Source organism: Triturus cristatus, chromosome 10, assembly GCF_964204655.1.
Source record: "Triturus cristatus chromosome 10, aTriCri1.1, whole genome shotgun sequence".
Classification (NCBI taxonomy): Eukaryota; Metazoa; Chordata; class Amphibia; order Caudata; family Salamandridae; genus Triturus; species Triturus cristatus.
This window is the reverse complement of record NC_140593.1, coordinates 1,033,806,865-1,034,343,919: the sequence shown is the minus strand read 5'-3', so window position 1 is coordinate 1,034,343,919 and position 537,055 is coordinate 1,033,806,865. Positions and strand designations below refer to the sequence as shown.

At 45.5% G+C, this 537,055-nt stretch overlaps 1 protein-coding gene and 3 long non-coding RNA genes across 6 annotated transcripts; 2 read left to right on the top strand and 2 right to left on the bottom strand.

Moving 5' to 3' along the window:
• Positions 1-50,436: 50,436 nt before the first annotated feature.
• On the bottom strand, positions 50,437-492,003 carry LOC146796482 (acyl-coenzyme A synthetase ACSM3, mitochondrial-like). 3 transcript variants are annotated; one of them, XM_085629084.1, is made up of 16 exons: positions 491,825-491,951; positions 455,635-455,709; positions 441,142-441,192; positions 440,374-440,644; positions 375,572-375,782; positions 341,587-341,794; positions 286,908-287,051; positions 282,008-282,164; positions 265,667-265,746; positions 189,803-189,926; positions 178,409-178,489; positions 177,971-178,072; positions 155,308-155,435; positions 107,049-107,148; positions 75,286-75,405; positions 50,437-51,632 (listed from the first exon to the last, which is right to left on the bottom strand). In XM_085629084.1, the coding sequence occupies exons 4-16, from the start codon at positions 440,605-440,607 to the stop codon at positions 51,537-51,539; spliced, it is 1,785 nt and encodes a 594-aa protein (XP_085485210.1). In that variant the 5' UTR covers positions 440,608-440,644; positions 441,142-441,192; positions 455,635-455,709; positions 491,825-491,951; the 3' UTR covers positions 50,437-51,536. The 3 variants fall into 3 exon arrangements, with proteins under 3 accessions (XP_085485210.1, XP_085485209.1, XP_085485208.1); XM_085629083.1 differs by lacking the exon at positions 441,142-441,192 and having other exon boundaries at positions 491,825-492,003; XM_085629082.1 differs by lacking the exons at positions 441,142-441,192; positions 455,635-455,709 and having other exon boundaries at positions 491,825-491,937.
• LOC146796485 (uncharacterized) lies at positions 159,382-164,149 on the top strand. The gene is made up of 3 exons (XR_014969621.1): positions 159,382-159,814; positions 161,524-161,793; positions 162,566-164,149. It is a non-coding gene; the product is annotated as an uncharacterized LOC146796485 (long non-coding RNA).
• On the bottom strand, positions 480,662-481,127 carry LOC146796484 (uncharacterized). Its single transcript, XR_014969933.1, has 2 exons — positions 481,097-481,127; positions 480,662-480,728 (listed from the first exon to the last, which is right to left on the bottom strand). It is a non-coding gene; the product is annotated as an uncharacterized LOC146796484 (long non-coding RNA).
• Positions 481,690-482,182, top strand: LOC146796483 (uncharacterized). The gene is made up of 2 exons (XR_014969932.1): positions 481,690-481,747; positions 482,116-482,182. It is a non-coding gene; the product is annotated as an uncharacterized LOC146796483 (long non-coding RNA).
• Positions 492,004-537,055: the final 45,052 nt, after the last annotated feature.

The window sequence follows — 537,055 nt, the reverse complement described above, 5'->3', positions numbered from 1 at the left end:
TGAAAATATGTAAATTTTTAAATGTGGAGGGAGGGCTTGCCAAATAATGCCACTCTAGGCAGAGCCTATGCAAATTATACAGCCCAAGCCCTCTGGTGGACTTGGACGTCACTGGGGAGAAACTGGTAAGTTTGTGGGTATAGAGCAAAAGAAACGCTGCCCCTGCATTCATATATACCGGTGCTTTGTGAGGAGAAAGTCGCCGGTTATGTATATATGGCCGCCGCGCATGCGCGGATGGCCAGAACAAGCCAGAAGAAGGACTGCGCTCTCAACGCGCGCGTGTCCTCACTCCCCCTGCTCCCACTCCACAATTAAGCTAAACGGGCAAGAAGCGCCCGTAAGCGGGAGGCGAAAACGCGCTCCCAAGACAACAGAATACGAAGCGGCCGCAAGAGGCAACAAAGCGGGAAGCTCCGACATTCTGCCCGAAGTGCGAAAGAGCGCGGGGCAAGCAGGCGTTACCGCCGAAGCAACAAAAACCAAGAATAGACGGCAATGCGAGCAGCGCGCGCCGCAACTACAAAGCCACAATAAGTAAGCAAGCAATTTTTAAACACTAATAAGAGAAAAAAGGTGAAAGTACTTAACTGGCTGCGGAGCAGCAAAGAAAGAGGAAGTGGTATTCTCTTGTGCTCCATTTATAGGGGACTACTCTATGGTTGTGACGTGATACCCACTAGGTTTATGGGTATTGTAGTACCTAATGTGTTTTTTCTACTTTCTGGTTGGCTGCTGAGATTTTCAGTAAAGAAAATGAGAAGCATAATCGGAGCCTCCGGTCCTGACATAGAATTAAGCTAATTCCTTTCAACACTTGACTCTCCCAAAGTAGTGCTAGCAAGCAGAGAAGGCTTACCCCAAGGTGCGGTAGAGGGATTGTGACTCAGATACAGAAGAACAAAAAGCCCCAACTGCCACCATGCTGTCATCACTTCGGTCCTATGCGTCACACCACAGACCTTACTTTGCGGCCCTTGGGAAAATGTTTACGTGTACCCATGATTTAGATGGACGATCTCCTGCCTATTTCTTCTCGCACAGCACAGTATATATAGGGTGAGGCGGGAGGGGGCTGACTGTGCCCCGCTCTGTAGGCTGTGGGAGGGAGAGGTGGAGTGCGCCACGCAGCCGCGTGGGAAAAGGAAAAGAGAGTAAAAGAAAAAGTACAACGGAGACCCACATTGGTCCTTTTTAATGTCATCTTGGTGATCATTGGGCACTGAACCTTGGCTGTCTAAGGCCTTTCGAGTGTTGACTTTTCATTCTGAAATGAGGGTGAAGTCAAACGTTTAAGAAAGTGACTCCATTAAAGTGAATGGACAATGAACAGTTTCTGTAGGGTGAAAAGAAAGTGAGTGACTCCAGTGAAGTCTATGGCGCTAACTTGTCAGGTGGGTGAATATGAGTGAAAAGAGGTTGACCTTCAAAATCAGGGTGAGTTTCAAGTTTTTTTAAAACCCTTTCAGCTACAAGCAATTCCTGCACAGAATAAAACAAGCCGTGAAAGCCAAAGGAGTAAATTGGACAACTTGGTCACAATAAAAGTCCAACAGTTGTTAAAGCTTATAAAATGACAGGGTGAAAGTTAACAAGGACCAAGTTAGCTGTGGATAGAAGAATAACTGCTTCGCCCATCAACATTTGTGACCAGGTGCAACTTCTAGGCTGGGATTGCACAGCACCTGGTGAGCACGCATGATACATTTTTTGAAGAGGCTGGCCTGTGTGTGTGTTGTCTAGAACCTAGTTACTTACTGTGCAATTTGCTGGAGTGTAGAGTCTTCTCCATAACACTGACTATTAGGTAACTGCTTTTTTGGCAACTCTGCTGAGTACCACGCATCACGGGTTAGACTAGCGCATTTGGAGCTGGTGTCCACTACTATGCATCCTGGGAGAACCAAAATGAGGCGTTGCACATTACAACAAGCATTGGCATAGCCAATAGGTCTCGCCTTTGGGGCCTTATAAGTGTTTAACCATGCAACAGTTAATGTTGTTGCACCAAGGATATTCTGCTGCATAACTAAATACTTATAAGGTCCCAAAAGCAAGACCTATTGGCTATGCCAATGCTTGTTTAATAAATGTCCAAAAGCCATATGCCAGCAATTGTATCCAGTACAAACGAGTAATATTTGGCCAATAGAATCTCCAAAAAGAATGTATTAATTTAATGGTGCTGTTTTAATTCTAAATTGTTGTTTCTGTGATGGTTTGTGGTGGTTGTATAATAGCCATGGAGATCCAAGGTCACTACTTAAGTTTGATAGCTTGTTAATCAGTAAGAGTAATTCCTTTTATCCATTAATTTTCATGTTATGTAAAATCATGCAAGGATGAAAAGGGTTTACAAAATGAGAACTTTGAGTTTAAAAACAGTTGTTGGGACAGATGACAGCTTGATAGCGCCAATTGCACAGATCCTTGTGTCACCGGCAGTAGACATATATCTCCTGGCTTTCAAAAGTCGATAAAATCAGCGTATATATATATATATTCTGCTCCAAGGTGCCCATTCGGCGATAAGCACTCAAAGCTTCAAGCCTTTTATTGGTATGAACAGCTCAGGCATGCCGATTCATTTCGCAGCTCAATAGTCATGTTGCCTGACGCGTTTCAAGTTTCCTTCCTCAGAGGCTTCTAACAATGAAATATGTGCGCGTTCTGGCCACGCCCTATTATACTAATTACACGCCCATGGGTGGGCTGCTCAATTGAGTCCTGAGCATGCTGGGCCTCGTAGTCAGAACGGTGCGCTAATGTTACTGCTGATAGAATTGTAAGCCATCGGATGGGCCTCAGGATGCCGTCGCCGTTCTCAATCCAGCTGGCAGATCCATAAACGTAATTCAGGTAGATCCCAAACACTGTGGCCCCCTCCAAGGATAACGGGGTGGTGCTTTAATCGGCGGCGGGGCTGCCGCCCATACATTCTTCTCCAAGGTGCCCATTCGGCGATAAGCACTCATAAGCCAGTAAAAAGCTTCAAGCCTTTTATTGGTATGAACAGCTCAGGCATGCCAATTCATTTCGCAGCTCAATAGTCATGTTGCCTGACGCGTTTCAAGTTTCCTTCCTCAGAGGCTTCTGACATTGAAATATGTCCGCGTTCTGGCCACGCCCTATTAAACTAATTACATGCCCATGGGTGGGCTGCTCAATTGAGTCCTGTGCATGCTGGGCCTCGTAGTCAGAACGGTGCGCTAATGTTACTGCTGATAAAATTGTAAGCCCTCGGATGGGCCTCAGGATGCCGTCGCCGTTCTCAATCCAGCTGGCAGATCCACAAACGTAATTCAGGTAGATCCAAAACACTGTGGCCCCCTCCAAGGATAACGGGGTGGTGCTTTAATCGGCAGCGGGGCTGCCGCCCATACATTCTGCTCCAAGGTGCCCATTCGGCGATAAGCACTCATAAGCCAGTACAAAGCTTCAAGCCTTTTATTGGTATGAACAGCTCAGGCATGCCGATTCATTTCGCAGCTCAATAGTCATGTTGCCTGACGCGTTTCAAGTTTCCTTCCTCAGAGGCTTCTGACAATGAAATATGTGCGCTCCGTTCTGACTACGAGGCCCAGCATGCACAGGACTCAATTGAGCAGCCCACCAATGGGCGTGGCCAGAAGCTGCAATGACCAGCTTCAAGCACACAAAACAAGGGGCATTGTTGGTTTATAAATGAGGCATTGTCTCTGCTGATGAGGGGCAGTTGACAACTTGAAGAGCTTGCTGGGGCGGTGCTGCGGGATATTTTGGTCGCGATACCTCATTGCACCAATGCTCTCTGCAAACAAACGATGTTGTATATTACCTTTAAGGGACGCAGGGGGTCTTTCGGTGGATTCAGCATCAGTTAACCAAATGCCAAGTCATTAGCCAGAAGAAAGAAGCATTGGCCGCGCGGCAGTAAAAGTAACGCCGCGCAGCCGTAAAAGCAAAAGTCATCGCGATCGCTCTGAAAGCGAAAGTGATCACGATGACGTGCTAAAGCACGCAAGGGATGCGTGTGCAGCAGCGCACGCTCTTGTGCGCGTGACAGTAAGCTGGTAGCCGCCTTGGTAGCACTTTTCAAAGCAGCTACTAAATGTCTCGGCCAGACCAGCGCATGCGCTGGATCAGGCGAGACCTAAAAAAAAGCAGCAACTGCCAGCACATGGTGCGCTGCTGACTTTCGAGTGCCACAATCGGGGTCTCATCACAGACTACGCTCGGGCTGGAAGGGAGAGGCGTTATAGTCTATAGTAAGGGTCATTGGAATTATGCAGCAGGGTTGCATCAAATTATGCAGCAGTGAACTAAATTATGTGGCAAGAAAAGGCAAATTATACAGCAAGATGTGGCATATCTTTTGATCCAATTACTTCATAATTTTGTAATTTTTACACATGGTAATACTGTCTGGGCAAAGATTTCACCTCATTAGTACCAGTTCAACAAACAAAAACAGATAAAAGCAACCTAAAGACAACCAGTTCAACCTTTGCAAAGGGCCTTCCACTGTGTGCGAACCCACATCGCCACATTTTTAGTAACTTAATATATTTTAGATTGAAACCCCTTTTTTGGGTTAAAATCAGCAGATTATGCAGCAAATTATGAATTATGTGACAAATGTGGCAAATCCATAATTATGCAAAAAAAACTGCAGCCACAGAATAGCATAATTCCAGTGGTTCTGCCTATAGTGTCGGAAGTTCAGTGCAACACTCTTATATGACATAGGCTGCAGCAGCCAAAACAAATCGGCACTAGGCCCAAATGTACACATTGTCATCACACAGAACATAAACAACAGGCATTTATGATTCCGCACCTTCTGTTCCGGCACCAGAAAGCCTACAATGATCGGCCCAGTGGGTGGCAACATTTAGATTTCTTTCCTGTTGCCCTGTCTGTCCACACAAAAGGCGTTGCGCAACCCTTGCAGTGTGCTCTGTATGGTCATGCTTCTGGCGGGTATGGCTCATGATGGTTTTGTTACTGGGAGTAGTCCAAACAATCTCCAGCCACCCATCCTGCGCCACAGACAGTTTAGCTCAGGCGAGAATAGCAAACAATTTAGCCCTCACCTGGCCTCTGGCCATTTATTTATTTATTTGTTTATATATATAGCGCAATCTTTACCCGAAGGTGTCAGAGTACTTTACAATAGAACAAGTTACATTACATAAGGACTTCAAAGTACATGAATTACATAAAAGATAAGAAACAGATAAACTCACATAAGAATGGTAGTAAGTACATACGTCTACTACATATACTAGGGGTTAGGGTTACATATGTACACGTTGCAAATTCACTCAAGATTACATTTTAAGAAAAGGTGAAGCGATTATGGTTGGACAAATATATATTACATATTTACAGACCAGGATTGTCTCGTCATTGCTGGGGTTTTTGCAGTGCTCGTTTAGCCAGGCCTTCAGGGTGCTGTTAAGGCCGGGTGGTGGCGGGCGAAGGGGGCGTGCTGGAGCTGTTCTTGAGCCCGTGCTGGGTGCCAAATATGGCAAGAGGGGTAGCGCGACACTGTAGGGCATGAAGGCTCCAAAGCCAGTGTAGTGGAGTTCGTAAATGGAGGAAAGCAGTCATTGGTTTGGTGCTCTGGGAGAGAGACTGGAGTAGTGGGAGCCAGCCAGTATTCGACGCGCCTGAAGTGACCCCCTAAGTGGGATCATCTTCCGCAAAGGAACTCACCACTGTGGCCACGGGTGTAATCAGGGTGGCCCCTGCGAGCCAAGGAGGGCAGACAACTAAGTCCTGGTGCTAGGGCGGTGGCCAGGAGTATGATGGAGCGGGGGAAGGGGCCCGGCCGACCAATCCACAGGTCCCCCCATAGGACCAGCTAAAGAAGAGGGCACCAGCCCCTTGAAACTCACACCCGCAGCTGTGGGTAGAAGAGGACAGGGCCAAATGTCCGTGCTCCAGCCGCCACTGTGTATGTGGCGAGTCGTAGGGGTTCTCCAAGGTCTATGGGCCCCCCTGAAGTAGTCTGCTGGGAAGGGGGCACCTCCCCTGCAAAAATGTACCGCTGCGGCTGCCAGGGCAATAAGGACGGCATCTGTTACCAGAGTGAGGCCGTCATTTTTGCTCCCTCGCAAGTGTAGGAGCCTGTATAATTTAGCCCTCATGGGGGTGTGTGGAGTCTTCTGAAAGGGGCGCAGCTCCAAACACCCCCTGTTATTCACACTCCCAGAAGTTCACTTGCAGTTTTTTCCGAAATATTAAGTAACCTATTCCCATTGTTTTATATGTGGTGGCCTTATTTATAAAGGTAGTTGGGCTTCTACTCCAAATGCTCATTTTCAAGGGTTAATCCTATTGCCGTAAACTCAGTAAGGAAACAAAGGTGGGCAATGAGACTGAGCAGTGTGCAAAAAAAGCACTTTGCAATTCTTGTTTTTTTAAGCAATCTGCAGACTTTATAGTCTACTTGTAAGTAAACACATTATTCATTTTGGCATTTGCATTGTATCACAATATTTGCCATACCTACAGGTAATTAGAATACGTTACTATTGAGTCCTGCAGCTACACTTTGCCATCAAGTGCTGATATTTTATTCAATAAAAAATTATTTTTACCCACGTTTGATTTAATGTACTGCTTGCTTGGCGTTTGTTCGTTTCTAGCTGCCAGTGAATGCTTTTCTTCTGTTTCAGTATTAGTTGTAGTGAAAGGAGAAACAAGCTTAAATGTGTAAAGTCAGCAGCCCTGCCAAGTTTCCAAAGGTCCATGCTTGTTGTGCCGCTCCAGTCCCGGTTTGTTCTTTGAATTCTGAAACTTGTAGTCTTAGTTCATTATAAAATAGGACTACTAGTCCCAGATTAAAACAAAAGAAAAAGCTGGACTGGAGCACTACATCACGCATGGACCTGGGAAACTTGGCAGCTATGCGTTTTTTAAATGGGCCGGGACTGAGTGCCTGCACTTCTTAATTTTGAGTGGTAGAGTACTAGCACTTCGTAGCAGATGTGCAATACTTTTAATTGGAGAGTATCAACAATTCTCAAAGGCAAGTAGGTAGTCTGGTATAGGGTACCTGCACTTGTTTCTTTCCATTTCGAGCACTGTCTAAAGTTGAAGTCAGACCTCAGTGAATGTGTCTGCCCTTCACATTGGGTCAATGTGTATGTTTTATGCCATTTCCTTTGTACACTCATGGTGGGGCATGAAAGGCTAATAGTCACTCTATAAAAGTGACAAATAATAACTGGTCAAACCTTTATCCCATTAAAACGGAGGTCATTATATTTCATCTTGATTTTAGAATTATGACTTTCGTTTATATGGGAATCTGTCCAAACTATTAATTGTATATATAAAAAGATAGGTTGTTTGCATTTTCGATTTCCAGTTATTACAAGCTCCTCAGGTTGCTGAGGTGTTAAATTTAGTTTTTTACCATTTTAAGACTCTGGAGCACCACTTTCTTGAATTTGACTTCAGCTGGGACTGACACTGTTTTGTGTAACTTTGATTATTTACATTGATCCAGCGCAAGGTCAATACCTGATCAGGGATCAATACTCAATTCACACTATTACAATGGCCCATACACATTTACCCAGAATCCCTGATGCGCCCGGGTCAATTTGTTATTTTAGTGCTTTTATTCTTCGTAAATCATAAATGATGTCATTAGTCCGCTTACTAATTTAATTAATCAACTTTTCTTCCACTTGGTCGATGGACCAATTAGTTGAATAGTTGATGATAATGATTATCCCATTTAAATTAACCCTACTGATAACTAAAAAACCACAGACACGCGGTAAGGTTATGAAGCTTTTTCTTATATTAGAAGCAGATCGCTCAAATGCATACAGTCACAAGTGCAAATAATGGAAACTCACAAAAGGATAGATATACATCAGCAAACATCGAATGATTACAAACTCATTCCAAAGCAAATGACATTATGCATGAAGGAGTGAAAAGATTAAGAGACAGAAGTTTCAGCATGATCATATGCAAAAACTGAATACACCTAACGGAGTGGATAGATGAAGAGACAATAGTTTCATCTATCATAATAATACGTTCATAATATCAATAATGAAGTGGATAGGTGGAGAGACAAAAGATTCAGGAATAAAAAAATACATTGCATTTCAATTTGCATGTGAGAACCAGTCAGAATACAAACCTATTGGTCTGTAGGAAAACCACCCCCTCAGCCTAGGAGATGATGGGGGTTCCCCGAAATAGGATCAGGGAACAAAGATTAAAAGGGACAGGAACAGGACAGGCCTGGAACAGCTATGCCTCTCTGCAAACTGACGGACAGTGACGCATCACTCCTCTTTCTCTCCTGCCAGCTTAAGCGTAAACCACACCACTATGGGCACCCCAATTATACCCTAAAACTGACATGTCCATCCCACATTTTTTGCAAACCTTCACAAAACTAGCAAGTGAATTGGTGGGCTTGGGAGTTGGTGTTGTCACACCATGGTGACCTCACGTACATTTTAGCTAATTTATTGTTCTAAATTCATTCCCAGGGTTTGGGCCATAGCTCGTTCACACGATTTCTAAACATGTTACATTTAGACAGTCTTTCACTCATTATTTTAACATCATCCGCAGAACGTGTCTCCGGTCCCATGACTGGTTATGGCATTTGGCAGTCAGTCATCATCTTGTTCTTCAACTCGTACATTTTTTCTCTGTGGTGCACAGCATGTCTGCCATGCTTCTGACAGATCGGACTCACTACTCTGCTTACCCCTCCCACTTTAGCCAACTTAGCGAAGATGGCGCCTTTTTCAGCACGCTGTAGCAAATGAAATATGAACACTCATTAATTATGTGATAATGAAACCTTCACTGTTTACCACCCACCTTTGCACTATTCCCTTTTTAGAGTTACCTAGCATAAGCTTTAAGCAGGAAGCAGCATTATTCTTTGTTTAAAAGCAAGATGCAACATGCAACTACATAGTGCACATGCGGCCTAGTTATGCATTTATTTCGTTTTCACCAAAGCATTCTGCAAATATGTTTTAGTTTCTTTCCTATGTTATTTCATATCAGTGCATACATGCACAAAGCTGTTTCCCACATGTTTGTGTACCGTGCATATTAGTTTTAATTTTCTTACTCTTAGTACATATTGTGGGGGTATCAAATCGAGCAGGTTTCTTTTTTCGAACCCCTGCTCCATCACATTATATTTATCTCTAGTTTCTGTAAGGCTTCCCAACAGCCTCTACACTGCTTCAGTATGTTTAGGGCAGGTACAACAAGTACTTAGTAGGTATTTGTAGTAATCACGCTTGAGGGGTGTGATTTAACTGGTTTATTAAAAGGCTACATGGTGAGAAGAGGTGGACAAGACCGACTCGAACAACAGCTCCAACTCCTCTGAAAACATTCCAACAGCTGCTAGGATACATATACATTCTAGAATACAGTCACATTGAATCAATACAGAAACACAGTGTAAGAGAAAATACAACATACAACATACAGAATACACCATATCTTCCCTTCTCCTAACAAAAAAAACAAAACAAAACTAACATCTGTACCTGGCAGGTTTAACAACCAACCTGGAACCCCATCTAACATCAACTTGGGACGGAGAAGGGACGGCGGTCCCACCCATAGAAACAGGTTCTTTGATACGAACTTTCTCCACTCTGTTGAGGTTCCACCAATGACCTCTCATAACTTTGACAGCATTTCCAACAATTTTGACCACTTTGACAGGCTCACCAAATTTGATGTCAGTTTTTTTGTATGAACAGGAGATTTGGCTCCAACCTCAAGTGGAGAAACTTTAAAGCCCTTTTTGTGTTATACCACTCCTTTTGTTTGGTTTGAAAACAAGACATATTTTCATTAACCCCTTCGACGCGCATGACGGAACGGTTCCGTCATGCACGTCGGTTGGGCTGTGCTTATGACGGAACCGTTCCGTCATGGCCCCGCCCGCGCTCAGAACCTTCAGCGTGGCACGGAAATCCGCGCCGCGCTGAAGGGGTTAACTATAGACATCAATTGTGAAACATCAAATTCAGACTTGACCCATTTAGTCATCCAACCAGGCCTGAAAGTGGTATTGGCCGTTCTCCCTCTCACTAACTCAAACGGAGAAATCTTCGTGGAGGAATGGGGCGTCGTCCTATAGAACCACACCATACTGTCAAGGGCTTTTTGAACATCATGGTTCCCTTGTGTTGCCCACCACTCAATTTATCCTTTCCATGAGGCCACTTTTCTGAGGGTGATACAAACAACTTCTCTTATGTTTGACACTAGATTCCAACAGAAAAGATTGAAATTCATGACTAATGAACTGTTTACGATTATCTGAAACAAGGACTTCCGGAAAACCCTCTCTCAACCATACTTCCCTGAAAAACTGGATAATACATTTGGTACTGGCTTCTCTGAAGAGCTTGACCTCAGGCCATTTGGATGCTTAATCCATGAGGTCCAAAATGAAACGGAAACCACCTGGAAGGATGTCATATGGCCCCATGACATCAATGCCAAGTTTCAATCATGGACTCTGTATCCATTCAATCGGCATCAAAGGAGGAACAGACACCTTAAAACCTTTGTCCGCAGCACCACACACACAACATCCGGAGACCACATCCTCAATCTCAGTGTCCATACTCGACCACCAATAAGTGTCACAAATGTGACGCTTTGTGAGAGTAGAGCCAAGATGGCCCTCATGACGGTTCTGTCCTGCTTGGGGTGGGTGCTGGGTTGGGAGCTTCCCCCTGATCCCCGCTTAACACTGTTGCACTGTACCGAGAAGATAGGGGGCAATATCTATAAGCGACACCTCCTGTTTCTGGGTTTGAAGCTGGCCAAGCGAGATATTGCCCAGCATTGGAAGTCCTCTGCCCCGCCCCCGGTTCAGGTCTGGAAGAGGGCATTGGATCGCTGCATGTCCGCGGAAGAGGCGGTATTCCTGGCAAGGGGTTGTCCGGCCAAGCACGGTAAAGTCTGGAAGAGATGGGCGCGATATCGGGGCATCGTATTGTCTGTGCGGGAGGGTGCAGTGCCATTGGACCCAATAGAGAGGCTAATCAGAGCCCCGGTGGCTTCCCCTCCGGGGCCCCGGGCCCTAGGACTTGAGGGAGAGTAATCAGAATATGGAGCACATGCTGTTAGGAAATGTTGCATATTTGTGTTGGACTCTGGACTGGTGTGATGTGCGGGCGGGGGGGAGGGTTTGGGGGTCTGATGTTTTGCAGACCAGGGGGGGGGTTGAACAAGGATGCCAATTCTCACTGTTCTTCTATCCATATTGGTACCGTGTATGGGGACGAGCTCCCCGGTGTCCTTATAAATGCCAATAAAGTTTGTTGTAAAAAAAAAAAGATGGCCCTCATGAGGTTTTTAGGTCTCACCTATGCACCGCGCTGCATAGGAGGAGACCTCTTGAAATTGATTCGGGTTTTCGCCCAAAAACGTGCACGCATTGCATTGCTTTCAATGGCAACGCATGCACGTTTGGCGATTCCCTTGCGGGAGTGAGCTTTGAAACCATCTGTTTGTAATTAACTTTCAAACAGATGGTTCCCTCTGCTCGCTCCCGCAAGGGAAACAGGCGCAGGCCCCCTCCTCTCTCCCCTCCCCCTGCTGCCTCCTTCTCTCCTTGTCAAACTTGCTTTTTTTGGGGGGTTTCACAAATGTAACACTGACCCTTTCCTTGTCGCGCCTCTTTCCTTCTCACAGCAGCCCCTTGATCTCCCAGCAGTACGGCCTCCTAGGCAGGCAACCACCCCCGGCGCGCGGGCCTGTAATCTCCAAGCAGCGTGGCGCACGCCTCATCAGCCAGCTCTGTGATCTCCTTGTGACTCACCCTTGTGTTGTTCCGCCCGGTCTTCAGCTCCGAGATCTCCTCCTCGTGCTCCAGCTACTGCTCAGGGCACAGGTTCAGCTCCTTGGTGAGAGCAGCAAACTCGTCCTCCCTTGCGTCATTTAACTTTATTACCTTCGAGTTCGTAACCTTTCTGCTTGAGACTATTCAGCCCCCTTCACACCACCAGCCCTGTTAGCAGCCTACGCATGCTCCTTGGCACCAAGGTTTCAGTCGCAGTAACCTTGTGCTGCAGCTTCTTCCTAACTAACGTCCTCCTGTGCGGCGAACCACGCAGAATGAAAGAGAGGTTCTTTTAGTGCGTACACTCCCTCCCTGCATTCTCAGCTAAGGGGCACCGATAGAGAAGCTGTTCAATGCAATCTAGTAGCACAATTAGGGAAGTGATGACGTTTTTATGTGCCCAGACATTTTAATTATTCAATAAATGCTCCAGTGCCTTTGGATTTTTTTGGGGGGGCAGCTTCATCTTTAAAAATGGCCGCCGTGTGCCTTTCTTTTGTTCTGCGCGGCTCGCCCACCTCTTTATTTACTTTTCCGTAATTTGTGCCGCTGTCAGTAGTGGCCGCTGTTTAACAGCATATTATGATTTTAACGGTCACAGGAAAAAGTCCCAAAACACTCCAGGAGCTGCGATCAAAAAGTTTCATATCGCATTAGGAATATGCATGACAGAGAGCAGCATAGCAGCTTCTGGGACCTAACACTTCACAGGTATGGAGGCGTTGTTCATCTCATGCATGCGTGTTCACACTGCCTACAATGTCTCTAGTCTTGCATTTGCTTTATTCACTACATTCTGCAAGTCATGAATATTTGTTGGGGGGGCATTTAACTCTTTGCAGTGAGTTATAGTACTTGTGCATTTTCACATGGGCGAGGGGGTTGTTCAGCACCCGCTGCACACAACATTTGCTCTAGGCGTGCAATGCAGCAGACGATGGAAATCCGGTTTGGGTATATAAGCACTAATCATTGGTTGTATTCTCAAAGGCTCCCAATGCTGATAAATAGTGTTTATAATTTTGTTATCAGTAATTCCAAACATGCCACAGTGTAGCCGCTGCAGGGCCGTGTTCATTCCCACACAAAAAGCCTCCTCCCTTCTTTCCACCACTTGTTCGCCTCCAACCCTCATCTCCTAATGTCATTTCAAGTACATTTTTTACATAATGACTTACTATTCTGTTACTTTCTTGTATCTTTACTTCCTTTAAATGGTTGAAAATCCTCAAGCATTTTTATGTTTCAACTCAGGGAAATACTTACACAGCTTGTTAACGAAACGCTTTAACTCCAGCAAAGTTACTTACGTTTTTTATGTAGTGCAACTCGGAACGTGCTCAAGTGCTTTTTTTTGTCAATATTGTAGTTATGCACGTTTTCATTAACATACATGCAGTGCAACTCTGAACCCGCTTTCATTCCTCTTAACTCAAAGTGTAATTTGTCTACATTTTTTATCTTGTGAAACACCATATTTCCTGCTGTGTTAATTTTACAGCAACCTGATCACTTGTTTTTTTTATTTTATAATTTTTGTTAATGCGACCTGTTCATGCACCCTCAATCAAGCCACGTCTTTCTTATATCTTAAATATAAAGTGCTAACAATAACGCCGCCGGAGTCACGCTTCATGTGAAGCACCAGACAGGGCCATTTCAGTGAGTGAAACCTGCCTATTAAACACACAGCGGAGCCGCGGGATGGAGCTACAAGGAGTAAGGGACTGTTGAAGGGCACTACCCAGTGGCAACTTCCTTTTCCACCCGGTCTTGAGGTTCATGGGGCATTGTTTCTCATTTACATAAACATTGATTAAGACATAGCATTGGGTAGTGTATAAAATTCTTGATTAATTGCATTTTCTTCTCACATTGTATATATCACATTATTCTACATCACAACTTTGAGTAACATAGTGTTTACAGGGATCTCTGTTTGTCCTGACGAAGAAGCCTTGAAGCTTCGAAACATGTTGACTCATTAGGAGTATCCGCACATTACGCAGGACATCTCCGAATCACACTTTTAACAGCACCCACCTCCTTTGAACTATTAAATTTTGATTGTCTTCGAGGCCAGGTTCTTTTTAACTCACTTCCCTGCATTCACCCCGACCCTCCTTCTCACTACTCTTGCACCACACATAGCATTATATTACTAGTGCTCCCGCGTAATCGCAGGTCGTAGCATGCCCCGTCCAGGGGCGGGAAGACCCCTATGATGAAGCATGACACTAAGGGCTCTTTTGGTGTGTGAGGGGTATTTAAGCAAGCACAGCGTGCGTCCAACCACTGTAGGATACGCACTTTCCATAACACAGTGATAACCATACTTGACTGTACCCCTTTTAGAGGTGGATCCTTTTGTTTTGTTACTGCCTCAGCTTAGCAAGCCTTTCTGAGACCCCGGCATGTTGAGGCATCTTTCAGTGTTCGCAGGCAAATCAATTTTAGGGAGGCAGTGTTAGCAAATGTGTAAGGGGAGGAGTATCACTATCTTCATTCAGCGCCAATTCCCCTTATGCAGGTACATTACTTGAAAGCCATAAGTGCATCACTTGGAAGCCATAAGCACAATACTTTGAAGCCATAAGCGCAGGATACAGAGTGGAAGTGGGTAGAGTACCACCTAATCGTCATTTCAGTGCACCTCATGCATGTACATTACTTTTAACATTTGTCGTTTCATGTAGACTTTAAAAAAAGAAGAAAACTTTTAAAATTATGCCAAGATGCTCAGTGTGTGTACATGCCATTGGAGGATAATGTGCTGCATGGCTAAACACTTATAAGGTCCCAAAGGCGAGACCTATTGGCTATGCCAATGCTTTTTAAAAAATCTCCTGCTATTGACCTTTGTGTGCGTCTTTCTAAGAAAGACAAGCACGCAATTGGCCCAAGGCGGGTGCATGTCCCGCCTTCTCTTTACCCTGGCCTAGGGAGCGCGGGAGCGAGCAGCAGCGTGGCCGGGTGCCAGCTGCATACCAGACATTCCATGCAGTGCGCGCGCACCGCATTTGTTTAAAACTTTATTTAGTCCGTGTTCACTCAGTGCTCTTTATTGCAGGCATGTAAGAATTTTTGGTTGATTTCTGCGAAGCTATGAACTTGCAGCTCATTTTTTCATTTGATTTGTTTTTCATTTGTAACATTCCTGCCAGTTTTGGATCTAATAATTCCCCCTCCCCCCAACAACACAGGCAGCAAGTGAACTGCATCATTCCTTTTACAGACGTTCATGACAGACAAGCTCCTCGATTGAATGTTTATTTTGAACTGCAACAAAACCAATGTGTTAATAAGTGCTCCATTATAATAGGCTGACCACTATGGAAAGGTACCCACAACATGCTCAAATGGCATGAGATAAAGGCATAATGCCGGATGCCAATCTAACACCGGTGTACCAGATTAATGATCTTCCAAAAAAACTTTCTTCCCTTGAAGCTTCTGAAACACCTTATACTCAGTGGAAGTATTATGGCATCCAGAGCGTTTCTGGAGTCTGGGTTAGAGCATGTAAATAGCCTCTGTACTGGTGTGTTTGACAAGATGCTGCACGTGTTGGAGGAGCGCTTACTGCTGCAGTCTGGCTGGCTCTGGGGCTCGGCATGCTTGATTGTGTATCCCGACTCCAACGCTCTCGTTGGCTCAATAATCTTGTTTGTCTGTTTTACGTGTCTTGTACATAAAATCTTTTTCAGATGACATCCCACGTCTTGGCTGCTAAATAAAAATGTTTTGACACTACGGAGAGCCCTGTAACCCTTCCCTCTGCACCAAACTGCGTCCCAAAATCCCATTTTTAAAGGTCTAGCCACATAGGATGTAGGGCCCACATTAACAATAAATGGAAAACTGTAGACGATATTTTTCAGCTCTGTTTAAAATGTTGGAGGCACATTCACCATACTTCTGGGCAGAGCTAGTGTGTGTGTGCGCAAGGCTGATTTGCTAGAGCTGCAAACTGGGGATTGATTGGTGATTGTAATGTAGGCGCTGCTCACTGTATAATGCTTCTGTCTTGAAAGGGGTCTTAGTGGTAGCAATGGCTGCACATACAATATCTAATAATGAAGAATTACAGACGTCTTGGGTATGCACACCCTCAGAGGCGTAGCTAGAGCTTGTGGCGCCCGGGGCTGTCCCTCAGATTGCCGCCCCTGGGGGGGAGGGGGGCGTTGCTGAGGAAAAAGGACGGCAAGCACTTGAAAGAGGACCGAGAGACACGTAGTATCGCCGCTAATAGTTACCTCGATCATGCAAGTTACATGCACATACATGACACGGTCCAAGGCTACACAGTTGAATATACCGGTGACTGGCAGTACAAAAGAGAACACACAGACTGCATGATCTATCTGGGGACTCAGAAAAACCGCATGTGACATCCATCAGAGAGCTGCGTGAACAATTACCTGGTAATCCCCTCAGCGCAATGCAAACATGCACATACATGACACTGTTCAGGGATCCATCATTTACAGCTGACATTAAATGACCATTCATCATGGTCCCCCCATTAAAGCAGTGCACTTTGTGATCTGCATGGTACATGTTCTTTGCAGCAGGCATATTAACCCTCTGTGCTACCTTTCCAGGAGTCAACCCTTCCACTAGACAAAACTCGGATCTCTCTCTAGGAAGAACATTAATCACGAAGTTATCATGACATTTTTATTGTTTCTGAAAATTGTTGGAGGCCAGGATGGTGGCAGCAAGTTTTTTTAAAACCATAATATACTTGCAAACACTACGCACCCACCCGAAATAGGTACCCAGTGCGGTCACACCGTTTGCACCGCCCTAACCTGCTCAAGGTTCATGTGACCTCAGTGACAAAGTCACAGTGACTGGATCACTGTTGCTCTAGGGTGTGCTGCTTCGTAGGCCTGCCCGCAAGACTGGAGATGAACTTCAGTATGGATTGTGGTGGACAGGCCTTCAAGGTTAACTCACAATTGACACCACTAGGGTACACCTGCTTGTGCTAAGACATCAAGCCTTCTAAGGTCTAGTGGGCCCTTGTAAGGTCTAGCATGGGAATATGCTCCCTCAGTAGAGTGGTCTGGTGGACTGGTCATGAAGGCTGAACCCAGTTCCCCAGTTCCAAATTCGACAGCTCTGGCCATAGTGCCACATCCTCTCCCCCACTGAACACCATACTTCCCCACTGAGAGAAACTCACACTGCCTTCAGCTACAACCTAATTATGCCCGCTATAAACACTTGGATGTGGCTCAATTCAAATTATGCACTTGATAAGAGTAATATGCTGCCTAAAAAAAAAAAGTAAAAGCAAACACTCATAGGGAAAGCAAGATTAAGTAAAGCATGTGAAATGTAAGCAGAAACAACATTGTTACCTTAACGATCTCTCACTCACTATTCAGAAATCAGGGAGTGGTTTTACCTGAAAAGTTAAGGACATGACTAGAGGGCCCTGAAGGGAACCGTTTCAATGTCCATTGCTTATATCCTTAATAAACGTAAGCAGTATGGTTTAAAAAGACCACATCCATAAACAGAGCCATGGTACACATTTTGTTTTCCAAGCCATCCATCAACCAGGTATTGCAGTACCTCCAGGAATGGTGCACTGCCCCACCTGGGAACAACAATGATGTTCAAAGAAAGACGAAAAAACCAAAGTAGCGCTTCACTGCAAAGTCTGTAAAGTGAGGCTGATGTGTTTGGATGTGAATAAAACCAATCTGGCCACTTTGCAACCACTCTGTCTTGCTTTATTTAGTTATGTATTTATTTTTCATATTTAAAACCTTCTATTTCTCTCCATCCCGCTGCACTTTGGAATAGAAAAATGTCAGAAAAAGGGCATTTCCCGCAAGAGTGTTTTTCTTTTTTGGATCCATTTCACAGGGAAGCAACTAAATGAAAGAAGGAAAGAGGTTGTGAACCGTTTCTTCAAGTTACGGTTTTCAGTAAGTGAGGAGCAAGACAGAAAAAGAGGGAATAACAGGAAGAGAGGGGGGGACAGCTGCCAGCACAAAAAAGAAGAGGAGATTGCGCGAGTCCTAATTCTTCTCTGCCCGTCCCCGAACGTCCACGAAAGCAAGCCGAGCCTTATCTGAATACCTTTGTCGCCCCCAAAATAGTGCCGCCTGGGGCGGACCGCCCCCACCGCCCCCCCCCTAGCTACGCCACTGCACACCCTGTTATAAGCTTTCAATTTTTTATATTCTATTCCAACAACATTTCAAACTGCAATACAATACCACTCAGTGCCACATAACATATGCTACATAATTACACTGCACTCAATGCAACATACACTCCAAATAATACCACTCCGTGCCACATAATTACACACCGCATAATTACACTCTACTGAATGCAACATACACTCCACACAATACCACTCAGTGCCACATAATTATATGCTACATAATTACACTGCACTCAATGCAACATACACTCCAAATAATACCACCCAGTGCCACATAATTACGCACCACATAATTACACTCTACTGAATACCACATACACTCCCCATAATACCACTCAGTGCCACATAATTACACACCACATAATTACACTCTACTCAATGCAACATAAATACACTCCACATAATACCACTCAGTGCCATATAATTACACGCCACATACTTACACTGCACTCAATGCAACATACACTCCAAATAATACCACTCAGTGCCACATAATTACACACCACATAATTACACTCTACTGAATGCAACATACACTCCACACAATACCACTCAGTGCCACATAATTATATGCTACATAATTACACTGCACTCAATGCAACATACACTCCAAAGAATACCACTCAGTGCCACATAATTACACTCAACTGAATGCAACATACACTCCCCATAATACCACTCCGTGCCACATAATTACACACCACATATTTTCAATCTAATGAATGCAACATACACTCCACACAATACCACTCAGTGCCACATATTTATATGCTACATAATTACACTGCACTCAATGCAACATACACTCCAAATAATACCACTCAGTGCCACAGAATTACACGCCACATACTTACACTTTACTGAATGCAACATACACTCCACACAATACCACTCAGTGCCACATAATTATATGCTAAATCATTACACTGCTCTCAATGCAACATACACTCCAAATAATACTACTCAGTTCCACATAATTACAAGCCACATAATTACACTCTACAGAATGCAACATACACTCCACACAATACCACTCAGTGCCACATAATTATATGCTACATAATTACACTGCACTCAATGCAACGTACACTCAAATAATACCACTCAGTGCCACATAATTATACACCACATAATTACACTCTACTGAATACAACATACACTCCCCATAATACCACTCAGTGTCACATAATTAAACGCCACATAATTACACTCTACTCAATGCAACATAAATACACTCCACATAATACCATTCAGTGCCATATAATTACACACCACTTACTTACACTCTACTCAATGCAACATAAATACACACCACATATTACCACACAGTGCCACATAATTATATGCTACATAATTACACTGCACTTAATGCAACATTCACTCCAAATACCACTCAGTGCCACATAATTACACACCACATAATTACACTCTACTGAAGGCAACATACACTCCACACAATACCACTCAGTGCCACATAATTATTTGCTACATAATTTCACTGCACTCAATGCAACATACACTCCCCATAATACCACTCAGTGCCACATAATTACACACCACATAATTACACTCTACTGAATACAACATACACTCCCCATAATACCACTCAGTGGCACATAGTTACATGCCACATAATTGCAGTATACTCAATGCCACATAAATACACGCCATATAAATGCACTCTATACCACATACCCCAATCAACATAAATGCACTCCACATCATGACACAATTTCACTAAGCATAATTTCACTCAACACCACAGTTCCAGGCCACACAATTCAACTCCACACATTTCCAAAACACACCGCATAACTACACACCAAACAACATATTTCAAATCCACAACATACCTCCAATCCACTCCATATAGTGTCACCATGTGAGCACCAAACATCATTCATCACCACCGTTTTGCATCAGCGCACCACACCATTCACCCCCTTTTTCAAAAGATTGCTAATGGGTCGTACAATGGATGCAAAATTTGGAATGAAACGGGAATAATATTCACACAAACCAAGGAGGGACTTAACACCTGACTTCAGGAGCATCCACAATAGCTCCCAACAGTCCAGGTTTGGGACTGACTCCATCACATGAAATGACATGTGCCAATTACTCCACCTTTGAACACAAAAATTCACACTTTTCCTCTTTGATAAACCCACCATTCCTTTTGAAAAGTGGCAAAACTTTGTGAATAACAGTGTCGTGAGAAACAACATCCTTGCCAAAATTAAGGACATCATCCTGAAAGATTAACCCCTCTAAGAATGTTCCCCATAATTCTCTGAAACACAGAGGCCGCTGACGCCAACCAAAAAGGCATACGACAATATCGAAAAGTGCCTAATGGTGACACAAATGCTGTTAAGTGATGAGATTCAGAATCTAATTCACCTGGTGATATGCACTGGCTAGATCTAATTTTGTGAAGAAACAGGCACCTTTGGTGGATGAAAGTAGGTCACAAATCTTGGGTAGGGGATGTGAGTCTATCCAAATTTCCTTGTTTAAAGATCTCAAATCTACACAGACCCGAAGATCACCTCCTTTTTTTCTGGCTATGACTAGGAGAGAAAGCCACAAATAAGACTCTGTGGGCTCAATAAGTCCTTTCGAACATAAACTTTTTAACTCTTTCTCCTAGTCTTCCCTAATGCTAAAAGGTACTCCAATGAGTTTGTGTTTTAATGGTATGCTCCATCCTTCACAATTATTTTTGCTTAAATCCTTTTATTTTTCCTAGCCCACCTCCAAAAGCTTCTGGAAATTTGTCTTTCCACACATGACTTTCCTCTTCGTTACCTACTACTAAAACTTGTTCCTTCGCACCAGGCTTAAGAATCATTCCAAAAAGGCCTTGGTGGAACCATCCGAAAATGTTTAGACCTTTGACTGCAACATACACCTTCCCTATGATTCTTCTGTCTTTAAACCTCAACTCTTCCTCAAAGAAACCCAATAAATCAATTTTCCGCCCCTCATATGATACAGGTGATCTATCAGGTGGAGATAACGTTTGCAAACCTTTCCAGGTTTCATCAAAGAGTTTTTGTGTATTCATAGTAATTGTAGCTCCTGAATCCACCAACAGTTTAATAATGTGACATCCCACATCAATGTCTACAATGGGGTCAATACAGGATGAAGGATCACCTTCCACAACACAATATGGGCTAAGTGTTTCACTCTACTGCCCATTTGTAACAACCGATATGGCATCTGAATCAGAATCAGAATCGGATTCAACCAGACAAACAGTAAGGGGCATATTTACAAGCTGGCGATAAAAAATTATCGCCGCTTTTGCGGCCGTTTTCGGCCGAAAAGCGGCGATAATTTTATCGCCTAATTAGCAAGGCCACGCTAACGCGTGAAACCTTGCTTTAGCGTGGTGATTCCTATCGCCCAGCTTTGCATCACTAATGAGATGCAAAGTGGGCGTTCCTGACCTAACATGACAGGAGAAATGTCGCTAAGCGACATTTCTCCTATCATCAAGCTCCACGCTATGAAGCATAGCGGCAGGAAAAGTAGCCATAACCCCTGTTATCGCTACTTTCCTTACGCCTGCTTCAGGACTGACTGAGCCATGATATCCTATGGAAGGTGGATATCATGGCTAAGTTTGTGAGGCCCTATCAGCAAGCTAACGCCACATTGTGTGAGATTATCGCTGGGTTTCCAGTGATAATCTCACGTTAGGCAGTTAGCGCAAGGATTTTTATCGCTGAGGAGATAAGCGTTGCTAATAGCACGCTATCTCAGCGATAAAAATCCACGTTACCCGGCGATAATTATCCTCACGCTAAGAGCGCTGAGCGATAATTATCGCCGGGTGTTGCTGATATGCCCCCAAGTTTCTTGAAACCTTTTTTTTTTAGACGAACTTTGGCAAAATAGCCCATCTTTTTGCTGTAATTACACATTAAATTACTTACAGGACCCCTAGATCCTTTGAGGTGCAGGCTATAACCACATCTCAGACACATGTTCCCACCATTCACCTTATTGGAACTAGAAAATTAAGTTTTAGATTTTGAAGATACATTCGTTGGACTAATATAGGATTTGGTCCATATGTTTAGCAGGATTATTAGCATTGACAACACTAACAACATCATTGAGTTTTTTGTCCAATTCTTTCAATGAAACCATTGATATTTCTATACTCTTGGCAACTTTGATGGTTTCATCTAAGGAAGGGTCACCCATGCTCACCAGTTTTTGTCTGATGCTCTTATCTTTGCATTGGCAGACAAATTGGTCCCTGATCAGTTGATCTGTGAAGTTTTCAAATTTGCAATCAGCCGTAAGTCTACGTAATACAGAGATATAAGAATCTACATCTTCAGATTCAGTTAGTTTTCTTTTGAAAAATGGATGTCTTAAGACCATAAGATTTGGCTGTTTGTCAAATCTGTGTTTGAGTTTTAATACCGTCTCCCAATACTCATCAATGCCTTGTAGGTCCTCTTGTGACAGAGGAGGCAAATGTTTGAAAATAGACCTCCTTTCAAACCCTAACGAGTGTAGTAGTAAACATTTCTTTTTTTCTGCAACAAATTGCGAAGCACCGATAGCACCCAAATATGTCTCAAATGCGTCATGCCAAACTTTCCACCTGACTGCAGGCTCTCCATGTGAGTCCAAAAATGCAGGGGGCAGATGGACAGATTGCATAGTGCACAGTTATGTTAAATTTTTTTTTGATTATGTCAGAATTTGTGTACAGGTGCAGACAAATTACAAAAGAAATAACTATGAAGCAACTTTTAATTAGAGTAAAATAAGTGTGTGCACAAAGGAACTAGACAAATGACAATGAAATTTAAACAGATGTGGTGTGTGCATCACCGTAGTTAAGTATGTGTGCACAGCCAATGCTCTTGTGAAACGAGGCTGTGAACACCGTTGGTGAAAAGCAGGCTTTAAGAAAGATGCACAAAATTGTTAATAAAGTTTTCATTGACAAGAACAACAATGTGCTGTTGAACAAGACACTTCTTGCTTTGTTCCGATAACTTTTTAATAACCAGGAATGGATGACAGAAGAAACTATGTTGCAGCGATGAATACGCTGTTAAAAAATCGTGGTTTCTATTGTGGTAGAAGAAATATTGCCCAAGCATTAAAAATGGCCGCTTACGTTGTCGTGTGTAGGTGTAATGGATGTGCCAGACATGCTTAGCGTTGGTGAGCGAGCAAGAGACAGCGAAACAATGCCGTGGTGAAGCTTCAAGATTCCGTCTTGAAGGTATGTCGCACGAGGGTGAGTGCGGGAGAGGCAAGCGCGCGGAGAAGAAAGCTGTTAACCAGCGCTTTACTGAATTTTGTATTGGAAGAATGGCGAAGCGCAGAAAGAGTAAAATAAAATGTTCCTACCTCGGAGGCAGCAAATTCGGCACACAGTCTTTAAAAAGAAAATGCTAACTTTGAAGGAACAGCTCACAGTTTACATAACGAAAATAGCCTGGAAACCTTTTGAAGCACTCCACACGCGTGGGTTCGATGACCATGTAGCCTTGAAGCTCGTTGCCAATACATTTCTAGTAATCACGCTTGAGGGGTGTGATTTAACTGGTTTATTAAAAGTGCACTCATTTTCTGCATCTTCACAAATTTTCAATTGCTTTATTGTGCCGCTGGACTTCTTGGTGGGATTTCCTGCTTTGTTCCTGCTTTCTGCAATATAAATATATGAATCACCTAGCCTGAGTAGTGTAGTTCCAATATTAACCAGTCATGCAGGACCTAGGCTGTGTACGGATAACATATACCGTGGGTCTGGTGGCAGACTGACTCCGTACACCCCCGCTGCATATGTTAGCCTATAGGTGAAAGGTTTAGTCCATAAAAGGCTCCAGTCCTTATAAGGCGTGATGTACTTATAAGGCATTCTGTCCTTATCTGGAGTTATGTCCTTATAAGGCTCGTTCATATGAAACAACGGGAGCTGATGTAGGGAAAGTCTACGATGTTCCTTGGACCTTTATTAGGGTACCGATATGAAATATAACATCTGTTCTTACTGGAGCTGAAAAGAGCTAATTAATACGAATGAGGTGGTTTTGTGTGTTCCATGTAGAGGTAACACAAAGTCCCTATATCATTCCATCTCCCATTTACCATCCCATTCTCCTTTACCTTTCGTATGATCAGTTGAATGGTCCTGTACCTGTCCATCCTCTTCTTTGGTGAAGAAGTTGACTGAGAGAACATTGTGAATGTGTGACGGCTCCTTGTCTGGCAAATACTATGCTGTGCATGGACAGCCATGTGACAGCCGTGCTCTTGCACTGGAGAATTATAGCTGACGTCCACCTTTATGCCCTGATTTTGACAAACCTATCCCAAGTTCCCTGCAGTTTTCCATGTACACGTTCCACAAGCTTTAACCTGACCAAATGTATCTATGACAAACCCTGAGAGTGCAGTAGTGTTACTTTGTTTGCAATACCCGTTAGATCAGAAATTTAGTTTTTGTACAAAATCAAATTTACAACAAGACTTGCAATGAAGGTGTCTGTGGTGTCACAATGAAGCTACTATGTGATGTTCAGGCCTTACCAATATGACATTTGAGCTCTAATTTAGAATGAGTTCTACTTTGTAAATGACATTCTATGTTTGGAATGAGAGTTCTAATTAGGAAATAAAAGAATTCCATTAGAATGCAGATTGGAACCACACTTCTAATTTGGATAGTCAGAACTATGTTTGGAATGCAAATTCTACCCTTGGAATGCCTTTTGTGCAAAACAAAATGTTTTTTCAGGTTGAAGCAGCAGCTGTGTATGATGTCTAAGGTTCATTTTGTGAGTAGTAATGAGCAGATTCTAAGGCTACAGTTTTGTTGGGCACCTTGTCTCCCCTGGGTACCCAGAACTACCTTCTATTGACTGAATGGGTGCAATGCTCTTGAAGCTGTGTAGAGTCACACAAGGAGTCTATGGCAAGCCAGGCCAGCACAGAGGCATTCACATAGATGAAGACTCAGAGCCCAGCCATAAGGCCACTGTCAGGCTCTACTAGTCAGTGCAGAAGAAAGATACAGGGTTCTTCTAATTCTTAGATCCCACCCTGCCATTTGAATACCTGAATCACACCTGTGAAATGGGCAGAGCAGATAGGAGGAAGCAGAATGAAAAGCTGTGCATTCCTGTGCAGTGCACTAGGCCCGTCTCACTAGCGCCTTTACAGATTCTGTTATGATGGGTTTGAAGGACATTCTTTTTGGCAGCGACATTGAAAGATGACTATTGCTAATTATTGACCACTGTGGCTACAATATCTGTAGAATAATCAAGACAAAGAGAAATTCTGAAACAAATCCTCTGACAGCTTCTGTCTGTCTAGGCAGGTTCAAAATAAAAGTCTGTACGCAAATAAGAGAACACAGGAAACCTTAATAATTAGTTAATTGTAACTGACTTCCTTCCCTCAATCTTTTGGTTCTGTGATGTCATGTTACAGACGGGCTTACACCTATCAACATAATGTAACACTGGTCTCTCCATGCAGCCTTGAGTGCTATACGCATTTCCATCAATCCCTTGTGACATCAGGTACTACATCACATCCCTGGTCCTGGCAGGCTTGTGACATCATGTACCTCATGACACCCCTGGCAGATATTATGACATCATTCACCACTTAGCTATATATAGAGCTATAGTCAGGGATGCCTGCAGTGTGAGTGCAGTGTGTGGGCTAGCGTATGAATGGTGTGAAAGCGGTGTGAATGAGGGACTTTGGGGCACCTAGACTGACATCAGACAGACAGGATGGCCACAACAGCTCTACTTCTCCGAGGCCTCTGATGGGTGCTTGCCTGGTTCCTTCAGGGGGAGAAATCAGGAAACACCTTGTGCCTGCCCTGTGATTGCTTGGTTCCTTCAGAGAGGAGAAACCAATCAACACCTTGCAGAGCGGAGCAGCCAATGAAAAGGCAGTCGTATGCACTGTGACGTGGGGGTGCAAGGACCAGTCGGTGTGGTATGGCCAAATAAGAAGCTGTTTTCCGGGGTTCTCCAGTAGGCAAATTGAATTTTGCCCTGAGCTCGATGAACCCTAGCACCGCCCCTATTTGGAGCTGGACACCGGAAGTCTATATAACTGTTGGGAAGAAAGGTAGCCCCCTGATTGATGGTGTGAATGTCCAGTAGCAAAGGTCAAAACCTTGGCGTGGTGCTACTGCTCACAAGTTTACCCATGAACTTGTGCTAATTTGACCTATTTTGGATGAAAGTGGATCGTGCATTGGCTTTTGATTTCTTTGTCTTTCTGTTCTGTGTTTTTCTCCTAACTGCTTTCTTGTCCTTTATCTCATGTTGCCTTTCTCACTTTTGCTTTCTAAATCTCACTTCATTCTCTTCATACATTCTTGTATTCCTTCATTGTTCAATTCATCTATGGGTTTAGTCTTCTCATTTGTTTTGTCTTATATTTTATTCTTTCATCCTGTGTAGGCTTCCAACTTTCCTCATTGCTTTTTTTCTATTTTGTATCTTGGACTTTCTTTTGTCCAGAATATTTTCTTTTCTCATTCTTACTGTATCCTTTCTCTTATTCCAACTTCCATACATTCTTTATTTCCTCGTTTTTCTTTGCTGTTGTCCTTATTTTATCCTTTCTAACATTTTACTTTTTTTCATATTGTTCCTTTCACCACTCTTTTACTTCGCTACTTTCTGGCATCAATACTTCATGTCTTCGTTTTTTTCTCAACGTTCTCACTTTATTCCCTGCTGTTTTGTTTCTCATCTTCTCATTCTGACATTCTTTTTATTTCTTGGTTGATTATTTTCAGTGCAGTTCCCAATTTGTTTTATTTATTTTAGGTGTTTCTTTTTACAAATGGGACAAAGATATCTTAATTTGTTAGGGGATGACTTTTGAATCAACAATAGAATGGGGCACCTAGAAGATGTGATAGCAATTTTAGATGTTGCCACTACGTTGTAAGCAGTGAACCCTGTCCTGGCACCATTGAACTGTATATTATATCTGTTCTGCATCTTACCAGAGTAGCTGTTTGAGGTACATGAATCAAGAAGAGGAAACTGGACAAAAGGACCTACTTAAGACCTTGTGTTCAACAGAAGTAGAAAGACACTGAAAGGTGCAAAGACCAAAAATACATTTTTGAAAGCCCTGCATCTGTCCTTAGAGGGGACAATATCTGAGAGGAGCGTCTCGGCTCTGCAAGAACTGTGAGGTATAAAGAGGACTGGACAGTAAACCTTTGAGGTATTCTGAGTCTGCAGTGAAGGTGGCCACTTACACGTTTTTTATTGTATAGCCTGCTTTGATTTTGTGTGTTATGTGATGTGTACAAAATAAGGTGTTGGAACCTCTGTAAAGCAAGTCAGGATTAGGCCCGGATACAGTAAAAAGGAAAAAAGCACTGGTAAAGCCAATCGGTCTGACACTGGCTGGCAGTCTTTTGATTTTGCCAATTCTTATTTTGTTTTCTTATTTTTGTTTTATAGTAGGGAGTGTTTTTTTTCTTACTCTCACTACCTTTCTTACTTCTGTTTTCTTGTCTTCCACCTCGGTTCATACCTGGTTTGTTTGTGTTTGCCTTCATAGATGACATGGTCTGGCAGTTCAACTGGATGGTTCCCATGAGGAGCAGGGTGAAGACTGATTTGCCAAAGGCAAGGTTTAAACCGAGGTGGCATGGTGAGCAAAAGAACCATTAATGGGGATGCTACCCGCGTGAGTGCCTGTGGTTAGACTACTTGCAAGCATTCCTCCCATCACCTTTTGAGAACATTACATGGATCAATTGTACGAAGCCTATATTTTCAATCCTAGAAACTCACATAGCCACAAGTTGAAAATGTTGCTTCAGTATATTCATAATGATTTTGATATTTGGAGGGGAACTGAGGAAATCATTTTGGCATCTGTTTTATCGCTCAACAACTGCAATCCTGACTTACAAGTCGCACTTGAATGCAGAAATAAAAAGACAATTGTATGAGAAAACGTATCTTAGGATCACGACCAAAAATATACATATACATACATATACATATATATAAAATATACATATATCTTGGTGTATCTCAACATCATATTTATCAGTATTAAAATAGTGCCATGTGGTAGTGTTCTAAACGTAATTCCACCGCAAAGGATTGGTGTCCCGTCGGATAATATGGGCTGGCCTTGGGACATTACCTCTATGTCCAGCTCCATGATGGCACAGCTGATTTCTTTCAAGTGTGTGCTTTTTAATCCTCGACACACTGGTGGTGTTGAGGTGTAACCAGCGTCTACTTAGGTGACACTTCAGAAAGTGCCCACCTAATTTAACCAGTGTTCCCATGTCTTCGATGACTTTTCCGAAGACTTGATGCCCACACATAAGTCTGACCTCATGCTGGGAAGTTTGTGTTGCTCCCAGAGGTCAGAGACAATGGATCTGTGTGAGCAGGAGGTGACACCTCAGCCCACACATGATGATTAGTGAATTGAACTGGCAATGCAGTGAGCCTCATAGGCTTCATTCATGACACTGGTCAATCTAACAGTCCACAGCTCGAGGACAAACCCTTCCCCTGCCCCAGGCACTGTATTTCATGGACAGACTGGAAATTCGCTATGCAGAAGGCATTCACCTCCACAAGGCTGACCCCACTTCCATGGGCTGGCAGCTGAGGTGAACCACTGAGGATGGTTCTGGAAATCTTGAATTTAGGCTGAAACAGGTTCTGACTAACTTTAGTGACATACAACATTAGGATGTTGTTACTACTGACGCGGATTAGCCACAGGACATGATGCCAATTGGCTATTAGGCCTCACACCCATTAACATTCCCTAAATTTAGGATTTAAGGGGCACCCCAGACATCAGAACCTCAGGTTCGACATGATACCAAGAGACCTGTTACACAACATAGCAGGACTCCACGAAGAGAGGTGCACCTGTGGCAGCCACCCTGTACCCGTTGGATTTCAACTTGGTCAAGGCAAGAGTCCAGTTAGCAAAGGAATGTGAACCCCTCTACAAACCCCAGTCATCACAAGAACTCCCTTGAATTAGAGGAACAAGTCCCCTGCAGTTGGCAGGCATAAACTGCAAAGTCCACAACCTTAAAGTCTTGCACCCCAAGCCACCTGAAATTGCTGCTCCAAGTCCTTGTGTAGGTGGCATCTGGGAACTGTTGTCCCAACCCTCAGTGAGGCTCAGCTTTCTACACCAATCCCCTGGTCCTCCGGATAAAGATTTCTCTAACCAGAGTGCTTGAAGATACCAAGGCTTGTTGTTTTGTAGTTCAATGACAACCTGCTTGATTGAATGCTTAGAATATATCCGCTCGAAGAACCAACCACTCCTGTGGCTCCATCTTAAAGATCTTGCATTTGTTTTTTACCCTTTCTTGCCACACCTGCCAGTTCTTCTGGCCACAGATCCTGTCCAGCACCACGGGTAGCCAAGAGCACCTCTACACCCGAGCCCCTGAGCGAGTTAGATTGGTCCAGGACCAGCTCCTTGCTTTAATTCTAAAGGGTTTTGCTCAACTCACCCATGCAAGTACCATTTTGCTGAAGTAACTATTTCAACACCGCAATTCTGATTTACAGCTCCGTTTGACAGCTGAAGTGCACCTCTGCACCTCATTCACTTTAAAGAGGTAAAATTGTGCTAGCTATTATGAACTGATCTTAGACCTTCAGAGACCTTAACTCTGAGTGGGTTCCATTGAACTCACCCTTTAAAGTATCAACTGCATATATGTGTTTTTCCCACTGAACATAACAATAATGTTTTTCACATTGCAAAGTATTGATTTATTTATTGCTTGAAAACTGATAGCTCCGGTCATACTGTATGTATTGATTTCATTTTTGCATAAGACAGTATGTCTTATGCAAACCTGCCAAGTAAAATTCAATCACAATATGGTCGCTTTCATTCTAGGGCGGTGAGAGATAACTTGTCCTTGTTCTGCTTCTCTGGTTTGGTGGATGTGATTAGTCATGAGTCAGGTTGGACATGTCCTGAAGTTGCACAATCTATCTGCTACCTGATTAGCTTTGGGGTACCAATCACATCTACATGGTGAGAAGAGGCGGACAAGACAGACTCTAACAACAGCTCCAACTCCTCTGAAAACATTCCAACAGCTGCTAGGATACGTACCCCCACCCGTGTATGTACACCCGTGTACGTGTCGTACCCCCCGTGTATGTACACCCGTGTACGTTCGAGTCGTACCCCCACCCGTGTATGTACACCCATGTACGTTCGAGTCGTACCCCCACCCATGTATGTACACCCGTGTACGTGTCGTACCCCCGTGTATGTACACCCGTGTACGTTCGAGTCGTACCCCCACCCGTGTATGTACACCCGTGTACGTGTCGTACCCCCGTGTATGTACACCCGTGTACGTTCGAGTCGTACCCCCACCCGTGTATGTACGACCCGTACCCTCACCCGCGTACGTATGGAGCGTACCCCCCACCCCAACAGTGTAAGTACGACCCGTACCCTCACCCGCGTATGTATGGAGCGTACCCCCACCCCAACCGTGTATGTACGACCCGTACCCTCACCCGCGTATGTATGGAGCGTACCCCCACCCCAACCGTGTATGTACGGACCGTACCCTCACCCGCGTATGTATGGAGCGTACCCCCACCCCAACCGTGTATGTACGACCCGTACCCTCACCCGCGTATGTATGGAGCGTACCCCCACCCCAACCGTGTATGTACGGACCGTACCCTCACCCGCGGACGTATGGAGCGTACCCCCACCCCAACCTTGTATGTACGACGCGTACCCCCACCCGCGTATACATGGAGCGTACCCCTACCCCAACATTCTAAGTACGGAGCGCACCCCAGGCCCCAACATCACCACCTTCACACAACATCGCGCATGTACGAGTCGTACCAAGCCAGACACAAGGACAGCACTATACAACAAAATGGCCCATGTACACACCGTACACACGCTAAAAACACACGTACACAACCAGGACAAAGCAAAACAACACAAGAATACACCATTCGAATGGCACAAAGCCACAAAACATGTCCAACAACCACAAAAACAACACATACACTGACCTGCAACTGCCAAAATCCAAAACAGAGGCCCAAAACACAACCACTCCTTATAACACACCCACCCAAAGTTCAAACACAGCCACACCCACCAATGGACCAATAAAAAAGGGCCCACACACACAAACCATGAGCCTTTGCAACAGACTCACTGCTGCCAGACCCCACAGACAACCTACAGCACCATACTAGAACCTTTACTACACCTTACACTTGCACACCTTCACACCCACACCTTCACAAACACCCCCTCATCACATTCACACACACACCCAAACAACCACACCCACACACCCACAACCATCCACACCCCCCCCACCATCCACACCCACACCCCTCACCATGCCCACTAACACGAATCCAAAGTTCACTAGCCGAGAGTTGGAGGTCCTTGTCGATGAAATCCTCAGAGTTGAGCCACACCTCTTTGGAACATTGGTCAGACAGACCAGCATTTCAGAAAAAACAGCCATGTGGCAGACGATCGTCGATGCTGTGAATGCTGTTGCGGACACCAGAAGGACCAGGCATGAATGCCAAGCCAGGTGGTACGATCTGCGGAGGAGGGTCCGAGCCAAAATGACCGACGAACACAACCAGGCCAACGCCACTGGAGGAGGGCCGCCCCGCAGACCCGTACAATACCATCCCTGGGAGGAGAGGGTGATGGCCATACTGCCGGTGGTGGCAGTGGACGGATTAGACGGACTCCGAGACCCGGGTGAGTACACAAACAACTCACCTCACATGGGGGGAACGTCATCCACAACCAAACTCACAAACAGGCACGCAACCACCCCAAGCTATCGCATGACTCAACCACACTCCATGAACACGCACATGCCACTGGCGCCACCATGCCCCATGCACCCAGCTGGACAATGCCAAGTCACAGGCCACAGAAAACACCAACACAAGACACGGTAAGCCGGATGGCGGGAGTGTGGGCCCCAAAAATCACATAGTGCAACTCAGAAGCAGACAACAATGCCCTCTGCCCATATGGCCTAGGTCAGAGCCAGACAAACAGTGTGTCCCCACACAGGAAAGACTTGCCAGCAAATGGCGGACGCCTTGCATTAAGACATGGGGGTGAAGGCACTTTTTGCACATGACAGCAGCTAATGAACAGTCAACACTGTGAAAGAGTGGCAGCACACACCACCACAGCAGCAGCGCACACACAGACACTACACCCAATGGCTGCCTGGAGATCAGAAACAAACTCACATCAACAATCCAAGGGCCATTCAACGATCTGCTAACAGTGTGTGCCCAGGAAGCTGGGCTGAGGTGACAGAGGGTGACACACAGAGGGAGGGAGAGGGGGACAGAGAGGGAGGGAGACACAGGGAGATGGACAGAGGGAGGAGGCTGACACACAGAGGGAGGAAGAGGGGGACAGAGAGGGAGGAAGAGACAGGGAGACGGACAGAGAGAGGAGGCTGACACACAGAGGGAGGGAGAGGGGGACAGAGAGGGAGGGAGACACAGGGAGACGGACAGAGGGAGGAGGCTGACACACAGAGGGAGGGAGAGGGGGACAGAGAGGGAGGGAGACACAGGGAGACGGACAGAGGGAGGAGGCTGACACACAGAGGGAGGGAGAGGGGGACAGAGAGGGAGGAAGACACAGGGAGACGGACAGAGGGAGGAGGCTGACACACAGAGGGAGGGAGAGGGGGACAGAGAGGGAGGGAGACACAGGGAGACGGACAGAGGGAGGAGGCTGACACACAGAGGGAGGGAGAGGGGGACAGAGAGGGAGGGAGACACAGGGAGACGGACAGAGGGAGGAGGCTGACACACAGAGGGAGGGAGAGGGGGACAGAGAGGGAGGGAGACACAGGGAGACGGACAGAGGGAGGAGGCTGACACACAGAGGGAGGGAGAGGGGGACAGAGAGGGAGCGAGAAAGGGACACACAGGGAGAGCAAATCAGCCTTGTGGGGTGTGGGAATGTCTGCTCGTCAGCAGGTGGACTGCGTGCATGTAGACAAGGGTGGCCAGTGCCAGAACCCCCCTCTTCTCCATGGCAAAACACAGGGCCATGTCACAACCTGTGCACGAGCACAACGACAGCTACCTGCATCATATAAGTGTGTGGAACAACTCCATGTGCACACGTAGAGTGCTACACGGAAGGCGCCAATGCATGGCTCGCCACACCTGCCCACTCCACTGCTGACTGCAGTCACAATTGACGCAGCAAGTAAGACTGTGCCACACATAGGTAAAGTCGCAAAAGCTGTGGCCAAGGGACATACCCATGCACAAGTGCACTGTGAGTGGAATGCAAGACATATCCAAATTCCCAGAGGAAATGTGCCAACTTAGAAACGAATGAAACATGGATGTTGCATGGAACAAAATTAACATTGTCTCTCTCACACACAGGTCAACGTCGTGGATCACCCCCCAACACTGGGGGGGAAGACTCACAGGACCCGGCTCGGCGGGATGACGGAGCCACCGGCAGCGACGACTCTCACCACTCTGTGGACGAACCCGACCCCGACCAACCTGGCCCCTCTGGTGTCCAACGGCCTGCAGCACCTGCGTCAGGTACAACTGGGCCAAACACCACCCCCACTCCTGCCACATCCCAGGAGACACCCAGGATCCCTGCCCCACCACCACAATGCAGCCAGGCTGGCCAGGAGGGACACGGTGTCCCGGGCACCCAGGAGGAGGCAGGCGACAACGCTAATGCCACCCCTCAGGGGTCCCGGAGACCCGATGTGCCCACAAGGGCAGGCCAGGTGCAAGTGGGCAGGGGTGGTGGGAGTGGAGGACGGCGGAGGCGCGAGCCTGACCGGTTGGCTGGGGAACCGGTATATTCCCATGTCCGAAACATCCTGGACACATACCGGCAGGACACCACGGGCATAGCCCAGGTTGTGTCCATCCTCGAGGAGATCAAGACCCAGCAGGCCCAGCAACATGCGGAGCAACATGCCTGTCTACTGCGACACCAACGGCGGATGGAGGACAGACAGGCTGAGCTCGTGACGGTGTTCACGGGAATTCACAGTACACTCCATCGGATGGCCGACAACATGGGCAACCCTCCCTGTGCCATCAGGCGTAGAACATCACCACCCACAGGGAGGGATGAGGAGGAGGAGGAGGAGACATCCGACGGAGCATCCCAAACATCGTCACGGCCTGCTTCTGAGGGTCCCCGCAGGAGGGCGGGTCGTCCACGGAAAAGACCGTGAGGGTCGGCGCAACAGCACCATCTCCCAGGACACCTGGCCTGGCACCTGGCCCACTGGACCAACAGCAGCACAGCAGCAAAAGACATTCTCTGCCACATGGACTTGCTGGTCACTGTCTGACCAATGTTGACAAAGACTGTGGCATGGACTCTGAGGATTTCTAATGGCAAGGACACCAACTCCCCTAGTGAACTTTGGATTCCACACACCCGGAAAGCCCCTCATGTCAAACCCCCCCCCCCTACCCCAACCAAAATAAAAAGTCACACCATAAAGAGAAGATGCCCACTGATTGCCTTATTACCTTACATGTGTCTTGTAAAGTCTAACCATGCCTGAGTTCTCATTTGACTTCAACCATCCACACCCTGGGGCCTGAGTCTGGCACAGGACACACATGGGTCACATTGTATTAGGCAAGACAGACATGGAGCACCATACACACCCGTGATGGGCCCAACCAGCTGAGGGGGTCGCTGCACAACCGTGCCGACAGACATATTGAGTACAGCGACAGCCATGCGCAGAGGTCAGGGATCATGTGGAGTGTCCTGTGGGGCACCCAGGTATGTGTGGACAGGTGGCAGAGCCATGTCCTGCAAGCTTGAGTCAGGTGGATGCAGAGAATGGTGGCCTGGCCAACGTTGGATGCATGGGGATGGCACATGTCACAATACCCACACAGTCATGGACATCATGCACAATACACTGTCTAATCCCACACAAACAGCTTGCATCTTGCTACTCTACACATAGACACATAGCCACTATCACGGAAAACCATGCCAGACATGCCGGATGCACCGTGGCAACACACCAGCATTGACTGAGAAGAGGCACCTTGAAGGCATAGGGACACCTTTATTAGTCATGTATTCGGGATTGCAGAGGCAACTCGGAGTACACATGAACGGGTCATGTGGAGTAACATGTGGGTCCAACACTGGCACCCCCCTTCTGCAGCACAAATGCGTGGTAGCCATGGAACTGGCACACAAGTGTCGGCTAACAGCTAAACACCCCCTGCTGCTCACAGAGAGACTGCCATACACCATTGATCGGCTGATGTGGAAGTCCCACACCATGTCAAGCCAATGCAAACCGTATGTGTCCGAGGGCAGTGTAACACACATTGATGCCATCATCACATTCCACAATCCCATCACTGATGACTGTCAACAAGTCTGACCATCTATTCAGGTGTACCCAGCTGCATGTCATGTGTACCATGGTGATGCGACATGTCTGCAGAGGAACCAAACATCGACAGGGGCAGTGTGCATACATCGTAAACAACTGCCACACCCAATACACCCCTGATGCATCCCTTACCCTAAGGAGACTTCCAAACTTGTCCGTGCGTGTAACGCTGAGTCAGCACACGATGACGTGTCCATGAGGAATAGCAGTGCCACAACAATGCAACCAGCAGACGGCATGCGCAAGTACCTGGGGAAGAGAGACACACAAGAAGTCAGCCACAAAAAGCACAGCCACTTGCATGTGCATGTACTCGACACATGTAAGGATGACAACATGCCAGGTCACAATTATGACTGGGGAAATACACATCACTGCCACCATCACTCCAGTGACACATCCACACACACCTCTGACTCACGTGGCATACATGCAGATGGACACACACATCGCAACACATGCCACACGGGGACCAATGCGTGCACACACAGACACTGGTACTCACCACTAAGCAAAGAAGTCGCGTATGAGCCGAGTCCGGATGTCCTCTTGCGGAACCACATCCTCCACATCACTAGGCCCATTGCCAAGACCTTCGTCCTCCACGGGTGGATGGTCCTGATCATCTTGATCCAGGATGAGTGGCACAGCTTTCTCAACTGCCATGTTGTGCAGCATGCAGCAGACCATGAAGATTTTGCAGACCTTCGCCGGGGCATATGGGAGGGCGCCGCCGGTCTTGTGGAGGCATCGGAATCGGCTCTTCAGGAGGCCAAATGTCCTCTCTATCACTCGCCTTGTCCGGCCATGGGCGGTGTTGAAGCGGAGCTGGGCCGGCGTGATGGGGTTGCGGAGAGGTGTGATCAGCCATGGCATGTTGGGATAGCCAGCGTCCCCTACATGGAAAGCACATGGACATAAGTAGGACAGGAGAAGCGGTCGTGCTGGAAGTCTACGCAAAATACAGGACAGACAGAGTGTACCCACCAACAACACATGCTCGTTCGTTGCGCAGCTGCGTCATCATTTCAGGCACCCTGCTACGCCTCATGATGTAGGCATCGTGTGCTGATCCTGGAAAACGAGCACAGACATGTGAAATCACCATGTTGGACAGACACACCACAAGGGCATTGATGGAGTGGTAGTGCTTGCGATTCCTGTACGCTACCTCCTGTGCCTGTGGTGGTACCAAAGCCACATGTGTCCCATCTATGGACCCAATGACATGGGGCATCCCTCCCAGGGCGTAGAATCCACGCTTGACACCAGTCAACATTTCAGGGGTTGGGAAATGGATGAACTCATCCAGGTGAAGCAACATGGCCTCTAAGAAATCATGCAGCACACGGCAGAACATGCTCTGGGACATGCCACCGACATGAGCTATGGTATTTTGAAAGGTACCCGTGGCAAGAAAATGTAGGGCTGCCATTACCTTCAGCTTGGGTGTCAGTGCCGTAGGATACCTGTGCTGCGGTTGCAGGTGTGGTGCCAGCCTCGCCGTCAACTCCAGAATCAACGGTTGGGGGAAGCGGTAGCACCGGATACAGTCATTCTCCCGCATGTCAGCCAAGTCCGGAATTGCTCGGGGAAGAGGCGGCACTCTGCAGTAATATGGAAGTGACAAGGAAGAGTGAGTGCACTACAACAACTATTTTTTGGTGCTGATCACATGTTAATCTGTCAATACACATATGCGACATACGGAGTCAGGTATGTGTACACATGCCCTGGACACGTATGGCTGCCAGGTGACACTCCTACCAAGACCCAGCTACACACGGAGATTGTGAACCTCAACATGCCATGGCATGGGATTAGCTGTGTCCCAGTGTAAGTGAACAGCCAGACGCAACACAGGAGTGACATACATCCACACATCAGCAGAAGTAGGATGTCGATTGCAGAGACTGGTAGCGGAACACTAGAGCCACAGGCCACCTGACATTACACTAGGACAGCCCACACACCTTGCCATGAAGGTGTACATGTGATGACTCACCACACATTCATGGAGAGGATGCAGACATGTCCTTGTTACGCTACTCTGTGTCCCATGCATATATACGCACCTCACATCCGATACCACATGTGGCCTGGTGTGCGGAACAGTGTGCCATGTCCATCTACACACAGACACATGTTGGTTGCTGCAACAGCTGATGCTTTTGAGGGAGCTCCAACATCAACCTAATGGGGAACCCCCCACACATACATGACATAGTCACATCGTGCACCGTGGGTAGTGACATGTCTGGTGTGGTAACCCCTGTACCGGGCATCAGGGGACACTTGCGTGTGTTGTTGACCGTGCCATGCCAGTGACGCTCATCCCAAGTGTGCAGTACGACATGCACACATGTCAAAGGAGTTAAGGGCATGCCTGGCACACATTGCACCATCACACATAACATCTGTACACATCTCATCATACATCTGGTGCCTTCTCCACTCAGGAGTAATGTGCCACATCACAGCCTTTCACACCTGTGCCCCACACATGTAGTAATGCCCAGACAATGCCTTGATGTCCATCCATGGACAAGTATGTCAGCCCTATTCCTTCCTGTGTGCTGCCTGTCACCACTGTGATGTGTGAAAGGCACCGTACTTTCGCTAAGAGGGCCTGTGTACGTTCCCTATCACTATGGGAGTGCTGCCGTATGTGTACCCATAGTGATAGTGAGCGTACGCACGAGTGTACGGTCCGTCTCACTATGGGTGTTCTCGCGTATGCGTACTCATAGTGATAGTGAGCGTACAGGCGTGTGTACGGTCCGTACCACTATGAGTACGCATACGCGAGAACACCCATAGTGATAGTGAGCGTACAGGCGTGTGTACGGTCCGTCTCACTATGGGTGTTCTCGCGTATGCGTACTCATAGTGATAGTGAGCGTACAGGCGTGTGTACGGTCCGTACCACTATGAGTACGCATACGCGAGAACACCCATAGTGATAGTGAGCGTACAGGCGTGTGTACGGTCCATCTCACTATGGGTGTTCTCCCGTATGCGTACTCATAGTGATAGTGAGCGTACAGGCGTGTGTACGGTCCCTCTCACTATGGGTGTTCTCGCGTATGCGTACTCATAGTGATAGTGAGCGTACAGGCGTGTGTACGGTCCGTACCACTATGAGTACGCATACACGAGAACACCCATAGTGATAGTGAGCGTACAGGCGTGTGTACGGTCCGTCTCACTATGGGTGTTCTCGCGTATGCGTACTCATAGTGGTACGGACCGTACACACGCCTGTACGCTGACTATCACTATGAGTACGCATACGCGAGAACACCCATAGTGAGACGGACCGTACACACGCCTGTACGGGCCGTTGATATGCATTTGGGGTGCCCTAGGGCCCCAGGACGCACCGTACCTGTGTGTGAAGCTCCAAATCACATAGGGGACACATGAGGGACAAGTATAAAGGCCTACATGCATGCTGGTTGTCATGGAGACCATGTTTAAAGTTTGAACTTTTTTAAGCAGGTGCACAGCAGTAGTCAGTTTGAATGAATCTACTTTGTTGCAATGTGCTTCTGGAGTTGACATCATGCTGAAGAAAAAAACACAATAAGAACCCACTGACTGTGCTAGGTTTGAAGGGATTGGAGGAAACATAGGATGCAAATGTGAGTGACCAATCACTCTGTACTCCTGTGCATGAAACAGGCCAGCAAGGCAGATATAAGGCAGCCAGGTCCCATGAGGGAGCACTTGCCTGCACATCTTTGTATTCGACGACTCAGCTGCTGCTACTGATTCCCTGGAACCATGTCAAGGTCTGTGGAGAGGTCACAGCCCTTCACCCTGGAGGAGAACCTGGCATTGCTGGATGTGATCCTCCCACAGTACCCCCTGCTGTATGGGCGACCAGGTTATCAGGTGAGTGCAGAGTCCACTAGCACAGACTGTGTCCCTTTTTTGTGACTGTGACTTCTGCCATTGTGTCCAGGTGTGACACACATGCTATGTACTGTAGGGGGGGTCCCAGGGGGGGAATGCCTGATGTCTCCCAGCCAGAGCATGCTGTGGTGCATGTCTGCCGTCCTCACTAGCATTGTGTTTACTGTGACAATCACTGCATGGTGCATGCCACATTCTGCCTGTCTTGTCCTCCTGGGAATGTAGCCTCTACAGTCCTCATGTGATTATGTGGTCAGCCCAGTGTGACAGGTGACTGTACCCACAGATGTGTGTTAGTTCTGTGTACCTGTGCTGAGAGTGTCCACATGATGTGTTCGTACCCTGGACATCGGTGTGTGTGTAAGTCCCCTGTCATGTGGGTGGGTGCATATGTGGAGTGTAGCACCCCAGCTGCATGAGGGATGGATATACCCTGCCCATGTGATGTGAGCAGGGAGCAGTGCTGTGTGTCTGACGTGCAGAGCCAGCCCCACACCTGTGAGCCCATCCCCCGTCTAGTGGCACATGTGCAGAGTGAGGTTTGTCGCTGCATTTGGCAATGGCAGGTGAATGTCCTGTGCCTGTGTGTGTCTGTGAACTCTGCTGCGGTAGCGTCAGTGGCCTGTGGCATGTGACTGCTTAGAGGTGCTGCACATTATCCTGGTGTAGCTTGTGAAGCACAGTGTGAGCCTGGATCATTGATTGTGGAGTTGCCCTCATTCCACCTGTGTACTTTCAATGGCACGTACTGCTTTTGCCCTTCCCCAGAGGATCATGTCCCTATGACAAAGGTGCAATGCGTTAGATGCATACTATGCCTTGTTGTAAACAGCAAATTTGTTCTAATATGTCTCTCTGTGACATGTGCCTGGTGTATTGATGTAGTGTCACTTGTTCATCCTCACAGGTAGGCGCCTCTGCCAAGAAGCAGATATGGCTGACCGCCGTCAGTGCCGTGAGGAGTGCGGATGGGCGCAAGCGGCGCCTGGCCCAGGTGAGGAAATGCTGGCAGGATATCCGGTGCTGGACGCGGAGGATCGCACGGGTCCTGCTGGGGGACTCACCTGAGACCCATAAGAACCGCGGGCGCCGCCGTCTGACCCACATCCACAAGCGTGTGCTGGCGGTGGTATTTCCAGACTTGGAGAGGCGCTTACAGGAGAAGCAGCAGCAGGAAGGGGGTAGGTACATGTGTGTTTGTTGTGTGTCACCAGCATTTGTAAGTGCACAGTTGCATGGATACACTGCCAGGGTTTAAAGGTGCTGTGCAGATCCAGTTACCCACAGTATAGCTGTGCTCTCCTGCCTCCCTTCCCCTCCTTGCAATGTGTTCCCTGGTCTGTGTGTAGTCACTCCTTCACAAGGTAATGTAGGCTGGCGCTTTCTCCACGTGAACTATGCCTGTAGCATCATGTGTGGGGGTGGTGTGTAACAGGTTTGGGGACCTTGCCTGTGCCCTGTCCAGTTCAGTACATGTGGGTTCCATGTCAGTTGGCACTGATGCTGAGTCCAGACATGGGAGTTAGTCTCTCAAGTGTCATGCCTTACAGCGCGCATGTCCTATGTTGTGGCCTGTGACATGATGTGCATGAGTGTGCGATACGCATAGTGCAGGGATGGTGGCGTGTGTTGCAGTCATTCCCATTCAGGACCATGGAGTTGTGTTGCCACTACCGTCCCCTGGGGCATATTTTCCTAGGTGTCATGTGTGCCATCACAAAACGTGGACACTCTCAGTGTCTACAGCATAGGTTGTGCTCTGTGCTATTGTCCCCTGGCACCATGTATATTGACGTGAAATGTAGTACAAGTGTCCACTGTACAGCCTGACCTGATTTTCCTTGTTCATAGTCACAGTGGCCAGTGCCTGTGTGTCTTGTTACAATCATCTGATGATGGCCATTTGTACATGATTATTTGGACAGGCGCACCTTGGGTATTTGGCGTCCAATCTTGCATTTATGCAGCCCCTGTGTATTTCACCCAGACTAAGAGATGTAAGTGCCACCTGTGTCTCAACAAATTGTCTCATGTAGGGGGTGGTTGGTGCGGGCCAAGCCTACATGTCAAAACCAGAATTCTCCTTGCTAGGTCTGGCCAGTGTGTGATGTTTGTCTGGACATACACTCAAGGTGCAGTGAGCCAGTCATGGTGGGCATGTTTTCAGTATTACCTATGCAGCATGTGCCTCAAGTTCATGGATATGGTCCCTCCTCATCCCTATTTTCGGCAACGCTGTGTGGTGCAGATGCAGTGCTGGATTGTCCCCAGGGCCTGGCTCCTATGTCAAACTCCATTTCATGTAATTTGCTATTGTGTCACGCTCTCCATGGATTTTCATTGGCATGGTGGGTGAACCAACTGTGTGTTGCATGCCCTACATCTGTACCTTGTTTTGTAGATGTTACTAATCTTTCTTTGCAGGCTATGCACTGTAACCTATGTAGATTGGACTCATGTGACATATGTATAAAGGTGTGTGATTAATTGCTGTCTCTTCACCTTGCCCACAGCATCATCGGGGGACATGGAGGAAGACATGAGCACAGACGGAGCGGAGGGACCGAGCACCAGTGCCAGCGTTGACATCGTGGCTGGCACATTGAGTGGTACTGAGGCGGAGGAGAGTGAGGCCGAGGACCTGTCCACTGGCACGACAGAATATGAAGCTGACGGGTCCGAGGATGATCTCTCCGAGTGGGCGGAGGCTGCACCAGCAGCTGACAGCGGCACAACATCGCACCCCGCCCCCTCCATTGCCATCAGCCGCCTCCCACTTGCTCGTGTCCCTTCCCAGCGTGCCCGGTCACCACATGTCTCCTTCCTGCCAGGCACCGCACCCCCTGCCCCTGTCTCCACTGCTGCCACCAATGCCGAGTCTGTGGACATCCAGCGGCAGTTGCAGGTTGGTCAGGCTGCGATCCTTAATGTCCTCCATGGCCACAGCCAAGTGCTGCACAACATGGAGGCATACTTGGAGGGCATTTTTTCATCGCAGGCTGACCAACGCCAGTTGCTGAGGTCCATAGACTCGACACTGACTGCAGCAGTGGGTCTCCTGCAGCGCTACGTCCCACCCCCTACCCCTGCCCCATCCACACTTCCCACTCCCATGCCTGTCCCACGTACACCCAGACGTCAGCATGCACCCACCACAACAGACACAGGCACCACACCAGCAGGGAAGGTCATACGCACACCTCCTGGCACGCACACACAGGGTGAAGTAGGCACACCCACTGGGTCGGGGGGCAAACGTAAGTCATGCAGCCAGAGTGGGAGTCCGCATTCCACCCAATCCACTCCCTTCAAATCCCCTCCCCTCAGCTCTCCTGGCCACATATCCGGCAAGGACTCCTTCATGGCCGCTCTGTCCCTGAGCCCCACTGTGACACCACCCCGCAAGCGGTCAAGGGAGTCCCCGGTCAGGGTGGTTGAGTCCCCCCTGTCCACACCCTCCCCCAGTGGCGCTGCGACCCATCCCTCCGCCCCCCCCCCCTCCTTGGGGCCTGTGGTTCCTTCGGGTGCAGGGGAGACGCTGGAGGACCTTGCTAAGGTGTGCAGCGACATCCTGGCCTCCGCCTTTGGCCCTACCCCACCCCCTGTGGTGGAGTCCTCCATCCCAGCACCCACGATGCCTACCCTTCGCCCTCATGTCCCTGCGGTGCCTGGTCCTTCCCCCCCACATGATACCCTCCCCGCTGTGGAAGACGAAGGAGTCTGACTGTGCAGGCAAGCTAGGGGACACGCGTCCCACTGTGTCCCCCATCCAGCTGTGACTCATGGACTGCCCTATGGGCTTTGTAAATATTGAACTTGATCCACACACACATAATTTGGAAATGCTGAATAAAGCCTTTTTTTTTTCCTTAGAACACTACTGCTTTTGTGGTGTTGCTGTTGGTGGGGCTGCTACATGATTTTGGGTGGTGATCATGTGTTGGGTGTGTGGGAAATGTAGTAGTGTGCTGGTCATAGGGGGGACCCTGGTATCTGTGTGCCATCACAAGGTGTTAGCTAGGTTTCTCTGTTCATGTAAGCAGTTACTGCATGGTGAAATTGTCCCAAGGTGTATTCCTTCCTCTGTGTACCCTGACATCTTCCCGGCAGGGTGTTCCCAATATTTAGCGCTGAGCTGTGTGTACATTAGCTGGGTGTGTGACGGACCCCTTCTACTTTGGCCATGCATGCAGAGCGATGTCTCCACCTGCATCATCCGTGGCATCCTTGGTGATCACTGTACTTGTGTATGTAGTCCGTTGACATGACTTCATGTGGACATGTTCCCTTTTAGGCTGTATGCATGTGTGTACTCCCAGCCTCGCACACATGTGTTACATGTACTGCAGGGTCTTTGTGCACCTGACTGACAATTGTGGCAATTGGATCTGTGGGTACTCCACCCTTATATTTTTCCATGGGCAATGCTGGGGGCCTCTGCACCCACCCCTCCTGACTCTGGGCACTGCTGGGAGGACTCTGCACCCACCCCTCCTGTGTCTGGGCACTGCTGGGAGGACTCTGCACCCACCCCTCCTGTCTCTGGGCACTGCTGTGAGTGATAGGCACCCACCCCTCCTGTCTCTGGGCACTGCTGTGAGTGATAGGCACCCACCCCTCCTGTCTCTGGGCACTGCTGGGAGGACTCTGCACACACCCCTCCTGTCTCTGGGCACTGCTGTGAGTGATAGGCACCCACCCCTCCTGTCTCTGGGCACTGCTGGGAGGACTCTGCACACACCCCTCCTGTCTCTGGGCACTGCTGGGAGGACTCTGCACCCACCCCTCCTGTCTCTGGGCACTGCTGGGAGGACTCTGCACCCACCCCTCCTGTCTCTGGGCACTGCTGGGAGGACTCTGCACCCACCCCTCCTGTCTCTGGGCACTGCTGTGAGTGATAGGCACCCACCCCTCCTGTCTCTGGGCACTGCTGGGAGGACTCTGCACACACCCCTCCTGTCTCTGGGCACTGCTGGGAGGACTCTGCACCCACCCCTCCTGTCTCTGGGCACTGCTGGGAGGACTCTGCACCCACCCCTCCTGTCTCTGGGCACTGCTGTCAGTGATGGGCACCCACCCCTCCTGTCTCTGGGCACTGCTGGGAGGACTCTGCACACACCCCTCCTGTCTCTGGGCACTGCTGGGAGGACTCTGCACCCACCCCTACTGTCTCTGGGCACTGCTGTGAGTGATAGGCACCCACCCCTCCTGTCTCTGGGCACTGCTGGGAGGACTCTGCACCCACCCCTCCTGTGTCTGGGCACTGCTGGGAGGACTCTGCACCCACCCCTCCTGTCTCTGGGCACTGCTGTGAGTGATAGGCACCCACCCCTCCTGTCTCTGGGCACTGCTGGGAGGACTCTGCACACACCCCTCCTGTCTCTGGGCACTGCTGGGAGGACTCTGCACCCACCCCTCCTGTCTCTGGGCACTGCTGGGAGGACTCTGCACCCACCCCTCCTGTCTCTGGGCACTGCTGTGAGTGATAGGCACCCACCCCTCCTGTCTCTGGGCACTGCTGGGAGGACTCTGCACCCACCCCTCCTGTCTCTGGGCACTGCTGGGAGGACTCTGCACCCACCCCTCCTGTTTCACGATATGTACGCTTAGAACATACACGGGTGTGGGTTCGCTCCATGCATACGAGGTGGGGGTACGTGTCGTACATACACGGTTGGGGTGGGGGTACGCTCCATACGTCCGCGGGTGAGGCTACGGGTCGTATTTACACTGTTGGGGTGGGGGTACGCTCCATACGTCCGCGGGTGAGGGTACGGGTCATACTTACACTGTTGGGGTGGGGGTACGCTCCATACGTCCGCGGGTGAGGGTACGTGTTGTACTTACACTTTTGGGGTGGGGGTACGCTCCATACGTCCGCGGGTGAGGGTACGGGTCATACATACACTGTTGGGGTGGGGGGTACGCTCCATACGTACGCAGGTGAGGGTACGGGTCGTACTTACACTGTTGGGGTGGGGGTATGCTCCATGCATACGCGGGTGGGGGTACGTGTCGTACATACATGGTTGGGGTGGGGGTACGCTCCATACGTACGCGGGTGAGGGTACGGGTCGTACTTACACTGTTGGGGTGGGGGTACGCTCCATGCCTACGCGGGTGGGGGTACGTGTCGTACATACACTGTTGGGGTGGGGGTACGCTCCATACGTCCGCGGGTGAGGGTACGGGTCGTACATACACTGTTGGGGTGGGGGGTACGCTCCATACGTACGCGGGTGAGGGTACGGGTCGTACTTACACTGTTGGGGTGGGGGTACGCTCCATATGTCCGCGGGTGAGGGTACGGGTCGTACTTACACTGTTGGGGTGGGGGTACGCTCCATACGTCCGCGGGTGAGGGTACGGGTCGTACTTACACTGTTGGGGTGGGGGTACGCTCCATACGTCCGTGGGTGAGGGTACGGGTCGTACATACACTGTTGGGGTGGGGGTACGGTCCGTACATACACGGTTGGGGTGGGGGTACGCTCCATACGTCCGCGGGTGAGGGTACGGGTCGTACTTACACGGTTGGGGTGGGGGTACGCTCCATACGTCCGCGGGTGAGGGTACGGGTCGAACTTACACTGTTGGGGTGGGGGTACGCTCCATACGTCCGCGGGTGAGGGTATGGGTCGTACTTACACTGTTGGGGTGGGGGTACGCTCCATACGTCCGCGAGTGAGGGTACGGGTCGTACTTACACCGTTGCGGTTGGGGGTACGCTCCATGCATACGGGGGTGGGGGTACGGTCCGTACATATGCGTCCCCACGCTATGTGATGCTTGTGCGGGCCGTACCCAGGCCTTTGCCACGTGGGTACAGCCGTCCCGCCATTGTTGGGATGACGTAGGTGTGGGCGGGGTACGACTCGTACCCACGCTCTTAAGGCGTGGGTACGGGACGTACCTGTATTGTTGTGTTGCCGGTTCGCATCGTCAAGCACTTCCGTTGTGGCGGACGCTTGCTTTGCTGGACACGCCCCCACCCCCTCGTAGTGACCAGGGCCTGGGGGTCAGGTATGTCCAGGGCATGTGTGCTGTGTGACTTTGGTGGGGGTTTTGTGGCCTGCCCCTGCTCCTGCACCCCCCTTCCCCCTCCCTTTGTTGTTCTGAGCTTCTGCGGCGTCTGCATCCGAACCTGTAGAGGAGGTCGACTGCTATGAGGGCCGGGATGACACGTAGGTTCGGGTCCATGTCTGTCCGTCGCGTACAGGTACTCCTTGTTCGCGTCGTCCTGATTTCCCGGCAGTTTTTGGCAGCCGGAAAATATTCACCGTGCGGGATGACGTCGGTGCGAATCGTGATTCCTGGTTCGTGAATGGCAGGCTGCGTACATCCCGACGTCACGTCGGCGCTTTCCCGGATCACATTTGTATGTTTTTTTTCGTCGGTCGGGGTTTTGTACGATTCGTACGGAAATGGTGTTTCCGTGCGAATCGTAATTCCATGTTTGTTTATTTTGACGACCGGGTACGCGTCGGACGGAGAATATGCTCCGTCCGACGGTTCGTACCCGGTTTTTACCGGATCGTGATCGGCACCCAAGTCTTCCTCCCACGGGCAGCAGCCGTCTTGGAACCCCCAGGAGTGCTACAGAGACTGGTTTTGCTTTTTACCAAGGGTACCATTTTAAATCTTACCCACAGAAAGGGACCAGGCTGAGCCCCCAGGAATGGTGACATTCTTAGTAAAGTAATAAAGGAGGCCCTCTGATCTATATACCGTGTTGTGTATGTGAATATTAAAATAATTTATTTTATAACAAAGCACCAACTAAACCTAGTTATTAATTTCTGTTGAGGGGGGGTTTATTGATGATCTGACTCTCTAACCCCCCCCACACCACTGTCATGAGTTCGCCTTGGACATTTCCACTTTGCTAGCCTGACGTTCAGATGCCAAAGGGGTGTTCTTGGTAATCTGTTTTGGCCCAAATAGTAAGTTTAAGACTCAGGAAACCAGTGGTAACCAGCTCTCATTGTCTCAATTTGAGTTTAGTAATCCCCGTCTGACCTGGGAATCTGGAAAACGTACCCACACAGAACTCTCTGTTTTGGAGATATGCCATTACGCCAGCCAAGTGTACGTCAACATGTAAACCAAGTCTGACTTTTGTATTGGCAAAATACCTTTAATATCTTTTACTGATGCCTGAAGAGAGTTGGCATGTAATGAAGCACCATAGTTTGTCTGTTTTGCAGCATAAGATGCTATTGTAATTTTGGGTTGCAGTTCTTGAGCATTGCCATGATTTCAGAATGCAGATCTAAGTACCCAAATTTGAAAACTCCAGTGGCCTTTATTCAGTGATTGTAAACTGTAATGTAACAATCTGCCTCCTTGTTGACTTAAAAATTCTGACACGTGCAGTGACATTTCCAACAGGAACTACTACCATAGTTGCATTGCCAATGTCGGAACAAATACGATCAGTCATGAGAATCTGGTTCATTTGGTGTGCATCGTACAGTGTTGGGGAGGGAAAGCCAAGGCAAATACGCCTGACCAGTCTATCCACAGGGCATTCCTTTGTGGCTGCATGTGGGTAGCTGGAGGCATGATGTAGGTACTTTTTAGGTCGAGCCTGGGCAGTGCATGCACTGCTCTGCGAGGCATGCTTTATTGAGGAATGGAATAAAAGCTCTGCCCATTTCCTGCCCATCTTTTCAATTGGCTCCTGTTACAGTCCTTTCAAAATCGTTGCTTTTCATTTGTGAATAGGCTTACTAGTCCCTCTTTGGTACCGCCATGTCTGCATTTGTAACCTCCCATATCAACTGTACTTTTTACTTGTGATCTTAACACTGTCTGCTTTATCTAGTCGGTGAGCACTATTTTGTTTAATGGTAATTAATGTAAAGAGCATGGATGGACACCAGTTTTAGCAATGGCAGCCGTTTTTATGGGGGGTATTTGCAGTGCGATATGCCCACAATTGCACTTTCGCTTAATGGGCGTCTGCTATAAATATGCCCGCCAACCTTGCGCACAGACGCCGTGCGAAGCAGGCGCTGTTAATTTGAGAAACTGTGGACGCTTCCTCCATTGTTTTCTTAATTTGTGGCTTGCGGCAGTACTTTATTTTTCTTCTTTAATTTGTTTACTCATTTACTTAATTTTTGGTTGTTGTTTTGAAGCGCCCCATGCTGCGCCCCTTTCTTTAGACGAGCCGTGTATAAAGAAAGGTCAGCGGCTGCTATTAAAGTGAAACCGCGACATGGGGCGCTTTTACCAAAAAAAGCATTTGTTTGTCAACTTGAGGCCAGCAGTTCCAGCAGTCTCCCAGTCATTTGCACCTGGACAGAGGCTGAAATATTGGGCTCATAGCCCTAATGTCCTGAATTCTCTGTTCCCATACCCCTAATGAGCAGTACTGCTCTCAGCAAGACAGTTCTAGTAACAAGGATAACTTGCATCGCGGGATGGGTGACTTTTCTGTTGTACAATTGGTGTCACGGTTCAATATATACTCTCCGCTGGGGGATGGAGGGCGTTGAGCAATTGTGTTGTGTGATTGCTTTGAAAATATTAAAAAATGTTTAAAAAAAAAAAAAAAACAAGGATAACTTGCATATTACATCACATGTGAGTGCCAACCCTAAGATACCCATTGAATGCCTGAATAGCTGCTGAACAGCAGTTGCTGTGAGGAATCTGGAGACAATGAATCACGTGAAAACCCTGAGATCGCTTTAGGACAGGATCTAAGTGTCTGATTTTAAACAATAGTACTATACTGTTAAATCTCTATTTTTCATGCCATGGTTCCCTGAGGGGTGGGTGGACCCAGTGGCACAATCCTTGCAGGATTGGTTATGCCTAAAGCAACTAAATATCTTGTCCCGAATAACACATTTAAACAGATTCCTCAAAATGCAAGAACAATTTATATGGTAAATGTAAAAAAATTTAAAAAAAATGTAAATGTAATGTATGATGGAAGGGACGCCTAGTCCTTGTACATATGCACGTACTGAAGTGCATGCAATTAACCCATCAATACTGGTCCTAAGAGAGGGCGTAAAAGTGTTACAACAATATATTACGCATGGATATCATTTTGTTGATACTGAAAAAATAATTGAAGGAAAATTGCCACACAACAATGCCAGAAGCTATGGAAGACCAAATGGGGGTATTTAACTTTTGTAGCTCAAGCCAAAGAAATGAAAAATTCTAAATCACACAGTACAAAAGCACAAAGAGTATGCATATCTCCACAAGCCATGCAGAAGGCATGTTCTCAGAACAGTGGAAAATACCCAAAATGTAAATTACAAATGGTACCTCTGTAGATCCGGGAAGGGAATGTAATAAAATTCAGGACTCCTGACAGGAGATAGTGGGGCATCTCAGAACTGGTGGAAGACTGTTAATACTGATCCTGAAACTACGTATGCTGGGAATCTTACCAAGCAAAAGACAACTGAAAACAAGTAATGAAGTTGATTAGATGGGGCCTGACTATAGCGAAAAGGTGCGTGGTTGTGGTTTGAAGAGCAGCCTCAGCACCCACACTGGAGATGGGGATTCTGAGAAAGCAACAACGGGATGCATGTGCCATAGTGACCGGAGATTCCTACTTAGGATGAGGTGGCGACCACACTGGGAATTGAATTGGCTGGCAGTCTAATTAAATGATTGAACTGAGTGAGTAAATGAACGAGGCAACATCCTCATGATAGAATATCTGATTGCTGTACATGATGCCTGTAAATAGTTGAGTGTGCATGCCTGCATATTTGCTATCTGATAGATTAATTGATATATATAGAAGAGTATGACGTTTATTGAACTGGTGTGCTGTTTGCTATGAATAGTACTTAATAAAGAGATGTGCAAAACGTATGAGTACATTTTCGAGCTGAACAACCATTCCAAATATACAAAGGTGGTTGATAAATGTAACATCATTTAACAGAAGATTTGACTCTGAATCAGTCCACATTGAGTACATAACATTTTATTTTTTCAAGTGACGTCATTACAATCCATAATCATGTCAATCTATAAAACTCTTGTCAAACATATTTCTCTTAAATGTGATTGTTCACTCCCTCATTTATTCAATGTCGTCCTTTTTCAGAATTAATGTGTTTTATTATCCCACGGACATTCAGTCTTACAATGGCGAGTTCACCATTAACTGCACAGATAATTCACAGCATATGCTTTTAGAACATAGATTCCTTCAGGGGATGGTGCAGATGGCACAGGTGCACTGCACAACTGTCATCTAAGGGAGTCCATGAGATTGCAAAGACCTATCACAACATTTGGAGGTTCAAGCCTGGAATGTCTGTAAACATTTAAAACTTTTCTTGCTCTGCTCTTTGTCCTGAAAGTGGTCATGGTGCCTACTCTTAGGTAGTGCTCTATCTTGAACGATGTGTGGAATGAAGTGGTCCAATAATGTCTATATGCTGTTTGGCAGTGATCCGGGGGCCCCTCTATCGGAGTCGAAGAAGGAGTGCAATTTAAGTGGCACAGACCGGTATTTATTTGGTTCACGTTTTCCTATATATTCCCAATTTTTCAAAAACTTTCGTTCTATTCAAACATAACACTTGCTAGAAGAAATTTCAGCCCACATGTTGACCAACACAGATACATCTGCAATGCACTCCACTAAGAACATTTTCTAGGCCCTCACAAACGAGCATACATGCAATAGGACTTGAAGACATTTTAAAAGTAACACAAATATGTTTGTGAGTATCATAGGTTTTAAAACTGATTTGGGGATCTTGGAATTTAGTACAAAGTACAGGGCACTTGCAAGCAACCAAAAGCTGATCCACATTTATTTACAGTGGGCCAATACAAAAAGTTACCTAATGCATGATGATTTTGTAGTAGTCTTCACAACCTTCATGTTCTAGTTCGAATTCTTATTTGTAATAAAAATACATATAAAACGTAGAGTTTTGTTTTTTTAAACCTATGAGAAATATGTTGTATTTTACGTAACAGAAACCTTTTGAAAAAAGTACTTTGGATTAATGAACTTAAATTACTAAAATAAAAAAACATTAAAATGTCTGCATTCAGTCATTTGATGCCTTTCCCCACTCCATGTTTCGCAGGTCGTTCCTTCTGATTTTCCCGCTGACTGTTTTCGGCAGTTCTGGAACAAACTCCACCTACCAGTTCAAGAACAAAATAAAATATTTTGCTCTACAGCTCCAAACTCTGATCTTTTAGTGCTAAAATGCATTGTGCTGAGTAACTATTAGTTTTCAAAGCAAATTCATTTATAGTCATCTCTAAACAGTCAAATGTTCTCCAACAAATGTAGAACGTCCATATTTTGTGTTTAACTAAAAGACTATAGTTACACATGCAGTTTTAAATGCTCTCTAATAGTTGTACATAGTTCGAAATATACGCTTGCATTACATTCTGTTCTTTATCAATGAGAATAAAACAAAAATTATAATAGTAAGCTGAGTTGCTGCTGCTGCCCTATCGTTAAGCTGGTAGTATCAGACTATAGGCGGTAGCCCATAAACCCTAAAGAGACTAAAGCGAACATCTGTAACATACAACAATGTCTCATAGGGTATTAAAGGTCAGTTTCAGGCAGAACAATTAATTGCTGGGAGCGGAAGGAAAGAAGGAGCGAACCAGGGAGACAACATTTTTGGGTAACATAATTTGTGCTTCAATCAATACATATATTTGTCATATTTAGTTTCGTATATTCAAACACATGGAAGGATGACACTGCATTACATTGAATGGCATGTAACCAGCATCGTTAGGCTGGCCGGGTTAGGTCTTGGATGCAAACAGCTGTTGCTTTGTTGACCAGGCCTATTGATTCCAAAATAGATGTAGTGAATGGGCTGTGGGTCAAACCATTGCCCGTGATATTGTTGTCTGTCTCTATTCACAGCGTTTGATTCAATGGTTGCCTCTCTATTTATGTTTCTGTGCCCCACCTCGAAGTCTTTTGGTGTCTCCGTGTCTTGACTAGCTGATTTGTATCTCTCCACTACTGACCTTGTTGCACTAAGAGAACTCTATTTTTTTAACTTTTTTTTTGTCTTTTCTGTAAGCACTACGTTGAAATGCATTTGTTTTCTAGATGTCTCCCCCATGTGCTGCTTCTCTATCCACATTTCCCCCACTCTTTGTTCTACATGTTCTACATGTTGCATACCAAACCCCTTCCTTTTTTTTCTTCTCTAACTGATCCAAACCCCCATTCACACTCTTTAACTACCTTCCCCCCAGCTTTCCGATGGTGGCTATCTGTCATGCTTCTCACCCGCTCCCTGTGCTGGTGTTATAGTTGTGTGAGAGTGTATGTGTGTGTGTGTGTATGTATGTGTGTGTGTATGTATATATATATATATATATTCACTGAAAAAACCATAGGTTTCACACACGTTATAGTTAGGAATTAGCATTTAAAAAACCTTGCAAATTCACTTAAAAAACCATAGGTTTCACACATGTTATAGTTAGGTGGATATTTCACTCGTAAAAAACCAATGAAATTCCACCGTTATAGTTAGTTCAGATAACTATAACTCGCGCGCCCGCAATCCTCTGCTCATGACGTCACATATTACATCACTCATGACATGGTCAGTGGCATCACTCTTGACATCACTGATGACATCATCCTTGTGATAGAGTGGCGGTCGCGCGAGTTATAGTTATCTGAACTAACTATAACGGTGGAATTTCATTGTTTTTTTACGAGTGAAATATCCACCTAACTATAACATGTGTGAAACCTATGGTTTTTTAAGTAAATTTGCAAGGTTTTTTAAATGCTAATTCCTAACTATAACGTGTGTGAACCCTATGGTTTTTTCAGTGAATTTGTACGGTTTTTTAAATGCTAAGTTATGTATGTATTATTATTTTTTTTATATATTTATTTTTCAATAAACTACGTATTAAATTTGTTTTTAATTTTTTTAATGGTTTTTCACTGTGCGCGCACGGTGCGCGCACCCCCGCGATTTAAAAGTAAAAAATTTAAATGTTTTTTTCTGCCTTCGGGGTCCTTCAGGGACCCCCTGACAAAGGGGGTCAGGAACTCTCTACCCTGCCCCCTTTTCACGTTCGCCACCTTCCTTTTCCACTCTCGCACTGAAAACAATCAAAATGGCGGCCAACACTTCCTGATTTCGACCGATTCGAACATTGACTGACATGTAACAACCAATCAGAATTACGCTCGTGCACGTTAGGGTGCGCGCACGGTGCGCGCACGGTGCGCGGCTCTAGATATGTATGTGCTTTTAACTGCAATTTCCTCAGGAACTATTGAACAGATTGACTCCATATATGCAAAAGGCACATCCCTGACCTGAGGATTACCTCTCTGCCAAATTTCAAGTAATTCTGTTCAGCCGTTCGGGCTGTACCTTCGACTAAATGTCCTATGGGAAAATGCATGGGGAAAACGCGTTTTGGGACCCCCCTTTTTTCTCGGCCACCGCTTGACGAATCCCCCGAGACTTTCAGGGTAGGAGCTGAGCGGAGCGCCCCATTCGTTTTGAAAATTTCGCGAAGATTCGTCAACCGGCGCCAAAGTTATTCAAAATAGAATTTTGAGATTTCCTATGCAAACACAGTCCTAACTATAACTATCTACTGGCGACCGCCAGTAGATAATATATATATATATATATATATATATATATATATATATATTATCTACTGGCGGTCGCCAGTAGATAGTTATAGTTAGGACCGTGTTTCCATAGGAAATCCGCAACATTCTATTTGGAATAACTTTGGCGCCGGTTGACGAATCCTCGAGAATTTTTCAAAACTAATGGGGCGCTACGCTCCGCTCCTACCCTGAAAGTCTCGGGGGGATTCGTCAAGCGGGGGCTGAGAAAAAAGGGGGGTCCCAAAACGCGTTTTCCCCATGCTTTTTCCCATAGGACCTTTAGTCCGAGCTACAGCCCGAACGGCTGAACAGAATTACTTGAAATTGGGCAGAGAGGTAGTCTTCAGGTCAGGGATGTGCCTTTTGCAGGTCTGGTGTAAATCTGTTCAGTAGGTCCTGAGAAAATAGCATTTAAATCAATATATATATCTGTAAGCGCGCTCCGTGCGCTTACGGTAAGCTTACCGTACGCGTACGGTGCCGTGCGCGAGCTCAATTCTGATTGGTGGTTACATGACTGTAAACATTCGAATCGGTCGAAATCAGAAAGTATCGGCCGCCATTTTCTGTCTCTCGCACTGAAAAACAAAGGTTGATAACATGAAAAGGGGGCAACGAAGAGAGTTGCAGACCCCCTAGCGTTCGTCAGGGGGTTCACGGAGGACCAAAAAGTATGAAAAATAAATTTAATAATTTTAAAAAAAAATCGCGGAGTGCGCGTACGGTAAGCTTACCGTACGCGTACGTTAAAAAAAAATATTTAAAAAAACAAGAATTAACATTCACATTTAATATATAAATCTAAGGACCCCCAAGGGAGAAAAAAACAATTGATATTTTGTAAAAAATGGCGAGGTGTGCACGGTACGAAATGCGCAACGTGGACACTCGGTGCGCGTAGCGCACCGAGTGCCCACAGAGCACGCACGGTGCGCGAAGCGCACCGTGCGCGCAAAAATTAAAAATAAATACATAACTTAGCATTTAAAAAACCGTACAAATTCACTGAAAAAACCATAGGTTTCACACACGTTATAGTTAGGAATTAGCATTTAAAAAACCTTGCAAATTCACTTAAAAAACCATAGGTTTCAAACAAGTTATAGTTAGCTGTACATTTCACTCGTAAAAAACCAATGAAATTCCACGTTATAGTTAGATCAGGTAACTATAACTTGCGCGACCGCAATGCACAATGTGTCATTTCAGATGTCATCATTGATGTCATGAGTGATGTCACTGACCATGTCATAAGTGATGTAATATGTGACGTCATCAGCAGTTTATTGTGGGCGCGCAAGTTATAGTTACCTGATCTAACTATAACGTGGAATTTCATTGGTTTTTTACGAGTGAAATGTACAGCTAACTATAACTTGTGTGAAACCTATGGTTTTTTAAGTGATATATATATATATATATATATATATACTGGCCAAAGTTATTGGGAATAGAATGTTGCGGATTTCCTATGGAAAATAGGCCCTAACTCTAACTACCTACTGGCGACCGCCAGTAGGTAATATATATATATATATCAAAAAGGTCGCTCCCCACGTAGCCCCGGGAAGCAAAGGCGGCACTCCAACTGGTAAACAATCATCTTTATTTTATCGTGGCAACATGGACAAACGGCCTCCCCAACGCGTTTCAGCATACAGCCTTTGTCAAGGGTTCCAGCGGCAAAGATGGCTACTCGGACTGCCACAGGTAAGTTCATTATATAGTCCTCCAATCAGATTGCTCAATGGAATCAATTGCATCCTGGGCCGAGTAGTTCCAACAAAACAATCAAAGCCCCAATGGGCGTAACATCAAGGTCCAAGTAAAACAATCATGCCAAAATTGATAAATGCAGTTGGCCCCGTTATAGACCCAAAATAGCTGGTTAATACAGGCCCTGTGGAAGTCCGAGTAGCCATCTTTGCCGCTGGAACCCTTCACAAAGGCTGTATGCTGAAACGCGTTGGGGAGGCAGTTTGTCCATGTTGCCACGATAAAATAAAGATGATTGTTTTCCAGTTGGAGTGCCGCCTTTGCTTCCCGGGGCTACGTGGGGAGCGACTTTTTAGATGTAATATACAGCACAGCCCAGTGCCGGTAAAAGGCATGCGTCACCTTGCAAAACGACACGTGCTCGCCGGTAGGAATCAAAACTTGCGCTTCGTGTCATCGTGGAGCCCCACGTTTCATAGGGCCTGTCTTGACCAGCTATTTTGGGTCTATGACGGGGGCAACTGGATTGATCAATTATGGCATGATTGTTTTACATGGACCTTGATGTTACGCACATTGGGGCTTGGATTGTTTTGTTGGAACTACTCGGCCCAGGATGCAATTGTTTCCATTGAGCAATCTGATGGGGGACTATATAATGAATTTACTTGTGGCAGTCCGAGTAGCCATCTTTGCCGCTGGAACCCTTGACAAAGGCTGTATGCTGAAACGCGTTGGGGAGGCAGTTTGTCCATGTTGCCACGATAAAATAAAGATGATTGTTTTCCAGTTGGAGTGCCGCCTTTGCTTCCCAGGGGCTACGTGGGGAGCGACTTTTTTTATGTAATATACGGCACAGCCCAGTGCCGGTAAAAGGCATGCGTCACCTTGCAAAACAACACGGGATCACCGGTAGGAATCAAAACTGGCGGTTCGTGTCATCGTGTAGCCCCACGTTTCAAAGGGCCTGTCTTTACCAGCTATTTTGGGTCTATGACGGGGCCAACTGGATTGATCAATTTTGGCATGATTGTTTTACATGGACCTTGATGTTATGCCCATTGGGGCTTAGATTGTTTTGTTGGAACTACTCGACCCAGGATGCAATTGTTTCCATTGAGCAATCTGATTGGAGGACTATATAATGAACTTACCTGTGGCAGTCCGAGTAGCCATCTTTGCCGCTGGAACCCTTGACAAAGGCTGTATGCTGAAACGCGTTGGGGAGGCAGTTTGTCCATGTTGCCACGATAAAATAAAGATGATTGTTTTCCAGTTGGAGTGCCGCCTTTGCTTCCCGGGGCTATGTGGGGAGCGACTCTTTTAATGTAATATACGGCACAGTCCAGTGCCGGTAAAAGGCGTGCGTCACCTTGCAAAACGACACGTGATCACCGGTAGGAATCAAAACTGGCGGTTCGTGTCATCGTGGAGCCCCACGTTTCAAAGGGCCTGTCTTGACCAGCTATTTTGGGTCTATGATGGGTCCAACTGGATTTATCAATTTTGGCATGATTGTTTTACATGGACCTTGATGTTACGCCCATTGGGGCGTGGATTGTTTTGTTGGAACTACTCGGCCCAGGATGCAATTGTTTCCATTGAGCAATCTGATTGGAGGACTATATAATGAACTTACCTGTGGCAGTCCGAGTAGCCATCTTTGTTGCTGGAACCCTTGACACAGGCTGTATGCTGAAACGTGTTGGGGAGGCAGTTTGTCCATGTTGCCACGATAAAATACAGATAATTGTTTTCCAGTTGGAGTGCCGCCTTTGCTTCCCGGGGCTACGTGGGGAGCGACTTTTTAGATGTAATATACAGCACAGCCCAGTGCCGGTAAAAGGCATGCGTCACCTTGCAAAATGACACGTGCTCGCCGGTAGGAATCAAAACTTGCGCTTCGTGTCATCGTGGAGCCCCACGTTTCATAGGGCCTGTCTTGACCAGCTATTTTGGGTCTATGACGGGGCCAACTGGATTGATCAATTTTGGCATGATTGTTTTACATGGACCTTGATGTTACGCACATTGGGGCTTGGATTGTTTTGTTGGAACTACTCGGCCCAGGATGCAATTGTTTCCATTGAGCAATCTGATTGGGGGACTATATAATGAACTTACTTGTGGCAGTCCGAGTAGCCATCTTTGCCGCTGGAACCCTTGACTAAGGCTGTATGCTGAAACGCGTTGGGGAGGCAGTTTGTCCATGTTGCCACGATAAAATAAAGATGATTGTTTTCCAGTTGGAGTGCCGCCTTTGCTTCCCAGGGGGTACGTGGGGAGCAACTTTTTTTATGTAATATACGGCACAGTCCAGTGCCGGTAAAAGGCGTGCGTCACCTTGCAAAACGACACGGGATCACTGGTAGGAATCAAAACTGGCGGTTCGTGTCATCGTGGAGCCCCACGTTTCAAAGGGCCTGTCTTTACCAGCTATTTTGGGTCTATGACGGGGCCAACTGGATTGATCAATTTTGGCATGATTGTTTTACATGGACCTTGATGTTACGCCCATTGGCCTGCTCAGGGGGTCCCAGAAGGACCCTCAGGGCCAAAGAAAGCATTTACAAAATATATGTATATCGGCGCAATTCGCACTGGGGTCTCGGGTTCCCGCGTTTTATTTTAATGAGACCCCGGGGTGGGCTAGGTCCCGGGGCATTTAAAAAAAATAATAGCAGGAGCTCGGTGGGGCTGCGGGGGCCCGCAGGGTCCCCGCAGACCCGAGGCTACACTCATGTTGGGAGGGGGGTTGCGCGGCCCCACTCCTGGAGCCCTCCATGTGCTTATAACTTTGGCGTCGTTCGACGAATCTTTACTAAACTTTCCAGAAAGTTTCTCTTTTTTGATCAGCTCGTATCTTGAAAGTTTAGGGGTCCGAAAAAGTGTTTTCGCAATGCATTTTCCATAGGAAACTTTAGACAAGGCTACAGGTAAAACTGCTGAACAGAATTACGCCCAATTTGGCAGGGAGAAAGGTCTTGGTCCAGAAAGCGTGCTTTTGTTGAAATGGTGTAAATCCGTTCAGTAGTTTTTGAGATATTTAAGGGAAAAAAATATATATATCTGGACGGTGCCTAACTCCCGAGCACAAGCTTTCCTCTGATTGGCTGCTAACACTTCAAACCATGAAGTGTTAGCAGCCATCTTGTGCCTCGCATCGAGTGAAAATATAGAAAGAAAGGTCCCAGGGGCAATTTAATATACCGGAGCTCTGTCTGTGCGAGATACCGCTTTCACGCTGCGTCTCCCTACATCAGCAGGTAACGCACCCTTTCCCCCATCAACAGCATACCTCCAACAATATTCTTGGGCCCGCAAGTCTCCCTCTGCGAACCACTAGTCAGTTCACAACTCTTCGGGTGCGAGTTCTCAGGCCGGCAGTTGTATCTGTGAAGCCAAGACTGCAAATATACCGCAGGTCTCTCTCTGCGAGATACGCTGTTCACGCTCCCTCTCCCCACATCACTGTTCTGCAGCTATCCCTTTGCAAGCCGACGGCACGCACCTTTCCCTATATCAGTCGGCCCGCAGCTGTTCCTCTGCGAGCCGGCCCGCAGCTGTTCCTCTGCGAGCCGGCCTGCAGCTCTCCCTCTATGAGCCAGCCAGTCGGCTTGCATCTCTTCATCTACGAGCCAGCCCGCAAGTCTCTGACAACAGATGCAATGGAGCCAACAATCATGCAGGTCGGACACCCAACACTGCTGCGACACCCCCCCGCCAGCTGCCCCTTGTCCGCCATCCTCCCTCACCCCCACCCCCCACAAATTGGGTAATGTTCTAAAAATTTGAATATGAAGATGCTTGTGAGGTTGGACAAATAAGAATCTTAGTCATGTATGGATTTACATATGAAACATTTTATTAAAACAAAACAACAACAAATAAAACTATGTACAGCCATGTCATGTCATCGCTGGACCATTTTTGAATCACAGCCTGCAAGACAAAAAGAAAGATAAGATGGTGCGTCATGCGTCCAGCAAAGGAGAAAGAGAAAGAGAGAAAGAGTGAGGGAGAAAGAGAGAAACAAAGAAAGAGTGAGAGAGCGAGGAAGACAAAGAAAGAGCGAGTGAGAGAGAAAGAGTGAGATACAAGGAAGAGAGAAAGAGAGAAACAGCGAGAGAGAGAGGAAGAGAGAGCGAAAGAGTGAGAGGAAGAGAGACAGAAAGAGTGAGAGAGAGGAGAGAAAGAGTGCAAGAGAGAGGGAGACAGAGAAAGAGTGAGAGGAAGACAGAGAAAGAGAGAGTGTGAGAGAGAGAACAAGTAAGATGCAAGGAAAAGAGAGAGAGAAAAACAGCGTGAGAGAGAGGAAGAGTGAGAGAAAGGAAGAGAGAAAGAAAGAAGGAGAGAGAGGAAGAGACAGAGAAAAAGAGAAAGTGTGAGAGAGAAAAAGGAAGAGAGGGAGTGTTGACACTGGAGAAAATCTTCACAGCTCACCTTTGTGCCACCGGTGTGTCTCCAACCACGTGCCAGGACATAGTGCACCCTCAAGTTTAGTCATCTGAAAGATAGTATAGAATTAGTAATTGCAGAGTACATACAACTGCATACGCCTAATTCTCTATTTCGGCAATGCACACTCAGGTTGCTGCAGCCCATCCACTCCCACTGCTCGGAGGTGTCTGTACACTCTTGTGCGCCCAGGCTGCTGCACACTATCCACTCCCACCGCCCAGAGGTGACTGCCCGCTGCTGCGGACAGAAGCCTCTCCGCTCACCTTCCGCCACGGTGTTTGTGTAAGAGGGTGCACCACATGTCGAAGAAACTTTCTGAGGCGTTGTCAGGATGGCCACAGATCAGTGCAGGTTGTACACATTTTCAGTTGTGGTGGTGTTGGGGGGGACGTTTATTTGTGAAATCACAGCCTGTTAGATAAAAAGCAAGATATGATAGTGCGTCATGCGTCCATCAAAGGAGAGAGAAAGAGATAGAGAGAGAAAAAAAGAGTGAGAGGAAGACAGAGAGAAAAAGAAAGAAAGAGTGAAAGGAATACAGAGAGAAAGAGAGAAACAGTGAGACGAAGAGAGAGAGAGAAAAAGAAAGAAAGAGTGAGAGGAAGACAAAGAAAAAGAGAGAAAGAGTGAGAGAGACAAAGAGAGAGAGAAACAGTGAGAGAGCGGAAGAGAGAGAGAAAGAGTGTGAGAAACAGGAAGAGAGAGAGAAAGAGAAAAACAGTGTGAGAAGAAGAGAGAGAAAAAGAGTGTGAAGGAGAGAAAGGAAGAGATGAAGAGGGACAGTGAGTGCCCATACTGTTGACAAAACCCTCACAGCTCACCTTTAAGCCACTGCTGTGTCTCCAACCACGTGCCGGGACCTAGTGGAGCCCTCAAGCTCCCACATCTGAAACAGTACAGAATTAGTAATAGGAGAGTATATACAACTGTGTATGCCTAAATCGCTGTGCCGCCTTTGTGTATCCACTCCCCCCGCCCAAACGTATTTGCCCACCGCTGTGAACCCAGGCTTCACTGCTCACCTTTTCGCGGACAGGTCACCCTCCACATCATGTAGTCCCACTCCGCAGGCCAACAGGTCTCATATTTGGTGCTGTGTCTTGATTTTGCCATGGCAGAGGACATACTAGTGCACCTATCATCATCGCAGGTTGCACACCCACTCAGTCCTTGCGGTGCCACTAACTCAGTGACCAGTGAGGCCACGCATGTGGTGCTAGGCCTCCCTGTTCGGTGGCTCAGGCCTACATGAGGTGTCCGGACCACCGGGACGGGCCATCCCAGTGCATGCGGTGGGAGCAACTCTAAAATGGCGTAGAGCACGTGTGCCCGGTCATTTTTTTTTGGAAGGGTCATGTGTCCTGTGAGGCCTGTGCTGGATGGGTGTGGTGTGGGTGTATACCAGCCGTGAGGGAGTGGCTGAGGCATACTGACAACTACAGAGTTGTTGTCCTTCCCTGTAAGCGTAAGCAGAGTGGGCTGGCTTGGTGTATGCCAGTCCTGCGTGAGCCTGTGAAGAATGACTCCGGAGCTATGGGCGTGGCTCCATCGTGAGCTCTATGAGGAATCAACTGATGCCATGCGGGTGTTCTTGTTGTAGTGCTTCCGTCACCCGGGTTGCAAGCGTCAATGTGTCACTCTGTGAGCCAAGTCTCACAACATAGCCAACTTGGAAGGTACGGGCAATCACTGACCCTACATTTATCCATAGTTCCACACAAGAAAGATGGTGGACATGACACATCTGTGTGGATGTGAATGTTTATTGCATATTCAGTGGAGTATTGCAGCTGTAGCAATACTGGGCCATGCAAAGTCCAAAATTTTGGGACATGGAGGGCAGCCAATTAGAGACAAGCTCGTTGTCGGAATTAGGCTGCGCCAACATATGTACTTATACAATCACTCCGCCAATCCCCACGCACTTATAAATTCACTATACACTCTCCTTGCAGTACTCTAATCATCCAGTCTCTATGTACGTACTTGTACAATGACCGAGACAAAGTTACATAACCAAAGTTTTCTCCCACTGTCAAAGGTAAGTTGGTTGCATACGCTGTCCAGAGCACAATGTAATGTGGTAGGGCTCAGGGGCAACATGTTGCATACATAATGAACACACGGACACAGATAGATAGTGGAACTGTTTACGGGCATGTGCACTCGACTCCTTTTTATTACCAGGGTCACATGTCCAGTGACGAATGTGCTGGATGCGTGTGGGGTAAGTGTAAGCCAGCCCCCCGGGAATGGTTGGTGCTGGCAACAAGTAGAACAGTAATCATTGGATCAGACACAGAGATTCAATCATAAAGGGTCAATGATTTGTGCTGCACTAAGGTAGGGGCATCAGATGTGAAATAATACACAAAAGATTCTATTGTAAAGGGTCCATGACTTGTGGTACACTGAGGCAGGGGCACCAGATGTGAAATTATACACAAAATATTATATCATAAAGGGTCCATGAGTTGTGCTGCACTGAGATAGGGGCATTAGAAGCATTCAGCGTGTGCGCAGCCAGCGATGATGCATGGTCTGGGCGGGCTGCACTGGGACCAATGTCTCTTGCCTACTGGACTGCGTCATCTGCAATTGAGACTCGATGTGAATTGTGAGCCCTACTATCCGCAATGTAGATGGAAGGCAGTAGTCAGCACAGACATCGAGGAAGGCTTTTTGTCACTTCCTCTTGACAAAATCCGAGGACATAGAGTACAATTCTGTCAGCAATTAATAAATCATGTCTCAATGTAAATTTTGAGCTCTGCTGACCACAGTGTAGGTAACAAAAGATGAAATATGTATGGAATACATTGTCGAAATGTGTAGGTTTCGGGGACGTTATAGTTAGTTGCCTACTGGACTTTGAAATTCGTGAATCAAGACTGAATTCGAACTGTGAGCTCTGCTGGCCACAGTTTAGACTGCCATTCAGTGTTCCTTTGGACTTGCAAGATGAATTTCGTGATTTTACTAAAGCTATAATTGATATAAAAAAAGTTCTTGAAGCAAGGATACTACAAGGATATTATTTAGGTTTCGAAGACCTTGTAGTTAGTTGCCTACTGGACTCTGTAATTAATGAATAAACACTCAATTTTAATTGTGAGCCGTGCTGACCGCAGTGTAGGCCAGACGCAGCGGTCAGCAAGGGCCCACAGCCACATGGCGTTCAGTAGAGCTGCACAGTTATTGGCAATTCAGCGTGTGTGCAGCCAGCGATGATAAGTGGTGCACTGAGTTAGTGGCACCTGAAGCAACCAGCATGTGCGTACCCTGAGATGATGCATCGTTCGAGTGGACTGCACTAGGAGAAATGTCTTTTGCCTACTGAATTCTACCTTAATAAGTCCACGTGGCGATGACTTGTGGTGCAGTGAGTTACTGGCACCTGTGCGCACCCTACGATGATGCGGGGTCCGGGTGGGCCACACTGTTAGCAATGTCGTTCGTCTAATAAATTCTGCCTCAGTAAGGCGACGTGGTGGTGACTTGTGGTGCACTGAGTTAGTGGCACCTGAAGCACACAGCGTGTGCGCACCCTACGATGATGCGTGGTCTGGGCGGGCCGCACTGGTAGCAATGTCTTTTGTCTAATGAATTCTGCCTCAGTAAGGCCACGTGGTGGTGACTTGTGGTGCACTGAGTTAGTGGCATCAGAAGCATTCAGCGTGTGCACACCCTGCGCTGACGCGTGGTCTGGGCGGGCCCCACTGGTAGCATTGTCTTTGGTCTAATTAATTCTGCCTCAGTAAGGCCACGTGGCGGTGACTTGTGGTGCAATGAGTTAGTGGCACTTAAAGCACTCAGCATGTGCGCACCCTGCGATGATGCGTGGTCAGGGTGGGCCGCACTGGAAGCAATGTCTTTTGTCTAATTAATTCTGCCTTAGTAAGGCTGCGTGGTGATGACTTGTGGTGCAGTGAGTTAGTGGCACCTGAAGCATTCAGCGTGTTCGCACCCTGCGGTAATGCGTGGTCCGTGCAGCCGCACAGGTCGTAATGTCTTTTTTCTAATGAATTCTGCCTTAGTAAGACTACATGGCGATGACTTGTGGTGCAGTGAGTTAGTTGCTCCTGAAGCACTCAGCGTGTGCGCACCCTGCGATGATGCTTGGTCCGGGCGGGCCGCACTGGTAGCAATGTCTTCTGTCTAATTAATTCTGCCTCAGTAAGGCCACGTGGCAGTGACTTGTGGTGCACCTAGTTAGTGGCACCTGAAGCACTCAGCGTGTGCGCACCCTGCGATGATGCATGATCCGGGCTGGCCGCACTGATAGCAATGTCTTTTGTCTAATGAATTCTGCCTTAATGAGGCCACGTGGCATTGAGTTGTGGTGCACTGAGTTAGTGGTACCTCTGGCGCTCAGAGTGTACACAGCCAGCGATGATGCGTGGTCCGGGCGGGCTGCACTGGGAGGAATGTGTCTTGCCTACTGGACTGCGTCACCTGCAATCCCCACTCCATCTGAATTCTGAGCCCTGCTGTCCGCAGTGTAGTTTGAAGGCAGTAGTCTGTACTACGTGGCAGGGTGAGGGCCTCTGCTCTGGCAGATGCGTTGGCTTTCACACAAGTGAACCACGCCCAGAGTCCCGGCCTATTTAGTCACATTTCTACAAAGGAGTGGCGTATGTTGGACCAGCCCGCTGCGCTTCTGCTTACAGGGGACGACAATACAGGTACATGACTGAGATCTTCCCCACTGCCTGAGGTAACATGGTTGTGTCCACTGTCCACAACACTACAAGCACCAGCAGTATATGTACACATGGAGAGGTTTGTGCTCTGCATAGTGAGGTCTGTCCAGCACATCACCGCTACACTTGGTATTGTGGGCATTATTATTGGTGGGTGACTTGCATCCTTCACACATGTTGCCACATCTCGCAACATTCAGCTATTGTGTGGCTGAGGGGCCATGCCGTTTTTGGAACGTCCACTGTCCTGTTGTGCGCTGCCTTGATGGTAGTAGGGGGGGTGGTGGTCCGGGGGGAGGTCCTGAGGGTGGTGGCAGTGGGTTTTTTGGCCTTCTTGGGTGTCGGAGGTCCCTGATCAGTAGCTCTATGACATGTGTTGGTCTTCAGATGTGATTCTGGGCTGGGCTCCCTTTCACACTGTAGGTAGTTGTCCTACTTTACACCAGAAAAATGCAGATGGTACATTCCTAATGCTAACACAGCTTATCGCCTGTTTTGAATCACACCGCAGATTTGGCTGCTCGTTGAAAATACCGGGAAGTGGTGTTTTCATGTTATTTTTGTACAGGAATGCGTACTCTGCATATTATTTGCGTTAGATGTTGCTCTCATTTGTGGCAATTTTTTTTTGCGGAAGCTATTGCTGGAAACCTGGCGATATCGCCTGTTTTCACCAGGTTGAAAATGGAATGATACTTTAAAATCACTGAAAAAACATAGGTTTAATGAACATTATAATTAGAAATTAGCATTTAAAAAACCTTTGAAATTCACTGAAAAAAACATAGGTTTCAGGGACGTTATAGTTACAAATTAGCATTTAAAAAACCTTTGAAATTCACTGAAAAAAAAATAGTTTTCAGGGACGTTATAGTTAGTTGCACATTTCACTCGTACAAAACCATAGAAACTCTACCGTTATAGTTAGTAGAGCTAACTATAACTCGCGCCCCCGCAATGCACTGCTGATGACGTCACATATTACATCACTCATGACATGGTCAGTGATATCACTGATGACATCTCAAATGACGTCACTGATGACACCACTGATGACATCATCTACGTGATAATTTGATGCACCTCTTCACACCCTAATATAACCTTTGATACACCCACTCTAAAATACTGACTGCCATTTTCTAAACCATAGAAAAATCAATAGCAGTTACTATATACCCACTGACTACGTCCTAGTTATACACACATATTCATTAATTCACCCATACAGTAACTCATACATGCAGTCACTCATCAATATAGCACCAATATATATACAGTTATACATTCAGTATCTAACCTATTCATACAAATAGTAACATATACTAACTATCTTACACAATCACTGACACAAGCACACACTCATTTATACAGCCACTCTCACAATTACTCACTATCACATAGAGTCATTTATATACTCCAACACTCACATATACTGCCTGTCACATATGTAGTTACTCACACATATACCAGTGAGATATACATTTACTCTCCAACACAGCGATACACACACACTCACTGAAACAGCTATTTCCACATGCACTATTGAACCCATACACCTAGTAAATTAACCACTCACACATGTTTGCAGAAAATTACACACCGCCCACCCACCTACACACACAAACACTGAGCCACCCATACTAATACTTATGCTGCCAATAAGTAAGCCATATAGACAGTCATTTACCCAATCATCAACAAATGCAGCAGCTTATACAACAATTGAGAGACTGATACAGACATTCACACAGTTTAGTCACTAACCCATGCATTCAGTAAGAGACATTTAATCACTAACTTATACAGTCAGTCACACACCTATTAAATCCTCCACCCAGACACATATACACCAACTCATTCTTCAATACACCTTGGCATTAACATATATAAAATATATTTAAAGTTTACAAAAACACAAATTCACTGGATGATATCATCAGTGATGTCATTTGAGATGTCATCAGTGATGTCATCAGTGATGTCACTGACCATGTCATCAGTGATGTAATATGTGACGTCATTAGCAGTGCATTGCGGGGGCGCGAGTTATAGTTAGCTCTACTATTTATAACGGCCGAATTTCTATGGTTTTGTACGAGTGAAATTTGCAACTAACTATAACATCCCTGAAACCTATGGTTTTTTCAGTGAATATATATGTCTATATATATTTCACAGAAAAATCAAAGGCATATGAAATGTTACAGTTACGTGTTGAATTGAGAAACGAACTAATGTTGAAAAACCGAAACAACACTGAAATAGGCCAGTTCTAGTTTAGTGAATTAACTATAACTTGACCCTCCAACAACCACTGCTTACAACATCAGATAGTACCTTGAAGGCTGCGAAACTCATTAGTAATTTGAAGAATAATGGTCTTTAAATCTAATTGGTTATATCATCACTGAAGTCATTTAACATGTCATGAGTGATGTAATATGTGCAAACCAAAGTCTGCTCTTAAAAAAAAAGTCACTTTAACTTTTAATTTCTTTATTTTTTTTAAATGCATCCCGTTTTCCTAAAGTAGAACAGGCTCCATTTAAAATAAATAATTGCTTTATTTAAAAGCAATCTTAGACATGGTGGTCTGCTGATCGCAGCTTGCCATGATCTCTGTGATGGCAGCGAATCATAATGGTTTGAAATTTGCGACCTACCTCACTAATATTCATGAGATTGGGTGAATTGGGACCTACTACGATTTTGAGTTTTGCAAACGGACCTATTAGTATATGGATCGCTTCGCAAAATTCCACATTGGTCACAAAAATACTGGTCAAAAATTGCGACCAGTGCTTCATAAATTTCGCACATTCCCTCATTCACTCCTGTTAGTTATTTCTCCCTTCTTTGCTGCTCTTAATACAGTTCTTTGTACCCTTTCATTGAATTTGAACTTTCAAGTAACTTTTCATTATTTATTTCACCTCCCTACCGATCTGATTTCCTAGTATTCAAATCCATATTCCCAGCAGTCCAATCCAAGTCGATGTCAAGGATGTGCATGAACGGAGATTTGTTCTGTAATATGTTCTGTGATTATTCGCTGCCATATTCTAGGTAGTATGATTTGTTCCGTATTATAACTAAAGTTCTACAAGTATTTCATGTTTTATAGTTGCTTCTGTTCATCTTTTCTTTTTCTCCTTTGTTTATAATTTTTGATTATTAAAAGGTTTTCCATTGGTTTATCCTCGAGTCCTGAAAAAGTGGGATATTCTACCGACAAAATGCACTTGCTGTTGACACCTAAATTTTATCATGGAACTCGGTTCTAGATCTTCATATTATATATAGAACACAGACTTCTGTCCATCCTGGGGTTCGTGGTGGCTAAGTGCAATGTTGTGCGTTTGTGGGGGAGGCTTGATCCACAGAGGATGGAGATGTGACAAATGGACATAGATTGGTGCAGGGTGGCAGGTTTAAGAAGGAAGGGGGTGCCCAGTAAGTGGGAGAAGGCCTGGCGACAGTGGGGAGCTATCGCGGCTTCTCCGATGGCCCGGTGGGACTAGAGTAACTGTTTTACCAGGATGAAAATCACGGGTGACACATACCCTTCGTCTGTGAGGGGGGCTTTAGGCTTAGAGGGGTAAAACCAGGGAGTTTAACTGCTATAATGAGGTATCCTGCATGATCAATCGTGATGATGGGTTTTGGTTATTTTTTTCTACTAAATGAAAATAGTTTTACAAAAAAAGAGATATGGAACGCAAATTAATCTGATAGGCTTCATAACCTATGCATATTCAGATAATTCAATTGAGCTATGCGAATATTAAACTGAATGTATTTAATGAGGAATTTGTGAACAAAAATAGAAGGCTTAGTTGAAATATGAAATAAAGATATTTGTAATTCTGAACATGAAGGGATTGTGAGACTTCTATAAGTATAATATATTAGCTTCCCGAAAATAATTCAGTGAACAATGGTAAAACGGATGCTGGTGGGATTTTTCAGGGGCATTAATGTTGATTATTATCAATTGATCTCTATACATTGCCTTTCCTGGGAACATTTTGCACCAGCCATAGCTAAGTCTTTGGTTGAAGTTCTTGTCCTTAGAATGATTCTGTCCTTCCTATGGGAAAAACCAGGTGATTTAACAACATGTATTTCTTGCCATCCTTTGGTTCAAGCATTATGAAAATGTCTATAATCAAATATGGGGCCACACCTGAATATCTAACATTAATGTGATGACCTGTTACAATGACTGTCTACTACTAAATATATTTATTGAGGACCCCACTAATCCTCGTTTGAGCCGGTATTTGGAAAATAAGTCCTTTGTGGATTACGAGCAATGCTATATCTTATCCATTAGAGCTCTGAACTTTGTATCTGCATTTCTGATGGCAGTGCTTTCCACTGCTTCCTGTACCAATCACTGACCCATGCATTGAAATGAGGACAGTTGTTGTTTTAACCAATTACCTAACTAAACAGTGGCACATTTCCTATTTTTTGTCCATTCCCACCTTGTGGGGGACAAAGTAGTTAACATTAATTTTTTTATTTTTATGTTTTGTGCCCAGAGCACTTCTTTGTGAGTGCACATTGAGGTGACAAATTAAGTCCGCATGGAGAGTGAGAAGAAATTACAGTAGAAGCCTCAAGTAATTCAAAATCTAGTTTGCTTTGACGTCGTTGACAAAGCTCAAATCATTGTTTCAAAACGTAAACTTTAGTATTTTGAAAACAAACTGGCATTTTAAACCAAGGTGCAATATTCGCTGGTATGTGTATTTTAATATAATTTTTTTTATTGTGTATATCTTTTTCTCAATGCATGCATATTTTATATGTTTGAATTATGATGTAATTGAAATTTTGTTCGTTTTTGGGGGGGAAGGGGGGAACCCTCCCGCTCACACCTCTCTTGTCGTCTCCCCACACACCTGCGTCCTTCTCTCCTGCCCTCCCTCAATGCCGTAGTGCTGGTCAGGTCATAGTGTTTTATAAATAGTTTTTTAGCCAGTGGAGGCCGGTGAAATTTGAAAGTGGTAGGGCGTAAATGTTTGGGGTGGTTGCCTGGTGGTGAGCGATCACAGGGAGCGAGCCCAATCGCCATAAGGGGGTGTTCTACCTTCGGGAAAATATTGAAAGCAAGTGTATAAATGTCCCTCTCACCTACTCTGTCCTACTTTCTCAAGTCCCTGCCTTTTCTCCTATGTTTTAAGCAGTGCTTAGAAGCCGTTTAGGAACTACAGAAGCAGTCAGCATGGCATAAGATGCACAGATGTGCAGCACAATTTAACAGAAGAGGTGTGTTGCTTAGTAACCCGTCAGTTTTGTGTTGTGTTCGAGTGCCTCCTTTGGTTTGCTTGTTCAACGGCCCATAAAATAGCTGTGAGATGCTGAATACATAGGTGAACATGACAAGGAAGTCTGCAGCAGTAATGTGTTGTAGTTTGTGTGTGACAACATGTGCTATGACAGCAGGAAACCGAGAAAGAAGACAAACACTGGCAGCAGCAGTACCTCAAATTCACTAAAACCATATCTGACATCAGTATACCTTTTGTAGATCTCAGGATCATACTAGCAAATGGTCAATTGAGTATGACACGCTACAGAAAGCCAACTGACAGGAACAGTTTGCTATTATATAGCAGTCACCACCCGCGTGCCCTGAAAGACAATTTGCCTTTTGGACAATTCCTACGTATCCGTAGGAATTGTAGTTCTCTCACTGACTTTAAAACTGAAGCTAACACCTTGGCCAAGAACTTAAGACAGAGAAATTATCCATAACACCACATCATGACATCAATGAAAAGGGCTAGAAATAACCACCGAGAAGCCCTACTGAAGGTGGTACCCAAAGAAACAGAAAACACACTGACATAAGTGACTTCCTTCTCCCCAGGCTCTGGACGCATGAGGAAAATCATAAAAAAAATTGGGGTATTTTGAGGACAGGGGCACTAAATTTACCACCCCCTAGATTCGTGTACAAAAGGACGAAAAATCTGAAAGACATTCTCGTGAACACGCGACCAAGGATCCCAAAGACCATTGACCAGAGATCACTCTGGGACCTACCACCAGTACAGGGACACGACCCATGTAGCTCCTGTGCAGTATGTCGCACCTCACCTACAAAGGAGATTAGATTTTCAGACACCTTCACTTGGCCCCTCACAAAACACACTAATTGTAACACCACACATGATTGTTTATCCACTGATCAACATGGTTTAAATGATGAAATTCCCTGGGGAGCACTGTGCTGATACACTCTATTGTGTAAAGACAAGGTACCCTACCACTACATATTTTCTTGATACAGGTGTGTCACTACATTGCCACATATATACCCAAATATGCCAATCTTTCGGTATATGGATGGTGAATGCAGATGATCAGGATTTTGACATGTATTTGACATTACTTATGTCTAATTGAGTATACCCCAATCGATAGACACACGAAGATACCAGAAAGTGCAATTTTTTTTTAAAGGTTTAATAAATCCAATTTCTTAAATGACGAATTACAATACAATTAACAATACATCGCTTATCTTTCACAAACTCGATGAATATCCATGTAGACATTTACAAATTAATGTCCATTGCTTTTTTGCATTAATCAAGATACACGCAATCACTCCAAAATGGCCACAATCTTGTGACATTCAGGTACTTCCTGTCTTATTTTTCCAAAAGACTAGCGGTTGAAGTGCACTACTTCCGACCTAGACCCTGCCTGCCGCAGGTTTCCCGGGAAGTATAAACAGCGTCGACTGGTACTGCTGATTACCACACGGTTCCGGCGCCAGGGGTAGGTCGTTCAGTGCAGTGATGCTGATTTGAGGTAAGCGGGGTTGCCTTTTAAGTAATATCGGTAAAGCGTCCCTTGTCAAATTTCACAGCTACCAAGCTGGTGAGATTTCATTGGCCGACCGGGTCAATCACGTTTGCTTTACATGCACGCTTGTTACTCTATGTTCTTTGGTTCCAGTTGGCCACTATTTTGCGCAGTGGCAGGGTCTGTCAGTGCTCGCTTTTCAATCTGAATCACCGTAGTGAGGTGGTGGGGTGAGACTACTGACGTACTCTGTCTGACCTGTGGCTATGGCTGACGGACTGGGCATTTTAGTTTATACAGCAGCGCAATTTGAGGCACCTGACAAACGTTACCAGCCCTTTGAAATCACCTGCTATGGGCTTTGGACCCATAGGGGATACCTACGCATGTTTGTTACTGACAACTAAACAACCTTTATGATGCTCTCCTCTAGGACACTGCGCCTAGAGGTGTCACAGCCCCGCCGGACACTGTTGAGGCCTGGCTACTAGAGCCTGATGGTGAGTCTGATTGTCCTCTAATGAAGCTATTGCGTTTTTAGATACAATAGAAAACCTTTGTTTCCATATGTACAACTGCACATGTGCCACCAGTCACCTGATCACGTGTGCACACCTTTGGGCCACTATGCTTGGTTTTACCTGGAGAGAGTCACATGGCTATGAAATATACTTGACCATTATGTTCTTGTTAACATATGCCTTTATTATTTATATTTTTTCTTTTAGATCCTCAATACTGCTTAGGTACTATACCTTTACACATGGTAGGTAGGTGGTCCACAACTACCACAGGGTGTAGATAGTTTACACATAGTCCTGATGAATTGCCGACTGTTCCGTAGGACGATTAAGGCAAGAAACATGTTGACCCCACTAGAGTAGAGCGCTAGGATCTTGAAACATAACATTCAGGTAAGTCGCCACTCTTTTCTTTTTATCTAGGTGAGAGCCATCGTATTAAAATTAGTTAAGATCTCCGCTAAAGAGCCCCTTATTGGGTGCCCGTTGGGTATTGCAGCGCCGACCCAACGAGGAGCAGACCCAATGATGAAGCATGACACCTAGCTGGCTGGGTTTGTGAGGGCCCTAGTTCCGAAGGAAGTATTCCCCTCCCTGTCCATTATAGAGGACTACACTATCCTATGTGTGGCTCTCTCCACTAACATTATCCTTTGACCCACTCAGGAACTGCATACAACGTGCTATGACAGCAGGAAACTGAGAAATCAGACATACTGGCAGCAGCACAAGGTAGGACAGGTGTAATAACCTGCAGTGGGTCTCCTTGCATCTGACAGCTCCTGTGTGCCTCACTGCTGCAGAACACCCCTAGGCAGCCTGCGCTGGCCACGGCCCTGCTGTTTTTCAGTACAAGAAGGATAAGAAGGCGGGCAGAGTGATGGGTAAATACTGGCTGGGTGGCCACCCTAGTGTGAGGGTGTAGTAATTTATCAGTGGCCACTTTGTGTCTGAGTGAGCAGTATCCACCAATCTTAATGTTGTGGTACGAAGGTTAATAAGCTTTACGTCATGTGTTCTTGGCGCTCACTTTCATACCAGACTGGGGTTAGTCTTAGGTGGTGCCTGCCTGCATGCAGTTCATGCATATGTTGCCCTCCTCCCCTACGCCTTACCTCCCAGGTGGGCAGCCGTTGCTGGCAGATACGTGTATTTTAGAATTACTTCGAGTTAATTATTCAAATGGGAAAAAAAGGAAATTTCCAGAACTGAGCTCAATGGCAACGACTTGCTCATATAAGTCCTACGTGACCATACCGTCTGAACATTGTGATCTCTTATTGGTAAGGTAACACAAAACTATGGGACTCAACTTCCACAATCAATAATCCTAACCAGAATGAATAAAAGGGAATTTTTTTGTATAATCAATTATTTTTTTCCGCAATTCTTTTTATTGTGTTTAATCAAGAACAGTTTACAGCCATATCAGTGAAATAAATTCTAAAAAAATCTGATTGAATCTACCTATAAAAACTGTCTCGAGAGAGTCCCAGGCATACAGGCAAAGCTTCAGTAGGAAAAGGTGGGAGCAGTATGGACTATCTACAACATTCAGAAAATAATTAAAATATATCTATTATTGAAATGAGCTCTAAACCTCTGAAGATCTCGACCTCTCCTAAAGCCCTGCGAAAACCTGGTAGCACCTTTTGAGGTCTCGTGAATGATAGAGGTTTTTGTAGAACAACTAAAACGCTGTAACATCAGCACACATCAAACAAGTCCATTTTATCCTGTGGGCAAGATAACAGCTTATATAAGTGAAAACATCTGCTGAAATAGGACTCCGGGTCAAAATCTTCTTCGGACATTGTATGGAGCACAACACATAACCTGCAACACATCCTCCTCGGGGCGTGGACAAAAAGCTGCCGCCTCCCCTACATGCATTCACAACGGGCAAATCTTGGTGTTGGAGAAAGTTAGGCTACCACGGAACACGCTCCTAACTAAAAGTTTAAACAATCGGTTACACATGTGTCACTAGAGTGACAGGGCAGGGGTGTCCAGAGCGGGGTCCTTCCTTCCACAGCCCTGCTGCTGTAAGCTTCCCGGCACAGGTGCGGGCAGCCTCGGGCACAGGCAGCCATGCTCGTGGGAGGGGGGGGGCGCAGGTGGGGGATAATAATAAAAAAATGAAACCTACCTTATCGCCGGCGCCATCTCTGCTCCTGGCCGGTGTGATAGTGCAGCCGGGTCCCGCGTGCAGGAACAGGAAGCAGCCAGCAGGCAGCCTCCTTCCCTGGTCAGCCCTAAGTCAATCACAAAGCTGCAAAGGCAGCGTTGTGATTGGTGAGGCGCAGCGGAGAGAGCCCCAGCCGGGACATTTTCTCCATGTAGGCTGCATGCAGCAGCCTACATAGAGAAAAAGGGGGAGTGCGCATGACTGCTTTGTTCGGCCCTGGGGCCGACCAAACAGTCAGTTCCCACAACAGTGGGCAAGCCACTCCCCCCCTGCCCTCGTGCGAGACCGCCCACCCGCCCACCCACAACCAGGCACTCCAGGCACTTCTGAATTCTTGCAATGCGAGAAGGCAGAAACATAAAATGGTAGTTTTACCATTTTATGTGTCTGCCTGCTCGCACTGCGAGAAAACAGAGTGGCCACGCCCCTATGGAGGAGCCGCAACTGTTTTTAGCCATGCTGCGCTACAGCGGCTCTGCTGTACTGCATGGCTACAAAACATTGCTTTAGCCAAAAGCTCTTATAGGCAAGACCTACTGGCTTTGCCAATGCTGGTTCATATTAGCCAATTGCCTTGATCTAAGAACTAGAGTCTCCACCAATCCACTAACTTCTATTACTCTCATTCCGGACTCTTTGGCTTGACATGCTGTGAAGCGCGTCCATCATTAAATGAATAGCCTAATAAAATATTAAATTAAGTCTGTGCTTCAAGAAATCGAATTAATGAAACACACTTGCCTTCCTCGGATATTTGTATGGAGCTGTTACTTTTTTCACATACTCTTGCAATTCTTTTATGAGTTCTTCTGGATCATGCGACTGGTAGGCAAGTGACAAAACAACAAAGGCTTTGACAATCTAAAATGGCAAGAAGACAACATTAGTAATTGCAGGCTATGATGTAAAAATAAAATTAGATGCATTAAAATACGTATACGCTACACTGCAAAGACAAGTGCATTTCATACCAGGGTATATTGTACAACACTAGCCATTACTAAGTTAACACCGATAAGACCATGGGTCAGCTCAATGGCGCTAGTTTATGTTGACTTAGGAGGAAAAACCCTGGGTGGACCACCTTGGGTCAACCATGTGACGTTCATATTGCACACAGATATCTGGTCTGGATGCCTTTGTCTACTAAGATTTAATAATTTGGTATTTATTGCGTTCACTGCGAGGGGCAAGGACGCAAAAACATTGCAACCAAAACCAATTAAGTAGCACTTCTTAAAGCAAATTTTACATCACCTATAACCACTCTTGACAGCTAGTGCCATGATCTTTTTAGGTTTTTTTTCTGTTTTATTTTTGTTTGATAACCTTCCAAAGTAACAAGTATAAAAAACTAAAACACATACATTTGAGGAAAAATATGCATAATAAACATATCCTTGACTCGCACCTAATAAAATATTTGAAAAAATAAATTGTCATCACATTGCATTGAAAACAGCTTATGATTTTCAGTGTTTGAAACTGCAGCACGTGATGACATCAAATTTCTCCTTTGGTTATTGTAGAATTCACATTCTACCTGAATTTGTTCAAATGAAGTCCAACTGGGTCTTATGACACAATACTACATCATTGGCATATAGTGAAGACAAATGTCAATTGAGTTAAGTTTAATTTTGGGATTGTAGAGGGAGTTATGTACTGACTCTTGAACAGGAGCCATATCAATTAAAAGAATATTTAAAGGTCCTTGCCTCGCACCTGATTTTATGGGTATAGGGATGCTTGTGGAGTTTCCTTAGGATGTACATTAAAGAGATGGGGCATTCTAGCTTTAAGAATTTACTCCAAAGCTCAACTGATAGTATCGAGGAACTTCACGAAATTCCAAAATAACAAGGGTGGTGCACTGTATCTCTACTCATGGATACGCCAACAGGGCGTGCAAGCGCTGGATATTATGCTTGGGGGGAAATGTAAGGAACACTATTAGGGCTTATTTAACAATATGTTTACATATGGGGCTTTCTGAGTGGATTGTTTCTACTTTATTACTCAACTTCAACATAATTGTTCTCCTTTAGTCGACCTCCAGAATGATGAAAGCCTCCACTGTCTTGCTGGTATTTGATCTTATAGCTAAATTGACAGCTCCACAATGCTCTAACGTAAGCGTGTAGTCTTTCTTGAGGTTCAAACTAATTGAAATCTAAAATGAGATAGACAACTAACCCCTGTTCGCAAATCAAAAAGATTGTAATATTTTACCAAAGGCATGCATTTTTTTCAACTAACCTTAATGGCTGTGTTTCAATGTAAATGTTTAAACCCAGGTATTGTGTTGCTGCATTGTGTTATACTTTGGTACACAATGTGGGATCTCTAAAGTCTTATTATGTTTGTTTGTCAATGTTAACCTCTGGTATATGAGGGCATGGCCAATCCAGGCAAAATGGCAGACGCGGTCTAGAGCTGCTCTGCTCCTCCTACCCACGTTCTTGTGCCATCCGGGCATAAGCCTGCGCCACCAAGCCCTGCAAAAATATGAATGAGAGACTTCGACATATGACGACCCCCGCACCTGCCTGGGGACGACCAAAACAATGTTGCGATGCCTGGACTGGCCGAGTGCTGTGGAGCTGAGAGACCGTTGCAGTGTACATGGAGAGTAACAAAGGCCATTTCTTCTCTCTTCCTCCCCCACTTCAGTACCCCCCTGCCCCCGTGGCTGACGACAACTGGTGGGGCATATGATGAGCCCCCTCCCCTAATCTGTCAGACTGGCGGAGGTGAGCAGGGGCCACACTACAGACGTTGCAGGGGTCGGGCTAGGCCTTTAGAAGGGTGAGACCTTCTGCAACAGAGATTCCTTGAGGGGTGGGGCAGCATGAGTTTGGGCTTGCGCACTTGCTGGAGCCAACAGACTAGACTTAACACGGGGAGAAAAGAGACCCCCTTCTCCCTCCTCACTAGAAGTTCCACCGTACCCTAAGAACAGGCTGCAAAAGTCTTGTGATTGGGGGCCATTCAGACTGAAGCAGCAGCAAACGGCAGAGAAGGTGTACTTGGCCTGGAGGGAGAGAGGGGAACCTTTAGGCTTTGCGGACCAGTTGTCAGCCTGTCACCACATCGGGGCCCTGTGCTGAGACACTGGACTATGATGTATGAAACCTCCATGTGAACTAGCTAGCAGTAACTTTAAGAAATCTCCCCCTCCCATAACATTGAGGACTGCTCACCCCCCTCCGCCGCGCTGACATTGCTGGCACCACCCACATCGCCGGAAACACGCTCGACGCCATCTTCTCCTCAAGCTCCCACGTCTCCTTCAGCCACACCTACGAACTCACCTGGACCGACCACCACTGCATCCACTTCACCTTCCGGAAACCCGCCGCACACCACCGCACCCTACAGATCCCCCGTAGATGCTGGAGCAAAGTCACCGTAGATGAACTCCAGACAAACCTCGCACTCAGCCCACCCACCGACCCCTCCAACCCCGATGCTACCGCCCGCAATCTCATACGATGGCTGGACGATGGCTTGACGACTGCGCCAACACCTTAGCCCCGCTGAAAAAAACAACCTACATAAACACCAGCAAGAGAGCCAGCATCCAAGCGCACCTGCCGGAAACTGGAGAACAAATGGCACAGCGAGAAGATGCTGGACAGCCGCACAGCCCACAAAAACGCCATCCGCAACCACCATCACCTCATCAGGTCCGCCAAGAGGACCTCCTTCACAGACGGCCTCGACAACAATGCACAGAACAGCAAGGAGCTCTTCAGCATCGTGAAGGAACTCTCCAACCCCAGCTCCAACACCAATCACATCCCGCCGACGCAAGCCCTGTTTGATTCCCTCGCCACCTTCTTCCACCGCAAGATTGTCGACATCCACGACAGCTTCGACTCCCGGACGAACCCAACAGTCCCGACACTTCAGACCCGCCGCACCCCATCGACCACGACCCCCTGACAGCCTGGGTCAACGTGAACACCAAGGACACAATCAAGACCATGGGCACAATCCACTTCGGCTCCCCATCATACCCTTTTTCACACCACATCTTCAACAAAGCCGGCAGCTCCATTGCACCCCACCTGCACAACGTCATCAACCTCTCCTTCGAGACCGCAACCTTCCCAGAGAGCTGGAAACATGCCGAGATCAACGCCCTACTCAAAAAACCCAAGGCGGACCCGAGCGACCTCACGAACTTCCGGCCCATCTCCCTGCTTCCATTCCCAGCTAAGGTCATCGAGAAGATCGTCAACAGACAGCTCACCTGCTACAGCATCCTGGACCCCTCCCAGTCAGGATTCCGCAGCAACCACGCACCGAGACTGCGCTCATCGCCGCCACAGACGACATCAGGATCCTGCTAGACAACGGCGAGATGGCGGCCCTCATCCTCCTGGACCTCTCCGCCGCCTTCGACACTGTCTGCCACCACACACTACACACACGCCTCCACGATGCAGGGATCTGAGACAAGGCCTTAGATTGGACCACCTCCTTCCTCTCTGGCAGAACCCAGAGTGTCCGCCTCCCCCATTCCGATCCGAAGCCTTCGAGATCATCTGCGGAGTACCCCAGGGATCTTCCCTCAGCCCGACACTGTTCAACATCTACATGGCTCCACTCGCATGCATCGCCCGACAGCACGACCTCAACATAATCTCCTATGCCGATGACACTCAACTGATCCTCTCCCTCACCAAGGACCCCCTCACCGCCAAATCCAACCTCCACGAAGGAATGAAAGCCGTCGCCGACTGGATGAAGTGCAGCCGACTTAAGCTGAACACAGACAAGACGGAGATCCTCATCCTCGGCTCCAACCTATCAGCCTGGGACGACTCCTGGTGGCCCTCGTCACTAGGGGCACCCCCGACACCAACCGACCACGCACGCAACCTGGGATTCATCCTCGACTCAACGCTCACCATGACCAAGCAAGTCAACGCAGTCTCCTCCTCCTGCTCCGCAAGATCTACAGGTGGATCCCGACAGACACGAGAAGAACTGTCACCCAGGCCCTCGTCAGCAGCAGACTCGACTACGGAAACGACTGCAAGAAATCCAAAATGCCTCTGCACGCCTGATCCTCGACATTCCACGCCACAGCCACATCACCCCCCACCTGAAAAACCTGCACTGGCTCCCTGTCGACAAGAGAATCTCCTTCAAACTCCTAATCCACGCACACAAGGCACTCCACAAGACCTGCCCAGCCTACCTCAACAGTCGATTCTCCTTCTACATTCCCAACCGTCACCTCCGCTCCGCCGACCTCTCCCTGGCCACCGTCCCGCGCATCCGGAGAACCACCACCGGAGGCAGATCCTTCTCCCACCGCGCCACCAAGATCTGGAACACCCTTCCCCTCAACCTACGACAGATCCAAGACCTGCTGACCTTCAGGAGACGACTAAAGACCTGGCTATTCGACCAGTAGCGGCAACCCCCCCTCCTCTCCCTCAGCGCCTTGAGACCCTCGCGGGTAAGTAGTGTGCTTTACAAATCTTGTGATTGATTGATTGATTGACCCAAGAGCAAGCCCAGTGGTCTACTACTTGCCTAGAACTGTGTCATAGCGAATGGGAATGAGAAACCCCAATATATCAGTCAAATCTGTGCATCCCAGCAACCTGGACTGCTCTTACTACCCTGGTGAACGGTAAAAGCACTAAGCCCAGAGTAAGGCGGGTTGATGGCAGCCCCACACAGTGACATCAGTCTAGCACATGTTACGGACCGCTCAAGAAAAGCATAAAAATGGGGGACTGGGGGGTCGCCAACCTGCAGAATGCGCAGGCAGCGGAAGACTGGATTCCGAGAACGCTGGTGAGCTGCACACTGCTGTAAAACTGGTTCCAGCTGACACCAAGTTGGACCAAATCCTGCCTGCCATTGCAGAAACTCTACAAGGCCTCAAAGGCAGGGTGGATGCCTTTGCAGTGGAGCTCAACCTGCTCCAATACTATCAGAAGAGGCTTTAGCACGGGTGACGCAGGCTGAAAGCATGCATGGAGCGCTCCAACCAACAGTGACAGAGCTCAAAGTTAAAATCAAGGACCTAGTGAAAAAAAGGTACATGAGTTAGAATGCAGATCAGAAAGATCGTGGTGTAGCAACATTTGCATAGTGAGATTCCTGGAGGGGGCAGAGGGAACAGATCCGCTGACTTTTGTCAAAATGGCTGTTGAGTAAGGTGTCGCCCACAGGACTATCACCTCACTACTTGGTTTAATGGGTGCACTGAGTGCTAGCAAACCACCCACGCCAGGTGCACCACTACGTCTGGCAGTGGCTCGATTGATGCACTTCAGGGACAAAGAAGCCATACTGCAAGCAGCACATGCCAGGAGCCCCATGATATGTGACATCGCCAAGATATTTATCTTCCCGGACTACAGCTTGGCGGTACCAAGACGCAGAGCCTCCTTCCTGGGAGTAACAAAGCAGATACGATCTGTTGGCCTCGCTTAGTTGTTATTTTCGACCAGACTAAAGGTAATAGCAAACCACACCAGCTACTTCTTCACAGAACCTGCAGATGCCTGGGATTGGCTGGAACTGCGTTGCTCTGAGTCCACGTCGCCTCCTTCACCACATGCACAAGTCCGATTGCAGAGAACACCAAGAGACCAGTGACAACAAAGAGGTGGAGCCGTACCCATCACCAGAGCCCCTACCCTGACTCATGCTCAAAAAGAGCAGTTGCGGGCACTGGCTACTGCTAACAACATATGGCTGGAGCAGAGATCCTCACCAGGGCGAACTTCGGAGGAGACGCAATTCGAAGAGGGTTCCAACATAACTGATAAAAGGGATGTATCAGGGACCATGCCAACGGTGCTGCCACAGACTGCAAATGACAATGTGAACCGCTACATGGCGGGGGGACAGCGAGACTAGGCGTACAGCCCAGATGGGGAACTGGCACGAGTGAGGTTTATTCTCACTCAACCCCCACACCAGACCAATTGTGGCCTAGAGACAAAGTTAGTGTGGGCTAGGCTGGGTGACCTCCGATATCCTTATCCATGCGACACTGTGGAGTGTCGGTTTACCCCTTCCCTGTTTGTTCTTTCTATTTACTTTTAGGGTATAATGCACGTCAGCCTGTGCAAGTTGATGACAGAAGGCTGGTCAGACCCCCTAATACTCCAGGTGAGATGCACTGTACCATAGTATACTGACTGGAGGGCCCTTCATTTAGGACTGCTTGTTCTTTGTTTGGGCAGTCGGATGTTACGCTGCTGCCCTGGGTATGGGAGTTTCTCTCCTTTTTATTTTTATTTTAAGAGTTCAATCAAGCCACACACTATGGTCATCGTCAACCCCAAACATTACCCCTACACAGCACACTGGGCATGATGGGTGGGTTCTTGGCCCCCTGCCTCTCACACCCACTGTAGAAGAGTAGGATCTGCTTCTTATGGTTACCCACACTTTTTGCTGATGTTTCACCGTTTTTCAACTTTAGTCTGGCTGGGGCCCTGCTATTCAGGACCCCAGCCGAGCTGCTTCCTCTCTAACTTGATTCCACGTACCTTAGGTACACCACAGATTGGATTCTGGGGTGCCCTTATAAGTCCCTAGTATATGGTATACTATGTACCCAGGGCAAAGGTACCCAAGAGGCCTACCAGGGGCTGCAGCATGTATTATGCCACCCCTGGGAAGCCCACCAAAATGACACCACAGGTGTGCTACTGCAGCCTGAGTAAGGTGGTGCATGCACCCCTTACTGAGATTATAGGTTCACTATATCTCACCCTATCACTGCACATATAAACCTATCAGTCACCCCTATGGCAGGCCTCATCAATCCTGAAGGCAGGGTGCTTGGTTTTATGTGAGAGGGTGCCCATGCATGAGCAGAGCCCCTCTGCAGCCTTCGGAATCTATTCTCCAGGGTTGTCTGTGATGCAGCCTGACCATATACTCACTCTTAAGTGCATTATAACCTCGCGGTAAATGCTAACTTTGGGATGGCTGCACGGAAACATGTCGTTTTTGGTGTCAAACACATTGGAATCATACCCCCACACCAGTAACTGGTGTGGGAATATGATCCCACCCTTCTAGAGGGAGAGACATGACAGCACCGGTACACCCGGTACCAGCTAACAGAGCCCTGGCATCACATAATGGATGCTGCCAGCCACAGACACAAGTCTGGCCTCCTGCTGCTGACCGAAACTCTGGCAGGGGAAGCCTGGACAATAGGTTTCCTGTCACAGGGAGGTGTTATCACCTCCCAGAAGGCCTTAGTGGATTAGGGCTGGGTGGGTGCACACCAGGAGTGCTTTGAAGTCTGCACTGGGGGCACATTTGGTGTCCCTGTGCATAGTCCAGCTCAAACCAGTTGCAGGGGCTACCAGCCCCTGCTCTGGCGTGAAACTGGACAAACGAAATGGGTGTAGCCACCCCTTTTTCCTGACCCTCCCATAGGTGGGTTCCCAGAGTATGTCCAACCCCTTCCTTGGGTATAATAAAGGAACCCCTGGCTACAGAACTTTAGATTACACCTGGACGAAACTCTGATACAGAAATCCCGGAACTTCAACGATCTACACGACTAGATGACTGAAGAATCTCCCTTGGAGTAGAGGAGTTACTCCCCTGCAAGGCAGGCACCAAAAACGCATCTGATGACCGGTTTGCATCTCCGAAGCTCCCGGCAGACTCCGAAGTATTTGCAACACAGGAGGTGGGTTTCCAGACTTCCCAGAGGCTGACCCGAGTCCCCAGCATAGCTGAGACCCGTAGCCCTCGTGGGTACCGTGGAATAGGAACCCCTGGACACCGTGCACATTTGCAAGTGCATTAGCTCCTCGACCTCCCTTGAGGCTGTGCATTGGGTTACTTGTAGCCCAGACTCCGAGCACCTTTTCCACCGAAGATTGCTGGCCTACACTCTGCAAGTATTCCGTGAGCAGGCCCTTTGTGTTTCTGCTTGAGGTACCTTTGCGATCCCTGGTCCGTCGACTGGTGGGTCCCTGTGAAGGAAACTTTAACTTTAATTGGGCTTCCCTGGTTTCTCCAGACGTGCCCTGACTCTCCATCGCTTGGGTAGTCCCTAGGACCATGCTGCTCCGCACCGAAGCATCTTTCCTCTTCCTGCGTGGGTTGCTGTTGCCAAGGCTTGTTGTGTCCAATCCGGGCACCAACGCTGCAGCACTCGACATCCTTTGTGGGACAGCTCAAACCCAGCTCCTGGTTGTCCTCGACGCCTCCTGGTCCTCGTGGCTGAAGAGTCAATCTTCCCCTCCTCGCACCTGAAGCATCCAACATCGGTGGGCATTCGCCTATCGTGCCCCTAGTCACTGGCAAGTGACCCAGACTCTGTCCCCTCTGCTTTCAGGTTCTTCACATCTTCGATCCAGGCTTGGATCTCTTCGGACACTTCTCCTCTTCCTGGCAGCAGCACTTTTCAGCATCCTGCCATTGAAAACGACGACGGGACCCGACCTCATTTGACACCTATGCACCTGGCTGCCCTGGGTGAGGTAACACAAGTACTCCGGTGCTCCCATGGGTGTTGGCCCTAGAACCATCTAAGTTCAAAAGGGTTTGTTCCTAGTCCACTCCTAAGTGTCCTTAAACTTTAAAATTCCAACCTCGACTTTCCCCATAGAAGCTAACGGAGCTGGCGGCTGTGTTCTCACACTGCACACATCCCCCGTAGGTCCCCTGTGTCACTACCTTGGGTGGTTCCTTGGGGTCCCAGCGATTCTACAGGCTCTAGGCCTTGTGTCTAGTCAAGTCGTGGTTCTTATACCACTTTCCTAATATATGATTTGGTTCGCCCCTAGGGCCTATCATATATTGTGTTAATTTACTGTGATATATTAAGTGTAACATATGTGCTTTGGCCTCTAGCCTCATAAAGAGACTAGTGGGGTGTGTTTAGTAATAAATACATATATTTTATATATATATCCTTGGTGTGGTACTCCTTTCATTTGGTCATTCAAGAGATTATAGACTGGTAAAACAAGCTGCTTTGCATTCCTTCAAGACTTTGCCTGAAGGCTGCTCTCCATAGCTACCAATAGGATAGCTTTCAAATAAGGTTGTCTTTAACCTATCATCTCTAAGGGGTTGTTTGGACTGGTGCAATGTGCCCACTATAACTAGTGGACAGCATATACCAGGCCAACTTCTCATATTGGTGGCAGCGGTGGGATTCAATCTTGCCATGGTTTTACCAGATAATCTCAAGTGAGTGACTAACTGAAAACCCCTAAAGGTACTTAAGGTACATATAATTCAAGCTTAAATTACAGTAAGTTCTACTGAACTTGGAGTTGTGTATCAAGGGCTTAGCACACCCTTTCTACAACTCAAGAGAGTTTAGCAGGCCACACTAGAGTAGGTAGGTGCATACACCACACCACACAAGTGATGTCTTCGAGACCAGGAACCTGTGGGTACCTGCCAGAAGCCAGTGGGCTTCTGCCATCCAAGTATGACAAACTCCCATTCTTGGAATTGAGAGCATTGTGTAGTACTAGGAAATTAAAGACAGGGAAAAGTGCAAACACCCAACGCCTCATAGAGGTACTGCTCTTAGATGATCTCAGAAAGACCTCAGGGTCTGAAGGGGTAGGCAGAGTGGGTGGGGCAGCAGATGAGGAAGGGCCAAGGGGTGAGGGTACCCCTGACCTGACCTCTGCAGCTGGCCAGGAAGATGACAATGATCTTAACCTGGAAGATACAACTCCTCCTGAGGATGAGGAAGAAGGCCACAATGGCCCCCTCTTTACCCCACCTGGGAGAGTTGACAGAGTACCTAGAAGGTCAAGATCTCCTTCTCAGGAGTCTAACCATTCTGACACATCTGTAGGGACCTCTGTCTCTTCTCAAAGGAGAGAATCCTCTAATGAGAGGAAAGAAAGACTGCTAAAGTATGAGGAAGATCAGCTTAGAATCAGAAGAGAGCAGTTGGCTTTAGAAAGGGAGTCACTAGAGCTTCAGAAAGCTAGAAGAAAGTTGGGGCTAGAGCCCCATGGTGGCAGCAACATCCCTAGTGGTAGAGAAAGGTCTCATGACCATAGGGACCTAAACAAGATTGTCCTTCCCTACCAGAGTGGGGATGACATCCACAAATGGATTACTGCACTGGAAAGGGCCTGTAAAGTTCAGAGGGTCCCCCAGGAGCAGTGGGCAGCAATCTTCTGGCTCTCCTTTGCAGACAAAGGTAGAGATAAGCTCCTCATTGTTAGAGAAGAGGATGCTGATGATTACCACATCTTGAAGAGTGCACCGATTTAAGGGTTTGGCCTAACCACTGAACATTATAGGTTAAAGTTCAGAGATACCCAAAAGGCACAGAATCAAGACTGGGTGGACTTTGTAGATTGTGCTAATAAGGCCCTGGAAGGCTGGTTACTTGGCAGTAAGGTGTGTGATTTCAAAGGATTGTACAACCTAATTATGAGGGAGCAAATCCTTAATAGTTGTCAAAATCAGCTGTTGCATCAGTACCTGGTGGACTCTAATCTGACCTCTCCCCAAGAATTGGGAAATAAGGCACACAAATGGTTCAGAACCAGGGTGAGGCAGAAGGTTCAGAACCAAGGTGGTGACCCAAAGAAGCAAGATTCAAAGAACTCTGACAAGGGTGGGGAAAAGGGTAAAGACCAGAAGTCTTCTCAAGGTCCCCAATAGTATGCATCTGGGGGGGAGTCCCAATCTAACAAAGGAAAAGGCCAAAAGAAACCATGGTGTAAAATCTGTAAGTAGGAAACCCATTGGACTAGTGACTGTACAAAGTCCAAAGACTCAACTCCAGCCACCATTGCCCTTAAGGCAACTGTTCCCCCTAGTGCAGCTACAATTGGTGGTACTCAGAATCAGGGTGCAGTAGGGTTAACCCTGGGTTCTGAGATGGACTCTGGCCTAGTCAGAGTTCCAGCTCAGGCTGTCTTGATCTGTGGTGAGGCATGGATATGTCTTCCTTTGTGAGTCCCAGTAACTTGGGCAAATACAGACAGCAGCCTTTGATAAATGGAAAAGAGGCTTTGGCATCCAGGGACACAGGAGCAAGTGTCACAATGGTGACAAAAGATCTTGTGGCTCCTGAGCAGATTATACTTGGTGAGATGCACCAAGTGACCAATGCTAGCAATGTCAGGACAGACCATTCCTTGGCAGTTGTTAATTTCTCCTGGGGAGGGGTAGCTGGCCTCAAGAAAGGTATGGTAAGTGCAGACCTCCCTTGCTTGGCAATGATCTAGAAACTTCAGTTTGGGCAGAAGTGGAGCTCAGGACACATGCAGAAATACTAGGAATCCCTGCACATGTATTTGCTGTGACCAGGTCACAGGCCAAAATGTTAAACACTGAACATGCCCTGGATCCTGGAAGAATGGACCAGGTGCCTCCCAAGAGGAGGAGCAGTAGGGTTAAGGCAGTGCCTTCCCCCTGACTCAGAGTACAGATCAGCCTCCTGAGGGAGATGATCTTAGTTCTGAAGAAGGAACTGTCCGAGAGGAGCATGAGCCTGATCAGGTTGAGGTCTTGGGGACAGGGAGCCCTTCCAGGGCAGATCTGGGCCAGGAGCAGTTAAGCTGCCCCTCTCTTGAACCCCTCAGAAAACAAGCTGCTGATGAGGCTGCTGGGAATGCTAGTGGAACCCATAAAGTCTATTGGGATGATGGACTCCTATACTCAGAGAGTAGAGACCCCAAGCCTGGTGCTTCCATGAGGCTGGTAATACCTCTGAAGTTTAGGGGCTTCCTATTAACACTAGCCCATGATATTCCCTTAGCAGGTCACCTGGGCCAAAACAAGACTTGGGACAGAATGGTCCCTCACTTTCATTGGCCCCACATGTCTGAAGACACCAAGGAGTTTTGTCGCTCCTGTGTCACCTGTCAAGCCAGTGAGAAGGCAAGTGGAACCACAAAGGCCCCCCTGAAACCACTACCTGTGGTGGGGGTTCCTTTTGAGCAGACGGGGATTGATATAGTTGGTCCCATGGATCCTCAGACAGCCTCTGGGCACAGATTTATACTGGTGGTGGTGGACCATGCCACTAGGAACCCAGAAGCAATTCCACTTAGGACCACCACAGCTCTTGTGGTGGCAAGGGCCCTCTTGGGAGTATTCTCAAGGGTGGGTTTTCCTATGCAATGGTTTAGTTGAAAGATTCAACAAAACCTTAAAGGGCATGATCACACGTCTCCCAGAAAAGCTTAGGTGAGGATGGGACAGAATTTTGCCCTGCCTTTTGTTTGCCTACAGGGAGGTTCCCCAAAAGGGGTTTGGTTACAGCCCTTTTGAACTTTTGCTTTGACATCCTGTTAGGGGTTCATTGTGTCTGGTGAAGGAGGGATAGGAGTTACCTCTCAAACCCCCTAAACAGGACATAGTGGACTATGTACTTGGTCTCCGCTCCAGGATGGCAGAGTATATGAAAAAGGCAACTAAAAACCTTGAGGATAGCCAGGAATTACAAAAGGCCTGGCATGACCAAAAGGCTCTGCTGACTGTCTACCAGCCAGGGCAGAAGGTGTGGGTGTTGGAGCCTGTGGCCCCAGCAGCCCTCCAAGATAAGTGGAGTGGCCCCCATACAATTGTTGAACAGAAGGGATAAGTTACCTACTTGGTAGACCTTGGAACTCCCAGGAGCCCCCATAGGGTACTCCATGTCAACAGACTGAAACCATATGTCGACAGGGCTGACATGGGTTTGCTCATGGAAACTGATGAGGGACAGGAGTAAGAGAGTGACCCACTCCCTGACCTGCTCTCTCAGAACCCTGATGATGGGTCAGTAGATGGTGTAGCCTGGGCAGGCAGCCTCACTGTCCAGCAACAAACTGACTGCAGAAAAGTTCTCAGCCAGTTTAGGCATATGTTCTCACTGACTCCAAGTCAAACTACCTGGTGCACTCATGAAGTGGACACTGGGGACAGTCTGACTGTTAAAAATAAGATTTACAGGCAACCTGATCATGTCAGGGACTGTATCAGGACAGAAGTCCAAAATATGTTGGATTTGGGAGTTATTGAACCCTCAGATAGCCCTTGGGCTAGTCCAGTAGTCCTTGTGCCTAACCCTCACACCAAAAATGGCAAGAGAGAGATGAGGTTTTGTGTGGACTACAGGGGTCTCACTGCAGTCACTAGGACTGATGCCCATCCCATCCCAAGGGCAGATGAGCTTATAGATACTTTGGCCTCAGCCAAGTTTCTGAGCACATTTGACTTGACAGCTGGCTACTGGCAGATCAGACTAGCTGATGATGCAAAGCCAAATACTGCATTTTCTACCACTAGTGGGCACTACCAATTTGTGGTGATGCCCTTTGGTTTGAAGAATGCACCTGCCACTTTCCAAAGGTTGGTGAATAAAGTCCGTACAGGCCAGTAAGCCTATAATGCAGCATATCTAGATGATATTGCTGTCTTTAGCTCCACCTGGGAGGATCACCTGGTCCACCTGAGGAATGTTTTGGAGGCCCTGCAAAAAACAGGCCTAACTATCAAGGCCACTAAGTGCCAGATAGGGCAGAGTCAGGATGTGTACCTGGGCCACCTTGTAGGTGGAGGCCAGGTTCAACCATTGCAGAGCAAAATCCAGACCACAATGGACTGGGTTGCTCCAACCACCAAGACTCAGGTCAGAGCTTTCTTGGGCCTGACTGGGTATTACAGAAGATTTGTAAAAGGTTATGGATCCATAGTGACTCCATTAAATGACCTTACTTTTAAGAAAATGCCCAAGAAAGTTCAGTGGACAGTTAGCTATCAAAAGGCATTTGATGACCTAAAGCAGGCCATGTGCACTGCTCCCATTCTGCAGAGTCCTGATTACTCCAAAACGTTCATTGTGCAAACAGAAGCATCTGGGTTGGGGGTAGGGGCTGTACTGTCACAGTTGAATGATGAAGGTCTGGATCAGCCAGTAGCTTTTATTAGCAGAGGGCTCACCCCCAGACCGAAACGTTGGTCAGCCATTGAGAGGGAGGCCTTTGCTGTAGTTTGGGCTCTGAAGAAGTTGTTTAGTACTCACTTCATTGTTCCGACAGACCATAAGCCCCTCTTATGGCTAAAACAGATGAAGGGTGAAAACCCCAAACTTTTAAGGTGGTCCATTTCCCTACAGGGGATGGACTATACAGTGGAACATAGACCTGGGAGTAACCATTCCAATGCAGATGGACTCTCCAGATACTTCCACTTAGAACATGTCCCTGCGTTTGGGGGGGGGGGCTTGTGTAGGACAGTAGGATCTGTGGTCTTATGGTTACGCCCACTTTTTGCTGATGTTTCACTGTTTTTCGCCTTTAGTTTGGCTGGGGCCCTGCTATTCAGGACCCCAGCCTAGCTGATTCCTCTCTAAATTGATTCCATGTACCTCAGGTACACCACAAATTGGATTCTGGGGTGCCCTTATAAGTCCCTAGTATATGATAGACTATGTACCCAGGGCATAGGTACCCCAGAGGCCTACCAGGGGCTGCAGCATGAATTATGCCCCCCCTGGGAAGCTCTCCAAAAGGACACCACAGGTCTCCTACTGCAGCCTGAGTAAGGTGGTGCATGCACCCCTTACTGAGATATAGGTTCACTATATCTCACCCTATCACTGCACATATAAACCTATCAGTCACCCCTATGGCAGGCCTCATCAATCCTGAAGGCAGGGTGCTTGGTTTTATGTGAGAGGGTGCCCATGCAGGAGCAGAGCCCCTCTGCAGCCTTCGGAATCTATTCTCCGGGGTTGTCTGTGATGCAGTCTGACCATATACTCTTAAGTGCCTTATAACCTCGCGGTAAATGCTAACTTTGGGATGGCTGCACAGAAACATGTCGTGTTTGGTGTCAAACACCTTGGAATCATATCCCCACACCAGTAACTGGTGTGGGAGTATGATCCCACCCTTCTAGAGGGAGAGACATGACAGCAGCGGTATACCTGGTACCAGCTAACAGAGCCCTGGCATCACAAAATGGATGCTGCCAGCCACAGACACAATCTGGCTTCCTGCTGCTGACCGAAACTCCGGCAGGGGAAGCCTGGACAATAGGTTTCTTGTCACAGGGAGGTGTTATCACCTCCCAGACAGGCCTTAGTGGATTAGGGCTGGGTGTGCACCCACTCAAGGAGTGCTTTGAAGTCTGCACTCGGGGCACATTTGGTGTCCCTGTGCATAGTCCAGCTCAAACCGGTTGCAGGGGCTACCAGCTTTGGCGTGAAACTGGACACACGAAATGGGTGTAGCCACCCCTCTTTCCTGACCCTCCCATAGGTGGGTCCCCAGAGTATGTCCAACCCCTTCCTTTGGTATAAGAAAGGAACCCCTGGCTACAGGACTTTAGATTACACCTGGACGAAACTCTGATACAGAAATCCCGGAACTTCGACGATCTACATGACTAGTTGACCGAAGAATCTCCCTTGGAGTAAAGGAGTTACTCCCCTGCAAGGCAGGCACCAAAGACGCATCTGACCAGTTTACATCTCTGAAGTTCCCGCCCGACTCCGAAGTATTTGCAACACAGGAGGTGGGTTTCCAGACTTCCCAGAGGCTGACCCGAGTCCCCAGCAAATCTGAGACCCGTAGCCCTCGTGGGTACCGTGGAACCAGAACTCCTGGACACGTGCACATTTGCAAGTGCATTAGCTTCTCAACGTCCCTTGAGGCTGTGCATTGGATTACTTGTAGCCCAGACTCCGAGCACCTTTTCCACTGAAGATTGATGGCCTACACTCCACGACTGTTCCGTGAGACGGCCCTTTGTGTTTTTGCTCGAGGTACCTTCGTGATCCCTGGTCCGTCAACTGGTGGGTCCCTGTGAAGGAAACTTTATTTGGCTTCCCTGGTTGCTCCAGATGTGCCCTGACTCTCCATTGCTTGGGGTGTCCCCAAGACCTTGCTGGTCCGCACAAAAGCATTTTCCTCTTCCTGCGTGGTTTGCTGTTGCCAAGGCTTGTTGTGTCCAATCCGGGCACCAACGCTGCAGCACTCGACATCCTTTGTGGGACAGCTCAAATCCAGCTCCTGGTTGTCCTCAACGCCTCCTGGTCCTCGTGGCTGAAGAGTCAAGCTTCCCCTCCTCGCACCTGATGCACCGACATTGGTGGGCATTTGCCTATTGTGCCCCTAGTCACTGGCAAGTGACCCAGACTCTGTCCCCTCTGCTTTCTGGTTCTTCACATCCTCGATCCAGGCTTGGATCTCTTCGGACACTTCTCCTCTTCCCGGCAGCAGCACTTTTCAGCATCCTGCCATTGAAAACGATGACGCGACCCGACACCATTTGACACCTCTGCACCCGGCTTCCCTGGGTGAGGTAACACGAGTACTCCGGTGCTCCCGTGGGTGTTGGCCCTAGAACCATCTAAGTCCAAAAGGGTTTGTTCCTAGTCCACTCCTGAGTGTCCTTAAACTTTAAAATTCCAACCGCGAATTTCCCCATAGAAGCTAACGGAGCTCGCGGCTGTGTTCTCACCCTGCACACGTCCCCCGTGGGTCCCCTGTGTCACTACCTTGGCTGGTTCCTTGGGGTCCCAGCGATTCTACAGGCTCTAGGCCTTGTGTCTTTTGGGGGGGCGATTAGACGGTCAACCCTGATTTTTGGAAAGTGTTTATGCTCCAAATGTGGTGCAGCAAGCATATTGGGCAAACCTTTCCACTATGCTGACTAGATGAGTGCGAACATACTATGGATAATAGGGGAGATTTTATTGATTATTAAACCATCTCCTGGACCGTTCACACCCGAACCTAGCTTCCTTCTCTGTGCTCATGGCGGCAACCTACTTGACTCCATGGCTGACACACTAGTCATTAGTGGACAATTGGCGCATAATGTACCCACATACTAACTATTATTCATACCACTCACCACCACATAATCTTCACATGTGATCTTCACATGAGACTATATTGTATTGTCTGGCACAAAATACACCTACAAGTTACAGACATGAAAGACCCTATTAGATCATAATCCCTTACTACTTCACATGGCATGGGGCATGCAGAATCCCCCAGTGCCACATGGTGGTTGCAACCAGCTCTGTTTGAGGATGCAGTGTTCTGCTCATGCCCTACGTCATAGAAAACTGGAGCATGGCTGACTCAACACTAACAGAAAGGGAAGCCATAAAGGTGGTAATGCTAGGGCACTGCATCCATACTGGGGTGGGTGTGCTAGGTTTGCAATATGAGATTTGCTTATCTTAGATGCTTCGCTCGGAAACATGACCTAAGCTCTGCACGTGAGCAACATACTGCCCTCATTGAGGAGCCTAGTTTATAGCACTTACCAGGCCAGCATGCATGTGGAAAGCGATAAGTCAGGCTGCTTGTTAGCGCAGCTATTAAACGGAGCAGTTGCAACCAGCCCCATTACTGCCATCCTAGTGTCCCCAACACACCTAGCTGTTAATCTGGTAGTAAAACATGCAGCGGCCCCCTGTTCCCTGCTCCACCCAACCCACCCCCCCACCCCACGGATCATCAAACTTCAATCCGCAGATTTCTCAGTGCAGTCTCGCTGCCTACCGTGGTGCCGCTGGAAAGATAGGATCTTGGTGCTCCCATCACAGAACAGGAGGTTAGGGGAGCCATTAGAGGAGTTGTGACATGTAAGACCCTGGAGCTGGATGGCTTTCCTGCTGAATTTTAAAAGGCTTACGAGACCCTTTTAGTCCCAAAACTATTAGAGGTGTACAATGCTGTGCTCACGGCTGGGCAGCTACCCCCATCATTTAAGGAAACTCTACTGATTTCTCTCCCCAGGCCGGGGAGAGAGCCCATGGACTTGACACCCTACTGGCCTCTATCCATGTTGTGGACGGACTACAAGATATTGAGTAAGACCATTGCGGTGCAGCTACTGAAACATCTCCAGTATTTGGTACACCTGGACCAAAATGGGTTCCTCCAGGCCACTCTATCACCATCAATATCAAGAGACTCTATTGAATGTTGGAGCATGCGCCTGCAAAAGGGGTTTTGGCGGCGTGTGTGGTCTTAGATCTAGAGAAAGCATTTGACATTGTTGTTTGGGATTACATGTTCGCAACATTGACCTCCATGGGGATAGAGGGAAGACTTCATAGGTTAATACGACTCTTCTACACGGAGCCCACCGTGTGGGTGAAGATAGGTAGTTGCTTCTCAGCCCCCTTTCATGTCAGTAGGGACATACGCCAAGGCTGCCTTCTGTCCCCGATACTGTTTGCTTTGGTGATGGAGTCGCTCGCTCTGAGGGTCCGACAGGAGGGGCAAACCTGGGGGTTACCAATAAAAGGTGACACACACTTTACGTGGATAATGTGTTAATATATGTATGGGATGGAATAGACACTATAACGACCATTCTGGCAGAATTCCACACTGCCTCTGGACTGGGAGTGAACTGGTCCAAAACCTGCCTATTCCCATTCCATCCAGACTGCCTGCAACAGAATTTTGAGGTTGATAACCGCCCCACCACGTTGGGAATTGCATCCATTCAGGTATTTGGCCATTAACATCTATTACACCATTTGTGATCTCCAAGACAGAAACCTCACTGAGCCCACTGCTGCACTTCCACTATCTGAACAGGGACAGGTAGCTCTCTCATAAACTGTGGTACTCCGCCCCCCAACTTTTGTACTATCTCCATAGCCTCCCGATCACCATACCCCGCAGCATCTTTCATATGCTACATACAATGTAAAGGTGTTTTCCATGGAATAAAGGAGGACCGCACAAAGCACTATCCAAATTGCAGATCCCAGTAGAGTGGTGAGGCCTCTGTGCCCCCAATTTTGAATATTATTTGGCGGCATAACTACAGTGGCTGGCCAGCTGGTTAGCGGGTAGCATCTGGAAAAACTGGGAGAGGCCTCTGCAGCCCGGGCGCAGAGAACGGGTAGTGGGGCCCTCCTACTGAAGGGAATACTCCCCCACTAGACCAATAACTTGCTGCACCAAGTTTAAAGCAGTTACCTGAGGAGTCTACAGCACATATCGGACATGCCCCCATATGCGCCTGAAATACAGTTAGGTTACATACTGCCATTTAGAGTGCTGATTGGGGACGATGGGGTGGCCACACTGGGGTATTTGCTTCAGGACGGTGCCCTGATCCCACTTGAACAACTGCACGAAGATGGGGAGCTCCTGGTGGGACATTTTTTGACTATGGCAGATCACAGATGTGGAACCCGCCACTAACCTGATAGTACACACCATCCACACAATGGGTGTCGGCCACCGACTGATAACCTGGCTGACCCGCGCCTTTTCCCAACATACACAGGACCCCCGGCTCCCACTCCGTAGAATCTGGCAGGAGGACATAGGCCAGTACATGATCGAGAAGGAATGGAATAGGACGCTTCTCTACCCACAGAAGGTCACCCGGTATGCTAGATTCCAATATATTCAACATAATATTTTGCACAGAGCTTATCTAACTCCAGAAAGATTCCACAGGATATTTACTGGATCCTCTCTGAATTGCTAACTATGTATGGAAACCGGGCAGATATAGAACACGTTTTGGTACTGCCCCATGGTTGACAATCGGTGGCTGGCGGTTACGACCAAACTCACTGACCTCACCGGGTGCCATTATACGCTTCATAGATCTGGCTATCCTACTAACCTGCAGATTGATAACTATGCAGTGTACGGCTAGGGCACTGCCTAGGGTAGAGCGCTGGAGCGCGGAGATGCTTAAATTGGGTAGAGTGTATGCAATGGCACTGAGACGAGAAGTGCAGGGCCTGCGAAAGAAACCTATAGCAGTGGAGTAGGAAGGACTATTGGATGAACTGCAGTCACCCACGGAGGGTTGATCACAGGGCTTAAATATCAGAGGATGGCTATGCTACTTCTGCCATCAGGGGACTCTTTAGCCAGGACGACTGTGGGCTTAACTTGTTGTTTATAGTTCATTGGTCTTTATTCTTCCTTACCGCAAGAGCATGTAACTCTGGTAGATGCAGAATTGAAGCACTGTGATAGCCGAAACTGTATTTACAAATTGTATTCATATTGAGAAATATATCCGGCTGGCGCAACTAGTGTATAATATAAATGAAAAATGCTAATAAAGACGGTAGTAAAAAAAACCTGTGGTATAAAATGTGGGCTCTCCAAGGTCTTGTTATGTGTGTCAGTATCACACATAACAAGCTGTAGGCTGGCCATCAGCATTATTCTTCCTGGGCTCTGTTGCGGATTGCTAGGACATCACGGACATTGTGGACGCTGTGGGGAGTGTTTTTAACCTTCGAACTTTACAGTCCGGGACTGCGAGGACCAGGCTGCTCGGCGGCCTCATCAGCTGTCTCCTCTTCCCGGCCCCTCCCCCCCGCAGGTACATAACGCCTCGCGGCCCCCGCTTCGCGGGAGCCGCTCGTAGGCTGGCCATCAGCATTATTCTTCCTGGGCTCTGTTGCGGATTGCTAGGACATCACGGACATTGTGGACGCTGTGGGGAGTGTTTTTAACCTTCGAACTTTACAGTCCGGGACTGCGAGGACCAGGCTGCTCGGCGGCCTCATCAGCTGTCTCCTCTTCCCGGCCCCTCCCCCCCGCAGGTACATAACGCCTCGCGGCCCCCACTTCGCGGGTGCCGCTCGTAGGCTGGCCATCAGCATTATTCTTCCTGGGCTCTGTTGCGGATTGCTAGGACATCACGGACATTGTGGACGCTGTGGGGAGTGTTTTTAACCTTCGAACTTTACAGTCCGGGACTGCGAGGACCAGGCTGCTCGGCGGCCTCATCAGCTGTCTCCTCTTCCCGGCCCCTCCCCCTCAACATCCTCCGCCCATACAGCTGCAAATCCGTTCAACGCGCAAGCGGGACGCGCGCGGGACATAGCCCGGGGCTAAGCCTGGGCAAAGGGTGGGCCCTCTTAGGCCCTCAGAAGCCGAGTGAGGCCGGGCCGGGCTCGGTTATTGATCAGTAGGTTGTGGTAGCGCGTGCACTTGTGTGCGCTTAACGTGTAATAACTAAAATGGCTAATACCCCCATTAGTATCGAAGAGGAGAGGAAGAAAGTTATGTCAGCTGGCCCTTTGGACGCTTATTTTAAAAAGGCGCGAGGAGCGGATGAATTGGATAATAGCTTGGACAAAAGGAGATCAGAGCGTCGTCGCTCAATAGAAAGCTTGAAGCTCAGGTCTTCTGATAACTTGATTTCACAGGCTCCTCCCCGGTCAGTCGACAGTGGTGGCGCAGCATTTGACCCTCTTGCACCACCGCGTGATCCCTGCTTGCAAAAGGAATCTGCTCTTATCTTAGCTTCATCACCCTCAGAGTTGCCCATCCAAGAGAAACTTGCTAGTGTTCATCCCGACCACCCTATAGTTACAAGTAGAAGTGTACAAGTACTTGGTAAACAGGTTAAGAAGGTCACTAAGCCATTTAAAGCGGCTAAGTCATTTGGGCCACCCCCCATTAAAAGAAGATGCAAGAAAGGGGGGGTTATAGCTAAACCTAAGTATAATTATTCTGAGTTTGGGAAGCACGTACTGAAAGGTCTAAACTTATCTAATGGGCCAGGAGTAGAACCAACAAACACTCCCAATTCTGCTCCTCCATTGTCACCTGTTGTTTTGGAACCTGATTTGCCCTCTATAACATCAGGCTTCACCCCTGTCGTCCCCTTGTCATCTCCCTCTCCTTCGGTTGTTTGCCAGGATGTCCTGGCCCAGGTGATTAAGTCTTTCATCTCGCCACTAATTGAAGGCTTATTAAGAGTGGAGAAAAAACTTGCGGACCTGGAAGCTATAATAAGCAAAAAAAACAATCCAACAACAGGGCAGGGGAAGGCGGGTGTTGATAGTGGTACTGACGTTACAGTGGTGGTGCCTAATTGCCACCCTCACCTCTCCACTCTACCCCAGGATACGGGAGTGCCGTCTAATTTGTTGTCGGTGTCTCAGTGTGTGCCTGTACCATCGTTAAGTGGGGGTCCTCTGAGTGTGCACATACGAAACGTTAAAGAGGGCGGGGAGATTAATCTTGCCCCAATTACCTTGTGGGAAAATAGGGACTGCCCTAGTAATGGTTTGTCTGCACCTAAGTACGTGCCACAAGTTGATTTGCCCCCCGAAGCTGTACCCCTGGTGGTTGTCTTAACGGGGGTTCCACCTTTACCAGCTGATAAAAGAGAAGGGTTTAGCGAGTTAAAAAACAAAACCATGTTTTGGCTCAATAGTTATAGACCTATCGAGGAGAAATTTAATGGTGAGATTTTACATGTGAGACGACTCCCTTGGTTGGGCGGTACGACGAAAAACATTGTGGGTGACATCGTGGTAGTAAATTTTAGAGATCCACGTGTAGTTAAGTATATTTTGGAGTGGCCTCTAGAAATAGGTAGTATTGGCATTATTCCCCGTGCACTAACCTATTTTTATCCTAGATCATCGGTGTTTTCCCTTTCCGTTCCATCTAAGCAACCCTCCCTATTGCCCATTCCACCCGGCACATATAGGCCGAACTACTTTTCGGGCCCCTCACACAGCCAACAAGTTATTGATCCCTTTAGGTGGCACTATATCCCTCCTAGTTTTAATAGGAATTCTAACAGAGGTGGTGTTAATGTGAAGCCTTCTAATCCTTTAGTGTTGACAAACAGGTTTGAAGCCCTCTCTAGCCTGGCTGATTGCGATTGAAGGTTAAAGCCACATCGGGGCTGCGGGGGTCCAATAGGTCTATCTTGCCTCAAGAACACCGCTTGTGAGAGGAGTATGGATGCCCATGGAGATGTTCCAGTCATCACAGGATTTACAACTATAAGTAGAACTGTTAGTGGCGGGAATGCATCCACCCCTCTCTCTACCCCTTTGGATAACAGTGTTGTAATTCCCTCGATAATAGACCACCTAGTCCAACCAGAACCTATAGGTATTCAACTCATGTTGGACTTGGACAGGCCTGCAGCTACCCAATCTGATTTGCAATTGAAAGATAATGAAGCTTTACACCTAGTTTCTTGGAATGTGGCGGGTCTGCAAAGAAAGTTGGTCTTGCCTGAATGGAATGTCTTCATCGATCAATTCGATGTATGTATATTCCAGGAAACATGGAGTGTTTCTCCATTATATAAATCGGGTTACACCACTTTTTTCATTCCAGCCCTGAGTAAGGGCAGGGGTAGACCAGCTGGGGGTCTGCATGTATGGATCAAGATCGCCCTGAACCTTAAAATAACTACTCACGATTCCGGATGTTGCGACATCCAACATATCTCCTTTGAGGGGGGAAATAGTAGGATTGACCTATTCAATGTCTATGCAAGAGGTACCGCAGGGGAGATAAACTCAAGCACCATATCTATCTTAGACCAGGCATTGGTTACTTGCCCCCCCTCCTCTAAAATTATAGTGGGAGGGGATTTTAATTGTACCTTTGAGCCACTAGATGGTGACGATCCCTTGGGTATAGAGGAAGTGGACTCTAGATGGGGCATCCCGACTCTGTCTCTGCCCACAATTAAGAAATGGTCATCTAGGGTTATACAGATTAACTCCCTTACCGTAGAACATAATCTCAGGGCTCTCAATGGCAGGACTCCTTCTGACCCTGATGGGGCAATGACCTTTAATAGGTTAAGCAGCCCATCAAGAATTGATTACATCTTATTAGACGTGGAATTATGGTGTGATTTAGTAGATATGGTGGTGACTCCTTCACAGGATAGTGACCACAATCCCTTATGCATGTCGTTAAGATGGGGGAGGCGGAAAACCACAGAGAGGATATCGCACCCGAGGTCTACTAAGGAGGTGATACCCTTCCAGGGAAATCGAAGACTGAAGTGGGAGAAGGTTCAGTCGCAGGCCCACAATTTGATAAAAATCAGGACGTTTGTTGAAGACCTGAGTATAAAATTGGGGGTGTTTGATCCGGACCTAGCGCCTGCACAGGGCACGTTGTTTGTCCAGGCGTACAATAGCTTAACGGAGAAAGTTGGGGAATTTTTCTTCTTAAAAGGTAATAACAAGGTTAAGAATGGTGGCAGGGTTAACAACAAAGCTATATCGAATAGTCCCTGGTACACGGCGCATTGCAAAGCTACAAGAAATGAGATTAGAACTGCCCTGCGTCATAAGAACCAACTCCGGGTTAGCATAGCCAGGAAAGAATACGCTAGGGCCTTGGAGCAAGCAAAACGTGTATGGGAAGAACAACGCTGGCAAGACCTCAAGACAGCTTCTAAAGGAAAGAATTCCTCGCTGTTCTGGGATCTGATTAACAAAGCCAGGTTGAATAGCTCCCGCCCTTTAGATAGCCACATAACAGGTCAGCAATGGCTTTCCCATTTTTCTTCAATTTACGGTGGGTCAGAATCTACGCTTACCCCTACTGTTTATGCCCCCAGTGTCCACCCCATGCTCCCAGTTAGGGAACCCTTTTTGCCATCCGAGGTGCTGCTAGCTATTAGTCATCTTACCCCTAAGAAAGCAGCAGGCCCAGATGGGATACCCGGTGATCTCCTCATGGAGGCTCCAGAGTTATGGGCTAAACTCATTGCAAAAATAATGAACCTCATCTCCCATGGTTACCCTGTCCCAGTTTCGTGGAAGGGGGCGGAGGTAATCACTGTCTTTAAGAAGGGTGCCAGAGACGACCCTGCCAACTATAGACCAATCAGTTTGATTGATGTGCTACAGAAGGTGGTTGGCAGGGTAATCATATCTAGGGTCGGCACCTGGATGGATGAAATGCATGTGTTATCACACCTCCAAGCAGGGTTCAGGCAAAAGGTGGGCACGATGGACCAGGTCTTTCGCTTTTCCGCGATCTATTGGAAGTCGGTTACTATCAATAAAGGTAGTTTATACCTGGCTTTCATTGATCTTAGGATGGCCTTTGACCTGGTTCCACGTGAGAGGCTGTGGGAGGTTTTGAAGAATATGGGGTTTCCTGGTCCCCTCTTGAGTTTAATTATGCACCTCCACGAGGGGAATTATGCCAGGATCCGGTGGGGTACCCAAGGGGAATTAACTGAAAAGATCCCCGTGAAGAGGGGTGTACGCCAGGGATGTGTCATGGCTCCTACGCTGTTCTCTCTTTTTGTGAATGGAGTGGTGGATTATTTAAGAGAAGAACCGGCTGACGCTCCATCCCTGGCAGGTGTTAAAATCCCCACACTCCTCTTCGCCGACGACACTATTTTAATCTCTAAGTCGCCGTCTGGCTTACAAAGGCTTCTGAACCGATTTAGTGCATTTTGCTGTGATAGAGGTCTTACTATCAACACTCTAAAAACTAAGCTCATGGTCCTAGCACCTTCACCCAGATTTAGAAATAACCTTTTACTCAATGGAGAGCCCTTGGAGCAGGTAGACTCATATGACTATTTGGGCATCAGGGTTAATAGTCGCATGAGCTGGAAGGACCACTTGGCTAAAATGATGATAAATTATAAAAGAACATCAGGAGCGGTTATGAGTGAATATCGTAAATCTAAAAGTAAGCCCCTTTCACCGCTCCTAACCATTTACGAAGGCCAAGTTCTCCCGTCCGCTCTATATGGCTCAGAACTATGGGGGTTTGAAAACACTACAGAGCTGGTCAGAGCTGAAAACAAGTTTTTGAGAGATGCAGTAGCTCTCCCAGTCTCTACCCCCCTTTTTCCTTTAAGGGCTGACATGGGCAGGCGCCCCCTTAAGGATTTAGTGCGCTTACGCCCGTTACTTTTCTGGGTTCGTCTGCGTAGGACAAGGGAGCTCCAGGATTACGCTGCTGCCCTAGATGAATTAATCCTGCTAAACACCAATAATAGGATTAAGTGGCTGAGCAACTTGAAGCGGTTGGTGGTGCTCCTGGGTTTGAGCGACTCATGGACAAACCAATCACCTCCGCCCAAGATGGTGATTAAAAAACTCTACTGGAATCTAGTACAGCAGGAAACACTCTCTAGTAGTTCTGTGGGCTCACTTACTGAGCGTTTCTTGTCCTTTAAGTGGTCAAGGTGCTTTGAACCCTTCTTGGATTATATTGAGCAGCCTTTAGATAGATCTCTTTACCTGAAGGTTAGGTTCGGGATTCTCCCAGTAAATGATCATACCTCGGGGTGGAAAAAGAATGTCGGCAAAACGAGCTCATGCCCAGGCTGTGCAGCCCCTACTGAGTCAGTGGCACATTTCTTTTTTGCTTGCCCAGCTTATAGGGTTGCTAGGAGGACCTGGCTAAAGCCACTATGTAAGAACATGGGGGTTAGATGCCATGTATCGGCTTTGCGGATACTTACCACCGATACCGCTTCGATTGCCATGGTCTGCGGAGTCGCAAAATTTCTGGGCAATGCTTGGCGATCCCGCATGAGGTGTTGTAAAACCCAGTTTGAACCACTTATTAGTTAAGAGTATTGTGCTAGGACACTCATCAAGTTGATTTGCGATTGTGCTTATCCTTAAGTGGTCTAATGTTAATTGTGTTTTATTAATTTTCTGTTTGGAAATTTTATACTGTATTGTGTTATTAATTGTTCTTTTATGATGAATTTCATCGAATAAAGATTATGAATGTATAGATACCAGGTTGCCATCTCTCCTTCCATTGCCTCCCTCCTCATTCACTGGAGGTTTTGTATGGTTTCCTTTGCACCTTATGCTTTAGTGGTGCTGATTCCACTTAGTTTAATTCCCGAAAGTGATGGTAAACTCTGGAAGGGCTTTGTGCGCTCTGCTCTACCACAGGAGTCTTGCGGACATGTGAACTGAGGGAGCTTTTATAATGGACAGATTCATCTTTAATCCTCTACACTTTCTTAGGATCCTGAAAAGAAACCTCCTGAATCAAAGGCTTAATGACTGAACATTCTGCACGCTTGTTATAAGTTGCCACAATGATGACATGTTTGACCCTAGCAGAAAATTGTCCCCACCTTCAACAAGAATGCATTCTCAACTACAACAGTGTTTTGGTATAAACAGTGCCATAACTATTTGGTGTCCTTTCCTGGCATAAGAAAGAGTTTGGAAGTTACAACACATTACAAATCTGGGAAAATATTGAGGCATTAATTATGATGAAAGTGGTTTGGAGCGTTTCATGTGCCAACTCTTTATATATTACGTGTTTGACGTTCTTGTGGACACCTTACGATTCTGGAGGCAGACTCAACTTTTTTGTTTTGAGAACTCATTCTACAGGTTCAGAGTGGGCTGAGTTGTGAGAGAAACTAGTGAATAGACTGGCAGAGAGGTGTCTCTTCTACTTTAATAGATCGCACTCATTGTAGATGGTTGTATGATAGAGGTACGACTGGATAAACCACGCAGCCTAAACCTCAAATGCATCTTAACCACGCATTCCTTTACCACGTAATTTTGTGGTAAAGGCATAAATGGTAAAGGGATATACATGGCTAAGGACGTGTTCCCCCTCCCCCACACTAAGCTACAAACCCCCGCCCCCTCCCCGCCCTGAGGTCTAAATACCCCTACCCCCTCCCAACCACAAGCTGTCCCTTACCCTTAAACACTACCTTGAACCCCTCCCACCCCCATGCGCTATCCCTACAACTACCCCAACCCCTTCCACTGTCCTTAGGCAAACCGCTATTTTAAAAAACTACCCGACCCCCCAGCCCTAAAAAGTACTTGCCTCCCCTAAGCCCTAAAAACTACACTGACTACCCATTGCCCCACTGCCCTGCCCCAGCCCAAAAAACGACTCCACCCTCCCCTAAGCCCGTAAAACTACCCCGACTACCTATTCCCCTCCCCTACCCTGAGGCCTAATACCGTAACCCCTAATTAAAAAAACTACTCTCCCCAGCCCTAAAAACTACTCCGACCCCCCAACCCTGAAAACTAGCCCTGATACCCCATCCCTTAAAATTACCTCCAATCCCTCCAGCTCTGAAAACTACCCCGGCTTCCCCAGCCCAGAAAACTACCCTGACCCACCCTTAGCCCAGAAAATGACCCCGATCCAGCAATAGCACACAAAACTACCACTGACCCACCCCAGCCCACAACTACCAAAGCCCAGAAAACTACCCCCAGCCCAGAAAACTACCCCAACCAACCCCCAGCCCAGAAAACTATCCCAAACCCACAGCCCAGAAAACTACCCCGACCCACCCAGCCAAGAAAACTACCCTGACCTCCAGCACAGAACACTAACTCCCACCCCCAGCCCAAAAAACGACTACTGACCAAGCCGAGAAAACTACCCGACCCCCCAGCCCACAAAACTATCCGACCCACCCCCTAGCCCACAAAACTACCCCACCCCCCGCAGCCCAGAAAACTACTTTGACCCCCCAGCCCACAAAACTACCCCGACACTCCCAGCCCAGAAAACTACAGCACAGCCGTTTTGTCTGTTTATTGCTTGTGGCAGCCTAGTAGTGTCATCTATACACGATAAAATGTAAAAAACAAGAAAAAAGTAATTTCTTCTTGCAATATATTCATTTGATTTACTCATGATTTGTGTGTTCCTTTGTTTTCTTCTATCCATTAACTGTAACCATATAAATGTTTGAATAAGTGCTGTGCTAATGTTCTTTTGTATTCAGTAAGCAAGAAAGCTATTCTGTTCCAGACAGAACCAACATTACTTCTAAAAATGGTAGCTGAAGTTGTCTTCTATATTGAAACAGGGGTGCCTGAGTATTGTTACAATAAGGCTAAGAAGTGCTGTAAAAGAAGGTGGGAAGAAATGATTAGGAGACAAAATGTCTCCAATCATTAGCTAGTGCACAGGATAAATATGGCACCTCAACCACCACCTCGTGAGAACGTTCCTGGACCAAGGAAGACTCCACCTAAAGAAGAAATTTCTGTTGGAAGAAAGAAGATTCCTGACGAAACAATATGTCTCCCTCAAGGACTTCTGACTCCTTTTGGAATCCAGAGCAGGAGCTGCTCTCCAAAGATCAAGCTGCTGTTCTTCTGTTTGAAGGGCAAAAAAGCAGAAGGACTCCTGACTCCAAGAGTGCCCAGCTGATCACAGAGGACAGGACCATAAAGGAGAACTGGCTGGAATGAGCCCTGGTGCCTCAAAGCCAGTTTATGGGCTGTTGGAGGACCAGGACAAGGTGCTGAGGAACAGCGGACAGGAAAACCTGGTTTGTCCCACTCAGAGCGTTTTGCCACACTGAAAAACAGGTTCAGCGAGGGATTGTGGTAAAGGTAGACAGCCTCGTCGAGCTTCAGGCATTGACCCACTGGAGGACTTCAACTTCTATTTCTGAGATTAAGAGCCCTAGTCACAAACTATATTTTGTAGAAAGTCAATGAATACTATATTTGTACTACAAAATGCTATTCGCTAAACTACGTGCAGAGATCTCTGCCACTTCTATGTTTTCTATGTGGAGGCCTTCACCACACATGCGTAATCTCCACACACGTAGGTGTACGTTTTAGTAGTAAACTTGGGAGGGAAGAGGGGTAGCTTGAAAATGGAGAATACTTACTACAAAATGGAAAGGGTAGGAGCGGTTTAGGGAGGGACATGCAAATACAAACACCCACCTACAAAGGAGTAAGCTGATTGGTATTCCCAAGCTACACTTCTAAAGTTAGTGCGGCTAAAAAGATTTCAAAACAGAAGTAAATGTACTCCATCCCAGCCTTGGATAAGTCTAGCGCCAAAGATGGGCACTCTCAGTTATTGCAACATACTCCCGTAAAAAATAATAGAGCCAATGTTTTATAATAACACCCCATTGGAAAAATGTTGGATAAATAAATAATTTGGACTATAAAAAATATATGTATAGTTTAATGTTAATCAAAAAATGTATTGTTATAGAAGGTAATATCAAACTTATTTTAATATTAACTTCAAATTAAACTCTTTAATTTTTGTTTAATTAAAAATAATGTAAATTCTGTACTTTTTTAAAAATTAATTTGAATGCATATTAAATATAAATGTTACTGTGGTTAGGATTTTTTAGAATAATTTTTTAAGGAGTATTATTTCAAAATTAAATATATTTTAATTACTTATTTAAGTTAAAGTGCGATAACATTTTATTAGTTCTACGTTCAAAATACATTTTTTAAATTACCTTTCGATTAATATTTTGCATTAAAATATTTTTTATAATTTTTTTTGCTTTTAAACATTCCCCTATATGGAAACCTTCGCCATTGTGGTAGAGGTCCCTGCCTACATGTGAAAAGTTAAGAATAGTAATATTACATTTGTAAATCCTGCTGCAGGAGGCTTCACCGGGAGGTGGAGTCATGTAAGTCGGCATCTTACAATAAATGTACACTCTGAAATGGTGAATAGCAAAAAGTGTAAAGTTTCTACTAGATGATGTAGTAAGTAGTCACAAGTAAATCTACAAATATATATTTACATTTCTGAATAAGGGCTAAATAAGAAGGCAAAGCACCATTGATTGCCACAAAATTTGGCCCAGTTCAGCTTGGAGATTTTGGCACCAAAACAAACTATTTCATTGGGAGCTTGAGGACAACAAGTTCAACTTCAAGGGAGCCTCACTTTGCTACTGCCTTGGACCTTGCCCTGCAGGAAGATTTCAACTTTCACTTCAGAGATTAAGTCCAAAATTAAAAACTTTGACTAGGACAACCTTCTTGGTTTAACCAACTTCTGCTCCATCAGGGGGTCAACTTAAATCGCCCTTTCGTTCTGGTCAACTGTGCACTGTTGTTTTCAATGAAGAACTACTTTCTCTAATCAATTTTTGTCTATTTCGTTTCTCTGTTTTTTTAATCTGGATTGGAAATGTTGTTCTTTACTTTAAAATTGTGGGAATGTTTTGAACTAGAATGCACTTCTCTGGGAATTGCCGGTTGCTTGTGCTACAGTGACCAGGGGTTGAGCAGAGATTCTATCAGAAGTTCTTTTTGAGTCAACCTGATTGTGTTTCTTAAATTAGTGGTGGGTGTCGCCCCCTACCAAATAAATACCCTGTTTCTGCATACACCAATCAAGAGAAGCCAAAACAAATTTGAGAAAATGTCAGACCGCCTAGTAAAGTCGACAGACTTTAAAATCATACAGGGGTGAATTTAATAGTATACATGTTTCACTTATACAAGCAGCCGGAAGGGGCTTAGTTGTCTCGGAGATGTCCTCCAGTGCTCTTAACTCATACAAAGTTGGGGCTGATTGGCAAATAGAAGCATACCCATGCTGATGAAAGGAAATACACACAGGTAATCGATCCACAGTAATAGGCATCGGCACATAGACATGGTTGGTGTCAAATGTACGAAGGCTCATATAGAATCAGTAAGATATGGGAACTCAAGAGGTAGCAGAATAAGATTCTCTCTATCCTAATGAAATGGGACTCTCAAAAGCTAAAATAATCCAGACAGGGTTTGTTTTTACCATCCATCTTTTTTCTTTCCCTGGATTGTTATGGTCGTGTTGTATTATTTGGTTGATGTATTTAATGCGTCGTAAATCTCAATAAAACTTTTGTTTAAAAAAAAGAAGAATGCAAAATGAAATAGTTGTGGACTAAATACAAAGACGCCAAGATCATCAGTAAGCGAGAGCAAATAAGGTAAACGCTTTGTTCTACATTACTTCGCCTCTGATGGGATCAGGACTACTGACAACTGCTGATTCTGCTACTGCTGGGTGTTCTATCAGTGCGTTTTCTACTTCAAAAGATCCTATACGATACCTACAAAGAAAAAAAAGATTTTATGAGAACCATTTAAAAGTATTTGTATATATTCATGCACACAGGAAATGCTTGAACAAATGTCACCAATTCTTTGGTTCCTTAACTTCTCCCTCAATTACATTGTGCCGCTTACTGTCCAAGCCATTACCTTGTCTCTTTAATTACTAAACATCTGTTGTTACTATCACTGACCCCATGTGGATGTTTTTTTAAACTACTAACAATTATTTGCGTGTAGAAGGGCACTGAAATAAATTATTTGGTCCCATACACAGCCAAGCTGTAATAAAATATTGCACCAATTTCTCTGTTCACACCTGCAGTCAGGAGTCACACAGAAGCTCATATGTGGAGCTCAGGCATCATCAGCATACCAGTGGTTTTATCTGGTAACTGTCAGGCTTTCTTTTAGTAGAAAAAGGGAAAATTAAATGTTAAAGGTAATAAAAGGGGTGTTATGTCCCTTCCACTGTGCAAACAAACAGGCGAAATTAACTTTATCAAGCTAAATCTGGAAAAACCAAAGTGAGTTTTATTACACATCCCCTTGAATCCAGATTCAATATGGGCTGGTTGTCTGAGCTCCACAGTGAAGGTTTCATCTCTATCCAGTTAGAACAAGTGTAATCGCTTGGTTTGTGGATCGATATCTATCTATCAACAAACTCTCAAATTGCCTGCAAGGACACATATGCAAGTGCATACTCCACTCATTAAAATAGCTCAAACTTCGATTGTTTACCAAGGATATTCACACATCAGTGCAAGTCCCTGTCCTAGTCATGCTGGATCATGGCAACTCTTTTCTCACAGGCGCTCTGTGCTCCTCCTTAGCACATGAAGGCTGTTCTCCATTCAGCAGCTAGAGTGATCTCTGGAACTAGAAAGTTAAACAACACATCTCCAATGCTAAGTGGCATCTACTGAATCTACTGATTGCGTTTAGGAGTTAGGATAACATTCAAGTTGGCATGCATCACATTTCGGCCGCACACAGTCAATATCTGGGATAACTTGGAGGTTCCCATAAAATCGAAGGAGGGGAAAAGAACAAATAAAGTACTGACAAGCTAAGACTGGAACTCACTTCCTGTTGATCTGAGAATAATTTACCCCCTGACTAAAAATTCACTTGCTTAAAATCTCCCTGGAATGACCTCCAAAACTCTCATCATATGTCCACATCTATCCTGAAGCTCCCTATGTTTTTCTTCCCCTTTATTGTCTTTATTGAATGTTAAACGGGATAAGAAGTAGTGCAAGATGGGCAAGTTAATAGTTATGTGTAAGTATTGGGAGGAATTATGAAAATGAGGGATGGATGATGAATGGAAAGCACGGCTAGTGAGGGAATGGTAAGGCAATGTGCTGGTTAACAAATGTATGCCATGCCTACAGAAAATTCACAATGCATTAAGTTCCATATGATCAGTAAATCTCAATGATGTCTGCAAACACTTTATAATCTTATGTTTTAATAATGTATGGTGTTACTATGCATTGATACCAACATTCAGTTGAATGCAGACTTCTCTCCCAGAAAAGCTTACCTATTGGTTATCTTTACATTTTACCTGTAGAATGTCTGCTCTTAATATTAATTGTGTTGACAGTGATTATCTGTCACATATTTAAACCTATTTTCTTCAACCAACCTGAAGATACATATATAACATGCATATGCAAAACTGGGAGTGTTAACTGGCAGAAGTAAGACTTTATAACTGGTGACTGAAGGAATGGCAGTGGAACAGGAATGTGATGAGAGCCTCATGTAGAAGGATCCTGATGGACAGTAACCCACCCGTCCATCATTCACGCTTTCTGACGACACGGCATCCCCCTAGCACGATGTTCTCCGGCATCGGTAGGAGATAGATGGAGGCAGCCACGATCGCGAACGAATTGCCCCTAAGCTTATGAACTTCACGATTAGCGATAAAGGGCTCACCATACCATCAGGAATCTGTACGAGGCCAGGCTGGCACATTTTCAGGAATTCCGTTACCTCGAGTGAGTTCACACACCCTTACCTTTAAGCAGCAATCGTCCACAGGATTCAAGCCCGCTTGTCATTGCCTTTAGCACCGACTAAGAACGTATGACCACAACACCACTAAGCCAGGAATGATCAATACATGGCTACCTGATGAAGGCACAACGCCGAAACGCGCGTAGATTATTTTTAGCCATGCAAGACATCTGTCTTTGAAATTTATTGTAAATAGATGTACATTTAATACATTAATAGGATTTTGTATGTTTAGATCATTTGACTACACTGTTCTGTAAGAATTATATCAATGGACAATTATCCGTATGAACAGAACGATACAAAATCTCTGATTCAATGTATAAATTAATTTCACCTTCTTTTTTTCTATTTCAACTCTATTTAAACATTGAATATTAAAAAATGAATTTTTGAGTCATATCAGTCCATGGGTATGCACATGTTTATTTAATCAGTCAGTCCACTCGCCATTAGGTTTCCTGTATGTTTTTCTCATCAATGGTTAACAAATGTATGCCATTCCTACAGAAAATTCACAATGCATTAAGTTCCATATGATCAGTAAATCTCAATGATGTCTACAGACACTTTATAATCTTATTTTTTAATAATTTATGGTGTTACTATGCATTGATACCAACATTCAGTTGAATGCAGACTTCTCTCCCATAAAAGCTTACCTATTGGTTATCTTTACATTTTACCTGTAGAATGTCTGCTCTTAATATTAATTGTGTTGACAGTGATTATCTGTCACATATTTAAACCTATTTTCTTCAACCAACCTGAAGATACATATATAACATGCATATGCAAAACTGGGAGTGTTAACTGGCAGAAGTAAGACTTTATAACTGGTGACTGAAGGAATGGCAGTGGAACTGGAATGTGATGAGAGCCTCATGTAGAAGGATCCTGATGGACAGTAACCCACACGCCGCCCCACTCTTGCCTGTGTATGTTACAATGTGATTGCTGCAGGAAATTTGTCCTATTTCTTTTTCATTACCAAAATAAAGTCACCTCCCAAAACTAAGTCAGTTTTAGGTAGCCTGATGAGTCAGTCTGTCCAGCACAATTGACTGCAAGTTTGAGTGAGAGATATAGGTTGTTGACTTCACTGTTCCGAGTATAATATACCGCAGCATGGCACATGTTGTGGGATGCATTTCTTATACAAAAGATGATGATGAGTATTATCAAGACGCCTCTGGAGTGCTATTAAATCATGCTTGGTCCAATTGTGTATATTTATCCTTGCCCAAAAAACTGTGTTTCTTTTTGTACAACCAGATCTGACTTTCATCACCTTTTCTTCCATACATTCCATTCATACGGTATTTTGTGACCGTATGTTTTGAATGCAATAATGTCTGTTTTCTTACATGCTTTAAGATGGCCGACACCGTTGGACAGAGAGACGTCCGGTGTCCCCTTTTGATGTTTATGAATAGAATTATTTAAAACAGCCGTTACTCGGTGCTCGCCACTATTGATAAAGACGGTAGCCAAAACGCGTCTTAGCGTACATCGAACCCAATAAACTTTGGGGTTTATTGTTCCCGTGAGTGCTGGTAATTTATTTGCCCTGTAACTGGAATGTAAGCGCGATTTCGTTCTTGCGCACATAGCCATACATGCCAACATTTCAGAAGAGCAAAGTGGGAGATTTAAAAATAATAATCGGGAGAATGGGGCCTTGAATCGAGTTACTGTCATGTATGGGCTTTGGAAGTGTGCTGCTGCAGGATCGGACATTTGAAACGTACATGCACGTTTTTTCTTACCTTTCAGAAGCATGGAGCGCAATGGCAGGCAGAGAGAGGGTGATACAAGTGTTGTGCACTGGCCTGGCAGGTTGCTGGCAGTGCATATACCGCCCTCCCCTCACCTCTGTGGCAGCCCGGGCTGAAACAGTTTCCCGGGCAAACACACAGCCGCCCCCGAGTACTTCACAGGTCTTTAAAAGACCATTCGCTTGTTAATGGGGCTTTGTTGGTTTTTCACCCCTTCTAGAGTCCCTGCATCGCCACTCTGACTATTGCTGGAAGAATTAGCACGTTACACAATACCAAGCCCTGTCAGCTGAAACCCCCGAGGAATCGGGTTTTTGCTTGCAGGAATCGGGAGGCGGGAGACTAGCCTTGTAATCGGTAGTCTCCCGCCTGAATCGGGAGGATTGGCATGTCTGCACATAGCACCTGACCACGAGTGAAGGGGCAGAACGAAGACTAGCAGCGCGATGGATTTTTCCCTTCACTGCCGCTGCTGAGTAAGTCAGGAAACAAAGTATCTCCCGGTGAGTGAAAGCAGCGCAACAGTGTATCGGAAAGAAAATAGATGGGCGGCAGGTCAAGGAAGCAAGCGGTACGGAAGTGAATGCATTGAGGATTGCTAAAATTGATATGTTTAGTGAGGCAGCGTGCTAGGAGGCGGCTGTGGACATATTTAGAAGAAAGGGAGATTCCAAAAGAGGAGATAAGAATGGCAGCAGAGCAGCGCAAGGTGGAAATGATGTAGAGGCACAGTTTGGCAGACTGGAGAAATTATACGAACGGGAAACTAGAAAGTGGTGGGAGGCAACCTCCCTCCAGAATGACATCGACGTCCAGCGAGTGCCACGGGGACTGCATATATACACAGTCCCTGCATATGAAAATCCAGACCCGCAACTGCTTGAAGAATGGGCGGATCATACTGCCAGTTCATTTAAGGGCATGCTTGTCATTCTAGTAAAGTTTGACTGGAGTGACAGGGAATGTGCACTACAAGAAATTAAGGACCTAGAGAGTGAAATTGCCAATAATGATGACAAGAACAGACGAGAAGAAATGAAATCTGAAATGAAAAAACGCCTTATGAATTATGAACAAAAAAGTAAGCAAAGGAAACAAGATAAATTTGAACGAGACGCACAAGACTATGAGTTGGGGCATGTACTCACGGTTGCAAAGAGGTTTGATGGGCCACGCAAACAACTGTTGAGAAATAGAAATCGCCAAAGCACTGAACAGAGGGAAACATCAGAGTCAGATGTGACAGATCCAGAACTGTCTAGTGAGGAAAGTGGACTGAGCACAGCAGCAAAGGAGCAGCCCACTCCTTTTCACAAGAAATTTTGCCTAATCAGGCAGATGTGGGGCCGGGGAGGAAGGGGGAAGCCGCCAGAACAAAAAGCAAAGGTAGGACGAGGCAGGGCGGCTGGAACAGGCAACAGCATCGCCTCTCCATGGGTGACTCGGAGCAAGCAGGGGACCAAGCGCTAGCAACCTACACCCTCACGATGGTCAACTTAACATCAAGAGTGTTAAACTCAAGTGAAGAGGAGGAACTAAGACTGGGACTTACTTTCTGTCCATCTAAGAAGTCAGAACATACACAGACAAGGATACTTTTTCAAGTTTTCAAGAAAGATCAAACTGTACAAATATTTAAAACTACAAAACACAGGACGCAAGGGGACAAAAGTGAACATCATAGACACTGATATGGATTTGTTAACAGTGAATGATCTAGAGACACTGGCAGTCTTTGAGGATCTACAAAATGAAGGAAATCCCAGAGAACTGATCCCAATAAGGAGAAATAACATGGATCAGATGGGAATTACCCAAAGCAGTCTAGGCAGTCCTTTCAAACCTCCATCGAAATGTATTCCGCAGACACCAACTGAAGTCATTGATGTGTTCACGGAGCCAGTTACTAAGGAACTGACCAAATTCCGAACTGTTAACAACAGGAGGAGAATTAAAAACAACACTACGGAGGAACAGAGGAAATCAATAAAGTGTCTACTAGAAGATCGGACGATCGTTTATAAGCCTTCAGACAAGCGGAAAAAGAACGGTTGATGGACAGAATGCAGAACAATGTCATACATTCACCCCAGTACAGAGATCTGGGCCTAAATCCATCGTTTTTTTGCTCACCATGCCATTCCAGTTTGGACCCAGCCATATGCAAATCAGTTTTGACCCTGTGCCCAATGGGAACAGTCCAGCCCGAACTGCCAGGCCAGGTCCTCCCTGGACTGGAAACAAGCATCCTAGGACCGGTTTCGGGGTATCACTCCTCTTCAGCCAGGATAGCTTGATTACAGTGGCATGGAGTGCACAGGACTCACGTCTGAGCATACCCGTCCCACTCGGGGTGACAAATGCAAAAAGAACGGTTGATGGACAGAATGTAGAACAATGTCATACATTCTCCCCAGCACAGGGATCTGGGCCTAAATCCATCATTTTGTTGCTCACCATGCCATTCCAGTGTGGACCCAGCCATATGCAAATCAGTCTTGACCCTGTGCCCAATGGGAACAGTCCAGCCAGAACTGCCAGGCCAGGTCCTCCCTGGACTGGAAACAAGCATCCTAGGACCGGTTTCGGGGTTTCACCCCTCTTCAGCCAGGATAGCTTGATTACAGTGGCATGGAGTGCACAGGACTCACGTCTGAGCATACCTGTCCCACTCGGGGTGACAAATGCAAAAAGAACGGTTGATGGACAGAATGCAGAACAATGTCATACATTCACCCCAGTACAGAGATTTGGGCCTAAATCCATCGTTTTTTTGTTCACCATGCCATTCCAGTTTGGGCCCAGCCATATGCAAATCAGTCTTGACCCTGTGCCCAATGGGAACAGTCCAGACCGAACTGCCAGGCCAGGTCCTTCCTGGACTGGAAACAAGCATCCTAGGACTGATTTCGGGGTTTCACCCCTCTTCAGCCAGGATAGTTTGATTCCAGTGGCATGGAGAGCACGGGACTCACGTCTGAGCATACCCGTCCCACTCGGGGTGACAAATGCAAAAAGAACGGTTGATGGAGAGAATGCAGAACAATGTCATACATTCACCCCAGTACAGAGATCTGGGCCTAAATCCATCGTTTTTTCTCACCATGCCATTCCAATTTGGACCTAGCCATATGCAAATCAGTCTTGACCCTGTGCCCAATGGGAACAGTCCAGTCCGAACTCCCAGGCCAGGTCCTCCCTGGACTAGAAACAAGCATCCTAGGACCGGTTTCGGGGTTTCACCCCTCTTCAGCCACGATAGCTTGATTCCAGTGGCATGGAGAGCACGGGACTCACGTCTGAGCATACCTGTCCCACTCGGGGTGACAAATGCAAAAAGAACGGTTGATGGACAGAATGCAGAACAATTTCATACATTCGCCCCAGTACAGAGATCTGGGCCCAAATCCATCGTTTTTTTGCTCACCATGCCATTCCAGTTTGGACCCAGCCATATGCAAATCAGTCCTGACCCTGTTCCCAATGGGAACAGGCCAGCCCGAACTGCCAGGCCAGATCCTCCCTGGACTGGAAACAAGCATCCTAGGACCGGTTTCGGGATTTCACCCCTCTTCAGCCAAGATAGCTTGATTCCAGTGGCATGGCGAGCACGGGACTCACGTCTGAGCATATCCTTCCCACTCGGGGTGACAAATGCAAAAAGAACGGTTGATGGACAGAATGCAGAACAATGTCATACATTCACCCCAGTACAGAGATCTGGGGGAGAATGTTTGCATTGTCAGCATTCTGTCCATCATTTGTTTGCTGTAACACTTTTCGCCCTAAGTCGGATGGGTATGCCCAGACGTGGGTCCCTTGCTCACATTGACACTGGATTCAAGCTAGCCTGGCTGAAGAAGGGTGACATACCCTGAAACCGGTCCCAGGATGCTTGTTTCTGGTCCAGGGAGGACCTGGCCTGGCAGTTCGGTCTGGAATGTTCCCATGAGGCACAGGGTCAAGACTGATTTGCATATGGCTGGGTCCAACCTGGGGTGGCGTAGTGGGCAAAAGAACGATGGATGTAACCCAGATCTTTTGACTGGGGGAGAATGTTTGCATTGTCAGCATTCCGTCCATCATTTGTTTGCTGTAACAATTCAGACAAGGGGGGCAATGTAGTATTGTTAGACAGAATACTACATAAGTGAAGCTCTAAAGCAACCTAATGATACTCTGAGTTATGAGAAGATTGGAAGAAAGGAGTATGAGAGCTGTGTAGGGGCCTACCGTACACTTCTCAACAAATGGTAGCAGGCCCAGCTTTCAACCTTATATCCCCTCCCGAAAATCCATAAAGATAGCGTATGTCCTCCTGGTCGCCCTATTGTGTCATCCCTGGGCAGTATAGCAGAAAATATGTCCAGGTTTACTGATTATTTCCTGTTTGAGTATGTGATCCAACTGGTCTCTTACGTCAAGGATACTAAAGACTTTTTGAGACGGATTGAGGATGTTGTCTGGGAGACAAACTTCGTAATGATGACATTAGATATTTCAAGTCTCTATACGAGCATCGAACATAATAAAGGTCTCGAGGAAGTGAACTACTTTCTGGGAGAATGTTCCATGAGATTTATTGAGCACAACAAGATGCTGTTGGAATTTGTTGACTTTTGTCTCAGTAACAATATTTTCCTCAGTCAGTCAGAAATCTCTATTTTTAAAACCTAACCGTCCAAATCTACAAACATATTTGAACAATAATATCTCCAAAACTACTGAACCGATTTACACCAAATCACAAAACGTAACCTTTCTGGACCAAGATCTACCTTCCTGCCAAATTTGGTGTAATTCCGTTCAGCGTTTTTTTGTGGTAGCTCTCTTCAAAAAAAGTCTATGTAAAATGTTTGGTGATTTTGGTTTTGGGACTGCCCTTTATTCCTGAGAGCTCACCCTGAAACTTTCCATGCACAAACTAGATAAAAAGTAGCACTTTTTTAGAAAGTTTCATGAAGACTTGTCAAATGGCACCAAACAAACATGTATTGACAAAGCCAATAGGTTTTGCCTATGGGAAATCTATTGGTTTGTCAATGTTTTTTTACTGCGAGCTGCTGGTTGGGTGTGTGAAATGTATGTGTTTGAGAATCACTGTGAGCATTTTGTTTGAGTGTGTGAGTACGTGATTGTGTTTTGAGTGCGTCTGTGTGAGTCGGTGGAACACTGATAGGATTGTGCACTTGACAGAGTTTGTGTAAGAGCGCAAGATTGCTGGAAGTCTGTCTTCGATTGGTGGGGGAGAAGCAAGATGGCGGCCGCTTAGGAGGCCGGTAGCAGCACTAGCGACCAACGGGCTGTAATCTGTAATCTGATAACCTGTGGATTTACTGATTGCTACGGTATTTCCCGGCACAATCTGATGTTGAAACACGTAGTCTGATGCCCCTAGTGAATAGAGCCCACATCTGTTGCTGTTGTGCGTGGGCAGATTAGATCAGGCTTGGTCTGTGCATTTTAATGCAAATTACGGCGGGACACTCACCTTGCTCAGACTGTAGTGGTCTGACTCACCGCTTCGAGGAGATGGGACCAAAGGTTGCGGGGACCACCGGAGCCTCCAAGGCTGGGGGAAACTGACAGACGCGCGGTGGACACATAGTGGAACACAACTCTTTGAGCCCTGTAGGACAGGCGTCCGGGCGCAGTCGATGAGCGCAACTACAGAATCTAAGCAACAAACTGCCCCCGGAGAAGAAGGGAAGAGGCGGGGCGATGGGGAAACTGCTTCCTGTCGGCCCTTCGGTGGCTGAAGTGTTCCAGCGTACCCGGGAAACACAACCAGGTGTAGACAGTGGAGGAGCTGGCAAGCAAGGACCAGAGCAGAGTTTGAGTGAGTCTCTGGGTCCGGACGTTCCTCTAACTCAGCCAGCAGGAGAGGATTCTGCAATGCCGCTCGACGAAGGTAGGCTAATGGAGGCAAATACATTACTATTACAAAGATCAACTATGTGTGATCCTAAGCAGGCAGGGGTCTCTAGTGAGAACGACAAAGCGGGTGAGAATGCTGAACCCGTAAATAAACATGAGGCAGCAGAACTCCAGGAGAAAAAAAAATCCAACCCAGCTCCAATATGTAATAAACCCATGCAAATAAGTAACATCACTGCTAGACAGGAATACACAAAAAGTACGGGCCACACTCTGGAGGTATCTATACTGGAGTCCCAGCAAGGTATGGAAGAGACAGATTAAAGCAATAAAGGAGAGCTGAAAAAAGAGCCAAGTGATTGTTTCTTTTCAATCTCAGAGGGGACTGAATGGTCCGAAGAGAGCTTGAGCTCCTCTTCAGAGTTAAGTGATATAGAGACGGACCCAGTAGAAAATGACGCGGTACAAGTCCTAACTGCTAAAAAATTAAGACATAGATCAACTATACGACGCCTGGATGGCAAAGATCTCAAGTGCGACTATGCATCTGCGAGTCAATTGGCAGGCTCCTCAACAGGGGCGATCTCCACCTTAGCTAATAGGACCCTCCAACGTTAAAAGCTATCTACCAGGCGATATTGATGCATAGGGAAGAGACCTGCCAGGATAGCTGGAAAGCCCAGTCCGCAATGAGCAAGATGCAAGGGGTAGTTAGGAAACTGACCAAGTCATGTAACATTATTGGGGAAAAGATGACAAGTCTTGAGACAAGAATTGTTACAGCCGAGACAGATTTTACAGGTGTAATAGCACAGACCGAAGCAAATGAACCTCAATTAAAAGATATTCAATGGAAGCTGGAAGATCACGAAAATTGACAGAGGAGGAACAATCTAAGGGTGCTTGGGATGCCGGAAGGTTCGGAGGGGTCTGATACCCGGACCTACATAGTAGAGCTGCTAAGGACTGCATTCCCAGAATTGTCTGAATGGAACTGGGCACTCGAAATACAGAGAGCTCATCGCACTCCCTTTAAACCAAGATATCCGATGAAAGAAGGAGCAAAGCCCCGAGCTATCCTTGTATATTATGGAAATTGCCTGCTCCGCCAAGCGATTTTGGAAAAAGCCAGGCCTGAATCGAAAAGATCAAGTCGAGGGGTGTCTTTCTTTGTGCGCTTCGACTTCTGCCATACCACGGTGGAAAGACGGTGGAGATTGAGACAGATGATAAAGCCCTTTCAGGATAAAAATATTAAAATGTACCTGGTCAACCCAGTGCAATTGAGAGTGATTCACGAGGGACGGACGCGTTTCTTCACATCTGAAATTAAAGCAAAAGAATATCTAGATTGTCTAGACAAATAAAGTCAGAATGTACAAGATGTAAGAATCTGTTAAGAAGAAGGATTAATGGGCTTATACTGACACTTTATAGGAATAGATAAATGAAATGTTTGAACTAGTAGGTTTAAAAATACGTGGGGAACACGAGGGGGAAAGATAAAGCAACTCTGAGAATTGGAAAAAAATAATTATATATACATATATATATACACATATATACACACATATATATATTCACTTAAAAAACCATAGGTTTCACACATGTTATAGTTAGCTGGACATTTCACTCGTAAAAAACCAATGAAATTCGCCCGTTATAGTTAGTGCAGGCAACTATAACTCACGCGACCGCAATCCTCTGCTGATGACGTCAAATATTACATCACTGATGACATATGTGTCTTTATGAAAAATAAATATTTGTAATATATGTATAGCTAAAGATTAATGGAAGAAGACATGGGTAAATAAGTGTCTAAATACAGTGATGTAATATCTGACGTCATCAGCAGAGTATTGCGGTCGCGTGAGTTATAGTTGCCTGCACTAACTATAACGGGGGAATTTCATTGGTTTTTTACGAGTGAAATGTCCAGCAAACTATAACATGTGTGAAACCTATGGTTTTTTAAGTGAATTTGCAAGGTTTTTTAAATGCTAATTCGTAACTATAACGTGTGTGAAACCTATGGTTTTTTCAGTGAATATATAAACATATAAATATAATCTGCATATCTATATAAATATAAATTCATGCAAACATATACATATATGCATACATATGCATGGTATGTACATGAAAGTTTGAAAAACTCTAATACAAGCAAAGCTAAAAAGCCACCTAATTACAAACAGAATTGCTTTAACTTAAACGAGGGTGAGACCTATTGCATTTTCAATGCTTGTTTACTTTGATTCCATCAAGAAGGCATTCAGATGTGTCCCACATTTTCCATAAATTCTGAATGGTAGCACTCTAGTTGCTCATTAGATCACTGTAGTAAATCTATTGCTCACCAGGGAAGTCTGCTGCTGGTATTGAAAGTGCATGTTTCAGTCTGCATGTCAGAATTTTTTAATGAAATAGAAGAGGATTTGATAAGTCACTCAAAATGTGCCCTAATTTTTCTTTTTTCCTCACTAATCATCATTTCTATGGCAAAATGAACCTCCTCATTGTGTTCCTTTTAAATTAAACTACTCACTCTCTACTACTCACTCGCTACTACTTTCTACTACTCACTCTCTACTACTCACTTTCTACTACTCTCTACTACTCTACTACTCTCTACTACTCACTCTCTACTACTCTCTACTACTCTCTACCACTCACTCTCTACTACTCTACTACTCACTCTCTACTACTCTCTACTACTCTCTCTCTCTCTACTACTCTCTCTACTACTCCCTCTTTACTACTCTCTCTACTACTCACTCTTTACTACTCACTCTCTACTGCTCTCTACTACTCTCTACTACTCAATCTACTACTCTCTCTACTACTCACTCTACTACTCACTCTACTACTGTCTACCACTCACTCTCTACTACCCTCTCTCTCTCTACTACTCACTCTCTACTACTCACTCTACTACTCTCTACTACTCTCTACTACTCTCTCTGCTACTCACTTTCTACTACTCTCTACTACTCACTCTCTACTACTCACCCTCTACTACTCTCTACTACTCTCTCTCTACTACACACTCTCTACTACTTGCTCTCTACTACTCACTCTACTACTCACTCTACTACTCACTCTCTACTACTCCCTACTACTCACTCTACTACTCACTCTCTACTACTCTCTACTACTCACTGTCTACTTCTCCACTACTCTCTACTAATCACTCTCTACTACTCACTCTGTACTACTCTCTACTACTCTCTCTACTACTCTCTACTACTCACTCTCTCTACTACTCTCTCTCTACTACTCACTCTCTACTACTCACTCCCTACTACTCTCTCTCTACTACTCTATACTACTCTCTACTACTCACTCTCTACTACTCTCTACTACTCACTCTACTACTCATTCTCTACTACTCATTCTCTACTACTCTCTCTCTGCTACTCAGTCTCCACTACTCACTCTCTACTACTCTCTACTACTCACTCTCAAATACTCACTCTCTACTACTCCCTCTACTACTCACTCTCTACTACTCTCTACTACACCCTCTACTACTCACTCTCTACTACTCTCTACTACTCTCTACTTCTCACTCGCTACTACTCTCTACTACTCACTCTCTACTACTCACTACTACTCACTCTCTGCTACTCTCTCTACTACTCTCTACTACTCTCTCTACTACTCTCTCTCTACTCTCTATTACTCATCCTCTACTCTCTACCTCTCTACCTTTCTCTACCTCTCTCTCTACTACTCTCTACCTCTACCTCTCTACCTCTACGTCTCTACCTCTACGTCTCTACCTCTACATCTCTACCTCTCTGCCTCTCTCTACCTCTCTCTACACGCACACATATGCACATATATGCATTTATATATATGTATGTGTATATATATGTATTTACATACATATATAAACATATATATAATCTGCATATCTATATAAATACAAATATAAATGCATGCATACATATACAGATATGCATGTTATTTACATGAAATTTTGAAAAACACTAATAAAAGCAAAGCTAAAAAGCCACCTAATTACAAACAGAATTGCTTTAACTTAAACGAGGGCGAGACCTATTGCATTTTCAATGCTTGTTTACTTTGGTTCCATCAAGAAGGCATTCAGATGTGACACATTTGCCATAAATTCTGAATGGTAGCACTCTAGTTCCTCATTAGATCACTGTAGTAAAGCTACTGCTCACCAGGGAAGTCTGCTGCTGGTATTCAAAGTGCATGTTTCAGTCTGCATGTCAGAACTTTTTAATGAAATAGAAGAGGATTTGAGAAGTCAAAATGTGCCCTAAGTTTTCTTTCTGCAGCACTAGTCATAATTTCTATGGCAAAATGAACCCCCTCATTTTGTTCCTTTGCAAATTAAATGTTTTAAATGTTACCACTTTATTCCAATTAAGATGGCTGCAGGTGTGCCATACCTATGTCATAAGTAAAACTGTTAGCGCTCTAGTTGTTCTTTAAAACACTCTGGGATTTCTGTCATTGGGCTATACTTGGGCTACATCTCGGTGATATTTGTGCTACATTTGGGCTCTTTTGTCTCTGGTGGCCATCTTGGGAGACTTGTTATGAAGTTTCCTAATTTCCTCATTTACTGCAGTCTCCTCAGTAGGCATACTGTCAGTTTTTTTACTTTGATTCAATGAAGAAGGCATTCAGATGTGTCACACATTTGCCATAAATTCAGAATGTTAGCACTCTAGTTGCTCATTAGATCACTGTAGTAAAGCTACTGCTCACCAGGGAAGTCTGCTGCTGGTATTGACAGTGCATGTTTCAGTCTGCATGTCAGAATACTTTAATGAAATAGAAGAGGATTTGAGAAGTCACTCAAAATGTGCCCTAATTTTTCTTTCTGCAGCACTAATCATACATTCTATGGCAAAATGAACCCTCTCATTTTGATCCTTTTTGAATTAAATGTTTTAAATGTTACCACTTTATTCCAATCAAGATGGCTTCAGGTGTGCCATACCTTTGTTATAAGTAAGACTGTTAGCGCTCTAGTTGTTCTTTGGAACACTCTGGGAAGCTGCAGTAGAACACAAAGGAATCAACTGACAGTCTCTGCCCTTGTTGGATGTACATGTTTTACTGAGAATGTCAGAATTCATTCTCACATGACTGAGAAAGATAATGTGAATTTACAGAAAATATGCTCTCAGTTTAGCTTATAGATCACCTTCCAAACCTCTCCTCTGTGGGAAAAGCATGTGAAAATAGTTTTCTCTCAAACATGATTCATGATATCCAAGCAGAAGGCTTTTTCACATGGTAAAATCACCTTAGAACATACTACAATTCCTAAAATGAGTATGGTACCATCAACAAATGATTTATAATGTAACTAAAGTCTTAAAACCTTCTATTAATTGCAATGCTTTTTAATGAGGTGCTATCATGTCATGTATATTGGTCCCAAGATGGCTGCCAACACTTCTTGGATGAAGTGCTGACAGCCAATCAGATCTCACAATGAGATGTGTGGTTAGGCTCCGCCCAGATATGTATATGATTTTACTTTTGATTTTCTCAGGAACTACTGAACGGATTTACACCATATATGCAAAAGGCACATGCCTGACCTGAGGACTACCTCTTTGCCAAATTTCAAGTAATTCTGTTCAGCCGTTCTGGCTGTAGCTGTGTCTAAAGGTCCTATGGAAAAATGCATGGGGAAAACGCGTTTTGGGACCCGACTTTTTTCTCGGCCCCCGCTTGACGAATCACCCCGAGACTTTCAGGGTAGGAGCTGAACGGAGCGCCCCATTAGTTTTGAAAATTTCGCGAGGATTCGTCAACCGGCGCCAAAGTTATTCAAAATAGAATTTTGAGATTTCCTATGGAAACTAGGTTGTAACTATAACTATCTACTGGCGACCGCCAGTAGATAATATATATATATATATATATATATATATATATATATATATATATATATATATATATATATATATCAGGAGCACTCCGCATGCATCCCTGTTGCCACCAATTTAGGTAACGGAGCACAGACCACGTTGTAGTGCAAAAGGGTTGACGTTTATTCAGCTCCTCCAACACCAGCCATCATGACACGTTTCGACCCCTAGAGGCCTTGATCACATGACGCGCTCTCAGGTTACAGGTAGGTTTAAATACATTTTTTTTTTTCATTTTCACTTAAAGTGACAATGCATTGGGTGTTTCGACAGTTGACATAGTAAAAAGACTTGGCGTTTTACAGAGTTGTCATTTAAATGTAAACATCATAAATGTTGGCATAATACATATAAATAAATAATTATAAATATATTGATGTATAAAAACAAATGTGGCATTTCATAGTTAAAACCCATTGCCATTATCTAAAAGCCTCTGTTTTAATACCAAAATGTAAATGCAATTTAGGACCATTTGATAATGTTTTATCATTACCCTTTTGGTTTCGCTTTCGGTAGGACCCTGAATCTATCAGTCATGAGTTTGATCTCAGATTAATTACTGTTGGTCATGACGTTCAGGTTTAAATACCTGAATTGTCATCATCACTCTATCATTTAATTGACATTGTGAAAGGTAGTTGTTGTTGTTACAGTACAGGTATATGTCATAATTCTTTGATTCTTCATATATATATATATATGTGTGTATATATATATATATATATATATATATATATATATATATATATATGTATTATATATAAGCTGCGTGTAATGAAGGAATTACTAACTTGCAAGTTATATATAATATATGATAATTTATGTCAATATAATAACACAGGGAAAGTATATTGTAATCACAGTAATTTGAACGGCTCGGTCGCAGGTGCTGCGTTTATCCCACGCACAGACCTCGGTCTGAGCGCTTCACATGGGTGGTGGCGGTGTAGGTTAGCGGGGTGAGGGGAGGGTTGGCATCAGGGAATTGGGGAGGGGAATGCGGGGGAAAAAAAGTGAAAAAATATATACCCAGAACTGAATCAAATGTTATTGAAGAGTTTTTCTGTTACAAACCGCTTAAGATAGAAAAGGGCAATGAAGGTACATTATTTGAATGGGTAAGATGAATATATATGCACAATAAATGTGGGTGGATAAAATGATTGGAATAAGAGACAACGGATGGTCGAATTTGTTAGGATGAACACTTTGGACGTTGTTTGTGTACAAGAAACACATATTCCAGGGGGGAAAGAAATCTGTTGAGTATAAGAGGGTATAATCTGCTGGCTTGCACATCTCAGACCTTCAGCATTCGAGGTATCGCGATTTTTGCAAAAAAACTCTTTGAGGGGAGCCAAGCGCAAAGCAACAGATGCATTAGGGAGTTGGGCAGTGGTGGAGCTTGAGTTAGGATATACTATATGCGCAATTTATGGCTCAAATCAAGATGATCCGGAAATCTTCGAGCATCTTGAAGTTGAACTTGCAACTTGGTCATGTCCCTTAATTATCTGCAGTGATTTTAATATATCTCCCGAATTGAGTTGTAATAACAGATATATGGGGCGGAAGCCCAGAGTATATAGAGCACTGATCTCCCTTATTAACAGCCATGGATTGGTTGAAATTTGGGGAAACAAGGAACCTAATAAACCAGGATATGCGTATTATTCCTGCCCTCATAAAAAATATACTAAACTTGATTATTTCCTCCCTTCAACAAATCTGATTAATAAAGTGGGGATCAAAAAAACTTCCGAAAGTGATCTCTGATCACAATCCGTTAATACTGAATATCAATGTTGACACCCCTAATAAGAAACATGACACTAGACAGAAAGCTCCTGGTTAATAAACTATATTTAGAACACATGGGCTGGGGATTTTTTAGATATCAACAGATATAGTGCTAGTCGCAACACGGTATGGGATACATTTAAAGCTGCCCTTAGGGGCGAAATGATTAGCTTTGTAGCACGGCAAAGAAAAGAGACCTGGCTTGAAAATGAACGGCTATTAGGACAACTTGCCAGGGCAGCAGAAGTACACACAGCCTCAATAACTCAGGGGCGTGAGGCAACAGATTTACAATTCTGGATTTTGTCCATAAAAGGCGAATTAAATAAATGGTTTACACAGAAATCAGCGGAAGAATACCAGACGCAACAGGGCAAAATATATGAGACCGGGGAGCAAGCTGGGAAGCTATTAGCGCTTCGTATTAGGCCGAAAATTGTTAAGAATCAAATAGCTGCCATACGAAAGGACGATCAAACCTATACAGAGACTAGTGATATACTTAGGGTATTTCAGGAGTATTATCAGCTTCTCTATAAGGAAGAGGAAGGGGCCACGCACAAAGATATGCCTAGATTAGAGAAAACTGAACTGGGATCCCAAACTAGATAGTCAGGCAAAGGAGGAACTAGATAGGGATTTCTCACTAGAGGAAGTATTAGCAGCATTACAGGAGTTACCATCAGGAAAAGCAGCTTGCCCCGATAGCATCCCGAATACATACCGTGATTGCTCCCTACTATTAGATCTATTTGTAGGGATACAAAATAATGGGCTAGTTCCTGAATCATGGAAAGAAACGAACATCATAGTCTTTCACAAAAAAGGTAAACCATTGGATAACCCATCTTCATACAGACCTATATCCCTGATCAATTCCGATATAAAATTATACTCCAAACTATTAGCCACGAGACTTGGGAGGGTTCTTGGCCATCTGGTCTTGCCGTGGCAGCATGGGTTCATCCCTGGAAGAGGGACGACCGAACATATTAGGCGGACCATCACGTTATTTGATATCCAGGCTGCCATGATCCTCCTCGACGCAGAAAAAGAGTTCAATAGGGTGGCCTGGAGCTTCCTTTGGGGAATATTAGAGCAGAAATGTTTCGGACCAAGAATTATTAGAGCAATCAAGGCAATGTATTTGGATCCAAAGGCACAAATACAATTAATGGGGAAAGCATTGGATAATATTCTTATATCAAGGGGGAATAGACAGGGGTGTCCCTACTCCCCCATACTGTTTGCCCTATACATAAACCCCCTGATAGCCTGGCACCCCAGCAGTTTTTCTATCAAGACTATTATGACCAGAGGCTTTGAAACTAAAATACTCGCTTATGCAGACGATATAGCCATTTTAATTACTGATCTGGCCAGTGCAATTAAGAAGGCCACCGCTATAGCAAAGGAATTTGGGCTGACATCAGGATACCTGCTGAATGAAGGCAAGACACTTATAGTATGTACGGATAATATCAGTTGTAATGACCCACGGTGTACAGAGAATGCCATCTACCTGAGGGCATGTAGTCCAGCAGTTAATACAAAAGCTAAGCTCAATTTTAATCTAGTGGTAAAGAAAATCTCCACAGATCTCAAGAGGATCAACGGTTTGCATCTTTCCATTATTGGAAGAGGAAACGTTCCTAAAATGACTATGCTGCCAAAAATTCTTTATCTGTTTCGGTCTATTCCGCTTATGATAGATGAAGATATTATGAAGGCGCTGGAAGCCATGTTCTCAAACTTTACCTGGCCATATAGGAAAGTTAGGTGCTCCTAAACATATATGACACTCCCGCAGGCACGGGGTGGGTTGGCATTCCCTAATATTAGATTCTATCATTGGGCGTGCCTTCTGTGCCAGATGTCGATATTAATCTACTCAGCTATAAGCGAAGATACAGAGGAGGTATGTAATGACAGACCCCCATCAATATACAAACTTAACTCAGGGAGGGAGGCTTGTGGGCTGCTATTGCGTCAGGTAGATGGGAGTTATTATAAGAAGGTGCGTTCGAAGGTCACACGTAGCGCATGGGAATTATGGAATAAAGTGCCGAGAGCTATGATAATCCCCAAAATTAATTACTATACACCACTATGACGCTAACATGCATTACCGTACTCCTTTTATGATATGATGGGAAGGTACTGGGAACGACTCGGTTTAAGAACGATAGGAGATATATTTGAATCAGGTCAGTTACTCCCCTTTAGTGCTTTACAACAGAAGAATGGGATTCCGACTAGACGATATTTTAAATATGTTCAAATCCAAAAATCTCTTGCTGGTCGTAGACCAATGGTATCCCCCGGGGGAAGAATTCCACTAATCAAGCTAATAGTAGGGAGTGGTAGAAGAAGCAACATATTGCTACAAAGTGTTCAGGATGATCTGGAGAAAACCGAAACCATGTGGGTTGGGAAACTGAATGATCAAGACGTCGATTTGTATAAGGCCCTGCTATTAGCGGGTAAAACTTTTCGCTCAACTAGCCTTAAGGCACAACATTATAAAACTTTGTTTAACTTATATTTTACCCCTGCTAAACTTTTCAGATGGGGCAAAAGGGAGCATGATAAATGCCCAAGATGTGGGGAAGGGCCAGCTACTTTGGTGCATATGTTTTATGATTGTGCTAGGCTACTCTCAGTAAAAAAATTAGATGGTACGGTTCTGGTGGAGAATTAATCTATGCCCTACCCTGATGATAATGGGACATGATAGCGGTTTGGACATAGAAACTACAGAAGAATATTTTATATTAATCTGCGTAACTGTTTTTAAGATACTTATAGCTTTCAAATGTGGCTAGCACGTCTTTTCGGGGTCTATAATCAAGAGATTGCACTTTACTCATGTCAGGGCAGGGCGGCAAGGAAGTTGGGGCAGGCAATTTGGGCACCCATACTTAGATGGAGAGAGAATATGAATTGCCATGACTCAAGCAGTAATGGTGGAAGCGGGGTTGTGACATAAATTGTGCTTTATAGTATCCTACAATTGTGTTTTAAGTCATTGCTTATGTATCTTCCACCCTTGGTATTCTATGTGCTATATTTATTATGTTCTTAATGGATCCAACACTTTAATACTTACGATATGTTCTACTTTATAATTTATAAGGAATTAATCATCTCAAATGCTACTTTTGTACATAGACATTTTAAATATAATGTAATGCTCTACTATGCATGAAATGTAGAATCATACTGTAACTGGTTTTATAGTGGGTATATTTAAAAAAAAAAAAAAAGGAAGTCTGTATTCGATTATCTGTATTGGAAGTGCGTGTCTGTGGGTGCAAGTGTAAAAACGTTTGAGCCTGAGTGTGAGTGGCAGTGTTTGAGGGTTTCGGTGAGTGCGTGAGTCTAAGTGAAACACAGCGGACAGCATACAAATGCTTCTAAACCTTCAAACAGTGGGCTGAAATCAGCAATATCAAATACGTGTCATCGTTTTGTTTAGGCAGACCATTACCACAACTTTCAGTTCCACGATTACTGCCGCATTTAGCAAACTTATTACAGGTACCCAAGAAAAAAAAGCCCCGCTAGCCGGAAACACTGGTGGTAACTCCTATAAGTCCAGATGCCACACAATTATTAGAACCTGGTTTGTTTTCAGTACAGAAGAAAACAAGCAGGCACCCTGGCAGGAAGGCTTGTTTAGCTGTCTGACCGGCTTCGTTTTCACCGCGCATGAGACTCACTGAATGACACTTTAGCTGAGGCATTTAAACATTCAGAATTAACCGTCCAGGGACGACAACTTTTTTACAACAGTGGTCGGAGGGCAGCTAAATGTGTCCGTGTGTAAAGTGATAGGTGCTCATGTGAAGCACTCTTGGATGGTGTTTGCGCTATACAAGAGTGGAAAAAGAATGTGAAAAGCAGGCTTGGGGGGAGGAGGGGACCTGTGGGGGGAAGGAAGGGGTCCGTTTAATGACAATATTGTATGAGAGCAAGGGCGTGCCTTTAATGAATAAAAATAGCGGGGTTTTTTTTGGCTGACTTCTTTTACAATTATTTTAGCATACATGTTTACAAAAAACATGAGGCTAAGTTCTCTGCTCTCTGGGAGCAGACTAGGCTTGCTCGAGGTCCCTCAGGGCTCCCCTCCCTCCTTGCCCTGTAGTAACCTTTGCCCATTGGTCGGAGGGCAGCTAAATGTGTCTGTGTGTAACTATTTTTTTTTAAACTTGTTTTTATTGGCATTTACAGTAATCACTCACGAGTAGATACATGCATTATTATCAGCCGCTTCCCCCGCAGCATTACAATATATCGCTTCAGCCAGCAGGCAGAGACCATTATACATTGCTCAGTATTGTCATCCGCATTGTTCAGTGGAGGTAGTGTCAGGATCATTTCATGCAGTACAGGATGATGATTTTAAGTTAGGACACAATAGCAAAGGTGGGCCTACTATAGTTGTGGTCTTGGTGCTTTGGTAATCGTGGGGCAGCTGCACAATACTGTGTCCCAAATCTTAACTCCAACACAGCAGACGTTGGCCTGAGTAACATACATGTCGAATCTGCTCATAAAATTTACAATTGCAGCTAAGAACAATACATCCAACATAAAGAGTAAAGAAATAAAGAGAAAAAGAGAAGAAAGGAGACATGAGAGAGAGAGGAAAGTAGGCAGGAAGTGTGAGGGGGGGGCGGCCGTCTCTTGGGGCTGGGAACATGAGCCATTGGTGTGAGAGCGCTGTGGCAGCCAGGGTCGATGGTGATCGCTGGTGGCATGCAAGTAAAAGCCAGGGCTGTCTATGTTAGGGGGGGGTTGAGGCATCCGGGATCTGTGATGCAGGCACTGCCAGGGGGGGTCCAAGTGATTCCCTTAGTGGGTCTCCAGAGGCTATCCGTCTCCGGGGGGTACACAGCATCCTCAAAGAGGCGCAAAGCCAGCAGCTTCGGGGTTGGAGTCTGGCGTGTTCCAGTTTGCAAAAGTAGTTTACAAGCGTTTGCAATAGTTTGGTGAAGTTAGTGTCTCGAAGCTGCAGGCACGCCGTGAGTAGCTCCATTGCCATTGTGTGCCACAGGCGGGTGAACCAGACGATTAGGGATGTATCAGCTTGTTTCCAGTAGAGAGCAATGATTTGCTTGGCAGCACCAAGCATGTGGAGGCATAGATGCCAATCACGGCGGGTCATGGCGCGCAGGTTCACCGGCCAGAGGCCCAGGATGATCGCAAGCGGGTTGTCAGGCAGTGGGTAGCCTATTACCAGTATGATGTGGCTAAGAACCTCCTTCCAATAGATGGTCAAGAGCGGGCATGTCCACAAAATATGCAGAAAATCCCCCGAGGCGCTGGTGCAGCGCCAACATAGAGGTGAGGAAGTGGGAAACATTTTATGCAACCTGTGAAGGGTATACTACCATTGTGTGATAACCATATACGCGGATTCCCACTGGGATATGCTACGGAAAACCTTTGGGATACTTTGCCACAAATGTTCCCATTGAGTGGTTGTGATATCAGTGTCTGAGGCCGACTGCCACCACAACTGGTATGCATGCGGAGCGGCTTGTTGTGAATGTTGGAGAACTTGATATGTACAAGAGATTAATCCCCTGGAGTCGTTGAAGTAGCGCACCAGCCGCTCAAAAGAAGTAAAGGGTGGAGTGGCCGCCCTTGTCAGAGAAGACGCCTGGATCCAATGTCTAAGTTGAATGTATTGAAATCTAGCCCCCTCAGATAGCTTACATTGTTCAAAAGTTTTGAAAGTGTCCCCCAAAAAGAGATCCCGAATCGTCCGATAACCCCCTTCCGTCCAGTCTGAGAAGTAGGGCGGGTGAGAAGCAGGCGGGATCTGTGAGTTGCGAGCGATGGGGGTATGGGGGGACGGGAAGGGTGTGAGGCCTCAGCGTACAGCTAGCTTATTCCAAATATTGAGTACCGTCTTTGTAGGGACCGCTATATAGGCGCTGCGAGAGTGGCCTTCCCATGAGAGCCATTGCTAGGTCCCAAATGGGGCGACAAGTCACTGCCCTGTCCATGTGAAACCAGACTTTCTCACTCTCCCATGCCATCCACTCCGAGATAAAGCGTAGAAGTGATGCCCAATAATATTCTAACAAGTAGGGGCAAGCCAGCCCCCCCCCCGTCGTGCGGGAGCATGAGTATCTTACTGGAGAAGCGCGGCCTATTCCCTCCTCATATAAACATGGTGAGCTCACCCTGAAGGCTCTGAATCTAAAGTTCCGGGATGGGCGTGGGTAGTGTCTGGAAGAGGTAGAGTATCTTTGGAAGGATCGACATTTTAACCATGTTCAGGCGCCCTAACAAAGAAAGCGGAAGGGCTTTCCACGCTCTCAGGTCAGCTAAGATGTAGTTTTTACACTCCTGCCAATTTGCATGTGACCATGTGGCAAGGTTGGTAGTCAGATTGAGCCCCAGGTACCGAATGGAGTGTGATGCCCATTGATAAGGGACAAGGGATAAGGGACAAGAGATTGGAGTGTGGCGATCTCCTCGGCAGGGATCGTAAGATGTAGAGCCCATGATATCTCATGGTTGATTTTGAGCCCCGAGACCCGTTCGTACGACTGAAGCAACCTATGCAGGGCAAGTAAAGAGGAACGTGGGCGGGATAATGTAAAAAGGTCATCCACGAACAAAGCTATTTTGTGGTCCAACCCCCCAAGTGTGATACTGTGTATGTCAGGGGACTTGCGGATCATAATGGCCAAGGGTTCCACTACGAGAGTGAATAAGAGGGGTGACAAGGGACACACCTGCTGGGTACCCCTGTGGATGGAGATGGGTGTTGTGAGCTGGCCGTTAACCCATACTTGGGCCAGAGGAGAGAGATAGGGAGCCATAATTCTAGCAATCATCTGTGGGCCCAACCCTATTTTCTGTAGTGCAGCTCAGAGGAATACCCAATCTACTCTATCAAATGCTTTCTCAGCATCGAGCGATAATAAGCAAGAGGGTATCTTACAATGATGCGCCTTCCCGACTAAATGGGCAATACGTTGTACCTTGTCTGCACCTTGTTGCTGGCGAATAAAGCCAGCTGGTCCGGCTCTATGAGACCAGGAAGGTGTGAGTCGAGACGCTTAGCTAGTATTTTAGAGTTTGAGATCCGTATTTAGGAGCGCAATGGGACGAAAGGAGGAGCAGAGTGTAAGATCCTTCCCTGGTTTGGGAATTAAGGCAATTTCAGCCATGGTCATAGCAGTGGAGGGCCCCACTGTGTCCGAAAAAGAATTGAAAAGGTGGAGCATATGAGATTTAAGTTACGGGAAGAAGGCGCAATAGAACGAGACCGGCAGGCAGTCCGGGCCCGGGGTTTTGCCAAGAGGGAGGTCATTTAAAGTGCCGGCACGCTCTTCTGGAGTGATAGGCTCCTCCAGTAGTTGAGCGTGATATTGGCCAATCAGGGACCATTCACAGGCCTCCAGGGCGGCTAGCACCTGAGCTGGGTCGGGTGACTCCCTGGCATAGAGTAGTATTCTGGAAATGCTTGTAACTTAGCTGCTTCAGTGGTGACCCAGGTACCATCTCCTAGTTTAATTTTAGCGATGTGCGCCTTAGCAGCCTGCGTTCGGAGACGGCGTGCCAGGACCGAGCCCACCTTATCCACCCCCTCGTAGTACAGTTGTCTCAGGGCTAAGAGAGCGTGTTCTTCCTTGTTGGTTCTGTGTGCCCGTAGCTGGCCTCGAAGCATAGCAAGGCGCGTCTTATGTTGCGCCAAGGGGTGCTCCTGGTCTAGTCTCTCAAGTGCCTTTATGTCCCGAGAGAGTTTGTCTTCGAACAAACGGGCTTCCCGACCCCAAGCTATAGCGATGGGCGTGATGCAGCCGTGCATTGTGGACTTAAACGCATCCCAGACCATGGAGTCTCTGGGAGGTCGTTGGTCTTGAAATAGGACGTGATAGCGCCTCGAAGTTCCGCTGTGTCAACGGGGTCCCTGAGGACATGAGGGGCTAGACGCCACCTGGAGGGACGGTTGGGGTGATCCTGTATGAGAAGTTCTACATGAGCGTGGTCAGAGACAGAGATGTCAGACATGGACGCCAAAAGGGTGTCCTTGACAAAGGAGTGGGAGACAAAGAGGTAGTCTATGCGCGAGTAAGAGCGATGAACGTGAGAGTAATAGGAATAATCGCGGATGCCTGGGGAGTGATATCGCCAAATATCTATAAGGCCAAGGGCAGTCAGTTGCTTCTTTAAGGCAGCGGACAGCCCCCGCCCCATGGAATGAGCCTTCACTACGGTCGAGTCCCGCCTCCCATATCAGATTGACGTCTCCCCCCAGCATGAGATTAGGATCATCGTGTGTTATGTGTTCCCACCACAAACCCTGAAGGAATAAGTCTTGAGCCTGGTTCGGTGTGTAAGTGTTGCATATAGAGAGGACTCGTTGCCCAATCCTGACCATCACTTTGAGGAATCTGCCAAACCTGCCACGGACCACCCTGGAGTCCCCCTGGTGGATGCCTGCCCGACAAAGGATTGCCACTCCCACTGATTTAGTGGGTGCAGATGCCCAGAGTTGAAGAGGGTATCTAGGATGGGCCATGCGAGAGACATCTTTCCTCAGCAGGTGCGTTTCCTGCAGGAATATGATGTCTGGATTTTGCAAGAGGAGGTATCGCCATATCTGGTGGTGCTTGTTGGGGGAGTTAAGACCTTTCACATTGAGGGAGAGGGGTTTCAGACAGGGGACAGAAGTCATGTTACCGGCGTTTCGTGCACCAGCGCCATCTCAGGCAAAACAGTAAGAGTAGGACGCAGCGCAGCACCCCTCTCAACGCAGCTCCGAATGAGGCAAGGAAAGTGGAGGTCGTCAGAGGGCCTAGTGCAATGCTGATGGAAGAAAGAGTAATCATCACAGAGAGAATCTCCACCACTATCAGGGCCGCCCTCCCGCCAGAGAGAGGGGTAGTAAGAGGGAGAAAGAGGGAGACACAGGCCATCCCAGAGATGTCACTCTCCGAGGAATAGGAGTGGGAGCAGGTCTCAGGAGATCAACCTCACCGTCCAGGAGCGTAGTTCAGAACCGCCGCCGGAGTGCAGTTCTGGCAAGGGGCAGTCATGTCAACAAGATGAGTGGGGTTCTAGGTCCATTCTCGCAAGGGGTCAGCGCGGGTGGTGGAGATCAAGATTGCGTGTAGGGGCACCCAGTGGTTCTTCTCAAATGACAGAGCCCAGGGAAGAGTGTCCACCTTCTAAGGAACAAATGTGTTGTATAATGTCTTGTTTCGCCTGGGATGAAGCACATTTTTCCCGATAAGATGGGCGTCTAGGGTGGTGTACTTCAGCCCACTGGGGTTTTGCAGGCTCGCGGTTCATGGAGGGCAATCTTGAGGGGCTAGGTGGCGGCGTGCTATTCGTGCAATATAGTGGATAAAAGGAAACAAAGAAGCGCTGGCCTCTGAGGCACTCAAGTGGGTCCCTGCTTCGGTCCCGGTGGTACTAGTGAGTGTGCGTTGCAATCTAAACAACTGCCAGCCTCTGATATCTGTGGGTACCTGCTGAATGTGCCCATGGGTAACATAACTGGTGCTCATGTTGAGCATGTAAAGGGCTTCAACATATTCAAGTCGAGATCACGCTATCTAAAACCGCTCAAACAACAAGCTAGAGAGTTTGGGATAACGAGGTCTCTACTAAGGCCAGCACAGCGTGCTGAGCCCACGGCACTCGGACAGTGCTGGGGTGCAGACACGCTTAAAAGAAGTTCCACCAAAGTGGATATAAACAGTGCTTGGGCCAAGGGACACTGATAAGAGAAACACACAAGGAACAGGAAATAGCATGCTACAGCCAATACAAACGGAGGAAAAGTATGTGGCAAGCACATGAACCAGTGAACAGTAAGGGCAGAATGTAAGCCCCTTTTAAGATTTATATTATGTAAAATAGATTTCACAAGCACTATGCAGGCAAAACCTAAAAAGGCATTTCCTATGGAAACACTGACCTAACTATAACTGTATATATATTATAAAATAGTACATTATAGACTGTAGTAGTATGGGTCAAAGTTCAGCGTCCCTAAAATACTGAACATGAGCTCCCATTCTACTATACCGAAAGTATTTTTTTATATCAATGGATGACACCGCATAGTCCTGGGCGTTAGATTTTCCCATGTGTAAGCCTGAGCAAATTGAGTATCATGTTTCTCTGGAGGATAAGACCAAGTGGTCAGAGCACATAAATACAGTAATTATTTTCAACATGCTTTGGGCCATCACCTTACTAAAAATATTGGTATATGTATTATTCATTGATAGTGTACTGTAGTATCATGTCACTGGGGTCCCTATCTTCTTTGGACCTACTAACTTCTTTGAGTATGATTAGTGCCTCAACTCATCATTTCAGGCAAGCAGCCATTTGGATGTTTTTCATTGCCGACATCCAGGAACCTACCCATAAGTTGCCAGGAGCAGGTCGCTAACATTCAGGGGATAGACTGTCTGTCCCCTGAGTTTTGCCATTCTGCATTTCCCGTAGAGTCTTTTTGAGGTCTTTTATTGTAAATAGCACTTCCATTTCTCTCCTGGCCTCAGGTGCCAGTCTAGGGAGGTTAGCCCTTTTGAAGTATGCTTCCACTCTCTCACTGTCCAGTGTCCCTTTCTGAGCATATAGTCTCTTGAAGTGATTTAGGAAGACACCAATTCAGTCAATTGTGTTTGTCCATTTTCAGTATTCACTGGTTGCATACTTGAGGCCCCATTTGCCTCACTTTGTAGCAGCCATGCCAGCCTCTTCTGAATTTTTCTTCTACATAATCTTTAGTAGAAAGATAAAAATATGTATCTAGTCAATTATGTATCTCTCCTAGTAGATTTTTTTAAATCAAGACCCTCTTGGGCAACTTCTGACCTTTGGGGTGCTTGTAGTTCCAGTGCCTTACTTCTATCCTCTGCAATTTCTCTCCAGCATTGTCCTCCCACCCCTATTATCTTGCCAGTAGCCACTCCCCTAATTACCACCTTCATCACTTCCTATTCATTAGCGCTAGTCTGTGTAGATCCCAGATTAATATCAAAACATCAATGTGCTTTCTTTTCAGCATTATGGCAAATACCTCGCTTCTTAAAGTCTGCTCTCAAGGGTGTCGACTCCACAGACACTGAGTCGATCTTAAGTTTGAGTGCTTGAAACAAATTTTAAGGCATTCAGGAAATCCCCTGATGTTCGTTCACATAGATTTGTATTGTGCTTGTGCGAAAGGGCCATAATCATCCTTGTCTGTGCCCCATTGCACAGTGGTGTATTTTGTCATCTTGTTTGCCTGGGAGACATTCCCCACTTCTCCTTTTACCATGTTTGCAAGTGCTTCTTAGGCTACTTACTGCTGCCTTATCAACCTCAGCCACAAAGCCTGCCCCACTCCAGCAGTTCTTGTTTTAAAGCAACTTCTTGTAACTGTACATCTATCAAGAAGTTCAGTTTGTTCTTTCCCTCCCACCAGATGAGCAGTTGGTCACTCCTCTTATGCCTTGCAGCAGCCTTCTGTTACCCTTGCTTCTTTCTCACTCCTTTCAACAAGATATCTGCTTCCTGTATCTCCACTGTGGCTGAGTGGGTAGGGGCACAACTGCCGATTCAAGATATTGCAACCTACACATTACTGAGTTCCTTTACTTATGGAGCCTATCAAGGACGAAAATCAGTCTGCGATGCTCTCATACACAGTTTTTGTGCATCTGATAGAGCTTGTGTCTTAATGGAAGAGACCGCAATGGGCCAACACTGCCACCCCCTTTGTTTTAAATATCATTACTGTGCACCTTGACCCTGCCCTCTTAGTTCTTCTCTCCTCTCATGGGGGACCAGCGCTCACAGGATCCACAGACAATGGTCACACCACACCCTGTTCACCAGTACACTTTTCCTCTGTATTTATCAGGGAGAAGAAGGGCTCCAGACCCACCCAGTCAGCACATTATTGCCCCCATCTTAAATGTCCACACCAGCCCTCTTCAGGCCATAGGCGTTCCCCCCAGGATAATGGCTCCCCTCTTACTCTCATGTCCAGGGCTGAGGGAAAGGGCCTCATCCTCCATGGGATTCAGGCCTACTTCTACCCATTTCCTGCTGAATAGGGCAACCATCTTGGCTGGTGTCACAGAACTCCCTAGGGGCCACTGAAAAAGTTCACCAGCATTACCCCTGGAGTGCGGCACAAACACTGTCCACTGCCGAACCTGGGTCAGGTGTCGCTCTTCTTTGGTTGATGGGTCTGTATGGCCACAGCAGCCCAGGATTTTGTTCAGCGTTTGGCAGAGCCTCAGTAGGACCGGTCTATGCAGACCCCTTGCCCTAAATGTATTTATTTTATGTACATTTCTCTATAGTGCCACTCTACCCAAGATGTCAGGGTGCTTCACAGGGCAATAAAACTAATGAGGCAAAGTCTGAAATAACATTGATACATTGGTAGAATCAGAAACCGACCGCTAATAAAATATTAGTGGTAACCAACATAACTTGCGATAGGAGGAGAAAATTAGAAAAGAAAGTGGGAGGATAGGTTGAGTGAGGTAAAAAGAAGGATGAAAGAGAAGAAGAGAGTGGGGTGGGCGCCCAAGGCAAGTGAGGAGAAGTTGTTGGGGAACATATCCATAAGTGATCCCAAGCAACATCATACTAATAGGTGTGGACCAGGGGAGTACTAACAAAGGTAGTACAAGGGAAGCATGAGTATTTTTTTCGCAACTGGAACCACAAAATACACTCACACAAAGTCATAGGGTAAGCAACAACATATTTGGATTTCACTGATCCAAAAACAGGTTATTGGATTTTGTTTCGCTGTTAGTCCACCTATATCACCCTACGGTGAGGACAATTGCCAGGTAGTACCGCCAAACGTGCCTCCCCTTTGTTTTGCCTGACAGCGAAGACTTCATGATGCTCTGAAGTGTTTCTATCAAGGCTAAAGGTGTATAGCACCATATTCCAGATCCACACTCTGGGCAATTATGACTTTTTTGTATTTTCCTCCAAGTCCTGTTATACATTCAATAGAGGAGGGGAAAGGCAGACCTTGACATCTACAATAATGCCTTCAAGGTATTCTGTACCACATCATAGGGACAAAGCAAATCAGCCTTGCAGATACTCTAGCACGCTCTCATTTTAAAAATGCCCGTAGAGCCTGATCTTAACTTGGTTTTAACTTGTTGAAACGTGTTGAAATCGCACTTTAATTGCTCAGTTTAAAATTTGCACAGCACATATTTGCACAGTTTTAATTGTTTTTACCTGACCTCGACTTCTCCTTTGTTGTTCTTTGGCTCGGTTGCCCCTCCCCGGTCCACCACGGGTCACGTACCGCTTGAGTAGAGGGAGGAAAAGGCGAGTTTCGGTTTGAGGGAGGTTGGCGGTCTAGTGGCCACAATCCCCCTCCATAAAACTGGATGCCCTGCTCGACGTGCAGCTGACGCGCCGGTGGTGCGCAAAAGGCAAGCCCGTCTGCACCCGTCAGTGCCAGGACATAGCCAGGAGACAGGAACCCTGCCGGTTTCTCCTCAGATTACGCAGTGATTAAAGGTATTTCTTATTCTCGCAAGGCACTACACGAACTAAGGACAGTGCCATTACCCCCCGTGTGGGAGCCCCAGTAAGGACGATGTCCGGTCCTGGCCAATGCCTGGAGGCCCTTTCTCATGCATTCGCTGTCAGTTCCAATGCAGCACTACTAGTAGAAATGTAACAATGGTTTGCAGCTCTACTCTACCTCCCCTTACCCTTAAGGACGTTTCTTCTCCTTCCCCGGAACATGGAAAGGTGCCTAACAGGCCCATCAAAGGATGGAAGGGTGTTTTATGGAATGTGAGATCCCTCCCTGAACACGCCACAGAGGTGTGGGATTTACTCACCTCGGTAAATCCTGACCTAGGGTTCTTGACCGAAACATGGCTCAAGCCGCACTCTACCTCAGCCATCGCCTTAGCGCTATCACCTGGTTATAGGTTTTTAAGGATGGACAGACACTCAAAAGAGGGGGGCCGGAATTGCCATTACTCATAAAGACTGCATCTCAGTCTCAATACTTGAGCAACGCTGTAACGCCAATATAGAAATCTCGGTTTTTTGCATTGATATCGCTCTGCAACTTAGCTGGAAAGGTCCCTTAGTGTACTGGCCTCCCGGTCTGTTGACAGACTTCTCACTCCAGCTTACGGAAATAATTGCTCCCCACGTAATCTTGGCTAACAAATTCCTACTGCTGGGCGATTTCAATGTGCACAGTGAATGTGAAACACTCCCCGACACATCGCTGTTCCTTGCAGACCTGGCTCTCCTAGGCCTAACAAAGCTTAATGATGGCCCAACCCACTCTGCAGGTCACACACTGGATATTATTTTTTTCCAACACCTCTTGCATCCAGTGTGAACTCCCTCAACCTCTGACTTGGTCAGACCATGCATCCATTACATTAAGTATTCAGGGTCAAAGCGCGACTGCTGCTCCCTCTGCTACCGCCCCCAGCGTCCGCAGAAAATGGCATAAGATCTCCCCAGATAGCTTCCAGGCAGCTATCTCACCATCCTCAGAAGCTGAAGCTGAACTTTCCCATATTGAGGAGGGACTAGCCAGATTCAATTTGGTGGTTACTGTTAGGGCTCGGGTACCTTGTGTCGTCCTTAAACTACCCATCCCACAATGCAACGTGAGGGAGGAGGGTTGTGTACTGTCCCATACTGCCCCTGAACAGGTCAAGTGATGGGGAGGGTTTTTAAGCCTTCCTTTCGGGTGCCTCAGTGCTTGGCTTTCCTGTTGTCACTATTGACGTGTACCTGGTCTGTGGATTCCTCCTCCTCCTCCTCGTGGAAATACCTGCAGAAGCTGGCCTCGATCCTTTGTATTATCCTCGAACTCCTGGTTCATGTGCCCGTTGGGAGCTCGCCCACCAGCTGCCCGACAACATTGTATGTCTTTCCTTTTCCACTCTTACGACTCGCATTGCTGCTACTTTCCTCGTTTGCCTCAGAGCTCCACTTATCCGTAGTTGCACTTTGTGTTGTACGTGCAAGTTTGTCCCTTGGCGGATCCTGTACTTTTCCTCCCCCGGATCGTCAGCCAATCAGAATGCGAGGACGCGTTTTTTTCATTTTTTGAACTCTTCCGTATTTCCTGATCGGCCGCCCGTCCTTTCCCGTTGGAAGTCTTAGCTAAACGCGAGAAAGCGTTTCTTTTGTTCGGACACTGCCGAAAATATACGTTACCTGGCCCCCGCCTTCCCCTTGGCCAGCATTTGGGAAAACTCGAGGACGCGTTTCACTTAAACGAACTCCTACTTAATTAGAGAACGCCAGAACGCGTTCACTGTCGCTGCAGCATCCTGTACACCTGCATCGGCCAGTGTTTGTTTTGTTTGCACACTTGCTGTCAAGATAACAGTCGGTGTATATTATTTGAAGAGACTCCTGCCATCTCCGCATTCTTCTGCCTCTGTGGTAACACAAGTAAGTATGGCGCAGTACACAACCTAGAGGGTAACTGGGTATATATTCCAATCTTGTTTATGCATGATAATTTTCCCTCTTATGTCTTTGTGTTCTGCCTATAGATTCCACGTCTATTTTGTCCCGGACCTACTTCTGTTGGCGGTTGAGAGACTATTCTGAGGGGTCTCGTTTGTCTCTCCATTTTTTGAGGACACGGTTCCTACTCTAGTGTGTGTTACTTGCGACACTGGGTGGAAGGTGTCTTTGAGAAAGGTTGAGGCATTTGCATCGCTCCTGGGGAAAAAGGTTTCTGCCTGGAAAGCCAGTCTACGCCTGACAGAAAGCCAAGCCCACGTTATTATTTCCCCCTGAGCGATTACGGCTTTCCATCTCGTCCATAATGGACGAGGCCATAGCTGGCGAGCCCCCAGAAACCACAATGAGGGAATTAGCAGCTGCAGTCATTAATCTTCAGACAGAACTTAAATTGGTGAGAGGCGAAAATCAACGCCTTGTTTCTGAGTTAAGTATGTTGAAGACGCAGAAACAGTTGGAGGTTAGGGTTGCGGACACACTCCCCAAACAAAAATGTAGTTACATACAACCCGCTCACTTTCAGGTCCCTTCCCCTGACTCTATTTCCGTCCCTGCAGAGTCTATTCCCTCTCCTGTTAACGTCACAGTGGTTACCCCACCTCAGACTCCCCTTGCTATGCCCGAGAGGTTTAATGGGGATAGTAATAAATATGGGGTATTCATGAATCAGTGTCAGTTACAATTCCTCTGTAGAGCAGCCTCCTTTCCAGATGACGCAGCAAAAGTGGCTTTCATAATTTCATATCTCAGTGGCAATGCAGCGCTTTGGGCGGTGCCTCTGGTTGAAAATGATGATCCTGTTTTGTATAACTTGGCGTTATTTAAAGAGAGGATGAGGAGTCTTTTTGCTAGACATTCATATATGCAGGCCAGCGACAATGAATTGCTAAACCTCAAGCAAGGGACTAAAGATTTACTAACGTACATCACCACTTTTAATCGTTTAGTTACAGAGACTCACTGGCCTGAAGATAAAAGGACATTATTGTTTTATAGGGGGCTTAGGGACGAGCTCAAGGACATACTCTCACAAATAGTTGACCCCCCTGAGGAGTGTTCAGCGTTTATGGATTTGGTGGTGAAGTTGGACCATCGTCTTGCTGAGAGAAAAGGGGAAAAAACAAAAAGAGATTACTCCCGCCTGTTTGTAACGAAAAGTGAAAAGAAAGAGCCCAGAGACACTAGTGAACCTATGCAGATAGGAGGGATTAGAGGTCCTTTGTCCTCTGAAGAAAAGGAGAAACGGAGGAAATTAAATCTCTGCCTATACTGTGGTAAGGGGGGACACTTTGCTCGGGAATGTGTAGTCAAGCCTAAAACACCTCAGAAACCTACCACAGGGCAAACAGGTTTGGTAGTACAGTCAGAAAACTAGAAAACTTGGGGAGTACCGAGGCCACTCTTCCAAGTTTGTCTGTTTTAAAAGCCTCTAAACATTTAGCTAACACGTTAGCACTTGTACCAAAACATTTCACTATCAATGTGGTTTTCATACTGCCAACTCAGATAAGAAGAACCATGGCCATACTATTAGATTCAGGAGCCATGGGTAATTTCCTTGACATCACCCTAGCTAGGGCGCTGGGTGTGGATTTTATCCGGAAGGAGCATCCTGAAAAAGTCAAGACAGTAGACGGGTCAGATTTATCATCTGGTATGATAACTTATCAAACTCCTGACATAATCATGCTGTGTGATAATGGTCATACAGAAAGCATTATATTTGATTTGATTGATACCCCCAATTTCGGAGCTATTCTAGGAGTTCCGTGGCTCCAGAGACATAACCCTCAAATAGACTGGGTTACCAGGACTGTCACCTTACGCTCTCCTCATTGTATCAATCATTGTTATCGAGAAATCACTCACTGGCGGTCACCCGTGTATTGTGCCCTGTCCACAACTAATAGCCCTCAACTACCCGATGAATATCAACAGTTCTCAGAGGTATTTGACGAAGTCAAGGCCATAGCTTTGCCCCCACATAGGGCCTATGATTGCCGGATAGATTTGGTGCCTGGCTCTGATCTGCCGGTTAGTAGAGTATATTCCCTCACTGAACCAGAGACTAAGTATTTGTCTGAGTACCTACAGTACATGTTAAAGAAGGGATTCATAAGACACTCCACCTCCCCAGTCTCCTCCCCTCTTTTTTTTATTCCCAAGAGAGAAGGAGGTTTGAGAGCCTGCCTGGACTACCGTGCCTTAAATAAGGCGACAGTGAAGAACAAATATCCTCTTCCACTCATCTCCAATCTCTTAGATCAAGTGAGGAAGGCCACCATTTTTACTAAACTTGATTTGAGAGGGGCATATCATTTGATCAGAGTCAGGGAAGGAGATGAGTGGAAGACAGCGTTTCGCACCAAGTTTGGCCTTTTTGAGTATTGCGTTATGCCGTTTGGACTATGTAACGCTCCAGCCGCCTTTCAGTTTTTTATAAATGAAATATTGAGAGAGTATCTGGATGTCTTTGTCATCGTATACATAGATGACATCTTGATCTATTCCCAGAATGAGACAGAACATGTGGAACATGTAAGGAAGATCTTAAGTAGGTTACTTGAGAACAACCTCTTTGCCAAATTGGATAAATGTCTTTTCCATACACGTAAAGTAGCCTTTCTGGGTTTTGTCATTTCCCCTGAAGGGATACACATGGATCCTGCCAAGGTGTCAGCCTTTACCAATTGGGCAAGTCCCTCCACGGTAAGGGAGGTTCAATCCTTTTTAGGGTTCGCAAACTTCTATAGAAGATTTATCTGTCATTTCTCTGATCTGATCACTCCCATTACCAGGCTCCTCAAGAAAGGGGTGGAATTCAACTGGGATCAAAAGGCTGAAGAAGCTTTTCAAGTTCTAAAGGATCACTTTACTTCCGCTCCCATTATCCGCCATGCGGACGAGACACAACCTTATTATGTGGAAGCAGACGCCTCACAATTTGCAGTAGGAGGGGTATTGTCACAGCGAGACCCGCACTCCGGTACTCTCCATCCTGTGGCCTATTACTCCAAGACCTTGTCTCAAGCTGAGCAAAATTATACCATTGGAGAAAGGGAACTGCTCGCCATTAAGTTGGCTTTTCAGGAATGGCGTCATTATTTGTTAGGTTCACCTCATGTGATTACCATCTACTCTGACCATCTAAATCTGCAGTATTTTAGGACCGCTCGGGCTCTCACTCCTAGGCAGATGAGATGGGTGTCCTTTTTTAGTGAGTATGATTTTGTGATTCATTTTCGTCCAGGGATAAGACAAGGCAAAGCGGATGCTTTGTCTCGTCTGGGCAAAGAGCAAACCAATCCTGTGGAATTACCTGGGCTTATCATCCCTGAGTACAAAATCATTGCTGTAGGAGATGGAACCATGCTAGACTCTGATACATTCTTCCCTCATCTGGAACAAGCATTTGCCTCCCTGGATCAAGAACAATGGTTACACGATCCCCTGAATTCTATAGTCCACAATCTATTTTTTCACGACAATAAACTGTTCCTCCCTACAAAAGAAACCCAGACTTTGATTATCAAATGGTGTCACGCTTTACCCATGGCAGGACATCCGGGGTCAGAAAAAACCATACAGACGTGTCAACGATGGTTCTGGTGGAAAGGTATGACCAAAGATATTGCTGACTATGTCACCACGTGTTCAACCTGTGCCCGACAGAAGTCTACACACTGTGCCCCCGCTGGTTTTTTACAACCTTTACCTGTACCACATGTCCCTTGGTCATCCATTAGCATCGATTTCATAACAGATCTACCCAATACTAGAGGATATACCACCATATTAGTAGTGGTAGACATGTTCTCCAAGATGGCTCACTTTATTCCCCTAAAGAAGGTACCCACTGCCTTAGAGCTTACACATACTTTTCTACATAACATAGTGCGACTACATGGGTTGCCCTCTATTATTATGACAGGGGTCCCCAGTTTATTTCCAAGTTTTGGCAAGGGTTATGTAAGGCGTTCCACATTGACCATCGCCTCTCTACAGCCTATCATCCCCAAACTGATGGCCAAACAGAGAGAACGAACCAAACACTGGAACAGTACTTGAGGTGTTTACTCAGTACTGTAACGGATGATTGGGTTCACGCCTTACCTTTGGCTGAGTTTGCGTATAACAATACCACTCATTCGGCCTCCAAGATTTCACCTTTTTATTTTACTTCAGGTTATAACCCCAAACTCCTTCCTTTGCATGTCCCCTGTTCTGTGCAACACACACCTGCGGTATCAGAGCATCATGCAAGACTCTTGACTATTTGGGAGCAAGCTAAACAGGAATTACTAGATGCTAAAGAAAAGATGAAATATCAAGCAGATAAACACAGACGCCCTGCTCCTGGGTATAAGGAGGGAGATCAGGTTCGGTTATCTACCAAAAATCTTAAGCTTGCTGGGCCACGCAAATTACAACCTCGATATGTAGGCCCCTTCATCATCACTAGGGTGGTCAACCCAGTGGCTCTACAACTTAGACTCCCGCCAGAAATGCAGATCCACCCTGTTTTCCATACCTCTCTATTGAAACCTTACATACCCCCTGTGAACCCCGAACCTCCACCGCCTCCCATTAATGTACAAGGCGAGCTGGAATACGAAGTAAACAGGATAGTGGATTCTCGAAGACACAGGGGTAAATTGCAGTACTTAATAGATTGGGTGGGATACACCTCAGAGGACAGGACCTGGGAACCTGCTGGAAATGTGCATGCTCCTTTGTTGGTAAGGAGGTTTCATGCTTTGCATCCTTCCAAGCCCAGACCGGTGGGAAGACCTTTAGGGGGGAGAACTGTTAGGGCTCGGGTACCTTGTGTCGTCCTTAAACTACCCATCCCACAATGCAACGTTAGGGAGGAGGGTTGTGTACTGTCCCATACTGCCCCTGAACAGGTCACGTGATGGGGAGGGTTTTTAAGCCTTTCTTTCAGGTGCCTCAGTGCTTGGCTTTCCTGTTGTCACTATTGACGTGTACCTGGTCTGTGGATTCCTCCTCCTCCTCCTCGTGGGAATACCCGCAGAAGCTGGCCTCGATCCTTTGGATTATCCTCGAACTCATGGTTCATGTGCCCGTTGGGAGCTCGCCCACCAGCTGCATTGTATGTCTTCCCTTTTCCACTCTTACGACTCGCATTGCTGCTACTTTCCTCTTTTGCCTCAGATCTCCACTTATCCGTAGTTGCACTTTGTGTTGTACGTGCAAGTTTGTCCCTTGGCGGATCCTGTACTATTCCTCCCCCGGATCGTCAGCCAATCAGAACGCGAGGACGCGTTTTTTTCATTTTTTGAACTCTTCCGTATTTCCTGATCGGCCGCCCGTCCTTTCCCGTTGGAAGTCTTAGCTAAACGCGAGAAAGCGTTTCTTTTGTTCGGACACTGCCGAAAATATACGTTACCTGGCCCCCGCCTTCCCCTTGGCCAGCATTTGGGAAAACGCGAGGACGCGTTTCACTTAAACGAACTCCTACTTAATTAGAGAACGCCAGAACGCGTTCACTGTCGCTGCAGCATCCTGTACACCCTGCATCGGCCAGTGTTTGTTTTGTTTGCACACTTGCTTTCAAGATAACAGTCAGTGTATATTATTTGAAGAGACTCCTGCCATCTCCGCATTCTTCTGCCTCTGTGGTAACACAAGTAAGTATGGCGCAGTACACAACCTAGAGGGTAACTGGGTATATATTCCAATCTTGTTTATGCATGATAATTTTCCCTCTTATGTCTCTGTGTTCTGCCTATAGATTCCACGTCTATTTTGTCCCGGACCTACTTCTGTTGGCGGTTGAGAGACTATTCTGAGGGGTCTCGTTTGTCTCTCCATTTTTTGAGGACACGGTTCCTACTCTAGTGTGTGTTACTTGCGACACTGGGTGGAAGGTGTCTTTGAGAAAGGTTGAGGCATTTGCATCGCTCCTGGGGAAAAAGGTTTCTGCCTGGAAAGCCAGTCTACGCCTGACAGTTACAAGGACCACTGACCTGCTTGCGCCCCTCAAACATCCCCAAATACAGCTGGGTGCCCTCAATCAGCTTGGTATTTCCCCGAGCTTTGCGCCGATAAACGGCAGTGCAAAAATCTGGAGAGATGTTGGCTCAGGCCCCAGGAATCGAGGGACAAAGATAATTTCAAAAATGCCCTCTCCTCCTACCACAAAAATATAAAAAGAGAGCGAAAAACGTATACAGTTAGTCAAGGCAGAGAACGCTCCTAAAACACTATTTCAGATACTGAAATCCTTTACCAGTCCAAAGGCCTGCGATAATCCTGAGACCTCCTCTCAAGTCCTCTGTGACGACATTGCCCAGTACTTCTCACAGAAGATTGACCTTATCTACGATAAGATCCCTCCCTCTGGGAGCCAACAATTGATTGCACCTTCTCCCGACCCACCAGCACTTGCAAATCCACAACTGCTTGAAAGCTTTCCTCCTATGTCAACTGAGGTGGTGGCAGCCTTACTTCATTCAGTGAAATCTGGCTCTCCCCTGGATGTTATCCCAGCAAAAGTAGCCTCCTCCCTTTCCAGCCAACTCTCTTCATCCATAGGCACAATCCTCAACCTCTCTATGAAAGAGGGTCATCTTCCGCAGGATTGGAAGGCGGTCCAGGTCATCCCTAGTCGAATAAATCCTAAGGTCCCTATGGAAGAACTCTCCAATCTCCGCCCCATTTCTCTACTACCTCACCTGAGCAAAATACTGGGAAAATACATTAATCAACATCTATCCATCCATATCGAAAATAATGGCAGCCTGGACCCTTCTCAATCCGGTTTTAGGCCCAAATACAGTACGGAGTCGGCCCTATTGGAGGTCACGGATAACATCAGAATGACCTTAGACAGTGGCCACTCTACAATTCTGTTTGTTGGACCTTTCTGCCGCGTTCGACATGGTGTCACACCAGATCTTTGACTTAGAGGACCCGCCCTTCAGTGGATGACTAGCTTCCTGTTCTCCCGTACTAAGACTGTCAATCTAGGACCTTTTCAGTCAAAGACGATGGAACTGACCAAGGGCGTCCCTCAGGGCTCATGTTTGAGCCCTACATTGTTTAACATCTACATTGCCCCCTTGGCCAACCTCCTCAGGTTCTGCGGCTTCCTGCCCATTTCTTATGCTGATTACACCCAGCTCCTCTTCTCCTTTGACAAATCTTCTTTGTCGGCTATGTCCACCTTTTCAGAGGGAATGACTGCCATTGCCCTTTGGATGAAAAGCAATTTTCTCCAACTCAATGCAGGAAAGACGGATATTATGCTTTTTGGGGATGTCCCTCTTCTGTGGTCCCAAGATTGGTGGTCAGCAGCCCTTGGCACCCCTCCTGGCCCTAAAGACCTAGTTAAAAACTTGGGCATTCGCCTTGATCGTGCCTTAACATTAAAGGAGCATGCTGCCCACACTGCCGTCACCTGCTTTTATGTGTTGGGCTTGCTACGACGAGTCTTTCCCTTTTTGCCAGATCATACCCGTCAAACTCTCATTCAGACTATGGTTATGAGCCGTCTCGACTACTGTAATGCTCTCCTGGTCTCTGCAAATGAGTCATCTCTCAGCAGGTTGCAGGTGGTCCAGAACATCGCTGCGCGACTCGTCACGAATGCTCCGTTCAAAACCCCTTCCCTTCCCCTTCTCCACCAGCTCCACTCGCTCCCAATCCGCAAGTGTGTGAAATTCAAAGTCTGCTGTATTGTCCATAAAGCCCTGCATAAAAAAGGCCCTCTCTACATCTATAGAAAACTTAAGCTTTACGCTCCCTCTAAGACACTCAGGTCAGGAAGCAAATCACTTCTCTTAGTTCCAAGAGTTAGGAAAACGAGACTAGGTGGGAAATCTTTCTCCTACCTCGCTCCCCTGTACTGGAACCAGCTTCCCATACATCTGAGACAATGCCCTGACTATTGACGCTTCAGGAAACTACTTAAGACCACCTTGTTTTAAAATTTCTCATCAGCCCGCATCGCAGCTCTGTCCAAAGCGCAGAGATACCCCTCCGGGGGTGATTCAGGCGCTATGCAAAACCCAGAAATAAATTGCTTGACTTGCTTAGGAAACGAAAGGAGGAAAGCAGGAAGGCGATAAGGGATGGATCTAAAAAGCTGGTGTCAAGAGATGCAGCAGGAGTGTATGTTTTTGCTGAAAGCTTTTGGGATTTAAAGTGCTCAAACACTGGGAGTTGAGGATGAAATGAGACAATTTGTGGAAGATATGAGGCTTCCTGCAATTGGTACAGTCGGTAGAGTATCTGGTCACAGAACAACAACTGACAGGTAAAGTGCGGGAGCCCAATTGACCCCTTGCAGAATTGTATAACTGATTGGCCAGTCATACTGCTGCAGACTTGTTAAATATATTTAGCATGGCATGTAATGAGGCAAGCCTGCCCTGTTTTGTTGATGGCCACACTGACGCTGCTATATAAACATGAGAGACCCAAAGAAGACTTAAGCTCACACAACTCCATCACAACTTTTGAGGCTAACCATCCCAAAATAAACATGTAATATAAAAAACACCTAACAGGTAATGTCTTATATGGTCCAATGTTGCCATCTTGGGATTTTAGTGACATTTCCAAATATTCAGAATGACTTCGTGCTTGTGGTTTATGATGTCAACAGAACGCCCCAGAATTACAAAAAGTACCTGCTGTCTACACTCTCTCCTGAATTGTAAAACAATGATATTATTTATTTTGGATCACACTATTAGCACTGTTACATTTTATATATTTTCATATAGGTCTCATGCAAATACATTGATGTACAGAATGGAAATGATTGTCAGTCCAGTATGTCTCTGTTTAACCCAGTTGGAGACATGGTTTCATATTTGACTTCTCATGTTGGATTCTAATCTTCTTAACATTTGAAATGCCCATGTTCACTCTACTATATTGGGAGTACAATTCACAAGTCTAAAAAGAGAGTCTTAGAACATTTAAGAACTATTACAAATGAGGATAAACAATATTCAGTAGCAAGACACTTCAAAGAGGGACACAATATGGATTCAAGTTTGTTGAAGTTTTGCGTACTGGATAGAATCCCAATTCTTGAGAGAGGTGGCAACAGAACTCAAATGTTAAGAAGATTAGAATCCAAGAAGATAGTCAAATATGAAACCATGTCTCCAACTGGGTTAAATAGAGACAAGGAACTGGCTGTAAATTTGGGATAAAGTCATTGGAAATACTGTTAGAAACTAAAAAAGTAATAAAAATCTGATGTGAGTTGAAGAGAATAACAGATTACTGATTTGTAGATAATAGTAATTTAAGTCATTTGATCAAACACTGTTTTTATTTTTTCGTAGGTAATACAGAGCAACAAGAAGAATGCAAAAGAGCTAATATCTTTGGGCCTGCATTAGACAGCTAAGTTATATTGCACTCATTCAAAGATAGTGATTTGTCTTTATAATGTCTGAGCTGTACAATAGTGTAATAAATTGCCCACTGGGGCAGACTTGGGCATTGAGCTGGTTGTGTGCCCATTAGGGCCATATTGTAAGACTGCAGAAATGTTGCTATGGATAATTATGTCTGTACGAAACCCACTAGAGTGAAATTGTTATAAGTATCCTGTCAATAACAATGTATTAGGAAATGGCACTAAGTTAATCGTACAGCAATGTTTGAATTATCATAAAATTTGTGAGTTCAGCTGGATAATGAATTGAGATAAGCAATTGTTTATATATTGTAAGATGGCCACCATGGTAGGGACTGAAAAACAAGCATTTGCAATGCAATAGGTCTCGCATTTATAAGAGTTTGAGCTATTGGCATTGTAAAATTACAATGCCTTTTATTTATGTTTTGGTTTTAAAACAAATAAAAGGCATTGTCATTTACAATGTCAGTAGCATAAACTTGCATAAAAGCAGTGTGCTGCATGCAGCAGTGTCATGCAGCATGCAGCAGTGAGTAATGCAGCAGTGTGCAGCAGTGTGTGGCGTGCAGCAGTGTGCGGCGTGCAGCAGTATGTGACGTGCAGCAGTGTGTGGCATGCAGCAGTGTTTCGTATAGCGTTGTGCGGCGTGCAGCAGTGTGTGGCGTGCAGCAGTGTTTCGTGTAGCAGTGTGCGGCATGCAGCAGTGTGAGGCGTGCAGCAGTGTTTCGTGTAGCAGTGTGAGGCATGCAGCAGTGTGTGGCGTGCAGCAGTGTTTCGTGTAGAATTGTGCGGCGTGCAGCAGTGTGTGGCGTGCAGCAGTGTGAGGCGTGCAGCAGTGTGAGGCGTGCAGCAGTGTGAGGCGTGCAGCAGTGTTTCGTGTAGCAGTGTGAGGCATGCAGCACTGTGTGGCGTGCAGCGGCATGCAGCAGTGTGCGGCGTGCAGCAGTGTGCTGCATGCAGCAGTGTCGTGCAGCATGCAGCAGTGAGTAATGCAGCAGTGTGCAGCAGTGTGTGGCATGCAGCAGTGTGCGGCGTGCAGCAGTATGTGGCGTGCAGCAGTGTGCGGCGTGCAGCAGTGTGCGGCGTGCAGCAGTAGGTGCGGCGTGCAGCAGTGTGCGGTGTGCAGCAGTGTGTAATGCAGCAGCATGCATGGGTGAGTGTGAGAGGATGGCATTTAAGTGCTGTGGGAGAAGACGGCTCACCTGGCAGTGCATAGACAGTGCATTTACGCTTTGCACCCTCTCTGCAGGCTCCGTTCTCGGTCACGAGCTCCGGGTTTAGAGCGAGTGCGTGATCTTCTGGGAGCCCCATGACCGAGCAGTGAGAGAGACTCACTGTTCACACAAGTTATTCACAAGCGCAGTAAGCGCACTCGAGGTGTCGGCGGTCGATGTGAGATGAACTGAAGCCCAGCCATCGCCTGGTTACACCATCTACTATGGGGCAACAAGATGTATGTAGTCTTTTAAGTGATGAAATGCCGACTGGAATTTGCGCCGGACTCTCTGGGGTACAAGTTTCGGGGGGGGGGGGGAGGCTCAGAGTGCTGCCGCTGCCATGGAAAGAGTTAATGTGCGCACGAAAGCGGTATCCGAATTTAGATGGGAGGCTCTTATCACCGGCAAACAGAGCTTCAAGTCTGTAACTTAAAAATAATGGAAGAAAAAAAACGCCTAGGCGTTCAAAGCCCTGCCCCTCGCAGAGCACGGCGTCCAGCAGCAACCACTTCGGCGCAGAGGCTGGGGTCGTTTTATAAGCTGCGCTCTGACTCCATGCCCGCCCTCCTAATGTATTTTGAACAGCTAGTGAAACAAGGAGTAGAAGGAGTGTGAGAGAAAGAAAGGGAGAACAGGCCACAAACGCATGAAGAGCCTGTGTATGCAGAAGACACCTCAAGAAGTGTAGGAGAGCGTGGGTTTGAGGGACGGAAACCTTGAAAAGGCAAGGGAAAGAATTTGTGCTTGAACACCTGAAGTTAACCACATGAGAGATACAGGATAAGTGTGTCAGCTAGCGAGAGAGAGGGGTAGGAGAGAGAGAGAAAGAGAAAGAGAGAGAGGGATGAGTGGGAGAGGCACCCAGATGTGGGGTGCATTTATGTTGTATTGAGTAAGGTGTTATTATGTGGAGTTTGATTATGCTGCAATGAGTGGTATTTTGTGGAATGTAATGATGTATGGTGTAGAATTGTGTGGCATTGAATTATTTGGTATTGTGTGGAATTATGTGGGATGGTTTGGAGTGGTATTATGTGGCATGGTGTGAAGTAATATTTTATGGTGTGGAATTATGTGGCATGTTGAGAAGTTGAATTTATTTTGTGCAATGCCAATTGGTCATGCTTTTGCGAGAGTTAGAGCTATTGGCATTGTAAGTGAAAATGTCTTTTACCCATGTGTTATGGAGTAGAGTGGATATATGTGGTGAGGAGGGGAATTATGTGGGTTGGATTGGAATTGTTTGTTGTGGAATTTTGTAGTGTAGAGTGGATGTGTGTAGTGGAATTATGTGGCATGGTGTGCAGTGGAATTATATGGATATTAATTATGTTGGTTTGAGTGTACTGGAATTATGCAGACTGGGATTATGAGTTGTAAAGACTGGAAGGGCTAGGGCAGTGTTAGCAGAATGGCAAACCCTACTTGATGTGCAACTCACAGCCACTGTAAAATGCAAAAAATATGGTGGCTTTTAAAACTAAATATGCTATATGTACACAGACCAAACATAAGGATGGTTGCATATTTGTAATCAGTAGTTGCACATAATATAATATTTAATGCAAACAATATATCTCTTAACACAGCTGTTTGCTGCGATTCATGAACCACAAACTGTCACACGGCCAAGTGACACTCATAACATGCACTGTTGAAGGCAAACGATCGGACTTTCAGGTACAAACACTTTGATGCTTGCATTTCATTTGTGCCTGACTATATTTGTGTGTGTTAGCTCCATAACACAAAACATGAACTCAAGCACTCATCAAAAATACATTCTTATCATTAGCAAGTCATGTACTCGGCGAAGTTCTGAAAATGCCGCCATTTGTAATGAAGTCTTCCTGTTTTTACACAGGCACTCTTGCAAATCAATTCCAAAATATGCTTTTATCCTTAACGAACGACTTAAAAGTAAATTTATTTCATTTATGTATGCCCTGCATTTCAGGAACATATCTATTTCGTTTGTTTGCACACATACAATATTATAAGCAAGCACGATTTCCAATTTTGAATTAAAGTGAATAGAGCAGTATTGGGCCAATCAGTTTGAAATGAAAATGTTTCTCTTCTGGGCAGAGCATGGTCATTTGGGGCAATTGACAGTGTTTAGAGCCCATTTCCTGTGCATGGTAAGATCTCTGCAGACTATGGAGCCAGCCAGCGTGCTTTCTTTCCACATTGTCACTCTGATGTGCACAACACAGGACTCAAGCTGTCAATCTATGTGTCAAGCACTATTGCTGGTTCACTTCACTTTACAGCACGTGAAAGGAGTGTGTCTTCCTTTCTTATTTATATTATAATTTGCGAGCGTTACCTTGAGATTATGGAGCACGAGTTGAAAGAAAAGAGAGGAAAGAAACAACACCAGGGATTGAGTAGATGGCTCTACAGTTCCTGTCACTGGGTTAGGCAGTGTGATTTAGGAACACATGCCTGCTTGGTACGCCCTGCTGCCCCCGAGTCTTGCTGAAAGGCCTTTGGTGGTGCTATCAGTTACAAGAAAAGAAGAGCTTTATCTGGGGCATACAGGCGCGCCTCTTTCTTCACTCAACAGAGATTTAATGAGGTCTCCTTGTAATCATGCTCAGTAAACAGTGCAGTCTGCGAGTGAAACTCCTGTGTGCTGCGCATCGTAGGAGCGGCTGACCGAAGACAAGAGAGATATCTTTACATATCAAACCCTCTCACCAAACACCAGTCTGAAAGTATGCTATGAAACCCCACAAACCATTGCACTATGTCCTTATCTCATGGTTTATTCAGGAGTTTTGCACTGGACTGCATTTACCCTGCAAAGGACAGTCATACCCAAACAACAGAAGTATTTATTGTTATGTTTAGCATTTGTTTGCGCCTCCCAATATTATACAAATACTGAAAGGGAAACTGCCAACTTTTGACCTGGGGACTGGGTTCGCATCTCCGCATCGGCTCCACCCCTTCGTTTGCTGATTTGTTGTTATCTCCGTTGTTATTGGCGTCATCATTTATGCAGCAAGTCACAACAAGCAGGAAGTGGGATAAGGGAGGGGGTGGCAAATGGTGAGCACTTTCGCCGCGGCTTTGATGTTCTCAGTGGCCGCGTGGCTCACTGGGAACATCAAAGCGTCCGCGAAATGAGCTTTTGTAAACGGGGGATTTGAAAGTGCAAACTAGTGCTTTCAGGCTGCCAAATGGTGCGCGCGCCTGGCGCACATGCACTGTATTTGGAGGCCTGAAAAGCACTAGTTTGCACTTCCAGATCCCCCTTTTACAAAAGCTCTTGCGAGAGCAGCGCTAAAGCGCTGGCTCAGGCAAGACCTAACAATCGTCCTATTTTAATGGTGATGGTGTAGTCACAAGTGTTTATGGTGTATCAAGCTCAACGTAATTTACCAATGACCAAGAAGCCGTGAGCTTTGCAACGCGTAATGCTCTGTCTCAAACCACTGGAATACGCACAAGAGACCCTGTAACTAACGCTACCACCGTATTGTTATCTAAATAGCTGTTTCTGTGTGTCTTTCTCATTGGCAAATTGTTGTTGTAAGTATGGTGGGCAGTGTGAGTTATGGAATGTGTTGTGTGCATTGTTAGCCATGACTGGCAAATTTCAGTGGTTTTAGGTATTTGGGTTAGACACAGTACTCTTTTTTAACTGTGTTTTTTCAGTAAATTTCATTTCTTTTAAATCTTGTACTGAATTCCTACCCATCTTCTGCGCATGCCTTGGTCACTGTGCAGCACAATTTGTGGAGCCTTACGTGTGGTCAGTTCCTGTGCCCAACCTGTCACAAGCACGCAACCAATGCTGCACAGAGGGAACTGGGCACTGGGACTGGCTTGGTTCCAGCACTTCCGTCAGGGGTTGGGTGCAGGGCTTGGTCTGCAGTCATATGCCTCATGAGTAGGGGCATGCAATAACCGTGGCTGGTTAACCCCAGCAGCACAGGCCTTTTACTCTGTGTTGGATTTAATGTCCCTTTTTTGCTATCTATCAATCTATCTATCTATCTATCTATCTATCTATCTATCTATCTATCTATCTATCTATCTATCTATCTATCTATCTATCTATCTATCTATCTATCTATCTATCTATCTATCTATCTATCTATCTATCTATCTATCTATCTATCTATCTATCTATCTATCTATCTATATATCTATCAATCTATTGCACAGACTGAATCCTCCTTTGATCATAATGGCTAGCAAGATCTCTCACTTACACTAAACTAGCACACCAACTACATGTTTCTATGTTCACACAAAATGTAGGCCGATCTATTATGTTATCAAGTTTTGTGGGAATAAGTGATCTCCTCAGCAGAGGAGGCTGGCTCATACATCAGACTGCGCCTGAATAGCATATATAAAACATCAGTACTGCAAAATAAACGTTAGTTCATTTTTACTGTAGATTCTATGACCTCTGGAATTTAAAAAAAACAAATGTATAGCTTTTGTAACCATTGAGTAATATTTCGAATAAATAGGCATCAATTACCAATGCAATCCCTCTTGCCTAATTGGATGTTTTAAAATATTATTCATCAAGAGGTAATCATGGCTGACTTACCCAGAGGAGTTAATGACATCATCGGATCTTCCAACAAACCAGAAGTAGCCATCATCGTCCTTAACCCCTCTGTCTCCTGTTAGATAAAAACTCCCACGAAGTGTCGCATCAGTTTTCTGGGGATCATCCTATGGGCAAGGTTTTGCATTTAATAATTGATAATCAACGTGCACACCATTAAACTAACAGCAGAGAGTATTAGGGCATATTACACTTAGCGTGGAGCAGTATTGAAAAACATACAGAGAAATATCCAAAGAAATTCTTGCATGAAATAGAACATCGAGGTATTTGCCTCCTTCTCTAATTTTAATAGCTCAAATTTGGCCTCACCACAGGCGCTCGCTCTGCTGCCCTCAATGTACCATATTACACTGCACACAGTGCCTGTCCTCCACATTGCCTGTCTCCTTAGGGAATAATCAATTTATGTTTTGTATATGTTTTTATATAGCACAATCATGGCCTGTGTGCATTAGATCACTTTACACTGAAAAGTAAAAGAAATACCAGGTGAAGTAGAGAAATCAGAAAGGTAAAAATACTCAAAAATCTATACAGTGATATACATCATGAGTTTCAAAGGATTCAGGCGGGTAATTGTTCTGAAGTTTAAATTAAAAAATGAATTCCCACCTAAAAGTAAAATACAATATTCTTATTATGAATTAATAATTATTAAAAGTGATTTATAGAATTAATCAAAAGTAATTGAATTGTATTTTAATATAAAAATGTCACATTCATTTTAAAATTAAATGGTGCTAGCATATTTAATAATTAAATAATAAATATGTACTATTTTTAGATTTTTTTTAACATTATATAATTTTAGCAATATTATACATCATGAGTTTCAAAGGATTCAGGGTGTTATCCATGTGGAGCAGCTTATGCAAGAAGCTTCCCTAAGAAGATGTATAGAAGATAGAAATGTTGACACCGCTCTTGCGCAACCTCTACAGTGAATAAACCTCACCTCTCTACTGAAGATTTGTTGCATTATTATTTACTGAACTTCTATGAAAAGGCTACTCTGTTACTCCAAATCTGAAGTGGTGTCTTGATCCTGTGGATATGTGACCCTCGAATCTCTTCTGCTTTTAAAACCACAGGATTTGTTCTCTGCTCTTTTGATTAACTGGGATGCACAGAAGTTGAACGCATAAGCTTTGCCTAATCTAGGATCTTAATGTAGATTCTACCATTCACAGAGGAAAACTTATATAACACTGTGATAAATGCATTAATTCAGTTAATACTGGATGATGGAAATTCTGTTTACCTGTCGCCCCTGAAAATCTTCCCCTAAGGCTTCAGCTCATCCAAAACATGTCTGCCTGTGTAGTGGCAGGTATTGCCAGAAGAGTGCACATCACCCCTGTGCTTAGATTGCTTCCCTGACTGCCAGTTCATACAAGAGTCATGTTTAAGGCCATGACAATTTTGCATGTCTGTCCACACAAAATGACCGGCTTTCTTTGTCTCAAGGTTTGAACTCCATTGCCCCCCTACTCTCAGGCCAGACAAACTGTTGGCCTTTTTGGCCACTGCACTAGATACTGGAATCCTTGCCTTTAACGCTCCCCCAAACCAGAAGTTGCCTCCTTCAGGTGAGGTTGCCTTTTTAATTTATATCTTTCTTTTCCTGTCACCTCAGAACTTTTACTATTTACTGTCTCTCATGGAGCCAAGAAATGTATTTGAATGTAGCACTCTATAAATGAAATGAACATATGTCAGATCCCATTTAGGGGGCCACAGAGTAAGTATAAGGCACTGGGTCTAATCCACAGAGGCTGGGTTGTTTGCCCCTGATATCCTGCCCTATTATGGTTCTTCATAACAGGGCAAAGTAGAATCTCTTCAGAACTTCACTCTCAGTGGTAGCAATGGCGAGCAGTCACAGGCTGCTCAGGGAGTTAGCGTTGGGTTGTGCAAACTCAGAACTCAAAGGCCACCTAGCAGTGCAGTAACTTATTGTCCAACTCAGTGCTTTACTTTGATAAAGGTAAGTACTTTAATACACAAACAGGCACAATTACTTTACTGGCGCTTGGGCTACTGCGTCTTGGGCCATGGCCAGCTTTACCTCTTCCTACTGGTTGTCCCTCCTTGGTACTAAGCAGGTCCCCCTTTTGGGTTGGTTCTAGGGCAGGTGCTCAGGGGGCAGATTACCGCTGGTGATATTTCGAGCATTCAGTTATTTAAAAACGGTTCCTGTTTCTTGCCACAGCAGAGGTACTTTAGCCCTCTTTCAGCAGCCAGCGGGGACTCGCAGCACAGATCCTTCTCGAGCCCTCTGGTGGGAAGAGAGATGCCAACTGAAGGTTTCTCACACAATCAGCATTGCTATGATAGGCACAGAGGAGATCTTCGCCCGGAAGTTCTTGCAAGCATTCAAGACTCATACAGTCCTTCAGTTGACAACGAACCAGTCTCTGCAGTGCCATAACCTCACCTCGAGCAAATTAAGTCAATACTACTGTAGAATGTGTTATTTTTTTCTACATTTAAAATAAATATATCAAATTAATTTACGTTAATATTTAACACAAAAATATTTGTACTATTTGTTCGAGCTAAACAAACATTTTTACTTTTTACCGTACCTTATCATAGGTAGGCTCCACAGTCGGGTTTGAGATATCCCTATAGTAATGTATAAGTCAAAGTTTATTCAACATTATAATAAATGAGGCAAAATGTAGCTTTCGCACTGCAACACCAGAAAAGCACCAGGCCAGGGGTGACAGTAATATAAAAAATTATGTTTATTTAGGGATATGGCACACTTTTTAATGAAGAACAACATAACAATGGTACAGCACTATTAGCTTAATTTTAAATTACATTTCTCAATTCATTTAAATATATTAGGTTAAATAATAATTTTTCTGAAGATTAAACTAAAAAATAAATTCCCACCTACAATAAAATAAAATAAAATATTTTCTTATTATGCATTAATAATTATTAAAAGTGATTTATAGAATTATTCAAAAGTAATTTAATTATATTTCAATATAAAAATGTTACATTCATTTTTAAATTAGAAGGTACTAGCATATAAAAAAATAAAATAATAAATCTGTACTATTTGTAGACATTCTTTAAGCTTAAATCATTTTTATTTAAATGTTAAACTATTTTAAATAATATAATTTCATTTAACATTATTTCCTTTGGGGTTTTCTTTTCTGTCCCTACTTCTATTATTTCCTAGTGACGGTGTTGCAGTATCAGTCGTTGGCCTTGTGTTGTGCTCATCTTACTACTGTTTGATTCTTAGCAGTAGTTACCTGCACTCAGAGATACGGCTCCACATCCTTTTTCAGGGGGTGGAGACATAAGTCTATACTTTTGAGTAACTTTACACTCAGATTTTGTGAACAGCCAAAAGTAGTAACGTTATTTAAAAAGTGTATAAGTAAATTATTCACAAGTGTAAATTACCTTTGTGAATAGACCAGTTAGTCTTACTAAGCGGTCAATTAGGATGGCGGTCGGAAAACCATTCCGACCGCCGCAGACGCGGATATGAACCGTCCGCATGTCCCGCGGCAAAACCGGTGGTCCGATTAGGATTAACCGCCAGAAAAATCAGACCGCGGCGGAACGATGCCACGAAAGACCGCCAGTAGCGAGGATCAAGTGAAAATCCATACGCAGCGGTAGGATTCGCGGAGGAAAAACCCAAAACCGCCGCACGGTCAGCGGATTGGCCGCACGTGAAATTAGGATACCATAGAGGTGACAGTGGAACGATCCGCTGTTTCCGACTGCCGCAATCGCAACCAGTGATGAATGGGAGAGCCAGCGGAAGGTCGGTTGTATACCCACCGCCGCAGCCGTTCCGGAACATTTATGGCGGTCAACCAAAAAAACACACAACATGCCCACCAAGTTAGGGTGACCAGGCGTCCCAGAATTGCCCGGACGATTCCGGTTTTTCACCAGCTGTCCCGGCAGATTTAATGAAATTTAGCTCCTGTCCCCGTTTTTATTGCGGGTTCACTGAAAACGGTGGGAGTTGCTTTATTGTGTTGTACAAAGCAGGGATAGTTATCAGTTGTTTCAAGAATGCAATTTAATTACCAGGCAGGCTACTGGGTTTAAAAAATTGCATTTTATGTATGTTCTAACCTCCTGGTCTGTAATTCTCTGCTGAGTAGCGCTGTGGTTCTGTCTGCGCGCCTGAAGTGGTGTATAACTTGTAACATCCAAACATCTAACACCAAGCTTGTGGGGTGCACTTCAATGACCATATCTTCTCTGTTCTACAGGGGACCAAGAATTGACTACTGCAGATGACAACACCAACCTGCAGAGCCAGTCTCCCTCCCCCCGGATCATGGACTCTCGGATGCAGACTCCCTAAATTCCCCGGATGTGGAGCCAGGAGCCGGCCCATCAGGCCTGCCAGGGCACACCAGGTCCCCAGCAGAAGTAACATGTAGGGACAGTTTGATCTAAAGTAGTTGTACATGTGTCCAGTTTCTACACAGTGAGTACCCCCAAAACAGATTCAGACTATTTCAATGCCAAAAGGTACATTCCAACATCTTGTGTCACCAGCCCTGAGAGTAGTTGACACAGCACATGAGTGAAACAGCAACACTGCTGGCTTATACGTAGCTGTTGTACATGCCACACCTTCTTGCGTAAGTCGGACAGGGCACACATTAACAACACAATGAGCACAGTGTGTCCACAAAGATCAAGTATGTGCAGGAGCTCAGCAATGTACACTGTGAAATAGGCATATTATGTAGTCAGACCTTCATTACTGTGTGTTGCTTAGCCATCTCACACATTGAAATGTGCACATATCTGAGAGTCCATCACAACAGTATAAGTGACATGTGAGGGGGTACATGCCAATGCATGTAATCCTGTGCACTGACATGGCATGTGTAGTCATCAGTGAGTTAAATGATGTAACACTAGCATTGGTTTGCACTATCTGATGGCATGATTCGTAGTAAGTGTCCACTGTTCAATGTTGAGTACTGGCCATTGCCTTTGCTACAGCATGATGTGTCCATAGGTGCCATAAGCGTGCACCGCCACAGCAATCACGGCCATAGGCAACAATGTCAAGCGGCCAAATCTTAGTAGCGACCGCCTGGCCCCTGCAGTATGTGCCTGAGAGTGTTTGTTTGTGTGATACACTGCCTAGCATGCTGACTTCAGGAAAATGGGGGTTGTAGCTTAATTTACACATTTCCCGGGCAGCATTTTACGATGGGAGCGACATGCAGTGTTTTTGCAGCCATAAAGTGACACTGCAAGTTTAGAAAGTGGAAGTCAGAACAGACATTGCCTGTGCTAATGGCTGTTTGAGTCCATGAGGTTTTCACATGTTCATTGGTGATATTACAAAGACTTTCCGTCCAGAGGGTACTGACAGAAGTGTGTTTGACTTTGTATTGCCAGCATAGATCTGTGAGCAGTATGCACAAGAGTGAAATGCCTGAGGGTGCCACTCTTGGTGGAAATTCCCATATGACACAGCAGATTGTTGTGCTTCAGACACCTCCCCTTCTATTATTTTCATTATGTGTACTGACTCGCATGTGTAGGCACTGTTTACCCTCTCATATTGTACATGCATGTGACTGTTCTGGTGGCCCACGTTAAACCTCAGTGTGAGCCCCCCTGGCCTGCACGGTTCCTGCCCAATTTGACAGGGAGCCATCACTGAATGGAGTGAGACATGTGTTCTGCCACACTATTCCTCAATGAGCTATCTTATGCCTGTGGATTGCACAATACAGACCTTGTGAGAAGGGTGTGAGGATGTTAGATCATGTCCCTAAATGTGACCTCCATGACACAGTGAGCCTTTCACAGCTCAAGGACATTGAGGGGTATGCATTGTTGGACACAGTGACTCAGCCCCAAACATCATTTACAATGTGATGTATGTCTTGCTCCCTCCCAAACTGCATTGCAGATGTGGACCTTCTTCACATTGCTTTCTGTGCTGGCATTCTGCATGTGCATGAGATGGCCAGGTACTGTGTCCATCCTCATACCTGCATGCATTTGGATTTGACTGTCTTATGCTAATGTACTCCGTGTCATGCTGTATGGCCCCTGCTAAACATGTCTGAATAGCTGTGCTAAGTTTGTGCATGCTCCTGTACTGAGACACAGTGGTACATAACCCATTGTTACTGAAATTTCCCGCAATTTCTCCCATGCCTGCAGCTTAAAGTCCACCAGCATAAGGCTTTATGGAGGGCCATTGCACGCAAGGTGCGGGCTCCTGGTGTCTCCAACCGACGTCACACACACTGTCACAAGACATGGGATGACATCTGCTGAATGACCAAAACGTGGCAGAGATGATGCTGGGGCTGCTTCCTCGAGGTGGCAGGTTGGCGCGCAGGAGCATGACACCAATAATGGCCTGCATCTTGGTAGTGACACAGCCAAAGCTGGATGGACGTTTGAGGGCCCATCAGCAGCAAGTTGGGGGTGAGTATTCTGCGAAGGGTGACTTTGGGTGTGAGTGACTGCATGACTCCCAACCCTGAGCCAGTGCGAAGGTCGGCAATGTTTCTAGTGTGATGCTATGGCTTGTAAGTGGCCTCTGTGTTGAGTGCAGCTGTCATGCATTTACGCCACATGTACTTTCTCATGCGTTTGATGTAATGGCCCTTGACATTGCATGCTGAGATGTGGTCTTATGTCATCTGCTGCATTAGGGGAGTCATGGACATCACTGGGCAGTGAACGGCAGTGTGCCTCATCTTAGTGTGCTTTCATCGATGTGTGCAGTGCCTGACCTCGAAATTGTGAGGACTACACATCTGACGCCAATGTGCACCTGTAGTTGTGCTTCAAAGCACAACATGGTGGATAGCAGGAGCTTATGGCCATTGTAAAAGGACATTTGGGAGGCCGTATCTGTGTTGTCCCCTCAAAGTGACTACATATGTGACTGTGACAACATGTTGAGTTGTACATCTTTTTCACCTACAGGCACGTAGGTATGCTTACAGGAATCTGTATGTCAGGTTACATGGAGGCACAGGCAAGCCATTTGGTGTGTGAACATTCCATGGGTCATTAATGCCAAGTATGCATGTTACCATGCATCTTTAGATTTTTGCATAAAGGTTGCACATGCAGACTGCAAAGGGTAGGGGTGCATCATGGGGGTATCATCATCTTGTTTTGTGCCGTGTTTGCATATGATGTTTGTGAATATGGCACTAAACTAAACCTATGTCTCTGTCTCTTGCAGCATCTACCGAGGGCACAGAAGGACAGGGGACGGACACCCGTAGTGAAGCTTCGGGCACGACTGCTACGCATGATCTCAGTGACACTGATGTGACCAGAGCCTCTGAGGGGGACAGGAGTGGTGCCCTTCAAGAATCACGCTCAGAAACACCAACCTCAACATCATCTGACGCCAACGGTGACTCCACGATGTTGGCCGGCACAGGGAGTGGGAAATCTGCCTCTTCTTCCAGCACGCATCGTCCAGTGCCCACCCTCCCGGATACTAACACTAGTGCTGCCCGTGCCCGCAGCAGTAAGAAGGGTAGAGTGTCCTTTCCTCCAGGCACTGCTGCCCCTGCCCCTGTCTCACTGCTGACCTCAGTGTTGAGGCTGTGAACCTTTTGCACCAGCTGTTTGTGGGTCAGACTACTCTCCTGAATGCCCTCCAGGATCATGACAAGAAGTTGGCACAGGTAGTTGCCTTCATGGAGGGCATTCATTCTGACGTGGGTGGGCTATACAGAACTGTCAAGTCTTTGTCCTCCACGGTAACAGCAGCCATTCAGCTGTCACAGGCTCAGAGTACAGCTCCAGTCCCTTCGGCACCCATCCTGCCAGTGGCAACATCTGACTAGAGTGACCACACACCACAGCCCTCAGGCTCCAAGTACTCCACACGAAGCACAAAACAACAACTCCCACCCACACCCCTGTGAAGCTGGGACAGGAAGGCATTGTGGGAGGTTCACCTGCTCAACAGGGGATGGAGGGGTAAAGGCAAGGCCAGGCCAAGCGCACCAGCAGATCACCGGAGGAAGGGCCACCACCTGCACCTGATGCACCTTTGGTGGAGAGTGAGGCTGTTGTGCCCGCCCCACTTCCCACTCCTACTACAACAATTATTCCCTTTCGAATCCCTAAGAAGTGGAAAGGCAGCCCTCCACAGTCTCCCTCACACACTGTGTCTCACAGCAGCATGTCTCCGCCTCCCCGTGCCACCGTGCCACCATGCCATCCGATCCTAGCAGCCCTCCTGCTCCCAAAGCCACTGATGCCTCTACCTCAGCTGGTCCTTCCTCTCTCAGGTCCAGTCCTCCAATCGTCCCCGACAATCAGCCACCTCCCAGTTCAACTGACAGCCAGGTCTGAGGCAAAGTCACCCTCCCAAAGCCATCTCTCTCCCAGCGGTGCCTGGACTGCCCATCTGTATCCCCCGAGCTGTGTTGCTTCCCATGGCAGTGTACGATGTCACCCATTCCCTGTGCAGGTTCTCATGCACACATGTCCCTCCTCTGCATTATGGACTGGCCACTGGCCTTGGTGTTTGTAACTTTGGATGGCCATTCCCTGTGCAAGTTCTCATGTTCACATGTCCCTCCTTTGAACTATGGACTGGCCACTGGCCTTGCTATTTGTAACTTTGGATGCCCATTCCCTGTGCAGGTTCACATTCACACATGTCCTTCCTTTGAACTATGGACTGGCTACTGGCCTTGCTGTTGTCTACTTTTCACGTCTATCTTGGTGATATGTAATAAAGACAGTTACTCCTGTTGTCTGCTTTGTCAGTGTCCTTGCTAAATAAAAGTTTATTTTGTATGGGTACGGTTGCCTTTGACAAATACTCTGTATGCCACTTTAACATTGCCAATTGCTTCTTTTACTTTTTCAGGGTTTGCCAGTGGTGAGGGGCACTTTAGTTCTTCTTAATTCTGAGGCTTGAGGGTGCACTGATGGGTGTTTGTGATGATCTACTATTACCAGACTCATCATATGGCCATGTTTGCTAAATTGTACACATACCATGTTATGATGCAATACCATAACAAAGGTAAATTCTATCCACAGGATTACTTGCGGGCTGGCCAGTGTCCATCATATCTGTGTGATCTTTCTTGATGTGTGAACAGCAGTGTTGATGTATGGTCATCTTGTGATGGCCTGTCTTCCTGTCACATGGGTACATTTGGATGTGTGCACTTGAGTGGTCATAAAGTGTGAAGGGGTGACTTTGTCAGTAGTGTTGATGCGTGTGTGTGCCCCTGCAATGCCAACTGCACACATGTATAACCCAGAAGCTGAGTGCCTGATTGTTTCAATTGTCTGCCATGTGCTTCATGTTGTGGGCACATGTAGGAGTTGTAGTTGGGGCACTGTGCAGTGTGTGGGTGTGCCCTTGCACTCCTGGGGGACACCTACTTGTTGTTGCTGCCAGTTGTGAGTATGCAGAGTGTGTGACAGCCAAGTCTGTGTTGTGTTTTGTTGATCAGCCATGTGTCTTGTTACTGTTTGTGCTCACTGTGCAGACCTGCTCAATCACACTGACATAATTTGTTAGTTTTCTTATGCATTGCTGTCATTTAACCCATTTTTGTCTCCAGTATGGTATGTGGAGTCATGCCATCCCCTATAGGTGCTTCTGATGCCTACACGTTGTGAGTGACTCCTCTATGTGTTTGTGTACTGTACAGTCCTCGCCTGTCCACTACTGAAGTACACACCACTTCAATCTCATGTCTTCCACCCCATGGCTTGTGTTGGAAATGGCCCTTTTTGCAGGGTTAAAGAGAAGTGACCTCTTTGACGGCCTATATTTCTTTCTTTTCCTGGCAAATACTCTAATTAAATCTTAATAAACATGCGCACCTACAGTGATGACCCCTAAATACAATGTATACACACACAATTATTTACTTTTTATCTTTGTTTATTTTTGTTTGATAAGCAAGAGCATTTTTTTGTATCAAAAAGTGATTATAGACATTTCATTTCAGTATTATAATTTCTAATGATTCCCAAATATACTGAAAAACAAATAAGTACAATTGGACATATTTAAAATGACATGAACACAAAATATTTAGCTCCTCGATAGGCCAATTAAATCCCTACATTCATATCTTGCATACTAATCTTGCATACAAACACTCATACCACAAACAAATCACTGCAAAAGAGAAAAAAAAACAATAAGAAAATGTACAACTGGGAAGATCAATTTGTCTAAAAACAATCAGAAAATTTTCATATTTGACTGTAAAGTTTACAAAAACAGACTTGATATCCTCTTATTCTTTAGTCTGAGTATGTCCAGATAAGCTTTCTTGTCCAGTTGTAGCGAAGCTGGTCTACGCACGTTTCGGTGAGAGATAATTTAAATTCACCTTCATCAGGACCAATAAAGAGAGAAAACTTTTCTGTGCACAAGCGAGGGGACATTGCATGCGCCGTATTATCCAAAGTCGTCAAGTCCAGCCTCGAACTTGACGACTTTGGATAATACGGCGCGGCATGCTGATAATTAAGAATCAACATTTCACAAACTCCCTTGGACCTGTAATTGACACATGCAATGGCCGTGACAACAGCCACAATTGAAGATTAAAAATATCTTCTGTCCATATATTTTCTTACGAAGGCATCCCTCGAGTACAAAACAACTTTATTTGGAGATAACATATACAGGCCTGTCCATACCTATACTTCGTGGCAAACTAACAGTCTGTAAGATTAATCCAACAAGAGATCCACCTCACTCTGAAAGAAGAGTCGCTGAGGATTGTAACAAAATTATAAAAGCTTGAAAATACGACTTACCCCTAGCAGAGATCTGTATGCAAGATATGAATGTAGGGATTTAATTGGCCTATCGAGGGGCTAAATATTTTGTGTTCATGTCATTTTAAATATGTCCAATTGTACTTATTTGTTTTTCAGTATATTTGGGAATCATTAGAAATTATAATACTGAAATGAAATGTCTATAATCACTTTTTGATACAAAAATATGCTCTTGCTTATCAAACAAAAATAAACAAAGATAAAAAGTAAATAATTGTGTGTGTATACATTGTATTTAGGGGTCATCACTGTAGGTGGGCATGTTTATTAAGATTTAATTAGAGTATTTGCCAGGAAAAGAAAGAAATATAGGCCGTCAAAGAGGTCACTTCTCTTTAATATTTTGTTTTTTCCCCCCTGTTGAGCCTAAAAGTCTTTTTGGGGAAAACCTTTTCTTACATATACCTTTTTGCAGGGTTATCCTCAAAGTTTTTGCTTCCTCCTCCTACTTTTTTCCTGACCCGTGGTTGTTGGCTTTAGGACTCTGGGCACTTTACCACTGCTGATCAGAGCTAAAGTGCATATGCTCTCTGTGTAAATTGTTATTGTGATTGGTTATCCATGATTGGCATATTTGTTTTACCAGTAGGTCACTAGTAAAGTGCACTGAGAGTGCCAGGGCTGGTGATTTAAATACTACTAGTGGGCTGCAGCACTGATTGTGCCACCCACATGAGTAGCCCTAAAATGGTGTCTCAGGCCTGCCACCACAGTGCCTGTGCGCAGTCTGTGAACTGCCATGTTGTCCCAGACAGTGTACACACTTGCCAGGCTTGACCGTTCCCTTTTCTTACACATTGGACACCCCTATGGTAGGCCCAAGGTACCCCCCTGGGCAGGGTACAGTGTATGTGAAAGGTAGGACATGTACTAGTGTGGGTAACATGTCCTGATAGTGAAATACTGCCAATTTCGGTTTTCACTATTGAAAGGCTATCTTGCCTATAGGATAACATGGGGAATGCTGTGTAACATGTTTACCTGCATATCTTCCCATAACGGCAAGATAGACATATGGAATCTGGTATCCCTGAACTCAGAATTTAATAACATCTTTTAGTGAAGATGGTTTTTAAATTCTAAGTTTGGAAATAGCACTTTTAGAAAGTGGCTATTTTCTTGTTCAGCCTTTCTGTGTGCCTCTGCCTGTTTGTGGATTGACTATCTGGTTCGTGAGTGACAGGGTAGCACCTGGGTCTGAATAGGCCTGTGCCTGCCTTCCACAATGCTGGCTCCAACTCCTGTGGTGCGTCTGATGGCCCTGGCCCGCACTCACAAAGGAAGAAGATGTGCACTGGCAGAGTGCACCCAGAACTGGTTTGGACTGGGCCCAGGACCACTCACACAGGAAGAACAAAGACTTTGGGGTATAAAAGTAGAGCTGACACCCTTGTAAAATTAGATTAGGAAACTTCGTGATCAAGAAGGAATCCCTGCCAAAGAAGAACAGCCAGGAAGACTGAGAACAGTGCTGCCATTGCTGAGTCTCTGGGAGCTGACCTGCAGTTGCTGTGATTGCTGAGGAAGAGGACCATGGGACTGTCTGCTGTGTGCTGTTCCCCCTTACTTGAAGAGGAGCTGTGCTGTGTGCTTTGCCCCCTCTGAAGCCCCCCTATCTCCAAGGACCTGGGAAGAGCTGGCCTTCTGTTGAAAACTTAGGGATACAAAGGTTTTGCAGACTTCTACAATCAAGAGGAATCTCTGCCAAAGAAGATCAGCTGAAGAGGCTGAGAAGGAAGACTGCCCTAGCTGTGTGTTCTGGGGCTGACCTGCAGTTTGCTGTTTCCACTGAGGAGGAGAAAAGGGAAATTTACTGTGTGCTGTGTCTCCCCATCTGCTTGAAGAAAGGACCTGGCTGTGTGATGTGTCCAAAAGTCTCCAAGGGCCTGAGGAGAGCTGGCCTCCTGTTCCAGAAACACAGGGATATAAAAGTTCCCAAGAGATCCCAGAAGCGTTGTTTGTATGAGCTTATTTCCAGCTGGTGTGCTAAGTGGAGCCTGTGTTGCTGAGGAGGGCTTTTCCTTCGTGTTCCACAAAGTGCTGTGTGCTGAGTTCACCGCCGCCGGCCTGTGAGCCCAAAAGCGCTGTGTGTGCTGCCGGTTTGTGACCAAGAAAGAAGCTCTGTGTACCGGTAAATCACCGCCGCCGCCCTGGGAACCTCGGGAGCACGGTGCCGAGTCACCACCGACATCATAGGGAAGCCGCGCTGTGATTGGTGGCAGCGCGGGGTGTTGCCCGGCAACAAGGGGGGCTCGTTCACAAGCGGATCCAGGAAGCGTGAGGTGTCCCGACTCTGCTCCCGCCATCAGCTGCTGCCGGTGTAGAACGAAGAGAGACTGCGCTTCCCCCCCAGGTAACCACTCTGATCAGGGAGTGTGGCATTGTTACCGTCTGGAAATCCCATTGCTAACAGCTTGCCAGTGTGTGAGCCTCCCCACCACTTCATAGTGTGACACTATGCTGAGTGAGGCTGATCTGTGTACAGGATCAACGTGCTACTCAGGACAGTTTCCCAATCAATGTGTTATTTTCTTGTGCTGGTTTGCTGTTGTGGTTGCTCATGTGCAGTGCAGATGTTTGGGCAGCACAGTCCTCTGGTCATGTTGTTTGCACCTGGATGTCCCAGAGTTGTGCATCTGTGGGTGATAGCTAAGCTGTATTTGTGTTTGCTGAGGTACTGCTTCCCTTCCTGAATGGGATGTTCTCTGTGTGCTGTGATGATTTGTGTTGTAAGAGTACATGGTGTGGCACTCAGATGTGTGTGCTACTGATTTGGTTGGTGTGCACACACACTGCTTGGTGTGCATGAACTGTTGTCAGTGTATGTTGCCTTGTACTTGCTTGCTGTCCATCCCCCTGATGTTCAGCTGAGTTTGCAATGTGATGTATTGGTCTGTGCATCAGTTGTGTACGTATGCAGTGTTTGGCCTTCTGACAGCTGCTGTGTGTGTGATGTTCTATTTGCATGACGTTGTGTGTGAGTAGTTATTGCTGTGGGATACATTCAGATGTGTGTTGAAGGTGTTATGTGCATTACTTGTGTATCTGTCACATGCAGCAAGGTGGATTCGTGTTGCTGGGCTTGTTTTGGGTGTAAATTGGTGGTTTGTCCTCCTATTGTTTACCTGTCACTTTTCAGGATTGTGCATGTGCATGCTTGTGGTACAATATGGCACCTTGTCCACTTGATGGGTGGTGCGGTGTCTCTGTTTGTGTTAAATGATTGTCCCATTGATTCCAGTTGGTGTTCATGATTGATTTTTGAATTTGCAGTTCTTGTTTGTGTTGGGATATGGTGTCTGTGCTTTGGCCCTGAGTGACAATGTTGTGTGCTCCTGTTCTGTCTAGGGTCACATTGCCTGTCCACTGTTTGGCTGCCCATGTGTGGGCTTGCTGTACTTCTGTGTATGTTGTTTATGAGCTTTATGTTTGGCTATTGGTTTGTGTCAGCATTGGTTCAGGCAATCCTATGTGTGAGTATGATGTTTGTGGATGCACCCCAGGGAGTATGATTAGTTGTCATTGAACTCACAGAACACCATTTAGACCATTATATGTGTTTCTCACAGGTGTTGAGTGCTGCAGGTGTGAGGTGGGTAGAGGATGGGTATGTGTGAAGGTCCTACTTGTGTTTGACAGTCAAGGAGTGTGTCAATGGGCCATGTGTGTTGTACTGATGAAATACACATGTCAAGTAAGTTGAGAACAATGTGTGGCTGGTCACAGTATGACTTCAGACACTTCCTATCATTCCTGTGCCTATACATTGCTTGCCTTGATGTCTCCCTGAGTTGTTGCACAGATGTCACTTTGGTTTAATTTCACTCACTGTGCAACCCATGTCTGATTTGATGGCCTAAGGGTGGTGTGATATGTTCTTTCGCTTGCATGTGATGTACAGATGCTATGTGGCTTGCTCCATGGTTTTCCAGCACTGCCCACTTCACTTTTGGCTGGCCCATTCATTGCCCTCCATTGCTGGTGCCCTATGGTATGAGTAGGTATGAGTAGGTTTCTGGGTGTCAGTGTTGGGTGTTTGTGTGTGACTTGACAGGTTGGCAGTGTGAACTGTTCAGTGAATGTTCATAGGCAGTGTGGGTCTTCATTTTGTGACTATACTCAGTTTGCTTGACATGAGTGGGAGGGAGGTGTGAGGAGGAGGGTTGTCCAGCCCCAAAACTTCTGTGCAGGGTGTTTTTCTTCACCCCACCTTCCAAGACAGGCTCCCTTGTCCTTTGGTGTGTGAGGTGCAGGGTCTGGCTACACCTAGCAGATGAATTGTGCGGGGGGCACAGGAGGAGTACACAGCATGTTCCCAAATGGGTGTGGCAAGTGTAGTGTGTGCAGGGTGGAGGTGGAGCCCTGTAACACTTTGTGGAATGCCCATGCCTGGCGCAAGACCGGCCTACTACATTGTGCACTGGTTTTCCCGCGTCTTGACCGCTGCAGTGACGAGACCGGGACATTGCAGTGATTTCGCTGTTGATGTGTGACCCGGATGCGAAGGTGTGGGTTTCTGACAAGTAGGACATGTGTGGGTACACTGGGGGATATGTTCCCGTCCCCACCAGAGAGTCTGTTGTGGACAGGAACCATATACCAGCACAGGGCTGCGTGCAGAGTGGTGTATTTGCGTACCTGTGGCGTTGTCAGCGACGGTGCATTATTTGCTGGTAGTGGATCAGGTACAGCACCGGAATGGCTTGAAGAGCTGGATCCATTGCGGTCCGGACCGGGTGGAGGGGACCGGGAGTCTGGTTTCGTGCTCCGCTGTCGTGCTTCTGCCGTCTTCGGGTGGGTGGTTTCTCTGCTGCGGTGTGATGGGCTGTTTGGGGGATCTTGATTTGTACGGCGGACAGGATGTCATTCCACACAGCGGTGGGTCTCTATTGGCTCCCTCCGCCGCAGTGGCGGAGGCAAATTTCTGGCGGTTCACATCGCTCCGCGGCGGACGGAAAATGGGCTATGTTTGCCCATTGTAATATGGCGGCCGCGAAAACCGCTGCTGGAGTGCGGAAAAGGTTGTTTTCTTCCAGCACCACGGTTGTGCCTTTGCCCGTCATCCTAATGAGCCCCTTAGTTCTTCCTAGCATAAGGGACACATTGTCCTAGTTTGCCTTTCAAAAGTTGCTTCACCTGCAAAATATGGGTGTGGGTGAAGGGTGTTGGCATTGTTTATAGATTATTTATTAAAATCTTATTTTACTTAATGGCTCATCTTATCCAAGCACGAATCTTGCTACGTCAGTCTAAGATGTATATGACCACTACCACCTATATAGATAACTCTAAAAAGACGCTAAAATGTCTCTCATGGAAAGTTAATGGTTATTAAGATTAGAAGGGGACTGCTATTAAGAAAGCTAAGCAATGTGGAACTGACATTATACTACTCCAAGAAACCCATTTGATGAAGAATGGAATAAGTGCCTTCAGCAATACAGCTTAACAAAAGCATATACTGCTGGATTCCACAGGGCTCCAGAGAGTGTCAACCTTGACCTTGGTGATCAATGCACTTGAAAGACAAACTTAGACAAAACGTTCTGATTTCCGGGCCCCATAAATTTGTCTCTGTGTTTTCCCCATCTCCACTCTCTCAAGCATTCCATCTCACTTCAGTACTGCCATACTAAATGCCACATAGGGATTCATAATTATAGGTCAAGACTTTAAAGGTAGATCGCTTTGCGAATAGTTAAGAGGAAGGAAGCCTATTAGCATGTTGGTTCAGTCGTGGATGAGTTGGAGGAAAGGATGGCGTGACGTGAAAGGTGAAGAGTGGAGAGTAAGGGAATGTATTGCTTGGTCTGCTAGAAAATAGCAGGGTGGGTGATGTTATGAAAGGAAAAGCATCAGAGCAAAGTTCCACAGCTCCCTCGGAGTTGGTTATACTCTATCAGAATGCATTGGAAACATTTGAAGGAGGAATTTGGAATTCAAACACTGTAACTGTTTAGGAAAAACTTCATAGAGTCCTGGTTGATGTGGCCCGGTATAGAGGAAAAGATTCTAAGGCACCTGGGTCTGGTGTGAATGTCAAACCAAACACCCATTTCTCTGCGAGGTGGGTGAAAAGACATGGGTATCTCTGAGACCATGTTTGAGCCTTATTTGAAATGTATATACCTGCTGAAACGTTTGTTATACATTTAATGATTTGAAGTATGAACAGGCCTCTGAGTTCTAAGACGGACAGTTGGTGGAAGCTGTTTGTGAGGTGCTCCATGAATAATAAACTCACCTTTCCTCTGATGTTTTGGTGTCTTCTGTAATCACTCTTTTATACTTTCAAAGTAAATCTAAGGTGATTCCTCTCCGACACATTTGTGCTGAGAAGAAGCATAGGACAAGGGTGCCTGTAGTCACATCTGCTCTTTGCTCTGGCAGTTGAACCCCTGGCTCAGTTACTCCGACAGGATACCTGCATTGCTGGCTTCAGATGGTCCAGGGAAACTGATTATAAGGTCTCCCTATACGCTGATTACCATTTGCTCTACATAAGTAATCCTGAAAGCATTCATATGGAGCTGTGGAGCTCCTCAGGTGGCCTTCAACAAATGGCGTAAAATCGACATATGATGACTGATTTGCAATGATCGACCAAGTAATATGCGATTTTGTAAAAGTGGTTTGAAGATCTAAGTTGGTCATAAAATCAATAAATGCAGAAACTAAGAGGCGCAGTGCTTTGGGGGTCTGAGCCATTAACACAGTGTCATCCGCATATAAGTGTGTGGTTAGGGGATTCCCTTTAACAGATTGAACGTCACTAGTTATCGAAACTAGAGCCGGGATCAAATCCTTATTATATAGTATAAACAAGAGTGGGGCAAGCACACAACCTTGTCGAACACCCCTGCCAATCTCAATGTCCCTAGACACATTTCTGTTTTCATTTAATCTAACTCTAGCTCTCATGTCTTTATGGAGATAAGCAAGAAAATGGACATGGGAGGCATCCAGACCCTTAAGCAGCAGCATGTGCCATAATTTAGTTCGATTAACATAGTCGAAAGCGGCGCTTAAATCCATAAAGGCCATGTATAAAGGCACATGCTTTATAAGAGTGCATTTGTCTATTATCAAATTCAAATTGGCACATTGCTCAATTGTCCCAATACTACTTCTAAATCCGTGCTGATGGATTCTGTTTGGGCCCACTCCTGAATTCTATTGTAGGTTACACGTCCCAGGATTTTAACAGCTTTATCGATCAATGAGATTGGTCTATAGCAACTGGGATCTTCACCATTACCCTTCTTGAATATAGGGACAATAATAGAAGTTGCCAAGAATCAGGAATATCTGTATGTGCTAAGTTATCAAACACATTAGTTAAGATGGGGGACCAAAGTTGGATATTAAGTCTGAATAAGTTGATTGGTACGCCGTTGGGCCCCGGAGCATTACCTCCCATGCTTTGGGCTTCTTCCACCTCATCCACTGTCACCCTAATTTCAATTAGTATCCTACTATGTATAGCAAAGATATCCTTGATTGGGAGACCACATAAACCTTGCTAAGATGATCTTCCCAGGATTCACTAGTAATATGGCTGGAGATTGGGGGGGAACTGTCAGACTTTTACATCTCATATCACAATAGCATCTATCTGGGCCTCCAAAAGAAACCTTTTCTTGCCTTCTGTCTATGTAGAATGCACTTTCAGGCTCTTGCTTATGTTTACCAGATATGGATGCATTTCCTTGCATTAAAGTCACTCCATTGCTTACCTGTGACCAACATTTTAAACTAAAAGCGATTTGTGTGCTTTATCACGCCTATTATTATGTTGACTACGGGGCTTATTTAGAGTTTGGAGGAGTGGGAGCGCCGCCCTAATTCAGCACTGATCCCATCCACCAAAAGCACAATTCCCCCACTTGATTTAGAGCCAGGGAAAATATAAGGTGTACTCGAGCAGAGCCTATGATGGCTCTGTCGCTTTAAATCTCTTACCTGGTGGCCCGTCTGCCAAAGGGCACCAGGTCACAGGGACTGTTAACTGAAAGAAGGACAGCACTCATTTTTTCCTGCCATGTCCGGCAATGGGTAGGGAAAATGTAGAAGTGCCCCTAAGCACCAGGAGAACACTCCCTGCACTTTTTGGGACATTTATGTTTTTTGTTTGGAAAAAAATAATCCTGCTTTGGGAGTTCATTTTCCCTGAACAAAAATGGCTGCTGGATAAGAGAGACTTAAACTTGGCGCACACTAGGCGAATCTTCAGTGCTGTGAAGGGCGCCAGCACGGCAGGGCCTCCTTCACAGCCCTGAGACGGTCAACGGGAAGACGGGGATCTCTGAATGGGGTGATTGGTCCTCCGCCCCTTGACCAACACAGGGCTGACCAGCACAGCCTAAATAAATCCCTATCTCACTACCTTCTCATCAGGAGTTCACTATTCGGCTATTTAGAACAGTGGCGATTGTTTTTGAATTTAATCAGTTCTGCTATGCGGCTTCCTGGGAGGAAGATAATATTCAGTTCCATGTGGCAATAAAAAGTTGATTGGTCAACCAATAAAACCCTGATGCATTCTGCACCAGCCATTCTTTGAAGTGGCAAGAGGCCTCAGGTGAAAGGGTACAAAGGCAGTGGGATGAACAGAGTCAGAATGGGAAGCTTCAACAACATCTGTGATGAAGAGGGGCTTTCACTCTCTAACAGACAATGAACGGTCTCTGACACAATGACAAAGAGAGCAAACACATTTTTTTTACATTTAGATTTCACAATTTCTCTATCTTTATGTGCCATATGTTTGCAGGTGAATAAAACCATTTCTATCACTCTGTAAAAACCAAATAATATATGGGTAAAGTAGAAGATTACTCTTGTAACGCTTGAGTCTAAATCATTAGGAGGAATATATCATGAACTGCTGTACATTGAAGCGTTTTCACACCTGCTCTTGCAGGAAGTCTCAGTACTGAGAAAAATATTGCGATTAAAGTTAGTGTTAAATTGTGATTGGACAGCTCTAATTCATGTATTTCGACATAATCGGCTTACATTATAGTCATTTTATTTCTTATTTCTTTGTAAAAACTTCTAAGCCGCAGTCAATATTTTACTGTACAAGAGAACACTTTTCAAAATAATATTCATGTTTTCTTAAAACATGACATTGCAACCTTCTACGCTTTGCAAGGGTGAAGTATATTGTTAGAAATGGGATTTCTGGTTGGCTGAGGCTTGCGCCAAAGCCAGGCAGAAACCACCACTCTAGTCAGGGCTGGGGAGTTACACGCCAAAGATAACCCCAGCTCACCCCCTTGGTAGCTTGGCACGAGCAGTCGGGCTTATCCCGGAGGCAATGTGTAAAGCGTTTGCGCGCGCACCCAGCAACAACACCCAAGGCCACACCACAAAGGAAACTCCACACAAGGTTATATATAAAAATAGCCTTTGTATTATACCAAACACATTAGATAATAAATACACACTTTACAATGTGCCACTGGCACGGGTAGAATTTACAGGGGAGTTATTTATAAAGGACAGGGCCTCATGGACCACTGTCAGGAATAAGCACTTGTAGAACTAATACTCTAGGACATAGCACATACAATCACTGTAGCACCAATTAGAAGATATAGCGCACAACCAGTAACCACTGGTAACAGGTAAGTACCACCTACGCAACCCTAACCACCTTAGGAAGATATCACGCAGGGAAACCTGAACACACTAGCATAATTACTACTAGTAAAACAATCTCCAATGCATAAACACAGTTTAGGAAGGAAAATATCATAAAGACATTGCGCAGGCGCAAAAGTACATATATAAAAATCACCAGGTACCCTAGGCGAGGGCACAACACAAAATAACTGTCCCCAGGCCAACTAGCCTCTCAGGGGTGCAGAAATGGCCAATATCCAGTAATGTCAGGGTGCGACTGCGCAGGCTGCGCAAGCCAGGCGCACAAGGGACAACCTAAACGTTGCAGCTGCCCACTAAGTGCTGGGCAGCTGGAGAAAATGAGCGTGGGCACTACTGTGCCTTTTTGGAGCCCTCTCTGGGCCACGACAATGGGGCCGCCTCATGGGCTCAGAACAAACAAATGCGCCGTCGTTGGAGCCTTTCAGGGCTCTATTAAATTTTGCCCCCGACGTTGGAGCGACCTCGCGCTCTAGAACAAATATGGCCCCGTCGGTCGGAGTCCCTCTGGACTCTTGGACAATGTGCCTAGTGGGAGCCTTTGGGGCTCTAAAACTAATATGGCCCCAAAAGCGTGGGAGTCCCGCTCGGTGGACTCAGCAACATAAAATGCCCCGGGAAGAACTTGCCCCCTCGGTGCAGCAGCCCGCAACTGCGGCGCTGCCGTGAAGAAGGGAGAGGGCAGAACGGGCAAAATCCTCACCCGCGTGGAGCCCCACTCACCTGGGACTCCCGCGTCGTCTCCTGCTCTCCCGGGCTGTTCTCAGAGGACCTCAGAGCCTCCGGGGCTTCAACCAGCTGCGCGTCTTCGGGGGGAGGCGGGGTAGGCTCCCGCCCTCCTGCTTCCGGTTCCTGTTGTCCCGGAGGCCCACCCCCGGCCGGCCTGACTTCCTGGGCTTCCCCGGCCGCGGCGGTGATTCTCCGGCCGTCAGAGGGGTAGGCTCCCTCGTAAGCTAAACAAATAAGCGGGGTGGGCACCCGCCAACGAAATAAACAAATAAGCAGGGTGGGCACCCGCCAACGAAATAAACAAATAAGCGGGGTGGGCACCCGCCAATGACCACGGCAATGCGGTGTGGGCACCCGCTTCAAATCTCGGCCCCGATAGGGGGAATCCCTACGCTGGGGATTCCCTCGTTGAGGAGAGCCGTTCGGTGCCGCGGAGGCAACACAGGGCACCGTCACCAGCCCTCGTTGCAGCAGCGCTCCCAGGGGTAACAGCCAAAACTCCAGGCAAGGTCCAGGAAAAAGTCTAAAAAGCAGGGGGGCAAAACTGGGCCCAGGGGCCAGCTCACAGGGCCCTCCAGCAGGGAGGCAGTCCCCAGTGGCGGTCTCTCCTGGCGCCCAGCAGCAGCAGGCCCCCCCTCAAGTAGGATCAGCAAAGGACATTTTTCTTGGGGTCACAGCCCCTTCTTATACACAGGATTCCTTTGTCAAGGTGCAGGGGAGGGGCGAACCAGATGCAACAGGTTCTTGAGCACTTTGTTTTGCTCAGCCCCTCTCCCTATTCAGAGAACAGGCCAGGGTCATCAGTCGCACCACAGGGGGCGGAGCCAGCATTGTGTGGGGAAAACCCAGCCCTATTCAGGACCCAGGTGTACTCCTCCCACCTATCTAGCTGCTGATCTCCCCATTCACCACTGGGTGACTCATCATGACTCTGGGGTTTTCCCTAGCCCGTCACATGACCTCAACCAGCCAATCGCCAGACAAGGCACACATTTCACACTGCACACAGAAGTGCCCACTTCTAGAAGTGGCACTTCCACACTAGGTACATGCACGCTGCACACATCATCGCGCAGCATTTCATCACACGAGTCCGTACATGCCAAACTCGCACCTGCACTCCCTACGCATCAGGAACTACCAGGGATACATACATTCCCCCATGCATTCCTATGGGAGGGCAGGCCAACCTCACTACACGCATGCACTTTACCCTGGGACACAGTGGTAAAAGTGCGCAGAAGTCATAAATCACTACACCAAGTCACAATAAAAAGCAAAAAGTTTAGGGGTGAACCTGCCAGAAGGGCCAAGTCCAATATATATCATATTAAACTTCAAGCTTGTAGTTTGCACTTTAGAGCAGTTTTATGATATTTGATTTTTTTTGTAACTGTTTCCTTACTATGTACTGAGTGAAAAGAGAAAAGGGCCTTTTGGGTTTCACTCTGATTGCGATGTCTCCCTCCTCTCCCGGTGGCAGTATCTTCTCGTTTTCATCAATGATCTGTGATAAAAGAAAATATACCTCATGACACCTATTTTCCTTAAAAATTCCTTCCGCATATTCTTAAATCCTGGTTAAATCCAGGGGCACAATAACACCAGATGCAGGCCAGGTATTCCTCTGCGCTGCCACTCCATGTCACCTCTTGAACAGCTACAAGTAGTCACTGCTGCAGCAGACTGCTTTAGATTCTTGCCACACCTGGAATTGGAGGTTAGCAGTAACCTCACACCTCTATTGAATCTCAGGAATTTACAGTCCCTGTCACTGAGCCACAAAGCTTCAATAAATATTTCTGAGTGTATATGGCATTAACAAATGTGCTTTGAATCCTACCTGCACATCATAACCTGGCGCCGGCTTTCCCATAGAGCCTGGCTTGATTTTCATTCCCTTGAAAGTCCCACAAACTAGCACCTGTATTAAAACAAAGAAAAAACATTTGAACTTCAACACTCCTGCAACGGAAGTTAGAAATAAAGGTGAGCCGTAGAAACACTCAAACATAAAACCGTGAGCACATGGAATTTGAAAAGAGTTTGTTTGTAAAGCACTGAATTTGCCACTCTATGGTCCCTGTGCAGTATTAGGAATTCTGAAGTTGAAAAGGACTTGGTCAAGATACTCTAGACAAAGATGGCGATTAATGATGATGATTAATTTGTGATCTTTGCTTCAATCAATCCTGCCTTTTTCCAGGGTGCTAGCCTCTTAATAGCTGTATAATTTAATTTAATCAGAACATCATGTATGGATGGTCAGCCTTCTTCAGTAAACATAACCAACCATAACTTAGTACAATAATTGGGCAACATATAAAATGCATGAACATGGAAGGTAAGAAACAGCCTGATGTAGTAGTAACCCTATTTAAATAAGATGACATCCCATCACACCCATGAACTAATGAGTGTCTGTAATCTTGGTTTTACACTTTGGCCCCAGCCTCACACTAATTCACTGTGACATACTAAGTGAGTAACCCCTCATAGTGACAGCAGGACTACTGTCCCAGCCCGGGTTGTGACCTGTGTATCGCAGATGTGGCAACATCTCATTTTCATAGTGATTATAGTCTCACCAGGATTTCTTTTTACCTGTGTCATGTCAGTATTAGCCTACTGGCCCATTCACCCAAAGTTTCTACTGCTCACAGTGAATATGGAATCCTAGCGCCGAGATCCCGTGCGCTTGAAATGTGATTGCCTGCAAGAGGAGTTGGTATGCAGTACATGAATGTCTGAGAGAACCAAAGTGGCCAGTGTGTTCCATTCTGCAAGTCTCTGGCCTGGTCATGTACAAAAGATGGAGGTTAGGGAGCTTTTCCAGGCTGTGGATGTGTATTGCTGATATTCCTGGGAGGGAGGGAGCACTTTCCCAGGTCTTACAGGCTCTCATATATGTATATGCTTCTATATTCCTAATTGGTTTGCTGTTTTGCATTCCTAGTTGGTTTCACTTCAATTTTGCATCTCTACGTGCTCCACCTGTTAGGACTCCCGTGGTTCCCAGCAACAAATTCTCATATTGACTAGAGGGGCTTAAATAGGCATCTCAGATGTGAAACGATTCCCCACTTCCCTGAAGCCTGGCCTACTTTACTTTATTTGGGGACTTGCATGCCTTGGCACCCCCCAAATGTAGCACAACTTGGCTTTACTTTCTTTTTAACCAATGGCAGAGGGACATCTTCCATGTTGTGAGCCTTTAGTGTCAGTCTACTTGCATTAAGCAATGCGTTACATCTTTGCTTTGTCTTTTTTTCAAACGATATTCCCTTTTTCTTCTAATATAGCTCAGGTCTGTGGTCTACAGATCTAGGCCACGTTCTCCTAGCCCTTTGTGTTTACCAGCTATTTGCCGTCTGAGTTTGCCACCTGCAGAGAGATCCCCTATTCTCTGCATTCAATTGAAGCCTGTGCCTGGTCCCCAACATGATGAAAGTCATTGCCATCTGTCTACATATTCTGGTCTCAAACTCTGCCAGCCACAAGCCTCCCAAGTAAAATCCACACAAGCCATCGCTGGCATTGCTCTGTTCTCTCCTGGGACCGAATGTTTCTCACTTGGAGTCTGGTTGGTGTGGCGTGGTGTTTCCCGTTCAGGGTCACCTGCACAGGCCGGGCTGGCTCCCTCTTGAAGCACCCCCCAGTACTAACACTCTCTCTTTTTGTCCCACAGACCCTGTCACGCCTTCTTTTCATGGCCGCTTTCTGGCTGCGAGGAGCAAGTTGGATAGGGTATATATAATTTCTCTGCCCTCATAGATTATCGGGTCTAGGCTGCAAGAACTGGGGACCATTGCCCGTTTTTCCTTCTTTTTAGAGTAACCATGGATTGGCGACTTTTTTACTAGCCCATCTGAATGAAAATCCTCACCATCAGTATGACTTTATTGCAACCAACAGAGCCATAAAATTACAAATAGAAATAAAATACACAATACATAATTAAAAACAATATATTTACAACGTTACAGGTACTTGTTTCGTATAATTTACAGCAATACAATAAGTCATAAAATATCAAGAATCTGCACATAAAAAGAAGTTTGGTTCAGGGCATGTCAATATAATTTACCACCATTACATAGCAAAATGAATAAAACAAGCAAAAGGAATAAAACAGGGTGGTGAACAGGCTCAATGTACCTTTCTGCGGAGTACCCACATTGCACCAAGAAACATAGCTACTAGCGCCAAGATGCTCCTTGGAGTGAGCGCTGCACTTTATAAATACCATCATTCATTCATTCATACTTTGATAGCAAACATTAGACTGCAATCTGCCCTCAGGATGCGAAGGGCAACTGAATGGCTACATACACTCAGGCGTCTGCAACTGCGTAGCCAGATTTTACACGGTCGAGCAAAAGCTGTACAGGCAAAGAATATATGTTTGATGCTCTCCACTGTAGGGGAACAGATGGGGAATGCATCAGTGGCCCCACCTCACCACTTAGTTGTAAATGCTCTCAGCAGAAGAGTGCCCGCTCTAAACTGGAAGGATAACTTCCTGTCTATAGAAGCAGTCACGGAAGAGTGCCCGCTCTAAACTGGAAGGATAACTTCCTGTCTATAGAAGCTGTCACAGAAGAGTGCCCACTCTAAACTGGAAGTATAACTTCCTGTCTATAGAAGCAGTCGGAAGAGTGCACACTCTAAACTGGAAGTATAAATTCCTGTCTATAGAAGCAGTCACGGAAGAGTGCCCACTCTAAACTGGAAGTATAACTTCCTGTCTATAGAAGCAGTCACGGAAGAGTACACACTCTAAACTGGAAGGATAACTTCCTGTCTATAGAAGCAGTCGGAAGAGTGCACACTCTAAACTGGAAGTATAACTTTCTGTCTATAGAAGCAGTCACGGAAGAGTGCCCACTCTAAACTGGAAGTATAACTTCCTGTCTATAGAAGCAGTCACGGAAGAGTGCACACTCTAAACTGGAAGGATAACTTCCTGTCTATAGAAGCAGTCACGGAAGAGTGCCCATTCTAAACTGGAAGTATAACTTCCTGTCTATAGAAGCAGTCACGGAAGAGTGCCCGCTCTAAACTGCAAGGATAACTTCCTGTCTATAGAAGCAGTCACGGAAGAGTGCCCGCTCTAAACTGCAAGGATAACTTCCTGTCTATAGAAGCAGTCACAGAAAAGTGCCCACTATAAACTGGAAGTATAACTTCCTGTCTATAGAAGCAGTCACGGAAGAGTGCCCACTCTAAACTGGAAGGATAACTTCCTGTCTATAGAAGTAGTCACGGAAGAGTGCCCACTCTAAACTGGAAGTATAACTTCCTGTCTATAGAAGCAGTCACGGAAGAGTGCCCACTCTAAACTGGAAGTATAACTTCCTGTCTATAGAAGCAGTCACGGAAGAGTGCACACTCTAAACTGGAAGTATAACTTCCTGTCTATAGAAGCAGTCACGGAAGAGTGCCCACTCTAAACTGGAAGGATAACTTCCTGTCTATAGAAGCAGTCACGGAAGAGTGCACACTCTAAACTGGAAGTATAACTTCCTGTCTATAGAAGCAGTCACGGAAGAGTGCCCACTCTAAACTGGAAGGATAACTTCCTGTCTATAAAGACATTCAGCTGGTCCTAGTATGGTTTATACTCACTCAAAGATTTGAAATCAAGTAAGTCACTAACCAGTTTAAAGGACTGGGTCATTTTAATGCCACTGACTGCTACAGCTGCCCAATAAGATGACTTCAGGGAGTGTACAGACGGAAATGTAGTAGTAGCAGGGTGTTCCCAAGGATCTGACAGCCCAAGAAGTCGAAACAACTCTCTAATGTTCCCAAGCCAGAGGTGTGTGTGGAATTGATCAATGACCATTACATCCTGAAGGACTGTTGCACAGTAAACATGTTCTGGGGTAGTCTATAATAGGCGCAAATACAGAAGGGGGCATAACCTGGCTTTATCAACTAGACTACTTAATCCCATGTCCAAGTGGCGTGGGTGCAAGAGGGTGCTGGGGGGGCGAAGCTAAATTGCGTAAAAAAAATATTTTCAGCACTGGTAAGCAGATCGATATTAGAAAAGCCTCATAACTCCGCCCCATACAAAACAGACCCCAAAACCTTGACCTCATCAGTGCGAAGTGCAGGGGTAATCGGTTTAGTATATGCGGCACAATATTCTTTGTGTAACTTCCCATGAGTTGTTTGAGCTTTAAAGCGGCTTTAACATGCGGTTTCCATGACATAAGTCTACTGAACATAACTTCCAAATAGGTGAAAGAATCCACCATCTCAGGGGGTGCCCCCCAGGACAATATTCTTCCTAAAAGACTTATGGGGATTAAACGACATCAACTTAGTGTTGGTAGTGTTGATCTCCAGACCACAGGCAAGGCAAAACTCCTCAAAGCGATAAAGGAACTTTTTTAGCCCGCTCAGGGTCTTGGAGATCAGCATCATGTCATCGGCAAATAATAAAATTGGAATTTTGATTCGAGCCAGTACAGGGGCATCTGCTTCAACCTGGGCTAGGAAGGAAACAATATCATTAATAAACAAGAGAAAAAGCATGGGAGCCGCTACACAGCCCTGGCGTACGCCTCTAAGGAGTGGGATCTTATCAGTCTGCTCGTCCTGCTCCGTCCACCTAACACTGGCAAAATTGCTCTCATGAAAATGTATCCACAAGAACAAAAGATTCTGGGACATGTTCAATGCAGTCAAGACCTGCCATAAGGTAGAGCGTGGAACTAAATCAAAGACGATTCTGAGCTCGACAAAAGCAACATTCAGGTTGTCCTTGCCGGCAATGTCGGTGCACCAGTAAATCAATAGAAAGGGGAAGGCCTGCTCGATTGTAGAGATTTTGGCCCACAAATCTGCATGAAAGAGGCTGAGAATATCCATCTCAAGAATCCAATCCTGAATCTTGGCGAGGAGGCAGGGACAAAATATTTTTTGGACACAATCAATTAGACTTATTGGCCTATAGTTGTTAGGGTGTGATCTGTCACCTTTTTTTTCAGATAGGTATTACAATAGCGCCTTACCATGACTAAGGGATGGGGGCCCCACCAGGAAGGGCATTGGCGAGGGATGAGATGTAGCGGGCCCAAGGCTCAATATCAGACAAAAAAACATCAGCCGGCACGTCAGCCGGTCCTGCAGCTTTACCCTTGCAGTAGCCAACAGAGATTCAACCACATCCTGGGTATCTAACAGGTGCAGAGGGGAGGGTGAGGCTAATATTTCCACCATGATATCAGAGGGAGTGCTTGTTGGAGCAGTGGAATATATGTTGCTAAAGTACTCAACCCACACAGAGGGAGCAATGTTATTAGCAGGTTTCATTGGAGCCTAAGCACCATTGGGAGATATAAACTGCTAAAATAATGTAAAATGTCTGGCTGCGCATGCATTATTTATGTCATTCCGTCTCTAATCTTCCCAGTTCTTTTTGGCATGGGTGATTGCCATTTTGTAAGCTTTTCTAGCTTGGGAAATTTGGGCCAGGTCTCTGGTTTTGATGACTCTAGCTAGAGAGCGCTGGGCTTTACGACAGTTATTATTAAAACCATAAACTGGTCTTGGGAGTGCCGCAATTTTTACTAATAGCTTGGGAAGTAAAATGCCCTACTATATGTTCAAAGAAAGCTGGATTAATTATTCTCATAGTGATAACAGTTTTTACATTTGTGTATAATTTAGAACTGGTTCACAGGAGGATTTTGACCGAGCACTAGTCTAGTTGAGGTGTATGTTAACGTCAGCTGGTTCTGTGAATAAATCAATGATATGTTTTCTATTTTGTTCTTTGTACTTTAAAATGGCTTTCTGTCTAATGAATTTTACATCTGGAGATGGGATATTGGGGAGGGGATGTAACTAGCTAAGTTTTGAAAGCAGTAGCCATAATTTCCTCACCATATATAGATTTAGCTGTATACTTTCGCACACATGGTTGTTATATGGGTTCGTGGTTTATGAAAGTATACTCATAAGTATACATGTATCTACTGGCAATGCTGGATACAAATGTTGCATCAGGCACATTTCCTCGGCTTGCTTTGGAAAAATTAGAACTTTAAGGAAATTCATACGTTTTCTGCCTAAAGAAAGCCGTAGGATCACGGTCCATGCATTGGTTACCTCCCAATCGGATTATGCTAACTGTCTCTACCTGGCATTGCCAGTTCATCTGACCCACAGGCTACAGATAGTGCAGAATGCAGCTGCTAGGCTAATCTGTGGGGTCCCTTTTCACCAGCATATCTCACCGCATTTGAGACAGCTACACTGGCTCACGGTGACCAGGCGGATTGAGTTTAAGGCACTTACCTTGGCTTTTCCAACTGACCATGGCAAAGGACCGGGCTATCTCAGGTCAAGGCACATGCCTTATCACCAGGAGCGGACTTTAAAATCCAATCAACAGCACCTTCTTACTGTCCCCTGTTTAGCAAAAATGCAACAAGGCGGTAGGTCCTTCACAGTCAGGAAGACCAAACTATGGAACTTCCTGCCCAGCCACCTGCGTGAGCTGGAGACGGAGCAGGATTTCAGAAAGGTTCTAAAAAACCTGGCTTTTCAGGCAGGGGCAGCAGTATCTGGATTCTCAGTCTGGCGGGTTAGCTAGCGCTGGGACACCTCTTCTGAGGTAGCAGAGCACTTTATAAACTGCCATTTCATTTCATTTCATTCATTTAATTTCATCCTTGAGAAGAGGTGTGGCGCAATGACCCTTCTATTACCGGAATCTTCAATTTCTTGTGATACCAATTCCTAGTTCTCCTGAACTACCACCCTTTAGTAGTGTAGCTGTCTTTCTTAAGCTGACACGGTCTTGCAGCAAATCCTTATTTCCTGAGGTAGCACTGTCTAGCAGTGTATACATGTTTCTTGAGCTGGCACTGTCTTGCAGTATATCCTGGTTTCCTGATGTATGTAGCACTGCTTCGAAGTATAGACTTGTTTCTTGAGCTGGCACTGCCTTGCAGTGCATCCTTCTTTCTTGATGTATGTAGTACTGTTTAGCAGTGTTTACTTGTTTCTTGAGCTGAAACTGTCTTGCAGTGTATCCTTATTAACTGATGCATGGTGGACTGTTTAACAGCGTGTCCTTGTTTCTTGGTATATGTAGCACTGTTTAGCACTGTACACTTGTTCCTTGAGCTGGCACTTTCTTGCAATGCATCATCGTTTCCTGATGTACGTAGCACTGTTTAGCGGTGTATTCCTGCTTCCTGAGCTGGCACTGTCTTGCAGTGCATCCTTGTTTCTTGATTATGTTACACTGTTTAGCAATGTATGCTTGTTTCATAAGCTGGCACTGTCTTGCAGTGCTTCCTTGTTTCCTGATGTATGTAGCACTGTTTAACAGTGTGTCCTTGTTTCTTGAGCTGACACTGTCTTGCAGCGCATCTTAGTTTCCTGGAGTATGTTGTACTGTTTAGCAGGGTATACATGTTCCTTGAGATGCCAGTTTTGTATATCACCCTTGCTTCCTTAGCCATCACCAATTTGTTTAAACGTATTTCTTGAGCTGGTACTGTCTTGCAGTGCAGCCTTACTTCCAGGTCTAGTCCTGTTTACCACTGTATGCTTGTTTCTTGAGATGACACTGTCTTGCAGTGCATCCTTGTTTCCTGAGGTAGTACTGCCTAGCAGCGTATATTTGTTTCTAGAGCTGGAACTGCCTTGGAGCGCATCCTTGTTTCCGGAGGTAGCACTGTCTAGCAATGTATATTTGTTTCTTGAGCTGACACTGTCTTGCAGTGCATCCTTGTTTCCTGATGTATGTAGCAGTGTCTAGCAGTGTATAGGTTTCCTGAGCTGCCACTGTCTTGCAGTGCATTCTTGTTTCTTGAAGGTGCACTGTCTAGCAGTGTATATTTGTTTCTTGAGCAGACACTGTCTTGCAGTGCATCCTTGTTTCCTGATGTATGTAGCAGTGTCTAGCAGTGTATATGTTTCCTGAGCTGCCACTGTCTTGCAGTGCATTCTTGTTTCTTGAAGGTGCACTGTCTAGCAGTGTATATTTGTTTCTTGAGCAGACACTGTCTTGCAGTGCATCCTTGTTTCCTGATGTATGTAGCAGTGTCTAGCAGTGTATATGTTTCCTGAGCTGCCACTGTCTTGCAGTGCATTCTTGTTTCTTGAAGGTGCACTGTCTAGCAGTGTATATTTGTTTCTTCAGCTGGCACTGTCTTGCAGTGCATCCTTGTTTCCTGATGTATGTAGCAGTGTCTAGCAGTGTATATGTTTCCTGAGCTGCCACTGTCTTGCAGTGCATCCTTGTTTCCTGATGTATGTAGCAGTGTCTAGCAGTGTATATGTTTCCTGAGCTGCCACTGTCTTGCAGTGTATTCTTGTTTCTTGAAGGTGCACTGCCTAGCAGTGTATATTTGTTTCTTCAGCTGGCACTGTCTTGCAGTGCATCCTTGTTTCCTGAGGTATGTTGCCCTATTTAGCAGTATATAAGTATTTCTTTTTTTTTTTTTTTTTTTTTTTTTTTGAAACCGTTTATTGCAGTTTATAGAAGTTACAGGTATGGGCCTACAACCACCCGGCCGGCCGCTAGAGCATCAAAAGCATATTACATACATACAGCAAAAATTTTCCTCAGCGGTGCACAGTAGGAAAACAGGAGTGATCAATGGTGCAGGTCTCCAAGCTCCATGCCCACAGTACGGTTCCATTTTCTTAATACAAAACAACATAAACAAACCACAACCGCAAGGCAACCCTCGATCCAAGTGACAACACGTGCTCCATAAGTGGGGGATCCACACCAGCAGCAAAATTCTGAAGAGGGGGACGGGAGTAGATCAGGGACTGGGGGACCGCGCGCCCGCGGCCAAGGGAGGGGCGCCATCTAGGGAGACGGAGCCGGCGAGGCCGCCGGTAGCAGCGGCGGCTCACAAATACCCCCGCGGTAGGCGTTCCAGGGGCCCCAGAGTTTCATCCACGCCCCAGGCTTACCCCTCGCCACATACACCACCTTTTCACGAAACATACACCAATCCATATGCTCTTTCCAGGCCGACACCGCAGGGGGCCTCTGGGATCCCCACAATTGGGCAATATCACGCTTGGCTATCATGTATCCCAGAGTCACCCACCGCGCCTGCGGGACTGAGTAGTCATTTGGTTCCCAGACATTCAGCAAGCATCTCCTCGCTTCAGGCAGCAGCGTGACACGCGTAACCATTCGTAGAACCTCATGCACACCACGCCAGAATCGCTCCACCTTCGGGCACTCCCACAGTATATGCATGAAAGTCGCCAACGCACCACAGCCACGCTTACACATTCCATCACCGGCAAAACCCATACGTAAAAGCCTTGGCCCCGTCACGTAGACCCGGTGAAGGATCTTGAGCTGGACGAAACGAAGGCGAGCCGGGATGGCCACCTCTTTCGGAGAGGCCACCGCGGAAATCCAATCCTCGTCGTCCAGCTCCAGCCCGTCGGCAACCCAAGCCTCGCGGAGACTGGTCAGCAGACACGATCTATCGTTAATCAATTTTTTGTAGATGAGGGAGATCGTGCTGTCCGGGACATGGCCATCTAGCACTCTGTCCTCCAGGGGGGAAGACTCCGGAATGGATGCAACATCCGGGAAGACGGAGCCCAGCGCATGGCGAACCTGCAGGTACCGAAAGTACTCACTGCCCTGCAGCTGAAACTCTGCCTGCAGCATCTCAAAAGTTTTGAATCCCCCCCTCGTCCAGAGATCTCCCACCGTGCTGATTCCGATCGTGTCCCACGTATATAAGTATTTCTTGAGATGCCAATGTTTTGTGATGCACCCTTGCTTTTTCAGCCTGCTCCATTTTACAGTTCCACCTTATTTCGTGAGCCAGCACTGTCTAGCCCTGTATCGTTTCATTGGATATAAATGTTTAGCACTGTATCCTTGTGTCTAGAACTATCACTGTATAGCAGTTTCTTTCATCCTTGAGCTAGAACTCTTCAGTGCACCATTATTCTTTAACATCCTCTACTTGAAGTGGATATCCTTGCCTGAGGTCCTGCCTTCCTTTCCACGCTTCCTTAGTTTCCACTTTCAGTGTGTGTTGCTTCCTGCCAAGCGCTACCTATGTTTCCCATCTTTACTCTTCAGCACTAGTCCTCTCTAGCTCTGTGTTTTTCATAGCTATAGGATAGGTTCCTAACCCTTGTTGTTTCTGCATTCACTACTTTTGTGTGAATGTCATTATTTGTGGCTACAACTGGCATTCTGGGCAGGGTTTCTTGCCTACTGTGAGTTTTGCATACATTTAATAATCCGCGTTAGCATAAATATTGCAAACTCTGGATGTCTTGCAAACTCTGGATGTCAGTTATTTTCACTACAGAATTGCATCTCAAGTTCTTTATGAGCAGTCACTTTGTTAACATGTGCAGGACTAAATTAATAGATCCATTATCTCCAGAGGCTCCCGGGGTGATCTACAGCAGCTCTTTTTCCAATGTAATATTTATAGCCATTGTCGCAAGTTCCTGACAGACCCTTGACAAACAAAGGGCAGATGATGTAAAGCATAGCCTACCCCTACCCTTCAGCATGCAGTGCTTCCTTTTTTTGTTTTTTGTTTTTAGCACATACACTGCACCTCTGTGATTTTTAAGTCATATTCACTGGTTCTTTGTAATCTAGTCTTCCAGAACATTTGTTGAGATACTAGAGGATAGTAACCGCTTATATATCTCTAGATTATCTGAAGTTTTCCTCAGAGCTATCCAGTTAGGTATGTCCCGCTCTACAGCATCCTCTACATATTGTGTTTCTGAAGTGAGAATTCTTGAGGCCGGGCTTTTAGTTATTTACTGTTACAAAGCAGGGTGGGTGGATCAAAGATCTACATTAATATTCCAGATGCTACCACCTAAAATGAACTGCTCAATTTGGAAAATTCCAAATAGCTAGACGACCACTAGTGACTTCAGGAGCAGCCAGTCCTTTGCCATATGTCACAGGTAACTTCTATACACTGGTAGTGTGCATTTGATTAATAGTTTTAGTTCTCTGGAAAATATTTGGTTTGTGGACATAGAGCAGTTGGCATGGGAGAGCTTCTCCTGAAGTGGGGCTGTAATGCATTCTTGTAGTTGTGCTCGCCCGTAGCTCATGTCCTTCATTACAAGATAGAGACAGCAACCACCTCTGCTATCTCTAGATGTCTCTAGCTGCAGCTACTTTTTGGTGTGAAAATAAAGCATGCTTGCCATGTTCCAAAACAACACAATGAACACATACGGTCTCCGTCTGCCCGTAGCCTTCGTAAATGTCCAGTCCCGTCTGAGCTCTCCACTGTTCCACCACATGGGGGTTCAAGGGTTCGCCTCCTGCCAGACAGTGCTTCAAGCTCTTCGGCTTGTACCTGAATAGGGATTTTAAAAACAAGGCAGTCTTATGTGCGGGTGGTAGAAACATTTCTTTATGAGTTCTGTGCAGTGCTTAATTTGTAAAATATTCCAGGAGGCCACTGCAGCTTGAACCACCCATCGCCCTTGTCATCGCTGCCAAAACAACTACAAACCATCTGCCTCGCATTTATATGGGACAGTTCAGATTATTCCAGGTCCCCAAAGCTAAAGGAATGGCTGGGCAGGCAGGTATTAGCAATTTTAATGTATATTGTAGGCCTAAATATACCGCTGTTCTGCTTATCTCAAAATTAGATACGCAGCGCCACCATGTGGTGGACTGTTCTGATTATGGTGTTGACAACTACGTGCCGGTGCTGAGCACCGGAAACCAATTAAGTGCCGGTGCTGAGCACCGGAAAGCACCGGCTCAAATTAAGCACTGGTTCTGTGCCACACGTTTTGTCCTGTTAACCCCTTCCCCGCTCATGACGGAACGGTTCCGTCATGAGCCACGGTTGGCGTGTGCTCATGACGGAACGGTTCCGTCATGACACTCCCGTTGGCGGCCGCTCCGCCTGCGCGGCGCTGTTTCCCCGCCTGTGCGGGGGGACAACGCAAATGGGCGGAGTCATGACGGAACCGTTCCGTCATGAGCACAGCTCAACTGTGGCTCATGACGGAGCGGCTCCGTCATGAGCACAGGCCCACCGCGCTGCCCCCCTGCCCCCCCCAGCGCTGCAGCGGAATGTCCGCAGCAGCGAAGGGGTTAAAGACATGCAGGCTTTGTTGTGCGGTGACTGTGTTCGAAATTGGAGACACATAAATTTGATCCCACCTTGAGATAAAGTAGGAGTGCATCATATCTACGAGTAGTCAGCACTCAAACATATTTCGCGTGATTAAAGTACTAACAGGTAAAGATGTAATATTGGATAAATAAAGTGATTCACGAATAACAGGTGCAGCTTATAAACGTGTGTTTAAATTGTGACTAATAGAGAAATCTAATGTACTGATTTATTAGCGATTAGGTAAATCGAGAGTGTTTTATTAATAATTCTTAATAGCTTTTACATTATTCATGTGTTATTATGCATTTATAGATGTGAATAACAAGGACCCCCTGAACAATTGGTGAGACAATTCCAAGGACAGGGTAAATGTACAGTAGAAGATAAACTCCTAGGCATCTAAACAGTCTACTATATCAATTAATATTGTTGGGCGCAGTGTAACAGATCAAAGCTGCACAAATATATTTCAGATTATTTAATCTTCAATTGTCAAATTCATATTAATCATCTTCATTATTTAAAAATAGCAAAAAGGCAGAATTTATTCAAAACATAATTTCTCTTCATAAAAATACAATACAAATATTATGCATTTATATTCAGTGCACATATTTGTAACCTAGTGCACTTGCTAAAATTACCTATTAATTTGAGGCCTAACGTTTATTTTATTTTAACTTCATTCTAGCCTAACATTATGTTTCAGTGCAAGCTCACATTGCAGTCTCAAGTTCTGATTGTGTTTAATCTTCACTGTGGAATGGTTTGTTGCATTTTGTTTCCACTGCAGGTGTGGATAAAGCCTCATTAGTTAGCATAAAGGATTTTATTTTTAATAGATAGTAAGGTATGAGAAGATGGAGCTGGCAGAGATAATTGCAGTAAGGAGCAAGGAGAGGAGTTTCCATGGAGTAGGAGAAAAAAGGCCAAGGACGAACAAAGTTGTAAATTATTGATGTGGGAAAGGAGGTGATAGTGTCCAATTTGCGCCGGAGGATTGGGAAATGTCCTGGGAAAGGAATCCTGTGGGATTGTCTACATTGAATGCAATTGATAGTACACTGTGCTTAGTTAGGGAGAGCATTCATTTTGTCTTTTCTCCCCAAAGGGTGCAGATCTATGCTCTGAATACGTGGCCTTATGCTACTTGACCGGATGCTTGGAGTATTTCTACTGAAGACTCCAGCAGTTGACACCTTTCTTTTATCCCTATTCTGAAATGTAATTGTTTGAATAGTTGATTCGCGTTAGAGTAGTATAGGAAAAGACAGGACTAACGCTTTCTTTTGAAAACTGATTAATACAATTTAGCTCACAATTCTTTTTCGGCATTTTCTGTTTGACGATTATTGAACTGGTAGTAATCTTCCTTCTGTATAGGGTAAATCTCTTCAGGAGATTTGGTCATGTTTTGTTTGTTTTGTACTTCTATACTCTTATGCTGAGATTGGTCTATGCAAACTTATTTCTGAATTTATGAGTAAAATCTCACTAATCCTATTTTAAGTTGTGGTCTGGATTATTGTGTGACCCAATTGGTTGCACTGTCTTGGAACGTTTGGATGACTGATAGTGTTCTATCTCTACCTCTCATGCTTCCAATAAAAGATCATTGCTTCTGGATAAGAGTGTGAATGGGCCAGAGCTCTCATAATTTGTAACATAGCTCCAACAGTAGGTAGCAGTGAGAAGGCCCCAACACAACCCAAGCGGTACAACGGGCAGGCAGGCCAAACAGCACAGGCGAGTGTTATTAGTATTTGTAATTGCATTTATATAGAGCTACCTACCCCTGATGAGGAGTTGAAGCGCTTTGCACCAGGCAGCAAAGCGCTCTGTATCCCAAGGTTAGTGGTTAGTCCAGTATTATTTGTTATTGTTGACTACTGGAACTTGTCTTGTGAGCCCAAGCAAACCATTCCATGCATTCGTACCAGTTTCTTCTGGTGCATTCAATTAATAGGAGTTATTCCAGGTCATTAGTTGGGGCGGTATGTGACACATGCACATGGTTGGTAGGATTAATAAATGAGCTAGAGGAAGTAAGGCATTGTTAGGTGGCAGGGGTATGACTTTTAGAGGAGGAGGAGAGGTTGTAATCTTGTAAATGAGTTGTAGGTTGTTTACTGGAATACAAAATAGAGATTGAGGCAATCATGCACATGACAGAGCAGGTTGTGCTCAGGAAGAGGGGGCTTGCAGAGGATAGAGGGAAGGAGAGGGCCACTTGAAAGAAAAAAGACAGGCAACTGTCAGACATTTTAAGCACAACAGTTTTTCATGCCAAATTATATGACTATAGAGGATCTTTTTTGAGATAGCATGCAATTTGGGGATGCAGGACTATAGAAAGAAACATTATGTGCATGTAAAGATAGTGCTATGGTAGGTATTTTGATTGGCATTAGAATCAGGCAAACAGTCTGTCCGGTGTTAGGCTACCACTGGGCCATTGCTGCAGCCAGGTCAGCTCATGAGATCAAGGATGACAAGCAATCCAACTACACACTGGGTATCAGGAGAAAGGGATGCATGAAGGGAAAGGTTTTATATAGCGCTCTAGTTACTTCAAAAAGTATCTGGACACTGTGGAAACCTATGCCTTTAGTAAAGTGGCAGAATAAAAGCTGTCAACAGCTATGTTTTGTGACACGTGAAAAATAACATGTCCGTATGGATATGGAGATTAAGGAGTGAATTGTACCAAGGTTTTGCCACCAGGAACGTCCAGTTATAGATCACTGCATGGCTTTTACAGAAAGGTGGGAGTCTGAAGTCAGTTCAGTGGTCCTTGATTCCAGGAGGACAGTAAAACCCTATGCCTCATAGTAGGATACACTGTGGACCACCATACAGTCTGCTCACAGGCACTCAAGAAATATTATGACCAAATAGTGGCAACTAGGGGACCCGTTTACTGTGCTACTGAAAGCGCCAATGTTTTTGATATTATTGATGAAAGTTGCCCACCTCTGATGAGCAGCTGCCAAATGGTCATTAATTTGGTACATTAAAACACAATTGAGAGGCAACAAAACAGAGTACATATGTGACAGTCTAGTACGGAACACATACAGAAGAATTTATTTTAAAAAAAGTATTATTTTCTATCAGTTGATTCTGCATATCTTATTCAGTATATTCTTCATCAAATACAGAAAGCGCAGCCAACACGTTTTACGTGGTTACAGGCTTCCTCAGTGCCGCAAACATACATAAATATTATTATACATATGTAAGACATATCATTCCTTTTACAAATAACAAGAAGAAACAACATGTTAAGTTAAAAATTGTCATCTATTAAGCACGGTAAAACAGGACTTTAAAAACTAACATAAAACACGATTTTACCAGTTGACATATGAAATGACAAAACAGATTAATAGAGTAACTAACATAAAACACAAATTCTCAATTAGTATATGAGAGGCAGATGACTCAATAAGGTACATTAGTAAACTCTATTTATAAACATCCTTTAACAGAGGACTCTTTATTACTTGCATTTGTAGAATAAACTGAACCATATTCAACGATATGATAATAAATGTTGTATATTCATGTACCGTCAATATCCACATGATGCTCCAAACACATATTCAAAACAGCGGCCCAATAGCCATTGCCCAGAGAAATGAAGACAAGAAAGAGAGTCTTTTCAGAAAAAAAATGAAAACTGCAGAGTGGAACTAGTGCAACACCCAGCTGCGGACCTTTGTCCTCACCTGCTGATGAGAGTCAAATCTGATCCAATGAAAGTATGACAGCTTTGTCGGAAACCTCCAGTCCTGTTCCCTTTAAAAGTACACCAGTCCTGCTGAAAGCATCAGTATGGTCCCATAGACGTTAGAAGTCCTGATGAGAAGAGTGGTCACTGTCCCATTAACAGTACAACAGCCCAGCAGAGAAGTGTGAATACTGTCCCATTAACAGTGTAGCAGTCTTGTGGAGAAGTAAAATTACTGTCTTATTAACAAGACAGTAAGCCTGTGGAGAAGTGAAACCACTGTTCTATAAACAATACAGCAGCCCTGTGAGAAGTGAAAGCACATTCTTATTAACACAGCATCCCTATGGAGAAGTGAAACTACTGTCTTATTAACTACACAGCAGCCCTGTGGAGAAATGAAACCACCATCCTATTAACAACACAGCAGCCCTGTGGAGAAGTGAAAGCACTGTAATATTAACAGCACAGCAGCCCTGTGAAGAAGTGAAACCACTGTCCTATTTTAATAACACAGCAACCCTGTGCAGAAGTAAAATCACTGTCCTATTAACAAGACAGCAGCCTTGTGGAGAAGCACAATCACAGCTCCTTTAAGAGCAGAACAGCCCTGTGGAGAAGCAAAACCACCATCCTATTAACAATACAGCAGCCCTGTGGAGAAGTGAAACTACTGTCTTATTAACTACACAGAAGTCCTGTGGAGAAATGAAACCACCATCCTATTGACAACACAGCAGCCCTGTGGAGAAGTGAAAGCACTGTAATATTAACAGCACAGCAGCCCTGTGAAGAAGTGAAACCACTGTAATATTAACGACACCGCAGACCTGTCAAGAAGGGAAACCACCATTATATTAACAGCACAGCAGCCCTATGGAGAAGTGAAACTACCATCCTATTAACAACACAGCAGCCCTGTGGAGAAGTGAAACCACTGTAATATTAACAGCACAGCAGACCTGTCAAGAAGGGAAACCACCATCATATTAACAGCACAGCAGCCCTGTGGAGAAGTGATACCACTGTCCTATTAAGAACATAGCAGCCTTTTGGAGAAGCGCAATCACTGCTCCATTAAGAGCATAGCAGCCCTGTGGAGCGGCACAACTAGTATCTCATGAATAGTACAGAAACGCTACAGAGAAGTACGGGTACTGTCCCAATACAAGGATGGACGTTCTGCAGAGAAGTGTTGTTACTGCCCAATACGATGCACCGCTGTCCTTTGAAGAAATGCTGACACTGTCCTGGTAATGTTAAGCTGTCCTACAGAAAAGCAGGGTACCTTAAGTGCTACGTCACATGCTAAGTTAGCTCCTTTAAATTAACCACAGCGATAACCACAATTAATAGAGGTTACAATTACCCAACTCAATGGCACCGATTTTTATTAACATCTGAGTGTTAGAACAGCCAGTAGGGCCTCGTGGGATGGTACTGCAGGTGGCCCACAGCTCAGCGGCCAAGGATAAGTATATGTTTGCTTGTGTCTATAGAAAGGGTAAATTTATTTTAAAAGCGCCGAAGCGCGGTGCACGAGGAAAGGGAAAGAAAACAGAAGGTAAAGCGATTGCAGCTTATTTAACCACCGCAAGGTTATTCTTCATGGGCTGGGATGTAGTAGGAATAAGTACCTGAGGCTGAGATGCTGCTTGAAGAGGTATGTCTTCAACTCCTTTCAGAAGTGGGTGGAGGAGGGGAATTTCTGTTTTCTGTGGGATGGAGTGAAATGTCCTAGCAAGAGATTGCTAGATGTCTGGTCTCGCATTTCTTGGTCTGGAATCTGGCAATGCCGCTGTCCTGGATGTTCTGTGAACTCTCTGAAGACCTTCATCCTGCTCGCCAGGTTTGTTAGAGGTCATAATTTTGAGTAAAATACACAGGACTACGAAGGTGCTGCTGGCTACAGGGAGAACCAGTGAAGTTCATCGAATGTGGGGTGATCTGGTCCTATTCTGCAGATGTGAGGCTTCACAAGAGATGGTGAGCGTCTGGGATGACAGCAGGTAGACCACTGTCGTCTTTGTCCAGGTGGGAAAGGACGAGTGCTTTAACAGCTGTTCTGAGGTCGGGTCAGAGAGAGGTTTGCCGGAAACAGCACAAATAGGATGAACTAGTGCTGTGCTGTCTCCATTGAAGGACTTGGCACTACTCAGCAGTTGTGAGGGGTGAATATTTCAAGATACATGGCTAAGAGCCACTTTTGATCTTCTGTTTTCCTACAGTCATTGAGGATCAATGCATACTTTAGCAGACACCAGAGAGGGGTAACTTCAAACACTGCGTGGCTCATAATTACCCAAACTCGAGGCTGTGCTCCTTATACTCATTTGTGCTCAATTCAAAGACCTTGACTCTTTAATGTACGTGTTTTCACTGGATGTGAACGATGAATGATTATTTTCTTAATTATGCATGGTCAATATCAGGTCCTGAAACTGATTCATCCGTCATAATACCTTTTCTTTGAAATGTTTTGCATTTTCTAATTCACCGGTCTCAGAGAAGCTTATGTTAGTTGTTCTTGTTAGTTTTATTGCATTATGAATATCTGATTAGGGTGAAGCATACATCTCACCTCTAAAGTCAACCTTTTATTGTTTTAAGTTAATAAAAACCATCACAATATTACCTTAGACATAATATTGCATAAAAGTTATAAAACTCAGCTGGTAATACGTTTTTGCCAGTTATTCCTGAGAGTTCCCTTTTCATTAATGTTCATAAAATATATGTTAATATTAATATTTGGCAATAGATCCTGAAGCTGCAGTCGTTTTAAGCGGACTAAAATCTAAATGCATCAAATTAACTACATATTCCTTGATTCTTGTGATATTAAGTGCTAGACATTAAAATATCAACTCTTGAGCCTCTAAAAAGTTTTTAAAGTGCTACTGTGCAGGTGTAAATATAAGTCAATACGTGGTCATTGCTTCTGATAGCGCAAGAATACTTCATATTAAATACCATCTCTAAAATGACCTTAAAATATTTAAAATGCCAAGATATCTGAGTAATCTGATTCTTTGATCATTCGAGGTCACTTTGCCACCAAAATCATTCTGGATTTCCCACGGTTTGCTCTGTATCTTCTGGGATCAAACTGTATTTAAGTAGTTTCCCGTGTAGTGCCAGAAATTTCAACAGTTTACAGTTGATCTGAGGGTCGGTGGGATCTAGACTTTTCATTATGACCATCCTACAGGTTTGGATCCTCTGTAAATGGATTTCAGCAATAAAATACGGGATTCCTTTAGGGTCAGGCATATGCAAACCAGGTGTATGATATCTTCCTTTAGGGCACCGCATAGTCTGCATGATTTTGATCCTTTATGTCTCCATGCGGGTTGGTCTGCCAGAGATGGCCAGCAGCGCTCTCTGTAGATATGCTCGATATGTCGTACTGAGATAAGCTGTTGGTTGTAAAATGTTATAGGTTTGAATTAGCATCCAGGAATGTGACCGAGTGGTAAGTTTGTGCTTGTCATCAATAAGAGAGTGCAATTTGGTAGTTTTATTAATAACAAGACAGAAAGTTGGGTGCTGTAAATTTAAGTGCCATAAATCAGTTGTGTTTGTTTCTTGCAAGGACGACAAAAAATATTTACTATAGATCGAGTGTGGTTATTTACCAGAAACTGCCATAAAGCGCTTACCAGAGGGCTGGTTTGATTAATCCGTATTTTGTGCCATGATTTAATAGTAAGGTATCTTCTTGCTATGAATTGTTGTGTTATCCCAATTTCCAGCAGACTTTTGCGGGTGAGGCATCCTGTGGAAGCTCAAAAACTCACTTGTAAGTGTTTTTTTGCAATATAGCTAGAATTGAAGCATCATTTCCATGCATAACCGCACTTGCAAAAGCCACCGTTGGAAGTAGTTGTGCTGCGATGATAGCTAGTAATGGTTCAAAAGAAGGGCCGTGGAGCTTCTTGGCGAGAATATAGCACGCGTAAGTCAACGCCTTACTTTTCTTTACCACATGCTGTTTGTACATCTGGAAATTCAGCTTTTTATCAATGTAAAGACCCAGATGTTTATAATTGCTGACTTCTTCTAGGCTTACGTCTCCTAGCTTAATCATCTCATCTCTGTCATGCACATGCTTCCCCAGGGCATATCCAAACCGTGTATATACGTTTCATTGTTTGAAAGGATCCTAATGGGTTTTATCAAATTAATGATGGAACAACAATAACTTCTCTACTATTCATAGGATACAGATATATTGTTGTGTTAGTTACTACATCCGGGATGCCACTGCCGATCAATGCACATTGAGATGAAAAGAATAACAGCAGCACAAGCTCTCAGCATCAGCTTGAGAATTTATGGGGCACTGGGCAAAAAATATTTTTTAACTCCCTGTTTGGAGTATTGGACCAAATCTGAATTTATTGCCTATTTCCAACTCATTCAAGTCTGTGTGATGCCAAGAAATATTGAATTACATGTTAACTCTTCAGAAACGGGACATGCAAAAACAGCCAGGCACTCAAGATGCCTGGTGTACAACAGTACAAAAGTACAAAAAGAAAGCTTCAACTATCATTGCTAAAGTTGTTCTTTTTCCTTCTTTTACTTGTAACAACATTTTTGGTGAAATTCAGTATCTAGTCAGGTTAATGCTCCAAATGTAGGAAAAACACGTGAAGGGTAACTTGTTAGATGTTTAGTGGACTAGTGAATAATATTAAGGTAGGACATGTACATAGAGCTCGGCATTGTAGCTTTAGTTGCCACATATTTGTAATCCCAAGTATATCCCCCATCTCTATTGATGTTCTTGCTGCAAAGTGAAACTCAAAGCACTAATAATATATAGAACTATAGATGGGTAACAGTGAATTACGGGGATGTTTTTCACAAAAGAATTCTAAGTGACATCAAATAGACAATGAGAGCGAAGGTTACGTTGTCTATGATGTCACTCGGCACCCCAAGGGGAAAAACATCCCTGGAATTCATTCTTTACCCATCTATAAATTTATGTTGTGTATGCCCCCCAAAATTACCTGCTCCAGATTTCAACTACTGCACAGGGGAAGATTATAATGGAAGAGCTATACATAAAATGCCTTCTATTCCGTGTCGCAAAAGTGAAAAGTAAACATCTTACTTGCCATCCTTAACAAAAACCCACACCTTCTCTGCATTCCTTCCACCTACTGCACTGTGCTTTCGGCTTTCAGTCAAATCAGACAAGCAGCGCTGTGCTGAAAGGCTCTCAGGGATGCTTGTCAGCCTGGCCGAGAAGGTCTTTATGACATCACAACAGTGGGCAACCAGTTTTGTTATCAACTGTTGTGATCTCATAGCAAGGAGTTAGGAATTTCTGAAACTGAAATAAATGATAAAGGCTCTCCATGAGAGCAATACATAACAACTTTCTCCTAATTTCTCTTCTCCTGTCTTGTCACTCTTTCCTTTATATGTGCACGGCTCTGGCTAGACAGTTACAAGAAGCCCTACAGAGGAAAAGAAATGGGAAGGGGCAGGATGTTAGAGATGGGCATAAACAGAATAGTATAGTGAGATGGGAATTAGAGGGAGTATGACATAGAGATAGAGATTATGTAGAAATATATATGTGGTTGGGAGAGAAGAGAAGTAAATAGGCAAAGGTGAAGTAGCCAGAAGGAAAGATAAGGGCAGGTAGAAAAAGGACAATGTAGGTAGAGAAAGAGGGGCAGAGAAATAGCTAGGGTTTTAGTGTGTTGAGAGAGAAAGAGAGAGAGATAGGGAGAAGGAAATCCAGAAAGAGGCAGATGAATACACTTATCTGAGGGGGAAATTTAAGAAAGAGGTGAATTAGAGAGAGGTAAAGGCAGCAAAAAGTAGATATAGACAGAGAGACTTGCTGAAAAATAAAAAATGAAAAGTTGAGAGAGAGCAAAATGAGAAGAGGTTTATACAGTGAATGAGCAAAATATCGGATTAAAAATATGGTGTGGCATGAATATCATGTCAAAAATATTGTGACTACCAAAATATCATAGAACAGATATCAGGTTATTTTTTGGGTATGTAATATTGTTTTTATGAATATTATTGTATATAATATAATTTACTTCAAAATAGCTTTAATAGACAACATTTTTAAATTAATTTAATATATGTATAAATTAGTATATTAATTTTACCTACACATGCAATTGTTTTTCATTTTTTAAAATATAGTTTGTGGTTTTAAATGTGTAATTAAAAACATAATACTGTAGTAGCAGGTATTGATGTCTGTATAGGGAAAGGGTGGGAAGTTAATTAAATAACTATTTAATTTTAATGTTTATTTTGTATGGTTGGTTAAATATTTACTTGCTATTAATTATGTACATTTTTAATTGGTATTTTTGTAGTTCCAGTTTAATTTGTTAATTTTAATTTTAGAATGTATGTAGTCATTTATACTTAAGTAGTGAGTTGTAGCATGTGTTGCATTTGTGGGGGGACAGGGTGGGAAGTTAACTAAATTCAGATTAATTTAATTTATATGCACATTATTTTGTATATTGTAAATTAAATATTTAATTGATTGATACTTTTTACATTGTTTAATTATTTATTTGTATTTTATTTATTTAAGTTTAATTTGTCAATTATTATCTATGTTTATATTTTTATGCAATTGTTAGTAATTTCTATTTTAGTAGACGTTTGTTGAGTTTGTAGGGGACTAGAGTGGAAAGTTATTAATCTTCATGAATATTTTATTGTTAATTAACTATGTATATTTTCAACTGTATTATTTGAATGATTTATTTTATTTGAATTATTTATTCAATTATTTAGTTTTTTATATTAATATTTTTTAATACATTTAGAATGTTTTATTTCATTTGTTTAATTTAAGTTGTATTTATCTTAAAATAAAATATTGTTTTAAATTAATGTGGGTGTTTATGGTTGTTTGGGTTGTAGGGCGGGAAGTAATTATTAATTTTAATTACATTATTTTTAATTATTTGTATTTTTAAGTATATACTGTATGCACTTTTATATAAAATATGATTTAAAAAGCATTGTTAGGCATCTAAATGTTTTCTACAAAATAATAATGTGTTGGAATGGTACATGTAATCCTTACAAAGTTGAACTCTTTCCCTACTGTTGGATACTTTGGCATGGGATTAGTGAATGTACCCCCTCTGCAGTCCCTACTGTTGCTTAGACTGGAGTGAAAACAGTAAATTGTACCCCTCATAAGTCCAACCCTTTCCTTACTGTTGCTTAGACTGGAGGGGTTGTAGTAAATCTAAGCCCTCTGAAGTCCAACATTTTCTCTACTTTTGCCTAGATTGCAGAGGGAACAGTAAATCTATCACCCTCGAAATGCAACACTTCCCCCTACTATTGCTGGAACTGGAGTGGGATACTAAATTGAACCCCTCCAAAGTCCCAAACTTTTACTACAGTTGTTTACTCTGGAATTAGTAAATCTAACTTCTCTGAAGTGGGAACAGTAATTCTAATCCTCTGAAGACTAACGCCTATCTTACTGTGGCGTAAATTGGAGTGGGAATAGTAAATAAAACCTCTCCAAAATGTGTTTACTTAATATTGGTTACAGTGGATTTATATTATTTTTAATATTGTCGTTTATTTTCTTTGGATTTTGTTTAATGTTTTGTTTTAATTATCATTTAAAATATGTAACTAAAATGTTGTTTCTTAATATTTATGTATAGGTTTTAACATATTGTTGTTCTTCTTTTTTTATGTGTATATAATTTCTATATTTAGTGTGCAGATACAAACTCTTTTGTATATGTTTATTATGGTATTTGAATTAGGTTACATATTTTTGTTTGTGGAGTATATTTTTAATAATTTTCATTTCATTTTATTTTTAATATTTAAATTTGGATGAATTTAAAAAATCTAACATAACTATTTACCTATTTGAAACAAATTACTTTAAAGTCAATATTTATTAAAAGAAACTATATTCTTACCTGTTTCTCATCAATATTCTCTTCCACTATTTTTGACCCAATATTTTGGTTGTTCCCATTATAAGTATAGGTACATAATAGTAGGACAGAAAAAAGTGCAGTGAGGGACAGAGATAAGTATGAGCTAGGCAGAGTAGAGGTAGAGAGAGAGCATCAAGAGTAATATAGATGTATGCTCAAAGAGTGGTAGAACAAGAGACAAGGACATGACAGTGGTAGGAAGAGAAGAAGTTAAGTGATATATAGGGTACGCAGAGAGAGAGTGATGATGTTGACGGAGGTGAGAAACGAAAGCTAAGACCGAGAAAGAGAGTGTGAATTGTACATGAAGAAAGAGAGATAGAGGTTAAAAGAGAGGGTTCAGGTACAAGAGGTGAGATGAAGGAGAGATAAATGATATTTTACAATTTAACTGCCAACAACGGCCTCGGAGAGCAAGGGCTGGGCAGGCTAGGCACACACAATAAGGGGCTGATTTCTTTCCTCTCAGAACTCAGTCAAGCAACTTTGGTTGCTGAGTTGAGTTGTATAAGTAGAAAGCAGTCCACAGCCAAAGGTATTAAAAATGGTCTGCTGCTGCTCTACCCTGGCACTTGTACATAAACAGGCTGTCTAGCACCAAGCACAACCTTTGCACTATGGCGCACAGGTGTGTGTGCTAATGTATGTTTTGTACTGAAAACCATTTCATTCCAGTGCAGAATCCTGTGCCGTGACAAATTCTCAAACCTTCCACACAGTATGTATGCTTTTTGAGCATTATACATTGTATGTGTGGGTCTTTTTTGGGAAATAAACCATTTCTCCATATTAGATCAGATGTCACATTAGAAAAGAAAGAAACTTTATAATGGCATGCATTTCAACATTACCAATCATTTTACAGAGAGCTACTATAAAGGTGGTGGCCCTGGGCAGTTGCCCACTTTGCCCATGCCTTAAAGCATCTCTGGCCTGCCTGATGGGACATTTGGTCCCTTAAAGCCTACACAGACACTGGAGCAGCACTAAAGCAATACACATAAATTGCTAGGGATTTCTTGCATGATTTGCAAACAAGGCACACCACGTTTGGTTGAGAAGATAGATTTTTGTTTGGGAAAGGTTCTTCATTGTGCAAGGAAAGTAATATTTTATAAACTCTGTGGGTCATTTATTGTATTTTAGAAAGGGATATTTTATATAGTGTATGAACGCATATGTTAATATAAGTAATGCACTTATGGTTAGGAGTAACCAAATAAAGTTTCCTATACAGCGACTGGGGCTTGCTGCTGGATAATGCATAGACACGTTGAGCTGTGGATGACTCCAACGCAACCTTCTGTCTTGCTGAGATAATCTTTTTGACTGGAACATCCCTGTGGAACAACGATATCCACAAGGTGCATGCAGGTGGGAGAGTAATAGCTCAACAACAAAGTGTGTGTCAAGATTCTGTGTTGTGATGATGTCTGTGATGTCTCCTGGAAGTCCAAGGGCAAACAGAGTTTTGATTAGAGCAAGGTGTGTTGTGTGTTTGGTACAGGTACTGATGAAAGGGATACAAATTAGATTGTTGGAATTGGTTGTGCATACATGACGCTTGTAGGTGAGGTGTTTGCTAGCACTTGCGATGGTGACATTGGTGCTGGTGGTGATGTCTGGCAACCCTATGATACCTGCTGAGGTCTTAATTGAATGGAGCAGGGTTTCTGATCATTGGCTCTTTCGCTCAAGTAACTGTACAACATTAGATTTAGTGCCTTGGGCTAGAGTGTCCTGCGGGATCAGAGAGATGAAGTTGGTTGATTTGGAGTGTCACTTGACCAGGCTGTTGGATTCCAGTGAATTTTGCTATGTGAATACCTTTCTACAGGTTTCTGAAGGCTGGAAGGATCAGCAGTGAATGTGGCCGTAGGTAAGGATGTAGGTTGGTTAACAGGGTCCCATGACTCAAATGTCATATCAGCTTACGGGTCTGTAAGTGTCCTCTGTCATATTATCTTCAACAAATTCCAGAGGATTCTAACATATCTTTTTCTTTAATATTTGCCGACATATAACTTTGATGGTAATGTTCACATAGTAAACATTTATATTAATTTTCACATAATGACATATTTGGCAGTGCAAGTACAAGTGTTTTAGAAATTTGTTGCATTATTTTTAGATTACAATAACTTTTTTTGTTCTACACAATTGGCACTTCTCATATAATAATACCAAGGGCCACCTACACTGTAAAACCAATTGTATTATTTTGCTAGCTTTCAATGTTAGATTCTGGACTTTAAAATTGCCTACTGATAGCATCCTTCTAAGTATGAAGTTGAAAAGGTGTGTAATTTACATGTCTCTTCAGAAAAAAGGGTCAACACTTTTCTAGACAAGAATGAGGCACTTTGGCCATAACAAGGCAGGCTGTTTAAGGTTTTCTGATCAGGGTATCTTCTGAACCTTAAAGGAGAGAACAAACACTACCTTGTAGAGGTGTACAAAGCCAGTGGGTCAAAATACTTCAAATAACAATGCAGTGCAGAGACAGAGTACGTAAATGTGAAACCATGGTTTAAAAGGGAAGGTTTATTGGCTAGAAACGCACATGAAAGAAAAAAGGAAGCTTACATGTCCAAAGGAAAAAAGGTAATACATGGTTTAATAAGTGAATGTTTATTAAACAGAAATACAAATACTAGAAAAACAGAAGATAAAGATACAAATTTAAAAAAGGTTGAAATGTTCCCATTGGAAACAATGGAAATAAATGTTTATACAAAAGGAATGGGAATGTTCAGACCTCATAAAAATGTTTGAAGGGCTCAACTGATGGTAACACACTGTCAAAATGTTGGATGTTTTGCACACAGAAACACATCTATCGGTGCTACCAGATCTGTCCTGGTATGTGTGCAACTTTACCAGAAATGGCAGCTGAGTAGAAGCTCATTCGATGGGGATTAGTCCTCCACGACATGTCTGGGAGAGCTAATTCAGTAAAAACTGTCTGACTTTCACCAACAGATAAGTATGGTCCAAAGCTTTGGAATTACCCAATTGAGACTTGCAGCATTTTCCACATATTTATAAATTTGCCACATATTTCATCATATTGTTGTTTTATCCAGACGTGTGTGACTCTTGGTAATAGGATGGATAAAACATCCCCAATTATTTCAGTCAATAACAGAAGTCTTTAGGTCTTAGAGATTCTTGTTTGTATTGTTCTTGACAGTGTCTAGTCACCATGATCTTGCTCTTCCTCTTTTCTGTTCTCCTTCCATCATTCCCAAAATAATGTTTTTTTTTTTTTCCGAGGAGTCTTCTCTTCTCATTCTGTGGTCAAAATATTTGAGTTTAATATTTATCATAAATGATTCTAGTGAAAGGTTCATCTTGAGCTAGTCAAGTATTGATTAATTCTTCTAGCAGTCCATGGGATATGCAAAAGCCTTCGCAAGCACCACAGTCAATACTTGCCAATTATTAGATGGAGCCTATAGTGGCAGCACGCATGCACTGCTCGCTTTGCGAAGCATGCAGTAATGGAGTATGGAGTGGAAGCTTCAGGGAGTCTCTGCCCACTCTCCACCCATGTTTTTAATTGGCTTGTGTCATTGTCTTTCGTAAATGCTGCCGTCTGATTCATCACGAGGCTTGTTAGTCCCTCCTTATTATGGCCATGTCGTCATTTGTATCCTTCCGTGGCTACTGGCCCCTTTACTACGAGTGTTGCACGGCATGTGTTATTTAGATTCTGAGCACTACTTTTCTTTAATAAGGTTCTCTTACTGCCCGTGCCTTAACCCTAAATTCTGCAAATAAGTGTCAATTGATTTGACTACACCTAGCCAAACGAAAGAGGCAATTCATATATAAAATGATAATATATAGGATGCTGCTATTTTAATTTATCTTTGAACACGGTAAATGGAAGGCAAGTTCAGTGGCTACAGTTCTATATATTTTTTAAAGTGTCACAGTAGCTTGTTGTGGCCTGGCTTGCTGCATATGGGTGAATTGCGGCCTTGTTCACATTATGTTCTGATTGGAAGCTGAGCTGTGGGCAGCATATGTCAAACAGACTACGAGGCCGCAGTGGAACCAGTAAGCTCACATCATGAGAACAACCCTCTCCGGGCACCAGCACCGACGGAGTGGGACTAGACTATTTTAAGGGGGAACCCAGAGGAACAAAGCACTACTTGACAAATAAATACACATTTCAGCGTCATGGAGCTTTGTCACACTCCCACGTGCTCCATACATCAACTTTTCAATACGAGGAGGAAAGGCCTGCACACAAAGGTCGCAATTTAGCGGGGCATTTGGATGCAATTTAACTGCTGTCCAGCGCTGACCAATTAGGAAACATCTGGGTTCAGCCAGAAATGTGCAGAAATTTAATTTACGAACAATGTTTTTCAATTGATAAGATGGTACACAATTCACACATGACTGTCTTCGTGTAAAAGACGTTACTGCACAATATAGTAACTGCGCAAAGGTGCTCAGGGCTGTCCGCGCAACAAACCTGCAATTTATTGGCTTTAAATGCCAGCAACTATAGCCCTTCCAGGTGTCTCCTATTGTTTTCATAGGCGTCTTTCCCCGAGGAGGACTCGCGCTTCCACAGGGTGGCTTGAGGGTGAAAAGATGTCTGTTTATCACCCCTTCCGGAAACACTAGCACTGTGTTTTGGTTTCTTTAGAGGCATGGAAACCTATAAATAGGGGGGGACAGTGCTGGCAGGATTCCTGGGATTTTTTAAGGCTTATCTATTGCTCCCAGGAGCCTGAAGACCTTGCAAAACAAGCATTTGCAATGCAAAAGGTCTCGCAATTACGCAAGTTTGAGCTATTGGCACTGTAAATGACAATGCCTTTAATTTATATTTTTAAAACATAAATAAAAGGCATTGACATTTACAATGCCAATAGCTTAAACACGCGTGAGTGCAAGAACGATTGCATTGCAAATGCTTGTTTTTATTAGTCATCCAGCTTTCACATCCATACTTTGTTACAGGAAAGACCATTGCTTTGACAATTTCTATCTTTGTTGTCAGCGAGATTTGTTTGTCCAAGCTAATCATTGCTTTTCTTCCCAATAGTAGCCGTCTTCTGACTTCTGGGGTTCAATCGCCAACTCGACTTAGCAGCGATCCGAAGAAAATGAAGTCTATGATAATCTCCATTTTTACATTGTCAATTCTGAGACTTTGTAAGATTCCTGTTGAAATCAGTTTAGTCTTTTTAACATTTCGCTTTAGTCCAGCTGCAGCGCTATTTTCTTTGATCTTGACAGTCATTGCTTTGAGATTCCCTGTACTTCACACATTCAGGGCTGTGTCATCAGCATACCGCAGGTTGTTGATTTTTCTTCTCTTAGTTTTGATTCCAGTCTGAACGTCATTGAGTGTTTTCATGGATCAGTACTTTCCCTCTTTACCATGGTGGAAAGGTTTAAATGTGCTGATGAAGCTAAGAACTATACCATCAGCAGTTAAAACTCCTAGAAAGGACACCCCTGATGGCAACATTGAGGCTAAATCGTCACACTAAATCTGATCCACTCAAGAAGGAAATGGTGGCCCACTTCAGTATTCCTGTCAAGAAAAGTCAGTGGGTAGAAGACCAAAAAGAGTTCATGATATGGTGACACCGCCAGATTGGAGGGTGCCAAAAATGCTACTGGGGAAGAGCCAAGGATTACTAGGAGTAACACCTGGATTTATAAGAAATCTAAGCCACAGCTGAAAGGACGTTTAGATGTTGATGCGCCTAGATACAAAAGCAAGATCCGAAGGTTATTGAAAATATATACAATCAAAACACGGAACGTCAGAACAATGAACCAGGGAAAACTCAACATTGTGAAAAAATATATATCTCTCATGAACATCAATCTACTCGGAATAAGGGAGCTGAGTGGATAGGAAAGGGTGACCACACAGTCTATTGTGCTGGACATTATGCATATCAGAAAATTGAGTGCCAATAATCATAGCGAATGAAACTGCAAATTCATTCATAGGTTACAACCTAAAGAATAACAGAATATTTGTTCACATTTAAGGCTTTCTAATAAATATCACAATAATCCAAGTCTATGAGCCTACACCAGATTCTGATGAAGATGCTGAAGAAACATTCTATTCTGACCTACAACAGCTGATTGACACAATGCCAGAGAATCAAGTCATGCTCATCATTGGAGATTTCAACTCCAAAGTTGGAGGCAAAGAAGAACCCAGAAGAACTGGAAAAAAAGGACTTGGCAATCAAAATGGAGCAGGAAATAGACTGATAGAGTTAAGTTGAGAAAATTCACTTTGCAGCATGAAAACATGGTTCAAACAACCCAGAAGGAGACTGTTACTAGTGTACCCCACCAGACGGGCAACACCAAAGCCAAATCGACTACATACTCTGCAGCAGAAGGTGGATATGATTAGCACTGTCAGCAAAAACATGTCCAGAAGCAGAATATGGCACAGACCATGAACTAATAATATCATAGCTGAAGATAAAACTAAAGAAAACCAAGATGGCCTCATTACCACGAAGAAACGACCTGACTAATAACAAACCCAACGTGCATTCCATCACTGCTGAAAATTGCTTCAAAGCACTCAACTTAAACAAAAGCGTACCTGATGAACTCTGGGAAGAGAATTGCGATATATTCCAAGAGCTACACCCAAGCAGAAAGTAAATTGGCTTTCCAATAAAGCACTGAAAATAGCAAGACAACGAAGGCAAGCAAAACCCACTGGAGACAGGAATACAATTGCAAAGCTTAATGGTGAATTTCAGCACAAGGCTAAAAAAGAATATATGAAGTGCGAATGTAAAAAGATCAAGGATAGCAATCAGAGAGGCAGGATGAGAAACCTCTTTAGCTAGATCACGGAGATGAAGGAGAAATTCTGCCCACGTATTGGAAGATTGAAGGACAAAGAAGGTAAATATCTCTTGAGTGAAGACTACATAAAAAGCAGATGAAAAGAATGTACAGAAGAACTATTTAAGGAAGATGAAATCATATCAGAGACAATTGAGGATCAAATCAAAGACCTGGCGCCTAATATTCTGGAAAGTTTGGTTAGATGATCATTAAAACATCAAAGCTAAGCTCAAAGCAGCTGGAACAGATGCAATATCAATTAAACTGTTGAAAATAAAGAAGGACACCTCAATCAAAGTAATGACTGTCGTTTGTCAGCAGATATAGAAGAGGATGTAGTGGCTGAGAGACCGGAAGAGATCTGTATTTGTACCTCACCAAAAGAAAGGGAATGCAAAATATTGCTCAAACTACCTCACAAAAGCCTTAATATGACATGCCAGTAAGATCATGCTAAAGTTCATACAAGCAAGACTGCAATCATACATGGAGAGCGAAATGCCATATGCGCACGCTTGATTTAGAAAACAAAGAGGAACACTTGACCAGATCTCTAACGTGATGGATAATTGAAAAAGCTAGAAAATTTCAAAACAACATCTTTTTCTGCTCTACAGACTATACCAAGGCCTATGGTTGTGTTAATATTGGAAAATGTTGGTATGTACTAAAAGACATGGGTGTGCCAACCCACCTGATCAGCCTCATGAGAAATAATAATGTTCCCCTGGGATGGACTGGAGAGGGGCTTTTTTGCAGTGTGAAAAACACATTAAAATATGTGCATGCAATTCAGTGTGGACATAATTATAATTTTTAGGCATGAGAATACTTTGTTTCATTATTGCACATTCATGGTGAACCAAAGACCGTTCAAAACAGTAGTTATTTCAAGAAGGCTTTCAGGTTACACTTCTCTCTCAGTGTATACTTCTCTCTCAAAGGTCTTATGTCTTGAACCCTTCGGTACCTCTTAGTAACAAACTAACATAATACACATGTTTTTTGGGCTCTTTTTAAATGGAAAGAGGCACTTACAGAGGCCCAGAATATGGACACAGGTTATACCCAAAATTGAAGAAAAGTTCTGGGATATGCAGAATAAAAGAAGCCAACTTTTATAACAAGTGTGCAAATGTAGGGCCATTTTCTACTGAGTGAAAAATAGTGTTTTATCATCTTTTCTATTCCTCACAATCAATTCACTATCGTGATAGTCTATTGTCCTCCTCATACTCCTTCAAGCTTTCTTCCTGAGTGCCACAATTTAATCACAAATTTTACTTCAAATAATAAAACTTGTCTCATTCATATGAACATCAACTTTCATCTTGATAATTTAGAAGACGCCAATGCCTCACAACCACTTTCTCATTGTACTGACAGTGGTCTGTCCTTGCCAATCAATCGGTTAATGGTAATAGTTTAGAGACAGTGTGTGCGTGCTGTCCAACACAAAAGCACTTTCTTGCAGTTATTCCTCAGGCAAGGGTTGGTTACTTTTTGATCATTTTTAATCTGTCCAATTGCCAAAAGATTGTACATGGTGAAAACCCCCCCAAATGATATGAAAGAGGTCATAAAATTAAAAGGATTCATTGTAGGAATCCACCTTTTCTCTGTGGCCACCTATGATATTTTGCCTTTTGCTGAACCCCACTTTATTGCTGCTTTTTATACTCTGTGCACTGGTGCACTGCTGCCCAATATATGTTCTCTGACTACTAAAACATGGTGAAATTGACTAATATCTGATTGGTGTATTCAACTTTTCTGTAAAGCTATAGTATACAGTGTGGTAATCCACCCTTAATATAAAAACTGTCACCTTTGGGCTGAAGCACTTATGTGCCGCCCTCCAGTGTGACAAACGAAAACATGGTTTCAGACCTACCATTGTAGCCGGACTTCTGTAGTGTAAAACGTGAAGTGCAACTGTTATATTCCATATTGGTACCCTCTATAGGGGCAGGTAACACTGCAACCTTTCACCTATATCCTTCCCTACATTGCATACATAACGGTTCATATGGACTGACCTTTTACCCAGATACAACACTACATTCAGAACGCGGGTTTTTCCCTAGTTCGAATCTCGTACATTATGCATGAGGCTTCTTGGAAGCACAGCAGGACCTACAGCAGGACTGACATCTCGTGTATAAGATCGCTGTATAAAGTTCAGGCCCGACGTCATCATTTAGGCTGACACAATAACACAGCAAGGTAGGACCCCTGGGGAGACCTATGGGTATATATACATCATGTCTTGCTTAGAAAGATAGAGGAGACTGTGACTTCCCGGCTGACTCACTGACCAGAGACACTGAGGTTCCTGCATGCAGACGCTCCAGCTAGCAGTGGTCTAACATCCCTTGCGGGGTGTCCAACTCAAAACCAGGACAGGGTCCCACATTCTCTAACTCTCAGGTAATGGGTTGACTAGATCCTAGAGGGATTCTTGGCATAACACCTACATAGATGCTAGGTACATTTAGGTACATCTAGTTAGGGAGGCATCATAGGAGTACGCACTTTTACGTTGCACTTTTTATCATTTGTTTTATACACGTATGTATTCATGAATATTGCAAGATGATAGAACTATACCATCCCTTTACTTTTGTAGTATTGCTAATCATATATCTCTGCTACTGTCTAATGGTTGTTTCAGCTCATCTATTCTACACTAGAATAACAGCTGCTCAATAAATACTTATTGAAAACACCCAGACTATTTATTTTGCGTTTCTCTCTGAGACAAACTAAGAAAGCACGAGTGACTGAGCAAAAAGTAGTATATTGTTTCCACGATTCTGAGGGATCAGGGTTGTCATGTTCTGAGGTTGCCAAGAACTCTTCTCTCCCCGATAAGAGTAGACTCTAGTGGCACTGTGAGCTAGCTAATACAGACAGGCTAATGTATCCGGTGGGGGTGCACAGAATCAGTCTGCCACCAAACCCACAGTTTATGTTATCCAAACGCGCAGATCCTGTATGGGGTATATAGGAACTACAGGACATGGCACTGCCAATGTTGGTTGGGTATTTATTTAACTACACGACATGGCGCCGCCAACGTTGGTTGGGTACTTATTTAACAGTTGAATCGGAGTAGTTCAGTCGTGCCATTCTCAGATACCCCTACTCACAAAACACCAGAGACGTCTGAAGTGGGTGGGCACAAACTCCGTCACAGCTGAGTAGGCGAAAAATCCTGTTTATTGGCTGTTGGTTAATCAAGCTTGAAGGACACATTGTTCCTAAATTGTGCATTAACTCCTTATCTTAGTTCCCTTGGAAAAACTTCTTCTTTACAAAATGACCGAGACAAGGGATAACGTAATACTAGATCTGCACCTCTCAGGGGGAGAAGAAGATGCAGACGCAATTCCGATTGCAGAAAAATTCAGAAATACAGTCACCCTGAGACTGCTAGAAAACAGTTTATCATCTAGGGTGGCTTACTAGTTTTCGTGATTGAGGCCCACAAATCAAACAAAACTGAGGTATTTTATTCGTGGATTACATTCCCAGCAGCAAATGCAAGAACGAAAACATTTCACTCTTACACAGAAGGAGATGCGCCAGCCGAATTTTGTCTGTTTGAGGACATTGAGGTTCCGCTCACGTACCAGGAACACTTATACTGGTTTAAAGGTGCCCTACCCCATACAAGAAGAAGAGTAAGACTCGGCCCGCTCGGAGGAGAAGGGGCAACATGGCCGATAATAGCGGCCTACACACCACATCCTGACATTTACACAATGCCACCAGGAGACTTACTCATACAACAAAGATTTAATTAAAATCTATAGTAACTTGACACAATTCGTCATAAGGATATTTACAGTACAACCACCAATAGCTGCAATAAATGGAACTCAGACTCAGGGTACAGCAACTAAAACTACACCACAAACATTACACGCAGTAATGAGTAAAATGCCCACAAAACGTGAACAAATACCATTCTGGGTAGCTCAGAAAATAACACAGCTAGAGGCAGTGTTCCCGAATACTACCCTGTATGAAAACACAGAATGCTAGCAATCTGCTTGCCCATGGGGATAACACCACAGTTAGAGTATTGTACCACTTGGGGTACAGTCTTTGCTTCCACTTATACCAGAACTCATGGTATTCCTTCATTAGCTGTAGTACCTTATGTATTAAGACAAATACAAAACGAGTACAGAGCAGAGCCTGCTCTGAACTTAGGGATGAAGTTACTAGGTAACTATGCCCAGGTATCAGCCATAATACTAGTTAACATTAAAGGGGAAGCAGCTTCAGTGGCAATCCGCCAACGCCTAACAGAGTTCAGTCCTTTAGAACAGGAACACGAACTACCAAAAATAATTGAAACTGCATACGCAGAATTAGGCAGAGGCAGTTTGGGTGGGAAAGTATTAAAACCACAACTGATGGGAAGTCCTGAAAAGGACACTTCCAAGCAGACACCTGCTTCAACTAAGAAGAAGTGGGAAAATAAAAAACAACAAAACTTGAAAGGAAACAGATCTCCATCCCGAGGTAGATCTCCTTCACAGGAGCCCGCCGAAAAGAGGTATAACCTTAGGAATAGGGATAATATTAAGAAACCTGACAGGTATCAGGATACTAATACACGTTCCTCTCGTTCCTTTCAGGGTTCATCAAAAATCTCCGAGAAGGTAGGACGGTCAGACAGACAAGAAGAGCATACAAAGTCCAGAGACATGCAGCATGCTCAAGATTACACTTCTAAAAAAGAAGACAAGCCAAAGCAGAAGCCACAGTTCAAAAAGAAGAAAGTTGCAGGTCTAAAAATCAGACATGCCCAGAATTCTCTGACAATGCTAGACAGTGTGGCAGAAACAGCAATAGTTTGCCAGAACCTGATGGAATTTCTATCACGGCAGAAACACTCGATAGTAGGGTAAGTGTCCCACATAAAGTATATGAAATAACGCTCCAGATGGAGGGGGCAAATGTAGAACAGTGAGAGGTCTCTTTTGAGAGAACCTGACGTTTGGCTATGATATTTTTCTAGCTGAACAAGATTGGCCGCCAACATTCGTCATGGATTGCCCTAAAGGGGAAACGGTAATTCTACCGGCATTCTCAGACCATATTCCCAGGCACTTACAACACACTTATGCACAGGAGTGTGTGGTAGCCCAGGCTCCAGCATTATCCAAGAACCATGTTGGATGGGATGAGGACTCAACCCACCACATTATTCCTTTAAAAAATACTCCAACTGCACATAGGCAGTATCCAATAAAGCGAGAAGCTAAAAAACAGGTTAGGGAGATCTTAGATCAACTTGAATACCAAGAGGTGATTGAAACTTGCACCTCTCAAATGAACAATCCTTTGTTTCCAGTCATAACACCTGACAATTCACATCGTCTAGTTTTGATTACAGACATTTAAACACTTGCACTAAGACATTTGCAGTCCAAAATGCACACAGTGCCACATTAATGAATAACATTGTGCGGAAAAAATATAAAACAACACCTGATATCTCAAATGGATTTTTCTGCCAAAATATAGCGCCTGAAAGTAGGTATTAACTGCATTCTCAGCGCTAAGGACCCAGCAGCAATTTTGTTGACTCCCCAAGGGCATAAGAACAGCCCGGGTTGTTTTCGGCCAGGGTAACAGAGTTACTTCCAAATTTGGATGAAGAGGCATTGTCCTATGTGGATGATATTTATCTAACGGAGGATGACCTGGAGGAACACTTGAACAGAGAAAATACCATAATTTTGGGTTTTGTATCTGAGGGCTATAAATTCAACTTTAAAAAATCAAACATTGCCCACCTCAGTGTCCTGTTTTTAGGATATGTGCTTTCAAGTGAAGGGAAAAGCCTAGCAGCCAATTGTTTAGGAAAATGTGCGCTGCTCCAACCTCCAAAATCACTGAAAAACTTACAATCAATTCTGGGATTCCTAAATTTTGGTAGAACATACATTTTGGATTACGCAGAAAGAGTAAGACCTTTCTGCGATTTAATAAAACCTGATTTTTTCAGTAAAACAATGGACACAGGAACACACAGATACACTTTGTTCCTTACAAGCTGACATGATAGCTTCCAAACACTTACAGACATGCGTAAACACAACCAGGTTATCCCTATAGTTACGGGTCAATCTGGGTACACCTATCTAACATATAATGAAGGTGAGACACTACCAATTGCATACAAATCACATTTGTACACAAACGCTGAGATGCGTTTTCCATCTACAGAATGATTATAACAGCGGTTCAGACTGCTGTGGTAAGAGAAAGAGAAATAGCTCAGGGGGAACGAATAATAGTAGTGACTCCAGTCCCAGCCTTAGAGGGTGCGACAAAGACAATCGTTCCTAAGGCTAAAGCCTTATATGCGAGATGGATACAATCAGCTAATTCTTTTCACTGCAACAGACGTAGAATACAAATACGACCCAAATTTAAAGACAAGCATTCCTGCAATACGAACAAAAATATCCTCTGCCAAACGAAATAATGCCTTTACATCAATATGAATATATTATTTACACTGATGGATCTGCTCAACCGGTCATAGGAAGTAAGCAACAATATAGCTCAGCATGTGCAATCGTTAAAGGTCGCATGCGGGATGGAAAGTTCCATCTAAGTTGCATGAAAACGCAATCTCTAGGAGACAGCACAGCCCAGCTGGCAGAATTAAAAAGCCCTAATACTGGCACTAGTGAATATGGATCGAGAATTCCCCACACTAATTGTGTGCGATTCCTTTTACTGTGTGCAGTCTTACAATGAATATTTACAGTACTGGGTTCAAAACGGGTTCAAAGATGCAAAAGGTGGCACAATTAAGCATAAAATGCTATGGGAACAGGTAGTGAAGTTGAAAACCGAACTACCAAAGGCTCACATGATACACACACTGAGTCATCAGCATGATGGCATTCACGTTGAAGGGAATCCATTGGCTGATGAAGCCGCGAAGGGGGCTGTACGCACGGCTTCCATAGCTGCAATCACTCGTTCCAAAACGAGAACAGACGGTGAGATTATGGTAGCTGTCATTGCTTCATGCAAAAACAGCAAAGCACTACCAAAGAAGCTTCCACTCAAGTACTCCTACAAGATAGATGCCAATAACATTCCATTTGCTCAGATGCCTGGAGTGGGGGATAGAGTATTTCCAAATATGGATCGCAGGTTAGGTTTAATTCTAGCAGCGCATGTAGGGATAGGTTCTGCACATGCAGGAGTTACGGCGACTGTTTCATTGTTGAAACAACGCTATTGGTGGCCTGGATTACCAAAGCAGACTAAATGCGATGTCTGTCAGCAGACGAAAGGCTCCGCTGCAACAAGTCCAGCACAGAGTCCATTGTTAATATCTGACAAATCACTAGCATGTGTTTATTTGGACCACTGTGGCCCCTTAAAAAGAGAGGGTGCTTTTAAGTATATCATGGTTGCAGTGGATTCCTGCTCGAGATTCCTATGGGTGTGGCCCCAGCGCTCGGCTGACGCTCGAACTGTTATAAAAGATTTGCTAGTCTTCATAGGGACATACGCAATTGGCACATTACATTCTGACCAGGGCCCTGTGTTTAGGTCTCGGGCTTACAAGGAGGCCATGCGAGGATTGGGTGTAGCATTGCGGTACTCATCTCCATACCATCCCGAGGGAAATTTGGTTGTGGGAAAGGAAAACCTGGACTTAAAGCAATCTTTAACAGCTAGAGTATTAGGCAAGGGTGAAAGTTGGGTAAAACATTTGTATGGAGTCCAGAGAGCTTTGAACAACATGCCAAGACGTTCTCTAGCAGGTGTCACTCCTTAAGAAGTCCTATTTGGGACAAGAATATGGGTACCTGATCTTGATTGTGAAGGTGCAGTGGCGGATGAAAAACCTTTTGACATCTATGATCGTTTGGCTGTTTTACAGGATCTAAATGAATCCAGGACACAACAAAGTAATGTCCACCTGAAGCAGACCGCCACTGGGGAAGTTAAATCAGTCACGGCAAGACCTGTCTGGATCCCAAAAGTCAGGGATCTGGTCAGAGATAAAATAGCGGACAAGAAAGAATTTTGACCATCCTACAGGAAGCCTGTACAGGTCCTAGCAGTCGAAGAAACCAGAACTGTACTCCTACTGCCTCTTTTTGGAAAAAAGGAGAAAAGATTTGTCTCAATAGACCTAATCAAACCACACTATGGGGCCGATACTAAGCAGTAGGCCAAGTGGACTCCAAAGTAGCAGACGTCCTCCTCTTGCTACAATCCAAGAAGTTCAAACAGAAAGACTCATCACGTTCGAAGAGTTCCCTGTATGAAATGATGGACTATGCAACAATGCTATGGAACTCGTTCCTCTTGAACCTGAAGCTCAAATTCAAAATCAAAATCAAAGACAAATAGCTGTGAGACCAAATACAGATATCTATGTCAAAATGCCTCTACAAGAGCAAAGTACGATTTCAACAAATCCTTATGCAATTCCAACCATTGATCGAACTGCTTCTGGCTACTTCATAAACTTTGATACGTGTTTCTTTGGATCCAAGTGAACCTGAAACGACGCCAGCCCAAAAATCATGCAAGCAGCAAGTTAAAGACTTTCTGAACTTTCTCAAAAAAAACGTACCTGGTATCACCGTGGGTAGAACTATGGATAATTACCGGGGTACTTTTCTATCTTTTCTGGTTAGGCTTAGTGATAGTTTTCAACATGCTTATTAGTGGACAATACATTCGGCAAAGCTCTGCAGCCCAAAAGGTGAATTTAATTTTAAAACCTCATCAATCGTCTCATCGAGAACAAAGAGACTTGTCATCAGTGAACATCACAACAGTTCCTATATCGGATGGTATAGTGTGGGACTGGGATGATTTCTACATATTCGGCCCAACCGAAATTTTAAAAATTCCAAATTTATTTAAACTATAATTAAGTTATATCATCACCTCAAGTACATTTTCCGATGATTGGGATTTTGAAAGTGTAAATAACATGTTGTCTGATTTGGAAAAATCTGCTGCGTTTTCTAATAGTGAAACATTGGAAGGCACATCAGATTACGAAACCATGTATTGTTATCAACATTATGGTCATAACTTTCTACATAAATCTGCAAATCCTAGGAATGGGTTCACTTATCACCAGTGGGAACATTGTCCAACACCACCGAAAGGCAGTTCAAAAACATTTGCACAGAAATTTCCATATTTTTCAGGGTTTAAAATGTCTGACCCAGCCTCATATTATTATAAGTTTGCACCAACATCAGCACAGAAAAATATGTAAACAAGCACCAAACAGATATACTCTGCTTCCTTTATTGCCCAGTTGTCTGAACAAGGTTTCGACTTATGGAAAGACACCATAGAACTAAAATCTGTCTGGGGTACTAGAGATTGGCAGGTGCAGGGGATAGAAGCTCTGTTTAGAGCATGCCTTTTTCCCCAACAAATCATTTTTCTGAACAAGACAGTGCAACAGACGTCTTGCTTTGGCCTAGCCAAGAACAAAGACTTGAACACACCTTGGGTGCCGACTGCATCACACACCAAGGGAAACGAAACATCACAAAAAGGGATTACACTAGATGACATTATACAGTACAACAGATCAGACCCCGATTGAAGGAAATCGTTGATTTGGCCCACAGACACAAATAGTTGTCAAGCAAGATTCAGGGGTAAAACCAAAGGGTTTAGTATCCATAGGCCAGATCCATATTATGTACAGAGGCAACATCCATGCGTAGTGACATCATACAGTGTTGGGAAGTTGTGCCTCGATTGGCTAAAATCCTCAACACTCACACAGGTGAAACAACACTTATCCTCACTCACACAGGATATGGATCTTAGGAATTTTTGACTAGGTCTCAGGAAGCCATGCCAAAAACGTTTCATATATGCTGGCATTTATGCTGCCTACAATGAAATATGGAAAATATCCCAACAAGAGGCCGCGGAGAGACTACGGGAGATAGACCGTATAAATCTAGAAAAATCTCTAGCAGTGGTAGACAATGGGTTAACTACATTGACCTCCAGGATATATTCCTTAGGCAACATTGTATCTTCTGCGATAGACATACTGGAATAGGATTTAGCCATATTACAACACGGGCAATCTCAATTAGGTTCTATTATGTTGTTTAGCTGGACGCTGCAATCTTTGCATGCGGGCTAGTGGCTTGGCGTTTTATCAACAGTACGTCTCTGTTTTCTGAATACAATCTAACAGATAAACAGAGAGAAATGGCACAAAGGGCAGCCAAATATACAATGCTGCGTATCGAAAAACTGGATAGGTTACCATTCCCGGTGGCAAAATCAACGTCCACAGAATGGCTAATCCATGGCCACATAACTCTACCGGTCACTACCTTTCAGTTTCAGAATTGCCTTGAACAAATGCAGGCAGGCAGATATGAAAAAATGGGTAAGGAATACATTAAGGAATCTTTGGAATTACCATACAGAGTTCGATGCCGGAGTGGGGATCGAGAAGTGTTTCTAAGCGGTACAAATTGTGAGAATGCTTTACGTGGATCACTCATATGTCAGGATATAATGCTGCACGGGGCTTGTAATGGTTCTGTAGCAAACATTTCCTGTCATCTGAGGGGTTCCCCAGCTGCAGTGATTACTCCAGCATTTGGGCTACTTTCGAATGGGAGTTACTTGATGCTGAACAGTCAAGGCTGCTGTGGAATGCTCCCGGGCATCGCATATCTGGTAACCGTGAGCTCCAGGGTTACTTTCTGTATGCAAGTATTGTTTCCACCGACACATACAGTCAGGGATGCGCCTTTATGGCCTTCACTGAATGTTTCTTTAATATGGTTTGATACTGTAAACATAATGAAAGTCATGCTTTTACAGAAGTCTGTGCCCTTAACCTCCGCTCGAAAGACTTTTGATCTCCAGATCGCAAGGTCTTCAGCAGAGATACAGGCGCTTATTCATTGTAACTGCCCTTACCATTTCGCATGGTAAATCGTATCTTCAACATGTCTGATACGACAGGCATTGTTCACCTATTTAAGACCATAGGTTCTGGACTAATAGCACCTTTCAGATGGCTCTTGGAGTTATACCAAACTTCATTCATTCCGTATTCGGAAGCGTCTTTGGAGGACTTCCGCTGATCCTGTTTCTAATAGCAGGTATCCTGATTGTTTCCTATCTGCTACGCAATGGACGTCCCAGTCACCAAGGAGATGGAAAAGGACTCCTGGAGCATAAATACCGTTACTGCATGGTACAACATCTAGGCACGCCTCGCCTAAGAGAACTAAGTGCATCTTGGTTCTTGTCATTTCGATCAGTCTGGATGGACTGCATCTTGCCTGTCCTCCGATGCCTGTTTTGCAGAGAAGAATGCCTGTTAGACCTTTGTTTCACACTCCCATCATGTGCGCAACCAGACGTGAATTTGTTACTGGACCCAATAACGGCCCATGTTCTGCTATGTCCTCAGTGTATTCCAATGTTGATGGCAGCATTCCTTGAGCCATCGCAGGTAGTAACTGCACCTGTTGGTATGGACACCAGCTCCTCCACTGACACCCAGGCTTTGGACGGCGCACAGGCTGCCCCAGCACCGGCTGTGGACAGTGTGGAACATCATCTATGATCAATTGACGTAATCTGCGAGGTGCTACAGGGGCCGTATACTGCGGAAGCAAGCAACAAAAATGTTGCGTCTACCAGCCAGGACACAAACATTTGACTCATTTGGCTTGTAGTGTGCTGGAAGAAATTCACCATTTTTAAACAAACTTGATTTGGAAATCAAAAACAAAATTGACATTCCTTTCATTATTGAGCATACATGGCTTTCAAATGCTTATAGTGGTTCGAACTATAGCTACGGACACTTTAGAGCTATGGCTTGCAATTTTATTTTTACACTTTTAAGGTTTTTAGATTTTTTTAGAAGTTTTAAACATTTTTTGCAAAAGAAATGTTTTTAAGCCATGTGCGTACCAATAACTAGTTAGGACGATAGTACAATAATAGGTTACATATGTCGTCCAGTCGGAAGAAGAGTGGGTGTTATATTCCATATAGGTACCCTATATAGGTGCAGGTAACACTGCAACCTTTCACCTATATCCTTCCCTACATTACATACATAACGGTTCATAGGGACTGCCCTTTTACTCAGATACGACACTGCATTCAGAACGCGGGTTTTTCCCTTGTTCGAATCTCATACATTATGCACAAGGCTTCTTGGAAGCACAGCAGGACTGACATCTCCTGTATAATGTCTCTCTATAAAGTTCAGGCCCGACGTCATCCTTTAGGCTGACACAGTAACACAGCAAGGTAGGACCCCTGGGGAGACCTATTGGTATACATACATCATGTCTTGCTTAGAAAGACAGAGGAGACCATGACTTCTCGGCTGACACACTGACCAGAGGCGCTGATGTTCCTGCATGCAGACACTCCATCTAGCAGTGGTCTAACATCCCTCGTGGGGTGTTCAACTCGAGACCAGAACAGGGTCCCACATTCTCTAACTCTCAGGTAATGGGGTCCACTAGATCCTAGAGGGATTCTTGGTATAACACCTACATAGATGTTAGGTACATTTAGGTACATCTAGTAAGGGAGGCATCGTAGGAGTACATACTTTTAGATTGCACTTTTTATCATGTGATTTCTATACTTGTATGTATTCATGATTATTGCAAGATGGTAGAACTATACCATTCCTTTACTTTTGTAGTATTGCTAATCATATATCTCTGCAACTGTCTAATGGTTGTTGCAGCTGATCTATTCTACACTAGAATAACAACTGTTCATTAAATACTTATTGAAAATGGCCAGACTATTTATTCTGTGCATCTCTCTGAGACAAACTAAATATGCACAAGTGACTGAGCGAAAAGTAGTATATTGTTTCCACGATTCTGAGGGATCAGGGTTGTCATGTTTTGAGGTTGCCAAGAACTGTTCTCTCCCCGATAAGAGGAGATTCTAGTGGCACTGTGAGCTAATACAGACAGGCTAACGTATTCAATGGGGGTGCATAGAATCAGTCTGCTACCAAACCCACTGTTTATGTTATCCAAACACGCAGATCCTGTATAGGGTATATAGGAACTACACAACTTGTTAAAATATGCTTTTTTGGTAGGTATAATCCTTGCTTTTGAAGATTGGTAAATCACCCATATGTAGGCCTTGTAGACCACAAGGTAGGATGTATGGTATATAAAAGTGGGGCATGTAATACATTTATGTTATCAGGAATCTATAGTGAAAAAGCCCAAAAAGTTACTTTCATTGTAGGAGGCCTAGTTATCCTATGTAGAAAATCAGAGTAAAGATTAAAATACTAATACTGCATCTCAGGAATGTGACGAGTAGAAAAACAGTTAAACAACTATTTTTAATAGTTTAAAAAATCCAATTCAATGTTGAAGTCAAATATTAAGGAAAACGAACTTTTAAAAAGTCACCTTTTCCCTCCTGCAATTCATGGAGGCTAATTTGCATTAACTCTACAGCTTCTTCCAGTCTGTACTCAGCCTTGAATAGGTGTGAATGAGGTGTGAAATGCTTCCCAGGAGCTAATATTAGGCTCACCTGAATGGCCAGAGAGTACTCTGCCCCACTCCACAGAAAATTCAGGGTAGGTGCTGCCGGCATCCTGTGACACCACACTGTCAAATCCTGCTTAAAAGGTCTGTTGAGCCACATGTAGCACTACAAGCACACTTGAAATTAATAGAACAGGATGCCAAAACAATTCCTGCGTATCCTCTATCTGGTTGCTGAAGGGTCCTGCTTTTGTTCAACAAGACTTATTCTGTCTCTTCTGTTGGCGATACTGTGCCTGCTTCAGGCTGGAATTTAGTGTTACATAAGGGAGGATACTGGCAATTTCCCTAGGACATTCACCCCCCCCATCCCTCAGTGCCCTATGTTTAGTGTGGCAGACTACTTTTGCCATCTGCAAACTGCCCTGACACTTGTCATGTTGGGCCTGTTTGCAGCAATGCAAACAGGACCTACTGAAAAAGTGGGTAGGAATGGCCCTTGAATTTTTCCCCATTGGTTAAGGAGTGTCCAGGAGTCAGTCCCACCTAGCAACTGGCACCGGGCATACATGTGGCACCTCCAGGCCCTCAATTCAGAACACTTCAGGACCTGTGAAAAAACAAAATAGAATTGGACTTTGTCTGTAAAACTGGACCCCTGCACCCAGGTCAAATAAGTTGACTTGAAAGTTCAGCTGGTTGACCTCCTGGTGGCTTCAGGAACATCGCAAGCTGCACAAGGCCTTTTTCTTAATGTGGCAAGGTGACTGGTGGCAACTGCACATGGAATGGACTTTGCTACTGGTCTCTGCCTGATATACTTAGAGCCTCTTAGTGCTCTCTCCTCAGGTCCCAGAAGCCTTAGGAGTGAACTCCTGTGAGAGCTTGATTTAGAGTTTGGCCGCTGTCATGGCAGTTCCTTTAGATGCATTGAAAGTTTGACAGACAGCTCTGTCAACATGATGGAACCATGCAAAAAACTTGCAACTTTTTTGTCTTTTGGTAAAATAAAAACAATGACCCCATTGCCATGGGAGTTTCCTCCCATGGTGTGGGGGTCATTTTACAGTTTTCACTGTCCCTCACCTGCCCATTTGTCCACCCACTCTAAATAGGGTGCTCAGACAAATGGCCAAACCTCCAACGGCCATCACTCCATCAGGTTGTAAGAGGTTTATGTCGGCAACAGAGAAGGAGTAGTCTCCACTGCTGACATAATGAAGGCCCACCCGACTCTAAATGAGCATGGCAGACCTTCAGTTTGGCAGAGAGGGTACTCTGTTGCCGCTGAACTCCGCCAAGCTATAAATCGGGTCCTAAGTCAGAAGGTAAACTCTTTGACCAGGACAAACCTGATTGGTCTACCCGACCTGAGTTCAATCGGGGTCAAATTCAAACCTTGTCTTGGTCCCAGTCTACCCCAATTATTCAGTATACTTGGTGCTTTATGCTTTTTCACAATATTTTTACTTACAACTTTAAAGATTCACATCTCTGGTCTCCCTACTGGATGTTTGTCATTTTGATGTCATTTTGTTTATTACAATTTGCTCTATTTTGCTAATTTGGCTTGGGATTTTTATTAGTTTTTGTTCTGACTTTATTACTATTTTGTAATAAATACTTTACACATTGCCCTAAGTTAAGCCTGTCTGCTCAGTGCCAATTGTACCTGGGGTTGAGCTCAAGTTAATTTAGTATCTTTAAGGTTTCACCCTGACAAGAGTTGTGATTAGTCGCTCACCTCAGATAATAATCCAATGTTTTACAACCGTTTATAGTCCACATAATTTAACAAGCATTGGCAATGCTATTAGGTCTACGTTTATGAATAAAAGTGCTTTTTGTGCCATTGTTGAGCTTAGGCACTCAATAAGTTATTAAACATGAACTCTTGCATTGATTAATCCATCCACTAACTTATTCTCGTATTCACCGTCTGACCCAACCCCAATAAAACACACACAAACTCAACAATTTATACCAGACACATTAAAAGGTTACAAGTAGAAAAAAGATAAACATGCTGCTGTCTAAACTTGGAAGGCATATGCTGGCAATAACAAAATTAAATCTAGCAGCGGGGTCCATCTTGGTGTACTATTGTAAACAGTCTATTGTTGTTTTAAAGTTTAGCATGGCTGTCACATATAGAACCAAAGTGTTGGCCATCTTGAAATGGTAAAACAATGACCCATTATGTTCAACAACATTCCATATTGGTCTCCTGGTTTAGAGACAGTGTCAAAGGGAATGGGGTGCACTGCAGATGAAATGAGGAGCAAGCAGGAGACCCGTTAGCACTGCTTTGAAATTTGCAGTATACTCTTTTTTTTTTTTTTTTTTTTTTTTTAAAAACCTTTATTCGTGCATCTTAAAAGAACAAATACGGGCCTACAACCGTCAGGCCGGCCACGATACAGTAAAGCACTGATACCCACATTACATCCCCCGTGCGTCAACGGTCAAGATTAGCAACGAGTTATGAGTTACATACTGGAGATATCTTTGACACCCGGGGAAGGAGAAGTGAAGGTTAATTTTAAGTTTTTAAGATAATTTTATCAGGGAAAAAAAGGTCAGTGAAGGATAAGAACAAAGGAGATTCGAGTCCGCAAGATAGCTTCACCACACGGGAGAGCAGCAACATCAGTAAAAACAACAATGGAAGTAAAATCTCAAGCAGTGAGGCGGTGCAGAGATATAACAGGATAGTCACATGAGCAAGTACGCACCCCTCCAGAGCCGCCCCCACTCGATCCACCCCACACCCGGACCCCGAATCGAGGCAAGTAGAGCACAGAGACATAAAAGAAAAAGGCCCATAGAACTAATTAAGAACAGAGTATTACCCCCCCACCCTACACCAATGCGGAGGCTACGGCCTGCCCCCCCCCCCGGCATAGTGCCTGTCGCCCAATGAACCCGAAATATAGACAAGAGAGAAAGTAGGAATAGAGTAAAGAAATTAAGAAAACAGAAAAGAAGGTGGGGAGGAGCCCACGGGACACCAGAGCGCCCCAAACCATCAGCCAGTTATGGCCTCCACAAACTGAGAGCCCACTACGCCAAAAAACTGCATGCGAAGATACCATGTCACCACAATTTAAGCGAAGGAAGACAAGTCGCGACGAGTGCGCACAAAACATACATACAGTTCCAGTCCCAGGCCAGCCCGTCCATGAACCCTGGCGATAGAAGTCAATCTAGCCCTGGCCCGATCGCGGGCTTGGGATTAAACCAGCCCCTACATGAAGGCCCCGTGTCCCGAGCAGACAAAGACAAGATGGCCGCTTGTGAGAAGATGGTGAAGTAGGATCACGAAATGGCCGCCGACCATCTATTGAGGTCCCTCTTTGCACCACATAAAATCCAAACCTGGCAAGTAAAGAACAGGAGTTCCACAAAAAGGAAGCAGTAGGCCACCGCGGACGGTTCCTCGAAGCCGTTAGGTGTCGCTCAGCAGGATACTCTTGCGGACGCGGTGAGGCAGGCAACAATGAAGCAGGCAGCCATGACCAGGGGGACAAAGTATCCGCAGTTGAGGTGGAGAGCGGTGGATCCCGGGTGCCGGGAACGCCGGATGAAGGCACCAGTGTAGCACAATCATACACCGCCGTTGTGTCCCCGCAAGAGGACAAAAGCACCGGGAGACCCACGCCCTGTGGATGACAAACAAAGCAGCCGACAGTATGGGGTCAAACCGCTCACTCAGCGCCTGCAGGCCAGCGCACATTTGTAGTTGAAAGTCCCGCAGGACAGCCAGAACGGAGCCGCATGTCAGCGGAAGCCGGGCCCCCACATCGGCAGCAATCCGGGACGGCACTGTGGAGCTGGTGTCCGGAAGAGGGAGGGCGAAGTGGGCAGCGGGCGAGACCGGAGTATCACCCCCCAGCCGCGAGCAGGCACTCAACGCCATGTTTTGCCGCTGTACGTTGCAAAGGCCAGGGGGGGGGTCGTGGCAAGGAGTCAATTCCCCTCAGGTCTACGCCGCAGCAGGGAAGGCCGACAGTCGCTTCTCTTCTCGCAGGTTCTCTTTGCCGCCGGCTAGGCAATAGGTGAAGGGGGTCAGCAGCCTCCCACAGCGCGGTCCTCAGAGCGGGGCAGGAGACCCGCCGCACCGGGGCCCACCCCACAGCTCCAGCCCGTCAGGCACAGGGTGCAGAAGGTGTCCGGCCGTCTCTCCCCGGGCTCATCCGGCAACGATCCGTGGTGCGAGGTGAGATCGGGACCGCGGGGCTCAGGTTAGCGCTAGCTGGTCCGGTAACTGCGGAGCTTCCAGGGGGCCGGCAAAGGCCATAATGGCGCAGGGGTTTAGTGCAGAGGACAAAAGCACCCACAACTCGGGCATCCGGGCGGGCTGAGACTCCGGGAAAGCGGCAGCGCGGTCAGCGCGTCTTCGCATACGTTGCACCTCGAAATTCGGCGAGGATGGGCATCAGGATAGTAGTCCGAGGCCACGGGCCGACGGAGCCGGGCGCTCAAGCGTCTGCTCCGGTCGCCATCTTGGCTCCTCCCTGCAGTATACTCTTAAGAAACATTAAAATAAAAAGAAAAGAAGCAGAGAAATCAAAAGGCAACTAGAAAAGAAGAAAACTGAAAACTAAAGGAATGGACAACGAGTCCCGACAGTGAAAATAAGTCATTTTCAGGGGTATGTACACATGAGATCAGATAATGGTGTCATTTACAGGACAAGGGAGCCACTGACCAATGTGGGCTGAACTATTGAACCATTATCATTTGCAGTATGCTCTTAATGGATGGAAGTGGAGTGTACATGACACTCAGACCAGTGGCAGAAAGGAGCTGACCCAAAGACCGTCTTTGTGTTGATATATTACCTACTGGCGGTCACCAGTAGGTAGTTATAGTTAGAACCTAGTTTCCATAGGAAAAGCGTTTTTTGATTTGCTAATAACTTTGGTATCGTTTGACGAATCTTCGCGAAATTCTCCCCAAATAAAGTCTATCCAGGTCAACTCCTATGCTGAAAGGTTGGGGGTGATTCGTCAAGCGGGGGCTGAGAAAAAATGGGGGTCCCAAAACACATTTTTCATGTGTTCATTTCCATAGGAAATTTTGAGACAGGCTACAGCCTGAACTGCTGAACGGAATTACACCAAATTTGGCAAAAAGGGAGTGCTTGGCTCAGAAAGCAACCTTTTTTTAAATGGTGTAAATCCGTTCAGTAGTTGCTGAGAAATTCAAAGAATAAGAGTCAAAAAATCAATTTCCTATAGGAAACTTTAGGCAAGGCTACAGCCCGAACTGCTGAACGGAATTACCCCAAATTTGGCAAAAGGGTAATGCTTGGTTCAGAAAGCGACCTTTTTTTAAATGGTGTAAATCTGTTCAGTAGTTGCTGAGAAATTCCAAAAAATAAAAGTTTCGATATCTGTGGCCACGGTGGATTCGCGAACCCTCCCGACCACAAGCTTTATTCTAATTTGCTGTCAACACTCCAAACCAGGAAGTGTTGGCAGCCAACTTGTGACTCGGTAGAACCGAGTCACAAGAAAACAGAGAATTAAGCATGAAAAACAAGAAAAGGGGGCAGGGTAAGAACACCCTGACCCCCTAGGCCTGCTCAGGGGGTCCCACAAGGACCCCAGGCCAAATAAAAAGCATTTTTATTTTTAAAAAATCATCCAAATTCACGCTGGGTACGCGAATCCGGACCGAAAATAAAAATAAAACGAAGCGCTTTGTTTTCAAAAAAGACCCCGGGTGGGCCAGGTCCCGGGGCACTCATAAATTAAGTTGCGGGGGCCCGCGGGGGCCCCCGCAGCCCCGGGGACCATCACCTCTCTGGGGCTTTCTAAAGAAATGCGTGGGGGGTCCCAACCCCCCATGCAGCCCCGGGGCCTACAACCTCCCTGGAGCATTTATCTAAATTGGCGGGGGCCTCGCGGGATCCCCAATCCCCGGGGACCGCCACCTCCCTGGGGCTAAAAAAAATGATTAGTGTGGGGGGGTGCTCCAGCCCCCCCACACTACCCAAGGGTCAGCGATCTCCCTGGGGCACTTAGTATTGAAATATGGGGGTCCGTGACGGACCCCCGGTCCCGGGGACCACCACCTCCCTGGGGCTTCACACATGTTGGGAGGGGGGCCGCACGGTCCCAATTAATGTAAAAGAAGGGGGGGCCACACAGCCCCCCTTGTAAAATATATATATATTTTTTAAAAAGCCGACATTGCGGTTAGGCCCCGCCCCCTCCCTGCAGCGCTCAGCAAAAGCCCCCCCTGGCGCGTTGTGAGTTGGGGAATTAATTCCCCTTGAATACTAAGGGTCCCTGGGGGCCAACTAGCCCACCAGGTACCTTCAGTATGCACCACAGAGCTGCGTTGCAGAGAGGTGTTCAGAGGCCACGCCCCTTTTTACACCTCTCTGCAACGCAGCTCTGTGGCGCTTACTAGAGGTACCTGGTGGGCTAGTTGGCCCCCAAGGACCCTCAGGACTCAAGGGGAATAAAGCCCCCAATTTACAACGTGCCAGGGGGCGCGTTTGCACAGTGGTGCAGGGAGGGGGCGGGGCCTGACATAGCAAGTGTGCAAACGCACCCCTTGGCACATTGTAAATTGGGGGATTAAGTCCCCTTGAATACTAATGGTCCCTGGGGGCCAACTAGCCCACCAGGTATCTCCAGTATGCGCCACAGGGCTGCGTTGCAGAGAGGTGGTCCGAGGCCATGCCCCTTTTTACACCTCTCTGCAGCGCAGCGCTGTGGCGCTTACTGGAGGTACCTGGTGGGCTAGTGGGCTTAATCAACCCAACTTAAAACGCTCCATGGGGCGCGTTTGCACACTTGTCACATCAGGTCCCGCTCCCTCCCTTGCAAGGGAGTGGAGGGAAAATATCCCATCGAATACACAGAAACCTGGCTCCGATCCTTCACGCCGCAAGTGGAGTTCACCCCTTATTTCTCGGTTGAAAGGGCGCACAGAGTGCCAGCAAGGCGTCCGCCCCCGAGCTCAACTCCCACGGCTCATGTTAGTAAAGCTTCTCCACTTTCAGGACAGGGATACCATACTTCGAGCTGCCAGGCAAAACAACCCCGTTACAGTGGAAGACAAACAAGTCATGCTCTTCCCGGACTATTCCAGAGCTGTGCTGCGGAAGAGAGCGTCATTTCTTGAAATAAAGGGGCTGCTAATGAATCAGAATATCCAACATTCCCTTTTGTTCCCGGCGTGGCTCAAAAGTATTCATAATGACACTACAATACTTTTTACGGACCCACAGGAAGCAATGAACTGGATGGAACTGAACTTGCAAACTAATCTAAGCCCAGGAACATTCAAACACTCAGGCCCAAGACGTCCAGGCCCCCAAGGCGCAGAGCAAAGAGTACCCTGGGCCAATCAGAAATGCAGCCGCAGAATAAGTCATGGAAACTTCCGGATCTGGAGCAAATCATAGCGGAATGTCGAGAGACTATCCAGGCGGCTGCGGAGCTGGGGGTGAACCACTCAGCCTCGGACAATGAAGACACTCCACACATTTTCACACTCGAAGAAGGCCCTAACGATTCCAGTAATTCGGACTAGAACTCTGCCTACAGTCACACAGCAGACAGCTGATACACTCATTTAAGGTCCACTTGTAGTAGTAGGTACATTGAAACTCCGCACTATATCAGCCTCACTGCCTAGCCCTGCAATACAAATTACATGCCATGATTGTACACGCCTCAAAATCACTAGTGCCCATGGTCCCCACCGACCATACACACAGTTCTATGGGACCAACCCTGCGCAATAAACTCTGAGGCGCGCACGAGTCAGACGCACACCCCCTTACAGAACGCCAGAACGTTTGTACCAGTTTGGATGTGCTGTCCATTGCAGCAGATCCCCAGTATTGGGTAGTCAACCTTAAAGAGTTCTGGTTCAACCCCTTGCCATACCCTGACGCCATACCCACCCCGACATAAAGGGCTGAAACATTTGCAGACGCACACAGGCCTCACACCGGGCACACTCAACCCTATTCATGGACCCCCGGGACCCCTCCTGCCACTGCGCGGCCTACAACCCACCATGCTCCCCGACCGACATTACATTTCTCACTTTAAATGCACAGGGCATACACACAGCTCCGAATACGCTATTTATGCTTATATCAAACGCCAGCCAGAGCAGGTCATACTTTTACAAGAAACTCACTTAACAAAGGGGTAACTCGAAAAGCTCCAACAGAGATGGCGGTTCACTTTCTGAGCCACGACGTACTCAGCGTACACGCGGGGAGCACTTATCTGGCTCCGGCCGGGGGTCCCCTCTTTAGAGACCAGCAGAAAGATAGATCCTGAAGGGAGATATGCTCTACTAGAAGGGTTACTAGACGGTCACCCAATACTAATAGACAGTATCTATGCTCCCAACACAGAGCAAATAGTATTCTGGGAGACCCTATTGAATAGCTTGTCCCAATTCACCACCTCACTATGGATGTTGGGAGGGGACTAGAACTGCACATTAGACCTAAACTTAGATAGATCCAACCCACCTGCCCCAACTTCACATGCCCAGATACAAAAAGCCCGTTTCCAAGCTTGGTCAAATCACTGGTCATTGACGGACGCATGGCGGCACGCACACCCAACAACTAAACTCTATTCCTTTCACTCTAACCCTAAGTTGAAAGTGCGGCTGGACTGGTTCATGTGCATGCACTCGATCCTCCCCATAACTCAACACTCGGACTACCTGAGCAGGGTGTTATCAGACCACAATACACATGTCATGACTGTCAAATGGCACCCATCCTCACCACTGATCCTCACCTAGCAGCTCCCACAAGATTGTCTGGAGGACCCGTTGTTCCAAAACGAACAGAGAGAAAACATACAGAACTATTTTTACAAAAATGCACGCACCGCAGGCTCTATGGCACTTGAGTAAGATGCCTTTAAGGTGGTCAAGAGGGGAGCCTGCATTAGACATATCACGGGAGTGCGGAAAACACTGGAGAAGATGGTACAAACAACGGAGCAGCTTTTAGCACAACTATCCAAAGAGGCAGACAAACAAGCGATCCCCGCTACACAAGTTGCAGAACCTAAGACCAAGTATGCAGAAACCTGCGCAGATCGTCGCAGATGCAATTTCCGCACCTATGCCGCCAGAGCCCACAGAGAGGGGGGCCGGGCTGGAACCCTGCGTGCCTGGCTTATCTGACGGAACCTATGTACACAACCCATCACCAGCATAAGAACTGTGACAGGTGATGTCACCTACACGCAAGCAGAAATTATGCTAACCTTCAATGAGTACTATAGGGACCTGTACAGGGAGCCAATCCCGGACAGGGAGGAACACATCCACAAAGTTTTACAGCCCATCACTATGACGCAGGTGACGGAAGAGGACCAGGCCTCCCTAGACGAACAGATCACAATGGCGGGAATTAAACACGTGATTCATCACCTAGCCCCGGCCACGACGGCTTCCCAATAGAATACTACAATACATTCTCCCAGCAACTAGCCCCACAGTTAGACATAGTCTACAAGGCAGCCTTAGAAATGGGAACACTCCCTAAGTCCATGTGGGAATCCATACTAGTGACTTTCCCCAAGCCTGATCGGGATCTCTTGCTCAGGTCATCGTACAGGCCGATTACTCTGCTCACAGCGGACTGCAAAATACTGGGTAGCTTTTTAATCTTTACGTAACTTTGACGTAGTGTCATACGCCGATGAGACTCAGATTCTGATCACCTTGGGCCCAGATCCAGCTGACACTTAGGGGCCGATTCCGATTCCGGCCGTAAAACGAACCGACCGACACGGATCCGGACCGAACATCGACCGACACGGACCAGCGCCGTACGACCTGTGCAATACGATGCAACGCATGTGAATTACAACCGACACGTACGGAATACAAGCCGTACGACCGAGCCATAGGGAAAATAGTGATCCGGCTGGAAAACCGACGCGAACATCACTGACCGACACGAAGCCGACCGACCCGTACCCGCGATGTACGATTTGCGCAGTACGATGCAATGCGTGAAAACCAGACCGACTCGCACGGAGAACAAGCCGCACGACCGACACGCACAGACAACCCGTCACACAAGCAATAGAGACCGCCGCGAATGACGCAGAAGACAGGCAGCGTGAACGAGGCGGAGAATCCCGCACGAGACAACAGCAGCATCCGTTTCCATCACATGAACGTCTCCTTCATGCATACAAAACACAAAGGAAATAAGACAAAAAAAGGACCAAACAAGCAATGACAAAGCCAATAAATACCAACAAAAAAACATGGGACAAAAGACACACCCACCACTCCGACTATATAAAGGACATCAATCACTACCATCATCCCTTGCAAACAGGAGATACAGCCAGCAGCAAACACCAGTACACAGCAATCACAGACACACTCACAACTCACCCATCACACAACTCACACACCATCAGCACCTCATACAAAAGCACACACACATACACCCAGCAAAACCAACACCAACCCACCATTACTTGCACCCTCACACACACATCCCTCACCACCACCACCCATCACCATGCCTCCAAAGAAGAATCCAAAGTCCACAGATAGTGAGTTAGAAGTGCTGGTAGACGAGATCATCAGAGTAGAGACACATTTGTTTGGTACATTGGTCCAAAGGACCCCCATCTCACAGAAAACCAAGATGTGGGAGAGGATTGTGGACAAGGTGAACGCCCAAGCACCAGCAAGGCGCACAAAGGACGACATCCAGAACAGGTGGTATGACGTGCGCAGGAGGGTCAAGAACTCATCGAAAAAGATCACGCCCTGAGTCAGTGCACCTGCGGTGGCCCTCCTGCCAAACCAGTCTACTTCAGGACCTGGGAGGAGAAGGTGTGGGACATCCTACCACCAGAGAGCGTCCATGGCCTAACAGACATCCCAGAGCCTGGTGAGTACACAAACAACATTCCCAAAATTGTGTGGCAAGGGGACAGTGAAACCATGCACCGCAAGCAAAGCTACACTAACCAATAGATAATCATCCCAAGATGTGTATGCCAGTGACACAAACACAATACCTGCCATCTCATAGTGACTGGGAACTGTGTCATGACATGCATCAACCTACAAACAAATAGAGCAAGCCAGTGGCACTAAGCCAAATACACCCTGCCAGACAGTTTGACACCACAAACACACCACCTCACAGTGCAGCTGACTGTCAGGAAGGAATAGTGGGGATGCAGGTGAAGTGAGTGTAGCCAAAAGCATGATGGGGCCTGTAGTCACCGATAATGCTCCCCCTCCTGATTGGCCCATCAAGACCTCTCAGAAACATGCCCACATAACAGGGAGTGGAAAATGACTGACAAGATGGCTGACACTGGGGCCTGCTATGGGGAGCACAAGGCCCTGCTAGGGCTTGTGTGCAAATCAGAAGCAGGACACCACTGACTGACATCCTGAAAGACAACTTGCACGCCCTACAATGGAAGCACGTTTCATGATGGGAAGGAGGACTGACAGCCCTGACCATACTTATCAGCATGGGGAGACACCCCGCCCCCCTCAACACAATCTCCACACAACTCACCGGGTACAATTCATTGACACACACCAGCGTAGACGCGCAGCGAGCGCGACGGCGGCGAGCCGGAGGTGCGCCAGAGGTAAGCCCGTTTGCGCCCGTTCGCGCACAGGTCGCGACGGGCGCCGGGGATGCTGTTTCATCCTCTCCTACCGGGTTAACTTATTCCAGAGACATGTTATTAAGCCTCGATCCAGGTACATCACTACGCCGCCAGTCTTTTTCCACTGCTAGGCGGAAGCAGTCCCTGTCCTGTGGTTTGCTTAATGTTAGATCTCTTAGCAAACATCACATGGAAATTGCACTGCTCATAGAGTCCTGTGAGTTAGATGTTCTTTTCATGACAGAAACATGGACTAGAGTGGACTGTGCGGTGGAACTGGGGTTAGCCTGCCCTCCTGGCTATAAGATCAGACACAATCCGCAGGTGGGTGCCAGAGGAGGCGGTGTGGGCTTTATTTATAAGGAATCCCTGGATTTCTCCCAGCTTGAGACTAAGAGTATTTCGGGCTGTGAGATATTGGGTTTTTCCCTGAAAGGACAGGGAGGCACTCTCCACTCGGGGCTGTTGTGTTATCGACCCCCTGCCAGCACTCTGTCAGCAGTACCTGAGCTAATCGATACCATCTATGAGCTTTCTAATACTCATGCCAGGACTCTGATTTTGGGAGACTTTAATTTACGGCCAGATGGGTCTACAGGGTCTGCCTTCTCGGACCTGGTTCAGGCCTGCGGCAACATTCATTTGCAGCAGCTGGTGCCCTCGCAGACTCACATCAAGGGCCATGTTCTTGACTTGATTTTTGCAGATGCCAGCCAGGTATTTGTTTGAGATATCCTCCCTCAGTGTTGGACGGACCATGCCTTAGTTTGTTTCTCCATCGCACTCCCTATGGAGACATCTAGGAGTGGAAGCACTGGTACTATGACTAAGATTGGCAGGCAGTGGTCGAGGCTACTGAAACAATCCTGCCTGCCGTCTTTGTTGGGCGGGGGCACCCCTCTAGGAGACAGTGTGGATGAGAGCTATGAGTCTCTTAGCCGGAAAATCCTCGACTCTTTGGAGGTATTGGCCCCTTTGCGGAAAATTAGGGATAGATTCAAAACCGCTATGCCTTGGTATACAGCTGAGCTGTCGCAACTGAAACTTCGTTGCAGGCGGGCAGAGTAAACCTGGAGAAAACAATACCTCGAACCAGATAAAGTTCTTTTTAAACAGGCACTGATGGACTATAAGATGCAGATTAAGGGTGCCAAAGCGAGATTTCTCGAGGAGTCGCTATTACAAGCAGCGAATAAATCGCAGACCTTATTCAAGATCTTTAGAGATCTCTCCCGACCAACCTGCGCTGCCAATGACATCCCAGCCTCTCAGGCTCTGTGTAACTCTCTGGCGCAGGCCTTCGAAGATAAGATCGCTCTGATCTTAAGCAAGCTTGCTCCGTCGACCATGCCTGCTACTCAGCCTGTTCCCGTACCGGTGACCGACTTAGTGACCGAAGAGGTAGTTGGCGGACAGGTACAGCTGGACAGTTTTCCACTTCCGTCCTTTGAGGATTTCTGTCTCTTGGCCAACAGTGTATCCTCTGGCTCCCCCCGGGACCCATTGCCACACAAATATTGGAAACTGTTCCAGGCGGAGCTCTTTCCCCCGTTATATGCTATCTGCTGCCAGTCCCTCACCACGGCACGAGTTCCAGAGAGTTGGAAACTTGCGGTGGTCTCCCCATTACTGAAAAAAGAAACTTTGGATCCCACCTGTCCAGCGAATTATAGACCTATATCGCTGCTCCCTTTTCCCATTAAGATTCTGGAGAAACTGGTCACTAAACATCTGTCCGGTTTTATGGAGACTAATGTCCGTCTGGATGCGACCCAGTTTGGCTTTAGACCAGCTCACGGTACTGAGTCCGCCGTGGTGACCGTCCTGGATGATCTTCGTTCGCGAGTCGACACTGGACGGGCAGCCTTTTTAGTGCTGCTCGACATGTCGGCCGCGTTCGACACGGTCAACCATGCCATCCTGGTCAGAAGACTTGAGGAAATTGGAGTGACGGGGCTGGCCCGTGATTGGCTGGTCTCTTATCTGGGGGACAGACGTCAGGTAGTAGCCTTGCCACCGTTTCAGTCTAACATCAAGGTCGTCGGGCAGGGTGTCCCTCAAGGGTCCGTCATCAGCCCTATTTTGTTCAATCTTTATCTTCAGCCTCTGGTGAACCTGATTAAATCATTTGGCATTGCGGTCATTAATTACGCTGACGACACGCAGCTTATTTTTTCTATCGAGGGTAAGGATGCGGTGCCTCTGGAGATTTTCCATCGGTGCATGGCAGCAACCGCAGATTGGTTGAGGCAAAACTCCCTGCAATTTAATAGCTCCAAAACAGAGGTACTGCATTGCTCGATGGATCGTGTCTCTCGTCCGCTGCCATCTGATTTTTGGCCTACCTCCCTCCAGGATGCTCCCTTGGCAGCAGTCTCCGCCCGGAACTTGGGTGTAATGTTCGGGCCCAATCTTCAGCTAGATGTTTTTGTAAATAAGACTGTGGCCACTTGCATGGCGCTGCTCCGCATGTTATGGAAAATCCTTCCGTTGCTACCGGTCCATGCTCGGCCAGAGGTGGTGCGTGGCATCATACTGAGTAGGTTGGATTATTGTAACGCACTGCTGTTAGGAGCACCCGCCAACCTGGTGGGCAAACTGCAACGAGTGCAGAATATGGCTGCTAAGCTGGCCCTTTCTCGGCGCCGTTCTGATTCTTCCATTAAGACGCTGGTGGACCTTCATTGGTTGCCTATCTCGCAGCGGATTGTGTTTAAAGCACTGTGCTTGGTGTTTAAAGCGCTTCACGGGCAAGGGCCTGTTCCGCTGCAGGAAATGTTCGCGTGGTATGTACCGATAATGCTCCCCCTCCTGATTGGCCCATCAAGACCTCTCAGAAACATGCCCACATAACAGGGAGTGGAAAATGACTGACAAGATGGCTGACACTGGGGCCTGCTATGGGGAGCACAAGGCCCTGCTAGGGCTTGTGTGCAAATCAGAAGCAGGACACCACTGACTGACATCCTGAAAGACAACTTGCACGCCCTACAATGGAAGCACGTTTCATGATGGGAAGGAGGACTGACAGCCCTGACCATACTTATCAGCATGGGGAGACACCCCGCCCCCCTCAACACAAACTCCACACAACTCACCGGGTACAATTCATTGACACACACCAGCGTAGACGCGCAGCGAGCGCGACGGCGGCGAGCCGGAGGTGCGCCAGAGGTAAGCCCGTTTGCGCCCGTTCGCGCACAGGTCGCGACGGGCGCCGGGGATGCTGTTTCATCCTCTCCTACCGGGTTAACTTATTCCAGAGACATGTTATTAAGCCTCGATCCAGGTACATCACTACGCCGCCAGTCTTTTTCCACTGCTAGGCGGAAGCAGTCCCTGTCCTGTGGTTTGCTTAATGTTAGATCTCTTAGCAAACATCACATGGAAATTGACCTGCTCATAGAGTCCTGTGAGTTAGATGTTCTTTTCATGACAGAAACATGGACTAGAGTGGACTGTGCGGTGGAACTGGGGTTAGCCTGCCCTCCTGGCTATAAGATCAGACACAATCCGCAGGTGGGAGCCAGAGGAGGCGGTGTGGGCTTTATTTATAAGGAATCCCTGGATTTCTCCCAGCTTGAGACTAAGAGTATTTCGGGCTGTGAGATATTGGGTTTTTCACCTGAAAGGACAGGGAGGCACTCTCCACTCGGGGCTGTTGTGTTATCGACCCCCTGCCAGCACTCTGTCAGCAGTACCTGAGCTAATCGATACCATCTATGAGCTTTCTAATACTCATGCCAGGACTCTGATTTTGGGAGACTTTAATTTACGGCCAGATGGGTCTACAGGGTCTGCCTTCTCGGACCTGGTTCAGGCCTGCGGCAACATTCATTTGCAGCAGCTGGTGCCCTCGCAGACTCACATCAAGGGCCATGTTCTTGACTTGATTTTTGCAGATGCCAGCCAGGTATTTGCTTGAGATATCCTCCCTCAGTGTTGGACGGACCATGCCTTAGTTTGTTTCTCCATCGCACTCCCTATGGAGACATCTAGGAGTGGAAGCACTGGTACTATGACTAAGATTGGCAGGCAGTGGTCGAGGCTACTGAAACAATCCTGCCTGCCGTCTTTGTTGGGCGGGGGCACCCCTCTAGGAGACAGTGTGGATGAGAGCTATGAGTCTCTTAGCCGGAAAATCCTCGACTCTTTGGAGGTATTGGCCCCTTTGCGGAAAATTAGGGATAGATTCAAAACCGCTATGCCTTGGTATACAGCTGAGCTGTCGCAACTGAAACTTCGTTGCAGGCGGGCAGAGCAAACCTGGAGAAAACAATACCTCGAACCAGATAAAGTTCTTTTTAAACAGGCACTGATGGACTATAAGATGCAGATTAAGGGTGCCAAAGCGAGATTTCTCGAGGAGTCGCTATTACAAGCAGCGAATAAATCGCAGACCTTATTCAAGATCTTTAGAGATCTCTCCCGACCAACCTGCGCTGCCAATGACATCCCAGCCTCTCAGGCTCTGTGTAACTCTCTGGCGCAGGCCTTCGAAGATAAGATCGCTCTGATCTTAAGCAAGCTTGCTCCGTCGACCATGCCTGCTACTCAGCCTGTTCCCGTACCGGTGACCGACTTAGTGACCGAAGAGGTAGTTGGCGGACAGGTACAGCTGGACAGTTTTCCACTTCCGTCCTTTGAGGATTTCTGTCTCTTGGCCAACAGTGTATCCTCTGGCTCCCCCCGGGACCCATTGCCACACAAATATTGGAAACTGTTCCAGGCGGAGCTCTTTCCCCCGTTATATGCTATCTGCTGCCAGTCCCTCACCACGGCACGAGTTCCAGAGAGTTGGAAACTTGCGGTGGTCTCCCCATTACTGAAAAAAGAAACTTTGGATCCCACCTGTCCAGCGAATTATAGACCTATATCGCTGCTCCCTTTTCCCATTAAGATTCTGGAGAAACTGGTCACTAAACATCTGTCCGGTTTTATGGAGACTAATGTCCGTCTGGATGCGACCCAGTTTGGCTTTAGACCAGCTCACGGTACTGAGTCCGCCTTGGTGACCGTCCTGGATGATCTTCGTTCGCGAGTCGACACTGGACGGGCAGCCTTTTTAGTGCTGCTCGACATGTCGGCCGCGTTCGACACGGTCAACCATGCCATCCTGGTCAGAAGACTTGAGGAAATTGGAGTGACGGGGCTGGCCCGTGATTGGCTGGTCTCTTATCTGGGGGACAGACGTCAGGTAGTAGCCTTGCCACCGTTTCAGTCTAACATCAAGGTCGTCGGGCAGGGTGTCCCTCAAGGGTCCGTCATCAGCCCTATTTTGTTCAATCTTTATCTTCAGCCTCTGGTGAACCTGATTAAATCATTTGGCATTGCGGTCATTAATTACGCTGACGACACGCAGCTTATTTTTTCTATCGAGGGTAAGGATGCGGTGCCTCTGGAGATTTTCCATCGGTGCATGGCAGCAACCGCAGATTGGTTGAGGCAAAACTCCCTGCAATTTAATAGCTCCAAAACAGAGGTACTGCATTGCTCGATGGATCGTGTCTCTCGTCCGCTGCCATCTGATTTTTGGCCTACCTCCCTCCAGGATGCTCCCTTGGCAGCAGTCTCCGCCCGGAACTTGGGTGTAATGTTCGGGCCCAATCTTCAGCTAGATGTTTTTGTAAATAAGACTGTGGCCACTTGCATGGCGCTGCTCCGCATGTTATGGAAAATCCTTCCGTTGCTACCGGTCCATGCTCGGCCAGAGGTGGTGCGTGGCATCATACTGAGTAGGTTGGATTATTGTAACGCACTGCTGTTAGGAGCACCCGCCAACCTGGTGGGCAAACTGCAACGAGTGCAGAATATGGCTGCTAAGCTGGCCCTTTCTCGGCGCCGTTCTGATTCTTCCATTAAGACGCTGGTGGACCTTCATTGGTTGCCTATCTCGCAGCGGATTGTGTTTAAAGCACTGTGCTTGGTGTTTAAAGCGCTTCACGGGCAAGGGCCTGTTCCGCTGCAGGAAATGTTCGCGTGGTATGTACCGATAATGCTCCCCCTCCTGATTGGCCCATCAAGACCTCTCAGAAACATGCCCACATAACAGGGAGTGGAAAATGACTGACAAGATGGCTGACACTGGGGCCTGCTATGGGGAGCACAAGGCCCTGCTAGGGCTTGTGTGCAAATCAGAAGCAGGACACCACTGACTGACATCCTGAAAGACAACTTGCACGCCCTACAATGGAAGCACGTTTCATGATGGGAAGGAGGACTGACAGCCCTGACCATACTTATCAGCATGGGGAGACACCCCGCCCCCCTCAACACAAACTCCACACAACTCACCGGGTACAATTCATTGACACACACTAGCGTAGACGCGCAGCGAGCGCGACGGCGGCGAGCCGGAGGTGCGCCAGAGGTAAGCCCGTTTGCGCCCGTTCGCGCACAGGTCGCGACGGGCGCCGGGGATGCTGTTTCATCCTCTCCTACCGGGTTAACTTATTCCAGAGACATGTTATTAAGCCTCGATCCCGGTACATCACTACGCCGCCAGTCTTTTTCCACTGCTAGGCGGAAGCAGTCCCTGTCCTGTGGTTTGCTTAATGTTAGATCTCTTAGCAAACATCACATGGAAATTGACCTGCTCATAGAGTCCTGTGAGTTAGATGTTCTTTTCATGACAGAAACATGGACTAGAGTGGACTGTGCGGTGGAACTGGGGTTAGCCTGCCCTCCTGGCTATAAGATCAGACACAATCCGCAGGTGGGAGCCAGAGGAGGCGGTGTGGGCTTTATTTATAAGGAATCCCTGGATTTCTCCCAGCTTGAGACTAAGAGTATTTCGGGCTGTGAGATATTGGGTTTTTCCCTGAAAGGACAGGGAGGCACTCTCCACTCGGGGCTGTTGTGTTATCGACCCCCTGCCAGCACTCTGTCAGCAGTACCTGAGCTAATCGATACCATCTATGAGCTTTCTAATACTCATGCCAGGACTCTGATTTTGGGAGACTTTAATTTACGGCCAGATGGGTCTACAGGGTCTGCCTTCTCGGACCTGGTTCAGGCCTGCGGCAACATTCATTTGCAGCAGCTGGTGCCCTCGCAGACTCACATCAAGGGCCATGTTCTTGACTTGATTTTTGCAGATGCCAGCCAGGTATTTGCTTGAGATATCCTCCCTCAGTGTTGGACGGACCATGCCTTAGTTTGTTTCTCCATCGCACTCCCTATGGAGACATCTAGGAGTGGAAGCACTGGTACTATGACTAAGATTGGCAGGCAGTGGTCGAGGCTACTGAAACAATCCTGCCTGCCGTCTTTGTTGGGCGGGGGCACCCCTCTAGGAGACAGTGTGGATGAGAGCTATGAGTCTCTTAGCCGGAAAATCCTCGACTCTTTGGAGGTATTGGCCCCTTTGCGGAAAATTAGGGATAGATTCAAAACCGCTATGCCTTGGTATACAGCTGAGCTGTCGCAACTGAAACTTCGTTGCAGGCGGGCAGAGCAAACCTGGAGAAAACAATACCTCGAACCAGATAAAGTTCTTTTTAAACAGGCACTGATGGACTATAAGATGCAGATTAAGGGTGCCAAAGCGAGATTTCTCGAGGAGTCGCTATTACAAGCAGCGAATAAATCGCAGACCTTATTCAAGATCTTTAGAGATCTCTCCCGACCAACCTGCGCTGCCAATGACATCCCAGCCTCTCAGGCTCTGTGTAACTCTCTGGTGCAGGCCTTCGAAGATAAGATCGCTCTGATCTTAAGCAAGCTTGCTCCGTCGACCATGCCTGCTACTCAGCCTGTTCCCGTACCGGTGACCGACTTAGTGACCGAAGAGGTAGTTGGCGGACAGGTACAGCTGGACAGTTTTCCACTTCCGTCCTTTGAGGATTTCTGTCTCTTGGCCAACAGTGTATCCTCTGGCTCCCCCCGGGACCCATTGCCACACAAATATTGGAAACTGTTCCAGGCGGAGCTCTTTCCCCCGTTATATGCTATCTGCTGCCAGTCCCTCACCACGGCACGAGTTCCAGAGAGTTGGAAACTTGCGGTGGTCTCCCCATTACTGAAAAAAGAAACTTTGGATCCCACCTGTCCAGCGAATTATAGACCTATATCGCTGCTCCCTTTTCCCATTAAGATTCTGGAGAAACTGGTCACTAAACATCTGTCCGGTTTTATGGAGACTAATGTCCGTCTGGATGCGACCCAGTTTGGCTTTAGACCAGCTCACGGTACTGAGTCCGCCTTGGTGACCGTCCTGGATGATCTTCGTTCGCGAGTCGACACTGGACGGGCAGCCTTTTTAGTGCTGCTCGACATGTCGGCCGCGTTCGACACGGTCAACCATGCCATCCTGGTCAGAAGACTTGAGGAAATTGGAGTGACGGGGCTGGCCCGTGATTGGCTGGTCTCTTATCTGGGGGACAGACGTCAGGTAGTAGCCTTGCCACCGTTTCAGTCTAACATCAAGGTCGTCGGGCAGGGTGTCCCTTAAGGGTCCGTCATCAGCCCTATTTTGTTCAATCTTTATCTTCAGCCTCTGGTGAACCTGATTAAATCATTTGGCATTGCGGTCATTAATTACGCTGACGACACGCAGCTTATTTTTTCTATCGAGGGTAAGGATGCGGTGCCTCTGGAGATTTTCCATCGGTGCATGGCAGCAACCGCAGAATGGTTGAGGCAAAACTCCCTGCAATTTAATAGCTCCAAAACAGAGGTACTGCATTGCTCGATGGATCGTGTCTCTCGTCCGCTGCCATCTGATTTTTGGCCTACCTCCCTCCAGGATGCTCCCTTGGCAGCAGTCTCCGCCCGGAACTTGGGTGTAATGTTCGGGCCCAATCTTCAGCTAGATGTTTTTGTAAATAAGACTGTGGCCACTTGCATGGCGCTGCTCCGCATGTTATGGAAAATCCTTCCGTTGCTACCGGTCCATGCTCGGCCAGAGGTGGTGCGTGGCATCATACTGAGTAGGTTGGATTATTGTAACGCACTGCTGTTAGGAGCACCCGCCAACCTGGTGGGCAAACTGCAACGAGTGCAGAATATGGCTGCTAAGCTGGCCCTTTCTCGGCGCCGTTCTGATTCTTCCATTAAGACGCTGGTGGACCTTCATTGGTTGCCTATCTCGCAGCGGATTGTGTTTAAAGCACTGTGCTTGGTGTTTAAAGCGCTTCACGGGCAAGGGCCTGTTCCGCTGCAGGAAATGTTCGCGTGGTATGTACCCGCACGCTCTCTTCGATCATTGTCAGCGTACTTAGTGGTGGTTCCGAAGGTTTTGAGGGCTCGGATGGGCGGACGGTCCTTTAGATTTGCGGCAGCCAAATGTTGGAATTCCTTACCCCTGTTGCTGAGAAGTATGGGGGATCTTCCCTCTTTTAGGAAAGGATTAAAAACATATCTTTTTCCTAGGTTAGATTAAATCATCTGGTTGCTGTATTACCGCGTGCTATTGGTAAAAAGTCAAAGCGCCAGGATACCCTTCGGGTGACAGTTTTGCACTATATAAATACGCAATACATACCTCATTGAAATATCAGCAAAAGATACCCTGAACTGGGTGCTGCTGTGTGAAGCCCAGGGGCTCACTTGGGACTTGTAGCCAAACAAACACCAGGATTTCACAGTCAGCCATCTTGCCATTGCTGTCACCCCCCCTCACAGGGAAGCAGAGTCAAGAGGGAGGAAGTATGGGCATGCTGGGAAGGGGGTGTAGCCAAGAGTATGATGAGACTCACAGTCACATACAACCTACACCCACCCACATGGCCCAGAAAGATCAAACTGAACCATACTCGCCTCACAGGGAGTGGGAAGGGACTGACAAGATGTCTGACACGGGCTCTGTTGTGGGGAGCACAAGGCCATGCTGGGAAATGGCCAACAAAAATATCAAACTCTGTCCGTGACAAGCTGGGAAAAAGCAGTGTACAGGCAGGCATCTGTTTGAAAGTAGAAAATGTCATGTTTGTGAACCAACGATGCATGTAGAAACATAAATCACATTGTGTGTCTCTTCCAAACACAGGTGGTGCTGGGCACCCAGCACCAAATGATGAGGATACCCAGTCCCAGACTCTGGTGGACACTGAGCTCTCTGGTCTGACTCTCTCATTGTCCTCTTCGGATGACGACGATCAACCTGGCCCCTCCGGTGTGAGCCATCATGCAGCACCAGCAACATCAACATCTGCCCCCCCTGTACCCACGCCTCCAGCATCTGGACACCGACAGGGCACCCCCGCCAACACGGACAGAGCAAGGACAATCAACACCCACAGCACATGGACACAGGACCCCCCGGAAGCTACAGCCAACACCACCAGCAACACCACCCAAGGGGTCCCAGTGTCACCTGTGCGTGCCGCCGCTGGTCCTGCCCATGTGGAGAGGGGTGCTGGGAGGGGTGGGAGGCACAGGGTGCGCCTTGCAGAGGGGTCTGGACTGCACGATGATCCCCACCTGGTACGCATCTTAGATGCATACCAGGATAGCACCGGAGGATTTGGCCAGGTAGTGGGGATCCTCAAGGGCATGCAACACGAGCAGGTCGCCCACCATGCCCGCATGGAGGCCAAGTGGGATGACATCACTGCCGTGCATCGGGACATACTACAATGCCTCCGCCAGATCAACTACAACCTGTCCACACCCCCCTGTGTGCCCACAACATCTTTCGCAACACCATCTGCCAGCGCCACAGGGAGGGAGGAGGACACTGGCGGAGAGTCCCCTGCACCGCAGAGGCCTGCACATGAGGATCCCCCCGGGAAGAAGAGGGGTCGTCCGAAGAAGGACATGTGAGAGGCAGATGTCCCAGCACATCCCCCAGGGCCTCTAAACCTGTTCTGGACAATGTTCTTCTGTGCGCAACCTGTTCACCTTGTACAGTCGCACACAACTCGCCCACATGACATGGAGGGTTCATGTTGGGCCAATGTATCAGATGACTGTGGACTTTACTCTGGACATTCAGCACTTCCAACTCCAATGTGAACTTTGGATTCCCAAACCACTGTACAGCACCCACAATCCTGTGCACTTTCCTCACACATGTTTGTAAATAAATTCACCAGTACACCATACTTGACTCTGTTGTGATTCCAATTTGTCATGTTCAGGGAGATGTCGATCTGCTACACAACACAGTGCATGCCAAATACTGCAACAATGTGACCAACGAAAGGTGAGTCATGGGGATGTGACACATGTGAGGGAGACACACCACTATGGCAACACAAAACATACTCACCATGGCCATGTTACTCATCCCACACAATGATGTTGACCTGAAACACATTGGCATGCACAGACACAACACCAAGCCCAGTCAGTGGTAACAAGTCCACAGGTGAGGTAAGCAGATGTCACTCAGATGTGGAAAGACAGACAACGCACATAACAAAGCGTAGCACAGGTTCATTACACATCAGCAACACGTTTATTCCACACTAGTTGCACGGTAATTCTACGTAACAGTGGACACACACTCCCAATGTGTTGGAGAATGGAAGTCCAGGGATGTGTGGTACATCAGTTGATGGGAATTGTCAACTTCCACACTGGTGTTGGCTTCTGGGTGTTGGGGGTCAGTGTTGACCACACAACAGGCAAAGTACCCTGGGAAGGACAGACAAGATACAGTCAAAAGCACAGAAGAACAGGAGAGAAAAGCAATACACATGCACAAAACATGTTGCAAGACACCTACACAAACACTAGTTAGCAGTACTACCCTATTGTGGAGTACACACCACCTGAATGGACACCTCACAGCACGCATCCAGTCAAGTGGCACACAGACACACTCAGACAGCAACAGAGCTGGCACAACACATTCCAGGCTACCTCCATACATTCACATAACAACCCTGTAAACTCACATTCAGGTGAAGAAGTTGTTGATGACCTGGGAGCGGACGTCACCATCATCTTCATCATCACTGGCATCTTGGCCCAGGCCGGGATCCTCCACAGGTGCCGGACGTTGGTCGTCGTCGTCATCGTCATCTTGGATGAGAGGCACCTCCTTCCGCACCACCATGTTGTGTAGCATGCAGCAGACAAGGATTATTTTGCACACCTTTGCAGGCTCATATGGGAGGGCCCCTCCGGTCTTGTCCAGGCAGCGAAAGCGTCTTTTCAGGAGGCCGAATGTCCGCTCAATCACCCTCCTGCTCCGACCATGTGCCTCATTGTAGCGCAGCTCGGCTGGTGTCACAGGGTTCCTGAGGGGTGTCAGCAACCACGGCATGTTGGGGTATCCGGAGTCACCTACACACACAAAAATGAACAAGTAGCTGAGTTTTGTCGGAGTGCGGAATACAACATTGACAAACACACACAATGAGAAACAGTCAGTACACACCGACAAGCCAGGCATGCTGAGCTGGCATCTGTGACATCAGCGTTGCAATGCGACTACTCCTCATAATGTAGGCATTGTGCTCAGAACCAGGGAACCGTGCACACACATGTGTGATCGACATGTCAGCAAGACAGACCACCAGAGCATTGATCGAATGGTAATGCTTCCTGTTCCGGTATGCCTTCTTATGTGCCTGTGGTGGTATCAGGGCAACATGTGTCCCATCAATAGATCCGATGACGTTCGGCATCCTCCCCAGTGTATAAATGGAATCCTTTATTTCAGGGAGTTCAGCTGGGCTGGGGAACTTGATATACAGGTCGAGGAATTGCAACATCCCCTCCAAGACATCGCGTAGCACCCGACTAAACATCGTTTGCGACATCCCACCAGCAGTAGCCACAGTGTACTGGAAGGTACCAGTAGCAAAGAAGTGCAGGGCTGCCATCACCTTCACCTCTGTGGTCAGTGCTGTAGGGTATGTCCGGGCAGATGTGGCGCCAACTGCTCCGCCAACTCCGCAATCAGTGGCCTGGTGAAGCGGTACCATCTGATGCAGTCGCGTTCCTGCATGGTTGCAAGGTCTGGGAACAGACGATGGACAGCTGGTGCCCTGCAGTACAGAGATGCACAAAGGAAGATTGTCAGTTCATCCACCCATGTGTCCATGACCACGATCACTATCACATGCTAGTTCATGACATTGCACAACGTAAGGAGGTGTGTGCTGTTGGTCATGGACATATATGTCACCTACAAGACCACCACCTCACATCTCAATTCCACATGTCCACATGAGTCCCATGTAGTGCAATGGTCAATCATCTGGCTGTGTCACCCAACCTATGTGCTGCTGCAACGTTCCAAAAATACACCACAGTGACAATTGAGGCCTCATGTCTCCCAGGCATCACAGATCTTTGCCATGCAGAAACCCAGGCTCCCTGTATTGCCACACAGCAATGGATATGGAGTAGCACGTACACACCACAAGGCAAGCGTAACTCACACAGGTAGTGGCCACTGTTGTTCCTGCCGGCCCTACATGTACGTCTCTTAGACACACACCCCATCAGAATTGATGCATATACCACATGGATGTGGAGACTGTCACCCATTGGGAACATTTGATCAGACACATCCGAGACACAACATGCACACAGACTGTGGGTGCACATCAGTATTGTGGCTACAGGTCTCACTGTGACGTACATGCCATCACCCCCAGGACTCAGGGTGTATGTGACCTGTCCTAAACATATCCAACCTGACACTGTGTCCGTGACTCATGCCCATTACTGTCCAATTGCACATCACAGTGGTAATGTGCACAACACACAAAGGATTCTGCCCCCATGTACACGTGCACAGCCTGGGAGTGGCTGAACAAAGTGCAAGCCAAAAAACCAGATGTGGCCCCCCCCAAAACACTCAGGGAATGCAGCCTTACATGCCATGGGACACTGTGTGGCCAATGCTGTAGTGTGGTAGGTGTGCACAGGTGTCCCTTGCCAGTATATGTGTGTTGCATCCGTATAATAGTCACACTAATGAGGTCCGACGCGGGTGACACTGCGTACGCATTGCACGGGTCATGTCCGAGCCGTGCGTACGCTTTGTCATTGAATGCAATGAGGTCCTACGCGGGTGACACTGCGTACGCATTGCACGGGTCATGTCCGAAGCCGTGCATACACTTTGTCATTGAATGCAATGAGGTCCTACGCGGGTGACACTGCGTACGCATTGCACGGGTCATGTCCGAGCCGTGCGTACGCTTTGTCATTGAATGCAATGAGGTCCGACGCGGGTGACAATGCGTACACATTGCACGGGTCATATGCGAGCCGTGCGTACGCTTTGTCATTGAATGCAATGAGGTCCGACTCGGGTGACAATGCGTACGCATTGCACGGGTCATGTCCGAGCCGTGCGTACGCTTTGTCATTGAGTGCAATGAGGTCCGACGCGGGTGACTATCATGCATACGAGTCGGACAGGCATGGTCCGAGACAGGCGTACGCCTTGGCCATTGAATCGTATGGAGACGGGTGCATGTGTATATTCAAAATACGCGTTGTACAGTCAGTTGAACGAGCCGGCCGCACCCATTGGCTCAGGACTGTCATGGAGACGGATGCGGATTCAAAACTTGTACGAGTTGTGCACTGGAAATTCACGCAGGAGGGGTGGACACCGGACCCGGACTCCCCACAAGCTCCGTATCCTGGCAGTGGTCTTCCCGGACCTGGATAGGCAGCTGAAGGCCAGACAGTAGCAGGAAGGGTGTGAGTCCATGTCTGATCTGTGTACTATGTCTGACATGCAAATAGCAGTCTTTTGTCCTGGTCACACTTCCACATTACGTAGGTCTTGTAGTCCAAAACTCATGTACCTCAATTGTGTGATACACCCTCCTCATCTGTTCCACCGGTGCGGCCCCTCCAGTCTGTTGCTTGTGTCACTAGGGCACTGTGTCCCTGCAGTCAGCTATGTTTCAGGTACCGGTCAGCATCAGTTCCCGTGAATCTGTTGTGTGTTTCATGGGTGGGTCAATTGTTTACACAATGCCTGAGATCTGACATGTGATCTGTGTGTGCCCTTGAGATGTGTACCAATTGTTGGTCTGACTCGCAACATGTGGCTGGGGTATTCCAAACAAACCCATGCAGCAGGGGACTCCAATTTTCGGGCCTCAGGAGTATGTATATCAAGTATGTCACACTTGCTTAGCCACCTGACTACTGTCCATGGCCAAACACTGTTTCACGTAGTCCTGGCCAGTCATGCCCCCTCAAGGGCATTTAGAAACACTCTGTAATCCCACTCCTGTGTATGAAATTGCAGCTTGTGCTTAGTGACATGTGCCCTCAGGTTTCTGCCTCTGTGTCATTAGGGTGTGGCTTGTTGTTACGTACAACTGAGGTGTCCATGATTCAGAGGATCAGCATGACATCTGCGATGTGACTGTGAGAGACAAGACCTGTGTGACATATAGGTGTGTGATCATCTGACAGCACACAATGGTGTATGCAACTGTGTCCTTCGTGCAGCTGGGTTACATGCATGGCAGACTGTGATGTGTTAATGTACAGGGATTTGTGTTTGCTGAGACTCATATGTATGATTTGCATGATGTGGGGTCTTCTGGGTCCTGGATATGTTGTTTGCATGGGATGGGCAAGTGTGCAGGTCATCTGCAGAGTTAGCTTTACCCCTGAGCTAGAGCTAGAGCTAGAAGGATGCCCTGAAAGTCAGTCAACACTGTCTCCTGTCACTGGGGCAGGGCATCCAGACAACAACAATATGCACTGACTCCCTCTCATCTCCCAATGCCTGATTGCCCACTGAGGGTGTCCCAATTATGGTTTACTTTTGTATGGCACTGTGTCCACATCTGTGTCACTGTGGTTCAGCCCCCTTCATGTGTTGTGTAGTTACCTGGGGATACTGTGACACACACACACACATGCTGTGTCAGATGTGCAGTGTGAGTTTGCCTGTTTGTGCATCTGCACCAGAGCATTGGTATTGCTGTTGTGGGCCTTTGTCTGGATGCTGTTTCTGTGATTTTGCATGCTGTCCCTGTGAGTCATATCACATCATTGTGCACATTCATCCTGGTTGTTAGGTGCCATTGCTGGCATGGAATGTGAGTTTGGGATCTGACACCTACAGTCTACACATGTTGTTTTGATTGGTGTGTCTATTTTCGAGATGTGTGCATGCTTGGTGATGGTCACTTCTGCTGTTGTGTCATTGTACGCTGTATGCATTGTCAGCCCCCATGTGTGGTGCTTGTCTGCACATGGCCGAGAGTGTTTTATGTTTTCACAGCACTGTTAGCCTCACCACATCTCTGTGTGTATGGGACACAACCACTAGTTTGCCCCAGAAGTGTTTGATGTGTTGGGAGCAGGGATTATACATGCTGTTTGTTATTTGCAGCTTTGACCATGATGACACTTACCTTTTGGTCACTGTGATAAGGGGGGTTTAGTCCCCATCACCACAATGCTCAACATCTGCTGCATTTTGGAAGCCCCCACTTAACTTCTGTTCTACACAGTGAGGGGTTGTTCTTTTTACATTGCCACAGTGCTATGGTGATGCTTGCCTTGTGTAGGTCACACTCATCTGTTGGTCACACATGTGCTGTTACTTACATTTTATGCTCGAAGCCATAATCACTGTTGTGGGCATTTGTCACAGACTACACACTGTTGACATGATGTTAGGGGGAAGTATTTTGCGGACATACCTGATGTTGGAGTATTCTGGATGTGTTGTGCATCACCCATCCTATGTGTGGGGGTGGCAGTGGTGATGGGCAACATCAGCCATATGGGTGGGGGTGGCAGGGGTCATGGGCAACATAGTCCCTATGGGTGGGGGTGTCAGGAGTGATGGGCAACATCAGCCCTATGTGTGGGGGTGGCAGGAGTGATGGGTAACATAAGCCCTATGGGTGGGGGTGGCAGGGGTGATGGGCAACAGGTCCCTGTGAGTGGGGGTGGCAGGGGTGATGGGCAACATCAGCCATATGGGTGGGGGTGGCAGGGGTGATGGGCAACATAAGCCCTATGGGTGGGGGTGTCAGGAGTGATGGGCAACATCAGCCCTATGGGTGGGGGTGGCTGTAGTGATGGGCAACATAACCCCCATGGCTGGGGGTGGCAGTAGTGATGGGCAACATAAGCCCTATGGGTGTGGGTGGCAGGGGTGATGGGCAACATAGTCCCTATGGGTGGGGGTGTCAGGAGTGATGGGCAACATCAGCCCTATGTGTGGGAGTGGCAGGGGTGATGGGCAACATCAGCCCTATGTGTGGGGGTGGCAGTAGTGATGGGCAACATAAGCCCTATGGGTGGGGGTGGCAGAGGTGATGGGCAACAGGTCCCCTGTGAGTGGGGGTGGCAGGGGTGATGGGCAACATCAGCCCTATGGATGGGGGTGGTTGTAGTGATGGGCAACATAAGCCCCATGGCTGGGGGTGGCAGTAGTGATGGGCAACATAAGCCCTATGGGTGGGGGTGGCAGGGGTGATGGACAACATAGTCCCTATGGGTGGGGGTGTCAGGAGTGATGGAACTGCAGTTAGAAGGTTCCAAAAAGAGGTAATGAAGCCCAGCAGCCTTTAATGTTATTTCGACATAAGTTAGCCAAGCAATATTACCTACCCGATCTAGTTTCAGGACATCTTTGATAATCTCTCTTGTCAAGGCAAGGGACTCCTTTCGCCATATTGAGTGCCACATTAGGATAGGGGCCATTGCAATTGTATCAGTTATATAAGGGGCACCTAGTTCCATGTGACACTTGTAGTTAGCACATGACTGTGGTAACGAAAGGATCCTTTTTAGGGAATTATCTTCAATAATCTGCCGTTTTGTACAGTCTTTCATGCCCCAGACAGCTGCCCCATAGGTGGCGGTAGATACAGTCTTGGCTTGGTACACTGTTTTTATGAGATCTATTGATTTTAAACCAGTTTTTTTATAAACTTAGTTAGAGCTCCAATGTTTTTTGCCATCTGAGTGTCTCTATTAGTGATCATCTTTTGCCATTTTGTTTGAGAATCAAACATTATCCCTAAATAATTAAAAGAATCGACAACCCCCATTTTTCCCTCTTCAGTAGTGATTTGCGGATAATTTCGATATTTTGAACCTGCTACTAGAATAAATGACTTTGAGTAATTCACTTTCATGCTTAAATTACACATAAATTGTGTATAATCCTGGACTAGACGAAGCAGTGCATTGCTAGTACGAGCTAAGAGTACAGCGTCGTCTGCATATAATAAAATTGGCACTTGTGCTGAGTTAATATAAGGGATATCTGGTGTAGAGCCCAACAATGCAGATTCCACACCATTAGTATAGAGTGCGAATAGGAAGGGGGCGGGAACGCACCCCTGTCTCACGCCTCTTGCAATTTTAAATGGCCTTTTGCACTCACCATTCCTCCCATAGCGAACACAGGCTGAAGCATCTGTATACAGGTCGCGGATAATATTAATAATCTTCAGGTCAATACCCATCTCCTCCATGATCTGCCACAGCCTAGGCTGTGCCACGCAGTCAAAGGCTGCGGACAGATCCATGAAGGCTAAATGGAGATTACCTTTTTTTGCAGCCGTGTATTTCGCCATAATTAGGCTCAGGTTCAGACACTGATCTACCGTGCCTTTCCCTTTTCTAAAGCCAAATTGGCATGGGATAATAATATTCTTTTCCAGTGCCCAGTCCCTTAGTCTGTTTAAGATCAATCTGCCCATTAGCTTTGCAGTAGAGTCTATTAAGGAGATAGGTCTATGGTTTTTCGGGATCGACCTATCCCCTTTTTTATATATGGGAACGATTACAGTGGTTTTCCAAGATGGCGGTGCTTTTCATTGAGCAATTTTATTAAAAACATTTGTTAAAAGTGGACCCCATAGATCTTGATTATCTAAGAATAAATCTATAGGAACTCCATCCGGTCTTGGAGCCTTTGCTCGTTTACATTGATTTAAAGCATGTTTTGTTTCAATGAGTGTAAAGCTGACAGGAGACTAATCAGTCTCCAAAACATGGGGAAAAGATTGAGTGGTTGTCATATCATCCATTCCAAAGAGGGCTTCAAAGTGTGTCACCCATGCCTCTTGGTCAACATTATTATCTGTAGTCTTAGCCTGCTCATGCTTTAAAAACGGGGCATTAATCAAAGACCAGAAACCTTGTGAACTTTTTAGTATAGCAGCCTTTTGCAAGTTTTCCCACCACTCTTCTTTTAAAAACCTCAGCCTAGTGGTCTTTGCATTTTTGTAGGCTTGACGCAAGCCTTTTACCAGTAATGTATCTCGCTGTCTGGCCTTCAAAGCTACATGCAGACTCTTAAGGGTTTTATCACAATTGTTATCGAACCAACTACATTTTTTAAGTTGGCCATTCCGGATCACACGGTTTGAATTATTTTTAACATCAGTTAGAATCAAATCAAAATCAAGGAGCATTTTGTCATGCATATCCAAGTCTAGACAGCGGATTATTTCCCCATAGCGTTTAGAGACTAAGGGCCATATGTAGGTAATTTCTATTCACCGATTCCTAAATACCGAATTTTACCGATTCCGTATTTAAGATTCGGTAAATAGAATGTAGGTAAAAGTTCGGTAAATTTAATAGATTCGGTAATATTTGTTATTACCGATTCGGTATTTACCGAATCGGTAATAAGGCATACCTTCCCATTCATTCCTATGGGCCTGGAGGCCCATAGGAATGAATGGGAAGCCATTCACTTTTACCGATTCGGTAAATACCGAATCGGTAATAGGGGGAGCATATTCAAGTGTGGCAAGGTGTCACATTGACACCCTTTTGCACCCCTGAATCGTGCATGTGTGCAAATGTGCGCACATACATGCCCTAAGGGCATGTATGTCTGCCACATGGCACTTTTAAAAAAGCACAAAATTGCTTTTGAAAAGGTATTCGGTATTTACCATCAACTTGTAGTTGGTGGTAAATACCGAATCCTTAAACCAAAAATGCACTCACTTGAGTGCTCCCTACATAGGATATAAGGATTCGGTAATTTACCGATTCGGTATTTTACCGATTTCTTAAAATACCGAATCGGTAAATTACCGAATCCTTCAATCCAGCCTCCTACATCTCAAAGGGCTAAATACCGGTCGGTAACGGAAAATTTACCGATTTTCGGCCGTTACCGACCGGTATTAGCCCACCTACATATGGCCCTAAATTTGCCAAAAAGCTCACCGTGTCCACTTTTTCCCACTTTAAAACGATACCGTTCTCTCTTGCGATCACAGGATTTATAGGGAGTTTGTAAGGACACTCAATTTCCTTAGTGTTTTGCATGCAGAAAGTTACTACAGCATGGTCACTAAATGAATAAAACGAGATCTTAAAATGAGAGAAAAGGCCTATCATTGCATCAGAAACCAAAATATAATCAAGGCTACAAGACGTAAAATGATTTTAAAAAGTACGTTCAAACTGACCAGTTAAGTTATCAACAACATTTAAAAAAGCAAGATTATTTATCATTACTAATCTCTTTAGGGTATTACCATATTCAGTATGACAGAAATGGGGGACACTGTCTCCTTCCTCATCCTGTATGCCACAAATTAATGCATTAAGCTTATCAGAAGGGTGAGCATTAAAATCCCCTAGCCAAATTATATTACAGGGTTTACTGGATTTATTCTGTAACTCAGTAACATCTCTTTTCAGCATAGCCAACACCGCTGCTTGGTTACTACTAAAATTATTATTGTAATAATTAATAAAAAGCCAGCAATAATCCAGAGAATGTTCAATTAAAATAATATGATAATAAGGAGAATCATTCAAAAATGCCTTCACCTTAAACGGTAAAGTATTAGAGAACAATGTCAGAAGACCGCCCTTAGCCCGACCAGCAGATGACGGAGCAGCTGCAGTATAAAAGGAGCGATACCCATTCAGATATATTGGGACCCTTTCCCAGGTCTCTTGGAGGCACACTATATCGCTGGAAGTCAACAAAGAAAGCCAATCATTATTAGACCTTTTTTGGTTAGAACCAGCAATGTTCCAAGACATGACTGATATGAAACCGGTATCATCTGCAACTAAATGGAGGTAAATCTGAAATAGTCCTCTTTGGCAAAGCACATGAACACTGGTCAAATGACTGGTGGCCTCAAACCTTGGGACCTTGCCCAGTGCCAAAACAATCAGTTCGGAATCTAGGCATCCAAATAGACAATCAATTGTCTATGAAAGATCGGGTCAACCACCTAATTGGCTCCTGTTTTGGCATTATGCGTAATCTGCGTAAAGTCTTTAAATGGCTCCCGATGGAAGCCAGGAAGCCACTAGTCCAAGGCTTGATCATTAACCATATGGATTAAGGTAGCGCTCTGCTGTCCTCAATAAATGAAGATCTTCTAACTAGACTCCAGGTCCTGAAGAATACTGCAGCCAGATTGGTGTTGAACCTCCCCCCAAGAGCCCCTTCAGCTCCTAGCTTGAGACTTCTTCACCGGCCTCCTGTCTGGAAACGGACCCATTTCAAGATTCTTTGCCTAGCCCACAAGAATTTACACGGCAAGGGTCCTGGATACTGGAAAAAGAAACTCGCCTGGTACCATCCATGCAGGACTCTAAGATCCAGCAGCAAATTCCTTCTAACACCTATCAAAATTCGTGCCACGAGAATAGGAGGGATATTTTTCTTTTCTTGCACCCGCCCTCTGGAATAAATTACCCTTACGCGCCATCTCAGATCACAACTGTTTCCGCAGAGAACTAAAAACCTGGCTGTTCGATTCTTAAATGGCTTCTGTCTAAACCAAACTCCTGAGCCTCCGCAAAGCGCCATGAGACCTTCGGGTGATATGCCGCGCTAAATAAATATCCCTGATTTTATTTGATAGCAGATAGACTAACGGGGGAGCTTAGCCATCTGGTGCACCCCGACCAGGGTGGGTTTGTACTTGGGAGGAAGACCTCCCAGAATATACGCTGGCTATTCCATGTCCAGGACGGTGTGCGGGGCCGGTTCGAGCACGCCGCGTGCCTCGTGCTGGACCTTGAGAAGGCTTTTGACACCTTAGCGTGGCAGCATTTATTTGCGGTTCTGCGGTGGGTGGGGACAGGCCCACAATTCATGGCGTACATCAAATTGTTATACACCGAACTCACAACCAGGATCCGCATAGGCCCACACACTTGGCTTCCTCTCCAGGTGACCCGCCGAATGCGCCAGGGATGCCCCTCTATCCCCACTGCTGTTCGCTCTCACAATGGAGCTGTTGACGATAAGACTCAGGGAGGGGGGCGAACTATGGGGCATTCCACTCAAGGGACATACTCATAGCGTATCCCTGTACGCAGACAATCTCTTGATATACATGAGAGACAGCTCTGCGGACCTCTCACCTCTCTGGGCCACACTCAACGACTTCGGGAGGGCAGCGGGACTGAAAGTGAATTGGGCCATGCCCACTATCTACCCCCTTCACCTGAACGCATCCCAATGGGAGATAAACGCAGGAGAGGCCAAGCTGGCGTGGAATAGGGATGCCCCAAGATGCCTGGGAATTAGGCTATATCACACCGAGAGATCTCCTTGAGGCCAATCAATATAGGGCCCTAAGGGGGATTAAAACCCAGATCAACTTCTAGTGAACGTTACCGCTGGCCCCCAAAGGAATGGTAGCTTTATCAAAGATGGTAGTAGACCCCATCTCCTATACTATTTCGCAAATGTCCCAGTTATCCCCCTGCAAACCTTCTTCTGGGAGCTAAACTCCTTACTCATATAACTAATCTGGGGAAAGGGCTGCCGCAGAGTGGCTTTGATGCCATTGCACCTGCCACGAGACCGAGGCAGTCTTCGCGCTCCTTCCTTCAAAGCCTACTTACTCGTGGCGCAGCTATAGTGGCTCTCATGCCGGACCGCTGGGCATCACCTGGAGGAAACAGAAACACAGCCAGGGTCTCTGACGGTTCCAGCGATACATCGAATGCTCCTCCCGGGAACCAAACCAAATCAAACCCATCCCATTTTGGTGAAGGTGGCTAGATCCTGCATGCTAAGAATTCATCGCCTCTCTCGAGCTGCGCCGATATACTCCCCGCTGTTACCACTGGCGGGTCTCCCAAGGGACGCGAACACTATACATCCAGAGACCTACTAACCGGGACAGAATATGCACTCACAGCGGTGGAAGCCTTGTTCACAGGTCAACTGTCTTCTTTTGAAAGCCTGACAGAGGAGAGCAGACTCCTCTCTGGTCAGTGTTTTTTTCACAGACAGCTCATATCAGACTGGAGGAAAACATAGGATTTGACAGACGGAGAACCTAAAACGCACCCCACACGACACGCGATACTAAACATGGGGGCAGGGCGAAACCTCATCACATGGATATAAAAATCTATTATAGACCTCACTTGCATGCCGCTAACACAGCTCCGATTAAAATGGGAGGAAGAATTCGGTTGGACATTGCACTATAATAAATGGTTCATAGCCCTAGAGCACCATAAAAAAGTATCGCATAACCAGCACTTCAAAAACATCCAGTTCAACATACTACACCATGCGTATCTTACGCCGGCGCGGCGTAAGTGTTTCTTCCCTGCACCACTGTTTGAATGCCCTCGCTGCCACATGCCCAATGCCACATTTCGCCATATGTTATGGACATGACCCAGTCTTCGGATCTACAGGACAGGAATATACACCACGATACAGACAGTCACAGGCCTGATGGGCCTCGCCACATGGGAGGCCAGCGCCTTGGGTATATTCAAGCGTCACAAACAGAAAAAGTTATAAACCCGCTTCGCGATACTATCCCTGCTCCTAGCAAAGCAAAGTATCACATTACATTGGCGTTCCCCTACAGGTCTCCCGATAGTAGCATGGAGGGGGGCAGTCGCGAAATAGGGTGCCGCAGAAGAAGATACAAACAGACTGGTGGAGGTGCGCGGAACGCGTCGCTACCCCATATCCATGGAGTGATCGATGCTCCTTCACAGTTTCAAACAAGTATAAGCAACCCCTGCAGAAACCCCAACAGCTACTCAGGCGGTGCCAAGACCCACAACACCCCACGCCCCACAGGAGATCAGCCAAGCGGGTCCCACCCCCACACCACCAATAGAACTCTGTGCTTGTCCCAGTGAGAAAGTTACTCCTGTTGTTACCTAGACTAATAATAACTGTGTGATACCACCAGCCCCGGATGCCCTCATTCCTAGCTCCATCACCCCGAGTTATACCCCCTAGTTAGTTTAAATGAAACTGATTTCTTCTGACTTGACACAAGAACAGCAGGGGCACACCAACAAGACCCAAGAACCAAGCAGTCCACCATAAGACCTAAGCAACTATTTAGAACACATATTGTGTGCGCTGGACAATGTACACCTAGACAATTAATCACCTAATTATTATTAGCATAAAATGGTAATGCAACAAACTAAAAGCTACACAACCGTAATTGCTGCTGTATTGTGTATACCCTGTTTGGATATGAAAAATTCAATAAAAAGGTTTACAAAATAAAATGACAAAAATCTAATTAGTAAAACTTGGGATATTCGCGGTCATCTGGTTGCACTGGACCGGGGAAATTTAGGCCTACCATGATGGAGTGCGGCTCGGATACAGGGTCCAAGTTCGCCACTTTAAAAAGTTACCTTCTCTAATCCGATGCAAAGAGTTCCATTTCTGTCTGCAGGAGGCTGAGCATCACAGACAGTCGTCACTTTGGCACACAGAGCAGGTCGTGTGTTGCAGACGGTTGTTGCTGTAGCACGAAGAGCTGGTCGAGTATTGCGGACGATCGTTGCTGTAGCTTCGCATTGACTGTCACTGCATGCAGTCGCTGTAGGTGCAAAGAGCAGGTTTCACCATAGCTTAGCTTTAATGATCATTGAGGGCAGCATAGTACTGGCACAAACAGGTCCGTTTGAGGTCGCAAAGAGCCCAAACTTCAGGGTTTTCAATCTCCGATGCCAGCCAAGGAACCAGGACCTGGGGGGAACCTCTTGGGGCTCAGGACTCATTCCAGCAGAGGCCAGCAAAAGGGCTCAGGCAGGTCCCGCTGCAGGTCCAGGCTAGTCCAGTTGCAGCAGGTCGCTGGAGAGTTGCAATGAGGCCTCTGAAGTTTGTGTCTGTAGGTCACAAAGGAGGTCAGTCAACTTCTTCTTGGAGTCACTCAGGGTAGCCTCAGAGAAGCATGTCTAAGCTTCCTTTTTAGACAGCAAGGCAGTCGTTTAGCTGCAGTGCAGTCCTCTGGCAGCTGGGCACTACTTCTGAATCTTCCACAGGTCCACGCTTGTTCTGATGAGGGGCTCTGGCGGTTCAATATTTATACCTAGTGCCAGCCTATGCGTGGATGGACTCCCTGTCCTACCCCCACAATTGGTTCTAGAAAGTTCTTCCATTTCCCTTGGTCATGGCACCAAACTATCTGGGGGTGACAAAAATCAGAACAGGCCTGGTGTCAGGTTCCTATGTATGTGCTGTAGGCAAGGACTTTTGAAGTGCAAGTGAGTCTGGGTACTGCTCTTCTCCAGTCATTCTGTCAGGATGGCCCATCCTGTCTCCTAAGCCTCCTTTGTGTTACTGACTGTAAGATAATACAGAAACCCCACAGCAGAGCCCCACTCTTTTAAATATCTATGTGGCTCCACTGGCACAAGTGATAACATCTTTGGTTTCAATGTCATCTCATATGCAGATGAGACTCAATTTGTCATCACAATGGTACCTAACCCGGACTCTACTGAAGAAAGATTTCGTGATTGTATGCAAAAGATCGCCTCTTGGATGCAGCTCAATTGTCTTCAACTAAATACGAGCAAAACAGAGATTGTGATCTTTGGGAAGGCTCACTCTGTGTGGTCTGAGGACTGGTGGCCCCAGTATTTGGGTCCAGTTCCCACCCCGAAAGAGGAAGTGAGAAACCTGGGAATCATGGTAGATAAAAACCTCTCCAGGAGGGAACATGTAAATGCCAACTCGGGTTCCTGCTTTGGAATTATGCACCTCCTCAGGAAAGCATTTAATTGGCTACTACATCAGTCAAGAAGATCCTTAGTCCAGGCTCTCATAGTCAGCCGCCTGGACTATGGCAATGTACTAATGGTCGCGATGAATGAAGGCCTTTTCTCCACCAAACTCCAGGTGGTTTAAAAAACTATGGTCTGTTTAATTTGTCATCTCCCACCTCGATTGCCCTCAGGATTCTTTCTCAGGGCTCTTTATTTGCTGCCTATTAAAAAGCACTCCTTGTGTAAACGTATTTGTTTGGTACATAAATCCCTGCATTGAAGTGGGCCTCTCTATCTGCAGGGCAAACTGCAGTTGTATGCCCCCACTCGGAGTCTTAGATCACACAGCAGCAACCTTCTCTTGCATTCTCGGCGCATCCCCACTACCAGGTGCAGGGGCAGTTTTTTTTCATACTTGGCCACCCAGGGCTGGAATCAGCTTCCGCCACATCTGCGTGCATGCATGGATTTTAAACAATTTAAAAAAATACTTTTTGTGTCTTCAATGGATGCATATATTTATTTATTTTAATATTCATGCCCTAGGACCTGTAGAGCTTCAATAGCGCCGAGAGACCGTACTCAAATTGATATGTTGCACATAACAAGCAACTTTAACATACATAACAATATAGATCTCAATGCTCTTGCACAAGTGAGGTTGAACCTTGAAGGATATGGACATTCTGAGAGTTTTCGTTAAGTTATTCTATGATGTTTCTGGGCCTGTTTAGGGAATCTGCTAACAAGATTATGCTTAGGAAGGGTATCATCCATGTAAATCATAGGGTCAAGGGGGCTAAAGGAAGAGCTTATCTGCCTTGTTAGGATTCTGATTACAAAAGCAATTCAATGTCAGAGTGGTGAGCACCTGTAGTTTTAGCCACCAAACAAATCTGGCCTCTGCATGCGTGTAATCTTATGTAAATTGAACAATAAAATGTGGGCAGGTATTTTAAACAAATCAATAATGAAAATACTTGCTATGCTGGGGCCACAAAGGAGTTGAGATCGATTCTCCCCAGATCACCTTCCGCACTCAACCCTCCCCCAGTGGCCACAAATTTAGAATTACTCATAATTCTGGTGAAATCTGCTGAGAAGCCAAATGAGTGACGTTTTCCAAGCACTGTCAACCATAAAACAGAAGAAAACTTGCAGCTTGTTGGCAGAGTGCAAAGGTGACTTGAACTTCCTCCAAAACATTCAGCACAACCTCTTCAATGTATCAAGTATTAAGGAATGGGATTCTGAAACTCCGAATGCTGCCTGAGAATGTTCCTGTTTATTCTTAAACCTCCACTTTTTAATTTCAAGTTAAGGTAGATGGTTTTGCAGCATAGGTACTCCTCACAAGCAAAGTAGGAAGTTAGTCTTGCGAGAGGCTGTTCATATAAAGTACATCTACAATTCCTCTAACGTACCATTGATGTAAGATAAAATAATAAAGACATTTGTCCCTCTGTTTCTCTTCTATCAAATGAAAATGTAAATACACACATGAAACCAGGCAAAATAAGGGAATTAATGTAGCAAGACAATTACATCCCAATTGCTAATGTTGCATACTCGTTCCCTTCTTGTACATTCTCTTGCGTCTGATGCCTCCCTAGCAAATTGCTCACCCTTAGGGAATTTTCTTATACAGACACACACCATGAACCATAAAACTAAATTTGAGTAGGGATTATCAATAAGTGAGGCAAAGCGAGTTTCCAAGGTTCTTAAATTTGGTCAAGACTGGAAGTTAGGATTAAGGTGCTGGTTTCACCTTGTTAAGATCTGCATCTTAGTCATTAGACCATACATCTCTGTTGCCTAATCTGCTCGCACCCCTTTACCTGGTGATGTCAAGAGCAGACGTGGCCTGTGCAGGTAAGAGTGGTGAGGCCGTGTGGGGGGATTTTGACGGAAGATGATGAGGGAAAACCTGCACGGGCCGTGGTTGGTCATGAGGATGAATACATTACCAGGCGTGGGTATGGAGTGGAAATGGCCCGGTATTTAGGCACGATTCTACTCTCCAACCAAACGTCCTAGGGCATGGAGGGGAGATGGATACTGTTGTGCTCAGCTTGGCCTAGACTTTTGAATTTTACCACAAACGCATGTGTAACAAAATCCACTCCTGTTTTAGTTTAAACATGCGCATGTTATGAATGAGGCTAAAGTAAAAGCGCAGCGAAAATTCCACATGAAACAAACTGAGTGGCACAAAATCAGCTAATGTGGTGCTGCCAAATTTAATCCATGATGCAATATCCTGCATGGCCTTATTTTCAGCATATCACCAAATCCACTTGTACCAAGACACTCCAAATCTCACATCCTTTGTAAAAACCAAAGGTACTTCCCAATTTAGCATATGCCTCTTTAGTTTGCAACAGTATCTTCTGTTTTTCATATCATAGTTTAAAAAGAAAGGTTGTGATTAAATTAAAGCGATGATCTGTCAAGAGGACATCATGATGAGAGTGACTACAGAAGCTAAGCGCAAATATATGTTCTGTGAAGCCATCATACGGTGTAGTATGACACGCGAAGTGCCAATTAAGGTCATGAAACTAATTGAGGGTAAACATATTCAGGCAAAAGAAAAAAAATGATTATCTCGAAGCTGAAGATAAAGTTCAAATCTGGAAGTACTTAAGGCTGGTGGACTATTGTTTATAGGTTAATGAGAGTTCACTGATAAAGGCGTGCACATTATTTGAGACAATTTGCTTTGGCAGTGTGAAGAACAGCATTTGACAGGCCTAGGTGAACCTGGTGTGGGCGTAAGACCCTTCTCACTATGGATGCCAGAAAGTCCATTTAAAAATTGCTGCAAGTGGTGAACGAGAGAAATGCGATTGCAGCATATGTCTCTAGGGCTCTTCAAGAGGCATATTGAAAGTACTCCTTTCTTGAAGTGGACACCTTTGTACTCTACTGGGATATCAAAACATTTAGATTTTTACCCATGGAGCCTGCTTTTCAATGTTAGGAAGGTCCATAAGCTTCTAGTTCTAATATCCCCATGCTGGAGTGGAATCTCACACTGGAGTGCGAGTGAATAGGGTTTAAATGTACTGTGGCTAGGTAGACTGAATAACACCATGGAACAGATAGTTATTTCAGACTTCCATTGCAGAAGGCAGAGGAACTTGAGGAGTTAAACTAGACCATTTACAGTAGTGCTTTGAGTGACAAATAATGGAAAGATTAATTGCTGAAAGTAAGGAACTTTGTTCTGGAAGAGTGGTCTGAAGAGAAGTGTTTGTTTCAGGAGAAAGTTTAATATCACAAGATGGAGAAGGAGCAGAGTATCACATGGAGTATTTTTTAATGGGGAGCAAGATTGTTCTACAGTGTGGGTTTGATTTGTAGAGATGGCACATGATAGTTTTGTGAGAAGCAGTCTCTGCTTCTGATGGAAGTGTGAATACAAAATCAATCAGAGCCACCATTGATGCCAGTGTAAGTTCCACAAAAGCACAGGATAAACTATTCCTAGGTGTTGTGGTCTAAATTATCTTTTAGATAACGCTCCAAGTGCATATTCAGTTTGTTACTTGAAGTAGATGCTTGTCATTGATGTGGGGTAGGGGACTACAAAGGTCATGATTCAGTTTCTTCATAAGGTTTTTCTGCAAGAAAGTAACCTGTGTTCTGGTGTAACTGACAAGGGGGGCAATTTGATTCATACAAAATCTGAATAGTTTGGAAAGAGCTGATGTTACCTTTGAGAGTTATGTGTTCTATCATCTGCAGTCCAATGGGTTTGACTGTGAAACATTTCGTGGAACACGTGCAAATGGCATTAGTTACTAGTGGAAGCATGTTTTTGAACATCTTATATGGTCCTGTCACACTAACCCATTTACCACTGCAGAGATATCTCCATCTATTTCTTTAACCAGGAGTGAGTTTGGAGCGTTTGTTCTTGGGTGACTGGGAAGATAAAGACCAGCTGACTCAGACAAGTAGGAAGGCAAGAAAAGAGCAGAGAAAAGTCAAAGTGTCCATGAGATGAAATGTGATACCAGTAAGGGATGTGCGAATGAGACTTCTGTATGAGTGCTTGGGTGATTCCTAGCTAGATGTGTTTTCCAGATTGTGAATGCTGCTCTTGGATGTAGGGTTTTTGGTTCATGAAGTGTGTGAGGGAGCCCATTACTTACATCGATTCACTTCCTGGGACTGCAGGTCACTTTCAGGGGTTTTCTTTCTTTACTGATCAGGACCAATGGAAACTGTTAGTATTGTGTGAACCTTTAGTAATCATCAAAGTTATTGAGCTAGAAGCTATCCATCTCTTGAGAAGCATCAGTTTGTCCTGGCACCAGGTACAATCCCTAATGTCATAATGAGCTCTTCTACTAGTACAGAAGGCTGAGCGGCCCCTGCCTTTTAGTCCCTGAAGAAGTACTACTTAAGGTATTGCTAGCAATGCTTATCTTCTTGTATGCTCGTATATCTGCTTGGAACTAGAGGTTCTTTTATTCTTGGAGCCCTTGCTCTACTTCCTTCCTGAGGAGCAAGTCTTTTATCCATCTCTGGAGTTTGTTTCCAGGTTTCTTTCAGATTGTCACCCCAATCATTGCACTGTTCTGCCTTATCATTCCTCCACCCATTCTTCAAAAGATGAAGTTAAGCTCACTCCCTTTATCTTAAATGCACATATTCCTTTTGTTCTGTTACTTTCTTTATGAGGCCCCTGGACCTGTAGACCATAGTGCAAAACCCTTTGCCTTCTACTTTGAGAAGACCGGCCCACTTGGCCATTTACTAGACATGCTAACAGGTGTAGGTGGCAGTCCTGGTTCATTTTGGGATTTTTCTACTAGGGGAAGCGCAAGTTCCTCAGCCATGGCCCTGGATATGTCTGCATGGATATATGCACCTATGGACCTGAGCTTAGCCCAAATCTTTTGTTTTTTATTAGAAGCTCCCAGTAAAGATGCCAAATGCAGCTTTTTGTGGGAGATCTCAGTGCGGCAGTTGTGTGATATAGCATTCTTTTTTATACCTTAAAGTATGTAAGGTTGAGGAACAAAACAAGGTTCTGTGTGACTGATGAGCATAGTCTATGTATCCTTCGATATACCCACGGGCAACATTGGAAAATGCCATATGCAGAAGTTATTTACATCGAAGAAGAGCGCATGACAGCAAACGCGGTTCTTTCAAGACAATGGTAAAAAAAGGAATAAGCCCTTAAGCTCCCAAATCATGCTGAGATATTGTCTTGACAACAGGTTCTTACCTGGCCAGATCATGCTGCACTAGCATGCGGTATCCAGTGGGAGCCATACTCAAGGTCGTTATCGGATAATTGCACAGAGCCTGGATGATGAAGAACAACTGTTAAGTGAGGCAGTAAAATATTTTTCACATGAAAAAGGCAAGTCTAGAACGTTGTCCTTTCTGCTATGCAGATGTGAGTGGGCACATTTAGAACACTTAACTCTTAAATCAACTTATAATACTGTGAAATAACTGTAAACGTCCATAAATAGAAAATATTCATTTACTGTGGTTATTACACTAAACTTATAAGGGTTTACAATAAGGTCCTGCATCATCAAGTGAGTTAGAGAAGATTGTATTTACTGTGTTCAGGACGCCTGCAACAGTTACTTCAGTATAGGTAGTGCATAAAATACCTACATCTCTTACATCTAGTATTATCATGATGATGATTATTATAAACACATAAAAAAGGCCGATGATAATAATGTTTAGCTAATGTGTAATCTTTAAAACGTCATGGGCAAACAGATTTTCAATAAGACTTAATGTTTACAAATACTTCAGATTTCTGACACTATAAAGGTACTAAAAGAATACCTTACCTTCTGAAATGCTGTTTCTAAAGTATATTCTATCCTTCCTGCGAGCCCTCCTCTCAACGCATCTCAAGGCATATGACATTTTTTAAGCAATACTTTCATCGAGCACTAGGAGGTATTGCTGAAGCACCAACCATAGGTTTGCTGCACCCTCAAAATAGGAAGTGGCACAGAAGGCCCATCACAGGCCCCGCCCCTGTCAATTATGGTGTCAGTGGGCGACTGAGGCCATGAAATAAAAGCCAGATAACGTCTTGAGAATCAGAAAAAGCCCTATCAGTGCTTCATTCATAAATAAGAAAAAAGCATTAATGAAAACAAGTAGTTTACTTTTCTAATAGATAGTTTTACATATTGATTTGTCATCTGGAAAGGATCATACAGCTGGGCTCGCGACATGATCGTTGTAAAAATAAAATAAGAACCAAGCTAGAAAGGGAAATGTTGCAACACTGCTTGCCAGAAACAGGCCTCTGTTCCTGCATTGGATTTCAGATAATTGTGCTTACGGAATGGTTGAAGTGAAGACCATGTTCTTGTCTGAAAACTGTTCAAAATGGACATGCCTTCAAGAACGTCTGACCTACTTCTGTGTTCTGAGTGCTGATCCTTTCTCAGGGATAATCATAAGACATTTCATAGCACGTTAGGACTTACAATAGTTTCCTGTGTATAGTAGTCTTGTGAGCATGGAAGAAGCCCATATGGAACAGATCAATCTTATGTCATCTGAACTTTCTACATAGAAGCTCATTGTCCTTTAAAGGTTATGTTGATGAAAGCCCTTGAATCTTGAGGAAACAGATATAATCTATGTAAGGCAAACTTTTGTTCAAGATTGAATTCAGAGGACACCTTAGGGAATCAAGAATGCCAAACCCCAACACAATCTTATTTGGGAAAAACATCATACAAGATGTCTTCAATAAAAGTGTTTGAAGGTCCTCAACTCTCATATAGCAAAAGTACTGGTAACCTGAACAATCATCATCATCATCATCAACTAGCTTGCAAGCGTGTGACTAATCACCCATGAGAGTATCCAGGTGCTGGGTTCTTGCTGGGTTCAGTCGAAGAGCCAGGTTTTGAGTACTTTTCTGAATTCAGGGAGAGAGGATGCTGTTCAGAGATGCAGGGGGAGGTAGTTCCAGGACTTGGTGGCGAGGTAGGAGAAAGAGTGTCCTTCGCTATTGCTTTGGCAGATGGTGAGAGTGAGCGCAAGGTGGGCAGAGCGCAAGTGTCTGGAAGGTTGGTGAAAGTTGAGGTGGAGGTTATAATTTGCTGGTCCTCGGTCGTGGAGGGCCTTGTAGGCATGAGTCAACATCTTGAATTAGCATCTTTACTGGATAAGGAGCCAGTGGAGGCTCATGAGGTGGGAGTGATGTGGGTCAGATTGGGTGGGTCGAGGATAAGTTTGGCGGCAGAGTTCTGTATTGTCTGGAGTCTCTTCAGGGGTTGGGTGGCGAGTACTGCGAAGATCGTGTTGCTGTAGTCCAGCTGGCTGGTGACTAGGGCTTGAGTGAAGGCTTCATGGTGTTGACGAGGAGCCATCTGAGGATCTTTTGGAGCATGTAGATGGTGTAGAAGCAGGCGGAGACTGCATTGATCTGGTGTTTCATGGTGTGTTTGCTGTCCAGGATAATACAGAGGTTTGGGGGCATGAGCTGTCAGTGTGGGGCCTAGTTCGAAGGGACACCCGGTGTCGTTCTATGGGGAGGTGTTGTTCCCAAAAATCAGCACTTCCTTCTTGTCCATGTTGAACTTCAGGCAGTTGGTCTTTATCCAGTCGACAACGCTCATCATGCAGTTGTGGAAGTTGGTCCTGGTGGTGGAGGGGTTTCCTGAGAGTGAGGATGAGCTGGGTGTCATCTGCATAGGATATGGTGTTGAGGCCATGTGTTCTGATGATGCCAGCCAGGGGTATCAAGTACGTGTTGAACTGGGTGGGGCTCAGGAATAAGCCTTGAGGGATGCCGAAGACGATGCTCTTGGGTTCCGAAGTGAAGGGTGGCAGGCGGATAATTCGGGTTCATCCTGTGAGGAAGGATGCAATCCATTTTAGGGCGGCTCCCTGGATTCCGAAGTCTTTGATGAGGGTGTGGTTGGGGTTGGATACGGTGTTGAACGCTGCTGATAGGTCAAGGGGATCAGGGCTGCTGTCTCCTTGCAGTCGAGGAGGGACCTGGTGTCATTAGTGGCAGCAATCAGGGCAGTCTCATTGCTGTGGTTGGCATTGAAACCAGCTTGGGAGGTAATCAGCAGATTGTTGCTCTTCAGGTGTTTAGTGAGTTGGTGATTGATGGCCTTCAAGGACTTTTGCAGGGGATGAGATGGGGTAGGTAGTTCTTGAGTTTGCTGGGGTTGGCAGAGAGTTTCTTGAGGAGGGGTCTGACCTCTGTGTGTTTCCATTGATCCAGAAGGTGGTTGTGGTGATGATGCATTGAGAAGGTAGGTGAGTTTGCAGCGGATTTCCTTGCTCCGGAGGTTGAAGAGGTGGTGGGGACAGGGGTCCGTGGGTGCTCCTGAGCAGACGGCATTCATGATGGGTGTGGTGTTCTGTATGGTGAGCGGCTTCCATGCTGTGAGTGGATGGTTGTGGGCGGAGTCAGTTGTGGTGAGGAGGTTGTAGAGGTCAGTGGTTTGGGGTTTGAAGTTGCTGTAGATGGTGGATATCCTGTTGTGGGAGTAGTCAGCAAGGGTGTTGCAAATTTCCTGGGAAGGGGGAATGGTGTTATCAGTGCCTGAAGGGCAGGAGGACTCTCTGACAAAGTTGAAGAGTTCCTTGCTGTAGTTGGAGCTGGCTTTGATGTGGTCCACCAGGGCACTTCTTATTGTGTCTTTCAGGCATTAATAGAATTTGAGGGCTGACTTGAAGTTGATACTGTCTGTAAGATATTTGCTGATGCATCATCTTTCTGGGCATTTGCAGTCAGGTTTAATAGTCCTGAGTTCTGATGTATACTAGCAGGCTTATTTGGTAGATCTCTTGGTCTTCGCAGGCTTGATGGGGGTGACTCTGTTGGTGCAGTTGGTGATCCGGGCAGAGATGTTCTAGACAGCCTCTTCCCGATTGGCTGTGGAGTTGGGATGGGTGGTGTAGAGGATGTTCGTTCATTGGATGCCTGTCACTTTGTTACAGCTGCATTGGGAAAAATGGGAGGCTTGGTGGGGGTGCGTGAGGATCCTTTGATGGTGAAGTGGCCGATATTGTGGTCGGTCCAGGTAAGCTCAGTGACATGACTAAACTTTACTCCGTCGCTGGTGGTGAAGATTTGATCAAGCGTTTGTCCTAAGCTGTATGTGGAGTTGGTGACTAGTTGGGTAAGGCTGATGTTGCTCATGCTCTCCAGGAGGTTGGCAGTGTTTGTGTCTTTGGGGTCGTCAAGGTGGAAGTTGAGGTCATTGAGGAAGATGTAGTGCTTGGAGTCAATGATAAGTGGGGAGATCATTTCCATGAATAACAAATGCAAAGAATCAGAATGCAAAGAACAAGAGGCACCATCAAAAAAGTTAGTACTTGATTGAGGTCCTACAACAGAACAATGAAAGTGAAAAATATTTTGCAAGGTGTTTAAGAAACAAGGAACAATAGGTAGTTTGAAAGATGACTCCTTTTTCGGGGTATGCGAAAAAACAGGAAAATAATCAAATTATTGTTTCACAATTCCCATATTAAGACTGCCATTTGCTGGAGGAGCCTAGCGCGCATCCATGATGGTCGCGTGAGCACAGGGCTCCCCGGACCCTCGCTGCTCCTCGGAACTTATCCTGACTTTATCCTGACTTGGTTGACGGATTCTGGAAGATGAACGTTGGCTGAACCCTAAACTCTTTTCAGAAACCAAATCGGACCTGGGAGACCTGATCTATGGTGGTTTGAACTTTTGAGGCCCAACTGATGGCTGTGCCCGGTGCGAAGGTGAACTGTGGAGCCGGGGCATAGTTGAACAACAACGGCATCGGGGCTGTGCCAGCGGCCGTCCCATCACTTTCGGTTTCACTTTTGGATCTCTGAGTGGCTGGACCGTGGAGTTGCTTTGTGCGGCTGGGTTTTCACTCGGCCTTCGCTTGGTGCCTTTGCCTCCGTCTGATACCAGTGTGCCCATTGACTTTGATCCTCTCGCACCACCACATTGCGGTCTCTGGTACGGCTCGTGTCTGCTTCGCCTGTGCCCCTTCGACGCTCGCTCGGTGGTCCCCTTCGGTGAGCGTGGTTCAACATGGGTGGCAAGGGGGATCCCGAGAGGCGTAAGACCAAGACATCCCTACTTGGGGGACCGGTCCAGACTAACAACATGGACCGCTACACTCAGGGTAAAGGGTCCCCTTGGACGGCCAGTGTTCTCACGGATGACGCTGGTGGTGTTCCGTCCGTCCCTCCGGATTTGTCATTGCAGGACATCATGGGCGCCATTAACGGCATCGAGGAGACCATCGCTAAGCAGTACGAGGCCTTGGCCCGTAAAATCGACACGGTGGCCATTGATGTTACGCTAATTCGGGCGGATCTCTCTAAGACCAATGAGAGGGTTCAATCGCTGGATTTGCGGACGTCCACCCTTGGTACGGATGTGTCGGACCTGCAGACTGCTCTTGGCGACCTCAAGTCGGCCAACGACCTGATGGCCCGGTGGCTGGAGGACTTCGAGGGACGGGCTCGACGCAATAACATCCGCGTCATAGGTGTTCCAGAGACCTTTGACAATCGCCCGGTTGATCTTATGGTTGAAGATCTCATCCTCAACCAGCTTGCCCCCGCTGGCCTGAGTAAGTTCTTTGCCGTGGAGCGGGCCCATCGAGTCCCAGGCGGTCGGCCGCGACCGGGAGCTCCCCCGAGGCCTATTGTTGCAAAACTTTTTCACTACAGAGACCGAGATGCGATTCTGCAGGCCTCACGGGTACATGGCCCGGTCCGATATGAGAACTCATCCGTTAACTTTTTCCCGGACTTCACCCAACTTGTCCAGAAACAGCGGATGGGCTTCCAGGGGGTGAAGCGCCGTCTCCGGGACCTGGGTTTTAAGTACTCCATGCTTTTTCCTGCTAGGCTCCGAGTGGAATACGAAGACCGGACTACCTTTTTTGACTGTCCTGCGACTGTGAGTGACTGGTTGGATTCTCTGCCGGACCGGGGTGACCAGCCTGGGCCTTCTGGTGGTACCGAGGGTGGCGGGCCTCCTTTGGAGTGACTTTTGGTCCTTGACTTTGACATTTTGTTTTGTTTGGCGGGGTTCTACTTCTTTTGTACATTTTGTTTAATTATGATCTGTGTTGGGGGCGGGCAGGGACGGGTCCCTCTCCTCCTCCGGGGTCTTTTCGTAGAATGGGGTTTGTAGGGCGACAGGCACACTGCAAGTTGGGGTGGTTTTTTGGACCGCAGGGGTGCAGGGTGGGGGGAGTTGAATTTGGGGGGGGGTTGGTGGGTGGGAGGGGTTGTTTGGATTTGTGTTTTTTGTTTTCAAGGCGAGGTATTGGCTCTGTTTCAGTTTCAGGTGTCGCGCTATTTGCTGGGGGACCCTTGATCTACTGGGGGGGATGGGGGGGACGGGTTGAGATTGATGTCTTGGAACGTCAACGGATTGGGGGATCGTATCAAACGGGGGGTTGTGCTGCAATATATGCGTCGTTTGACTCCTGATGTGGTATTCTTACAGGAGATGCATTTGGTTGGTAATGTTTGTCATGCCATGAACAGGGGGGGCTACCGACTTGTGGCCCATTCCGGTTTCACCACCGGCTCTAGAGGGGTGGGCATTCTCCTACGATCTTCACTTCCGCTAGAGATCACCAGGGTTGTCCTAGACGATAGAGGGCGCTATGCGGCCCTGACTGGGAGGTGGGAGGGACAGTCCCTTTCCTTGGTTTCGGTTTATGTTCCCCCGGGCCTCCAGAACTCCACTTTCTCAGACTTGGGTCGTATGCTGCTTGAGCTTCCTGACAGTCTTTTGCTTATGGGTGGGGATTTTAATTCGGTTGTTTCGGGTGATCTGGATCGCCACCCGCCCAGGGCCCTCCCTGCTGCCCAGGTGTGGCTCAGCGGGCTCTTGGATACCTTCGGTCTGGTGGATTGTTGGAGGTTAATGCATCCGACACAGTGTCAGTACACATTTCACTCTGGGGCCCATGGGAGTCTCTCCAGATTGGATTATTTTCTTATGCCCGCGGCCCAGACTGCCCGGATTCGAGAGGTTAAGCACCTGGCCCGGGGTATCTCTGATCATTCCCCACTGTGGTTGCTTTTCGACACCGGGACGCGGTCCGCTGGGCGGATCGCCCCTATTAACCCTTGGTACTTACGAGATCCCAAGATTCGTGATAGCCTGGTTAAGTCGATTGATCAGTATTTTCTCGAGAATGAGGGGTCGGTGTTGTCCTCAGTGTCCCTGTGGGAAGCCTTCAAAGCAGTGCTCCGCGGGCATGCCCTATCCCAGATAGTGGAGGCTAAGAAGGTCAAGAATGAGGCGGTGGTGAAGCTGGAAATCGAAATATCGGGGCTGGAGGCAGCTTTGGAGACGGGTGTCACTCAGGATGGGCTTCATGCCCTCAGCTTGAAGCAGTTTGAATATAAGTCTCTTGTTATGGACGCTGCCAAGACCATGTATAGGGAGCAGCAGGGTAGGTTGTATGATGCCGGGGACAAGGCGGGTAAACTGATTGCTTGGTTGGATAAGAAGGAGAGGGTGAATCGTGTGGTCCCGGAGCTTCGGAGTTTGGATGGAGTGTGTGTGACTGACCCTGGTGAGATTGTGGAGTGTTTTGCGGACCACCTCCGGGCGGTGTACTCCCCGGTGTCTGATAGAGATGAGGATGACTCTCGTCTCTTGCTGCGGGATATTGCCTTGCCCGGCTTATCCGTCGAGGACCGTGAGCAGATGGAGGCCTCACTGTCTGTCGACGAGATTGCTACCGCGATTCGTTCCCTTCGCTCGGGCAAGGCTATGGGCCCCAACGGACTGCCGATTGAACTGTATAAACTACGCCCGGATAAAATCACGCCCTTCCTCCGTCGTATGTTTCTGGAGTCGCTCGAGCGGGGTTCCCTCCCCGACGACCAGCGTCTGGCTACTATAGTTGTGATTCCCAAGGACGGTAAGCCACGAGACCGCTGTGCCTCATATAGGCCTATTTCCCTACTAAATGCCGAACCGAAAATCCTCGCCAAGGTCCTCGCTAATCGCTTGCTGAGAGTTATATGTGATTTGATACATCCGGATCAATGCGGCTTTATCCCTCATCGGAATACCGCTCTCAACTTGCGGCGTCTACACGGCGTCCTCGCTAGGGCGGAGTACCTCTCTGAACCGGCCATATTGGTTTCCTTAGACGCCACGATGGCCTTTGATACCATCGAGTGGCCATTCCTTTGGGCCGTCTTGGCGAAGTTTGGCTTTGGGGAGGGATTTATTAGTTGGGTTAAGCTCCTCTATGCTGGACCAATGGCTCAGGTTGTTGTCAATGGGCGGGTTTCTCGGCCTTTCGCTCTCGGGAGGGGTACTAGGCAGGGGTGTCCGTTGTCCCCTCTGCTCTTTGCTCTCGCCTTGGAACCGCTCGCTGCCTGGCTCCGCTGGGAGCCCTCGATCAGAGGGATCCGGTGGGCCCCGGGCTTCGAGGATCGGGTCTCGTTGTACGCGGACGACATTCTTTTGTACCGCACCTCGCCGCGGAAGTCGCTCAATGTGCTTTTTGATATCCTTACTTCCTTCGGGAGGAATTCGGGGTTGATAATTAACTGGTCCAAATCTTGCGTGTATCCTATCTCCGGTGGCCTTCCTCTCTTACCGCCTTGGCTTCCGATTCAAACATCTCAATCCGGCTTTAAATACTTGGGGGTGTACGTTTCGTTGGATCCGGCGGTCCGCTACGAGCAGAATCTCCTGTCTCCCCTCCGGCGTTTGAGGGTGGATACGGCTCGGTGGTGTAAGTTGCCCTTGTCTCCACTCGGTCGCGCAGCACTGTTTAAAATGATGTCCCTCCCCAGATTTCTTTACGCACTCCAGAACTCCTTCGATATCATTCCGGCGGCCTACTTTAGGGAAGTGGAGAGTTTGCAGAGGAGACTGGTTTGGGACGGTCGGGCGCGTATCGCTTTGGCAAAGCTGACTCTTCCCTGGTATGACGGGGGCATCGCGCTTCCTGACATTAGAAGGTACTATTGGGCCTCCCAGCTGTCTGCCATTAACCATGCTACGTACGCTCCTGGTTCGAACCCGGCATATGAGATGGATAAATTCCTGCTTCCCGGCGGTAACTATAACAGAGCGCTTTACTCTCGATCTGCCGGGAGGACCCTCACGGGCCCTACTAGGATTGCGGTACGTGTGTGGAAGGCGGCGAATGTAGCTGTGGGCTGGAGTGAGCGTTTAACGTGTGCTACTCCTTTGTTCGCCTCAGAGCGCTTGGGAAGCCTCTGGACAACGAAAGGCTTTGAGCACTGGGATACGATCGGCATTAGCAGAGTGGGGGACCTATGGGTTAAAGGCGCGGTTAAATCCTTCGCGGCGCTTCAGAGCGAGTACGAGCTTAGTGAAAGGGAGTTCTTCCGCTATGCCCAGGTTCGGCACGCCCTACTCTCTGTCTTTGGGGAGGGGACCACGGTCCCTGTTGCTTCGCCTCTCGAGGACCGTATACTCGACGGACACGTGCCCGACAGTACTATCTCTCTGATTTATAAAAAACTAATAAATAATCGGGCTGATCTCTTGGTGCGTCTTCGGGAGGCGTGGACGGGGGATGGGGTTGAGTTGGATGACGAGGACTAGCAGTCTGCGCTGTCATCCCCTAAGGAGGTTGCCATCCCGGCCCGTCTCCGTCTGGTCCAGCTTAAGATTCTCCATCGTGTTTATGTGACGGGTCCCCGTTTGGTCTCGATGGGGTTTTCTGACGACGGGCTCTGTAAGCGTGGCTGCGGGCTCAGTGCCACCTTTCTCCACATCCTCTGGGAGTGCCGCGAGGTGGCGGAATATTGGCGCCAGGTGCATGATGTTATGAAACGAGTCACTGGGGTCGCTCTGCTGCCGGAGGTGCGCCGATGTGTTCTGAATGTGTGGGAGCCCAATGACTATAATGCGGCCCAGGCTCGGTGGGCGGCCCTTGGGAACATGATTGCAAAGAGAGATATTGCGCAGCTTTGGGGTTCCCAACGGCCTCCCACCGTGTCCGTATGGAAGGAGAACATGGACTGGTGCATGTTCAGGGAGAAGACGGTGTATGTGGCTCGTGGTAAACCGGGGGCATGGTGTAGAATCTGGGGTCAGTGGAATGTGTATCGAGGGACTATCTGTTCTCCCCCCCTGGTGGATGCGTCTGAGGTTGTCTTGTCCCCCTGATCCTTGAGGGTTCCTTGCTTAATTTGTTCATCTGTGTATAGGTTTGGTTTTCCCGTGGCCCCCCCCCTCCCTCTCAGACCCCCTTTTTATTGACCACCCTATGGTGGTCGGGTGTGGAGTTCCTCTGCTGTGGTTAGACGCCCTTTCAATGTTTCTCGCCTTGCTTTTTGTTTTTTTATTTAATTTTTTTTTTTTGTTAAAAAGGGTGTATCCTGACGTCCCTTATGTGCAGTCTGATCTCCTGTAATTTAGCGGAGCCCCTGTGGGCCAGTCATTGTTTTTTTAACTGCTTGAACATCTCTGAATACTAGCGGCCGGCCCAGGAGGTTGTAGGCCCGTGCTTGTACCCTTTTTCTCTGCACAATAAAGCTTTTTTACCCACAAAAAAAAAAAAGACTGCCATTTGCTGGGAAAGGGGTAAACTGGATCACGTCTTGTTGTATGCACCATTCTCTGTCTTTCAGAATATCCAAATTTTGCCTGAATCCCTTCCACCACTTTTGCAAGCAGAAGGTAAGCCTCTAAGGTCATCTTCTAGGCTGCCATACACATGGGATCTTGTGGAGCTGGAAATGGAGGTAGCGCTTCCATGGAGGGTATAGCCCCATACCTCGAAGTCTGGTGAGCCATGCTCCTGGCCCAATCTGGAGTAATTCATGTGACCAAACAATGTGATGTCTGATATTCCTTATCTTTCTTGAGTATGATGGAAAGGCACAATATACTGGAAAAGGCCAATATGACTTAAGGTGCCCCACAGAGATTACCTTTGAGGGAACTCCACGGAGAGATACAATGAACACTTCTGATTTACAGATGAGTCCAAGTGACTCTGTTAGACCCTGCTGGTAGAGCTCCCGCTCATGGCTGGTGAATGCCAGATCTTACATTCACTGCACTCACTCAATGAAGCTCAAGGATGTAACTTACATTATGTTTGTAATTGTTGGCCATGATTCTGCAAACCCTCTTAAAGTTTTAATTAACAGAACAATAAACGATTTTCTTACATTCACTGAAACTGCTAAATGGGCTGCACCCACCTTACCTCTTCATTCAGAGCTGAAAACATCTCTGAAAAAATTCTTGAAGCCCACTCCTCTGTCTGCAATCCACAACCATCAAAATGTACAATAGCTTTGAACCAAAAGAAAGAAAGCCATACAGAGAAAATGAATAGCTCAGAATTCAAGAATTTTTATCGAAGAGCTGCTCCCCTCTAGCTATAATGTACCAATGTTTAAGTGAGCTCTCTGTTCAATAAAAGATGTATCTGTCAAAAAATCCCACTCTTGCCAAAGTGCTCCCCTAACATGAAGTTCTACGAATCCCACCTCTGGCCAAGTGTCTCACAATGTATACTTCAGACAATCACTCAATGAAATAAGTTTAAGTTGTACTAGATTCAATTGACCTGAGGCTCCAGTGCAGAGCCAACTTTCAGAGACATTTCGGAATGGATATGTGAAACAGGCATACTGAATGTCTAAGGGTTAAAGCTAATCTTGAGCCAACAAAAATGCAAACTAAAAATAATCTACTACGACCACAAAATCACAAGAATAAACGCATATGCGTACAAGCCTGCTAAATTAGGCATACTGAAGATCTAAAAACACTAATTTATACCTATCCTCCAGCGTCTACATAATCTGCACCAGCATAATTACTTAGAATTTCTATTTTATGAGAGTAAGCACCTAATTTCCTGTGCACTAAAACATCAGGAGTAACAATGAAACTATAACTGTAACTGTTTGGCGATGGGAGGTCAAAAGGCCTTTTGCCTAACCTGAACAGTGAGGAACCCTAAGGGCCATCAAAAAGCTCAGTTTAGTGCTATAAAGAAGGTACTCCCAGTGATGCGTCCAGTGGTCCTGGTTTATGCCTGTACAACAGAGGAAAAGCCAATCAATTGCATAGGGTGACATGCACCTTCAAAGACATACATGGCGCTGATGCACCAGTGCAAATCCCAAGATCAGTATCTTGTGAGTTAGCCATGCCTAGTTTAGAGTTCAGAGAGACAAATAGTAGCCTCAACTATGCTCCAGTGGACCAAGTGTTGCAGACTATTTGATGTACTATCTGGCAATCCCGTTACAGTGAGCGACACAGTGGCTGGAAGATTCTGCAGAGATTAGCACATGAGAGGGTGTTGACACTCCCAAGAAGAGTAAACTAATGGAAATCCTCCTTAATTCTGGAAGCAGGGTTCAGCTACTACAGAGACTCTCAGAGGACCTCAGGTACTGATGGAGACATCCCCTCAATTGGACACATACCTCATTCACTGGGCTTCCTGTTGAAAGGGATAGGGGACGGATTGGGAGGTGGTGGAAGAGGTGGCTCATACTGTTGAGAGATTTCTATGAGGGAAGGACAGGGCAGGTTAAGGGAGAAATGAACAAACAATATTGACAAACCGATAAATGATGACCAAGGCCGAATCGCTTTTAAGATGATAAAATATATATTTAGTTTTTTGTTAGAACTGACATAATTCCCTGGTAAACCAATATGTTCTACCCAAGTTCCTCATCACAAGGCCCTAAGTGGAGTGATATGAATTAAAACTATTTCCTCATGGTCTGGGATTGCTCTGGTGTAGATATGTACTGGGGAGAGATTACTCAAAATAGCCACAGACAGACAAGTGGGTTGGACGCAGGAGGCCAGCTTAAGGGGTCTCTTTTCACATCCTTGAAACAAGCAAGCAACTAGCAGGTTTAACAACCTACCCCTCATGCCTGTGATGCAGCAAACCTCAATCAGTTGAAAAATGATGGGTGGGTATAGCGTAGCCAAGTGGATATCAGAATTATAAAAATGGGCTGCATATAAGGGCACATAGGTGCACATGGAGGCCAAAGCAGGGATGAGAAATCCTCAATTTCCCTGGTTGTGGGGCGTAATACTTTTGGCCTTTGTGGGCAGTGAACTAGAAAAAAAAACGATGACATTGCACTGCTTAACAGATGCAGGTTACACGACGAATGCGAACTCGGTAGGGACTGGACCTTTTAACGACCCTAAGACGCTACTTTGACCTTAGCCAAAACAATGCCAGTGCAACAATTAGCCTAGGAGGCAGCAATGTTGATTGTATCTTAGTTATGCCAAACATGCACTGTCTCAGCTGTTAAAACAAAGCAGGATTGTGATGTGAACTGAGAATGCTGAATATTTAAGCTGTCAATACCAGTAATGGTATCAGATGGGACCAAATTGGATACACTGGTTAAAAAAAATGAAAGAGGTGTCATCTTTGAGAAGAAAAAGGCTTTGCGATGAGGTCAACTACGTCCTCGAAGGAGACCTAGATTTTTAACACTCTCTGCTGTTGGTGCAAGGGTACGATTAGTTTGGCTTCTTTATGCCAGGTGGACTTTTAGAATTCCTCATTGATATGCTCAATATCTTCAAATCTCATAAATAATTCTGCAACTACTGGTTTGAATCTTCCTCTTCAATCTAACTCTGATCTGGTAATTTGAAGACATAATTGGCTTCTGAATTTGTCATAGGCTATTTTAATTAATTTGATAATTGACTTGCAGGGGTCTTACTTAATTTTAGCATTTAAGCAGCTATTCAAAACGTTTAGAAATATGCTTCTTCTGTAGAATATTTAAATGCTTATCTTACTATTGTTGTAACTATAGAAAGATGTATATATTGCGCCACAAACTGTTAAATAACATTTATCAACCATTATTGGGGATACATTCTGGGGAATATTGCACTAATCCCCATCCCTGTGGAAACAGGAGTTTCCGTGCCAATCAGGATTACAGATTGTGAGGAAAAAACACAATAGTTAATTTACCCAGGTTGTAGTTTCCCAGGTAAAATGGGTATACTGTCGTAATGGGTGGCCAAAACTCACAGTCCGCATGGTATACCCTGCTCTGAGCACCAAAACTCGGAATAGATAGGAACTGTCACACCGGCTAAATAGAGAATTCTGTGATATTAGTATGTATAGGGTGCAATACGTCCTTACCAACACCCTAGGATGTATGATAAGCCTCTTAATGTCTTTAACCAAATATCCACCAAACACCAGAACTCTGACACCATTTACCTTCAATGAATCTATTATTACTAGGACTTCTGTATTCATTCATTTCAATCAATCTTACCTATTTAAGACAAACTAGGTATTAAATAATTGAGGTGTTTTAACTGATTCCTTACTGGATTACAGGCTGTGATCTGACCGTTATTACTCAGCAGAAACCTGTGTCTAGCAGCCTTTGTTAACAACCTTGATGAGATTTAGCACTTTGTTCTCAATTAACAGGCCTTCTTATTAACCCACAAAATCTACTGGTCAACTAGGTTAAAGACAACCCAGAAATCCACAAAGAAACAGAATATTAGTGGAATGTGCTCACTTAAGGCCTGAACATAGCGCGTTCAGGGAGAATGATCATCTCACTAACTCATTGCTATACTTCCTGTAGGATTAATCTTATCTTACTAATATATTTAACTTTATGAAAAGCAGTAATATTAATCTATTGATTGCTAGGCCCTTTATATCTCCTCTGGTATGTATGGTCTGAGGTCCAAGCCTTGCCAATAACTGGAATGGCTATTGATACAGCAAATATGGTGGCATCACCATATATATGGTGGTAGTACTATTCTGGTCCATGATGGGTCTTCTCTCAAAATATCATTTGTTATATTATCTAGCTCAGGGGCATGCCTGATATGAAGTCCCTCAATTAATATAATTGCTAAACAAAATGTTCTCTATATCAATAAGTCAATGATAGTAGTAGTTTTCACACCACCACAAAGATCAAAATGCTATAATTGGTCAAAATAGACTACCATTAAGGCTCTGTCATATATAAATCTAAAATTTAGTCAGCATTGTTACCACCTTTTTACACACACAAACATTTTGAGTGTGTGTATCACATTACTGAATTGCACATTCAATGGCAAACTAGCATATTTTTTGTTCTTAATATATTTTTTTTAATTGTATATCCCTTTTTTAATTGAGTGTATATACTAACAGGCACCTACTCAACAATAATGTTTATTTCTTTGTTCAAAAGAACATTTTCTGGCAGACAATTTGCATTAATTCAGGCCCATAATCATCTTTCTTTTACTCACATACTATTCTTCCTGCTGCTATAGACTCAATCAAAAAGTCATTAACCTCAAGTTATTTTTGATATGATGCTTACTGAGGGAGCTCATTTACTCTCAATTTCATATTCTATTACTTAGCCTCATAAGTGATTTTTGCACCCAGCTGTTTACAAACTACCATGTTCACATTTTCCTCGAGTTTATTATAGCTAAATAATCTAGAAGCTTAACTTGTTATCAAGGGAACATGGTCTTGATATAATAGCAAACATGCTGGTGTCTTACATGAGTGGAAGCTGTAGTGTCATAGACTGCTTGCTTTTCAATCAAGATCCTCTTCCAGGAATTCACACAGTGCATTGTACCTTTTTTTAAACCATAAACATCTGTATTTTTCTTTAAACTACTCTTTAGCATGAATGAGGTCTAAATATCTGCTTGAAAACGAGTCAACAGTACCACTACTGTGCTTTCACATGAATATCTATGCCCCTGTGATGAAATGTATTGAGACAACCAAGTCTGAACAAAATGAATGCCTGGCTGGAGAGAACCAGCGGTGACTGGCAGGCAGATCTAGCCTTTGCTACTTTGACCATATTATTACTCATCAATTTTTCATTTTGTACAGACACAGGTATGCCAGTATACCAGTGATGCTGAATATTTAATCATCTGCTCTGGCTGGCAATTGAATTTGGCTCTATGACTTCCTCTTATACATATGCACTATTTATTTTCTAGGGGTTGGACATTGGTTAGAATCAAGCCAAGGATATATAATCATTATTTTACGTTTACATTTTTGAAATATTTTAAAATTTGAAGTTGTATATTTTCTTTAATACTTTTTCTAGCCTAATAACTAGACAACAAACAATCATTACCTTTTTAACATTTTTTTAAATAATTGGATTTGGGCTGGAATGTACTTACTAGGAACCTAAAAATGACTTTGTACCTGAAATTATAACACCAAGAAGATAATGTAATCCCCCAAACATAAAGCAGGCGTTTGCATGGTCAACCCCCATTTACCACACTTAGCCTCATCTCCAGATAACATATTACACTCTAAAAGAAAATTCAGATGTATATATATATCTGCATTTCAATTGGCTGGTGATTTTCTTCTCCTTATGGTGCTGTATTTTCATACTATGTGTGAAAATGCTTTTTGCTGCTTTACAGCATTTACAACAAACAATTTGTACTCATTTAACAGAAATTCTGTTACATCTGTTTTGCCACAAACAGCATTTTTCAAATGCCTATTTTTGATAAATCACACTTTTCTATACTCCGCCTTACATTTAGGACTGTTGGGCCGTCAAAATGTTGCATTCTGTGTACAAAGACACATGATCCTTGAATCCAAGGTGCAAATACATTATTCCAAGCGCTCTTTGCCCAGCCTGTGTCTGACATACACCACAAAACGTCTGAAGGAGTCAAATCCAACCAGTACCTGTTAAGAGACCAAGAAACAAGGCAGTTGATGAAAGCACAAACCAGAAATTATTAAACACATTCAAATTCATAGCTAGAGGTCCACCCATTTTTCTAAATATGAGTATCTGGGGAACAGGACAAGATGGCGGGATAGATTCCCTAATCTTTTGAGCTCCCAAAAAATGTTTTTAACTGACCAAATCACTGGAATTCACCAGTTATATTTATGTCACATAACTCGAACTCATGCCCTATAGTAACTATGACTCGCATGCTAGCCATGCACAGTAGTGATATCAGTCATGTAATTTCAGATGTCATTAGGGATGCTATTAATGCAGTCATTGAACATGTTATGAGTGATGTAATATTTAAGGTTACTAGCAGCATATGGCGAGAGCTTGAGTTGTGGTTACTTTAGGGCATAAGTTTTAGTTACTTCATATCAGTGTAACTTCTGAATTTCAGTAATTCTTTTAGTTTAAAATGTTTAGTTTTAACTTACATTTTCACCTTACTATAAAGTCCCCTTAACCTCTGTTTTTTTGCAGAGAATTTCTAAGGTTTTCTAATGTACACTAAGTTGTTATTACCATACCTAACTATAACGTCAGTTTAGCATTTGTTTTTTTTTAGTGACGTTCTGAGTTGGTTTTTTTAACATAAAGTAAACATGTAGAGGCTGGTATTTTAAGTAAGGAGACCTACTGGTTTTCTCAAAGGGTCAGAATATCAGTATATAAAAGGCTGGCCTATTGGCTTTAGCAAAGGATCAGCACATTAACCTATATAAAGCAGAACTATTGGCTTTGTCAAGAAATCACTACAATAATTTATCAAAAACTATAATACAATGTCTTTCCATGTACATATACAGCAATGATAAATAATAATTGCTGTCTTCAAAGTAAAGCATTTTTGTTCAAAAGAACAAAAATGCTACTAATTATAGCCAAAAGCCCAACCACAAGGGGTCCCTGCAATCCAGCAGAGGAGCACACAGCTCCAACCATGAGTGCTCTAAGAAATATGGTAAGCTCTCCTGGGTTCATATATTCAATGACCAAGGAGAGGGTCAAGCATTCAGTGACTAAGGAGACTTACTGCAACTTATTTTTAAAAGTTCCTGGGAGATGTTGTACTCCCTGCACCTCCACAACATTTAAACATGCTTTGTTATGCCCTGCCCGTTCTTGGGCACCACAAGGATGAACATATTTATGAAAATAGCCCTTACAGGGCATTATGGGGGGCTCATTGCCAGAAGCCTTATAAAACTGGCATCAGCCCCAGGGTTGGCGATCATATAGGTACAATAGGCAGCTGCATGACCCCTTCCCCATAAAATGAACTAAGCATCGACCACCATAGCCTGCCCCAGGGGGCTTTTATTTGAGAATGGAAGAAGCATGCCCTTTTTTTCCTTCCAATTTTACTGTTGATCCTTCGCCGATCCATGGTACTGCTAAACAAGGTCAGGATATCCTTACCCTGCCTCTCTATGTGTATTTTGTCAGGACAGGAGACTGAGCCCCCCAGAACTAAAATGTCTGCTGCAACATCTTTGTTGATGTTGTGGCAGCCAATCAGATCTTATCTTTGGATCCGTCCGTTCCATGGATCCTTCCTAGCGTGAAATATACATCAATGTTAGACCTTAATTAAAAAATAAAAAAAACACAAAACGGATTTACTCCAGATCACAAAAAGCACGTTTTCTGTATCTAGATCTAGCTGTCTGTCAAATTTGATGTAATTTCAGCTCTTTTTGCGGTATCGCTGTTAATTTTTTCCATGGAAAATTGCATGGGGAAAGCGTGTTTTGGGACCCTGTCCACTTTTTCATGAATGATAAATCAGCCCAAAACTTCACAGGAAGAAGCTTAGCTGCAGGACACTTTCTTGGGGGAAATTTATAGTTATGCATAAAATATAATATACGCCATGGCAGTGAAAATAAATGTGGCTCAATAACATGTTTTGAGCAACTGTCATAATCAACACTCATTCACACAGTGCAAACTCACAAATTGTGTGCAAGAATTACTTTACACAGGGAACAATCCTCCTAACAGTCACAAGTTCACTTCAATGTAATTTCATCATACTGCTCAAATTGAACCCCTTGCATCTTAGTTTTGGTGAAATACCAAATAGATGAAAAATAAAGTGGAATAAACCATGGCTGCAGACGAACAGAGTATAATACATTGTTTATTACCAGTGCTGAGGGAGGGCAGGGTCATCATGACTTACTCAAGGCTTCGCCTTCGCCTCTCATGAGTCATGGCCCGTCTCCACACTCAACAGTGGTACTAAATAACATATTACAATCTGTAAATCTACTTGTCTACTTAATATCATAGCTCACAGCTTGTTAACCATAGATACTCCTTCCCAATGGACTGCTACTCGACTAGCAGGCTCAACCTACCTCGTTTCTAACTTCACATCATGTTCCTTTAAAAATTAGAGAGGTCTGCACTTAACTTGTGAAATTAATAAACACATTTATTTATTATCAGCCTTAGGGTGCTAGCCATAGTCCACTGGTTCCAACTCCTTTGTTGAGTCTCTCACATTTGATGTGCATGTACTTCCTTTAGCACTGTTGAAAGGGATTTTTCTATATTAAATGATTTGCAGTTTATCAATATTAACATGTAAACACCGAAATGCGGTATATTTTCCACGTTTAGATTGATCATAGGTAATATAGTCTTGTATTTTAAATGGCTAAATTCTGGTTGCCATCTTGTTTAAGAAACGTGTATATTTTTTTTTATAGGAGAAGATTAAGTACAATTAACCAACACAATGTTACTTTGTTTGTTTTCTCATGTAAAATGTTTTGGTTTACCTGATTTCTGCAGAATATTTTAATGAGTCACAACAGTACACTTGCAGAGTACTGGCTGGTACAATGTATTCAGTTAGATTGCAGATAACTAAGTTTGAAGGATGCTTAGAGGAGCTGCATTGTGTAGTATCCTGAGTAATTAATGAGCCCCACATTGTATTGTTATGCTTTAACTTAGTAAATGTTAGAATTTTTTAATTTAAACTAATGAAATATAAATGAGAGCTCAGAACCTTTCCAGAACCTTTTGAGTCAACTTTCAGAAGAGTAAGGTGCTCTTTTAATGGGAGAACTAATATACTTAAACTTTTCCTTTGAGACAACTTTATACTAACTTGTCCTCTATTTATATGACTTTGATTTGAACTTCATACTTACAAATGCATTAATTTATCTATTCTTGATCGACATCAATTTTATGATTTCAAATCTGTAAATCTATTAAATCGTTATTGTTATCAAAACGTAACCACTCTCCGCCTTCCTCATAGAGCCTAAAGAGCATTGTGTTATCTAAATGTATTTTTTTGATAATTAGCCCCATTTGTGGATTTCGATTCATCAGATAATGATTTATGGTCCCCAAATTTGCACTGAGAATAGAGCTAACACTATCTATAAGTATAAACACAGAAGAAATCCTTCCATACGTTAGTGGACATAAGGAAGCCAGGTTAACATATAACATGGCTAAGGGTCTCATTTCGATGTCGGTCGAAAAACCTCTGACCGCTGGTTGGAGGCTTTCTGACCGACATGAAAAGTTTACACTCTGACTGCCGAATTAGAATGTCGGTGGTCGGAGTGTAAACCGCCCAGGAAAACCAACTCGCTCATAAGCCCTTAAGGACGGCATCTTCACAGTCGGGATTATGATTTTGGTTTCCGACAGCCTTTCCATGTCGGCCTTTCAACATGAAATGCTGTCAGAAAGTCACTTTGGGGGCCCCTAGAAGGATCCCCTTTTACCCTGCCCTCCGGTTATGGCCTTGGGGGGCACCTATAGTACCCCCCCTTCACATCTCTGTACAGTGAAGTGCCTGCTACACGGTGCAGGGAAGTGCAAAAACTTCCATTGTACAATTGGAGTTTGTGCTGCAGGCAGTTTCGGACCGCCGCACAAACTCCCACTGTAAAATGGTCGCATCCTAATTGCTGTTCTGGGACTGCCGACCAGAGGTTGGTCGATTCCACATCTGCAGCGATGTCATTCGGAAGCAAATCGACCAACATTATAATCAGGCCCTTAGTTGTGTTAGTTCAATGATGCTAAAAAAAAAAATTGTTAGCTCCTGATAGGGCAGGAAAAAGTATTGACTGTTTACACTCCGACTGCTGAATTACAATGTCAGCGGTCGGAGTATAAACCTCCCGGGAAAACCGACTCGGTTCCGATGGGCAGTCGGGAACAGCTCATAATCCCTTAAGGACGGTGTCTCTGCCGTCTGCATTATGATGTCGGTTTCCGACAGCCCTTCCATGTCGGCCTTTCGACATGAAAAGTCTGTTGGAAAGCGACTTTAGGGGTCCTTAGCAGGGCCCTCTTCTCCACTGCCCTCCAGTTATGGCCCCTTCACAGCCCTGCATCGTGTGGCTGGCACAGTCCATTGTGCAATCGGAGCTTGTGCTGCGGGCAGTTTTGGACCGCCACACAAGCTTCCACTGTAAAATGGAAGTTTGCGACCGCACCTAATTGCGGTTTCCGGACTGCCGACTGGAGATCTGTCAATTCCGAATCCGTGGCGATGTCGGTCAACTGACATCATAATCAGGCCCTTAGTTATATTAATTCAATGATGCAAAAAAAATATTCGTTAAATCCTGACAGGGCAGGAAAAAGTATTGACTGTTTAATCACAAGATTACCAATGCAATTTCAATTAAAGTCCTGTTGCTTACCTTCCAGTGACAACATGTCCAATCCCATAGCTGCAATGAGTATGTTGAGCCATTTTTGGCAAGCCAGTTGTCCCACTTGTAAAAAAGATGGTCATTGGATCCTCACTTTTTGTCTTGACGCAGGTGTGGTCCTCACGTGCAACACTGCAAAAATGAAGCAGAATAAAAAACTAAAAAAGTGTTTCTTTAACTTACAGTGAGCATCTGTGCACTTTACATTCTTGATATTTGGAATTAGTTAAGCTTCAATAATATGAAAAAGATTATCGCTCCAAAATTAGCTGGACTTAGTAATCATAAGGGAATCTTTTAATCACCTGGGTTTAATTGGAATGAAGTATCTCTAAACATCTAGCCTAAATTAAATGTATGCCTGGATGTATTGCAAATGTGTATTTAAATATATATTCAGTATATTCTTTGTGAAGGGATATTGCAATTGTTAGAGGCATACAAATTGTGACAATGGGATTGTTGCCTTAAATTAAATTGATCAATTGTCCAAGGGTTTTAGCCATAAATCATTACCTCAATCCATGGACAAAGGTTTAAAAGGAATTGAATCTTGGCATATTTGCAGTTGCAATTGGACATCTTATTTGCTTGTTCATTCTGCATCCCACATATTGATTTTAGCCTCCAACTTCTCCACATGCTTGCATTTGAATCTAAAGAAACCTTGTCCTCGGAATGTTATGGAATTAGCGTACAATATGTGCCTCTTTCACAAGACTGCACCCGTATTTGAGTGTTTAAACAGGTGTTTATTAAGAGGATGTGGCTGCTTGTTGATGGGGAAAGCCAAGCTCCAATATGGCTACCATGGGAGACAAGCAATTTCCTAGCTGCTATGACATTTTAGACTTCAATCTGGCTGCCTCTTTTTATTCCTAAATCGTTTGAGTCCCTTTACAGACTGAAACATTCCTTAAAGTAATCCTTGAAGCACATGATAAATTATCTGAGTTAATACCACATACACATGTTGAGGCCTATTCACAAACTGCATTTTGAAGTAAATTAGTAGTACTACAATGGTACTGCTAAAGAGGGGGCGTGGCCAACAGCCGACCGGGATGACCGCTTCTTAAATTAGCTCCGGCCACTCTTCACGTAATCCCCCTGTATTATCTGCCAAACTATCCGATCTCGCATGAAAACCTCACTGACCGCCTTGTACTAACTGCTCCATCTTGGTGGGAAGGTACGAGCCTCACGGTGCCGAGGAGCTGCCAGGGGCGACAGCGACGGGGTGAGGTCTGCACGTATGGTCGTCTCCCCGGCATAAGTGTTGGGAGTGGCCGGGGGAGACGTCCGGTGGCTGCGGCTGCTGGCCCAGTCAGGACCCGGTGGAGAGAGCGGCCGCAAGGACCGAGAGAGAGCCTCTTGCCTGAAAGATCTGGGCAAATAGCAGAACGGCTCAACGCAGGTAGTGGAATCGAAGACGGAAGAGCCACCTGCTTCGACACAAGACGTACCACCGCACGCCTGCAATAGAGACACTGAGCGATCGAGGCAAACAGCTCTCCGAGAAGAGTGCATCGTGGAGGTACTGGGGGGGGGCAAAATCTGAGCATTTGGTGAATTTTTGGGACACTGGTCCGAATTACGGCCTAGTGATGTGGCCTGGACCTCTTTCCACCCTCCCTCCCACCTCCTCCTGAGTGCAGTCTCTACCCCTGATTGTTTTAGGGCCCCGCCCTGTGCTTCGGAACATATTTGGGACGGATGACAGTGGGGCCTCACCATTTTATACTATTTGAGCTTGGAGAGCCGACCCAACCGACAACGGCCTAAACATCACTGACGCCTTTCTTCCTCCTGGGGCTTGGCCTGGACCTTGACGTTTCCCCTCCCTCGCCTGCCCTGTTCGCCCCGTTGGTTGCCTCACTCGTGTGCAGAGTGGCCCCACTTGAGACATTGGGGTGAGGGCCGACCAGAATTCATGCCCCGGAGGGTGCCTGGACCACGTGAGGGTCCGCGTGCATCTCAAGGCTCGACCTTAATCCATAAAACATGCACACCAACAACATTTCCTGCTGGGGCTTAGAGCCTGACCCTTGCCCAGGACTGAAGGGTGACTAACACAGTGTAGAGATGTCAGGAAGCAAAGGTGTGCAAGCCACCCACCAAACAAAACTAGACAAGTATGCCCACACTAAGCCAGACCCCCAGGGACCATCATCCGAGGAGCAGATGATGCCTTTTCCGGACCCTGCTGATAACCCACCACTGCAGGATATAATGACGGCTATCCAGGGGGTCCACACGGCACTGGAGGATAAAATAGACACTGTAGTATCGGAAGTCACCCTGATGCACGAGGACTTTCAAAACCTTGGATCCTGCGTTAAATCTGCTGAAGATGCTATAGTAACCTTGCAGACCGCTACCAAAAAGGCAAGTTCGCACTTTGCTGACCACTACGGCTGCATTAGATGCAAAGGTGGAGGATTTTGAAGGGTACTCCCACAGGAACACTGTCAGAACTTTAGGGGTGCTGGAGCGAGCGGAGGGACAGGCAGTTGATCTCTTTGTGGAAGACCTTATTTCCAAGCACCTGAAACCTCTCTTATTTTCTGCCTTCTTCTTAGTGGAGAGGGTGCATCGGGTCCCGGGAGACCCACCAAAGCCTGGTGTCACAACCCGCCCAATTGTGGCACAAATTTTCAACTATAGGGATAGGGACATTATATAACAGACAGCTCCCACCGACCTGCCTCTGAAGTTCGAAAATGCGGCGATCACCTTTTGCCCCGGACTTCACAGTCTGCGTACAGAAATTGCGACGCTCCTTTATAGAAGTCAAGAAGGCCCTGAGGGAGAGAAAATTGAAATATGCCATGATATTTCCTGCCAGGCTCCAAGTGGCGACAGAGGACAAGACCTGGTTCTTTGAGACTCCCGACGATGCATGGGCATGGTTGGAGGGGTGGCGTAAGGTTGGGAGCGGGAAAACGCAAACAGACTACCGGAGAAATGATAAAAACCCTCCAAGTATTGAACTGCATTGTAATCCGAAGACCAACACGGCGGAGCAAATCTCCTCCAAGACTGCGTACTCCTAGACACTATCACATTGATGCAACTAAAGATTGACTCATTTTGGCCCAATAATATGAGCCCATGGACTTGAGACCCACCCTTGCCTTGCAGATTTGGTTCCATGCGATATAAAGAACTGATTGAACTGAAGGGGGGATCACGTCTTTTTTTTCCTATAATGGGTTGTTGGGAACGGGGTACAAAGGCGCTCTGCACAGTTGGAAGGGTGGGCAGTTCTGAGTCCACACTGCAGGGAGAGGGGTGGGGGGAAATGGGTATTTTAATGTTTTGTTCTTCTGAAAATGTTTAACATTGTATGTAGTATAAAGTGCAGTGAGTATGGTACGGCACATAGGATGCAACGCTTTACACTGATGGGTGTCATTGTGGCACCTAACATCGGTCGGTGGGGCCAGGGAAGAATTTCCGGGAGACGTGGGTACATGTCCCTTACGCCACACAGGGGGTCCCTATCCAGCCACATCACAATTGGAACTAGAATAGATATCTAACGTCTTCATATCAAAACACTTATAGCTTCAAAATATAGTCCTGGAATGTGAACGGTTTGGGGGATAAGATAAAGAGAGGGATGGTATTACACTACTTGAAACGACACCTACCGGACTTAATCCTATTATAGGAGATGCATTTACAGGGGACAACATATGGCGCACTATATAGAGGGAGATACAAACTAGTTGCACATTCAGGCTATACCAGAGGGTTGAGGGGAGTGGGTATCCTTCTCCTGACCACATTCACTTTTATTGTTCAACATATCTCACATGATCCACATGGACACTTCCTGGCGATCACTGAATGCTGGGAGGGGGGTTTACTTAACATTATTTTATTGCCCATCCCCCCCTAGGCTATACATGGTGGCACTTACAGATCTGGGCTCACTCACTGTCAAACTGTCACAGGGAGGAGTTGATCATTGGAAGTGACTGTAATGCAGCAATCAATGGGGAACGCGACAGATGGCCGGCTCGGGCTGTGATCTCTCGGGGAGATTATTAGCAGATTTATTAATGGCACTAGGCCTTGTGGCTGTTGGCGAGCACACAATCCTAACACTACCCAATTTACTTTCCATTCTGGGGCAAACGGTAGTCTCTCGCGCATAGATTATATATTTGGATTGGCGCAATATTCTCAATAGTTCTGGGATGTGGGTTTCCTCCCCAGAGGTATCTCGGCTCACTCCCCGATTAAGCGGTCTATGGTGCGTGGCTTGGCCCGGCAGGCCGCGTTGTCCCGCTTAATCCCTGGTTCCTGAAGATACCGCGGATTCGCACCGATTTGAAAAAGACTGTGTAGCAGTACTTTCAAGAATACGAGGGTACTGTGGGCGCAACCCGGGTCCTCTGGGAAGTCTTCAAGATGGTGTTACGGGGTCAGGGTGTTGCCTCAATTGCAGGTCATAAAAAAGAAAAGGTGGCATGGTTGGAGAAACTTGAGAGTGAGCTCCACTGCCTCGAATCCGACCTGACAGCCACAGATTCATAGACAGTCAGACATAAAATAAGTATCAAAAAGAAAGAATACAAAGACACTCTTGAGGAGTCAGCAAAGCTTAGATATAAAATAACCCTGCATCGCCTATACGATGTGGGTGATAAAGTAGGAAAGCAGCTAGCCTGGTTAGACAAGTGGGAGGCAGCGTCTGAGTGGAAACTGGAAGTCACCACAAAAGAGGGAGTCCCCACTCAGAACAGACAGGGCATAGAAGACCACTTTATGGCATATTATGCGGAGTTATACACACCGTCACCAAGCGTAACAACAGATTCAGCGTGCAAGCTACTCTCCAGCCTCAATATGCCAACCGTGAGGCCGGACGACAGGGCCCTCCTTGAATCAGACCTTACTTAGGGAGGAGTGACGAAGGCCATCAGATCCTTGAACTCAGGAAAAGCAATGGGCCCCAATGGCCACCCCATTGATTTATATAAGTTGATAGCATCTAAGATTGCCCCCCACTTGGTCAAAATGTTTCATGAAAGCCTAGAGGCAGGAATGTTACCAGACGATCAAAGATTAGCTAATATTGTTGTGATCCACAAGACCGGGAAACCTCCAGACCGCTATTCATCCTACAGGCTAATCTCCCTGCTAAATGCTGAAATAAAGATCTTAGCTAAATTACTCGCAAATAGATTAACCCTGATCTTGAGCTCATTAATGCATCCCGATCAGTCAGGCTTCATGCTGGGTGGAAATACTGCACTAAACCTGAGACGCCTTCATGGAATATTGGGGAGGGCACACACTGTCCAGGAGAGTGGTTTCACTGGACGCCAAGATGGCGTTTGATATGCTGGAGTGGCCCTTCTTATTTGCGGTCTTAGAAAAACAAAGTTTCGTCCCTAAATTCTTATCTTGGATTCGCCTCTTCTATACAGAACCAATGGCACAGGTGTTGGTAAATGGAGGTAGATCTGCAGTGTTCACTCTACAGAGGGTGCACAAGGCAGCGCTGCCCCCTTTCCCCGCTCAATTTGCATTGGCCCTGTAGTCCTTGGCAGTATGGATTAGAGGCGACCTTCTGATCAGAGGGCTCAGGTGGTCGGAAACCTGGGAGGATCGGAACTCCCTATACTCCGACGACATTCTTATATATATGGCCAACCCCTATGTCTCACTACATAGAATCCTCCATATTTTGCCCTATGTCAAAAATACTCGAGCTATGCTATTAACTGGGACAAATCGGTAATATTTGTTCTGAGTGGTGGGGTTCCCTGGAATCCACGGTCCTGCGTGGCCAAGGTGGTGACAGAGGGATTTCAGTATCTAGGCCTGTACATTACTAAAGACCCAGCGATATTTTACAACCACAATCTTGAGCCCCCTTGCGATGACTCTGGGCTGATGTGCAACATTGGAAGAACCTACCCCTCACACTATTGGGAACAGCTGCTCTTTATAAAAGGATGGCATTGCCCCGATTCTTGTCCATACTGGAAAACACACCACACCCAGTCCTCCCGACATACATTGAAACTATATAAGCAACTGTTGGAACACTGTTGTGGGATAGGAACGTGCAGAGAATAGCTTGACACAAACTTACAAGGAGGTGGTATGACAGCGGCATTGCCCTTCTGGCCTTGCAGTATTATTACTGGGCCGCACAACTAGCAGTAGTCAGCCATTGGGTACATTGGCTGCCGGATGATCCAGCTTACCAAATGGAGCGGTTTAATATGGCAACAGGAGGTTATCAAAGGGCGATATATGGGAGAAAACTCAACATGCCACCTCACACCCCCACCTCGGTAACAATCAAAATCTGGAACACGACATTGACAGCATTGGGATGGCATGACAGAATTACACAAGCCACTCCTCTATGGGACTCGATACACCTGGGCCTACTGGCGAGATACCGGGATTTTGATAAATGGGACCTCACAGGCCTCTCGCGGGTTGGCGACATATGGACTAACAAAGGGGTAAAACCTTTTACTGTATTACAGCAGGAGCATAAATTAGCACCCACAGAAATATTCTGTTGCCACCAAATAAATCATGCATTGAAGCGAGCAATCCCGCAAACAGAGGATCTGCCTTTATCATCCCTACTAGAAGACAGATTACTCGATGATTACATGCCAAAGTAGGCAATCTCCTCAACATATCGGAATATATTAAATAATACCCCAGAGAATTTAATGAAACTCCGAGAGAAATGGGGGGGGGGACCTACGGGCAGTGGACCACGAGGAATTGTTGGAGGCAACTGCGTCTCCCAAAAAAGTGGCTATACCTTCCCGTTTCCAACTGGTCCAAGTGAAAATCCTACATAGACCGTATTATTCCTGCACCACTCTTGTAAAAATGGGAAAAAGAACCTTACTGCATTGTATCAGGGGCGGAGGGGGCAAGGGCAGCTTCTTCCATATTTTGTGGGATTGTCCTATAATCCAGAACTATTGGGGAGAAGAGAAATCTCGGGTAGAGTCGGTTCTTGCCGAAAATATTGAAATCGCCACCAACTGGGCAGATTGAATATATGGGGATGACAGATCTCACTAGAGGCGAAAGAATATGGGTCACAATCGGCCTCATGGCCGCGAGGCACAATATAGCAAGAAAGGGGGGCTCTGATTCTAGACCAACCCTTAGGGAATGGGAGGAGGATATGGACTGGTGTATGCAAGCAGAACGGGTTGTCTAGGACAGCAGGGGATGCCCCCATAGGTGGTCCAAAATCTGGGTAAGCTGGAATATTTACAGAGCAATGCTGTGTCTACCTTTCCAGGCAATCACCCAGCTGGAAGAGGAGTGATTGCGCAGGGAGGGGGCGGTACCCACGACCTACCAATAGTTATTCTGTGTACTGGATGATGTGTGTAGATGATTATTGCTTCTTTATGTATTACCACAATTGTCCAGCTGTAAGAATTTAACTGCTGCTGTTCTACTCTCTGCCTATAGTAAAAAGAGTTATAAAAAAAAGTAGTACTGCTAAAGCACTACAAAATGCTATTCACAGTATATCTCCATCTATACTATCTTTTTTATGGGGCAATCCTAACACATGTAAGTTTACTACTTTACGGTAAATGTGAGATGAACCAGAAAAAGGGGCTAGATAAAGAAGAATACTTACTACTACATAGGAGGGTTTAGGGACAAGTAAAGGGGGTTAAGGAAGAGTTAGGGAGAGGCATGTACCCACCAACAAAAGATCAAGCCCATTGCTATTCACAAATTGCACTTCTAAAAGTACTACTGCCAAAAAGAGACTCCAAACAGTAGTAAATTATCCCAGCTCAAAGCTGGAGTAAGGCCAGCACCACATTTGATCAACAACTAGTACCAAAACCCCCTCCAATAGAAAACAACTGACGTAGAGACTACAACTAAAACTCCATTGTTAAATTAAAAGATTTAAATAGTTTAAATAATGGATAAATATATATGTTAAAAAATATCTAAAAATAAGACATTTATTATTTATAAATTAATGTAACTGTATTCTTATTAAAATATAATGCAATTACGTTTAATTAATTCATTCTACATATTACTTTTATTGATTACTAATGCATAAGAAAAAATTGTATTCTTTTATTTAGGTGGGCATTTAGTTTTTAATTTAAACTCTAGAAAAACTTTAGATGGGGATTTATGTTTTTTAACTATAAACGTCAAGAAAATATTTTTAATTTAATACATTTAAATTAATAACAGATTTAATTCAAAATTAAGTTCTTAGTACTGTAGCATTTTGTAATCTTTTTCTACAAACCTGCGATTGGTATCCTAAAACTAAAGCAAACTGAGACATGGAAATAGCATTGTGTGCTAATGGAGAGCCTGTACTGTCTCAAAGAGCAACCCAAGGTTCAGGATCAATGACTTTACTTTACCACTTTTCCCATAAAACTATAACTTTATGCACCTTTTTGAGCACAAATGGCTTCTGATTTGATGTAAAAGGAACTTGCTAAGAAGGTGCAGTTTCCTTTCAAAAGAGGTATAAACTTAAAGACAAGGCAAATGAAAGTGGGAACAACATATGAGCACATTTAAACCACAAACCTTACACAAGGCAAGGCTGGGATCTCCTCCCAGTAAAGGCACTTTGTCCAAGGAGGAATTACCTATAGTTCCCTGTAATGTAAAGAGAGAAACAGTTTTCCTCTATTGGATGCACTTGGCCCATAATTTTGTCTATTTGTAACACCACTGATGGAGTGTATTTACTAAGCAGCCTTTGCAACCTGACATGATTACACAGAAGTCCAGAACTGAGACAAATTGGCATATGCCCAACAACAATCACATAGTATACCCTAGGAGCAGGATTTCATGGAGAAACTTCTTTACCCTGCATTTTTTACTCCACAATAACTTTGACAACGCAGGGCTTTACACCACAAAACTGTTACAACGTATTCCCCCAAGTAAACCCCCCCTGGAGTTAGAATAGTAATTGCATTGGCATGGGGAATGCATTGTAACAAATTGCGTTGTAATGCCCTGCGTTGTAAAAGAGTTTGCGGAGTAAAAACTGCAGGGTAAAAGCATGTGGGGTAACATCACATATCCATTAACAAGATCACATTTGGTGTACCTGTCTCAAAAATATTCTGATATAAATGCTGAATGTAAGACGGAGGGTGGCTACAGCCTATAGACAAAAAACATGTTCGAACGTTCCCCACTTACCGACTCACTCTCTTACTCCTTTTCCCCCAACATTTATCTAATGAGAAAACACATGGTTTCCTGCCACCGCCGACCCCTGAAGAATGTACCTCTGAGGGTCATGAAGGCATCATCCCACACAATGCATTCCTAGAGCATGGCAAGGCCTCCTCCTCCCCTAAAATCCTCTTTGAGGAGTGAAAATCTGGCTGAGGTTGTCTGGATGGATGTTTGAGTGTTTTGAATGCACTTTAACTTCTTGGCTGTAGGGTGCTACCTAACCGTCCAGAACTGAGCATACAGTAGAACCCACCTCTGGTAAAGGGAGGGAATATCTCCATTGCTGCCAGTTTCCTCAAGGGTAGAACTAAGCATGACGCCTTGCTGAAGCTCTGCTGGCTTTGACTTACTGCTGCTGCTAAACGTGCATGCCTGTAAGACCCCATCCAGCCTAATGAGTCCAGAGATGCTGACGCTGAACTCCAATACAACCTCTCTACCCTTCTCCAAGGACTAGAGTAAGGTTTCCCAAGATCCATGATGCACTTATTAGTGCAGACAGTAGTTTATGAGGTACCATTGTAAAGCCTTAAGCTTCAACAATCGACCTACCTTAAATACTTATTTCGCTTTCTGGTGGGAAAATAAATATGAGGAGCAAAGAAGCACTCCTCCTGCCTTAAAGCTGTAGCAGCAGGTGTCAGTATTGAAAGATGTGAGAGCATAGTCATGGAATACCCCCTAACTGTGATGATGCCCCACTTTGTTAAAATGTTGCTGACACGTACTTGCTTACAACACTTGAGAAACAGCAGGTTGACTAAACATGAATATATTATACTTGCTGCAGAAAACATAATGGGGTGCTTCGCTGAATACTGCAATACTGTTACCACTGCCTGAAAATGAAAATGAAGATGGGGAAGTGGAAGTAGAACATGACTGTCAAGACATCAAAGAACTATGCACCAAGTCTAGACACTCAGGATGAGCCTCTGGCAGAGTCAGATTATATACTGTTTGTGGCTGGCTCTTGCCTAAGAAATGATGGAGGGACACTGAGAGCTGCATATGCCTGTACTGTGGGAGGAGTAGTGGAAGCCTCCTGGCTCCCCAGGTGTAGCTTTTGCACAAGTGGCTGAACTGGTTGCTCTTACTTGAGCCTGCTGTGTTTCAGACCAACTGAGTGATTTTTTTTACTGATAGTCACTATGGCTTTGGTGTGGTCCATGATTTTGGACACTTCAGTTGTCCCTCTCCAAACTTTCAGACATCTCTACAGAACTGGTCGCACCAGTAGAGGGCGCAGAGGGAAGGGCCTGGAGAAATAATATCTGCCTCATAGGATGTCCTGAGGTATGCAAAGGAACCTGCCCCTAAGCCTTCATTACGCAATGGCTGTGTTCCATCATGCTGCCGGGCTCCTTGTCTTCCTGTTTTGTGGTGGAGCAGGCACACCATGCCCTGGCCCTGAGGTTTCCCCCAGCCCCGGCCATTTACATCCTGAACTACCATGACAAAGACACCATCCTACGAAATGCCTGGAGTCTGACCACGATGTGGTATCAGTCTCACAGCACACTACTTTTCCCAGACTACACTAAACTGGTCCAACACCCACACAAATCCTTCATGGAGGAAATGAATGAGATCCACGTGCCCAACATCATATACCCTGCTAGACTTGAAGTAATTTACCAGGACCAAACCTTCTTCTTTGACTCGCTGGAGAATGGCCAGATGAGAAAATCAATATTCAACTGCATACAACACCCCAGTTCCGAGGGGAGCGACCCCGGAAAAACCCAGCGATATACCCCCCAAGGAAGGATCCGCATTTGCGGTGGCAACAGGAGCTCCTAGAGGAACAAGCAAGAGAAACTGTATGACTCCCCACTAGTGGAGGCGGGTGGCATGGCGGCACAGGCAGAGCAATCACAAGTCTAACTGGTGGGGCTCATAGGGTGGGTTGGCAGGAGACAGCACGTGCACTCCTCCCGGCTAGCGAGTGCGGACAACCACTCCTTTGACTAAGGGTGGCCGATGAGGGGGTCCAGATAGGACTGCTGAGGCCTCCCCTGGCCAGCGCTCAGAACATCCCGGACTCAAACTACAGAACCCTCCTGGAGGGGGGCTGAGCACTGGGTTGAATACATTGGAATGAGGTTTAGTTAGGGTGGCACAGGGCCAGCACCCAGTAGGCGCTGGTTGTGGCAAAAGCCAGCGAAAGATGCTTCATGTTGCAGAAGTATGGGGGAAGGGGTAATTTAGATTTGTGTTCTAAGTTGTGGTTCACAGCTTTGACGTACACCTGTTATCGTAAAGGCGGTGCCCACTTCCCCGGCGTAGAATTCCTACATCATCCCCTAAAATGATATGGCTCCCCATTGTGCAGGTTGGGGCCAAGGATAGGAAACTTCAAATTGCTATGCCCCCCTCTTGAGCCTCCAGGTTACCCATGATTCAGGGGAGTGGGGGAATGTAGCATAGATCATAGAGTTCTCAGGCAAATGTAAGTTGGTAAGTTGGAACATACACAGCATTACACATATTAAAAAAAATGGACATCTGGATGAAATCCTTCAGAATCATCAAATTATTCTTTGAATGAAACATGGTTGTAAGAAAACACCAACCTTGATGGTTTTGTAACCATTTCCAGACCGGGGTCTGATCGAGGTAGAGGTAGATTACCAGGTGGGCTAATGACCCTTATCTCAACTAAATTAGTAACAAAATGTATAGAATTACTAGAATCACCTTGCGTCACACTGGTCACAATAGTGGAAGTTTGTCTAAAGAACAAAGAAAGGAAATATTTTTTGTTAGCAAGGTGTATGTTTAACACTTGGCGTGTATGGATTGCTGAATTGGAAATAGTTATAAATAATGCTTTGCTGATATATGCGGATGCAATTCTGATAATGGCTGGCGACTAGCTTAAAGCTCTTTCCTGCATGTGCTGACACTGTACTACAAGATTTACTTCATCAATACAATGTGCTGGTAGGTATATTCCCAGCAGGGTCCCCTTCAGAGAAGCATATCTTGATGGGGAATTGGTTGTCGAGAATGGGCCTGATTTGTCTAAATGGGAGTCGGGCGAAGGACACTCCTGCTGCACTCACTTTTTGTGCTGGCGGTTAAAGTTGTCTAATTGATTACATTTTTGTATGGCCTGGCTGTTTGGAGTGATTGGTTCCTTTACTGTATTACGTTGAAAGGGGAGTTACCATTGGGCTCCAGCTGCTACTTTCAATTACAGGCAAGCACCTATGGGCATATTTATAACATTTTCACGCAACACAACACAGTAAGCCACCTTGCTGCACAGTGTGAAAGGGCTGGAATGCACCATATTTAACATTATACAGCACATCCCTGCTCTCTGCCTTCGCTGGCGCACAAACTACTGCCTAGGGCCAACACACGCACCCTTGCACTATAGTGCAAGGGTGCCTGATTTGTAGGCAGGATTGTTTTTGAGCATAAAGGGATGCTTTCCTGCACAAAAAACAATCCTCAGAAACATTCTGCTTTTTCTGTGTGTACTGCAGAATGAAGCACACATAGAAAGAGGAAACAACAAGACTTCCTTGAGGAGGTGTGGCATTTTGACGCATTCCAAGGCCTACCACTAATGGTAAATCTGGGAATGGCCAAAATACATGGGTGGATGCGTGACAAACACCCACGCTCCACCCATGTAATGCATTTTTGGGGCAGAGGAACGCTAGGCAACGACTAGTGCAGCCTACATTTACCAAGCCGTGCAGGGCCACGCAAGGTGGCCTTGTGTGGCTTGATAAGTATCATTCTATGTTTTGCGTCGCTCTTGCACCCCCTTGCATGGCCAAAGTGCAACAAAAATCCATGATAAATATGGGAAGCGATTTTGAAAAAGTCCATGAGCTTTCCACATTGCTTAACTACTCGTCTAGATCCAGGACATTTGGGGCACTTATGTAATCTACAGGTAACAGGGAGTATAACTTGTGTCCCAGAAAGGGGTGAAAACTTATTAAAGTGTTATAAGGAACTGATGAATAATGTTCTTTTCTGTTTAAGTCTTAATCTAATTTTCAAATTGAAAAAGGCAAAAGTATACTCAAAACAAGCAAATAATACATGGTTTGATCCCTCTTGCCGGAAACATAAAAGTCAGCTGAGAAAGGCTGTCAAGAATTACCGTCTTGGACAATTAGGTGTCACCACACAAGCAGTGGCTGCCTCAAAAACCGGTATAGGCAGTCTATTTGGGAAAAGAAAGGCAATTCAACCATAATCGGTGGGAGGAAATTAAAGAGGTTATTAGGTTATTTGGGAAATTAGTGAACCAGTGAAATAATTGCTACCTAGGAGCCGTCCAGTGCACAACTGAGGAAGACCAGATGAGCTGGTGGGCGTTCAGCCTGTTTCGCCCAAAATCATCAGTTTGCCCTCAGCAAACCATAGGGAGTCTAAATTAAATCAAATCTGGTAGTCAGCTGACCGATTGGTTTTCAGAAAAAGATATTAGATCAGTCATAGCATCCCTGAAGTTAAGTCGAGCAGCAGGGCTGCATAACTTTCCAGCAGCAATAATAAAAAGTAACTGTGAACGGTGGGCACGCATTTTGCTAGTCTTTTTAAAGGGATATTCTTGACCAGTAAGTACCCAGAATCCTGGAAAGGGTCTATATTAAAGCCTATTTTGAAAAAGCATTGGCATAGCCAATAGGTCCCGCTTTTGGGACCTTATAAGTATTTAGTTATGCAGCACAATATCCTTGGTGCAACAACATCAACCGTTGCATGGCTAAACACTTATAAGGTCCCCATGGCAAGACCTATTGGCTATGCCAATGCTTGTCTACATTGTAGTCTTTCTGATTTGTCTTAAAAATTTGGAACAGCAATATCCCCAAGGCGAGACCTATTGGCTATGCCAATGCTTGTCTACATTGTAGCCTTTCTGATTTGTTTTAAAAATTAGGAGCAGCAACATGAAGGGGGTACAGTAATGAGCAAGCGTACCTTCTGGTAGCTATGATGGCCATGTTACTGAGGAAACTAAGGCCTTGTATTCATATGCTGCTTGGAAATGACGACTATTAATAATCCTTTCTACTCATGTTGTGGCCTTCTTCCAATCCATGACAGCGAGGAGGCCAATTAACTAGCACCGCAGTGCAGTATTGTCCTTTTCTGTGGCTGTTAGAACTTGTTCCTCAGAGTATTCCTGGAATTCATTGGAATAATTAGAAATTAGGAAGCTTTTAAGATTTACCTTGGGGCGAGATGGCAGAGGAAGTGAGTATGTAGGAGAGAACAAGGGGTTGGAATTGGTGGGTGGGTTTTACCAGGGACAAACCTCAGACTAGTGAATTGGCCCTTAATTCCAAAAACCTATCTGCCAGGAAGTCTTTCCAATAGAAATCTTTGTCAACTTGAATTTCAGACGGGGAGGCTCCCAAATAATTCCTGGAGTCTTCTGCCAAGCGGTCATTCCCAAATTGAGGAAACTGACCTGCTGAATACTCCTATGGCAGGCTGTGCTCATCGCTGGAAGTCCATCAGCGTAACCACTTCCCTGCCTTTTAGCTCTCTTTGTTGGTGTGCGCCTCCAATCGAAGGCCACATGAGTAATGAGTTTCTGCACGCTGGAGGATATTTTATTTAGAGAGGGCCTCAGAACACGTTCATCATTAACGTATGCATTAAAGGGTAATCCAACCTTAGCCGCCCTGCCAGGTATTATTAAACAGAGGGATTAGCGGGCGTGGCTTCGGCGCCGATAAAGATGGCTGCCTGAGTCGGGAGCGCTGCTGTATCGGGACGATTTTCGGCATGCTGATCCCGTTTCCGCGCTTCTGTACTTGATTCCTCGATGGTTCCTGGCGTCGGAACTCAGCGCGCACCGGGTGAGCGCGACCATGAACTTTTTTGATGCTCATGAATGCCGTTTCAGTCGCGGATTTAATCACCTCAGGATGTCCGCCATTTTGTGGTTAGTGAGACACTAGCGAGACGCTAACGCGCGCGTCAAGGACTTTACCTCATCGACTAATTAATTACAATATCTATGTCCTGTGGCCTTTGTGTCAGCTTCAGCGCCCTTTTGCTCCTTTTAATTGCTGTTTCCATGCTTCTTTCTTTTGCTTTGGACAGCCAGCTACAGTAAGGAACATGCTGCTTTGCTCTGCCTCACAGCTTTGGTGCTATTGATATACTCATACTACTGGCCCTTTTAAATGTAGTCTATGCCAGATTTGAGGAGTTTTTTCTGGATGCCTCGGAATTAATTATTCGTGTCACAACTTATTACAAAACCTGTTTTTGTTAACTCTTCTGGCAGAGACCCGTTTACCTTATACTGGCTACTGGTCAATGTTTCTGAGTGGAACCTATATTCATTTGATCTCCTTCATTTTAATGCACTTCAACATTTGAGCTCTCAGGTTTCTATGGGCAAATTACGTAACCCAAAGTTCGTTTTTGTTCCTTCGAAGAGTGCACCCACGCCATCATCTTCCTTGTCCCCATCAGTAGACTCTCCTTCTACAGTAGACCAAATGGCTGGAGTTGCTTCCAATCGCCCTTCTTCGTCACAGTCGAGCTCAAACAAATCTTCTCCTCCTTCTACATCAACTAAACGTTTGAAGCATGACTCTCCTCCTCCAGATAAAACATCATCTCCTATCTCAATGGAACTACTTTTAGAGGAGATACGCGCCTTACGCCCCTTTGTAGAAGAAACCAACACCAAAATACAGCTTCTTGAGGAAAAATGGTCGACTATGGAAAACAGGGTGACCTCCATAGAGAAGCAGGTCTCAGAGATCCAAGTTAACTCTCAACGTATCTCCTCTTTGGAAAATTCCGTTCTTGCTCTCCAACGGCATACTGAGGATTTGGAAAACAGAAATAGAAGGAACAACCTACGCATTTATGGTCTGCCGGAATCCCTGGAAGGTGATGACCCTGTCTCGTTTTTCTCCACCTTCCTTCCGAAACTTTTGGATATGCCCTCCTCCACTTCTCTTAGTATTCAAAGAGCTCATAGGCTTGGTCCTCGCACATCTACTTCAACGAAGCCACGAGGAGTTATCATTCTCTTCTTGAAATTCACAGATTTCCTTTCAGTTCTTTCTGCATCAAGATCCAAACGTCAAGTTTCCTGGTTGGGTTAAAGAGTGTTTCTCTCCCAAGATTTCTCTAATGCCACTGCGTCAAGACGGAAACAGTTCTTGAATCTCCGCACTCCTCTTCGGTCTCTCGGTGCCAGATACGGCTTATTTCATCCATGCATCTTCAAAGTTACTCACCAGAACCGAACTTGGACTTTTCAAGACCCTGCTGAACTTAAAAACTTTATTCATATTCAGATCAACAGTGGCATGGATACTTCCAATTCTGCTTGTGGCTGACTGTTCTAATTTTATTTTTTCTTTACAGGTTTTTCGGATCATATTTTTCTGTATTTATTTCTGTTGTTATAGTGATACTTTTTTGAAGAATTTAAGTAAAGTTTTTTCTAATGCTTCTTCTCTTTCTAGTTGTTCTCCTTACATACCTCTTCTCGTTTTTGTTTCAACTCTCTGATTTTTCAAGTTGTTTGTTTAAATGTGGTATATATTTTTTCTTTATATATGCTTCCATGTCTTTCCCTCATCCTAACTGCCTTTTATTTCCCTTTATTCAGATTGATTGGTGTGCTTTTTTGCATCCCATATGGTTCTTCCTCTAACTCCTTCGTCCTGGTGCGGTTTGGGCTCCTGATTTTGGGAAGTTTGTCTTATCGAGCGTCGCCATAGCCCCGTTGTCTTCTTGTATGTCCCCCTCAGGTATGTCTCTTTCAGTCATCCTTTTTGGATATGTACTGTCTCTTCTTGTGCTTTTTTTCTCTATTCCTCCCTCTCTTTTCCTTTTTTTTCCCATTATCTTGTCGCCTATACTTATTCTTCCTTTGGCTGCGCTATTACTCTATTTTCTTATTTGTATACTTTCAAATGCTTATGCATTATATTCCTTTAGCTTCTCTTCTGATTCCTCCCTCTTTTTTCATCCCTTTTTTCTTTCACTTTCTGGCATTTTCTTTTCTTTATCTATTGCTGTAGTCTTTGATTCTATTATTTTTTTCCAGTTTTTAAATTCAGAGTAATCTCCTGGAATGTAAAAGGTTTTATTTGCCCTATTAAACGACAGAGAGTCCTTTCCCACCTAGCTTCATATAATCCCGATATAGTTCTTTTACAAGAGACTCACCTCACTGAGTCTGAGTCTCAAGTTAAAAAGAGGCTGGGTGGGTACGGTCTTATTTTTGCCTTCTACCGGTAAGAAAAATGGTGTTGCCATTTTATGTCACAAGAAATTAAAATGTAAAGTTTTATTGCAAGAAACTGATGCTGAAGGTAGATGGATAATAACTAGGTTACTAATTAATTCTATACCTCTAACTGTTTTTAATGTTTATGGTCCTACACAGCTTGATTCTTCTTTCTGGCCCTTAAATACGAACAAATGTATTCAACATAAAGATGACCTCTTTATTCTAGGTGGTGATTGTAACCAGATTGTGCATCCGTTCCTTGATCGTAAATCAACTGTTCGTTTTCTACCTCACAAACCCCACAAGCAGTTCCTGGACACTATTTCTCAAGCACATCTCACTGACTCTTGGAGGCTTTCTCACCCTGACACCCTAGATTACTCCTTTTTCTCTCCCCCTCACGCATCTTTCTCTCGCCTTGATTACATTTTTCTTTCTCAATCTTTATCTCAAAATTTACTGTCTTCTTCTATTGAACCCATAGTCAATTCAATTCAATTCAAAAGACCTTTATTCGGGTTTCATAAAATCCATAAAAGTACAACAAAAACACAATTCATTTACACAGTAATACAATCCATAAAAATACCGCAGTAAGAACAATTCATTTAAAAAATGCGACTCTCATAAGACAATTTTCAGGGATTTTCCATCATTTTACGTGCACGTACTATTAATCTCAGAAAAGTACTAGTGCGAAAGATTAATTCATCTGTATCCAGAGAGAATAACAGTGAGCAGGATTCCCCTAAAGAGAGGGGTCTTAATTTTCTAAAATAGGGAGTTAAAAACCAATTAATATATTTTAAATAAAATTTACAGAAGAATAGGAAGTGGATATCATTCTGTTTACTGGTGCCATCACATGGGCATGGGTTATATTCGGTTGTATGATGATAACCCAAAGGAAAAGCCTACAAAAATTTTACAGACCCAGCCCTTAAACGAAAGAGCAAAGATCGTTCCCAATTAGACATGGGGAGAGTGAGGTAGGATGGTAATGGATACCTACACAAATCGTTCCCCATGTATGTGACAACAGAAGATTTAAGCGATTCCCTCCCCATTCTTTCTGAATTAAAAAGTGCATAAAGTGCTTGTTTAACCACAACCTTATCTTTAGGCTCAATTCTGGTTGGTTCGGAGAAAAGGTCACCTTTATCCACGGCACGCAATGTGTTAAAAACTGCAGCAAGCCAAGCAGGCCGTGGTCACATTTTAGGCAATCTTTTATAATGTTTTTTGTTAAAATTGCTGAGTTATTTATCCAGATCCTGATCCAGAATAGGGCTGGTCTAGCTCTAATAAAATCACAAACATAGGGGAGGTTTAATTCTTTATGGCAAATAAATTCAGAAGCGGAGAAAGGTGCGCCCAATATTTTCCTACAAAAGCAGGTTTCCTCACGCTGAATCCCTGAATTTCTCCCCGATCCCCAGACTTCAGCCCCATATGTGGCTACAGGGATGCACTGTAATTTAAAAAAATTTAAGATGGCTCTAGTGGCACCTATTCTCTTTGGGCGTGAAAGACTCAATATAGAATTGGTGGCTTTCGAGAACTTGCCCATGGCGTGGGCAGAATGCCCACACCATGAGCCGTTCGCAGCGAAAATCAACCCTAAATATGGGAAAGAGGTTACGGATTCTAGTTTATACGAACCTACATTTATAGTATTGAGCTTCCTTTTCCCAGGTCCACAAGACATAATAAAAGATTTTTTTAAATTTACACGCAGCTCTAATGTCTCCATATGTTGGACAAAAGTTCCAACAAGCAGACGGAGAGCGTTGGGGGTGCGGCCCATAAGGACCGCATCATCATGCGTATAATAAAACTGGTAATAAATCCCCCTGGATAGTTGGAACATCTCTCGTCACCTGTTTCAAGGCTTTGGCAAGACCGTTAATATAAATAATAAATAGCAAAGGTGCTAAAACGCACCCCTATCTAACCCCCCTGCCTATTTTTATGGCTCCAGATACATCACCACCGACCCCAATCCTAACTTGTGCTTTAAGGTCAGTATGAAGGTAAGCCAGAAAATTTACAAGGGCCTCATCCAGACCATAGTTAAGAAGCATAGCCCACAATATAGATCTATTAACTAGGTCAAAAGCGGATGAGAGGTCCATGAATGCGAGATAGATAGGGCTTGATCGAGCAACATTATACTTATCAATTATCAATTTTAAGTTTAAACATTGCTCCACCGTGCCCACTCCACTCCTAAATCCCATCTGACACGGGTCTAGTAGGTCTGTATCTTCGGTCCACTCTATCATCCTATTATAAATGACTCTCCCCAGGATTTTTAGGGTGTTATCCAGGAGCGAGATCGGACGGTAGTTGACTAGATCTGACCTGTCACCCTTCTTAAAAATTGGGACTATGATGCTAGTGGCCCAGGTTTTAGGCATGGGCACCATTGGCAGGCTGTTAAAAACATTAAGGAGGATTGGTGCCCATAAATCCGTATTATGCTTAATAATATCTATAGGGAGTCCATCAGGACCTGGAGCCTTGTTGCCAAGGCTCTCTCTAATAGCTGTGACTACCTCATGGAGGTCGATCTGAAGGCTGCACAGCTGTTCCGAGGTAGGAATAGTTACTTCCTCGGAAGGGGTGGCATATATATTGGAGAAATGGGCCTCCCAAATACTGCTGGTTATATTACAGCTAATTGGGGATAAGTGTTTTCCCATATCTCGCATTTTCCTGACGGCTGACCAGAAGGGACCGCTGCTCTTCAGATTAGCACTTTCGACCAGCGTTTCCCACTGTTCCGTCAATAGTGTAGCCTTCCTTTCAATTATTTTTAATTTATAATTTTTCCTGGCCACCTGTACCTCTGCTGTACACCTTGGTTTAGTAGACAGAGCCTTACGAAGTTCCCTATTTGCCATTGAACAGGTGGAGTCAAACCACCTTGGTTCTCTCTCTTTCTTTGGCAATGGAACGGACAGTAAATTTTTAATTACTAAACACAGTTTACCAAAGTCAGTAATTATTCTGTGACTATTTCCATTTAAGGATAAACAGGAATTGATTAGTTCAGGATGTTCATTTCGTACACTTCCTAAAATGGCTCCACTATCAATTCCCCTCCATTTTAGCCGCAGGCCATCACCAGAGGGTGTGATGTCTCTTGCGCCATTAAATTTCACATATACAGGGCCGGAGCCTAGGTGCAGAGTAATTGTAAGGGGGTTATGATTGCCAAATGATGTCTTTATTACTTTGGATTCTATCACGCGATCCACTAAATAAGGGGACATAAAAATAAAGTCAATGGTTGAGCAACAGTCCCTCCCTCTAAACGTAGGGACATAATCCATACTAAGTGTTTGGCACATTTCCATAGCATTGCTAAGGGTGTGCTCACTTAGTATGTTTGCCAATTCGAACCCCCTTCTTTCAGCTTGATCTATATGATTGTTATCCTTAGCCCAACATTTCTTTGTAAGTTTAGCATTAAAATCCCCCCCAATTAAAATCCCTATCTCCTCCTCTGATTCCAAATTTGCTTCCAATTTCTGTAAGGTCTTAGAGAGTGCTATATAGTTCTTATTAGGTATAGAATGAAAATCATTATTATAAAAATTAATTATATAAATCCTGGATTTTTGTTTCAACTCAAGAACCTGAATATTCGGATTCCCTTCTGATAAATCTTTAATGGTACCTCCCACCAATGTCCTAATGCCTATAAATAGTCCTCCCACTGCACGACCAAAAATGGGCTTACTTGAAGTTACGCTGAAACAGTGATAGCCCTCAATATATAAATTTCCAACGGCCCATGTCTCCTGGAACATAATGATGTCTTTATCATCCAATAGATGGACCCATTGGGGGTCCAGCAATCTTGATTCAAGACCAGCAACGTTCCAACTGAGGATTGACAAGTTGGGACGTCTAGGAGCACAAGAAGACTTATTCCCACGACACTGCTTAGATTGGGTGGGTAGGATAGTTGTGTTCTCGTGTGTGACTGGGAGTATAGCGGCAGCATCGTGTGCTGCAATTGTCTGTATTTTATTAATTTGTTTATGATGTAAATATTCCCCAGTGATAATAGGTACATCTTCACTCTCTCTTTCTCTTTTCCCCAGTCAATCCTGACATTCTAAGTTGGAAAAAGCTTGTTCAAATCGATTATGCGTTGGGATATTGTATGTGTACCTTAGCTCATTCTGGGGCATGTTAAAGTTTTGGTTGGACCTTTCATAAAGTCTCTCTCTTGGGTTAAAATAAGAGGGAGTGGGGAGAGGTAAATATGACGTTTGGGGCGGTGGAGGTATGGTCCGATGACCTAATAAAGGACCGTTCCTAAGATGGAGTTAGAATCCCAGTGAGGGTGTCCATAGCTATTCCTAATATTGTGATTCGGGTCGAGTTGATATGCTAGAAGGTTGGTCCCAGGATTAGAATTAAAATCAATTAAATGTCTATAAAAATACCCGAGGGGGAGCAGGGTAGTATTAAATTCCCAGGGTGAGGGCAATGGGGCTTTTGCAAGTGTAGATTGTACCCATTGTGGGGACCTAAAATCTATAATTATGCAATCCCCTTCGAACTTTTTTCTTAGTGGGCCCACCCATCCTACTCTTTGGGTATGAATAATCTCCCCTGCTCCTTCCATTGGGAAATTACAGTTTACAGAGAGCCAATGAAGAGTTCTATTTTTTAAGCTTGTGGGGTTTTCCTCTTGGTCCTTCCTCAATTTTGGCACGTTGGCTAGGACCAAGACATATGCTCCACACTCTGGGGGTAAGCTAATGCGAGCCGGAATCAGTCTCACGTTAATTACTTCCGTTATAACCGACTTGGCAATCGGGGGGTCTTGGTCGACGTTGTTTGCTTGTGTCATTGGTGCCCTGTTACTTCTAACAGTGGTTTGATCCACTCCTCCAGAACTAACTGCCTTAGTTGTTTTAGTATTAGGTATCTGTTTAGGTGGAGGTTCCGCATTTGGTAGGTATTTACTTGTACTTGGTTTGGGTGTTGAGAGAGAGGCATTAGTGTGGGCTATACTTTTCTTACTGACCTTAGTATTTTGGGATTTATCTATGTTAGTGTTGATTATCCCAGGGTGTAGTATAGTTGTAGGGTTATGCCTTGTGCCTAGTCTTAACACATGCTCATCTAATGCCCTCAACCTCTTATCTATATTAAGGACTTGTTGGTTAATTGGTCCGAAGAGGGTAGTTATCAGGGTCTCCATTCTCCCCCAAAATCCCTCATTCCCCAGCACTACATTGGTTTCTATGGTTTGCAGGTCCTTCTTGCTAAAATGGGATTCCCTATTGTCATCCTTTTGCTCTGCGGGGGCAGGGGTCTTCCACAATTGATGACACCCACCCTTGTCTCTACATTTGTTTGGTGCTTGCTCTATATGTTTCCCTTTTCGCTTTGTTTTTTGTTTCTTTGCTTTCTGTCCCCTAGTTCGCATTGGTATGCTACCACTTTTGTCCCTATCTGTAATCGACACATCAATATCTGAACATAGTTCTATTCCCTCAGAATGTGCCTGCTCATTAACTAGGGATGGAATAGAGTCAGCGCTCCTATTTGCGCTTGGTCTTAACATAGTCGGGGTTAGCGAAAGTCTGCTAACCATCGAGCAATGGTTAGGGGATGCTGTATCTACAATTACGCAGTTCTCATTGGAGTCTGTACCCGGTAACCCCGCGTACGATGTTGCAAGCAGGGAATCCAATGAGTTATCTTGCTGCATGAGTGGTGGAAGGCTCGATGGGAGCGAAAGACGCCTTTCGGTATTTTTGATTGCCGAGGCCACAACACCAATAGTCTTCTGGAGCATTTTATCTATGGCAGTCAAACTAGGCAGTGGGGTAGTGACACTAGGTGATGGAATTGGCTGTTTACGAGTTGATTTAGACGCAGGTGGTAGTCTTTTCCCCATTTTCAGTGTTTACCCAGATATACTTCACGGCACTGAATGATTTCCTGCCACAGGATGGAATATACTCACAGAGATGAGTTTCTCTTACAGCTAGTCCCATGCCTCACACGATCAGCCAAGGGGGGTGGCCCGTCCCGACCTCCTTAGACCCCTGACGACCACAGACGGCCCGCCCTTTTCCCGGGCTTAGCCCGGCGCCGCCCGCGCGCGTCCGCGATGCGGAGGGAGCAGCTGGCGTTTATGCGCCTCCGGGCGCCAACAGGCAGAAAATGGGCGGTACAGGAGTGCGCAAAGCAAGCTGGGAGCTGTAGTCTCCCCCCCTCGACGGCCGTGCGATGCAAGAAGCTACGGCGGCGGGGGAGAACAGAACAGCGTCCGTGACCCAGCGATGGTGTGCTCAGCCCCCAAAACGAAGTTGAGTAGGTCTCCCCATAGTCATTTCGGACCATGCCCCTATCGTAATAGATCTTGACTTACTCCTCCCGCACCCCAAATCTTCTCATTGGCGCTTTAATAATTCTCTTCTTACTGATCATCATTTCTCTTCTTCTTTTCGCTCTTTTGTTAACGAATTCTTTTCATTCAATGGTGATCCCAACACTCCATCCCATCTTCTCTGGGATTCCTTTAAAGCTTCGGCGCGGGGGTTTATTATTGATTTTGTCTCTAGGAAGAAGAAACATTTTCTTCAGAAGCGGAAATCCGCACTGGCTAATATTAAATCTCTGGAACATGAATTCCATACTTCCTCAAAAGCTTCCATTTCTCCGGATCTCATCCGCGCTGAGTTGGAATTTAATAAATCCACTACTGATAATGCTTCATCGATACTTCTTTGGAGTAGTGCTCGATATTATGGTGGTCGCAATAAAGCAGGGAAGCTCTTAGCTAACTACCTTAAACCCCGCAAAGAACGTTCCTTTATTGAATCCATTTATTCCCTTGATAACACCTTACTGCATAAAGATCAGGACATACTTGACCAATTTCAGTATTTTTATCGCACTCTTTATACACCAGAAGCTCCTCCCACTCCTTCTCTGATTCAAACCTATTTTGAGAAACTTCCTAATCCTTCTACTTCTCACCTTAATTTTCCAGACCTTGAATTTGACCTTTCATTACACGAACTTTCCGCGGCTTTGACTACCCTGTCCAAAGGTAAATCACCAGGTCCAGATGGTTTCTCAGTTGAATTTTATGTACATTTTTCTGATCTCTACTTCCCAAACTCCTAACTCTTTTCCAATAATTTTAATTGTCTGGTAAGGCAGAAGGTACTTTTCCAAGAGGCTACCATTTGCCTCATTTCTAAGGATGGTCGTGACCCCCAGTTTTGTAAGAATTATCGTCCGATCTCTTTAGTCAATGTGGATTATAAATTATTTGCCAAAGTACTTGCTTTGCGCTTAGACCCCTTTATCCCCCATCTCATTGGTAAAGAGCAATGTGGTTTTGTTAAAGGTCGCCTCACTTCTGATAATTCTCGTCTATTCCTTAATGTTCTAAATAAAGCTTCATCCCTTTCTACTCCTTTGGCTGCTATCTCTGTTGACGCAGAGAAAGCTTTTGACAGAGTTGATTGGTCTTTCTTGTTCGCTTCACTACGTTGGAATGGTTTTGGTCCCAATTTCATTTCTCTTATTTCTCTGATGTATTCTGCTCCTAAAGCCTCGGTTCTAGTAAATGGACAAGTTTCTTCATATTTTCCTCTTCAACGAGGTGTTCGCCAGGGTTGCCCCTTATCTCCACTTCTCTTCGTTCTAGCCCTTGAACCCTTCTTATCCTCTATCCGTAACAATGATTCCATTTCTGGCTTTCCTTATGGCAATAATCAATTGAAGCTCTCTGCGTATGCAGATGACATTCTTTTATTTATTTCCGAGCCAGAAACATCCATTCCCCCTTTACTATCTGAATTCGACTCATTCTTGCAAGTTTCAGGATACAAAATCAACTCAGATAAGACTGAAGTTCTTCCGCTTACTAAATTTTGCCTTCCCCATCTCTTTTCATCTACTGGATTTGCTTGGAACAGCTCAAAGATTAAATATTTAGGTATATGGTTCTCTAATTCTATTCCCTCTTCAATAAAACTAAATATGTCTGCAGTTTTATCTCGAATCGAACAACTATTCTCCACTTGGAACCCTCTTTTTCTTTCTTGGTGGGGGCGATTGGATTCGATCAAGATGATGATAGCCCCTATTCTAATATATATATTTTCTATGCTACCCGTTCATATTCCTGCGATCTACTTCAAACGTATTGATTCATGTCTGTCAATACTTCTTTGGAATAACTCTTCTTCGACAGCCCAAGCCCAATGGTGGAGTTAATTTCCCTGACTTTCGCCTCTATCATAGATCCTTTTCCTTACGTCATGCTTCACGATGGTTCGCATTAGCTCTTTCTCCTTTTACCCCTCTTTGGCTTCTCATTGAACAAACGCTGCTGTTGCCCTTCTCCTTTAGTGAAGTTGTCCATTTCTCTGCTAAAGCTCCTCATACTTTATTTCCCCTATTTAAATATACCTCTTCTCTTTTAAAACCCCTCGTCAGCCCGACCTCTGTTACTCGTGAATCTTTTTTGCACACCCCTATGTGGTATAACTCGCTTATCCTTTTAAATAATAGACCCATTTTTTGGAACTCTTGGAGACTGAAAGGTATCATATGGGTTAACCAGCTTTTTGACGGAATGTCACCTTGCTCTTTTCCTCAATTTCAGACTTCCTTTCACTGCCCTCGTTCCTTTATGCAGAAATGTGTTACTCTTATGGCAGTGATCCTCAATATTTTCTACTCTCTTCCCTCCTCATCTTCTTCTGCCCCTCAAACTTCTCCTCTTCTCAAACTTCTTTCTACCCTCCCTAAAGCTTCTCTCATTTATAAATTATTTTCATCTTCTAATCCGGATCGTGTTAAGTCTAAGTTGGAACTCTCTTGGGAGGCGGACTTGGGATAGGTCTAGTCTGTTGCCCTATGGGATAAACTTTGGTCCAGATTTATGAAAATCTCTCGTTCTGCATCTCTTACTCAATCTCTATTTTATCTGTATCATAGACTTTATCTCTCTCCTCTTTCTTTAGCACGATTCTCTGCCTCTCCTGATTCTAACTGTTGGACTTGTGGTTCTCCTAACGCGGATCTTCTTCTTCTCTTTTTTCTATGTCCTGTTGTCTCTCGGTTCTGGGAGAAGATTTGGGTGTATATTTCTCGTATATTTCTCATCTCAGTTCCGTATTCTATACCTCTCCTTTTTCTTGGTAGCCTCTCTAGCTCGATCAACCTTCCTTCACATTCTCATGGCCTCTTTGACCTCATGCTTGCTCTTGCTTTTCAGCACATTTCTTCTAACTGGAAATCTCTTACGAAGATCTCTATACGTAGTTGGTGGAACTCTTTATGTCATTTCCACAGACTGGATGTTGCCTTTGCCTTCTCCTCCAATCCTCCCCACAATAGGGATCTCTTCTGGTTACCTCTTACTTCATACTTGGACCAGTTAGCCCTGAAGGATCTGTCTAACGTCAAATCGGAAAATTTCAAACCCCCTTGAAGGAGATTACACTTTTGCTTTTGATCTCCCTTTTACAGGCTGCTTCTTTTCTCTTATGTTCCTATAATTCTCCTGTTATGCTGAACTGTACTTATTGCTTTATCTACAGCAATTATTGAGATGACATATTTTACATTTTCATATTGTAGCGTTAAATGTTTTATCTCTCCCTTCCCCCTTTTTTATGCCTTTGTTGCCTCCCCTCCCCTCTTTTCCTTTTATTCGCCCTCCTATAAAAAAATTTAAAAAACGCTTTTATTCTTCTTGTATGATATTAGCTTAACCAATGTATTTGTATTTCTGTTTTTATTTCTGATTGCTGCTGATATCTCTTTGTTTTAATCATTTCTTCAATAAAGCTTTTCAAACACAAAACAGAGGGATTAGCAGTCACCGTGGTCTCCTCCGCGTCTTCTTCGCTAATCTCATTGGTACTGGAGAGCATCACAAGCTGAAGCCAAAACGACTTGTCATAATACAACTATTAACATTTTGAACTCAGCACTGAGTCAAGGACTCGCAGTGGGTTTGTTATTAACGGAGGTCGCTTCGTTCACATTGTGCTCCTTTTAAATATCGTTTCAAAGATACAATGAGGGTGGTTTAACAACAAAATGTTTATAGCCTAACCTTCTATTTAGTTTAGTTTAATGCGCTTCACATTCCAAGTGGCTGTTTCAAAGCACTTTTGTTAAATCATTCATACAATACAATCACTCTTTAATGAGCAAACAATTTCTGCCCGATCAAATCGTGTAAACACTGCTGCCAACATGTGGGAGGAGCCAAACTCCCTCTCCTGGTAGTTTTGATCACAATCGACAGCGGTGTTGTCAAGCCTGACCTAAAAAGAACCTAAAGATATTCAGTCTGGTATATAAATGGCTGATCATAGAGCTGGCTGCGCGACTGCTGACCGATTCATTTAGGGGTCGGCACTGTTGAGGATGAGCTACACAGCTCCCCACCGAATCAAGTGTACAAATGGCGATAAGAAATGGAACATTTCTGCAATATCAACGGTTTGTGCAATTCTGCACACATTTGAACAAACGTGTGTAAAAGTGCTCCGAAACCAGCATCTACTCTAAACTCCTGCAGTTTTGTGGAAGATGTGTCTGCATGAACACTGGTACTGATGCAGCCTTTCGCCACCCAGACAGCGGCTCCTGTACTGGAATAAGGATCCTTTAATAACATAGGTGGTGTCTCAAGAAACACGCTGAAAGGATTATCTTATTCCAACTTTCAAAATGTCTGCCTGTCCGCAGTACCCCAATAGGATCAGGGATGCCATCGTTTAGAGTGTGCTCACAAGTCTAGAATAGTTAGAAAATATATTACATTCTCTTAAAATGCGCCACTTAGCACCAGTCAAGAACAGCTGTTGCTCAATAATTAACAGCATGAACCGGAAATGCCTTTTATATATTCTTTTTAAAGTCGAATCTCCAAAATGCCATTACTGAGAACGTGAGCCTAGAACGGGGTGGAATGAAGCCACACTTCCCAACTGGTCTTAGGAAAATCCCTGGACACCTTTTCCAAAGCTGGGCACTTCATCCCGTTTGCTTCTTGCAGGCAGGCCATCTCTTCACGTTTGGTACATATGGGAAACATTTTGGGTGCCCTTGGAGCACACCATTTCTGAATGCAGGGCTGTGGCACGCTTGAACTATGTCGCATGTTGTTCCAAATACTGGAGAAATGTGAAAAGAAAGTCCAATCATAGGGGAAGCGGTGGAACACCAGTGAGATGAACCGAGAGACCAGGAATTCGTTCTACGTGCTTATTTTTGGTTTTGAAGATTTGCTGACAATTTTGTGCATTATAGTTTTTGAAGCTCCATGCATGTTTTGATGGATGTTACTGTAGTGCTTAATGTGCTCCGCTGGCTGCAGGAGGGATCCACCGGCGCTCATTTTTCGGGACATGGGCTTACTTTTCATCATCGGTCTGACTCACAGCAACAGAAAAAGGCAGAGAAGTGGAAAAGAAGTAGAAGAAAGTGATAGGAAAACAGTCACAAAGGCAGAGAGCAGGGGGATCTAAAACATGCAAGATTGAGATGTGGGGGCAGAGAGTGTGTGGCGATGGTTAAAAGAGGAGACAGGACTAGACAGCCTTGGAATTCAGCAACCCCAACATTTGGCAGCGACAGACTTCTGGAAAAACTTTGGGCTCTGGCATTTATGCTTCTGCAAATTATGCACCGAGCTGAAGGGTATAGTCATCTTCTCTGGTAGGGATCGTTTTCGAGGGTCATATAAATGTAAACATTTACTATTTATCGGTAATTTGGAAGTGTTACAACCCCTTTTCACTCTGAAAACGGATGCATATGACGAAATAAATGCCAAAATTGTTTGCTGCTGCAAAAAGGTTTGCGAACTCCCACAAACGTCCAAGTACATTTGCTGGTGCCCCGACCCTTGCAGTGCCCACAACATGCAACCGTGAGTACATTTACTGACACACATCATAACATCGTCCTGATGTTACTTTACAGGAGTAAACTCATGTAAAGTAACATGCACATCTGACTTGCACTCCTAAATGCTGCTATGTGCACATCTAAATGCCACAAAGATGTGAAATTGTAAACCATAGTGAATAGATACAACAGATCTGTGAACTTGTGCAGTTTAATTTGGCTCTGGGCTCACTTTGCTACTAGCAGAGTGTGGTGGCTCAATGGAATGATGCATCCTGTTGAGGAATCGGTGTTCGACCTCATGGTCGCAGGTCTGAATCTCGATAGGTCTACTCAGCCTTTCATTCTGCCGAGGCTGATAAAATGAGTACTGTTAAGTTGGGTAACAAACATCTGTTATTCAGCGCCAAGATGCTCTACAAAGTGAATGGTATGTTCCGACTTCATATGAGCTTTTCCGATCCCTAAATGCAGCAGTCACTTTTCCAGCCACAAGAATCTAATGAAATAACTGTTTTATCACTTCCGGCAACGAGGACATCCACAAAAATAACATTACCTTTAAATTACAAACTATTTTTCAGCTTACAAGCATCTCGAAGCTACAAAGTAAGAGTTTCATACAAGCACAGAAAACAAGGATACAAGTGGAGAAGGCGTTAGGCGCAAAACTAGGATTATATTTAATATTTTAAGAACCAAGTTCTGCACACAGGCAGAGATGGGCCTCCGGCTGCAGTGTTTATCCTGGGACAGCTGCTGCTTGTTTAGGCCGTCGGCTTCTGGCAGGCTCCACTTAACTAGAAGCTTTTTCTACGCAGTATAGCGCCTTGTTCCCAGTTCTATTTATTTGTTTAAAATGTCACTAAATAAACTGGGCCAAAGTTGGATTACTGGGGCCGGCATAAGGGTGCGCAAAGGTAAGGCTAGGATTTAATAGTGACCGAAAGAAACCATCAGAAGTGAGCAACTGAAAGGATTCCAGAGTCAAGTTGACTGGCGCACTCATCTACATGCCCTACCAGCTCCTGGGGCGTGTCCCTGCCTGCACTTTGTCTTTACCGAAAAGAAAATGTATCGCCCATTCCGGACATGACCACTGTAATGATGAAATCCGGAATCAGGTAGGATATAATAATAAAGTTTAATCCGGTAAAGCCCTGACACCAAGAGGCGTCTGACACTAACTGGCAAAACTCAACTGTCCTTCCAACCGTCACCCTCGCCCAAGGTTCCATAATAGAACGGGTAAACGTCATGGAACCTTGGGCGAAGGCTCGAGGCAGAAGGCAGCGCGAGGCAAGTCGCGAGGACAAAAATAAGTAAACACAACACATCTCCTCATTTACAGAATAAAATTAAAACAGGATAAGTGGAACCACAAAGTAGTGTAAGAACTATAGGGAAAATATGGATACAGGAAAATCAAAAGCAAGAGGTGAAACAATATGTAATTAATCACATACAAAATCTTGTAACTTTTTAGGAGGAATTATCTCTCTCCCGTGTCTACTAACGGTGGACTCTTTAACATTGGAAACACCAACATCAAGCTCATGAGGAGGAAAACCATCTTGTGGCGTATCAGGAATTCCAACTTGGGGAGTATCGTCAGCACTGCGAGTAGTGGAATCAAATGACGTGCGAACAATGGTCTCCCCAGCGGAACTCTCAGGAATAGGTTGATCATTGGAAACAACACTAGAGTCACTAAGACTGGTGGAATTCCCCCTCAAGACAGAACAACCACTGGTGCCCTCCCCAGGATCGTTTAAAGGTGGAACCTCGCTACCTACATGGGAATATCCCTGGTGGATGTCGTCGTCAAGAATCCAATCATATCTAGAAGAGGTGCAACCACTCCTCCTCCCTGGATCAGAGTACTGTGGGGGCAAGGTACCATCTCTCCGGCACAATGACAGGGACGACAAATGCCACACCTTCCCATCACTCAAACGTGCAGAATTGCAAAAGATTTCCTTGACCATAAGGGGTTGCGAATAGCGGCTAAATCCTTTTTTGACAAAACCACTACTCTTGACTCTAACCCACTGTCCTACATGAATATTGACATGTTTGCATGCATGCTTAGAGTCATAATGGTCTCTACTCCTTTGCTGGGTACGTGTAATCTTGTTATTAACCGATTCCACAGACCAGTCAACTTTCTTAGGGAATGACCACCCAATACAGTCTTTAGTGATAGGTGTCCTGCCTCTTAATAACACAAAAGGACTAGAGCCAGTAGACTCGCAGGGTGTCACACGGAAAGCCCACAAGTTGTGAGTCAATTCCTTCCTCCACGAGAGATCATTATGATTGGCCAATTGCACAATCCCCTTCACAACACGGTTAAACCTCTCCACTGCACCATTACCAGCAGGGTGGTACAGGGAAGTAGTCTTGTGAGAAATGCCATTGTCATTGACAAACCGCTTAAAGCTGTCAGAAACGAACTGTGGGCCATTGTCGGTTACAATACACTTGGGCAACCCTTCCCTCATGAACACACTTTTTAAAAACTTGATGACGGCTTTAGCATCAGCAGATTGTACAATTTCCACTTCTGGCCATTTAGAAAAATGATCCACTAAGACAATGAGATAAACCTGCTCACCATTTTCCCAAATAGGCCCAAAAATGTCAACTCCCAGTCTCGTCCATGGCATACAAGGATTTGACAGTGGTTGAAGGGGTGGTTTCAAGGTATGCTGTGACTTATCAGAGTTTTCACAAGCCAGACAGTTTCTCACTCTCCTTTCTATTTCCAGGTCCAACCCCGGCCACCAGTAAGAGGTTTTAACCCTACTCTTAGTCTTCCCAATACCCAGATGCCCCTCATGACAGATATCGAGCAATTTGGATCGAAGGGAAGTAGGGGGTATGACTCTGCCATTTCTGAGGATAAGACCATCTTCCAATGACAACTCGTGCCTCAATTCCCAGAAAGTACGTAAACTGTGGGGTAAGTCTTTCTTTATGGGCCAGCCCTCAACAATATACTTTCCAATCTGGCACAAAGTAGTGTCTCCAGCTTGTGCTGATAACCATTCATGTTGCGAAATACAAGAAATGTCATCCAGAATTTTAGCAAAACAAAAAGATTCGATTTCTCCAACTGAGTCATCTGTACAAGGCAAAGGTAACCGACTCAAACAGTCAGCAACCACATTTTTTGATCCAGGAACATATTGTACATTGTAATTATAATCCAACATTCTCACCGAAATCCGTGCAAGTCGGGGAGAGGCAGTTTGTAAACCTTTAGTAGTAAGTACTTTGACCAGGGGTTTATGGTCACTTCTCAGGGTAATGTTAAATCCCCAGACATACTGCCGAAAATGTCCCAAACCCCATGCACATGCTAAAGCCTCACGCTCTATAACGGAGTATCTTTCCTCAGTAGGTGTAATGGAGCGTGAGGCAAAAGCAATAGTCCTCTCAACTCCCAGGCTGTCAATTTGGCTCAAAACCGCCCCCAAACCTTTCCCGCTGGCATCAGTGGTGACAATGGAATGTAATGAGGGATTAAAACCTTGTAAAGGTGGGGCTCTGCAAATGTCATCTTTTATATCCCCAAAAGCCCTCTCACACTCATCAGACCACAAGAATTTGCATCCTTGTTTAACAAGCTGTCTAAGAGGGAAGGTCTTAGAAGAAAAGTCTTTTACAAACTTCGCATAAAATTCAGACAACCCCAAAAAAGCCTTCACTTCGTCTTTGTTCTTTGGTAAAGGGGCATCCTTGATGGCTGACAACAACTCTTTTTTAGGTTTGATGCCTTCACCGCAAATTTCATGACCTAAATAGGTAATACTGGTCTCAGCAAATTTGCACTTCAGAATGTCAGCGGTAAGACCATACGGTTCCAAAGTCTTAAGAACTCTAAACAAATTCTCATCATGTTCCTCCCTGGTGGTACCCATGATCATAATGTCATCCTGAAAAATTAATAAGTTGGGCTCATCTTTAAATAGCATATGCATGAGCCTCTGAAACATAGCTGCAGCAGAGGCAAGTCCAAAAGGGACTCTCTTAAACCTAAAACATCCAAATGTAGTCACAAATGTAGTGAGGCTTCTGCTGTCAGGATGTAATGCAACCTGGTGGTACGCTGCAGTAAGGTCAACAGTCGAGAACCATTTAATTCCATTAGTACGAGAAAACATCTCACGGATTCTAGGCAAAGGGTATTGATCTAATTTACCCTGGTCCTTCCAACCCAAAACTGCAGGTCCTTTCTTAGCAACATACAATTTGCTAGTGGTCTGTCTATTCTTGAATTTAAAAACCAAGGATCTGTATCCAACCATATCTATTTTCTCTCCTGAAAATCCTTCCGGCTGAATATCAGATTCTAGGAGCTTATCACCCAAACGTGCAGCAAATAGGGATTTCCACGTCACCTCATCAACAATAGTATATGGCGAACCAGAGTCCGCATACATTTGTACAGAAATGCCCCCAATAGACATAATACATAAAGGTTTTTTCGATGTCTTATTGTCATAATCATTTATATTCCAAATGAAATGCTCTTTTGGATTCAAGTTGTGAGAACTATCACTCGAATCATTGATAGTAAGTTTCTTGATACTTCCCTCACCATCGCTAGAGTCACAGTCAGCTTCATCCAAACATTTAATTTTTCTACTACTCCCTTTCCTCTTACAAGCTTTGGTGAAGTGACCTACAATGCCACAATTGGAACATCGTTGCCTTAAGGCAGGACATGTTTTACTGGATGCTAGATGTGAAGGACTGTCACAACGATAACATCTAAAATTATTATTACGAATAAATTCTTTTTTTTTACTAATCTCAGCTTTATGTTTGAATGGAACAATTGTTTTGGAATTTGAAATTTTAGCTTTGATCTTGCCAACTACTTCCGCTGAAGTTTCAGCGATAGCGGCATCTTGTTCAAGTAACTTAGCGCTACGGCTAGACATTTCAGCTTTTCTGACTATACTCAGAATATCTTTTAATTCTGCATCTCCATTTATCCACAACCTGTCTTGTACTGCAGGGTCCTTGTTATGCATGACTACCTGATCTCTGATAAATTGATCAACTAAATGATCGAACTTACAATCAGCAGCAAGTTTTCTTAGAGCTGAAACATATTGATCTATAGTTTCATTTGCTTCTTGTTTCCTGTGGAAAAAACGAAACCTAACAATGCCAATACAAACTTTCGGAGCGAAGTAAGTGTCAAAATCATTTACAATAGCATCGAAAACATTGACATCGCCACCCCCTAAAGCTTTGGTCATTTCTTCATAAGCTGTAAGTCCTCCTGGACCAAGAGAGTGTAATGAAAGTTTCTTTTTCCTTTCAGGTGTTATTTTCCCATCTTCATCGATAGTGTCAATAAAGTTAAGAAAATAGGCTTTCCATTCTGGCCACACTTGGTACACTTCTGTTTAAGGGCAGAGCAGTTTTTGTCGTTCGCCAAATGGAATTTGCTTCCACATCTAAAACATCTTTTGTTTCCAGTCAACATGACTTTCGACGAAGATTCATTCCTAGTTTTAGGTTCATGAGAAGACGTCTTGGTAGTATTTCTAGAGTGTTTCACTTTGGCCACAATAGTCTGATCCTCCTCAGAATGTTGACTTTTCTTTTCGGAAAGAACAGCCTTGGCGCATCTACCTGTTAATTCCGTTCTCTTGACCATGTCAATGATCTCTTGGAGAGGAGCTTCTCCTTTAGCCCACAGTTTCTCCTGGATCTCACGATTCGCAGAACGCATAATTATCTGGTCACGAATGAATTCATCATGAAGCCCACCAAATCTGCAGGTTAGAGCCAAGTTTTTAAGTGCGGAGACAAAATCTTCAATGGACTCCTCTGAATTTTGCTTGCGATGAAAGAACTTGTACCTGTGGACTGACACGCAAACAGTAGGTTTGAAGTAATTAGTAAGATCCTCTAAGGCATGAGCATAAACGTCGTCATCCCCTGCAGCTCTCACTTTCTTATTAATGCTGTTATAAATCTTCATAGTTTTCGCTCCCACTCAGTGCAGCAAAATTTTCTTCTTCCTTTCTGGAGTAAGTTCCTCACCTTCTTCATCAAAAGTAGAGATATAATTCTCGAAGTATTCACGCCAATCTTCCCATTTAAGAGACGAATCACCTGGCGCAGGAATGAAGGGTTGAGGTGGAGAAAGGTTCCAAATATTGCCTGAAGCCATGACAAAGTGGAAAGGACGAAAGGAAGAAAGAAAACACAAGAAGAAAGAGAATGAGGAAATAAATAAATAAGAAGAGTGCAAGAGCAGAATAAGAAGGAATAAGGAAAATAGAGATAACAATGAGAAACAAAGGAAAAGATACACAACGTGAGAAAGCTAAAGTAACATCATGAAGACGCACAAGGCAGTGTGTGCATCACTGAAGAGCCAACTGTAGTAATAATAGTGAAGTAATGCGAAAAAAAAACTTCAATTTCGCAGTGGTAGCAGTTACCGTGAAATACACTATGTAATAATTGTTGAACAAAAACCATCCAAAATGATTGGGATGGCAGCAGACAGTGTGCGCATCAATTAATTTAAACCAAACTTGAGTGAGCGCATCACTGTGAAGAAATGAAGATTCGAACCGTGTAAATGCGTACAAGACGCTCCTAAAATGGCCGCTGAGGTTTGAATGGAGCCCAATCCAAAATGTCCGCCAATGCGTTCCAGTGACGCAGAAAGTGCGCACTCGCCGAAACCCTGAGGTGAAGCGCCTTAGATTGAACACAGGAAACCGCCAGAAAGAGGCAACGTCCCTTGTGAAGCAAGGCGTGGGGCGAATCAAGCGCACAGCAGCGAAGTACAACAGTCAATGCCCCAAAATCCAATGTCGAAGCGGGAGAGCGCCACAACACAAGTCGGCATGGATCTCACCGTAACTTGAACAGCTGAATTCAACGCCGTCCCGATGGTCCACGAAGGTCGTCCCCAGCACCAACGTGGCAGAATTCGACGCCGTCTGGAAGGTACACGAGGGTCATGAAGGATACGAACTCACACGCAGGTCCGCAGTGGTGTCAGGGCACTCGTCGCCAATTTGTAATGATGAAATCCGGAATCAGGTAGGATATAATAATAAAGTTTAATCCGGTAAAGCCCTGACACCAAGAGGCGTCTGACACTCTAACTGGCAAAACTCAACTGTCCTTCCAACCGTCACCCTCGCCCAAGGTTCCATAATAGAACGGGTAAACGTCATGGAACCTTGGGTGAAGGCTCGAGGCAGAAGGCAGCGCGAAGCAAGTCGCGAGGACAGAAATAAGTAAACACAACAACCACGAACGACTATCTACTACTGCATGCTTATCTCTATGTAATGGTGTCGGGCCACCAGAGCGCCCGGGGTAGGTGAAGTGCGGCCATGCGCCCTCGGACACTGCACCATCCTCACCACCGCACTGATAGCACAGCTTTCAGTTACTGTACCCCAATGGCTTCCGGTTTCCTTCAGCATGGCTAGATGAAGAGAAAGGAGTGAGAACTAGACTTGAACAGGGATGTATTTGTAGAGCGGGCATTCACCCCCCATGAGTCTACGGGCACTAACAATATATAATGCGTGTTTACTGTTACCCAACTGAATGGTTCTTTTTTTTTACTGACTTTGGAAGAATGAAAGCCTGAGTTAGAGGGAAAAGCCACCAACATGCAGACGGGGCACATTTAATCCCAAGAGTGCTTTGAGGCTGCGGAAGTGCACTATACAAATGCTGGTGCTAGAACATAACAAGCAAATGGTGCTCCGGAGAAGTTCGACCGGGAGTTGTGTGTGCGTGCGCGCAAAAAGAAGCACAAGTGCGCGCGCCTTGCACGGCAGCAGTGGGGAGGCGGGGGACGGGGGGGGCAGCGCAATTCACTTGCGGGAGCGATAACTGCTACCATATGACGGTGCTCGCTCCCGCAAGTGAATCACCACACGTGCACGTGTTGCCATTGTAAGCAATGGAACGCGTGCACGTGTTTGGCTGAAAAGCCATAGCGATCGGAAAAGGTCTTTTTGCGAGACCTAAAAAGGAGACACTAGCTGTCCAGCTAATCATAGATTAATTAGTCTGCTAGACATTTCTGAGATCTCTTGATCCAACTAGAGGAATCGGATAGAGCTAATGTTCGGGAACAGCACTCTACAGCAGAAAACTGCTTTACACTATGGGCGATCGTTAGGAAATCCATAGCTATTAATCAAAGTCTGTGCTGTTATTGTATTGATTTCTGCCCAGCCCTTGATACTGTGGATAAAGGGAATTTAAGGTCAAAGTTGAGTGCCTGGGGGATTCCCTTGAAATTGCTTTCTGCACTTCAGGAACTCCACATGTGGAATAGGGCTCAGTTGGAACTGGCTAAATCAGGGAGACTATGGAAAAAAACAGATCTTATAAAGGGGTTGAAGCAAGGCTGTGTCCTTGCACCCGCCCATTTTATTTTTTATGTGGCAGAATTACCTGATGCATTCAGGGTACTAAATCTAAATTATATGAAGACGACTTTATTGTGCTTGACTATACATCCATGGGTCTTCAGAGGAAATTAGACACCTTTGGTCTTTATTGTATGGAAAATACATTTGGAAAAAAAATGAAGATTCTGTTTTTTTGGAAAAAGGTAAAGAATTTTAAATGGCACCTGGATACCAGTCAGATTGAGAACCATTAGATATGTACATTTAGGCCTCACGTTCTCAAGAAATATGGGAAGGGACTTACTTATGGAATACAAAAAGACCAGGATCTTGCTCGGATAGGCTTGTAAAATGTAATCAAATCTATGGTGGGTTCTCGTGGGACCTTCCAATGAAAGCTTTTAGTAGCAACATTCCTCCTTTAGCCCTGTATGGGATGGAGGTTTTTTGCTTTGACTGATGGTATCCCTGGGATGCCCTCGAAGGAGCTGCCCAAAGAAGGTCATTGTGTTTACCAAAATGATCAATGGTCCAAGGGATCCGATGTGAATTAAACTTAATGTCCTGGTATTTTATGGCTGGTGTCCGCTTCCTTAGGTTTCTTTAACAAACTAGTGCAGAGTCATCAGCCTCCCAAAATTTCAGACTTGTGCTGCGAGGAGATCCTCTTTAGTGAAAGGGAATGGGCCAGAGCAGTAGTCAATAGGTTTAATGAGTTTAAAATGCTGCTTACTTTCTTGGGGGAAATATCAAAATGAGATCCATTCCTCTCAAAACGTGTATTGAAGGAGTCAGCAGCCCATGATTCCGCAAATCATATGTTAACTATCTGTCAATGATGCCCCTCAATCACTCTTACCTATAAATCCGTAGGGCATGGAGATCTGGCTTGGGTGTAATCCAGTATATTCTCATCCACAGTAGTATAAAAGCTGACAAATGTGTAATAGGGTGTGCCCATGTGCCCTAAAGGTGAAGTGGTCCATATGCCATATTTTGATAGATTGGTAGTATTTTAAATCAGTGAGAATCAAGTTTATAAAACCTTTATTTAGCAAATATCGGACATTGTCTAGGCTGGAATGGATTGCACTTTTGTCGAACATCAACCTTTTTGACATGGCTGCAGGCCTCGCACATTTTTTATCCTTTATTAAATATTGCGAGGAAGTTTAGACGATTAGGCTGTGTTTTAATATGAAATTATAAGATCTGGTGTACAGGGTTGTGGAGTTTATTAATTTTATTGTTTTTTATTGAGCCATATTGTTTGTCTATGTTTTAAGGACATATGTTTCAATACATTTTTTTATTTCTCTCTCTCTCTCTCTCTCTCTCAAGTAAGATATGTCTTAAACAAAGATAAGGTACAAAAAATAAGTGCGCTTCATTAAACAAACTTATATATAGAGACATTACCTTAACGCTCCCTAAAATTAGAATTAATGCTTGACCCTTTAAATGTGTGAAATGTGCTAACTGACTCGCCCGATCTTCTGTAATGTGTGATTTGCCGATGTTTGTTAATAAAAAGAGTTTAAAAAAAAAAGAAATGTAAAAAAAAAAAAAAATATAGAGACATTACACTTATGCCGTCAGGTCAGAGCCAATCCTGCAATGCAAACAAAGTAAACTTTTCCTCCTAATATAACACCTCTCTGAGAGACTTCCCTGTTTTGTGTTTTGGCAAGAGATTAAGGGGCTGATTATCTGTGATTAGGACCGCAAGCCTACAAGGCAGTAGTTCCACAGGACCAATTGTAATGCGACCGTCGTTGACCATGTTTTGTATTGCGGCGGGTGCTGCGCTCTGCAGCACCCGCCACAATACAAACAAAGACCCCACACATATCCCTGACCTACGTGGCAGGCACCATGCGCTGCCTGCAACATGGTGCAGGGATATTTAGGGGGCCAATGTCCATATCTGGGGTAATGGGGGGAAGGGAGGCCGCTAGGGGTCCCCAAAGTCCCTTTCCGCCTCCCTTTTCATGGCAGGTTACCCACCATGAAAAAGGCAGGCAGAGAGGGACATTATAATCCCTATGGCTGTGCCTGCCAGGCACTGCCACCGTTGTAGGGATATGATTCCCCTCTGATGGTCTGGCGGGCTACTTGAGCCCGTAGGAACTGTGGCGGCCCCCAAAGACAAGCCCGTCATTTTAATGGGGCGGGCGTAAAACCTGCTTACAGGCTGTCGGTGGCGGTTTCATCACCATTGTAACCAGGCCCTAAATTATTAATGAAGGAGCATCGGAATTGGAAAATGACATACAAGACCCCCTCAATCATGATCAATCCGGGTGCATCAATGGGCAGTCAAGAACAGCTAAACAATGAGTCTCAACAAGGAAGAAGTGCTGTATCTTGGACGATTTTGCCCTTCTGAATATGGTTAAAAGTCTACCAGTGGTGAGTAGATCTTTAAAAAGCACCTCTAGCTTGCAAGTTCATACGTCTTATCAGGAACTGGGTACCGATATAGGCACTGTTTATTGCCTGAGGTCTTCAGCTCCAAAAAGAGAGGTTGTAAAATGGTGATCTCTCTAGAGAATGCATTTAGAAACACTAGCCTTTACTAGGCTCTTTGCCTCTTTTAAATGCCTCTCATTATTTAGATGACTCATTAGCTAGCTATCTAATTAAGGAGCCTAACATTCTTACACAGGACGACTACGTTTCTACTGATCAATTACTATTAAAGTACGCCTATCAGGGATAGTCGAAAGCATTTCCCAACCCCACATGCCTGAAGGCACAGTTTCTGCAATGATGACCGCAATGTATTCTGTTTTTATCTTCAATTCTAAAGCTAATTAGAACATTGAAATTCTGAGCGCTCATTTGAAAACAATGGAGTGCTCCAGGCTTCTAATGGTCGGTAGAAGCCCGGAGCAACAACATTCCAATGTTTAACAAAGGCATCACTGAGGCCGAGGGGATTTCAACCCCCTCAGGAGCCGTGAGGCCTTTGTTTTACAAAGTAGAACATTCTTCCATCTAGGGCTGAATGGTCTAATAGCCTTATTGCTATACCAGCCATTAAAGGCCAGGACATTAAAGCTGGAGCAGGTCTTTAATGGACGGTAGAGCCGGCTATGGCGGGCTCTAAGGCTGTACTAATAAACTACTTATGGCTCAGGAACAGACTGTCAACTCTGTCTCTTGTATTGAAAGCCCTTACCTCAGACATGGGAAATCAGCAACTTCATAAACCGAGCCTGACTGAGATCATAACTACCTCAGGAGTAAAATTTAATGAAAAAGATGATCAATGCGATCAGTTTGAGCAGGTTTGTATTAAATCAGCTGAAAAGATAAAGGATCTGTCGGTCCCACTCACAGTATCTAATCCACTTCAGGAGAAAAATATATCAAAAGGCGCTGTGACTAGTTCAAAACTAATGATAGTTGTGTTGTGATTTACATCTCCTATCTCAGTTCCGTCTTATTCGACACAAATAGAAGTAAACTAAAGAGCTTATGTCAGTTGAAGCATTAAACAAATTCCATTAGATGCAATAAAGACATGTAAAGCTACTCAGAACAAAAAAGAAACCAGCTAAGAAGCTTACATTAAAAATTAAAATTACAATTAAACTACAGGAAATTGAAACCTGTGTAAATATTAATATAGATTCTTTAATAATTACTTCTGAAAATACAGTGAATCCGACAAATTTGGTGAATCAGGAGGTGAAACAGAAGTGCACTTCTGCCAGTCACTAATCGCTATAACCTCCCCTTTTCAGGTAGCATTCTTGCTCAAGAAAATTGTGTCCTGAATCTGACAGTTCTGCCATTCCTGCTGTTATCTGCTATGAAACAAAGCAACATGGCTTAATCTAATGAAACAGTCATGAGTATGAATATCTCTTAGTCATTTGTCTAAACCATTTATTATTTTTTCTGACCCCTTCCCCACCTTTGAGGAAGAATATGTTGTGAATAGACAAAATATTTTAAAACTGTTTTATAACATTTATAAACTCAGACTCATCTCCTCAAGTGACATTGACTGGGTTACAATTTCTTCCAAGTATATGAATGGTAAAGCCCATCAAGAATCAATTGTATTTTTCTTTTCCAACACAATGGTGGAGCAAATTTTTTAATTTAGGGATGTCTTTTATAAAATGGGTATAGATTAAATAGTAGCTTATCTCACCCCAACGTATACAGCAAATGTTTTTGATAAAACGGCAATGGTGAATTATATTCTACCATCACATATTATACGGCAGGCTGAAAATATAATGGTTTTCCATCAACATGGCCTAATATAGGTCTATGAAAAAATCTTTGTTATTTTTTCAGGATGGTGAAGGATCTGAGGGACTCTGGTCTTGGCTCCCTAAAGTTTTGAATTCAGCCTGATGGCGGGAAAACCATTTGGTCTCTATGCAGTTGGAACACTGCTGGGCTGAAAAACGGGTTCGCATTTCCAATTTTGCTTCTCTTTTTGACTCATTTATGGTAGTCTGTTTGCAGGAAACTAGGGCCTGCAAGGAGTTGGAAAAGAAAGACTTTAATGTCTTCTCTGTTCCTGCTATTCCTTCTTTAAAGGGGCATGCTAAAGGGGGGTCTATGTATTTTATTGAAATAAGTTATGGGGTGGCAATCTACCAGATTTATTTTTTCTTTGAACTTTACAATGATGATTTATCTCTCTGTTATAGATGCTTGTGTGGAATATCTTATTTGTAATGTTTCTTTTTCACTCACCTGTGATTTTAAGGACGATAAACTTTACAGAAAGCCATTATGAATTCAGAAAATGTGTATCCTAATGCTATTTTATTGATTATAGGGGATTTAAATACTAAAATCTCCTCATCTCATAATCAGATGTACAGCTTTTCTGAGTTCGATTCACTTTGGGACCTTGATGATCTGTTTCTTTGAATTAGAAGGAGTGAAAAGCGGGCCCTTTATTACTTGAATAGGCGCTAGAACTAAATGTAGCATTAATAAATGGCAGGTTCAATGACCTCCCCCCTGAAAGTTTCATAGCATACACTTAAATTCCTATTAGAATATGTCTTTGTTCGTTATCTGGATTATAAACTAGTTTCCAGTATTGCATTTGGTCCCAATTTTTGAAGCGACCAGCACAAGTTAACAATTGGTTTAAAATTGACAATTGATCAAAAATTGACTCCAATGACAATAGGATCATAAGATCTTGCCTAAATTGGATTTATGTAATTAATCTAATTTTGAAAGATAGTTTAAGGATGTATTTTCAATCTATGGTTGACTTCTTCGTAGGCAATGTAAACATTTCCTCCTATGAGGATTTAGTCAGAGAAATGTGTGCAACACTGGCAGTAGCGATTGCTGTGCGGGCAGAGTGGTGGGGCATGGGGAGGAATGGGACAATGGCTGAAAACAGAAAAAAAAAAAAGAAAAAAAACATACCAGACGCAGGCCTGCCGCTCTTTTGCTCGGAGTCCTCGCTGCAGCACAGGCTCCTAGACTCCCCTGTGCCCAAGCCTGTGCTTGCCGTCTCCAACCCGGCAACGCAGCTGGGATTGTTGACAGCTTAGTGCGCATGTTGGTTTGGTCGGCCTGAGACAGCTCGGCAAACCAACATGCACACTGATAGCAGTGAAGACCACTAGACTAGAACTTGAAAAATAAAACGATAATAAAGTAATTTAATTTTTCAAGTTATGAGGCTGGGGGGGGGGAGGGGATGACGCTCCTCTGCTGTGGTGGAGGAGCCACCACTAAGAATTGGCCAAACCTATGCACCTCTCTCCTCAAGCTATCTTCTACTCTTGGAAAGAGTCTGCACAATCTAAATTGTTAAAAAACACAAAACAAGAGGCCCAAGTTGGGAAATGATGGTGGTCTTTACAGAGTGCTCTTGTCTTGAGAAATACCAGGACGTTCTGGTGTATGATTGCAAATGTGCTTGGGTAAAGACTGGAAAGAAAAATCTTTTGGACGAATCTCATTGGCAGACAGAATACCGGCAGTAGCAGCAGGGCGAACTACAAGCCCCGAGAGCACATGTGGCTGTTAGGCCGCCGACAATGACATCCCTTTGTGTCCGTTGGCGCTTTTTGAACTCGGTGGTGGTTCCTACAGCGTGGGGAGGGAGGTGGAATACCAGCAGCAGTAGCGGGGCAAACCCACAAGCCCCAGGAGCACACACGGCTTTGAGGCCACCTCCGACAACATCCATTTGCACCCTGAGTCGCTTTTAAAACTCTGTGGTGAGTCGCGCAGAGCGGGATGCGCCCAGGCGACAACTGGGCCAAGAACGGGCCCACCTGCACCTGTCAGCAGCTGAAAAAAGGTAGGACTGGGCCAGCTTTCTTAGTTCCCCGGCTAGGCTCACTTGCTGTAACTAGACAGCGGCAGTGGTATATCCCAACTTAGAGGACCTTGCAGTAGGTAACTGACTCACTGTTCTGTTGTTTACTTTTGTTATCATGGTGCCGTGAAGAACTCTCAGCTGTTGTCTCTGGCAGTACGCCCATAATCGAGAAAAGGAAAGCTGGGCCTACCACGGTGCCTATGGTCTCTAGCCACACAACCATTGACTCTTTCTTGGCCAAAGCGGAGGGGGCCACCTCTAAGGAAATTGACCGGGCCAAAAGGCGGCTGTCCGTAGGACCTGGAGGCTCTCCTCTCCCATTGTCCCTGGAAGTCCCGCAGACGGACGTCCCAAATACACGGGGGAATGATCTAGTTGTTTCTTTGTTGAATTTAGATGGCTCCCGTTTCTGAGGCCCCTTCCCCTGACACCCCCATTAGCAGGGCCCCTCTGGTTTCACCTTCCAGAACTGATATGATGATGCTTATCCTGGCCGCCTAACAGAAACGCAAAACTAAAAGGCCTGACGAATTGCCAGTTACATTGAAGGGTTTGGTGGGGCAAATTGCTATTAACCATCCTGAGGCAATGGAGGACTTCTGGGCACCTGCTTTAAATAAACTAACAGACATCCTTAATGACTTATAGACCCTGTTTTGGGACAAACTGGCAGCAGACTCTAGGGAAATGCTAAGTAGATCAGAGAAAATATTGACTTCTGTCGAAATTGTATCCCCACCCTTACCCCCGATGCCCCTTGTTACCAAAGTTGTTGTGCCCTCTTCTGATAACTTAAGGCGCAAACAGCCCGAACCTGCAAACCTACAGCTCTTGGCCAAATGAGCCAGCCAGTTACTGCCCAGCGCCATGACCCCCAACTTTCAAACAACGAACTTGCTTTCGGTATTCAATGCCCCCAACGTCTGTCCTTGCTGCAGTTGGCCCTTCTTCATGTATAGCCGATAATGGCTTTCTGATACCGGTAATTAATTTCCCCCCGGCCTGTTGCCCCTATACTGTGGTCTTGACTGGGGTTCCCGGACTCACCACCCATTACCAAGAACCCACAGGCCGACTGATTAATAAGGTATCTCACCGGCGTGGTAAACACACCAGATTCAATATAGCAGATTATAAGAACATTCTGATGTTTTTTGGATAGGGCCCTCATGGAAGTCAATTGATGGAGATTGGTGACGTCAGATATTCAGAAATAGCATGCAACATCCTGATGGGGTCATCGCAGACATACTCATTTGATATTGGGATTAAACCACTACCGCTGGGCTTCCTTCATAGACCCCCACTGTTTGCCTCAAGCTTAGCTCAGCCCTTAGATCTTGAGGGAGCTGACAGTGTTCTAGTCAGTCAACTGGCACAGGCAAATCATTTTGCACCACTTGTGGCTATTACTGGTCTAGACTGACTTCTTGGGCATAATATCATGACAACTCTTCAGTGTCATAGCTCATGGGTGTCACAGTTCCTCTAAGAGAGAAGTAGAGTAGAGAGTGGGAGGATGGAGCCGTTCTCAAATTATAGTGTTCTTGTCTTGGTGCCCCACACACCCCAAAGGATGTCATGCTTCATCACTGGGCAATGCTCCTTGTCAGGCCGATACTGCAATGCTCTATTGGAGATCTTTTAAGTGATAAAGCTGTAAGGGTGTGTGCGAATCTGAGTGGCAGTGGTGTCCTAGTGTGGCTGGAGGGGTGGCTAGTAAATGTAATAGCTCCTCTGTCATCAGTAAAACAAGTGTCATACCCATAATGGGCATGTTGAAGGTCCAGTGTCCTCAGTCATCGCCTCCCTCACAGGTCGATTGAAAATGTAATCACCCCTTCCTAGGAACTCTGACACCCTAGCCGACTTCTTTCACAACAAGAAGTCCGCCATCAACAGGAAGTGCAAAACTCAATCCATCACCACCAACCCCCCTTGCCTCGTTTGTAGACCCTAGAGATGCCTGCGCTAACAACAGGCTCACCACTTGGAACCAGCTCACCACACAGAACACCTGGGGGCCGTTTTTGATACTGGGCCGTTCTTGCAAAATTGGCCCTGTAACAAAATCGGCCGAAAACCGTCGCTGGCAAAGAGCTCGGCCGCACCCCCAGCCCCTGGGGGGGGCAGCCGAGCACTTTGTCAGGGCCGGTTTTGGTTCCCAGTCTGGCCCTGGTGGAAATGCCCTCTGAGCCACCATGTCTAGGATGGCCCTTATGAAGGCGATCCACTTCATGGGCTGAAGGAGAGTCTTTGGTACTTTGATTGAAAAGCCAAGGGTGAACAGCAATTAAATCATAGCCAGTAGGTGTGGCTTCTGAAGGCAGTTGTCGGCGTATGGGAATGATTGTTTACCAGACCTGGGAGGGTGGGCGGCCGCCATCAACATCACTTTTGAGAACATCCGGGGGGGCAGAACAGGAACAAACATCAATATTTTGAACCCACCCTTCTTCAGGAAGCAGTTTAGGAACCTGAGGTCCAGGGCAGATGTCAAAGGTTTGTCCTTCCTGGGGACCAGGAGCTAATGGCCATAGCACCCTGTGCTCCTCCTCTGCCTCGAGTACTACACTGATCATACCAATGGCAAGTACAGATTAAACTTCTGCTGACAGGGCTGTGGCAAAATTTGATGACACCTGAGACTGGGGAAACAGGCAGAGGAGTGGGTTACAGATGTAGAACATAACCAACTTGAACAAAGTTAAGGATCCATTTGTTTTAAATGGTGGCACACCAGGCGGGCAAACAAAAATGAACTATCCCTCCTAATGGCCCCATGTGAAAGTACGATGAGAAACTAAAGTGTTTTGGCTTCATCTCCAGTAGGTGAGGATGAAGAGGAACACTGCTCCTGATGATGGTTACGGTCTCTGCTCCACCATTGCCCTTGGATCCGCAAAAGGGGGACGGGTAGGGTACTGCCTCTGTTGAAGGGTCAGGACCCTCAAAAAGGCATGAGAGTTACTAAACTGGTGGGGATACCGGTGAGCAGGGTAAATCAGCCGCAGGGAGTAAGTTGTCAACCCCAGAATCTGAATTTTTTCCAAAAAGGCTTGACCCATCAAAGGGCATGTTCGTTAAAGAAGCATGTCACTGGATAATCAGATTGGTGCCCAAGGCATGAGCCACCAGGTCCATGGTAACCAAGCTAGTCTGCAAGACATTATTGTCTGCATTCTGATTGTCAGTGCACAGTCTGTGCAAATTCCTGAAGTTTTCTGCCAGAGGGGGAAAATTGTTACTTGCCATCCTCTGCAAGGCATATGTACAGCGACTTAAAAGGCACACTGTGTTCAAATAGCAAATAGCCAATGAAGAGGAGAGCAAATATTTACCCATGGAGTCGAATTGCTTGGACACTGTCATGCAGAGTTAAAAAAAAACGAATGCCCTGTTACTTCATTACCCCGATTAAGGTCCTCCACGTCCCTGTCATTACCCCTTCATAGGTCCTCCTCGTCCCAGTCATTACATAATGAGGACGTAACAACCCTGAAACAAAAAGGAAGCTTGACATGGCAGGGAAGCCCATAGCAAGAACAAGCTCACAAAAGGGCTGCAGACTCAAAAACCCACTGCAAAAGCAGCCATGAAAACATGCAACACCCCCAGCCGTAAACGCTGAACTAACAGTAAGGTGACAGCCAAGAGGCCGCCTGACAGACCCGCAGGAGAAAAAATGCCTGCAGCACCAGCCAGGAAGAGTAAACAGAGCACAGAGAGTACTACTGAACCCAGACAGGAGGAGCCAGACCCACAAAACCCCAAAGACTGACAAAAAACAGCCACACCCTCTCACCAAGGGGAAAAAAGCTACCGGGGTACACCAATGACCAACATCCCCACCAGAAAAAACAGGAAGAAGCTCCTGTCGAAAAGACTTCCAAACAACAGGAAGAACCAAGGCAGGACTCACAAATGAGTCAACCAACCAGGCAAAAGTGGGAAAGAAGGACAGGACACCAGAAAAGGCGCGAATTCCCCCAGGCCCTGAGCCGAAGGAAGGGCCAAGAATAAGCTGGCAAGAAGATACACACAGCAGGCCCAACACAAGAGAAAAAGGGAAAAGGAACAACCTGAAGAATAGGATGCAAGCCCCAGGGCGAACCACAACTGGAGCAAAGAACAAGGAAGGCAAGACCCCAGAACAAAGGCCCAAAGAGGCAAACATCCAGAGGAGCGCCAAAGCCTCGAGAAGCAGACAAAAAACAGCCAACAGGGGAGCCAAGAGGGAAAAGCTGAAGCAACATTAACATCCCCCAAAAATGCGAGAGGTATAACCAGAGCCCCCGCAACTGATTAACCCCATGTACAACACACCACTGCATAAAAGGAACACCCGTTGCAGCAGAAGATGCAACAGAAGAAACCAAATGGAACCACTGAAGAACAGGAGCCAACAGTGAAGAGCTCCCAAGAGTCCAATGCAACACGCACAAGAGCCAAGCCACCAAATGCAATGGATTGAGAAGGTGGAAAAACAACACCGAAACAAAGCGGGGACGAGAATCCCAGGAACTGGACAACAGTCCCGATGGACAACAGCAGTAACTGAGGAAACAAAAAACGAAGGAAACAAAAAGGGGCCAACAAAAATACAGACACCAGAGTTGTCCCAACCAACAGGTGCACCCCTGGAAAAGGGGAAAGGAATGAAAACAAGATGGAGGACAAGCAACCCCAGAAAAAGAACCACAGAAACAGGGCAAAAAATGGAAGAGGCAAAGAGCCCCAACGACAGAACCCCCAAACAGGAGAAAGAAAGACCCCACAAGGGCCATGCAAGAGCCGCCAATACACAGCAGGGCAGACAGCGGAGCAACCAACACGGCATGAGAACACAGGTGAACCCAAAATAAAACAGTCCCCATGCCAGAAGAGGCATTAAATCCAAAGAACAAAACAGGGACTGCATAGGAGGGTGAGGGGCGCACACGCACCCCCGAACATCCAAAGAGCACCACCACAGAGCCAGGACAGAACAGCGGAATTGCTTGTGCCCCCCCAAATACCAGGCACCTCCCAAAAAAGAGAGGAAAATCCCCAGCACAGGGACCAGAGACCCACTGCCACCAAAATATCCAGAGGGGTCCCCTCGACCACACAGACTGGCAACAGTGAACACCAACAACAAAGGAGGGAGGTGGAACCGACCCCTCCACACCTAGGTGGGAACAAACAGCCACCAACCCAAATCCTAAACCAGAGCAGGAGGGGAGCAACAGGGGAAACAAAGGGTAGAACGCTGCAATGGTTTCAATCCTACCTAGAAGACAGACAGCAGGTAGTTACCTTGGCACCGTTCTCCTCTAGCAGGTCTCCAGTTGCGTACGGGGTGCCGCAGGGGTCCGCAATTAGTCCCATCCTTTTTAACATCTACCTGCGGCCCCTGTTCCCGTTAATAAAATCTTTCGGAGTCAGCTTGGTGAACTACGCTGACGACACGCAGTTGGCCTTTTCTTTAGAAGGGGATGATGCACTATCCATGGACCGCTTCCATCAATGCATGAACCAGACTACGGATTGGCTCAGAAGGAACTCCCTCCAGTTTAATAGTGGTAAAACCGAGGTGGTCTTCGGTACGCCATTCAGGATTCCAAAACACCTCCCTTCTGATTTCTGTCTCACACCGGAGGAAGGACCCCTCATACCAGTCAGGAAGGTTCGTAATCTCGGGGTGATCATCGACGACGACCTCCAGATGGTATCCCAGGCAAGCAAGACTGCCAATGTCTGCTTTGCCCTGCTGCGGCTGCTTCGGAATATTCTACCTCTGCTCCCTAGGGAGTCGCGAGCTACAGTGGTACGCAGCACGGTATTAAGCAGACTTGATTACTGCAACTCCCTTTATCTGGGGGCTCCGCAGTATATCCTCCAAGGATTGCAGAGGATTCAGTCAGCCGCAGCCAAACTAGTGCTTGATAGGCGACGTTTCTCTTCGTCCACCAGAGCACTAAGGGACTTACATTGGCTCCCTGTGAGGGAAAGGGTCATTTTTAAGTCCTTGTGCCTAACTTTTAGGGCAGTACATGGACTAGGCCCAGCCCCCCTACAGGATAACTTCGCTTGCTACCTACCAAGTAGGCAACTTCGCTCTTCCACAGCTGGTCTACTGGTGGTTCCGAGATTTAAGCGCACTAGGGTGGGCGGAAGAGCCTTCAGCACAGTGGCCTCCAGCTTGTGGAACAAGCTCCCCGCGAACTTGCGACAGTGTAATTCCTTACTTGAATTTCGCAAGGGACTTAAGACCTGGTTATATCCTAAAGCTTAATCTAGGCAGGTTTCCCTGAACCTCCTTCTGTCTCCTTCTGATGCTGTCCCTCAGTCAAAAGCGCCAGGATGCCCGTAGGGCGATAGCTGCGCTATATAAGTTTCACATCAATCAATCAAACAAAACCCCAAGGGCAAGATCCCAATGGGACAAAAGAAAAAGGAAGAAAGAGGGCAGAAGGAAAACAGCCCCAGGAACCACCACAGAAGTGGAAGTCAACAATCCCAGGACCTCCAACGATCTTGAGGAGGAGCCAACTGTGGGGACAAGAGAACTCTCAACAGACCCTGCAGGAAGGCCAGAAATGTCCCCCCAAAAAGTGAACAACCCGTTGAGAAACTGAAAACGGTCCAGGAAAATCACAGCAAGAAACAGTACGAACCCAACTGCCCAAGCAAAACGAGGCCTCTACCAACAGAATGGGTGAGGAACAGACAACAGACCGAAAAACAACTACAGGAAGGCTGAAACAGTAGAGAGAAAGAGGGAGAGAGAGAGAGCGAGAGAGAGAGACAGAGACAGAGACGCAGAATGACAGGCCGGCTACAGGGACAAATACATCAAAAACAACCACCAAGTCAAAAGTGGAGGGAAATGCCTCCAGGACCAGTGGAACAACCAACTGCAAAAGTGATCAACTGAAGCACGAAAGGGCCCAGAAGAAAAATGGAACAAGAAGAGAACGAAGGAGCACACCAGAACTCCAACACCAGAGGCAAAACGGCGACAGCCGAGGAGGGGAGCAGCGCCGCCAACACTGAGAACAAAGCTAACCGGCAGCGCATGCCCAAGGAAATGGGGATGCCCCAAACCGCCCGGAGCCAGAAAGAAGAGTGCCAACATGACAACTCTGTCTGAGGAATGACACCACAAGACGGAACAAACAGGACCATCAAACCAGGAAAACGTAAAGAGCAGCTAGCACCAGGCCAGTCACAACTGGCAGATACCCAGAAACCTCAGAAGTGGGAGCCAGAAGAGAATGGCAGACATGGAACCCCGACCAGGAGCCCCAAACAGACAGAAGAGGACCAAGAGCCACGCGTCCACAAACCAAGGAGCCCAAAGCCAACCAATGGGCAAACGAAAAACAACTTCCCCACCTGGTACCATAGGTAAAACCACAGGCAAAAAAAAACAGAGAATCCCTGAGCCAACACCACAAATCAAGTCAGGCTCAAGCGGAACACTTACAGCCTACAGCAACAGGTATTCCTCAGTGGTCTCCCATCCAGTCACGAACCAGGCCATACCCTGCGCAACGTCTGAGGACAGACAAGATCAGGAGCGTTCAAGGTGGCAAGGCCATAGCGCAATTCGCCCCCAAACAACGGAGGACTACCAAATGGGAACTGACGGAGCAACAACTCCCTCACAGGCACCAGACACCACGGGTAGGCCACAGGCATCAAAGCCCTGCCACCACAGCACGTAGAATAGAAAAAACAGCTGAGAAAAACTGTGCCAACACCACCAAACCCCTGCATAGGGGCAGAGTCACCCAGGCTTTAAAGACAGGAAAGCTGCTGGCAATCCCACAGCACCTGAGAACCCCAGACAGCTCCCAACCCAGCACCAACGAGGCGAGAGCCAGCTTACAAAATGAGAGCAGGAGCTGGCAGGGAGGGATGGCACGAGGCCCAAAAATCTCAAGGAGGACCATCAAGTGATGGGCATAAGTTGCACAGCCCCGCATACCAAAAACAGAGGCAGCGGGAGACAGAACAGTCAGATGAAGACCGAAGCACAAAAAAGGCGGGAATACACAGGGCAATTACAACGCGCCAGTACACTCCAGGATGTCCCAAACAAGGAGAGCAGGGAAAAGACCCCGCACAGACAACCAGTCAGGGGAGTAGACCATACACCCAGCAACAGCCCACAACCGTCTTATTCAGTGTGAGGCGCACCAACAGGAACAGTCTTGAAGAAGAACCTGGAAGCAAAAAGCGTGTGAGCCTACAGCACCTGGCATTCCAGGGGGTCTCCCATCTAGGTGCCACCCAGGCCCAAACCAGCGCTACTACAGAGCTCAGAAGAGATCAGTTGAACTAGGGTGGAATGGCCTTATGCCTAAAATGCATTTGTGCACCAGACACCAGAAACAGGTGAAAGCAGGAACCAGAGGAACCACACAGGCAGCCAGCAAGCCAAGCAGGAAGTGAGCCGTGCTAAGAGCACAATTGTCACAGGATACCGATAATTTTTATGAAGCGTCAAAGGCACAAGCAATGAGACTTGGAAAGCTTCAAGACGGGCTGCCACCTACCCCCCCCCCCCCCAGCTGTACACATAGAGGACATGGCAGCCGGGTTCCGTGTGCTGCTAGAAACTACTCAGCACTCGATCGGCTGTAAATGCTCCCCGTCCCAGCCAATCACACCCACGTGGAGCACAGCCACGGGCAGTGCAGAAGAACACAGCTAACACACAGCGCCCATGCAGGTGAGATGTCGAGCACACAAAGCATAATAAGAAAAACACAAAACACAGCAAAAAAACAGTGCACACGCTTCCCTGTCGACAGACAGAAAAACAAGCAGGCATGGAGGCGGGTGGGAGGGTCCTTTATTCTATTGAAATAAAAAAAATACTAACGTGTTAGAGTGTTTGTCGGGAGGCGGGACCGCCTCATTATGTAATGACTGTGACAAGGAGGACCTATGAGGGGGTAATTTGTATTGATCTTGTAATTTGTATCGATCTTGTTTGTGAAAGTTCAGGATCCCTGCAGCCATGCAAACTACTATTACAAAGTAGGTACTCTCGTCTATTGGGCGATCCAAATGGAAGTTGAGTTCAGTTTCAGGTGAAGAGTCGATGGCACAAGAATTTGGTAAGTATAAGTAGAGGTTGCTGCCTGTGTACTGAGCCTGAAGAAGCTGGTCTGTATCCTTGTTGTTGTCCTGATACGGGGGCCTGTTTGAGTACTGTCACCAGGACAAGGGATCAGGTAGGGCCTCTTCCAAGGACCCTAAAGTTATAAGCTGGCCTATAGTTACCTGTTATCAAGAGGTAGTTGGCGAGCATGCTGAAGTCAGATCTGACATCAGAATCAATGTGGAATCAGGAGCCGTTGCCGATCCCTGTATAACTGGCAAGGTATACAGCAAAAAACAGTGATACATGGGGCAGTGCTAGCGAAAGGTGGGGTGGGGGTCACATGAATCCTTCGTGGAGCTCCAACTGAATCTGTGCGACCCAAAGAATAAGCAGAGGGAGGTGGCACTGCTCTGAACAACTGCAGCATGGCCCTTAATCCACTTATTCACTTATTCAATAGCAAAAATACTGTTGCACATTGTACCTTGATCAAGAGAAGGCCACATAAATATTGCTTCACACAAAAGTCCTCTTTTAATTATTTTAGATACCCCTGAATGGAATTATGAGTAGCAGGAAGAAGTATCATTGTGAAAAAGTAATGTATTGGGTTGATATTACCAACAGAAATAATAGTGGAGATACAACGAACCACACTTTATCGAACATATGTTTAGTATATAAAATGATTACCTCTAAAACTTTGATAAAGAGAGACATTCTGAAATGCATCCTTCTCCCTCAAGATTGAATCTCAGCTGGTTGAGATTGCTCCATAACCTTTGCTTAGCAAAGTGACTTAAACATACATTTGAGAACGCAAATAAGGTTTACAAATATTACACAAGAATCCCAACCAATCCAGGGGCATTTTCTCATAGGAAAAGCTTTCTGGTAAGTGGACTTTCATGGTGAGAGGCTATCGGTAATATGTATATGGGCTGCAGGTACTCATAGCTGTCACAGGTTCTTCCACATTTATGTGCAAAGAGGGTGCTATGCCAATATGATTGGAGGATGAATGGGGCTATCAAAAGGTGTCATAATAGAGGCTTCAGGCGATCTTTTTGTCCTATGAGTATATCAATTATTGTGTTAATGTTAGGCAATGGCGTATTTTGTAGGGCATTGTTAAAAAGATCTAGTACACAAGAAACTACACCATTCTTATAATTTGGCTTCACCCTTTGCTTGTTACCAGGTGGTTTTTTGGATAATTTCTTTGGTTCCTGATTCGCATCCCAATATTTTTTTTGCTTAGTGATTTAACAGCACCCCCACACCATTTAGATTTTCCCATACATATTCAGTCATAATACATAAAGCGGTGACTTTCACTGATCAAAGAAAAACAGATGATAACATAAAAGTACACTTACTTGAATAAGTCTTTAAAGTTTAACCATCCCTTTTGGTGGCCTTCAGGCACAATTATCTTGGTCTTCAAAAAATGGCAATCTGAAACAACAGAGTCTATGGCGCGTGCCAAAGTATCACTGGCAATGATGCAACTGGCTTTTGATGCCTGTAGCCTGTAATGAACGTCTTTAGCGGTCAGTTGAGAAGTTGCAGGTATTAGAACAATGCCTAAAACACATATAGGTTCACCGGGTTATGGTTATCACCGATTCCTCATTATTACTTTTTCTTTTACAACATTGTGATTTTATTGGAAAATATATCCAATTACATATTTACCATTATATACGCATGCTTTAAAAAAAAGAAGTATAGTAGTCCATAATAGATATATCGATGTCACATAAATTAACTTATTCAGCATTAAAAGCTTTAAATTAAAAAACAAAAATAACAAACAAGGATACATAATAGATTGGAGGATCCTAAAGAAACAAGATACATCTGCAGAATGGAGACGCATTGGAATAGAGGTAGTGTATGGTATAGGGACTACAAAAGATCGGCAAAAAAGTCCACATATCTAGTAAAGTGAACAACAAACTAGATACCATCCAGCAGTATGAATCACAAATATTCATAACTGATTCCCTGATACTCATTGTCTTTAAGATTAAATTACATCTTTTCAATCATGTAAAGGCTTGGCATTAACAGCAAACAGTCCTTTATCGCTCAATTCTAGGAACACTTTTACTTCCTGGGTGCAATCTTTCTCGCCATTTTATTTGCTCTTAAAGATCCGCGGTGAGGGGGCGCGTGGCTTACACGCCAACAAGATGGCCACGTAGTTGCAGAGCTCTGCACACCACTGGCTCCCGATATCAGACGTTTTGGCAAGAAATAACCTTCATTTTCACTTTCCAAGACCGGATATCTCTGCCTCATGCTGCGGTGAGCTCATAGACTTTTTTTTGCCGTTTTTCACCAATTTTGGCAATCTTTCACGGCGTGACTCGGCTTGTTATGTACCAGACGCCATTTTGTTTTTCTCTCCTTCGCGCCCTCCGAGCCTCACGAGGTTTTTCTCATAATCTGGCCACCGCCTCATAAAACATTGTCTTTTATTCTTTTTGCACAACGAGGGAGACTCTTTTCACTCATTTACTTACTGGAGTGATGCGGCTTCTGCCTCTCCCTATAATTTGTGCTACCTGTGGAATGCCACCTCACTAAACAGCCACCATTTTGTACTTCGCTTGATGTGAACAATTACTCAAAACCCTACTACTTTTATGGGCTTAGCGGCTTCTTAGCTTTTTTGAGCTCCTTCACATTCCTTCAATGAGGCTATTTTGACTTCCATATCTCTGGCTCTTGTGTTTCATCAGATCTATATACTATTTTAAAGATCTTCAACTTCATCATTAAGAGTTTGGTCTCTTCTTCACTATACTCCACTGTATTTTTATGGGGAAATTGCAGAACCTTAAACTTACTGCCTCCACTACGCCAGCCGTGTGCTCAGATTCAGACTCTAACTCCAATTTTAACAAAATGGAGGACCTACCTTCGCAGAAACCTGACCCTTCTTCCGGCACTGTTACTAAAACTCACATCTCAAGCAAATTACCAGCAATTTCTACCAAACGTCCAAAAAAGGACCCTCCTTCTCCAGGAGCTTCTTCTTCTGCCTCCATGGAAATAATCCTTGAAGAAATTCATGCTTTTAAACCCTTTATGGAGGAGACTAGCAATTTTTGCACGATAAATGGTCTTCATTAGATTTGCGTGTGCTCATTGTGGAACAAACAACTGAATATCTCCAGGCTTCCTGCTCTTGTATCTCTTCCTTGGAGTCTGATATATCCCTACTTTAGAGACCGGCGGAAGATTTGGAAAATCGTAATCGCAGAAACAACCTTAGACTTTATGGTCTTCCTGAGCACATTGAAGGATCCAATCCAACTGCCTTTTTTCAATCTTTTTTGCCTAAACTCATTGACTTACTTGCTACTTCTTCTCTCAACATCCAAAGAGCACACAGACTTGGTCCTAAAATATCTGCAAAGCCTCGTGGTGTTATTATGCTATTTCTACAACAAACGGATCTCCTATAAGTCTTGTCCGCTGCCAAATCAAAAAAACACATTTTTTGGTAAGTAATCGTCTATATTTTTCTCAAGATGTCGCTAAAGTTATGGCAGACCATCGGAAGAAGTTTCTTGACCTTCGTCCTCAGCTACGTGCTATTAACGCCATATTTGGACTCCTTCATCCTTGCTTCTCCAAGGTTACTTCCAAAGAACAGACTACAATGTTTGAAGATCCAGCTGCTCTACAAGAATTCCTTTGTCGCCATGGAGCCGATGTTATGGACACTTCAAGACCCTCTTAATTAATATATTTCCCTCATGTTTTGTAGTTGTTTTTTCGTCTCGGTATTGCATTGACTGTTGTTTCGTTCATATTTCTGTTATGCTTTAATGTGTTTTCTTTTATATGGTTCCCTCATATTTTTCTTCCCCAAATAATTATGTCTCCTTTTATTAATTCTCTTTCTTTTACATACAGTTGTTTTATTTCACCAATTCCATCCCATATTGACCCTCCTGTCATGTTGGGAGTCTTGACTGTAGTTCATGCGGTGTTCGGTGGAGTTTCGCTGCTGTCCTCATTCCCTTTTTCATTTTGTATCTGTAGGTATGTTTTTCAGTCGTCTTCTGAATGACATGTACTGTCTCTTGTTTCGCTACCTTCTCCTTTCTCCTTTTGTTCTTTCTCATTTCCTTCCCTCGTTACTTTTTCTTCCTTCTTTTTGTTTCACTTTTTTCTTTTTCTTTTTTCTTTCTCTTGTTCTTTTTCCTAACACAATTTCTCTATCCTATTTCCTCTATTCTCCTCTATATCTTTCAACTAATTTTAATTCCCATTCTTGTAAGCATAATATTTGATCATATTTCTTTTTTCATTAAGTCACATTTCGGGTTACTACCTGGAACGTTAAAGGATTAAATAATCCTATTAAAAGGCAACGGGTGTTATCTCATCTAGCCAAGTTAAAACTGATATTGCTTTAATCCAGGAATCCCATATTCCTGAAGAATAAGCTTTAAAACTGAAACGATGCTGGGTGGGACATGTGTTTAACTCTCCTGCTATGGGTAAGAAAAATTTAGTTTTGATTTTATGCCAGAAAAAATTACATGTTTCCATTGTTCATCAAGAACGTGATGCTGAAGGTCACTGGGTGATTGTTAAACTTCTTATTGAAAAGATTCCTCTAGTTCTTTTTTAATGTTTATGCCGTCACGGGGGTTGAGAAGGTTTCTTGGTCTAATGTATCTGACAAATTACTTTCATACGAAGATGACTATATTATATTTGGTGGTGATTGCAATCAAGTCTTCGATCCCATTTTAGACAGACATTCTAAAGTTAAGTTTCTCCTTTCCAAAACGCATTCACAGTTTACCTACACTGTTCGTCATAAAGCTTTGGTAGACATTTGGAGATTATGTCACCCTGACCTTAGAGAATATCGTTTCTACTCACCCTCATGTCACTCCCAATCCCGTATTATCTTTTTCTAAGTAAATCCCTGGCACAACCTGCCTTTCATTCTGAAATTGTCTCTATTCAAATCTCGGGCCATGTCCCCTGTACTCATAGATGTTGATCTTATCCCCTTTTTTCCACACCCAGGAAGATGGCGATTTATTAATTCCTTACTCCTCGATCCTATTTTTGTCAAAATTTCAATTCTTTTGCCTCCGAATTTTTTACTATCCATAATACCCCGGATTCTCACCCTGTAATGGTGTGGGATTCCTTTAAGGCTGATGCCAGAGGTTTCATCATAAACATTGTCTCTCAGAAGAAAAAATCCACAGAAGCCCAATCCTCTCAACTACTTAATAAAATTGAACAACTTGAATATACATATTATCATTCCAACACTGAGTCCTCTTTGAAAGATCTCATTGACGCTAAATTTACTTTTAACAGATTATCTACTGATGCTGCCTCTAAATATTTATTGAAAAGTAGTTCTCGTTATTATGGGGGTCAAAACGAAATGGGAAAGCTCCGGGCTTATTATTTCAAAGTGAAAAAGGAACGAACAAAAATAGAATCTTTACAAGGCCCTGCCAGTGTTACTCTATTCAAGGATAAAGAAATGTTGAACGAGTTGTTTCCTTTTATAAGGATCTCTACACTCCTGAATCTCTACATGATTCGCCTGATCTTTCTTACTTTCAATCCATCCCTTTTCCTTCTTCCAGTCATATTGATTTTGGACCTCTGGAAGCTGATATTTCACTAGCAGAAATGACCCATGTTGTCTCCACTCTGCGTCGTGGGAAAGCTCCTGGCCCAGATGGCATTACCATTTAATTTTATCATCAATTTGTGAAAATTCTTTTACCTCATCTTTTACTTTTATTTCAATCTTTTCTTGACACTGGCTCTTCACCTGGTACATTTCAGGAAGCATTGATTTCCCTAATTCCTAAAGAAGATAAAGATCTTTCTCTATGTAAGAATTATCAACCTATTTCTTTGGTCAATACAGATTATAAAATCTTTGCAAAGATTTTGGCTCTTTGTATGGATCCCATCTTACCCAATCTCATTGGCCCGGAACAATCAGGTTTTGTTAAAGGACGACTTGCTTCTGACAACTCGCGAGTGTTTTTAAATGTTTAAGTAAAGCCTCTTCCTTAGATCACCCTCTAGCCGCGATTTCCTTAGATGCTGAGAAAGCATTTGATAGAATTAGGATTTCATGTTTCATGCCTTAAAATGGTTTTCCTCCTAAATTACTTGCTTTAATTTCTTTATAATATTCCAATCCCCAAACGTCAGTATTTGTTAATGGTACGACTTCTAATTATTTTTCATTGCATAGGGGAGTCAGATAGGGTTGCCCCCTTTCTCCGTTATTATTTGTTATAGCTGTGGAACTCTTTTTAACTAAGATTAAACAGGATGATTGCATCACCGGTTTTCACTTTGGCCCTCATCAGGTTAAACTGTCAGTTTATGCTGATGACATTCTTTTATATTGTTCCGATCCTCAATCCTCCCTTCCTACTTTCCTTCATCAAGTGTCCGCCTTCTCTAAAATCTCTGGTTACCGACTCAATGTTGATAAATGTGAAATTTTGCCTTTAAATGCTCTATGTCAAAAACACCTTTTTGAACATTCTGGATTCTCTTGGCAACCACTTAAAATCAAATAATTAGGCCTATGGTTTGCTCCTTCACTATCTGACACTTCAAAGTTCAATTTCGAATATATTATTAAAAAACTGAATGACTCCATTACCCACTGGCATCCCTATTTCTTTCGTGGTGGGGTCGCCTAGACTCCATTAAGATGATGCTCTCCCCTCTTATATTATATATCATCTCCATGATTCCTATTCATATTCCCGAGTAAGAAAATTGACTCTCTCCTCCAAAAAGTTTTATGGAAAGGTAAATGTTCTCGCATAGCCTTATCCTCTCTAAAGAAAGACAGACCTCATGAAGGTCTTCAGTTTCCTGATTTCAAAACTTACCATCTCGCTTTCTCATTAAAACAAGCTGCTCGATGGATATCTACGGATCTTCCCTTATACCCTCAACTTCGGTTAAAAATAGAAAATATTTATTTTGCTCCCTTCGACTTTTGAGATATTTTAACCTTCACTTCTAACACAGCTTCTCTCCGCTCTCCCATCATATCCCACTCCCGTAAACTTTTGATTCCTATACTGTCTTCCTCCTATCCCTCTATTAGCTCCACTCGTCACCAACCTATTTGGCATAATAAATCTTTACGGATTCGTAATCGTTCTCTATACTGGAAATCTTGGCACTCTAAAGGTTTAAGTTGGATCTCCCAACTCATATCAGATAATCAACCTCTTACTTTTTCTGATCGCCAATCCCAATTTTCCCTGCCTTCATCCTCTCGATCACAATATAATCTTCTTTATCCTTCTCTCATCCAATATCTTAAAACTTTACCTAATACTAATGACTTCCCTACCTTGTACAAAAATCTGTCCTCAATATTAGATAATTCTCCTTCAGCATCCACTTTATACAAATCTTTCCAATACTCCTCAGATAGACTCAAATCTAAGGTTAAATTAGCGTGGGAAAAGGATTTGTCACAGGAATGGCCAATTTCTACCTGGGATAAGTTATGGTCTAAAATTCAAAAACCTCCAGGGCCCTTAATACCACACAAACCCTTTTTTTCATTTATCATCGAATATTATTTTCCCCGATGCTTTTAGCATCTTTTTCATCAGACCCACCCTCTATATGTTTTTTTAATTTATTTTTTTATTAGCATTTTAATTGTGTACAATCAAATACAACCATAACATTACGGTCACAGTACAACAGCATCCGTCGTCCAATTCTTGCTGTTCCATTCCTAAACAGAGGCCCCCCACGCCCACCGCCCCTTATCACATGTAATAACAGCGGTTAGTTCCCTTGATGCAACTGCAAATATTGGGTTAGGTACGCCCAGTAGTCTCTTGGCTTCGATCTGGTAGGAAGTTCTTCTTCATAGGTCCTTAGGGTATCTCTACAGTACGTTAAATCCGCAAGCCATTCTTTAGGTTTCGGGATCTGCCTGCCATTCCAGCAGAGCGAGACCCTCCTTTTAGCCATTAGCAAAGCTATCATACAGAATCTACGTTTTAAGGCCCTAAGCCCAGGCAGCAGTCCCAGCAAACAGGTTTTGGCCTCACAGCACACCTCACTGCCCACCATAGCCCCAAGCAGCTGCGTCACTTGTACCCAGTATTCCCCAATTGCCCCGCACGACCATGCCAGATGAATGAAGTCTGCCCCCTCTGCACCACAGCGCCCACATCTAGAATCCTCCCGCAGCCCATATCTGTGTAGCCTGGCAGGCGTATAATACGTCTGGTGTAGGTATTTGAAATGTAGGATGCGGAGATTGCCATTAGGTGTCAACATGCCAGTTAATGTACAGGCAGTAGCCCATTCATCCTCTGTTAGCGGAGTGTCTAAGCAGCCATTCCACTTCTCCATGGAGGCGTTCGTATTTGCCGCTATGTCTGCTTGGATTTTCGTATACAGTGTAGATACCAGGTGCTTGGCCGCGGGTGTGGTGATTAGCCACTGCAAAGCGGTCAATTCCGGAGGTTCCGCCGGATATGTTGGGTACAGCTGCTTCACAGCTTTTTGCAGCCTGTGATAGTTAAATCGGAACAGTACAGTCATATTACTAATGAATGTCAATTGATCTAGCGTTTTAAAAGTCCCATCTTCGTACAAATCCCCCAGCGTGTCGATGCCCACCTGGCGCAGCAATTCCAAACCCACTTCCTCTTGCGTGACTGAAATTTCCGGATGCCATTGAAGCCGGAGCGCCGGGGCATACAGCGGTAGTTTATTAGCTTTCCTGCCCATAGTATGCCATGCTTTGTTCGTGGCATCTATAGTGTTAATGTCTTTCTTGTGTAAGGGAGGCCTGCGATGGGTTATAACCGCTTCGAGCGGGATTGGCAGAGCGTCCCCTTCTTCGATTGCAGTATGGGTGAGAAATGGGACTTTGTGGTACCAAAAATGCGCATATTGCGCTTGCGCACAGAGGTAATAAAGTAAAAAATCGGGAACTCCGAACCCTCCCCGGCTGTACGGCAATGTAAGTGTCCGCATCTCAACCCTAGCCGTCTTTCCCGCCCAGATGAGCCGGAGGACCATCGAGGTAATACGTCGAAATACCTCTGCTGGAGGGTGGATGGGGATGTTATTGAAAAGGTAGAGTAGCTTAGGCAGCACTACCATTTTGACAATGGCAATGCGATCTGCCAGAGACAGAGGCAATTGGATCCATCTCCCCACTTTCTCCTCTAATGCATCGATTGCCCTCCCATAGTTAGTCCGGATCACAATTTCTGGGTCTCTGTGATACCACACACCCAAATATTTTATCGGGTCAGTCTTCCACTCCATAGGGTAGTCCATGGGGTGCGGCTGCGTGCTGTCCGTCAAGGGAATGATCATGGACTTGGTCCAATTTATAGTGACACCGGAGTGGCGCGCAAATTTAATATATTCCCTCAATAACGGGTTCAAGTTGTCTCTTGGGTCCCTCACATATAGCAACATATCGTCGGCATACAACGATATGTGCAGCGGCCGTTGCGGAAACTGCAGAGCCGAGTAGTGATGCCCCTGCCTGATTTTGCACGCTAGGGGCTCTAACGCCAACGCAAACAGGAGAGGGGACAGGGGGCATCCCTGCCTCATCCCCCTCCGAATGTCGATGGAGTCTGAAATATAGTTATTCACCCGCACCCGTGCCACTGGTGTGTCATATGATAATTGTATCCATTGGAGGAACATGGGCGGAAAGCCCATCCGTCGCAGCACCGCATTCAGATAGGTCCACTCCAATGAATCAAAGGCCTTGGCCGCGTCCAAGAAGACCGCCGCCGCCTTTGTCTCGGGTGTTAGATAGTGCGAGAGCGTGAACAGTGTTCGAGTATTGTGTGCAGTGGAGCGCGACGGTATGAACCCAGATTGATCGGGCAGGATCAGGTTGGGCATCAAAGGGTTAAGTCGGGCAGCAAGCAGTTTGGCCAGGATCTTATTGTCCATATTTATAAGGGATAAGGGTCTGTACGAGTCACAGAGCTCCGGATCCTTTTGCGGTTTGAGCAGCGCCAACAGTAATGCTTCCCGTAGGGTGGGCGGCAGGCGCTGCTGCTCGTGGGCATTACCATACATCTCCACCAGACGAGGGGCCAGCTGGTCCACAAAGGCCTTATAAAATTCACATGTGAACCCATCTGGGCCTGGAGCCTTACCATTCGGCAGCGACCTAATCACCTCCGTGACCTCTTCTACCGTGAGAGGCAGAGATAGGTATTCTCGGTGCGTGTCTGACAGCCACGCTATCGCCACATCATCTAGATACTCTACGATTTCCGCCGTAGTGGCCGTTGGCCTGGAGGCGTACATCGCTCCATATGTGGCCACGAACTCACCCAGTATTTCTTGTTCTCCATACTTCCTCTCTCCCTGCTGACCTCGAATCATCTGTATGTTCTGCGGGGCACGCCCTTCACATATGTTAGCCGCCAGGTGCCTGCCCGGTCTACCACCCTCCCCATAGGCCCTCGCTACCTGTCTTTTCGCTGTATACTTAATTTCGTCTTCCGCGAAGCTCTGGAATTCGGAAAGTGTTTTTCTAATATCCCCTAGTATCTGTACGTTTTGTGTGTTCTCATAGTCCCGTTCCAAATTTCGTAGCTTTTCCTCCCTTGCCTGAAGCTGTTGCCGTATGTCTTTAAGGATACCAGCGTTTGTGCTTATACAGACGCCGCGTATGGTGGCCTTAAATGCCTCCCAGAGTACGCCCGGGTCGTCTGTAGTAGGCGCATTGTTAGCAAAATACTCCTGCACCGCCTGCCCGATGGTATCGACGTATATGGGATCTAGTAGCGCTTTAGCGTTAAATCTCCAACTGAAAGGAGGTGGCGTATAGTTCGGGAGTTCCAGGGAAAGGAGCACCGGGCTGTGATCCGATAGTGTTCTAGGCAGATGTCGAACCTTCCGTGTCCATAAGGCAATACCCCCAGTCACCAGCCAGTAATCTATGCGGGACCAGCTACCGTGCGCCGCAGCTACATGGGTGGCTTCTCTTCCCTCTGGGTATCTACTTCTCCAAATGTCAGTAAGTCCCCTGTCCACCATTATGTCCTGTAGGACACGCAGAGCGCATCTGTGAGGTTCCGTTGTCGCTCCCGATCTGTCCATGTCATCACAGAGCGCTAGATTAAAGTCTCCTCCACAGATAACGTGAGGGGTTTGCAGATCACGCAATTTACCCCACAGTGAGTGGTAGAACTGCGGGTCATCCACATTAGGCCCATATACATTCACAACAGCCAGTCTCTGTCCCCGCAGGAGGCCTGTTAGAATGACAAAGCGCCCCATGTCATCCATCTCAACCGTGTCTATCGCATATTTTAGTCCCTTTCTAACCAGTACCAGTACCCCCCGTGCATATGATGAGTACGAAGAGTGATGCACCGATTCAGCCCACCTCCGTCCCACACTGACTTGGTGTGTCGGTGCACAGTGAGTCTCCTGTATGAGTGCAATGTCAATGCGCAGCCTGTCTAGGTATGCCAGTGTTTGCCTAATTTTCTTGGGGTTGCCGAGCCCCGCACATTCCACGTGAGCAGTCGGAGGCACCCAGCTCCTAACCTTTTCTCAGCCATGTTCCAGTACTGATATTATTGCACCATTCAACCCGCAGTTAGTGAGCGCGCCCCAGTGACCATCTAGGCATGGAAGGACCCCGGTGTTCCTCCCCAATAGTACTTGGATTTCAGCGATGCGTCTCATGCACAGTGACCAACATATCAACTTCCCAACCCCATCCCACCGCCCCCCACCCACTTCAGCACCCCAATCATGCCAAAGACACACCCCACAGTTGAAAACGAACATTAAATGAACTGAGTTCGGGGATCACCCGCTTCGGGGGACCGCCTAGAGCACACTTCTCCATCCAACTCAATGGACGTGGACGGGGACAGATTATGATGCGGCGCCCGAAAGGCCCCATGTCTGTGCAGGCATCCTCACGTCCCACCCCATGGCCCACAGCGACCACATTATCTATCCATGCCAGCCACCCCGCAGCATCACTTTCCCGCTGTTCGATGGACATTATCCAGCCCCCAGCCAACTAGTATCTATCCCTCCCAGTGCTGTCACTTGTACCCGGGTCCCAGCCCAGCCACCAGAGCCCATTTCTCCAGCTACCCATCTATTCTGTTATCTCCCATTCCCATGGGCTGCACGCTACCGCAACACAGAGCGTCAATGTTTACCACTAGGTGGGCCCCAGCTTGTTATAGCATTACCTCCTCAGTAGCCCACAGTCAAAAGCTACCTTAGTCCCACCAGGGCTGGAGTATCATTAGAGTTACCAGTTATCAGCAGGGCGTGGGCTTGGGCAGTCCTGTTCGTGGCCCTCGCACGTTCAGTCTCCCACAGTCCAGAGTTGTCACCGCCATTCACGCCGACCCACACTGGCCTCCTCGTCGGGGCTGCAGAAGCGTCTCATGATGGGCAGCACCGCCGCCGTCCTCCGGGCAGCTCTCTGTTGCAATCCACTAGTCGGTGTCCGCAGCCTGATCAGTTCTCTGCCTCTCTTTGCGCTTGGCTCCGATTTTTTTGACGAGTTCGTGTGAGTTCGTGTGCCGCCTGAGGCGTGTGACACAGCGTTGCACGGCCCCCATGCGTTATACGAAGCCTAGCTGGATAGAGCATGGCGTAGTCAACACCAAGGTCGCGCAGTTTCTTTTTAACCGGATTGAACTCCTTCCGTGCCTGCTGGACTGCGACTGTGAAGTCCGGATAGAATTCCAGAGTATTGCCCTGGTGTGTGAGCTGCTTTTTTTCTCGCGCTAGTCTGAGGATGGCAGCGCGGTCCCTATAGTTTAGGACCCTGGCAACTATTGGACGCGGGGGCGCCCCGGGTTTCGGCATCGGGGCAAGCGACCGATGCGCTCTTTCAATCAGGAACATCAGGGAGAGTTGCTCCGTGCCAAGAACGCCGCCAAGAACGCCGCGAATCAGCTCCTCGACATATGTTTCCATCCGGCCAGTGTTGGTGGACTCCGGAACCCCCGTGATTCTCATGTTATTGCGTCGTGATCGCGCCTCTAAGTCCTCCGTCTTGTTTTTTAGCACCTCCAGCAGTCTCTCGGTCTCTGCACACTTTTTGGCCGTGGTTTGCGAGACATCCTCCACCGCCCCAATGCGGGTCTCCGCCTCCGCCAGCCTCTCACCGTGCCCATCCAGCTTAGCCGCCATGTTGTCAACACGCAGCGTGATGGTGTCCAGTTTGCAATGGATGTCCTGCAGGCTTTGCTGGATGGCCCTCGGAGCTCCTTCCATGCCTGGGGGTGCCGCCTCTCCAGCCTCCATGGCTGCGTCCGACATCGCCGCAGCGCCCTTGGTCTGACGCTTGGTTTCGAATGGGAGTTTGGTTTGCGTCTTTTCCGGTTTCCCCATCTCGCGGCCTTCCTCCGTCGGTCACCCGGGGACCCGGTTCACAGATTCGCCAGGCGGCAGCGGCACTCCCGCAAATGTGATGAGCTCCAGTTCAGCAGGGCACCAGTCGCAAAGCTCCTCCCAGCTCCCCGGGCGATCGCGTCTCCACCTCCGCACCTCACACTGCCCACACCTCTCCGAGTCTGCCCAGCCTCGATGGCAGCCAGATCACGCTGAGCCTTCCTCGCCTGGTCGGTGAGCAATGGGGGGCTGGACGCACGAGTGCAGCGTGATTCGTACAGCCCGGGAGCTCAGTCGACCTCCGGGCCTCGCTTGCGGTTCAGGGAGATGGCTGTTTGCAGGCAGGGGCGGCCGTCACCTCACTCGCGCCAGGCCAGCACGGAACCCTCCAGGTACCTCCGTGCAGTGTTGACCGATCGAGCCGGCAGTCCCAGGACAGCACCCCCAGCAGTCGCGCTAGTCCTCAGTTGCCTCGTCAGCAGCTCAGCGCGAAGCCAGTTTCCTCTAATTGTGCAGTTTCATCGCAGCCATAGGGTCAGCACTCACCCCCAGCTCAGGCGGGCGGGCAGCGCGCAGCGGCTTCCCGAGCCGATTTCGCACCATCTTCAGGCTCCATCGTCGTCCCCATCGCGGGGCGTTCTCTCCCGGCCGCAGCCGCCACCTCGCGTCGCATCCCCCTCCGGGTCGCACACCGCCACGGAGCCTCCAGGCTCCCAGCGCTAGTCCAGCCCGTGGAGGCGGCAGTCAATGCTGTTGTTTCAATTCCCGGTGGCAGCCCGCTGTAGAAGTCATAGCGGCTCTCGACACCATCGCGCCCTCGGCCTCCTGGGCGCCGCCATCTTGCCAGTCGTTAGATGCACCCCCAGCGGAGCGCTTAACATTGCATTTTCGGGGCTACCGGTCCGCTCGGGCGGTCACCGCACTGGCCACAGGTGGAGGCCGATATCCGACCGCCGCGGTGTCGTTTTTGAGCAGCGGCGCCTCTCTGATCACGCCTGTTGCGCCATTTGTTTCCCCCGTCCGGCGGAGCTGTCTCAGGAGGCAGCCATTCCGCTGTGCGCCCTCTAGCGCCCCCCCACACCCTCTATATGTTGGTCCTGCCCTTGCCCTACTGCTGATTTAAAACATATGTTATTTGAATGCCCGCCAATTCTTCAATTTTGGAAACTTGTTTGGTCCCAAATTCAGAACATTTTTAACGTCCACATCCCCTTTTCCTTCACTCACATCTTCCTGGGTACCCTCTCCTCCCACTGGCCTCAATCCCGACTGAGTGTTAAGCTTTTATATTTACTATTAGCTATCGCATTTCACTTAATCACCTCTAACTGGAAACAAGCTGATAAAGTTACTTTCCGCTCTTGGTGGAATGCAGTCTGTTTTCATCACCGGCTGGATACTAATTATGTCTCTCCCATATCCTTGGCCATTAAAAGAGACCTTTTATGGCTTCCCTTGACAACATATTTATCCTTAACTGCCTCTTTGAATGTTGCTTCTAAAAATGGATCAGACGATGTACAGAAACCACCTTAATTTTTCCCTGTCTTCTCATTTCTAGATGGTTAATTAGTTATTTACCATAGATTGTTTAGTTATTATATTTTTTACCTTCATTTACCATTATGCTTACAATCCTAATTATTTTTACTTCATTTGCTTGTTATCCTCAATTGTTTTATATATTCGATCATTCTCCCTTCCCCTCTTTATTGCCTTATATGAGGCATTTTCGCTTTTCTATATAGTGTGATAAGAATATTTTTGCCTATTTCTATTTCATCCTTTTGTTAAATAAGGCTTTGTTATATTATTATATTGCTGTTTCTTCTTTTTCTCTTATCCTTTAATAAACTCAAACTTAAAAAATATTGTGTTTGCTATTCCTTTAAATCAGACTTTGTTCTTTTCACTCTCTACAATCGTGTTAACCAAACTGACATTGGGGCTCAGACACTTGTGTGCCTCTGTAAACCAGGTCTTCAGTAAAAAAGATGAAGCTCATAGTCTGTCTTGCCTTCCTTCGATACTATATCTTTATAGCCCGTGGCGGGCTATACCGGCCATTAAAAGCATGCTCCAGCGTTAAGGCCGGGACCAAAGGCGAGGGCCTATAACAAGGGAGCGGGCCTTTAATAGCCATTATAGCACAGCTATGGCACGCTATAAAGCTATTAGAACATTCAGCCCTATCAGGGCACAATGTTCTGATTAGTAAAAGAAAGGTCTCACTGAGGCCAAGAGGGTTGAAATCCCCTCAGGCTCTGTAAAGCCTGTGTTCCCAGCTGTTGCTGTGAATGTTCCACAGCTAACAGCCCCTTGCAGGGCCACGACTGTTAGCTTTTGAATATTCACAGCAAGAGCTGTAAAAAGGGGCTGAAGTCAGCCCCTGGTTCTCCCCGGCTTGGTTGAACTGCTTTTTGTAGTTCAGCCAAGCTAGAGAGACCCAGGAGCTGAGCAGCACCCCCCCCCCCTCCCTCCTCCTGAAGCTTAGGTAACTCCGAGATAGGGAAGAGGGAGGGGAAAGGCTGCGGTATGCCGTGCAGCACAGCACAGCCTCTGCCTTTTCCCTGCCCGCTGCATACATTTTGGAGAGGCAGAAAAAGGCAGAAGCTGTTTATTAGAACTTTAAATTGTTGAGTGCAGTGGGCCTGTACCAGTTCATATGGGCCGCTGTTTTTCTCCATTGTCTTCAATGGAGCTCTCAACATTCCACCATTCAAATAGCTTTATAGCCCACTGTAGTACGACGATACCAGCCATTAAAGGCCCGCTCCCTTGTCAAAGGCGCTTGTATTCAGCTTGGGCCCTTAACGCTGAAGTGGGCCTTTAATGGCCAGTACAGCCCACTAGGCAGGCTAAAAAACGATATTAACTTCCATTATTAGCTTGTAAATTGATGGTATAGTTACTACACAACAGCATGTACTAATGCATGTATACATTAAAACATGCATGTGCTAATACAGTTTATTTCTTTTGTTGATCAGTAGTGGAATTCTTGTTTGCTTGAATTGCCTTAAAGTAAAAAAACTTCCATTTAAGATGACCTTTCTGTTTGCAAATTATTTTCTTCAATAACAAGATCTCTCTGTCGTGCCCAAGTTGCAAGCCGTTTTTGTTTCACGCCCTACCTAATGCCTGCCTTATGAACTTTACACAGTGTAAAAGTGTTGTGCTGCTTCTAAGTTTGCTGATGAAGAGTGCACTTGTCAGTGGAATCGCATTACAGTAAAACTGAATTTCAGTTCCTTAGGTGTTTCGTTTAGGATCAACAATTTATCGCAATATGTAATGCAACTAAATGTGGCAAGTTTGTTCTTTTTACAAAACATCTGCATGAGGACATATTAACACATCAACATTACATTTTGGCAAACAGAAAGTAGATAGGCCATGTTTCTACCTGGGCCAGTTCTATTCAAAAGTCTGTCCGTTAATGCCCCGGTTACTTACCGGTAATCTTCATTACTCTGAGTCCTGGTCTTCCCAGATGCAGTCCTGAGTACTGCCCTCCCCCCGGCCACGGCAGTTGACCATTTACTGTTTTCTTTTGTCTTTTGGTGTGGTATGGGAAAAGGAAGGGCTTTGTTTGTTCCTTCCTTTTATGGTGGCTCATGGGTAACGGGGGCCATCTTGGGGGAACTTTTTGAGTTTCAGCTAGGGAATTGGTTCTGCCAGAAAAGAAAAATATCATGCATGAGGACTGCATCCAAGACGACGGACGAGAGGTAATTCAATTCTAATGGCCAGTATGTCGTAGTGACAAACCTCGATGTCCCAAAGGCTTCATGTAAATTATCGATACACCATATTCATTTATTCTCAAGGTAAACACTGAGAGGACATTTCTAGCAATTTGCCTGTCCGTGACATTGTCATCAGGCTCTACCCATGCCCTGTCTATTCAAGGGACCACAAGGACCACACTAGGAGGGGTAGTGACTTGCCCCCAGGTGGTCTCTACAAATAAGAATTTTGCAGGAAGGAAATGCTACTGGAGAAAAAGAAGAGGATGGAAGCAAAGGATGAGGGTTGGAGGGAAATTGAGGGGGTGAAGAGCCAGAGAGAGAGGAAGCAGTCTACAAAAAGAAAAGGGTAGCAGAGATAAAGATAAGGCAGGATGGCAGGATCGATACGTACATCAAAAATAAGCAGCATTGGTTATGCATCAGTTTTGCCTATGTGATTAATAAAGAGCTGTTTTTATCAGTCAGTCTCTGGGAGAAGGAAAGAGCTCCCTGACAAATAACACCGGAGTGGAGAGGATGTGGCCAGTGGCCAGAGCTGCTGACTCAAAAGTTGGAGATCCCGGTTCGAGTCTCCATTGCCCAACATCCTGCGATTCTATGCAAATCAGTTAAACTTCGTAAGGGTGATAAATTGTTCTATAAATATGCCGCAAGAGTAAAAAGCAAAAAGTGGCAAAACTTTATGAAAACATAGTTCCACCGAAGAGGAGGTTAACAGTATTTTGACTACGGGAAACTGATAAGAGAAGCAAACGAGGAACACGCATTGGTAAATGCAGGAAAATATGCTGAAGCCAAATAGAAATGGAGGAAAAATAAGTAGCATGCACAGGAACCAGTAAGAAGCCAGGAAACAGAGGAGGTGGGATGTAAGTCCCTTTTAAGTTTATATTTAAAACAATAGATTCCTCAAGCACAGCGAAAGCACTATGCAGGCGAAACCTAAAAAGTGAAGGTGCTCCTTTCTTGGTGGACTTAGAAAATTTAGAGAGCACAGTAACCAGTGCTGTGTGTGCAAACACAGCGGATAAAAATGACCTAGTGAAAGAGCAGGATGAGGCAATTTTACCTAATCCTGTGGAGCCATGACATGGAGCATTTGGAAATTTTTGAAATCCATACTAGGAGAGACAGCACCTGTCTCGGATGAAGCAGCCTTCAAGCCTGTGGCACATGGGTCCTGGATGTTAGGGGATAAAGTTGTATGGTTAGATTATTTTTGAATATTTGAGTTGCTACCTGGAAATGGGCAGAAAACGTGTATTCACAGGCAAGGGGACAAGGGTAGACTTAGAGAAGAAACACTCAAGACATACACCGCCCAGGTCAATAAGAAATGAACATTTGAGGGATGGAATTAGGGCCACTATTGTGAATATGAAACAACTATACTTAACAGAGGATCTCTTGGCTTAGCAACAAGATATTCAAAAACAGGCCCAAAGGAAAGAGCTGGTACTATTAAGACCAGGCATAAATAGAAGTATCATGACCCCACGGGACTGGAATGGAAAGTTATCAAATGCAAGAGGCCAGAGAGAGACAAACTAACCAGCCAATATGACATGACCCCTTCTTGTGGGTGGGCACACAACAAGAAGACTTTGGAATAAACAAACTAAAAGAAAGGTAAATTGGCAGGTTGAATTTCAAGTTAGGCAATGGATGCAAATTTGACGAGTGTAGGTGTAGTGATGCAGACACCCTAAGGGAAAGTGAGGGCAGAGGCAAGGTGACACGTATTATGGGACAGTCAAATTCGATGATAAGGACTCCTCCATCACAGGAAGAGTTGAGAAGGAAACAGAATATTCAAAACCAGAAAATGAAGACGCTAAATTGTTATTTCAAGGGTTTGCTGGGAGATTTCTTATTCCTTATAGTGAGCTAAAAGAGTCCTGTTGGTTTCAATTTGAGATCGGCTAAGTGAGGAACTTAGAAGAGTAACAGAAGCTTTAGCCTTCCTCCAGTGAAAGATGTCAAGGCTTCACCTTCGGGGCAAATGCCACAGGACAGATGTGAATTCTGCATGATACAGCATTTTTGTTCCCAGAGGGAAATTATGAGACTCACTACATACACAAAGAGGTTTGTTTAGTGACCTATGTGTCCTTTCAAACCACCAAGGACTTAATGCAAAGAATAGCAAGAAATGCCCAGGTAGTCACAGGTGGCATTAAATTCGCGTCCAGTTCATCCCAAAAGCAACCCATTATTAGGGGGTGCAGTCAAGAGTCAATTCTTCTTTTCTCATGGGAATTCTTTTTTGCAATTGGGGTGTCTGATATGTCCACACTTTGAGAGCTTCAGTGTGTTTCGAGAATACAGCTGCATGTGTGAGGCTGGAATGGAGGGGGCCTTACACTACGTGGACGTTTTCTTTTATGTGATGTAGGCTTCAAAAGACCACTGCTGGCAACTAATGAAGTCCTTTGATAATATGACCTAGAGTGTGGGACTGTCACTGCCAGCAAAGAAGAAACATTTCCTGATCATATGCCTCCCATTTCTGGGGAATGGGCTGAATATGGTAAAACAGGAATCTCAGTACAGAATCCAATTCACAAGACTCAGTAAAGATGCGAAAGATGGCGGAGAGCCTGGGATTCAGTTAAATGGCCAACGGAATGGAGAGACAGGCAACATTGGGAGTGACAACAACTTTCCAGCACACTTCCCATTGTGGCAGCTGTGGAGATCTTGGCAGAGGGGCTGGCAATCAGGAACACTGGCTTCTAGGGGCAGATGGTCTGCAGTGCAAATACTGAATACACAGCCCAGGGAACTGCACATCAGCTGCTAAAGTGCTTGCGCGCAGGTGTGAATTCTATTTCATTGGGTACGATAGGCCCCTTTAGGTGTGGGCTGTCCCTTTTTCATTAGTGAATATTTGTAAAGGTGTTTAGTTTGGCAGTTTCATAATCTGCCACAGTTGGTAATTATACAGAAAGTTTTAGTTTGCTTCTCATTTGGGGATTGGGGATTTTCCATTGATTAACATTTAACTTGATTAAACTGACCATTTCAAGCACAATAGCCATTCGTAAATAATTATGTAAGTGGTGGAAAAGTAAGATTCTGAAGAGTATGCTATTGAATTAAAGCACTGAAGAGCACTATTGCTTCATGTATTGTTTATGCATGTACCACTGTGTCCACGTGACATCATAGCACTGGCTACAACAGATGGTGGTTACTAGGAACACAGAAGGAGATACAATTTCTGAATGAAACTAGTTCACCCATAATTGAGAGGAACAATGCACACTGAATTGGTAGTTTTCTGTTGATGAGATGAAGTAACTACAAGGCATACTGTGATAGTTACATAAATAAGCTTTTTGACTGTGTTAATGCCATACAAATAAGTTACTTATTTTCACTAATGTTATTTTGGGTGGATACTCTAACTGTAGATTCCACATCTTGTGAATACCCCAAGTTGCCCGACTGGACCCCGATATTATTCTCAGCATTGCTCCTGTGAGCCCGTAGGTGGCGTTGTGCAGCTCCTCGTTAACTCCTTCCCACCCCATAAATGACGCTGGCACCCCATTTATGCACCACTGGTCCAGTGCTAATGTCACTTTCCTTCTCTATTATGTCCCAATTGTCAGACGTGGAGCTTAATAACTGGTCAGGCGGTGACGGTATGTAGACCTCTAAATTGGGGCCTTTTTCTAAATGGATACAAGAATCTATGCCACAGAACTGGAAGATGAGACGGCTGTGAGAAATCTGCAGTTAAATAGAGTAAGTACGTTGTTCTTCTGAATGGTATTTCTAACCGCAGATTCCGCCCCTTCTACATAGATACCAAAGCAGTACCTCATAAGGTGGTGAGTCTGTGGAGCGACTCAAACCATGAAGTCCTACAGGACCTGGCTATCAAGGCAGTAGTCCTTTGTGAGTGTATGAATGGACGCCCATGTTGCGGACCGAGACATGTCCAAAACGGATACCCCGTGTGTCAAAGCAGTTGAAGCAGCCTTGGCCCTGGTCGAATGGGCCCTCAGACATTCCGGAGACTGATTCGTAGCCAGTGCTTAGAAGAGGTTAATACAGAGGACTATCCACATTGATAGGGTACTTTTCTGCACCACTTTACCCGTCTTTGCCCCAACAAACTCCACAAAGAGCTGATTGTCCACCCGATTGTCCTTTGTATAATCAATATAGAAGATAAAAACTCATTTGGGGTCCAAGCGGTGAAGCCTCTCCTCTTTCGCAGGGTGAGGTGAAACAAAGAATGTCAGAAGAGTGATGGATTGTCTTCCATGAAAAGGCATCACAACCTTAGGCAGGAATGCCGCCCTAGTCCACAACACCAATTTGTTTAGAAAAAGATAGTGTACAGTGGGTGAACGGACTGGGCCTGAAGCTCACTTATGCAGCAAGTTGAAGTTATCACTATGAGAAAGACCGTTTTGCGAGTCACAGTTGTGCATCGGCTCAAATCAGGTACATATAACAAGAGTGAGAACCAAACGAAGGTGCCACTGGGGAATCACAAAAGGCTTGGGTGGAACCATATTAACCAGAACGTACGAAATTGGTTTGTTGGCTGAGGCTCAAGCAACAGCTACAGTCCAGAAGAAAAATCCATCACCAATTTAGAGAAAAAACAGAGCAAAATATTGTAAATTATTTAACACTAAAATGACAAACACCCAATCAATAGGACTGGAAATATGTAGTTTTAAAGACTTCAGTAGGTATAGCGTCTAAATGCATAAAGGGCCACTTGCACTTACCTGGTCGTGCTAGAAAGTCCCAAGTTCAGGCTTACTGCATTGGAGCATGGACCTGATAGAGGGACCAGGGTAGCCCTGCTAAAAAAGTTACCTTCTCAAAGCTTATTGCGAAGAGTCCAGTTAGTAGTGGAGGCGACAGCCAAGAGCAGTAAGAGTGCCGCTATTGTCACTGCTGTATTTTGCAGAGCATGGCCAGGATTGCGGATGCTCATCACAACAGCATGGAGATCCTGTCAGGGACCATGGGCTGACAATGCTGTAGCATGAATTGCAGATCTCGAGTTGCCAGTCGTCGATGGTAGTCACTATAGCGCGAAGAGTCAGGTTAACCGGTGCTTCGCATTGGCGTGGGCAGCAAGATCTTGACACAAACAAGTCCATTCACATATTGCGAAAAGCCCAAAATGTCAGTAGTTCTACTTTGCCTTTAGTGTAGTGCATTCTGATGGAGGTCCAGGACCTGTGGAGGTACTTTTTGGGGATCAGGGACTCACTCTTGCAGACACCAGCAGGGCTCAGGCAGATCCAGTTGCAGGTACAGTACAGCAAGCCAGCTGGGCAGTTGCAAGTGATGCCTCTGGTGCTTAATATGTCCCTGTAGTTGCGAGCACGAGGTCAGTCAGCTGATGCTTGGAGCAGGTCCAGTTTTCCTTCTTCGGTAGCAGAGCAGGCCTCCAGCAGTAGGGTAGCTCTCTGGCAGCAGGGCCGACCATCTTATGTAGTATCTTCAGGTCCAGGAGTGTACTGAAGAGTTGGTTTGAGGGTCTAACATTTATACTTGGTGCCAACTTTGAAGTGGGAGAAACTTCTGGTCTCCACCCACATCCGTTTCAGGAATTTCCTTCCTTCCTGACCCAGTCCCAGGATGTCTGGAGTCACAAAAGTCTAGTGTGAAGTTCTTTGTGTGTGTGCTGTGCTGAGCAGCTCCTCTGAAGTGCAAGTGTGGTAGTTAACAGCTCCGTCCCTCCCAACGCCCATCCTGCCAACATCAAGTCCCCCTTTGTAATACTGTTTGGGAGAACTGCACAAAGGCCTACAGCCAATTTCACATAGTCATGTGACCCAGGACACAAGCTGAAAGTCACCAAATGGTTAGTTCAAGAAAAGGTAAACTTTCTAAAAGTTCAATAACTAATAAGGGGTTGGGCCTGTTTAACGTCAGCAAGTCTAGGTCACTATCATATCCAAGAAACAAACAAGCACCGGTTCTAACTCTATTTCAACAACATAATAATTTCAATTTGTGATCACACAACGTAATTATTGTGATCACCCTTTAATTTTCACATTGTACATCAGAATTATCCATTTAATATAGAACTGTGAGTAACAGAGGAAAAACATCTTCAGGTAACAAAGCACAATCATACATTACATCTCCCACATCAAAGAGACAAAGCATTGAAACTACTATGAATTGATAAACACAGCATGAAAACACATGACAGAAAACATGTAACATTCAATATACCAGTTCTGAAATTTAAAGAAATCAAAAGGGGCACAAAGTAGAAATGTCATTATTCAGCCCCAGGCTTATAACCTAGGAGTGTTAACTTAACCTTTCTTTTAATTTGAGGCCTAGCACAGGGATCTAGCCATTCAATTTATTTTACACCAATCATTCCCTGTCAGCCTATAATTCTCTTTAACATAGCCACACTGCCTAGGTATCAAGCTGCCGACGCGTTTCAAACCCAACATTGATTAGGGGTGCTCTTCAGGGCTCAGAACTGTAGGCAAATGGGTTTGAATAGTGTCCTGCCTATTGCAGGGCCTCAAGCACTTCCTGAAGGTGAAACATGTGTTCCTCCCAGCTGGAGCTGAACACAGCTACGTTGTCCAGGTAGGTGGCACAGAATACCTCCATCCCAGACAGTACCCCATAGATCAACCTCTGGAAGGTGGCAGGGGAATTCAACCCTTGAATTGAGGTGGCCGTCGTGGTAGAAAATGCAAACCTCTCTTTAGGCCCCTTGTAGGAAACTGGATGACTGGTGGAGAGGGGTGAAATGCTACTCAAGATGTAACCACAATCCTTTTCAAGGTAAAGTCACAAGCAAACCCTAAATCAACATTTGCTCAACTTAATGATAACTTGGCACTCAGGTTCAAGTCAGAGTCAATGTGTAGAGTATATGGGCATCATTTCAAACAGCAATAAAGTGAAAACACAACACAAGACACATCCCATCCCACATTAAAATAATAGAGTAAATCTTAATAAATAAAATAAGACCAAAACACCAAATATCCAATCAGTAGAACCGGAGATATGCAATTTTAATTCAGTGACTATACCTCCAAAAAGCACCAACTGATGATATCTAGTAACACTAGACCGGGACAAAATCATAAGTTCAGGCTGATCGTGACGGAGCGAGGGCACGCTACAGACACCTACTTAGGTCTACTGAACACAGCACCTCAATTACGGTTGCAAATAGAAGCTGAGTCCCGCGTAGAGGATGCGTCATGCAGCGTGGTCCTGGTGAGGAGATGCGTCTTGCAACAGCGGTTCTGGAGAGCTGTGAAGATGTTCTTGCATGGAGATGCATCGTGCAGCGGGACTTCAGGTGAGCAGCGATGGGCGATGCGAGGTCCTTGTGTGGAGATGCATCATGCAGTGGCGGTTCCGGGGAGCTGCGTTGGGCGATTCAAAGTCCTTGCATCGCGGAGGTCCAAGCAGCAGCGGCGATACATTGGTTCTGCCTGGGAGTGCGCAGCAGAGGAGATGCATGAGTTCTGCTGAGTCCACAGATGGGCTGGCAGAGCACCTTCAAGCCAACTTCCAAGGGTCCAGGACTGGGATGGCACCAATTGGCAGGGCAGGACTCACAGTTGGCAGAGTCCAGGTGCAGGTTACAAGAGACTAGGCTTTGGAGTCACTCTGGTGGTGCTGGGTACAAGTTGCAGGTCCAGTCCTTCTCACTCAGGCAGGGTAATCCAGCAGGGCAGGTGTCCAACAGGACAGCAGTCAAGCAGAGTGGCAGTCCTTAAATTCAGCAAAGCAGTCCTTCTTCCTGATAGTCTTCCACAGGTTCATAAATGTACTGAATAGTTGCTGTCTGAGGTCCAATATTTATATCTGGTGCCTTCTTTGAAGGAGGAGAATTGCCAAGGGAATTCCCTTTGAAGTGTTCAGGTTTCTTGCCTATCCTGCCCTGGCTCCAGACTATCTAAAGGGGGGTATGCAATCCTTAGTGAGAGATGTGCTTTAGCACACCTCCGCCCCAAGGCCCCCTCTGACCAGTTCCTGTTTCTCCTGTTGTTCAAAGTCGTTCAGGGACGCCCTGCACGTTTTATTATCAGCCGTCAGGGACATCTTAAGGATTTTGGAGGCCCCTGTTCGGAACAGCTTTGAATTTAGCTCTTTCATGCTGTCTTTGGCCAGGTCACTGACATTGCACAGCCACACTCATCCGAAGTCTGAATATGTTTATACCTAATATTCCGGTGATAGTGGCGCGTGTTTCCAATATTGTAACAGCATCAGTTCACTAATATTACTTCAAATAATCTGTGTGACACCCTCCCATTTCTCATCGTGAGGTCCTGTTTTGATCTAAAAGATCTTTTTGTGGCTGGTGCATAAATCATAAACAAAACATTTCTATGCAAAAATGTCTGTAATAGACTTTCACACACCACACACATTAAAATAAATAATTAAAATGGTATTTAAAACAATACTTTTAAGAAATATTCGAGGTCATCAGGGCAAGACTATCCACCGAAGAGAGCTGACTCTATCAGGGGCCCTCCTGAAAGGCTGGGGCCCTGGGCTAGAGCCCACTTTGCCCATGCCTTAAAACGTCTTTGTCAGCCATCAGCCGTGAGTAGCCCAGCCTGCTACCACTGCTGCTGTGCCTGCAGCCACCTCCTGTCTCAACCTCATTCAGCATGCCTGTACTGACAGGCATGTGGCACAATGTCTGGAACGGTGTGAGGCCCTGCTTTGGACCCCACAGACTGACAGGAGAGCAGACGAGAGCCAGGGAACAGGTGACCTGGGTCTAGGCACAAATATGCTTTGATGGGCTCGGATACTAGGGAAATGCAGACTGCCTGGCATTTGCAGCAGCTCCACCTCCATCCCATGTGTGATGGGAACAAAATAGAGCAAGTACACTGACTCTCATGCTACAAGCAGAATGCATCTGAGGCTGTCTTCGTCTGAGGTCAATAAAAGTGGAAGACAGGCCTGGCTAAGGTTTATTTCTGCCCCAGATGTCCTGCCAGGAGTATATCATGAGCCAACCCCAGTAGGAAGGCTCTGTAGCACTGGGAGACCACCAACACAAAAGTTGCTCCCAGCTCAGGAACCTTAGGCACTCTCTATAGGATGTCATTCTCCTAATGTATGAGGTGATTTCCAGAGGTATCACCAGCTGCCTGGGACTCAGATTGCCGCCTTAAGCGCTCCAGAGTTGGGTACTTCTGCACTTGGCAGAATTCTTCCCGGCAGGTCCACCCTCAACCAGCAATCCAGCAAACTCAGGCAGGTCTCCCAGGGTGGCAGTGCCCTCTCCAGTAGGTTCCAAGGTGGTGCACTCAGGAGCTTGGGAGTCTTAGGGGCTGACTTTCCACGCCCCTTGCCCTTCCACATTTTGGCAGTAGCCTGGGACAGTTTTCAGGCTCCAGGTCTTGTTGGCTTCCATCTTGGGTAGTCACGAACCGTGTGGTCATGCAGACCACCTCAGGAAATGCTAACATCTCCACGTGTGACCCGAGCTCCACTTCTTTCCAGACAGTAAGCTTAAGATCATTGCCTAACAGACAATCCATGGGCATGGCAGCACTCATAGCTACTTTTAAAGGCCTCGAACCCCACCCCACTCAAAGAGAACCAGAGCAACGGGGTTGTAACTTTCCCGGTTGTCTGCTACTACAACCTGGTGGAATCATTAAGTATCACCTGCTTTACAGCCGTCAGGTGACACCTCACAGTAGTCATAATGTTTCCTGTGTCCCTCAGAACCTCTACTCTCTGCCCATTGATGGAAACTTGTGGGCGCCATCTCCTTATCACCCAGGGTCACTAAATTAAACTCTGCTCCCTACCCCGTGGTAACGGGGACCACCTCCTCTCGTATCACCACTCTGGCCAACCCCCGGGGTCTGCCTACCAGTGGGGGGTTGGACCCTCTTGAGGCATTTGGCATCCCACTTCATGTGCCCGTACTTGTAACACTCAGTACACTGGGAGATAAACGTATGTGTCTTCTTGTCGAAGAAACCCTTTTTCTTCTGATCAGGCTGAGACTGGTTACTTTTACCTTGGGAACTATTTTGGGAGCCTGTAGGGAACTTCTTATTTTTACCTTTTTCTGCCCATCTTTTTTTCTGTTGGGGACCCTGTCTATCCTTTTGGTGATCCCCTCCAAATACCTACTGGGCCACTCTGGCGCTGGCCCGAAGGTCTGCCTACTTTGCAAGCTCCCTAGGGTCAGTAAGCTTGCTGTCAATAAGGTGTCGGTGCTACTCTGGAAAGCATGTTCTGGGAAAGGTCTCTCAAAATCAAACTGTACAGCCCATTAAAATCACTTACTTTGCTGCCATTCACCCAACCACTCAGTGCCTTGCTGGAATAGTCCAAGAAATTCACCCAAGACTGGGTTGGTTGTTTCTGGCTGTCCCTGAACCTGATGCGATATATCTCAGGGGTCAGCCCAAACTTGGTGAGTAAAATGGCCTTCATGGGAGCGTACTTCATCTGATCTCTCATCGCTAGGGTTCCTGCAAACTGTTGGCAGGTGTTTCTGCAAGCTTGCTCCCCCAAGCCCCTCCCGGGACCCTGTGCCTCCTAAGGGCTACTTCATAGAAAGAAAACCATTTATCTTAATCAATCCCCCATTACATAATTAGGCAGCAGGTCTTGGGGTATGCTGAACCGAACCCCTCCAATGGACACCGGATTTCTGCCATCATTGCTGCTGGACTCTTCTGCTTGTTTAGCTTTAATGCCCGGCTCGCTAAGACTCATTTCATGAGCCAACAAGATCTGTTTTTCTTCCAAGGCTCACTTTGCAGGAGCCTCCTCCCTTCTCTGCAGCTCAGCCTTCTCCATCTTTAGTTTGGCCATCTGCAACCTGAAGTCCCTTTCTGCTTTCCTGTCTTTTAGTACCACTGGGGACATGCTGTGGGCTGAGATGCTGCTGTCGGCCCTGGAACTGGCAGGTAGCCATCTCCCCTCTGGGTTACAAATCAGGGGGTTGTCATCATCGCCTTCTATCTCTTCCTTCTGCTCTTTCTCAACTTCCCCCTCCTCGTTTTCCTCCTGTGCCACAGCTTGTAACTGGTGGGCCTCCCACCAAACCCTGAGGGCCTTCTGAAGCTCCTGGTTGCTGGGAGCCCTCCTCCCTGCAGAATCCTATGAGCTCTGCCACAGTGTAGCTCTCCAGGTTGTTGAGCTCTAACTCCAAGCTTGCTTGTATGGTCATGGGTGCAAGAGAGTCACGTTGAATGGCGGTGAACTTGGAAAAAGCACCAGAGGCAAATCAAGGAGAATTTAAAAAGAGGTTGAATCTGCTATCAAATTATTTTACTGGGATATTAGTGTTACACAAATGTTCTGAATGTCATTGCATAAACACAAGTACTCAAGCGCACCACTATACAACAATGTAAGAAATTGGGTTGTTGGTTGAGAGGGGTGTGAGCCCTTCTGAAGCAACAGCCAAAATCCTTGTCATGGTGAAGTACAAAAATCATTAAATCAACCTGTGCTTAACCCTCTGGTAGCTCGGAACAAATGCAGTCAGGCTTACCTTAGAGGCAACATGTAAAGTATTTAAATAGCACACAAACAGTAATAAAGTGAAAATACAACAGAAGAAAAATCCCAAATCAATTTAGAAAAATGGAGTAAAATTTAACAAATTATTAGACAACAAAAATCCAGTCCAGAGTACCAGAGATACGCAATTTCTACGTTTTAACTAGGTATAGTGCCTAAAAGTTCAAAGCGACACTTATGATCATCTGGTCATGCTAGGGCCGAATGCAGGGACCAGGTTTGTCCAGCTGAAAACATTATCCTCGCAAAGTCTGGCATTACGAGTCCAGTTCGTAGTGAAGGAGTCTGGGAGAGCAAAGCGGATGGCCATCACTGTAGCCCTAAGAGTAGGCCAGGTGTCACCAGAGATAATCGCAGTTGCATGAAGATTCTGTTGGGAACCGCAGGCTGTCAATGTTGTAGTGTGAAATGCAGATTTTGCGTTGCTGGTTGCCACTGGCTTTTGGTGCATGTGCAAAGAGTTAGGTTCACTGGTTGTTTGCACTGGCGGTCAGCGCTGGCCGCAAGATCCTGGTATGAATGAGTCCGTTTGAAGGGGAGGGGGCAGCGAGTGGAGCAGAGTAGCGGCTTCCTTTCCTTGATAATTGTGTGACTAGGGGAGATGCTCCAGCTCTTTCTCCAGTTTTAGAGAAATTTGCAATGAAACTTGGATCACCCAGTGAATGGTTACTGAAGAATGGTGAGTAAGGGCATAATTATATCCCCATCCCCCCAACTACGACTATAAGTAAGGGGTGGATAAATAAGTGGAATCTCTGAGTCATGAGGAAGGCCGATAGACCCAGATGGGCGATTGAGAGCGGCCAAAACATGTTGACAAGAGAGCAGATAAAAGGGATGAAAAGGCACTAATACCCCCATTTCATCCACACTATTGATTTTGTAATCCTATCCAGGGAGTTCAATAATAAAGAGTTTAGGACCTCCCTGAGGTAGTTTCACTTACCTTTTTGTTCTGCAGAGTAGATTCCCATAAATGTGTGTATTGTCGTCCCCATTTCTCTTTGCTCTATCTCCGGTGTTGCTATGCACAGGGATGATGTAGCACGCTCAATGATGAATTATGGTACTATTAGTGGGTGAGGGCATCTTTAAATAACCTTGCGGTTTTCCTTTATGGTATTCTTCATTTGATAGTCTATATTGCAATCAGGACAATGCCATTTGATATATTCCAATTGTTTCAATAATTGAGCTGCTGTTGATACTTGAGGACTGAAGAGTCTTGCGTCTCGGATTAAATCATAAATTTCAGAGGCTGCTTCTGTGGAAAATGCTAAAGTGTCTGCTTTATTAGCAGTCAAGGAGGCAATTTCTTCAAATGACATTTTTTACGGAGGTGGTGCTACGTTGGAGGCAAAGGATACAATAGTGAGATACAAGTCAATAGCCAACGTGCACGAGTATACTACTTTATTTTATTCACATTAACATAGTTTTGCACCACACAACGCGCACTTCGTTTATGAATTTCGTCATGTATTGCATGTGGTCTTTGCTTGGCAACCTTAAATGAAAAGCTGTTTGTAAATACTTTGTTTTATGATGATTATGAGGACTCCAGTTTGATTGCCTCTCTTTTTTTTGTAGTTATTCCGATTGTCAAAGATTACCCCTGAAGAAGGGTTTGACCCGAAATGCATTGGGTAGATCGTTAAATCACGATGGATGACTGTTTCTAGCTGTTTTTGAACATTATCCATTTTGGAAAATATAGAACGAAAATACTGTTCTAGAATCAATAAATTGATTGCCTTAAATCGATGTTTCTACGAGTAAGACTTTTTGCAACATTTGAGTTAAGAGATTACCAATGGCTGATTGGACAGCCTTGATTTAAGTGCTCACGCCGGCAAATGGCATTGTCCTGATTGCAATATAGACTGGCAAATTACCCACGTCGCCATTGGATAGGCGATTTGGCGTTCGAAGCACATAGTTGTTGAAACTGGTTATATTTGGTTTGAACAATTAAACAGTGTGCACGTTGGCTATTGACTTGTATTCTTCATTTGATGAAATATTACATTTCCTCCTTTTTCTCTATTTGAATGTATGAAGTAGAAAGAGCCCCAAACGTCATCATTTCTCCTTTGTCTACAAAGGAGTGCACTGCGATGCCAACAATGGGCCCCGTGGAGGCACCTCTTGGGGATCAAGGACTCACTATTGCAGAGGCCAGCTGAGCTCAGGCAAATCCAGTTGCGGGTCCAGTGCAGCAGGTCAGCTGGGCAGTTGCAGGGAGACCTCTGGTGTTTGTTATGGCCCTGTAGCTATGAGCAGGAGATCAGTCTGCTGACCCTGGGAGTCACTTCAGGGAGTCTGAGATGAAGAGACCTGATCCAGGTTTCCTTTTCAGGCCTCTAGTAGCAGAACAGTCCTCTGGCAGCGGATCAGTCTTCCTTCTGTAGTATCCACATGCCCAGGAGTGTATTGAAGAGTTGGTCTGAAAGTCCAATATTTATACATGGTGCCAGCTTTGAACCGGAAGAAGCTTCTAGATTACCCCTACATATGGTTCTGGAATTTCCTTGCTCCCTGCCCTGGTCCTCATACTCTTCTGTCTGAATCTGGCACCACTAGGATGGCTTGACCTGTTCTTCTTCAAAACTATGGGCAAGAGAGGTAGAAGAGGGAAGGCACAGAGAAGTCCTGAGCTGCACTCTAGGCTAAATGTGTCTTAGAGAGAGAGGCGTTTTGAAAAGTCCATTGTGCTAAATTACACATTCTCTGCCGTAGGGAACAGGTCAGGCCAGGGTTCTTCCCATTTCTAGAAAACCCCCTCTCCACCTCTGGGTGCAGCTGTAATTTGTGATCAGCTAGACATTGATGACTGGTTTTGTCTGCCCTGAACTTTAAAGCTCCTGCAACGTTGTTTACAGCCAGTGAGATGCCCTACCAACTCAGCCAGTTCTAGAGGCACAGAGTTCCTTGACACAGGGCCCAGAACACCACTCAGCCTTCCTTGTTGCAGTACCACATGACCGTGATCTTTGAGGACATGAACCAGCCCCCTTTGATAGATCGCAGGCAGGCCTTCAATGGCAAGTAAATGGACTGTAATTCCAACAGACTGATGTGGACATGGGTCTCTGTTAAAAACCAGAGTCCTCTGATCTCCACATTTCCCAAAAGGCCTCCCCAACTCAGAAATGATGTGTCCATCACCACTGTCAAAATATGGACGGGGTAGAAAGTGGAATCTGCCACTGGTCCAACTGAGGTCAAACAGTCACCACTGAAGCTCTTTTGCAGTCTACTTTGACACCTGAATGGAGTCTGACAAGATTGCATGCTGCTGGGTTCTCGGACACTTCAAATCCCACTGCAGTGCCTACATGTGCTGTCTGGCATAGTCAAGAAGTAGAATACAGGTGGCCCAGATACGTCAGAGTCACTCTCACTGACACCTCACGGGACCGAGGCTAAAACAGCGGGCTCATAGCCCAAATGTCCTCTGTACTTCGAACCAGAAGGAAGTCTCAAAACGGCAGTATATCCAGAATAGCTCAGATGAATGCGAATCTCTGCAAAAGAGACAGGTGAGACTAAGGGCAATTGATCAAGAACCCCAAAGATGTTAGCAGGTTCACTGTCAACTGGAGGTGGTCTACAAGTGACTGAGGTGAGTCTGCCTTCACCAGCCAGTTGTCAAGGTAGATATCCCCAACCTCAGATGTTATGCTGCAACCACAGCCATTCCTTTTTTGAACACCCAAGGGAGACTGGTAAGGCTGAAATAGAGCGGAGTAATGCACAGAGGGATTGTGAAAATAGTCGTCCTGCAACTTCAGCACAACCATACAGTCTATTGGATCAAGGGCAGCTAGAACCTGGACCATCATGAGCATCCTGAACTTGCCCTTTTTAAGAAAGACTTTGAGAGGGCAAAGATCTTACTCTGGGTGAAGGCTTCTGTCCTTCTTTAACACCAGGAAATAAACAGGAGTAACATTCAATCCCCATTTCCGGTGCCGGGAGCTTCTCTATGGCTCCTTTGTTCAAAAGCGCCTGGACTTCTTGCCGCATAATGGACAAATCGTCCTCCAACAACTGATATTATGTAGGTGGAATATGCAGCAATTCCAATAGGACAACATAAACTTGCTGGACTATTTGGAGCACCCATATGTCAGATGCGATGTTCTACCACCAGAGGAGGTAATAACTAGTTCTGCCTCCAACAGGGTGGTCATATGCTGAGGCTTGCTAAATCATTTTGGTGGTAGTATCGGCTGAGACAGGAGTTTGAGCAGTCCACTGTCCCTGAGTTCCTGGAGGTTGCTGGTAGTTTCCCCACAATGGCTTCGAAGGGACTGGAGGTCTGTTGATGTAAGAGTGAGCCTTGACGCTCTCTCTGAGCCAACCACTGTCCAAATCTTCAAAAGAGGTGAAACTATAGGGGATACTGTATCAAGAGTGCGGAAAGGCAGAAGGAACATGCTGTGGCCCGGTTTTTCTTATAGTGCTCAATGGCCAAGTCTGCCATATATCCAGAGAGCCAGGTGCCTCCAAACAGCATGTCCATCAATGATGCCTGAACATCACCTGAGAAACTTGTGGATCTCATCCACAGATGGGCCAAAGCACCACACTAGTACTGACTGTCTTATCCAAGCAGTCAATGGTATCTACAGCGGATAATGTCGTTTGCTGCATCCGGACTATCTTGAATGATCTGAGGAATGTTGGCAAGGCATTCGTCGCGGATAGTCTGCAACATCTTGCTCACCATAGCACATACTGCATGAGAGTATTGTCCTATTGTATCGGCCAAAAAATCAAGCTTTTCCTGTTGTGCTTCCAAAAGTATTGATTCTCTATTGGGAGGAGTAGTAGGGAATGAAATGGGGTTTAGATGCCTGGACCACCAAAGCTTCAGTCACAAGGTGATGTGTGAGAAAAGCTGAGTCACAAGGGGCAGGCCTGTGTCTCTTGACCTCTTGCCTTTTTACTAGCACGCAAGAGCAAGATTTGGCCCAAATGTCCATTAGAGTATCCCTCAGGGCTTCACTGAAAGGAAGAAGCAGTTTCACGGCGTCCTGCCCAAGTTGCAGGACTCCAATGAGGAAATTGATCTTAACCTCAACAGATATGATCTGCAGGTATAAAGCTTCAGCAGCCCAATGGATAACCACTGCAAAAGAGACAGGTTCCTCTGTAGAAGGACCAGGGAAAAATTCAAACAAGTGTCCAGAGTGGTGTCTAGCCTTTGGCCACGTGAAAGTCCACACAGAAATTGCTATCATCATAGAAATGGAATGCATCATTCCTGGCCTCTCAAGCATCATCCTAAGCATGTTGACTATGTTCAGAGTCAAAGGCAAAGTGAATATATAGCATTTGCAGGTGAATTCCGGGTAAAGGCAGTGACCGGTCAGACTCATAATGTGGTTGCATCAGCTGCACCAAGAGCTGTATAGGGCACAACTTTGGTCTAGATTGTGTACAGTCTGCCTCATAGTCAGAGAAAACCAGTGGCATAGCTAGCCTTTTGGCCACCCCGCGGCGGCCCCATTGAAGAGCGGGGGAGGGGTGCTGATGAGATTCGGGGCTGTGCGGCCAAAATGTAGAACGAGGGGGCGAATGTTGCCCCCAAAACGGCTGGTAGGAGCGGGAGGTGACTGCCGCATCCAAAACTCATGCCACCCCCGCCCCCCTTACTATGTCACTGGATAAAACAAGGGGTTCCTCCTCCAGCATCGGAGTTGGGTTGTGCATCAAACCAGGAGTCAGAGTAGACCCTTTAATGGGCTCAAGAGGTGCAGATGGCGTAGAGGATGGATCCTCTGATAGTATTCTGACTGGAGGCCTCTTTGGGCCTGAAGGCACACCAGATGGAGCCAAAAGAGTGCCGAAGATGTGAAACATGGATTACTTAGAAGCCTCTACTTGTTGCATCATTGTCGAGGGACCCGGAAACTCAGGAGGCATCGGGATAAGCTGAGGAATCGGTTTCTCGGTAGGAGATCCAGACCGAAATGCACCTAGGCATCTCCACAACTTTTCTGGTCAAGAGGGGCAGACCAATGGGGAATCCTGCTTCAACTTCTTGTTTTTTTTACTTGGATGTCTTGGAATATGAGGAAGATTTTTCCCGAGAATGTCGTCTAGAATGGGAGCCGGTCTGTGTCTTCAACTTCGACTGGGAGCAGTCCTCACATGCATTTCAACAGTGCTCGGTGATGTAGCACTTGATTTTGCAGTCCCTGATTGCCTTAGGATGCATCTGGGTAAAGACTTGGAGTTGTGCAAGGACTCAAGGCAAATTCATCAACACAAATAACCATTTTTGGAGCGAAATCTGGATCAAAGTCTGAAGGCATAGAAACAAAGATACTAACAGCATGCAGTGGTGGCACATATATGTAGCTCTGGTGTCATATAAGGGGCGGATTAGAGTTGATGCAGTGCAGCAGAACACCATCTACTGGTACACTGGAGCAATTCTGAAAAAAATCTCCAGATCCTGTCTGGCGCCTGGGGATATTCACTGGGTGAGGACTCTACGGTTTAAAGTATCCATTAGAAAACAACCTGCATACCCATTTATTGTGAATTTTTGGTTTCTGACAGATACATATAATTTAACATTTGCAGGTTTTATCCAGCAGCTTTTACTCACCTGCTCGGATGCAGGCAACGTTTATCAACCACCATTCTGGTATCCGGGGAAGAATCACAATAACTCTATCGTTCCTTTTCAGACCACAAGGACCTGAAAGGATATTAGCCACCTTCTTGGAGAAGACTTCCAGCTCTGCATAGCTCCACTTCACTTCACTTCCTTCCCCATCTATCCACCACAGGGCTGGATTGGAAGGTTTCTTTCCATCCTAAGGAAAATAAATCTATTTTCATAGGCAAGTAAACATGTGGATTTTACAATGTGCAAGTTACTCCAAATACACAGTCTTGAAGTGCAAATATTTTATATAGATAATATATAGAGTCCATCTATAGGGGACTGTGTGAAAGTTAACACCACTGTGCATTCATGCCGTTAAGGGTTAACATATAAGGACGCCAAAGGATGGTGAGGGCTTTGCTCTGATGAAGGTTCACATCAAGTATAATGGGGTGACCCAGTGCCCCTCAGAACCTGGGGGTAAACAACCTTTACAACGCAACTTTTACAACGCACTACCATTACAACGAAAATTTTACAACGCAAGTGGATTTACAACACATGCTTTTACAACGCAAGTCTTTACATCGACTTGCGCTAGATGGCGGGCTAACATTACAAATAGTGTAGTTTACTATCCCAACACCTTCCCTACTGTTAAGTGGACTGGAGTTGGAATAGTAAATTACACTTTTCTAATGTTAGCACGCCATCTAGCGCTAGTCGATGTAAAGACTTGCGTTGTAATGGCATAGCGTGGTAACATCGCAGTCGTTGTAACGACCGCGATGTAACAGCACGCGTTGTAATGACTCGCGTTGTAACGTCATACATCCATACTCAAACCCATCAGTGATAATCAATGGAAAGCGAAGGGAAGAAAAGGCAAATACCATGAATCAAAGAAACAAGAAACAAAAACAAAAACACACCAAAATTAAATCAATCAAGGTCTGTATTTAAGGATAAATCCATATGCTCTTTACATTTTATGCTGTTGAAATGACATTAACAGGCTGTTAAGGTTCATGAACATGTAATTTGTTCCAACAGCGCAAGTGATATGGTGAAAAAAGTGCGAAAAAGAAGTGCTGAATGTGAACAAGATATACACAGTGCTGTACGCAATAATGAAACTGGTCATTCAAAAGACATCCATCCCTTGGTGCACAAAGCTCTGCGCAACTTGGAGTTTTTAATTTCCATTTCATGAGGGGCGGGTGGAAATTTAAAACTCCAAGCGGCACAGAGCTTTGTGTACCAAGGGATGGATGTCTTTTGAATGACCAGTTTCATCACTGCCTAGAGCACTGTATAATTCTCGTTCACATTCAGCACTTTTTTTCACACTTTTTTCACCATATCACTTGCGCCGTTGGAAAAAATGTCATGTTCATGAACCTTGACAGCCTGTTAATGTCATTTCGACACCATAAAATGTAAAGAACATATGGATTTATCCTTAAATACAGACCTTGATTGATTTAATTTTTGTGTGTTTTTGTTCTTGTTCTTTTTTTTGTTTGTTTTTCTTGTTTTTATTTCTTTGATTCATGGTATTTGTCTTTTCTTCTCTTCGCTTTCCATTGATTATTACTGAGTATTGTTATTCAGTTAACCTAGAATCCATTCTGTACCCGACAGAACTAACATTTTCCGCATTCTAGCCCTGATGAAGGGACATATCTTATCAAGAGAACAGGAAGCTGAAGTGAAGCACACATTGCAACAACATGTCAACAGATCTGGGAGTAGCCAAGACCAGGTCGAGCCTCAAATCGAGGGGGAGGTACTGTACTCTGAATGCATCAGGAAGGCCCCATGGTGTGGTATCATGAGGTTGGTGAGAAATTGTTGGCAGAAGAGATCTTGGTTGCCTGACAAGAGGATATGCCAGATATGGCTGGAGCTTATTGAGCAATTCCTCATCAAATAGTGTGAAAGGAGTTCTGTGTAGCTTACTCTAGTGCACTAGAGTGGAACAATGTACCATTCTTCAGGAAGGTAAAGGACCTTCATACATGAATTAACTATAGAGAAAGTAAATATGGACCAACAAATAACAGTTGAAGGCAATAGTTTCATTAGAACACAAAAACTGGTAAAATAAACTAAAGAACATTCTTTTGAGGATCTGATGTACTAAAATCAAATAAAAATAATTTGTACATGCAAAAAACCATTGTGAATGGAGAGGGTTCTAACACCCTGTGTTGTAAAATGTAAATGAATCTCATTTAATGAAATTAATACCTGGGCAGGGGGTTATGGGGACTTTGGAAGCTTTCCTCTTAAGGGCAGAAGCTGTCCTAATCCATGAGATCGAACTAACTGAAAGGAGGCTATCCTTGGATCCCCAGTGCCCACCTATGCGAAACCCACTTCCCTCCACTCTGCCATCTCCTAGTATGGTGGAGACTGAGGAGATCGCACTTCCTTCAAATGGACTAGATGCCACGGGCTCGGGGCCAGCGGAAGTGATGGCACCGGCAACTAATAAAAACATGTTTAGGTCTCCAATTACAACTAGGTGTCAGAAGGCCAAGACCACGCAGGGTCATACCCTCGCACCTCCATCCTAGAAAAGGAAAGGGCAGGGTAGCCACAAACCAGCCCAGCCCATACCTAAACAGGTCGGAAACCCGCTCAACTTCGCCTTGAGCAGACACAAGGCAAAATAACGGCTTTGAATGAGGGGGTCACCATGGAATCCTCAAATAACATGGAATCCGCAAATAACCCAATAAAAGAGGATTTTCCACACAAGCTGGAATTAATGCTATCTGCTCTCCTCGATCCCGTAATCCAAAAACTCACCCATATTGAAGCCAGGTTAGCTAACCTATAAACCATTATATCGATCCCCTCGCAACTATCACTGGTGAACTCTGGGAGGGAGAGTGAGGTTACTTCACTTACTAAACAGCCAGGGTGTAGTGGCCCAGCTAAGGGTCAACTTGATAAGGGTCAACCAATTTGCAATCCAGGATCCTCCTTTAGGCCTAATATAGGTCCTGGTAAGATGGAGAGCTGAACCATAATGCCATCTAGTTCTAGGGGTGGTGTATCACAGGGTTATGCCCTACCTGTACAGGGACCCGTACAGGGACCATCCAGCAATAATGCAAGCAGGGATAACCACACACAACTAGGGAGCGGCCCGCCCTTAAACCAGACGAGAAGAAAGTCCCCTGTCCGCGAGGTTACTCGGAACTCAGCTACAAATTTACATCTACCCTCAGAAGTAACGCCGCACACTGTGGTGCTGGCAAATGTTCCCACGTTGGGAGTTAGTAATAATGATCATTGGTCAGCCCTACGGAACAAATCCCTTCATTTTCTTAGTGCCAGGACAGGGATTAATACAAGATGGCACGTAGAATTGGTTGGGTGGGCCAATCGAGGAAGCTACTTAAGGGGGACTGTATAGTTCTATCATTTAGGTCCCCGGATTTCGTCCATTTAATCCTGGATGGGGCGGGTAAAGAGTCAGTCAGATCAGATGAGCCAGCCATATTACCCCTGGGGCATTTTTATCCGCCATCTTTTCACACCCCCACCCATGTATACATGGCACGACTCTAGAGAGAAGGAGTGTACCTACGGTAGCCATCTAAGATATACTGTCCAATTAGTAATCGTTTTGATATCTTTAACACGTTGGACGATATTGATTGACAACCACATGTAGGGAATTATCGAAGTTCTACTGGCGGGCTGGTAAGGAGGTTGGGAGACAGGGCGTTAATGCATACAATTAGTCCTTACACCCTAGTAGAGGAGTTAAATTCTACACCCTCTGGGGAGGGCAAAGTGGTCGAAGCTGAGGATAATGAGTTTTTAGCTGGGGCAGAGACCATACTTATGGACTCTTTAACTACCCATACTGCCAGGAACGAGGTAAAATTAAATGGCTCCATCCCTCGGGTTAAGGCACCATCACAATCACCACCTAACTTACGATCCAAACCGTGGCAGTTGGGAATTTATGAAGCTGTCAACCCTCTTGACATGGGGGTAGCCAGGCCCTCCCCTATTAATACGAATACTGAGTGCAGCCTCGTATCTTGGAACATATCCGGCCTACGTTCCCAGATCAGCAACCCCCTATGGTCTGAATTTATATCAAAATATGAAATAATCTGCCAACAGGAAACATGGTTGAAGGACCCCATCCATATAAATGGCTATAGAACATTTAACACTCAAGCGATTGGGGGACTTCATGGCAGAGCCAAAGGTAGGCTTTGTATATATGTATCCAACAAGCTAAATTTTGTTAAAACTGAGTTCCAGATCGTGTCAACTTATTATCAATTACTAACTATCTATTCAACTGTCTCTCATTCAATAAGACTGGTTAATTTTTATAATAACATTCCACCTGATAGTGTCCCTAAGGTGGTGAATACACTTTATAAAGAGCTAAGAAGTATGTATAATGAAAAGGGCTCTGAGAATATGCTTATTGTGTGTGGAGATTTTAATTGTGCTTTGTGTCCCTTCGAGGATGACAGGATATGTGGCATTAATGTGGAGGAAGACATACACAACACTAATTTCTGTCACTCAAGCATAGGGGAACTTTTTAATGAACTGTTGTTTAAATTAGACCTAGGCTTTGCCAATGACCTATGTACCAGACCTGTTCTAATGCCGCAGACTTTTAATGGCAGAGGACTTTGTTCCACTATAGATTATATTCTGTCATCAAATATGTTCGCTTCCAGCTTTCTCAGCTTTTCAGTTGACACAAACTCAATGAGTGATAATTTTCCTTTATGCATTACAATGACTCTTCCTGAGAGCAGTCAGGGAAGAGACACACAGGTGGTAGATGAGGCCTTGGCTAAATTAAAACTTGCCAAGGTCAATGGGTACACGCTCCGCTGGAATATGATGGATCCTGAAGTAGTAAATAAATCCATAATTACAAGGTGTAGATCGGCTTTTGACACTTGCTTGAACGAATTTAGCATCCCCTGAGAGTATCCTATCCTCATTTCAAGATGTAGCAGCTGCGGTACGGGATATAATGTTCAAACATGGTGCCAAAAAGACTGCCCCCCAGCGGTGGTTTGATGCAAACTGCACTTGTGCACACTCTAAGTTGAAACAGGAGTTGCATAACATCCCAAGGAATAACATCAAAATCAGACAGGCTAGAAAGAACTATAAATCAGCCCTTCTAGAGAGGAAGAACGCTCTTCGAAAAGAAGCCTGGGAGATGCTTACCTCGGCGGCACAATCAAAAGACAGTGCCGCCTTTTGGAAAGCGGTTAAAACACCATTCCTGACACCGGCTGGGGGCCCATTCTGTAGAAATAGCTATCACAGAGGGTCAATGGGTTGAACATTTCTCTTCTATTTACAGTGGTCAATGTACCATTATTGGCCAAGATAGTGACAATTCAGGAGTTACCAACCAGTCACTGGATTTACACTTCAGTATCGATGAAGAAACCAGGGCACTATCCCTAAGTGCAAGTGGGAAAGCCTCAGGTCCTGATGGGATTCCCGTGGACTTGTATAAGTCCAATGTCAACTTGTGGGTACCTATGATCGAACAAATAATTAATGCAAGCTGTGAGACTGGTTTTCCATCCACCTGGGTGGAATCCACCATCGTCCCTATATTTGAAAAGGAGGATCCCCAGGATCCCACCTGCTACAGGCCCATTTCTTTACTAGACTCTATGGCCAAGGTTGTGGGACGCATTGTCTTGGAACGCCTACAGCTTTGGGCAGAGGAAAACCAAATCTTATCCGATATCCAATATGGTTTTCGAGAAGGATTGGGTACTGTGAAGCAGAGTTTAAATTTAGCAATCCTCATGGGGAAGTACACCAGGGCCAAAAAGGGAAATTTGTACCTAGTCTTTGTTGCCCTCACGGCTGCTTTTGATAGCGTGAGGCACTCAAAGGTTTTGCAAATTTTAGCATTGCTGGGGGTTGATGGAAATATCATTCATTTTATTTGCCGCCTTTATAATGGATTCAAAATCCCGCTTGCGATTTGGTTTGGGAGGTGAGCGTACTGCTTCTTACCCTATTGGAAGGGGGGTTAGGAAAGGCTGTGTCCTAGCCCCCTTCCTCTTTAACCTCTATATTAATGGGTTAGGACAGGCTCTGCTCAAAGATTCCCAAGATTTCCCGCAAATAGGTAAGCGTCCCATTCCAGCATTGTTATATGCGGACGATGCTGTGATTATGTCCCGCACCGAGAATGGCCTACAAAGGACCCTAAACAGCTTTTCTAATCTTATGAAGGAGTTGGATCTCAGAATTAATATTTCCAAAACCTTCCTAATAAGATGCGGTCGAGGGATGCGGAATTGTAGGAATATTCTTGTGGAGGGAAAGCTGATAGCCGAGACAAACAGCTTTTCATATCTAGGCATTTTGTTTGGCCATAATGATACCTGGGCCCAAGCAGTTGTAGCTAAAAAGCTGGCATTAATCAGAACTACGACCGCTCTAGCCAGCTTTGCAAAAAAGTTGGGACGCAAACCACCTCTGGAACTCCTGAAAATTTATAAAGCAAAATGCATTACAACTGTTACTTATGGTGCTGGGATCTGGGGCTTTGCGGACACTAATTCAATTCAACTTGTCGAGAATGTTTTCTTAAAATATATCTTGTCAGCATCCTCCAGTACCTCCATCTATGTTAGTCATGCCGAATTGGGCCTTCCCTACATATCCTACCTCATAAAACTAGAGCCAATTCTTTTGTGGCACAGAATTTGGTCAAGGGATGAAACTATATTTAATAGGGACCTACTGCAGGATAGTCTCAGGCTGGATGGTGCACTAAGGATACCTTGGATTAAGTTCATTCTAGACTTCACAAAAGATATGGGCAACCCGGAATATTTTACTAACCCTAGCACAATCACCATGGTCTCAAGGAAAAATCTCATTCCTGGAAAGCCTAAGACTAACAGGGGAAATCACTAAGCCTAGTGTTTTGCAGCACCAGATGATTCTTACATCTTTTAGTATGCAGCCATATTTAGTATTTGTTCCAAGCAGCTTTGATAGGTTCCTATTATAAGATTTAGATTGTGGACAATCCATAGACTTGTTTCGTTTCCCAACCTGAATGACTGGGCAAGGGAGCTACAACTATCGCCCCAATCGTCTTTACATACTGTGTTATTTTGCAAATTTTATACGGAGGTCAGAAAGATCTGGATAGTCCAGATTTTACAGAAATAGGGTCTGAGGCAATGCCTGCCTGCTTTTATCAGGCTCCAGCTTTCAGAAAATGAAAATGTTGCTTGGAGGGTATCCATGTTTTAAAAAAAAATAATCCTGCACCAGAGAAAGAGTATTGTCATTTAGGACTGAGGTGGTGGCCCTTTTTCAGATGCACTTTTTATGAATTCTTATAACTTTTTAAATATGAGAAATATTTTAGATGAAGCCTCTCTTTTTTACCTAGACACTGTATTTATACTTTCTGATGAAATTCTTTGTATTAACTATGTATTTTATCTGTGCTTTTTATGATTGTTATATCACAATCGAAATAAAGCTTTGTTCTGATTCTGAAGTACTCTGCATATCAATATCTGAATGAAATGATTATGGAAGAAACTATACACAGGCCACGCACCTACATAATAACAGTAGAAAATCCATATATGTACATACATACATATCTGTATACATCTATAGCTCTATCTATATCCCTATCTCTCTCTCTCTCTCTCTATATATATATATATATATATATATGTATATATATATATATATATATATATATATATAGAGAGAGAGAGAGAGATAAATATATATATATATATATATATAGATATATTAACTAAATAAAACAAAGGCTAAAGTAACATTATAGGTAGGTGAATTTGCCAATGACAAAATTAAAGTTTTGAACCAAAAACAAAAAATAAAGGAATTCACCTGTTATAATTAGCAGCGCTAACTATAACTTGCGCCCCAAATGCACTGCTTATGACCTCACATGACATCACTCTTGACAAGTTCTATGAAATCATTTATGAGATTGTTGATGTGTTAATGTGAATCAGCTAGCTGTAAAGTGTATGGTGTAGGGTCAGTGTTGCACATAAAGCATGCTTTCTACACCTAAGACAATTGCATCTATGATGACAGTAGTGATGGCTGATATTCTTCTGAGCTATTTGGTTTTTACTATCACACCTTTAATGCCATAATAATTTATAGAGCAATATGTGGGAAAACGAAGTTTGGATGAGGTCATTAGTGATCTTAATGATGTAATTTAAGAGGTCATCAGTGATTTTTTTTTCAAACATATTTTTATTGGCATTTAGATTATTGATAACGCTACATATGCATTCTGTTCGTTTTGCTTGGCATATTGCAAAGAGAGACAGTAATATACAGAGATTATTGTGCTTCTCAAATTTAGCCTGTGTCTGTGTTTCTCTCAGTTGGAATGCGTAGCATCTCATATTCTCTCCTGGTGCCATCTTTCTGTGTCTCCAGTGTAACGGTCTAGCGTTCTACAACTTATGTTTGTGTAGGATTGCCTTCAAGTAATTCAACCAACCCAGTATTTGGGGCCGTCCACAGGAGTATTTTCTGTTCGTTGTGTACCATGTTTCAAATTAACCAAATACCTAGCACCTTAAGGGATCTTGCAAGGGGCTTGTCACTGCTACAGTTACAACTTTCAGTCAGCGAATTGCAGTTACAGGGGGCCGGGGTTTCATGGTCACAGCCATGCTTCCCTTGTTACGTTACTGTTTAGCTTCCCACTTCTGTACTTGTCTTTTAATATGTGTGAGGGAGATGGAGTTTGCCACTGGTAGTGGGTTTTGGCCTGCTTCCATTCGTCCCTGCCCTCCTTGCCTCTTAACCGCCCTGGGGTTTCAAGTTTTCCGCCTGCAGACCTCCCAGAGAGTGGTCCGATTCACTGTTTATTCCTTAAGTTATGTCTCCGTCTCCACCCTGCGGAGCATTCTCACTTGCAGTCCCATCACCTTTTTCCCGGGTCTGAGTCTGGTGTTCCCAGTTGTACAACACTTCTTTCCATTGCTCTGCTAGTGGGTGACGCTTTGGGACTCCCGGACCAAAACTCTATTCTCTGACCCCGCTCAGTCAATAACATCTTGTCTCCAAAGTCCCACCGAGAGCCCGGTGGGGAACTTTCAGGACATGGCTATCCTCCTGTGAGCTAATATCAAGGCCAGATCTATAAATCTGTTACCCCCTTTTCTTTTAGGAGGTTTGGGAAAAAGTTCCAACAAGCAGACTTCTATTGTATCCTCAAGTGTTTGCCCCACTGCTGAGTTTATCTGTAGTAAGACCTCATCCCAAAATGGGCGTAGTCCTGCACAGACCCAGGTCATGTGTATAAAATCTGCATCATCATAAGTGCATCTTGGGCATGCCAGCGGTTCCCCCTCATATGTCACCTGGATATGCACATAATTGAACTGAATATATTTCAGCCTGGTGTTGCAGGAAATCCCTTTGTGCGAGGACAAAGTTCTGCGCAGTCCCGAGTCAGTTAATTCCCTACCCAAGATCGACTCCCACCGTCTCCGCAGTTTCTGCAGGGGAGTAAGGGATGCTCCCAGCAGTGATGCAAAAAACCATTTCACCTGGTGGCCGGCTGTACCTAGTGGGAGTAATGTATGTCACACCGCGTGTATCTCTGGTTCTTCCCAGGCCCTTCCCCACAACACCCCAAAGGTGCAGATCAGGGCTTCATATTGCAAAAACTGCCCTGGGGGAAGGCAATGTCCTTAAACTAGATTCTCAAATAGCATTAAAAGGCCTTATCTTAATAGCAGTCCCCCACCGCCTCCACCCCCACCTCCAGCTTTGTTGCTAGTTGATCCGTGGTAAATACTGTCTGAGGATTACCAAGGGGTAGACCAACCAATGGCAATGTCTGTGTATAGCGGGGCGCCTTAGCTGTTTTAGTCATTCATCTTTTCCAGCACTGCACAGCACTAGTTTGTGATACTGACCTATATGGGACAATAACGGCTAGAGCAAGTATTTTAGCCAATAATAGGGAAGGGTGTGTTTCGGCTGCCATCGTGAAAGTCCCCCCCTCCAACCATTGTGTTAGCCATTGCATCTGGGCAGCCAGGAAGTAGAACTCGAAATTCGGCACCCCCAGTCCGCCCTCTCTCATGGGGCGCTGCAATGTTGTTAATGAGACCCTCCGTCGTCCCTCCCCCCGATCAAATCACGCTGCAGGGAGTCTATTTGTCTAAACCATCCTGTCAGTATAGAAATCGGGAGGTTAATAGGCATGGCAGCATGACCATCTTGGTCAGGGAAATCCTGGCCATAAGGGGCAAGCGAAGTGAATACCAGAAGGGAACACACGCCCTAAGGGATCGAAGAGCTGTCTAAGTTTCCTTCCTTGAAGTCCACCAGAGAGTGGAAAATGTGAATCCCAAGTATTTAAAAGTATTAGGTGCCCAGTTGAGATCCGCTGGGAGGTCCTGGGGGCGCGGCAGTACTCCGGCCACTGGAAACAGATAGGTCTTGCCTTTGTTGACCCGTAGGCCTGACAGATGTTCAAATTGCTGTAAGAGGGCCAGCACTGCATCCGAGTCTCCTACTGCATCCTCCAGGTCTATCAGGAGATCATCCGCATACAGATATATTATGTGGGTTCGCCCATCTAACCTTATTCCTAGCCCCTCACCCCCCTGTCTGAACAGTGCGGCAAGCGGTTCAATAGCAAGAGCGAATAAAAGAGGTGATGGGGGCACCCTTGCCCTGTGCCCGAAAGATCTTATATTGGGCCGATGCCATTTTCTCAGTCCTAACCCGCGCAGTAGAGCAGTCATACAGCATTTTAACCCCTTTCAGTCATCCTTCTCCAAAGCCCATGTGCACCTTCACAGCGAATAAAAACTCCCATTGAATAGAGTCAAAGGCCTTTTCTAGGTTAATGGACAGAATAGCTGCATGCGGAAGAGCTGGGCCTCGGGGTGATATAGTACTGAGTACAATCTGCGCAAGTTAAATAACTTGTTCCGAGACGGGATGAATCCATTTTGGTCCATGTGGATTAAAGCGGTGATATAGGGCAGTAAACGCAGTGCCAGGACCTTCCTAAGAATCTTAAAATCCATGATAAGCATGTATAGTGGCCTATATACCCCGACTTGAGCACCTGAAGTTGTGGTTTTAGGAAGCAGAATCACAAGTGCATCCTGCGTGGATGAGGGGAGGTTGCTGATCTTCAGGGATTCGGCATAAAGGGTCACCAGGCGGGGTGCCAGTTTGGGGGCATACATGACATAAAATTCTGCAGGAAGACCATCCAGTCCCAGTGTCTTGCTCGTGGCCATGCTCCTGATAGCTCTCAGTATCTCCATCAACATTACCGGGCCCCCCAGTACCTCTCATGCTTGTCCATCCACTACTTGAAACTGTAAGGGGGACAGAAAATTCCCCATTGCCCCATGCTCAGCTGGTAACGGGGCACTATAAAGAACGTCATAGTACTCCCGGAATAGGAAATTTATCTCCCGGGTCATGAACAGACGCCCCTGTTCCGGTCCGAATATGGGTGATTGGTGCCCCACGAATTTCGGGTCTAATCAGCCAGGTCAGCAAGCACCATGGCTTCCTCTCCTCTTCCAGCACTTTAGTAAGATATGCTCTTTAGTCGTGGCATCTCAATCGTTCCAGTATCTCATTGTATAGAGCTCAGACGTTTCGCAGGGTTGTCAGGGAAGCAGCATCCGCCCCTAAGGCATTATCTAACCTGTGCAATTTGCTCTCTAGGTCCTCCAGTTCCCTATGTAATTCTCTCTGCACTCTGAGCGAGTGCCCCAGGCAATGTCCCTGAACCAGTACCTTAAACGCCTCCCACTCCACCAGTCCTGTTGAAGTTGTGTTCGCGTTTATCTGAAAGTAGATGTCGATAAAGGTGCCGAAGGATTCCTGGAAGGAGGCGTCTTCTAGCATGTGGGGGCTGAGATTCCATAGGGGAATAGGGGGGCAGGTCTCCAATGGTTGGTGAATCATTAGTAATGGACTATGATCCGAGAGTGTACGTCCCAGGTACTCAGAGTGTCACCAAGACCAGTAGAGCATAGAAAGACTTTAAGCTGTGTATGTAGTTGATGCATGGCAGAGTAAAAGGAGTAATCCTTATCATCTGCGTGCTGTGTTCTCCGGATATCAGATAGTTCCCAGAGGTTCCACCAGTCCCTGATTCCTGTCGCTGTGCCGTCAGCCTATGCTCCAAGCAAGGGTGGGAATGAACAACCTGAGAAGGTATCCGAAAAATAATTAAAATCCCCACCCAATATCATAGACTCAATGGTCAAGGTGGCCATACAAGTCAAGAGATCATGGAGGAGGGTCACCTGATCCAGATTGGGGGCAAAGATACTGCCAAGGGTTATATCTCTGTCATATAATTTCCCGCTGACCAACAAGTATCTACCTTCTTGATCTATCAGTGTGCGTGTCGGCTCAAAAGGAACCCCAGCCCGCACCCAGATTACACCCCCCGGGCAGACACAGAGTAAGAGGTCTAGAAAATCTGCCCTCTCCACCGTCCTCTCCCCTCGCTGGAGATGTGTCTCTTGCAATAAAGCAATCTGTATACCTTGGCATCAAAAAATCTATGTACGTTGTCTCTCTTTACCATTGAGCCCATCCCCCTTATGTTCCATGTCAAAAGTTTCAATGTACTACGTGTGGATGCCATAATAAATCACATTTAGACAAATCATGTCCCCCTCCTCCCCCCTCTTTCCAACGGTATTTGCAGTGCCACCCTTGCTAAAATGATAAACCAAACCATGAAAAAACCCACCCAGTCTGTGCCCGTCAAAGCCAGGATAAGGCTGGGCTGGGCCACCCCCCAAAGCTTGCAGTGGATTACTTGGATATTTCATACTGGATTCTCTGCCAGAGTTACAGTGCTTTCATATATCTAAATGTTTTGCGAATAACGTGTTTTCTTGTGATGTAAAGATCGCCTGTCTATCCAGTTCACTCCACCTTTGAGTCTGAGTTATGCCTAATGTACATTACCCCTTTAGTGAAGTCCCAAAAATGAGTAAGAGAAAGGGGCTCCAAGTGGGTCCAGCATGTTACCACCTCCCCGCACGCACTCGACAACTGATAACTACTTAACTCGAGCCGTGGATATGGTGTCAAATGAGATCCGGCTGCTCGAATGCCGCCTTTCCCTCACAACTGAAGCGGCCACCCATCCTCATATTGACCAGAGTTGCAATGAACCTTTACCAATACAGTGTGCTGTTGGGGGAATAAGTCCATCTGAGGCACTAAGGTCTTTGACCTCTTCTATGACGCAGCCTTATAGGGAGGGCGCAGGCCCAACAAGTGTGGGGGCTGCGCCTGGAGGGGAGCTGGTGTCTGGCTCACTAAGTATTGATGGTGTTTAGCAGCCTGTGTCTCCGAAGGGGAAAGCGGCCCTAGAACTAAGCGGAGGAGGAAAATTGCTAAAATCACTAAGTCAAGAAGCTCTGTTAAAACTAGCAAACTTCCTCCGCAGAACAAAGGTGTAGATGGTGTTTTATCCGGGGGGCTGGTGGAGCCCAATGAGAATACATGGGGTGCTCTGAACAAATGCCTAAGTGATCGTCTGGACTCCAACTTACGCCCCATTTTTGATTGACTAGATAAAATTGAATCCAATATGGCAAAGTCTATGGATCTCCGGTCCTCAATTTCCACCTGCACCCAGTATTCAGCCTGTGATTTTACCTCTACTTCCATTGACCAAAGCAAGGATGCTCCCAATCCACTTGAGATTCTGCCAGCTTCACTACCTGCTACTTGTCCGGCAGCATGTCCAACAGCCATGGCTATTCTTCCTGTGATAGACCTTCCGCTAGCTTCAGCTCCATACGTTGTTGTATTGACAAACGTGCCTAGGCGCACAGTAACCAACGTGGAAACTACTAGAAGTTTAATCAATAAATCTATTAATTGGCTGAATAACAACGTTACTGGTAGCTGGGAAATATCAAGAGACACTTTGATGGCCAGGTGGGTGAGAGACATTGGGGGCAGGGGCTTGTGGAAAAATGGAGATGTTATTGTGGTAAATCTCCGCTCGCCAAAGGTAGTCCAGAAAATACTGTACAAAGCTAGAATGGGAATGGTTAAAAATAGTTCCATCAAGATAGTCCCCCTTGGCTTCTTTTATCAGCACTTGGTGAGACAACCAGGTACCTCTGGTAGTCTTCTTACCAGGGACTCTGTACCATCTGGACCCCCCCTCTTTGCTATCACCCCACCTGTCCAACATATTTGCCCCACTGGCTGGCTTGGAAGAAATCGACTGACGGCTGTGCCTGCCTACCCGGTCTTCCAGGAGGCGGTCAGATCACTTGCCAGCCCAGTACTTGTTACCCAAACACCATCCCCACTCCGATCTAATCCCGTACTCTCGGTGTCAGGCTTAGAGGGGATGGGCAGGGTTTCTTGTAATCCCAGTCCTATTGTATTTAGCAATAATATTCTACCGCACGACTATCCATGGGTAGATCCTCGTATCGGGACCAGCCTGGTGAATTCTGCTAATTTAACTACCGTTTATCATTTGCCCCCCAGTTCCCTCCTGTCTTCCCCCCTCACTGGGGTAAGTGTAAGTTTAGGCAATGACAAAGGTCATATAGAAAACGTCTGTCTGAAAATCCTAAATTCGAATATAGCGAGTATAGCCTTTAAGATCGGTCTAGCGGGATGGCGGTCTTTTATTATAACCTATGATATAGTTTTTATGCAAGAAACATGGGAGTGTAATGATATTGTATTTGATGGATTTATGTGTTTTAGCCTGCCCGCTGGTCCTTCTGTATCAGGCAGAGCTAAGGGGGGCTTGTCTACCTGGTTCAAAGTGGAAATTGCTGGCATGATTGTTCAGTTATCACAGGAGCAGGGGGAGGCGCAGGCTTTATTGTCTTTCCTGGAAAGAAACGTTTAAGCTGTATCTGGTAATTTTTTATAATAATAACTTTACATCTAAAGGTAATTTCCAGGGGCTTTTTGGGCTGATTGACATGCTCGTGGAGAGAGAGGCTCGAGCGGATCGTCCTTTTAAGTTGTTGGTGGCAGGGGACTTTAATGCCAAACTGGGGCTCTCATTACCTCTCTCCCCGATCACCTCTGAGTCAGTCGCCTCCGAGCCGGACCACAATGTGATGGACACAAGGAGACTGGTTTTATATAGCCACTTATCAGAAAGAGGTATGCTAAATAAGGTGCCCAAATTGACTGACCACTATATTCCCACCTTTACTGGACGAGGCACAGGAAGCACTATCAACTATGTATTTATATCCTGGAGTATGTTTTCCCTCATTAAGACTGTGAGGTTCTTATCCAGGCATATAGTGATCACAATCCTATCTCTGCCAAGATAGTGCTACCTTATAGGGAACAGAAGCCCAAGCCTGTATCCACCCAGGCACTATCCACCAAAGATGCTGGGCGTAGGGTGGTTTGGCGCACAGCGAACATGAATAGTATTATGTCACAGGTAGCGTTGAAGGAGGAGAAGCGGGACTTAGTGTTTGGCTCCTGTCTCTCAAAAGATTCCCAGGCCTTTTGGAAGGCTGTACGGTCAGTTCTATCTCCCACCCTACCAGCCGACAAAGTAACTGTCCACATACCTCCTGAGTCTTGGGTAACTCATCACGCTGGACTTTACTCTGTTGACTTTGCTGTAGAGGATGCCCAATCACTGTTGAATTTTACATGCCAAAACCTTGTTTTTAATGAATGGGAAGTCCGGAAAGCAATTGTCAACAGTAAAGGTAAGAAGGCACCGGGCCCAGATTGAATTCCTCTGAATTTGTTTACGAAAGACCCAGCATTCTGGTCCCCGATACTTACCACTGTATGTAATTCAGTTTCAAGCAAGGGTGTTCCAAAATCCTGGCGTACATCTGTGATAGTGACTGTTTTCAAAAAAGGTGATGTGCACGATCCCAAATGTTAGCGACCAATATCTCTTTTGGACTCCTCAGCCAAAGTAATTGGGAGAATTGTGCTAGACCGCCTCCTGGACTGGATAAATACCAACCATATCCTAGCTCCTACCCAGTACGGGTTTAGGAAGGGCCTTGGTATGTTCGAACAGTGCCTTATTCTGCACCTCATCCTGGCTAAATAAAAATATGTGAATATTTATGGATTTGACCAGCGCGTTCGACTATTTTAGCTAACATGGGAGTCGACGCGGGTCTGGTCTCCTTTCTGAGGCTTCTCCATCACGATCTTTCTGCCTCAGTGAGGTATGGTAATAATGGGGAATGCTCAGAACAGTTTAGCATTAAGGGCAAGGTACGCCAAGGATGTGTTCTCGCTCCAATCTTATTTCTCCTTTATACTAACGATTTGGAGAAAACTCTAGTTACGGTTGGGGCTGACGTGCCACAAGTTGAGAAAAAGGCTGTGCCAGCACTTCTTTATCCGGATGACGCAGTCCTTATGGCAATGACTGCGATTGGCCTAAAAAAACTCATCTCCAGCTACGCCAACTTTATGAAGGACTTGGGGTTGGAGCCAAACTACAAGAAAAGAAGACGATTATACATAAGAAATAGGATAATTGATTTACTTGTACAAGAAATGAGCTAGGCATACCCGACAGAACCAACCCAATATAAGGCATCGACAAACCACTGCACAAAGATCTCAAAGCCCCTGCTAGCACGAGTGGAGAGACTAACATGTGATTGCATGATGTATATTGTCATATGATGTCGTCCACTGTCCTTGGGGTCACCGTGGGGAGAATTATGCTATTGCTGTGGGAGGAGTCAGAGTCTGAGCCCACTGTCCCCTTCCTTAAATTGGAGCCGGCTTCCGATGGGGCGACTGCCAACTGCATAATCTCGGCCACAGCCTGGAGCGCTGCAACCCTTTCTTTTTCAGTTTGTGATAGACTCTGTTTCTTCAGAGGGCCCTTCTTGATCCTTCGTCTTGATCTATTCTGTGGTCTCGTGCTCCCCCAAGGGTTCTACCCTAGGGAACTGTCTCCACGACCTAGAGGCCTCCAGCCATTTCCACGCCGCCTTGGGGCCTTGCAAAAAATGTGTCTTTCCATCCACCACTATACGCAGGCAGGAAACATCAAGGAGTACTGCTGGCCTTCCTGCCTTAGGGCCTTCTTGACTTCGAGAAAGGAGATTCCCCATTGCTGTGTTTTAATAGTGTAATCAGGGAATATGGAAACATTGCAACTGTCTACCACAAATGGGCCCTCAGTCCTAACCTTGTGCAGCAGCGTATCCCTGTCCCAGTAGTGCAGGAGCCGGGCCACGACCGGTCGCGGGGGTATAGAAGAAGGATAGCCCCTCCGGTGCAACAACTGAGCTTAGCCATGTTTCAAGGATGGCCACCATATCTTCGCTTTCTGTCCCTTTGAGCAGCCCCACCATTCTAACGTTGTTTCTTCGGTTGCGGCTTTCTGTGTCCTCAGCTAGCCTCCCCCTGTGTTGCCTCCCACAGCAGGATTCTGCCCGTGGCGTTAGGATCCCTACTGCAGGTCTAAGTCTCAAAAGCATATGAGGCAAACGATCTCCTTGCCCAAGGGCCCGTCCTTGTTAATGCCTTCTCCGGAAGAGGTGGAGCCATGAGGGAATCCCCACAGAGCCCCAGGTCAGCGGGGCCCCACTCTCCATCCAGCACAAAGCTCCAATTATTCGACAGATATTAGACACCGGTGGGGGGGGGTTACCAAGAGTGATCAGGTTTAAGAGTTCCAGGAGAGGAAAAAGACTCCTCTCCCCGGGCCTGAGTATATACTGGTGCACAGGCACCTCGATCTCAGTATGATGCACTCACCACCGGGGCACTCCAATCAGGCACACACAATGCAGGATGCTTCCCTCTAAAGGCTCCCCAGGTTATCTTCAAGTCCTCAGGGCTCAGACACCCCCATCTGTCCTCGGGCCTCTATCAGAGCACCCATGCCGCACCTCCTGTCAAATCTTGGAGGTACGCTCTGGCAGCCCCCAGGCCATAGACCGCCTCCACTCGCCCCTCTCGGGGTTCTTAAAATCATCCTACAGGGTTCAGAGCAGCTCCTCCTGCATATCGCACTAATTCTTTCTTCATCTCCTCCAGGGCCGCGTCTTGTCAGGATCCATCGGACTGCCCACCACATTCGCACTCCAGCAGTAGTGGGGGAACTATTCAGGGTTAACCCCAGGGCGCTAGGTGCATTTCACTCATTTACATCCTACCTAGGAAGACGGCTCTTCTCTGCAGGTGCTGGTCGGACTATTCCTGTTCCATCCTTGCTGCTGCTACTCGCAGATAAGTCTAAAAACGTTTTGGGCTACATTTAACTCTTGTGCTCAGTGGAATTCCATTGTTTTGACTCCAGGCTCATTTCTGGTTATCGGGGAGATCTTGGGTAACTGCGCACAAAACTCTTCGTAGTCAGAGACTTCCTGACTTGGTTTCCTATATCACAGTTCCCTCTTGTTCCCACTCACTTACTTTACGCTACTTGCCTGGATTTTGGTCATTTCCTCCTCATATCATTTATGTGATTTGTGCATACTCCTTGTTGATAGAAGTGTATATTATTATTGCAGTGTTTATTGATATCCTATTACGTCTCTGTTTTTTCTCGTTGAAAGAAGGTCTTGGTAACGCTCTCAAGCCTTGGACATACTTCAGCTGAAGGATACAGATTATGTATTATCTCATTGAAATGAGAATGTATGGTGTGCTTATGTGTAATCTTCATTGGCACAATATTGTGTGAGTGTGTATCTTTGGCGCAATATTGTGTGACTGTGTATTTATCTTTGGCACCATAAGGTGCGAGTGCAGTTCTGATTTATTCTAATCATTCTTTTATCCTGACCCAATGCAGAAGTTTATGCATGATATATGTCATTGATTATTTGTGTTCTTATTGATGTCTTTTACTACTACTGCCGGAGCTGGTCTCTATACTCAATCCTAGCTTTAGGACAGATGTCCCAGATTGTTCTGTGACCCAGAGTTTGCATCTCCACAGACATGAACGCACACCAATTGTTTCTTTATTTATTTTAGCTTTTTGTTTTAACTAATTATTTTAGTTTATTGTTTGTTCCCAAACGCCCTTCCCTTGAGATTAGGGATGAGCACTGGTATCTCTGGTTCATTGTTCGTCAGATGATTTCTGGGGATTGTTGGGGTCCAGCTGCCTCTGCGTGTCCAGCAGAGTGTAGAATGCGTTCCAACGTTCATCTTCCCAGATTGGGTCCTGATACCTCTCGCCCCAGGCCGGTTTACTATCCGGCCGATGCACTGCGCCTCGGTTTAGACACCGAGAATCACCGCCCAGCGGGCCACCCTCTGACACTACGCGCTGCTCATGTACAGTTGTAGTCGGCTCTTTCCTGTGCCGGCACTAGTGCGGGACGCCTCCCCCAGGGTGCATCAAGACAATGGCCTAGTTTGTGTGGCATACGCACTCTGTCACGGAGTCCTGTCTTCTGACGGTTCTGTAGTGCCCAGCCACGACCTCGTTGTTCTGGCCTGCGTATTCAGAGGTTTTTCCAGCCGCGCCGTGCAGCCCCAACCGCCATCTTGGCTTAGCTCTAGTCCGGGCTGCAAGTCGTCGTGTCTATGGGCTCCAGCCTTCTATGAGCCCTCCAAAGGCTCCCCACTGAACCCTCAGTCCGGTGCAAGGGCTGATGTGGTTGCTGGAAACGCATGCAATCCATTAAGTATTAAACAGGATTGCAGTCAGGCTGGCGCGGAACAGCTCGCTCACGCGTCCTCCATAACGTGCGGCCAAGACACGCTCTCCCGAGATGTCATGAGTGTTGTCATAGAACATTTCATGAGTGATGTCATATGTTAGGTCATAAGCAGAGCATGGATGGGGCGCTCATTATAGTTAGACTGTCCAGTTTTAGGTTTAATCCTATAATAACTGATAGAACCCCGCCGGAAGGGAAATACCCTTCACCAGTGTAAACATATAAACACTGAAAAAACTCCTACACAACCACAAACTAAATGTCATTCAAAGAAAGGAAAAGGAGAGTGAAACGTGCATTTTTATTTCTTCCTGAAGAGGACAATACAATGTTATAGAAGGGAGCAGTAAGGAAGACTGGGCTAACATTATTCTGCTTGAGTTTTGTTGTTTAGGGATGTCACTAAAATATCATTTTTTCTTCATTTTGCTTTTGTCAGCTTTGCGGTCTTCGGTATAAAGATACATGGGTTAGAAGCATGTTTTAGGTCTTGTTTAATTTTTTTATAAACTGTAAAGAATAAGAAAATATCAAACTCATATTTGATTATTTGGCTACGTTTGAGTCTTTCACTGATAGGAAAAATGACAGGTTTCATAAGAATCTCTCCCAATATGTACCATCACATTTACCGACAGAATGGGTAAAACCCTTTGATACATCAGCCCCCTTTTCTAGAGAGTCTGTGTTGATAGTAGGTGAAATTCCAAACACTCCGGGCTTTAAACATTCAATACAAGGTGTAGTGACAGGTATATGTGAAAAGAGTGCTGTCACCAAGCATCTGGGATAGTGGTAAAAACATGATACCAGACTTTTGGAAAACATGAAACGCAGTGTCACTTGGAATGCTGCTGCAAAAAGTTCTGTATTTGCAGTGATTCTGCTACGTATATGGAAAAGTTGTGTGATGGCCTGTCAAAATCGATACCTAAACTGAAGTGCTTCTCTGTAAGAGATCCTTGCCACTTGTTAGATGGTATGCTGAAAGCATCTTTACAATGTTCAGAGTTAATGAAGAATGCTATTGACTTTTTAGTCCATTCTGCTGCACTGTTTTGTTATGCACGGCAACTAAAACGCTAATATTTCTTTTTTTGTGCTTTGTGTGGCATCAATGAAAGAGTCACTTAGCTGGTGGTTCCTAGTCCTAGAGGCCATGAATGCTATATTATCCATGTGGCAAACGTTTAGAGAATTTTTGATGAGTGAAATTGCCAAAGGCAAGAAATGTGAGGATCTTTGGTCGCATGTTAATAGTGATTTGAAAAAAGTACACTCTACTGCGTTCTTAGATCTTTACAGGAAATCATGACTGCTGTAGTGGACATAATAAAAAAAACTAGAGTCCGAAAGCACCCTTGTCTACCAAGTGTTCAGCATAATTGGTGAAGATGTGAAACATCTCATTGAGAGTAGGTTGGGCGACACTTTTAGTGACTTTGGCACTGAAACATGTTCCATGTTAGAGTGCTTGTCACTTGGTAAGCAAAGAAATGTTGAGAAGCAATTCAGGAACTTTTATTTTACAATGTTTGAGAAATAGCCCTTCACCAACCATGGCATTTGAAGTCAATGAAGCTTCACTGTGGTACACCGCACAAGTTATAGACCCCTTCCGTAAAGGGAAATTTTCTCCTGAGTTTCAAAAGTGCTGCTTCGTTTTTTACCACTTCTTTAACTCTGAGGGCATAAACACCCAGTTCAACGCATATGATGCAGAACCTGTAACAGAGAATCGCAGTCTGTCTTTAGGTGCACCGGTATTGGCATGGGAAGCTATGTCAGTGGCCAGAGTTAGCAAATTATGTACTAGCTATTTTGGCGTTGCCCGTCTCAACTGCCAATGTTGAGAGGGCCTTTTCACAGATAAAAGTTTACATGGGAAGGAAAGAGTGAGTGTGCATGAGCAAAGACTCACTGAAACAGTACTGTATGGTGTACTACAATAAGTTTGATTTGGACCTCATATACACTGTACGTAAACAGACTATATACCATGCCCTACCAATGCAGAAAGCAAGCAATAATAAAAGCAAAACATTCCATAAGCACCGGAAAAACCCTGTTTCTGTATGTTTCTGATGGCGAGAAAATGTGTAACCACTGATAACTACTGTTTTTTTAAGATATTGAAATCACTTGAAAACACTGAAAAAAGCCCACCAGAATTTAGCAAAAATAAAACATGTAAACAGGAAAGCCTAATTATAGTTAATGCTGCTAACTATAACTGGTAAATTTCTGTGTTTTTTAGTTCAAAACGTTAATGTTGTCATTGACAAATTCACCTAACTATAATGTTACTGTAACCTTCAGTTTTTTTCAGAGCATTACTAAGTTTAAAAAAAACCCCAGATCTTTTCATCAGCCCTATCAGGCAACTTTAACCTTTGGGTTTTTTCCAGTCAGTTTCTATTTTTTTTTAACGTAAAGTAATACTTTATTTCCATATGTTAGCCTTTGGGATTGACGGCAGGGCCTGTCTTGCAGCCAGACCCTGCAGATAACCCCACAGCTGTGCTGGAGGGGTGGGGCGGGGGCTCATTGCACCTGGCCCCGGGAACCCCATCCCCTAGGGTCTTTTTTTTTTTTTTTTTAAAGGGGGGCTACCTGGCCCCCCTCTCAAGCCTCTTTAGACCCTGGGGACCGTATCTCCCAGGGCTGTACATTTAAGTTAAAAGGCGATGGGGGCCGTGAAGCCCCTCTCGCTGAGGCTCTTTAGGCTCTGGGGACCCCATCCCCTAGGGCTGTTTATTTGTTTTTAAAGGGAGGGGGCCCGCATAGCCCCCCTCCTGACCCATTACCAGCCCGAGGACCCCATCCCTGGGCCACTAATTTAAAGGGATAGTGGGCCACGTGGGCCCCTTCACAAGTCTTGTTAGGCCCTGGGGTCCCCATGCCCCAGGGCCAGTCTGTTCAATAAAGAAGAGAGGTCTGTGCTTTGCCCCCCCTCCCTGGGTCAATTTCGGCCCCAAGGAGCCAATCTCCTGGGGCCCGGTATTATTTTCAAAGGGAAAGGGGTACGTGTGGCCCCCTCCCTGGGCTGATTTCGGCCTCGGGGACCCCATTCTCCAGGGCCCAGAGTTATTTTGAGAGGAACGGAGAGACGCGGGGTGCATGGGGCCCCCCTTCCCATGGTCGATTTGACCCTGGGGACCCCATCCTCTAACACCATTTTAAGGAGGAGAACACCACGTGGCTCCCCTCCCCGAGCTGATTTCAGCCCCAGGGATCCCATATCCCGGCAGCATTTTGCAGGGGGGCACACAGGGCCACCCTCCCTCAACTGATTTTGGACCCAGGGACCCCATCCCCAGCAATATTTTTAGTGAGAGAGGGGCACGTGGCCACCCTCCCCAGCCTGAATTAATCCTGAGGACTCTATCCCTGGGGGGCACAGAGCCCCCCTACCCTAGCCGATTTCGGCCCCTGGCACCCCATCCCCCAGGGCTCTCCCCTTTAAAAGTGGATGCAATGGTAGCCACTCAGGGCACCCACCATAGTGCCGTTGGGAACTGCGGGGGTATCCCTGCAGCGCCGGTCAGCTGCCCCCATACAGTGTGATGCGGCATTGCAACTGCCCACAGGCATGAGCTACTAATGCTACTCCCTTCGATCAGGAGCAATATTTTCAGTCTCGGTGTCTTCCCGCTTGGCGGTACATTAAAAAATGCTCCCACCAGGCGGAGGCAAACACAAGCAGGGAAACCACTACATCCCGTGGGCTGGCTCCCCTGGACACAGCATCTGAGCCGACCCCAGGGGATGGGGTCCCTGGGCCCATTAATGGCTCAGGAGGGGGGACTATGTAGGCCCCTCCCTTAAAGGAATAGGCCCTGGGATGGGCTCCCCGGGGCCTTTAAAGGCTCAAGAAGAATGGCTGAGCAGAACCCTCAACATTTTGAACATTTTCAAGAGGGGCTGAGGCCAAGAAAAAAAGGGGGGGGGGTCCCAAAACACAAAATCCAATAAATTTTCCATTGATTTTTTTAGGCAGGGCTACATCAAAAAATGCCGAATGGAATTCAGATTTGGCAGACATCTAGATCTTGTTCCGCAGATTGTGCTTTTTGCAATTTGGTTTCGTTCATTAGTGACAGCAACATGAGAAAAATGGTGCTGGCAGCCATTACAGGACTTGGGGACTTAGTTCCCTGTCCTGAAGTTGCATAAAAAAGAGATGTAAGGGGGTAGAGTAGGGATACCCAGACCCACTAGGCCTCATAGGACTCAGAGGGGCCAACCCTGGGGGCAAAATACAAAAACATCAGCAATCTTTTCATTAATCCCGCAGGACTCCTGAGGTATTGGAAAAAAAATGCCGGCCAGGGCTGCATGGTGTAATTAAGGGTAGGGGGGTGCATAGCCCCCTCTCTAAGCAGTATTCAGACCCAGGGAACTTATCCCCCGGGGCCCGATTAATTAATGTGGTCGGCATGGTCCCCCATCTCTGAGCCATATCAGTCCTGGGGCCAACTATCTTTTAAGGGAAGGGGGCCATGCGTCCCTCCTTCCGAGCATTTACAATGCCCTTCAGACCCCACTCCCCAGGGCTGTCCTTATACTTTAAAGTGTGAGGGGTCGCACCTCCCCTCCCTGAGTCTTCCCGGGGATCCATTACTCCGGGGCCAGTTAACTTGCTGTGTCTTATGGAGCCCAATGCTAGTACACTGCAGTTTCCCTGTTCTCACCAGCATGGCAGGAAAACTTGCTTCCACCTGGAATGAGCATTTTTCTAAACTCTCACCAAACGGGAGCAAACACAAACTCTGCTCCCAGCTGGCAGAAGCTTTAGAAATGCTCCCACTGGCTGGGAACAGACTTTTGATCTGTTGACATAAATCAAGATATTTCTCCCGTCCGAAGGAAGCAGCATAACTAGCTGCTCTCTACGGTCAGAAATAATATCAGCTCCCACAGCATGATGAGAGGTAATTGAGACCAAAGGTCCCTGGGGCTCCCTCTGCCCCCAATGTCTGCATGGTAGGTGTCCTGGATGGGCAACAGGGCACCCACTTCTTTTTTTAAAACAGAGGCCTCTGGGATGGGGTCCCTGCGGCCAAAATAAGCTCAGGGAGGGTGGCCACACAACCCCCCTTCCCTTTAAAGACAACGGCCCTGGGGGATGGGGTCCCCAGGTCCTAAAAAGACTTGGGGAAGGCAGCCATGCAGCCCCTCTCCTCTTTAAAATACTTAAGGCCCTAGGGGATGGGGTCCCCAGGGCCTAATGAGGCTTGGGAAGAAGGGGCACACTGCCCCCTTCCCTTTAAAAAAATACCGTCCACGGTTCTCCCTTTTAATTGCCGCTGAGCATGCAAAGGCCCCAAATAACCTACAAGCTCTGCCCATTTGGCCCCACCCCTTCCATGCTAGTAGTTTACAATGGTGTTCCCGCCATTTTACAGGCTGGTGGACAGTGTGTTTTCTTTACAATTGCATGTTGAAAAAACATAAAAAATCCTTGATGGAGGTGAAATCTAGAATCGCGCATGGATAGAGACTCCAATGCCCGAAACCGTGAAGCTGAAGCCATCCCTGGCCCACAGTGGATACTACCATACACTACAATGAAGGGCTTTAGAACGGTAAGTACGTCACGGTTCAGAAAGTTGACTTACTGCCTGGCTTCTATCTCCCGCTTCAGATCTAGGTGGGGCAGGCAGCCTGGGATAGACAGCCCAGACTTAATTACATTGATTTGTTTAGAGATTTGATCGTATCTCTAAATAAATTGATCTATTAACATTTGTGCAGGAATGTGTAGGAATTTCAGTGGGGCACAGCCCCAGAACCCTCATGGAGAAACTGCCCCTCACATGCAGCCAATCCCAAGCTGGGCACGGCTGAAGGTGGAGGGCTGGCCATAGGGCCTGTCCATGGTTACCCCATCCCCAGGGCCATATTGTTTTAATTGAAAGGGGTGGGGCACAAGACTCCCCTCCTGAAACCATTACCGGGCAGGGAAATTGCTATTTCATGGGGTGGACACCTGGGACACAGCTGCTGATCTGGCCCCCGAATCGGTTCCCCCGGGCTCCCTGGGACCTTTAGGGGTTCGAGAACGGGGGCTGCATGCCCCCCTCATAAACATGCAAAGCATTAAAAAAAAAAAACAATTTCAGAGGGATTCTCGTAGGGAGTGCGAATCCTGCCAAACTTTTTTTTAAAAAACAAGGCGCACTCTCCCGTGCTCCGTTTAATTTAGCCCCGGTGGGTCAGGTCCCGGGGGCAATGCTTAATTATTATGCGGGGGCTTTTTAATAATATCCGGGGGGGGGCACACAGCTCCCCCACAGCCCCCGGGACCGCCACCTTCCTGGGCTTTCTTTTAAATATAAATTCATGGGTGTCCCAGGGGCCGATATCGGGCAATGTAACTAGGAGATATTAATTATTATTATTTTTCTTTTGTGATAGGAGTCGTGACCCCATTGCGGCTCTAAGCGCGCCCCCCCGTGTAACGTTGCGGTGAATTCACGGCTCCACCGTAACTAAATAATGGGACGCTGTTTGTCTGTTGGTCCTGGCCGGCGCTGCACCTGTGTGAGGGCTGCTCAAACCTACGACTTGCGGAACCCGCTTCGCGGGTCCCGCTGCGGAATCCACTCACCTTTACCGCCTGTTTGTGGTCTCCTGCCTGGCTGCTCTGTGGGGGCGTGTGAGGAATCAGGGCTGCGAGCGTGAACCGGGACTCACCTTCCCAGGAGTCCCGGTCCCGGAGGCTGAGTCACCTGGCCCCGCTCTCCCTGAACGCCCCGCCCCCACCTTTTTACAAACTTAAAAGGCACCTGGACCCTTTCTTCGTGGGACGCTGTTTGTCTGTTGGTCCTGGCCGGCGCTGCACCTGTGTGAGGGCTGCTTAAACCTACGACTTGCGGAACCCGCTTCGCGGGTCCCGCTGCGGAATCCACTCACCTTTACCGCCTGTTTGTGGTCTCCTGCCTGGCTGCTCTGTGGGGGCGTGTGAGGAATCAGGGCTGCGAGCGTGAACCGGGACTCACCTTCCTAGGAGTCCCGGTCCCGGAGGCTGAGTCACCTGGCCCCGCTCTCCCTGAACGCCCCGCCCCCACCTTTTTACAAACTTAAAAGGCACCTGGACCCTTTCTTCGTGGGACGCTGTTTGTCTGTTGGTCCTGGCCGGCGCTGCACCTGTGTGAGGGCTGCTCAAACCTACGACTTGCGGAACCCGCTTCGCGGGTCCCGCTGCGGAATCCACTCACCTTTACCGCCTGTTTGTGGTCTCCTGCCTGGCTGCTCTGTGGGGGCGTGTGAGGAATCAGGGCTGCGAGCGTGAACCGGGACTCACCTTCCCAGGAGTCCCGGTCCCGGAGGCTGAGTCACCTGGCCCCGCTCTCCCTGAACGCCCCGCCCCCAACTTCTTACAACACACCCCATTGGTCCTTGGCCCATAAATATCGGAGAGTGACGCTGCGCGGGAGCGCGCGGGAGCGACCGGGGCTAAGACCGGGCAAAGAGCGGGCCGTTTGAGGCCGTTCGAGGACTAAGAGGACTGGACTGGCCCACCCCTCTTGGCTCGACAGTTTTGGAAGCTAAATTAATAACCGAGGGGAAACAGACCTATCTTTGTTACAGTGCCTTAGCGCTATGGATCCAAGGGTAACCCGTAGCAAGTCTTCTAAACGTGGGTCACAAATTAGTGGCCCCATGGATGACTTTATAACTCGCACTAACATAGCTATAGATGAAGAGATATACAAGCTCCAATCTCGGGTCTCGCTAGAACTAGATGCCGCCAGAAGATTGTCCCAAGTAATTGCACTTTCTAAGAAATCCTCTCTAGGCCACATAGCCACTTCTGTTACCCCTGAGCGCCCAGCCCGCCCACATTGTATAGTCACTCAGGCAGATGTTTACCATCCTCCGATCCCGACTACTCCCAAATTTGACATGGGAAGTAAGAATGAGGAAACTCCATCGACACCTCTTAGTGTGCACACCCCTGTCCCCATTGCATTTTTCCCGAATCCGTCTAATAATATCCCCAGTGGAAAACAACCGAAGAGGAAACGCAATTCTCGCTCAGCTTATTTCCGCAAGAAAGCGAAAATTGCTGTCCCAAAAGATCTACTAGTGACCAAAATCACAGCACTCAACGCTGGAGTAGTGAATACCCCTAATACCCAGTCATGTAGTGAGGGCCAGGGACAAAATACTTCTATTCCCTTCCTTAATCCCCCAGTAGGTGTGGACCCCGAAGTAGACGGGTTAACTAATAACAACAAAGAATTTATAGAGGTGGTTTGGGACACACTTAAAAAACTTTTGTTACCTCTAGATCTAAGGCTATCAAGGATAGAAAATAACTTGCTAGAAATAGAGAAGAGCATTATTGCTTTGGCCACTCTTGGGTTGAAAAGTCTGGAAAACCAGGGCATTATCGCAGCTGACTCAATGCCACAACCTACCGTACCCCAAACCAATTTAGCTTCCTCCACAGTACCATCCACAATAAAATCTGTTCCTAAACCAAGGTCAGTTATGGGGGAGCAAGCTTGCGTTAAACCAAGGCCAGTTATGGAGGAGCAAGCTTGCGTTAAACCAAAGGATCACCCACAAGGTCTCACACGCAACCTGCAACATTCCAAACGCGAACCACCAAATAGATCGATTCCCAGTAAAACCCAGGTTCCCCCAGTCAAAGATAATTTTAGAGGCGGCTATATTGACCTTCCCCCAGAGGCAAACGACTATGTGGTTGTCTTGACGGGTGTTCCTATGATAGGCAATGGCCAATCTGAAAACCATTGGTCGCTGAAAAATAAAATAATACACTGGTTAAATGTTAACAGACCAATCCCCAATGGTAGAAGAAGTCGCGTACTGATGGTTCGCAGGACCCCCTGGGTAGGGCCAACGTTGAAATCCAGTTCGGGGGACTGCATAGTAGTGACCTTCGAAGACCCACACATGGCACACCACATCTGTAGTTGGCCCAGCAATGATGACTCCTTAGTCAAACCCAAACCACTATCCTTTTTTTATCCCCCCCGACCCATCTGCAACCAGGGGGATAATTGGTCATTGGTCCAACACCACCAACGGCCGAATAGGCCCTGGTGTCACCGGGAGACCCTCCCACATTGGAATGGTCTCTCTACTTTTAATAGATTTGATGGCCTAGAGGAGGTGGATTGACTTCCTGTGCAACCACCCAAACAACCCCGAAGGGAATTCTTAACTTCGCAAAGGCATCATTCCATTGATTGTCCAGCGCGAGTGGGACGATCCAACAATGAAAGGGTTGATGGGGTGACTTTGTCATTGGACATAACAGTAAATTGTAGCAGGGAAAATTGGTCAAACTTGCTCTGCAAGACCCCCCCTGCATCTACTTCTCTTGAACACCCGGATTCTAGCTGCCTGGTCTCCTATGCGACCTCCATTCTCCAGCAAAACGAGCCATTTGTGAGGTCTTCAAGACCTGTGGGTGCGATTGTTTCCCCTATGCCTATGCCCACTGACCCCACCAAGGTCTCTTTAAAAGCTGACTCTGTTTTAAAAATCCTATCTTGGAATGTGGCTGGTCTTGGCCGTAACTTTGACATCCCCGAATGGAACGACTTTCTGGAACCCTTTCACATTTGCCTCTTTCAGGAAACCTGGTGTTTGGAGCCAAGACATCGAGTGGGATTCTCCACCTTTTTTATCCCTGCAGTCCAGGAGCAGGGATCCAAAGGTCGCCCGTCAGGCGGCCTTATTATATGGATTAGTATTACTCTGGGCTTCAGGGTGAAAGAAAGAAATACTCAATCACCGGATCTCCAGTGGTTAACGATAACACACAAAGGGGGAAGAAGTATGGAAATCTTCAACATTTACCTGAGGGGTGCCAAAGGCGGTGTATCCCATCTACCTACTACAGGCCTAAACCACAACCTGGCTGCTTGCAATGCGGACTCCTATATAATGCTTGCAGGTGATTTTAACTGTTGTTTTGAGCCCTTGGCCAGTGAAGATATCTTGGATACTTTTGAGGAGGACACCAGGAGAGGTATTCCTATTTTGAATCTTGACCCGATTCCCAAATGGTCGCAAAACGCTATAGAGATCAATGCCCTCTGTATGGAGCATAATTTGCGACCGACAAATGGCCGATCCAAATCTGACCATATGGGTGCACACACTTATAACAGACATGACCATACGTCTAGGATTGATTATATTATGCTTAACTACAATCTTTGGCTATATCACCTAGATATGGAGGTTATAGTGTCGGGCGATAGCGACCACAACCCCTTATCGCTATCTATTACATTTCCTTGGCAGGCTGGAAGCCAAGGACCACTCGGACATAAGTGGAAATCCTCCCACGAATTAGTCCCCGCAAACTGTAGCAGGCGCCTAAAGTGGGCAAAAGTCTTGGCTGATGAAACAAGGATGGCCCAAGCCGGGTCTATTTTGGAAGAGGTGGAGCCCCGGATGAACACTTTAAGCTCAACCGATAATAAGATCTTACCTCTATTCACTGAGACTGTTTTGGCACTGAGTGACTTATTTATTGTTCCCCAAATCTCTCGTAGGGGTCCCCCGAAAACCTTGCCCAAACAGTCAGACAAGTGGTATACTGTAAAATGTCGTGAAGCTAAGAAGGAACTTGTTGTGACATTAAAGTCCAAAGACACAGTTGCTATTAGGGCTGCTAGAAAATTTTATAAAAAAACCATATTTGAAGCCAAACAGGTTTATGATTTTAACTTTTGGGGAGATTTAGTAGAGGCTAGCACCAGGAAGGATGCCAAGAGGTTCTGGAACCTATTAAGATCTAGGGAAAAGCCCACTGACCAGCAGCTAACTTGTAACATTATAGGGGGGGTATGGTTCGATCACTTCTCACAACTGTACTCCGCTCCCCCAGGCCTCCCCCAGCTAGCTTGCCCACCCATGGGTTTATTGCCTAATCCTACAATCAATCTCCCGTGCTATGATGGCCTATTTACCAGCTCAGAAGTAGAGAGAGCAATCCAAGGTATTGTTTCGAACAAAGCAGCGGGTCCTGACGGAATCCCAGGAGACCTAATCAAGAATTACCCACCCATTTGGAGTAGATTAATTGCCTCGCTTTTGAACGAAGTTATGTTGGGTGGAGTCTTTCCTGACTCATGGAGGGGTGCTGAGGTCGTACCTATTTTTAAAAAAGGTTCTAGGGACGACCCAGCGAACTACCGTCCAATTAGTTTATTGGACTCTTCTCAAAAGGTAGCAGGGAAGGTGGTATTGGGCAGGATCAACGAGTGGGCAGATGGAAATCACATCCAGTCAGATCTTCAAGCGGGCTTCAGAACAGGAACAGGCACAATCGAGCAGACGTTCCGTCTTCTAATGATCTATTGGAAAGTGGTGGTGCTGGGAGGGGGCAGTCTGTATTTAGTCTTCATTGACTTGCGGACTGCCTTCGACCTGGTACCACGCGCACTTTTATGGAACGTCCTCGATGGGTTAGGCCTCCCTCCTTATTTGCTGTCGCTGCTCGCGAAATTTCATGATAGGAATTTTGCCCAAATTAGATGGGGCACACAGGGAGAGAAAACATCTCGTATCCCTGTGGACAGAGGCGTTCGCCAGGGTTGCGTGCTTGCCCCCACTCTGTTTTCTCTTTATATTAACGGAGTGGTGGAGCATCTTCTTCAACAACCATCGGATGCACCAACCCTGGCTGGAAGGAAAATCCCAACGCTCCTGTTCGCAGACGATACCCTCCTAATCTCAAAATCACCAATGGGCATTCAATCGTTGCTTTCTAGCTTTCAAACCTTCTGTGATGGAAGGGGTTTGGCTATAAACATAGGCAAAACTAAGTTTTTAGTCCTTAACCCGCCCAAAAAATCCGTCTATCCCCCGGTCCTAGATTCTGTCCCACTTGATCGCGTCAAAGAATTTGATTATCTGGGTATACGCATCAGTGATACCATGAGCTGGAAGGCACACCACCAAAAAATCTTTCTTACTCACAAAAGGGTGGCAGGTGCGTTGCTCAAGGAACAGCGAGCCTCATTATCAAAACCTATTGGGGCTCCCCTAGATCTATAGGGCTAGGGTTGTAAGCGCGGCACTTTACGGTGCTGAGCTGTGGGGCACCCATGGAGTTGACACCTTGGCCCATCTTGAGAACAACTTCCATAAAGATCTAATGGGTTTGCCCCACAGCACGCCAACAATCCCATTGCTGCTAGATGCAGGTACCCGGGCAATCTGCGACCAAGCGAAATTACGCCCACTTTTGTTATGGTCCAGAATCTGGAATGTACAGGAATTAAGAAGCTATGCAGAAGCTTTGAATGACATTTTGTCATTACCGGGTTTACATAAGATCATCTGGCTTAGGGAGGTAAAAAAGCTGCTCTACAAACTAGGCCTAGGAGAGGCTTGGGCCAATAAATCTGCACCCCCGAAACAACAGCTAAAGAAGGTTTATTGGGCATGGGTAGACAACGAGAGGGCCCGAAGTATAAATCATTGTAAATCTGTAGTTCTGTTCCTGTCGTTCAAAGACTCGCCGTCAAGGGAACTTTATCTAGATACCATTCAGAGCTCATGGGACAGAGCACTGTACATTAAGTTCAGGGTGGGGGTGCTTCCACTATGTGAGTTCATGTCCACTTGGAAACCGCCCGCTCAAACTGTACCCTATTGCCCATTTTGTGATCTAAGGGTAGAGTCTGTGTCCCACATGTTGTTCGAATGTAGTGTCTATGTAGCTCCGAGACGTAGGTGGTTGAAGCCCCTGTGTAGGTGTCTGGGAACTCGCTCTCACTTGGAAGCTCTGCATATTTTACGTACAGATGCTAGACCCTTTTTCTCCACTTGTATGGCAAAATTTTTGGGCTGGGCATGGCGTCTAAGAACTGCAAGAAAACTGTTAACCCAGTGAATGACCCCCCCTACCCAATATGCTGCTCCGGATATGAAATGTTTTTATACGGATGATTGTTTTTTAAAATGTTCTTTTTTTTAAAATGTGGAAATGCTTTTATGATATGTTTGTATCGAATAAAGCTATTACTTACTTACTTACAATAATGTAATAGTATATAATTCGGAAGGTAGTGTTGCATTTGTGAAGTTTTTTTATAGAGCTAGTGAGATTGAAGTTAATAATCACATCACATTTGATAGAGTTAGACATAGCATAAAAAAATGAAAATTAAAAGTTACATTTGAAAAAGTGTATTATTTTGTAGTACATTGAATTCGTGCTTTTGCTTTTTTGGAGTCGCAAAGGGTTCGCGAATCCAGAAAATATTTTAAAAGAGTATATATGTTAATAAATAAATGGGATTCGCTGTTGGGTTATAGGTTGGCTCTAAAAATAGCCGTTGTTTTTATTATGACTTTGTTTGACCTACATTTAAGTGCGGATGCACAGCTTGAGGTTGTTGAGGAAACACTCTTTTTCCTTCATCTGTGAAATGAACTCCATCACTTCTGTAGATGTCATGCATATCAAAGCGTAGATTGTTGTTATAGATGGAGCCCATCCTATGATCTCTGGTAAGCATAAACAGCGTTATTGACATTCTTCCTAGCTTTCTCAATCTGTGGACAGAAATGATTTGACCACTTCCATTTTTTTCTCTGGCATATATTAGAATATACAAAGACAGTTTGAGGCAAAAGCAACATCAATTGTGCAAATGTATCTTTCATTAGCATTTCCAGCCCAACCCCAGTCAATGTGCCTAGGTCATTGTCACCAAAGTGCACAATCATGAGGTCAGGGGGTTGGAGATTCAAAAAGGTTTTAACCAAAGGCATCAATTGGTGCTACTTTAGTCCTCTCTGTGCAAACCATTTAATATTCACATTTTGCAAACCTAGGTCTTTGTCAGTACCTCTGTGTTCAGCATACCTTTTACACCAGAAAACATAGCTGTGCCCTACATTCCATATTGCAAGCATTTTGAAGGGATGTCTGGAAGGAATCAAAAGATGTCTGTAGCTGAGGTAGTCAGTTGGTAGAATAAGAGACATCTAAAATGGTGGAAAACATGCTGTTTTTGAGAAAACCGATAGCTGATTGGCTGATCATCAACATTGTGTACTTAAAAATAGGATGCATGTTACTTTCCTAAAGAACCATGTTTCTGATTGGTTATTGAAAAATGTTTGAAAGGTACAGCGTATAGGGTAAGGTAATATTTTGCAAAAGTCAACCACACCGGCTATTTGCATTAGCAAGCTAGTGTGCTGACCTTGAAAACATGGTGAACTTGCGACTTTCTGGTACAGTTGAATGTTGCAGAAAGTGTTACTATGGGAACTAGGATTAAGCAGAATGGGGGAAGGGTTGAAACTTAACTGTGGTTTTAAAATATGAAATTCTAACTTATATATAAGTGATATGCTACTACAGTAGGTTTTCTCAAATCAGTACTATGTTTAGAAGCAGTGTGATGTTAAAAAATAATACTAGTATTATTGAAAATAGGTTTTTTAACTCCCATAAGGGCTCGCGGCTCCATTGAGATGCTATACTCCAGCACCGTGGTAGAGTTGCACCTCCTCTTAATTACAGGTCCAGTTTGGGCACTATTAGAAGACAGTTAAAAAGGGTTAATATGGCTAACCAATAGAAATGTGTTTCACAATTCCAAATAATGTAGGAAGCAATTTGATTTGTTACCTACATTAATTAGTGTGAAGAAAGAGAGGGAAAGTTTGCCATTACTGGTTTTACATCATTGAGAGTGGTGCATTACATTTATTGTGTGCAAAAGAAAATCTTTTATGAGTTTCTGTTATTTCATATTCAGCAATACTATTTGAAAGGTGAGTTACACATTTGTAAGGTGTGTTATGTATTATGTAATAGTGCTTCACTCTTTGTAGTGATATTTTTTTATTTAAAAAGCATTATTTTCAAAATTTTAAAATTATTAGAAAAGTGTGATGGTGAAATATGTTACGAAATGTACAGATGTGTATTGCAGTTTGTTTTATTGTACTGAAACGATGATTGAAATAGTTTGTGCATAGTAATATGTGTACGTTGGTAGATGGATTAGTGATTATGGTAGTTTGTAACAGTTTGTGGAAAGGTACAGTTGAAGTACGCCGCATAATTTTAGAAGTCTCTCTGAAATTGGAAGTTCCGTCTGTCAAGTTTTAAGATCTGCATCATGTTGTGCCTGAGGTATGTCTCTACTCGCACATGTATTCTCATACGTGTTATGCATCTGAAGATGTTAGACATATAAAACACAGGTCTACATCTATTTGTATGTTTCTTTTATATATGATACCACTAGCAAAAGGTACAGACACATGCATGCATGTTTTCAGGAATATGGTGAGACTTATAACAGAGATATGTGAAGGGTTATTTTTGGCTAGGAGCAACACTGAGTAGTCGCTGAATAGTGAAGCTGGAAGAGAAAAGTGAGGATTTAGACATATTGGCAGAGGGATTACTGATTAGGGTATTTTGTATGAGTCTGTGGAAAGGTGCACTTGAAGTATGCCACATAATTTTATGTGTCTTGTGACTGAGGTATGTCTCTACTTGTACATGTATTTTCACCTGTGTTATGCATCTCAAGATGCTAGCCCTATAAAACACAAGTATAGATCTATTTGTATGTTTGACTTATGTATGATGGCACTAGCAAAAGGCACAGACACATGTATGCATGTTTTCAAGAATATGGTGAGTCTTACAAAAGTGACATGCAAAGGGTTGGTGCTTCATATTTGGCTAGACCCAACACTCTTACTAGTCTCTGACTAGTGAAGTTGCAAGAGAAAAGTGAGGTTTAAGACATGCTGATAGCAGGATTAGTGATTGGGCTACTTTGTATGAGTCTGTGGAAAGTATAATTGGAGTATGCTGTATAATATTAGGTGTTTGCTTGGAATGGGAAGTGCAGTTTGTCAAGTTTAAAGGTCTGCACAGTCTTGTGACTGAGATATGTGTCTACTTGCAGGCATATTATCATATGTGTTATGCATTGAACATGCTACATGTGTGTAGTACAGGTATACAACTATTTGTATGATGCATCCACTAAAAGGTAGAGATGCATGCATGCATGTTTTCAAAACTATGGTGAGACTTACAACAGTTACATTGCAAAGATTGCTGTTTTGACTTTTGGGAGTTCTCTTGCTTCTTTTTGCACTTCTCTTGACTCTTTCTGCATACTTCTTGTCTTTTCTGCACCTCTCTTGCTTCTTTGTGCACTTCTCTTGTTTATTTCTGCACCTCTTTTGATTCTTTCTGCAGCCTTCTTTCTCCTTCTTACAGCTTTTTTACCTCTTTCTACACCTCTGTTACGTGTTCCTGCACTTGTCTTCCGTCTTTCTGCACTTCACTTTCCTTTCTGTGCATCTATTCATTCTTTATGCACTTCTCTTGCCTCTTTCTGCATCACTCGTCTCTCTTTCTGCACTTCTCTTGCCTCTGAGCATCTCTAGTTCCTCTTTCTGTACCTATATTGCTTCTTTCTGCACCCCTCTTGCCTTTTTGTGCACTGTCTTCCCTGTTTTGCACTTCTGTTGCCTGTTTCTGCATCTCTCTTGTCTCTTTGTGCACTTCTCTTGCATGTTTGTGCCCCTCTGTTGTTTATTTTTGCATCCCTTATAGTCTCTTTGTGCACCTATGTTGCTTTTTTTTGTATTTCTCACATTTCTTAGTAGCTTTGTTATTTTTTGTGTATTTCTTTTTGGGGGTTCTAAACTTTTTCTTTCTGCACCTTTTTTCCTCTTTCTTCAGTTCTCTTGCTTGTTTCTACACTTTTTTTATTTGTAATAAAGAGAATAGCAATGTAATTGTAAGTAATTGCTTACTACTTAATATGAATATTGATATGTAATTAATTTAAAATTGTTAATTCATGTAACAAACTATTGAAACTGGTCTATGTTTTTTAGAAAATTATTTTGCTTGGATCACAAATTGAAGATGACAAGAAAACATGAAAAGAGAAGACAACAAAAGAAAACAGATCTACTTAAACAAAAGTAAAAAAAATATTTAAAAAAGACAAAATTGTCATCTAGTATAAAGTCTGTTCTGGTAAGAGCATTAAACAGTTTCATAACACAGCTGCAGAGATATTAAAGAAAGAGAATAATAATGAAAGGAAAAAGGAAAGTATTACAACAACGCACAAGGAGAAGATTTTTAATAGTAAAAAAACATTCCTTTTTGGAAAAACAACACATGTTGTTAGAAGACAAAAGCAATTTAAAGAGATACGTATACAAATGTTTTAAAGTAGAGTAATTCAAAATGTATTACAACATTGTAAAAAGAATAAAAGATCAGCAGCGTATAAGAAGAAGCAACACATTGAAAGTGTAGTAGATAATGCTTTTGAATTGAAAACACAAATTATTTATATTAATATAGAAGAGAATAAGAACATTGGATAAAACAATGGTGTTTATGAAAGAGAAAAGCAAAAGAAAAATACTTTTTAATAGAAGTAACTTTTGTAAAACTTTTACTGGTGAATGGAAGCACACTTCTTGTACTTAGCCTTTCTTTTATGAAGAAAGGTACTATCAACAGAACACATTAGTACATGCAGTTGATACTAGAGGACGATGCTCTGAGATTAAAGATGGTTGTCTCATTCCAAAAGAAAAAAAAAATGGTTGTTAGAAGTATGGAAGAAGTAATAGCTGAAGACGTTCAAGGGAACTGTACACACGCTCCTGTGTATAAGTGGGATTGTAGCAGTATTTCCAGTATTCAACAGGAATCTATTGATATATTTTGAATTGTTTTTACGAGGGTATGCAAGAAAAAGTCTTAAACAGAAGATTAGGATGTTAAAAGGACTAGATCCATGTAAAATAGGAACATATACTAAGTTGCAGGGTCATTCTCTGGCTTGTTTTTCAAGAAAAGTGTGTAAGAGTATTTTTCATCATTTAAGAATGTTAGCAGTACACCACTCTGAAATGCAGAAAGTGAGTAAGAAGACTTTACTATGTAAAAACTCCTGCATTATGTTTAAGTGAAATGAACACAGCTCCTTTGAACGGTTTGATTTTAGATATACAAAAAGTGTGTGATGATATACAGTTTTGTTTTTTTGGTTCACAAGAGGAGTGTGGAGAAAGTGAGAGCTTCATAAGTGTAGGTGTTGAAGAACATGGGAAAGACATGAGTATTGATGAGTTTGCAGAAGAAATTACAAAGTTTAAGACAGTTTCATGTGAAAAACCAAACTATGTTTGTATTTGTTGTCAACGTACTCATTATGGAAGTCAAACCGGGAACGTTGATTTATATATAAAAAGTGAAAAGGAAAACAATGATAAGTGGCAGCAATTTGGTGCTTATTTGTTGGTAGAAGGTCGGTTTGAGTTGGGTACTGATCAAGTTATTTGTAAATATTGTAACAATAAATTAGAAGAAAACAAAAGGCCAGCTAGAGCAGTACATAACAATTTAGAGTTATGTTATGTTAGCATGTTTTGTGTAGCGCACAGCTGCCTCAGCAAAGAGGCTTCCCAGCGCTGAAGAAGAACATAGAGGCTGGAAATCAGAAGAAGGCACTAGGCTGTGGGGAATAGATGAGTTTTAATAGTTCTGCGAAAGGCCATGTAGCTCTCCGTGGCACGAATGGAGAATGGCAGAGCATTCCAAAGCTTGGCAGCCAGTAAACGGAAAGAGCGCCCGCCCGTGCTCTCCTTATACGAGGCACAGTCGCCAGATGTTGTCCCGTTGAGTGAAGTTGGTGTGTAGGGGTGTAAGATGACAACAGATTGGACAAGATGGCCAGAGAGGAAGGTTTCAAGATTTTGAATGCAGTGCAGGGGACCCTAAATTCCACTCGGTTGACAACAGGCAGCCAGTGCAACCGACGGATTGCCCTAGAAGTGGGGCAGGTTCTCGGGAGACCCAGCAGAGTTCTAGCAGCCGCATTTTGAACTCGCTGTAATCTCAGGGTTTCGGTCTTGTTCACCCCTAAGTACAGTGCATTGGAATAATCCAGTCTTGATAAAATGGAGGTCTGAACGATCATTTGCCTGACAGATGGGTCAAAAACCCAAGCAACGGTTTAAGCCCCCGAAGTATGCCAAAGCAGGTTCCTGCAATTTTCTTGGTTTGAAACTGAAAGCTGAGGTCCGAGTCGACCCAGACACCAAGATCTTTCACCACTTGCTTAGGAGAAGGTCCACAGCAAAATATGGCCGGCCACCACCAATCCCCCAATTGATGATTTCCCACCAACAGGACCTCTGACTTGCTGGAGTTCAGTTGGAGACAATTGTCAGTCATCCACTCGGTGACACCCGTAAGATCATCCTGAAACCTAGATGCTGCACCCCCGGTGTTGTCCGAGAGAGCAACCACCAGTTGTGTATCATCAGCATATCATACAATGGTAAGCCCTGTGCTTCTCGCCAGGACCGCCAAAGGTTGGACATAAAGATTAAAAAGTGTGGGGCTCAACGCAGAGCCCTGCGGGACCCCTTGTTTGTTGGCATGGAACGTGGAGGCGAACAGAGGGGCAACGACCTAATTCTGACCCACGTTCCCCGTATTTTGTGTCAGCTGTACTCTCATGTCTGTCCACAGCCATGGGTGTGCCTTGCTGCGACTGCGAATGGTTGTGCCAATCTGCGCGAAAGTCTGAGAGAATCGCATCCAATGCCGCAGCTATCGGCTGCTTATGCAGCCCTCTAGCGTCCTCTCGATGAAGAGCCACACTTTCCGCCTGTGCCCAGCACAGCAGGGATTGGTACCAGGCGACAGCTACCGGGGGGAGAGGAGATTTTCATCGGCGTGTAAGCAGCCGCTTGGCGACTATGAGTCCCAGATCTATATACCTGGAGGTCACCTTGTGCCCTTTGGATCTGGGGTACAGCCCCAAATTTCACTGTTCCCACCTCCAGTCCAGTTCCCGTTCTGTGCATCAAGCCAAACAGCCGGTGACAGTGCCCCAGTATGTCTGAATGGCAGTGCAGGTCCACAACATGTGCAGCAGAACTTCGTTAACTTCATCACATCTGGCGCATTTGGCGTCAGTGCAACAAAAATTCCGATTTATCCGCTCCGGAGTCAAATAGGCTCTATGAACGATGTAAGATTGAATGAGCCGGAAACGAACGTTCCGAGGTATGTGCACCGGACTTTTGAGAATGTGTGCCAGTAGTGGGCCGCTGCAAGTCTGTATCCCAGCTGGTATGAAGGGAGAGCAGCTGCGGCGCCATGTGCAAGGAGAGATATTCCGCAAACCACTTCGTTAAGTGCCCACCAGTGCCCAGCTCATGCAAATATTGAACAGTTAAACTGGTAGCAGCTTCCTGCATCATATCCACCCACAGCGCGCCAAGGGAATGAACCATGTTCATTGCTGCTTGATAACACTTCTTCTGTGAAGGGTCATACTCCCGTCTCCATACCCGCTCCAGCCTTTTGCGAGTTTTATGCAAAATGGCGAGATAGTTGTTATACCATGGGTTGGATTTGGAGTTACGGCTAACTGACCACTTCGCCGGAATGAGTGCATCAAGGGGACAGCGAATCGAATCTGAGAGTGCTTTGTCAGCAGCATCAGGGTCATCTGGCATGCTGAAGGCATTTTTGGAGAGAAGGTCATGAAATTGGTCGAGATCAAGTTTATGCCAGGGGCGTTTAAAAACAACCTTCTGACGTTGCTTCAGCGGATGGAAGACCCCTGAGAGAGACATAGAGATCAAATAATGATCTGACCAGCAGACCGGAATAGGGGTGTGGACTAATAAAAGAGGAAGATTTGAGAACACAGAGTCCAGCAGATGTCCTGCAGAGTGAGTGGGACCCTGTACCAATTGCGTCTACTGACAGGCACCCAAATCAGCCAAGAAGTTGCACAACTCCAATTCCTGGGGATTTTCTAGGTGCAGGTTCAGATCCTCGATGACACTAAAATTAGCTGTCCTTGTGACAGTTTCCACAAGCGACGACCTAAACTCTTTGGAGGGTCCAGGCAGACGATATATAACTTACCCAGACATGGTATAGCAGGCGTTCAGAGAGAGCCCAAAACGAGCGCACTCACAGCCAACTAGAGTCTCTTTAACGAAAGAACAGGTGTAGCAAGATTTAAAAATCAGGGCAATGCCACCACCTCTAGACTCTCTATTAAGTGTCACAATGTTAAAACCCTGTGGGAGTGCCAGTCCTAGCACTGACTCTGAGTCGGCAAATAGCCAGGTCTCGGTTAAAAAAAGGCGTCAGGGGATTCCTCAGATAGCAAGTCATAACTGTCAGAATGGTGTTTAACTAATGAGCAACAATTGAGGCTAAGTAGTTTAATGACATCGTCGAGACGTGAGGTAAGAGAAGGCAATGGGGGGGGGGGGGGGGTCAGTGCCCAGGAATTGAATCTACAGTACAAACAGCAGAATGGGCTCTCTGGAAGGAGGCCTGGGGAATGGTTACAAGTGCAGACAGCTTTCCTAATATCCAGGAGATTTGACGGGGCATAGGTGAGCCTGTTGTTTGCGAAACTGGCAGCATGCCTGGCATCATCCAGTCACGGACGGGCGCAGACGGGCTTGCCAAAGGCGTGCCTTCGGCCTGCCAGCAGCGCGACAGCTGCGCGCGTCCGCTGCGCGGTCACGATCTCATCTAAAATAGAGGAGATCGCAAGGCTAGTCCCGCCCTCCAGAGCCCTCCCGGAAGTGCGTCGCCCTCCACACAAACAGCAAAGCCGCGGTGGACCAGAGCGAAGCTCAAAAGGTAACTGAGTTGGTAACTATTTCTCCAGAACCGGCAGATTTAAATACATATTAAAGACATAGTCCATTCTTATTCAATCTGTGCAGTCATTTCATGCTATAGTTCGTATGGAACCTAAAACAGGTAAGCTGCCTCCAACAGATTTACAAAGAGGTCTGAAAGGAAGAGTTGTGTACTTACCTTTAAAGAAAAATATTGAAACTGTTGATGTAGACAGGAAGGAAAATGAGCCAGTAGTTATTCTAGTTAATGGTGTACAAACAAAGAGTCAAAAAATATGGCAAGAGTTTGTAGATTTTAATAAACTTCAAAAGGCTACATTTTATCTGGTACAGAATAATATTTATTTTAAGAATGTATATGTTGAAGAACAGATAATATGCTTAGAAGATTAAACATAAATGTCAAGTGGCCAAAAAGAAAAAGTGAACAAGTCTAGAAGTGAAGAGATTTATGAACATTATACGATATATCCTCTAGATTCAATAGAAGTGATAGGAAACAGTATCAAATTATTTCAAATGATGGAAGCAAAGGGAACTCCCATGAGCGTATGGGAAAAAAAAAGTTGAGAAGCTCGTTTTCCACAGATGTTCCCCACTAGAGAAGGTGGATGATTTGATGATCGAGCTGTACGGATTCCAACTACAGAATACTGCTCTATAAGATTGTACTCTAAAGATCCAAGATTTCGACAGTGCATTCCAAACATATTTCATTTTCTGTTTGAAAGTGATTTGTCTGCACTTTCATATGCAGTTAACCACATATTAAAATCAAGAGTTCATCTTCCACATGTTTCAGCAAAAGAATTCATGGACAAAGTTCAACAAATAGATGAAAGTTTAGAAACACAGCTAATTAATTTAATGGCATGTCAACGTGGTACCAATGAATATTGGTTTTGACGTCATGGTGAACTTAAATGTATGTTTAGACACTTAGGTACCCCTACATGGTTTGTAACACTTAGCTGTGCTGAATATGCGTGGGAAGATTTACTTGAATTTCTACGAGATGCAAATTCAAATGTAAAAAAAATATATTGAATTGAAGACACCTGGAGAAAACGGTTCCTTGGATTCTGTAAATGTCTGCAGGTATTTTAACCATAGGTTTCAAAGTATGATTTCATTTATCTGCAATAAAAATATTCCCCCTCTTGGAGAAGTTACTGATTTCTTTTGGCGAAAAGAGTACCATGGCAGAGATGCTCCTCAAATACACATGCTTTTATGGATAAAGAATGCTCCAAAATTTGGAACTGATACTGATGAAATTGTTTTGTCTTTCATCGAACAGTATGTTACCTGTGCCATTCCAAGAGAAGGAGGAGAAAGAGCTTGAGACAACAAGATTTACGGTTTCAAAGTCATCGATGTGGAAAATACTGTTGACAAAAATACAAGTCTAAAGGGAACTTTTATACAAATTGTCATTTTGGATTTCCACGTCCAATAATTTCTGAAGGAAGAGTAAATAGTTTTATGTCAGCAGTAAGGCATACAATAACTCGTAAATCTCTGACGAATACATACAACTTAAAAGGAACCGAAGATTCGAAGTATATTAATGACTACCATCCAGTTATTTTGAAAATGTCGAATGCAAACATGGATATTCAATATGTTGCAGATAATTCAATTGCTGTTGCTCGCTATGTTACATCATATATAACCAAATCTGAAAAGACAGAGATGAAAGAAATGTGGGAAGACATTTCGCAAGAGAAGAGTCTTAGCAAGACATTGTGCAGCTTTAGCTTGAAAATGCATTCCCATCAAGAGATTGAATCCTATGAATGTTTGGATCGCTTGAGGTCTGCCAGTTTATATTCAAAGTCAAGAGGAATCATTTGGGTAAGTTTAGGTCTTGCCTCCACATGAAATAGAGTATTGGAAACATTACAAGAAATCGAATACTTAGCACTGAATGAACCAGAAAGTACAGAGACTGTTAAAACGAATATGTTGGATACATACTATCCCAAAAGGAGTCCACATCTGGAAAACCTATGTCTGTATGAAATACTTCAACATTACAACTTTAAAAAGAAATATTACAGAAAATATAAAGGAAGAAAAATATGCAGTAATTGGATGTGACAAATGTTTAGTAATACATGCCAAAGGAAATCTTATTAACCACGGAAAACTCAGTTGCGAAAGTCCAGATAAGAGGGACATTTTCTATTCAGCACTTCTGCAACTGTTCAATCTATGGCATAGTGAAACGGAATTACTTGGAGATTACGACTGCTATGAATATTCTTTTAATGCATGTAAAGATAGCATTCAATGCGCAATTTTCCTACATAGCTACAAATGTTAAATGATGAGATTGAACAAGAAAGTACTATTGCAGTTGAAATAGCTAGAGACAGTTTGTCAAAGTTCTGGTCCACTAAGACAAGATCCACTCGGACAACCAATTATCGAAAATGAAGCAGCAAATAGCCATGAATGAGGTAGAAACTGCAATGCAAAAAGCACACCAGAATATTATTCTGTTGGAAAAGGTAGAACAACTAAATATTGAACAAAAAGAAATAAGTCTACAAGTGACACAACAAATACAACATGGTTTGCTGCATGAAAAAAAGAATGCCAATGTTCATCATTTAAAACTACTCTAATGTACATCAGTGGTCAAGGTGGAACAGGAAAATGTTTCTTAGTTTTGACCAGTTATCTTCACAAAACTACAGAGTCACATTTATCTTGTGTTGTATCAGTTCCAACTGGATTAGTAGCAAACAACATTAAAGGGATTACTTTAGATAGATTACTAATGCTACCAGTTGAACATGATAATAAATTGGAATATCAGAAGCTGTCTGGAGAAGCCTCTTATGAAGTGTCAAGAGTACTGAAGAAAATAAAACTTTTAATCAGGTTTCAAGTTTATTTTATTTAGCACAGTTACTTAAAACCATTATAAACAGCATCCAACATTTGCTTTTCAGCTATATTAATGATCTGTCTAGGAATTTTCTTCTCCACTTGTTTAAAAGTTTTTACAAAGTGGCAGTTAAGCTGCGTGTCCTCAGGTGCAAAGCATGCCAACAAAGCATGCCTCCATGTGCGAATACCTCTCTGATTAAAAGTGGTTTTAAAAGCAGTTTCCTTTCCTGTGTTAGTTCTTTGCACGTGCAGAGAAGGTGTAGCATATCTTCTTGCGCTATACCGCATAGGCGACAAATGGAATCAGATTGGTTTTTCAGCCAATGTGGAAAGTGCTTTGTACATGGAAGCAGGGCTAACCTGTAGTTTAAAAATTGAATTTTGGTGAATTTGGCAAACCCCAACGATAGATATTTTTGTGCAGCCAAGGAGGTATCGGAGCTCAAAATCATCCAGCCATGCGATCTTTTTGATAGGGCTGCCTTGTCTTCAATCCAGGATTGGTTCTTTACTATTCTCTTTGTAGTTTTTTTGAGAAGGCAATGGCTTATAGAAGTTACCCAAAGTTCTGTGAGACCTAAAGTGGTCAGACTAGTTGCTAAGTATTTTGCAGCTGGTGATGATCCTTTCTGTTGTAACTCTGACCACAAATGCCAATTTAGGGTGCCTGGTTTGGATTTCTTTGTTTTATCCCAGAAGATGACTATCCCACCTTTTCTTGCGAGGGTCTGGTTTTGAACGCCGAACTCGAGCCTGATCTGTGCTGGAGAGACTTGTGTTGGTAGACGAAAATTTATTCTGTACAACATCCAAGAGCTTTGAGTCTCTTCCCCTCTGTACCTCGCTCCCATAAGTTATTGTAGGTAGAAGTTGTGCCCGTATAACATCAACTAGTGGGGCAAGTGAGGGGTCAGTCAGTTTGGAGTTGAGGTTTCTCATTGAGGCAGCTATGGCTATTCCCTTCCTTGTGATTGTGTCCCTTTGGGGTGCAAAGTGCCCACCTTTATCGATAATCACCCCCAGGTATTTATACTCTGTAGCTGAGTCTATGTGAGTCTTGCCCCAAAACCAGACAGGTGTTTTCTTAAGGTTCTTTTTAATTGTCATGGTTTTTGTTTTCCCCAAGTTAATATTTAAATTGTTTTCCTCGGAGTACTCAAAAGTAATATCAAGAAGACGCTGTAGACCCACCTTCGTTTGACTGATCAAAACTAAGTCGTCAGCGTAAAGTAAGCATGATATTACTTGGTTCCCGATCTTTGGGGAGTGTGAATTGCTGGCATTTAATAGCGGGATCAGATCTGCAAGAAACAGGTTGAATAATGTTGGGGCCAATACACAACCTAGCTTAAGACCTTTCATTGTTGCGATCTTCCTTGGTAGAGTCGACCCGTCCCCCAACTTTACTTGAACCCAGGTCTGAGTGTGCAGATTAATTAACACATTTAGTAAAGCCTGGGGTATACCCCAGCCTGCCGGTTTCGACCAGAGTCTGTGACGGTTTACGTGATCAAAGGCCACACGGTAATCTATAAAGCAGAGGTGTAACAGCATTTTTTAATTCTCGGCCTTATCGATGAACAGAGCCATAACTGTTATGTTTGTTATAGTCCCAACAGATTTGGAGAAGCCAGTTTGATTTAGGGGGATGATCGAGTTGTCTTCCGCCCAGATTTGCAGTTCATCCAGTAAGGTGCCCGCAAATAATTTTGCCTCATTGTCCAAGAGGGCAACTAAACAATGGCTCCTGGGCTGAGTCTTGTCACCTGATTTAAAATTTGGCGAAATTATCGAAGTCCGCCAAGACGGAGGGAGTAGGTCTCAGTTTTATTTCCATAAACAGAGGGCTGAGCGCTCTTGCCCAGTATTCTGTATCTTGTTTATAGAGCACAGGTGGAATTCCGTTTGGTCCCGGTGCCCCTTCTTGCCTTCCCTTTTTCATGTAACTTTTGATTATTTTGATGTAATTATTTGAGGGTGTGACTCCCGGTAGTTCCACTTCATACCATTCCTCTGATGTTGCATTTCCCTCACTGGGTTGGTGTTTCAAAGTGGTAGGCCCCTGTGTTGTGTCCATGCTGTTTTATATGTGTATTACATTTTTTGCTTGGTGAAAATCAATTCCAAGGTAGGTAGCCCAGTCTTCCTCGGATATATTAGACGACAGACCTTCATGCATTGGGGGGGTCAATCTTTTTATTGTCTCCCTGAATCTCGCACTGTTTTTCCGCGTGTAGTTTTGCCCATAGGGTATCCTCATTATCTCTCCTTGCCTCCCAAATTGCTTGCTTCAGCTGTGTTTTCTGTTGTCTCAATATAGTTAATTTTGAGATGTTGGTTGGTGACAGACGCACCTGCCACATAGAGTAATTGATACTGTTTTTGATGGATTTGATCTTTTTCTTTTGTGGCATGGTGAGGTTAATATGGCCTTGATAGCCCAGCTGCGATTTTGATTTAATTGGGGTGGAAAAAGATGTTGCCAAGGCATTTGTATAATTTATCCATTTCTCTATTTCATTGTACCCTTCCCGTGATTCGAATACAAGTTTTGCGGCTTGCCAGAAATTATCTTGCGTCGCATGCATAAACTTTATTTTCCTATAGTTGATTTTGGTGGTTATGCCTGGATGACCCTTCCATTTCATGAGTCTTGGCATATTTGTACGAAGTATATGCTCCTGGGGCCGGTGATCACTATCAGCTTTGTCGCCCATACTAAATGAAAAAATGTCATTAAAAAGGGTTAGAGATACAAAAGTATAGTCCAGTGTTGAATTTTTGATTAATGAATGATAAGTGAATGCAGGGGGTGTGTCGCCTATACTTCTGTCATTTGCTGTTTTGAGGTTTAGATGTTCAAGATCCTCTAAAAGGCGCTGGCTGATTTTTGAGGGTTCTACTGTTGAATTGTTGCCCTGTGGCAGGATATTCCATAACTGGTTATGTATAGATACCTCCTCTGCTGTCGATGAACCCAGTAGATGTAAATTAAAGTCCCCTGTAAGTATTATATCTGGTGTGTTAACCTCGCTCATGCATAACTCTACAAAGTTAGCCAGTTGTTTTGCATTGTTGGATTTCCTATTTGGATGTATATACGTATTTATTATTACTTTATCCTTGTTCCCGTTCCCAGGTGGCCCGTTTGAGGTGGAAATTTTAATGGCGATGGATTCTGATGTTGTCAAGACAAGTGTGCAAACTGAGGTTGTGCAGGTATTGTTTACATAAATCACCAGGCCTCCCTGCAGGTGTCCGAATCTTGCCCTTTTGATTGCCGGTGCAAAGAAGCGTAAAACTCCTTGTAGATGTGGTGGATCTGTCATCCATGCCTCCTGAAAAGCAACGATGTGAAATGACTTTTGATAGTTCACGAAGACATGGTCTGTCAGCTTGCTGTTTAGACCGTTGATGTTCCATGGGCATATCTGTAGTAAATTTGTTTTATCTCCTGGCGAATTGTACCCCCTATTCTGTCAATTGTTTCTTACTTGATTGGTGACCTGCCCTCATATGCCATCTTGAGCCTTCTTGATAGAAACCTTGGTGTGAATAATTCAGGCGATGTATCCCTATATCCTGCCTCATGGTGACCGGCGAGCACCCCCTTACCCCTCTCAGTACTGACATAGGGATGTTGGTCTGTCCTGTTATCCGTCTATCTGCGTGCCGTTGTGTTAGCAGTGCGGGATAGCCGGGTGTCTTGATAGCTTTTATCTTTATGCCCCAGTTTTCAAATGTTGATCTTTCCAGTAATATCTTTTGTGCAATGCTTTCCGGGATCCATGTTGTCCATGTGACCTCGCCTCCCTGAGGGTCAAATTGGCTGACAAACTCTACCGAGTCCAAATCTATTGAAGTTACCTCCGATAACGATGGTATATGTTTAATCATTGATGCGGTGAGCATGGTCTCAAATATAATGCTTGTCTTTGTTCACTTGAGAATGCAACAAATTTTAAAAAACAGATTACGATGTTCTGTTCAGAGGAAAACATTTAATTGTATTCGGAGATCTACTGCAACTAACTCCTGTAAACTCCTGTAAAAGGACAACCTGTTTTAAAAACACATGTTTATAAAGACACTAGGAAATCTTTGGGAAGTACTGGAAATGTGAACATTTGGTTACATTTTGAATATAAAGAACTTATTAAGAATATGTGACAAGCAAGTGATGAAGATTATGGAAAAATTCTTCAAGATATACGAATTGGTGTCTTGACGAAACATAGTAAACAAGCTTTCGAACGTCGGCTACTAAGGAACTTGTTTACAACTGGAAACACAGCAGCTGAAGTAATGTACAATAGGCTTGGAGAAAAGAAGTCTATAGTTTGTCTAATGCCTACACCGCAAGAGAGTTCTACATTTATTTCAGAACTTTTGAAACCGGAAAAACAACAAATAGTGGAAATTGAAGTCGTTGATAAAAATGAACACCAGGGAGTGACTGTTCTTCTCACTGCGACACTACAGGCTAAATTGCATTCTTGGAAAAGTCTGTATCTAAAACTGCAGGCTTATAAAAGACTTTACATGTATGTATAAACTGTCGGGTAATTTTACGGCGCAATTTGAATGTAGAGGAAGGTTTACTAAATTGAGCAATGGGAAAAGTTGTTGATTTTGTAAAATTTCAGAACTGAGATGGAATAGAATTTTTGATTATAAAATTTGATCAGATTAAAGAGAAAAAACAGATTGGGCATTGTGTTGTACGTTGTTTGCTTGTAAAAGATTTGTATATTCACAGAAAACAGTTTCTTCTGCCTTTAGCATATGCTGTAATTATTCATAAATCTCAAAGTTTAAGTATAGACAGTGCCTTTATTAATATCGGAAATACAGTGTTCAAAGAGGGAATGCCATACGTTGCATTATCTCAAATAAGAACATTGTCTGGTTTGTATTTGATTTCGATGAGAAAAAGGTTATTGCTGATGCAAATTGTGAAAGAGAGTATAATCGTTTAAGAAGACTTCAGACACCTGAATTAGGTGAATATCGCATATATGAGAAACGTGGAGTATGTCCAAAACGGAAATATGTCTAACATTCAACTGAGGTTAAAAAAAAGGAACAATTGAAGAGAAACTTGAAGGTGTAAAGAAAAAGAAAATGGAAACTGTCGATGACATTGTAGGATACCATTTGGAAAATAGTTCAGGTATCAACGGATATGCTAATGTGATTCAGAATGTTGTGTTTTATTAACAAGATCTTCATAATGAAATTATGGGAAATCGTGAAAAAAGATTCTGTTATTTACTACATCATGTATTTCAACAGTTGGTAACTGACAGAAGGACTTGCTGCACTTTATATTCTTTTGTAAACTCCATGAAGTCCTCAGGAGGCATTTCTTAGTTCCTATTTTAAAGAAACTGAATTTTAAACAGGTTAGACCTGCATTAATGCATCTCCAACTGTAGAAGGATGATTCTATTATTTTTATTGTAGGGTTTTTAAAGACAACTATGAAATCTAGGCACTTTATGGACATGTAGAGTCCTTTTATCTAGACTTGTTTTTAGATGAATCCTTGTGTGGCAATGGAGTTTGTTTTTAAATTATGTCACAACTTATTGTTTGTTTGTATTGTATCTGTGTAACTTTTATGGTTTTAATAACAAAAACCGAATAAAGTTTATTGAACTGAACTGACAGAAGTAAAATCCATAATCCTTCTGGCATTTGGCATCTTTTGGATATATGTACTGGTTCATTGACATTTACTCTCAATATACAACAAGATGCACAAGAATTTCTAATGCTTATGTTTAGAGTATTACACCATGAAGGAATAGAGATTAGAAAACTAATTTTGTCTAAGTTACAGATGGGATCATAAATGTGAAGATGTGTTCATTTACTTCCACCACTGAAATACAAACAGAACGATTCATATACTTGACGATACCAGACTGCAAATCAGTACCTTTTAACAAATTGATAAAAATAGCCAATCAGGACATGAAATGTTTGCATTGTAGATCAGAGATGCTGTCTCCATTACATATAGAAATATATGGAAAATCTAATTTTAATGCTACAACGTTGTAGAGCAAATGGACGAATATTGGAAACCAAAATCAAAATTTTTAATGGAAGTTAAATATCTATTTCAGGAAATACTTTTATAGCAGTGGCTACTATTTTCTATGATGGACCTACTACAACATCTGGACACTAAACTATGTATTTAAAGTGTAATAAAGGATGGACACATTGCAATTATGCCAACTTGGAACTCAAACCTAGATTGCCTTATGAATTACCAAATCCATATTTGCTATTTCTGCAGCCAAAGTTTTGAGTACATCATTAGGCCTATTGGATAGATGTGAACAGAGAGAAGACAGGAGTGCAAACTATTAGTATTTATAATTAGTGTTTGATATATTAATTGCGGTAATTGATATTGCATTTAGAAAATTCTGTTTAAAAGGAAATAGTTTATATATTTGTTGTCTATATTGTACCAGATGTAAATGAGAGTCTACATTTTGGCTAATGTATTTGAGATAAATAACAGGGTTAATGTAGATGAAGGAAGTAATTAACAAAGTGTAGTTAGGAAAGAGCATAGCTACACATATTCATGATAATGTTCTTTGTTGATTTGGTTTTTTTCTTCACTCAATTTGTTTTTTTCCTCACTGTTTAATGATGATACTACATTGAAATCACTGTGTATGGTGAAGTTAAGTGAAATCTGAGAACAGCAAAAAAGGGAAACTGAAAATGTTATGTAATTCTAAGTTTATGTTGTGTTCTTAAAAATAAAATGTTATAATTTCTGTAATACATTAGATTAAATAACAGTTTTTCTTCTTCTTTATAGTAGCTACTTGTGGAGTTTGAAAAGAGTTTTTATGATGTTTAGAACAATACTATTTTAAAATATTTCTACTCAGTAATGTATCTAAATTACCTGAAAGGTAGGAATACATAAAATAATATGGATGATAACGTAAAAAAAATTTAAAGTTCATTTATATGATATTTGTTTCTAATATAAATAATGTTGATCCTTTACACTTTTTGCAAACTATCATCACGTTGCTGATGTAATCAGCCAGGCAATTATCTTTTCACACAAACACTACCTGTGCTGTCATCTATTCTCTCTCGCATAACTCTTGCACTAATAGGATAACCCAGGCATTATCCTTGCATTCTTACTTTCACACAGGTACAACCCATGCACTCATCCAATCACCCAAGCACTACCCCTGTACTCATGCAATCATCGACGCACTACTCATGTACACATACAATCAATCAGGCACTACTCTTGCACTTAACCATTCACTCAGATACTACCCATGCACTCATCCATTCTCTCAGGCACTACCCATGCACTCATCGAATGACCCAGAAACTACAGTTGGACTAATCCATTCACACAGGCACTACCCATGCACTCATCCATTCCCTCAAGCACTACCCATACACTCATGCAATGACCCAGGCATTAGCCTTGCACTCATACTTTCTCTGAGGTATTTCCCATACACTCATACAATCACCCAGGCACTACCCATGCACTCATGCAATCACTCAGGCACTAGTCTTGCACTGAACTGTTCTCTCTGGCACTAAGAATGTACGAGAGACAGCGTTTACAACGCTGGCAATACCACGTGGGTTGATAACAACGCGGCCGTTACAACAACTGCGTTGTTACCACGCATGGCATTGCATCGCAAGTCGTTTCAACGACTTGCGCTAGGTGGCGTGCAACACCAGGGAATGTGTTGGATTTTAAATCCAACACCTTCCCTGCTGTTGCGCTAACTGGAGTAGGAATATTTCTAAGTCCAGCGCACCACCTAGCGCAAATCGTTGAAACGACCAGTCGGTTGTTGTAACGACCGCGTTGTTACCTACCGTGTGGTAACAGCACGCATTGTAATGTCATACATTCCCCATGCACACATCCAATCAATCAGGCGTTACCTACGCAGTCATGCAATCACCCAGGCACTACTCTTGCACTCAACCATTCACTCAAGCACTATCCATGCACTAATCCATTCACTCAGGCACTACATGTGCACTCATGCAATGACGCATAAAAGCAATCATACAAAATTTATTTAGCAAAAAAATGTTTTTAAATATGCTAAACATTTTTTAAAATGTTCTTTTTAAATTCAAAATTCTGTTATATAATATCACACTGCACAAAATTACAAGCAAGAAAACAATGTTAATTCAAATACATATATAAATATTTGATCAGCTATGATATATATATATATATATTCACTAAAAAAACCATAGGTTTCACACACGTTATAGTTAGAAATTTGCATTTAAAAAACCTTGCAAATTCACTTAAAAAACCATAGGTTTCACAGACGTTATAGTTAGGAATTAGCATTTAACCTCTTCAGTGCCCATGACGAGACTATCTCGTCATGAACCCCACCCACTAGCGCAACGCCCGGCACAGGAGGGGGAAAGGGCGTGGCACTGAAGGGGTTAAAAAACCTTGCAAATTCACTGAAAAAACCATAGGTTTCACACATGTTATAGTTAGCTGGACATTTCACTCGTAAAAAACCATTGAAATTCCCCTGTTATAGTTAGTTCAGCTAAATATAACTCGCGCGACCGCAATCCACTGCTGATGATGTCACATATTACATCACTGTATTCAATAAGATACTGTTAATAAGTCAGTTATACAATTAATTAAAAAAAACAAAAAACATCCATTTAGACACTTATTTACCCATTTATTCTTGCATTAACCTTTAGATATACATATATAAAAAATATTTATTTTTTCAGAAAGACACATATTCACTGGATGATGTCATCAGTGATGTAAACAGTGATGTCATTTGAGATTTCATCAGTGATGTCACTGACCATTTCATGAGTGATGTAATATGTGACGTCATCAGCAGTGGATTGCGGTCGCGCGAGTTATATTAGCTGAACTAACTATAACGGGGGAATTTCAATGGTTTTTTTTACGAGTGAAATGTCCAGCTAACTATAACATGTCTGAAACCTATGTTTTTTTCAGTGAATTTGCAAGGTTTTTTAAATGCTAATTCGTAACTATAACGTGTGTGAAACCTATGGTTTTTTAAGTGAATATGCAAGGTTTTTTAAATGCTAATTTCTAACTATAACGTGTGTGAAACCTATTGTTTTTTTAGTGAATTTGTAAGGTTTTTTAAATGCTAATTTATGTATGTATTATTATATTTTTTTTATATATTTATTTTACAATAATTTATTTTACAATAAACTACCTATGTATATAGTTATAGATTGACTGTATCCTGTAATATGGAATGGCTCGTTTAAAAAAAATTTTTAAGGGTTTTTCACCGTGCGCGCACCCCGCGATTTTTTGAAAAAAAATAAAATGTTTTTTTCACCCTTCGGGGTCCTTCAGGGACCCCCTGACAAAGGCTAGGGCGTCAGGAACTCTCTACCCTGCCCCCTTTTCACGTTCTCCACCTTTCTTTTTCACTGCCACACACAAAATGGCGTCCGAGACTTCCTGATTTCGACCGATTCGAATGTTGACTGACATCTAACGACCAATCAGAATTATGCTAGCGCACGCCACCGTGCGTGCACGGTGCGCGCATATAGATATTTGTGTCCTTTTAACTGCAATTTTCTCAGGAACTACTGAACAGATTGACACCATATATGCAAAAGGCACATCCCTGACCTGAGGACTACCTCTTTGCCAAATTTCAAGTAATTCTGTTCAGCCGTTCGGGTTGTACCTTCGACTAAAGGTCCTATGGGAAAATGCATGGGGAAAACGCGTTTTGGGACCCCCCCTTTTTTCTCAGCCCCCACTTGAATCACCCCGAGACTTTCAGGGTAGGAGCTGAGCGGCGCGCCCCATTAGTTTTGAAAATTTCGCGAGGATTCGTCAACCGGCGCCAAAGTTATTCAAAATAGAATTTTGAGATTTCCTATGGAAACTAGGTTGTAACTATAACTATCTACTGGCGACCGCCAGTAGATAATATATATATATATATATATATATATATATATATATATATATATATATATATATATATATATAAATTTATAATTTTTTATTAGGATTTCCAGAAAATAAACAGCTGAGTACACAGAAAGTAAAACAAAGTATAAGATTACAACAAAAGGAAAATAAACACATTTCTGGTCAAAGACATGCTTCTGATGGGATGTATAAGATTAAAGTAAAGAGAATCGGACGTACGTGAGATGGTAGAGTTAAGACTCAGGTCGTAAGTTAAGACTCAGGTCGTTGTAGTACGCAAAGGCTGTTTGACATCATCCTGGTACATATTGAAACAACAAGTCGATTCAAACCGTGATACGTTGATCGCATAACTTATAACTATGTTTGTGATTAAGGCGTCTTGTTACGTACTACATAGCATGCATAAAGTGATTTCCAGAATGACATTAAAGGCTTTTTAGTACATGAAAGACATCCATTCGACTGATACCTTGATACATTGACAACATATATTGTTCCAATTGTCCTGTTGAAGTATCTCTAGACCCTTGGAGATAACAATTCGAGTAAAGTCCTTGAATATATGTGTTGTCATCAGTGATGTCACTGACCATGTCATGTCATGAGTAATGTAATATGTGACATCATCAGCAGCGCACTGCGGGGGCCCGAGTTAGAGTTAGCTCAGCTGACTATAATGGCTGAATTTCTCTGCTTTTGAGTAAAATATCAGCCAACTATAACGTCCCTGAAACCTGTGGTTTTTTCAGTGAATTTCTAAGGATTTTTAAAACGCAAATTCCTAACTATAACGTCCTTGAAACCTCTGTTTTTTTCAGTGAATATATATATGTATACACACAAACATATCTCTTCTTACACAGACAGCATATAGTTACATATATTACGACACTTATCTATTGTTACACTTTCGTTTCAGGAATATCAGGTCCATTAAAAATTCTGAGAGATGGTTACAGATATACAGTTATGTTATGTCCTTTCAATTGTTGAGAAAAGCTGCAGACCGTCATGGCAGGTTACTGAACTATCTCCTATTGCCTTAGATATCCACTTTGACCTGCAGACTACAGTGCCATGCAGGATAACGAGTCATAGTGGTGGCATTAGGTGTCCCTGTTTTCTTTTTTATCCCTTTCTTCTTTCTTTGTTTCTACTATGGCCCTCCCATCCTCATTGTATGTGGTCACTAGCTGAGGCAGTAAGAGATGGAAGAGTGCATCACTCCAGTTGGATCCAGAGTACAAGGTCAGTGCTTTCTGATCTCTATTGATTAGGAGTTTTTGTAGTCATTGTGAAGGAGATAATAAGCAGAAGACAATGAGGGGTCCTTGCAAGAACCATGACTGCAGTTCGAGGGGGTGGGGCACGGGCCTGGGTGGTCAACAGTGGTCCCTTCAGCACAGAGCTTCAAACCACTGCCCAAACAGCCAACAGAATTCTCACATTCACCGAGCATCTGAAAATCTACATTTGCACGGTTGACAAAAAAGGCATGCATAGTGTGTTGAGCGAAGGATTTACAAGTTCCCAACTGGCTTCTCTTATTCCCTGAAGTGAGGGTGGTGAGCCTGTATGCAAGGAAGCAAGGATTGGATGAGGCCATGCATGTATTTTGTATGTATTTTGTTCTTATAGAGCGCTACTGTCACCCAACGGGTATCCTGGCGCTTAGACTGAGATGGTAAAGAGACTTTTAACCAGCCAAGTAACCACAGACAAACCAAAAGAAATGCAGGGGCCGGCCAGGAAGTGCAGAATTAGGAGATCAGGAGATCAAGGGCTTCTCCCTAGGGAAAAGCCAGGTTTTCAGGCTGTGCCTAAAATCCATCAGAGAGTTAGCCTGTCTAATATTCAGAGGAAGATCATTCCAGCACCGCGATGCCACTGTACTAAAGGCCCTGCCCCCCATCCTGGCCTTCTTAACCCTGCCAGTAGTTAACAGAGAAGCATTTGAAGAGCGTAGAGTCCTTTGGGGCTTATACCAGGACAATTTCTCCTGCAGGGAGATTGGGCCGAGACCGTGTGCCGCTCTGTAAACAATGCATAGGGCTTTAAACCTAAACCTTTCCCTTATAGGAAGCCAATGGAGCTCTTGTAACGCCAGCGTGGTTGAAGATCTGCGTTTCTTATTCAGCGCCAATTTGGCTGCCATAGACTGGACCCTCTGCAAGCTCTGGAAGATGTAAAGAGGAGCTCCCAGGTACAAAGAATTGCAGTAGTCCAGCCTGCTAAGGATGATACTGCGTACCACCAAAGGTCTTTTCTCCACTGGCAGAAGAGGTAGAATCTGTCGTAGGGCTTTCAGGAGAGCAAAGCAACCCCCCACTGTTTTTTTAGCTTGATAGGCCATTTGAAGATTATCGTCAAACATAACCCCCAGATTCCGCACTGTTGTCACAGGGACAATGGGTTCCGCCTCTGGGGCCAGTCTGAGGTCAAAAGGCATGTCACGTACTCCTGCAGAGGAACAGTAGATCACCTCTGTCTTTCCTCCATTAAACTGCAGGGAGTTAGCCCTAAGCCAGTCCGAAGTCTGGCGCATACATGTCTGGAAGTCATCCATAGTCAAAGCACCCTTCCCCTCCAATGAGAACACCAGTTGGGTGTCGTCTGCATAGTTGACCAAGTCGACCCCATGCGACTTGATTATAGAGATTAATGGCTGCAGGTAAATATTAAAGAGGATGGGGCTAATGGCCGACCCCTGAGGGACCCCATGCTCCACCAAGGTCCTGCTGGAGGTGAAAGGGGACAAGGTGACCACCTGTTGTCTCCCTGTAAGATAGGATTGCATCCACCTCATGGCACATCCCTTAACTCCCAGAAGCTCCAATCTGTTCAACAGAATTCGATGGTTAACCGTGTCGAATGCGGCAGACATATCTAAGAGGACCAGTACTGATGAAAGGCCTCTGTCAGCCCGCATCCGCAGATTGTCTAGCACGGTGACCAGAGCTGTCTCCGTTCCATGAGCTGGCCGGAAGCCAAACTGGCTCTTATCCAGGAGATGGAACTCTTCAAGATACCCTGAGAGAGACCTACTCACTACCTTTTCAAGAATTTTTATAGGAAAAGGCAGCAGGGAGATAGGTCTAAAACTAGTGGGATCTCCTGGGTCCAGAGATGGCTTCTTTAGTAAGGGAGTAACCACTGCCAGCTTCCATGCTTCAGGCACCACCCCTTCCTCCAAGGATTGGCAGCATATCTGCCACATCCGGGGAAGCAGTGCCTGTGCATGCTCTTTCCAGATCTTGTTAGGTAAGGGGTCTAGCGGAGAACCTGACCTCACATTCTGTGCACAGCTGTTAAACAGCTTGTCTGTAAGCGGTGTAAAGTGCTCCAAAGAGGTTACCACCCCTGGTTCTTCCGCAGGCCTATGACCATAAGTGTTTTGGGGGGAAGCGTCACACAAAGAAAGCCCCCCTACAATTTTTGAAATTTTCTCCTCAAAATGGGAGGCAATTTTGTCACATAGTGCCTGCGAGGCCACCACTTTATTTCCCAGACTAGTGGGGGTGGAGAGGTCTCTGACGATCTTAAAGAGAGCTCTGGCGCTATTTGATGATGACAGGATGGTATTGGTAAAAAAGTCTGCCTTGGCTTTAACAATCAGCTCCTTGTACTGAGCTAGCACCCCTTTGAAAGCCACTTTGTCATGCTCAGCATAGTGCCTGCACCATTTCCTCTCTGCCAACCGACAGAACCTGCGTTTAATACTCAGCTCTTCAGTAAACCACGGTGCGGAGTGTTTAATTTTGGCCTTCAGGCGCTTCAGAGGCACATGCTGATCCAGTACTTCGTGGATGTAGTTATGGTACAGACGATAGTTTGTACCCACTGACCCATAGGGGTCAAAAGGAGGCAGATTTTTAAAAAGCGGGTTCGTCCGACTTTTCATCAGTTTAGCCCAGTCTCTCCCCATACGATATGTTACAAGAGGTAGCCTAGTTGCTTCTCCACCAGGTATTTGAATCCGCAACTGGATCAGCGAGTGGTCAGTCCAAGTCTGAGGTAGAATGTTAATCACCTCAGTTTCATTACAGTCTGCGAACTCTGAGACTAAGAAGCAGCGCAGGCTGCCGCGCTATTCTGTTCCGTGAAAATTGCTTTTAAAATTGCATTTTATCTTTTATTGAATTGAGTGATTACCTTGTGTGTTATCCTTTCCCGCTCGGACTCGATCCGCCTCGGCTGGTGCCGCTAGAGCGGCGAGTCCCTGGAAGCGGCACTTCCGCCCTCAGCGATTCGGGGAAGGGGATTGGACTAGCCGCTCTCACCCCTTGGCGCTGTATTGGCTATTTAAAACACGTGTTGTGACCGGGCTCACTCTGAGACTAAGAAGCAGCGCAGGCTGCCACGCTATTCTGTTCCGTGAAAATTGCTTTTAAAATTGCATTTTATCTTTTATTGAATTGAGTGATTACCTTGTGTGTTATCCTTTCCCGCTCGGACTCGATCCGCCTCGGCTGGTGCCGCTAGAGCGGCGAGTCCCTGGAAGCGGCACTTCCGCCCTCAGCGATTCGGGGAAGGGGATTGGACTAGCCGCCTTCTACAGCGGACTATTTATTATGGGGGAGTGGCGGAGGCGCAGCGGACGGGCGCAGCGGGGGCGCCGACTTCGCGCCGAAGTTGCGCCTAAGTTAAGCCCGTCTGCGCCCGTCCGCGACCAGACGGGACCAGGGACCACCCCCCCTGCGCCGTGCTCCACAAACCCCAGGCTTTACTATTCTAGCCATGCCTTACGATCTCTTCGTTCCCCTATGAATAATACTTGCCCCTGCTTACGGGCCTCGGATGCCCCTACATCTTGTCAGATTTGCTCCCTGACTCTAACTTCGGCACCCTCACATACTCATATTCCCAGCTCGACGTTTTGGAAACCCTCTTCATGTCAAATAATTTCCTTCCCCACCCATCATTCCACGGATTTTACTCTCCTGAGCTTGAATTGCAGGTCCCTGCCTAAGCACAAGAGGGACATTTTTGATCTTTTGGTTTCTGACAGTCCAGCGGCCCTGTTCTTAACAGAAACCTGGCTGAACGACTGCACGGGACCTGATGTTGCTACAGCTCTCCCTAACAACTACACCTATGTATGCCGCAATAGACAGGGCAAGGAGGGAGGTGGCATCGCCATCATATATAAACGGACCTACTCATGTAAGTGGGAAGATGTAGCCATACCCAACTGCGAAGCTGGCTACTTCAAACTATTATTGAATCCTAACTACACCTTGTCGGGCGTATTACTCTATCGTCCACCGGGCGCTGTTGGCGCATGGGCTTCTTCTTTATCGGAAAATTTAGCTCCTCTATTGCTTCAAACCTCAAACTTTCTTCTCCTTGGCGATTTTAATATCCACTTTAACAATTCACTCTGTCCTATCCGTACACATCTTCTTCAAGATTTGGCCGCTCTTAATCTACATCTTCATAACACAGGCCCTACACACAAGGCAGGTAATCTACTTGACCCCATCTTTTCGAACCTTGACGACATTACCTGCCTCCCTTCCAAACCTATTACCTGGTCCGACCACTACATTATCGAGTTTAACATCCTGACGAGTGTTATTGCCGGTCCATCAGTGCATACTCAGACTCTCAGACCGAATAGAAATTGGAAAAAACTCAAATTGTCACAACTGAATCACCAGCTTGCCTTAACCCTATCCTCTCTACCCAACAATATTACTACTAAAGATGAAAGTTTAATTAACACATGGCTTTCTTCAGCCGTTGATATCTGTCTTCCGGCCCGTAATGGAAAAAAAAATTTCACTCACCCCCCTGCCCCCTGGTTTAATGACCAACTCAAATGCGCCAAATCCAAGTGTAAGAAACTGGAACGCATATGGAGATCTGCGTATTCCCCTAACGATAAAGAAATTTATAAAATGGAACTCCGAAACTACCACTCCCTGTGCAAATCTGCCAGGGCAAACTATGTTAACACCTTTATTCGATCAGCCCAAAACCGCCCAAAAGCTCTTTTTAAAGCAGTCCGAGAACTCTCTGGACAATCAAACTCGCCAAAAGCCCCCTGTTTGGACACAGTCCAATGTAATACTCTTGCCGAATTTTTTACGGAAAAAATAGACCGTATCTATGCCGGTTTTGATGCCTCCCCACGAGCATTAGACATCCCTCCCAGTACTGATCCAGACAACACCACCACTCAGGATACCACTAGCCTTGTTCCGCACACTTCTATTGACAAATGGGATTCGATCTCTCTGGAACTCTTCTTCAAACTCATGGCTAAAATCAAATCTGGCTCCCCACTTGATGCCATGCCTCCTCAAATTTTAAGCACTCTTGATACTCCTGCTCTTTTACCCATCTTAGCCCTCCTGAACGCATCTTTGTTGGAAGCCACCGTCCCTGCAGTTTGGAAACACGCTATGGTGGTTCCCCTTCTCAAAAAAACCAATGCCGATCCCAATAATCCTTCCAATTTCCGACCCATATCTCTACTCCCTTGTCTGTCCAAGGTTTTAGAAAAACACATTAACCTCTGCCTCTCCTCTCACATTGAGGCCACCAAATTCTTACACCCATCCCAGTCTGGTTTTAGGGCTGGATTCTCCACTGAATCCACCCTTTTAGGTGTCGCAGAGGCTATTAGACAACAGGTGGACAGAGGAGAGACGGTGGCGCTTATCCTGTTGGATTTAAGCGCGGCATTTGACACCGTCTCTCATGACATCCTCCTCTCCACCCTAAAGGCCGCTGGTATCCATGGCATGGCTTTAGCCTGGATTGCCAGTTTTCTGTCCGCACGCACTTTCCAGGTTTTTTCCCCTACTTCTGTTTCCTCTGTTCTCCCGTCCCCTCACGGTGTACCCCAGGGCTCTATCCTGAGCCCTCTCTTTTTCAATATTTATGTCAGTCCTCTCGCCTCTCTGGCAGAACAATCTGGTCTCTCTATATTTTCATATGCGGACGACACCCAAATTATTTTCTCTCTTTCTTCTAATAAACACGCCCCTACTTCATCTCTTCGATCTGGGCTTATTAATATTGCCAACTGGATGCTGACTAATAAACTAAAATTAAACGGCGATAAAACCGAACTTCTTCTATTCGGTCCTGACACCTCTCTCTGGGGCCCTAAGCATTGGCCTCTGCAAATGGGTCCCCTGCCGGTTCCATCCACCAAGGCTCGTAACCTGGGAGTTACATTTGACAACCAATTGTCCATGAAACAGCATGCTGTGAAAGTCTCAGCCATCTGTACTAATATCATGCGATGGCTGAGAAAAATAGCATGGATGCTGCCGCCAGATACCCTAAGAACTGTGGTCCAGGCTTTAGTAACCTCCAGGTTAGACTATGGTAACGTGCTCCTCCTTGGGGTTAACAAGGAAGTAACACGCAAATTGCAGGTGGTGCAAAACATGGCAGCTCGCCTGCTCTGCAATTTGCCCAGAACTGCCTCTGCTGCTGTTTCCCTGCGCAGCCTTCACTGGTTGCGCATCGAATCTAGAGCAAAGTTCAAAGCTCTCTGTTACATGCACAGGATTAAAACAGACAACTCCCCCCCCTACCTTTCCACTCTGGTTCAACCATACTGTCCTGTGCGTACCCTCAGATCTTCTTCTCTTGGCACCTTCTCCGTGCCACGTTTCAAACGCACCAGAGTTGGTGGTCGCTCCTTTTCCTATCTGGCGCCATCACTCTGGAACACACTCCCCATTTCTCTGCGCTTTGAAACTTGCTACCTGAAATTCAGGAAGGGCCTAAAAACCTGGCTTTTCTCTGCTTAATGTCCACTTCCATCTTGTCTCCCTGCTTCTTTTTCCTCTGTTAGCGCCGGGAAACCCCCGGGTATCTGTGCGCTTTACAAACCCAAATATAATAATAACAGAAGATCCAGAATGTGCCCCCCTTGATGGGTGGGTTGTTGGACCAGCTGATGCAGGTTGCAACTCTCACAGGTTTCCCTGAGATCTCTTAAGTGGCCGTCTAAAATCCCATTCTCCCATAAATTGAAATCGCCCAGGAGCAGCATTCTGGAGTGTGTCAGTGACTGGGCCGCGATGACATCCAGGAGCGCCTGGTACTGAGTATTAGAGCTTGGGGGTCTGTATCCGACCATCCCAGTAAGGAGCCTCCCCCTCTGTTCTTGTAGGGTGAATCCTAATAGCTCAATACCCACCACCTCATCAATCTTAAACGGGGCAAAATCCCAGGTATGCTTGAACATCATCCCGACCCCTCCGCCTCTCCCCGTTGCTCTGGGCTTATGAAAAATCTTATAGCCCTCCGGGCAGGCGAGCCCCAGTTCCACCAGGGAGTCATTACTACACCATGTCTCCGTCAGAAATAACACATCCAGTTGCAGATCTTCCACCAGTATTGACACCTCCTGATGGTGTTTGGCCAGGGAGCGGCAGTTGAGCAAGCCATGATCTAGAAGAAAGCATGTCATTATACAAAGACAATCTCCTGACCTTTCTAGACCGGCTAACTCAAGCCCTAAATTTGAAACGATCTTGAATGAGTTTGGAACCCACTTGGGACTGGTGGTGTACTGAACCACATCAAATGCTTTCCCGGTTCAGGGGTGGGCCGAGATGGCAGAATAGACGTCATCACGGCTGCTGATGGCCATGGAGGGTTTCCACTACCTGTGGATTAGGGCAGTCAAAACTGAGGTGCAGAAATGGACTTGAAAAGTTACCCCAATTCTATATAGGCTGAAAATAATTTTAACAGTGCAATCCAATGCCTCAATCTATGCTAATAGGGTCGCTCTGGTAAAAACGTTGACACTCCCACAGCTCTTTTCCGGGAAAAAAGCCTTTACAATGAGGTTGTTTCATCGCGTTACCTTTACAACACGGTCGTTACAATGACCGCGATGCCTTTACATAGAAAGTCATTAGATCGACTTGCTCTAGCTGGCGCTCCAAGCTAAGGATTAGTATAATTTACTATTCCAACACCTTCCCTACTGTTGCGTAGGCGGGAGTTGGAATAGTAAATGATACTATTCCTTATGTTGGAGCGCAATCTAGAGCAAGTCGATCTAATGACTTGGGTTGTAAAGGTATTGCGTTCTAACAACGCGGTTGTTGTAAGGACCGAGTTGTAATGGAACGCGATGTAATAGCATGCGTTGTAACATGCTATATTCCGTTTCCGATATGCAAACTCTCCCATACAAACTGCCTGGGAACTTTTTAGATAGTTAATTTGTATTCTAAAGACTTTAATTTGGAACAGCAAGATGCTGAAGGCATCTATGGTTAAATGTTGCAAAGCTAACTTGATAGCAGCCCAGGAATAGCAGCCATGTCTACATACTACTTGCCCTCCCAATTCATTGTTATAAACAAGTGCACAATTGGTCAAAAATGTGGTCTTGCCTTCAAAAGCGAGCTGTGGTCAATAGGAAACCACTCTTCATTTTTACCACATTCACAGATGCAGCCCGCCTTTTGGCCTTCACTCTGTGACTAAAAGCCTTTCTTTGGAGCCTGGATATGGGTGTTGAAATGATGGGATGGCTGAATTAAAACACCCCTTTGAGGGAGGGTACTGGTCACCTACAAGCTGGGGCTCTCAAGAGATTTGTGGGGTTGGATATGCTGGAAATCTCAGCAATGAAGTTTTCCTTACCCGCAGTAAATCATTCAGAGACATAGAGGAAGAAGTGTGCCTCCTTCCCAGGTTTCTTAATATCCCTAGGTCTGCCAGACACTTTTGCCATACTCGTCTACAATAAAGAGTCTGATAGACTTCAATCTTCTGGCAGACAAGTTAGCTCCTTCCCATTTACGAGATAAAATGATCTCCAGTCTTTACAAGCCTTTGGTGATAAGCTCCACAGATACATTCCTTGCTTCAATGACAGCATGGAAGAAAGACTAAGGTCTCCTCAAGTACACAAAATGGTAAAGAGAACCTGTGGCACCCAATGAAATCAACATGTTTACATGCTTTAGACTCACATGTTGTTCAATTGTCTAGGGGGCATTTACCTTACCAGACATGCTCTAGCACTCTTAGAGGGATTCCTTCTCACTTGCCTAAGATGTCAGACAGAAGAAAGAGAATTTTGCACACTGTATTGCATTGCAGAATTATCAGGACATTCTTGGGGTAAGACCTGAAGACTCTGTTGACAGTGGCGGGGAATACATTAGTCCAGTTCCCTCAGATATTACTCTTAAACATTCTTAGTGGGTTGTACATTAATACAAACATGCACACGTTTGTTGGATTCAATATATATTGCATTAGCAACACAAGGCAAAGCGCATCTATGGTGAGGTACCGAGCAAGACAAAGTGGGAAGCAGGTTTAGGCAGCTGCAGGATTCTTATAAAACAAATTTAAGAGGTACAGTCAAACACGACTTATGATGGTCTGACGACCGCATTTTAAAGTTACGCAAACCTTACCTTTTCCATTCGTGCCCAGTTGTCCAGTACATCACTAGCAAAATTAAAGTACTCCGGTACTTCTGGTTTGTAGTTTTGTTTGAGGGATTCATAATCAGAAAAATTTTGGGTGACACAAGGTTTGTAATTTGTGTGGGCTGATTTCCAAGTCGTGACCGCGGTCCGTTTTCGCATGAGATGCTTGAGTGCGTTGGAAACCTTTAGGCCAGCTGGAAACATTTTGTGACATTGCATGGCACCGTCTTCAGAAAACTCCTTGAATACAGTTCACCTACAAACAAACCAAGGCTGTTATTGTATTAATCAAATAAACCACAATACACATTTATTGTGCGCTTGTTGCCCTTATCAGGTCATGTCATTGATATAGGCAACTGTATTCCATCATGACTTGTGATGCTTCATTTGGAGTGGCATAAATAAATAAATATTTGACCCCACGAAAGATACTGAAAAATAATTCATAAAAATAACCACAGCTCAGTCCTTAAACATGTGTTGACTATGACCAAATTCACTGATTATGTTTTGCAAAGGTATACTTTCAATCATGATTCCGGAATTTAGAACTGGTGGAATTTCAGTCTAACAAAATGTTATGGTAAATGAAAAAATTCTGCTTTATGGGTCGGTGAGCTTTCACAGGCCCACCCCAGAATCTTTTATGTGTCTAGGTGTTCCCGTTCCTAGAAAAGGTTGTACCCCAACATGTACTCTTCTAAAGGGCATGTTTAAGTATGCTGGCCGGGTTGAAACGCACTGGCTTACCCTTCCTTTCTTGCAACAATTATTTTCAAAATGTGCTACCTCAAGTCGGCCCTAAAAAAAAATACACAGAATTAACTACGTTTTGCAACTGGAAGTGCCTTGCTTCAAAACGCTTAAATCACAAACACATTTTCTATTGTGGTCCCACATCTGCTGCTTGATCTTAGAAATAAACCCACGGGGCGAAGTCCGGCAACAGACAGTGACCTTTGAACAGAGGTCCGCGGCCCGCAGGGGGGCAGGGTTGCCCAAACTGCCTTATCGGTGCCCCTTCCATTCCCCGAGGAGAGGGACTGAGTGGAAGAACTCCATGAAGAGGTCTTCTTGTTTCTCCCTTCCATCCCTGATCTTATCTGGGAGACTCAGAGGCCACAGAATACATTATGCTCAAAGAAGCTGGTGAATTAATACATAGCAGCAAGGTGGGGCCACAAACGTAGCGCAGGATCGGCGATCATGACCACCAGAAAGACCAGGACTTACTTTTGGGGGGCCGAGCACAATGACAGTGCCAGGGTCCCTCTTCTGCCTGCATATCCCTGTCACCATTTTAAGGCTCGCAATGCTGACCTGTCTTCCACTGCTAACAAGGGCTGAGCCTGTCTCCACACAGGCATTGACCCTATACAGTGAGAGTTGCAGGGAAGATGGAAGACCAGACAGGCCTGTCATAACCCAGCCCGCTGACCGAATATGACTTGCTCCTGTGCTCAGTTGGGACTCTAATTGAGAGTGACTAGATAAGAGGACCTAGGCTACAACATTGTCCAAGGGGTATTGAGATTCTTTGCAGCCTTAAACTCACCTGTGCCGGCTAAACCAAAGGACACCACAATCCCTTTTTCTTCCACCGACCGGGCGCCCAGTACCAACTACCAGGTGGGATGTTAAGTGACAGGGCCACACAGTGACAACTTTTTACGGAGTTGTAGGGCGGGCAACAAAATGACTAATACCACACTTTCACCCACGCATGAAGCCACCATACCCGAAAATAAATCTCAATAGTCAAATTGTGGGGATCCATAAATGCGAAGATCTCCCACCTCACAACAGAAATACTATGCACTGACGTGTGGTCGTTCCACACCAAGGCAGATGGCCTGGAAAAATGAGCAGCTGTACTGGAAGAAACACTGGATAAAACAGACTCTTTGGGCCTGGATGTTTGCTATCTGAGGATCCTTCGCTCTGACAAGCATTTGTGGGTAGTTTTCCTGAATCATGTCAGTCTGTCCAACCCAATAAAAAAATAAAATATATATTGATGACAGAAGATTCTTGCAAGCAGTCTATGAGGGTATGGCCACAGGACCAGATCACAGAACACCAAGCATTAGGAGCTTAACTGACTGAAAATGTTGTGTCAACACCATCAGCACCACTAATCATTTTTTATCTATATAGAACAAATTTCGCCCATGGGCACTGAAGGGCTTTGCATAAAGTAAGATTCACTTTTAAGCAGCGGTAGGTTAAGTGAGTGCCCAGAATCACAGGATGTTGAGCCAACGCTGGGACTTGAACCTGTTTCCCAAGTTTCAAATTTGGCAGCTCTAGTAGTAATGCCAGATCCTCACCGCTAATTAAATTTAAAGCTTACTGAAAGTTTGCTAACTCAAAGCTTCATGGAGTTAGTCACCAGTTTGCTGATTTAGAACTGTTTCACCTTTGCTATCAATGATTTATCTACAGACAAACTAACCTCAGATTTGAAATAAGTGTTCTATAAAGCCCACAACAAAATAGATGGGTAGAATTTAGAAGTGCTGGGAAACATATGCAATGCCTCCATTGATTTATGCCTAGACAGTGATGACGCTGATGTAATTTCTATTCAGCGAATAATGATGGTGTTCCTAATGAGGATGATGTATAGCGAGCATGTTCAATAAACTGATCTATCAGCAGGAAAACCAAATAAACATGAATGATTGCACAGTTACTAGGAGTGTGCTGAATTGAATGATGGATTCAAGCTAGCCTGGCTGATATGGGGTGATACCCCAAAACAGGTCCAGGATGCGTGTTTCTGGTCTAGGGAGGACATGGCTTGGCAGTTAGGGCTGGCCTGTTCCCATGAGGAGCACGGTTAACACTGAGTTGCATATGGCTGGGTCTAACCTGGGGTGGCATGGTGAGCAAAAGAATGATGGATTTAACCCAGAGTTCTTGACTGGGGGTGAATGTTTTATTTGTCCTCTTTCCGTCCATCTTCTGTCTCTCTTTTGCTGACTTATTAGCTAGCTTAGTTTAAATATTATTGAAAGAGGACATAAAAGTTAGTCTCAGCAATGGAGTACTAAGCAACACGAGTTGCACATAGCGCAACATAATAATTTTAGACAACACCATGGACTGGAAAAGATGTGTCCTGGAGATTTGTAGTCATCTGGGGGGACATATTCGGGTAAAAAAACAAAAGTTCCCACACCCCTTTTAGGAAGTACTGATTATATTGTGTTTTTGTGGAAATTTGTAAAGCAAATATGTCCTTTGTTAACAAATCTCTTCTAATCATCCTCACTCAGCCAATTACAACCAAAGGACGGAAATCCAGAGTAGAACGAAGAGTGCCCAGATCAAGAAAGCGCTTCGGTGTCTGCCTAATGGTAGGAGGCGCTATAGAAGTGCTGATTAAATAACAAAGTATGCACCCTCAAGGTGCTGCTACTCTGTAGAAATAACACATAAAAACATTACAGCCTTGTAGATGTCAACATAGCACCAGAGGTGGACTAGCCTCTGTCTCCAGGCAGGCCGGTCTCGCCACACTGAAACCATGACCTCGTACACAAAACACACCACAAACAAAAGTGCCTTCAGGCTAATAATGAAAGGGCTTAAATCCCACACTAGGATATTATCCCTGGACGGATGGAAGGCTGAGCTGTCCCACTGTGCTTGGATCCTGTCCGGATATACAATCAAGGATACTTGTCCCAATCCGACGCTAGCTCCTAGTTCCTAGCTCCAACTACTTCTGGTGGCCCCAGTTGACCTCAGGCACATCCATGCACAGGAGCCCTCGTCTGAGCCCTTCACCAGGCATTCCTCTCATCCCTCCGGTGGGCCCTCATCTGAGCCCTCAGCAGGGACCTACTTCTTGTAGAAACTCTGCTTTTCTGACATATCACCTCTTCCGGGCCCCAGGTGGGTACGGATGACTGCGGCTCCCAGGCCGGTAGCACATGAGGTAGATGTAGTAAGCTGCTCATTGCTGCGGACCCCACCCAGCGTGCACATTTCTGGCTGAACCATGCTTCTCCTCCCACTCACCCTAGGCCCCAGCAACCACGTCATCTCTCAGCCAATCTAGACACTGCTCCCTTGCTGTTACACCATATGAGAGCAGTGCCAAGACTGAATTGAGCGGGCAAATTCACTGCTAGTTAGGAGACTAGGTGCTTTGAGAAACCCCCACTCACTAATGTGCATAAGTGGGAAGCCTCTAGTATGCATATCAGGCTGGCCAGAGACAGGCAGGCGTCCAACCCAACATGCGCACTTTGTGGTCTAGGTGCTGTGTGCTTGTTGCTACCCATGTGCCTATCAAATTGAAGCAGCTCAACCCCCTTTAGAGCTGCCGACGCACCCGCGAATAAAGTCTGACTCAAAGTTGTGCACTCACACTAATTGCATAAAACTGCAAAAATATCAGGGGTGCAACGCCCTAAGGCAGGACCCGACCTTGAATGCAAGGCAGAACAAATCTCTGCCTTGCTTTTCTCTGTGTTCGGAAGGAGTTCCATGGTTGGAGTGTGAGTGTTCCCAAGCATCCACCCACTGATTTTGGTGCGATTCCAGTTTTACTAAGGGTAGTAAACCTAGAATTGCGTAAAATGTATGCGGCATTCCCAACAGAAGCGTAACAAGTAGAAATAAGTTTATTTCTCCTGGTTATTTTCTCTTCTACATGTGCTGCATTTTGCTGCACACGTAGAAAGAAGAAAATGTCTCTGAGGATTGTTTTTGTGCAGAAAGGTGTCCCTTCCTGCACAAAAACAATCTTGCCTGTAACGTAGGCACCCTTGCACCATGAAACTAGGGTTCCTGCATTGGCCCTAGGCAGCACTCAGTGCCCCAGTGCAGTGAGAGAGCAGGAATACGTCATATCTTAGTAAATATGGTACATTCCTGCTGTTTCTATTCAATGCAGCGCAGCAAGTTGTCCTGCTGCACTGTGGCAAATGTTTGTAAATATGGCCATTGGTTCAGCTTGGTTGAGGCCCATGATAACACTTTCTCCAAAAGTAACCTTTCTAGCCTGAGGCCTCAAGCATATACTGAAGGCCAGAACACAATGAACCACACCATACGTGCAGTAAAAGTTGGCAGTACATAATAAATCAGCAAGGGGCCTCATGTAGAGGTTGAAAAGAAAAGGGCATGGGGCGTGGTATGCGCACCGATCAAGATGGCGGCAACGCTTGTAATGGCACAGAGCTTTTATAAATTTTACAGATGCTTACTATGAGAATTAGCCAAAAATAACCTCTCCAGATGCCTCGTATAATTTCTGCAAAAACCAAAGGAAATGATGGACGGAGTGTTGAACATTGCAAGCACTCACCCCCAGTCAACTGATCTGGGTTTAATCCATCACCATTCTTTAGCCCACTCTGCCACCCCAGTTCAGACATGGCCATATGCAAATCAGTCTGACCCTGTGCCTCATGGGAACAGTCCAGCCCGAACTGCCAAGCCATGTCTTCCCTGGACGGGAAGCAAGCCTCCTAGCACCGGCTTCTGGCATTTCAGCCGTCTTCAGCCAGGCTTGCTTGAATCCAGTAGCAAAGTGAGCAAGGGACCCACGTCTGAGCATACCCTGCCAACTTATGGCGAACAAAACAAAAACCAAAGGAAATGATGGACGGAGTGTTGAACATTGCAAGCACTCACCCCCAGTCAACTGATCTGGGTTTAATCCATCACCATTCTTTAGCCCACTCTGCCACCCCAGTTCAGACATGGCCACATGCAAATCAGTCTGACCCTGTGCCTCATGGGAACAGTCCAGCCAGAACTGCCAAGCCACGTCTTCCCTGGACGGGAAACAAGCCTCCTAGGACCGGCTTCTGGTATTTCAGCCGTCTTCAGCCAGGCTTGCTTGAATCCAGTAGCAAAGTGAGCAAGGGACACACGTCTGAGCATACCCTGCCAACTTATGGCGAACAAAGCAAAAACCAAAGGAAATGATGGACGGAGTGTTGAACATTGCAAGCACTCACCCCCAGGATTCAAGCAAGCCTGGCTGAAGACGACTGAAATGCCAGAAACCGGTCCTAGGAGGCTTGTTTCCGGTCCAGGGAAGACATGGCTTGGCAGTTCGGGCTCGACTGTTCCCATGAGGCACAGGGTCAGACTGATTTGCATATGGCCATGTCTGAACTGGGGTGGCAGAGTGGGCTAAAGAACGGTGATGGATTAAACCCAGATCTGTTGACTGGGTGTGAGTGTTTGATTGGTTCTGATGCTCCGTCCATCACCACCCCCTTTTGTACCGCTTTGTTCGCCATAAGTTGGCAGGGTATGCTCAGACGTGAGTCCCTTGCTCACTTTGCCACTGGATTCAAGCAAGCCTGGCTGAAGACGGCTGAAATGCCAGAAACCGGTCCTAGGAAGCTTGTTTCCGGTCCAGGGAAGACATGGCTTGGCAGTTCGGGCTGGACTGTTCCCATGAGGCACAGGGTCAGACTGATTTGCATATGGACATGTCTGAACTGGGGTGGCAGAGTGGGCTAAAGAACGGTGATGGAGTAAACACAGATCTGTTGTCTGGGTGTGAGTGTTTGATTGGTTCTGATGCTCCGTCCATCACCACCCCCTTTTGTACCGCTTTGTTCGCCATAAGTTGGCAGGGTATGCTCAGACGTGAGTCCCTTGCTCACTTTGCCACTGGATTCAAGCAAGCCTGGCTGAAGACGGCTGAAATGCCAGAAACCGGTCCTAGGAAGCTTGTTTCCGGTCCAGGGAAGACATGGCTTGGCAGTTCGGGCTGGACTGTTCCCATGAGGCACAGGGTCAGACTGATTTGCATATGGCCATGTCTGAACTGGGGTGGCAGAGTGGGCTAAAGAACGGTGATGGATTAAACCCAGATCTGTTGACTGGGTGTGAGTGTTTGATTGGTTCTGATGCTCCGTCCATCACACCCCCTTTTGTACCGCTTTGGTCGCCATAAGTTGGCAGGGTATGCTCAGACGTGAGTCCCTTGCTCACTTTGCCACTGGATTCAAGCAAGCCTGGCTGAAGACGACTGAAATGCCAGAAACCGGTCCTAGGAAGCTTGTTTCCGGTCCAGGGAAGACATGGCTTGGCAGTTCGGGCTCGACTGTTCCCATGAGGCACAGGGTCAGACTGATTTGCATATGGCCATGTCTGAACTGGGGTGGCAGAGTGGGCTAAAGAACGGTGATGGATTAAACCCAGATCTGTTGACTGGGTGTGAGTGTTTGATTGGTTCTGATGCTCTGTCCATCACCACCCCCTTTTGTACCGCTTTGTTCGCCATAAGTTGGCAGGGTATGCTCAGACGTGAGTCCCTTGCTCACTTTGCCACTGGATTCAAGCAAGCCTGGCTGAAGACGGCTGAAATGCCAGAAACCGGTCCTAGGAAGCTTGTTTTCGGTCAAGGGAAGACATGGCTTGGCAGTTCGGGCTGGACTGTTCCCATGAGGCACAGGGTCAGACTGATTTGCATATGGCCATGTCTGAACTGGGGTGGCAGAGTGGGCTAAAGAACGGTGATGGATTAAACACAGATCTGTTGACTGGGTGTGAGTGTTTGATTGGTTTTGATGCTCCGTCCATCACCACCCCCGTTTGTACCGCTTTGTTCGCCATAAGTTGGCAGGGTATGCTCAGACGTGAGTCCCTTGCTCACTTTGCCACTGGATTCAAGCAAGCCTGGCTGAAGACGGCTGAAATGCCAGAAACCGGTCCTAGGAAGCTTGTTTCCGGTCCAGGGAAGACATGGCTTGGCAGTTCGGGCTGGACTGTTCCCATGAGGCACAGGGTCAGACTGATTTGCATATGGCCATGTCTGAACTGGGGTGGCAGAGTGGGCTAAAGAACGGTGATGGATTAAACCCAGATCTGTTGACTGGGTGTGAGTGTTTGATTGGTTCTGATGCTCCGTCCATCACACACCCTTTTGTACCGCTTTGGTCGCCATAAGTTGGCAGGGTATGCTCAGACGTGAGTCCCTTGCTCACTTTGCCACTGGATTCAAGCAAGCCTGGCTGAAGACGGCTGAAATGCCAGAAACCGGTCCTAGGAAGCTTGTTTCCGGTCCAGGGAAGACATGGCTTGGCAGTTCGGGCTGGACTGTTCCCATGAGGCACAGGGTCAGACTGATTTGCATATGGCCATGTCTGAACTGGGGTGGCAGAGTGGGCTAAAGAACGGTGATGGATTAAACCCGGATCTGTTGACTGGGTGTGAGTGTTTGATTGGTTCTGATGCTCCGTCCATCACCACCCCCTTTTGTACCGCTTTGTTCGCCATAAGTTGGCAGGATATGCTCAGACGTGAGTCCCTTGCTCACTTTGCCACTGGATTCAAGCAAGCCTGGCTGAAGACGGCTGAAATGCCAGAAACCGGTCCTAGGAAGCTTGTTTCCGGTCCAGGGAAGACATGGCTTGGCAGTTCGGGCTCGACTGTTCCCATGAGGCACAGGGTCAGACTGATTTGCATATGGCCATGTCTGAACTGGGGTGGCAGAGTGGGCTAAAGAACAGTGATGGATTAAACCCAGATCAGTTGACTGGGTGTGAGTGTTTGATTGGTTCTGATGCTCCGTCCATCACCACCCCCTTTTGTAATGTCGTATAATTTGTGCAGCACTGTGAGTCGATTTCAAACCCTGCCGGTGCATTCCTTGCATTTCAGAGCCACGGCAGTGAGTATTTCACAGATGCGAGCGGCCATTTAATCAGCACGCTGCTCGCATTCTTGGCTCCCTACTGTTCAGGGAAACCTTGTGCTTCGTATTTTGCATATGCCAATCATTTTCTCAGCTTTGGAACAATGCTGCATATGTCCCTTTCTTTTAAAATATCATGAGAGCTGTTTTTTCCATGATTCATCTTCAACAAGTGCTGAGAGACTCTTTATTCTTCTACCGCAATTTTCTGTTAATGCTGATTTTTTCTACATAGCAATGCCCTTCACAGGTGGCTCCTTTATTATACAACTTGTCAGTATTTTCCCAGGTCAAACGGCACTCAATTTCTACTACTATGGAATATCGCACTATTGACGCATTTTCCCTTTTTTTCTGCTTTATAAATACTTTTACCTATTTGCAACGACTATTCCATTTAAATGCTGGATTACATGCTGCCTAGTAATTTGTTTGTTCCTGGAGTTTTACTCATGAATTGAACTATTATTATATATTTCCCTCGCCTACATATTTTTACTGTCTGTTAACATAGTGTATGGGCATCTCAAACCTCTCCAAAAAATCTCAGACCATCCCCTACACTATGCTAAAATGTCCAGTGTTTTTCTCACTGCTTCTCAGCCCTCTTCCTCTAAGGTGAGTAAGGTGTTTGATATGGAACAACGCATCAGTGAGCTCCAGGATGCTGCTGCTACAAATTCTCTACTGGAACAAAAGATCCAAAAAGAAATTCCATACTGAGGATTTAGAAAACAGAAACAGACGCAATCAACTTCATCTGTATGGTCTGCCAGAGAATTTGGAGGCTCCTGATGTGTGTTTTGAGGGCAGCAAAAGAAAAGCGACGTCTCATCTGGTATGGCCACAATATCTACATATCTCAAGACCTCTCCACAGCCACTAACCGAAGAAAATAATTTCTTGCTCTTGTGCCCCAAATGAGACATTTGAACATTCGCTATGGGATTCTGCATCCATGCTTCTGTAAAATTACTTATGAAGGCACTACGCAATCTTTTGTGAACCCTGTTAAACTAAAATAATGTATTCAAAGTGTTTCATCTCAGTTTATGGATATTACAGCTCAGCGTTCTTAATCATTCTATTTTTTCCTATTTCTCTCCTATCCGTTATCTTTTTCCGTAATCAACTTCTCTGGCTATCTTTTATATATTCTTTCTTTCTCTACTGTCAGTCAGTCAGTCAAAATTCCTTTATTCGATAAATTAATATCATAAAAGACACATACAATCCTAACAAACACGATTAAAAACATTGAATAAAACACACAATTCATGCCATGAATCCCGATCATAATATGACCTATTTCATATTCAGATATAAATAATGTAAAAACTACAGTTATAAAATTTGTACGTAAAATGTTAAAAAATGATCTAATTTAAAACCTGCAATGGAAAAACAATTTTTTTCCTAATACGCATAGCTGCGACCAGGAAGCTTGCGACGTGAAACATAATTCGTGGGGTACTTAGTTGCAGTAAATATATAAGTGCTGGCCTAACCTGTCTAAAACCCAGCTCCCTCAATATCGGCAGCAAAAACTTCCTCCTGCAATCCTTGTAAAAACTACAGAACATTAAAAAATGTAGAGTGTCCTGTCTTGAACTATTGTCACATTTGCAGGGTTCCGAACGATCCACGGTGCACCAGGTTTTAAAAAAGCCCAGAGAAAAGTGCACCAAATTAAACCTAAATCTGATTAGGAGGAACCGGTGGTATGAGGCATTCACAACAATCAGATATGGTTCAGGACCAGGGGAACTGATCAAGGCATAATTGGCTCTAACTGTTGGCTTTGTCATTTCTAGCTTCTCACGTTCTAAGGAAAATAAGGTCTCAAGGGCAGTTTTGGTCATTGCAAGATCCTTCTTCGTGATAGTTTCTGGTGATCGGAAGAGGGCCTCGCGACCTATCTTTTGGAACCCAGATTTTATGTATGCTAACCATGATATTTTATTTACATTATCCAGTTTTAAGCAGTTATTCAATATTACATGGTTTAAAGTAATTTCTTTGTTCAGCCAAATCTTGAGCCAATAAAGGAGAGGGGCGATTCTAATCAGGTCTGTCACAAAACCAATCCCCACTTCCGTGTGTGTAGAGAAAGTCGGAGTGGACTGTGGAACAGAAAGGGTTTCTCGTAGGAACTTATTTTCAATAAGCTGTATTTTATTATGGTTGGTGTAGCCCCATATCTGGCAACCATACGTTGCAACAGCTAAACATTTTGCCTCGTAAACTTTTAGTAGGGCTACAACTGGTCTAGCCCCTAATCTTTTAACAAAGCCTCTAACTCCCGAAACTGTCCTAGCAAATGCCACACTCCGGCTATTGATTTGTGGGTTCCAAGTGCCCTTTTCATCAAAAACAACCCCTAAATAAGGGAATGTTGAGACCCTGTTTACCACATCCCCACAACAAAAGAAAGTTTTAACCCTGGATTTCTGCCTTCCCTTCCCCGCAATCAGGACCTGAGATTTTTTCGCATTTATTTTAAGGTCCAGATTTTGCATAAAATCTCCGAAGGCATCCAGCAACTTTTGCAACCCTACTCCAGTGCGAGCCAGAAGCACTGCGTCATCCGCATATAGGAGAACCGGGACAACCTGGTCTCCTATACGCGGGATGTCTAAAGATACCTCTCCCAGTTGGGAATCGAGAGCGTTTATATAAAGGGTGAACAGCAAGGGGGCCAAGATACATCCCTGTCTGACACCTCTGTCTGACCTAAAGTGCCTCGTGCATCGCCCATTTGAGTTGACTCTAATTTTGGCTGATAAATCCGAGTGAAGATCGGCCAAAAAATATACAAGGGAAGGTTGGAGGCCCATGGTCAATAGGATATTCCAAAGTTTAGATCTATTGACAAGATCGAACGCAGAGGAAAGATCCATAAAACCCATGTACAAAAACCCCTCCTTGGCCACTGTATATTTATTTATTAAAAGGTGCAAGTTTAAGCACTGGTCAATGGTGCTCCGTTTAGGTCTAAAACCGTATTGTACATTCGACAGGATCCCACTCCCCTTCAACCATTCGCTTAATCTGTTCAAGACCACTCTACCCAGTATTTTGACAGATGAATCTATCAAGGAGATTGGTCTGTAACAGGAGGGGTCCTGTCGGTCTCCTTTTTTAAAAATTGGAATAATGATTGAGGTTGCCCAGGTAGCAGGAAAACTATTATTATTTAGTCCAGTCCTATTGAATACATTGGTTAAAATGTTTGCCCAAATATGTGGATCAGCTCTAAACAGATCCGCAGGGACCCCATCAGGTCCCGGGGCCTTGTTTCGCGACATTTCTTCTATGGCCCTTTCTACTTCAGGAACCTGAAAGTCCAGGGAATAAGAATTGCTTTGTGGCAAGCTTGATGAAGCATGATTACCATCTACAGGCAGGCTGTATATTTTTTCGAAATGGGTTAGCCATGCCTCGTCAGGAATATTACAATCAAATTCGTGATTTTTATCCTCATTAGAGAACAAGGGCTGATTTATAGTTGCCCAAAATTTCCCACTATCTTTCAGGGTGTCAGTAGATAGAAGATTTGCCCAAGCTTCCTCCCTTAGTTCCTGTTTTCTTTGGGCTAAGGCCTGTTTATATACTAGCCTTTTCGAGATTACAAGATCCCTATCTCTGGGGATTTTTTTCAAGGCTTTAAGAAGGTCAGCGTGGGATTGGGAACAGTTTTTGTTAAACCATCTTTTTCCAACTGAGGTTTTTGCTTCCCTTTAACCAATAGATTCTGATTTATTTGTTTACAAATAATGTTAAAGGCATTTATAACCTCTGGGCCTTGAGACTGAGGATCTAGGCAAATATTAAACTCCGTTTCGGTTTGACAAAAAAGTAGTTGGAACCACTTTAGTCCACCGGAGTTTCCTACCCTGATCAGTTAGGACAACTTCTTTCGCCAAGTTTTGTGACGGATGCCTAAACGTTAATGTTCGGCCACCCGGGATTATCTCCAGAATCACCGGGTTGTGATCACTAAAAATAGAGACCTCTGTAAAATAACGTACAACTTGGACTAGCATTAAAGAACTCAAAAAAATATAATCGATGATTGTACCTTTGTCTTTCCCTTTAAAGGTTGGGATCCTATTTTCTCCCTCCCCACAGGCTGATTCATAAAGATTCCATTCTGCGAGGAGATATTCTAATTTTTCCCCCTGTTTAGAATGTTCAAAATGTGGGGCGGCCGAGAATTGCGGATCCTCATGATCGTCACCTCGACACAATTTATCGCAAGGGTGGATATTTAGATCCCCCATCAAAAAGATCTCAAAGGAATTCGACCTTGAACTATAAGATAAAAGAAACTGCTCTAAAAGGTCCAGATTATTGTCGGCATCCATTGAGTTATATAGATTAATAAATAAAACTTTATTTACATCGGGAGCCGAAAGTTCCACAATTAAACAGTTTGGACAACCTGCATCAAGCTGCCTAAGTGAGCCCTTTATCTCAAGGGAGAACAGCGTGATCAAGCCACCCTTTGCTCTCCCTGCTACACTTTGTTTGGCTGGAATGTGGAAATGGCAATAGCCATCCATAGAAAAACTATTTTGTGTGTCCCAAGTCTCTTGTAGGGATATTATGTGAAATGAACATAGGAATTCCTGCCAATTAGAGTCATTCATTTTAGCCCTAATACCCGCCACGTTCCAACTCATAATCTTGCAAGGAGGGACTGATGGGATTTCCGGGTGTTTTATCTCCCTAATGTCATGTTCCAAGGATGTGAAAGTCTCCTGAGCTGATGCCACCGAGATGGCAGGAGGGGCAGGCACTGGGTTAGGTGAAAGAGAAGGGTCGAGATGATCCTGTGAGTATACAAGAGGAACGGCGAAACTTACACCAGTATTACAGTCCTCCATCAATGATGGGACAACCAATGTAGGACAATCACCTCCAAACTGTATTGGACCACCCGGCAGTTGGACATCGGGATTTATTCTCTTTGCAGCGGCTCTATCCTGATCTATTATATCAGTAAGATCAAGAGCTGGATTATTAAGGTTCAGTCAATCCACACCTTCCATATCATTGAAGGGACCAAAACGGTTATGCAGTGGGAGGTTAAAATCTCGAATAGGTGGTCTGGGATTACCCCTGTTTACCCTTGCCCATTGTGCTGACCGACTAAAATAGGTAGACGGATAAAAATACCGTAAATCAAGGGTGAATAGGTAGACGGATAAAAATACCGTAAATCAAGGGTGATTATCCTTGATCTTGGTGCTGTAACGTCCCATGCTCATTTTTCTTACTCTTTGTGTCAGATCTGGATTTCTTTCCTTGACCTGTTTCTTCATCTTATTATCCTTTTTAAATTTTATTTTCCTATTCCTCTGCTCCTTTTCTTGTTTTTCTGTCAGTGCTTCTTGTTTTCTTATTGTTACCACGTTTGCATTGATTATATGTTTTGTTCTTAATAAATTGTGTGTTTTTATTTTATTTTACGTTATTGCAGCTTGTCATCCATGTTCCTGTCTCCCTCATCCCAACCCCCAATATGTTTAATGTTGTCTCGTGGAACGTTCGTGGTTTGGGGCATCCTGTCAAAAGCATAAGGTGCTTTCTCATTTGTCTAAGCTTAACTTATGTTACTTTTTTGCACAAAAACTAATTTTAACGATGTTGAATAGCTTAAATTAAAAAGACAATGGGTAGGCCAGGTTGTTTACTCACCAGCTATCAATCCTAAAGATGGGGTAGCCATCCTTTTTCATAAATTGTTACATGTACAGATGATACCAACTCAATGTGACACTAATGGACGATGAGTACTAGTTATGGTTGTAATTCATAATAGACAGATTTCTTTATTAAATATTTACGGTCCCATTAAACCTGATCCTGATTTTTGGAAAAGTGTCAAAATAGAAGTGGCTTCTATTGATAATCCTGATATAATTGTGGCAGGAGATTTTAGTCAATGGCTAGATCCTTATACTGATAGGCAATCTAAATACAAATTTCATCCTGATAAATCCCATAAATCATTCCAATCTGTCATTGCTACTCGTCCATTATTTGATGCTTGGAAAACTGGTAATCCTGACATTTGTAAATTTACGCTTTTCTCTAATGTACATCAGATCCAGAATAGATTATATTTTGGTTAATAAACCTATACTCCCCTCTATGCAGTCCTCAGAAATTGGCTCCATTTTTTTTCAGATCATGCCCTGGTTTTATCTTCTTTTGATTTCTCTCTCGCCAATTCTCAAACTGTCCTTTGGAATTTCAATAATTTTCATTCTCAAACTGTCCTTTGGAATTTCAATAATTTTCATTTATCTGTCAATAACTTTATTTATCAATGAATTGTTTAAATGTCATAAACCTAGTCACACATCCATTCATAAAACCTGGGAGGCTTTCAAGGCCTCTTTTCAAGCCTTCAATCTAGCTTATTCAGCTTATTCAGCTAAAAAGAAAAAACTAACAAATGTCCAATACAATACGTTATTACTGAAAATTAAAACATTAGAACATAATTATTTCACTTCCAAATCTTAGTTAGTCCTCCATTAATGGCTTTTTCCTACCTTTGCTGTTTAATCACTCTGTTGCTCTCCTAGGCTTTCGTCTTCGGTCCTTGGTTGCGCTGGGACGCCTCGTTGCTGAGGCAGCCATTCAAATTACAAATCCGAAAATAAATAAAATAAATAAATTAACCAATTAAAGCCAAGTCTGCCCTCAATAAACTTGCAACCATTGATGCTTGTAAAATCCTCCTTGACGTTAAATAAAAATATCATGGATGTCAAAATAAATCGGGCAAACTGTTAGCTAATTATTTAAGAATCAGATCTCAACGTAAAAACATTGGACCTATTCAGAATTAATTCAACAACAATATTGCATTTTCAGATGTTGATAACACCAACCCTTTAGAACACAACATGCATACTTTTTTGATGGAATTCCTATACTTCCTTCTTTTCTTGGCAAATATCAATAATTTAAAGCTGACATAACTCTTCAGGAGATCATAGATGCCATTAAATCCCTGAAAAAGATAAGGCCCTTCGTCCAGATGGATTTTCTGCCGAGGTAGTCGCGTCTTTTTCATCTATTTTTGCCCATAAATTACTTGAACTTTTTAATTCTTTTCTTTTGGATTCAAAAGCCACTAGATCGTTTTTAAAAGCAATATTATTATTTCTAAGCTTGACAAAGATCATACGCTTTGCAAAAACTATCACCCTATTTCATTAACTAATTATGATTGTAAAATATCTGCAAAAATGTTAGAATCCTGCCTTCAGATCATTGTTACCCTACTTGTCAAATTTCACCAATCTGGCTCTGTTAAGGGTAAACTAGCTACTGACAATGCTAGAATTTTCTATAATATTCTCACATTTGGTAGGAAATATCATTATCTCTTGCAGCGCGATCTCTTGACGCCAAAAAGGCTTTTGACCGCATCAACTGGCAATGTATGTTCACTACTCTTCATTGGTTTGGATTTGGCCCTAAATGTATTTCCTTTATAAACCTACTATACTGTGACCCTCATGACAGTGTTTTTGTTAATGGATGATGATTTTCCCCTTATTTTCATTTGCATAGACGTATACTAATTCACTTAGGCTTTTAACCGCACGCACCACAGGAAATCACGCTCACAGAATTATACTGGGCATCCTCGAAACAGGAGAAAGGATAAAAGGCCTTGGGAATATAGATCGTGTGAGCGCGAGGGAGACGCGAGGACGCCGGTTGCTCCCGGTGATTCTAGACTCAAGCCTTGCTCCCAGCTTACGGCTCCCCCCCCCCCCCGTTTCTCACATACAGCGGGGGCACCTTATCGACCCGCCGACTCGCGGAGCTGGTGGAAGCGAGGCGGGAGCTTGGCGTCAGCCTTGAGTCTCAGTCCGCCGCACGGAGGCCCTGTACAGTGCACGGATTTTGATTCTGCTTCATTCACGGAGGACACCGTGGCGCAATAAAACAGCAGCAGCAGCCTCAGCAACTTCAGCGGGCTCAGAATTGCCCAGGAGCAAGCTCCTGCCCCCGCAACAGGCAGGTACCATCGTGGAAGCAATCTGCTGATTTGATTCGATTTGCTGATCTGCAGTTTCGCCTCCCGTGGCTCCCAGCTCAACCCCCAGTTTGAGGCATTGTGCTTGGGGAGTTTTTTTCGGCCGTGTGGCAGGCGAAGGGGAGCGAGGCAACAAGGCAGCAGGGGAGCAGGCGCAGAGGTAGAACTGGCGGAGCGGAGCAGAGGCTGCATGACGGACACAGAGTTTTGGAATACAGCGGCGACTGTGAGTTGGTGAGTTGCTGTCGCATCGCATTTCGCTGTGACCTCTGTGCCTCTCGCCCCCTTTGCCCTCCTTGTCCCCCTTTCGCTCCCTTATTGAGATTGCAACTACCTACTAAAAACTCTGCTGTTTGGAGCACCCTCTCGCTGTGAAGCTACCTGTGGCCAAAGAACCCTGCTATTCTCCGCTGACACCGCTAACCCCGCTGGTCGAGTCCCTCCCGCCGCCGCAGTTTCCAGCTCCTCGCGGCCGCAGTGGGGAGGGACGCTGGAACTACAACTCCCAGCATTCCCAGGGGCGGAAGTGACATCGTCGAGCAGCGCGTCTGGAGGCGCATAAATTAAAGCATAGCCCCAGCTCCGCGGGACGCGAGCGGGACGCCGGGCGAAGCCCGGGCAAAGGGCGGGCCCTCTGTGACCGAGGTAGGCCGGGCTGGGCCCGGTCCCTTATTTCTCATTTGTATACATTGTAATTACTTGTCTGCATTCGTGCCCACTTGAGTAGAAGGGTAACTTGATGCAAGTACTGTGATAGCTATACTGCACCCTGGTCCTACCTGCTTTGCCAGGGACTGACTCAATTCCAGACTTTTATACGTTTTATATTGCTACATTTCTTTTTTATTACTGTGGAAAATGTCTAAAACTTTACGATCAGGAAGGGTAGTGGGAGAAAAACCTGCCTGGAAATTAACTACCATCCGCACAAGAAACAAGTCAGTAAACAACCCACCTTTGAAAGGACAATGTCAGTTATCTGAACTCTGGGATCTATCTGGTATAAAAAAACCTAAATGTGCGACTCTACATAATCCAGATACTAAAGCCCTGGAAGTACACGTACCAACTACCTCTGTGCCCCGATCTCCCCAGGTCCAGCAGGGGGCCCCCCAAACTATGGTAGGTGGGTCTCCCTTTCGGGACCCTACAGACGGGAAGCTGACGATTATAAGTGAGCCAGTGCACATACCATCGATCCCTCAGTTACCCATGAATGACAGGCCGGGGGATGACCTGTCTGCACTATCCATTGATTTGGAACTATGGGGACGCTACGTAAGCCCTGCTAAAGTGGAATCTCTGGAGCAATTTAAAGTTCAGAGGGGAGCCACCCCATCAGGGTTAATGCTGTATAGTAGCACCCCGTCGCTAAATAGACATGAAATATCTGACTTGCTAAACTCCTCCAAGAGCCCCGACCTCAATCTCCTTGATAATATTTGCACTGCGGAAGCACGAGAAAAGCCGATCTCTGAGTCCATGATCGCGCTGGAACAACTCCTTGCTTCAATTTTGCTGCTTCTAGGGAAATTTGTAGGCAGCTCGGACTGTATCCTTGAATCAGTTACCCAGATCCTAAAGTTATTGCTGCAGAAAGTGCCGGATGCGAGTAAGGCCTCTCCCCCTAAGCCTGAACAATCTGTATCTGAGGGGAAATTCAAAGCCATTAGAAGCGAACTAGTTAGGAAAAAAGAAGAGTCTTCCATGGTCCCTCATAAGGAGATGCCTCATACTGCAGCCTCTAACTGTATCAAGAATATAGTCCTGGAGATAGAGGAGGAGGATAAAGTCTTGCCAGGCCCCAAAACGGTTCAGGAATTATTTCCTATCTTTGTCCCGGATGGCGGAAAAGACCTCCTGGCCGACAAATCTGAGGTCAATGAAGAAAAGAGAAAATATGTTAAACAAAAAAGTACCAAAGCCAGTAAGAGGAAACCAATTCGAAAGTATAGAAAGAAGAAGCAACGGAGGATCATTTTCCAAAAATGCACAGAGACAAGGGAGAATGAAATAAGGAATGGGGAATCCTTATCCACTTCCTTAAAAGTGGACATGGATGTGAACTTAACCACTTCAACCTCAGTGGAGGAGGAAAATGAACAAGGCAGCCTGCCTTCCCAGGAAGATTTACCACAAATTGGGGGCTCTCTCCCAGGCTCTCCTTCTCGGAGTGCACTTGGAGGACCAATTTCTTATCCATCCGGGTTTTTAAACCCTTTGGCCCCCCCCTTTGTGGTAACAATTGACTCTGAAAATTCTCGCCCTCCGGCCCGGCCTGTAAGTACGTCAAAGGCCCCTGTGGATGTGCGTGTACTAGATTTTGTTCCATTATTTGATACTGACCTCTTATTAAATAGAGCCTGGCTTCTCAAGCGTTTCAGTGAGGTTGAATGTCTCTACCACATTCAGTCTAGAGACATTGAACTGGTGACTGTTGGGTGGAAGTCGGGTTTTGAGTATTCGGGTGAAATTTTATTCCCCTATCATAACAAATTTGATACTAGAACAGGCTGAAAATTTTCAACGCTTAGGTATTGATATTCTACCTATCTCTACCCCAGGCAAGCCAAACTCTTTCGATAAGCAGGGGTTGAGGGGTGGTGAGCAAAACGGGGTAACCTCTCCTCTGAGAGACCTGAAAATTTGGGTTTCCAGGGGAAAACGCTCAGTATCGCACGTGAAGCCTCTCCCACTAGTTGAGAATTCCACACTCAATGATGACAATAACCGGTGGAATTGGCTCCATAGTGCATTATCAACAAAAAATAAGGATAACCCCAAATTGTTCCACCATCTTTAACCCAGCTTTAAACATAATCTCCTGGAACGCGGCCGGATTCCATAGCAGCCCGGAGAAAATGACCTTTTTATCCACTCTGGAGGCTGATATATTGTGCATCCAGGAAACATGGTGCATAGATAGGTTAACGCCTTTAAAAGATTTTTATGTTTTGGAAGTTCCGGCTGCGCCCTCTAAGAAAGGGCATGCTAGGGGGGGGCTCGCCTGTTTACTGTCAAATAAGTTTCAATGGAGATTTTCCCATTATATTGACTCCAGTAGACTTTTCCACACAATAACATTTGAAAATATGTTCCATGACAATGTAAAATACCCCATGGTAATTTTCAATGTGTATATTCCGCCTGAGGAATGTTTTAATGATAAATTGCAGCGGGTTCTCCAGTATATGGATAAGATAAAAAATTCACCTCCTTTTCCTGTAATCTTGCTTATCGGTGATTTGAATTGTAAAGTTTCAAACGCTAGTCTAAAACTCTTCAGGGATAAAGCTAAGAAGGAAGCACATTGCATCCCCCAGACGCTCTTCCCTGAAAACTTAAGGACAAATAAAAGGGGGAAGATCTTGTTAAAAGAACTAGCGATCGGGGATGGTATTATCTTAAATGGAAGATTTCCATCTGACGTCCCCGCAAATTATACCCACAAATCCCCCTTTGGGTCATCAATTTTGGACTATGCTATCGCCAGCTACAGTCTGTTTCCCCAGATTCTTGACTTAAAGATCACACCCACGACTTTGAGCGACCACAGTATATTGTTACTATCAATTTCGCTAAATTCTATGAATACGGCATCCTGGTCGCTAAATGGCAGGGAGGCTACCTTCCACTCGACATCTGGAAGATGCTTCTGGAATAATGCTGCCATTAATGGGGTGCAGGAGCTACTGACCGATACCCTTAGGGAAATAGAAGAGTGGAACGGAAATGAAATAGTTTGTTTTGAGGAATTCATGGTAAAGATTCTATTGAATGTTAAAAAAATTGTCCCCCCTAGGAAAAAAGGAGAGGTAGTTCCTCTGACTCTCCGTAATCTGAATAGGGAATTAAACAAACTAATCCGTGCACAGTACGTTGAAAGGGTACCGGAACGTGGGAAAGATATCGCTAGGTTAAAAAGAAAGAGAAGCAGACTCAAGCTAAAAATTAAAAGGGACAGGGAGGATAAAGTATGGATTAAATTAAGGGAATCTGCTGCTTATGGTAACATTAAAGATTTTTGGGCAATAATCGGGAAAGGATGTGGTACACGCCACTCCCCTACTCCCATAGCTATACCAGAAGATCTATGGTCCTCTCATATCCGAGAATTATATGCAGGGAACGGGACCACAGGTGTGGATAACTTCATGTACGCTGCCCCTGATGACTCGGTCTTCTTTCCCTCTGAGAAGGAAATCGAGTTGGCTATAAAAAATATGCGACCCTCTGGGGCCATGGGACCGGATGAGCTTCCGATGACGGTCCTAAAACAAGACCCTTTTACCTGGAGTAAAATCTTGTACCCCCTGTTTAGGGCATGCCATCTTTCCAAACGTGTCCCTGCATCGTGGAGAGGAAGCATTCTGGTCCCTATCTTCAAAAAGGGAGCAAGGGACAGCCCCAGTAACTATCGCATGATTGCGCTCCTCGACTCCATCGGAAAGGTCTTTGCGAAATGCCTCCTGAGATCTCTTTCCGATTGGGTCGAGGAGCGCAACATCTTGCCGTTGGAACAGACTGGCTTCCGAAGGGAACATGGCACTCTGGACAACCTGACTGCCCTTCAGGTTATTACTGATAAATATGTCCAGGTGAGAGGGGGTGTTGTATACGCCGCCTTCATTGATTTCTCCACAGCGTTCGATAAAGTAGATCGGGGAACGCTGTGGAGAAAATTGGCGACGCTGGGTGTCCCTACTCCCCTGCTGGAATTGGTGCGGGCTCTGCACACTGAGACCTGGTGCAGGGTCTTAATGGGGGGCGAAAGGGGGCTGTCGGCCAAAATACCATCTCAGAATGGCCTTAAACAGGGCTGCTTATTGGCGCCCCTGTTGTTTTCCCTATACACAACTGACCTCCCTGCTGCTGTGTCCCATAGTGAGGGGATCGCACCGTTGATAGGAGGGGTGCCAATAGCCTGTCTGATGTATGCCGATGATGTGTTATTGCTTGACTTAACTCCCGTGGGTCTGGCAAATCGGCTTCAGGCTCTTCAGGACTTTGCAGGGGAGCATCATATGAAGATCAATATTAATAAAAGTAAAGTGATGTGTATTGCTGGTAGGAAGAAATGCCGCTCGACAAATTTTGGTTGGGCTATTGGAGGGCTTAGATTGGAGGTCGTAACTTGTTATACCTTTTTAGGGAAAATATTCTCGGCCAATATGAGCGAGAATCTTCATATAGAGCATTGCTCTCGCAAAGCTCTTGCCCATGGCAATGGGTTAAAGTCCCTATACCTGGCAACGGGGAAAAGACATTTTTCTAGCCTTCTAGAAGTATTTAGAGCTAAAATCCCCGCAACCATCTTGTATGGTATAGAAATAATAGAGATAAAATATTGGGACTTTTGCCACAAGACTGAGGGAAAACTCCTAAGATCCCTCTCGACTCTTAACAATGCCTGTCCACTGGCTGCCTGCAGGCTGGATTTCGGACTCAGGAGTGCCTGGGTTCAGGGGCTGTGCGCCTTAATAAGGTGGGTAGCCAGCTTAGCCAGAGCGAGAGAAGGAACCCTGCGAGTTTTACTCAAAAATGAACTTTTGGGCAATTTTAAGGAGTTCTCTAAACTTGTTAGTAATTTTAGAGGGGCTGTGAAAATCCTTAGACTGGATGAAAGCGCTCTTTTCTCCTACTCTCCCACGCAGTTAAAGCAGGTCCTTAAGGAGGCTTCGTGGGAGTATTGTTTTCTATCCGACAAAAAAACAGTTGGAGATAAAAGGAATGTGGAGCCGCTGATCTCCTCCTATAGGTTGAAACAGCCCCAACCGTATGCCCTGTGGAACTTGCCACATGGGATACGTAGGTTTTGGTTTTTATTACGTTATGACTTAATCCCTCTTAACGTGTTGCTGTCCAAATGGCATGGCACTTCACCGTTGTGCAATCTATGTAAATTAAATAACCAGGACTGTATGCATGTACTTTTGATTTGTCCTATGTTACGTAGCTTGCGCAAGCGATGGCTTAAAGTAATCTGTCTACGCCTCAGCATTGTCACTTTACAAGATTTTCTTCATGCACTTTATTGCCCACCAAATGAAATGTTCTGTGCTTATGTTTTTAACTTTTTTAAAGGATTTTTAGCTATTTATTAAATTTTCTGGAAGATTGTGCCGGCCCGGCCTTGTGGGACTGATGGCTTGCAGTGTACCTATCACGGTTCGAATACTATGTTTTTATAATTCTTGTACTTTTGATGACTGTGTTGCTTTGTCTGTATATGTTTATGTGGCCCTCTTTGAGAGCCAAAACATAATAAATAAATTTGAAATTTAAATTTGAATACTAAACACCTACCATAAAAATAAGATAATAACAATAGCTCACGGCACAACAATAGCTCACGTCACTTTCTGTTATTACTCGGTGCCTAATGGTATTCTATCGTACAGTAATGTCACTTTCCCCAGCTTCCCAGCTTAAGTGCAGCAGGCACCGGAGGCTTCAAGAGAGTGAGAGAGAGGGAGAGAGAGGGAAGGGTGAAAACGATGAGAGAGGAAGAAAAAAAGAGTGAAGAGAAGGATAGAGGGAGAATGGCGTGATGGAAAGGGGGAGTTAGTGTGTGGAGGAAAAGGGAGCAGGGCTTGTTTGAGCATTTTTGCCAGGGCTGCGTTTGGTTCCCCAGTCCGGCGCCGGTAACATACATACTCGGCCTAGAAGTGCAAGGCTGCATCCCTATTAATGCATGACATCCAGAACCACTAGACAGGCCACGGACATCCATGCTATTTTTAATTATACCGCACACTGCTTACTTATTCTGTAGATCTGCATTACAAACCCTGTGTACATTAAACCCACCGCCGACAGATGCCAGTGTTTTAGCACATTATCTGGAAATGACATCACAGCTGAAGTGCACAGACAGAAAATGTCACGACGCACCCGCTTGGTCAAATATTTATGGCATTTAAATGTGGAAGTGATTTACGACATGCAAATGAACCCTATCAATTTATCAGCCGACAAGAACCCGACGAGGGAGAGTGCAGCAATAGTGGCATCCGAAAAGCCTGACCTTTCGCAGTGAGAGTTGGATTAATGGCTTTTGAAGCAGCCGCGTGCCTCACTCCCCTTTCTTCACTCGGCATTGGCAAATTGACAATAACACTCTGCCAGTCACGAAGGGAGCCCGACTTACAGGATTCAGTTCAGCCATCAGCACGAGGGTCAGAAGAAAAGAATACAGAAGTCAAGGAAGTGACGTCTTTAATCTACGGAGTTAGGGCACGCGCACCGCTAACGCGGTATTGGCCGCGCAAACTCAACGCTTGGCATTGGGTTAATGAATTGCATATGTTATTCGTAATGCACGGGGCTTTCATTTCTGTTGTGTTAGCGTGACTATTATATTTTAACTCCTGCCACTGCAGACATGACGAGGATATGGAATCCCCGGCATAGCAGCATTATATGAACATTTTGTGAGCACATAGGGAGAAGCACATTTCATGCATTCCGAGTGAATTTACTCATATTCCGAGGGGCGCAGCCAAGGACTGTCTGACGTCATGGAATGGAAACAGCAGCTCCCCCATCCCACTTGACCCATTAAAGGCATTGTAATCAGCCCTTAATATACCTCAGTGTAATTGCGAGCACCCCATCAACACCCTGCCGTCCTCCCATCTTCCTCACACCCCCTGCCGTCACGCCCCCTCCCTGTAGTATACGGCTGGATACAGTCTAGTGTTTCCGATGCTGTTAGCCCACACTAAACACCCACCCACCACAGGTGTCACCAGTCAGGTGACCCTGATAATAAAAGGGGCCGAGCGCACGTGCTCATAGCCAGTTATCTACCATCAATCTGGTGTCTGTGTGCTGATTACTAAAGTATGTGGGCCTAGCGCCCCCACCACTGTACACTCCCCACAACAAACACTACATTTTCTTCCTGTCCAGGGCGCTGTCCCGGTCAATGCGAAAAAGGGCCGGCCCTGCACAGGTCAAAGGTAACTCAAATGCTGCAATGCATACCCCAGAAGTCGTTCCTCAAGTCGCAGGGGGGGGGGGGGCGCTGCCGGTCGGCGGTGCGGGGGGCATGAAATTGAATCGTAATGCTTTTTCAAACTTGCGTTTGCATCATTTATACAAACAATTAGTTCACATGGCCGTGGGTCCGAACCCCGTCCAGGCGGCGAGCACTCCCTCCCCGCTCCCTCCTGTTTGTTGCCATCGCTACACGCTTTTCCCTTAATTAGCACTTGACCACTTCTTGGTGCCTGAAAAGGTCGCAGTTTTATTTTCACAACAAACATTTTGGTAACAGGAAATCTTCATATTTCAAATTTCAACACTCATGGTCTTACTATAGTCCTTCAATGACCATGTTTCACTTTCATCTATTGTTCATTATTTTCTCTATTTGCATTCTGGACCCAGCCGCCTCAATTGCCTGGCAGAGGAGGGAGGGGCCCCATTCCCTGTGTTTCGATTCACGGGTCTAGGCTTCAACTTGCTACCGATTTGGAGGGTGTCCCTTTCTGGGCATGCCCGGGCTGAAAGTGCCGTCCCGCTCGTCTTGTATCCTTTCGGGGCCCTCCCTTCTCCCAGGGGTCTCTGCCGTTTGGCATCCCAAGGACCTTACTTGAGCATCTACTCTATTTTCTTGCGGCTGGGTCCTTGTCATCTTCTCCGTCTGTACCCCTGCCGTAAGGCATCCCCGGGGTCCTGCAGGAATGTCATCTCTGTTCTTTCTCTGGCGGCATGCCGCCCAATGGCTCCCCCAGTGCCCCTGCCGTGAGGCATCCTAAGGACACTGTGCGAGCCTTTCATCTATCTCCTAGTAATTTCGTTCTCTACTAGGTTCCTCGTGTCAGCTCCGCTACCCTTTCCCCCTACGGCTGCGACGCCCATATCCATAGGTGTGGGTGGGTGGGCTTCTCTTCTTCTTCTTTCGCAAGGGGGAGACTTGAAATGTGATTTTCTGGGCCGTTGGCCCCTCTTAACCTCCCCCTTGCCTACCTTGCTCGCCCCCTGATTGGGGGGAGAGCTTCCTTTGTTTGCGGGCCTATCCATGCCCTCCCCGGCCTAGCCGGGTTTCCTAATTGCGGGGGTGTGGGGGGTCCCGCCGCCGGCCGGCATTCTACCCAGGCCTCCATCGGGTCCGGCTTTGCCTTCCCCGGCCCGGGTCCTAACCCTGTCCAGGCGGCGAGCACTCCCTCCACGCTCCCCCCTGTTTGTTGCCATCGCTGCGCGCTTTTCCCTTAATTAGCACTTGACCACTTCTTGGTGCCTGAAAAGATCGCAGTTTTATTTTCACAACAAACATTTTGGTAACAGGAAATCTTCATATTTCAAATTTCAACACTCATGGTCTTACTATAGTCCTTCAATGACCATGTTTCACTTTCATATATTGTTCATTATTTTCTCTATTCGCATTCTGGACCCAGCCGCCTCAATTGCCTGGCAGAGGAGGGAGGGGCTAGACCCGTGAATCGAAACACAGGGAATGGGCCCTGTGTTTCGATTCACGGGTCTAGGCTTCAACTTGCTACCGATTTGGAGGGTGTCCCTTTCTGGGCATGCCCGGGCTGCAAGTGCCGTCCCGCTCGTCCTGTATCCTTTCGGGGCCCTCCCTTCTCCCAGGGGTCTCTGCCGTTTGGCATCCCAAGGACCTTACTTGAGCATCTACTCTATTTTCTTGCGGTTGGGTCCTTGTCATCTTCTCCGTCTGTACCCCTGCCATAAGGCATCCCCGGGGTCCTGCGGGAGTGTCATCTCTGTTCTTTCTCTGGCGGCATGCCACCCAATGGCTCCCCCCAGTGCCCCTGCCGTGAGGCATCCCAAGGACACTGTGCCAGCCTTTCATCTATCTCCTAGTAATTTCGTTCTCTACTAGGTTCCTCGTGTCAGCTCCGCCACGCTCTCTACGGTTTTTCGATTGGAGGGAGCTCCCACCTTTGCTCGGCCTACCCTCGCGACCTACTTGCAACCTCCTAGCTCGAATATGCCTACGATGTTCCGCGTGACCTTGTCTATTCCTATCCCCGTGTGGTATACCCCATCTTCCAGGTGTTACCCTGACTACTACCAGTTTATGAACCCGTGTTGCCCGACATCCACCCCTGGGCCTTGTACGCTTTTGCCCTGGTGGTGTTTAGCTCTCTTCTGGATTTTTTCTATGCCCTCTAGCTTCACCTCCTCTAACTGTGCTTAGTGTGTGGAGCAGGTATAATGGACTAGCTTTTCGTAGGTGACATTAGGGGAATTGTTTTGCCCATTTTTGCAACCAGGCTGGTTGTTTGGTGGCGTATGCCTCAGCGCAAATTGTAGGAATATGTCGTCATGCCATTGACTGTAAGCTAATGGTTATGCCTCTCACGGGCAGAGATTCCCTGCCTCAATTTGCAGAAATCCCTCCCTATGCAGAATAACTTTCCCATTTCTCGATAGAGATGCACCTGTATTCTGTCTCAAAGCACGTCTTTACTACCCTTCAGCCACTAGGAAGGAAGTGACCCCCACTTTGCGTCCGTTTACGCGGTACTTGAAGCTGTATGGTCAACACTTGCTCCTTTTACCACCTCCGCCCCGCTTTTCTCCCTAGTTCAGTTGGGCGTTCCTGAGGTTGGCCATTATGCTTCTGGGTGCCACGAGTGGTGCGTGCCCCGACGAGGCCTTGCAGGATGACCGCCCTCCCACCACCAGGCCTGTTTACTGGCGTCTGGCCTTAGCTGTGTATCTGTTCCCACGGCAATCTGGATTGTTATAGACCTAGGCGGTCTTGGTACCTTTCTGCTGTTTTTTTAGCCTTTCAGACAAGATTGGTGTATTTTTTCTTACGGAGGCCCTCCTCTAGCCGAAAAGCGGATTCCCCAGGGTCTTAACTTGACCATCGCCCTGAACATGGGTAGCTTTTGTACTGCCCTGTTCGGGTCTTGCTCTTTCCGGAGAGTCATTCCTTCATTACTGTTCTCCTAGGGCTTCTTTACCCTTGTCTTTGCCCGATTTATCCGCACGTGTTCGCCCTTCTTTGTGTAATGGGCACGTGATGTGACGTGCTCTGCCATCCTTTACTGGTGTGAGTGGTGTCGTCTCACTCGCCAGTGCATCCGAGGGAGAGTGATTGGTTATATGGGACTTCCCTGGTGCTCTAGTTCGAAACCTGCTTGTTTCGGGATTGCTTGCGTATTGTGTTGCTAAATGCCCCAATAAGTGATGGGATCAGATGGCAGTCTGGCTAAAGCATAGCTTTGTGTAGGGTGAGTGAGCTCGAGCTACCTAGCCTCTTGCTCGCCTAAGCAAAAACTGCCCGTTTGCAGTAGCTCCTGACTCATTAGCGACATGGTCATATTAGCTTATCTACCATCCTGCTTCTCTGCTATTGAAAATTTGCGCCTATGAAAACATTGGCTGCACAACAGAAACAACACAAAACGTAGTCTGCTGGGCTCGCATTGCGTCTTCATTGTTTGAAATATTGTGATTTTACAATTCGTACTGTCTGTCCCTTTTTTGTCTCTCCCCACTACATCTGGATTGTCAGTGCCCGAAGTTAAAGTGCCCGAACAGAGGCCTTGTTTCAACGATATGCTGCAGCAATGTATGCGGTGAGAGAATTGCCATGGGTGGCGCTTATGTTTTTTAAAGTAAGGCTCAGTTGGCCGCCACAAACACTTCATATGGAATAATGCTTTCAAGCATTTTTTCAGACTTTTGTGTAACTAGCAACTCAGTTGATGCTGTCCTAACTGTAGCTCCCCGATTTGCGCTAAATCCTCCCGATTTGTATTTTGTAGTTACGCATACTGTCCGGGACTCCAGGTTGCTGCAGGGCAAGTCGACGTCTTACCACAGCGGCACTTTTGCTTGACCACAAGTCTGTTTAAACCGGATTGTCAAAAGTGAAATGACCACGCTGAATAAGATGTACTGCTGGGTACATTACCCGCATTGTTCTCCCCCTGCCCCAACTGCTGCCCCAGTCAATAGTGCAGTTTTTGTTAAAGAAAGGTCTATGCTTCATATAAACAAGGCTGCGAGGAGGGAGGATAAAGTGTGGCGGGTGAAATATCAAAGCAACTAACTGTGCGTTCTCCCATTTACGCCCTGGAGTGATAAATCAGATATGCATTGTACCACATGAAGTGATTGCAGGGCTCTGTAGCTAATTCGTTCGCCACCAACTACGCGGCAGACACTGGAGCTAATGGTGTCATAAAAGTCATCATCTTGGAGAGTGTTGGCATCGACCCATCGATCTCACACGTACTAAGCCATGCCCTACTAATTGATCTACGTCCCATTTCGCTAAATAAATCATGCGTTTAAATGGCTGCAGGATAAACCCTTACAGAGGTACTTCTTATACTAATCGAACTAGGGAGAAGACAACAAGCTGACATTTTGGAGCCGGTGGTGGGACTCACACCCTTGCATTGGAGGGAACTGTCGCACCAAAGGCACTTGATGCTGCCTCTGAGCTAAAGCTTCCGGGCCCGGGCCTTTCCCGGCCCGGGCCCTAATGCGCCTCCTGTGTTGGAAAGCAGCAATCAGTTATGGGAAGCAGGATGGAGTCGCAAATAACTCTTTTCCTAATGTTGTTTTCTCTTTCGTATTATCACGGTATTGAGAATTTAATTTAGGGCAGTTACCTTAACGTGACTCGTAACCCAACCAAATAGGAGGCAAAGGTTAAAAGAAAAGAAAATTAGCAATGGCCCTTACCAAGTCTGCAGTCATAGTGCAATTCTACTTTGTATTTCAGTACAAAAGTGCCATTAGAAAAGCTTTACTGCCTGGTCCAAGCTAATATAAATGCTGCATTTAAAATGGTCACTAAGTTAACTGAGAGCCGCACAGCATTTTTGCGTCTCTGCATCGTTATAAACAAAAGCCCGCCGTCAAGGAGGGGGCCATCGTGCTAATAGGTTTTTTAATTTGCGTGACTTTGTTCAGAAAACGAATTCTTTTTTCAGCCCAGCATCCTGTGCGCCAAGGCCTAGATTGTGGGCAACGATTCCAACTTTAGTCAAATAAATTACTTTGCCTATATTTTCACTTGAAAAACAGATACATTGAAATACTAGGATGTACAGGCCTAATTGCAGTAATATTAGTTAGATGTGGCTGTGTGACAATGTCGATAATGCGTTATGTTCCCGGTTTAATTATTGTTCACGCATTTTAGTTTTGGACAGGTGCACATACAGTGAGCTGTTGTTGATTAGGTCGTGGAGGGCATGCTTGCGGAGTCAGGGCAGCACCAAAAACGGCCCTTGCTGGTTTACGCATTTAAAAAAAAAAAAATGACGGGTAACCATTTCACCCCAAGCATGCCGATGCACATGGAGGGGGTATTTGGATGTCTGACCGCTATGCTTGAATCTTTAATCATTAAAATCGGATTTGCCGCGCAGTGCATGTTTTATCCTCCCTAATCTTTAAATTAAATCCGGTCAGATTGAGACGTGGATAAACCGACCCCTACGCACGTTCCAGTCGAGCACCCTACCTTCTGCCTCTTTCCCGCTTTACCCTTCTCATTACATTTCGGGCTTCGGACCCGTGGTTACCTACTTGATCATCCTTGTTTGGGGGCTGCCGCCGCCACCCGCAGCGACCCATGAGGTTCCCTGGCCGCTGCTGTTTAGGCTTGAGCTGTCCCTGTAGCGCCGCCAGACACCGCCGTAGTGGCTGCAGGTGTTGGGCATGTGAAAGTGGCAGGGTGGAGGCTCTGCTTGCGCTGATCCCGCCGCACAACTCCCAGTGCCCGCCTCTGCAAAAAGGGGGGGGAGGAAGGCCCGGCTCGGCCCCACGATTAGCCTCTGTTTGCAGCCGCTTGAAAACCACCGGTGAAAAAGGCGGCGCATCCGGCCTGTCCGACATTTGTCGCTCTGCCGGTCCATAGTCCGTGGCAGGGTCGGACGACAGTCGGTAGGTCTTCGATTCCTTAATGGTTGGGGGGAGGTTAGCTCTGCTTCCTGAACGTGTCGCTGTCAATTCATCAGAGCCCCCCGAGTCTTGGTTTGGTGGTGCCACGTACCGCCGTTCCGGCTTCAGGTGCTAGCGCTGTCCCGCTTCTGTTTGTTGCCTCCTTGCTCATGTCCCGGCGTTTACTCCAGTGCTTGGGAAAAAATGCGCGAAACCTGCGCCTCCGGTGCTCTATGGCGTGGAAATTTTGGGCATTCTGCGGCTGTTCCACCGCCCGGCCTCCTTCATTCGTCCCTTCCGGCTCGATTCCCAATGCTGCTTCCTTCCACGTAGACTAAGATCGGATTCGGGGAACACTTCCTCTGTCCGACTTGGGTGGATCTCAATCCGCTGCTGCTGCTTCCTTCGACGTAAACTCAGATCTTCTCTTCTTCTTTCGCAAGGGGGAGACTTGAAATGTGATTTTCTGGGCCGTTGGCCCCTCTTAACCTCCCCCTTACCTACCTTGCTCGCCCCCTGATTGGGGGGGAGCTTCCTTTGTTTGCGGGCCTATCCATGCGCTCCCTGGCCTAGCCGGGTTTCCTAATTGCGGGGGCGTGGGGGGTCCCGCCGCCGGCCAGCGTTCTACCCAGGCCTCCATCGGGTCCGGCTTTGTCTTCCCCGGCCCGGGTCCTTTCCTGATTCACAGAATCACTAGTAGTTGGAGTTGTTCATCCCTCGAAACTGGAATTCACTCACTGGAAAATACCGGCATGGGGTGGACTTTCCCCGTGTGGCTGTGTGCGCTCCAGGGTGAGTCCACCTGCAAACACTGGTGAACACTTGTGAACCTGCAGCCTCGTGGGCATTGTAAACTCTTTGTAAATTTTTTCACAGACTAACAATGTAGAGTTAATCTGGCTTGACCGGAGTAAAACAATGAACGTTTTTAGGATGGGTTGTCAAGAAATGACGCCTCACATTTGACAGGGGACAACAACGGGAGTTGTTATTCCATTGGCAAGGTAAAGTAATCTGTTGCGTAGGAAAAAAAGTGCAAATGGACTTTAGCGTCACATTATTAGTTCCCGCCCTCATGCTAATACTTACGTGTATGTCGGTTCCACTCGCACCCAAGCACAGGGTGACTCTGCTTTAAAATATTACAAAGCCCCTCTTCCCACCCCCGTGTAAACCAGTTCGGGCGCACATGAAATTCCAATTACCCATGGGCTAACTACTGCTCCTTTAGGTCTGAATGTAATCACAGGCCTTGCAGAAAACTCCAGAAATATAAATAATCGAAGACACGTTTTCTAAGGGCCAACGTGCCCCAAGGGGCCGTGACCACCCAACATCAGCAGTGGGATAGTGCGTTTTATCCCTACAAACCTCTTTCTTCAGTTTCAGCAGCATTCCCATCACTTTTCAGCTCTGAATTAAACGGTCCATAAATGCAGTCACAGATTTCTATGCCAACTTTTTTCGAATAACCTTTGTGAATTTAAATACAATCACTTTTACTTTGATGGTTCTGTTTCTATATCTTTATTTCGTACGGTATTTCAAGCTTTCTTATTGTTAAAGCTTTATCTAAAAGCTATAAACAAAATCGTGGTTCAAACTCGCTTATCAACATTTCTACACAAATACGAAAGTCCTGGTAAGCGCGCTGCCATCTGCTCTCCAAGCAATGGGATTAAGACCAAGCATTGTGACCACATGGCATTAACTACCCGAAGACACATCCTGCCCTGGCTACACTCACTGCTTGCGATCCCGCTGTGGCCTCACACTGCCCTGCTCATCCTTTACAGTCTCATGGGGTGAGATGTGTTCAAAACGCTGCAGGCTGCACGACTATGAACCATTACCTATACACTTGTACTCACCGGCTTCTCACGTATTGTCCCGGGATGACCTTCGGGGGTTCATCATGCAGTCGCGGATCGCGGGGGGGGGGGGGGGGGGGGGGGAAGGGAGGGGGGGGGGGGTATGTTGCAGGGGGGGGGGTATGTTGAGGGGAGGGGGTGTGGGGGGGGGGGGGTGTTGCGCGGGGGCCGGGAGGGGGGAGTGTTAAAATAAATAAGAAAATCCTACCTGAGGTCCAGAGCAGGTCCGCGCCGCCTCGGGTCCATTGGCACCTACAGCCCCTCTCAGCCAATCCTGGCGCTGCCAGCAGCGCTAGGATTGGCTTAGGGCACGGTAACTGCTCGCCCGCCTGCCCATTAGGAGACCGAGGTTTGAGCCTTTGCTCAACCCTCGCTCTCCTAATGGGCATGCGCCAGCCAGAAAAGACACTAGTGCGCATGACTGGGCATGGCGCGAAAATTCACTCACCTTCCCCATTCATGCGCACTTGTGCTGCTGCCTGTTGTCCCTGGTCCGTCTGACAATCATGTCAGTCACATGACGCCGGTCTGACATCATGCTGACTGACATGATTGTCAGTTCTCCCTCGGCGTCTTTGAACTTATGTAAACTGATTCAGTTTACTTAAGTTCAAAGACGCCGAGGGAGCTGCGGACGGGGGGGCTACGCCCCAACGCCCTAATGGACGCACCGCGGCTGTTTGCAGGGCTACCCGTGTCGGTGGCACAATCAGTGCTACAACACACTATTAGCAATTGGCTTACAGGTCCTGGGTACACCGGGTGCACGGTAATATGGACTTACAAGTAAATCAAATACGCCAATCCTGGAGAAACTAAATACCATTACATTTTAGACAGGGAGCACTTGCACTTTAGCACTGATCAGCAGTGGTAAAGTGCCCTGAGTCCTAAAACCAGCAAAAATGAAATCCAGCACATGGTCAAAAATAGAAGGTCAAGGGGGTGCGTGGCCAACTGCCCGACATTGCGGCCGCAACTTAGTGGAGCTCCGAACCCGGGCTCATCGATCCTGGAATTCACTGGCTGCACACAGCGTGAAAGGGTCCAGAACGGCAGGTCCCGACACCGGGAAGCGGAGCGGACGACTGGACCCGCTTCTCGGATTGCTGTTGGGGCACTGCTGTGAGACACGAGGACTAGGCCCAGTACGCGAGCGGAGAGAGGTGCGGAGACCCTAAACCCGCGAAACGGAGAAGCTACCTGGTGGACGCGCTTAAACTGGGGCTCGGCTGGGAGTGAGACCGGAGAAGCCGGCCCGAGTGTGCCACTTCGTTTGCGGAATGACTCCGGCTGCAAAATGTGAACGCCGGCGGCGAATTCGGCTGTGCCTCAGTAGCGGGCCTTTGGACTGGAGGCTACGCAAGGCCGTGGTTGCTGTTGGGCCTACGGCATCTCGTTTCAGGTGCTGCGGTGAATGACGGCGCAAATTGATTGAGGGCAACCAGCACCGATGTGCTACGGCGGATTGGTGTCACACAAGAGGGGGGCATCTGCGAGTGGCTGTGAACGCGTGCGCCCAGCTGGCCTACGCTGTAATTTCAGGACCGCGAGCTGGGGCCTGTAATACTGTTCTAGCCTCTGAACTGTGGTGATACTGAAGCTACTACAAGTGGGAATGGGAGTCTCTTCTATGCCAGAGGGGACACTTGCTACACCGCTAGCCCCACAGTGAAGTTGACAGGACTGGGGGGCTAAAACATAGTCGCTGGCAAGGTAGCCCTGGACATTCAGTTGGTCGGCGGTGCACATAGGACAAAAAGTGTCGCTGTTGCTGGAGAACACGAGCACAGAGCTGCTCACCCTCATATTCTTGCACGATATACTTGGCAGTAGAAGTGAGTACAAGCTCTGCAGGGAACATTTGACTGGTTGGCCGGTGGCATACAGGAGCTGCGATGCATTGGCATTGCTGTGTCCCTCATACCCTGGTGGGGTGGTTGCTTGCTGTACTGGTGGGTTCAGGCAAGTTGTGATGGGCCGCAACAGGGGAAAACAGCAGGACGCTGGCCCGAGTGTGGACCGCACTCTTGGACAGGACGCTCTGGCGAGGCCTCTCAAACGCCTAGCTGCATACCACCCACCCAGATGGCAGAAATATGGATAAACTGGATCTTATCCTGCAGGAGGTTAGAGACTCCCGGAAATCCATCGAGCAGCAAATCGGCGCCCTTACGACCGGATTCACGCTACTTAAGGCGGACCACGAGAAGCTTGCGAATAAGGTGAAGGAACACACGGCGGCGCTGGCAGATCTGTCTCCACAACAAGCTCAGAACACGACCCACATACAACAGCTCCAGCAACAGGTTGCTACACTGATGGACCGGGTGGAGGATGCGGAAGGAAGGGCAAGGAGGAACAATGTACGGGTTATTGGGCTGCCGGAAAAAAGCAAGGGAGATGATCAAGATAGATATATGGAGCAGTGGTTCCGTGAACATGTTGCTACAGAAGGTCTCTCTACCCAATACTGCGTGGAGCGCACACACAGAATACCCACTGGCAGGCTGAAACCGGGCCCCCCCCGACCCATCATTGTCAGGCTACTGAACTACAGAGACCAAGATACGCTTTTGCAGAAAGCCAGGGAGCGAACTCAGATCCATTTCGAGAATAGCCGGATATCGCTTTACCCGGATTATACACTACTAGTGCAAAGACAGCGATCCTCCTTCATGGGGTTAAGAAGAAACTAAGGGATCTGAAACTGAAATATGAATTGCTCTTCCCAGCCCGACTAAAAATTATTTATGACCGGAAAACACAATTCTTCGAAAGTCCGGGAGACGTATAGGAGTGGTTGGAGGTGACGGACCCTGTGGGGAATGGGGACAATGCTTCCTAGAGCACGCAACAAAGCTCCTCTCGGGTGGACATGTCGAGTACCAGGCACAGTAGGAGGATACGCAGGAACTCCCGACGGACCAACCCCACGCCGCAACAAATGCAACAGGGAAAGCAACAAGCGATTATGACGGCCGCTGCCTTCGGACAGTCTGCGTTGATTGAGGACTCCTCCTCCTCAGATGGAACAGGGAATAAGTCAGACTCTTAGGGCAGTGTGGCCCTCTTCCCCACTGTGACCTCACAGACGGCAGATGGCATGTTCGGCTAATCGCCAGAGGATGTTGCTGCTCATGGGCCTGTCACAACGGACGTTAATATATCCTTTTTGTAGAACTATGCTACTGACGCTGTGTGTAACTGTAATTGTATTTTATTAGCCCGGGTTTCCGCAGTGATGGAGCTCGATATAATGCTGGAGTGCGGTTCTGCACCCCATGGCCGGGGTTGGCGATGATCCCCAATTTGCGAATGCCGTTTTTATTCAGGGCACAGTTCTGCTTGACATGTTTTGGTTTCTGGACCGGTACAGTTTCTCGACTGGACTGAATATTGGGGTTTGTGGGGGGGGGGGGGACAGTCCTATTTATTTGTTTGCCTTGGGTTGGCTGGCCAGCATCACATGTATGTTATCGCCTGTTACACTGCTCGCCATGTTTTTGCAATGCACTTACCCAACACATACCAGGTGATAACGTGGAATGTTCGGGGACTGGGCTCTGTACAGAAGCGTTATAGAATTCATGCTCAACTGTTGAGGCGCAAGGCACACATAGTCTATCTGCAGGAATCCCACATGGTGGAGCAGGAGGCACTGAAACTACGTAAGAAATGGAGGGGGCAGGTCTTCTCCATTAGTTACTCTTGGTATGCACGGGGAGTCACCATCTGGGTTAGACGTGGTGTGCCGTTTCAACTCCTAGAACAAAGAATTGATCAGCAGGGACGCTATATTTTTATACGTGGGTCCCTTGATGGTCAACAGGTAGTACTGGGTAGCACATATGCACCGAATTTTGAGCAGCAACGATTTCTGGCCACCCTAAACCTGGCATTAGTGGGCTGGGAGATGCATCCCTGGATAATAGGTGGGTACAATAATGGACATTGACTTAGACAGGTCCCATCCCCCTTTGAATGGTACGGGGGTGATTAAGCAGGCGAAGGCTCTCTGTGGTTGGGCGGAGGGATGGGCATTATGTGATGTATGGAGAAGGCGTGACCCGACGCAAAGGGAATACTCTTTTTACTCCCCGGTTCATATGCTCCACACAAGGATAGATAGGACATTCTGTAGCGGTGCAGGTCACACACGCCACATACCTAGCAAAGACCTTTTCGGATCATAACCCACTTGAGATAGAGATTAAGTGGGACAGGATACCTACTCCAGTGCCTACCTGGAGGCTCTGGCCACAGTTATTGGAGGACACGGCATTCCGAGCCGCAATAGCAGACACTATTACCCATTACTTCGCTGAAAACAGTAACACGGCTTCTAACTGACTGGTAGAGTGGGACGCTTTCAAGGCGGTCATACATGGTAGGGCCATAAGTGCGACAGTGGGCTACAGGCAGGAGGTTCAAAGATCCCTCGCGGAAACAGAACACAAGATGGACAAGTTGGAACAGGAAGCAGTACATGACAAGGAGAAGCAGGTGCCACTTCAAGAAGTGCGTATCCGGCACGCTGAATTGCTAGAATCCCTCCGACTCATAGATTATCAGCGTTACACGCAGTTGTGCCACTCCAAGGCGGACAAGTCAGGGACACTGTTAGCAAAGATATTGCGGCATGCCCCCCCCCCCCCACAATTGTGATCAATGAGATAACTACTTTGTCGGGCGATCCGGTACACACACAAAACGACATAAATTCGGCTTTCTGCCAGTATTATGCCTCATTATACAGCAAGCCTATGGATAGGGAGGACGATCGCACAGACAACTTTCTGCAGGCACTAGCCTATCCCCAAATGACAGCGGAAGCCCTGGAAGGACTGGCAGGCCCCATCACTGCGATGGAAATTAAGATAGCACTCAATGGGCTTCCGCGAAATAAAACGCTGGGTCTAGACAGGTTGCCTGCAGAATTTTACACTACCTTTATGGACTCACTCCTACCCAACCTAGTGCACTTATATAACACAGCGCTGAAGGAAGGGGCACTACCCCTCACCACGGCGCAGGCATTGGTGGTCTCGCTCCCGAAACCGGGTAGGGACCCTACAGACATGGCCAGCTATCGCCCATTGTCATTATTAGCGATGGAATACAAGATACTGGGTAAAGTGTTGGCAAATAGGCTTCTGCCCCTTCTGAATAAGATGATCCACATAGATCAGACAGGTTTCCTACCGGCCAGGAGCACATCTCTGAACACTAGGCGACTGCACCACCTTATGTCGACTGCCCCAGAGCGCTATGCTCATGCGGGATGCATATCGTTAGACCTACGCAAGCATTTGACATATTGCAATGGGGGTACATGTTCAAGGCGCTGACTAAGATTGGGCTCCCAGAGGGGTTCATTAAGTAGCTCAGATTGTTGTACAACGCTCCTACTGCCCGTGTTCGAATGGGTGGTCATATATCGGCAGAATACCCGATATTTAGAGGGACGGGGCAATGCTGCCCACTTTCACCACTACTGTTTATATTGGCACTGGAGCCCCTGGCTCTACGGTTACGTAGGGATACACGGGAATTGGGTATAGAGGTAGGGTCTACAACACACCTTTTCCCCGCATATGCGGATGACATTGTCCTTTATATTAAAGACCTTCGGTCCGATCTGGCCCCCCTGGCAGAGATATTTGCCACCTTTTAGCATATATCGGGACTGGCCATTAACCCGGCGAAGTCCCAAGCCTTTTTCTTTTGCGAGCACGTCTCGCCCACAGAAATCGCATTTGGATCCACGACGCTAAAGGTGGCTCCGCATACGTTTAAGTATCTGGGCATTCATGTATACAGGACCCCTGCTAACATGCTAGAAGGTAACCTTAACAGAGCAATTAGAGCCATGCGTTCTAACGTTGCATTTTGGACCACGCTACCACTGTCGGTGATGGGCAGAGTAGCTATAACGAAGATGGTGGTTCTCCCACGATTGATTTACTATTTCACAAATCTGCCTCTATTGGTCCCACAAACTACCTTTAAACACCTTACTTATTGACCTCGTCTGGGGGAAAGGCAGGCGACGGATAAGTCTTAAAAAGCTCCCACTAGGTACGAGAAGGGGAGGGTTAGGAGTGCCAGATCTTAGAGCGTATTATTATGCCTGCCAGTTGCAATGGTTATCTTATTGGATGGCAGGGCGCAATCTGCAAGAAATAGGGTTCACAGAGCGGGATATAAATAATGGGGCCCTACACACACTGCTATTACCGAGGTGTAAGCCCCCTCACCATCTTCCACCCTTATTACATACAGCTCTGCAATATTGGAAGGTGGCGCTACATTACACAAGCTCACAACCTGCCTACGCCGGCAACATCCCCTTATTGGGTATACCACTAACAGCCGGGAGACGGATGTATGACGTTACAACGCACACTTTTACAACGCATGCACTTACAACGCATTTTTTACAACGCATAATCCATTACAACGCATGACATTACAACGCAGGACACTACAACGCATTTTTAAAAAATACCTTTACAACGCATTACCATTACAACGCATACTACCTTTACAACGCATACCATTACAACGCATAATATTAAATTACATTTAAGGTAAGTATTAGATAGTATAGGGGTAAAAATTACTATTCTAACTCCAGGGGGTGCATCAGTAGGGTAAGTGTTGGATAGTATAGGAGTAAAAATTACTATTCTAACTCCAGGGGGTGCATCAGTAGGGTAAGTGTTGGATAGTATAGGGGTAAAAATTACTATTCTAACTCCAGGGGGTGCAACAGTAGGGTAAGTGTTGGATAGTGTAGGGGTAAAAATTACTATTCTAACTCCAGGGGGTGCAACAGTAGGGTAAGTGTTGGATAGTGTAGGGGTAAAAATTACTATTCTAACTCCAGGGGGTGCAACAGTAGGGTAAGTGTTGGATAGTGTAGGGGTAAAAATTACTATTCTAACTCCAGGGGGTGCAACAGTAGGGTAAGTGTTGGATAGTGTAGGGGTAAAAATTACTATTCTAACTCCAGGGGGTGCAACAGTAGGGTAAGTGTTGGATAGTTTAGGGGTAAAAATTACTATTCTAACTCCAGGGGGTGCATCAGTAGGGTAAGTGTTGGATAGTATAGTGTAATATTATGCGTTGTAATGGTATGCGTTGTAATGGTAGTATGCGTTGTAATGGAATGCGTTGTAAAGGTAGTTTTTAAAAATGCGTTGTAGTGTCATGCGTTGTAATGTCATGCGTTGTAATGGATTATGCGTTGTAAAAAATGCGTTGTAATGGTAGTGCGTTGTAAAAGTTGCGTTGTAAAGGTTGTTCCCCCCGGGAGACTCACAAAACGTACAATAACGCCTTGGTTAGAAGAAGCAATCGGACTTATTTAATGATGGGCAGCTACTGGATCATCAAAGTGGGACGAGTTGCACACCTTGCTTTCTACAAGTTTCTCCGATTTTTAAACTTTTAGCTTATAACTGTTGCGTGCTCAGTGGCGTCGCGCTCAGCCCAAACAGCACGTTTTTCTAAACAACAACATTTTCGGGACAACCTTCTGCCCAAATCCACTGGCACAGCCAAAACTGCATTTGCAATAAATCATTCATCTCATATTCATCTTATCCATTATTCAAAACGTTAATTTTCCATAAATACTCCATGTATTCCCTTTTGGAATGGTTTAGATCTTCATGCAAGCGTTAAGCCATTTTACATATTTCTGATGTTCCTGCCGGGCCATCCGAACCTCTCTTCAAGAACACGACTGGAGGCAAATTCATTCATAGCAGTTTATTCAAAATCCAATGCATTTCGGGCCTCAAGGGCCCTTCGTCAGGGAAAACTGTAAATGACAATTACACACGTTTTAATTTTCTCATTACTAATATAAACTGACTAATACAACAGTATATCATGCTTAAAGTTGCGCTTTTTTCTTAATCTCAAAGGTTAATTTGGCTGAAGTGCATATTATTCCTTGCTGAAACCCCGCTCTTTCATGGTTAAAATAGCATCCTCTCACTGAGTCATAAATTACCTTGCTTTAACCCCGACTTCTTGCGTTCACCATCTGCTCATTACCTTACTAAGCATCCCCCTTCTAAATCTTTTGTTATGCTTCCCTTTACTCTCGGTCTGCAATGTAAACATCCATTCTTTTTCAAAGACAGCATTTCTTTGTCTAAGATAGCATAACTCATCTAATCTTACCTGCTGGGAAGCAAAGCGTCCTCCTCCCTCCTTTTTAAAATGTGATTTCTACTTTCCCTTCTACCCTCGAGTATTTAAACACATTTTAACCCCTCCTCTCCAGAAGCCCTCCTCCGCATTTCCACTTAATTAACACCTATGCCACTTCAAGAACTCCCGGGTTTCCCTGGGAAAAAATACGGTTCCCATGATGCATTTAAACAAACAGGTACAGGTACTCTATTATGACACATATTTAGTGCAACTCTAAGCATTAAAAGAATTCTGGCAGTCTCTAGAACATGTGATTAGTCCAATGTTATTCGCGTTTTTCTGACACCAAAAATAAACTTGCTGAGTGAACTACAAGTTTATTTTTGGTGTTAGAAAAACGCGAATAACATTGGACTAATCACATGTTCTAGAGACTGCCAGAATTCTTTTAATGCTTAGAGTACCTGTACCTGTTTGTTTAAATGCATCATGGGAACCGTATTTTTTCCCAGGGAAACCCGGGAGTTCTTGAAGTGGCATAGGTGTTAATTAAGTGGAAATGCGGAGGAGGGCTTCTGGAGAGGAGGGGTTAAAATGTGTTTAAATACTCGAGGGTAGAAGGGAAAGTAGAAATCACATTTTAAAAAGGAGGGAGGAGGACGCTTTGCTTCCCAGCAGGTAAGATTAGATGAGTTATGCTATCTTAGACAAAGAAATGCTGTCTTTGAAAAAGAATGGATGTTTACATTGCAGACCGAGAGTAAAGGGAAGCATAACGAAAGATTTAGAAGGGGGATGCTTAGTAAGTTAATGAGCAGATGGTGAACGCAAGAAGTCGGGGTTAAAGCAAGGTAATTTATGACTCAGTGAGAGGATGCTATTTTAACCATGAAAGAGCGGGGTTTCAGCAAGGAATAATATGCACTTCAGCCAAATTAACCTTTGAGATTAAGAAAAAAGCGCAACTTTAAGCATGATATACTGTTGTATTAGTCAGTTTATATTAGTAATGAGAAAATTAAAACGTGTGTAATTGTCATTTACAGTTTTCCCTGACGAAGGGCCCTTGAGGCCCGAAATGCATTGGATTTTGAATAAACTGCTATGAATGAATTTGCCTCCAGTCGTGTTCTTGAAGAGAGGTTCGGATGGCCCGGCAGGAACATCAGAAATATGTAAAATGGCTTAACGCTTGCATGAAGATCTAAACCATTCCAAAAGGGAATACATGGAGTATTTATGGAAAATTAACGTTTTGAATAATGGATAAGATGAATATGAGATGAATGATTTATTGCAAATGCAGTTTTGGCTGTGCCAGTGGATTTGGGCAGAAGGTTGTCCCGAAAATGTTGCAGCTACTGGATCATGACACCTTTGTTCGGGAGACGGGGGCACCGGGACACTTGTATATGGTCCTTGCGGCATTAACCCGTTATGTCAAAACACATTGGGCTCCACAACGGCAGGAACCCACTAACCACGAACTGATTAAAGCACTATATTATATGGGCCGTGGGAGACACCTGATAAAATGGCTATATGTAGGAATTCGGGCACATACAGAGATCGCCCTACTTCCATTACGTAATGCATGGTCGGATGACAAAGGAAGGGCCATAGAGGACAAGGAATGGGAAAGAATCATAGAACAACCCCAGAAAACCTCATGTAATGCCAAATTTAAGTTTATTCAAACAATGATTTTACATAGGGCATATCTTACCCCGCACAGATAAGATAGGATGTTCCCGCAGACCCAACATCACTGCCCGAGATGCCATTGGGAGGGAGCTTACCTGGCCCATATGGTGTGGTCTTGCCCGTGCCTAAGAGAGTTTTGGAATGCGGTTAGACGTTACACGCAAGAGACCACGCATAGGAACATACTTAATACTATGGAAGAGTGTATTCTGGGGCTACATAAAGCTTATACCAAATACAAAATACAATACAAATTTGTGAACCTGTCTTTGCTCCTGGTAATGCGGGCAATTACTATGCGATGGAAGTCCAAGAACCCCCCTTCAGCTCGTACGTGGTACAATGATCTGATCCGCTGGGGCAGTGCAGAAAATGCTGAAATCTGGAGGGAAGAGGCCAGGGGCCTGCGTAGAAACCCGATAGCATTAGACTGGGATATTATGTTAGAAGCCCTGAAAGCACAAGACTTGGACTCTACTACCACCTCCCAGGGCACGCAGTAAAGTCAGATGGAAGAGCAATCTATAATAACGACCTGAAAGATGTACATGCAAGTATGTGATTGTGTACCCCGAACAGGTTGGACATATATTTATAAGTCAAATGCAAAAGAGTTAATTGTACAGTGCTGCTGTAAGCTAAAATTATGGATAATATGTATACTTGGAAGATCTAAACGTAAACAAATAGACTGCATGGAGGGGGGCGGAGGGATTTTGTTGGGGGTTTGTTTCGCAGTTTTGTAGAAACCTGAAGCGTGAAGGGCTGTGGACTTAGATGTGGACTGGAAGATGAGAGGCTTACAATCCGAGATGTGATAACTACTATAGGAGGTGTAGAACACTGAAAACGAGTATATATTGTTTGCAGCGAAGTCAACTGTCTACCTCTGTAATGAATAATAGTATCTAATGCACTTTTGTTCAAATAAGTGTCATCCCACATGCTTCATGTAAAGTAACAGGTTACTAAGATAAAAGAAAATAATAAAAATGTGTTCCAAAAAAAACCAAATAGGAGGTCAAAGGCAAAAAGACAGGGAATACCACGCCAAAAGATGCCGGGTCTAACATGTTTTAAAATGTGTATGTTTTTTAAAGATTTTTACATATGTACTGTATTTTGTTTATCTTGTAAAGCGAATCTCATTGTAGATCTGTGTCTTATAAATAAATTGAATTACATCTCAGCAGAACCCTTGACTGTGACTAGTTGAATAAGACTGTGTAACAAGGTAGAACAGCCAATAGTGAGATGATTTTCCATGCTCTGGGAGACATGTGGCAATAACTACTATGTATGCTGTTTTGGGGTCATTGGGGTATACACCTAGTTTATTTTCAAGTGAGGAGTAACAACCCACTTCTTGCAGCTACCAAGTATCATTTCTTAACAGAATAATTGATTGCAAGACCAGGGATCAGAACAACAACCGCTAGTAAGTGGAATATGAATATCGGACAGGGGTCGTTCGGGGGGTTCTACTCTAACATTGTCCAGACAAAAATGCACAAATGATACTAACATAACAAAACACATAATCAAAGAGCACAAGATAAGAAATTATGGGGCATATGTATCAACATCACCATTTGCGATTCTCAAATAGCGATTTTTAAAGAATCGCTATTTGAGAATTGCAAAACGGGATGTATTTAAAAAATTGCAAACTTTTTGCGATTTCTTAAGATTCCTTAATTGCGATTAGCAAATTGCGAAATCGCAATTAAGGAATACCTGCCCATTCATTTCTATGGGCCAGGAGACCCATAGGAATGAATGGGAAGTAATTCTCAAATAGCGAATCGCAATTTGCTAATCGCTATTTGAGAATAATTTCAAAGGTGCAAGGGTGTCATGATGACACCCTGATGCACCCCTGAAATTAGCATGTGTGTGCATATGGCGCACATACATGCCCTAAGGGCATGTATGAGCGCCACGTGGCACTTTGTAAAAATCAAACAAGTGCTTTTTGAAAGGAAATCGCAAATTACCACCAACTGGAAGTTGGTGGTAATTTGCGATTTCTTAAGGATAATTCGCACCACTTGGGTGCTTTATACATATCAGTTAAGAAATCGCAATTTGCGATTTCTTAAATGCTTACGCAAAATTAAGAAATCGCTAAATTAGCAATTCCTTAATTTTGCGATGGGATTTGGCTCATACATCCCGATTACCGTTTTTTTAATCGCAAACGCTGTTATTTTGCGAATCGCAGCGTTTGCGATTAAAAAATCGTTTGATACATATGCCCCTCAATTCCCCTGTCCCTCTCAGGATTCTTATAACACACAGCCAGAGAATAGAGTGAAATTGTGCGCTATCCATCTTCAAGAGCACTTCTGTAATTTACAAACAGAACTTTAATCAACGTCATAAAGCACTTAGAGAGAAGCTATTTCGAGCAGTGTGATTTGTGCACACACCATAAGTTCCCGAGTTGCTCACTCTTCTCAGAAGGACTAAACCTACTTTTATTCCAACCACTGACTTGCTGCAGGCATCTGGGAGTGCCTGGCATGGCTCCCAAGGGAGGAAGGGGCCAAAGCCACACAGTGAACAGCTACCTACGGATCGTCCTTCAGTCCTCCGCACAATGCTATTTGTTCACTTTAGTGAATGAAGTAAACAAACAATATTTACATATCACTTAGAACTGAAAACTGAAAATAGACTGACACACTCCGTGAAAGGAAATGTTTAAATGCAACTTAGCAGAAAAAATAGTTTCAAGAAGCACTGCCTATGTGATACAGGAGCAGACGGTATTGGAGGAATATACAACGGGGAGTGTGGCACCAAACTGCAGTGGTCGAGGTGTGGGGGAGGGGATCTGAGGGCACGATGTTCCCATACTTTTCTAATTTTATTAAAACAGTTCTACTTTTTGTCAAAAGTCAACCATTCTGGGACAGTTAATTCCGACAGCTGTAAAGCTTCGGCAGAAGTGTCATTAAGGGAACCTCCTGTGCTGTGAAACCGAAGGAGGAGCAGACAGCTAAACAAGCCTTCTTGTCAGGGTGCCTACTTGCCTGAAATAAGTGTAAATGTGTACAACTGGTCAACGGGCTCTTACAAGCCGGCATGGGCTTTATTGGTGGAATCACGTGTAGCTTCATAGTGACACAAATGTATTATTTTTGAGATGTATTGTATGGGATATTTAAAATAATGACTTACATGCTCACAGTGCTTTCTGTCACAGACTGGGACCTTGTAGCACTAAACATACACAAGTTACTATTCTCCACTGCACCAACCAGCATTTGGTGCGATGCATTAACAAATAAAGGTTTCATAATAGTGCATTTCCCACTGATTAACATATTATTTTCATTTAAGCTGCGTGTTATTTAATTTGTACTTACCGGAAGGTGAAAGACTGAAAAAAGTTACAGAATATTTTGATTTTTAGCCACGCCCACACGCTCACTCTCCCCGCTCCCTTGCACACAGCATCACAGTTCTTCTACTTTTTTCAATGTACTTAGACCACTGATGTGAAACCGAACACATCGAATCCTGCTGTCTGCACGCTTCACACTTCCAAGAATGATCGTGGATTAAACCCAGATCACTTGACTGGGGGTGAGTGCTTGCATTGTTCAACACTCCGTCCATCATCCCCTTTGTTTTGCTTCACACTTCCAAGCAGCTCCAATGGTATGTGAATTGCACAGTGGTGCATATCTAACTGTCCCCAGCGCTAATTTATGAGGAAAGATGCCTGCAAAGATCAGCTGTGACCCTAAAGAAGGACTACTTTGCACAAATGCATAAGGTGAAGGCAACAACCTGCACATCCGCAAAATGCCATGGCCTCAAAAACGTGATGAGCACACCAGCAAGTTTACAGCCCGATGAGGGCCTTCCCAAACAAGCCAAAGGCTGAAGGAGGATTTCCTAAAGCCCCTCGATTTATTTTATTGATTTATTTACATGTTTTTTATAGCTCTACCTAGACCAGAAGGTATCAGAGCGCTTTACAAATAGTGTGAGATCATTATGTTGAAGTACATTAAAAAATACAGACAAAAAAAAACGTTTTGGCCGCAGCGGTAGTTACAGTATGCACACAAAGAACCCGCTTGAGCTAAAAACGTACATGTCATAGTAGACAGCTAAAACGTTAATTTATCTATGTGTAAGCGGTGTGTTATGTTTTCACACCTGCACATGAGGTCTTGCCAAACACAAGTCACACTGACCAGTGTCAGCTAAATTTGAAACATAAATGTTCACAAAATAAACATCTAAACTTTTTTTTTAACCGTCACATATTGTACATGAAATTTATTTGAAACAACTAAACACTATATCCAGGACTTTAAGTGGGATGAAAAAAATGCGGGGGTTTCTCAAAGAGGCGTGGCAGATGTAATTAAGGGCATGGCTTAAAACATGTAAGCTAAAAATGTTTGCTTAGCATACTATGCCGCCCGACAGGTATTTTGCTGTTTTTGTCATTGCATCCAGATATATGGTACAACAAGTAACATTATCTCTACAACAAGCCAGAACTATTGGCTTTGTCAATGGTTGTTAGTTGCATAAGATAAAGAAGCAACAACTGTAGCTTTGCTGTATATAATATTGAAAATGCTTCAGTTTTGAAATGATGAGACTGTGAAAGAACGGAACAAGTCTCTTTGAAGTTACAGCAAAGGCAGTGAATGGTGGTATTACTGCAGAGTTAAGATTTTTAGGTCACGCCTAGCGTTGCTGCGCACATGCGGAACTCGCTTGGCGAGATTTAATGTTTTTGAGGACTTTTAGTAAAAGGCTTTAAGCCCCACCCCTCTTTTCCATTGGCTGGCATCACCGTTTATGCTAAACGGTGGCCAGTCATTGGAAAAGACCTGTGTGGGTTACCTCCCTTTGGCTTTTTCTGCCGTCCCACTTGGACGGACTCGCCTGCTTTTCGGTCAAGTCGCAAAGGATTTCTTATCTTTATGGGGCCATGTGTTTAAACACATGGCCCCATAAAAACAAGCTCCGCCACGTGTTTATTTTTGCATCTCGCTTTCACTTTTGAAAGTGCGATGCAAAAATAAACTGTGGCTGCCTGGCGAACGCTTGTTTTGTTTTTAAGATGCCTACAGACGTTTTCCAAGTGCTATTCATGGCTGGGGGGGATGAACATCTAAGTGGGCTGTGACCGGGTCCGGCGTGTGATCCTCGGGTCATACAGGAAGTCTCTGCAGCGAGCGTTAAACTCACTGGGCTGCCCGAACGTTCTCTTGAGAGTGTTAGCATGTGACAGGGCCTGCCCCAGCTCTGCGTGCTCTTCAGGGGGACGGGTCGCCCAGCCCCACCGTTCTGTAGGGATATGTCATGATATATGAGTCCACCGCCCACCCCCACTTCTTGGTGCCACGCGTCGGGCTTGTAAGGCCAATGCCCACATCTGGCTGGTGAGTGGTGACGTCCTATTCGGTGGCTGAAGGGTCAGAGAAGGTCAGAGCAGCTGCCTCCCTCCCTGGTGCCCCCGAGCCCCGCCTCTGGTGGGCTGAGCCCGCCCTGCTAATTTAATGTGTATGTTACGTGTATTTTTGGGAAGACTCGAAGCGGGGCGGGGCCGGGCGGCAGACAGTGAGCCGCCGTACCTGTGACCGGTGATACTTGCCAACAGCTCATACAGCCTCGCCCTGCCCTGTGGGCACACTTCTACTGCGAGGAGGTGGGCCTACAACAGCTGGGATCCTTGAGAGACAGCCCTGCTGTCCAAGACATCCTGAGGCAGGGTAGCGCTCAAGCATGCCTTGTTATAGGCGCAGCTCACAGACAGCAGCTATCCCTCTGGTTCCAGGCACCCACCTGCCCCCACCTGCCTGCGGCGATGCGAGGTGGCCTCAAACACCCAGCAAGCCCTATGTTTACAGACCTCTTTCATCGCAAGGCAGGTGACAGCGGAGCTAGCGCTCAGTGTAAACATCTCACCGCCCTGCACACAAAAACTCCAGGGTTTTGGGGGGTGTAGGGGTGACGGGTAGCCCACATGTGCCCCTCAAAACTCCTTCCTGAGAGGAGGGCACTAGTTGGTGGCAATGTGTCTGTTACGTGTGTTTTTGTGAAGACTCGTGGCGAGGCGGGGCCGAGCGGCAGACAGTGAGCCGCCGTACCTGTGACCGGTGATACCTGCCAACAGCTCATGCAGCCTCGCCCTGCCCTGTGGGCAAACTTCTACTGCGAGGAGGCGGGCCTACAACAGCTGGGATCCTTGAGAGACAGCCCTGCTGTCCAAGACATCCTGAGGCGGGGTAGCGCTCAAGCATGCCTTGTTATAGGCGCAGCTCACAGACAGCAGCTATCCCTCTGGTTCCAGGCACCCACCTGCCACCACCTCCCCGCGGCGATGCGAGGTGGCCTCAAACACCCAGCAAGCCCTATGTTTAGAGACCTCTTTCATCACGAGGCAGGTGACAGCGGAGCTAGCGCTCAGTTTAAACATCTCACTGCCCTGCACACATAAACTCCAGGGCTTTGGGGGGTGTAGGGGTGACGGGTAGCCCACATGTGCCCCTCAAAACTCCTTCCTGAGAGGAGGGCACTAGTTGGTGGCAATGTGTCTGTTACATGTGTTTTTGTGAAGACTCGTGGCGGGGCCGGACGGCAGACGGTGAGCCGCCGTAACTGTGACCGGTGATACCTGCCAACAGCTCATGCAGCCTCACCCTGCCCTGTGGGCACACTTCTCCTGAGAGGAGGCGGGCCTACAACAGCTGGGATTCTTGAGAGACAGCCCTGCTGTCCAAGACATCCTGAGGCAGGGTAGCGCTCAAGCATGCCTTGTTATAGGCGCAGCTCACAGACAGCAGAGCTATACCTCTGGTTCCAGGCCCCCACCTGCCTGCGGCGATGCGAGGCGGCCTCAAAACACCCAGCAAGCCCTAGGTTTACAGACCTCTTTCATCACGAGGCAGGCGACAGCGGAGCTAGCGCTCAGTGTAAACATCTCACCGCCCTGCACACAAAAACTCCAGGGCTTTGGGGGGTGGAGGGGTGACGGGTAGCCCACATGTGCCCCTCAAGACTCCTTCCTGAGAGGAGGGCACTAGTTGGTGGCACTGGCCCTACAATCGGGGGGAACGACTAATTTTAGAGTTTTATCTAGTGCTTTCAGATATGAAAAGTGAGAAAGCGCTATCCGACAAAGAGTGTAGCATAAGAACGTTCATATCCGCACGTAGAAGAGGAAAGACACAGTAAATGCATTAGTGAGTGTGGCTCGGTAACCCCCCCAGTGAGGCCCACCCTGTTTTCTCTTACTGTGGGGACGTACTCCAGAGTCATTGGGCAGTTAAGAGTTACTAGACTCACTTTGTATCCATCATAACACTGGTGTCCATGGGTATACCCCAACTATTGGACCCAAGCCCCGACCACCAAGTGCGCACATTAGCAACTTGACGAGCAGGGTCTCGGGGTGAAGCAGCACGAGGCGGTCTCAGGGACACGGTGCAAGGTCCGCGCTCCCAGACTCTCCCAGCCTGGAGGTGCAGACGGATCACGGGACGCTGCCAGTGCTTATTGATTAAAGAAGAACTTTCCTATAATCAGGGCCACTGGACTTATGTCATTATATGGTCGCTGCACTTTCCTCATAATTGTGGATTTGCTGCACTAACCCATGATTCATCATCTGCTGCTTACTCTGAAGATTTTAAGAAAAAAAGGGCATTTTTAGTTCACACGGATCGAAAGTCACGCACAGTGCTGCACGCGTGCTGCCGCCCAATGGAGGCCCCTGCAAAGGTTAACCAGTCATCCTACCGGTGCCGATGACTAAAGTTAGATGATACACGGATACTGGCCAGGTGAGCCCTTTGCGCAGATAGTGTTCACACGAGTAACAAGCATTGGCATAGCCAATAGGTCTCGCCTTTGGGACCTTATGAGTATTTAGTTATCCAGCACAATATCCTTGGTGCAACAACATCAACTGTTGCATGGCTAAACACTTATAAGGTCCCAAAGGCGAGACCTATTGGCTACGCCAATGCTTGTTTTTTTAATCCTGAGGGTGACGGCAAAAATGGAGAGCCCGATAGGCACCCGTCTCAGCAGTGCTTTTAAGAACTGCCAGTGCTCTGCAGGTGCTGAGCACCGGCAGGACCCGGCCCGCTTAAAGCCCTGACTATATTGTGTTGTAGGATTCACACAACCCTGATATGTTGGATCGTTTTCTGGCTCCTCGTCTCTACTCTACCCATTGTTTCACAGGCTCCGCACCTCTATATAAATCTTCCTCCACTCCAAAAGCAATTTGATAGAGCAATTAATTTCTGTGGATTTTTCTAAAGCACCTTCTAGAGAGACCCCGACGTGTTTTCGTGTATGTCCCCACTCCTTCAAAACAAACGCTGACCCCGAACATTCCTATGCAGACAGCGGGACTTCCGGCTGAGCCTCTCCAGAGGATGTGGTCCGTCGGCTGCACTGCCGCCTCTGGTGCAGGAAACCAGGGTTCGAGCCTCGAGGTCGCGTCCACATCCTGTGATTCTGGGCAAATCACTTAAACTCCCCGTGCCTGAATGTGTAATGTAAATACGGTGCTATGTAAAGCGCTCCAATACCTTCAGGTCGAGTTCGCGCTATATAAATATGCAACAAAAAAAAAAAGCTTATAACCTTCCGCTCCGGTAAAGGTGTTCCATGCACGGCTGAATAACCAAGTTTATTATATTGTACGTCACCCAAACCAAGCCCTACCCTGCCTATCGCCCCCTGTAAAACAGCGATGTTACCTGGTGCTCTGTGTAAGCTGCTGGCCGACTACTCTCCGGGATAAAAGTAACTTAACGCACGGGGACTCGAGGCGCTAAACATGCTGTCAAGAGGAATGACTCAAAAGTCCAGGGAGTTAGTGCCTTCCGTATAGTCGTTTTATGACATTTATTTTCTAAAATAAATAATGCCCTCCACTTACCAGTCACAGTTCTCCATCTAGCCATAATTCGGAACACAGGATTCATTCCTGAACTGCTGGAAACAGTGGTTTTTAGGTGTTATTTTTTTTAAAGAAAATACATGCCTTTCACTCACCAGTCGGATTTCCCGGTCTCGCCTTAGCTGGGGAACACCGGGGGGCAGAAGAGCTGGAAACAGTGACAGTGATCTTGGAGCCCACCCAGCCCTGGCGCTGGCTTTTATAATCTACATTTCCCACAATGCACCGCCTCCCTCAGACTCTGGATTCCAACAGGTTTGCACAGGCTGTGATCATGTGGCAGCACCGGAGGGAATATTTAAGCAAGACGACCTTTGCCACTTTCCAAATACGATCAGAACTTTGAGATTTTTTTTAAATTACAGTTTTTAAACGTAAACATAGAAACAGTCAGGCCTCCTCTCAATCTGGCAACAATGCCAATACAGAGCCCAGAGGCAAATCAGGCATTACGAGGAACTCTCAGGGTGGCCTGGGTTGTTTTTATAGACGGACAACATTATAGTTTAATAAATCAAACACAAGAGAAAGTTTTAGACAGGGTATATCTAGACCACATGTATTTCAAGGAGCTCTTATATAGCAAAATGAAGAAAAATGAGGCAAAGTGAAATTAGACAACTGCCGCCCCAGGATCACGCAGTTTGGTCGTGTGGGAAAGCCATGATTCATCCCAGGTGTTATGGCTTCACATTGTGCAATTCTATTTCAGTCCAGTTCAATAATTAAGTTAATTCCTTTCAACGCTTCAATAATTAAGTTAATTCCTTTCAACACTTCAATAATTAAGCTACTTCCTTTCAACACTTGACTCTCCCAAGGTAGTGCTAGCAAGCAGAGAAGGCTTACCCCAAGGCACGGTAGAGGTGACTCAGATACAGCAGAACAAAAAGCCCCAACTGCCACCATGCTGTCATCACTTCGGTCCTATGCGTCACACCACAGACCTTACTTTGTGGCCCCTGGGAAAATGTTTACGTGTACCCATGATTTAGATGGACGCTCTCCTGCCTATTTCTTCTCGCACATCACAGTATATATAGGGTGAGGCGGGAGGGGGCTGACTGTGCCCCGCTCTATAGGCTGTGGGAGGGAGAGGTGGAGTGCGCCACGCAGCCGCGTGGGAAAAGGAAAAGAGAGTAAAAAAAAAGTACAATGGAGACCCACATTGGTCCTTTTTAATGTCATCTTGGTGATCATTGGGCACTGAACCTTGGCTGTCTAAGGCCTTTCGAGTGTTGAGTGAATCCCACCTGCCTGTTAAATGAGGGTGAAGTCAAACGTTTAAGAAAGTGACTCCATTAAAGTGAATAGAGAATGAACACTTTCTTGAGGGGAAAAAGGAAAGTAAGTTATTTCACTGAAATCTATGGCACCAACTTGTAGGGTGGGTAAATATGAGTGAAAAGAGGGTGGCCTTTCAAATCAGGGTGAGTTTCAAGTTTATTTAAACCCTTTCAGCTACAAGCAATTCCTGCACAGAATAAAACAAACCGCAAAAGCCAAAGGATTAAATCGGATAACTTGTTCACAATAAAAGCCCAACAGTGGTTATAGCTTCTAAAATTACAAGGTGAAAATTAACAAGGACAAAATCAGCTGTGGATATTAGAATAACAGCAGCTCCCGTCAACTTTTGTGACCAGGTGCAGCTTCGAGGCTGGGACTGCACAGCACCTGGTGAGCATGCATGATACATTTTTTGAAGAGGCTGGCCTGTGTGTGTGTTGTCTAGAACATAGCTTCTTACTGTGCAACCTGCTGGAGTGTAGAGTCTTCTCCATAACACTGACCTATTAGGTAACTGCTTTTTTGACAACTCTGCCGAGTACCACGCATCACGGGTTAGACTAACACATTTGGAGCTGGTGTCCACTACTATGCATTAATCCTGCAAACTGTAGCTCCTGGGAGAACCACAACGAGGCGTTGCACATTATTAATAAAAGCAGCAACTGCCAGCACATGGTGTGCTTCTGACTTTCCAGTGCCACAATAAGGGTCTCCTCACACACTCTGCTCGGGCTGGAAGGGAGAAGCGTTTTAGCCTATTGTAAGGGCCATTGGAATTATGCAGCAGGGTTGCATCAAATTATGCAGCAGTGAACTAAATTATGTGGCAAGAAAAGGCAAATTATACAGCAAGATGTGACATATTTTTTGATCCTATTACTTCATTATTTTGTAATTTTTACACATGGTAATACTGTCTGAGCAAAGATGTCACCTCATTAGTACCAGTTTAACAAGTAAAAACAGATACAAGCAACCTTGAGATAACCAGTTCAACCTTTGCAAAGGGTCTTCCACTGCGTGTGAACCCACATCGCCACATTTTTAGTAATTTAATACATTTCAGATTGAAACCCCTTTTTTGGGTTAAAATCTGCAGATTATGCAGCACATTATGAATTATGTGGCAAATCCATAATTATGCAAAACAACTGCAGCCACAGAATAGTTTTTTCCTGTGGTTCTGCCTATAGTGTCGAAAGTTCAGTGCGACGCTCTTATATGACATATGCTGCAGCAACCAAAACAAATCGGCACTAGGCCCAGACGTGAACATTGTCATCACGTGGAACATAAACAACAGGCATTTATGATTCCGCACCTTCTGTTCCGGCACCAGAAAGCCTACAATGATTGGCCCAGTCGGAGGCAACATTTTGAATTCTTTCCTGTTGCCCTGTCTGTCCACACAAAAGGCGTTGCGCAACCCTTGCAGTGTGCTCTGTATGGTCATGCTTCTGGCGGGCATGGCTCATGATGGCTTTGTTACTGGGCGCAGCCCAGTCAATCTCCAGCCACCCATCCTGCGCCACAGACAGTTTAACTCCGGCGGGAATAGCAAGCAACTTAGCTCTCACCTGGCCTCTGGCCATTTATTTATTTATTTGTTTATATATATAGCGCAAACTTTACCCGAAGGTGTCAGAGTACTTTACAATAGAACAAGTTACATTACATAAGGACTTCAAAGTACATGAATTACCTAAAGGATAAGAAACAGATAAACTCTAAACTCACATAAGAATGGTAGTAAGTACATACGTCTACTACAGGTACTAGGGGTTAGAGTTACATATATAAGTTACAAATTCACTCAAGATTACATTTTAAGAAAAGGTGAAGCGTTTATGGTTGGACAAATATATATTACATATTTATAGAGCAAGATTGTCTCGCCATTGCTGGGGCTTTTGCAGTGCTCGTCTAGCCAGGCCTTCAGGGTGCTGTTGCACTCACAAGTGATTATCTAGGGCCTGGAGGGATCTGTAACGCCCTGAACGTCTCAGGATCGTTTAACAGACACGACAATGAGGACGCAACCACTTGTGAAGGGTTAGTTCTTTTAATGAAGGCAAATAAAATACAAAGAACAAACAAAAGTTATAGTCACTGGAATCCTCCAGGCTAAGTACGTTACCAGCCCACAGCACGGATGGTCCTAACCGTCCTCTGCATATACGCCGATCCCGGCGTATGCCAACAGAGGGCAGAAATGAAATGGCCGACAATGCCAATCGGTAGGCTGTGAGGGGCACGAAGAGTGTTGGGGAGAATCGAGGAGTCAGGGAAACACCCAGCCGGGGTCTCTACCTGAAGGGAGCAGCCGCTCAACCTCTTCCTCAGACTGCACCGGGACGCGGAGTCACCTCCTGGTGATGCGTCACCGATACCCCAATCACAAGCAAGAAGACTGAACCGAGAGCAGCCGCTCGATCGATCCTGTGGACTTCCGAGTCTGTAACGCGGCAAACACCTCCTGGTGTGCGTTACAGCTGGCAGTCCCTGTGTCTCTGGTCGGGCTGGGAGTTACGACTCCAACCAGCAAAAGCGCCACTGCGCTTGGACTCAGCCGAGTCAAAAAGCGAAGCTCAATGGTTGACCGGTAGAGCTTCCGGGTCCTTCACAGGTGACGATGGGGCAAGACACGGCCCAGGGAGTAACGACTCGACCTACCTCCGTTCTTGCCTTACTGGAGCACCACTCCGGAACACTGCTCTTCACGAAGCAGGTACGTCGGTGTAAACACAATATCCGACAGCCTTGTACCTCCCGGTTCCTCCCTTTATAGGGCGTGTTTTCCTTGAGTTATGTAACAGCTCTCCTGTTTACATAAGGGCGTGTTTCCCTTGAGTTATGTAACAGCTCTCCTGTTTACATAAGGGCGTGTTTCCCTTGAGTTATGTAACAGCTCTCCTGTTTACATAAGGGCGTGTTTCCCTTGAGTTATGTAACAGCTCTCCTGTTTACATAACCTCTCAACCGCTAAGCATCCTGGGAGATGTAGTCCGTTTTCGCTGGTTACCGTTTTCCTCCCCTCGTATGACAGGAATTCTTGACAGTACATCCTCCCTCTCAGCGGCTCCCCACGGGTCCAGCGCTGGCAGGAAAACGCCGATGGAACAAGGAGACCAAGCGCGGAGCATGAACCCCTTCAGCCGGTTCCCATGAATGCTCCTCCGGGCCATAGCCTTTCCATGCAACCAGGTACCACAGCTTCCCCCTGCGCCATTTGGACGCCCGTATGCCCGACACTTCATACTCCACCTCCGACTCCACGCATACCGGCCTAGGTGTCCCAGACGGCTTGGAGGGTGCTGGTTTGAGCAATGATACATGAAAGACAGGGTGTATCCGCAATGACTGGGGCAAGCACACCTTCACGTTCACGGGACCCATACACTTGGTAATTCGATAGGGGCCCATGTACTTGGGATGGAACACACTGTTCTTTCGAAACCTCATGTTTCTTGTGGATATCCAGACGTAGTCTCCAGTGCGGTACAGGGGCCCGGGCCTTCTCTTCCTATCTGCCGCAGCCTTGTATCTTCTCTTGGCCTCTATTAGGACAGCCCTTGAGCGCATCAACGTGTCTTTTATGTGTGCCACCCTGTCCGCTGTGGCGGGAATCCTGTCCTCTCTGAACGGATGTAGAAATGGCAAGAACCTGGGATGTTGGCCATAGTTGCTATAGAACGGAGATGACTGTGTGGAGCTGTGAGTGGCGTTGTTATAGGCTATCTCTGCAACCCATAGCAAGTCGACCCATTCTTCCCTGCCCTGGTCCACAAAACATCGCAGATACTGTTTGAGCGTTTGGTTCAGGCGCTCGGTTTGGCCGTCCGTTTGAGGGTGGTAGCTGGTGGACAGGGCGGTCTTAACATGCAGCGCAGTGCACCAAGTCTTCCAGAATTGCGCAGTAAACTGCGACCCCCGGTCCGACACGATCACCCCAGGTAATCCATGCAGTCGTACCACATTCTTTAGGAGTAGTGACGCCAATTCCCCGGCCGTAGGGACTCTCTTGCAGGGGATGAAGTGCCCCATTTTCGTCAAGTAATCCACCACCACCAGTATTGCCGTCATCCCCTGGTCTACCGGTAGGCCCACCACGAAGTCCAGTGATATGCTATCCCATGGTCTATCCGGGGTCGGAAGTGGATGTAAGAGCCCTTGGGTTCGGCCATGGTCGGCCTTCATGGTAGCACACGTAGGACACTCCTGTCCCCACCTCCTGACATCCACTCTCATGGTTGGCCACCAGAAATGCCGTCCCATGCTAGCCACCGTTTTTTCAAAGCCCAAATGACCTGCGCATGGAGAGTCATGGCACCAGATGAATGCTTGTTTCCTTAGCCTAGGCGTGGGTATCAATAGGCACCTGCCCTTCAGGGGTATCCCGTCCTTCAGCTGCCATTCTCTGTGACTGAGGAGCCACCTCCGCCATGCGAATGACCTGATCCCTCTCTTTATTCCCCTCAGGAAAGTATCTGGTTGGATAACCCCCAATACCATCCTCGGGGAAATGATGGAATGCTCGGTCGCAGGCAATGGTTCCTTAACTGCAGATTGACGGGACAGGGCGTCCGCCTTCCGGTTTTCCGTCCCCGGCCGATATGTGATGCGGAAGTTGAACCCCGCAAAGAAGATCATCCACCGCAGCTGCCTGGGAGAAAGGTGTCTAGTGGCCGTCATGAACTGTAGGTTCCGATGGTCCGTGTACACCGATACCACATGTCTTGCCCCCATCAACCAATGCCTCCATTCGGTGAAGGCGTCCTTGATTGCGAGAAGCTCCTTCTCCGCAATATGGTAGTTGCGTTCGGCGTCGTTGAGTTTGCGGGACATGTACGCAACGGGATGAAGCACCCCTGTGTCGTGGTTGCGTTGGGACAAGATAGCCCCCAGCGCCACATCCGACGCGTCCGCTTCCACCACGTAGGGGAGATCCGGATCGGGGTGAGCCAACACCGGCGCCTTACCAAAGTCGCTTTTCAGAGCCTCAAAGGCTTTGTTCGCTTCAGGGGACCAGACAAACTCCTTGGACTTCCTCAGTAGCTGTGTGATTGGGGCCACCACTCCTGAAAATCCATCTATAAACCGCCTGTAAAAGTTGGCGAAGCCAATGAAACTTTGGACGTCCTTCACGCTTTGGGGCACCGGCCATTCTTTCACCGCCTTGATCTTTCGTTCTGCCATCTCCTGTCCCTCTGGACTCAGCATCACTCCGAGGAATTCCACGGATGTGACGTGGAAGTCACACTTGCTGAGTTTACAAAACAGCATGTTTTCCCTCAGCTTTTGGAGCACAGCTTTGACGTGGTGTACGTGCTCCTCCACACTGGACGAATAGATGAGGATGTCGTCGATATATACGACCACGTAGATATCCAACTCCTCTCTGAACACCTCATTCAAAAAGTACTGAAAGGCTGCCGGGGCGTTGCACAGACCGAACGGCATGACGAGGTACTCAAAAAGGCCGAACCTGGTCTTAAAGGCGGTCTTCCACTCGTCTCCGTCCCTCATGCGCACCAGATGGTATGCCCCTTTCAAATCCAACTTGGTGTAGATACGAGCTTTCTTGACCTGTTCCAGAAGTACACTGATGAGAGGCAAGGGGTACCGATTTTTTATGGTTATCGCATTCAATGCCCTAAAGTCCACACAGGCTCTCAGCTCCCCATTAGCCTTCGGGATGAAGAAGAGTGGCGAGGCGGCCGGAGACTTGGACGGGCGGATGAATCCTAGCTTGAGGAGTTTATCCAGGTACCCCCGGAGATGCACGTTTTCAGGCTCCGTCAGGGCATACAGCCTGCCGCTGGGAACGCTGGCCCCTGGCACCAGGTCGATCTGGCAGTCAAACTGTCTATGTGGTGGTAGCACTTCCGCCTTCACCTCATCAAATACATCCTCAAAACTGTGATAAGCCTGGGGGAGAGCCACATCTTTTTCTGCCGCTGTAGCCACCGTCTGACTCCCGCTCTCATCTGCGTCAAGGGATTCCGTTCTTATTCCACAATGCAGGATGCAATACGGTGACGTCATTTCGATGCGATGTGTTGGCCAATCCACAAAGGGGTTGTGTTTCTGTAGCCACGGCAATCCCAATATGACGCCATATTGGGGCGCTCGGATGATGTTAAAATCGATTTGTTCCAAATGGTTCCTCCCATATCTCATCGGAAGGACCCCCGTGTGCTGTCCGATGGGCCCCGTCACCAATCGCCTTCCGTCTACCGCATAGACGTCTTCGGGTACTGCTTTGGGAAGAAGCACTAGCCCTAGCCTGCATGCCTCGTTGTGGTCCATAAACATGCCAGTGGCCCCTGAATCCACCATGGCCACAACGGGTATCCACTGGTCATGCACTCCCACGTGCACCGTGATAAACAGGTGTCGTTGTCCCTTCGTGACCGAGTTGGAAAGTGAAGGGATGGATGAGTGACTCCGAGATGCCCCTTCTCTGGTCTTGGAGTCCTCTAGTTTTCCGCCGGTATGTCCACCACGGCTGTTACCGACCGGTTGGCCCGATAACGTGACGTCTTCGGTTTGGCAGGGCATTCACGTACGTAGTGGCCTTTTTTGCCACAATATAGGCACAATCCTTGTTTACGGCGTGACTCTTTCTCCGTGGCTGTGAGGCTCGCTCGTATTGCGCTGATGTCCATGGGTTCTCCCTTGGATGCGGTGGAAGTTTCAGGACTTCCCACCGTCACATAGGATGGAAGGGATTTTCCTTTTCTCCCATGATCCCCCTTTCTTTCACTTAGCCTATGTTCCAGCCGTAATACCAGGTTGATAAGGCCCTCACATGTCTTGGGTTGAGGGTCAATATGAGCCACGGCGTCCTTGAGCTCATCGCACAGCCCTTGATGGAAGAGCGCCGTCTGTTTAGCAACAGGCCACTTGGTTTCCGCAACCAGCCTTCGGAACGCGTTGAGATACTGCACCAGGTCGTTGGATCCCTGTCTCAACTCAAGCATTTCACGGTCCGCCGTGTACGAGTCAGCCCTTCTGTCGAATACCTTCAGGAATTCCTCGCGAAAAGCACCCCAATCACATAAGAGGGGGTCGTCCCTGCTCACCAGAGGTACGGCCCATTGTGCCGCGTTTCCAGCCAAATAGGATATAAGGAAAGCTACACGAGCCTGACTCGTGGGGAACGCCTTTGGTTTGCACGATAAATGTAGCGCCACTTGTGTGAGGAATACCTGCACTGTGTTAGGATCCCCACTGTACCTCTCTGGTGTTGCCAAGGGGATGGCTACCGGCATTTCCACTACTACCGCAGGGGTCTGGTTCGTGAGGGAGGTGCTGGGCGTGAGCGGGTCCAATTGGATAGCATCCAGTCTGGCTTTTACATCGGCTGTTTCTTGCCTAGAGGCAGCCACTTCAACTTGCATGGCCGCTAAAGCAGCCAGCACATCATCAAGTGTTGCCATGTCTGTTATCGACCGGGAGACAGTTAGTGTTATTAAGGTCGGATATTTTGTAACGCCCTGAACGTCTCAGGATCGTTTAACAGACACGACAATGAGGACGCAACCACTTGTGAAGGGTTAGTTCTTTTAATGAAGGCAAATAAAATACAAAGAACAAACAAAAGTTATAGTCACTGGAATCCTCCAGGCTAAGTACGTTACCAGCCCACAGCACGGATGGTCCTAACCGTCCTCTGCATATACGCCGATCCCGGCGTATGCCAACAGAGGGCAGAAATGAAATGGCCGACAATGCCAATCGGTAGGCTGTGAGGGGCACGAAGAGTGTTGGGGAGAATCGAGGAGTCAGGGAAACACCCAGCCGGGGTCTCTACCTGAAGGGAGCAGCCGCTCAACCTCTTCCTCAGACTGCACCGGGACGCGGAGTCACCTCCTGGTGATGCGTCACCGATACCCCAATCACAAGCAAGAAGACTGAACCGAGAGCAGCCGCTCGATCGATCCTGTGGACTTCCGAGTCTGTAACGCGGCAAACACCTCCTGGTGTGCGTTACAGCTGGCAGTCCCTGTGTCTCTGGTCGGGCTGGGAGTTACGACTCCAACCAGCAAAAGCGCCACTGCGCTTGGACTCAGCCGAGTCAAAAAGCGAAGCTCAATGGTTGACCGGTAGAGCTTCCGGGTCCTTCACAGGTGACGATGGGGCAAGACACGGCCCAGGGAGTAACGACTCGACCTACCTCCGTTCTTGCCTTACTGGAGCACCACTCCGGAACACTGCTCTTCACGAAGCAGGTACGTCGGTGTAAACACAATATCCGACAGCCTTGTACCTCCCGGTTCCTCCCTTTATAGGGCGTGTTTTCCTTGAGTTATGTAACAGCTCTCCTGTTTACATAAGGGCGTGTTTCCCTTGAGTTATGTAACAGCTCTCCTGTTTACATAAGGGCGTGTTTCCCTTGAGTTATGTAACAGCTCTCCTGTTTACATAAGGGCGTGTTTCCCTTGAGTTATGTAACAGCTCTCCTGTTTACATAACCTCTCAACCGCTAAGCATCCTGGGAGATGTAGTCCGTTTTCGCTGGTTACCGTTTTCCTCCCCTCGTATGACAGGAATTCTTGACAGGATCCCAGAGCTGGTGATGGCCGTAGGGGCAGAAGGCCGGGTGGTGTTGGGTGAAGGTGGCGTGCTGGAGCCTGGGGCTGTTCTTGAGCCCGTGCTGGGTGCCAGCTATGGGAAGAGGGGTAGCTCGACACTGTAGGACATGAAGGCTCCATATCCAGTGTAGGGGAGTTCATAAATGGAGGAAAGGTAGTCATTGGTTCGGTGCTGTGGGAGAGAGACTGGAGTAGTGGGAGCTGGCCAGTCTTCGATGCGCTCTAAGTGACCCCCTGAGTGGGGTTGTCTTCCACAAAGGAACTCACCACTGTCGCCCGGGGTGTAATCAGGGTGGCCCCTGCGAGCAAACGTGCCAACAACGTAGTTCTGGTGCTAGGGCTGTAGCCAGGAGTGTGATGGAGCGGGGGAAGGGGCCCGGCCGACCAATCCATAGGTCCCCCCACAGGAGCAGCAAAAGAAGTGGGCACCAGCCCCTTGAAACTCACAGCCGCAGCTGCGGGTAGAAGAGGACAGTCCATGTGCTCTGGGCAGGGCCAAATGTCCATGCTCCAGCCGCCACTGTGTATGTCGCGAGTCATGGGGGGGGGTCTCCCAGGTCTATGGGCCCCCCTGAAGTAGTCTGCCAGGAAGGGGGCACCTCCCCTGCAAAAATGTACAGCTGCAGCTGCCGGGGCAATCAGGACGGCCTCTGCTATCAGAGTGAGGCCGCCATCTTTGCTCATTCGCGAGTGTACGAGCCAGTATAAGTCAGCGGTCCCCCAGCTCTGCGTTGTACTCCTGGGGTTCTTTAAGAAAACCGCCGGTGTCTCAGATATATCTGCACACCTCTCCCGTGGAAGCAGGGAGGCGATGGCTGGTGGGTGAGACCAGGGAGATCACAAGCGGCAAGGACCTCCGTTGCAGCCTGCGATTCGTCGTAACCAGGAACAAGAATGTATGTGGGGAGGGCGCAGAGTTGGTCCCTGTAGACCAGTGGTCTTTAAACTGTGGGACGCGCCCTCGTGGGGGGGGGGGGTGGAGTCTTCTGAAGGGGGCGCAGCTCCACATACCCCGTTATTCACACTCCCAAAAGTTCACTTGCAGTTTATTCCGAAATATTAAGTAACCTATTCCCGTTATTTTATATTTTGTGGCCTTATTTATAAAGGTAGTTGGGCTTCTACTCCAAGTGCTCCTTTTCAAGGGTTAATCCCATTGCTGTAAGCTCAATAAGGAAACAATGGTGGGCAATGAGACTGAGCAGTGTGCAAAAAAAGCACTTTGCATTTCTTTATTTATTTTATTTATTTATTTATGCAATTTGTTAAGCGCACAAATACCCTTAGGTGTCACAGCGCTGTGAACAGCTGAGATGAGAAAGAGTTGGGGAGGGGAGGTTTATTGATTGAATAGCCAGGTTTTTAATTGTTCACGGAAGGATAGCAGAGAGGGTATGGTTTTGATATGTAGGGGGAGTGTGTTCCAAAGTTTGGCGGTGGCGACAGTGAATCTTCTGTCGCCCCAGGAGGCCTTTTTGGTTCTGGGGACAGTTAGCAAATGTGCTGCTGAGGAGCGTACGGATCTTGTCGGCCTGTAGGAGCATAGAATTCTTTTAAGGAATTTGGGTCCTGTGTTGTGGATTGCCTTGTGGGCAATGCAGAGGGCCTTGAACTTTGTTCTGCTCTTGATGGGCAGCCAGTGTAGCTGTCGAAGTACATTGGAGATAGGTTTGAACTTAGGAGTGCCTGAGAGAATTCTTGCCGCTGCGTTTTGCACCATCTGTAGTTTATGTAGGACTCTTTACTGGGCATTAATCAGTAGACCGTTACAGTAGTCTAGCTTAGACATAAGGAGTGTGCTGATGAGAGTCCTGCCTGCATTAGGAGGAAGGTAAGGAAGAAGTTTTTTTATCATCCTGATGGTGAAAAAGGATGAAGAGACGACAGAATTGACGTGGTGAATAAAAGATAGTTTGTCGTCAAACATGACTCCTAAATTTCTGACTTTAGTGACAGGGGACAGAGGTGGGCCTAACTCTACTGGCCACCAGGAAGGAGATCAACTAGGGGAGAGATTACCGAAAATCATCACCTCCGTCTTCTCGGTGTTTAGTTTAAGACAACTGTTTGCCATCCAGGAGCTGATAGCAAGCATTCCCTCTTGGAAGTTAGCCGAGACTGTCCAACCATTGTTGTGGATCTCTAACACAATCTGCGCATCGTCGGCGTACGAAGTTAGTCGCAGGTTGTGGGACTTGATGATCCTGGCCAGGTCCGACACGTATATATTGAACAGGGTCGGACTTAGCGAGGATCCCTGAGGGACCCCGCATGGCAGTGAAAAAAAGGGGAGTTGAAGTTGCCGAGCTTCACAAATTGGGTGCGGTTGGACAGGAAGGATGTCAGGAGGGCCTTGGCTTTGTCCTTGATACCTAATGCTGAGACACGGTTTCTGTGCCATGGCCTTTCCTAAAGCCAAACATCTAAGAAGTTGTTGTTATCAATATAGAAGGCTAGCTGAGTATTCATCACTTTCTCGAAGATATTTGCGGGGAGAGAGAGGCAAGCAATTGGTCTATAGTTCTTGGTCTCTGTAGGGTTAAGGTTGTGTTTCTTAAGCAGTGGTTTGCTAATGGTTTCTTTCCAGATGGAAGGGTATATTCCTGTCATGAATATTGAGTTGCAAATATTGCCCAGTTCGGGACCTATGATCTCTGGTATAAGTTATATTATGGTAGGGAAGCATGGATCGTTGAGGGAACCAGATTTAGTGGTGAATATGAGGTCGATAATGTACTCTGTGGTGACCTGGCTAAATTCAGAGAAAGTGGGGGGGATATTGTTAGTGGAATGTAATGCTGGGGAGTTGGTGGGGTATGATTCTACGTTAGATGAAATAATTTGGTTGTTAGTTGAGGAGAGGGTTGAGAAATTGGAGTAGATGTGGGTGATGTTTTCTTGTTTTTTTAAGCAATCTGCAGACTTTATAGTCTACTTGTTAGTAAGCACATAATTCATTTTGGCATTCGCATTGTATCACAATATTTGCCACACCTACAGTTAATTAGAATACGCTACTATTGAGTCATGCAGCTGCACTTTGCCAACAAGTGCTGATATCTTATTCAATAAAAATTATTTTTACCCACCTTTGATTTAATGTACTGCTTGCATGGCGTTTGTTCGTTTCTAGCTGCCAGTGAATGCTTTTCTTCTGTTTCAGTATTAGTTGTAGTGAAAGGAGAAACAAGCTTATATGTGTAAAGTCAGCAGCCCTACCAAGTTTCCAAAGGTTCATGCTTGTTGTGCCGCTCCAGTCCAGGTTTGTTCTTTGAATTCTGAAACTTGCAGTCTTGTTTAGTTCATTATGAAACAGGACATCTAGTCCCAGATTTAAAAAAAAAACCTGGACTGGAGCACTACATCACACATGGACCTGGGAAACTTGGCAGCTATGCATTTTTAAATGGGCCAGGACTGAGTGCCTGCACTTCTTTATTTTGAGAGGAAGAGTACTAGCACTTCTCAGCGGATGTGCAATACTTTTAATTGGAGAGTATCAAGACTTCTCAAAGGCAAGTAGGTAGTCTGGTATAGGGTACCTGCACTTGTTTATTTCCATTTCGAGCACTGTCTCAATTTGAAGTCAGACCTCAGTGAATGTGTCTGCCCTTCACATTGGGTCAATGTGTATGTTCTATGCCATTTCCTTTGTACACTCATGGTGGGGCATGAAAGGCTAATAGTCACTCTATGAAAGTGACAAATAATAACTGGTCAAACCTTTATCCCATCAAAACTGAGGTCATTATATTTCATATTGATTTTAGAATTGTGACTTTCGTTTTTAGGGGAATCTGTCCAAACTATCAATTATATATATAAAAAAAGATAGCTTATTTATATTTTCGATTTCCAGGTATTACAAGCTCCTCAGGTTGCTGAGGTGTTAAATTTTGTTTTCTACCATTTTAAAAAGACTCAAGAACACCTCTTTCTGGAATTTGACTTCAGCTGGGACTGACCTTGTTTTGCGTAACCTTGATTATTTACGTTATATTTATCTGTAGTTTCTACATGGCTTCCCAGCAGCATATACATTTCTTCAGTATGTTTAGGGCAAGTACAACAAGTACTCAGTACGTATTTGTAGTAATCACGCTTGAGTGGTGTGATTCAACTGGTTTATTAAAAGGCTACATGGTGAGACGAGGCAGACAAGACCGACTAACAAACAGCTCCAACTCCTCTGAAAACATTCCAACAGCTGCTAGGATACATATACATTCTAGAATACAGTCACATTGAATCAATACAGAAACACAGTGTAGGAGAAAATACAAAATACAACATACAGAATACAACATATTTTCCCTTCTTCTAACAAAAAACAAAAAAAAAAAAACTAACAGGTTTAACAACCAACCTGGAACTCCGTCTAACATCAACTTGGGACGGAGAAGGGACAGCGGTCCCACCCAAAGAAATAGGTTCTTTGACACAAACTTTCACCACTCTGTTGAGGTTGCACCAATGACTTCCCATAACTTTGACAGCATTTCCAACAATTTTGACCACTTTGACAGGCACACCAAATTTGCTGTCACCTTTTTTGTATAAACAGGAGATTTGATCTTGATCATGTCTCCAACCTCAAGTGGAAACACTTTAACAGCCCTTTTTGTGTCATGCTACTCCTTTTGTTTGGTTTGAAAACAAGACATATTTTCATTAACTATAGACATCAATTGTGAAACATCAGATTCAGACTTGACCCATTTAGTCATCAAACCAGGCCTGAAAGTGGTATTGGCCTTTCTCCCTCTCACTTACTCAAACGGAGAAATCTTCGTGGAGGAATGGGGCGTCATCCTATAGAACCACACCATACTGTCAAGGGCTTTTTGAACATCATGGTTCCCCGCTCTTGCCCACCTGACACACTCCCCCACCACTCGATTCATCCTTTTCACAAGACCATTTGTCTGAGGGTGATACAAAGAACTTCTCTTATGTTTGACACCAGATTCCAACACAAAAGATTGAAATTCATGACTAATGAACTGTTTACTATTATCTGAAACAAGGACTTCCGGCAAACCCTCTCTTAACCATACTTCCTCAAAAACTGGATAATACATTTGGTACTGGCTTCTATGATGAGCTTGACCTCAGGCCATTTGTATGCGTAATCTATGAGGACCAAAATAAAATGGAAACCACATGGAAGGATGTCATATAGCCCCATGACATCAATGGCAAGTTTCAACCATGGACTCTGTGGACATTCAATCAGCATAAAAGGAGGAACAGACACCTTAAAACGTTTGTCCGCAACACCGCAAACACAACACCCCGAGACCACATCCTCATCTCAGTGTCCATACTCGGCCACCAATAAGTGTCACGAATGGGACGCTTTGTGAGAGTAGAGCCAAGATGGCCCTCATGAGCTTTTTGTATTATCTCTTTGCGTAAGATATGAGGAGGAACAAACTTATCACCTCTAAGAAGCAACCCATCTTCGAAAGAAAGTTCACTTTCCACTTTGCAGAATGGCTGAACAAGTGAGGAGAGAATTTTTTCCCTAGGCCAACCATCCCTCACATGAGAACACACTTCTTGTAACACACAATCAGCCTCTACCGCCTGCATTCACTCACTCTCTGAACAAGGATTTAGACTAGGTATTTCTAACACTGGTACCAAACAATTGTCACAATTCTCATTTGAAAAATCATGGAGTTTGACATCTTCAAAATCATCTGATTTAACAGGAAACTGAGACAAATAATCTGCTGTTCCATTTCTTCCCCCTGAAACATGCTTAACATCAAATTGATATTGGAGAAGTCTTGTGACCATCCACAATATCCTAGGAGTGCAACATTTGCTCATGCTGCCACCCAGAATACTAACGAAAGGCTTATGGTCGGTTTGCAAAAGAAAACGCCTTCCCCAAATATAAGGACGAAATATTTCGATGGCCCAAGTGCAAGCCAAAAGCTTTCTCTCTATAACCGAATATTGAAGCTCTGCTGCCCTCAACACTCTAGAAGCAAACCCCACAGTCTTCTCCAAACCATCCTCAGATGGGATCAAATGGCTTCAAGGCAGGACTGTTTCTCAGCGTAGACTTGATGGTATTGAGAGCAGTAACACACTCACCAGACCATTCACCCCCTTTTTCAAAAGATTGCTAATGGGTCGTACAATGGATGCAACATTTGGAATTAAACGGGAACAGTATTCACACAAGCCAAGGAGGGAATTAACACCTGACTTGTCCAGAGAAACAGGAGCATCCACAATATGCTCGGCAGGCTGGGAGTCAAGATGGCGCCTGGGCGGCCCTGACGGAGCTGAGATGGGGCCACGGAGGATAGGAGAAATGAGGAGCCGAGGCTGAGAATATACATAAGCAGACACCCCGACAGCCGCGTGAGGAGGGAGCTTCCTCCTGGTACTAACATCAATGGGCTGGGGTGAGTGAAACGACCTACGTCCCCCAGTCAGTTTCCACCCAAGTGACGGGGGGATCGGGACTGGCCCGGATGGGCGCCGGAGTGAAGGCAGGCGCTCTTGGACCCGGTGAGCGCGGCAGACCTCTAGACCCAGCTGCACTTGTGTGCGAGGCAGCAGGGGGCAGCTCAGAGCGAAACGTACCTCGGCTTTCCGGATTCAATTCCTCCGGGTGGATCGCGGCAAACTGGCAACACAACGGGGACCCAGCGAAAGTGCAGTCCGGTGGTGATGCCCCTTCGCAGCTGCGCTGCTCTGAGCTTCGGGACGACGCAACCACACTGGCTTCCCTCCTCATGAGCAACCACAGATCGGAGGATTCAACGACCCGGCTGTCAGAACTCAACCAGATGTCGCTACAGAGATGTTGTCTGTCAATATAGTTAGACATCAGGCATTACGCAGAGTCAGAAATGGTGTAGCTAGGTTCAGATTCCACTCTTGGAAGAACCCTAAGATGGCCACCAGAAAGACAGGGAATGGTTCCACTTAACGTTCTAGTGGTTTCAGTGATTGAAAGCAGAGTTAGAACTTTGTCCACTGTGGCATTAGAGTTCTCACACTTCACCTGAGGATTTTGGAGGTAATGGAAGATTTTCTCTGAGCTAGCGGTGCGTTAGCTAGTTAAGGTAGTGCCCGTCGATTCATTCAGTCACTTTGTTATTGTTGTGGCGCGATAGGATTATACATATTGCAGTGCTGTATTTGTAAGCAGGTTGTTAGCTTACAGACTACTTAAAAAGTCTTGTTTCTGGCGTCACTAGTCAAGCGGTAGCCTAGTTCTTCTACCACTATTTAGCACTTCGTTTTTACGGAATATCAAACAAAAGTGAGAGCGCTTTCGAATTATCATTAGTTTTCAGTCAGAGCTTGTGTATCTCTCGAGTTCTGAGGCAACCACTTAGCACGTACACATTTCGTTTGCTAAAGTTGTTCTGGGTTGTCATTTGATACCTTTTGGGAGAGACGTCAACATTTCTAGAGTTGCCCTAAGGTGAAATTCATATAGAATCAACTAATTCTGTTCGAGTGCGTTATTCATTGTACACGCGCACGTGTTGACTATTCATAAGTCCGGAGCGTATCTCTCCTAACATTGCATTGAGCTTGTCAGTTAGTGTGAATACATTGTTTCAAGGCTCTTCCACATTTATTTCCACGTCGTTTCCACTGTAAATTTAATGTTGCGTCTTTGACAGGTTATTTTCCTTACACCAAGTCTTAGGGTGAAAAAGTGCATCTAGTTTACACTTACCATCAGCGCCACCTGCAGTCTTGAAGTGTTGCTGCGCCTTCATCTTGAAGCATACCTGTAAGGATAGAAAAGAGTTTACTCAAAAGCGAAGATTTACATACTATCCAATATGTACAGAAGAGAGGCAATAGCTACTTACAAACAGGGTAAGCATTACAGTGGATATAGAGTTATTAAGTTATTGATGCAAATAACCTGTGTATTAGAAAAAACAGTGAAATATTTAGGTCTTTTATTTGCAGTTCACACAATAAAAGAAAACACGCAAGAAACAACAAAGAGAACCTGGAAGAAGTGTAGCTGTCTTTTCTTGTCCCCTACCCCTTTCCCCCTTTTGGTTTCTTCAGCCCAATTACTTATTGAAGGTGTTTGGCTGGGAAAGTGAATAGGGGAGTTGGGAATTAGCGTCAATCTGTTCCTGCGCAATGCACTTGGTGTAGAACCTGACACCGGCAACCTTTAAGGGACATTGCAACAACTGATTTGACTGGGGCCGTGAAGTGACGGTAGGAGGATTTCACCCGACAACACCGGGGCCCCCCATTGGCATCCGGGGCTCCCCTGGAGTGTGACTTGAGATTGTACATAGAGCCCTGGGGGCAGAGATTTGGTGTAAGGGAGCCCGGACGTGATGTGCCTGAACTTAAAATGGCGGCTGCGGTGCTTCTCATTGCAACATTTAATAAGATACCATTTTTTAAAAGAAGCAGGCACCTTTGGTGGATGAAAGTAGGTCACATATCTTGGGTAGGGGATGTGAGTCTGTTAGACTTGTCAGCCCTTTGGCAGTTCCCTCCTCATTTTATTATTTTTGTCCCTTGTCCCCTTCTCATTTTTTTTGTCTACCAAACTTTTTGGGGTGCTGATGTAGAGGTTCTGGGCGCCTTTTCCTCCTCACATGAGGAAAAGGCGCAAGGTGCTCCACTGAGGTAGATAGAGGAGGAAGGTAGGATTCACAAAATGGTGGCTCCAACTGTCACCTCAGCACCCGGGCCATGACTGCCATGGGAGGTTCCAGAACCTTCTGGACCCCTCTGGCAAGTCCAGCCCAAGGTGATAAATAGAGGTGGCAGGAGGGCAGCCATTTTAGAATCAAGCTGGGCTGTGGAGTAGTCAGGAGTAAGGCGCCTGTGTGAGGAGGTGGTTGTACTTAGAGGGGAACAGACAGGTCCCAGGGTCTGCGCAGAGTCCTAATCCTAGTAACATCACCCCTCACCCTGTGACCGGTCCCTGAGTGCAGCCCGTGACTTTTGAGGTCCGTGTACCTGAGGAAGGCTCCAGGTAGATTGACCCCCTGACCCCCTGGACTTTGGAGTGGGCCAGCGCCTGGGCCATCTCCTCCCCAAATCCGTGTCATCTGGGAATTTCTGGACTGATCCAGCGTGTCACTCTCTCTGACGAAGAAGAGAGGTGGTTGTGCCCCAGCCCCAGGAGTCTGGTTGCCTCAGTTCCTGTGTGGAAGCCGGCACCTTGTGATTTCCCCTGCCCCTCCACGAGACCCATTGCCGGAGCCCTGGCCGTTTCTACTTCTTCCCCCCACCTGAAGTTGAGAGGTCACCTAGGGTCCCTTGGCAGGAGACGCTGCCATTGTGAGGCCGAAGGCGGGGAATTGGCTCCGGGTGTGTGTCAGCTGTGAGGGAGCAGCGCGACCGCCCGTCGGAGATTCTCCTCAGTCAGGAAGTGAGGCAGTGAAGCTGTGGCCCTGGTCACATGAGAGGGACCTGAGCGCCGCCCCCTTGTTGTGGAAAGGAGGCGGAGGCCGCGCCCACCCAGGACGCCCGATCCCGGATATCTGCTGACAACGAAGTCTCCTGGTTGTGCCCCGTGTGGTGAGATTCTGCTGCAGGGAAGCGGAGAGGCGTCCGTCATCACCGGAGAATGTACAACCGGGGGAATCCCTTGGGGGAGGTGGCCTGAAAGAGCCTGCTGTTGCGTTCCCCTCTTTACGGCAGGTCTCCCTTGCTGGTTGCCCCCGCCCCCCCCCGAGCTCCGCGCCAGAGGTGAGAGACCGGGAGCTGTCCTGGATGAGGACTTCGCTATCAGACAGTAAGCTGGGAACAGCGCGGGGCCGGGGAGAGAACTGGGGCCGGATTGTTCGTTTATCAGGAAGCGAGGGGGAAGGCCAAGTAAGGTCGTGGTAGTTACCGGCAGCCTAGCGGAATCAGGCACGTATCCAGGATTGGTTACTGGCAGGCTCACGACTGATGAGGGAAGTAATAGGTTGAACCCCAGCCTCAGGAAGCGCCTAGATGGATGGCGTAACGGGGACAGAGTAGAGCCAGGGTTATGGAATACTACCAGTAACCTAACTGAAGGTAGCCATTGTCTGTCAACTGTTCCTCTGGAGACCCACTAGTGCTTATAAGATCTAGAGGGGTGACCCTGCATGGTGGAACCGGAGGGGATTCTCAGAGCGTAAACGGCCGGGTAGGACCACTTAGTGGGTGGAGAGATCTACTGTGTTAGAATTATCTCGAAGGGAATGTCCTGGGGAAATGTACTGAAATGGTTTAACTCGAAATGTTGCAAAATGCTCTACCTGAAACCTACGAACTGTTAATCTTTGAACTGAGGTGAAAAAAGTATTCTGAGTTGTTATGCCATGTTTTATTCCTAAATGAAGGGAGTTGTTCAACCTGTAATGTAATTATCCGCTACACTCCAAAGTGAGAATCCAGAAAACTAAGTTTGTTAGGAAAAGATAAAGACTTGGAGTATTCCATAAATTAAATCGGTGTAGTGTTCTTTTTGTGTGATGTGGTGCAGGATTGCGAGCTGAGTGGGATGCAGGCCTGAAAAGCCAAAAGGAGTGTTCAGCCAAGTGACCTGAGCCAAGCTACCCCCTTAGACGTAGGTCTAAAAGAGTCTATCCAAATTTCCTTGTTTAAAAATCTCAAATCTTCACAGACCCGAAGATCACCTCCCCTTTTCCTGGCTACGACTAGGGGAAAAAGCAACAAAGAAGACTCTGTGGGCTCAATAATTTTTTTCGAACATAGACTTTTTAACTCTTTCTCCAAGTCTTCCCTAACGCTAAAAGGTACTGCCCTGAGTTTGTGTTTAACTGGTATAGCTCCATCCTTCACAATTATTTTGTGCTTAAATCCTTTTATTTTTCATAGCCCACTTCTAAAAACTTCTGGAAATTTGTCTTTCTACACATGACCTTCCTCTTCGTTACCTACTACTAAAACTTGTTCATTCGCACCAGGCTTCAGAATCATTCCAAAAAGGCCTAGGTGGAACCATTCTAACATTTTTGGACCTTTGACTGCATCATACACCTTCCCTCTGATTCTTCTCCCCTTAAACCTCAACTCTTCCTCAAAGAAACCCAATAAATCAATGTTCCGCACCTCATATGATACAGGTGATCTATCAGGTGGAGATAAAGTTTGCAAACCTTTCCAGGTTTCATCAAAGAGTTTTTGTGTAATCATGGTAATTTTAGCTCCTGAATCCACCAACAGTTTTATAGTGTGACATCCCACATCAATGTCTACGATGGGGTCAATACAGGATGCAGGATTGCCTTCCACTACACCATGTGGGCTAAGTGTTTCACTCTCCTGACTGTTCATGACAACCGATATGACATCTGAATCAGAATCATCATCGGATTCGATCACACAAACAGTAGATTTCGTGAAACCTTTTTTTTTTAGACAAACGTTTGGCAAAATGGCCCATCTTTTTGCAGTAATTACACATTACTTTACTTGCAGGACACCTAGATCCTTTGAGGTGCGGGGAATAACCACATCTCAGACACATGTTCTCACCATTCACCTTATTGGAACTAGAAAATTCAGGTTTAGATTTTGACGAGACATTCGTTGGACTCATATTGGATTTGGTGCACATGTTTAGCAGGATTATTAACATTGACAACACTAACAACATCATTGAGTTTTTCGTCCAATTCTTTCAATGAAAACATTGATATTTCTATACTCTTGGCAACTTTGATGGTTTCATCTAAGGAAGGGTCACCCATGCTCAACAGCTTTTGTCTGATGTTCTTATCTTTGAATTGACAGACGAACTAGTCCCTGATCAGTTGATCTGTGAAGTTTTCAAATTTGCAATCAGCGGCAAGTCTACGTAATACAGAGATATAAGAATCTACATCTTCATATTCAACTTGTTTTCTTTTGAAAAATGTATGTCTTAAGACCATAAGACTTGGCTGTTTGTCAAATCTGTGTTTGAGTTTTAATACAGTCTCACTGATGGAGCAAGGACTTGTAGAAAAGAGACTTGCTCGGAAGCAATCGGCTCTTTTAACTCACTAACAAGTTGTTAAAATTGTTTTGTCTTAAACTAATGCGCACCACATGAATACGCGGGTTAGTGAAGCTTGCTTCTGTGTTTACTAACGTGGATAACATGAACGAGGGACTAATACTGCTTTGAACGGGAAATCTTTAATGCGCATGCGTCAACTGCATCGACCCAGTATGACGAGCTATCGCTTAGGGAAAATTCTTGTGCATGAGCAGAAAGTACTAAAATGGAGTCTTGAATAAGGGTGGGCGCAGTGCTCCGCTACGCCCACGGAGTGTGCGTAGTACTGCCCAATTCGCGCTTCGCAATGTAGGCATAGCAGGGGCAGACTATGCACACCCCGCGGCGGAGCAGAGTTGACCGACACCCGCCTCCTCCCGACCTCATTTTAAAACTACTCAGAAACATTACATAAAGAAAATTACTTACCCGAGCTGCCGCGTCCCGGGGCTCAATCTTGCTGGTTCCTGGATAGCTTCTTCCTCACGAATGCGCATGCGTGAACGCCCGCGCATGCGCATTTGTGAGGAGGAAGCTATCCAGGAACCAGCAAGATGAAGCCCCGGGACGCGGCAGCTCAGGTAAGTAATTTTCTTTATGTAATGTTTCTCTGAGTAATTTTAAAATGAAGGCGGGAGGGAGGCGGGCGGCGTGTAGTGGGGCTACGCGAAGTGTGCGGGTGGGCGTAGATTTGCCCCCACTCCGTAACACTTCACGTAACCTCAGTACGCCCACTACGCCCAGGTCTGGTCTTGAAGACTCGCATGCATGGCATCTGCTTAGCTTAAATGAAAACGAGCTATTTTACAAATGCGTATGCGGGGAAAGTATTAATGAGTAAAGGGGAATAGAGTAGAGGTGGGTGGTATACAGTGCAACCACTTTATTTGTGAAATTAACATTTGTCTTTCTGACTTTATCACTAGTGCACATTTGGGCCTCTCTTATATAACTGAGGTAAGCTGAGTAAAAGGAAGATTGCGCATGTCCACTGAAAGTTAACCCAGATTAATGACTTGGATGTTGAACGGGAGCCAAGGTCGTGAGTTTTCATACCCTGGGAATGGATGGTGAAAAGTTCAACGATGTGGACTTACATTCAGACTGTATAAAATTGTTGGAAATAAAATATGAATGCGTGTGTGAAATAAAATTATGAAGAAAAATTAAGGGGATGGGTTTGCGAACAATAGATGAACTGACCTAGATGACATGTAAGCATGGTGTGATGATCTTCCCCCCTTGCCTGACCAATTAGATCTCGGATTTTTACGATATTGAAACTTTAGTGGGTGGAACATGAAGAAAGAAAGGTATAATTAAGATAGCTTTAGTCAGTTAGTTAGCAGAGCTTGGGATGCTGCCTGTGTAGCGGGAGATATTGATGCTAGGAGAGATGCTATGAGATGCTGATGAAGAGACGAATGCAGAACCTTCTATCCTAATTTATTTGGGTTAGATAAGGAGTCGGGGAGTGGCTGAGCTGAGCAGCAAGATGGCAGCTCGGTAAAGGGGCTCTGCCGGCCGAGCACATTATCCTGCTTTTATCCTGCTGAATGCAGCCACATCCTGGCTCCTGATCACGGGACATTGGTGAGGTGAGTAAAACGACACAACGAGAAGTGCCTGCCTCTTTTATATTTGGTTGCCAGCTGCTGATATCGCCGTGGACACTCTGCGGCCTGGTTCCGGTGGAGAGGGGGCCGCGACTACGGGCCGGCGCTCCACCCGAGACATGTAGCTCATTGGGATCGGGTGGAGGCGAGCTCCTGTCCAGATATCGAAGCCGCGGCGGTGAGAACCACACGAGCAGAGAGGCAAGCGGCGCTGCAAGGTGAGCCCTGGGGCCCAGACTGCCGATAAACGAAAGCCGCAGATAGTGCAGAGAGAGAGCGGGGCCTGCGGTGGCAGCGAGGACTGACTGCGAGATCGCTGGGGCCTGAGGCATGAACGAGAGACGCCTCTGAGGAGAAAGCCGCTTGCACGCTACCCCCTCCCCCTGTGAGATACTAGTGACATTGCGGTCCCGGCATGCGGGTGCGAAAAGAATCTGCCCGTGGCTCCCGCCACACAGAGCTGATCAGCCAAGGCCCGGGCAGAAAATCACAGGTGAACTGGATCGGCCCCGCGGCGCAGACGTAGGAAAGCCGCACCAACACAGGGCAACTACAGAAGAAGCAGGTCTGGGGCCGTTTTACAGTTGCGGCTGCCATCCCCAAGGGAACGGGGCTCGGGCGACATACACTCATAGACGCTAGTCTGGAACCGCCTCCACTAACCCCAGCATAGACAGGCTGCCAAATTGCATGTAGCGAACAGACACGGGGCAACTTGGGAGGCGAGGGCTAGTACAGAAGCCACCTCAGTCACCAGCAGTGAGATAATACTGACCAGCTCTGCGCTATATATATAGTGGGGAAACGGTACCTATCAGGCGGCACAAGAGTCCACATCCCCGGTGCCGGAGTGCAGATTGATCACCCGGATGGAGAGACCGCTGTACTGTACATAAACATAGACAGAGCCAGCGACTGGGGACGCAAAACTAACTGACCACGAGGCGGCCCGTATGATGGTGTGGATCAATTACAGGACAGACTACAGAGCCCTGCTGCTGGGGACGATAACTGGACCTGTCGAGAAAAGTACAGCAGGAAAGACATAGACAGGCGGCGTCAGAAAGTTGGCGAACTCCGGTGCATGGTATTGAGGCAGGGAGCGGCCGCATCTCCGGGGAGCAATGCAGACGGCGCCATTTTCATTCACCTATAACACAAGCAGGGGCACCGAGCAGAGTAAGGGCCTTCCTCCTTCCTGGGGGGAGGACACCAGCTGCAACCATACGCAACTATTGGAGTTAACACATGAAAAGTGGTAGGGCTGCGCTACTTGATCGCATCTGCTAGAACGTAACAAAGCTTTAGCTGGCACTAGATGGTACTACCGCAGCGCAGAACTGCAATGGGAAATGAAGACAATAAATAACCCAAAATAACGTTTGACAAATGCACCACCCGCCAAGCGGACAGTGAAATACCATCACAAACGGTCGTCCCGGAGACGCAGTTGGAATCAGAGCAGGAGATAGACATAAAGACCATGTTGAAAGAAGTGAAGGTCTACCTCAAGGATATGGACTCCAAAATGGACTCCCTCGCAGTCCGTATGGATCAAGTGTCGTGCAGAGTGGACAAACACGAGGCCAGACTAAATACGCTGGAAACAAGAGTCTCTGAAGCAGATGACAGACAGGTTGAAGCACAGGATCATCTTCTCCGCATGGACAAGGTACTGGAGGTCATCAAGGCAAAGAACGAGGACCTGGAAGCTGGCTCCATGAGAAATAATGTCCGCATTACTGGAGTTCCAGAGTCCACAAATATACCCAACATGGAGAAATATGTTGTGGGCCTTCTGCAAGACCTGTTCGGAACTGATTTGTCTGCCATGTTCCTGGTGGAATGAGCACACCGCACGCTTGAACCTGGCGCCGCGCCGCGACCAATATTGTGGTGGCTGCTCAACTACAGAGACAGGGATACTATACTGGGCCTGGCTCTGGAGAGGGGCAAGCTCCGATACCAGAACAACGTTATTTCGCTGTACCCCGACTTCACACAAGCGGTCCAGGCTGCATGTCGTGATTTCCTCCCGGCAAAGAAACTGCTACAGAAAACAAGGACCAAGTATGCAATGTTATACCCCGCCAAACTTCGGGTGCATGTGAATGGTACACCTCTAGTCTTCATGGAGGCAAGTGCTGCGATGAAATTCGCCAAGCAACACGCACGGTAACAGCGTGAGAAAGATCGAGACTAAGACAATTTATCACAGAGTCAGCTAAGTCACAATGACAAGTATGCATGCCTTTCGGTCTTGTACCACTTATGATCCAGGTTTTTTTTACGAATGGTTGAAATTGTTCGGGAAATTACTGTCTCGCTCTCTGCCTTATGATCTTCACTTAGATCACTGTAATTAGGTGGTATCACTAATGCTCGGCCACCCTGTTGTGTTGCGACAGGGCAGTATGCCGGCAACCTCTCGCCCCCTCTGGGATAATTCCCCATAATATGGTAACTTTGGAGTTCCTGTTATTTCTTGGGTGGTCGGGTCTAGCTTCTCAACCTGATTGGGGGGTTGGAGTGGGTGGTGGGTGGGTTGAGTATGTTAATGTTTTTTTTTAATTGCAATGCATAATGATTATTCTATTGAATGCTCGTCACTGTTCAAATTTGGAAATCACAGAGCCGGAGGGACACTACAGGGAGATGCAGAATCAAATACAGGGCCATTAGCTGCTACAGATACATCTCTAGAACACCAGAGACGTGACACACTTAACATGCATTACCTGGAATGTACATGGTTTGAATGACCACAGGAAGACAAGACTGGTGCAGTCATATCTCATGAGGCACTCAGTGGAGGTGTGCTTGCTACAGGAGACACATCTTAGGAGTGCTGCATGTGACAAACGGAAATCCAGTAGATGGAGTGAGGTGTATACTTCCTGTTATTTTAACTACTCTAGGGGGGTGGCGACATTGATCAAAAGGGGAGTTCCCTGGCAGTCCACAAAGGTGGTAAGCGACCCTGAAGGACATTACCTGCTAGTACTAGGCATAATATGTAATCAACGGATTATCATCGCTAATGTCTATGGGCCCAATGTAGATGATCCCGCATTTTTCCAGCAGGTGTGGCACCATATTCAATCCATGGGAGACGCAGCGTTAATCTGGGGTGGTGATTTTAACACAGTACTATCACTCGAGGAGGACAGGGTAGGTGCCTTACGCACACATCACCCACAGGCAGCTGCGGTGTTGAGAGGATTGATGGCTGATTACAGACTGGTTGATACCTGGAGGGCCTTCCATCCGGACACTCAGGAGGGTACCTGTATCACACAGCAACATAACGCATGGTTACAATTAGATTTCTGGCTCACATCCCCAGACCTGCATTCCTGGGTGTCAAAAGACATCACATAACGCCTGCACGCTATTAGACCACTCACCAGTCACGTTGACCCTACTGATAGCACAACCATACAGACAGCCGTTCACGTGGTGGTTACCGCCCAACGCTCTTCTAGACGCGGTGTTCCGGGAGGAGCTTCACACACAAATTGCAGAATACTTTGAACACAATACGGGGTCGGTAAAAACCAAGGGGATGCTGTGGGAAGCCTTTAAGGTGGTGGTCCCAGGCCACTGTATAGCGAGACAAACTTGTTGTGTGTTGCTTTAGATACCCATATATAGGTCTATTGAATCATGTCCTTATTTAGGCTTAATATTCCAGTCCATATTTAGGCATTGGCCATGCGGATCCAAATACAGGCATGGTCACCTACATCCGCCCATCCCACGTCACAACGAGTTCTTAGAAATTAGACCCATAAGCCGTTGGGATTTTCCCTGCTTGGATTATTGATTTCTCCAAGAACACATCTATTATGCATGAACTACTATTCCTTAGGGGTTCATTCATAACGTCTTCCTCTGCCCGACTTTACGTCAATGCTAGCATTCCTAGACACCTTCCAGGTATAAATATACCTTCACTTGCCCTGGCAAATCACGGCACGGCACAGCTCGGCTATACGACTCGCCACGGCAAGTCCTGAAGGAGTTTGAGTCCCCGCCTGACGCACTGAACAGACGCTGTCTTCCCTGCACGCAGAGATTCCAGCTCCCAGTGTTCCAACTCCCCTTGCGGGGTGTTAGAGTTCGAGATCTGGAAAGAGATTCCCACCTCTCTCATTCTAAGGTATGGAGCTGACTAGAACCTAAGGAAATTCTTGGCATCTCATATAATATACTAACTTAAGCTCATACCAACTATAGCTTAAATCAGCACCTACCTTGCACTACATTCAAGTTAGGTACACTGGGGTACAATTATTTAGAAGCACCAGATGAGTATCCACTTTTAGCCTGTGTATTTATGTGTATGTATATAGATATAGGTCTTAGCTAAAAGACAATGCTGTTGCAGTTTTACTTCTTCTTACTGCTGATGCTGTGCATATTATATCTTGCTTACTGTCTAATGATCGTGACAGCTCACATATCTTACACGAGAACTAAGACTGTTCAATAAATCCTTTTTTATTGAAAACGCCAGTCTTCCTATTTTCTGTGTAACTCTGAAGAAACTAAGCATGCATGTTTGACTGAATGAAACTGTTATCTATTGTGTTTCCACGATTATGAGACACGTTCCGATTCTGAAAGGAAACAGAGTTGTCATGTTTATGCGGTTGTCAGAAACTAATCCCTTGACCTCTGAGTTAGCTGGCACACAAGTAATTAAGTTTAATATACTCGATAGGAGCATACTGACCTCAGTCCTATGCACAGGACTATAGTGTATATTATTCCAATGCGCAGAGCCTATAAGGGAAATAGGAACTACATTACACTCTGGAGGGTACCTGTATCACACAGCAACATAACGCATGGTTACAATTAGATTTCTGGCTCACATCCCCAGACCTGTATTCCTGGGTGTCGAAGATGTCACATAACGCCCGCACGCTATCAGACCACTCACCAGTCACGTTGACCCTACAGATAGTACAACCATACAGACAACCGCTCACGTGGCGGTTACCGCCCGACGCTCTTCTAGACGCGGTGTTCCGGGAGGAGCTTCACACACAAATTGCAGAATACTTTGAACACAATACGGGGTCGGTAAAAACCGAGGGGATGCTGTGGGAAGCCTTTAGGGTGGTGGTCCGTGGCCACTGTATAGTGGGACAAACTAAGGTGCTCTGTGACATTTGCGGCACCCTAAGTAGACTTGACACCGAATTACATGCCCTGGAAAAACAATATTTTCTGACACTGTCGGCTGCAACACTAGGGTCTCTCCGTAGTAAACCAACTGAGTATCAGGAGGAGGCCGACAGGGAAGTCAAGTTCTTACACAAATATGCGACAGCGCGCAGGTATGGTGAGGGAGACAGGTCGGGCAAGACGCTCGTGAATCTCCTGCGACCACACAGGGGCTCCACTTTCATCACAGTGCTTAACAACCCAGCCGGCGGCTTGGTGCGCTCCCCACTTGACATCCTCGCCACCATGTGGGACTTTTATGCACAGCTATACACATCTGAAATAACCCCACCCGATTCAGTATTGGAAGATTACTTCGACTCCATAGAACTCATTTGGTTCAGCAGAGCCTATCGTAAATATCTAGACCTACCACTCACCGTCGAGGATGTGAAGCGGGTTATCAGTGGCATTCGGGCGGATAGGGCACCGGGGGCAGACGGCCTCACCGTGAAATTTTACAAAGAATACTCAGACATACTCGCCCCTCGGCTCCTGGCGGTTTAACAGGAGGCAATACAGGAGGGGATCCTCCCCGGTTCAATGTGCGAGGCTATTATTAACACTCTTCTGAAACCAGATAAAGATCTGCAGCTATGCGATTCATACCGCCCACTCTCATTGATTAATTTAGACACCAACATTTTCGCTAAACTTCTGGCAACCAGGCTCCAACCATTGTTGCCACTGATTGTCCAGCCAGACCAATCGGGTTTTGTGCACGCCAGATCCACATTCCATAATCTTAGAACGCCATTCGGACTGATGCATTACCTTGCCCCACATGTGTCCACGATAACAGTGCTCCTGGACGCCACCAAGGCGTTCGACTCCCTTGAATGGGGATTCCTGTTCCCATACTTTACCCAACAAATGCAGCTTCTCTACACACGGCCCACGGTGCGGCTCAGGGTAAATGGCTAATTTCAGAACCGCTAGATATTACTCGAGGCACCAGACAGGGCTGTCCTCTATCGCCGCTACTGTTCGCGATTGCGAAAGAACCATTGGCAGCCGTTTGCGGCAGCACCATACCAACAGAGCGATTGCTTTTACAACCAGGGCACTAACCGTATCTATGTATGCGGACGACATAACGTTATATATGGTCAACCCCAAACAAAATCCATCGCCCATGATACGTAAAATCGTGCGGTACGGTGGTCTATCAGGAGTAAATATCAATTGGAGCAAATACGTGCTCCTCCCGCTCACGCCTGGAACTCAGGCCTTTGCAACTGATTACCCGATCGTCTGGCCTGATTCGGTGTCTGGGTATATGGTTCAGCAATAACATGCAGGAATTATGGACCGAAAATTATGGTAAGATGGTAGCATGGATTGAGGATAGGGTGAAACAGTGGAGGTTCCTTTCCCTCTCTTTGGCGGGTCGCATAGCAGTGGCAAAGATGATTATACTGCCGAAACTACTATATTTATTTGTCAATATTCCTATGCCACTCCTGATGCACTTCTTTAACTGCCTTTGGTCGCTCATGATCGAACTGGTGTGGACAGGAAGACAGCCAAGGATAGCCTGGGAAATTCTGACACTGCCACAGGAGCAAGGGGGAATGGCTTCTCCAGACTTTGTTCTCTATGCGTATTGTGCACAGGCACAATTCTTGTATTTCTGGGCACACCCCACGCTCTTCCAACCACACGTGGCAATCGAGGTGGATAGGGTGGCACCTTTGCCACTGTCCACTGTGCTATTTCAATCGTACAAGCGTCCTCACAATGAAATAGATACAGTACAAGCTATGAGATGGGCATGGGAGGGGCTTCACAGGCGGGCACAATTGGATATACTATACGCTTCCTCCATGCCACTCTTCAGCAACCCAATGTACCCCCCTCTTATGGAACGTAAGGCGCAGGAACGTGCATCCAGCCATAACCTGAAGATGGGTGGTGACCTCTACCCTGCAGATAACTTTCTCACACTACAGCAAATGTGTGACCCTGAAATACCCTCGGTGCTAGATACGGTCATATACTACCAGCTTTGTGCGTCCTGTAAGAGCAAATTCACCACATTCCCCAAACCGCCGCCGACGTTGCCAGCTTTGGAAAACGTGCTGGCAGTGGAATCGGGACGCTAATTCATCTCACACACATACAAAGTTACACAAAAGACGTCTCTGATCACTACCCCAACTTCTCGTAGGGCCTGGGAGGAAGAGCTAGGTATCACCCTAACAGACCAACAGTGGAGCCTTGGTTGTAAGCAGCTGGAGCGGTTGTCACCCAATTATCGTTTCCGGCTAATACATTTTAAGTACTTACATCTTCTGTATCGCACTCCCATACAACTGCACAAAATGGGCTCTGCGAAGATGTCTGTTGTTGGCGCTGCGGGGCCCCCTAAGCGACCTTCTTACATTTGGCATGGCAGTGCAGGCCAATAGCAAACCTCTGGCTGACCATACTGCGGCACATAAAATATATCACTGAGCTAGATCTCCCCAGCACACCATTGACATCTCTGCTAGGGGTCCTCGAGACAATCCCACCTAAATCACGTAAGCTGTCGGAAATATTACTCTTAATGGCTAAAAGGCAGGTGGCTATACAGTGTGGGGTGGCAAGGTCTCCAACGGTGAAGGAATGGGCTAAGAGTGTGATGTACTGCAGGGCACAGTTGACAAACTATTGGGAGCTTATACCAGCTAGGTCACGTCCGAGAGATATATGGAAACCCTATGTGCTGTGGCTTAACTCTGCCACTGTAGATGAATATGTACGCAATAGTGGTGCTGAATATAGAAAGGGAGGATGACTACAAAATCAAGATGTACAGTGCGGCCCCTGAGAAACGTATTGTCTTACTGTCTTCCTAAATGTAACTGCGGATTAATATATTGTGTCCCCATAAAAGTGTTGGCATCCCTGAAAAGTGGCAAATGTAATGTTATTCTGAGCTGTCCAGCAGATCTGATTATGAATAATGCAATGCACTTTCGTTTATTGTTGTACATGTTACCAAAAATGCGAATAAAAAGAATTTATAAAAAATTGGGTTAGATCAGAAGATCGCGGAAGAATCTTGAAGAGAAAGAGAGTGTCACAGAGGGGTGCAGCGCAGCCGTCGGTATTCTAGAGAGGTCAACTATCCTGTCCTGAAACCTGTCCTGAAGTCTTTGTCATCTGAGCTATCCCGGGGACCCTTACCAGCCCTTTGGCCAGGGAGTTGGTCTTCACATCATTCTTGGTAATTATAATTTCACGTTATTTGTAGATGTTCGTTTCTCTCTGTTATCTACTTTTCTGAGCAATGATCATTGTATGAGTCCGTAGTATGTGTTTTGGTGATTAATCAATTGAATTTTCTCTCCTATGAATGATGGTGACTGTACTGTGCTTTTGAAGTGGTTCACATGCATTTATTTTAGATAAAGATTTAAAACTTTCGTGAGTCTGTGGTTATTTACTTTAAGTTATGGAAGGTTAGAATTATGTTAAATATCACCATCAACTTGTTCAACTAATGGTCCATTAACCAGAGGAAATAACTTTTTGATCAGTGAAAGGTTAGTTAGGAGTAAGCGTTCCCTCCTTGAACCTTTATCACACTTTTGTGATTTTTTTTAAACCCTATGGTTCAAGCATCCTCCACGTACATAAAGGACACTAAGCATCTCTTGAACCTTATCAAGGACACCAAATTTGACCCCACCTCTCAACTCCTAGTGGGATTGGACATCAAAAGCTTATATACAAGCCTGCCAAAGGATGACACCTAAGAGTGCTCAGGAACATGCTCTTCGAAACCACATGGGAGCACACAACACCAAGGGAATTCATTTTACTTTGAATTTGAAAGGGAGTTCCATTTGCAGACGAATGGGACATCCATGGGCAGCGTTTTCGCGCCCAGTGTAGCTGGCCCATACGTATACCAGTTTGAGAAACAACATATCTTACCAGCCACTAACCCGTACAATACCAACATCCAATTTTGGCGCTGTTACATTGACAATATTTTCATGACATGGACAGAACCAAGCAGCACTTTGGACAATTTCCTAGCGTGGATAAACTAAAGGGATCCCTTCTTACACTTTACCAGCAGCACGAGCAACACCAAGATAGCCTTCCTGGACCTCAACATTGAGGCCAATGATGGGAGACTACAGACCACCACATACCACAAGCCCACGTCTCGGAACTCCTTACTACAGTTTAGGAGCTTCCATCCTAGGCCACTTAGGGAAAACCTACCGTAGGGCCAATTTCTACGGATACGCCGCAACTGTAGCCATACCAAAGACTACAAACAACAATCCTCTGAACAAGGGGCCAAACTACGAGAACGTGGGTACCCAGACAGGATGATCAACACCACCAAAAAATGAGCACGCAATCAACAAAGGGAAGCTCTCCTTGAAGACAACACACGGGACAATGTAATGACACGCCTGATCTGTGTTACCACCTACAATGTGGCCTCCAATCAAGTGGCCAAGATACTCAACAAGAACTGGCACATACTTAATAGTGGCACCATGAAATGGGAGCGTCCCCTTATGGTGTATAAAAAAGCCGGCAGTCTACGAGACCGTCTGGTCTCAACCAGGCCTCCCAAACCTCGAACTCCAGCACCCAACACAGTACTAAACTCATGGGGCCTTCAAGACATCAAGGGCCTCTACTGCAGTGTTTGCCACCTCACTAAAGCAACAAAAACCCTAAACCTTGAGCCAGGCAAAACATGGCAGCAGTTAAACCACACCAACTGCAACTCAACAAACGTCATCTACTTGATCGTCTGCATGTGTGGCCTACGATATGTCGGCATGACCAGTCGTAAAATCAGAAACCCGCATTATCTAACACCGAAGCACAATACGGTGCAAAAAGAATGTGAGTAAACTGACGGACCATTTCATCCAAGCCGGTCACACTCCCAACAACCTAAACTGGACAGTAATTGAACAAATTGACAGTCAGAATACCACTGACAGAATTCTACTTCACAAGGAACAACGTTAGATATACTGTTTGTCTACCAATGTGACAGGACTGAATGATAACATACCCTGGAATAACCTGAACCAAACCTAAACCACAAACGCTATGCCCTTCTCTTTCAATGGACGCATACCACACATTCTTAGATGCCACCGAAACTGCCCTCCTTTGGCCAATTCACAGGGCCATGTACACAATCTGCCCATACTGCATGAACATACTGTGAATACACGGTAACACATTTATGGGCCTGTACTACCCAAGTGACTGCCAAAACGAGAGGCATGGGATCCCCAGGTGCGCATTCTTACTGTTGTCAAGACAAAGACTTACCCCAGATGATAATCTCCCACTGATGTATTTGCATTTTTATCTCAATTTTAATCTTAATTTCACTATTTACACGCGACAGACCATGTGACCGCATTATTATTTATATTGCGATAATGCATTACCACTGGAACCACCTAACATATTAGAGTGTTTTCTGAATGTACCCACCTCAGATACACCCGATATCCAGTCTTTCTTCCCTTTGGCGATATGTTCACTAACAATAATAACAGCCACCCGTCAGCCCTTTGAATACCAGGTATGCCAATGCCTACCAGAATGCCTCTACTTTTGACACGAATAGTGGCTTAGGTTTGTCATTTCAAATCTTTTTCATTTATAAACAAGAGCGCCAGACATACAAGCAAGGGCGCGTCTTTCTTTTTTTCTCTGTTTATTTATTTTGTCTGACAGAATGCGGCGAAGGAACACGTGCAAACTGACACGCGCAATTAATTACCAAGCCCCCGGCGGGTTCCCAATTAACAAGCATGCGAACACCGTGGAATCCAGCTGTGTACTTTAGCACCCGCCTGGCTTCACACATTCAACGACGGAGTTCCATGGCGGCCGCAGCAGGTACCAAGCAGGGCTCTAGTCTAGACCTTGACGAAGTAAGTGCGAATTTCTCGGGGGGGCCTCTCTACACTTTAACTCTCTCAAACCGCTGTAGGCAGATGTACAACGCAGAGCAGGCGGGTAATTGTTTAAACCATTTTTGTCTTCTTCTCTCTGTCACATAGAGTGTGACTATAGGTCGGGCTCCCACATGGAACTCATGGGGCATTTCTCAAAAATTATCTGAGTAAATTTCCATGTTTTTGTACTTGCTCAAGTACTTTCTATGCACATTATACAGCGCATATTGATTACCACTGGATAACGCATATGATCAAGGCGTTAGTTATAACCTATCACTCAACGCCACGTTCCGTACTCACTCCGTATTTGCCCGTATAGAGAATGGGCACACCACTCCTTAAAACACCTACCACTGTGTATTATATCAGCATTTTAAATGTGTTATTGTTTGTATGTTTGTTTGTCATTTTCTCCTACAGGAAAGCACCGCTAGAGGGAAAACTTCTCTACCACATAGCACACGTTAGCGCATGTGTCACATAACTGGTCTTACAACCACATTTTTTTAGACCGCTCACTTTGCACTACACATAGGTCATGAAGAAAGCCAAATCACTAAAGGGAGCATGGCTGAAAAATGTTGACCGACTAGGATATTGGAGTTACCTTAGATCTCCTAAAATATCCACCTCTCGTATTTTACTCACTGCCAAGGGCCCACATATTAAAATAGCAATTTTTTGCCCAGTTGGACCCTTTGGACAGTCTTTTTAACATCCACTGACCCACTATCACTGCACTCTCACGTTACAATACCTGCTCCGCTGTATCCAGGCGTCGTAGCACACCCGAGGTGCACTTGGCATCTTGGGTGGGGCCCAATGATGAAGCATGTCACCAACTAGGTTGGTGAGTGAGGGCTTTTTTCCAAACATAATGTGTTTTCCTCTAAACACATAAAAACGCCAGGAGCATCTACTCCAGAGCTAGTTCCTTTTGATATCAAAATACAAAATACAACATACAGAATACAACATAATCACTTAAGTATAGGTTAGTTTACAGAAATTGTGTTTTCAGACATTTGGCTTACTTTCCAAAGTACAGCTTATGGCTGAGCATTCATGACAGTGACAATACCACAGGGATAACCCTTGTGAGTGGCATAACCCCTTACCAAAACATGTCCCTCATCATTGTGAAGTGATAACCTGCTCTGGGTCCAGTTGTAACCTTTATTTAGGCCTACCAGTATGTTCTCTGAGGCCGCACATCCAGAATGCTGCAGCCCAGTTGTCACTGATACTTCATACCTTCTTTGGCTCCGATTGCCAAGGATCAGTCATTTGAAGATGCTATGCATTGTGCACCAGACCAGTTTTCAGTGAACACCTCTCTCCTCCCACATCCTCTTCTTGATCTGTGAATTCGTAAGTGGGTATAGCCATGAGCACCAATCCTCAAACAACTTGTTGCTTTATGTGCCACTGCAAAACAAGGTGCGGACAGTCCAAAGCCCTTTTTTTATTTAACTAAATGAAGATAATTTTACATTTGGAAAGGCTTTAAAAACTGTTCTTTCCATTTTAAAGCCATACTACTATTTACAGTTACTTCTTTCATTGTTGTTTTCTGATAGACTTTGATGCCAAGATGCTACACTTGCAGCACACATGCGCAAAGTGTTGTAACATAAGAAAATCCTAGTAGCAAACAATTTGCTGGCGAGTTACCTGCACAGGCATCTGTCTGAACAAGCATGGATGCTTGCCCACCAACCCCTTTTACCTGTGTTTTAAAGGTTTCACAAACTTTAAAGTCCCCCATGTGTAGTAGCGTCCTTACCTTTGTCTCAATCTACCCCTTCAAAGGTTTGAGGGGGGGGGGGGGCTGGACTCCAAAACATTTTGCTCAAGGGAGGACCTGTGTAACAAAGTTTGAAGACCACTGCTGTAGACTGTCCAGGGGGCGGAGGCGATCACAGTTTAATGTTGACTCAGCCCGCCTGCAGTTGAGAGCACATATTGTAACAGTGACAGACAGCGCCCAAGGACAAAGGAGGTCAAGCAGCAGACTTGCCTGGCAGGCTCTGGGCCTGCAACCCCAGCACTGTCTGCAGCCCAGTCCAGCATACCAGGTTTGAATACACACTCTGCTGGCTTAGTCTTGTAATCACTTCTGAGTCCAGCAGAGCTGAGCACTCGAGAGTGCAAAGTGCTGCAGTGGATGAAGTACAGTGTGTGGGGGGAGGTGAGGTAAAAGATGTACTTGAAAAGGACCAAGTATTGTTATTCTGTTACTATTTTTGGTTGTCTTCATCTTCAAGTAAGAGCATATAAAATAAAGGCACACTTAAACTATAAGATAAATTGAAGTTAAAGTAATCAGGAGGAAAAGCAGTCTTTTACATTATGAAAACTCATTAGTGTTAGACTTGGCATCTTTGGTGTGTTTCCCTTGACTTTTTGCCTCTACCTCCTGTATTTTTGATGCAGTGCTAGATTTCATTTTTGCTGGCTTATATGCTGATCAGTGTCAACGTGCAAGTGCTCTCTGTGAAAATTGTGATTACAATTGGTTCTCCCTGATTGGCAAACTTGATTTACTGGTAAATTCCTAGTAAACTGCACTGAATGTGCCAGGGCCTGTAAATCAAATGCTACTAGTGGGCTTGCAGCACTGATTGTGCCACCAACACGTGCAGTTTTAAACTACTATGTCGACCTGGCAAGTTCACCCACTTGCCAGGCCCTAACCTTCCCATTTCATACATGTAAGACCCCCCTATAGTAGGCCCAAGGGCAGGGTGAAGTGTATGTGAAAGGGAGGACATGTACTGGTGTGTGTGACATGTCCCGATAGTGAAATCCTGTCAATTTTGTTTTTCACTATTGAAAGGCTATCTGTCCCATAAGATACAAAAGAAAATACTTTGTAACACCTTACAAGTATAAATTTCCATTGGGACAAGATAGAGAAATAAAGTGTAGGTTCTCTGAACTCAGAATTTAATAACACATCTTTTAGTAAAGATGGTTTTTATATTGTATGTTTGAAAATGCCACTTTTAGAAAGTAGGCATTTTCTTGTTTAACCATTCTGTGTGCCTCTGCCTGTTTGTGGATTGACTCTCTGGTTTTGGAGTGACAGGGGCTGGGGATGTTCATTCACTGTAGACAGCCACTGGGGGGATTGAGGTGTGCCTGGCCATTCCTGGATGATTCAGAGCTGAGCTGAATGGGGCTTGGCTGCATTTAGAGTAGTGGGAGGAGATTTCCTTGCACCTGAATAGGGCCTATCTCCCTTGCACAATGCTGTCTCCACCCCCTGTGGTCACACTGCACCAGTGAGGATAGAACTGGTTTGGACTGGGCTCAGAGACCCTTGCACAATAAGAGCAAAGATGAAATGGGGTATAAGTAAAAGGCCTTAAACCCCAGAACATTAGATCACTTCTGGACTCAAGAGGAATCTTCGCCAAGGAAGAGCTGAAGAGCTGTGAGGAGGGGTACTGCTCCTTTACTGTGTGCTGTGTGGGGTTGACCTGCCGTTGCTGTTTCTGCCAAGGAGATGACAAAGACTGGAACTTTGCTGTGAACCTGCTTGAAGAAGATCTCAAAGGGCCTGTGTGTGCTGGCCTCCTGTTCTGAAGTCTCAGGGACTCAAAGACTTCACCCCGAGCTCCCCTGAACTCTGCTCCTAGAGTTTTGACCTGCCAGAAGGTGCCTATTCCAGTTGTGGACCTCGGGAGGTTGTTCCTGCTGTTGGGAGTTGGAAGAAACCCAAGGAATTGAAGAAATAGAAGCATCGCTCTTGCATCTGTTTTCACGACGCAACACCGCCGCATTGCCGAATCAATAGCAGACGCATCCCGGATTTCTATGCATTGCACCTGTGTGACAAGGTTTCTCGAAGCATCAACCACGGACCAAAACCACCTTGGAGCCCATGCATCACTTCTACTGCGTGCAGCAGAACTGTCGCATCACCTCCCCAGATCTCAGGAACTGACGCATATGTTTGTTTCTTGACGCTTCCCATTTCTGCGGCTGTTTGGCCTTGTGAGTTTTGACGCATCTACAGGTACATTGTGTCGAACCACACATCCATAGTTTTCTATGGACCCAGTTGCTTGAAACCTTTGATATTCTTATTACATGTATGTTGGATTTTTTGACATTTTGGTCTTTATGAGTTTAGATAAAGATACTCTATTTTTTTTTAACTGGTGTGGTGTCCATTTGTGGTGTTATCACTGTATTACTGTGTGTTTTGAGTACAAATACTTTACACATTGCCTTTGGGATACGTCTGTCTGCTCGTGCCAAGCTACCCAGGGGATGAGCAGAGGTTATCTAAAGTGTGTATCCCTCTTACCTGGACTAGAAGCAAGGGTCCCTATTTGGACAAAGGTACCTATCTCTGCCAACTACAGACCCCCATTTCTAACAATTGGTTAATCCAATAAGTGCATGTGCCAGTGTGTGCAACTAGACACTAAAGAAAAATTATTCTCGTTGGTGGAGTGGGTTGATCGTGGCGGGGCACTGACTTGTGTATTTATAGTGCTACAAGGTCCCAGCTTACAACTGAAAGCACAGTGACCATGCAGCTTATTATTGTAAAACTGTATTTCACACAGTTTAAGATGTGCCTGATTTCTAACATTGATAGTCAGCGGTGAGGATTTGAACTTGTATTTTAACTTGACTCACAGTGACTGGTGTACATCACCAGTTTAGTGCAGACCACTACGCAACCACATACTGTGTTTTATTTTTGGATCTATTTTTGATTGACCATTGAAGTATCCACGCACCATGTCTCCGAATGGCAAACCAGCAAGTGAGGCTGCAGAATTGGAGTTTGACATTGAAATGTTAAGTAGTTACAAAGTACAGCAACTCAAGCAGTTTTGCAGGAGCTTTGGATGTCCCATAAGAAGCAACTCTAGGAAAGATGAGCTACAGAAGGCCCTAGGGGTCTGGTGGGAGGCCAGTGAAGCTGGGGAGACAGATGATGCAGATGTGGATGGGGGTGTGCCAAATGGCAGTTTCAGATCCCAGGATTTGCCTGTTGGGAGAGCAGCGTCTGTGGCTGGCAACAATCATTCTTCGAGGGGGGGCGTGGTTTGGACGCCGGAGAAGATGGCGGCTTAGAGCGGCGCTCCTCCCGTGGCAAGGAAATACGGAGTGATTTGGGAGTTAATCCCTGGCACATAGGTGACGAAAATGAAGTTTTCAGCGATCGGAGGTTGAGCCCTACCTCTGGGTTGAATTTGAGGCGGTGAGGCGATCCTGGAAGCAAGTTTGAGCGCAGTGCTCTGGAGACCGGGCGCGAGCGGCGTGCAGCAGTAGGAGACTGCCGGTCCCGGAAGGGCACTGATGCTGCCGCTGAAATCACCGGAGTGCTGGAGGGAGCGGAGGAAGCACGTTGCCACCACATAAACAGTGAGTGGATCTGGGCGCGCTTAGATCATTCCCGACGCGCTTTGATACCACCGATGTGTGCAGTGTGCAAGATGGCGCATGATGGCGGATGTCGGAACTCGCTGAGAGTCTCTGTGCGTCCCGAGGTGTGACAGAGATGCGAGGTCAGTTGAGGAGAGGCCAGCGCAGGAGTATTGCTGGGCGCTTGAGAGGGAAAGCAGACAATAATGTTTTAAATAACCCCAAACGTGCGGAGCAGGGCCAATTAGCAACAAGGTATGGAGAGGCAAAATGGCGGCCACAAGAATCTCCGCTGCCCCTGTGTGTGATCGGGACGCGAGGGCTGCCGCCGGAGTGTAAGAAGGAAGACATACCCCACGATTAAGCGGCGTGATTACAGAGGCAGTTGGGTGCAACAGCATATCTCAGGTAAAGCGTATCACAGGCCAAAGTGGTGTAAGCGGTGATAGCGGCTTTGGTGCACACGATCACGCCCCGGTTCTTTGCACATTGGTGGCAGCGACGGCGACTGTTGAGGCTATCGAGGCTCCTCTCCGATCATGTAATAAGCTAATTCGCGTTTAACAATCACAGAACCAACACATGGAGGGCGCATAGTGTGTCTATATTTGACGGCAAGATATACTGCGGAGGGGATAGATGGAGGCGTGGATGCCATGGCTCTTCCCATATATGTGTGATCACCGCCATTGCTCTCCGCTGCTGATCTGAGAGACCTGAGGGCCCTGGGGTTCTGAGAGAGCTGGAAGATCTGGAAATCTGAGAGAGCTGAGAGATCGGAGAGGGCTGAGAGAGCTGAGAGATCGGAGAGGGCTGAGAGATCTGAGAGTGGCTGCAGTGCCATATCTGAGTTTTGTGGCACGTGGGAGTGGTGCGGTTGTACAGCGAGGAAGCATATGCCCAGCGACATGCTGTCTAAAGGTGTTCACAAGTGACACAAGAGATCACGAGTGAAATTCTGAGAGGTACTCTGCAATTTCAAGTCACTGATTACGCCATTAACAGCGGTGGAAGAGTTCAGGTGGAACTATCTTGCGGTGGTAGTATCTTGCCCGGGTGCCATATTGTTTCTGGTGCCCTAGCCAAAGTTGTTTGGGCCTGCTTAGACTCGTTAGTCTTAACGACCGCATCAAGTGTCTTCCAGCAGTCTGTACAAAATGGGGGACAAAGACACGAAGAACCTGAAAAGACTTAAGGCTGAACCTCCGGCTCCAATCTCACCTATCAAAGGTAAAAAGGATGTGACCGATACGATGAACATAATACTGAACAAACTAGAGGAGGTGAAGGAGATTGCAAGGTCTACAAGGAAGAAATTGTAGCTATCCGTAAAGACATCAGAGACACTAATGCCAGACTTACGGAGTCAGAATCAAGAATCAGCCGACTGGAAGACTCAGAGACCAAAACTTGTAGCTCTCTTGGGCACCTACACATCTCCACAGCTCAGATGTCAAGGAAGCTGTCGGAGTTGGAGGATAGAAATCGAAGAGGGAATCTACGCATTTTTGGTATACCGGAGGGGTCAGAAGAGTCATACGATTCCTGTGTTCAATTTCTGGAGGCTTGGTTCACACAAGCAACCAACCTTAACTTCCATCACCCACTGGAATTTGACAGAGCCCATAGGGTCCCGGGCAGGATCGTGCCGGGCCAAAAGGGGCCGCGACCTATTGTATGTAAGCCTCTACGTTACCAACATGTGGAACAAATACTGTCATTTGTGCGCAAAAATAACCATGTTCTCTGGAAATCTAGTAAAGTGTACATTTCACAAGACTACAGTAAAGAAACTGTCGACACGAGGAAAGCTTTTCTTGCTTTGCGACCACAGCTGAAGTCGCTGGGCTACCAATTTGGTTTTGTGGGTCCGGCAAAGTTCCGTGTCTTTATTAAGGGTTCACCGCAGGTCTTCGCTGATCCGCTAACACTCAGGAAATGTCTGGAAGGAGGCGAGGAACTACACATGGATACTTCATCGGTGGCCTCTGCTTCCTCCACTAAACAGGATTCTTTGTTTCCGTAGCAGACTGTTATGTCACTATGTCATTTATGGTCATACAATGTTGGGGCCTGATGTATTGCTGTGTTGTTGCAATGTTGGGCTCTGTTGTGGAGTAGAGGGGGACGCAAGTCTTATCTTCTGTGCTCTTGGGTGGCTTGTGCCTTGTTTGAGTGTTGATTATTAGTCATGAATCGCTACTAACTGCTATGCGTTTATTGGTCCGCAGTAGCGGTTCCCAACCAGCCAAAGAAGTAGGGAGGCGCATTTAATGCATACATCTAATGCAAGCATATAAGGGGTTCTTGCATCGTGCGGTGTTGATTTGGTTGAGGGAAGATGGATAGAAAGGAGGGCTACCCGGTGCGTCTTTTGTGAAAGCAGGTTAAGGTTGGTAAAGGTGGGTAGCTAATAATGTTGATAACCCCATTGGGCTAGCACAGCGGCAGCTCTATCTGTTTATGTTGCTCGCTACCTGGACGGGTTCTGCTGCCTTATGGGCGCACTGGTTTATGTTGCTTTCTGTGTTGGGTTAATTCCCGAATTACTATCACGGATACGAGTTTAGGCCATGGGAGGGACACTATTTTTACCGTGTCACCATGCCTACTAGTTTATCTCGGGGTGGAGGGGTGGGTGAGGGTGTATGGGAGGGAGAAGGGGAGGTGGGAGGATGGGAGAGGGAGAGAGGGTGGGGTACATGTTTGATCTCTGTGTTATTCTTTCTTTTTGTCGTTGTTTATGTCATGTTCCAATGCACGCCAGGTCCATCATCATCTTACTGCCAATGCCTATGCCGGTTGCACTGCCGCGACCATGCTGATGTGTGTGTCATGTTCCAATGCATACCAGGTCCACACTTACTCCGTTGTCCATGCCTATGCCGATTGTGCTGTCAGGATTCTAATAGTGTTTATGTCAAGTACCGGTGTATACCAGGTCTAACATCATTCTCCTGTCCATGCCTATGCCGATTATACCTTTTCCTACATACCAGTGCTGTGAGTGATAGGGTGCTCTGGGAGAAACTGAAGGGGGTCCAAGTAACTAAATTTAAGTGTCGTTTATTAACAATTCACCATGTTAGCTATTGAATGACTATGTCGTTGTCCACAATCCACACCCCTATAGGTGTGACAAGAGTGAATAACTTGAAAATACTCTCTCTCAACGTCAAGGGTCTCAATCAGCCAGTCAAGCGGCAGAAGGTCCTCGAGTATTTACGTAGACAGAAAGGTGATATTGTATTGTTGCAAGAATCTAAACTTGAGGCCTCACAATTTCATACTCTCAGGAACAAATTCTTTGTTGAGGTCGTAGGGTCAGAGGCGCTGGGAAAGAAAAATGGGGTCCTGACACTGATTGCAAAAAAATCTAACGTGGATTTGCTCTCCTCCGTTTCTGACTCCAAAGGGCGGTGGGTTACGACCAAGCTGACTAAAGACGACACTGAATTTTATGTGACGAATGTCTATGCCCCTAATACATGTGACCTACCATTCTGGTCTGATCTGTCCAGGCAAATAGAGACTATCCCTGAGTCAGCCATACACATTCTGGCAGGAGATTTTAATCTACCATTAGATCCAGTATTGGATAGGGATTCCACATGCTCCTTTCGTAGTAATAGATCCCATAAGGCCTTCACTAATCTATGCACTTGATTCCATTTGGTAGACACATGGAGGCTACAGAATCCTGATGGGAGGGATTATACCTTTTACTCTCCTCCACATGATTCATTTTCCAGGATTGACTATTTATTTATAACAAAGAATGGCATCCCTCGCATGGAAGGAACGTCTATAGAACCAAGGGTTTTATCCGATCACTCATGTATTTCCCTATCCATTTCCAACGTCAAATCTTCTACTCAGCAAACAAGAGAACGCAATTAAAGAGTACTTAGAACATAACGGCAGGGGGGACACTACTGATTTGATTCGTTGGGAGGCGCTAAAGAGTACGATAAGAGGGGTCGTTATTAAAATAAAATCTGCCATAAACAAGAACCATAATAAAGCTCTGGAGACTTTAGAAGGAGAAATTGCCGTGCTAGAGAAGGAACACTTGTCTGACAGGAAGGAAGAAACACTGAATAAATTAGCAAATAAGAAGTATGAATATAACAAAATAGTAAGTGAAAGAGCGGGGATTTGGTTAACTAGGAGGAAACAATTCAAACTCTGTGCATCCAATAAGGCGGGGAAGAGCCTCGCGGCATACCTCAAATTTAAAATACAGAAGAATACGATCAATTCCATCAAAGATCAGGGGGGAACAACACACTCGGACCCGGTCAAGAAAGCGGAGGTATTCAAACAATTTTATGAACAACTTTATGCCAAGAATACAGAAGTAGTCGACTCCAAAATTGACGGATATTTGGATGAGTGCAATCTTCCCTCCCTCTCCACTGTGGATCGTGATGACCTTAATGGTCCGATCACGCTTCAGGAAGTCGAGATGGTCATTAAGTCATTGAAATGTGGTAAGGCTCCCGGACCGGATGGGTTCACTGCTCGATTCTACAAGGGCTTTTCATCACTCTTATCGCAACCACTCTTGCACTTATTCCAGGAAATCAGTGCTATAGGGGAGGTGAAGGGTACGTTGTCAGAGGCCATTATTGCGGTGCTGCCAAAAGAAGGGAAAGACCCGGCGCTACCAAAGAATTATAGGCCTATCTCGCTCATTAATCTTGACTGTAAGCTCCTAGCCATGATTTTGGCTAACCGACTTCAAAAGGTCCTGCCCAAATTGATACATGCTTCACAGGCGGGTTTCTTAAAGCATAGACTGTCTAGTGACAACACCAGAATACTGGTGCATGTCCTTGAAAGAGCAAAACTGCTATCTACCCCTACTGTGGCAATCACACTTGACGCCGAAAAGGCGTTCGACAGAGTCGATTGGAACTATTTGAATGCGGTCCTGCATAAGTTCAACCTGGGTCACTTCTTCACAAAGATGGTGATGTCTCTATATTCTTGTCCCTCTGCGAGAGTTAGAGCTGGCGGCTAATTCTCCTCAGCGTTTCAACTGCACCAGGGCACCAGACAGGGATGTCCTCTCTCGCCCTCATTGTTTCTGCTGGCCATTGAGCCATTTCTCTATCACTTGAGAACTAACGACGGTATTGCTGGAATCCCATTTGAAGAGTGTGTAATAAAGTTGACCGCATATGCGGATGATGTCCTAATAGTATCAGAAAGGGCGGAAGAAGCTATACCGGCCCTT

Bases quoted from the DNA above. Each gene is read 5' to 3' on its own strand.
- LOC146796482 (XM_085629083.1), bottom strand. From the start codon at position 440,607: ATGCAATGTCACAAAATGTTTCCAGCTGGCCTAAAGGTTTCCAACGCA. The intron at 178,490-189,802 runs GTATGTGTTCAT...GTTTTAATACAG, and splicing joins GCTACGGGCAGACGGAGACC to GTGCTAGTTTGTGGGACTTT. The intron at 155,436-177,970 runs GTAAGGAAACAG...CCTTGCCCATAG, and splicing joins CTCTTTTCACTCAGTACATA to GATGATCCCCAGAAAACTGA.